This window comes from Stenella coeruleoalba, assembly GCF_951394435.1.
Source record: "Stenella coeruleoalba genome assembly, chromosome: 3".
NCBI lineage: Eukaryota > Metazoa > Chordata > Mammalia > Artiodactyla > Delphinidae > Stenella > Stenella coeruleoalba.
In genome coordinates, this window is record NC_137148.1 from 86,187,031 (window position 1) to 86,763,746 (window position 576,716).

General features: G+C 35.0%; 1 protein-coding gene and 2 long non-coding RNA genes across 8 annotated transcripts in view; 2 read left to right on the plus strand and 1 right to left on the minus strand.

Annotated features, from left to right (window-relative positions):
- Positions 1-33,022: 33,022 nt before the first annotated feature.
- On the plus strand, positions 33,023-455,558 carry LOC307184363. The gene is made up of 4 exons (XR_013827716.1): positions 33,023-33,150; positions 111,166-111,245; positions 372,469-372,519; positions 455,439-455,558. It is a non-coding gene; the product is annotated as an uncharacterized lncRNA (long non-coding RNA).
- LOC307184148 (elongation factor 1-alpha 1-like) lies at positions 358,609-360,031 on the minus strand (the record flags this gene model as incomplete). Its single annotated transcript, XM_079917443.1, has 1 exon — positions 358,609-360,031. The coding sequence occupies exon 1, from the start codon at positions 359,989-359,991 to the stop codon at positions 358,609-358,611; it is 1,383 nt and encodes a 460-aa protein (XP_079773569.1). The 5' UTR covers positions 359,992-360,031.
- A 106,089-nt stretch (positions 455,559-561,647) lies between the features above and the next one.
- The window catches only part of LOC307184308, a 224,182-nt gene continuing 209,113 nt past the window's right edge, over positions 561,648-576,716 (plus strand). For all 6 annotated transcript variants that reach the window (XR_013827693.1, XR_013827694.1, XR_013827695.1 and 3 more), the window contains exons 1-3: positions 561,648-561,783; positions 565,855-565,926; positions 566,249-566,361. This is a non-coding gene — a long non-coding RNA (uncharacterized lncRNA). The remainder of the gene's footprint in view (positions 561,784-565,854; positions 565,927-566,248; positions 566,362-576,716) is intronic.

A 576,716-nucleotide genomic window follows, 5' to 3' on the forward strand; every position in this document is an offset into this window, starting at 1 on the left:
AGTCTGTCAAAGGTTTTTTTCCACCTCTCTGCATGTTGCTATAAATTAATGCTTCATTGATACCTTGGTGATACAGGAATACTCATCCACTTGCCATTCTGAGATGTTAAATAAAACATGACTGAGTGTAAAATTCTTCTAAAAGTGAAATTTAGAGTCAATTATAAAACTTACAAATTCTCCTACTTAACTTCCCTGAAGGATAGTATAAGCATCATTACTCTGAAGAAGAGCTGAACATACATAAATACACTGCCGTTTTGAATATCAGTAACAGTACCTGAAAAACAAGTAACTCATCTTTTGAAGTAGTATTCTCATGTGATTTTTTGAAAGTTGATACTTCACATTCTGAAAGTCACAAACCAATAGCGAATGTCATGAAAATAATACCTAAGAATCCCTTGCTGATTTTTATTTACAGGAAAAAAATAATTTTATTTTTAAAAAGACTGTCCCCTTTTTTTGGATTGAGGAGAACATCTAGAGGACTGTACTATGTCAGGCTATCTAGAAAACTAAACTATTAAAAAAAATACACATGACACTTTGTAAAATGAAAGGCCACACATATTTGGAACTAACAAGTCATTTCAACGGTATGTATTAAATTCCAGAGGGCCCAACACTGAGCTAACTTATAGGGAAATCCTATAAATAAATAAATCCTATAAATAAATAGAACTAGTTTTATTCAATTCCGCCATAGAATGGGACTGGGAAAATGTTTTTCTCATGTCCCACTGCAGTACAGAATGCCCAAGACCACCTATTCATATTCAGATGAACTTAATGGTTCAAACTACTAGCTGGCAAGTGGTCCAGAGGCTGTGAATAGATGAGGATCCGGAATCAACAACATTCTGGAACTTCTGTCCTTTTTCATGCCAATGGCTCTTGCTTCTCTATTCCTTCCTTTAAATCTGCATCTCCCCTATGCCACCAGTTCCCCTTCTCTCCCATTTACCACAGACCTAAAATTATCTTTGGGTGGAGAAAAACTTGCTCTCTAAGTACATGGTAGAATCTTTCAGTTTATCACTTACACCAATGCTTTCTCTAAGTATTTACTTGTCAGTTCTATGTATGATGAAAGAGAGGATGAAAAGGGCTTAGGGTTCGAATGAAATGCTGGAAGATGAGAAGAGAAATACACAGGAAACACACAGGTTACTACTTCCAGATATAACCCTGCTCTCTGTGTTACTGCTTACAAGAAAGCTTCAAATCCTAGTTTCCCTTTGTAATAGAGTTTGAAGCTCTGAGTAATGTGAATCATATTTACATAAAGTGTAGGCAAGCAATGAATCTAGTTTTCATTGCTTCTTTTCTTTTTCCATGTGAGTGGAATCCAGGTCATCAAGTATTCCCGTTATTAACAGGACAGACATAGTTACAAATTCTTAGACTGACATCTGTATATTTCATTACGTTTTGTTATCCAAGAAAATCTGAGTGATTTAACATCCATGTTTAAACAAATAGCTGAAATTCCTCCAATTTGAAACACTCTTTTTGAATTCCAGATATAAAACTGTGGATTTTAATTTAGCTATGGCATATTCATGACTGAAATAAGCTTGAAACTTTTCTGCTTCTAATTTTATTAAAAGTAATCCTTTTTCTTTTTCACGGAAAACATATAGCCTCTCCCTAGTTTGACATACACAAAACCTCAGGCTTGCTTGTGAAATAAAATTCACACATTCTATACTTCATTATTTTAAGGAAAACATATGTATCTTCAGCTGGATCTTTTGGTAGGTTACAAATGGATTCTTAGCCTCTGTTGTGATATAATTAGATTGGTTTTATTTATGATGTTATTTATAGCTTTGTAGTCCATTACATAATATATTGAGTTTCTAAAACATTGCCCTAACTGGGAATTCATGGGCTCTTACAGGAGGAAACAAGTAAATATAGGTGGAAATTAAGCACCATTATCAAAGCTTATTAAAAACCCCTTCAATTAGACATTCACATTGTTTTTTTTTTCTTTCATAATCGTGCAGCTTGTAAAAATTCTTTAGTATGTTATGCATATGCAAAAGAAACACAAGAAAGTACCAGCAATTAAATCCTACCTCATTATCTTTTTGATGCTTTGATTTTACAGATCTTCTCGTGTCCACAGAGCCATTCTTTATCCTACCACAGAAGGCACTTACCTTTCTCATAACTGTCATAATATCTTGTCATTTTAATCTACTTTGTTTTTCTTTTAACTGATTGTCACCCTCTAACAAAATGGACTCCTTCAGGACAAGAAACCTGTCTGCCTTGTCTGTGTCTCCCCAGAATTAATATCTCACAAATCATTTTTACCTTCCATAAACCTTTGAAAAGTCTCATTTATCCTTCTATATATACTACTTATTTCTCCCCAAATAGCTTCCATTAGGATATATATTCTAAATAATACATTCTTTGAATTAGTAAAGGTAAGCATTGTACTTTGAGACCTACTTTTTTATCACATATTTGTTGAAATGATAATGCATATGATTGAATCAAACTCTTTTTGCTTCTCTTAGTCCAAAGGTATTTCCACGTTACAGATAACTGGTTAATGTAAAACAAAATCAGTATGCAAAATGAGAATGTCATAGATTAAATTTAAAATATAATGTAGAGTAAAAATTAATTCTTGAAAATATTTATTTTACCTCATATGAAATACATCAGGACTAGTTGTCCAAAGCTTATAATGTCCCAAAGCATAGCTTTACTTTTAAACACAATATAGTGATTTTTATATCTAGGCAATCTTAGATTTACTAATTAATTTAAAAATTAATTCATTAAACAAATTCTATATAGTAAGTACTATGCTAAGTATATCAGTCAGGATACATTTCTTCTTAAGTAATTAAAATAGTTTTTATTAAATATAAAACATAAAAATCTGCCTTTCCTACATCTAATGTTTCATTTATTTATGAATCACAAGGACAAATTAAGAGAAATTTTATGTATAACATATTATGAACAAAGGCCTCTGTTTATCAAATGGCTTCTTGTACTTCTCTATTAATGACTGCACAACTCTTAAGAGGCAAAATATATGATAATTTGGAATTGTTTTTACCTGTATGCCATTAATAAAACCTAATCACCAAGATAAACACCTCTTATAATTGAGAGAACTTATTTAAAAAGAGGTAAAATAGGAACTCAAATAATATTCTCACATATCAGTTAGACATTCCAAATTTTAAAAGAAAAATACTTTCAGTAGAAATTTGTCTTTAGTTTTTATAACTTACTATGTTCAGTCCAATTGCCTGTATTTTAATCTTAGCCTTACCATTTACTAGAGGTAGAACCTTTGGGAATTTTTTAACCTTTCTAGGCCCTAGTCTCTTTATTTGTAAAATTACATCACATGGTTCTTTGGAGAATTAAAGGAATTTTTATATGTTTAAAATGTCTGACAAATTATAAAAGCCCTATAAATATTATTGTTTTTATCATATGAACTTGATTTTAATAGTATAATTATTTCTCTTATAATTCCCTGTTCAAAACATATTCAAATAAATATCTTCTCAAGAACACTTACTCTTTCCTCCTTTGGGGGCATCCAGGTTTTTATGAGGTAGAAAGAATCTTCCGTCCTTGGAGAAGTCCTTCAAGTAGTACCTGAGTGTCAGTCAAATGGCAGTTATCACATATCTATTATAGTTAATGCCTTTCAATATATTACCCTCTCACAAGCCCAAGGACTATAATTATTTGGAAATAGATTTTTACCTTAATATTAGTGTGCTTTAACCTCTTTGAAAGCAGGAGGTCAAGGAATATTTAAATTATAGTCTGTGTTTCCTTCTTACTCAGAGAGTTCACATTTTTTTAAATGAATAGTTCAATTAAATAGGTTTTCTTAGGCTTCAAAAATAATAGAAAAAATGTAGTGTGGGTCACTTTTTACCCAATCATAAATTTATCATTTGTTAACTCATCGAAGCCCTTCTGGCAGTGCTGGCACAGAAGGTGGGATGAGCACTCAGGGCTCTCATTTTTCTGGTTGGTTTCAGGCTCTGAGTCACTCTCCTTTCTGTGTTATTCTAACAGCAGAACACCAGGAAATGCTGTTTGTATGTAAATGTCAGTAAAGTGAAGTTGAGTCTCCACAAATAATCCCATATAAAAGCTCTATAACATTTTATTTCTAAAACTGCTCCAAGATCTTTACTAACTTATCAACCAAAAACCATAGTAGCGATTACTTTTCTTCCGAAGAAACAGTTTTAAAAATCAGTCATAGGGCTTCCCTGGTGGCGCAGTGGTTGAGAGTCTGCCTGCCAGTGCAGGGTACACGGGTTCATGCCCCGGTCCGGGAAGATCCCACATGCCGCAGAGCGGCTAGGCCCGTGAGCCATGGCCGCTGAGCCTGTGCATCCGGCCTCTCCGCAACGGGAGAGGCCACAACAGTGAGAGGCCCGCGTACCGAAAAAAAAAAAAATCAGTCATAAAAATCACAGTCTCTACCAAGTTTAGGGTTATGGTCATTTGAATTTGAAAATTCAGCATGAAACCATGCCTTATATTACCACAGAGTAAATACTGTGGACTATCAGCAGTTTAAATCAGATAGTTTTGCTTGACCAAAGGCTACACAATGAGACAAAACAAAGAAAATTACACACAGTGTGCACAATAGGAGTTGCATTGTCCAACCAAATCAAAGTTCTTTTACATTCATGAGGCAGGAGGCGGGGAACAGGAGATGCCTGTTAGACACTGATTTTTGCAGACTCACACATCTGCATAATGATTTTAGTCAACAGCATTATGTAACACAAAGGGCATGGAGATGGCTACCCTGCTTAGATTGCCAGAGGAAATATTAAAATACAAAAGAAGTGAAGCCTGCCTGTGTCTTTCTATATGTACATAATAAAGCAGCAGGAGCTCAAAGTACTGTCAGCAAAATATTGATCCCTGGGCCTCTAGACTTATTAGAACTTGTCCAACCCTCTTATTTTAAATATATCTAGTTCACATGACAGAGAATATATGATATTACTCCATCCCTGATCTTTGACTTTATTTCTGAGATATCTCGATAGCTTAGCTTTATATACATCACCAAAAAAAAAAAAAAAAGAAAACCCACATAATTGTTGAGTGTCTACAATGAATTGGAATAAGTGGCAAAGAAATGAACACAAAAATCAGAATACCAGCTTTTGTAGAGCTTAGTAACAGGGAAATAAAACCATGATCAAATAAATATATATATATGCTATATATATTTATACATTATAGAAATTTTTGGTAAAATTTACAGTTAACTTAAAAAATATATTTATAAAAGATATTCATTTAATTGATTACATTGCTGACTAAAAGTTTTCATATTTGACCTTGCCAATCTGGGGATTCTTTGCGGGTAGTTTCCTCCCTCCCTCCCTTTCTTTCTTCCTTCCTCCCTTCCTTCCTTCCCCTGCCTTTTCTTTCTTATAAATCAATTCAAACTCAGTACATATATATCTACTTTATTTTCAATACCTGCATTATATTCCATTTATGAATAGAAAATAATTGACTTTATTCCCCTAAATATGAATAAATGAATACTTATGACATTTTTACTATTTACAGTAATGCCACATTGAGCATATAACATATGTTGTATGAATTCTAGTGCTTTGTATGAGTATCTTCCAAGATAAATTTCTAGAAATAAAATTGCCCATTCAAAAAATATACTTTTAACTCTGTGCTATTAAAATACCTCACCCTGAAAGAAGTTTATGCCAATTTATATACCAAACTATAGTATGGGAATACCTGTCAAATTGTAATTTTTCTTAATTAATCCATTTATTCATTTATTCAATAAGTAGTTATTGTATCCTTATAATATGCCAGGCACTATTATAGCTAATGGTTCACTACTATCACAGTGAACCAGCCAGAAAAAGCTGCTGTCATACCAGAAGCTTATATTCTAACAAATAATTAGTGAAGCTTGTCCTACAATGCTTGATTTTACGATAGCCTTCTGGCCTGAAGAAAAAATAGATTGAATTTTGAGGAAAAAAGTCTTCTGAGCTTTTCCATGGTGTTAAGATAGATACTATATCCTGGTAAGAACTGAAAATATGCAAGATTTATTTACAAATTAGGAGTCTATTTAATTACTGGGAGCCATTATAATTATCTCACACATTTTATTTTTGCAAAACATCAAGAGGTCAGTGAGAAAATTATACTCTGCCTTAGGTCCACAATTTGGCATTGTAGCAGCAGAATGCAATTCTAGGTCACTGTACATTTAAATATTCTCTAATGATGATTCTATTTGCTTCTTTCTCTCCACATAACAGTATAATTTCGTGTTGCTATTTTAATCATTTTTCCTGTATTTCACAATAATTTCACATTCTATAAAAATCTTATGGAAATAAATTTTAACAATTTCAAATTTTTATACTCTTATGAATTGAAAATCCATGCACATGGTTACGATACACTTACAAAAAACTATATATAAATTGTTTTTTCCATTCTAGACCCACAACAATCCTGGTGGCAGCCATAATTGTATTTCTTGTGCATACTTAAATAATATTCTAGGCACATACCACCTAAACTTAAGGCACACATATAGTTTATCGACCAAACTGAGACTTTTATGAGAGTAAAAGGGTGTACAAGTTTTCATTATGCTAGGACAACAGGTGAAAATCAGAAATATATGGGGCAAACTAAAATATGTGGTCACCCTAACTATACATCATATGTATTCAGGTAAATATATTTTCAAATTTGATCTGTATGGCGGCAAGTACACACTATTCTTCACCTTCTTTTTTAACATAACAATATATTTTGAGTATACTTCCAGAAAAAAATGACTAATCCTTTATAATGTCTACATAAATACATCATTATTTTCCCTGCTGACATTTAGATTGTTTCCATTCTTTTACTATTACAAAAAATATTGTATTGAACATTCTTATATATAGGTCATTTTGCTTATATATATCTTTATGATAAGTTGTTAGAATTGTTGAACTAAAAGCTATGTGTTTTTTAATCAAAAAATCCACAAACAATAAATGCTGGAGAGGGTGTGGAGAGAAGGGAAACCTCCCACACTATTGGGGGGAATGTAAATTGGTACAGCCACTATGGAGAATAGTATGAAGTTTCCTTAAAAAAACTAAAAATAGGGCTTCCCTGGTGGTGCAGTGGTTGAGAGTCTGCCTGCCGATGCAGGGGACACACATTCGTGCCCCGCTCCGGGAAGATCCCACAGGCCGCGGAGCGGCTGGTCCCGTGAGCCATGGCCGCTGAGCCTGCGCGTCCGGAGCCTGTGCTCCTCAACGGGAAAGGCCGCAACAGTGAGAGGCCCACGTAACGCAAAAAAAAAAAACAAAAAAAAAACCTAAAAATTGAGCTACCAGATAGTCCTGCAATCCCACTCCTGGGCATATATCTGGAGAAAAACATGATCCGAAAGGATGCATGCACCCCAATGTTCATTCCAGCACTGTCTACAATAGCCAAGACATGGAAGCAACCTAAATGTCCATCAATAGAGGAATGGATAAAGAAGCTGTGGTACATATATACAATGGTATATTACTCAGCCATTAAAAAGAATGAAATAATGCCATTTGCAGAAATATGGAGAGACCTAGAGATTGTCATACTGAGTGAAGTAAGTCAGACAGAAAGAGAAATATCATATGATATTGCTTACATGCAGAATCTAAAAAGAAATGATACAAATGAACTTATTTATAAAACAGAAACAGATTCATAGACTTAGAGCACAAACTTTTAGATTCTGAGTAATATTTCATTGTATGTATGTACGAATTAATCACACACACAAAAAACCCCTTCAAGATAGCAGACGAACTGGAGACACAAAACGGTTGCTATTCCACAGCAATGCTAAATTTGGAAGATAGAGAATATCCTTTGATTAAGTCACCTTTTTTACTCCCTGAAGGTAACCCCAAAGCTTATTGTGCTCCGTGGCCCTTGGTTCTGCCCTCTGGGATTTACTTCCTTCTCCATTATTCTCTTGAGCCATATCTGAAGATAGTATTGAAGAATATGCTCACTTCAGCCTTCTTCTACTTTGTAGAATGTTAGGTACTCAAATATCATTTTAAGTTTTGCATAGTCTTTCTCTTTCGACCCAAGGTGCTGTGGCTCTTTAATGACTGAGTCTAATTTTTCTTCTAATTTCTTCCAGTCAGCTCCACATGCCAACAGTCAAAGCTACATTCTTTTTAAGATGGATCTCTTTCTCTACTGCATATTTACATTTGTGAAGTCACACTCTCTATCAAAGTTGAGACACTAACCATCCTTCTAACTCTCAAAGAGTAGACTACTTGTTCTCTAAAAGTGGTTGGGAGGGGGGAAGAATCAGAATTTTTCAGCAATAGAGAAATGAGAAGAAAATAGGAGCTCAAAAAAGGATTTCACATAACTAGATTCAGAAAGTGTTATTTAGAAATTCATAACTTAAAAGTTATAAATGTTAATCCTCTTGCTTCTTTGTATTTTCTAGTACGTAGAGGCACAGTATTATGTTAGATGTCCAGGTAACATCAGTTCTTAGGCATGTAGGCACCAGTTGTTAACTGACTCCTCCAAAATGAGAAAAAGAGGAAATGAACAAAGCCTCATAGCTAAGGCTTTTTCTCTTGCAATGTTCTGGCAGGCAAAAAAAAAAAAAAATTTAAGGGATAATGTCATATCAGTATCTGTCATATTTAACAACTGAGGAAAAATATTTCTTACCCTATAAACAAGATGAAATTATTTAGGTATTTCTTGATGGCATTTATTTTCTTTACTGCAATTAAAATCACTATACATTTTCCTACTCTTTCCTCTATCAATATTTATTGAGTGTTTTACTCTTTGGCAGGGACTATGCTATTCACTTGAGGAATGCAAAATGCAAAATTTCTTACACATTCTGAAGTAAAAGAAGAATGAGTAAACAAGCAGTGTCCAAAGAATAGCATGCACATTAATCAGGAATAAACTGAGCTCTAAGTGAAGAGGCAAGAAGGTGCTCCTGGGGAATTGGGGAAGAATTCACAGAGGAGGTACTAACAGAATCTTTAAAAATGAAGAGTAAGCAGATAGATATTGCAAGTTGAGATGACACCAATGCAAGGGCAATAGGCATGAGAAAATAAGGGCACTGCAAATACATTGGCATACCTGACCCTAATTTTCAACTAGAGAGACCTGAGTCCCAGACTGTTTGGCCCTGTAAAAACCCATTCTTCAGCAGTTAGAATGCTATGAATTTTTTAATTTAAAAATATTATTTATTTATTTTACTGAATGTGGTATGATCAGATGAGTGATTTAAAGCAATAAAACTTATAGGACGGGGAAATGGATTGGCATGGGTGGTATTGACGGCAGGGAGACCAGGCTGTTACAGGGGTAGGACACTCACAGGTCTGAACAAAGACCGTGATCATTTTTTTTTCAAAAATCGCTTTCAATAAAGGAAATCTTTCTCCTGATTTAACTGCAAATATTAATATAAATTTTTCTTTCTACCATTTTTCTGAAAAAACAAAGTTTCAATGTTGTTTTTACTTAAAAATATACTACATGAAAATTTATAGAGTATAACTAATTTTAAGAGTAAAACTGATAGATACAAATGTACAGCTTTTAAAATTTCTATGAGAAGAATGGATAAATATTTTATTCATGTAAAATGTTAAAGCTCAACATGAAAATAGTTACCTTTCTTAATTCACATTGTCTTTCGTTATTAGGAGGATACATGTTTAGATGAAGGAAATTTTCCTTAAAAATATCTATTTAAACAGGGACCCAATCCACTGATTTTACTCTCCTAATAAATATAACCCCACATAAGGGCTGTCACTATATCCTGTACTAGGCAGCAAGTTTGAATGAGCCAAACTAATTAGCAATAAATCTGCCAGAATCCTCTCAAAATAGTGTCATAATTAATCAGAATAGGAATAAATGAATTGAAAAATGTTAGTCCTCATGAAAGAAATCTTATCAATTTCTAGCGCTCCTTAACTGACTTGTGTGTCTTTAACCTGGCATACCCATCAGTCTTTGCCTTTCAAGTCAGATATAAATGTTCTGATTACCTTGGATGAAGAGATTATAAAAAGCTTTATAGGAGCACCAAATAATTGTGATTCTTGGCTGGCTTATATTTATTTGTTCAAGCACACTTGATTCTAGTAATATAATTCATCTCTCTATTCATATTTTAAAAGTTACCTCTGTAGTTCTTTAATCTTTAAATGAGTTTTAGTCTTTTAGAATAATTTCATTTACTTTTTACATTGACAAATGTAACATGGCAATGTACGACAGGTGAGGGATATTCAGGAACTTTGCAAATTTTCTGTAAACCTAAAACTATTCTAAATTTTTTTTAATTTATTTTTTTTTCATAAGACAAAATTATTAATACAAAGTAATAGTGAAAACAGGCAAAACAGACTCACATGTATACCTGACAAATAATGTACTGATTGTTAACAGGACTTCCACATGCATTTTATACTACGAAATATTTTGTACAGTAGATTTACACCTCATGAGTTAAGCTGTAATCAAATGGTAAAGAGGGACATTTTGTCAAAATTATGCTTTACATCTGTTAAACTACCACAAAATATGGAATGTATTGTCTTATGTATACAACATTGTAGAGGGTTATATCAATTCTTATAAATCCTTCATAGTCAGTGTTTCTCAATGGTCTCTTTCTAATAAATATAATCCTTCAATTTAATTTTCCAACTCCCAACCACTTGCACAAACAACGTTATTCATTTCTTTCTCAGTGATCTGGAAACTCTTTGGAGAATCCCCACTCTCCTTTCAAAGGCATTAAAATATGGATTGATTACTTAAGATTTTATAATATTTATTCTCAGAGGCACATTATCATTGAGAACAATGCTGAATCATCATCTCCAAATTATTATTATTTTTTATTTCCATATGATTCAGATGAGTTCTAGCAGGTACATGTGTGACTCCATTGTTCTTCATGATGCTGAATACCCTTATTAATATTTATATTTTTCATGACCCCCAAGTTACATATTTTGCGTAGATAAGAGCTGGATGTTGTTATATTTAACTGGAATAAAATCAGTGAACTGTATTTAAAAGGAGAACTCATATAAATATTGATAGCAAAATAATAAATGATCATCAAATTGATGTCTGTTCAGTTTAAATATTAACCTTTGAAGCAGTAACATCTAATGGTGGTGCTGTTACTGTGCCATTCAAACAGGCACCATAATTTTTGTGAGTGATGATGGTCGTTATTTGTATTGACACTAAATTAAAAATCCCAAGTTAATAAAGCCAATAAAAAAATTTTTTGATCACATAATAAGGAAAATTAACCAGAAAAATTTCAATTGCTTATACAATTTTAACAAATAAAAGAAAATAACCAGAAAGTTTATCCATTATTAAAGATTTTATCTCTGTTATGTGAAGTGAAAAGGTAGTAATTTTAGGTGGGCAAAGCTTAGTGTTGCTCACTGCTTCTAATGCTCAACCTTTCAGGCACATAGTATACTTCCTTGATCCTTATTGTTGCATGGAGTAAATTTAGGAGTTCTGGCCACAAATTGTGTGTGTAAATGATTTGTAACACTTCTTGGCAAAATATTTAATTTGTTGTACAAATCTCCTGAGCTTTATTTTTCACCTGGCAAAGTGACAAACTATATTCCAAACTGTGTTTGCCCCATCAGCCTAGGTCCACTTGTGACTCTCAAGTTTCTATGAATAGAGTTGCTCTGCTGATCAGGATGTGTTTTTGCATGAGAAACAACTAGAAAATAAAAAATTTAAAATGCAATCTACTTTGTCCTCACAAGTGACTGAGAATTGAGAGTTTCTGGTTACCAGACCATAACTTTTGCTTATGCAGTAACAATGTCATTTTTCTTTTAAATGAGGAAATGCCATATAATTCTAGCCCCACAGAATTTGCTACTTTAATTGACTATATGCATTGAACAAACTAAATAAATAATTGCCAGGTTTTTTTTCTTCATAATGGATGGTGTGCACATAAGGAAATAAAAGCATTTCTTTTAAGCATGAAAAGTAGACATATAGTTTTAGACATTAGAGATAATATTACCAGACCCTACCCTAAAGACCAACATTTATCTAACACCACTATTTCTTCAAGTAAAACTGACATCATTTAAAATACTAGAACTGGGCTTCCCTGGTGGTGCAGTGGTTGGGGGTCCGCCTGCCGATGTGGGGGATGCGGGTTTGTGCCCCGGTCCGGGAGGATCCCCCCTGCCGTGGAGCGGCTGTGAGCCGTGAGCCGTGGCCGCTGGGCCTGTGCGTCCGGAGCCTGTGCTCCGCGGAGGGAGAGGCCACAGTGGTGAGAGGCCCGCATACAGCAAAAAAAAAAAAAAAAAAAAAAAAAAAATACTAGACGAACTAAGACATGTACAGGCAGTGAGTGTCAAGCTTAGCGTTTCCCTTGAAGGAATATTCAATAAATGTTTCTCCTCTACCAAAATCTCCCTTGCCTCACCTTTATCCATCCATACTATTTACTCATTTTGAGATTCTTTTGACAGTCTACAACTCACCCATTTTAAGGACAAAGACACTATCATCTCATTTTTTTCTTATCTAAAGGTAGACCATTTTATGAATTCCAATACTCACAGGGTGTATTAAAAAGTTAATTTATATTTTCTACAATTATTTCATCATTACATTATCAATAATTATCTGTGATAATCTCATCCTTTAAGCACAGTGGATAGTTAGACCATTATATTAAGACTTTTTCATAACTTATCTTTTTCCAACTACTTCAAACAGTTGCAAGTACTTCGCTAGTGTTCAGTAAAACCTTTTTTTTTTTAACTGGAAGATTCAAAACTAACTTAAAATGCACATTTTCCATGAAAACTTCATAAACTAGTTTCAATTTACTTAGATAAGTCTCTTATGCTACATATCTTCAATATTTTTATTAAGTTTTTAGAAAATCAGTTCAAATTTATTAACAAACTCTCTGAGATCAACAAGTTTTACTCATCTAAGTATTATATTTTTTTTCTTTTGTACTCCACCATATTTCCTAAACCTTAACTCAATGCTCTGAATTCTAAAGGAGTGTTAACTACTACATTCAGGTATATATATGAGTCTAACAAGAAGCATAGATTAGCCAACAAACCCTATAGGTTGATTAGGTTTGAAAGACATGTTTAACTTGATAGAATATGCTTTACCAAATGTGCTTTCTACATGTAATTTTTTAATCTAGGTATTACAAAAAAGAGGAAGTCAAAATCCCTCAAACACATGTGAAAAAATCTCAACTCATTTAGTAATCAGAGAAATGCAAATTAAAACCACAATTAGGTTCCATTAAAAACCTACCAGATTAACAAACATTTAAACATATCTGAAGATGCTAAGTGTGGATGAAAATGTGGATACTATGGGTGCAAACTAGTACACTATTTGGGAACACTATTTAGGAAATTTTAAATTACACATATTCTACAAGGTAGCAATTCAATTCTATGCATATATACTCTAGAAAAACTTTTGTTCGTGTGTACCAGAAGACATGTACAAGATTGTGTTCCACAAGTTTTTTTCAGACTAGTCTGAAACTGGATATGTTCACCATTCATAGAATGGATACATTTTTATTCAAGCAATATAAAGCCGTAAAGTATGAAAATATTGGGGAGGAAAAACACTCTCTTAGATTCTATGGCTGAACCTGAAAATTAAACTTACATAAGACAGATTTACAGGAAAAAACACACCAATTTTACTTAATATTTTTATGTGCACAAAGGAGTTTTCCTAAGGAAAACGAAAACCCGAATAAGCAGTTAGGACCAAGAGCTTATTCATTTTTAACAAAGAAATGATACATTTGTGGAGAAGTGACAAAACAAAGATATACAGGCTAAGGGTAGTAAATTATGAGAAAGTGAATAGGAAATAAATAGCGAAAATTAATAGAAGATAAGGGTTATTTTAATAGATTTGTTTGTACAGATCGGTTTTGACACCACCCCTCAGTCTCCAGTGATAAGAATGTTCTCCTCCTGGTACAGTGAGGGCACCTTTCTCATGGTTAATTTTATGACCTGCTTTTAGGTAGAAAGGGGAAGGTCAGAGAGCCCTTCCTGCAACTGCTGTTTCTCTAGTGCTTTCAAGCTCAAAATAGTTAATATGCAAAAGTGGCATATTTTCAGGATAACATGTTTTGAACGTCTACAAAAATGAATGGGCTGTGTGATGGTTAATTTTGTGTGTTAACTTGACTATGCTAATGGATGCCCAGAATGCTAGTAAAACATTATTTGAGTGTGTCTGTGAGGTGTTTCTGGAAGAGATTAGCAGTTTTAAAAAATCTGTTTAAGAGTATAGTTGATTTACAATGTTATGTTAGTTTCAGGTATACGGTAAAGTGAATCACTTATAAATATACATATATACACTATTTTTTAGATTCTCTTCATTACAGAGTATGGAGTAGAGTTCCCTATGCTATACATAGGTCCTTATTAGTTACCTATTTTATATATAGTAGTGTATATAGTCGTGTGTATATGTCAATTCCAATCTCCCAATTTATCTCTCCCTCCCTTTCCCACCTGGTACCCATAAGTTTGTTTCCTATATCTGTGACTGTATTCCACATATAAGCGATATCAAATGATATTTGTCTTTCTCTGTCTGACTTACTTCACTCAGTATGACAATCGCTAGGTCCATTCATGTTGCTGCAAATGGCATTATTTTGTTCTTTTTTATGGCTAATATTTCATTGTATATATGTACCACATCTTCTTTATCCATTCCTATGTTGATGGGCATACACTAATCAAAACAGTATGGTACTGGCACAAAAACAGAAATATAGATCAATGGAACAGGATAGAAAATCCAGAGATAAACCCATGCACCTATGGTCACCTAATCTATGACAAAGGAGACAAGAATATACAATGAAGAAAAGACAGTCTCTTCAATATGTGGTGCAGGGAAAAATGGACAGCTACATGTAAAAGAATGAAATTAGAACACCCACTAACACCACACAGAAAAATAAACTCAAAATGGATTAAAGACCTAAATGTTAGGCTAGATACTATAAAACTCTTAGAGGAAAACACAGGCAGAACACACCCTGGCATAAATTGCAGTAAGATCTTTTTTGATCCACCTCCTAGAGTAATGAAAATAAAAACAAAATAAACAAATGGGATCTAATTAAACTTAAAAGTTTTTGCAGGAAAAGATAACCCTCAGAATGGGAGAAAATATTTGCAAATGAAGCAACCGACAAGGGATTAATCTCCAAAATATATAAATAGCTCATGCAGCTCAATATTAAAAAAAAAAACAATGCAATCCAAAAATGGGCAGAAGACCTAAATAGACATTTCTCTAAAGAAGACATACAGATGGCCAAAAAGCACATGAAAAGATGCTTAACATCACTAATCGTTAGAGAAATGCAAATCAAAACTACAATGAGGTATCACCTCACACCAGTCAGGATAGCCATCATCAAAAAAATCTAGAAACAATAAATGCTGGAGAGGGTGTGGAGAAAAGGGAATCTTCCTACACTGTTGGTGGGAATGTTAATTGGTACAGCCACTATGGGGAACAGTATAGAGGTTCCTTAAAAAACTAAAAATTCAAAAATATACATGCACCCCAATGTTCATTGCAGCACTATTTACAATAGCCAGAACATGGAAGCAAATTAGATTAGCATTTGAATTCGTAGACTGAGTAAAGATCAGCAATGCTGGTAGACATTATCCAACCCTTTGAGGACCTGAATAGAACAAAAGGCAGAGGAAGTGTGAAATTTCTCTCTGGTTGAATGGGACATCTATGTTCTGCCCTTTGAAGTCAGCATTCCTAGTTCTCAGACCTTTGGATTTAGATGGGGACTTAGACCATTGGCTGCCCTGGCTTTGGACTTGGACTGAATTACACCACCTACTCTCCTGGTTCTCCAGCTTGCAGACTGTACACTGTGGGACTTCTCAGCCTCCATATTTGTCTGTGCCAATTTCTCTAATAAAGCTCTCTCTCTCTGTCTCTCTGTCTCTCTGTCTCTCTCCATCTCTCTGTCTCTCTGTCTCTCTCTCTCTCTCTCTGTCTCTCTCTCTCTCTCTCTCTCTCTCTCTCTCTCTCTATATATACACACACACACACACACACACACACACACACACACACACACACTTGTTTTTGCTTTCTGGAGAACCCTGTTTAAAACACGCAATGTGCAACAATATAAAACAAGTTCATAATATTTACCATAGGAAAGAAGGCACACAATTATGTATAGTACGAGTTAATTTATGTAGAGTTCAAGACCAGGCAAACTAGAACAAAGTTATAAATGGGTAAATACATAGTAAAATATAAAAGATAAGCAAAGGAGTGTTATAACAGATCAGGAGAGTGATAATTTTTTCAGGAAAAAATATTTTGGGAGAGGAACATTAAGAAGCTTCAAGGGTGCCAGAAATATTATCTTTTTTTTGAGCAAGGTGATGGTTATATATTCATTAATACTTATTATTTAAATGACACATGTATTTTACCTCTCATGTGTACACATATTTCTCACAATAGTAAAAATCAACCCAACCTGAATTTTACACAACACAGAATTGAACAAAAAAATAGGTAGAGGGGAATAGGGAAAAAAATTAAGAATATAGAGAAAGGAATTGGTTTATTTTCTCAGGATCTCAATAAAACATTTAGCTAAATATTTCTTGGCTTAGTTCAAATTTATAAAGGGCTTAACAAATGAGATTGACTTCTATAATAAAGAGACAAGATACCTGAAGAGCCAAAGCACAGACAGCTTAATTCGGTTTCATTAAGATTTTGATTATATTGGCATATAGAGTTATGTAATGTGGCATATGACACTCAGACGATCAGGTTAGTAAATGACTTCAGTATTGACTGTGCCTTTTGAAAATTTGGTGATTAGTGATTTAGGAGCAAATGGAAATAAAATAAAAGAAAATGGAAAAGAAATAAAGGAGCACTCAGAGAAATTTTGTATAGTCATTGTAAGATATTAATCTTTGCCATATTATTTTTTCTCTCATTTAGTTTATGCTCTCCATTAAAAAAACGATTTTCGACATTGTAGAAGAGATCAAATGCTCATTTTTGTACTATCCATAAAAGGCTTTTATTAATATTCCTCTTTCTAGAGTTGAAATGGGGTAATCTTTTTGTCTCAGTTTTACAGGTAGTGTTCTGTGTATAGTCAGTGCCTACTTCCCGAAGGCTTCTTTAAGAATCCATGAGGAGCTCTTTACTAAATTGACACAATCTTTAAAATAACTGAAGTAAAATTCACAATGACATTTGAAGCCCATTTGTCTTTTTTCACCTACTTCAGCCACTACAAATTCTAAATTTTCTACTGCATAATCTTTTTTTTTTTTTTTTTGCCGTACGCGGGCCTCTCACTGTTGTGGTCTCTCCCGTTGCAGAGCACAGGCTCCAGATGCGCAGGCTCAGCAGCCATGGCTCACGGGCCCAGCCGCTCCGCGGCATGTGGTATCTTCCCGGACCGGGGCAGGAACCCGTGTCCCCTGCATCGGCAGGCAGACTCGCAACCACTGCGCCACCAAGGAAGCCCTGCATAATCATTTTTAAAGGAAGAAGGCATTATACTTGTATGTCCTTTGCAAAGCATAAATTGGGAAAAAAGTGTATCTTGTATGTAGCACATATATCTTCTAAGTGTGCTCTCAGCAAATAAAGCATATTAGCATGTATGAGCTGTGGTGATTTTTTTTCCAACAGTTAAGTCAACACTGGTCCTATTGATCAGTAAAAATGTTCAATTACACAAACACACACACACACATATTAATTGAGAGAGACTGTTAAATGATATGACAGAATAAATAATTCAAATAACCTCCTCATAAAAGACACTTTAGGAATGCTGGTTTAAAATATTATAAATATTCCCTCAATTATATGAGTTAGCTCACAAGAAAGTAAAGAAAGTCTCTACATACTAAAATGAAAAGAAAGCCAAGACTAAAGCGGCTAATTAGAAGTAAATGTGTAGGGACTTCCCTGGTGGCGCAGTGGTTAAGAATCTGCCTGCCAGTGCAGGGGACACGGGTTTGAGCCCTGGTCCGGGAAGATCCCACTTGCCACGGAGCAGCTAAGCCCGTGAGCCACAACTACTAAGCCTGCGCTAAGCCTGTGAGCCACGATTACTGAGCCCACATGCCACAACTACTGAAGCCCACGCCCCTGGAGCCTGTGCTCCGCAACAAGAGAAGCCACCACAATGAGAAGCCCACACACCGCAACCAAGAGTAGCCCCCGCTTACCACAACGAAGAGTAGCCCCCGCTTGCCCCAACTAGAGGAAGCCCATGCTCAGCAACAAAGACCCAATGCAGTCATAAATAAATAAATTAAAAACAAGTAAATGTGTAGTTAACTTCAGAATTTCCCCCAACCTTTGTGTTCAAGAATTTGGATATTAATGGCTGCATCAGTAGAGGACTTGAAGCCTTGGGGGGTCCATGAAAGTGGGAAGTCAGAACTGAAATGCCAGAATAATGCCCGCAGAGAGATATCTACTGCCAGTAGAGGAATATAAAAAGAAAAATCATGTTTAACCTGAACTCCAGGTGGAAAATATCTACCCATGAAATTGTAACTAAACATCTACATTTTCATGAGTTTATAGCTTTGAAGGTCCTTGGGATACCAACCAAAAGCAAAGACAACTTATTTGTACAATGACCCTCAACTAGGACTGCACAAAATTCCTATGTATAAAGCTTAACAGATATTAACACACAATATAAAATTAGTCAACACAAAAATGAATATGGTATAGTGAAAGACCGAGAAGACGTAGACTCCCAGAATTTTTAGATTAGGATTTTGGAATATAAGTATAAAATATATATTTAAAAATTAGTGGATAAAGATAAAAATTAAAATATGAAAAGGAAGAAAACAGAACAAGTCCCCCCAAATTATGAAGTATATTATTTAAATATCAAATAGAACTTCTTGAAATTACAAATACAATTACTGAAATTATATAGTCATTGGATCAGAAAAAGAGTTTAAATACAGCTAAAAAAAACTTCAGTAAGCTCAAAATAAAACAGAAGAAATTACCTAGATTGACACAGATGGAAGATCAACAGCAAATAAACATTAGAAAACATGGAAAGGAGACAGAAAAGATTTAAGAATGCTAATAGCAGTTTTAGAGAAACAGACAAGAAAATGGAGAAGTGACAGTATTCAGAGAGATAACAGGCGATAATTTTCCAGAATTAATGAAATATGTGTCAAGATATTAAAAGGCACAAAGAATATATAATGAATATTTATATAAATGGAAATAAACATTTAAGGTGCCAAAACCAAAAAGATTTACAGTTGCCCCTTGAACAACACAGGTTTGAACTGCATGGGTCCACTTATACAAAGATTTTTTCAATAGTAAATACTACAGTGCTATATGATCTGACATTGGTTGAATCTCTGGATGTGGAACTATGCATACAGAGTAACCATGTATATGAAGAGCCAACTTAAGTTTTACATGGATTTTGACTGCATGGAGGGTCGGTCCCCCTAAGACCCAGGCTGCTCAAAGGTCAAGTGTATTTTATTTTCAAATTTCAAGTATATAATAGTGTTACTAACTATAATGACTATGCTGTACTTTAGAACCCCAGAAATTATTCATCTTTTAACTGGAAATTTCTGCTCTTTGAGCAACATCTTCCAATTTCCCACACCCCCCAAATCCCTGGTAACCATGCTAGCCTCTGTTTATATGAGTTTGGCTTTTATATTCCACATATAAGTGATATGACACAGTATTTGTCTGTCATTGTCTAACTCATTTCAGGTGGCATAATGCACTCAAGATCCAACCATGTTGTCACAAATGGCAGGATTTCCTTCTTTCTCATGGCTGAATAATATTCCATTGGATTATATATACCAAATCTTTTTTGTCTAGCCATCCCTTAACAAACATATAGGTTGTTTACATATCTTGGTTATTGTAAATAATGCTGTAAGATGATGGAAATACAGATATATCCTCAAGATCCTGTTTTCAGAAATTGAATTGATAGATCATAAGGTAGTTCTAATTTAAAAATTTTAAAGAACCTGCATAATGCTTTCCATAGTGGCTGCACCAACTTATATTCCCACCTACAGTGCACAAGCATTCCCTTCTCTTATCATCCTTGCTGATACTTGGTTATCTCTTGCGTTTTTTATAGTCATTTTAACAGGCATGATGTGATTTTGATTTATGTTTCCCTGATGATTAGTGATATTGAACACCTTTTCACATAACTGTTGTCCAGGTATGTTTTCTTTGGAATGTCTTCTTTGGAAAAATGTCTATTTAGTTCTTAACATCTCTTTCATTTCTGATTTCATTTATTGGAGTCCTCTCTCATTTAGTCTTCATGAATCTAACCAAAGGTGTGTCAATTTTGTTTATCTTTTCAAAGAACCAGCTCTTAGTTTCATTGATCTTTTCTATTGTTTTTTTAGTCTCTTTTTAACTTATTTCCACTGTGATCTTTGTAATTTCTTTCCTCCTACTAATTTTGGGCTTCATTTGTCCTTCTTTTACTAGTTCCTTGCAGTATAAAGTTGGTGTTTGAGATTTTCATTGTCTCTTGAAGGAGGCTCTATGTCTTTTGATTGGAGAATTTAGTCCATTTACTTTAAGTGTTTATAGGTAGGTATGGACGTACTATTGCCATTTTATTAATTGTTTTCTGGTTGTTTTGTAATTCTTTTGTTACTTTCTCCTTTTCTTGATTTTTTTCCTTTGTGATTTGATGATTTCATCACACATCACAAACCTGTGGCATTCTTGGATTTCCTTCCCTTTTTCTTTTGTGTATTTACCACAGATTTTTGCTTTGTGGTTACCATGAAGTTTACATAAAACTATTTATAAATATAATAGACTATTTTACTCTGATAACTACTTAATTTCAAGTGCATACTGAAGTTCTGTATTTTTACCACTGTTCACCCATGTTTTATGCTTTCAGTGTCACAATTTACATCTTTTTAATTTGTGTATGCATTAACAGATTATTGTATAGTTATTTTTACTACTTTTGTCTTTTAAACTTATTAGATTTATAAGTGACTTACCCACCACCATTATGGCATTAGAATACTCTGAATTTAACTATGTGAGATTTATTCTTTCACCAGTGAGATTTATTCTTTCATATGTTTTCCATTTACTAATTAGTGTTCTTTTGCTTCATCTTGAAGAAGTCCCCTTAATATTTCCTATAAGGCCAGTCTAGTGGTGATGAACTCTTTCAGCTTTTACTTCTCTGGAAAACCCAGACTTTCCTACCTCTTTTGATATGGGTCTTTTCTTGTTCATCCAATGTGTAGAAGTCACTCAGTTTCTGGCTTTCTTTCAGAGAGAAGTGCTCCATATATGGCTGTATGTTTAATGTTTGTGGGAGGAATGGAGTACAGGAACCTCCTGTGCCACCATCTTTAAAAATTCCTCTTTAAAAAGAAGATTTTAAATCAGCCACAAAGGAAAGGCATTTTAAGTAGAAATTATGATGATCAGACTGACAGCAGACTATCAATAACAAGAATATAGACAAGAGCAGAATAATAAGAACAGAGGGAAAAAGCCCTTAATAATACAGAGCCAATATAACTTCCCATCCATAATTTTATAGATATTTAATTTTTATTTAATAAAAAAGGTAAAATAAAGAGAATTTAGATAAATATTGATAGAGTTTACCACTTATGAATACTTACTAAATAAATGTCTAAAGAATTTGCTTTAGGCAATATAAAGTAAAATAATATAAAGAAAAGAAAGAAGGGATGAAACGTAAGAAGACATAGTGACTGGAAAAGAATCTGAAAAAGAATAGAGATACATATGAATATAACTAAATCACTTTGCTGTACACCTGAAACATTGTAAACCAACTATACTTCAATAAAAAAATTAAAAAAAGAAATAGTGACCAAAGGAATTGATAAATATGTATGTAGTTTAAACATAGTAACTATAATAAAACACTAATAATATCCAATACATGTTGGGAGTGAAATATAAGTCATAATTAAAATATTAGACAACAATAACATGTAAAGCAAAAACAGTTCTTAGTTCTGAGAAGTTTTAAGGTTCTAATAGCCTTATATACTTCTTAAGACTAATGGTAGTGGTGAATGTGTACATGTGTGTATGTGCATGTGTCTGTGTCTGTGTGTATGTATGTGCATACACACATACACTATGTCAACACATATATATGTTTTATGCTTAACATATATATATATGCTAAACATATATATACACTAAACGTATATATATATATTAAGCATAAAAACTTAAAAATAGGTTTTAAGACCATTAGAGGGGAAAAAAGGAAACACTTATCAAATGCAAAGAAGGCAACAAAAGAGATTAACAAAAATAATAGAACAATAAAATTTTAGCAACAAGTCAAAAGCATTCATAATTGTGATACATGTAAATGGCTTAAATTTTCCAGTTAAAAGACAAAAGTAATAGGAGTAAATAAAAAGAAACAGAAATAAACTTTGCACTACTTATAAACACAATCATAATGTTAAAAAATGACTGCAACTAGAAACACAAAAGAAAATTATACTAAGCAAGTAGCAATGAAAACAAATGGTATAGCCAGATTACTGTTAGACAAAATATACTTTCAAGCAGAGAGTCATCATATTATAACATATATAATTTGTGGCATGTATTATGTATTCTATTATCATATGATAAACTCTAATAAATCTCTCTCGATTTTTTAACAAATGTAAAAAATTAATGTTATAGTCTTAAAATATATAAAGAAAAATGAGCAGAATTCAACAGATGCCAACAAATTAACCATAAACCTACTCATTAATAAAAAAAAAGGCCACATTCTAAGCACTGAAGAAAGACTTAGCTATTTTCAAAGACTTAATATATAGACTACATTTGTGATCAAAATTCCATTAATTAAAAAAATATAATAAGTTAGCTATGAAAAATTTCAAAAGCAAACATCTAGAAAAGTAATACTTTAAATCATTTATGTCTCAAAGAGATATCATAATGCAATTAGAAAATTCAGTACCTATTGTATTTTTATGAAAAAGAAGTTTAGCAAACTAAGAATAAACCTGAGATTTACAAATTGAATAAGGTATATCTTCCAAAAATCCATCATTAAACAACAGTTTATTTTTAAATTAAAAGAAAAAAAGCATGGTTGAGTGTTTTCATTACTGCTTTTGAATATTTTATTTGAAGGCTTAAGTAAAGCAAAAGGATAAGGAAAATAAATAAAAATTATAAGCTATTGAAATAGAAACTTATCACTTACAACTATTTTCATTATTCCCATAGAAAATTAAATAGACTTTCTAGACAAAGTATTTGAATTTATTAGGTCAATATGCAATAAATTATAAAATCAATATACAAAATGAATTATTTTCCAATATACCAGAAACAAAAATAGAAGCAACATAATTGAAGAAAATAGGACTTAAAAAAATAAAAATATTACATTTTTATGACTACAGCTAACAAAGCTGTGTAGTATATTTTTGAAAAACAATATAAAATTTTATGAAAAGACATTAAAGAAGAGAAGAAAAAGAAAGAGGAGAAAAAGGAGGAGAAAGAATGGGAAGAAGGAGAGGTGTACCATATAAGATATGTGAACATTTTGTATCATACACCCACCGTTTCTCTCCAAATTCACCTATAAAATTAGTGTAATTACATTTACAGTACCAACTGGTTATACTCATGAAACTTAAAAAGCTCATGCTAAAATATATGTGGAATAGGCCAGACCAGCGAACGCGATTCCCAAGGTTGCAACAGGATCCCGGGGTGCTGCAGCTTGGGGAGGCTGCCCTCCCAATAGCGACACCTCGGAGAGAGACATCCAGCCCTATCCCGCAGCTCCGGGTCACTGGGCTCACCACGCTCTAGGGCCAGCAGAGAGGGAAGTGGCCAAACAGTGCTAAGCTGAGGGCTCCCAGGCATGGCTGCTTGCCACGGGGTGGGAGTCTAGGGGGCCGGTAGCCAGGGGCCAGAGGCTCCCCATGCTGTCCTAGGGGTTCTGGGACCCCAACAGTGCCCTTGTCTATTCCATATATACTTCTATATATATGGAAGAGACAAGAACCAAAATTTTTGGAGGCAGAAGTAAAGGGATTTGCTATATCAAAAATAACATTGATGGGGCTTCCCTGGTGGCGCAGTGGTTGGGAGTCCGCCTGCCGATGCAGGGGACACGGGTTCGTGCCCCGGTCCGGGAAGATCCCACATGCCGCGGAGCAGATGGGCCCGTGAGCCACGGCCGCTGGGCCTGCGCGTCCGGAGCCTGTGCTCCGCAGTGGGAGGGGCCGCATCAGTGAGAGGCCCGCGTACAGCAAAAAAGACATTGATAATGCTTACACTTACATAGTACTTTCTACCTGCCAACATTATTTTTAAATGCTTATGTTTAAAATATTGTTTAATCACCATGACAATTATATAAGTAATACAATTTCCATTTTGTAGCTGAGCAAACAGAGGCATGGCAAAAATAGATAATTTGTCCATTTTTATGTAGTGGTAGAGACTGAATTTGAACCTGGACATTTTAGCTCCATAGTCTTGTTCATAATTATTACCTTAGTCAATGTCAAAACATTAATGAATTTGAGTTATTAGGAAAGTGTTGTATTACACTAGTATAAACAAAGATGCCAAATGATCAAAGTAGAAAGCCTAGAATTTGGCTCAAAGTGGAAAGAATATTTGCTATATAGTACAGATGGTTTTGACAATCAGGATAGGGGGTGTAGTTCAAGCTTTTTGGAAAAAAAAAAAGTGCTTAGTTTACTCTATAAAAAATCAAATTCTTTAGACCATTCAAAATTAGTTCCAGGTAAATTCAAGGCTGAAATATATCAAGCAAAATATAACATTTGTGTATAATTTTTTAAATTTTAGTTCCCAAAGGATATTTAAAGAAGACTCAAAAACAAAAAGAACATAAATATGATCATGTTAAAATGAAAAAAATCTGTTTCTATAAATAAAAAAACAAAAAAATAAGGAGAAACAAGCAACAAACTAGGAGAAGAATCTTGCTATATACATGAAAAGGCTTGGTATTCAGAATATCTTTACTAAAAAACCACAAGCTGCTACTAATAATATTATTATGTAATACTTTCAATTTATTTCCCATGCTGTACATTTTATCCCTATGACTCATTTGTTTTGTAACTGGAAGTCTGTACTTCTTATTTTTTCTCACCTATTTCACCAATCCCCCTAGCCCTCTCAGCTCTGGCTACTGCCTGTTTGTTCTCAATATCTGTGAGTCTGGTTTTTTTCTCTTGCTATGTTTGTTCATTTGTTTTGTTTTCTTAGATCCCACATATCAGTGAAATCAATCACACAGTATTCATTTTTCTCTGTCTGAGTTATTTCACTTAGCATTATACTGTCTAGGTCCATTCATGTTGTTCCAAGTGGCAAGATTTCATTCCTTTTATGGCTTAGTAATATTCATATATATATTCATATATATACACACACACACACACCTTTCTCTATTCATCTATCAATGGACACTTATTTTTATATAATAAAATATATTTTATATAATTTTATATTTATCTTATATTTATATATTATAATAATACATGTTATATTCATAAATTCTATTTATATTATTTATAATAAATTATTATTGTTATTATTAGCAAGCAGCCCAAAGAAAAATAGGCATGTTGGTGTTTTAATAAAGCTGATTGCACCTTCTCCACAATGCAGAAATTCTTTCCTTTTATATATTTTTAACAGGTACATCTGCAGATGTGCTGAAGTAGGCACCTATAATAATATTATGGCAACACTGTTTACAGAACTGAAAAAATTGGAAACAACCCAAATGTCCATTGCCAGAAAAATTCATAATGGAATCATGGTTGAACAGTACAGTTGATCCTTGAATAACACGTTTGAACTTCGTGGTTCCAAGTATATGCATATTTTTTTCAATAAATATATTGGAAAGTTTTTAGAGGCTTGTAACAATTTGAAAAAACTCACAAACTATGTAGCCTAGAAGTATTTTTAAAATTAAGAAAAAGTTAGGTATGTCATGAATGAATAAAATATATGTAGATACTAGTCTATCTTATCATTTACTACCAAAAAATATATACAAATCTATTATAAAAGTTAAAATTTATCAAAACTTATGCATATCCTTATAAAAGTTAAAATTTATCAAAACTTATGCATATCCTTACAGACCATACATAGCACCTTTCACAGTCAAGAGAAATATAAAGATGCAGTATTACACCATAACTGCATAAAATTAACTGTAGTACATACTGTACTACAGTCATAATTTTGAAGGCATCACCTGTTGCTATTGGGCTGAACTCAAGTGCTGTGTCAGCTTAAAACACTGTGTGATGCAGCTCCATGTGAGCAGTTCGCCTCTCCAGTAAACTGTGTATTGCAGTAAAAAGTGATCTCTCAAGATTCTTGTGTATTTTTCATCATGTTTAGTGCAATATAGTAAATCCTGAATAACACCACGGAACCCACACAAAGTGCCATTAGTGATGCTGGAAGTGCTCCTAAGAAGCGGAGAAAAGTCATGATGTTACAAGAAAAAGTTAACTTGCTTGAAATGAACTAAAGATTGAGGTTTTCAGCTGTAGTTGCCTGCCATTTCAAGATAAAAACAATCAGCATAAAGTCCATTGTAAAAGGAAAGGAAATGTGTGAACTAGTCACTGCAGGTACACCAGCAGGCACGAAAGCCTTCTACTTTTTTGTGTAATACCTTTTACTCTTGTATTGAGTGCAGATTTTCTGTGGGTGCAGTATACCTATAGACTCTAATATGATTCGAGAAAAAGTGAAATCATTATATGGCAACTTAAAACTCAAGCAAGGTGAGGGATCAAAAGATGGATAACCAGCAAAGGATGGTTTGATGATTTTAGAAAGAAGTTTGGCTTAAAAAAATGTCAAGATAACAGGAGAAGCAGTTTCTGCCAACCAAGAGGTAGTAGACAGGTTTCCAGACAACATTAACAAAATCATTGAGGAGAAAAAATATCTGCCTCAACAAGTTTTTAATGCAGACAAAAGTGCCCTATCTGGAAAAATAAAATAAAATAAAAGTCACAAAGGACATTTATTAGTAAGGAGGAGAATCAAACACCAGGATTTAAGGCAGGAAGGAACAGGCAAACTCTACTGTTTTGTGAAAATGCAATTGGGTTTATGATCAGAACTGCCTTTATCTATAAAGCTACTAACCCTGAGCCTTGAAGAGAAAAGAAAAACACCAGCTGCCAGTCTTTTGGTTGTACAACAAGAAGGCCTGGACAATGAGAACACTTTTCCTGGATTGGTTCCATTGATACTTTGTCCCTGAAGTCAGGAAGTACCTTGCCGGTAAGGGACTGCCTTTTAAAGTTCTTTTGATATTGGACAATGCCCCTGGCCACCTAGAACTCCATGAGGTCAACACCAGGGACACTGAAGTAGTCTGCTTGCCCCCAAACACAACGTTGCTAATTCAGCCTCTAGATCAGGGGGTCACAAGGACATTTAAGGCTCATTACACAGCATTCTGTGGAGAGGACTGTCAATGCTGTGGAAAAAAATCCCAATAGAGAGAACATCATGAAAGTCTGGAAAGATTACAACATTGAAGATGCCATCGTTGTTATAGTAAAAGCCATGAAAGCCATCAAGCCCCAAACAATAAATTCCTATCAAAGAAAACTGTCTAGATGTTGGGCAGGCTTCACAGAATTCTGAAAAAGCCAATCAAGAAAATCATGAGAGATTGTGGACACGGCAAAAAAGGTGGGAGGTGAAGGATCTTGGAGAAATTCAAAAGCTAACAGACACCACAACAGAGAAATTAACAGAAGACAACATGATGGTGGTGAGTGTTCTGAACCAGTGCCAGACAAGGAGGAAGAACATGTAGAAGAAGCAGTGCCAGGAAACAAATTGACATTAGACAATCTTGCAGAAGGGTTCTGACTTTTCAAGACTGTTTTTGACTTCTTTTATAACATGGACCCGTCTATGATATGGGCACTAAAAGTAAAGCAAACAGTGGAAGAGGAATAGGTATCTATAGAAATATTTTTAGACAAATGAAAAAAAACAAAAAAGTCAGACAGAAATTACAATGTATTTCCATAAAGTTACACTGAGTGTGTCTGCCTCTCCTGACTCTCTTTCCACCTTTTCCACCAATTCTGCCTCTGCCAGCCCTGAGACATCAAGACCAACCCATCTTCTTCCTCCATCTCCTTAGCCTACTCAACATGAAGTCAATGGGAATAAAGATCTTTATGATGATCCACTTCCACATGATAAATAGTAAATAGTCATGATGCCACACAGTTAATAAACCTATCTGTTGTGTATGTGTGTGTCTTTGTATGAAGATCTAATAACTGTACAGCAAAAAATGTATCAGACATCTCTGCATCATCACCAACAGCATTACCTAAGTTTTCATCGTGTAGAACATTGTATACAAGACTTGTACTGAAGAGGATAGCCTATCCTACACAGGCATAAAGTAAGTGATATTTAATATAAAACTAATAATATCTTAGTTTTCTTACTGTTTTGTTTTGTTTTCAAAGAATTATATTACTGTAGCATATGCTCCTCTCTCATAATTGGAGAAACTACATACCAGCCTATCATCGCAAGTAAGCACTTTGTCTTAAGGAAATGAAACAATGTTTCCAAGACTGTATTACGAATATGACTAATACTGTATGGCATAAACATGTTCAATGATTTATTTATTAGCATATAGGCTAGGCGACCATAAAGAAAGCATATTGCTTCTTCTTTGTTATCAATGCATGAATCGTTATACCTGTAAATAAATATGAATTTCTTTTTCACATTATCTTTTCATTTTTGATGTCTAGTGTTAATAATACATATAAGATATATATTATTTTGTATCATATAAGACAATTTGATATAGGTATTGATAGACAATTCATTTTGTAAACAGATGATGTAACCTTAGGGTATCGATAAATACAACACAGTACTATAAATGCATTTTCTCTTATGATTGTCTTAATAACATTTTATCTAGCCTACTTTATTGTAAGAATACAGTACATAATACATATAACATATAAAATATGTGTTAATTGACTGCTTATGTTATCAGTGAGGCTTTCAGTCAACAGTAGGCTATTAGTAAAGTTTTGGGGGAGTCAAAAGTTATATGCAGATTTTCAACTGTGTGGGGAGTCAGTGCCCCAACCCTAGCATTGTTCACGGGTAAACTGTATAACAAAATACTAATAATTAATGAAAATTATTAACTTGAGTTATACTATCAACACAGATGAATGTCATAAACTAATGAACTGAAAAAACAAATTATACAAAACTATTTGTTATAAAGTATTTAACTTTAAAATCTACAATGAAAAAATGTAAAATGTTTGTGGATACACACATATGTATTAAAAGTTTGAGAACACATATGAAAATGTAATAATACCATCCTTTGTGGAAGGAGGAAAGAAGAGGAAAGGACATGAGTTAGGGAGTTTTAAGGGAGCTTCAATATGTTGTGCGCTTTATATTTTAAGCTGGTTGGTAAACCATGTATGTGTACAATATTATACTCTTTGGCATTTCTTTGAAAAATTAATGATAGTATAAAATAGTACAACATGTTTCTTCATTTAAAAATGTATTAATGGTTGTCAGTTTGGGAAGAAAAAAAGATTTTTAAAAAATCAGAAATGACAAAATGTATTTATGTTGCAATAAAACTGTACAGTGTGTCTAATAGGACTATGAGCTTTTTATCTGCCTTCTGCAGTCTTAATGCTCAAAGTGTAGTGATGACAGCCACTGAATATTGCTCAATATCTGAACCATAATTAGGATGATTTTGAGATAAAAAGGTAATACCATGGTGGTTTTTTAAATAATTGTTGCTTTTTCTAACACCTCTCAAATAGAGATAAAAATTAAATGAGCATATTTCTTTAGAAGCAATATATTTCCAACTAAGCATTTACTCTTAACTCTGGCTTTGTCTAATATCCAATTTAGCAAAAAGTATCTACTACTCATACAATGAATCAGAGATAATCTTTAACCAACGTGTGATCTATAATGTGTCTTCCTGGTGGCTGTTATCTCTGTGCAATTATTTTTATTCGTGGAGAAAATGGAATACTGTGCCCTGTTGTCTTTAGGAAGGCCAAATCTCATACAGAGCAAATGACTTAGAAAATATTACTATCACAAGAGAATAAATAAAGTATATTTACCTAAAGTTTTTTGTTTTTTTTTTTTTTTTTTTGCCGTATGCTGGCCTCTCACTGTTGTGGCCTTAGAACTTTATCCAAAATCAGCATTTCTCTTCAGGTTAATCTCTCTACTTAGATGATATTATCCACCCTAACAGTTTTGATTATGAATAATATACTAAGGACACCAACATTTATATACCCTCTCTTCTGAGGAGTCTCATTATGATGGCTTAGGTGAATATTTACTCATTATTTCAAAAAGGTTTGTATCCTTCTCCAAAATGATTCCTCTTCTACTGTACAATGTGGTAAAAAGATATGGGATAAAAGAATGTTAACTACACATTTTTAAAAGCCCTAAAATGTTTATAATGTTTGACTGAATAGATGCATTTTTAAATTTTTCTTAAAGCAATAAGCACATACACTGTTAATATTTTATATACTTACATACTGTCATATATTTTATATATTTGTCATATTATTTTATAATGACAGATATTTATTATAGTTATCATTATTTTGTATTTGACATTATATTCATCCTGTTTCTGAAAACTTGGAGATATCCTAGTCTTTATCAGTCAGGGTTTGGTGAAGCAATTTGGGCATACAGAGACTAAAAGTATAGTTTATAAAAATAAGAAGAAGAAAATTAAAAATTAATGCTATGGTAAAATGTATATAATGTATAATTTACTAAAAAAGTAGTGTTCAATGAATTAATAGAATATTCATAACAGTGGTCTTTTCTATTAATAAAAATTTATGACATAAATATAGCAATATCGAGAGAAATAAGAAAGTAAAAGAGAGAGCAAAGAAAAAATATAAATAGATAGTAACTGTGTGATTTAACAACTGTTTCTACATTTATGTAATATATTCCTTAGACAGCTGTAGTCATGTTTTTTTCTTTCCTTTTAATGAACGTAAAGGAATCAGTCCTTTTCTTTTATTATAAAGTTGTCTATTTTGGTGAAAAACTGTTATACCTAAACTGATCACTCAATTTATAAAAGTTACCAAGAAGTTAACAAGATTTTACTTTGTGAATTCCTAGTTTTTCTGTAGTTTAAAAGATGAACAAGAGAGTCTCATTCCTTTCCATCATGGGGCCAACAGTGAAACAGCAGTTTGTTCGAAACATATATGTAGATATAACTCCAAAAGACTTTCAAATATGAATATGAATCAAAGTCACCCTCAACAGTCACAGCGAGTGTTCATTATGGATATTAAGATACTGTTTTATTATGTAAAAGCAATTATAAAATTAAAGATAACAACTGATTCATATGTGAGTCAGGAGTAAGTTATACTTTTTGAGAAGAATCATTGCTTACTTCATTAGAATCATTTTGACTGCTACCATACAGAGCTTATATATGGAATTTCTTATTAAAAATTGAATTACTAATATTGGCACATTAATAGTACCAGTTTAAAAAATATATCTCATCCTTTGCCCTCTATTAATTTGGTGAGATTTTCTATTCCTGTAAAATGAGCTAGTTAAGAGTAAAATTTTAAATAATTTTTTTTCAATTTCACTCACAGTCACAATTATGACATAAGACAATTATAATAAAAGTACTGTGTTTTGGTGTTTTGTTTTCATTTTTTCTTTCTTGAAAGATGACCAAATTCAGAAAACAAAAAATAAAATATAGCCACTATCACCTATGTCCAGAAGTTCAAAAGGCTTCTACCTCTGCTGTTCGCTATAAATTTATTTAGACTAGAGTTGCATAAAGCAAAATCTGAATCCTGCTTTAAAGTCAGTGATGGGGAACTAATGTTAAATTTGCTCTGTTATATTAATTAAACAGGGAGACCATTCACTGATGTGGCTCTAATACCTTGGCTGCCTACTGTAACCAAAACGAAATTAAGCCTGTAAATGCCTCAAGGTTACGACATCAAAACGCTAAGGAAAACCAAGTCCAAAGGCCAACGAGGCTACAAGCTGTAGCCAATCAACAATTTTCTTACTTTGCTTCTACCTTCTCTCTATAAAAGTCGCTCTCGGAGCTCCTGTCAGCTGGAGTGCTAGTAACCACTTCATGTTTGGCAATGCCGAGTCAAATAGATTTTCGCTCAAAAAAATTCTTAAATTTTAAAATATACCTCCGTTTATCTCTTAACACTTCTCATTTTAAAAGAAGGGACCAAAGGAGGCCCCTGAGGGTCCCCAGGAGCAATGAGCAACCAGGCTGAGGTACCTTTAAGCCGCTTAAGTTCCTCTCTTTCTCGCTGCCTCGGAGCTGGTGGATAAATAACTCTCAGATACCAGATTTTAGCTCTGCAGCTTTTGCATTATGAGCTTTCAGACTCTATTCGCGCACTTCTTTTTCGGGCGGCGCTGGGTCCGGTAACAACCGGAGTCTGACCGGGTCTGACTAAAAAGTCAGACTGCTTCCGGGGTCAGACTGCGTCCAACTTAGAAACCCCGCCCGTTTCCGGAGTCAGACTGAATCCGACTTAAAAACTGGGCTGAGTCGGGGTCAAAGTGGGTCCGACTTAAAGTGAACGAGGTCTAGTGTGAAGCCTCAGGTAAATTAAAATTTGTTTTAAGGCTGAACAAGCAGTTTAAATTTACCACAGATAATCTTGAATTACGGTGGCTGCAGTGGAGAAATTGGAACCATTTTAGGTAAGCTTATACGTATTTGATGTACCCTAGAGAAAAGCATTTTCTTCTACATCACCTTTTATTATTACTTTAAAATGTAAAATGTCTTTTAAAGGGAAAATGTCATTCAGGAATCTCCATTTTCTTCACTACTGTGAAGTAGTCTTTTTTTTTTTTAATTAAATTAAGTATCTGAGGACATAGAGAATTGTTTTTCAGACGATAGAAAAAAAAAAAACTACCCTTCAAAAAAGTCACAATCTACCATAATGACATAAAAATATTTTTGAGAGGGCTTCCCTGGTGGCGCAGTGGTTGAGAGTCCGCCTGCCAATGCAGGGGACTTCGCTGGTCCGGGAAGATCCCACGGGCCGCGGAGCTGCTGGGCCCGTGAGCCATGGCCGCTGAGCCTGCGCGTCCGGAGCCTGTGCTCCGTAACGTGAGAGGCCAAAACAGTGAGAGGACCGTGTACTGCAAAAAAAAAAAAAAAAAATATATATATATATATATATATATATATATATATATATTCCTGAGAATATAATTTTATTAAACAAATGATTATAATATTAAATTACAGCTTTTTTTTTTAATTGGGGTATAGCTGCTGTACAATGTTGTGTTAGTTTCTGCTGTACAATGAAGTGAATTAGCTACAAGTATACCTATATCCCCTCCCCTTTGGAACTTCTTTCCACCCCCCACCTCTCCCATCCCCCCTCCATCCCACCCATTTAGGTCATAACAGAGCATGGAGCTGAGCTCCCTGTGCTATACAGCAGGTTCCACTAGCTATCTGCTTTACACATGGCAGTGCTCTTAGGGCAGTCCCATCTCCCAATTCATCCCACACCCCTCTACCCACTCCCGTGTCCATTCTCTGTGTCTGGGTCTCTATTCCTGCCCTGCAAATAGATTTATCAAAAATATGGAACGCTTCACGAATTTGCATGTCATCCTTGCGCAGGGGCCATGCTAATCTTCTCTGTATTGTTCCAGTTTTACTATATGTGCTGCCGAAGCTAGCACATAAATTACAGTTTAAGAAAATAATACATTATCACCCTTTGACTTTTTGGTCTAAAAATGTAGGGTTTATAAGAGGGATTTTTTGTTTTAACTATGCTTCACTTCCAAAAATTCCAAAATTAATGATGAATATTCAACACAAAATGGCATAAAGAGTGTACCATCTTCTCTGATCTACGAATTGATGGTCTCATCATGTGGTATATTTGCCTTTAAATATGTGACCACAAATCTATCGTGAAGACACTGCCCACTTTTTTTTCCTACTCTTTAACAGTGCCATGTTACTCAACTAGTTATAGTTGAGTACATTGTGACATCTCTGCATTGTGACATCTCTGATTATATATAAAGGGCATCTTCATAACTGGTCGTGTTGTTAGATTTCATATGTCCATAAATTAAGCTTTTTGCTATTGAGCTATTGGACTTTAAATACAAAATTGGTGATGGAAAATTCTCAGAATCTTAAAATATTTTTTTTAAAGTTTTACTGTGGAAAGTTTAAAATAAACTCGAAAGTAGGGAGAATAATGAAACTAACATACCCATTACCTAGTACTTTATTTTTCTATTGCTGCTGTAAAAAAAAAAAAATAATAACAAACCTGGTGGTTTAAAACAGCATAGGTCATTATTTTAATAGTTCTAGAGGTCAGAAGTCAGAAATGGATCTCATTGGGTTAAAAATAAGGGCTGTGTTACCTTCCTGGAGACTCTAGGGGAGCATCTGTTTTCTTGTCCTTTAAGTACCAAGAGGCTCCTGCAGCTTCAGGGTGTCATATTTATATCTTCAACGCCAGCAACATGAGGCCAAGTCTTTCTCATGTTGGTATCTCCCTCATACTTTCCCTTCTGCTTTCCTTTTATACTTCTAAGGACCCTTATGATACACTGACTCACTCCATCTCCTCCCCACTCCTCCCTGTTGCAGGGTCTTCCAGGATAGTTCCCCCATCTCAAGGTCAGTTGATAAGCAAACTTCCATCTGCAACTTTGATTATCCCTTGCCATTTAACAAGATAGTCACAGGTTTCAGGGATAAAGATCTAGACCTCTTTGGGGGATAGGGGTGGTCATTTTTCTGCCTCCTATACCTATTACAATTATCAATATTTTGCCATTATATCCATCTCCCTTCCCCCAGAGCACACATACCCAAACTTTTTTATGTGTTTGTTTGCTTCAGTTTTATTTTTAAGCAAATCTCAGACTTAACGTTGCTCTACAGATAAATAGTTCTGTGTGTATCTAAATAGGTAAGGATATGTTGTTTATACATAACCAAAACAAAATAATACCTTATAAAACAATAATTGTATAATACGATCTAGTACCTGGTCAATTTCAAATGTTTCCGCATTATCTCAAGTGTTTTGGAGGGGCTTCCCTGGTGGCGCAGTGGTTGGGAGTCCGCCTGCCGATGCAGGGGACGCGGGTTTGTGCCCCGGTCCGGGAGGATCTCGCGTGCCGCGGAGCGGCTGGGCCCGTGACCCGTGGCCGCTGGGCCTGCGCGTCCGGAGCCTGTGCTCCGCGGCGGGAGGCGCTGCAGCAGTGAGAGGCCCGCGTACAGCAAAAAAAAAAAAAAGTGTTTTTGGGGCTTCCCTGGTGGCGCAGTGGTTGAGAGTCCGCCTGCTGATGCAGGGGACATGGGTTTGTGCCCCGGTCCGGGAAGATCCCACATGCCGCGGAGCGGCTGGGCCCGTGAGCCATGGCCGCTGAGCCTGCGCGTCCGGAGCCTGTGCTCTGCAACGGGAGAGGCCACAACAGTGAGAGGCCCGCGTACCGGAAAAAAAAAAAAAAAAAAAAAAGTGTTTTCTACAATTGATGATAGAATCATGATCAAAATAAGGTTCACATGTTTTATTTGGTTGCTCTGTGTCTTGAATTTCTTTTACTCTATAACCGTTCCCCATCTATATTTTTTTGTTTCATGTCAAGTAATAGTTGATGCTGCTTAATTGTGTACTCCTTAGAATTTCCCAAACTCTGGATTTGGCTAATTGTAGCTTCATAGCATAGTTTAACATGAACCTTTATTCTTCATATTGCCTATAAACTGATAATTAGATTCAGGTGTTTTTTGTTCCTGCTCTGGCCCCCTCCCCCACAATAATATATTATTGTAGTGTGTGTAGTTTATATTGTGTTACATTAGGTAATACATGGTGTGGTTGTCTCAGTTTTAGTGCTTTAAAAATGATTATTAGATTCAGGAGTTGTTCAGCCTGGTCTATCTGTTATAAAGTTCCCCATCAACTGTTCACCTAATGACTTCAGCAGCAGTTGATAATAGTTGCCTAGATATTTTGAGACTACCTTTCAGGACCTTCCTCTGTCATCATGTTTAACATTGTTCAGTGTTCTAGGAAAATTAACTTATGTATACTTTCCAGGGATTTAATTAGTGGAAGAAAGGAGGTATATTGGTAACTAACTGTTTATCTACAGAAGTGTAAGGCTCTTAAATTATGTCTCCACTATCTGCCATCTTGACTTTGAGTTTCTTATCCATCACAATTTTGATGATGTGTTTTCAAAGAGAATACAGCAAAGGGACTGATAATCTTTACAGAGATAATATTCGTGATAATATTACAGAGAATGTTGGAATTCCTATATTGTGTATGATGGGAGGTATAGTTAATATTTTGTTTTCTATGGGCATCTCCACAGAATCTGAATCCAGAGAGATTCTTTGGAAAAATATTACCTTTGTTATTACCATATTATTGGGGGTATAGCTCAGGGGTAGAGCATTTGACTGCAAATATTACCTTTGTTGTTACCATATTATTTAATCTCTCTTTTAAGATACCGTTATCCTTATTTAGAAAAAGATTGGATGACTATGTGCTTTTTTTTTTTTTACTATCTAAAATATTTTAAGGTCTTTCACTATATTGCAGCACAGTTCTAGGCATATACTCTAATTACCTAATTAGTATAAGTACTGTACATGCAAATTGCATAATTAGGACATATAATTAATAGTTAAGAGGTATTATTAATTGGCATCCACAATGTCTGTGCTTATGCTTTACTTTTAGTAACAAGTATAACTTATAAAATAATTTTTATTAATATAAGCATTTTAAAAGTCTTACATTGTGGACACTGATCTGATGGTGAAAAAATAAAAAAGAATGAGCATATTAATCAGTTAGTGACTTTATAGTCATGAAAGCTATTTTTCAAACTGCCTCACAAGAGAACAAATTTGTTATTTTATTTTATGAGTACTCTTGAGCAAGAACCCATTAGTGTAATATTTGATCTTGCAAATTTTCAGGAACATGTTATATAATAGTCCCTAGAGTTTACATTGCTATTTCTTATTCTTAATTATAGATACTATAATGTAAGGTCAGTAATCAAATATTTTCAACAAAATCTTTGAAATCTATTTGATAAGTAAATCACTCATTAATAATCAATTCTTCATATAAGGAAAAGAATAAACCCTATAGTTGATCATATATCCTAAACATTCAAAATATACTTTATCCCATGTGCATGTTCATATGTCAGTATTAAGCGTGCATGACTAATTTTTATTAATCGTTTAAATGCTCATGTTTAACTTTTAGTGTGCTTCCTATTTGACTGTTAGTGTGCTTCCTATTTGACTATGTATCACACACATCAGAAATATTTTAGAAGTCATATTCCATTCTTCATCAATGTGAAACATCACAAAGATTCCCTATATCACAACTCACTTAAATATCTACAATACTATATATTTGTCTTGTGATATTTGCTTTGTTTTATCTTTAGCATTCATTGCTACTGATTTATAAATTCTCTAAAGGCCTTCACAACATTGTATTTTTGAGGAATCTTGGTACAGTGCCTAGATCATAATATAGAAGAAAACTTAAGTCGATGTATTAAAACTGAAAATATTCCAAAAAGGCCATTGATCAATAATTTTTTAAATCCAGTATTTTAACATTTATTATTAAATCCCAATTTTGTTACTGAATTAAAACTTCTACAGTCTCTCTTTCCATATCCCCCTGCCTCTAGAGAACACATTCTAAAGAGTGAGTAGGAACTAGGATTCATAATATGCTTAATACCCACCTGCAAAGGTTCAGCTTATATTCTATGACTCGGTTCACTATTCACTTTTACCACCTTACATTACTCTCACAATATAGCCCCTAATTATTTGCATGCACTTAAAGCCAAGATTGACTATGCTTGCAAAATCATTTATAATTTTCTTATTTCCTAAAACATTGAGCCTGAGAACAAATTATTCTTGCTCCCATCCAATTTTGTTTTCTTTCTCCAATTACCACTATGTAAAATCACCACGTTCCTTTTCAGTTGTTGTTCTTTTGAAGTAATAATTTAGGAGTTTATTAGCTATAGTCTCTACTCCCAAATCCCTCCACACTTCAACAACCCCATTCCTGCCCAAAAATATTTCTGTGAGAACAGGGATTTTGTCTACCTCATTTATTACCATATCCTCCAGCTCTGAAAACAGTGCTTGGCACAGGAGACATACTAAGTAAACATTTACTCATAGCTTAGTCTTTGAGATTTATGCATATTTAATTTTTTCCTTTTCATTAGTGTTGCATGTATTCTTTTAGATGTAGTGTATCTGGTTCTTCTCACTATTGAGTTATCGTCCAGCTGGCATTATTGATTTCCGTATTTTTCTGTTTGTTCAAGCAGACAGAAGTTTCTGAGCACATTAGTCAGTCAAGACCATCTTCTGAGCTCTTTCTCACCTCTACTGTAACATGTTGTCCTGCTAAAAATGCCAGGCATGCCTGATCATTTGTTCTCTTGAAATTGCTGGTGTAAACTAAGTTAAAATGAGAAATTGAATGTCCTCCCTTGCTCAGTCCTTCATTTTCCTTGTTGAGTCTATCTAAAACTATTTTGAGATGTTGACAACTAATACATAGTTCTATTAAACTCACAATAGATAGCATTTATGGCATATAAATCTAAAAATTCATGGCTAATTTTTTAAACCAGCAAGATTCCTTATCCTAATTTCATTTCGAAGCAATTCTGCTTATCATGAACACTATTTGATTTTTCAGTTCTATTTAAATTCAATAAGGTACATTGCTACTCATTTTCAGAATCCTGGACTGTACTAGAATTAATTTATGGATAGTTTTAACAGCTTTTTTTTTCACATCTGTAATGAGCTTTTTCTTTTTAATAGTGTCGTCTTCTGTGTATTCCTGACATTATAACTTGATATTTGAAAACCACAAGACTACCAATGCCACCTTATGTTGAACAATATAATATTGCTATTATTCATTTGTGTTTCATGTACAATAATGTCCAACCTAAAGAATGTTACATCACACTAAAGATGACTTTAACTAGGAAAAAAATCATAATAATAATAAAATAGAATTTAGAGGACTATACAGCAGTAAAAGTTGTAAATAAAAGCTATCTGTCTCAATTTGATTTTCAGACTATGATGAATTTTATATCTTCTTTTTACCATTTCCATTTTACAGATTGATAAATTCCTGAAGGGTTTTATTTAGATTTAGCCAAAAGTTGCAGCATATTCCTCAAAATATTTAGGAAATATAAGTATTTCCCTTAGGACAGCATTTTTATTTTTCTTCCTTCTACTTTTCCTCTTCAGGGAAAATAAAATTTAAATAACATATAATCTTGTCATATTTTATGGACATATTAACTGATCAAGGAGTGCAATAAGAGGGATTCTATTGGACATATAGGTCATTTTCAGGAGGAGATTAATTTTTATATGTTTTATAAAACATGTTTTATATATGATAATATATGTTCTCTTGTATACTATATATGAGAATATATATATGGCAAAATATAAAGGTGGCAAAATATAAAGATGCCTTTTTTCCTTCCACAGTTTACAGACATGACATTCCAAGAAAATACCAATTAGATTGTTTTTGTAACTTGTCAAAAATATGCAGGATTACATCTGATAAAAGGAAGAGATAGATTAGCTAAGACTATTTAAGAACAAATAGAAATAATGTGGGACTTTCCCTACCAAAAAATAATAGTACATATTTCATAAATGTACAAAAATAGTATTTAAAAAATATTGTGTAAGTATCATCTTCCAGATTAATGGAAAGAATATAAGAAACTGATCATAATATAATCCCAAATTTATAAAATCCATGTATGAAAAATAACTGAGGAATATACACTGAAAAGTAAACAATGGGTGTGCTTTAAGAACTGAAATTTTAAATAATTTATTTTTATCCTTTTTAGTTTTCCATTTTTAAATTATCAGAACTGTATATTGCCTTTATAAGAAAAGAAAATGTAAATTCTCAAAATTTAAAAAAAAGTTTGTTTTTGAAAAAAGTGATAATAATAAAATGTAGACCATATAAAAATGGTGATGACAAAATATAAATCTGACTCCTCCCCCCAAAATTCTTTGTATTTGGTTGTAAAATATTTCACAATCAGCTATTTCACAGACCATACAGTTAGAATTTGCATTGGATATAAAAAGAACACCTAATTCAATTTAAGCTATCACATGATGAGTAATTGATACTTTCTAAAAGAAAATAGGTAATATTCCATTATAAAGATGGTCATTACAAGCGATATTTGGACCATTTTCATATCTCTCAGAAACAACAAAAGTGGTTAATGTCAGTAATATGGTATACCATAATGCAGTTGTTTTCTGGATTCCCTTGCTGTACCAGCTACACAATTCCTAGCACAACCAAGTCACTAACCTACTAATTGTTTAGTTATTTTTTAATGTGGAAATAATCTTTATACAAAGTAAATTTGAACTAAAGATTAAATAGACTCAGGAAAGAACTTAGAGTCCTTTCCTTGAAAATGGAGGAATTTATCTGCTTTAAAAATGTCGATATCGGGCTTCCCTGGTGGTGCAGTGGTTGAGAGTCCTCCTGCCGATTCAGGGGACATGGGTTCGTGCCCCAGTCCGGGAAGATCCCACATGCCGCGGAGCGGCAGGGCCCATGAGCCATGGCCGATGAGCCTGCGCGTCCGGAGCCTGTGCTCCGCAACGGGAGAGGCCACAACAGTGAGAGGCCCGCGTATATATATAATAAAATAAATAAAATAAATTTTATTTTAAAATTTATTTTAAATAAATAAATAAAATAATAAATAAATAAAATATATTTATTTTAATAAATAAATAAAATAAAATAAATAAAATAAAATAAAAATTAAAAATGTCGGTATCAAGACACCATCCACTAATGAAAGTGCTGAACGCTATTTCCCTACTGGAAATATTTTTTGTAAACATTCCTATTTTTGGTATTTTCATATGAAGAATACATATACATTCTTTAAAGTTTGCCTTCTTGTACAAGTACTGTTGAAATATTTGTTCTTTCACTTGAAAGCTCTTCATTTTTGTAAAGATATCTCTCATTGTCCCAGAATATTTGGGGGTTAAACATCACTACTTCCATAGTTTATAAGATCGTATAGTTTTAAAACCAGACAGCTCCATCCTGGTTAACATCATCTGGAGCCTCCATAGTGTATGAATATACCTTACAAAGCTTTCAGGTGGCCCAGTGCCCTAGTGTTTTCATCATGCACAGTGACAGAAAGCTTGTCTCTTAAACATTTTCAGTATGACCCATAGTAAAATATATATTTTCATCATAATTAGGTACACGGCATTCATGTGCTATTCACTCTTACTTGTTGAGGTACTGGGGATGCAAAAATAATTGGAAAAGTAAAAAATTTGTTTTTCTTTTTTTTTAACCTCTTTATTGTTTAATTGCTTTGCAATGTTGTGTTAGTTTCTGCTGTATAACAAAGTGAATCAGCTATACGTATACATACATCCCCATAGACCCTCTCTCTTGCATCTCCCTCCCAGCCTACCTATCCCACCCCTCTAGGTGGTCACTGAGATGATCTCCCTGTACTATGTGGTTGCTTCACGCTACTATCTATTTTACATTTGGTAGAGTATATATGTCAATGCCACTCTCTCACTTCATCCCAACTTACCCTTCCCCCTCCCCATGTCCTCAAGTCCATTTTCTATGTCTGTGTCTTTATTCCTGTCCTGCCCTTAGGTTCTTCAGAACCAGTTTTTTTTTTTTTTTTTGATTCCACATATATGTGTTAGCATGTGGTGTTTATCTCTTTCTGACTTCACTCTGTATGACAGACAGTAGGTCCATCCACCTCACTACAAATAACTCATTTTCGTTTCTTTTTATGGCTGAGTAATATTCCATTGTATATATGTGCCACATCTTCTTTATCCATTTAACTGTCGATGGACACTTAGGTTGCTTCCATGTCCTGGCTGTTGTAAATAGACCTGCAATGAACATTGTGTTACATGACTCTTTCTGAATTATGGTTTTCTCAGGGTATATGCCCAGTAGTGTGATTGCTGGGTCGTATGGTAGTTCTATTTTTAGTTTTTTAAGGAACCTCCATACTGTTCTCCACAGTGGCTGTATCAGTTTACATTCCCACCAACAGTGCAAGAGGGTTCTCTTTTCTGCACACCCTCTCTAGCATTTATTGTTTGTAGATTTTATGATGATGGCCATTCAGACTGGTGTGAGGTGATACCTCACTGTAGTTTTGATTAGCATTTCTCTGATAATTAGTGATGTTGAGCATTTTTCCTGTGTTTGTTGGCAATCTGTATATCTTCTTTGGAGAAATGTCTATTTAGGTCTTCTGCCCATGTTTGGATTGGGTTGTTTTTTTGATATTGAGCTGCATGAGCTGCTTGTACATTTTGGAGACTAATCCTTTGTCAGTTGCTTAGTTTGCAAATATTTTCTCCCATTCTGAGGTTTGTCTTTTTGTCTTGCTTAGGTTTTCCTTTGTTGTGCAAAAGATTTTAAGTTTCATTAGGTCCCATTTGTTAATTTTTATTTCCATTTCTCTAGGAGGTGGGTCAAAAAGGATCTTGCTGTGATTTTTGCCATAGAGTGTTATGCCTATGTTTTCCTCTAGAAGTCTTCTAGTGTCTGGCCTTACATTTAGGTCTTTAATCCAATTTAATTTTATTTTTGTGTATGGTGTTAGGGACTATTCTAATTTCATTCTTTTACATGTAGCTGTCCAGTTTTCCCAGCACCACTTATTGAAGAGGCTGGCTTTTCTCCATTGTATATTTTTGCATCATTTATCAAAGATAAGGTGACCATATGTGTGTGGGTTTATCTGTGGGCTTTCTGTGCTGTTCCAGTGATCTATTTTTCTGTTTTTGTGCCAGTACCATACTGTTTTGATGGCTGTATCTTTGTAGTATAGTCTGAAGACAGGGAACCTGATTCCTCCAGCTCCATTTTTCTTTCTCTAGATTGCTTTGGCTACTCATGGTCTTTTGTGTTTCCATACAAATTGTGAAATTTTTTGTTCCAGTTTTGTGAAAAATGTCATTGGTAGTTTGATAGGGATCACATTGAATCTGTAGATTGCTTTGGGTAGTACAGTCATTTTCACAATGTTGATTCTTCCAATCCAAGAACATGGTATATCTCTTCATCTGTTTCTATCATCTTTAATTTCTTTCATCACTGTCTTATAGTTTTCTGCATACAGGTCTTTTGTCTCCTTAGGTAGGTTTATTCCTAGGTATTTTATTCTTTTTGTTGCAGTGGTAAATGGGAGTGTTTCCTTAATTTCTCTTTCAGATTTTTCATCATTAGTGTATAGGAGTGCAGGGGATTTCTGTGCATTAATTTTGTATCCTGCTACTTTACCAAATTCATTAATTAGCTCTAGTAGTTTTCTGGTAGCATCTTTAGGATTCTCTATGTATAGTATCATGTCATCTGCAAACAGTGACAGTTTTACTTCTTCTTTTCTGATTTGGATTCCCTTTATTTCTTTTTCTTCTCTGATTGCTGTGGCTAAAACTTCCAAAATTATGTTGAATCATAGTGGTGACAGTGGGCAACCGTGTCTTTTTCCTGATCTTAGTGGAAATGGTTTCAATTTTTCACCATTGAGAACGACGTTGGCTGTGAGTTTGTCATATATGGCCTTGATTATGTTGAGGTAAGTTCCCTCTATGCCTACTTTCTGGAGAGTTTTTATCATAAATGGGTGTTGAATTTTGTTGAAAGCTTTTTCTGCATCTACTGAGATGATAATATGGTTTATATCTTTCAACTTGTTAATATGGTGTATTACATTGATTGATTTGCATATATTGAAGAATCCTTGCATTCCTGTGATAAACCCTACCTGATCATGGTGTATGATCCTTTTAATGTGTTGTTGGATTCTGTCTGCTAATATTTTATTGAGGATTTTTGCATTTATGTTCATCAGAGATATTGGCCTGTAGTTTTATTTTTTGGTGACATCTTTGTCTGGTTTTGGTATCAGGGTGATGGTGGCCTCGTAGAATGAGTTTGGGAATGTTCCTCCCTCTGCTATATTTTGGAAGAGTTTGAGAAGGATAGGTGTTAGCTGTTGTCTAAATGTTTGATAGAATTAGCCTGTGAAGCCGTGTGGTCCTGGGGTTTTGTTTGTTAGAAATTTTAAATCACAGTTTCAATTTCAGTGCTTTTGATTGGTCTGTTTATATTTTCTATTTCTTCCTGCTTCAGTCTCGGAAGGTTGTGCTTTTCTAACAATTTGTCCATTTCTTCCAGGTTGTCCATGTTATTGGCATATAGTTACTTCTGGTAATCTCTCATGACCCTTTGCATTTCTTCAGTGTTAGTTGTTACTTCTCCTTTTTCATTTCTAATTCTGTTGATTTGAGTCTTCTTTCTTTTTTTTGATTAGTCTGGCTAATGGATTGTCAGTTTTGTTTTTCTTAAAGAAACAGCTTTTAGTTTTATTGATCTTTGCTATCATTTCCTTCATTTCTTTTTCATTTATTTGTGATCTGATATTTATGATTTCTTTCCTTCTGCTAACTTTGGGGATTTTTTTGTTCCTCTTTCTCTAATTGCTTTAGGTGTAATGTTAGGTTGTTTATTTGAGGTGTTTCTTGTATCCTGAGGTAGGATTTTATTGCTATAAACTTCCCTCTTAGAACTGCTTTTGCTGCATACCATAGGTTTTGGGTCATTGTGTTTTCATTGTCATTTGTTTCTAGGTATTTTTTGATTTCTTCTTTGATTTCTTCAGTGCTCTCTTGGTTATTTAGTAGCATATTGTTTAGCCTCCATGTGTCTGTATTTTTTATAGATTTTTTTCCTGTAATTGATACCTTGTCTCGTATCACTGTGGTCGGAAAAGATGCTTGATATGATTTCAATTTCCGTAAATTTACCAAGGCTTGATTTGTGACCCAAGATATGATCTATCCTGGAGAATGTTCCATGAGCACTTGAGAAGAAAGTGTATTCTGTTGTTTTTGCATGGAATGTCCTATAAATCTCAATTAAGTCCATCTTGTCTAATGTGTCATTTAAAGCTTATGTTTCCTTATTTATTTTCATTTTGGATTATCTGTCCATTGGTGAAAGGAGTGTGTTAAAGTCCCCTACTATTACTGTGTTCCTGTCGATTTCCCCTTTTATGGCTCTTAGCGTTTGCCTTATGTATTGAGGTGCTCCTATGTTGGGTGCATCAATATTTACAATTGTTATATCTTCTTCTTGGTTGGATCCCTTGATCATTATGTAGTGTCCTTCTTTGCCTCTTGTAATAGTCTTCTTTTTAAAGTCTGTTTTGTCTGATTTGAGGATTGCTACTCCAGATTTCTTTTGATTTCCATTTTCATGGAATATCTTTTTCCATCTCCTCACTTTCAGTCTGTATGTGTCCATAGGTCTGAAGTTGGTCTCTTGTAGACAGCATATGTATGGGTCTTGTTTTTGTATCCATTCAGCCAGTCTATGTCTTTTGGTTGGAGCATTTAATCCATTTACATTTAAGGTAATTATTGAAATGTATGTTTCTATTACCATTTTCTTCATTTTATGGGGTTTGTTTTTGTAGGTCTTCTTCTCTTGTGAGTCCTGCCTAGAGAAGTTCCTTTAGCATTTATAGTAAAGCTGGTTTGGTGGTGCTGAATTCTCATAGCTTTTGCTTGTCTGTAAAGGTTTTAATTTCTCTATCAAATCTGAATGAGATCCTTGTTACTTAGAATAATCTTGGTTGTAGGTTTTTCCCTTTCATCACTCTAAATATGTCCTGCCACTCCCTTCTGGCTTGCAGAGTTTCTGCTGAAAAATCAGCTGTTAACCTTATGGGGATTCCCTTGTATGTTATTTGTTGCTTTTCCCTTGCTGCTTTTAATATTTTTTCTTTGAATTTAACTTTTGAAAGTTTAATTAATGTGTCTTGGTGTGTTTCTCCTTGGATTTATCCTGTATGAGACTCTCTGTACTTCCTGGACTTGATGGACTATTTCCTTTCCCATATTAGGAAAGTTTTCAACTATAATGTCTTCAAATATTTTCTCAGTCCCTTTCTTTTTCTCTTTTTCTTCTGGGACCAGTATAATTCAAAAGTTGGGGTGCTTAATGTTGTCCCAGAGCTCTCTGAGACTGTCCTCAGTTCTTTTCATTCTTTTTTCTTTATTCTGGTCTGTGGTAGTTATATCCACTATTTTATCTTCCAGGTCACTTTTCCGTTTTTCTGTCTCAGTTATTCTGGTATTGATTCCATCTAGAGAATTTTTAATTTCATTTATTGTGTTGTTCATCATTGTTTGTTTGCTCTTTAGTTCTTATAGGTCCTTGTTAAATGTTTCTTGTATTTTCTCCATTATACTTCGAAGACTTTGGATCATCTTTACTATCATTATTCTGAATTCTTTTTCAGGTAGACTGCCTATTTCCTCTTCATTTGTTTGGTCTGTTGGGTTTTCTTTCCTTCTTCATCTGCTATGTGTTTCTCTGTCTTCTCATTTTGCTTAACTTACTGTGTTTGGGGTCTCCTTTTCATAGGCTGCAGGTTCGTAGTTCCCATTGTTTTTGGTGTCTGCCCCCAGTGGCTAAGGTTGGTTCAGTGGGTTGTGTAGGCTTCCTGATGGAGGGGACTGGTGCCTTTGTTTAGGTGATGGAGGCTGGATCTTGTCTTTCTGGTGGGCAGGACCACGTCTGGTAGTGTGTTTTGGGGTGTCTGTGAACTTGGTATGATTTTAGGCAGCCTCTTTGCTAATGGGTGGAGTTGTGGTCCTGTCTTGCTAGTTGTTTGACATGGGGTGTCCAGTACTGGAGCTTGTTGGTCGTTGAGTGGAGCTGGGTCTTAGTGTTGAGATGGAGATCTCTTGGAGAGCTCTAGCCGATTGACATTACGTGGGGCCAGGAGGTCTCTGGTGGTCAGTGTCCTGAACTTGGCTGTCCCACCTCAGAGTGTCCAGCTGTAGCACCAAGACCCTGTTAGCTACATGGCTCAGAAGAAAAGGGAGAAATAAAAGAAAAAAAGGAAAATAAAATAAAATAAAGTTATTAAAATAATTAAAAATTATTGAAATTATAAAAATAAAATATGGAATGAAATAAAAGAAGAGAGTAACCAAACCAATAAACAACTCTACCAATGATAACAAGTGCTAAAAACTATACTAAGATAAACATAAAAATCAGAAACTAGTCAGTCGAATTCAGCAAACCCCAAGTCTACAGTTGCTCCCAAAGACCTCTGCCTCAATTTTGAGATGATTCATTGTCTATTCAGGTATTCCACAGATGCAGCGTACATCAAGTTAATTGTGGAGATTTAATCTGCTGCCTCTGAGGCTGCTTCGAGAAATTTCCCTTTCTTTTCTTTGTTTGCACAGCTCCTGGGGTTCAGCTTTGGATTTGGCCCTGCCTCTGTGTGTAGGTCGCCCTCTGGCGTCTTTTCTTCACCCAGACAGGAGGGGGTTAAAGGAGTGGGGTTGGCCTGCTGATTCTTAACCACTGCCCCACTGATTAGGGGGCAATGGCTCACTCAGGCCAGGGGGAGTGAGGGGTATTGAATGCAGGGTGAGCCTGCGGGAGAAGAGGCCAACATGGTGTTGCTGCAGCCTGAGCCGTGCTGTGTGTTCTCGCAGGGAAGTTGTCCCTGGATCACGGGATTCTGGCAATGGCGGGCTGCACAGGCCCCTGGGAGGGGAGGTGTGGATAGTGACCTGTGCTTGCACACAGGCTTCTTGGTGGCTACAGCAGCGGCCTTAGCATTTCATGCCCATCTCTGGTGTCCACGCTGGTACTTCAGCTCACGCCCATCTCTGAACCTCATTTAGGCAGTTTTCTGAATCTCCTCTCTTCGTGCACCCTGAAACTATGGTCTCTTGACTCTTAGGCAGTTCTAGACTTTTTGCAGGACTGCCTCCCAGTTAGCTGTGGCACACTAGCCTCCTTCAGGTTATGTTCATACAGCCAACCCCAGTCCTCTCCCTGGGATCTGACCTGCGAAGCCGAAGCCTCAGCTCCCAGCCCCCACCCACCCTGGGGGGTGAGCAGACAAGCCTCTCGGGCTGGTGCAAGCTGGTTGGCACTGATCTTCTGTGTGGGAATCCCTCTGCTTTGCGCCCTGCATCCCTGTTGCTGCACTCTCCTCTGTGGCTCCAAAGCTTCTCCCCCACCCACCCCCCATTTCCACCAGTGAAGGGGCTTCCTAGTATGTGGAAACTTTTCCTCCTTCACAGCTCCCTCCCAGCAGTACAGGTCCCATCCCTATTTTTTGTCTGTTTTTTCTTTTTTCTTTTGCCCTACCCAGGTACGTGGGGAGTTTCTTGCCTTTTGGGAAGTCTGAGGTCTTCTGCCAGTGTTCAGTAGGAGTTGTTCCACATGCAGATGTATTTTTGATGTATTTGTGGGGAGGGAGGTGATCTCCATGTCTTACTCCTCTGCCATCTTGAAGGTCCTCCCGCCTCAGGTCCCCAGTGAAAAATTCTTGCCCCACGGAGCTAATAATCTAGTCTGTCTGTCTCTCTCATTATTCTTTGTATAAACAATGAAATCTTATAAATTTTATTCCATCCATCTCATTCTATCCTGTTATCTTCTTTTTAGTTATAAAAATAAAGTAAGTTGCTCTTTAGGACCCACTAATTGATTCAAGACTCAATAATGGATCTTGACTCCCACTTTGAAAAACATTACCATATAGGAATTACATACATTTAACAGAGCTATTGAAGCAGCCTAGAATTTATTTTTTTTTTAAATTTCTGTCTCGCTGTTGAATCTGTCACCAACTTAAAAATCCAGTCTTTTTCACTGAGCTGCTTTAAAGCTAGAACTCTCTGAATCTACGTTTATATAACCTGTTTTTAATCTAAATGGAGAATCTTATATTTATTTCTGTCAAATTCTTCTTTATTGGTTTCAGTCCATCATTCAAGCCGATCAAGATTTTTGAACTCTACTACTGTTAGATAATCCTTCTAAATCTGTCATCCACAAATATGAAAAGGGTGGCTTCTATGTCATGAGCCAAGTCACTTTTGAAAAATATTGCAAATTCCTATAGTTCTTCTCTAGAGATATCCCTCTTGTTGGCATTGATCCATTAATCAACATTTTAGAGTTATATTTGCATGCCAAAATGTAAATCGCTCTTAATTTTTCTGTATGCATTTTCTCATTAATTAAAAAATTCTACCAGACTATAGAATACATACTGAATTTTTTATTTTTATGATCCCCCGAGATAAAAATAACCTGTCAGAATATACAGTTAAGTTTCTGTTTATCTCAGCCACAACCAGTTGCACTGATAGTAGCCTTCAGTTTATAAGTTTAGTTAGCGAATGAGATCTGACATCACAGCACACTGGGGCTCATTCTCAGAACTAAGGATGTTGTAGAAGTAGCAATCTCTCTGATGCATGTGCTGCAGGGATAAGCAGTGTTCTTGGCATTTACTAGATAATTCAGCTATTCCTCCTCAACTCAGTGATTTCCAACTGATAGGGCTTTTGTCTTGGTCACAGGGTTTTAGTGTCTATGACAGCTGTTGAGTAGGAATAAAGTCTTGTTAGCTGAGGCTAGACACTCTCATTCAGTCCAAAAATCTCCACTTTTTTTTTTTCTTTTTGTGAGACATGTTACATTAAGTGTAAATTACATTCAGCTCATAGGATGTTATTAATAGGGTATCATAACAGAATGTTTTCCTTTGATAAGAGCATAGGGCAAGGTATTAACCAGGGATGCTTTTGAATCCTTACTGTATTCACCTGTTAACTGCATTCCTTTTGGTAAAATCTTAAAACTTTCTAAGTCTCTCTTACATCATCTATGAACCAGAGTTAGAAATGCATACCTTACCTATCTCACAAGGTTCTAGTAAGAATGGAGATTATGTCGTAAACAATACAATCTAAATGTTTACTAAATGATAGGTATAACTATCAATCGGTATGTTAGTATCATTCTTTAAAATGGGTTACAGCTTCATCTATAGAAACTCTGAATTCATAATCCAAGGGAAAAAACATCTTCATTTCTACAGCATTGCCTTATACTAGTGATGCCATCTCTTTTTATCTCTACGCAAGATTCTTTCATCCCTCGGCATTGTCAGTCTCTCTTCCTCTACCTTGCTAGAGGGGATTTTATTCTTTATAGGTGTTTATATGTAAGACTTGACAACTATGAGTCCTAGCTCTGCAGTCATTGAGCAGAGAATTTAATCTCTCTGAGCCCCAATTTCTGTTATTTGTAAAACAGGTAACTAACATTTACTTTGAGGCAGTGTTTTAACAATTAGATATAATATATGTAAAGTACTTAGCACAATGATTGATATACGGAGAGTGATCGATATATGGTAGTTGTTAGTATTTCTAGATTTTTTCCTCTTCAGTTATAGAATGTTATCGTTAATAAATAAGAAAGGAAAAAGAGGTCTTCAGATATTCTTATCCTCTTTCCAACAGAGATATTTCTCTGTCCTTCACAAAATTTCAATTACCTTTCAAATCCTTTCCCTACCTTCCTTTTTAAGCAACTAACTAATAAATGTAGAAGAAGAACCAAATTCCCAGTGAGCAAATACTTCTGGCATAGTAGTGAAGAAGGCATCTTACAGTGAAAAGTGAAGGAGGTAATAATTAATAGAATGGCCTTTTAAGTCAGGCAGACGGAACTGGGTTTGATCTACTCCAGACATTTGCTTGCTGAGTCACAATGTAAAAGTTACTTAGCCTTTCTTATCTATTTCCTCTTATGTAAAGTGGGCAAAATAACAGTATGTCTTCATTGAATATGAAGTAATACTATATGAGAAAATTTTAAAAGCTTAAAATTTAGTGTATTGTCTGGCAGGTAGCAAATAATTTATAAATAGAATCTTATTGATATGTCTCCTTCTGCTTCTACTTTCACTTCCTAATATTCTTCTTTGATAATGATGGTGAAAACTATTTACCTTTGGAATATGAATTTTAACAATGTATTTATTGCCCAAGATTTTCAAATAAGATCTTTTAGATGCTTTGTAGTGTTTCTTATAAATTAACCAGGTAAGGGTTGGTACTAATGTAAAGCTGTCAGGTGTTTTGCTTGAACATGGGATTTATATGTCCACAAAGGAAAATAAATTGTGATCCCAAGAAATGCCTAGTGTCTGCTAACAATTATAGTCATGGAAAGCCATCAGTGAATTTTTTTATTGCTTAGCTGCTTTTGTTGCTATCATAGTAGCTATATTTATTATTATTACTACATGGTCTAACATTTTACCCATGTTAAAAGATACATGGGAGAAGGTAAACATAATTTGGATACTTCCCTAATTCAATTGTGGCACATAAGAGATTCCCAAGTTTTTCTGGTTGGGAAGACAGATGTTAGAATTCTGAGGTTCTTGATGCAAAGGAGTAAGATTATGTGTTGGAAAGCATCTCCTAGTTATATTTTCTTCCCACCTGGACTAGGCATCTCTAAAGGGGAAAATGCATTTTCTAGTTTATATACTCTATTTTTCCTCCTTGAAGTTTTCCACAGAGAATAAGATTAGTTTATTTGAACCATTGGGGAAAATGACCTAAAAATATAAGTATCCATCTACTAAACAAGCACTCATCACAAATCTTCTGTGTTTCACAAATTGTACTAAAGCTAAGCATACAGTGATAACCAGAACATTAGACCTGCCTTCCAGAGTGTCTCTTGGTCAGGAGATAGGAACAGATACATATTTAAATAATTGAACAAAATGCAATGTTTATTTTGCCAGACTTAGAAAAATCTATTGAAAGAGAGGGAAAAGTGTTTTTGTACCATTTTAAGGCTTAACAGAGAAGATTAACATTTGAGCTATGAGAAGTTCAATACATGCACTAGAGATTAGACTCTCAAGGGTTAAATTAAGAGAAATAGCAGGTAAAGAGTGTCAGCTGAAGAGAGGGAGAGAGGAAAAAAAGTAGTGGAGAGTAGGGCAGGAGAGAGGAAGAAAGGAAGGAAGGGGAAGGGATAATAGGGAAGGGAAAAGAAATATAGGAACTGACTAAATATTAGGTCTTGGATATTAAACACCCTATTGCTACTGACAGGATATTGATGAGTTTCTAGTGGTATCAGATTATTGGTATAAATAACCAAGCCCTAAATCAACAAATCAATATTTTTGTTATCACATATTCTTTTAAAAATGCTCAGTTCTCAGCCACAAGAAAATAAATATAATAGTTTTATTTCCAAGATTAATACCTTGTGGAAAATTTTTAAAATTCTTTCCCCCTGATCACTAATATAATAGAAAGGATGTGTTAAACACTAAATCAAAGTTTTCTTACGTAAGTCAAGTTTCTGAAACTCTTCTGCCCTTTAGGGATTTTTATCATTTTTCTAGAGGATGGCAGACTCTACCTTTGATAATGTATTTGTGTGATTTAGATAAATTCATACTGATGTAGATAATTTCATAAGCTGTATTACCAACCACACTTGTTTGATTGAGTTACAATTCAAGAGAAAAATTTACTATAATTTTTATTACTTCTAAGTTTATGTCTAATAGGAAATATTCTTTATTCAGTTTTGTAGTGACATTTTTACTTATTTAATATAAAGGTTGTGTAATTCTTTGAACTTAACAGTTTAAATGTAAGACCAAATTCAATACTTGATTGGTAACATCAATGCAGCTTAACAAAAATTGTGTCATTTGCAAGTAATTTACCTTATGAAATATTACTGAATCTTTAAAATTAATAAATATAAATTATAATAATATGTGTTTACTATAAAGTCTTATTTAATCAGAAAAGAAGTTAATTTATAAAGATAGTTTTAAGCAAGGCATTATGTCTGAATGGTCCAGCTGGTTATTTCCATTCCATTCTTCACCTTGACACTAAATTATCTACATCATAAAACAGAGTTTTATAGATTATCAACAATATTTTGAATTTATATCTAAAGTACAAGAATAGCTTTGAAGGTCACTTTTCTATTTTATCCAAATTGGCTAACAGTTTCTCTTAAGTTCCAGCTAATTGAAATAGATAAAAATCATAATCCTATTTTATTCTAAGGTAGAAGGTCAGCATGCATACAGTAGTAATGTGCTGTTCTTTTTACTGGCATAAATATTATAGATAATTATTTTTCTTAGAGTCAGTGTAGTATAGGCTCAAATATAAAAGTGGATTAATAGTATTATATTAATTGTGATGATTGAACTATTTTTCATCAAGCTTTTATGCACACTGACCATGACAGATAGGAGGCAAACAAACATTTACACAGACTGATGGAAAATTCAAATTTAAATGTATCAACAATTGTTGCTTTAGTTATTTTGACTTCTTGAATTAGAGTAAGCACACTACTCATATTTGAAGAAGAAAACTAAGTTTCACAAGTACTATGCATATACTGACATGTCCTGGGTAAGAATAGCCGACTAAGTCTAACGTGTTGGATTGACCAAAGTAATAAGTACCAGGTGGCCCATCAGTGGAAAAATGGCATACTTTACATGCTATAAAAAGAAGATAGTAGTCTAGGGCACCATGACATAACTAACTTGCCATAAACCCTGACCAGTCTCTTACTGGTGTAAAGAGAATATTTCTCTTTCTCATAACTTAGGGGAAAGTAGATAGTTTCCAGAAGGAAAAAAATCATGCACAGAAAAAAATAGTGCACAATTTTAAGTACACATTCAAGTTAAAATATATAATGTAAATCCATTAATAGGATTTCCTGTGGGGAGATGGAAATTAGAGTAAGATATGGTGATAAAGGAAATTAATTAAAAACATGTATTGTTTCTAATGAATTGGGTTAAATCAAACAAAATTTCAAGGATAATAATATCTTACTTAAATTTACCCAAATAAAAGCAGAAAACTTAAGTGCAAGAAAATGACAATGCTTTATTATTACCTAACAGTATAAAAAAGTATAAAAGGTTTTGAGAAAATGTTGAAGTTGGAATATTCTTGATAATATAAAACAACATTATGGGAATAAAATGCTTCATATAAGTGAAATTATATAAAGACACACAAAAAGCATATATGTCTTTTTCTGACTTTGCAGAATGTCCTCAAGATCCATCCATGTTGTACTGTATATCACAACTTCTTCTCTTCGTTAGGCTGAATAATATTCTATTGTATGTATATGGCACATTTTGTTTATCCATTCATGGGTTGATGGACACTTGTGTTCCTTTTTTTGTTTGTTTGTTTTTGCCGTGCGAGGGCCTCTCACTGTTGTGGCCTCTCCCGTTGCGGAGCACAGGCTCCGGATGCGCAGGCTCAGCGGCCATGGCTCACGGGCCCAGCCGCTCCACGGCATGTGGGATCTTCCCGGACCGGGGCACAAACCCGTGTCCCCTGCATCGGTAGGCGTACTCCCAACCACTTTACCACCAGAGAAGCCCTGTGTTGCTTTTATGTTTTAGCGATTGTGAATAATGCTGCTATGAACATGGGCATATAAATATGTCTTTGAGACCCTTCTTTGAATTGTTTTGAGCATATACCCGGAAGTGGAATTACTGGATTGCATGATAATTCTGTTTAAAATTTTTTGAGGAACTGTTTTCCATGGCAGCTGTACCATTTTACATTCCCACTAACAGTGCACAAGGGTTAAATTTTCTCCATTTTCTCGCCATCATTTTTTTCAGTTTTTTTTTTTTTTTTACAGTAACTATCCCAATTAGTGTGAGGTGATATTTCACTGTAGTTTTAATTCGCATTTCCCTAATGATTAGTGATGCTGAACACCTTTTCAAGTGCTTACTGGCCATTTGTATATCTTCTTTGGAGAAATGTCTGAGTCATTTTTCCATTTTTGAAGCGGGTTGTTTGCCTTTTGATGTTAAGCTTTAGAAGTTCTCAATGTAGTATAAATATTAATAAATTATAAATATTAATAAATTAAGAAATATTAATTTCTTACCAGATATATGATATGCAAGTATTTTTTTTCCATTCTGTGTGCTTCCTTTTTACTCTTTTGATAGTGTATTTTGAGGCACACTTTAAAAATTTTTTTATGAAGTTCAGTTTGTCTACATTTTCTTTTGCTGCCTGTGCCTTTGGTGTCATATCCAAGAAATAACTGTCAAATCCAAAGCTTTTGTTTTCTTCTAAGAGTTTAATAGTTTTAGGTCTTACATTTAGGTCTTTGATACATTGTCAATTTTTGTTTATGGTATTAGATAAGGGTCTAACTTTAGTCTTTTACATGTGCATATCTTGTTTTTTTAGCACCATTTATTGAAAAGACTGTGTTTTTCTCTATTGAATGGTCCTGGTACTTTTGTTGAAAATCATTTGACCATATATGCAAGGGTTTATTTCTAGACACTCTATTGTATTCCTTTGCTCTATATGTCTGTCTTATTGCCAGTACCACACAGTTTTGATTATTGTAGCATTGTATAAGCTTTGAAATCAGGAAGTGTGAGTCCTCCAGCTTTGTCCTTTTTCAGAATTGTTTTGGCTTTTTGGGGTCCCTTGGTAGTCCCTATGAATTTTAGGGTGGATTTTTATATTTATGTAAAAAACATCATTGTGTTTTTGATAGGGATTAAATTAATTCAATTTGGATAGCATTGACATCTTAACAATACATATCTTCCTTGATTTACAATGGGTTTACATCCCCATAAACCCATCATAAATTGAAAATATCATGAGTTGAAAATGCATTTAATACACCTAACCTACCAAACATCATAGCTTAGCCTAGCTCAGAAGAATTACATTAGCCTACAGTTGGGCAAAATCATCTAACATAAAGCCTGTTTTATAATAAACTGTTGAATATCTTATGTAATTTATTTAATACTGTACCAAACAATGAAAAACAGAATGGTTATATGTGTACCAGTTGTTTACCCTCGTGATTACATGGCTAACTGGGAGCTTCAGCTTGCTGGCACAGCCCAGCATCATGAGAGAGTATCATAGTGCAAATTGCTAGCCCAGGAAAATATCAAAATTCAAAATTCGAAGTAAGGTTTCTACAGAATGAGTATCAATTTCACACGATCATAAAGTTGAAAAATTGTAAGTCAAACCCTCATGAGTTGGGACCATCTGTACTAAGTCTTCCAATCCATGAACATAGGATATCTTTCCTTTTATTTATGTCTTCTTTAATTTCTTTCAGAAATGTTTTATAGTTTTTATTGTATACAAATCTCTCACCTTCTTAGATAAGTTAATTCTTAAATATTTATTCTTTTGTTGCTATTATAAGTGGAATTGTTCTCTTAATTTCCTTTTCAGATTGTTCATTGTTTGTATAGAAATACAACTGATTTTTGTATCCTGCTTGATATCCTGCTACTTTTCTGAATTTGTTTATTAGTTTTAACAGTTTTTTGGTAGAACTTTTAGAGTTTTCTATATACATGTAGAGTTGTCTAGATCATGTCACCAATGAACAGAGATAAACTTTATTTCCTTTCTGATTCACATGCCTCTGGCTTGGACTTCCAGTTCCATGTTGAATAGAAATGGTAAAAATGGGTATCCTTGCCTTGTTCCTGATCTTAGTTGAAAAGTTTTCAGTCTTTCACAATTGAGTATGATTTTTGCTGTGGGTTTTTCATATATGTCACTTATTACGTTAAAGTCGATTTCTTCTATTTCTAGTTTGTTGAGTGTTTTTATCATGAAAGGGTGTTGAACTTTGTCAAATGCTTTTTCTGCATCAGTTGAAATAATCATGTGGTTTTTAATCCTTCATTCTGTTAATATGGTGTATTACATTGATTGATTTTCATGTGTTGAAGGATATTTGCATTCCAGGAGAATAATCCCACTTGATTGTGGTATATGATTCTTTTAATATGCCGTTGAATTTAGTTTGCTAGTATTTTGTTGCGGATTTTTGCATTAATGTTTATAAAAGATATTGGTCTGTAGTTTTAATTTGACTGAGTTTGGTTTCAGGGTGATGCTGTCCTCATGGAAGGATTCAGAGAATATTCCCTCCTCTTCAATTTTGTGGAAAAGTTTGAGAAGGATTGGTGTTAATTCTTCTGTAAATGCTTGGTAGAATTCACCAGTGAAGCCAATAGGTCCAGGGGTTTTCTTTGTCAGATTTTTTTTTACTAATTTATTCTTCTTAGTTATGGGTCTATTCAGATTTTCTCTTTTTGTGATTTGTGTTTAGAATATTAATCTGATTCAAACAGCCAGAGCTGAAAAAAACAGTTGTGGATTGTCACTATGTGATCTTTCCTAGCTACTATGATTATGCATCTACATATTTTCAGATTGCCATGGAAATGTTTAGCTGCTTGAAAAAGACAAAATTAAGTATGATCTAGAACCTTAGAGAATAAATCATTCTATATGTCCGTATTTGTCAGAATGCCTGTAAGCATCAAGATATTTTAATTTTAATTGTTTAGCTGAGAATTCTCCAAGGAACTTGCCTTCCCTCTTTATGTAGAATATAGTAAGCATAATTTGAGTTTTGTTTTAGCATCCAGGCCATTATTACAGAATCAGTTTTTGTATTGTGTTTCATAGCAGTAACAGCTCCAAGACTTATTAAAGTGTTTAGGGCTGTTGGCATGATGTTAGTCATGTTTATTCTTTTTTATTAGTTCTTATTCTTGCTATCTCACTGTCACCTTCCTCTCATAAAGGCAACAATGTAGGAATTGCTCATCATCTTTTCAAGTTTGCTGCTTCCCAATATAATGTGCTTTAAAACAAAATAATGTAGCATATCTAAGATGTATGTAATATAAGAGTAGCTAGGATCTGACTAAAGGGATTTGGAGTTTCCCAATGAGTAAAGGGCACACAAGCTTAATGTGTTGATTCTGATTTTTAACCAGCTGGTCAGAGACCTACACATTCTCTTCAAATGGGTAAAATAACTGATTTATTTGCCTGGAAAATTGAGCCTAATGCCCTACATGCATTATGGGGTACAAATTACAAAGAAAGCAAGATTGAGAGGAAAGGGAAAGTGAAGCTAGGAAGGTGTATCTTCATAGAGACCCTGTGGACAAATATGTCTCAAAAGAATCTCTATAGGAAAATGATGGGAGAAGAATTTACTCTATGCCTTCCATACTTCATTGATCAACATTTGCCTCACAGCGATCAATTCCCATACACATGTCAGTTGTGCTGTTTGTTCTCTCAGAGCAATTACCAGAGACACCAGGTTTCAAGACAGCAGTGACAGACCTTAGTATAATCCACAGGGTGCAGGGCAAGCCAGCAAGTGGGTGTGAACTGGCAGTCTTCCCTTCTCAGCCTAGTAAGCCACTGCACTTGCATGAATTCATAGCAAGCCTCTTGTCTTCTCTGGGACCCCTGGGTACAAAGACTCCAGGGAATGAGGCCAGAGGGCCTTAAACAGGCATAAGGCAGGTTACTGTTGGGTTGTATCTCTGTGAGATATGAGGGTCTGAGAGCAACTAAGGTAAAGAGCCAGGCCAGCCAAGTAGGCTGAGAGTCACAAAAACCCCACCTCTCTGAGAGACAGATACTGCACTATAGGAGCCTGCTTCTAATGATGACAGAAACCGCCTTTGGGCCTTCAGAAATGCTTCTGGTGCTAGATAATCTTTCTCAAGGATCAGTATAGCATCCAGTAGAAGTTCATAACTAAGAGATCCACTCCTCACATAATCTAGATCCAAAAGTATTTTGTGTTCTTATTGGGTGAGGGAACACTCAAACAAGTAATCTAAAGTACATCCCCATCTTTCTCATTTGTCTGATGACCAGTAGAAATTTTGATTTTAGTTTTTACTTTCAACATATATGAATTGTTTTCTATATTTGTATAATATTTAGTGTTTATGATTATTTGGTAGGGCACATGTGGAACCAAAAGGAAAGTAGACAACAGAAGATTTTAGATTACTTTTTATGATGTTTTGTGGAGATTTTCTTCAATGGTTATGTCAGGAGACTGAATTATTAGTTACAGACTCTGATCATAGAACCACAAATTGGAAGTTATTTACAGAGTTTTTCTTATACAGCTATTGAATATCTTATGTTGAAGTGCCAAGATGAGATGACATTTTAAATATGTATCATATCTCTTCTATATTAGGCGAATGAATAAAATAAATTTGTTTCTGATGCTGTATGATTTTGGTAATTTCTGCTTAAAGCTAGTAGTTTTTGCTGCTCTGAAAATAATTCTTAATGAGGTTGAAACACAATGAGTTACCAGGCGTATACTCACACACCAACACAAAAGTTGTTAGTCAGCTTCACAGCACACTATAAGCCCAATAATGGGATAAATAATAATGTAGTTTAATTTTATGTTTCCTCCAAGCACTAGGCATAAAAAAGTCTTCTCACTAAAATGCTAATAAAATCTGGGAACTTCCTTTTAAAGTAATCATTTTGCCTTTCCATTTATTCTGTAGCTAATACTACTTTTTTTATCAAGTCATTAAAAAAAAAAGTTGCTTTAAAAGAAAAAGAATGCATTCACATGGGCATTGTCTCTTTGCATTCCTGTGTCTTTCCAACAAGGAGCAGGACAGGGTTTCAATAATCCTAACTTCTGGGCATCCGGAAAAAACTGTTTGTTCCAAATCCCTACAAATGCTGAATCACAACATCTGAGGAGGGTGATGGTGATTTTGCTATGGAAATTCAATGAGAAGTAATCGTAACATTGACTGAGGATTAAGTAAATGGTGAGAAAATGGAGATCCCCTTGTACCCAGCAGTCCTTGTACTGCTAATTTACTACATGATGCTAATTAAATGAAGTTAGCTTCATAATAGCAAAGTATGGTGCCCTTGTAGGAAAGCTGTTAACATAATTATATCGCTAGCACAGGGGGTAAAGCAGATTACAATTATTAGAAAGCCATGGGATACAGGCCAATGTGAGTTTTACAACATTAGGAAGTGGATTTACAATCCAAAATTTCACATATACAAAATTGATCTACAAGAATGAAAGTACCGTAATATGCAATATTGAATCCCACATCTTACATACATTCTACCTCTTATCTCCCACCATGGCAACATATTATTAAATATCAGTCAAAGGACCCAGATTGAAAAAGAACAAATTCTCAAAGGTAAAGGTATTTTCAAAGCCAGTTTACCTTAGTAAATATTATTGGCATTCAGTAATGCCCTAACTCCAACATTTCACAGAGAAAACTTGTTGCCATAACAAACCTACCCAATTTTTAAAACCTTGTTTATTTTTTTTAAATTTTTAGTTTTAAGAGGAGGTGTGCAACTTCCAGTACAAACAGAAATGTGAACAATTTAAATATAATTTAAATAAAGGTAAAATCTCCAGAATGAATATGTGCAGATCAAGAGCTGTGGTATTCAAACATCAACAAAATGAAAAACATTAGTACACCTAAAACATGCAAGCTCGTCATATAAAATAAAACAATATTTTAAATATTGTTACTGTTGAATTCTGATTAATCTGGATTTTTGAAAATTCTGAAGTGTTATAGTGCTTCCCCAGAATATCAGGATATACTAGAATATCTTTAGAATGATTGATTAAGTAGATTATTAAGGATGAAAAACTGAAACTGTTCCTATTTTCTGGAATGAGTTATAGAAGAAACTGAATATTTATTGATGGCAGAGGAACTAACATTTGTATATTCCCTTCTATACTTCAGGAACTTTATATATATATTGTATATAAAGTATTATACATATATTGTCTCATTTAAATTTCAAAATAACTGTACAAGGCAAGCACTGTTATTGTCTCGCTTTTATTAATAAGGAGTCAGAGATTGAAAATGTTGGATTACTTATTTGAGGTCATCTACCTAACTTCTCTCCACAGCTAGTTATCTGTATACTGTGGACCATGCAGCCTTGCTATCTAGTACACAGTGGTGCCAATAGAGGCCTCAGAATTTACTTTTGCAGTATAACAGAAATGTAACTTTTGTTTATTTTTGTTTTGACAATGTTTATGATGAAGAAAAGAACAGAAAATGATGTGAATACACATTTCCACCACCCAGAGTATTTAAATGTTAATATTTTCATTTTTTGTTTTATGCATATATTCATACATAAAATATGTATTACAAATACCTTACAAATACCTGTGCTTTCCTTCTGAGTTCCATTCTTTTCATTATCCCTTAACATGGTCATATTTATTAATGTAATATGTAATATCACCACCAATGTGTTAATATCAGATGTATACCTATAGCTAAAAACATTATATAAAAATATATTTATTTTGTATAAATTATTTTATACTGAACCTATGCAACTTTCCTCAATTAACATTAAGTATTTCCATATCTATCTATGTTAGAAAATACAGATTTAATTCACCAATAATAGGTATGTATAAATTAATATAATGGAATAATATATAGCAGTTTAGATAAATGAAATAGATTTCTAGTCAGTTGGAATATATTACACTCTCAAACAAAATTTATTTTATTTTAAATGATAAAATAAGTGACGTACTATTGTGGTGTTACGGTGCATTGATTAGAGAAGCATAAATTAATTAAGGAGAGCAAAGTATAATTCTTGCTTTGATTTTGAGAACATTTTGCAAAGGAGAAACAAATTGATGGCATACTTACCGGTGAAAATTTGCAACCTCATTTTGTGTCTTTCTCGATTTTTTTCTTATTTTTATTGTGAATGTGTTTGGCGTTTATAATATATGGCATAAGTTGTGTGTACATGTATGTACATGTGTGTATACCTACATGTATATATTCATGTATATGTATATATTCATGAACATTATATATGAAAGAGATTATATAAGTATAAATATAGGAAGGGGATAGTACATAGTGATAATATGTATATAGTAAAATATTTTTACATAGTATACATATTATATATCTCATTGTTTTGTCTCCTGTTAAAAATTTTTAAATCGCCAGTGCCTGTATTTTAACTTGTGATGAAAATCCCTTTATATAGTTTTCTCATCATCTTTATGCTCTCTCTAGGTTTGTATAACTTACTTTTATTCACCTATCCACTGAGTTTTATTTATTTATTTTATTGGAGTATAATTGCTTTACAATGTTGTGTTAGTTTCTGCTGTACAGTGAAGTGAATCAGCTATATGTATATATATATCCCCTCCCTCTTGGACCTCCCTCCCCCCCCCATCTAGGTCATCACAGAGCACCGAACTGAACTCCCTGTGCTATACATAAGCAGGTTCCCACTAGCTATTTTACACATGGTAGTGTATTTACGTCAAACCTAATCTCCCAGTTCATCCCACCCTCCCCTTCCCTGCCGTGTTCACACGTCTGTTCTCTACGTCTGCCTTTCTATTCCTGCCCTGCAAATAGGTTCATCCATACCATTTTTCTAGATTCCACATATATGCATTAATATATTTGTTTTTCTCTTTCTGACTTAACTTCACTCTGTATGACAGACTCTAGGTCCATCCAGGTCTCTACATATGACCCAATTTCATTTCTTTTCATGGCTGAGTAATATTCCATTATATATATGTACCACATCTACTTTATCCATTCATCTGTCAATGGACATTTATGTTGTTTCAATGTCCTGGCTCTTGTAAATAGTGCTGCAATGAACATTGTGTCTTTTTGAATTATGGTTTTCTCAGGGTATATGCCCAGTAGTGGGATTGCTGGGTCATATGGTAGTTCTATTTTTAGTTTTTTAAGGAACCTCCATACTGTTCTCCACAATGGCAGTATCAGTTTACATTCCTACCAACAGTATAAGAGGGTGCCCTTTTCTCCATACCCTCTCTATCATTTATTGTTTGTAGATTTTCTGATGGCCACTCTGACTGGTGTGAGGTGATACCTCATTGTAGTTTTGATTTGCATTTCTCTAATGATTAGTGATGTTGAGCATCTTTTCATGTGCCTCTTGGACATCTGTATGTCTTCTTTGCTGAAATGTCTATTTAGGTCTTCTGCCCATTTTTTGATTGAGTTGTTTGTTTTTTTGATATTGAGCTGCATGAGCTGCATTAGTATATTTTGGAGATCAATCCTTTGTCCGTTGCTTTGTTTGCAAATATTTTCTCCCATTCTGTGGGTTGTCTTTTTGTCTTATTTATGGTTTCCTTGGCTGTGCAAAACCTTTTAAGTTTAATTAGGTACCATTCACTTATTTTTGTTTTTATTTTCATTCCTCTAGGAGGTGGGTCATAAAAGCTCTTGCTGTGATTTACGTCAAACAGTTTTTTTCCTATGTTTTCCTCTCAGAGTTTTATAGTGTCCGGTCTTACATTTAGGTCTTTAATCCATTTTGAGTTTATTTTTGTGTATGGTGTTAGGTAGTTTTATATTTCACTGTGTATCAGTTAAGATGATGTAGCTTGTGGATAACAGAAAACCAGAATAAAATACCTTGCGTAATAAAAAGTATAGAAGCGGTATAGCCTCCAGGATAGGTTTATTATGCAGTTCAGTTCATGTTTTCAATATCAAATTCCTTTTCATTTCTTTGCTTTGCCATTTCCTATGCATCTTTATAATTCTACTGATATCGTATATATAATTATACATAATGTATACTAATACATAATATAATATATTTACATTGTATTATTATATAAATATAATATGTTATAGATAGACTATCCATATACAACATAACTCAGTTGAAGAAGATAAATATTTTTTTCTTATTAGGGGCATAAAATTTTTTTAAAAATAGTATCTCATTGAGGCAAATTACAGTACATTCCCATTACAGAACTAAGTCATTAGCTTTGTCGTGGGATTTTTCTTGTACCCAGTCAGACCTATCCTTGGAAGTTGGGCTTAAATAAGCATCCTCTGAGGCATTTAACTAGGTAAAATGATAGTGAATATTTGAAAAAATAAAATAGGATTTCTATTAAAGTAGGATTTCTACTTAAAAATGGGGAAATAATACAAGACAACATCATAATGATATGGACACTGTTTTCAATTTTAGGAACATTGCTTGACTCTTTTCCCAGTTATCTCTTGTTTTACATATAGTCCTATATTTCTTTAGTTTCCATTTTAACATTTTCTCTTTAATTTTCAAAGGTACTCATAGCTTCTTTCAAATTGTTTTAATATTTTTCATTCATTGGGTCCTTATTTTCATTCTTATTCATGTTTTTTCCCTGTTTTTTTAAGTTTTAAATTTTGTACTCATCTCATGCAGAGTTAATTTCCCTCTTGTTTAATAAATTGTAAGTAATAAAAAAGATATAACATGATTTATGAACTTTGGGGTACTGTTTTCTTACAGTTAATTCAGATTGTAGACTTGGGTTACTAATTTCTTATAGTTTTTTTTTTTTATTCAAGCACTCAGTCAAGGGTAGGCAACTCCTCAGCTTTTTCTGAGTGGTAAACACTGTGCCTTTAATCTTCCTTTCTTACATGGACCATGTCAAAGACAAACAAAGCTGGACACTAGTTAAAGCGGCAAGGACAATTTTTATCCAGTGATAAATTATTGCGATTGGTAAGAGCGTCCCCCATAAAATTCCATTTTTGCAGAGATGACAGCATTTTAAGGGAAGGATGAGGGAGAACTGTAGGGGCTTGAGCAGAGTCTGGGAAGTAGAAATTTACAAAAAGATGGACTAGGACACCTGGGTTTGCTAACTGGTGCTTCTGCAGCTTAGGCTCCTACCTTCTCACAGAGACTAGGAGACAGAGGCCCTGTGTTCAGGTGTTGGCTGAAGCAAACAGTAAATTCTTTTGGCAGCCTTAAGCTTTCTCAGGCAGGCATTTTAAAGGGCACTGGGGTCATCTTAGGAATGCGATCTTAAGCTGTTAGAAAGTATGCAACTATGCTAGTGTTTTTCAAGTGTGTGTGTGTGTGTGTGTGTGTGTGTGTGTATGTGTGAAGGGGTGGGTGATGGTATGGATAAAGTCATTTGTGCTGATTTCCTGCAATGGTTTATAGAAAGTAAAGTTTGAGTCCTAGTCTAGTAGAGGGCTGAGAGGAGCCTGACTAGAGTTTGGTCAAGAAGAGTCTTTGTCATCCATCACTTGGAGTTTCAGCACTTCTGCTTTCCACAGTAAAGGCTATATTCCTCTTCCCCAAAGAGGAAGCACTTACCTGCTGGATCAAGTTTGGGGAGAGTTATCCCCAGTGAGTTGCTACAGAGCTAACACAAATGTGTTCTCTCACTTGGATTTCTCTCTTATTTTCTGGTTCATGGTGTGTTTTTTTTTTTTTTTTTTAATATGAAAATTGTATGCTGTGTGTTTGAAAATTTATTGTATTTTATTTTGAAGTTCAATATTTCTAAGATACTATAGAGACAATCCACTTCAGCAAAATACATAAAAAATTAAAATAACTTGAAATATATTACCAGAGGAATGATAGAGAGAAAATGTTTTGAAAAAGTTTTTGATGTTACCAATCAAATATTTACCAATAATTTGCATAATTAATGAACAATATGATTACTGTTTAATTCAAGAAATATCTATTAAAGCTCTACTTTATTTCCAAAACTAAATTAGTGTCATGACAACACAACACAAATTGGAGTTGAAATGTTATACTGTCAGGACTGATTGGAGATAAACAGCCTAATAAATTCATCTCTGTTGCCCTAATATGGTAGAACCTTCAAAATTATTTCTGTTGATTCCATGAGGATTTTTTAACTCCTATGTATATAATGGAAAGGATGGTAGACAGATATAAAGCTACACATTAGTGTGAGAGTGTAAAAGCCAAATTGTTAAATAAGAATTGTTAATTAAGCTATTCTGAAGAAGTAGTTTTGGGGTAACTAAAATATCCTAAAGTTTGTTTTATTCTGTCAATCAAATAAACTAATTTGCCTACATGTAATCTATTCTTTATGGTTTAGAAAGTACCTAAACTACATTTGAAGAATCTGAAGTCACAATTTAAACTCTAAGGCCTTTGACTTCTACAGTCTTCATGGTTTAATTTTTAATTCCTGATATTATATCTCTTACATATTCAATTTACTACATAATGAAACTACAATTTTCGTGGAGTTTTATGTACCCTTTGAATTTTTAGTTGTATTTCCATAGTACATATGAATCATGACTGAGGCAGAGGAAAATTCTTGTTATGAAAAATGATACCTGTGGCAATTTTCTACATTTTCCCCCCGGGATCCCCATCCTGCAAATTATTTGCTAACATTTAACTCAGGTGATTGGAACCAAAACTATGATTTGAACAAGATTGCCTAAATTAAACCAAGTATTTTCTCATGAGATTTCTGAGACAGTGTCATAACATGTTGGGGAGAAAGACATAAACCTGAAGTGCCCAGACCTGTGTAATACAAATTCATTTTAAATGAATTTCTACTTAGAAAAATAGAAGCATTTCCTTAGATACCAAGCCATAGTGGAATAGAATACTCTCTTAAAAAAATAATTATGTGATTATGATATTATACTTAAAAGCGAGGCGTATAGGTTGATACAAAATATGGTCCAACTGCTTAATGGATTTATAATCCACTTGGAAGTTTGGTGATCTAGCTAAACCATATCATGTTTATGCTAAATTTCAAGTTAGCCTTTTAAGTAATAATAGAGCTAGGAGGACAGGAACAGAAATGATTGCCAGGCTCAAGACATTGTCAGGAAGTTGTCAAAGAACAACGGGAGATTAGAGATAGTTTTCAGATTAAAGATTATAAACTCAAATGCCCATGGGAGTCAATGCACAGCTCAAGTGAAAGCAGCATCCTTGAGTAGGTGAAGTACATGCATATGTCCTAATAGGGAAATAGCTACTCATTTTGAGAGGATTCTGCATGACAGTTGACCTAGAGATAGCAGATATCCCGATTTTTAAGAGAACCAGAAAAATCTCAATTCTATATTAAATATTCAGATTTTAAAATACTAAAAACAAATGATATCTTTAAAACTGGGCAGGACAGAAAAAAATAGCATTCCACAGTTTTAAATCTACCATTGCTACTAGTGTAAACATGTGATTTAAATATATAGCTATTTAGAGCAGAGAGGAAATTACTATTTCAAATACTGTGCTTCAGTCAGTAGAAGTATTATAAGCTTAGGTGGAGAGCATATTGAATATTTGGAGAAAAAATTACCAGTTTGGCTAGATAGCTGCTGTGATGAGAATAAAAACTATTTTAAGTTTAACTGCTAGAATGGGGGTTGTAATACTAATTTTTTTATTGATTTCCGGGTCAAATAGAACTGATAAAAGTGGAAGTGGCTAAGGGCTGAAATAATCAACGGACAAGAAAATATCAATCTCATGAAACAATAAGACACAATTAGAGAATATTATTATAAAGGAAAAACAAGTTATATATAAAATATCTAAAAAGTTTTTTAGTTTCAAGATTGAAATTTATAAACTATTTTTTCCAAAGAAAATATTTTCTAGATAATTTAATTTAGGAATAAATATGGGACTGCCAACAGAATCCTAAAACTGGTATGTGTGTTCCACTATGCATAAAGAAAATTTAGTTTAAAAAAACCCCAAACATGTTTTTCTGTTTATTCTACTTGAAACCCATTGGTTGATAAAGGGTTAAAACCTTTCAGAAGGATTACATGACCTCTGATCTTACCCATGCGTCATGGTGATGAATGGGGTTATCCATCCAACTACTTGTATCATCATCACTTTTTTAACAAAGCTCTCTTTGGCCTGCAAGTTTATTTTTGCAGACAAACTTACTTTGTTGTTTTTCAAAACTGCAAACTCTAACTAGAGAAATATTTTAAAAATTCTTATAGAGTTTTATAGTTGTAGTCAGTAGACATCTGGCTGAAAAAATAATAAAAAATATACTTACAACCACAAGTATAACCAAAAAATAGTCATTTAGAATAAAGGTATTCATTATTTTGTGTTTGCATTTGTTTAGTATGTGTTACTCATTGCATTTGTTACCCTAAAATGTTTATACAAATATGGCTCAATATGAGGGCAAGTTAGGTCAGATTTGAGCCTTTAAAAATCCTTCTGATCAAAATGTCTTCACCTTTATGAAAGTGATTAAAAGTTTAACTTTCTTTCCTTTTAGTGGAGATTTTTATGTGTCAGAGATTTGCCATATCTCTGTCCTGAGTTTAAGTACTGTCACATTCAGATAAAGAATTTACCTGCTAATCTACTATATAAAACTTACTATCTAATGTTGCAGTTAAGGTTATAGAATCATCTGAATTTGATTCATAAATTGAGAAGCAAAGATCTATAATTAAGTGGTGAGAAGATTATTGAAAAGTTCTTAGTGAGAAAAAAATTAAATGAGAGATGTGAGAGAAATGCACAAAAGAGTGAAGACTGACATGACTGTAGTATCACACAATTCTCATGATTAAATATGTTTATACTTCTTTGTGAAAACTTCCATAACTAAAATGTGAAATTCACTGAAAACTACATAGATATATAGATATGTTATTTCAGAGGTGAATTGCAACAAATAAATCTCAATGGAAAAAATCAAAGATCAGGAGTGGAGACAGAACTTGATTTTTATATAGGATGGTCTTCACATTAGGTGTATTTTGTGAAAAGCCCCATCATTTTAACAGCTCAGTTACTTTAAAATATTGAAGCCATGCAAGAAAGAATAGGAAAAAAATATACCCAAGGAAAATACTTTTGACTATTGTTCAGAACAAACAAATGTTTCTGAAAGTTTGAAAAAGAATTTAAAATTACCAATTGAGTAAACGTAAATAACATAAGAGGAAATTTACCAGCCTAGGTGTAAATATTTTCAATATTCTGAGTACAATCCAAACACAGTGCTGGATGAGAATTTATGAGGTGCGTACTGAGATTCAGTACTATTGCCTAACAAGAGATTTGACCTTCCTCCCACTATGAGTTATATATGATCAAAAATTGATAGTTTTTGTTACTGCAAAGTTGATTTAGGTGGCTCAATTTAGTTCATTTTATTAGTCTGTAAAAAGAATGAAAATGTTTTATGTGACTCAATCAGAAAGCAAAAATTTTTCTCAGAGTAACACAGGATCAAATTTTTAGAAATGGCATTTGCTATTGGCACATGGAACATTTCCATGACCCTAAAGATAAGTAGTTCAATTGAAAAGAGAGAAGATGTCCAGGTGGAGAAATCTAATAGTACTACTCATCAAGACTTAGATAGCAACACTTCAGTAAAAGAAGAGAAACTACTTCCAAAATAGATACTGCTTAAATACTCCTCAGGAAAATTCATTGAAATTCTGAATAATAATTTTTGTTGGCTCACAAAGCAACTCCTAATAATACTATCAGTTATATACATTGTTTATTTTTAAGGTACCATGGAAAAATACTTGATCTCTCTGTATGAATGTGGCTGAGAGGTTCAATAGTACAGGTAGTCATTAAGACATTGTATATATTGAAGTGATAGCTGGCAGTGCTAACGATCCTAGCAGTTTGATGGTTTCTAATTCTTTATCCTAGAGTCCTGGGTAGCCCATGCCTTTGCTTAAAAAGTTAATCTATTGTCATAGGTATACTTTGACAGTATTTTCTATATTTTACTCCCAAGTTTTAACATTCTATGAAATAGTTACTGCAAAATGCAAATTAAAATATTGAAGGGGTATTTTATAATTAAAATCTGACATAGTACATAGTCATATGGCTCTCTGTGTTTCACAATCTTGAAATGCTGACAAACTGGTAGACTTCTTTTCCCCTTTACCTCATTAGTGAGTGTTTAGAATCATCTAGTTCCTTAGAGTTTTGAGTCTAACCTATAAAACTTGGAAAAGTCAGTAGATGTGTGAGATCTTCAGGACACAATCATAGTTGATGTTTTTGTTTTGGTTTATAACAATGTCAAATATTTAAAATAAGATGAAAGTTTTAATTAAGTTGCCCTTACACTTAAATTATATTTCATTTTAGTGTAAGTTGAAGCTTTGAGATGCCTCATATATTTTTCAATAGGCATAGATTTCTGAGAAATACATCTTTCAGTTTTCAAAGCTAGTATTCAATACACAATGACATTAAACTCCAGACATAAAATACTTAAAATAGATGAAATGTAGTTTTTTTTGTTTGTTTTTTTGCGGTACGTGGGCCTCTCACTGCTGCGGCCTCCCCCGCTGCGGAGCACAGGCTCCGGACACGCAGGCCCAGCGGCCACGGCCCACAGGCGCAGCCGCTCCGCGGCACGCGGGATCCTCCCGGACCGGGGGACGAACCTGCGTCGCCTACGTCGGCAGGCAGACCCCCAACCACTGCGCCACAGGGAAGCCCGAAATTTAGTTTTTAAAAAGGTATTCACTAATATATTTATGATCACTGAGTTGATCAGGGAGAGTGGAAGACAGTGAAGATAAACTAGGAAAGAGAGTAGTTTGGAAGCCAAAACTGCATGTGCAACATGAAGAAAGCACTTGAGTAAATAGCACATCTGCCTTCATGCATACCAGTCTGAGTCCTGGAAAAGGAGGCCACAGAAGGAGTTGTAAGAATGGTTGACAGACTAAATATCTGTGAGAGATATTTGGGCATAATACAACTTTATTTATTTAGGTCATCAAAACAAACATCTTCATTCTTCTACTAGGGGTTATAAGCATGTATGGTGATGGCATGATGAAATTGATCAAGTAAAGGCATCAAAAGACACGAAACAGGCAAGGAGGCAACACTGACAGTGATTACAATGAATGGGTAAATTTATGAAATCTCCCAGATTACTGAAATAAAAGGGCCTTGAATAGAAAGAGGGGGGAAAAAAAAGTATTAATGCCAAGTGGTGGCCTATAGCAGTGCTTCCAAACTATCTAGTGTGAAAGGAAGAATTTTTTATTGTTGTTTTTATACATTTTCAAGTGTTGCAGACCAATATTTTGTAAAATACAGTAAAAAGGAATTGCACCAAAAATTAACTGAAAATGTTCCATGGACTAAACTTAAAAATCAAAACTATAAAATACCTAGAAGATAACATAGGAGAAAACCTAGATGACCTTGGATATGGCAATGACTTTTTAGATACAACACCAAAGGCACAGTCCATAAAAGAAATAATTGATAACCTGGACTTTATTAAAATTAAAAACTGTTTTTTCTGCAAAAGACAATGTTTTCAAGACAATGAGAAGGCAAGCCATAGACTGGGAGAAAATATTTCCAAAAGATGTCTGATAAAAGACTGTTATCTACAATGTACAAAGAAATTGTAAAACTGAACAGTAAGAAAAGACTTTAATATACACCTCACCAAAGAAAATATACAAATGCAAATAAGCATATGAAAAAATCTTCCATGTCATATGTTACTAGGAAAATGCAAATTAAAACAACAATGAAATACAGCTAATTAGAAAGGCCAAAATCCAGAACACTGACAACACAAAATGCTGGTAAGAATGTGAAGCAACAGGAATTGTCTTGTTTATTACTAATGGGAATGCAAAATGATACAGATGTTCTGGAAGATGGTTTGGCAGTTTCTTATAAAACTAAACATAATTTTACCATAGGACCCAACAGTCACACTCCTTGGTATTTACCCAAAGGAGTTGAAAACATGTTCACACAAAAACCTGAACATAGGTGTTCATAACAGCTTTATTCATAATCTCCAAAGCTTGGAAGCAACCAGCATGTCCTTCACTAGGTCAATGGATAAATAAACTTTGGTATATCCAGGAAATAGAATATTATTCAGCATAAAAAAATAAAAAAGAGCTATCAAGCCATGAAAAAACATGAAGGAAACCTAAATTCATGTTACTAAGTGAAAGAGGCCAATGTGAAAAGGCTACGTATTGCATGATTCCAACTGTATGACATTCTGGAAAAGGCAAAACCTTAGAGACAGTAAAAAAAATCTGGTTGCCAGGACTTGGTGGTAGTGGGCAGCAGGATGAATAAATAGAACACAGAATTTTTAGAGCAATGAAAATACTCTATATGATATTATAATGATGGATATATGTCACTATACATTTGACCAACCCCGTAGAATGTACAGCAGCAAGAGTGAATTGTAATGTAAATTATGCACTTTGGTTGATTATGGTATGTCAGTGAGGTTCATCCTTGGTTTAAAAAAATAGTGCCATTCTTGTGAGTGATGTTAGTAATGGGGAAAGCTGTTCATGTGTCAGGTCAAGGGGTTTATGGAAATTCTCTTGAATTTCTTATCTTCCCCTGAATTTTTTGTAAATCTAAAATGTCTTTAAATATATTGTTTTAGAAAAGCAAAATCACTTCATTGTACAGCAGAAACTAATACAACATTGTAAAGCAATTATACTCCAATAAGAAAACAAACAAACAAATGAATAATAGAATCTTGCCTTCTAAATAAAAATAAATAACAATGGGGATACTTGTGATGAAGAACATCAGTCACTTATTTAGTAATATATACAGTTTGCCATAAGGTACAAATTCTCTAGCTAACTTCTTTGAAAATGGATTTGTATATAGATATAGGTATAGATAGAAATGTACATATATTCATTCTCCAGGAAAGACAGTATGAAGTTCTGTTTGTGTGTATAATACGGTATGCTACTCACTGAAAGACAGGGTATTATCTATTTTTTTAAAATGTATTTGAGTGCCTATGGAGCATTTCTCTTGTTTCAAGTGCTGTAACACAAGTGCTATGTTCTTACACAGTTGCTATAGAAACTCTGTTGTTAATGGATAGTAAATTAGAAAACTCATAAAGCCTTTTTGAAACACACAGATTAGAAATGTTGTTTGATTGGTTTAGGTATTTGAAATGCATTCCTGGAAAAGAATTGAATGACTCTAATCAAGTAAGTGATATTTCTTATTGCCATCGTTTTTCTTGTACATTTCCTTACCCAGAGTAAATAAGGAGACTGTGATGAGTGGTTAATGAATGAAGAAAACAATCTTATATGGATAAATTATAAGAGTTTACAAATACACACACATACACACATATACATATGTATGAGTATATATGTGTTTATATATGTTTATATATATATGTGTTTATATATATATGTGTTTATATATGTGTTTAAGCATGTACATATATGTTTTTAAAAGTTTTGATTAATTATAATTCAAAGCTGTAATTAATAATTTCATGAAAGTTTGCTACAAAGTACACCTATGAAGGTGAGAAAAACTCTCCACAAATAACTCAAACTCATTATTGAACCACTGTGAAAAATATATGCTGGCAATATTAAAATAGCTTCTATTATACTGTGTCATTCTGTCCCTTTGTATCTGTCTACCTATAAATAACAGTGAATATATAAAATGTCAAGATATATGAATTTAATTGTGGACAAATGTGAGATTATAATGGTTGCAGCAGTCTATTATCCATGGAATTTCCTATTCCTTGGAAGTTAATAGCTCTTCTTTAAATACTGATTTCTAATTCAAAACACAAAGATCAGGCCTACACTGCCTTAGTGAAAGGCAAGTAACCTAATGTAATTGCCTGGTGAAATCAAGATCTGCGTTTATTGCTTAGTTGGAGAAAAGGGCACTTTAGTGCCTTTAAGGCAGTTTTCCTGAACACAGCTGATGAGAACTAAAATGGTCAATAATGTGGAAGAGCTGTAAAGAAAAGAACAATCCTAAAACATTAGTATTTCTCTGAGAATAAAAACCTAAAAATAGTTTATTAAAGCTGAAAACTCAAAAATATATAGGCAAATATAGATTCATTTATTAAATGTATATTCGTTCTATAAAAATGTCATTAGTCACCATCCACTTAGCTTACCAGATCTCAGAGTACCTGAATACTAGGGCAGACCTGGAATCTTGAGTCAATTAACTGAAGTAACTTGAAGGTAGATATGTTTTATCTAAATCTTTGTACCTGGCATGAATCATAGTATGCGATACCTAATAGCTGTTGAATGAATGTGTGTAACTAAATATGAAAATAGACTAATTTGAGTTTTTGAGAATACAGCTTAAAGTTTTGTTTTCTTGAGAAGCATAGTTGAGGAGGAAAATTAATATCCATTTCTTTTGCCTTAATGCCTCAGTATGTTGGTTATTAGTAAATAATATGGCACATTTATGATACATTTTGTTTCTTTTTAACCTCTAATATGATTAAAATAAAATTAAGCTGTTTTCTATTTCTAGAAAAAGTATGAGTGCTGTTATTTATTCTCTGATGAATCTGCCTTGAGACAAAGCAATAATACCAATACCACTAAAAAACAGGTCAACTGAGAGAATGTAGCCATCTCAGTGAAAGAAGGAAGTGATCAGGCAAGTCTGTGAGATCCACCTAACCTAATATTTGGCAAGGCATGGTCATGGATCAAAAGTTTTAAAATGATCTGGGGCATTTGGAAAAAATCAGTTTCATGGACCAATCTCAGACTTACTGAATTAGATTTTCTGGGGAAGGTGAGGCCCAGAAAGTGATTTTAAAAAGACCCCAGGGGATCATTATGTGCATTCGAGTTTGAGAAGCACTGATGTGACAGATGGGCATTAAACCAAAGGAATGGGTTTGATTTTTCAGTACCATCTCTCACTCATCTTCCTGAATGGTGTATTTATTACCAGCTAATTATTTTGCAAATGTGTTATTGAGTAGAAACAATTAAAAATCACTACCTGTGATTTTAATCAGTACCTGCATCAAAAAAATTAAATACATGATTTCTTGCAAGGGGTCAGTAAGATAATTTCAACATATACTGACACTACAAAATCAGTGACTATGAAGACGTTCACTTCTGTTTCCTGAGAAAGATCTCTGATAACACTTGAATGAGGCAGTATTTATCTGAGATTCTCAGATGTCATTGAAGTTATACCATTTATTTTCACAGCATGTTAGGATTTTAAGAATGGTTCAAACTTATTCACTGAAAACCTACACACATAATAATAATAAAATGAAAATTAAAAAAAAGAAATCTGCCTCCTTTGAGTACTCACTGGATGCTAAGCAATCTTCCTAGTATTTTAATATTAAAATAATATTTTAATATTATCTTAATACTTTTGTGTTTGAAATAAACACAATTTAAATAGAGTTTGAAATTTAAAAATCCCAAACCAAAATATTTAGGCTGCATATAAGTGGCATAACTGGCATTCTTTAAGAGGAAGATATTTTTCAGTTATTATACTTTTCATTTTTCTATCTTCTTTCTCTGATCACAAACCGTTATCTATCCTAATCAATGAATGAAGGGTAAAGTGATGTTAAAATGTCTCTTTTTATGATGTTTACTGTTATCAGTCAGTGGACTTTTCTCCCATTTCTTTTGAATTAGATATAAAATCCTTGTCATGAAGAGACATCACCATTAGCTTTAGGCCTAAAATGATTTCTTTTTTAAGCTGTGATATGTGAAGAATTTATTGTTTGTTTTGTATATATCTTTGCTCCACTTTATAATTTTATTTTTTCACCTCTTTCTTTGGTTAAAATACATTTGTGAATACAAAAGAGTAAATATAATGAACGTGATCAAAGATTAAAAGATAGTTATCCATTGAAGACTGTGTTTTTATAATCAAAAAATGACAACCTTAAGAGTTCTATGGCAAAATAATTTTAAAATAGCAACCGCCCCCACCCCCTACCCACCAGAGCTCTGAATTCTGACTAAATGTTGAATGAAAAAATTATTAACATAAAGAAAAAAGAGAAGAGAAAGCATTTGGGTGAAAGCAATGAGTCCAATTTGCTATATTTTTCAATGAACATTAGGCTACCATTTTGGGGTTAAAATAGATGGAGATTGTGCCCTAAATGAGTTCTGAAAAATATGAATCTGAAGTATATATGAATTTGAAGTCAGGAGGGAGAAGGAAAAGGGAATCTGTCAGTACTTTAAAAGTTGATGTATCTGAATTGTATTTTATCTCTTTTAACACCATGTTAAAATCATTAGCAGCTGTAATAGAATTTTTCAGAAATTTACAAAAAAATTATTTAGCAATACTGCATTGTGACTTGGAAACACTTTTTCTTTTAATTTCGTACATGAATAATACTTCTGTGTTGAATGCAATAATTTAGGAGTCTCTATAAATTACTTTCATTGATTATTATGAATTTGGCTGCTTATGATAATCCATCTGATGATATATGTCAAAAACTCTTCAAAGTCTCTGTCATTAATATATACTTAATGGAAAAGAGATGTGTAGCCAAGAGGTCTGCAGAAGTTTTTCTTTTATCATACAAAAACATTGATTAACCAGGTTGAATCTGAATATAGCAAAATGGTTAATATCTCAAAAATTTATCTCTCAAAATGCATAGTACAACCTTCACTGTTAAACTAGGTCAGAAAATAAAAGTATGTGGTGGACCAATTACTTTGGATTTCAAAGACCTCATCTTTAAAAGCATCTGTTAAAAGTTACAGGGTTTTTTTTTTTGTCTCTTAATTTTTTCTTATAGAAATCTTTCCAAAACCAGTTTTGATATTTTACTTAAGAAATAATCTTCTATAAATAACAAATGCTGGAGGGGGTGTGGAAAACAGGGAGCCCTTGTACAACTGTTGGTGGGGATGTAAATTGGTGCATCCACTGTGGAAAACATTATGGAGTTTCCTCAAAAAACTAAAAGTAGAACTACCATGTGACCCAGCAATTTCACTCCTGGGTATATATCCGAAAAAACCAAAAACGCTAATTTAAAAGATACATGCACCCCAGTGTTCATAGCAGCATTATTTACAATTGCTAATACATGGAAACAACCTAAGTGCCTGTCAACAGATGAATGGATAAAGAAGCTGTGGTATACATATATCTACACACATACATACCATGGAATACTACTAAGCCATAAAAGTGAATGAAATTTTGCAGTAACACGGATGGACTTGGAGGGCATTATGCTAGAGATAGACAGAGAAAGATAAATACTGTATGCTATCGCTTATATACAACAATCTAGTGAATATAACAAAAAAGCAGACTCACAGATATAGAGAACAAACTAGAGGTTACCAGTGGGAGGGGAGGAGGGGCAATAGGGGTGGGGGGATGGGAAGTAGTAACTATTGGGTGCAAGATAGGCTCAAGGATGTATTGTACAACACGAGGAATGTAGCAAGTATTTTGTAATAACTGTAAATGGAAACTAACCTTTAAATATTGTATAAAAATAAAGGAGAAAGAAAAAAATAATCTGTACCTGATAGTTTGAAATTCTTATAAAGTAATAACTGTGCTTATGTTTTCAAGGTATGCATACTGCAGTATTTACATAAAATAAGTAAAATATCATGATATTTTTAACTTTCTTAAAATATTGGGTTGGCCAAAAAGTTCATTCGGGTTTTCTTGTACAATGTTATGGCAAACCTGAACGAACTTTTTGGCCAACCCAAGTTAATCAAAGAAAAAATACATAAAGCTAATACAGCAAAATATTAATATTTGTAAAATCATATGTAGGACTGTTATGCAAGTCTTTCTACTTTAGTTTATGATTAATATTTGATAATAAAAAAATGAAACAAACCAGTATACAAAAACGCACATAAAACAACAAAAAGAAAGCAAGGATAAGCCTTTCTTTTTTATGATAGAGAAACCCGTTTAAAGCAAGGCAAAAACTAAGACTTAAAGGAGAACTAATTAATATGATGGCCTAAAGTGATAAAAATTGAAACTTACCTACAAAATCAATATTGAAGACACATCAAAAGACAAATTATAAATTGGTAAAAACTGACACCCAGAAACCTACAGTAATATGATTCATTTATTTTAGATAATGGTCACTTGCAAGTCAGTAAGAAGAAAAATAAACTGGTCGAATTGCATGTATTTAAAATATTGTTAGCTCCTAATTATTAACTAAATTCTACTCTTATCAAATTTAATATTTATTCTCTAATTTGGTAGGTAAAAATGTTATCTATTATATTTGATTGTGAAAGAGGTATGTTTTCATGTATACTGTTTGTGCTTACTTTTCCATTAGTTAATTCTCTATTCATATAATTATGTGAAAAGATACACACACACGTACATAGAGAGAGTGTGTGTATCTGTGGGAAGTGGAACTCCCATGAGATTCATATTTTACTGTATTTAATTTTATACTCTTAATTTTTTTTAATTTTTACGCAACTTTTAAAGGCTACTTTCCGTTTAGTTATTACAAAATATTGACTATATTCCCTGTGTTGTACAATATATCCTTGAGCCTATCTTACACCCAATAGTTTGTACCTCCCACTCCCCCACGTCTATATTTCCCCTTCCCCCTCTCCTTTTGTACTCTTTTTTAACATGAGTATGTTTTATTTTGAATCTTTAAAAATATCCAAATTACATTAAAAACTGTGTTGTCACTGTAATAATCTTGTTCTAGTTGTAGGGAGATAAGACATATTTTATAAAATAGCAGCAAATACGTCTTCACTCACAATTAAGTGGTTTCTGGTTTTGTGTTATACCCAAGTGACTTGAAATGTTATCACACAAAAGTATGCTGTCAAAAATGGCAAAATGAGCCCCAGACCCATTTTTGCCAGGAATGGAAATGAAACTGAGCACATCAGAAAAGTTCAAGTTGAATGGTCTTAAACTCCATTTCAGATTTAGGTAGAGGCTCGTTATTCACTGAGATCACCTTTCATAAAATTACTATCATTGATGGGATCCAGATATTCTTTTGCTACATTAAAATTTCCTGTGGAAAAAAATAGCTTTGGGAAAAAATCTTTCGACTATGGCATATGTCTTCTCTCTTCAGTTGCAAGAGAAAAGACTTTATTTTCAAAATCAGCTATTTATTTTTATAAAGTTACCAAAATTTATGCAATACTTTATCTAAATTATAAATTTCCTAACAAATGCAGAAATTTATATCTCATATCCATCACTTTTCCTTCTGTGGATGTGTTGAGTTACATCAGGTTGAACTTTGAAAGCTTTTTTTGTGTTTTTGATGGTTCAACCACTGAATGCATCAGACATCTTCAATTTTTTTATAGAACACTGCTGACTGAGGAAACTAGAGTCAGTAAGTGTGAACAAATGTATACTAACATTTGGATGAATCAAGGATTCCAGTGTGGACAATTAGTGAGGCGAATAGACCACGGTAGTCTCTCACTGGACCATGCATATGACCTGCCCAACTTGCTGAGTGCTGGATGAAATAGCCTCGGATGCATGGCTTTTGCCTGATGAGCTGCAATGTGTAACAGAACAAGCAGCAAGGTCAACAGCAGCAGCTGTGAGAGGAGTTCAAGACAGGTTCTCTTCCCAAATTTAAGCCAATTACGGAATCAGTCAAAAAGATGTGGATACAACATAAGCAGAATTTACATTCCTTTTAGAAACTCACTTTTAATTAAATACCATTCCCATGTCTAACTGACTGTCCAAGATTCAGAGCCAATATGTTAGATTAGAGCATTTTTTTAATTCCAGGAAGAAAATACAGTTAATTCTCTAACATCACAATTCCTACATTATTATCAAGCTACTGTATGAGTCCTGGACAGTTGTGTGGTCTGTTCTATGTATTTTAAAGTTATTATCATGCCATAAAGGGGAGAATCCAAAAATATACTGAGATCAAGGTGAACGTCTAGCTTTATTTTTGATTTTAAGAAATTTCCCTACACTGAATGAAAGTGGTAAAAAATAGGTGCTATGCCTCATGAAGTTATGGTAGTTATCAGACCCCTTCACTCTTAAGAGAATTTGTAAAATCATCCAATGATGTTTTCCTTCCAAATACCCAGACTGGTCAACTAAGCCTAGAGTTTTCTTTCTGACCCTTAGCTATGTTCTAGTCTTCCAAGAGTTATTTAAAAATAGCAGCCTATAACTTTACAGTGTGTTTGATCTGAATTTACTATAACTCTGGAGTCCCAGTCATCTGCAGAGCAGGTGTTTATCTGAATCATCTTTCACCATGTCTTTACCTACTGTGGTCTGGTTCACGAAACTTCTAGTCTGTGCTTTGCCTCTTCCTGCTCTGAATTCCCAGTTGAGTGAATCTGTCTAATCTTAGTATGTGGAATGACTCATCTAATATTTGAGCTGCAATTTAGCCATTTGACAGATATATTTGCGGGAGGAAAAAAAGAATGAATTAGATGATAGAATGTCTTAAGGAGTTTCTTCTACTTTTGATGTTGCCATGTAACTTTCATTACTTTTAAGTAGCAACACATAATTCACTGCAAGAGCAGTAAAATGGAATGTATATGCAATGGCATTTAAAGATACAGATTCCGTATTTTATACATGCTTAATTATTATATATTGTCATTTGAGAGAAATTTCAATTTTTTTTTTTTGTCTTTTTGTGGTACGCGGGCCTCTCACTGCTGTGGTCTCTCCCGTTGCGGAGCACAGGCCCCGGACGCGCAGGCTCAGCGGCCATGGCTCACGGGCCTAGCCGCTCCGCGGCATGTGGGATCTTCCCGGACCGGGGCACGAACCCGCGTCCCCTGCATCAGCAGGCTGACTCTCAACCACTGCGCCACCAGGGAAGCCCTCAAATTTTTAAAGATAGAATTCCAGATTCCCTACAAAAAGGAGTACTAAAAAGACACAGAAATGAGGTAAATTACTGTTGATAAAGAAGTTAAGGACAAAGAAAAAAATATTGGCAAGTGGATGCAAGGTAGCCAAATTAGCACAGAAATTGACCTTTTAGTTAAGTTTTGTTTAAGTGAAATCATCTATACTTGCTTGCTAGTTTTAACCACGTCTAATTCATTTTCTTATTTTTTGGATGCTACTCACTACTGTTTATAAGGTATAGTGGAAAATAATGGTAAATAATAAATGTCCTCGTATCTAGACAGAAGTCTCCCACTAAATAAATAAATAAAGACATTCATAGAGGAGAACGTGTCTGATCAGAGTTCTTTCTAAAGTCACTGTAGTTTGCTTTTATTTTTTTATTCTTGACTTTTGATGCCCTTTCCTTTACTTAAGGAACGAAAGTGAGCTCACAATGCTGAGAGGTGAAGGGTAGAACACAACCACTCTCCCTTTGATTCACTTATTATCTATGCGTTTCCATCTTTCACACTGGAACCTGAGAGAGAAATGAATTTATTTAATTTTTAATGGTGTGTTTGTTTATGTTCAGATTACTATTAAGACCTCTTTCCATACTTTCCTAAATGCTGCCATGACTAGCAGAAACAATCTTTCTTTTTAGGTCCATATTTTTCATTTCAGGAGAAAAGCCCACTGATGAATTTCCTAATATTATCTATTTCCCACTGCACACCTTTGGGAAATTACAAGCGTCATTTTCAGCACATAAGAAATAGGTGAGAACTCATTTTTAAAGCAAAATTAAATACTGCCCTCTAGAATTCTGTCATACTCTTTTTTTCTGATTTGTGTATATACACATTCCTACTCTAAGGGGCACTACATCTAAAAAGAAACAAATAAGCCTGCCATGTATGCCTGTAAGCAGAGAGACTGATGGTTGTATGCATGATATGAATTCAGGAATTATGGCTTAGCTCCTGCAGAGGCATAAGAAAATCATATAAACTTTGGGGGCTGGAGTTCATCATCCATTTAGAAAAGCAACAATTCCATGTCTAGTGTACAGCTCATTGAAATGAGGGTCACGCAACCTGAATGAGACATACTTTTATGCCTGATGCTCCAAATTTCTCTGTGAAAAGTCAGAGAGGCTGACAAACTTTCCTCTCAGTTTTTTCTTCCATAATACATTTAAATAAAGAATGTGTTGTATAACTTCTAAGCTCTGAGAGAAAGACTCTTGGTAGACTATCAAAAGTGAATCAGAAAATCACACAATTAACAACTGGGTAGGCAATTAGCTATTACATCTAAAGTTGTTAGTATCCAGTAATATTTAGTTGTGCTCAGCTTCAGTGTTTCTTAGCAGGGATTTGATACTTCAATTTTGCTATGTCTAATAGCAACATGGGCCATAGATCTACTATACTTCTAAGTAGCTTTGCTTCTTAAATATGAAAGAATGAGCACTGTTAAGATTGCAACACACCAAGAAACTCCCCAAGCTTGTTTTATATCCAGAGGTCCAAAAGGTTATAGGAAAGGAAAAGGATATTTCTCTGTATACATGGAAGAGCGTAGAACTTTCAACTTTTAAATTTTAAAATTAAGAATTATGCATATGTTCTTTCCTCATGTGTTTCTAATCTTTTTAACAATGGCATGGTTGTCACTATTTGCAAAGTTTTAAATTCTTTTAAATTCTTGGTCCTCTGGCAAAAGTTTCATGTGTAGCTCACTTTTCTGAAAGTAAAATATTCCTTGGATTTCAAAAATGTAGATGAATGCAACTCTATAAACACTATAAACATACTTGTTTCTATTTTTAACTTTTAGCTTTTCATCATGAACATTTAATATATTATGTGGAAGTAATTAAAATCAGTGAAGAAAAGAGAGACTACTCAAAAAATTGTTGGGGGCAAATGGTTAAGAAAGATTGAAACAGAATAAACTACAAATGAATAAAAGTTAAAAAGGAAATTTTTTAAAATGGAATAACAATTAGATAAAATGTGTGGATATTGTCTATACTCATAGACTAGGTAAGATCTAAGCATATAAAACAGTAAAGAAGAAAAAATGAAAAAGTTTGATAAATTTGACTTTATGAAAAGTCGACAATTCTATGGAAATAAGTAAACACCCAGAGAAAGTAAAAATATAATTGACAACAATAAACTTACACCTCTGACAGATAAATGCTAATGCCCTTAATATACTAAGAAATTTTAGCAACAATAAGAAAAAGAATGAGATCTAATACAAAGATGGGCAATGAGCATAAAGAAGCAGTTAATAAAGAAAGTGAATGGTCAATTAACAAATGAAAGTACAATCAAAATCACTTATAATGAAATAACAAGACTATTCAGTTATCAGATTGCTATTGATCAAAATTTGATAATTACTCGTGTTGTCATCTATTTGCAAGGGAACCCATTACCCTTCCAGAACAACTGTATGTATAAATTGATATCTTATAAATGCTGAAGCTCTTTTGACTAACTATTGTAATCCTATAAATTTATCATAAAGTTATTGCAGCAAAAAGTATAGGAATGTACTTACAAAGATTTTCACTGAAAAATTAACATTTATATGTACCAATAAAATTGTGGTTTAACAAATCACACTACCTTCATAAAATAGTTTTGTGCAACTGTTGAAAAGTATCAGGATGATTTATGTATTCCAGTATGGAAAGAGATATAAAATTTATTACTTAGCAATGAAAACAAGTTGTGGAAAAGTTTAAAACTTGGAATGGATATTAGCATTTTGTTAAGAACATGGGTGCTGAAGTCCTAGTTTGATGTGGTATATTGAGCGTCATATTCTTTATTACTATTATTATTATATGTGTCAGTGTATAGTATTATAATTCAACATCTGTATGTACTACAAAGTGATCACCACCACAAGTCTCATTGCCATCCATACCACAGGTTTAATTGCCATCCATCACGCCAATTTACAGACCCACTGAGCAGTGTTTGAGGGTTCTTTTTTCTTTACATCATCTCCAACATTTCTTTTTTATTATTTTTTTTTATTGGAGTAAAATTGCTTTACAGTGTTGTGTTAGTTTCTGCTGTACAATGAAGTGAATCTGCTATATGTATACCTATATCCCCTCCCTCTTGGACCTCCCTCCCCCCTTCACCCCCCCATCTAGGTCATCACAGACACTGAGCTGAGCTCCCTGTGCTATACAGCAGGTTCCCACTAGCTATCTGTATTACCCATGGTAGTGTATTTATGTCAAACATAATCTCCCAATTCATCCCACCCTCCCCTTCCCCCCACCCCGTGTCCACATGTCCATTCTGTATGTCTACATCTCTATTCCTGTCCTACAGATAGGTTCATCTGTACCATTTTTCTAGATTCCACATATATGCATTAATATATGATATTTGTGTTTTCTTTCTGGCTTGCTTCACTCTGTATGACAGACTCTAGGTCCATCCACATCTCTACAAATGACCCAGTTTCATTCCTTTTCGCTGAGTAATATTCCATTGTATATGACCCAGCAATCCCACTACTGGGCACATACCCTGAGAAAAACATAATTCAAAAGGACACATGGGGCTTCCCTGGTGGCACAGTGGTTGAGAGTCCGCCTGTCGATGCAGGGGACATGGGTTTGTGCCCCAGTCCAGGAGGATCCCACATTCCGCAGAGCGGCTGGGCCCGTGAGCTATGGCCGCTGAGCCTGTGCGTCCGGAGCCTGTGCTCCGCAACAGGAGAGGCCGCAGCAGTGAGAGGCCCGCGTACCGCAAAAAAAAAAAGGACACGTACCCAAGTTGTTCATTGCAGCACTATTTACAATAGCCAGGACATGGAAACAACCTAAATGGCTGATGATAGATGAATGCATAAAGAAGATGTGGTACATATATCCAACATTTGTCTTTGCTTGTCTTTTCAAAAAGGGCCATTGTAATGGGTGAGAGGTGATACTTCGCTGTGATTTTGATTTGCATTTTCCTAATAATTAGTGATGTTGAACATTTATTCATGTGCCTTTGGCTGTCTTTATATCTTCTTTGCAAAAATGTTTATTCATATCCTCTGCTCATTTTTTTTAATTGGAATGTTTGTTTTTTTTTTGTTGACTTGTATGAGTTTTTTATATATTTTAGATGTTAACCTCCTATCAGATATATGGTTTGCAAATATCTTCTCCCATTCAGCAAGTTGTCTTTTTATTTTGATGATGTTCTCCTTTGCTGTGCAGAAGCTTTTTGTTTGATGGAGTCCTCTTTGGTTATTTTTGCTTTTGTTTCCCTTCACTTTGGAGTCAGATACACAAAAATACTGCTCATACCAACGTCAGTGAAGGTACTGCTTAAGTTTTCTTCTAAACATTTTATGCTTTTAGGTCTTACATTCAAGTCTTTTAAACATTGTGAGTTAATTTCTATGTATGATGTAAGATAGTGAGCTAGTTTCTTTCTTTTCTATGTGGCTATCAAGTTTTCCCAACACCATTTATTGAAGAAACTAATATTTCTCCATTATATGTTCTTTGTCATAAATTAATTGTCCACACATATGTTTATTCTGGGCTCTCAATACTGTTCTGTTGGTCTGTGTATCTGTTTTTATGCCAGGACCATATCATTTTGATTACTGTAGCTTTGTAGTATAGTTTGAAATGAGAGCACCTGATACCTCCAGCTTTGTCGTTCTTTCTCAAGATTGTTTTGGCTATATGGGATCCTTTATGGTTCTGTACAAATTTTAGAACTGTTTCTTTTAGTCCTGTGAAATATGCCATTGGAATTTTGCTAGAGATTACATTGAATCTGTAGATTGCTTTGGGTAGTAGGGACATTTTAACAATATTAATTAATTATTTCAGTCTATGATCCTGGAATATATTTCCATTTGTTTGTGTCTTATTCAGTGTCTTTCATGAATATTTTATAGGTTTCAGTGTACAGATTTTTCACCTCCTTGGTTAAATTTACTCCTAGGTATTTTATTGTTTTTGATGCAACTGTAAATGGGATTATTTATTTCCCTTTCTGATAATTTTTTATTAGTGTGTAAAAATGCCAGAGATTTCTGTATGATGTGACTTTACTGAACTCATTCATTAGATCTAATAGTTTTTGGTGGAGTGTTTAGCATTTTCTGTCTGGATGATCTATTTGTTGGTGTAATTGAGGTGTTAGAGACTCATACTATTATTGCATTTCTTTCACTTTCTCCCTTTAATCTCTTAATAGTTGCTACATATCTCGATGTTCCTTCCTTGGGTGCATATGCATTTACAAATGTTATATCCTCTTGGTAGATTGACCCCTTTATCATTATGTAACGACTTTCTTTGTCTCTTGTTATGGTCTTTGTTTTAAAGTCTATTTTGTCTGATATAAATATTGCCCCAGCTTTCCTTTTGTTTTCATTTGCATGGAATACCTTTTTCCATCTTCTCACTTTCAGTCCACCTGTATCTTTAGATCTGAATCTCTTGTAGGCAGCATATAGATGGGTCCTGTTTTTGTTTTTTTTGTTTTTTTAATCCATTCAGTCACTCTGAGTCTTTCAATTGAAGCATTTATTCCATTTACACTTAAAGTGATTATTGATAGGTATGTACTTTATTGCCAGTTTTTTAGTTGTTTTCTGGATGTTTTTGTAGTTTCTCTCTGTACCTTTCTTCTCTTATTTCTCTCTTGCGTTTTGCTAGTTTTCTTTAGTGTTACATTTAGATTCCTTTCTCATTTATTTGGTGTATTTACTGTAAGTTAATTCCTTATGATTAACATGAGGATTACATACAACAGCCAGTAAGTACTAGGTCTATTTTACGTTCGCAGCAATTTAGATATAAACACATTCCAAAGCTTCACATTTTACTCCACTCCCCCATATCCCATACTTTATAGTTTGATGACATATTTTACATTTTTTAATTTTATGCATTCCTTGGGTTGGCCAAAAAGTTTGTTCAGCTTTTTCTGTAAGATGTTACAGAAAACGAACTTTTTGGCCCACCCAATGTTATAATTGTAGTTACTTTTTCTACTTTTGTCTTTTAGCCTTTATGCTTGCTTTATAAGTGATTGACCCACTATCTTTGTTATATACTCACCTTTCTCAGTGAGAGTTTTACTTTTGTAAGTTCTCCTATTATTACTTAATGCTATTTATTTTAACCTTAAAGAAGTCCCTTTAATATGTCTTATAGGGCTGGTTTAGTGGTGATGAAATCTTTTAGCTTCTCTTACCTGTAAAACTCCTGATATATCCTTCAATTCTGAATGATAACCTTTCTGTGTAGAGGATTCTTGGTTGGCAATTTTTTCCTTTCAACACTTTGAATATGTCATGCCACTTTCTTCTGGCCTACAAAGTTTCTGCTGAAAAAATCTGCTAATAGCTTTATGGGGTTTCTTTTGTACATAACAAGTTGTTTTACTCTTGATCCTTTTAGGATTTTCTCTTTATCCTTAACATTTGCCATTTTTATTATAATGTGCCTTGTTGTGTGTTTCTTTGGATTTATCTTATTTGGCACTCTCTGTGCCTCATGGACCTAGATGTCTGTTCCTTCCCCAGATAGGGAATTTTTCAGCTACTATTTCTTCAAATATTTTTTCTGGCACTTTCTCTCTTTCTTCTACTTCTGGGGTGCCTAAAATGCAAATGTTATTCTCCTTATATTGTCCCAAAGTTGCCTTAAGGTATCTTCATTTCTTTAATTATTTTTTCATTCTGCTGCTCTGTCAGGATGAGTCCCATTGCTTTGTTTTCCAGCTCACTGATTTGTTCTTCTATTTCATCCAGTTTGCTGTTCAGTCTGTCCAGTTTACTTTTCAGTTCAATTGTTTGAAACATTCTTATATTTTCTGTCTCTGTTGAAGTTCTCACTTTGTTCATTCACACTTCTCTCGAGTTTGCTGACCATGTTTGACAATTACTTTGACATCTTTAACAGATAGATTGCTTATCTCCATTCTACTTGGTCATTTTTCTGTAGTTTTGTTTTATTCTTTCAGTTGGAACATATTCTTCTTTGTCTTTATCTTGCCAGATTTTCTGTGTTTGTTTCTACACATTAGGCATATCAACTAGCTCTCCCAGTCTTGAAGAAGTGACTTTATTTAGAAGATATCCTGTGTGACTCAGAAGCACAGTGCTGCATGGACACAGAACCAGACACTCAAGTGGTGTCCCTTATATGGGTTGCCTTCTGTTTTGGTGGGGCAGTGACAGCTGTGGAGGAATGGTGAGCGGAACTGGCTCCTGGACCAGCTGCAGGGCCAGGTGGCAGCTGTCATTGGTACTGGCAGGGGTGACTGCCATTGATTGGCTGGCTGTGAGGTCCCAGCAGAGGCACAGAAGTGGGTGGGCCCACTTCTCATCAGGGCATGCCTACTGGTGCTAGCAGATTAGATGGAGAATTCCAAAATGGCACTCACCAGTGCAGATATTAAGGTAGCCTGAGATCACATAAATAGCTCCTGCCAGGGTAAGTGCCATACTTTTTCTTTTTGTTACTTATATTATTTCCTTTTATGTTATCATGGAAATAGTAATAATACTACCTTAAAGGGTTTTGTAAAATATAAGGGTGAATAAATATGGAAAATACTTATACCATTGCCTGGGTTGACTCAATAAATGTTAACTAGTAGTATTACTATCACATAAATATATGTTTTATATATGCAAAATATACTAATAATCACCACCCCTGGAAAATATGTGAATGTGGGAATAGGGACAGAGAGAGAGGAAGGATAGTGGATATTAATTTTGCCTAGTTCTGTATTCTATGAGTTTTTAATAGTAAGCATATGGCTCTTTAATTATAAATCATAAATATTTCTACTTTAAATGCTTAGTTTTCCACAAAATATTTATTTAGGACATTATATGGACAAGAAGGCATTCTGAAAAATGTACAGTACAGAGGTACTTAATCCTCTAATACAGTGTTCTTACTATATTTAATTTACTTAAAACATTAAAATTAATAAATGTAATGTGTGGGAGGGTACAAGTATTTACTCTAAGCTGAAGAGCACTGATGCTTAATATAATCAAGCATAAGAAACTAGACGGTTGAAAATTTTCTATTGTGACCCTCTTATGTTCTCAATCCCCCAGACTGTTCTTCCCACCCCTTATGGTAGTCCTCATGTGATATTAAGCCCTCTTTCTTCTACCACTTTTGTCAAATTAAAATTGCTTAGCCATCATCTGCTAAAGCACAATAATAATCTCCCTGTCTTCCAAGAAATGTTTATAACACTTCCAAAAACTTACATACTTCTTATTCCTTCTGCAAAAACTCTACAAAAACTACCCTTCTTCCTTATGATAAAACACTCTTTCAAAGCTGAACCTGTTGTAGCATTTTTCAATAAAGGCTATCCTTAATGGTGATCAGGTTAGTTTTCTTCCACCATTTTTGGTGCTGCCACTTATATCACACTTAGCCCAGGTCACTTCCTGAACAGAGCATAACAACACCTCTTAAAGTCTGCATCCTCAAAATCCCAGGGCCTGCACAGTTGAGTAATTCCTATTTATGATGAACATACCTACTCTTTGCTTCAAGTGCTGCCTAAGCTTTTACTCTCTTTTTTGACTTTGGTGTAGCCTCTTGATTGGACTATGTTTGTTTACCTAGGGCATTAAAAAATACCAAGACTCTTATCTATTAATTCTCTATTATTTCCTATCATTTGTGTATGATTTTCTCAGCAATTCAATGAAAATCTGATTTTATGTCCAACTTCTTGCATGTACAAATTTTATCATGAAAATGTAACTAAATATTTGAAATCTGGCAGAATTTTACCAAGGACAGTTAATGACTTCAGTGGTTATTCTGCAGAACTTCGAAAAGGCTAACACAATTCAGCCTAGAGCTTTCCCAAAGGACTTTTCTATCAAAAATGATTAGTTAAAACTCCAGTCCTAGCTCTCAGATTGTGGTATCTATACCATTTGCAAAATGAAAGCACCAAGGCTGGAGAAATGGCTTATTTTAGGACTGGGGCAGAAAATATGCAAGATGACCTGAAACATTCTTATATCGCCAGAGAATACGAAGGTGACTAAACACACACACATATTCCAATTAATAAGTGATAATGATGATGGGGAAACTAAAAGAGTCCCCAGAGGCCAAAACTGGAATAATTTGAGCAAGGAACTAAAGTGATACTGCATTATAACCCAAAGTATAAAATCAATATGCCTTGGTCTATACTTATATAAGTAAATGATTGAATAATTAAATAAATTTGGGAGGAGAGAAAAATCTCCTGTACAGAAGGCTTCAAAATAATTTATGTAATCCTTGGCATTCAGGAGGGGCAATGTAACTCCACATTCCTTAAGTCTGGGCTACACCCAGTGACTTACTTTCAAACATTGTAGTATGGAAAGGGGGAAAGAAGAGTAACTTTATAGTGGAGAAACATGACAAACATGACCTCAGCCAGATGATTAAGGTCAAGTTCAACAGTGGTAAACCATATTGATAGTATGTTTTCTCAATAAGATGTAGTGAAAATGCACTTTTCCTGTGGTGTTCCTCCCCCGCAAGACCAAAACCCATAACTCCAGTCTGATTGTGAGGAAAAAAAATCGGGAAAATTCCAATAGAGAGGCATTCTAAAAAATAACTGACCAGTAAACCTCAAAACTGTCAGATTCATCAAAAACAAGTCCAAAAACTTGTTACAACAGAGGGGAAGCTAAAAGGACTTGGCGACCCTGGATGTGATTCTAGAACAGGAAAATACATTAAATAAAAATTAAGAAAATCTGAAAAAAGTATAAACTTTAGCTAATGTATCAATAATGTTTCATTTATTGTTAATATTAAACCATATTAATGTCTATGTTACTAATAGGGAAACTGGGTACAAAGTATATGGGAACTTTCTATATTCTCAATTTTTCTGTAAATATTAAACTGTTCTAAAATATAAAGCATATTTTAAAAAGTTGAAGTCTTATAAATAGAAAAAAAATCATTGTAGACTTTCTAGACCACATCACTAGCACCTTTAGAGAATATTCTTCCCTCTATCAGGGAGTGACATTCCAACAGTCCTAACTGTCCTATGCACTTTTTTGTTGAAGACCTTAAACCCAAGGTCATAGATTTAGCTAGAAAATCAAAGATTAGAAAGCAAACAGCACCCTCTAAGAATTACAAGTCCTTGATGAACACTTTGTACAAACTTTTGCTCAGAAAAAGAAAAATTAAAGACCAAAATAATAGCTCTTAAGATTAAGCAGTTGGAAAACTCAATAACAACACCTCTCTATACTAGTCTATACAAAGACATTGATTTTAGCTGATATTCTCAGCAAAGGAATAAAATATAAAAAAGAAAAAAAAATGAACAGTTTAGAATTTAAAATACAATATAAACCAAAATGAGCAGGCAGTATGATCATTTTAGTACCTAAATTAGATCAGATCACTTCCTGTTCAAAACTTTCAGTGGCTTTTATCACAATCAGAATAAAATCCAAACTTCTTCATGACCATACAACATCTAGTTCTTCCTACCTTTCCAATTCCATTTCTTATCAATCTCCTGTTTACTCATAACCCCCACCCCCACCCTCACTGGACTTCTTTCTAATCCTCCACTTCACAAAACTCTTCCTTACATTAGATCATTGTGTTTGCCTTTTATTTTCCTGAAATAGTTTATCCTAAATGCTGATTCTGCACAGAGGCCTTCCTTAACTCTGTCTAAAATCACCTCTGTTATTCTCTATTCTCACTTCCTGTTTTATTTATCTGGTATTATATTATGTAATTTTGTGTTTCATATCTTTTTCTTTCACTAAAATAGAAGTTCCATGAAAGGCAAAAACTTGATCTTTCTTTTAAATGATATATCCCATCTTTGAACACAGATATAATTAATAAGTACTTATTAAATATTTCCTGTGAAGAAATTTGAAGAGAAATACAAACGGGTCCTTGAAAGAGCAATTGAGGGAGAGATAACTTTTATTTCATTACAGGCTGATGAAGTTATTTAGCTAGTTAAATATGGGGCTTCCCTGGTGGCGCAGTGGTTGAGAGTCCGCCTGCCAATGCAGGGGACACGGGTTCGTGCCCCGGTCTGGGAAGATCCCACATGCCACGGAGCGGCTGGGCCCGTGAGCCATGGCCGCTGAGGCTGCGCGTCCGGAGCCTGTGCTCCACAATGGGAGAGGCCACAACAGTGAGAGGCCCGCGTACCGCAAAAAAATTTAAAAAATATGACTTGAATTGGATATGAAAAGAGTGATAGAACAAAAGCTGAGAAACTCAAAATATTCCCCTTTATGGAAAAAAGAAAAAAAAAGCCACTAACTGAATGATATATGGTATGTTTTGATTTATTACTTGATTAATCCATTATTAGAGTATCCACTATGTTCCAAGAATCCAGCCAGGGCCCTGGATGGGAAAGGGAAACAAGTCGTGTAGGTCACAGATTCTCATAGACATAGAACAGGTAATATTCTGATTAATAAAATTTCAACAAAGCCACTCAGCAAAGGATGATATCTTTGACTAAATTCACCAAAGCCATATATATATATATATATATATATATATATATATATATATTTTTTTTTTTTTTTTTTAAGATGTTGGGGGTAGGAGTTTATTAATTAATTAATTTTATTTTTGCTGTGTTGGGTCTTCGTTTCTGTGCGAGGGCTTTCTCTAGTTGCGGCAAGCGGGAGCCACTCTTCATCGCGGTGCGTGGGCCTCTCGTTGCGGAGCACAAGCTCCAGATGCGCAGGCTCGGCAGTTGTGGCTCACGGGCCTAGTTGCTCCCCGGCATGTGGGATCCTCCCAGACCAGGGCTCGAACCCGTGTCCCCTGCATTAGCAGGCAGACTCTCAACCACTGCGCCACCAGGTAAGCCCCAAAGCCAGATTTTTGATTTTTGCATTTTTCTTCTTTTTGTTATTTGCCCCCCCACTTGATATAATAAAACAATTCCTCATTTATGTCAAGCCTCTACTGAATAATCATGGCTCTGTATCAATTAATTGCCACTCTGAGTCTACAAGATTCTCGTTTCTCATGGTGCCTCAGCATTTATCTAAATTGCACTTATTCAAACCCTGAACTTGAATTTTCTGTAATTGTTTTTCACTGGATCACCATTTTAAAATAATCAGATTTATAGGATGATTCAGAATGGTAAAGCAGCCCAGACCTGGGGTTTTTGAAGAGACTTTCAACAAGAACAACTCTTTCTTTCTCTCTCTTTTTAACATATCTGTCCTCATAATGCTACTGGCCTTGCTAAAATTTTTCATGGTAACTCAAGATTTTTCTTAACAGTCTTCATATAAGTTAGTGATGTTTAATCTGAACTACAGGTACTCTGTGAACCCCTTGAAATGACATGAAAAATCTAGTGCACTGAAGTTCTATATCTTAGGACTTTGAAGTTCTATATCGTAGGTCTCTTTCAGCTTTGTATCACCCACAGTACCTATCTCAGAAGTGTGGAGTATGTCTCCAATGACTGAATGATTCTTTGTCATCTTGTTGTGTACTCATCAGAACAGACTCTAAAGGCATTAATGTGGGTGTAATCATGAGGTTGTATGTTTGCCTTCAGCATCAAACAGTTGCTTCTCCAGCACTGCCTATCATTGTACAGAAAACCCTCAGTCACCACAAATTTTCTGTTAGAGAGTATCAAACTTATCTTACTACATATGCTAACTATAATCATGTTAAAATTGTATGGCTTATAAGTACAAATTATATATTAAATAATAAGGTAAAATTTCAAATGCTAATTTTATTTGAATGTTTAAAACAGACTCTCCCAAATATATCTCGTATAGAGCCACTAGCATTGTTATTGTCTGATGATTTATGAAACATGTTAGCTTAATAACTTAGGGTCTTAAAAACTGAAGGCAGTAAAGCCTTTCTAACAAATCAAATAATGGAAAAATATCACTTGGTTTTTAGTGACTAGTAGTACACATACTAGAAAAAAAATGAGACTGAAGGAGTGAATGCATTTCTCAGAATAATCATTGGGCTTCTGTCTTACTATAGATTTTCCATTTCCCCACACAGCTAGTTAAGCGAGTTATCCTGTATGCTCCAGGGATTAATCAGGAATGTGAACAATCCTGATGAGAGTTGTTGGGGTTTTGAATGAGTCTGCCATTGGATATATGAGACTTTAAATTCTTAAAATTAGCAAAATAATATTTGATGGACATTCAGAAGGAAATGACTACGTATCATGACCTACACACCAGAAGGAGAAGGAAAGATTTTTACATAGATGTTTTGTAGAAGGTTTGTACTGAAACAACTTTAAAGGCCAAGTCCCACCAATATAATTCCAACAGTGATTGTATTTCCTGAATTTCACTATCCAGCTGAATAGTCTGTTTAGCTCAGTAAGTCTAAACCTGCCAAATTAAGTGAGATTTGTACTTTCTTTGGAACGATTTCCACACTTCCATTAAAAGTGTGGAAATTTACTTCCCCATGTAAAAAACTAGTGTATGCCTTTAATATAAAGTAAGTTTTTTCAGCTGCTTGCATTTTGAGTATACTAAGATTGTACAGTAAAATACAATAACCCAACAGATAAATAATGCCAAAAGACCATTGGGGTAGCACAATTGGCAGGGAAGAGAGGTACTTCAAAAGTCAAACTGAGAACAAAAGCCAATGATTTTGAAGTGGAACAGCTTTTTCAAGTATCATTTGCCTAATCAATCTGAAATAAAATTTCAAGCCAAAGGTTTATTTTCCACAATAATGAGAACCTAAAAGTTGTTTTTACCCATGTCTTAGATTCCCTTCAGCCTTCCGTATCTTAGTTTTTTGGAGAGCTAAGCTATGGAAACTCACAAGAACACTTCAAGCATCTTAGAGAGAGAAGTATGGGAGAATGCCTTTTGTGGTATATCTAAAACATTAAGTGGTACTGTATTCTTTGACCTCAGACTTCAAATTTAACAATGTAGTATAGACATTTGTAACAGAAGAAAAGTAGTTTTATATCAGAAAACAATATAGTTGGACACAGGCTCCTGAAAGGAGATAATCCTTCACTATGATTTCAAATAAGGCAAGAATTCAGCTGAAGGTATTTTGAACCCTTTCCACCATTTCTGTATCTCCTATTAAGGCAAAATCAGCTCACTTTACTTTTTTTGAGTGAACTTGTTTTGATCTATCAATTGCCCCTTTAACCTACTCTTTGTTGAGCACAGAATTTGTATTGTTACTGATTTTAGAAAAATCCTGATTTACTTAAAGATGCTTAAATATGAAACTGATATGGGAAAAGTGGTATATTCTAATTTTATATTTAATTTGCATGTACCTATGTAATCAAACCTAATAAATTGTAACAATTTTTTTTTTTTTGCGGTACGCGGGTCTCTCACTGCTGTGGCCTCTCCCGTTGCGGAGCACAGGCTCCGGACGCATAGGCCCAGCGGCCATGGCTCACGGGCCCAGCCGCTCCATGGCATGCGGGATCCTCCCGGACCGGGGCACGAACCCATGTCCCCTGCATCAGCAGGCAGACTCTCAACCACTGCACCACCAGGGAAGCCCAAATTGTAACAATTTTGAAATATAATTAATTTGCATATTGAAAAAGAGACCACGCTACTGTTGTTTTAAACATAAAAACAAAGGAAGAGGATAGATAATAGATAAAGGATTGGGTAAAACTGATAGAGAAGCAAGGTAAACAACATGAAAGGAATTATGAGATAAAAGAAAAAGGGCTGATTATGTATTTGTAGAGAGGCACAATTTATGTGTACTCACAGCTATCTTGGAGACTGATAAGAAAGGTAATCTGAATGATTTATGCCTCATGTTTTTATATATTTAGTAAAGTTTATACTGCCTGTTACATTACAACACATTTTCTTATTAAATATTAATGCAGAAGTGTTTGAATGTTAATCATTTATTATGTTCATAATAGTTTATCTATTTCTTCTTCCTAAATTAGGGTACAATCTTTTTTCAAAGATTTTGTTTTGAAGGACTTTTAGTCTAGTGAAGACAGAAAACATAGTACATGTCAGTGTCTAAAAGGAAATAATTATGTTTCTTAGTAGTGCAGTATCCTCAAACACTAGCTCACAGAGAAGGAGCAATGCAAGTTACAAAAGGATAGCAACATATAGCCCCTTAGCCATAATTTTCCTTACTAAAAGAAGGAGTGGAAATAAAATTCACTCGCAGAATTTTGACAATGAATTACATGCCAACATGTTGCTCTAGTTTGGGTAAGTCCATTAACTTCTGCCCACTTATTATTGTAATTTAAAAAATATTTCCCCAAAAGATTTTAAGAGAACATTAAATCAATAAATGTCAACACCTCATATAAAATGGAGATGATTTATTTCTTTACTTCATCTAAACAGATAATTGCTTAGAATCAAATCGGACAAACTGGAATTCAAGGTAACTAGATCAGTCAATTATAATATTGTGTATAGTCCAAAAGTTAAAATAAAGAGCCAAAGCATGTATTTATTGTTGAAGCTTGGTATAAAACTGTTTTATAGTTTTGATTTATTCTTATTGTTAATACAGCTTCACAGAAATACCTCATACCTTCTTATAAAACAAACTAGCTCCTCAAAGCAAAAGCTGGAGAAAAAAATAATAAACTCACTTTATTTTGCTTAATAATATCACTCTTTAAGTATCAGGAAAATAAGCAAATCAATTAATCAGCTTTTTTGTCTTGGAAAGAGTAGAATAATATAGATATATTCCTGAGCATTTATCTCTGTGCCCCCTCCAGAAAAAATTATAACACCTTAAGCATCTAGGTCTAATCTATTTTTTTTTCAAATAAACCATTTTACAAATAAAGACATTAAGGCCCAGAAAATTAAAATTTCTAATCAAAAGTTAGACACAAAACTCTTACTTCTAGTTACTTTGTTGTATATTTGTTGTGCTAAATATGTAAGGGCTCTCACTTAATATATGCATATGCCAAACTTGGTTCATGATAAATATGGAGTAAAACCAATGAGAGGAAATACTAGTAACATGGCCCTTATTTATTTAGATGAATAGGCTAGGTATCACAAATGTGAAATAATATTTAAATTAAATATACATAATAGTAAAAATTCCTTTGTGTACTTATCATAATTTGATCTGTCTTATAATCTAGGAAAAAAATAGACTCAAAGAAAGTTAGCATTCATTTACTATTGTTAACTTTGGACCAGATGCACATCACAGGCTTTTACCTTTAAGTATTTATGCTTGCAAATTAATACAGCAAGGGCAGCACTACATCCTTTCATAGATCTTTTGAATGAGAAAATAGTGATCTTGCTGTTGATGATTTAACCTTCATTTATTCAGCCAGATTCTTCTACTTCACAGGTAACTCGTTGAGAATGCAAGACGCTTAATAAAGCAGAGATTTTGCTTTTATCTTTTTTGTTTGGATTTGTTTTTTAATTCCCTGTCATTTAGCAAATAGTTGAAGACAGAATTAGAAATCTATAAACCTTCCTGGCTTGGAGTCCTGTAACTCAGCTTTGAACTGTATAGGTCCTGAAACTAGGATGGCTTGATAAAGCTCATGAGTTTGATGATGTCCTTCATTTTTTAATAGTCTCTTTGTCTTTCAAGCATGTTCAAGCTAAGTTTCCTATCAGTTTCCTGCAAGGCCATGTCTCTTTTTTGGCTATTTCCATTAAGTATTGTGCATAATCCAAATCATGTCTGCTGAATCCTCATGCATGGAAGGGCACAGCAGTGCGTCTGTGGATCTCTCATTTCCATATGTGAGATACCTTGTCAACAATGTGGTGATCAAAGAGAGGATGGACTTCTTAGGAAGCTCAATAGCAGGGCTATGTACACCTTTTACTCTAATGAAGTACTTATAGAGCCTTCTGAGACAAGCTCATTGTCCCCTCAGGCAATAATCTTTAATCCTTTAGGGTTCCAAAGTATGGATCTCATTTCTTGTACTCACATGACATCAATCTTTGAAGCTTTATTCCTCTGCTAAGAAAGAAAGGAAAGAAAAAGGAAGGAGAGAGGAAGGAAGGAAGGAAGGAAGGAAGGAAGGAAGGAAGAAAAAGAGGGAGGGAGGGAGGAGGAAGAAGAAGAGGGGAGGTACACTCATATCCATTTTCCTTTGAGGAAAAACTTTGAAGCTTCTTTCTTTCTTTAAGTAAAAACTTCATCTAAAATCACTCCCAGATGATCAGGTGTAAAGAATTATAATCACTTTTATCTGTCATAAGCCTGTCATCAGAAGTTCTAATACTGGTATTGGAAATATCCTGAAAATTTTTAGACGAGGAATTCCTGAGGCATTACAATGAAAATTTCACCCTTTAGTAGTTTTTGTTCCTTTAAAGTAGAAGTTCTTTAAACAGCCTAGATGTAAAATAATGGTATGTAACTCTGATATACAATCACATATAAGGTAGCAGTTATTTGCTGTTCATGTAAATAGGAAATGTAGCTACATAAAAAAATATTTTCATTTAAGTAAAGTTTAAAAGGGCAGGAAAAGTTAAAGGCGATCGTCATTCCAAATAGCATTTAATACAAAATGCTGATTATTTTTTTCTCTTTATCATATTTTTTTCCAGTTTTCTTGAGATAAAATTGACATATAGCACTGTATAAGTTTAGGGTATACAGCATAATGATTTGACTTAAGTGTATTGTAGCATGATTACAACAAGTGCTTAGTTAACATCCATCATCTTATATAGATACAAAAAGAAAAAAGAGAAAATGTTTCTTTTCCTGTGATGAGAACTCTTAGTACTTACTCTCTTAACTTTCAAATATATCATACAGCAGTGTTAACTGTATATGTATGTTACATCCCTAGTACTTATCTATGTTATAACCGAAAGTTCATACTTTTTGACCACCTTCAACCATTCCCTCCTCCCCCCACCTACCACCTCTGATAACCACAAGTCTCCTTTTTTTTGGAGTTTGGTGTTTTGTTTTGTTTTTAGATTACACATATAATTGAGATCATTCAGAATTTATATATCTTTGTCTAACTTATTTTGCTTAGCGTAATGCCCTCAAGTTCCATCCATGTTGTCACAAATGGCAGATTTCCTTCTTTTTCATGGCTAAAAAATATTCCATTGTTGGAGTATATATATCACTTCTTTATCCATATATCTGTGGATGGACACATATTGTTTCCATGTCTGGCTATTGTAAATAATGCTGCAATGAACATAAGGGTGCAGATACCTCAATATAGCATTTTTGTTTTCTTTGGATATATCCCCAGGATTGGAAATGCTGAATCGTATGGTAGTCCTATTTTTAATTTTTTGAGGAACCTCCATACTGTTTTCCGTAGTGGCTGTACCAGTTTACAGTCCCACCAATAGTGCACAAGAATTCCCTTTTCTTCACATCCTCTCTAGCATTTGTTATCCCTTGCCTTTTTGATGATTGTCATTCTAGTAGGTGTGAGATAATATCTCGTTGTGCTTTTCATTCCGTTTCTCTGATGATTAGTGATATTTAGCATCTTTTCATGTACCTGTGGCCATTCATATATCTTCTTTGGAAAAATACCTATTCAGATCCTCTGCCCATTTTTAATTGGATTATTTGGGGGGTTTTGCTATTGAGTTATATATGAGTTCTTTATATATTTTGGATATTAACCCCTTATCAGATATATGGTTTGCAAATGCTTTTTCCCATTCCATAGGCTGTCTTTTCATTTTGTTAATTGTTTCTTTTGCTGTATAGATACTCTTTAGTTATATTCCCACATGTTTGTTTTTGCTCTTGTTGCTTGTGCTTTAGGTGTCACATCCAAAACATTATAGCCAAGAGCCATGTCAAGGAGCTTTTTTCCCATTTTCTTCTAGGAGTTTTATGGTTTATGGTCTTACATTTAACCCTTTAATCTATTTTGATTTAATTCTTGTGAGTAGTGTAGAATAGGGGTGTAGTTTCATTCTTTTATATGTGAATATCTAATTTTCTCAGAAATGCTGATGTTATTGTCAGTTAACTTTGTTGGCTCTTACAAAATGAGCACTTTTAAATTAGAAGTTTGTACACAAAAGAGCATTAACTCAACATTTGCTCAGAAATGGATTGGTATGGTTTGTTTTTAACTTACATGTTTATGGCACAAGCAAAAACTTTAGTATTTTGTAAGATTTAAAAAAAAAAAAAAAGAAGGAAGCAGATTCAATGAATTCCCAAATCTGAAAGCTAGGAAAGAGCAGAGCCACTTTTATATGAATCTGTTCTGCATCCGCAGGATTCACCACTGTGTATGTAAGGCTGTTCCAGCCATTAACAGATCAGGTGGCACACCCGTGACCTAGTCATTAGTGGGAAGGGGCAGGAGAAGAGGAATATGAGGAATCAAATTGGTCCCATTGTCAAAGACTATACAACATGCATCTCCTTTGGTTTGCTTTGACAAATTTTGGAGGCTGTAGTGTAGTAAATACAGTTCTCTAAATGAAATAGTAAACATAATTGATACAGTCTTGCTTTGCTATACCACAGCTGTTGAATTCAGAAGTGCCCCCTTTTTTGGCTTATTAATTAATTCATTAATGTATTCATTGTCTATTGAGCACCTGAGCACCAAAAGTTTACAAGAAATAAACAAACAAACTGTACCCTGGGGATTCATATAATAAATACACATAGTTTTGTCATTGCAGGATTTCTGTCTATGATGAAAATTGAGATGTTATCATCTATTAAGAAAATTGAAGACAGGCTAGAAGATAATAAGGAAAGCAATGATTACCATCATAAATATTGCTTTATTATAGTGACTATATCAATAAGCTAGTATAAGATAGAAATATTACATGCATTATCTCATTTGGTGAGATTTATTTCCTTTATTTAATAAATAATTAATGAATGTGAAATCCTTAGGAAAGAATCTGATCCAATGCAAGTATTCAAGGTATGGTTGCATTTGTAATTCTTAATATTAGGGACTATTAATATTATTGTTCCTATATTAGAGCAAAAGTGGTTCCTATAGTGAAAATGTTAGGTACATAAACAGATGATAGAGGCAGGATTAAAATCTGGCTCTGAGTAAAAATAATCATGCTTTTGGCTTTTATTATGAACATACTATTTTCCTATGGCCGTGGTACATGGATTATATGATTCCCAACCTCTCTTGAGTTTGGAATTCTCTTTTGTTTCCTATTTCTGCCTAATTTATAATAAGAGCATATTAAGGGCTTGGTCAACAAATAGATATCTAAGAGTTCAAAGAAGAAGGAATGCACAAACCTGATGTGGGATGAAAGGAGGCTGAGAATGAAGTTTTATATGTTCTGTTTATGAACTGAGTTATAGAAAATCATGTAAATTTTGTCCAAATAAGATGAACTTTAAAAGAAAGGGTGATGATATTTGACTGTCTGAGGGAGGAACTGTGTCATCTCATTTCTAGGTTTCTCAGTGTGTGAAAATGGAGGGGCATCCTTGATAGAGTACATAATAGCTTGATCTAGGCCTGTGGCTACATGAAGGAGGGTACATGTCCCCCATTAGGGACATGTGGTTATTGCACACCTGAAATATGTCTAGTTCAAACTGAGATGTTCTGTAAGTGTAAAATGCACACCATATTTTGGACCTTTAGTATAAAAAAACAAAAGAACATAAGATACTCAATGATTTTTACATTGATGTGTGTTAAAATAATATTTAATACCTTAGGTTAAATCAAATACATTATTAAAATTAATTGTTCTAGTTTTGTTAATGTGGTTACTAGAAAATTTTAAATTCCTAATGTGGCATGAATAATATTCCTCTTGGACAACACTGATTTAGAATGCCATGAGGAGTTTTAACCATTATGTGAGAAGATGGATAGGAAAATAGAAAGCCACACAAGTGAAAGACTACACATGCAGGGCCAGATGACACCACACAGGGATGAGGAGCCATTTCACTGGTATGTGGAGGCTGGGTCATTCCAGAGCAAGGAAGTATCACTGGAATCATAATCTTTCCTGGAGCAGCTCACTAGGCTGGAGTGGCCCTCAGAATAAAAATCACCACCTTCCTCCTCCACTTCATCACCATCATCACCCAGTGGTATCCTCAGTGCTCCAGTGTCACTCGGAGAATACTCATGGTGTAGTGAGATTAAATACCACATACATATGGGAATAGGCAAAGTATTATTTTTATATATATATATATATATATATATATATATATAAGTTCCCCCTTCTATAATATATACCTTCTCCAGAGGGCTTTTAACTTCATATCCCGTCACTGTTTAATTTTTTATTATGGATTTTTTAAAAAAGGTTTTTGTATAAGGGCTCTAACCAGCAGAAAGGCAAAACTGCCCCTCCCCCCTCAAAAATGGTACCGTCATACTACAGGAATCTCAAATGTCATGGTTAAATATATAACACATAAAAAATGGTATTTTTTAATCTCATAAATTAGGCCTACTAATAATATCATTGTCTAACCCATTACTCCTTAAGAAAAGTATGACAGGAAAGAAAAAATAGTTAATAGAAAGGAGAATATATATGTAAATGATAACAAATCATAAGTAAATGGCCATATTTCAGATGAATTATTCTACCCCAGACACTGGTACTTTCGAAAGGTGTTTATGAATACTACCAGCAGGAAGACTTGGGAATGTAATATTATTTAGACCATTAGATGCCATCAAGATTGCTATCGTTTACTGAAAACTCCAGTTAGAAATTTAAGGAGGAAACAGGAGAGGAAGAGTCCAATTAGGAGGGCTCAGGATTAATTTCTTTAAGAAGTGTGGTTGCTCAGCTGCTTGACATTAAGTTCCTTCCATAACGAAGCCACATCTGTCACCACTTATCTTCTCTGAATAATGGTTCATGTGAGCAGGGCAGGTATCAGACTGCAAAATTTTAGAGTAAAAATTTGTTCTTTTGTTTTCTATCTTTTTCTTCATAAATTATTTCCTATATTCTGTCTTCCTATTTCTTCTGTTCCCCATTTATTACAAAAAAAAAGTTGTGGTTTCTTTATATTAAAGAGTCTTTGGTGACTCTCTCACATAAAGAACTGCTGAAGTAGAAAAATACTTCATGATGTAGGGAATATTGTATTTCTAAATCTGTTCAGATTGTGTTCATATTTTTGCACATGGTTATTTATGGTTGCTTTACAAAGGCCTATAAGAAATTTCTCTATATTTCTAGACAAAGCAACTTAATTAGCCTAATACCGATGTAGTTAATATAATCACTAAACCATTTAGTTTGTATTGCAAACAGCAGTTAAAATTATGTTTGGACCTATTCAGAAGTCGAAACTTTTTGTGACTAGATGTAGTTCTCTGCTTACCCAATATTTTCCATGTGGACCATATGGGCAAATAAGAGAAATAAGAAGGCCTGTGTTTTAACAAGCAGTTTTGCCATAGAAACCAAATGGCTCATATCTCTCTTCCTTTCAGGGATAATCCTTTTATTCAATGTCTAATTTTAAAAAGTGTGAGGACTATATCTCAAAACTTTCAGAAACTTTTTCAGGAATAAGGTTTCCTTCCTCAGTGAATTTCTGAGATTGAAACTGAGAAATATTTTTATGTTCCACAAACATATCCTAGTGGATACTTATCACCCCCAAATGTGCCTCATTCTCGACTGTCTTATTTCTTGCTACATCTTGAGATTCGGTTCCTTTGTTTTATAGTGATGTTAAATAATGTTCTTTCCCTTCAGAGCACTCTCAATTAGTAATTATATACTAACTAGGAGATTTATTTGATTATTATCTGTATTCCTTATATGACCATAGTGCTGTGAAAAGAGAAACCATGTCTGTTTTCACTAATATTTATACCCTCAGTTCCTAACACAGTGCCTGGCTCATAGGTAATCATCTAATATTTGAGGAATTAAAGGGCAAGTGCCCAGTACTACTTTGTACTGAGTTGATGAAAGTTTGTCCTTAATTCCCAAAAGCTTATTACAGGATAGGATAAAACAAACTTTTCTCCAGAAATAAAGATAGAAGAAAACATAAAAAGTATCTTAGCACTGCACTCCTCAATAGGTCTCTAATATTAGAGTCAGTAAGACTCTGATCAAGTGTCTCCAGTGAAATGTGGAGGTATCTTATCACCTTATAAACCTAATCCAAACATGAGTCCCAGGGAGAGGATGATTTGCATCTCCTCCAAATTTTCTACCACAGGATATTTTCCATTGATTATCATCAAGAAGAAACCTCCTCATCACTCAAAGTAAAAATCAACACTCAGGAATAAGGGCAATGTAACCATAATTGCCGACAATACATTTCCCAAACTCTAGCTTATGTTGTATGAAAAAAATTACACCTTACTGTATATGCAGTCTCTCACATGAAGTAAGATTTAACTGTCAATTTTCAGGAAGTATAAACTATGAAGAAACATGTTCAATAAATGACACTGCAATCAGAAAAATCCAGACTTTGGGAAACTCTACCAAACAACTCATTTTTTTTTTCAATAAATAAATTGCAAGGGGAGAAAAAGAGGTATTATGGAAGTACATAATTAATTAAATATTAATTATTTAAAATGAACAGTTAAAAGAGACCTAGGAAACATATTGATCTCATTTGTATCCAAATTAAATCAAATTATTATTTAATCTGTATATTTGGTGATAGTATTAAGGAAATAGTAATTTTAAAACCTGATAATATGTTGTGGTTATGTTTTTTTTGAAGATGTTGGGGGTAGGAGTTTATTAATTTATTTATTTTTGGCTGTGTTGGGTCTTCGTTTCTGTGCGAGGGCTTTCTCTAGTTGTGGCAAGCGGGGGCCACTCTTCATCGCGGTGCACGGGCCTCTCACTATCGCGGCCTCTCTTGTTGCGGAGCACAGGCTCCAGACGCGCAGGCTCAGTAGTTGTGGCTCACGGGCCTAGTTGCTCCGCGTCATGTGGGATCCACCCAGACCAGGGCTCGAACCCGTGTCCCCTGCATTTGCAGGCAGATTCTCAACCACTGTGCCACCAGGGAAGCCCTGTGGTTATGTTTTAAAAGTTCATTTCTATCTATCTATCTAGATAAAATTTTGAAAATATTTAATTCATTGAGGTCATTGACTTGAAACTAAAAATTAAACAAATATCATCAAAAACATTTAAAAAGAAAGAAAAACAACATGTCCCATTCATTTAATACCACAACAAGCAGAGCCACCTTTTCACACACTTTTTCTTGAATCATATTAGGGTATCAGATCCATATATTTCATCAGCAACATTGTGGTCTTTTACTTTCCTACCAGTAAATTTCAGGTTAAAAATACACACCTTGGGGCTTCCCTGGTGGCGCAGTGGTTGAGAGTCCGCCTGCCGATGCAGGGGACACGGGTTCGAGCCCCGGTCCGAGAGGATCCCACATGCCGTGGAGCGGCTAGTTCCATGAGCCATGGCCGCTGAGCCTGCGCGTCCGGAGCCTGTGCTCCGCAATGGGAAAGACCACAACAGTGAGAGGCCCGCGTACCGCAAAAAAGAAAAAAAAAAAAAATACACACCTTCATTTCCCAATAGTAAACAATTGCCAGCAAGAGCCAACTAATTGTGTTTGTATTTAGAATGGAAAAAAAAAAAAAATCAAGAAACTAACAGAAAAAAGTATTCACTAAGCTTCTAATGGGAATTGTTTGTGAATGATGCACCAATTTTCACCAGGAATAGTAAGTAAATTATGGTTAATGTGGGTAATCCAGTTAATGTCAATATTTTTGTGTCCCAAGCATATTTTGAAATTTAGAATTTTATTAAGATACTTGAATTGATTAGATTCTAAAATGTTTTTAACTTGAAATTTATTTTTAAAAACAAGTTTTTAAATACATTAATCAAACATATTAACCTTTTTATACTAGTATTAACAAAAATGATCTATAAAAATAACAATTACAAATATAATATTTCATCAGGACATATAATTGATAGATTGATATATACCTTTTTAAGAAATGGAATTCTAATTCATGGAGATAACAATATTGAAAACTAGCAGACCCAAGATTTTTTTAACTACTTTTTGTATTGTAGGATATTCTTTCTTGATAGAAACCTACAGATGGACCAGTGGTATATGTAAATGTTTCTTTCTGAGGGCATGATTGATGGAAATGAAAGTAAATTATCTTTAATAATAAGTTACATAATATGGAAGGAAATGAACTTTTTACCCAATCATACTTTTGCTATGTAGTAGCTGGAAAATATATTGTTTAAGTGTCTTTCCATGACCCAAGGTGTGATACTCTAACTTGGTATCAAAGCAAATATTTTAAACTATTGTCTTTTTTTCTCTTTTCTTTGACAAAAATTTTTTCCATGAATGTTCATCTTTTTCTAAAATCCAGAAGAATTTTATTTGGCTTTTACATATTGGTATTAAAAGTATTGACAAAAATATAACTTCCAGATAAACTCACTTTCAAAGCCTTTCTTATTACATTTATAACAGCAACCACAATGATTGGAGTGGTGTTCTGAAGTGTGTTCTGAAGATGAGTTGATGACTTTTATGTGATGTTTCTTCAGTTCCAAGAAGAAATAACAATAATTAAAGTACTACAGGGCATTTTGTTACAAAGTAAAAAACATAATGGAAGGCAAAGTAAAAAGGGAAATATACTTCATCAGACTAAATGACTTACATGTCCATTAGGTCAGAAACCCAGATTGATGGCTTCTTTATTAACCAGTGTTCAATGAAAAGTGGCTATACCAGCTAACAACAGAATTGTGGAGCTGTTGAATAAAGGGGTCTTCTGAATCTTATGACCCGAGACGCATACAGCTTGCATCAGAAGCAACTTTGGACATAACAGAGTCCCTCAAAACCTGTCAACTCACAAATGATGCAGCTGAACACCACATAGATAATAGTAGAGCAAGAAATGAAATTTTGAGTTCTATGAATTTTCAACTTTATAAATTCTTTCTGTAGTTGATAATACAATTTAATCCTCATCTGCCAAGTAACAACAAAAAAATAGCTTAGCTACATTTAAGGAAAAAAAGTCATCACGTAAAGAACATAAGGAACAAAAATATACCTGAATATTAGAATTGAAAGAAATATTACAAGTCAAAATTGAGCATTTAGAAAAGTATTGCTCTGGTTGGCTATTTCTAAAGGGAAGAGCCTAATAACTAGTTACAAATGTACCAACTTTTTAAATAGAGTACATGTTCCTAAGGAACATGATGTTAAAGATTTAACAATTCTCTCACAGGGCATTTCTGCAGAAATCAATGGATGCTGAGCACAAACTATTAGGATTATTTTCTAGAGGTTAAAGAATCAGGAAATTTGTGTGTAAATCAGCTTTGTAGTTGAACAGGATAGGTCTTGGGTGGAGCCATAATGTGATGCCAGCAAGTTGAAATGGAGTCTAAGGGAACAAGGGAGGAAACCTGAGGTAGTTAAGAGCTTGGGTCCAAATATCAAGTAACCTGGGTTCCAGGCATCCACTCAGCCCAAAGGATATTTAGGCAATAGCCTCTCACCTGGATAACAAACCGTCAGTGATTTCTTCTATATATTTTATCAATTAACCAATAGACAAATGACATTAATTTCATGCTAGAGAACATACACAGTTAATGCTCACAAATTTTAAAAAACAAACTGTAGACTGTAACTTTGACTCCTATTTTTCAATATTTATTTTTTAAGTCATATATATTTTTTCAGATTTTAAGAGATGTCAGTACACTAAAAACGTCATAATTTCCATGTGCATAACTTACGATAATTATCTGACATAAAAAATAACTGAGTTTATTTGCATATAGAATTAAAATTTTCTGATGATTTAAGAACTAATAGTATGATGTAGACATTGTCTTAAAACATCTCTTGTTTGATAAAAGGACACCGTTTATTAATCTTGATTAAGTTGTCTGTCAGGCCTTTCAGAATTTCATTCTTTTGGTTTACTTTTTTCTCTGTTTCACATTTTGACAAAATTTAGATAAATTTTTTCAAACACATTGTTATGAGGGCTTTTACTCTTAAATTACCAGTAATTTACAATACTTACATATATGATGAAATTTCACATATGATTTGTAATAGTGATAAAATTGACTTCTATGAGTACTAATGAGTATTAATTAGTATTACAAGTATTAATCACTCTGCAAAATCCCAGGAAATCAAAAAGAAAGGCACACATTTATAAAGGCACTCTTCTTGCCATTATGCTACATTACTACCATTCCCTTATCCTCTGCCCTTGGAGAAGATTCAAGGATTTTTATCCAGAGAATCTGCCTATTTATTCGTGTTTTCTTGGAAAAAAATAAAACTGGTTACAACAAATAATAGCATATATCTAATTAGAAAAACTCAAAATAGTGCAGGTATGCTGTAACCTTCAATAGGTTCTTGATTTAAAAGCGTTAATTATGTGTCTGGCAAAGCAATTGTCCCTAATGTACATTTCAAGACATCTGTGAAAACTCATAGAGGAATGCTAAGAATAATGTAACACACATATTCTTTATATCGCTTTAACTGGTAATTCCACTAGGCAATCTAGTAATTCTGTGTGAGATAATGATTAAGTTGTGAATGAGATATTAAATCGCCATATAAGAAACAAAAGTAATAGATTTTTTCTCTCAATCTCAAAATCCAATTTTATCTAAATTGCTTATTAATGACCTTTATATCCAAAACATTTTTGATGAAATATAAAAGTCTATACCAGTGCCTTATAACAAAGGTTGCTATAAGGTCAACTTATGTTTACTGTGATTATAGATTAGAGATATCGTCTGTGTGGTTTTGCTATGCAAGTGAAGTCCTTCTTTAGATTTGCTATGTTATTGAAATTACAGTAAGTGCAATGTGTTATAATTTATATTAATTAAATTCTTTTTATTGAAGTAGAACATGCATATAGAAAACTTTAACAAATTGAATATTACCAGCACACCAAAATTCCTCCTTGAAATATCTCCCAGTTACCAGTACTTCTCCCCAAATTAGTTACTATCCTGATTTCATATTAGTTTCCTCCAGTTTTGAATTTAATATAAATGTTGTAGGAATTCTTTTTTATATATAGTATATAAGTGATGTTTGTGAGAATGCATCTTGTTGCATGTAGCAGTAGTTTATTCATTTTCATTGCTCTATGACATTCAGTTCTATTAATATACCGCAGGTAATTCATTAGCCTAATGTTGGTAAGAAACTGGGTAGTTTAGAATTTTTGGCCATCATAAATGAAGCTGTTAGGTCACTCTTATAATGATTGCTGAGTCACAGGGAATACACATGACTAACTTCAGTAGATAATACCAAACTATTTTCCAAAATATTGTACCAATTTACACTCCTACTACCAATGTATGTGAGAATTCTAGCTATTCTGCATTTTTGCCAATGATAGGTATTGTTAGTCTCTTTTATTTTCTTTTACTTTAAGCTATTCTAGTGAGTTTATAATGATATCACATTGTGGTTTTAATTCATGTTAAACAGTGTCACTGTCACTGTCTACAGTGATATTGAACACTGTTTATGTGTATATTAGCCATTTGGATGTCCTGTTCAAGTTTTTTTTTTTTTTCTCATTTGTATTCTCTAGCTTCTTTCCTATTGAATTATAAGGATATATCATTCTGAATATGAATCCTTTATTATCTACAGGTATCACAAGTATCTTCCTCCACTCTGTGGCTTACTTTTTTCATGCTCTTAATAGTATCTTAAAATGAACAGAAATTTCATTTAAAGATCAGGGGGACATTTCCCTTTCTAATTGCCTCAGTGTCATACCTTATTTACACACTTACATGTAAAAACACAGACGAGAACCTTAATTTTTTCTGCCTTTGTACCATTCAATTGACAACTGAATCTCTCTGCTATTAAAAATAACCATTCCTTCCATATGGTTTGAAAATAGACATACCCAGCTTTAACAGTCTTTTCTTCATATGATAATTTGTGTGTCAGGAATCATCATCAGTAGCATACCTAGCATAAGTGACACGCTGAGTAGATCATTACCAAGTAATAATCATGAAATGAAAGACATAATACTAATGTCCAGAAAGAACACAGACAGTAAAGGTTTTATTTACTGAACTTCATGTATATATAATCATGTCAGTAAAACAAATGAAAGAGTACAGATTTGGAATTATTGTATGGTACAGAAAGGAATAATGTAGTGGATTAGTATTTTTTTAGTTTACTACTGTGTCTTTTATAGATTAGGAAAATACCTTACACATACATTTCTCTATGGCTGTAAAGAGTTATAATAACTTTACATTTTCTTTTTGCAATTATTTATCTGCGAATTTGTCAATGACCTTATCAAAATGAATCTTCTTAAAATATCTATGGTCAATAGACAATGTAACCAGATTAGTAACTCTATCTCTGGTAGTAGCTGATTGAGAAACACTTTTCATTAATTTTAATTTCAAAAAAATATATTTCACATGATACAACTGATCCATACAGTTTTAAAAAATCTAAAATATAACGAAAAGTTTGTCATAGAGTGATAAAAATCCCATTTTATAGTTAATTCCAGAAGTTGCCATATTGCTCTACATGATTTTTTCTTTAGGATTAATTCTAACAGCTTCCAATACTTTACACACAGATAAAGGTATAGGTGATCAAGTTTTGTTCCTTTATTTACATTCACTAGACTATCATTGTTCGTTTCTGTTCTGCTGTTTAAATGGAGCATGGACTGGGCTTGAAGAGAGCTTAAATGATTCCATACCTTTATAAACTCATTGCTGAAACAAGTGCATGTATCAAGTCCAGCTGCATAACTGAGAGTTAAATTAAATTCCATGTAGAATACAATGTTTACCAAAGGATAAGTAATAAAAATGTGCTAATTTAAAGCTTACATATATATTAAAACTCAGTAGTAACCATAGCAATTGTTTAGAACTTAGAACAACAGATTTTTTTCTGGAAGGAAAATTTTATCACTGACTTGAAGCATGGTGTTAATAAAACGCAGACCAACCTTAGTCAAGTTTTATTATTGTTTTTAAATTCTCTACAGACAGTGCACCTCATGAATTGCCTGCACTACAGATGGACTGCTCCTACTGACTCATCTTTGACATGCCTCTACCAATCACAGTGAGTGTTCTAAGATTTAAGAATAATCCAAATGTTAAACCCACTACTTTCTTTAATGAATTTCTGATTGACGTCAGTATTTAATAACAGTGCAGTGTGTGAGAGGAACACCTCTGTTTGACATGTTTTTATGTTTTATCAAACATCTCTGTTTGATATTCAAGAAAAAAAGCACTGTTTTTCTTCTTGAATATCCTATTGACAGCATTAAATGGTATTCAGCTTGCCTCTCAGGGAACAGATGTGTAGTATTTAGGTCAGGAAGATTTATCACAAGCTAGAAACATAGTAGTTTTCTCACTTTTTGTATTTATAAACCTCACTTTGGATTTACAAGCTTTTTGTTTATCATAGTAGGTGAGTATCATAAAGTGCTCATTTTCCTCACTTAGCGTCTTCAAAGGATTCTAGTATTAACAAAAATCATAATAATTCTTTACATGTCCATGTACTATATAGCTTCCACAAACTTCAGAACATATTTATGTACATATACATACAAACCAAACACACATATAGTTTCTTATTGTCATCACAGTTCAGATATTATTATTTCCATTTTTCAACTGAGGAATCTGTGACTCAGAGAACATTAACAACTTGTTTGAGCTCATGTGTTTATTCATTCAACAAGTATTTATTTATTTCTTATTCCATGCCAAGTTCTATGTGAGGAAATGGGGATAAAACAAGGTCTATGCACAATTATTCCCCTTAAATGTTTTGAATTAATGTAATGGTGAGGCCTGAACTTGATCCAAGCTCTTGGCCTGTTACTCTTTCTATTTTGCATTGCCCTGGTGAACCTCAATGAGCTTGAGAAAAGGTATGGGAAAATCCTTGCAAGAAGGTGTTCAAAGTAAAAAACATTATTGAGATTACATGTTTTATATATTAACAGCTTCATACCTCTGACCTACTGGTTTCAAGCTCTTGACAACAGGCTGAATGCAATTCACTATATCTTTTTATTGGAGAATACAAGAGATCTGTGGGGAAAGTGAGATACACCTTTTTAAAAGCAGAGTATTAGAATACATTCTAAAATGTGCTAAGGACTGTGTCTTTATTCCTTCTGACAAGAGCCCAAAGTAAAAGAAAAAATTCTGTTTAATGATTGTTTAAAATCATTATTGTCACAGAAGATGTAAAAGATTTTTTTTCTTAAAACAATTCTTTTCATTGTGAGATGATAACATTTATATTCTACTAGCTTCTAGAGGGAAAAAAAGCAGAGTACAGTATTATATTTCTTATTGTGTGAAAACAATGGTGTCATTGTATAATAAGTGGAAAAGATAGAAAATGGACACGACATGATTATACTATAAGCCTTAAGAGCAAGTAGGAAGTAAGTGGGTTTTGTTTACTTGTTCAAAGTTCTTTCAAAGTAACTTCTTAAGTAGTTGATGTTTATAGTGTAAAGAATTTTTTTAAGTTAAAGAAACAATTTTTCTGGTTTTAATTTACCATCTCTTGAAAATGTGAGAAAAGAAAAATGAATTAGAAAAAAAATGAAGAGTGAAATAAATCAAGGTGTCACTGTTTACCAACTTTCTCTTTTAACAAATTGTGAGGTGGATGAACAAAACCTTTCTCATATGACTTTCCTTTCCTTTCAAATTCTGCACTTTTGCAAGTAGATATATTTGTCTTCTGATATTATTTATATACCTTTCTTAGTGCCATAAAGGATTTTGAGTTTTCATTGTGCATTGTACCTAACCTCACACTCAGCATCTGCATAATTCAAGAAGGGTAATATGGGGGTGCAGCAGGATCTGATTTAGATTATCCAAAGCCTGTGAGATCTTCCTCACCATGGAGCCTCATTTATTGAATGGTTAATGATAATTACCTTGCCTTTGTCTCAGAAACATTGGGAGGATATATAGCATATTGGGTAGAGTCAGTTAAATGTGAGATAGAATCTCGGCTCATTGCTTTCTAAAAGTACAGTAACAACATAGAATACAGTATTTGTGTCTCAGGGTTTTTAATGGCTGTTTCTCTGAAACTATAAAGTTCCCTCTACAAATTGTCTGGAGACTAGTAAATACTTGGACAATAATAGCTGTTGTCGTTATCAGTATTAATACATAAAGATGAAATCAAATGATGGATATGAAATACTGTTCACAAGTGTTCACGTGCAACTTAGAACTCTAGAACTCATTATTATTAATAATTAACTTTAAAAGATACATTAATCATAATTTTTTCAGTAATCCACACATAATACTCAGTTTCTTTCTTAGCTAAGGATAACAGAAGGAATCTCAGAGTTAGACATAGATAGCCAAGTGCCCCTAAGTCAACATGATTTTTCAGATTCTCCAAATTCCCATACTTTTGTCTTATTTGATTACATATAGCAAGTCCAGGAAAGAATAATAATGTTGCTAAAGTTAAATATAATTATATATGATTTCCCTGTTTTATACGACTAGCACCTATACTGTCATAATGACAGAATAAGTATTCAATTAAGTTTTTTTTTAGATTCAGTAACAGTTATTTTCATTAAGAATAGCATTTTTTAAATTATGGGTTGCATAGATTCAAGGCATTCTTAACAATTTCTAAGCTTTACAAGAGTGAGGATCAATTGTAAAGTTGCCCTGTGTTTAACATAGCCATGCCCTAAAAATCCTTGGTTCTACAAAGCATTTATTGAAATCAAGATGTGCTTTTTAAATCCATGTAGAGAAGAAGCTGTATTGATTCAGCTACTAGCAGATGGGAAGCATAATGATTAGTGAGCAGAACCAGAATCTTACAGTGTTCAGAGAGAGAAAGAGAGAACACACATTGATAGCTCAGCTAAATGACTCTTATTCCTGCTAACACCATGTAGAACACCAAGTAGAACTCTGTTGCTTCAGCATTTCTGGTAAAACACCCCATGACTATATTTATGTGAAGTATACTATTTTTTCCCGTGTGACAAAGTACGGTCTCCCACACAAGGTGTTTTTTCTTTTACTATATTATGTTCTACTATTTAAAAAAAAAAAATTCAATTTATTTAACTTAAAAAAAAAAATCAGTTCACCCATTTCTTTCATCCATCCCCAAATCTGCCTCTTGCAATCACAAATCTGTTCTCTGAATCTTTGAGCTTGTATTATTTTTGTGGGGGTTTTTTTTAGATTCCATGTATAAAAGAGATAGTATGATATTTGTTTTGCTCCGTCTGATTTATTTCACTTAGCGTAATGCCCTGAAGGTGCACAATTTCTTTATTCGCTCATCTTTTGATGGACCCTTAGGGTGTTTCTTGACTGTTGTAATTAATGCTGCAATAAACATGGGAGTGAGATATCTTTTGACATTAGCGTTTTTGTTTTCTTTGGATAGATACCTGGAAGTAGAACTGCTGGATCATAAGATAATAATATTTTTAAAATTTTGATAAACCTCCATACTGTTTTTCACAGTGGCTGAACCAATTTACATTCCTATCAGCAGTACACGAGTTCCCTTTTCTCCACGATCTCCCCAGCACATATTATTTCTTGCCTTTTTCATAATAGTCATTTTAACAGGTATGAGGTGATATCTCATTGTGGTTGTGATTTGCATTTTCCTGATGATTGGTGATGTTGAGCATCTTTTCATGTGTCTCCTTGCCATCTGAATGTCTTCTTTGGAGAAATGTCTATTCGAATCTTCTGCCCAGTTTTTAATTGAATTGTTTGTTGTTTGTTATTGAGTTGTATGAGTTCTCTGTGTATTTTGGATATTAGCCCCTTATCAGATATATGATTTGCAATTATTTTCTCCTATTCAGTAAGTTGTCTTTTTGTTTTTTAGATGGGTTCAATATACAGGTTCTTTACCTCCTTGGTTAAAAGTATTCCTAGGAATTTATTCTTTTTATGCAATTGTAAATGGAATTGTTTTATTAATTTCTGTCTCTGATAGTTCACTGTTTAGTATAAAGAAAGAAAACAGATTTTTGCATATTGATTTTGTGTCTTGCAACTTTACTGAATTAATTTATTCACTCTAACAGTTTTTCAATGAAGCCTTTAGAGTTTTCTTTAAGGATTATCATGTCATCTACAAATAATGAAATTTTTACTTCTTCCTTTCCAATTTAGATGACTTTTATTTCTTTCTCTTGCCCAGTTTTTCTAACTAGGACTTCCAATACTGTGTTGAATAAAAGTGGTAAGAGTTAGCATCCTTGTCTTGTTCCTGATCTTAGAAGAAAAGCTTTCAGCTTTTCACTATTAGTGACGTTAGCTGTGGGTATGGTCTTTATGATGTTGAGGTATGTTTCCCTCTATACCCACTTTGTTGACTGAGAGTTTTTATCATAAATGGATGTTTGATTTTTGTCAGAAGCTTTTTCTGTATCTATTGAGATGATCATATGATTTTTATCCTTTAATTTTGTTAACGTGGTGTATAACATTGACTGATTTTTGGATGTTGAACCATCCTTGTATCTCCAGAGTAATACCACTTGTTCATGGTGTATGAACCTTTTAATGTATTGTTGAGTTTTGTTTGATAATAATTAGTTGATTATTTTTATATCTATGTTCATCAGGAATATTGGCCTGTAATTTCCTTTTTTTGTGGCATCCTAGTCTGATTTTGGTATCAGAGTAATGCTGGCCTCATAAAATGTGTTTGGAAGAGGGCCCTGCTTCTATTTTTTCAAAAAGTTTGAGACAAACTGATATAAATTCTTCTTTGAAACTTTGATAGGATTCACCAGTGAAGCTGTATGGTCCTGGATATTTGTTTGTTAGGAGATTCTTATTACTGATTCAACCTCCTTGCTAGTAATCAGTCTGTTCAGATTTTCTATTTCAGTCTTGGTAGGTTGTATATTTTTAGGAATTATTCCATTTCTTCCAGGTTGTCCAATTTATGGGTGTATAATTGTTCACAGTAGTCTCTTATGATCCTTTGTATTTCAGTGGTATCATTTTATTTAAAATTTTTAGTGAAAAAAAAAAAAGGAAAAAAAAATTTTACTGAAAATGTAATACTCCATAAAACTGTAACAAAAATTTCACATGACTTTACATAGCCTACCTCTATCTGTGAAAATTTGCTTTCTCTCCTATTTTGAATATATCTACCTTCAAAGATAATTTGAGATTACAATGCTTTGGAAATGATTACTTGGGCACTTCTCCTTCTGTGAAAATTATATTGAAAAAGAATTTACACAGGAAATCTTACAAACTTAATCATCAATGTTTTTAGAAAAAATAATAATGAAGGTATTATTTGGATGTCAATTCATAATTGCTCTATTTGGGGGAATATGTGCTGCACAGAAAAGGAAGATGTTTTCCTTCATGTTCTTTTCTCAAGCACTAAACATCTAAGGAAAGTCACTAATATAGTACCAATGAAAATAATGCAAGGAAATCATTTGATCACAGTAAAATCTCAAAACATTAGGCCTGAGTAGGAATGACATATACAAACCCACTGATCTTACACTACAGAAAATTGATCTATTAAAACTTGAAAATGAACAGGATGGAAACATGACAGTAAATGCAAGGAGAGTATCAGAGACCCAGTTAAGTATTTGGAGAGTGATCAGACATGTTTCAACCAGTGATGTCTAACTTTTTCAGGATTGTGCTAAACCTAGAAAATAATGGGTTCTGAGAAACTCCACTTTGTAAGTAACCCATAAACATTTGGGCCTAGCCATCTTCACCCAAGGCTTAGAGTATGTAAAATTGGTCCTGCAGACGTTAACCCACCACACTCTCCAATAGGACCAAGAAAGGGAATGGGTCTTTAGACTTGTCCCTTAGAAAGATAATGTTTCTGAAGAGAGGTTGAAAAGGGAAGAGAGAGGCAAGGAAGCCAGTAAGAAGAGGAATCTAGCATTTTTTTCCCTTCCCTGGTTGACATCTACATAAGTTGTTCACTCGCTTAATCTGTCCCTTTTCATATAAGAGCAGAGAGAGATGGCAGTTTCAAGAGCAGGCCAACGATGCATATGGGTTTACTGTGGATCAAATGGGTACCTGGAAAAGTAGCTGTGCTTGAGCAATCCTGCCTGTGTACCATATAATAGGAATGTTTGCTGGGCAAGAAAATCCCTGAAGCATGTGCCCTGTGGGGAAGAGCTAAGGGAGAGTAAATGAGGTTGTGTCAAAGCAGGATATCTCAGATGGAGGGTATTATGTGATGAATAGGCCTGCAGAGGTCTCATATAGACTTCAGAGACTGCAGATAACCAGCATTTTAAAAATGAAAAATTTATCAATATCAGTCACATACATAGCTGCAAATTAGAGAGAAAGAAATAAAATAGTGACTGGTTTGAGTGATACAGGTCTCATTTTCACCCTTCCATTTGTCCCAGCAAGAAGGAGGAGCAAGGGCTTGAGGAGGGATGGAGTCTCATTCTTTATTAAAGTTTAGTAAATTAGTGTTCTATATCAAGATGCTGAAATACTCACAAGAATGGGTTAAGTTTTGAAAACTGCAGACATCGCTGACTGCAAACAGTAGCCAGTTTTATGTATGTCTGTTTGCTTGATTCCTGCCATATTCCCAAAATCCTTTCCAGAGACTCTTATTAAAACTTAAAGCCTTATCTATATTAAGGAGAAATAAGAAAGTGATGTCTGCCCTCTTATTTGAGAGTGGTAAAAGAGAAAGAAGCAAAACTGAGGGCCTTGATGGTAACAGCAGAAGTTCAAGGGAGTGTCAATGAATTTAGTTCATACAGAAACTCACCATGGAAATATTATACCTATTCATAGGACACAGACATGTGTTATATTTATATAGCAATCCTCAGACACAGGAATATTTCAAATCTTAGAAGATACAACAGAAAAAGGCAATACCTAAGCAGAGGTATATGACATAAATGACTGAAAAGCAGTTGATAGTAAATTTAATTGGCCATCAATTATTTGAAATTATATTAAGAATTATTTCCATTAATATATTTAAATTGATCATGAAATTATCATCAACACTGGATTTACAAAGCTGTCATTTGGTTTGTTCAGTCTTACTGTAAAAATCAATCTCTATTTAACACCATATAATTTCAAATTCCGGTAATCATAAAATGTTCTTTTCAGTATTTTAATAATTATTTGACTCATATTTGTGTTACCACCTCTGTTGATTTTTATACATATTCTTTCCAATTATATATCCTGCAAAGGGGCCTGAGTCAATGGGGAAACAGTACAAACTAGTTTAATTTAATAAAATTTTATCTTCCTTTTTGAGTGAGAAAATTCAGAAATCCAAAAATAAAAATGAAGAATGGAGTTAAGTGATAGTGCCATTTGACGCTGATGTTAAACATCCAATATGCCTCTAACAATTATTCTATCATTGTCGTTTTTGTTTGGAACTTTTGAATTTTATTTTATTTATTTTTTTATAGCAGGTTCTTATTAGTTATCTATTTTATACATATTAGTGTATATATGTCAATCCCAATCTCCCAGTTCATCCCACCACCACCATCTATCATTGTCTTTAAAAGTTAAATATATAAATCCTCTGTTTCAAGATATCAGGCTGAGCAAATATGTATTTTTTTCTTTTCTCCTAAGACCCTTCAAAATATGAAATAGGAAATAAACCCTTCCCTAAGAAGAATACCATAAAGAAGCCAAAATATTTAAATACATTTTTACATGATGGAGAGAGGATGGACAAAATATAATGGATTAAAACAGTAGAGAGAGAATAATTAAAGATAAGCCAAGGAGAGACCCAAAGTGGAATAATGAGATTTGTTGAGGAGACTACTAAGGAGATTGGTATAGATGTATTACATGAAATTTCAGTTAAAACTATATAAAGTATTTTTATAAGTTAAAAATTTTATTTGAACACCTGAAACATCTTAAGATGCAACTTATCCCATTTTCTGCATTTGAATTATGGTTCAAAAGCTATTAAATTTCATTGTAATTGTAATTATAGAGAACTTAATGGAACACATAATTTAAATAGTACTTAACAGTAAAATTATTTTGAGGTTTGGGGTGTTAAGTATAGAATGATATAGCATGCTATTTAGGAATACACATTCTGGAGCCAGATGGACATGGGCTGAAATCCAGCCCTCCTGCTCAATAGCTAAGAATTACTAGGAAAATAACTTAAACTTAGCCTTGGTTTATTTATCTGTGAAGCAGCGATAAAGATGGTACCTAGTTGGTAGCATATCTATCACCTATGAAGAGGTAACACAAATAAAGTGTGTAGTTAAAACAGCATCTGGCACATTCAATAAATGTTAGCTTTTTTGTTATTATATGTTACTTATACAAAGGGTCAACACTGCTTTATTTCTTCCTCCCATACTAATTAATATAGCGATATAGCTGTGAATAAATCTGATTCTTCACTTTACATTCTGGTAGAGCAGTCAAATATCTCTCTCCCAGGAATAAATAGAAGAAACACTTTCCAAATCCTAGCTGCAGGAATATGTACTATAGTTCCTAATTTGTTGTAAACTGTCTGCATACAAAACAGAAAAGAAAATCAAAATAAATCAAATTGTTTGTGAGTTGTGGGCTGCACCTGGAATTTCATAGACCAAAAGGAGTTCAGAAAGGAGAAGAGCCATGCTTAGACTGCTTTATATAATTCTTTCTTTTTCTGATAAGGAGTGTGCAAAAGAATGAATCCCAGATTTGATCTCCTTCTGACAAAGGGAAGGAATAAAACCCAGATTAGATAACACCGAGTGTTAGGCAAAGAAAGGTCACATGAAGGCACAACAGAGTGAGTTTTTTTTTTCATTTTATTACTGTAGGCTATGTCTACAGACCACTCATTCTGTTGCTTATGGACTTATATATGTAAAGACATGCACTAGAGATGTGGTTCCCTGTTTCAATTCAGATAAACTGATAGTGTTAGGCAATGCCACTTAACCCTTTCATTTAGATTGAAGATAATGCTTTATGAGATTATGTAAATGAAACTGCTCAACAAAGTAGGAAATCGGGATTTCTTTAGGGAAAATTTTGGTTCATTCAAATCAAGTTCATAATGGCCCCCTTGGGAAAGAGTCAAATAAAAAAGTCTGTTAAAAATAGCTACCATATTTTGAAATTAATAGTTATTTTATTATTCAGATTATTCCTTTCTGGCATGCTATACATGTTACATTATATGATGAACATTAAACATTAGTTCAGTTATGTAAAAATATAGTGAATACATGTATATTTCACATTTATCAAATATCCATACTTATTTAATTTAATGTTAGATGCCAAAATGCTTATGATGCAAAGCATTAAGCCCTACTTCCTCGCTTCAAAAAGAGGTTGTTGGGCTTCCCTGGTGGCGCAGTGGTTGAGAGTCCGCCTGCCGATGCAGGGGACATGGGTTCGTGTCCTGGTCCGGGAAGATCCCACATGCCGCGGAGCGGCTAGGCCCGTGATCCATGGCCGCTGAGCCTGCGTGTCCGGAGCCTGTGCTCCGCAAAGGGAGAGGCCACAACAGTGAGAGGCCCGCGTACCGGAGGAAAGAAAAAAAAAAAAAAAAAAGGTTGCTTAAGTGAGATGAACTAATAAGGTACTGAAAATGCAAGCAGTAATGTAAGCAATAATTGCTAAGAGTTAGTGAATTTGTTCTCCATAAGAACAAACCAAAGAATACTGTTAAAACAAGAAAGAGAATAAAAGAAAAGGGAAGAAATCTCAAGGAGCAGAGGTAGAAAGATATGTGGGATTCTTCTGAGGATATATGGAAATACAAGCACAGTGGGGCAATAAAAAATAAAAATTAAGCCCATGCCTGGACTATTTGTCAAAGAAAATGGACTTTTATGAGTTCATCTCTGATTAGCAGGTCAAATTATTATATGCAACCTCATGACTTGTTATAAATACCTAAAAAAATGAAAATATTTTAAATTATCCTTCATGTGGTGTTAAAGTATATGTTTTCACTGCCCTTTCTAGGTTACACACCTTTCTTAAATGCATAAAACCACATCACCTTCCTTCAAATTTCTACTCTTGGAAAAATTGTCAAACTAAATCCGCCTGGGTCCATTCACTTCAGATATTCTTTTACCTGTGTGTATCTTGACATATCAATAGGAGGATATGCATGTATCTATCGTTTACGTTTGCCCAAATTTATTTGTGCTGGAGCTAACTTCTGTATTACATTGCCCTTGTGAGCAAGAAATATATCTTCTGATTCATTTTAACTCCTTGTGGCAATTTAATATTGAGTAATTTGTGTTCTATTAAGATGTATTTTGGTATGTTTTTGGAGTGGTCTAAGATTTGAAGAGAATTAAGATTCATAAAAGTTTTAGGTTCTAGGGGAGAAAGATTTATCTCAAAATGATCCTTATTTACAATAAAATAGAAAGAGGTCTGAAAAATAGTTGATTAACATATGTGTTATATAATAAATATTTTCCTAGAGCCATATAGAAGTACAGATAGAAGGGGACTGTTCAGATCCACCCCAAAAATCTTGCATACATTTTTTCCACTGGTATTATTTACAGATTTGTTCAACAAACATTTATTGAGCACATGTGCTTCACTTGGGACACACTGATGGATAATTAAAGTTTTGTCCTAGAGGGGCTTGCAGTTCAATAAAGCCAAGAAAGCTATAAGTAAATAATAGAAAAAATTCAGCAAAATCATAGTTATTCCCAGAGTGCCATGGCAACACAGAAGAGAAACACTTAAGTTATACCTTTTATCATTTATCAAAAATTTCTTGAGCACCAAATATGTTCAAAGGCTTTTAGATAGATGGTGGGGATTCAATAGTAAATAAGTTTTCATAGAATTTATATTCTGGCAAATGGTAACAGCAAGTAAACAAGTTCTGTGTATCGTAGAAGTAGTACATGGAGAAGTATTGTACAGTAAAGCAAAGACTGCTTGGCCTGGTGTGAAGTCTGTCCCTTTCACTTGCTAACTGTTCAACGTAGGGTAAGTTAATTAACATCCCAGTACCTCAGTTTTCTCATCTCTAAAGTGGGGATAATAACCATGCTTACCTTACAGCATTATTGTGAAAATTAAATACTTTAATAAATGCAAAGTACTTAGAAAAGTATCTGGCACATGTTAGATACTATAGGTGTTTGATATTGTTATCGTACTTTGAAGCCACATTAAAGGGAGAAAATCAAGACTTTGATACTCAGGGAGACTTCTGGAAGGCAGTAATATCTCATTGAAATAGAAAATGTTCTAGAGCAAAGCTGTTGGAACGTAAAAGTGTGAGATAAGGGGAGAGGAGAGGAAAGATCGGACTGAAGGAAGAGTTAATGCAAAAGTCTACAATTGGAAAAGATCATAGCATTTGGGGGAACTGAAATTACTTTGATATTTCTGGAGGTAAGGTGATACAGATATTGGAGAAAGCTTAAAATCTGGAGAGAAATAATGACCAGACATGAAATCTGAAAAAAGTGGCACCAAACTAAATTTACAAGAATTAGCAATAATTAAATGGATCAAGGCAGTAAGGTAGGAAGGAACCTCAGAAGAGCAGTGAGAGTAGAGGCAGGAGCTGTACAACATTGCAGCCTGCTCCAGGAGCTCCACACACTTTGATTTTACCAACACATATAGTGTGAGGAAAGGAGTAAAGAGAGATGAAGCTTTATAGCCATATAAAGACCAGGTTTCAGATAAGAGCTAGAACAGAGATACTATTCATTGCCATGAAATGCCTCTTGTGAGTTATCTTGTGAATAATGGGGAACACTGAGGGATTATCCTATGAGTGATGAAGAACAACTGAAGACTTTTGAGCAGTAGATGTGGTAGATTGTTTTTGTTTCAGTATGAGGGATGGATATAATCAGAGTGACCTTCCTTGTTAGCACGCTGTTGAAATAATACAGTAAGAGCTGAGTGAAGCCTGAATTTAAAGTGGATGTAGTAGGTATCAATAAGTGGGAGGAAATATTTAAGAAATATTAGGATTAATACTTGATCGTAGCATTGTGAGTTGCACTGTAGTGAAGTAACCAATGTGCTTCCCAGTTTTCATTTTTTTGGGTGACCATGGGAATATAGAGGAAAAGGATAGAAATATCTCAGATTAATTTTGGACACTAATTTAGTTGTGGAACATTTAAATAATGTATCATGTACATAAGTGTCACATAAACCATCAGGAAAGATTTCAGAGTGGAGATGTCAGTGTTCAATCATCTGCCTTTTATTTTGTGAAAAACATGAGAGTTGTTGAGATCACATTGGTCAAGTATTCATAGAAAATAAATATCATTTATTGGGAGAATTCTGATACACCAACGATGGACTTAAAAAGAAGGCCATCCACAACATTGTAAATCAACTATGCTTCAATAAAATATTAAAAAACAAAGAAGGCCATCAATGAATAGTTTCAGAAGCATTCAGAGACTTGAGAGCCAATATTTATATGGAATCTGAGACACTTTTAAGTGGATACTTCTAAGAATGATCAACACCAATTAACAGGGTTAAATTAGTCAAAAGGTGGTAAAACAAGGATGTGCTCTTGACATTAAAGAGGTCATCAGTGACCTTTCAAATGACAGTGTTTGGGAATGGTGAGGGAGAGAAAAGACCCCAGTGGGCTCATAATAGAATGGAGCATGAATCAGAGAGACAGTGATTATAGTTATGAGGGATGAAAGATCAACGGAAAGGCATTTTTTTATTATAAAAGACCTAGCTGTTTTCATTGGGCTAAATAGAAAAAGTGAGTGGAGAAATAGAGGTTTGAAAATTAACCATAGTGACAGAGAGAGAGAGAAGAGAAATGATGATGAAGAAAGAAGAGAATGGAGCAAACAGGAGTAAGAACTGCTGTGGAAGAGTTGGCTTTGAAAAATAGGAGGGAAAATAATTTTCTAATGCTAAAAGTGAAGCAGAGATGGAAAGAAAGCCTCTGCTTTCTAGATTTAAAGGGACAAGCATAACTGGTGTGGCCCCTTTCCCATTTCCTACTTCTTCCTGCCTTGAATGTTAATACAAAGCCTGGAACTGGAACTACTTTCTGTGGCCATGGGTAAAGCCCAAGAGAATTACAAGAATGTTGATTGTGATGTCAATGGGCTTTTGAACCAATTACAACAGACTTTCCTCTCCAAGGCCATAATAATTAAAAATTTAAAAGTTTTTTATGTATGCCATTCTATATCATTTTTTATTCTTACAGCCACATTAATCCTAAATGTTACAGTTTTGAAAGCAAACAAACAAACCAACCAAAAAACCCTGAAAGATAGGAAAGGGAAACAACTTTTAAAAAGTGTTGAAGTGTTTTAATGGCAACAGTATTTAGCTGGTATTATATAGGAGCACAGAGTATAGATTTGGGATTGGTCTGGGTTCTTGCTTGGTAATTATGAAAGAAGGTGTGGAATATGAGTTTTGAAGTGATGAGTCATGCCTGGCCCCAGGTCCAGGATGAAGCTGTGGGAATAAGTGACAAAATAGAGTAAGGTGAAGATCACTAGTATTGAAAAGGCCAAGTATCTGTGAAGATAAGGAGTTATATAAGTTGTCTATGTTAGTACTGAGCTCACCAAGCACAATGGCATAAGTTGGGGGTTAGATGAATACTTTGAACTAAGTAGGATTACAGTAGATAACATACCTTACTTCATGGATTCAAATGCCATGTATAGGCAGATAAATTCTGAGTCTTTATTTCTAGTATTCCCTGTCCCTATCTGTCTTTAATTTTCATGAGTCATAGAAGCTGCCTCATTATCTCCAATTGGATATCATATTGGCATCTATAAGTTAGTATGTCCAAAACAAACTCTTGATTTATCTCTCCCAAATCTGCTCTACCCTCGGTAGAGGGTAGATTTTCCACTCCAGAAAAATGCACACAAATCACCAATATTTTTGCACCAAAAATCTCCTCTGCCTAGATCAAATCGATTAGCTCTTCTTCTACCTTCAAGAAGATTTCTCACCCCATATAAAAAAATAACCTCAAAATGAATCAAAGACGTAAATGTAAGACTTGAAACCATAAAACTCATAGAAGAAAACACAGGAAGAACACTCTGACATAAATGGTAGCAATTTTTTTTTGGATCTGTCTCCTAAAGCAAAAGAAATGAAAGCAAAAATAAACAACTGGGACCTAATTGAACATAAAAGCTTTTGCACAGCAAAGGTAACCATCAACATAAGAAAGAGACAGCCTACCAAATGGGAGAAATTATTTGCAAATGTTATGACTGATAAGTGGTTAGTATCCAAAACATACAAACAGCTCATACAACTCAATATGAAAAAAAACAAAGTACCCAAGTAAAAAATGAGCAGAAGACCTGAATAGACATTTTTCCAAAGAAGATATATAACGCACATAAAAAAGTGCTCAACATCACTAATCATTAGAGAAATGTAAATCAAAACCACAATGAGATGTCACCTCACAGTCATCAAAATAGCTGTCATCAAAAAGACTACAAATGACAAATGTTGGTGAACATGTGGAAAAAATTGAACCCCAGTACACTCTTGGCATGATTGTAAATTGGTACATGCAGTAAGGAAAACAGAATGTAGGTTCCTTAAAAAACTAAAAATAGAACTACATATGATCCAGCAATTCCACTCCTGGGTATATATCCAAAGAAATACTAGTTTGAAAAGATATATGCACCCAGTGTTCACAGCAACATTATGTACAATAGCCAAGATATGGAGCCTAAGTACCCATCAACAAATGAATGAATAAAGAAGATACGGCATATATATATACACAATGGAATATTACTGAGCCATAAAAAGAAGGAAATTCTGCCACTTGCAACAACATGGATGGACCTAGAGTATTATGCTTAATGAAATAAGCAGACAAAGAAAGACAAATGCTCTAAATTATCACTTATATGTGGAAACCAAAAAATAAGACAAATGAATGTATATAACAAAACAGGAACAGACTCACAGATATAAAGAACAAATTAGTAGTTACCAGTGGGAAGAGAGAATGGGGGAAGGGTGAGATAGAGGTAAGGGATTAAGAGACAAACTACTGTGTACAAAGTAAACAAACAACAAGGATATATAGTACAGCACAGGGAAATAGAGCCATTAATTTGTAATAACTTTAAATGGAATGTAATCTCTAAAAATATTGAATCACTATGAAGTACAACTGAAAATAATATACTATTGTAAATCAGCTATACTTCAATTAAAAACAAAATAAGACATGTCTCATATCTGTCCTCTTCTCTCCATCTACACTCTGCAACCCAAGTCCAAGTCATCATCTTTTTTGTGTTTGTTGTCTACTACAACTTGTAAATATCCCCTGTCTCTACTCTTGAGTTCTTATAAACTATCCAAAATGAAGAAATTTAAATTGTATTGCTAGCTCTCATATCATACGACTGATCTCTCTAAAACCTTCCAATGGATTCTTCATAAAAACAGAATGAAATTTAAATTCTCATCCTAGCTAACATATTCATTTACATCTGATTCCCACTTTTCCTTTACAATCTATTTTCCATATTTTCTCTTATTTACCATGCTTCAGTCATATGGACCTTCTTTGTTTTCCTTGAACACACCAATCTGGTCCCTACCTTTAAACATTTGCACTGTTTCCTCTGTCTGAAAGTCTCATCCTGGTATTCACAAGGCTGACTCCTTCATGATATTGAGAATTCAAACTGTCACCTCTTCGTTGCTGCCATCTCTGAACATGCAATCTTAAGTAATCATCCTGTTATCTTTATTAAATTTCCTCATTTTAAATAAAACTTTAGTACTTGCCACTACCTGACTTTTTTCAGGTTATTTTTTATTTATGCAATGTCTTCTCCCTCCACTCACCAAGTGTTGATAACTCCATGAGAGAAGAGGTTTTGATGCTGAGTGCACTACTGTATTCCCATTGTCTACAACTCTCAGAGACACCTGTTAGATATTTATTAAACTTTTGTTGAATGAATTAAGATATTTATATTTATTCTAGATTAGAGTCCTAGTAGGGATGATTAAAATTTATGGAAAACTGAGAACCAGCATTGGATGTAAAAACAGAGCATTGAAGAAAGTATGAGAGGGGTATATGGAGGAGTGGTTAGCTCACATATTTACCAAAGACCATCCAGAAATAACTAGACACTTATAAAATTTAACTTATATGAATAAATGTTCTTACCCAAGATAGAACAGAACTTAAGGACATTATAATGAAAAGAGTGCATGAGACAAACATGCTCAAGCAGAGGAAGTCCACACCAATTAGGATGTCATAAAGAGCACAAAAAATTTAGATATCTCACATATTAGCTCAGCCCCATCTGATTTTATGCGGATTCTCAGTGGAGACCATCAAAGTTTTTTGAAATCTATTTCTGACATAGAGTTCTATAGGTTTTTTTTTTGGGTTTTTTTGCGGTACGCGGGCCTCTCACTGTTGTGGCCTCTCCCTTTGTGGAGCACAGACTCCGGACGCGCAGGCTCAGCGGCCATGGCTCACGGGCCCAGCCGCTCCACGGCATGTGGGATCTTCCCGGACCGGGGCACGAACCCGTGTCCCCTGCATCGGCAGGCAGACTCTCAACCACCACGCCACCAGGGAAGCCCGAGTTCTATAGTTTTTAAAAATAAATTTACTGGGACAGCAACTACAAAAACTTTAAAGGCAACAATTTAACATAGATATCAGGAATATAGTTCTTGGTATCTTAGAAAATAAATGTGGAAAACTGAAGCAATGATAGATATTAAAACAATTTATATTGAAGTTGTGAAGATACTGGCAAGCAGATACATTAAATGGCCAAAAATTATTGTTGTGATTGAATACGGTAAGTCCCCTGCATACAAACCTTCAAGTTGCAAACTTTCAAAGATGCTAATATGCATTCACATGTCCAATCATATAAGTTAGTTCACATATCTGGCGTACATTGTCACATGCGTGCATCCTCTATGAGTGGTTGTGCTTTTTTGTACTTTATAGTACTATATAGAGTACAGTAGTATAGTGTCTTTATTTCAAGCCCAGGCTGTCCAGAAGCAAGCATAAAAGCAGCGGTGATGTAGCTGGTACTGCTAAGAAGAGCCAAGCGATAACATGAAAACAAAAGTGAAAATAATTGAGAGAGTGGAGTGAGGCGAAAAGGTAGTAGACGTTGCTTGTTCTTATAACATGAATAGTTCAACCATTGGCACAATTCTAAAGAACAAGGACAAGATCATGGAACATGTGAAGTCTGCTGTGCCAATGATGTCAACAATAATATCAAAGTGTGGAAAAGTGATGGAGGAGATGGAGAAACTCCTCAGTGTGTGGATGCAGGATCAGCACCAGCATTGAGTCCAGCTAAGCTTAGTGCTGATTCAAGAGAAAGCTAAAAGCCTTTATGAAGACTCGAAGAAGAAACACAGCCAAGAAACAGAGGGTGCATCTTTTAATGCCAGCCATGTCTGGTTTCATTGGTTCAAGTCTAGAGCCAACCTTCAGAATGTAAAAGTAAGTGGTCAGGCAGCTAGTGCAGATAAGGTAGCTGCCCGGGAGTTTCCTAAAACACTTCAAGAAATTATTGATGAAGGCGTGTATTTACCTGAGCAGGGTTTTTGTTTGTTTGTTTTTGTTTTTTTAATATCTTTATTGGAGTATAATTGCTGTACAATGTTCTGTTAGTTTCTGTTGTACAACAAAGTGAATCAGCTATAAGTATACATATATCCCCATATCCCCTCCCTCTTGAGCCTCTCTCTCATCCTCCCTATCCCACCCCTCTAGGTCGTCACAAAGCATTGACCTGATCTCCCTGTGCTATGCTGCTGCTTCCCGCTAGCCATCCATTTTACATTTGGTAGTGTATATATACACTACCGAGCAGGTTTTTAATGTGGATGAGACAGGACGGTACTGGAAGAGAATGCCAGACCAAAGTTAAATCAGTAAGGAGGAAAAGTTGATGCCAGGCTATAAAGCAGCAAAGGATAGGCTAACTCTGTTGTTTGGTGGCAATGCTTCTGGCGATATGAAGCAGAAGCCTCTCTTAGCTTATCATTCAGAGAGCCCAAGAGTCCTTAAAAACATAGCCAAGGGCTCTTTTCCTGTTGTGTGGAAGAGTAACCCCAAAGCCTGGGTTGCACGGGCCATTTTCTAGGACTCTTTTTTCCACCACTTTATCCCAGGTAGAGAAATATTGCTTGGAGAAGGATGTCCCATTCAACATTCTTTTGCTGCTTGACAATACTCCGGGCCACCCCCCATTCATGGACGACTTTCATCCCAACGTCAAAGTAGTGCCTCTGCCACCGAATACTATGTCGCTCATCCAACCTATGGACCAGGGAGTTACAGCGACTTTCAAGAAATATTATTTACATCACATTTTTCGTTGGGCATTAAAGGTGAGTGATAAATCAGGAACAACTGTGGCACGATTTTGGAAGGACTATAATATCTACAAGGCCATAAAAAACATTGACTTTGCTTGGCGTGAGGTTACAGCCATCACCATGAGTGGGGTTTGGAAGAACCTTTGCCTGCAGTTTGTTCATGGATTTTCATGGATTTGAGACGGTGGATGAGGAGTCCAAAGAGATCTGCAGCAACTTAGTGATGCTCAGCGAGAAGCTGGAGCTAGATCTGTAAGAGGACGATGTCACTGAACTCCTTGCTGTGCAACGCGAGACACTTACTAATGAAGACCTGGTAGAATTGGCGGCCCAGGGAAAGGATGAAGAGAGACAAGAGGAAGAAGAAGTAACGGAAGAACCAAAGAGTTTCACGATGCCTGAAATGACAAGGGGATTTTCTTTATTTGAGGAGACAGTTAGTTTTTGAGGCAAAGAACCCGAACGAAGAACGGTACATGAAGATTGCTGCAGCCATTCAGAATGCAGTCCAGTGCTACCGTGCCACCTATGACGAGAAAAAAGGAGCTGCTACCCAGACATCACTGGATTGTTTTTTCAAGAGGGTAGATAGAATTGAATCCACATCAGGTGTGAATAAAATTGCAGCTTGCCCTCCATCTCCTACTGCTGATGATCCTTCAGCTCTACCATCTCCCACCTCCTCTCTCTCCTCCAGTCAGTTACTCTTCTTGCCTGTTCACTCGATGTCAGCCCCTGTATGCCAGCTATTGTACTGTACTACTTTTCAAGGTACTGTACTGTAAGATTAAAAATGTTTTCTTGGGCTTCCCTGGTGGCGCAGTGCTTGGGAGTCCGCCTGCCGATGCAGGGCACATGGGTTCGTGCCCCGGTCCAGGAAGATCCCACATGCCGCGGAGCGGCTGGGCCCGTGAGCCATGGCCGCTGAGCCTGCGCGTCCCGAGCCTGTGCTCCGCAACGGGAGAGGCCGCGGCAGTGAGAGGCCCGCGTACCGAAAAAAAAAAAAAAAAGTTTTCTTTATTTTTTGTTTGTTTATGTATTATTTGTGTGAAAAGTATTATAAACCTATATATTACAGTACAGTACTATATAGCCGATTGTGTTAGTTGGGTACCTAGGCTAACTTTGTTGGACTTGTGAACAAATTGGACTTATAAACATGCTCTTGGAATGAAACTCGTTTGTATGTAGGGGACTTACTATACCTTAAAATACTTAAGTAGTATTTATGATGATTTATTTATGACTTGGTGAATTGCTCATGCTATAATATGAAGCTATTAAAAGTAAAATACAAAGTAACACACAAAACATAATATAATCTACAAATGCAGAGAAAAAAACAACTATTCATATATCAAAATTTTTACAGTAGATATATGTGGGTACTGAAATTATGGATAGCTGTTATTTTTTTCTTTAAACTTTGCCCTATTACCCAAATGAACATATATTATATTGAAAATCAGACATAATAAATATTTAATAATGAAATTTCTCATGAATAAATAAATGATTCATAACGGACAAATGAGAAACATACCACCACTTGATATGGTATTAGTTCTCTGGAGATTTGTGGTACACTTTTCAGAGCTTTGATATTTTTAGGGGCAAAAGTTGAAGAGAAATAACTAATTTCTCCATCCCCAAAGCGGCTCTAACTTCAGATCTCAATTCATTGACAATCTGGTCAGATCATTTATCATATCACAGTTAGTTGGCCAGAAGCTTCCCTTTGCCAAGGAATTTTGGCAGGCCAACTGGCTCAATGAACCATGTACTTCATTGTGTCTTGAAAAGATGGAAACCACCTTGCTTTTCTGTAGCCAAATGTGAGGTCTTAGAAAAAACTGAGAATGACAAAAATAGTTAGTTTTAAGGTTTTCCATTTATGGCAAGTCATTTTTTTGCTCTTTTATTCTACTTTACCGTTTGATAAATATGAAGAAGACAAAGAAAGTCATTCTGGACTTTATCCAACCACAATTTTGGGTGGAAAATGTACACTGATTAAAATATTTCAATAGACATTTTCATCCTGTCCTCTGCTGACCAGCTTGAGAGATAAATGTGGAATTATTACTTTCAGGTCAATTATATTAAGTCATGGATTTCGCATGGCACTGTACATTTTAGAAATGTCCATAAATCTGAGATAAAATAAACATAACAGCACAATCTCTTGCAAATATCTAAATTTTTTCTCCTCTATAATGGCCAATACCAAATAAACAATTTTCATTTTAAAATTTATAGATAATTTGTTGCTTTCAACAAGACAGTTTCATTTTCAATTACCAGAGTCTTACCAGTGCTTTGGGTCAATCCATCACATTGTTAGAAAACTTTTCAAGTTATTCAAAATAAATTTTGTTTCTATTCATTTTACTTTTCTTCCAGCTTAAATAAGCAACTCATTTATTCTTTTTAGGCTTTAGCTTTCAAATCATGCATTCCCCAAATTAAAGACCAAAAGGAAAGACTGACCATCAGTAGACTCCAGTCTGTCCTAAATGTTCTGCTTTATATATAGAAGATTATGTTCATCTAGCATAGTCTTAAGAAAGTGACTACAGAAGTTTTAAGTTAAATAAATTTTGTTTTCCTAGCCTCTTCTTCATCCCTTTATCATATTTATACCAACCTCAGAGTTGATGTGGACTGATGCTTTCATGCAGCTCCCTGGCTTCCCCAAACTAATCTTCTTCCAGCTTTCCCCATGCTGATATCTAGGTAAAGCTTTAATGACATCCAGCTTAAGCAGAGACAGAAAGGATATGTTTGGGCTCACCTTGAGCTATGTACCTTCTTTTTACTGATATATATATATACACACACACATACGTATATATCACATATACACAAATGAGTTATGTTCATGGGAATGCTCTTCGTACCTTCCAAGTTAAAAAAATAATCCATAGTCTGGGAAAAAGCAAGAGATATCCTTGTCACGTACAAAGACTTCTTTCCTCACCAAAATAAAGGAAAGGTATATATATATATTTTTTTTGTTCAGGAGTTCTAGAAATAATCTGCTTCTTTAGTCTAATCAACATAGTTTCCAAAAGTAGTGTTTCCAAGAGAAGGCAAAAAACATTTGGAAGATCAATATGGTAACACTTTCCCCCAAACTAGATTTATGGTATCCCTTGAAAGACATGATGGTCTCCTATCATCAATTGCTCAATTATTGGGTAAATTCTGTCCTAAGAGGCCTGAATCCTGAGAGGATTCAAGTGTTTATATCATTAAACAATGGTCAATGAAAACAAATGGCTAAGAAAACAAATTTCACCTGCCTCATGTTTATGTATAGCCTGTAAGTTAAGAATGGTTTTCACATTTTTAGAAGGTTTAAAAAAACTCAAGAGCAGAATAATATTTTGTGACACAGGAGAATTATATGAAATTCAAATTTCAGTGTATAAAAATAATGTTTTATTGAAGCATATCTACATTCATTAACTTATGTAATGTTCTATGGGTTCTTTCATGCTACAATGGCAGAGTTGAGTATTTGTGACAGAGATCATATGGCCCACAAAGCCTAAAATATTTACAATCTGGCCCTTTACAGAAAACTTTGCCAACCCCTGGTTTACAGCACAGTTCTCTTATTAATCACATCTTCACTCCATTGCCTGGAGAGATTAAGGCAGCCTGTACAAACCCCCCAATGGCACACTAGCTTCAGACAAAAATGCCTTTGGATAATTTTTGGAGGCTGAGCTACTGTGTCCATGAAGAAATAACCTTTTCCTTGAATAGATCTCGGCTCCCTACAATCCTCGGGCTGTTGGGGAATTGTTAACATAGGAAGAGATTTTAAAGTTTTGAAATGTAGAAAATAATGGAACTTCAAGACTGTTCTTCTGACTACATACATTGTTTGATGTATTACTTACAAACTTTCATATAGAATATATCACAATATTTATACAAGCTTTAGAATAATCTTTGTTTCATTAGGAGTAGATGAACTTTTAAAGTTTATTCAAGTGTCAGCATTAAAAGTAGAATTAAGTAGCAATTAATTTTGGTAAGTCTGTATTGTCAAAAAAAATCCTGCCTACTTTTCATTCCTACTTCAGATTCTTTGTCTGCAAGATTTAACATTTCTATGAAGCATAAACTAATCTTACTGGTAAATCCTCCTTCAGCCAGGTGGTAACTGCAAATCAAGGACTGTCATTCAATATCATAATGACCAAGTCAGCAATAACTAGTAGCTTTTATTGCAATGTATAAACTTGATACTATCCATTTTTCCACATGTTAAACCATCAGAAACTAAAATTTCTCTGAGAAAAAAACAGATATCTTCCATAAAAATCCCTAGAATCATCATGCCTTTACTTGCCCTCTATATAAGGGAGAAACAAAGAATACAAACTCAATTTTTAAAAAAAACAATTTTTTTTTCTTTTTTTTTTTTTTTTTTTTTTGCGGTACACGGGCCTCTCACTGTTGTGGCCTCTCCCGTTGCGGAGCACAGGCTCCAGACCCACAAGCCCAGCGGCCATGGCTCACGGACCCAGCCGCTCCGCGGCATGTGGGATCCTCCCGGACTGGGGCACGAACCCGCGTCCCCTGCATCGGCAGGCGGACTCTCAACCACTGCGCCACCAGGGAAGCCCCAAAACACAATATTTAATAATCTATTTTAAGAAATATATCTAATAGCAGTCAAAGAGAAGGATACTTTTCATTTATTTTAAGAAGATGTATTTAACTACATCTTTATAGAAAAATATCAGGAATTATATAATTTCATTTAAAAATCTGTGGTGAACCTGTCTGATGTCTTATACTTGCTTTATCACTGTTTTTCACCAAATTCACATTTGAAAGACTAGGCATCCTTTCCTATTAAAAAGAAAGCTAAACTTAATGATTACAAATAGTTATTTTTAAATATAAGAAATATGTAGTTATAGTAGAAACATCCCGATGAAACGGATGTGTGGTTTAGAATTGTAATGACTTCAATAAAGTTTTTGTGGTATCAGTTTACCTAGAGTAGGTCCTACTGCTTTTTGACATTTCCTCTTCGAGGTGATTTCTTAAAATTCCCAACATATTATCAGAATTACATTTGAAGTGCCTATCACTGCATAAATCCCGATTTTTTGCCATAGATTGCCAAGATTCTATTACTGAATCAGAGTATGCTTTCATTTAGAATCTTCTTTTTAGTAAAACTGAAACACAAATAAGAAGAAAATAATCTCACTATTATATTTAATATTTCTTGGAAGTTTTATCACCATAAATAAATGATAACTATAAGTGTTAAAAAGCAGGAGATAAAAGCTAAAAGTAGTTTACAATATTATGATTACTTAGTCAAAGAATAACCTTGAAAGAGTATTAGAATATATGTTTAGTAAAGCTTCATTTATGAATTAAATATAATAGCAATGACCAGTTATGTAAATGGAACAAAAGAACCCATTCACAATAGCAATACAATTATTTTTAATGAGAGAAAACAAGGAAAATTTAGAGGGAGTATGAAGAAAAATATAAAATTTTCTAACTTGAAATAATAATTTCAACATCTATGATGTATAAGCAAAAGTACACAAAAATGATTGTTGAATGAATGAATGAATGAATAACAGATATTTGAGCCCTAGTGTCCAGATCTTGGTTTTGAAAACCATTATTTGATTAAAGGAACCAGAGTCCCCTTGGATAAAGGGCTGTTCTTGGACTAGGGTAGGAAATATACAAGATCAGTCTAAAACATCTTTCAGTGCCAGAAAATAAGGTAGTACTCAATAAAAAAAAAAAAAACACAGTCATGGGGTATGTCAAAGGGAAGCGGGAGCCAGTAGTACATGCTCCCTATGGCCAAAGCTACAACAATTTGAGCAATAAAATAAATAAAGCAGTATAAACTAAATATCCATGTATTCATACTTACATAAATAAGTGATTGAATAAATAAACAAATGGGAGAGAATAGGCAAATCCCCCATGCAGAAGAATTCCAAACAATTTATGTTTATACTCCACCCTCAAGTAAGAGGGGCACAGCTCCTTACTTCTTCAGTGTGAACTGAATATAGTGACTTCCTTCCAAAGCATATAGTATGGAAAGAGGAAAAAAAGAATAACTTTACATTAGAGAAACCTGACAAACACTACCTCAGCCAAGTGATGAAGACTGACATCAATACTGATGTCATGTTGATAGTGTGTACCCTTGATATGTAATGAGAAGAGCACTTTTCCTCTGTGGCTTTTCTTTCAAAAACTCATAACCCCAGTATAATCATGAGAAAAACATCAAAACAATTTTGAAAGAGAGGAAGTCTACAAAGTACCCGACCAGTATTCTTTAAAACTGTAAAGTTCATTATCTTAATCTATCCTCATCTGCTGTAACAAAAATACCATTGATTAGCTAGCTTATAAACAACAGAAATTTCTCACGGTTGTGGAGGCTGGGATGTCCAAGATCAAGACTCCAGGAGATCTGGTGTCTGATGAGAGTTCACTTCCTGGCTCAGATTGCTCACTTTTCACTGTGTCCTTACATGGCAGAAGGAGCAAAGGATCTTTCTCAGGTTTACTTTATTAAGGGCATTAATCCCATTCATGAGGGCACATTATGATGACTTAATTCCAATAGGCCCAACCTCTTAATACTATCACACTGGAGGTTAGGATTTCAACATACTAATTTTAGGGGACACAAACATTCAGTCCCCTGCAGTCATCAAAAACAAAAAAACTGTAATTTATGTAGCCGAGAAGAGCCTAGGGAGACAAGATTTCTAAATGCAATGTGGTATGCTGGAGGGATTCTTAGATTAAAAAAAAAAAAGGCATTAGATAAAGACTAAGGATATCTGAATAAAGTATGGACTTTAGTTAATAATAATAATGTGTAAATATTGATTAATTAACTGTGACAAAAGTTCTATACTAATGTAAAAATGTTAATAATTGTAACCTGGAGTAGGGTATTTAGCAACCCTGTGCACTATCTTCACAATTGTTCCGTAAATCTAAAATTATTCTAAATTAAAAGTTTGTTTACAAAAGGATGTTTGAAATTCCAAACTTTAAAGTCCACTACAGAGATGTAGTAATTTATAAACGATAGCACTGTTACAAATCTGGACAAGTAAATCACTGCATAGAACATAATGAAACACACCTACAATTATATACTAAGCTTTTAAATCATTAAACAAGTATTTATTAAAAATCTTCCAAGTGCCAGGCACCATTGTGAACAATGAAGATAAAAGCAGTAAACAAAATATAACAAACAAATAAACAAACAAAATCCCTCATTAAGCTCATATTCTAGTTGAAGAGACAGGCAATAAACAAATAAGTAAAATATGGTATATTTTAAATGTTGGCAAATACAATGAAGGAAAATAAACTAAGCAAGGGGAATTGGAGTACCAGCTCTGACATGGCAATTTTAAATAGGATGGTCAAAAAAGCCTGACTGAAAAAGCAAAATTTGAGAAAAACTGAGGAGAAGGAATGAGGAATAGAGATATGCGGGGAAAAATCATTCTCGACAGGAGGAAAGTAAAAGTCCCTGAAATTACTATATGCTTGGTGGATTTGAAGAAAAGCAAGTGGATCAGTGTGAATAAAACAAAAGAAGAGAAAGAGCCAGAACTTGAGTCTGTGAGATGAGGGTAGTGACATGGTATGTGTTCTTGAAGAATATCATAAGGTTTCTAGAGATTTTCCTCTGAATGAGATGAGATACATTTAGATGGTTATGAGCAGAGCAGTGTATGGTTGAATCTGTATACTAAATGCAGAATTTGGCTATTGTGCTGAGAATTGAATGTAGGGGGAAAATAGTGGAAATCAGAGAGACCAATTAAGAGGCTTTTATATTAATCCAGATAAAAGGTGATGGTGGCTTTGTCTAGGATGGTAGCAGTGGAAGTTTTTATTTTTTAATCAATTTGAGGTGAAAGCTGATGGGGTATTATGATTGATTAGATGTGGGATATCAGAGAACTAGAGGAGCTAAAATGAATCCAAGGCATTAGTCTTGAGCAACCTAATGGAATTGCCATTTACGGAGATAGAAAACATTATAGGAAAAGCAAGTTTGGAAACAATGATAAAGTAGTTGATTTTTTTTTTTTTTTTTTGCGGTACGCAGGCCTCTCACTGTTGTGGCCTCTCCGGTTGCGGAGCACAGGCTCTGGATGCGAAGGCTCAGCGGCCATGGCTCACGGGCCTAGCCGCTCCGCAGCATGTGGGATCTTCCCGGACCGGGGCACGAACCCATGTCCCTTGCATCGGCAGGCAGACTCTCAACCACTGCGCCACCAGGGAAGCCCGAAAGTAGTTGATTTTTATTTTGAGTCTGAGATATCCCTTAAATAAGCAAATGGTGATATCGAATTGGCATATGGCTATGTAATTTTGGAATATAGGGGGAAATTCTGGAACGGAGATAGAGGTCTCCATATGGGTGTATTGAAACCAAAGAGACTAGACAAAATCATCAAGGGAATAAATAGAAACAGAAGAGAAGATGTCTAAGAACTGAGCTCTAGGAAACTCAAATGTTAAGAAGTAAAGGAGAGAGGAAGAAACAAGTAAAGGAGTCTGAGAAGGCATGACTAATGAGATAAGAGAAAGGAAGAAAAAATAACCAATTAGATCAAATGATGATACAACAGGTGAGGTGAGAACTGAGAATTGAAGTTAGGATTTACTAAGGTAGATGGGGGTCATGAATGGCCTAGAAAGATCAGCCAAAGCTTGATTAGAAGGTGGTAAAAGAATTGGAACAGAGAAATTAGAGCCAGCAGGTTAGATGACTTTCTCGACATCACATATGTAATTGTTGGAAAAGAACTAAATTATTGAATAAAGAGTACTGAAATAATTAGTTTACCACTTGCAGAAAAAATAAATAAAATAGAAAGAAAGAAGGTTGTCAGAAAGAAAGAAGGAACATACAAATAAATACTCAGAAGGATTAAAATGTAAATATATAAACAAATTTACATCAATTAGGGAAGATTTTATATATATTTATATATATTATACATATATTTGTTTTCACATATGTCAAAATACCAATGGAAGAAAACAGGGAAAAAAATGACAAATTTTTAATAAATAAAACTCAAAATTTCTGTATGTTCATAAGACATTATAAAATAAAATATAAGTAAATGAAAACCTGGAGAATATTGTAATTTATAAGTAGTATGCAAATTACTTATCATTTTTCTCTTGGTCCCACATTGGTTCTTCTCTTATGTCCTCTGCTTTGTGCCACTATAGCTGTACACTTTAAAGTGCTTTCACCAGACTCTGTAACTAGCTAGTTTTCAATTAAGTTTTGTCAGTGGGAGATAGAGGATAGATAGTAAAACGTAGGAAGAAGAAAAATGCATGTTCTGCATCTGGCTCTGAAAATGGCAGCAGCTGGTGACCTTGGCACTAGTGACAGTGGTGACAAGACAGTGATGGCCTCTAGTAGCCATGGCAGCGCCAACCCAAACACCAGGGTCCCTTCTTTGCAGGTCTCTCCCCAGCAACGTCAGTGCCACGTTGGAGATGGAGCTACTTCAGCTGCACCTACAGCCATGCGGCAGCAGGCGCAGGATCATGGCTCACGCTCAAGGGCATTTGTGGCTTTCTGATCTCAGGGTAATATCCTGTCACCCTTTTTATTTCTCTAGCATTCCCCTCTCATTTTGGTTCTTTCAGAGAATCCAAAACTTTATATCCTATCTCATGTATGAAATTCTCTTTGTTTGAAATAGCCAGTGTGGTTTCTATTTTTTGACTGGAGTCTGACTGATACAGAAGACCAAATTTTTTTTTTTTTTTTTTCAGAAGGCCAAATTTTTGATGTCCTCAATATTTAAATAAAATAAATACAAAATTAATGTACCAATAGAAAATGGACAAAGAAATGAACATGTTTCTGAAATCAACTAAAAATCTCTAATATATATGTGTGTATGGAAAGATAGATGATACATAGATAGATAGTTTCAAGCACTAGTAATTAACTTCTCAGTGAGATTTAATTTTTATTCATCAACTGAGAAAGACTTAAAAAATTACATGCATTATTGTCAATTGTAAATTAAACAGGAACTTTTATACACTGCTGCTGAGACAAAGTTTCCTGAGGACAATTTGGCAATATATACCAAAACTCTTAAAAATGTGCATACATTTGACTCAGCAATTCTTTATAAGAATTTATCCTAAGAAAATAAACATGACTGTTCTCATTAACAGTTTATGTTAGTGGTACTCTGTTAACACTAGTAATTTTTTTTTTTTACATTTTTATTGGAGTATAATTGCTTTACAGTGGTGTGTTACTTTCTGTTTTATAACAAAATGAATCAGTTATACATATACATATGGTCCCATATCTCTTCCCTCTTCCGTCTCCCTCCCTCTCACCCTCCCTATCACACCCCTCTATGTGGTCACAAAGCACCGAGCTGATCTCCCTATGCTATGCGGCTGCTTCCCACTAGCTATCTATTTTACGTTTGGTAGTGTATATATGTCCATGCCACTCTCTCACTTTGTCCCAGCTTACCCTTCCCCCTCCCCATATCCTCAAGTCCATTGTCTAGTAGATCTGTGTCTTTATTCCTGTCTTACCCCTAGGTTCTTCATGACATTTTTTTTCTTAAATTCCATATATATGTGTTAGCATACAGTATTTGTCTTTCTCTTTCTGACTTACTTCACTCTGTATGACAGACTCTAGGTCCATCCGCCTCATTACAAATAGCTCAATTTCGTTTCTTTTTATGGCTGAGTAATATTCCATTGTATATATGTGCCACATCTTCTCTATCCATTCATCTGATGATGGACACTTACGTTGTTTCCATGTCCTGGCTATTCTAAATAGAGCTGCAATGAACATTTTGGTACATGACTCTTTTTGAATTATGGATTTTTCAGGGTATATGCCCAGTAGTGGGATTGCTGGGTCATATGGTAGTTCTATTTGTAGTTTTTTAAGGAACCTCCATACTGCTCTCCATAGTGGCTGAACCAATTCACATTCCCTCCAGCAGTGCAAGAGTGTTCCTTTTCTCCACACCCTCTCCAGTATTTATTGTTTCTAGATTTTTTATAATGGCCATTCTGACTGGTGTGAGATGATATCTCATTGTAGTTTTGATTTGCATTTCTCTAATGATTAATGAAGTTGAGCATTCTTTCATGTGTTTGTTGGCAGTCTGTATATCTTCTTTGGAGAAATGTCTATTTAGGTCTTCTGCCCATTTTTGGACTGGGTTGTTTGTTTTTTTGTTATTGAGCTCCATGAGCTGCTTATAAATTTTGGAGATTAATCCTTTGTCAGTTGCTTCATTTGCAAATATTTCTTCCCATTCTGAGCGTTGTCTTTTGGTCTTCTTTATGGTTTCCGTTGCTGTGCAAAAGCTTTGCAGTTTCATTAGGTCCCATTTATTTATTTTAGTTTTTATTTCCATTTCTCTAGGAGGTGGGTCAAAAAGGATCTTGCTGTGATTTATGCCATACAGTGTTCTGCCTATGTTTTCCTCTAAGAGTTTGATACTTTCTGGCCTTACATTTAGGTCTGTAATCCATTTTGACTTTATTTTTGTGTATGGTGTTAGGGAGTGATTTAATCTCATACTTTTACATATACCTGTCCAGTTTGCCCAGCACCACTTATTGAAGAGGCTGTCCTTTCTCCACTGTACATTCTTGACTCCTTTATCAAAGATGAGGTGACCACATGTGCATGGGTTTATCTCTGGGCTTTCTATCCTGTTCCATTGATCTATATTTCTGTTTTTGTGCCGGTACCATACTGTCTTGATTACTGTAGCTTTATAGTATACTCTGAAGTCAGGGAGCCTGATTCCTCCAGCTCCGTTTTTCATTCTGAAGACTGCTTTGGCTATTCGGGGTCTTTTGTGTTTCCATACAAATTGTGAAATTTTTTGTTCTAGTTCTGTGAAAAATGCCAGTGGTAGTTTGATAGGGATTGCATTGACTCTATAGATTGCTTTGGGTAGTAGAGTCATTTTCACAATGTTGATTCTTCCAATCCAAGAACATGGTATATCTCTCCATCTATTTGTATCATCTTTAGTTTCTTTCATCAGTGTCTTATAGTTTTATGCATACAGGTCTTTTGTCTCCTTAGGTAGGTTTATTCCTAGATATTTTATTCTTTTTGTTGCAATGGTAAATGGGAGTGTTTTCTTGATTTCGCTTTCAGATTTTTCATCATTAGTGTATAGGAATGCCAGAGATTTCTGTGCATTAATTGTGTATCCTGCTACTTTACCAAATTCATTGATTAGCTCTAGTAGTTTTCTGGTAGCATCTTTAGGATTCTCTATGTATAGTATCATGTCATATGCAAACAGTGACAGCTTTACTTATTCTTTTCTGATTTGGATTCCTTTTATTTCCTTTTCTTCTCTGATTGCTGTGGCTAAAACTTCCAAAACTCTGTTGAATAAGAGTGGTGAGAGTGGGAAAACTTGTCTTGTTCCTGATCTTTGTGGAAATGCTTTCAGGTTTTCACCATTGAGGACGATGTTGGCTGTGGGTTTGTCACATATGGCCTTTACTATGTTGAGGAAAGTTCCTTCTATGTCTACTTTCTGGAGAGTTTTTATCATAAATGGGTGTTGAATTTTGTCAAAAGCTTTCTCTGCCTCTATTGAGATGATCATATGGTTTTTCTCCTTCAATTTATTACTATGGTATATCACATTGATTTGTGTATATTGAAGAATCCTTGCATTCATGGAATAAACCCCACTTGATCATGGTGTATGATCCTTTTAATGTGCTATTGGATTCTGTTTGCTAGTATTTTGTTGAGGATTTTTGCGTCTATGTTGATCAGTGATATTGGCCTGTAGTTCTCTTTCTTTGTGACATCCTTGTCTGGTTTTGGTATCAGGGTGATGGTGGCCTCGTAGAATGAGTTTGGGAGTGTTCCTCCCTCTACTATATTTTGGAAGAGTTTGAGAAGGATAGGTGTTAGCTCTTCTCTAAATGTTTGATAGAATTCGCCTGTGAAGCCAACTGGTCCTGGGCTTTTGTTTGTTGGAAGATTTTTAATCACAGTTTCAATTTCAGTGCTTGTGATTGGTCTGTTCATATTTTCTATTTCTTCCTGATTCAGTCTTGGCAGGTTGTGCGTTTCTAAGAAGTTGTCCATTTCTTCCAGGTTGTCCATTTTATTGGCATAGAGTTGCTTGTAGTAATCTCTCATGATCTTTTGTAGTTCTGCAGTGTCAGTTGTTACTTCACCTTTTTCATTTCTAATTCTATTGATTTGAGTCTTCTCCCTTTTTTTCTTGATGAGTCAGACTAATGGTTTATCAATTTTGTTTATCTTCTCAAAGAACCAGCTTTTAGTTTTATTGATCTTTGCTATTGTTTCCTTCGTTTCTTTTTCATTTATTTCTGATCTGATCTTTATGATTTCTTTCCTTCTGCTAACTTTGGGGTTTTTTTGGTCTTGTTTCTCTAATTGCTTTAAGTGCAAGGTTAGGTTGTTTGTTCGAGATGTTTCCTGTTTCTTAAGGTAGGATTCTATTGCTATAAACTTCCCTCTTAGAAATGCTTTTGCTGCATCCCATAGGTTTGGGGTCATTGTTTCTCAATTGTCATTTGTTTCTAGGTATTTTTTGACTTCCTCTTTGATTTTTTCAGTGATCACTTCGTTATTAAGTAGTGTATTGTTTAGCCTCCACGTGTTTGTATTTTTTACAGGTCTTTTCCTGTAATTGATATCTAGTCTCATAGTGTTGTGGTCGGAAAAGATACTTGATACAATTTCAATTTTCTTAAATTTACCAAGGCTTGATTTGTGACCCAAGATATGTTCTATTCTAGAGAGTGTTCCATGAGCACTTGGGAAAAATGTGTATTCTGTTGTTTTTGGATGGAATGTCCTATAAATATCAATTAAGTCCATCTTGTTTAATGTGTCATTTAAAGTTTGTGTTTCCTTATTTATTTTCATTTTGGATGATCTGTCCATGAGTGAAAGTGGGGTGTTAAAGTCCCCTACTATGAATGTGTTACTGTCAATTTCACCTTTTATGGCTGTTAATATTTGCCTTATATATTGAGGTGGTCCTATGTTGAGTGCATAAATATTTACAATCGTTATATCTTCTTCTTGGATCGATCCCTTGATCATTATGTAGTGTCCTTCTTTGTCTCTTCTAATAGTCTTTATTTTAAAGTCTGTTTTGTCTGATATGAGAATTGCTACTCCAGCTTTCTTTTGGTTTCCATTTGCATGGAATATCTTTTTCCATCCCCTTACTTTCAGTCTGTATGCGTCTCTAGGTCTGAAGTGGGTCTCTTGTAGACAGCATATATACAGGTCTTGTTTCTGTATCCATTCAGGCAATGTGTGTCTTTTGGTGGGAGCATTTAGTCCATTTACATTTAAGGTAATTATCAATATGTATGTTCCCATTCCCATTTTCTTAATTGCTTTGCATTTGTTATTATAGGTCTTTTCCTTCTCTGTGTTTCTTGCCTAGAGAAGATCCTTTAGCATTTGTTGTAAAGCTGGTTTGGTAGTGCTGAACTCTCTCAGCTTTTCCTTGTCTGTAAAGGTTTTAATTTCTCCATCAAATCTGAATGAGATCCTTGCTGGGTAGAGTAATCTTGGTTGTAGGTTTTTCTCCTTCATCACTTTAAATATGTCCTGCCAGTCCCTTCTGGCTTGCAGAGTTTCTGCTGAAAGATCAGCTGTTAACCTTATGGGGATTCCCTTGTGTGTTATTTGTTGTTTTTCCCTTGCTGCTTTTAATATGTTTTCTTTGTATTTAAGTTTTGACAGTTTGATTAATATGTGTCTTGGCGTGTTTCTCCTTGGATTTATCCTGTATGGGACTCTCTGTGCTTCCTGGACTTGATTAACTATTTCCTTTCCCATATTAGGGAAGTTTTCAACTATAATCTCTCCAAGTATTTTCTCAGTCCCTTTCTTTTTCTCTTCTTCTTCTGGAACCCCTATTATTCGAATATTGGTGCATTTAATGTTGTCTCAGAGGTTTCTGAGACTGTCCTCAGTTCTTTTCATTCTTTTTTCTTTATTCTGCTCTGCAGTAGTTATTTCCACTATTTTATCTTCCAGGTCACTTATCCGTTCTTCTGCCTCAATTATTCTGCTATTGATCCCTTCTAGAGTATTTTTGATTTCATTTATTGTGTTGTTCATCATTGCTTGTTTCATCTTTAGTTCTTTTAGGTCCTTGTTAAATGTTTCTTGCATTTTGTCTATTCTATTTCCAAGATTTTGGATCATCTTTACTATCATTATTCTGAATTCTTTTTCAGGTAGACTGCCTATTTCCTCTTCATTTGTTAGGTCTGGTGGGTTTTTATCTTGCTCCTTCATCAGCTGTGTGTTTTTCTGTTTTCTCACTTTGCTTGTCTTACTGTGTTTGGGGTCTCCTTTTTGCAGGCTGCAGGTTTGTAGTTCCTATTGTTTTTTTTTTTGTCTGTCCCCAGTGGCTAAAGTTGGTTCAGTGGGTTGTGTAGGCTTCCTGGTGGAGGGGACTTGTGCCTGTATGTTGGTGGATGAGGCTGGATCTTGTCTTTCTGGTGGGCAGGTCCACATCTGGTGGTGTGTTTTGGGGTGTCTGTGGACTTATTACGATTTTATGCAGCCTCTCTGCTAATGGGTGGGGTTGTGTTCCTGTCTTGCTAGTTATTTGGCATAGGGTGTCCAGCACTGTAGCTTGCTGGTCGTTGAGTGAAGCTGGCTGCTAGTGTTGAGATGGAGATCTCTGGGAGATTTTAGCTGTCTGATATTATGTGGAGCTGGGAGGTCTCTTGTGGACCAGTGTCCTGAAGTTGGTTCTCCCACCTCAGAGGCACAGCACTGACTCCTGGCTGCAGCACCAAGAGCCTTTCATCCACACGGCTCAGAATAAAAGGGAGAAAAAGTAGAAAGGAAGAAAGAAAGAAAAGGAGGAAGGGAGGAAGGAAAAGGATAAAAGAAAATACAATAAAGTGAGGTAAAATAAAATAAATTTATTAAAATAAAAAAATCATTATTAAGAAAAAAAATTTTTTTTAAGTAAAACAAACAAAAAAACCAGACGGGTAGAACCCCTAGGACAAATGGTGAAAGCAAAGCTATACAGACAAAGTCTCACACAGAAGCATACACATACACACTCACAAAATGAGGAAAAGGGGAAAAAATAATAAATCTTGCTCTCGAAGTCCACCTCCTCAATTTGGGATGATTCGTCTATTCAGGTATTCCACAGATGCAGGGTACATCAAGTTGATTGTGGAGATTTCATCCGCTGCTCCCGAGGCTGCTGGGAGAGATTTCCCTTTCTCTTCTTTGTTTGCACAGCTCCCGTAGTTCAGCTTTGGATTTGGCCCCGCCTCTGCGTGTAGGTCGCTGGAGGGTGTCTGTTCTTTGCTGAGACAGGACAGAGTTAAAGGAGCCGCTGATTCGGGGGCTCTGGCTCACTCGCGCCGGGGGTAGGGAGGGGTACGGAGTGCGGGGCGAGTCTGCGGTGGCAGAGGCGGGCGTGACGTTGCACCAGCCTGAGGCGCGCCGTGCGTTCTACCGGGGAAGTTGTCCCTGGATCCTGGGACCCTGACAGTGGCGAGCTGCACAGGCTCCCGGAAGGGAGGTGTGAGAGTGACCTGTGTTCGCACACAAGCTTCTTGGTGGCAGCAGCAGCAGCCTTAGCGTCTCCTGCCCGTCTCTGGGGTCCACGCTGTTAGCCGCGGCTCGCGCCCCTCTCTGGAGCTCCTTTAAGCGGTGCTCTTAATGCCCTCTCCTCACACGCCAGGAAACAAAGAGGGAAGAAAAAGTCTCTTGCCTCTTCAGCAGGCCCAGACTTTTTCCTGGACTCCCTCCTGGCTAGCCGTGGTGAACTAACCCCTTCAGTCTGTGTTCATGCCGCCAGTCCTCTCCCTGCGATCTGACCAAAGCCCGAGCCTCAGCTCCCAGCCCGGCCCGCCCCGGCGGGTAAGCAGACAAACCTCTCAGGCTGGTGAGTGCCGGTCGGCACCGATCCTCTGTGCGGGAATCTCTCCGCTTTGCCCTCTGCACCCCTGTGGCTGCGCTCTCCTCCGTGGTTCCGAAGCTTTCCCCTTCCGCCTCCCGCAGCCTCTGCCTGTGAAGGGGCTTCTAGTGTGTAGAAACCTTTTCTCCTTCACAGCTCCCTCCCACTGGTACAGGTCCCGTCCCTATTCTTTTGTCTCTGTTTATTCTTTTTTCTTTTGCCCTACCCAGGTACGTGGGGAGTTTCTTGCCTTTTGGGATGTCTGAGGTCTTCTGCCAGCGTTCAGCAGGTTTTCTGTAGGAGTTGTTCCACGTGTAGATGTATTCCTGATGTATCTGGGGAGGAAGGTGATCTCTGCATCTTACTCTTCCGCCATCTTCCCCCTCTTCAACAGTAGTAAAATTTTAGGGGAAATAATCATAGACAGTTTGTCCAAAGTAGGAACTATTTTATATGAAATATGGTGCATTCATAGAAAAGAATAATCTACAGCCATTAAAATTTTATGAAAAAAAAATTTATTAGTGTGAGGAAACAAATATATATTTTAGGAAACAAAGAATACGTACTATAGAAAAACATTATTTATAGCTGTTATACACACATCTATGCAACAGAATAATATATTAAGGACCTGATACAATAGATGTTTCATGCAAGTAAGACAACAGAACAAAATAAATATTTAAGAATAGTTGTGTGACATGAAGACCTTTCACACTGGGTCTACTGACCCAGATAGGTGGTAGAAAAAGAGCCAAAGAATAAAAATGAAAGTTTTTGAAGACAGTTGTGTTGTTTTGCTTTCTGTTTTGGAGAGTATGTTTCTAGGCTGTGACTCCCAACCCCCTGCCCATTACCTCAAGTCCATTCACAGAACCTCCAACAAGATCTATCAGGTAGCATGAGATGCATTTCCAGTATTTAAGTGTTGCCATCTGGAACATGCACATTGAGCTGCCATCTGGAATATACCAAAAGTATAACAAAGCCAGAGGCCATGGCTACCTCCTTGAGGCAGGTGGGCAAGAGGAAGATCCTGGGGAAGTAAACCTTCCCAACTTAGGCACATGAATGTTTGGGGACAACAGGAAAAAGAACCTAGAGCTATTGTAAAGACTGCCCATAAAGACTACCTGAAACGTTCTGCGGGACATTGACTACAGGAAAAATTGGGGATGTGTAAAGCATACTCACCTGGAGGAGCAGGTACATCACAGCTATGCAGGAGTTGCAGCAGAAGGGCTTCTGAAGGACAAGTAAGTACCATGAGAGACAGAGTCAGAAATCACATACAACTGCCATGGAAGACCATACCCTTCTCTCCACTCTGTCTCCCTGAGTTTGAATATAATGACGTGAGAACCAAGCAGTTACAGAGTAGTAGGGAGAAGGACGTACTCTGAGCAGAGAAAAAGAAAACAAGGAAACATCCTCCCTACCATGACCCTGGTTGTGGGGAGAGGAAAGGACCAAATGTTAAAGCAAGTTCACAGTTTTGATCATTTTCTGGGACTGTAAAATTGGAACCACTAAATTGATAGTGTGTTTGTAATTTAAAATGACTGAAAGTCTTTTAATTTCAAAGAATGACCAAAAAGATATGATTATGGAGAGTCTCAGCTAGAGTCCCAGGTTTCATCAAGAGGCAAGGGAAAATCTAAATTTCCCTCACCAAATACATTTTAATGGTACATTGGAGACAAAGTTACATTTTTATTGTATTCCACAAGAGAGATGGCTTTATATAAGTTGTATGCTAATATATACAGAGATAGATTGAGACAGTAAATGAGTCAGGTCACTTTATGGTAATTGTGATTTGTACATTTCCAGTATACATGATATACTCCAATAAAATGCTTATTACAGTGGAAATACATTAACTACTATTTCTTCTAATTCAGCTCACTTGATTATTCCTGGACAAACAGTGAAAACTGGTTTAAAGGTTAAGGTTTCAGGAAAAATAATTTTTTTATCATTCAAGTTTGGTCCATAGTGGATGAATATTGATGGATAGAAGAATTATACTAAGTCCAAATTGTTTTGAGAACAGGAAGCAGGTGAACATATTAAAATAGATTGTGCCCCCAAGATTACCAACAGATATAAGGTCACATGATATTTCAAAATGAGTACACTGGGATCCCCTGTCTGTTAATATAGTCCTTTAGAAAAACAACCAGAAGGTGAATTGCCTCTGAAAACTGAATTCCCTAGTGTACCTAGAAGTACCAGCTATCCGCTTGAGTCAAGGCAGTCTTTGCTAAGGCTGGCATAGGGTGGGCCTGGCTCATCCTCACTGTATTCTTGCAGTGACTAAAGCTGGGTCCTTGAGCAAAATGGATTAGAAAAGGTGAATTGGTTAAAATTTTTGGAGGGATAATTAGGTTACTAATAACTGCTAACCAAATAGCTAAAAACAAAATAATCATTAATTCTTTTAAGAAATCAGCTTTCTTTTGTTTGAATAGCTCACTCATCTCTAGAAACAGCTGACTCACACCATTTATTTTACTATGTGTACCAATCTCAAATCCCTTTAAGCTAGATGTCAACTCAGGTGCCCTATCTTTTTAGATTTGTTCAATATAATTGACTGAAAATCTATCCCAGCTGTGGTGGAATAAGGTTTTACATAATCACCACTAGTTATATTTGCTCATTTATGGCTGTCACACAGTCCTTACTTTGCTGGCCTGATATTCTACTACATCATCCCAGGTGTGGAATTCAGCTCCTATCCTCTGAGATTCTCCTCAAATATCACTCACACAAGTGTAGACATGTATAATCTATGTTCTAGTGTGACAGAGGGCTTTTATATACCCACTTGGCTCTACTCCTTCCCCACCTCAAGATCTCTTCCTCCCCCTTCAGTTTTTCTTTGCTATTCTCAGGCAACTTCTAGATCTTTTCCCCCATATTTAAAGACTCTGTAATATCTCTGCCAAAACAAAAACAAAAATAACTTTGCAAAACCCACTCTTTATTACAACAGAACCAACTGTTTTTGTCTTATATCTCACCATCAATTTCCAGAAAGTTTCAAAATCAACATAAATGGCTTTACCCTTTGATTTGAATTATGCAAACCCTCTTTAAAAGGCTAGTTGGCTACAGTAGTTCTACGTGAAGTGAGAAAATGTTTATTTTTACTTTTTTTCTACTACTTCACTGTCTCCATATCTTTAGCTCAATCCTGCCTTTATTTGATCTCCCTTGTTAATTTTTCCTCCCATTTTTTTCTGATTCATATTTTTGCATCAAACTTCCCTCACTGTTTCTTGTTATGCCTTTCTTTGTACTCCATCTTCATTGCCTCATATGTCAAGGTTCAAAAAGTTGATTTGAACCCGAGTCATGCTTACTTCAATGATCATTTTCTCTCTACTTTATCAAGCTGTCTTTATATATGCACTGGCACCGACTACCTTTCTTAAAGCAATTTTCTATCATGTTTTTAAATGCTTAAAGTTATCAAATAGCACAGTGAATCATTTTACATATGATGCTAAACATATTTAATAATAATTTAATTATATGGCAATACTAAACCTAAATACTATTTCTGTTTTTGTTTGCATGCCAGTCTTAGATTTCATTTAAATAAAAATATATTCAGATGTAGAAAAATTTTTGTTTACATTTGTACTTCTATAGTCAATATAAAACAATATTATTCATATTTGATTTATATATTTATATAGATTAACAGATAAACATTACCTCACACCTTATGCCTCTCTCATTTAGCAAATATTTCTGTTTACCTCTATTATGTTCTATATTTATTCACAGAGAAGAAAGACACATAGCAATATGCATTAAACTAGAGATATGTACAAAGTGTTTTGGAATAATGGAGGAGGAAAAAACTAGCACATACCATAATAATCATAACATAACGGCAATAATTACTATATGGAGGACTCTCACTAAAGTGTTACCTCATTAGCTCTCTTTTTACAGATAATGGAAAAAACAATGGTGGTAATTTAAATACTAATTCTACATTCATGTACTGAAACTATCATTTAAAGGCAAGATTTGAACACTTGTCTGTCTGACTACAAAGTCCATTCACTGCATTATATTGCCTCCATCTATAAATTGTACCATTTGATGAAGTACATGAATATATACACTCATAATGGTAGGCATAAATCATTTTAATTCAATCAAAGCAGTTCTAAAAGAAATTTTTATCCGAAAAACATACTTTCATTCCTTCTATTTGTTCAGTGTATATATCACAATGTGATCACTGACAATTTCTGCCTATAGTGCCTATTAAGATTTCTACCGAACAATTGCATTTATAATATGTTCAATGAATGTCTAGCTTTTGGAGTAAGAAAGAGAAGAATGAAAATCTGGCTGAAACGTGCATAAAAACGTCATGCAGTGGTGGTGAAAAACAGGAACACAGTAGTAGTAAAAGATGGCATTGTCCAGAGCAGTGGAGGCTAACATTTAGAGATATTCTTCCCAGGGGAATTATAGAAATCCCTAACTAGGCAACCTACTTTCTTATATAATCTGATTAATTTAAAAGTACCTGTATATTCTTTTCTTTGCAGGTTAGCCCATTCTGGTGCTACATTGGGAAATAATAAATCAATGGATTATGGAGTTTTAAAAATTTTACTTTATATGAATGACATTTCTCATCATTATAAAATATGAAATAATTAGGTGAAATTAAAGTTATTCAACCAGGAACTTGCTTTTGCTTTTTATAACATGAACTGCCTAACAAATTTGTGAACTAAAATGTTATAAACCTTTGGTAGAAAACAGAATGAAGACCATCATTTTTTTACATTCTTTTCTTTTTTTAACATCTTTATTGGAGTATAATTGCTTTAAAATGGTGTGTTAGTTTCTGCTTTATAACAAAGTGAATCAGCTATACATATACATATATCCCCATATCTCCTCCCTCTTGTGTCTCCCTCCCACTGTCCCTATCCTACCACTCTAGGTGGTTACAAAGCACCGAGCTGATCTACCTGTGCTATGTGGCTGCTTCCCACTAGCTATCTATTTTACATTTGGTAGTGTACATATGTCCATGCCACTCTCTCATTTCATCCCAGCTTACCCTTCCCCCTCCCTGTGTCCTCAAGTCCATTCTCTACATCTCTGTCTTTATTTCTGTTATGCCCCTAGGTTCTTCAGAAACATTTTTTTTAGATTCCATATATATGTGTTAGCATACGGTATTTGTTTTTCTCTTTCTGACTTACTTCACTCTGTATGACAGACTCTAGGTCCATCCACCTCACTACAAATAACTCATTTTCGCTTCTTTTTATGGCTGAGTAATATTCCATTGTATATATGTGCCACATCTTCTTTATCCATTCATCTGCCGATGGACACTTAGGTGGCTTCCATGTCCTGGCTATTGTAAATAGTGCTGCAATGAACATTGTGGTAAATGACTCTTTTTGAATTATGGTTTTCTCAGGGTATATGCCCAGCAGTAGGATTGCTGGGTCGAATGGTAGTTCTATTTTTAGTTTTTTAAGGAACCTCCATACTGTTCTCCATAGTGGCTGTATCAATTTATATTCCCACCAACAGTGCAAGACGGTTCCCTTTTTTCAACATCTTCTCCAGCATTTATTGTTCGTAGATTTTTTTAAGATGGCCATTCTGACTGGTGTGAGGTGATACCTCATTGTAGTTTTGATTTGCATTTCTCTAATGATTAGTGATGTTGAGCATCCTTTCCTGTGTTTTTTGGCAATCTGTATATCTTCTTTGGAGAAATGTCTATTTAGGTCTTCTTCCCAGTTTTGGATTGAGTTGTTTGTTTTCTGGATATTGAGCTGCACGAGCTGCTTGTACATTTTGGAGATTTATCCTTTATCAGTTGTTTCTTTTGCAAATATTTTCTCCCATTCTGAGAGCTGTCTTTTTGTCTTGTTTTTCTTTGCTGTGCAAAAGCTTTTAAGTTTCATTCGTCCCATTTGCTTATTTTCGTTTTTATTTCCATTTCTCTAGGAGGTGGGTCAAAAAGGATCTTGCTATGATTTATGTCATAGAGTGTTCTGCCTATGTTTTCCTCTAAGAGTTTTGTAGTGTCTGGTCTTACATTTAGGTCTAATCCATTTTGAGTTTTTGTGTATGGTGTTAGGGAGTGTTCTAATTCCATTCTTTTACATGTCGCTGCCCAGTTTTCCAAGCACCACTTATTGAAGAGGCTGTCTTTTCTCCATTGTATATTCTTGCCTCCTATATCAAAAATAAGGTGACCATATGTGCGTGGGTTTATCTCTGGGCTTTCTATCCTGTTCCATTGATCTATATTTCTATTTTTGTGCCAGTACCATACTGTCTTGATTACTGTAGCTTTGTAGTATAATCTGAATTCTGGGAGCCTGATTCCTCCAGCTCTGTTTTTCTTTCTCAAGATTGCTTTGGCTATTCGGGGTCTTTTATATTTCCATACAAATTGTGAAATTTTTTGTTCTAGTTTTGTGAAAAATGCCATTGGTAATTTGATAGGGATTGCATTGACTCTGTAGATTGCTTTGGGTAGTATAGTCATTTTCACAATGTTGATTCTTCCAATCCAAGAACATGGTATATCTTTCCATCTGTTTGTATCATCTTTAATTTCTTTCATCAGTATCTTATAGTTTTCTGCATACAGGTCTTTTGTCTCCTTAGGTAGGTTTATTCTTAGATATTTTATTCTTTTTGTTGCAATAGTAAGTGGGAGTGTTTCCTTAATTTCTCTTTCATATTTTTCATCATTACTGTTAGGAATGCAAGGGATTTATGTACATTAATTTTGTATCCTGCTACTTTACCAAATCCATTGATTAGCTCTAGTAGTTTTCTGGTAGCATCATCAGGATTCTCTATGTATAGTATCATGTCATCTGCAAACAGTGACAGCATTACTTCTTCTTTTCCAATTTAGATTTATCCTGTATGGGACACTCTGCACTTCCTGGACTTAATTGACTGTTTCCTTTCCAGTATTAGGGAAGTTTTCGAATATAATCTCTTTGAAAATTTCTCAGTCCCTTTCTTTTTCTCTTCTTCTGGGACCCCTGTTGTTCGAATGTTGGTGCGTTCAATATTGTCCCAGAGGTCTCTGAGATTGTCCTCAATTCTTTTCATTCTTTTTTCTTTTTTCTGCTCTATGGTATGTATTCCCACTATTTTATCTTCTGGGTCACTTATCTGTTCTTCTGCCTCAGTTTTTCTGCTATTGATTCCTTCTAGAGAATTTTTAATTTTATTTATAGTGTTTTTCATCATTTGCTTGCTCTTTAGCTCTTCTAGGTTCTTGTTAAATGTTTCTTGTTTTTTCTCCATTCTATTTCCAAGATTTTGCATCATCTTTACTATCATTACTCTGAATTCTTTTTCCGGTAGACTGCCTATTTCCTTTTCATTTGTTTGGTCAAGTGGGTTTTTACCTTGCTCCTTCCTCTGCTGTGTATTTCTCTGTCTTCTCATTTTGCATAACTTACACTGTTTTGGGTCTCCATTTCACAGGCTGCAGGTTTGTAGTTCCCATTGCTTTTGGTGTCTGCTCCCAGTGGGTAAGGTTGGTTCAGTGGATTGTGTAGGCTTCCTGGTGGAGAGGACTGGTGCCTGTGTTCTGGTGGATGAGGCTGGATCTTGTCTTTCTGGTGGGCATGACCACATCCAGTGGTGTGTTTTGGGGTGTCTGCGACCTTATTATGTTTTTAGGCAGCCTCTCTGCTAATGGGTGGGGTTGTGTTCCTGGCTTGCTAGTTGTTTGGCATAGGGTGTCCAGCACTGTAGCTTGCTGGTCGTTGAGTGGAGCTGGGTCTTATCATTGAGATGGAGATCTCTGGGAGAGCTTTTGCCGTTGGATATTACATGGAGCCAGGAGGTCTCTGGTGGACCAATACCCTATGCTCGGCTCTCCCACCTCAGAGGCACAGGCCTGATACCCGGCTGGAGCACCAAGACCCTGTCAGCCACATGGCTCAGAAGAAAAGGGAGAAAAAAATAAAGAAAGAAAAAAATAATAAAATAAAATAATGTTATTAAAATAAAAAATGAAATTATTAAAACTAAAAAAAATTAAAAAAAGAAAGAATAAAACTACCAAACCAAAATACAAATCCACGAATGATAACAAGTGCTAAAAAGTATAGTAAAAAAAAAAAAAAAGGACAGACAGAACCCTAGGACAAATGGTAAAAGCAAAGCTATACAGACAAAATCACACAAAGAAGCATACACATTCACACTCACAAGAAGAGAAAAAGGAAAAAATATATATATATCTATATATAAAAAAAACGGAAGAGAGCAACCAAATCAATAAACAAATCTGCCAATGATAATAAATTCTAAATACTAAACTAAGATAAACATAAGACCAGAAAAAAATTAGATGCAGAAAGCCAACCCCAAGTCTACAGTAGCTCCCAAAGTCCACTGCCTCAATTTTGGGATGATTCATTGTCTATTCAGGTAGTCCAGAGATGCAGAGTACATCAAGTTGATTGTGGAGATTTAATCCACTGTTCCTGAGGCTGCTTAGAGAGATTTCCCTTTCTCTTCTTTGTTTGCACAGCTCCTGGGGTTCAGGTTTGGATTTGTCCCCACCTCTGCATGTAGGTCACCTGAGGGCATCTGTTCTTTGCTCAGACAGGACAGGGTTAAAGTGACAGCTGGTTAGGGGGCTCTGGCTCACTCAGGCCGGGAGGAGGGAGGGATACAGAGTGTGGGGCGAACCTGCAGCGGCAGAGGCCGGTGTGACGTTGCACCAGTGTGAGGTGCGCTGTGTGTTCCCCCGGGGAAGTTGTTCCTGGATCATGGGACCCTGGCAGTGGCGGGCTGCACAGGCTCCCGGGAGGGGCAGTGTGGATAGTGATCTGTGCTTGCACACAGGCTTCTTGCTGGCTGCAGTAGCAGCCTTAGCGTTTCATGCCTGGGGTCCGCGCTGTTAGCCGCGGCTAGTGCCCGTCTCTGGAGCTCGTTTAGGCAGTGCTCTGAATCCCCTCTCCTCGCGCACCCGGAAACAATGGTCTCTTGCCTCTTAGGCAGGTCCAGACTTTTTCCGGGGTCCCTCCCAGCTAGCTGTGGCGCACTAGCCCCCTTCAGGCTGTGTTCACGCAGCCAACCCCAGTCCTCTCCCTGGGATCTGACCTTCGAAGCCTGAGCCTCAGCTCCCAGCTCCCACCCGTGTCCTGGCAGGTGAGCAGACAAGCCTCTTAGGCACTGATCCTCTGTGCAGGAATCTCTCCGCTTGGCCCTCTGCACCCCTGTTGGTGTGCTCTCCTCTGTGGTTGCAAAGCTTCCCCCCCCAGCCACCCCCTGTCTCCGCCAGTGAAGGTGTTTCCTAGTGTGTAGAAACCTTTCCTCCTTCACAGCTCCTTCCCACTGGTGCAGGTCCCGTCCCTATTCTTTTGTCTCTGTTTTTTTTCTTTTTTCTTTTGCCCTACCCAGGTACGTGGGGAGTTTCTTGCCTTTTGGGAAGTCTGAGGCCTTCTGCCAGCATTCAGTAGGTGTTCTGTAGGAGTTGTTCCACATGTAGATGTATTTCTGGTGTATTTGTGGGGAGGATGATGATCTCCACGTTAGTCCTCCGCCATCTTGAAGGTCTCTCCTCCGAAGACTATCATTTATGTCATACAAAAGTAAGCATCACAGGGCTTCCCTGGTGGCGCAGTGGTTGGGAGTCCACCTGCCGATGCGGGGGACGTGGGTTCGTGCCCCGGCCCGGGAGGATCCCGCATGCTGCGGAGCGGCTGGGCCCGTGAGCCATGGCCGCTGCGCCTGCGCGTCCAGAGCCTGTGCTCTGCAATGGGAGAGGCCACAGCAGTGAGAGGCCAGCGTACTGCAAAAAAAAAAAAAAAAAGTAAGCATCACAGGCACAGAAACCATCATTGACCACCAAAATCATATCAACTGCTAATACAAAGGTTAACAACTGAATGGTAGATCCAATTCAAGACTCTAATCTATTCCCTAAATAAAGTTATTTTTAATTGATGCAATTTTTGGATTGTATTACTACTCCTATCAGTGAGATCTCTGCCCAAAACTTGAAAGACATTGTAGACCCCGTAATGTGTGTTCATCCAATATTTCCTGTCACTGAGTAATGAACAGCAGATTTTTTGGAACCATTGTTCATGCCCTTATATTATCTAATTCCTAAGCAAAAATTTTCATTTCAGCTAAAGAAACATGTTGATATTTAGCCATTTTTAATTTGTGAGCTCACAATTTGAAGTGTTCTCTAAATCCCTTACTCACATTTGGAAAGTCCATTACATTCTTTTCCCCTCATAATATCTTTGCTTACATTGTGTTCAAAGTTCACTGCTACATAAAGCCATTCTAAATAATCTACCTTCAGATCTAATTATCATGTTTGCAGCTTCTCTTAACACTTATTTTTAAAGTTCTAAGAATCTTATTTATTTATTAGCAATTTTTTTTGGAATATTTTATATTTTCCCACATGCATTTATTCCACAACACATTAAATGAGAACTTGTACATTTTCTAGCCTTATACCTCCCCAGAGCATATCTCAAGATTCTAGCTTTAACTGAACTTTCTTCACAACCTTCTCCCCCAAAAGACTGGAAGGAAAAAATAATTTGCTTATTGACTTAAATCCTGTAGAACAACCCTGAGAAAAATTTGCAGTAGATTTGTTCATTGAGCACTTAATACCAACAATAAAGGTACTAATATATTATTTTTATTAAACTATGTAGAGAGTATAAAGCACTTTATATATTTAACTGAGAGCAACAGTCATGTTCAGTGTTATCTCCATTTCACAAAGAAACTGAGGCATTATTTAAGTAATGTGACCAAGATCACACAACAAGTACTTGGAACTATCAACATTCTAATCAAAGTTTGTCTGAATCGAAAGCACTTTCTAATTATTTTGTGTAAACTGTTTTCCTGCCAACATGTGAGTTATCAGAGCAGACAGTTCAAGCAAATGTTACCTGTTGTATAAACATGTATTAAGTGTTCTACCTACATGCTACACACTCTAAGCATGTGATCAGACTTAGGAGAAACCAAAGATTTTTCTCTTGATGGCTGAAGCTTCATGAATTGTGTCATTAATAGATATTCTCTGATAACAATATTAAATCTAAATACATTTTCATATAACATATTACTTTTGACTCAAATTGTCTCGAATATGACTTTATTTCTTACAAAGTCTATCTCTTGGGCTGAATTGCAAAATTATGTTGCCTAATAAATGAAGCTTTTTTTTTTTAAACCCATCCTCTGTATGTTATAGTACAAAGATAACTAGCCCAGGAACCATCTTGCTGAGTTCTTATCCTTATTCCCTCACTGAAGAACTATGCAACCACAAACAAGTTGTATAGGACTTCTAGACCTAAGCTTTTCTTATGTGTATATATAAAGGATTGGAATTAATTATTTTTGTGATATTATCTGGTTATAATAGAGGACAAAAGCCTACCATCTAGTTGGAATACTAGTGTGTGTATATTTATTTATTTACTTATATAAATAAAGTGAATTAATTAAGGCCTACAAATAAAGAGAACCAACAAATAAATGACAACAGGATTGTGGGGTCCCTTAGTTTAGTTTTAAAAACTAGAATACAAAAGAGAGAACTATCTCAATCCTACCTAACTACATACGTGAGCCAACAAATTACATCTCCTAGAACCCATATCTTAGAAAGCAAGTCTATTTATAGCAGCTCTGTAAGGCAACAAGGAAATAGTGTTGGAAAAACTAGCTTCCTCTGCAACTTATCACTGGAACCCTCAAAGACCAAGCATCTTCTCTAAGAATGAAAGAGGTAGATAGCAGTGAGTTTTCTTGGACCATGGTTAATTGATATCAGAGCCCAATTTCAGATGCTGTTTAGCAGGTATTTAAGGAACTAAGCTCTGGTGCCAGATAGCCTGGGTTTAAATTCTGGCCACACACTCACAATATGATCTTTGTTTATCATCTTATACTTTAGTTTCCTTGTCTTTGTATATTAATGTTCCTACCTCAAAGGGTTGCTATGAAGTTTAACTTAGTTAATATAGGCAAAGAATTCAAGAAGTGCTTGGCCCATGTTAATTATTCAATTAAATGTAACATATTACTTGAGATTATAATAACCTTCAGTTTGTTAACTAAGCACCAGCCTGTGCCCTGGGTCATTATTCTTGTAGAAAATTTCTACATTCTTCTGTCTTTAGAGGAGAGATGTTCTTTATCAGTCCATCTCCTGCAATAATGTTGTATCAGAATAAGGGTCTTATTTTTATATGTCATAATCATATCTTAAGCTAACACATCAGACTTGGAAATCTACTCACTAGTTCTAAAATTTTATTAATGAAACAAATTTTAACAACAAATAACATACTGAATATTACATAATCAGACCTAGTTCCTTTACTCAAAGACTACCTTAGAAGTCTGTCCTTATCAGTTCTCTTTTATCCAAGATAAAATGTTCATAGTATTGATAATATCCTTTCACCCAGATAAAGGTGCATGACCTATATACATAGATGATAAGGCAATCTAGAACAATTGGAATTATCAAATTTAGATTGGATTACCTCTAAAAGATTTGATAGAGGGATTGAACTTTGGGAAAACAAACAGGGAAATGATAAAAATAGATGGAGAAGGTATTTCAGAGTTATGACTTGACAAAAGAACTCAGAATTAAGACTGAATTTATTGAACAATATATGGACTTATGATAAGAAAAAGACAAAGACAACCTCCTAAATATGAAAAAAATAATAACATACTTTTTATTGGTCGATTTAATTTCTGGAAACCTATTTCCTTTTATTACTCAGAGCAAAGCTCTAATCTAGACAAACCTCTCATTGATTTCAAATATATTAGATCTATAAAATATATCACAAAAATGATAAACTGGTTGGTAGTGCATAAAGAATGGGCAAGCAAATGGAAGCTAGTAAAAATCTGCTACACTAAATAGAACTACAGCATATTGAAGTCTGCCTAACCTGAGACAAAACGAAATCCTCTGAGCCACCTGCAATAATTTCAGAGTAATTTGCTACTCTAGAAATGAAACCAACTTGGATCTATCAAAATAAGAAAAAGGCAGTGCAAAAATAGACCTCTTAGCCAAAGTGAAAATGAAATCTGAGAAATACCACATCAGGAAGCTTTCTCCAACACCCTGTTTCAAAGTCTGGAGAAGAGAAATCCTTTTTGGAAAGATTTTGAGGTATAATTACTTAAACTTTGTTTATAATGGCACAATGAAGTCTTTTCTCTTCTTACCTTGCCAAAAGGTAAAACCGTAATGGATTAGGTTCTGAAACACAGAAAACCTTACAGGAGAAGGATGCCAAGAAGTATGAAATGTTTCTATTTCCTCCTTTGTGTTAGCAGCTGGACTCCACATCACTTTCTTTCAACTTTATCCGTGCTCCCTCTTTTTAAAAGTCACTTTTGTCAGTTGCTTTCAAGTTTTCCACTTTGCATTGAATTAATAGTATTATGGAATATGCTGTCATGAGTTCTACTTCTTTTCTACTTCCATCACCTACCTAGTTTTCTCAATACATGTAATATTTATCATATTTACTAACAAACTTTATAGTCTTGAGCTGCTTCACAAAGGAATTTTCTGCATATTCAATTCAATTAAAAGTAATCAGAGTTATAATTCTGCTTGAGCTGTAAACATAAACTGTGAGATATTTTACATCTTATTTTGAATGGTAAATTCTATGATTTTTAATTTCTCTAACTTACTTTCCATGAAAATAACTTCTTTCTCATGAAAAAATTATTTTAAAAATAAAAATAAGTACATATTTTGCAATGATGCTGTTTTATTCCTTCTCATGAATGTCCCTACTATTAACAAATAATTACACATGCCAGTTCCTTGCCCACAAACTGATTTACACATGGGAAACTCTGAATAATGATTCTGGCAGACTCCAGATTTATGAAGCTCAGCAGCTTTAATGACCATGAATATGTTGCCAAACCTCTTTTATTTGTCTCCAAGCCTCTCATTGTAAATTGCAGTCCTCCTTTTCAGCCCCACCTGGTTATCCCAGCTCTGTACTATCCTCATTTCTAACCAACACATATAGCCTTTTTTCCTTATGAAGACCTGCACCTTACCTACCCCCTTCCCCTTTCCTGACCAGGCTAGGTGGTCTGGCTGCAGGTGTTTTTTTATCTCCTGCTCTCATCTTGACTTCCACTCCCCCAACCTCAGTTTTCCCCTGGAGATCAGGCCACCCTGCTTTCCCAATTATGAAAATTCTAAATGCCACAAAGAAATCCAAGTCTTACTACTTCAGATACATATATATTTTTTTCTGTTGTTGCATTTTGTGCCTGTATTAAGCACCAAACATAAAATATTCTGTCATATGAGCATTCTTGACCTATTTGCTTAGAAATGAATTTTAATTATTATGATCTGGCATTAATAAACATGGTGACCATGTATCCTTTATCAAGACAGCACATTATCTCATAATGGTGGTCGATTTAGAAGCAAAGCATTATAGCCTAAAAGACAGCTAATACTGTCTAAACAACTGTTTCTCCAGTTTTGTGTATCCATAACCCAATTTTTTAGACTAATAACTTGACAAAAATGGTGTTGCTATTAAACATCGACATTCCTCATTACCAGGTAAAATTTGTTCCGTGTTCTAATACAGTCAGTTTTACTATACAACAATAATGGGGCTCTGAACTAGTTACACAATAATTTTTTTAACATCAAAGTAGTCCTGACTTTAATTAAAACTACATTAAAGTAAATACAAAAAATACAGTTCATCTCTAATACTACTAATGTCCAAAATAAATATTTTGATATATTCATTTCAAATACATTTGTAATATACTTTATTTTGAAGAATAACATATGTTGGCCATAATAAATTTAGAAAAGACAGAGAAGTTAAACATGAACATAAATTTCCCATAATTCTTATGCATAGAAATAATGCTGATAATAACTTGATTATACCCTTCCAGTCATGATATGGATAGAGATAATTCATACCTAACAATAAAACATGTATGGGACATATTTAATATAAAATTTAGCCTATTTTTCCTATTTAAAATGCTCCTGAACTTCTCTTATGTCATTACGTTATTCTATACTATGCTCTCTAATTACAGTCTCACAATCTCCCAACCATTTAACACACTGTCCTTATTACTACTTTTTAGATAGCAGATAATTTGTAATAGCATTATTTAATTATTTGAAACACTTTTTTTTTCAGTTTTAACCCAATGTGAAACACTTACTTAGCTTCAACTATGTACAATTTGTTTCAGTGTTCACTGCCAGTTCTTTTCTATTGTAAGTTTTTTTATTCATAAACATTTAATTTACTTCATTTTGTATTAATTTATAAATTATATATTCTGAATATCTTCACACTTGATTATGTACTTTATTGGCTTACACATCTGAAAATCAAGTTGGATGAATATAAAAATGTTGAGTACAAGCTTTTATGTCTCAAAGTTCCCCAATTTTAATCTTAATTTATTATTGCAGAAGAAAAGCCTGTTGCCATTCTGGTAACTCTTTTTTTATATGCAACATGTCTTTTCAATGTGGCTATTTTTTATAGTGTTTTCCCTTTTGAGAGAGTGTGTGTGTGTGTGTGTGTGTGTGTGTGTGTGTGTGTGTGTGTAATTTAAAAATTAGCATGTACCAAGCTGTGTATCACTTCTTATTAAAGCTACTGAAATGAAAAATTTTTAATCTGAAAGAACAAGCCAATGTATTCATCTCTAAAAAAATTTCTAATGTTACATCTTTGATTAATTGTTTTTCAAAAGCATTTGTTCTAATTTTTTTTTTTTAATCCTGAATGTTTCTTCAGGTCATTTTCATACATGGAATATTTCCATGTGCCTTCATAGAGCTACTTCTATCACTATATTACAATATGTCTTCAGGACTCTGTTTTTCTTACTTATTAACACTACATAAGATCTCTTTAGATTTAATATTTGCCAGTGGATGTATACATATGTAGAAAGATTCTACTTTATCTCATGTTTTAACCAAGAGGTCAGCAAACTTGTCTAGCAGGGAGTCAGACAATAAATATTTGAGGCTTTGCAGATTGTAGTCTCTGCCACAACTAAATTCCATCATTGCAGCCGAAGACAATATGTAAACAAATGAGCATGGCTGTTTTCCAATGAAACTATATTTACAAAAATAGAAAAGAGGCCATATTTAGACTGCAAGGCATAGTTTGCCAACCCCTGCTCTAAGCTATTAGGTGCTATTGGCTCTCTCCCCTTACTTATAACTAGAAAACAAGTTGACATGTACAGATTCCAACACAATGACCTGCCTCTAACAAACAACGATCACCAAGTGTAGCACTTCTATGTTAATCAAGGAATCTCTTCCACTTCTGATATTTGAGCTTATACGTGCATCAAAAAACTTCATACCCTGGCATACTCTGCCATCCTAGATCCTCTTCAACCCCCATACCTGTCCCCCCCTGAGTACTCTATTTAGGACTATTAATCTAACATGCAGAAGTGCAAGGCTTTGTAATCTTCTAGTCACCATCTCTATTAGTTACCTATTGCTGCATAACATATTACCACAAACTTAGCAGCTTAAAACAACACACAGTTATTACCTCAAAATTTCCGTGAGTCAGGAATCTGGGGGTGGCTTAACTATAATATATCCTCTGCTTAAGCCCTCAGAAGACAGCAATCAAGATATTGGCTAAAGCAGTGTTCTCATCTGAAAACTTGATTGAGGAAGAACCCACTTCTAAGTTCACTCAGGTTGCTGGCAGCATTTATTTTCTTGCAGTTTTAGGACTGTGGGCACCTGCTTCCTGTTTGGCTATTGGCTAGGAACAAACCTCATCTCCTACAGGCTGTCTGTAGTTCTTTGCTGTGGGACTTTTCCAAAATGAGGACTTTCTTTTTCAAGCCAACAAGGAGAGTTTCTAAAGAAAGTTTGCTAGCAAGATGAAGTCTTACATAAGGTAATTTGATCATGGGAGTAATATCCCATCACTTTTGTCACATTATATTGCTTAGAAACTAATGTAAATGCCAGGAGGCAAGAGTAACAGGAGCCATCTTAGATGTATCTGCAACACTATTGACTCTAAGTCTCTAATTGAGGAAACAGAGAACAATAAATGTAGAAACTATTTCCTGCCTTTTGAAATTTAGTCTCTTTTATAAGAAGCAAATGTATACCATAATTGTAGGTTGTGACATTTTAGAGCTAATTCCCTGATTTGGAAAATAGGTTTTTAACCAGTAATTGTTTAAACTGTTATGAATTTTTGCATCTTTTCTAATCTTCAGAATTATTGGTGGTGGGAGTTGTTAAAGATTGCATCAGAAATTTTTTAACCAGGTGGCATTTGAAAGCAGAGATCTCCAATACCAGTCAATTCTAAATGTAATATTTCATTTCAAGTATCTCGTAAAGAAGGCCGAACTTCTCTGAGTCAGTTTAATAGAGATAAATTCCTATTAGACAGCAACTGCTCAAACGTGATAGTTTAAATCCAAAGGTATCATAAAGATCTTGTAACAGAATCGCTTGACAAAATGACCTGTGCTTATCAAGGTTTGCCAAAGCACACTCATTATGTTTAGAAGTTACCTTGACAAAGCTAGTTCACATATGCTCATATTTCAAGCTATTTTAGCTCTGATACTTCCTAGAAAGACAAAGGACAAGAACATAAGTCAGAATGACTTAGCTAGATTAAGTTCAAGGATAGGTAACTGGCTGTATTAAAACTTGAGTCAGTCATCTACTGATTTCATGTTCTTGAATCATCATTATATTCTTTAAGTTGCCTAGCTTACCAGTCTTTAACAAAATAGAAGTTATCTGATGAATGTAACATATACCTTTTGCTTTCTCACTTTAGAAATTGAAAGCCAAACTACATAACGTTTACACATTCAGATTTACGTAACATTCTTTTCATCCTCTCATCTACTTTTAGGGGGTTATAATTAGCCCTAAGTTTTCTCTTAAAAAATTAATTTTTCCTTTTAAAAATACATATGGATTATTCAGGATTGATGTTCAACAGTAAGCACTGAAATATTTGTTATGAATTAAAAGCAAATTTTTTCCTAAAAACTAAAGCTTATCTTACACATATATTCTTAATATTTTCTTTAACACTACACATATATTTTTAAAATTTTATTAAGTTGTTTAATTGAATCTTTTATATTTAATGGATATTAAACATTGAAACTTCTTTTAAAAAAATATTATGAAATATATCAGACATCCTTAAACATTAAAAATTAGTATGTATCCCCAATCCAGGCTACACAAAATGTTGAAACCATCAAAGTTGCCCTCACAAATCTCATTCCCCTTCTCCTCTCATAATATTTAACCACTTCCAAAAATTTGGATATTCCCATCTATTTTTTTCCTTTTTTTTCCTGCAAAGCATGTATATAAAAAAATTATATATTATTGTTTTATACAAATATCTTTTATAAATCTGTCCTCATATATATGTACCAATATACAACTTTTTTCGTTTAATATCACATTTCTGAGATTTATTTATATTATTGTATGAACAATAAATAATGTATTTTCACTTATTTGTGTAAATCCATTGTATGAATAACTGCAATTTATATGTCTATTCTCCTGCTGATGGATATTTAAGTTGTTTCTGTTGTTTTTTTTCACTATTTTAAAACACTACTACTGGAAACATTCTTGTTTATGTCTCTCAGTACACACATGTAAAAGATTTTCTGTTTCAATAACTTGAGGTGTAATTACTGTGTCATATGATGAGTTCATCTTCAAAATATTGCTTCATCTTGCTAAATATTACCAAGATGCTCTCCAATTTATATCAAATTAATGAATTAGAATTACCAGTTTTTATGGTATTTGTTTTGCATCATATTTACAAAATCCTTCTCTACCAAAGAAATGTATTATTTGATATATTTTATTAACTCTTTAAAATTTGTTTATTATATGAAGTTGAAATTTTATTATATTTAATTTTAGAAAACTAATCATTGCAAAACTATTTTTGCCCAAGATACTATTATCTTAGTTGCTAGAGCTATATAGTACAACTTAATATTTGCTAGCTTAAGCCTCACTAAATTGTTCTACAAAATTTTGTTGTCTGCTTTGAGGCATTTACTTTTCCATATAATGGTGAGAATCTGCTTGCCAAATTAAAAAAAAAAAACTGAAAGAATTTTTCTTGGAATTGTGAGAAATTTATGAATTAATATGAGGATAATTACCATACTTAGGATATATTTATTCTCACAAATATACTGTATATTTCAATATAGTATTTATTTTTAATGTCTTTCAGTAAAGTCTTTAATGTTCTTCCTAAACATTATTGCACACCTATTGTTAGAGTTATTCTGAGACACTTCATAATGATTATTGCTTTTAATTGGTATTTTATATATTTTAAGTGGTTCTTGATGGTGTATTAAAATGCAGTATTTTTTAAATTATATTATGTTCAGAAAATTTACTAATCACTCTTATTAGTATTAATTTGTCAATAAGATCTCTTGTGCTTGTTTTGAAAACCATAAAAATTGTGAATGACAAAAGATTTCTTTATGTATTTTAGGGTCTTTGACAAACTTATATGTTTTATTTTTGTCATCCAACATTATGTAGGTCCACCATTACCATGTTAAATATAAACTGTGATAATGACCTTCTTTTGTTTGTATTTGGGCAAGATAGCTTTATCTTATACTTTCAGGTTTTTTTGATTATTTATTTTATAAATGTCATATCACAGATTTCACTTTTAATCTAATCTAAGCACTTTTATATTTTAAATGAAGCGATGACTCCATATTACATTTATATATTTATTATGATATTTATAATACTTTTTTACTAAGTAATTGTCACATATTTTATTGCTGTTACAAAAATACATCACTTCTGACACCAACTTTCTTCCATATTAATCAAAATAAGATGATTAAGTAGTGGGAACAAACAATTATAAATTTTCAGTGTCTTAAACAAAAATGTTTGTTTTGTTCTGATTTGTTTTATTTTACTCCCACAAATTCTGCCATGTCTAAATAATGTCCAAAATAGCTCTATTCAGTAATGTAACTCAGTGATCCATATTGCTCCAATCTTTAGGCCCACCATCTCAACAAAAAGCCTCCTCCAAGACTGGCACAAAATGGAAGAGAGATAGACGTACCCTTAGGCTTTTTACTGGCTTAGGCTGGAAGGGACACAAGCAGCTTTCTTATTGCATGGTCCAGGATGAATCAGATGACCCTCTACTTGGAAGGGGCTAAGAAGGGCAGTTTCCTTTGGGTCTGAAGTGGGAAATGGAGAAATTAATAGTGAACAGTAATTTCAAATAATTACTTACAAAATCCTGGTGGCATTTTTAAGTGTCATAATATTAAATATGTTAAATAACATGAGGAATAAACAAGATGATGATATGGAGACTTTTCCAAGAAAATGGCTAGCTTTTCCATTTGTTTACAATGTTGTTGTGTCATTCAGGAACATTTTAAAATATCTTTAATCTAGAATTTGAACATTTCTTGCAAAGTTTATTTTACATCCAATTTATCTTATTCATTACTAATACTAATGGAACATTTTCTCCATCATATTTCTTCTGGTTTGTAGCTGTTGTTGAAGTATATGAAAGTTACTGATGTTTTACATTATTAGCTATTAGTATATGCTAATTTTTGTTCTACAACCATAATAAGTTATTTTTACTTGATTCTCTTTAACTTTCCAGGTGCAAAATCAAGTCAACTGCAAATGTTAGTTAACCCCCTTCAGTGTTTATATGCTTTTATTTCTGATTCTATTGGATAATGGCAACAGACAGTTTTTGAATAATAGTGGTAATAGAGTATATCTTTGTCTTATTCCTGACCTTAGTGAAAAAGTTTCTAGTATCTTTCCCTTTTGAGTAATACTAGCTTTTGGTTTGAGATTAATATATGTCATCATGCTAAGAAAACTTTTATCTATTCCTATTTTTTCAAGTTTTGAGTTTTTTAAAATAATCCACGGAATTGAATTTTCTCAAAAGACTTTTCAGCATCTACAGAAATGCTCAGGTGATATTTCAGTACTTCCCAAATAATGTAAATTATGTTAATATATAACCTTAATATTGAACTAATCTATTCCTGGGATAAACCCCACTAAATTATATTATGCTCTTAAGTGTTCCTGGATTTCTGCTATTATTTTATCGAACACTGTTACATCAAAACCCATTACTTATTTTTACAGTTTTATTGAGGTATAATTGACAATTAAAATTGTTTATATTTAAAGAGTACAATTTGATGATTTGACATACATTGTAATATAATCACCACAATCAAGCTAATTAACATAGCCATTTCTTATATACTTAACATCTTTTTTTGTGTGTGGTGAGTACACTGAAGATCTAACCTCTCAGCAAATTTCCAGCATAAAATACGACATTGTTAACTATAATCACAGTGCTGTACTTTAGATCTCTGGAACTTACGCATCTTGTATAACTGAAATGTTGTACCCGTTGACCAACATCTTCTCATTTCCCCCTTCCTCTAGCCCTTGGCAGCCACCATTCTACTCTCTGCTTCTATTAATTTGACTATTTTAGATTCCACATTAAAGTAAGATCATGCAGTATTTGTCTTTCTACCTCTGACTTATGTCACTTAGCATAATGTCCATCAGGTTCATCCATGTTGTTGCAAATGGCAGAATTTCCTTCTTTTTAAGGATTAATAATATTCCATTGCACATATAACTACTTTTCTTTATGCATTCATCCAACAACAGACATTTAGGTTGTTTCCATATTATCCATGTCTTTCTCTTTTTAATTTTTTTTAATTAAAATAAAATTATTATTATACTTGAAGTGTGAGAAGAATTCAGAAATTTTCTAAGTTCTAAAAGGTCTTTTGTGTCTTTAAATATTTCATAGTATTTCTTGTGAAACCAAGTGAGGTTAGAGCTTTTTGTGGAAGCAGTGGTTATTACTTTATAAATGTTTTTCTATGGAAATTGATTTTCTCTCTCTCTCTACACACACATAGACATACACACACACACACACACACACGCACATATATGTGTATGCTCCATTTTCTCTGACGCTAGCAGTAAACTGTTATAAAACATGGTATTTCTGTATAGTTGGCCCTCCTACAACCTTATCTTGTTCAAGAGAGCTTTTCCTTAATCTGACATCTCTCTGGTTTCTTAGAGTGCTGAATCTAGGGATGATATCACTTGTCTTCATAGAGGATGCATTCATTTTTCTGCATTTACTTTGCTGTCACCTTCTGCCATCTGCCATCTCTGGAACATCTCTAGTCCTTTACCATGTCAGTTTTGCTCAGAGTAGTTCCCTGGCAGAATGGATCTCCCTTCTGAGAGTGAATATTGGCTGAAGATTTCTGAGATATACCATTAGAAGGCCCCATTCACACTCCTTGCTCTTTCCCACAAAACTGTTATGGTTTGCACAGATTTCCAAAAATACTTCCTTTGGTCTCAGATGCTTTAGGTATCACTCAATGGTAATTAGAGTTCTGAGTTTTTTTTCTGACTTCTCATTGCATTGAAAGTGTATTCAATGTTTGTTTTTGTTTTTCAAAGACAATTTTTAGAACAGTTTTAGAGTCACAATGAAATTGACAAGGAGGTGCAGAGATTTCCCGTACACCTCCAGCCCTCACACATGCATAGTCTCCAACATTATTGATGACCTCAATAGAGTTATACATTTGTTGCAATTGATGAGCCTACACTGACACACTGTAATCACCCAAAGTCCAATGGTTTACATTAGGGTTCACGCTTGGTGTTGTACATTCTATGGATTTGGATAAACATATAATGACCTGTATTCATCATTATAGCATGGTACACAATATTTTCACTGCCCTAAAAATCTTCTTTGTTCCATTTATTCAACCCTCCCTTGTCTCCCCAACCCCTGGCAACAATCACTGATATTTTTACTATCTTCATAGCATTATTGCCTTTTCCAGAATGTCATATAGCTGGAGTCACCCAGTATAAAGTTTTCTCAGATTGTCTTCTTTCACTTAGTAATATGTATTTAAGGTTCCTACATGTCTTTTCATGGCTTGATAGCTCATTTCTTTTTTTTTTTTTACATCTTTATTGGAGTATAATTTCTTTACAATGGTGTGTTAGTTTCTGCTTTATAACAAAGTGAATCAGTTATACATATACGTATGTTCCCATATCTCTTCCCTCTTGCGTCTCCCTCCCTCCCACCCTCCCTATCCCACTCCTCTAGGTGGTCACAAAGCACCGAGCTGATCTCCCTGTACTATTAGGCTGCTTCCCACTAGCTATCTATTTTATGTTTGGTAGTGTATATATGTCCATGCCACTCTCTCACTTTGTCACAGCTTACTCTTCCCCCTACCCATGTCCTCAAGTCCATTCTCTACCTCTGTGTCTTTCTTCAGTCCTGTCCTGCCCCTAGGTTCTTCAGAACCTTTCTTTTTTTTTTTTTTTAGATTCCATACATATGTGTTAGCATACAGTATTTATTTTTCTCTTTCTGACTTACTTGACTCTGTATGACAGTCTCTAGGCCCATCCAGCTCACTACAAATAACTCAATTTTGTTTCTTTTTATGGCTGAGTAATATTACATTGTTTATATGTGCCACATCTTTATCCATTCATCCGATGATGGGCACTTAGGTTGTTTCCATCTCCTGGCTATTGTAAATAGAGCTGAAATGAACATTGTGGTACAAGACTCTTTTTGAATTATGGTTTTCTCAGGGTATATGCCCAGTAGTGGGATTGCTGGGTCATATGGTAGTTCTATTTTGAGTTTTTTAAGGAACTTCCATACTGTTCTCCATAGTGGCTGTACCAATTCACATTCCCACCAGCAGTGCAAGAGTGTTCCCTTTTCTCGACACCCTCTCCAGCATTTATTGTTTGTAGATATTTTGATGATGACCATTCTACCAGTGTGAGGTGATACCTCATTGTAGTTTTGATTTGCATTTCTCTAATAATTAGTGATGTTGAGCATCCTTTCATGTGTTCGTTGGCAATCTGTATATCTTCTTTGGAGAAATGTCTCTTTAGGTCTTCTGCCCATTTTTGGATTGGGTTGTTTGTTTTCTTGATACTGAGCTACATGAGCTGCTTGTATATTTTGGAGATTAATCCTTTGTCAGTTGCTTCATTTGCAAATATCTTCTCCCATTCTAAGGGTTTTCTTTTCATCTTGTTTATGGTTTCCTTTGCTGTGCAAAGGCTTTTAGTTTCATTAGGTTCCATTTGTTTATTTTTATTTCTATTTCTCTAGGAGGTGGGTCAAAAAGGATCTTGCTGTGATTTATGTCAAAGAGTGTTCTGCCTATGTTTTTCTCTAAGAGTTTTGTAGTGTCTGGCTTTACATTTACTCTTTAATCCATTTTGAGTTTATTTTTGTGTATGGTGTTAGGAAGTGTTCTACTTTCATTCTTTTACATGTAGCTGTCCAGATTTTCCAGCACCACTTATTGAAGAGGCTGTCTTTTCTCTATTGTATATTCTTGCCTCCTTTATAAAAGATAAGGTTACCAAATGTGCATGGGTTTATCTCTGGGCTTTCTATCCTATTCCACTGATCTATATTTCTGTTTTTGTGCCAGTACATACTGTCTTGATTATTGCAACTTTGTAGTATAGTCTGAAGTCGGGGAGCCTGATTCCTCCAGCTCCATTTTTCTTTCTCAAGATTGTGTTGGCTATTTGGGGTCTTTTGTGTTTCCATACAAATTGTGAAATTTTTTCTTTGACCTCTGTGAAAAATGCCATTGGTAGTTTGACAGGGATTGCATTGAATCTGTAGATTGCTTTGGGTAGTAGAGTCATTTTCACAATGTTGATTCTTCCAATCCAAGAACATGGTATATCTCTCCATCTGTTTGTATAATCTTTAATTTCTTTCATCACTGTCTTACAGTTTTCTGCATACAGGTCTTTTGTCTCCTTAGGTAGGTTTATTCCTAGGTATTTTATTCTTTTTGTTGCAGTAGTAAATGCGAGTGTTTCCTTAATTTCTCTTTCAGATTTTTCATCATTAATGTATAGGAATGCAAGTAATATCTGTGGATTAATTTTGTATGGTGCTACTTTACCAAGTTCATTGATTAGCTCTAGTACTTTTCTGATAGCATCTTTTGGATTCTCTATGTGTAATATCATGTCATCTGCAAGCAGTGACAGTTTTACTTCTTCTTTTCAATTTTGGATTCCTTTTATTTCTTTTCCTTCTCTGATTGCTGTGGCTAAAACTTCCAAAATTATGTTGAATAATAGTGGTAAGAGTGGGCAATCTTGTCTTGTTCCTGATCTTAGTGGAAATGGTTTCATTTTTTTAAAATTAAGAACGATGTTGGCTGTGAGTTTGTCATATATGTCCTTTATTATGTTGACGTAAGTTCCCTCTATGCCTACTTTGTAGAGGGTTTTAATCATAAATTGGTGTTTAATTTTGTTGAAAGCTTTTTCTGCATCTATTGAAATGATCATGTGGTTTTTCTCCTTGACTTTGTTCATGTGGTTTATCACATTGATTGATTTGCGTATATTGAAGAATCCCTGCATTCCTGGAATAAACCCCACTTGATCATGGTGTATGGTCCTTTTAATGTGCTCTTGGATTCTGTTTGCTAATATTTTGTTGAGGATTTTTGCATCTATGTTCATCAGTGATATTGGCCTGTAGTTTTGATTTTTGTGGCATCTTTGTCTGGTTTTGGTATCAAGGTAATGGTGGCCTCATAGAATGAGTTTGGGAGTGTTCCTCCCTCTGCTATATTTTGGAAGAGTTTGAGGAGGATAGTTGTTAGCTCTTCTCTAAATGTTTGATAGAATTCGCCCATGAAGCCAGCTGGTCCTGAACTTTTGTTTGTTGTAAGATTTTTAATCACAGTTTCAATTTTAGTGCTTGTGATTCATCTGTTTATATTTTCTCTTTCTTCCTGCTTCAGTCTCGGAAGATTGTGCTTTTCTAAGGATTTGTCCATTTCTTCCCGGTTGTCCATTTTATTGGCATATAGGTGCTTGTAGTAATCTCTCATGATCCTTTGTATTTCTGCAGTGTCAGTTGTTACTTCTCCTTTTTCATTTCTAATTCTATTGATTTGAGTCTTCTCACTTTTTTTCTTGATGAGTCTGGCTAATGGTTTATCAATTTTGTTTATCTTCTCAAACAACCAACTTTTAGTTTTATTCATCTTTGCTATTATTTCCTTCATTTCTTTTTTATGTATTTCTGATCTGATCTTTATGATTTCTTTCCTTCTGCTAACTTTGGGGTTTTTTTTGTTCTTTTTCTATTTGCATTACGTGTAAAGTTAGGTTGTTTATTTGAGATGTTTCTTCTTTCTTAAGGTGATTGTACTGTTATAAACTATCCTCTTAGAACTTCTTTTGCTGCATCCCATAGGTTTTGGGCTGCTGTGTTTTCACTGTCATATTTTTCTAGGTATTTTTTGATATCCTCTTTGATTTCTTCAGTGATCTCTTGTTTATTAAGCAGTGTATTGCTTAGCCTCCAAGTGTTTGTATTTTTTACAGAGTTTTTTCCTGTAATCAATATCTAGTCTTATAGCATTGTGGTCTGAAAAGATACTTGATATGATTTCAATTTTCTTAAATTTCCCAAGGCTTGATTTGTGACCCAAGATATGATCTATCCTGGAGAATGTTCCATGAGCCCTTGAAAAGAAAATGAATTCTGTTCTTTTTGGATGGAATGTCCTTTAAATATCAATTAAGTCCATCTTGTTTAATGTGTCATTTAAAGCTTGTGTTTCCTTATTTATTTTCATTTTGGATGGTCTGTCCATTGGTGAAAGTGGGGTGTTAAAGTCCCCTACTATGAATGTGTTACTGTCAATTTCACCTTTTATTGCGGTTAGCATTTGCCTTATGTATTGAGGTGCTCCTATGTTGGGTGCATAAATATTTACAATTGTTATATCTTCTTCTTGGATTGATCCCTTGATCATCATGTAGGGTCCTTCTTTGTCTCTTGTAATAATCTTTGTTTTAAAGTCTATTTTGTCTGATATGAGAATTGCTACTCCAGCTTTCTTTTGATTTCCATTCACATGGAATATCTTTTTCCATCCCCTCACTTTCAGTCTGTATGTGTCCCTAGGTCTGAAGTGGGTCTCTTGTAGACAGCATATAAACGGGTCTTGTTTTTGTATCCATTCAGCCAGTCTGTGTCTTTTGGTTGGAGCATTTAATCCATTTACATTTAAGGTAGTTATCAATATGTATGTTCCTGTTACCATTTTCTTAATTGTTTTGGGTTTGTTATTGTATGTCCTTTCGTTCTGTTGTGTTTCCTGCCTAGAGAAGTTCCTTTAGCATTTGTTGGAGAGCTGTTTTCGTGGTGCTGAATTCTCTCAGCTTTTGCTTATCTGTAAATGTTTTAATTTCTCTGTCGAATCTAAATGATATCCTTGCTTGGTAGAGTAATCTTGGTTGTAGGTTTTTCCCTTTCATCAGTTTAAATATGTCCTGCTGTTCCCTTCTGTGCTGAAAGATAAGCTGTTAACTTTATGGCGATTCCCTTGTATGGTAATTGTTGCTTTTCCCTTGCTTCTTTTAATATTTTTTCTTTTAATTTAATATTTGATAGTTGGATTAACATGTGGCTTAGCATGTTTCTCCTTGGTTTTATCCTGTATGGTATTCTGTGCTTCCTGGACTTGATTGACTATATCCTTACCCATATTAGAGGTGTTTTTGACTATAATCTCTTCAAATATTTTCTCATTCCCTTTTTTTTTCTCTTCTTCCTCTGGGACCCCTAAAATTCAAATGTTGGTACATTTAATGTTATCCTGGAGGTCTCTGAGACTCTCCTCAATTCTTTTCTTTTTTTTTCTTTATTCCACTTTGCAGTAGTTATTTCCACTATTTTATCTTCCATATCACTTATCCGTTCTTCTGCCTCAATTTTTCTGCTATTGATTCCTTCTAGAGAATTTTTTGTTTTATTTATTGTGTTGTTCATCATTGTTTGCTTACTCTTTTAGTTCTTCTAGGTCCTTGTTAAACGTTTCTTGTATTTTCTCCATTTTATTTCCAAGATTTTGGATCATCTTTACTATCATTGCTCTGAATTCTTTTCAGGTACAGTGCCTATTTTCTTTTCATTTGTCTGATCTGGTGGGTTTTTACTTTGCTTCTTCATCTGCTGTGTATTTCTCTGTCTTTTCATTTTGCTTAACTTACTGTGTTTGGGGTCTCCGTTTCACAGGCTGCAGGTTTGTAGTTCCCATTGCTTTTGGTGTCTGCTCCCAGTAGGTAAGGTTGGTTCATGGGTTGTGTAGGCTTCCTGATGGAGGGGACTGGTGCCTGCGTTCTGGTGGATGGGCTGGATCTTGTCTTTCTGGTGGGCAGTACCACGTCCGGTGGTGTGTTTTGGGGGTCCTGTGACCTTCTTATGATTTTAGCCATCCTTTCTGCTGTTGGGTGGAGTTGTGTTCCTGTCTTTGTAGTTGTTTGGCATAGGGTATCCAGCACTGTAACTTTCTGGTCATTGAGTGGATCTGAGTCTTAGCATTCAGATGGAGATCTCTGGGAGAGCTTTCACCGTTTGATATTACATGGGGCTGGGAGATCTCTGGTGGACCAATGTCCTGAACTCAGCTCTCCAACCTTTAGAGGCTTAGGCCTGACACCCGGCCAGAGCGCCAACACCCTCTCAGCCACAGCGCTCAGAAGAAAAGGGAGAAAAAAAAAGAAAGAAAGAAAGTAAATAAATTAATTAAAACAAAGTTATTAAAATAAAAAAATTATTAAAAATAAAAAAAATTTAAAGTAATTTTGAAAAAAAAGAAAGAAAGGAGCAACCCAACCAAAGACAAATCCTCCAGTTATAATAAACACTAAAAACTATAGTTAAGGGCTTCCCTGGTGGCGCAGTGGTTGAGAGTCCGCCTGCCGATGGAGGGGGCGCGGGTTCGTGCCCCGGTCCGGGAAGATCCCATGTGCCGTGGAGCGGCTGGGCCCGTGAGCCATGGCTGCTGAGCCTGTGCGTCTGGAGCCTGTGCTCCACAACGGGAGAGGCCGCAACACTGAGAGGCACGCGTACCACCAAAAAAACAAAAAAAAACAAAAAAACAACAAACTATAGTTAAAAAAAAACAGAAACGGACAGTCAGAACCCTAGGACAAATGGCACAAGCAAAGCTATACAGACAAAATCACAGAAAGAAGCATACACATTCACACCACCATAAAGAGTAAAAGGAAAAGAAAAAAATATATATAAAAAAATTTTTTAAAGAATAGAGCAAGTCAACAAACAAATCTGCCAGTGATAATAAGCTCTATATACTAAAGTAAGATAAACATAAAACCAGAAACAAATTAGATGCAGAAAGCAAACCCCAAGTCTACAGTTGCTCCCAAAGTCCACTGCCTCAATGTTGGGATGACTCGTTCATCATATTCAGGTATTCCACAGATACAGGGTACATTAAGTTGATTGTGGAGATTTAATCTGCTGCTTCTAAGGCTGCTTTTGGGAAGTCTGAGGTCTTCTGTCAGCATTCAGTAAGTTTTCTGTATGCGTTGTTCCACCTGTAGATGTAGTTTTGATGTATTTGTGGAGAGGAAGGTGATCTCCACGTCTTATTCCTCTGCCATCTTGAAGGTGCCCCTAAACAAAATAGTTTTGTAACTCATAAGGTATATGTTTTTACAATGTATTTAGGCTAAAAAGAAAGAAATGAAATTAATCAGATAATTCAAACAAAAAAAAGAACTTTTTCTTTCTTTTTTGTTTCTTTGTTTCTAAGTATGTCTTTTAATAAACATTCAGCATAGAGTAAACTTCCAACTTTCCCTAAATCACAGTGGACTAAAGACTCCTACTTTTAAACTTTAAAAATTTGAAGAATATTATGTTATCTTTATTGTAACCACCACCTACAAGCACACAGTAGATGCTCAACCAATATTTTTTAAAATAAAAAATTAATGAATTAACATCATTGTATATATGTTCATTCATTCATTCTAGCCTCATGCAAGAATTCTCACCAACGTGGTGAAATGGGTTAACCTGATTTTTTGAAAAAGGACACCTATATTGTATCTTTGAGTAATTACTCAATTACTACTTAATTCAGTAAGGTCTCAGGCTGTGGAGGCTGGCAGAGTAGGCAGCATGCTAAGTTTTGGGATTTGAAAAACTCTTATAATTCAATATATTTGTTAAAATGTCTTAAACTGCATATCATTTAATCTAGTGATTCAATTTCTAGATTATATTACGGATGTACTCCCTCATTTGAGAAATTACAGCACTACTTCTTTAGAGTATAAGACTAGATCCTACTTTATGTCCACCAGTAGGGAAGAAGATAAAGTATGGTATATTTATGTAATGGAAGACTTTGCAGCATAAAAAAAAAAAAAAATAGTTCTCTATTTTTTCACATGCTATCCATTATATTTTAAATGATACATGCTAGATAAAAATGTTACCTGTGTTATGTTTCCATTTGTAAAAAAAAATGAAAAATATGTATATTTATGTATACCTACACATGTATACAAATATATATATATATATAAAATATCATATGTGTAAAATTATATATCATACATGTATAATTTCATATATATAAGAACTATCTCTAGATGACACAGAAGGTTACCAGTGTTCTTTTGTGGTGGGGAACTGAAGGACTGGATGTCTGGAATGAGAAGGTTACATTATAATGAAGTAATAGTAGTAATAGTAGTCATCACAACAACATCTAACTGCATGCCAAGAAGTTCCATTCATTTTACACAGATTTCATTAAATCTCCATAAAAATGACCAGTAGGTTCTAGTATCATTTCTTTTTTTCAAAGCAAGAAACTGACTCACAGAGAAATTAAATAATGTGTCTAAGATTACAGAATTAGTTATCACAGAATTAGCCCAACCTGTCTGATTCCAGATCCAATACTCATAAACGTGTGTATGTGTAACTTTTTTCTACTCAAACATTTTTAATTAAATTAAAGTTGAGGGTGCAAATTGTTTAAAAGATCAAATAGTTCCATAAGGATTATTATGAAAATTCTGTATCACCTACCCTGTAATTTTTTTCCCTCCCCAGAGTCACCTACTTTCAACTCTGTGTTAATATTTAAAATGTTTCATCAAATCCATATTTAATATTGTTGTATAGCTACATCCCAATTTTTCAGTTTTAGACATTATCTATTTTTATTTCTCACTAAAAAAGATGGTATTTCATTTTTATTATTACCTTCTCTTTCCCTCCATAATTCCTACAACAAACAAGCACACTTCCCTCCCACACTGTTCATGCAATTACATCAAATTCTTTTTAAAGAATACAATTCAGTGGTTTTATTAGATCCATATGGATGAACAACTATCACCAAAGTCATTTTTAGAACATTTTCATTACTTACCCTCCCACCTCCATCAAAACAAAAATCCCTACTCATAAGCAGTCATTCACCATTCCCTCACACTTACCCTCCCCATTCCTAGGAAATCACTAATCTACTTTTTATCTCCATAGGTTTGCCTCTTCTGGACATTTCATGTAAATGGAATTTACATGAAATGTAAATTCACCACTGAGCCATGGGGCATAATATAATGATTTCTTTTATTTCCTTAACTTCTTATTTTCCTCAGAACGAATTTTATCTTTTTTTCTCTTGCTGTTTATTTGGATAGTTTTCTAGTTATGTAACTTAAAACATCCAGCCAAGTGTCCAAATCTCCTTGAAACACATTTAGACTTAGTAGGTGTATTGTCAGTTGAATCTTCTTAAAGAGTCTCTATTGGCTGCTTCTCACCAGCTTCAATCTGGACTTTGACCTCTACCTGTAGAACACAATTATGTAAGGTTCTTTCTTCATCATCATCCTGGAGTCTCCCTTTGCCACTCTGCCATATTTGGATTCCCTGATTCTTGGGTCCTGTCACATGTATTCCCCCTTTAAAATTTTTTTGTTTGATTTCTCATTTAGGTTGAGGATGTCAACAGTCTTTGCCACCTGTCTGAATTTGTCTTTATCCTAATCTTTGTATGAGAGTTTAACTGGATGTAGAATTCTGGACTGGGTATCATTTTTGCTCAGTAACTTGATAATGTTGCTCTTTTACTTTCAAGTATCCTACACTAAAATTAAAACAGTAAAAATTATTATTTTTCCTGTGCCTTTTTATAAGACAAGTTTTTCTCTGAGGAAATTTATAGGATTTTCTGTTTGTCTTCATGATTTGAAATTTAGTGATGATATAGCGTGGTATGCATCTGTTTTCTCCCATGGTTCTGGATATTTAGTAAGTGCTTTCAGTTAGGAAACATGATTTTTAGCTGTTGGAAATATTAATGAATAATTTTATTATTTTCTTTGCTCCATTTTCTCTGCTGCCTCTTTATGGATTTTCTAGTGCTAGGATTTTGAACAACTAGACTAGCGGTTTAATTTTAATTTTATGTCCTATATTTTACTCTGTTTTGTTTTGTCTTTGTTTGGAGGAGAATAAACTTTCCAAAAATTCTGTTGCATTTTTCTATTCCAGTTCCACAGTTTTTATTTTGAAAAGTATGTTTTTTGTTTCTGATTTTTCTTTATTAAAAATATAGCATCCTCCTGTTTGTAGACATAACACTTCCAGTATATCTCTGAGAAAATGAATGATAATGTTGTATTTTTTGAGTTAGCCAATTTCAGTGGTGTAAAATACTTCCACCATGGTGGATTTCAAGGTACCAACATGTAGTTTAGGGATACCAACATGTAGGCACCGAATGAAGAGTAGGGAGAAGATACTAACAATTGGCTCTTACCCCCAAGCTGGTAGGCCCCAGCATACTACTGGATGATAGTTTACTGAAAATTACTTCTTCCTTTAATTTATTTGGTGTTTGTTTTCCTTAGATATATGCTGATCCTTGCTTGCCATTATCATTTTAAGAGAAAGATGCTATAAGGCAACTAGAAACCCTATGTACCTGTGAGGCTTATCAACTGGACGTTACTATAAAGTATCTAGCTGGAAATCCCCAATGTTAATATCTCTAGTATTTTCTCTTAGGTTGCTATGTTTTTCAAAGAGGGATCTTTTAGTATCTTGCCTAAAGAATAAAGGCTTAAATGTTAGTGTTTTCAAAACAGAAGTGGAAAGGACTTGTACTTATTCCAGAATATATTTGCTTGTTTGATTCCCTTGTTTTCTGTGAAGTACCCATAATTCATACTATTCATATATGAATGCCTCCCTAGGATAGATACCCTCTTCAGAAAATAAGTCTTCTGCATTTTGTGTCATTCAGAATTTGCATGATGAAGGCCTGTGGGCTTTTGGTGGCAATTGGCACTTAAAGATAGAGATTTTTTTTTTTTTTTAGTGTATACTATTTTGAAACATATTGTTAAGAAATGAAAGTAAGAATATAGTGAAAAGAAATATTTTCATGGTTCTTACTATCCTGTCAAATTCCTGTATTACTAAAGCTCTCTTTAGAAAAGATTTTATTTAAATTTACCATCTAGAGTGAAAGAAAAAAAGTTTCTGTGTATAGCCACCAGTCGTTAATTCAAGCCAAAGCACCAAGAGTTCTCACATCAACTGTAAACCTCACTTAGTCCCCATTGTACTGACCTCCACTGAGGTCATGAAAGCATCTACATTGCTGTGTAGTATAGTAGTTTTTTAGTCACTGCCATTTAAGACTTGCTAAATTCCTAGGATCTCATTCAATATTTTGGGGCTTCAGTTTTTCTTACTCTGATTTGGGTTGTATACTTTTTGCTTAATAATGTAAAAGCAGGCTTTGGATGATAGCTGAGCAATGATGTATCACTCCTCTTAAATACAATAATACCCTGGTTCTATCTATTGCATTTTCTGAGAAATTATGTTCATATATTCTTGAGAACACAGAAAAATTTATAACATTTTTTCCATTTTTAATCCTTTTTATGCCATAGTTTACTTGATAACTTCCTTGCATCTATATCTGCTCATCTGTAGAGGTATCTTTAATGATGATCAATGAATAAAAATAGTGAAGAGCTGTATTTCTAACAAAATATCTAATAAATAATATGCATACAAATGTTTAATAACATTTTCAACAACTTTTATCTGATACTGCAAACAATTTGGCAGAATTAATTTTTTTATATTAATGAGAGAAGAGTCTAGAATTTTTGATGCAAGAAAAAAAATATATAATTTTACACTGAAATTTGTTTCTTGTGGAAAATTTAAACAAAGTTTATCTGAGAATCATTTTTAGTAAAAACTCTATTAATAAATCATTACTGAATTACAGGAATTTATGACAATATCATTATGAAAAAATTATGCTTCTTTGATTCATATTGATGCCAGCTCTATTGGGTAAATAATTTTTATCTTTTCATACCATGATCTGAATGAGAAAATGTGTGTATATATTTTGAGCTACTTACTTTAAAATCTGTAATGATAATTTGAAAGATACACAAAAATGTTCTTTTATACATTAGAATAAGCAATTTTTTATTTAATTTTTTAACTTCAATTAAAGAAGCTAAATACTGTATTTAGTGATGCTTTATTTCTTGAGAAAGGTTTCCTACCGAGTTGTTGACTTAGGTTGTCATTTTAGTATGAAATTAAGACTTCTGAAATGCAAGCATAATTTATCAGTGGTCCTTCAAGATCCATAAGCAAAGTGCAAGCTCTCAGAAAGTAAAAATCAAACAATGAGACATCACTTAATGTATATACAGAGAATGAACTTGATTTCATAACTGTTGATTTGTTATCTTTGGTCTTTAACCTAACATTAAGAAATGCATTTTAATATTTTGTACCACTGACAAATTAACAAAATAATTAAAAAAAACCAGATGACACTATAATGCTGTTAGGAAAAGCCTCATTGCTTATACCATCCTTTTGGAGAATAATATGTATGGCAAATTTTTTTAAATCATAGTTGGTTTCGTACCTTTCAAATGTCATCTGATTCCAAATAATTAAGCCTAAATAAATAATTCAAGAAAAGGTATATGCTCTGAGATTTTTTTAGTTCTCTGTAGACATAATTTTAAAACAGTCTAAAAGTCTCATAAGAGTAGGGTATAGTTCAACTAAATTATGGAATGTTGACTCAGTGGCATTTTAAGAGGTCATTTAAATGATAATACAGAGATTACATAAAAACAGAGATCAGGGCTTCCCTGGTGGCGCAGTGGTTGAGAGTCCGCCTGCCAATTCAGGGGACATGGGTTCGTGCCCCAGTCCGGGAAGATCCCACATGCGCGGAGTGGCTGAGCCCATGAGCCATGGCCGCTGAGCCTATGCATCCGGAGTCTGTGCTCCGCAACGGAAGAGGCCACAACAGTGAGAGGCCTGCGTACCACAAAAAAAAAAAACAAACAGAGATCAATGTTTATGAACGAATAATAAGTGAAAAAGTGACACACACCATGCATGTGCATAACTAATGTAACTGCATTTATGCTTATGAACGGAGAGGGAAAGGTAATACACAAATGCAAAGACTTATCTGTAAGTTCATGAAACTAGGAATAGTTTTAAAAGGTCTTTTATTTCATTTTAAAAAAAGAAAAGAGTAAGAAAAATATTTGATTTAAAAGTCTCCATTTTTTAATATTACATATATCTTCCAAAGTTAATTATAAGCTAATATTGTTGTAATAGAAACTAATTAATTTAATCATTAATTGAATAGGTTAAAATCAAAACTTGGGACAGTACAGAATCCCATAACTCATGGGTTCCAGTTTCAATATTGCTGGGTGATAGGGAATAAAATAAAATGTTATCTTCATTGACCTTTAGAAGGGTCTTTCTCTAGTTGTTTTAGTTGTAAGGTTAGGTTGTTTATTTGAGATTTTTCCTGTTTCCTGAGGTAAGATTATGTTGCTATAAAATTCCCTCTTAGAACTGCTTTGCTGCGTCCCATAAGTTTTGGGTTGTCATGTTTTCATTTTCATTTGTCTCTAGGTATTTTTTGATTTCTTCTTTGATTTCTTGAATAACCCACTGGTGTTTTTAGCCTGCACATATTTGTGTTTTTTGCAGTTTTTTTCTTGTAGTTGACTTCTAGTCTCATAGAATTGTGGTCAGAAAAGATGCTTGATATGATTTCAGTTTTCTTAAATTTACCTAGGCTTGCTTTGTGGCCCAGCATGTGCTCTATCCTAGAGAATGTTCCATGTGCACTTAAAAAGAATATGTATCCCTCTGCTTTCAGATGGAATGCTCTATATATAGCAATTAAGGCCATTTGGTCTAATGTGTATGTAAGGCCTGTGTTTCCTTACTGATTTTCTGTCTGGATGATCTGTCCACTGATGTAAGTGAAGTGTTAAAGTTCTCAACTATTATTGTGTTACTGTCAATGTCTCCTTTATGTCTGCTAGTATTTGCATTATATATTGAAGTGCCCCTGTATTGGGTACATATATATTTACAAAATAATAGTATCTTCTTCTTGGATTGATCCTTTGACCATTATGTAGTGTCCTTCTTTGTCTCTTGTAACAGTATTTTAAAGTATACTTTTTTTCTGATATAAGTGTTGCTACCCTGGCTTTCTTTTGATCTTCATTTTCATGGAATATCTTTTTCCATCCCTTCACTTTCAGTCTGTATGTGTCTCTAGATCTGAAGTGAGTCTCTTGCAGGCAGCATATATATGACTCTTGTTTTTGTAGCCATTCAGCCACTCTGTGTCTTTTGTTTGGAGTGTTTAGTCTGTATATCTGTTATAGATTTTTGGTTTGTGGTTACCATAAGGTTTTTGTACAGCAATCTATATATCTATATCTATCTATCTATCTATCTAGATAGATAGATAGATATATCAGATTGTTTTAAGTTACTGAGCTCTTAATTTCAAGTAAATTTTTAAACCCCTGCATTTGTACTTTCCTTCCCTCATGATTACTGTTTTTGGTATCATATTTTGCATCTAATTGTTTTATGTATCCCTTAACTTCTTATTGTGTACACAGATGACTTTACTACTTTTATCTTTTACCCTTCCTACTAGCTTTAAGTGTGGATGATTTCCTACCTTTATTGTATGTTTGCCTTTACCAGTGAGCGTTTCCATTTCATAATTTTCTTGTTTTTAGTTGTGGCCTTTTCTTTTCTGCCTAGAGAAGTTCCTTTAGCATTTGTTGTAGAGCTGATTTGGTGGTGCTAGATTCTTTTACCATTTGCTTGTCTGTGAAGCTTTTGACTTCTTCATCAAATCTTAACAAGAACCTTGCCGGGTAGAGTATTCTTGTTTGTAGGTTTTTCTCTTTCATCACTTTAAATATGTCATGCCACTCCCTTCTGGCCTGCAGAATTTCTGCTGAAAAATCAGCCAATAGCCTTATGGGAGTTCCTTTGTGTGTTATTTGTTGCTTTTCCCTTGTTGCTTTTAATATTCTCTCTTTATCTTTGTTATTTTGATTACATTGTGTCTTGGTGTGTTCCTCTCTGGGTTCATCCTGTATGGGACTCCCTCCACTTCCTGGACTTGGGTGACTGTTTCCTTTCCCAGGTTAGGGAAGTTTTCAGCTATTTTCTCTTCAAATATATTCTTAGGCCCTTTCTCTCCCTTTTCTCCTTTTGGGACCCCTATAATGTGAATATTAATTCACTTGATGTTTTCCCAGAGATCTCTTAAATTGTGCTCATTTCTTTTTATTCTTTTTTCTTTTTCCTCTTCAGTGACAGTGCTTTCCACTGCTCTGTCTTCCAGCTCACTGATCCAGTCTTCTGTATCATTTAGTCTACCATTGATTCCTTCTAGTGTATTTTTCATTTCAATTATTGTATTCTTGAACTACGTTTGGTTGTTCCTTATATTTTCTCTTTGTAAAAAAAACTTCTAACTTCACTCGGTGAATACTTTCTCCTCCTCAGTTCTTTGATCATCTTTATATTTGTTACTTTGAACCCTATCTCCACTTCACTTAGTTCTTCTTCTGGGGTTTTATCTTTTTCTTTGTCTGGAACATATTCTTCTGCCACTTAATTTTGTCTAAGTTGCTATTTGTGTTTTTATGTATGTGGTAGGTGAGCTATATTTCTTGACCTTGGAGAAATGGCCTTCTATAGGACATGTCTTATACATGCCAGCAGTGCACTCCCCATCACCCAAGCTGTATGCTCTAGAAGTTTCCCCTAAGAGGGCTGCACAGGTCCTTCTGCTGTGACTGGCTATGTAGGTGATCAGCTAAGCTTGGTTGTCCCCTAGTCCAGTTGCTTGACAGGCCCTGCCTTGTGTGGATGCTGCTGGCTGCTGTTTAGCGAGGCCTGGTCATAAGGTGGCTGGTTGCAGAACCCTAGGGCTTGTTCTGGCTCATTGGTGGGCAGATTCAGGGTCCTAAAGACTGTGGGGCTGTTGCCCACCCACTGGCAGATCAAGCCAGATCCTGGGGTTAGTGCCAGACTACTGGCAGGAAGAGCTGGTTCCTGGAGTCTAGCTGTAGGCTCCAGGGACACCAAAGCTCATTTCAGATCATTGTGGGGGAGGGGGTGCCAGTTCCTGACACAGTTGGGTATGGGGTCTGAGTTATCCTGAAGGTTGTGCTGGCCTGCTAGTGGGCAGGGCCAGGACCCAACTGGTCCCAAGATAGGGTCTGGCCTGCTGTTGGCAGGCTTGGTCCACAGGCTGTGGGATCATAGTTGTCTTGCTTCTGGTGTCTGCCCCCTGGTGGGTGAGACTGGTCTAGAGGCTAATGAGGGTTTTCTGGTGGGAAGGGTCGGTGCCTGCCCACTGGTGAGTGGAGCTGGGTCTTGGCTCTCTGGTGGGCAGGGCCATGTCTAGTGGCATATCTAGAGGTGGCTGTGGGCTCAGGAAGCCTAGGCAACCTGTCCTCTGATGGGTGGGGCTATGTCACTACCAGGTTAGTTGTTTGGCCTGAGGCATCTGAGCATTGGCACCTACAAGCTGTTGGGTGGGGCCAGGTCCTGGCTCTAAGGAGCCAAGGTAGCAGCGACCAGCAGCAATATTCATGTGGTTGGCTGTTCCTAAATATGTCTGCCACCAGTGTCTATGTCCCCAGGGTGAGCTGTGGCTGACACCTGCCTCTCTGGGAGACTCTCCAAGACCAGCAGGTAAGTCTGACCCAGGCTCCTATCAAATTAGTGCTTTTGCCCTGGGTCCCAGTGCACATGGTCTTTTGTGTGTGCCCTTTAAGAGTGAAGTTTCTATTTCCTTCACTCCTTTGTGGCTCCTGCACTTAAGCCCTGCTGGCTTTCAAAGCCAAATCTTCTGGGAGCTTGTCTTCCTGGTGCCAGACCCCTGGGCTAGGGAGCCTGACGTGGAACTGAGGACTCTCACTCCTATGGGAGAGCCTCTGCAGTATAATTTCTCTCAGTTTGCGGGTTGCCCACTAGGGGAGTATGGGATTTGTTTAGATCATGAGTCTGCCCCTCCTACCCATCTTGCCGTGGTTCCTTCTTTATGTCTTTAGTTGTAGAAGATCTTTTCTGGTAGCTTCGTCTTTTTCATCAATGGTTGTTCTGCAGATAATTGTAATTTTGGTGGACTAGTGACAGGAAGTGAGCTCAGGGTCTTTCTACTCCATCATCTTGGCCACTCTCTAGCCTGTTCTTATCAACATACAATTAATTTCATTGATTATCAGAAGTATTTCATATGATTCAGTGAAACTATTCCCTGAATTGAAAACCAGGGCACTAAACAAAAGAAATTATTTTTTTCCTTTTATGTATAATTTATTATTCATAAATAATTTTTACAGTTATAAAAATTAAATTCTGCTACTTAAGCTTTTAAGTAATCACCTTTGATGAATACAATTTCATGTATTAGAACTGGCCCGTAAAATTGAAGCATGTAATTTAATTATACCTATCCCTATTGTTATATTTCCACTTTAAAATACACTGCCAAACAAATTCATACAAAAACAGCGATTCACAGTCTCAATACTAGAATCCTAAGAAACTAGCTAAAAGCTCACATTAATTGAGCACTTACTGTGTGCAGGTTAGTTTACAACAATTATTTCATTTAACTATCCTGCTCATAATAATATTTACACATTTTCAAAATAAGGAAGTTGGATAAATGTGTATAGCTAGTACATGGTAAAAGTGCAATTGAATCCTAAGTAGACATACTTCAGAGCTTGTTTGACTAGCCACTACCCATACAGCTTCCCATGAAACTATAAAGATATTTGTTACATCATTAAGTACTTAACAGTGTTTACTGGTGATATATCCATACATTTATTTGTATGTATGTATGCATGTGCCTGCATGGATACATGTATGTGTATGTATGATTGTATACATATATTTCTTCTTTTTTCTTTTTTTTTGAATTTTATTTTATTTTATTTTTGATACAGCAGGTTCTTATTAGTTATCTATTTTATACATATTAGTGTATATATGTCAATCCCAATCTCCCAATTCATAGCACCACCACCACCACCTCACATATATTTCTGTATGCATATTTGTATGTGTGTATTTCTATATGCATAATTATTTCTACCTGTGTAAATATATATAAACATAAAATGTGTAAACATGTATGTACCTAAAGGCCTTACTGTATACTCTGCGGTATATAATAGGGGATAATTTTTAAAAGTCTCTTATGAAAGTTAGTTCAAATAGCATATGTGTCAAAATTATTATCAGACAGCTGTTATAGGGTTTGTAATTAAAACAATACAAAATGCAGTGTCTTGGACTCTGGTCTTAGTGTTACTTCACCTTTTCCAAAAAATTTTTAAAAGGGAAAGAAAAAGCAAAACATACACACTAAAGCCTGATTAAACTTAAGTTTACACAAAGTCCTCAATTGAGACTATAGATCAAATTTCATTTGCATAAGTAGATTCATAGTAATCAGAGAACTAAATGCAAACAGTAGTAAAGTCTGTAGTTGGTTCTGTGATAAATAGGAGAGAAATGGTTTAATAGCAAAAGCCGTAATTATCCACAGCTCTCAGTTTACAATTAGTTTTCTTTGACAGTTATAGTCATAAATGCCAGCTTTAATCATGTGTTCAGGTTGAATTAGGCTCTGCCAATGCTAGAAGAGATCTAATCCGCTTTCTTTCCTACTCATAATGAAATAATAATGCAAATTCACTCCATTGATGGGACGACCCACGTGAATTTATTATAGGCTTGGAGAAGTCTCTTGAAAGGGATAAATTCTTTCTGGGTACAGACTTGAGGTAATTCAAACCAGACAAGAAAAAAATGGAGCTGTCATCAGGGTCCAGGATATGGAATGGATTTAATTTGTATGAATAGGCTTTTTAATAAGTATAACAGGGCTAAGCTCCAGCTTTAGTTGGGGAATATTACTGCTGTCAGTTTCCAAATCTGGATGCACTAACTTTATTTGTGAGGATAAAGACCGTTTCCAAAACTCATTTCTTGTAACAGCACAGGTCACTGTAGCTAAAAGCACACTATGCAGCAGCCATGGTGAACAGTTCTAATTGTGGGAGTTAAGTCAATAGGACAAACCATTTTCATCAGTTGGCCAGTGTCAAATGCAGTTGACATTTCCAGCTGCTGTTTGAATACATATTTTAGGCTACAGAAGACATGTCAATGAAATAGACTATATTTTAGTGGCTTGCTTTTTTTAAGTAAGAAGCATGTTAATTTAATACCAGCTAAAGGATAAAAATAATTTTTTGAAACCAATAGAAGAAGCATATGTAAAGCATAGTTTGAAAACAATACTAAAGACATAGCCTTCCATCATATCAACACACAAGGAACCAAAGTTTGACCATTAGAAATATTTCAGGCTGCTAAAAATTCATTTAACTTGGCATATATATATATATATATATATATATATATATATATATATATATAAAACTTGACCTGTGGGCTTCCCTGGTGGCGCAGTGGTTGAGAGTCCACCTGCCGATGCAGGGGACACGGGTTCGTGCCCTGGTCCGGGAGGATCCCACATGCCGCGGAGCGGCTGGGCCCATAAGCCATGGCCGCTGAGCCAGCATGTCCGGAGCCTGTGCTCCGCAACGAGAGAGGCCACGACAGTGAGAGGCCCACATAACACAAAAAAAAAAAAAAAAAAAAAAAAAAAAAAAAAAACTTGACCTGTATTTGTATACACACACACGCACATATATCCTCCTGAGGCTATATAACAAATTCAACCTATTTCCTCAATACTTAAACTGTGTCAGTATCAGTGAAATAGAACAATGGAAACATTAGCCTTTTGGTTTAATATCATTGATTACTTTGATAAGAAACATAATAAAGCAAAAAATCTGAAAAGAAGCAAATTTTAAACATTTTAAATAAAAATACTTATTTCTCAATCTATTGTTTGGATCCATTAAATACATTATTTTGCCTTGCATTACACTGAAGTATAGTATATTTGATTAATTTTAAGAATCTAAATATGGACATCAAGTAATTATTTTTTCTCACATTAAAATATTTTAATATTTATGAATAAAATTCCAAATGCATTTTTTATCTGAAATTATTGCAACATGATTCTTGATCTTGTTTTACATGTGAATTATGCAATCTTTATATAGTGAAAAGTGTCACTGATTTTTATAGCAATGCAGAGTCCACTATTACTTCATGAAACACTAAAAATAAGGTGACTTAATAGATTATCAAAGAATAAACTACAGATAAATTCAATATTTCTTCAGAACCCATTTTGAGGATAACTGTATCAAAAAAATTTATTTCTACTGTTTTCTGGTTAGCCCTACTCATATGGACTCCTTTGTTATGAGTTGTCCTTTAATGTTTTTCCATTCAACAAACCTCTAAATCATGCCTACATACTTATCATGTTCAAAGAGTACATTTTACCCAGTGACAATTGCACTGTTCACATTACAATGATAACTGAAGCACTGTAAGTAATTACTACATCCTAAAACAAAGAATGAATGTACATTATTGCAGGGGCTCTCAGAATAACGGCTTACCTTATAAGTTATATAATATGTAATGCCACGGGGAAATGTGGGAGAAAGCAAAGAGTGAATGGGAGGGCTTTTGTTCATACAAGGACTCTGTGATTTTTCATATTAAAATTATTTGAGTTTGATGAGAAATATGTTAAATATTATAGAGTGAAATTTATGGTAAATTGTACATCTGATAAGTTAAATGTACTAGATAAAAAATTAGTAGCAAAGTGGAAGTTTGATAAATTTTTCAGATAGTAAAAATGACTCAAATATTGTTTAATGAATAACAAAATAATTAGATTAAAACTTAATGAAATCAATATATGCATTCCAGTGGAACTGGTGGAAATGAAAAAGCTGAATTATTTAATTTACATTGTAAAAGCAACAGCAAATGTGTTTTTTTTTGTTTTTGTTTTTGTTTTTGTTTTTTTTGTGGTACGCGGGCCTCTCACTGTTGTGGCCCCTCCCACTGCGGAGCACAGACTCCGGACGCGCAGGCTCAGCGGCCACGGCTCACAGGCCCAGCCGCTCCACGGCATGTGGGATCCTCCCGCACCGGGACATGAACCCGCGTCCCCTGCATCGGCAGGCGTACTCTCAACCACTGCGCCACCAGGGAAGCTCCCAGCAAATGTGTTCTTAAGCACATACTTCAGGAGCAGAGTGACAATCATTAGTTAATATGCAGATAAGATATCACATAATTTTTAATGCCCCATATAAACAGTCAATAGTCACACGAATATATCCCTATTTTACTGAAAATTAAGACATGTACTACTACATTTTCACAAATATTATTTCAAGAAACCATCCAAACTAATTAAAAGTTTATGTTGTGGATTAAATGGGTATGCATTTCCATTTCTTAATTAGTTTAAAATAAGCCTTTAATAAATATTACATGCTATTATTGTTATTATTTTTTTATACCTATTAGGTAAGTTGGTTCACTTACAAAGTACCATAAGTATTTGAAGGGTTGAAGATAAAGAAACAGTTACAGATATAATTAAATTGTACACAAATGGGATTTATAGGACTAATATATACCACATCAACAAAATTTTGCATTGTTTCAGGTTGTTTTGAAGAGAGGTTGTCTGAGAATTAATTGAAGAAAATGATCCATAATTTAGTTCTTGCAGTGTGAAAATGAAAATTTTTCTTTTTCTCATGTTTCATGGTACTTTCCTTACAGTCGTTTTATTTTACTTTCACTGTACACCAAAATGCCAGAAAGGATAGGAACCCTGAACTTTATTTTATGCTCAAGAAACTGACACACACAGAGAGTTGTTGGCATACATAAGAGCACCTCACAAGCTGATTGATCATAAGTTAGGCTTTTACAGAAAATATAATTACCTAAATTCATACACAAGGAAATGGAGGTCCTGAAATGTAAATGACCTACTCAAGTTTATATAAATAGGTAGTTTCAATATTTGAATTAGAACCAATTTTTTAAAACTCCCTTTGTACTTTCCATCATTTCCAGCTTTATTTTAATAAAAAATAATAGACCAAACTTCAGTTCATTAGTCTTGAATCCAAGAACCTTGGGCTTGCAAGATAGTGAGCAAAATCAAGAAAAATGTATATGACCTATATGTAGTAGATAATTGTCATCCTTCTATCGAGCAACTATATCCCCTTCATCTTCTTTTATCAGGAAACCCTCCTCTAATTCTCATTTCAAGCAGTTGACAAGACCAGTCCCTTTCTACATTATTAGAGGTGAGCATGAAATGTAGGCTTAACCAACATATTCAAAAACCTCTGGCCAAAGTCTTGCTCCACAATTAGCTTGAGAAGAAGAAAATCCAATCAATCATAAAAATTTTTTTGAAACTACACTATGGGACAAATGAAGTTCTTTGAGCAAAAGTTTCTCAGAGCAAACCATGTGAAGGCCATCTTGGCAAAACTTGTGAAAAGTCTGCCTACATGAGCCCAAAATAAATGGAGGAGGGATGAATAATAGAAAGAGTGACTCCTGATAATGTCATTTGTGTCCTTAGATCTATCCATACCTATCAACCACTGGAAATTGTAGGTAGATGTGCCAATAAATTCTCTTTTTCACTTGAGCCAGTGTGAATTGGGTTTTGTTCAGTCACCATCAAGTGTCCTTTTAAATTCTGTTTCCTAACAAATACTGACATGGATAGCTCTGTTTCTAATTGAGGATGAATAAAATAACAGCAAAACAGTATATGCTTTTGAAATCTCAAACTAAAGGGCATATTGCCATGAAGATTCAGAGAGTGTCTATAACTACAAAGTAATTTCTACTAGAATAGAATCATTTTTTCAAAGTAACTTCTTGTTATCCTCCCAAAAATGTAACAGGCTACAGGAGAATATAGCTATTTGGGTAAAATTGGAGGAGATAAGTCAAAAGTTCAAGGAAACCAGATTGAAAAAATTTAAGTAAATCTGCAATAAAATATTGATTAAGGTAATAAAGAAGTTTTTAACAGTAGTAAAGTTTTAATCAGTATTGTGGAAAAGAGACAAGGAAATTCAGAATGCAAACGAAGTCATGGAGAGGATGGTAGAATGATAGGACTTGGAGAAGGAAGATCTCACTTAATCAAATATGAAGTGGTTAATATCCATTTTATTTTGGGTGGTTGAAATTCAGCCTAAAAATATGTTTCAAGCAAAATACCAGAATGTCTTTGCTCCAACTAAATTGTTTATAATGAATTATATTTTAGATTATAAATTTTTAGAATTTTGATAACTTTTAAAGGCTTAACTTTGTATTTGATACAATAATTTCAAAAGTCTTGTAAGTGGCAATATATTTCAAGTGGTAATATATTTCAAAAATACGATGGGAGATTGATTTTAATACGTTTCTAATCACATCTTTGGAACGTTTTTTTAATCACAAGATATTGTATTTTATTGTCATTGCCTGAGGATTTACAGATATATACTTAATTTTAATTTCTTATAATTAAAACATTGTAAGATTTATAAAGCTATAAGAACAAAACAAATTTGAAATTCTTATCCATTTAAAATATCTTTTAAAATTCAACAAACATTTATTGTGCACCTGCCTGGTGCCAACAAATGTTCTAGATGATGGAAATACAGTGGTGAATAAGACAAACCACACTGCACCTGCCCTCAAGGTGAGAGAGACAAAAACTAGAGATCAATAATATATTATCAAAAATTTTGGATTGTATTAAGTACTATAAATGAATTAATATCAGAGTTACTAAGGTTAGGGATTATAAGTTAAAACACTCACCATGATAATTTTTATATTATCAAAAATTTATTTATTTTAATGTTTGCATCAATTATCAGAAAGTTGGTGTGTTTCATGACTTTAGAATAAGCAGACCTTGGTTCAAAATCTGCAACACAGTAGCATCATGATCGTGTTAATGGAAAGGATAGCTGTATAAAGGTGTTAATGGAAATAAAGTTATCTTTTTGCAAATCTGTGGGAATGGGCATAATTCATGTAAAGCTGTAGCAGGGTCTATGTTCTTAATAAATATTGGCTCTTTCCATAGAAGGATTTATTGAATAAAATCAAAAAACAAATGTCCAAACAAAAGCAAATACCAGTATTATTCTTATAATTCCATTTTAGTTATGTGATAATTATTCACTTGGTAGTTGTTATAATGTGACATGAAAACTTGGTAAATAAGAGCAAGTCTTCTGTAACCTTTTATTTCAGCTTGCATTTTTCTGTGAAAGTATTTTTGGGATTCTCACATAATAAATGCTGGAGGCTAAGATAATAATTAATACCATTCCCCATCCGTATCAAATATGTGAAATGACAACATTCAAAACATATTTTCTTACCCGGTACCGGTTAATTCTGATCCAAATGAGGGAGGCAAAACTGCAAGGTGCCAGATGAGCTCCTAATATAAACACTTGAAAGGAAGTGAGAGAAGTACCTAGCAAAGAGATTTTTCTTCTTTGTATGCTAATTTGATTCACACCTGCCACCACTTCAAAAATGGTAATACTGGAACACTGCTTCTTATACTGTGGTGGTGTATTAGCTAACTTCCTACATATTCTCTGTCAATCACAGTAACAGAAACTGTTGGGAGAGTGCTGTTGCTTGTGAAAAATTATTTGCAGAGAAAAAGCTATTGAGGAATTTGTCCTATTAAACCAGAACCATGAAAGTGGCTGGCTTACCCCCTGCTTTAGATCTTGGAGCAGGATGAAAAATACTTGAAACGTCTGTCTGAGAAGTGCTATTCACTAACACCTAGGCTTTTCTACAATCATTGTTATGAATAAAAACCTCACTGTTGATATTTTTGTCTAATATTTATATGTCTCAGCATAGCAACATATATACATATATTATGTATGTATATACACATATATATATCAGAGGATTTTTAAAGTATATTCATATAAACATAAAATAGTTTTAAGTATAACATATAGTCAGCATATACTATCCAAATTTAGATCATATTTGTTTTTTTTAATTGATAAATTAATCTGCATTATTTCTTGATAGAAAAGTGTCACATTTACAATGGTACTTCAATTTCTAATTAAATCTGTATGCTTAAAAAAAAATAAGGAACTGGAGCAGTAATCTATCTACCTCCAGGAAATGAGGTGTTTTACATATGTGTTTTTTTGACCTGACATGTCCACTTTATTTTGCATTTGCTAGCCTAACTTTTATCTGAGCAGTACCAGCACAATCAAGCCACAGGAGTTTCAGTAGGGATACCATGATCAGTTTTCACAACTGATGTCACAGCTATAAAGAAAAATGTGTAATAATTGTGACCTTACATCCATATCAACCAGTTGTAACATGGTTGAATTCTTCCAGTATATAACAAGGCATAGTCCTACTAAACATAATGTTCCAGGTTTTCAATTTTTAGCCATATTGATATTTTCATCAAGCTCTAAGATATTTTCAAAAAACTCAACACTTTCTTGAACATTGGGCATTTTGAAATAATTGTTATTGAAATATGACCATACTTTCCTTCATGTACTTTTCCTCCATCATTTAGTCTTATTTGAAAACTGACCAATTATTCCAGAACTTCGACTTTTTATGTGATGAGAAAGGTTATTGAACAAAGACTTTTCTGTGGTTGATATATGACTTAGTTTTAAAGTTTTCTCTTTTTTGATGCACAGACATAACAAAATAATTATGAATGTATCCAATCATGTAAATAACTTCAGCCAAAATTATGGGGTTTTTGTGAAGAGAGGGCAAGATTTCCTCAATAGAATTGTGTGATCATAGACTTACTTAAATTGTAAGTTTTCTCATCCCACTTATTTCTCTTAGAAAGCCTCTGAGGTAATAATATAAAGCTGTAAGCAAACTGTGCAGTATATAGTTTTTGCTAAATTTCTACAGTCATTTCATAATTTTCTGTGTATATTTATATATATACATATATATATTTCTGTGTATATATTCTTATAAAATAGATTCTATTTTAATATTGCTTTTCAACCTAATGTTTAAAAATGTATTGATACATTATGAACACATTTCCATGTAAATAAATATAGATCTCATCATCTTTAATGATTCTATAGTACTTCACTACCTACTTCAACCCACTCCAATAAAGGAAGTGCTTCAACTACTCTACTTTAATTGCTTGTATCAGGGTCACCAATTACAAACAATCTCTAATCTTCCCTATGCCACAACAGTCTGTTGGTTTTCTACAACATTTGATATTCCTTCTTTGGCCAATTTTTCGTTTTTTCCACCTCCTTAAAGGCCCTCTTATCTCACACTACACAGTTTCCTAAATGATGTCACACATTCCCAAGTTTCAACACAACTTCTCTGTCTCAAAAAAAAAAAACATGTCCATGGGCTTCCCTGGTGGCGCAGTAGTTGAGAGTCCTCCTGCCGTTGCAGGGGACACGGATTCGTGCCCCGGTCTGGGAAGATCCCACATGCCGCGGAGCGGCTGGGCCCGTGAGCCATGGCCGCTGAGCCTGCGCATCCGGAGCCTGTGCTGCGCAACGGGAGAGGCCACAACAGTGAGAGGCCCGCGTACCGAAAAAAAAACAAAAACAAAAAAAACCATGTCCATGATTGTTACAAATGCTTATCCAACTGCCATCCAGGTTTCTGCACTAGGATGTCTTAGTGGCACCTCAAACACTACGTGAACATGACCAAAATTCTACTGATTCATCATTGCTGCCCCACCCACCAAAACAAAACTGATCCTCTTTTAGTGCTTCATATTTCACAGATGACACACAATCCGCTCATATGTTCAGGTCATAAATAAGAAAGCCATCCTTGGCTCCACCGTTCCCTTCCTCACAACTCACATTGTTACCATATCCTTTTGCTTCTTTTAAAATGTCTCTTTACTCTACTTCTTTATATATCCATTGATACCAATTAATACAATTTGCCATGCTCTTTCTCTGGAACATTAAAACTACCTCTTAGCTGGTCTTTCTGCATGGATTAGAGTGAACCATATGAAATTACAACAATTTTTAAGGCAATTTCACATGGTTAGACTTTATACCAAGTCTCTCAAATATATTTTTAATTTTTCTCCTAGAGTGTTCTTTAAAAAACACGAAAATGCAAGTGTCAAATGAAAATTTTTGCATGAGTAAGTGTGTGAGGCTATATTTAAAATTTTTAATCCACCACCAATTTTTGCTATAGTCTATTTCAGATATTTCATTTGGATGAAAATTTCTGTAATAAACAGTCTACATACATTTCCTTGTGTGAATGTCTAATTAGACATTTTAACAATGTTCAACATACATTCAAATCTCATGAGAAACACTAAAAAGAGGTTAAAATGCCTGAAAATTAACATAAAACAAGGACAATAGGTGAGGAGCTACAGATAATTCAGATATTGGAATTATCAGATAGGGACTTAAACTGTGACTAACATGTAAATCATGATAAAAATCTGCAAGAAAAAAATGAAAAATAGATTAAAGGATAAAAATTTTAACAGAGAATTAGAAATTAGAAAAACCACCCAGATATCCTTTAAAAACATCTGAAAATAAAAGCACACAGAATGAGATTGGGCACAATAGGACGTATAATTAGAAAACCAGAAATAGAACAATAGAATATATATAATCTGAAACACTGAGAGGAACAAGAATGAGAAAAATAATATAAAATAAAGTAAAATGCAAGAGATATGTGAGACACCATCGAAAGTTCTCACCTATGTGATATTTGATTCCCAGAGAGAGAGGAGACAGAAAACAAGACAGAATCAGTATTTGAATAACTAACATCAAATAATTTTTTTAAAATGATGAGAATTTCTTTATGAATCCCAGACAGATGCAAATATTTTATTTAACTGCATGCAGGTTAAATATAAAAAGAATCATATTCAATCACATCAGAGAGAAACTGTTGAAAAATCAAAGATGAAGTGAAAATTTTGACAGTAGCCAGAGAAACAAAAGATGTATTACCTTCAAAAGAGCAATAAGAATGATGGCTGACTTTTCAACAAAAGCAATCAAAGACAGATGGTAGTTTAATGACATATTTACATGCTGGAAACATTTCCAATATACAGTCCTACACTCAGAAGAAATATCCTTCAAATGTGGAATACCAGGTATCAGACTTACTCTCCTACCTAAACAACAATAAAGCTGGAAAAACTATATGAAGTAACTCAGATCCTGAACAACACATAGAACAAGGCTATTATCTGTAAAAGAAAGGAAATACATTAAGTAAACATCACATTCACCAAGATTTCTACCTGGGGGAACTTTCTGAACCACGAGGAAAGGAAGGGGAGTTCAAAAAGAAAAGCAATCTCCCCAGAAAGAGGAAATAAGTAAATTGCAATATGGGATTCCTGAGGGAGCTGAAAATTGAAAAGCAAGATATGATACATAAAGGAGATACAAAGGGAAAGAGCACCAGAAATCTATATAGGAATACTTTGAGCCTTTTGATATTCCATGAGACCTTTCTGAGAACAACTACTGAGAGACTGTATCCTGAATGGGAATTCTGGAGGTTTCAAACTTCTGGAGTTTATCCAGCCACTATGGAGATAATTCACTGATCACTCTGGACGTTTATTGAAATGACAGAAAGCCCTGTCCTTAGAAATAAGACTACTCTCTTACTAGAGTAAGGCTACTTTAGAACTGCCCTAGTAAATTCTAAAAACAAAACTCAACAGGAATGATAAATTAACTGGCTGTAACAACAAAAATCATCATTTTTTAAAAGAAATCAACAGAATCTAGACTCTCAACAATGTTAACATCCACAAGGACCAGGATATAATCATAAATTGATACCCATATACAAAAGTAGGATGCTGTGATCTATAGCTAAAAGGAAAAATAAGTTAAGAGAGATGTAGCAATGTCACTGAAATTAGCAATCAGGAAAGTTAAAAGAATTAAGGTCAAAGATTCAAAGAAAAATATAGGCATCAAGAGGTAAGAGGTGAAGAATCATAACAGAAAAATTAAAAATATAAAAAAGAACCAGATGACTCTGCTTCCAACTATAAGGGGGTACATGTTACTAGACCAGTTCTCCTGCCATAAAAAATTTCTTCCTGAAGGAAGAAAAATAAGCAGGATGAATTTTATAATTACTTGTATAATTACCCCCAGATTGCTGAATGCCAGGAAGCACTTTCTTGATTCTAGTGTAGTAGGGGGAAAATAAATCAGATTCTCTCTATATAGGCCTACCTCATTTTATTGCACCTAGGTTTATTGTGTTTTGAAGATATTGCCTTTCTTACAAATCGAAGTTTTGTGGCAAGTCTATTGGTGCCATTTTTCCAACAACTTTTGCTCACTTCATGTCTCTGTGTCACATTTAGGTAATTCCCATACTATTTCAAACTTTTTATTTGTTATGGTTGTCTGTGATCAGTGATCTTTGATGTTGCTGCTACATCTCACTGAGGCTCAGATAATGGTTAGCATTTTTTAGCAATAAAGGATATTTTAATGAAGGTATATACATTTTTTAAGACATAATGCTATTTCATACTTTATAGACTATAGTATAGTGTAAACATAACTTTTACATGCACTGGGAAACCAAAAATTTTGTGTGACTCACTTTATCCCTGTATTCACTTTATTGCAGTGGTCTGGAACTGAACCTGCAATATCAACAAGATATGCCAGTATTCAAAAGATAAAGATCATAGATATTCATAGATGTAGAGGCAGCTGGAATATATGGGGCAAAAATACCCTACAAGATATTTTTATGCAACAAAAAAAGTTCCATCTCCAAAAAAGATATACAGATTGCCAATAAACACATGAAAGGATGCTCAACATCACTAATCATTAGAGAAATGCACATCAAAACTACAGTGAGGTATCATCTCACACCAGTCAGAATGGCCATCATCAAAAAATCTACAAACAATAAATGCTGGAGAGGGTGTGGAGAAAAGGGAGCCCTCTTGCGCTGTTGGTGGAAATGTAAATTGATACAGCCACTATGGAGGAGAGTATGGAGGTTCCTTAAAAAACTACAAATAGAATTACCATATGACCCAGCAATCCCACTAGTGGGCATATACCCTGAGAAAACCATAATTCAAAAAGGGTCATGTACCACAATGTTCATTGCAGCTCTATTTAAAATAGCCAGGAGATGGAAGCAACCTAAGTGTCCATCAACAGATGAATGGATAAAGAAGGTGTGGCATATATAAACAATGAAATATTACTCAGCCATAAAAAGAAATGAAATTGAGTTATTTGTAGTGAGGTGGATGGACCTAGAGACTGTCATACAGAGTGAAGTAAGTCGGAAAGAGAAAAACAAATACTGTATGCTAACACATATATATGGAATCTAAAAAAGAAAAAAAAAAGGTTTGAAGAACCTAGGGGTAGGACAGGAATAAAGACACAGACATAGAGAATGGACTTGAGGACACGGGGAGGGGGAAAGGTAAGCTGGGACGAAGTGAGAGAGAGAGAGTGGCATGGACATATATACACTACCAAATATAAAATAGATAGCTAGTGGGAAGCAGCCACAGAGCACAGGAGATCAGCTCGGTGCTTTGTGACCACCTAGAGGGGTGGGATAGGGAGGGTGGTTGAGAGATGCAAGAGGGAGGGGATATGAGAATATATGTATATGTATAGCTGATTCACTTTGTTATACAGCAGAAACTAACACCATTGTAAAACAATTATACTCCAATAAAGATGTTAAAAAAAAAAAAAGAGTTCCAGAAATCTACATGGACTCTTCAGTATTCAGCTATGCAACTATGTAGGATGACATTCCACAAGACTGGACAATGAACAACTAACTTATATCTGTAAGCTAAACAACAACCAAAATTCACACGGTGTAGGAAGACGTTTGAATTCAGACAAGGAAGGGTAAGAGGATGTTATTGAACACTTAGGGCTTTAAGGAGTCACCAGAAATGGTATACACACTTTTGAGCAGTGATAAACTATTCCTAGAGTAAACATAGTCTAAGAATGGATATGACAATTTATCAAAGGATCAAGCTAATCCAGAAATAACTTCCCACTGAAAAAAAAGATCAAAACTTTTAAAGGAAAGCAGCAAATTTCAGATACTCAAAAACATAATACTTACAATGTTTGGCATTCAGTCAAAACGTACTAGTCATATGAAAAATCCAGGAAAATGTGATCCATAATCTGAGAATTATCAGTTAGGAGAAACAGGTCCAGAAATCTGCAATTGGCAAAAAAAAAAAAAAAACTAAAAAACATATATTTTAAATATGTTCAAGAATTTAAAGAAAAGCATAAACGTAATGAAAACAAAAATACAATAAGGTCAAAAAATGGAAATCTTAGAGATGAATATAAACTCCACTGAATAGGAATAATAACAGATTTTATGCAATAGAAGAAAATAACAGTAGACTTGACGATATGGTCTTTCTCATATATGGAATAAATGTTATAGATTCAATGAAATGTCAATGCCAATGGTCCTTGTATTGCTTTTCTTTGTGTTCTAATACATGGTTCTAAAAGAATAAATAATGGTTTGTAATTAACATCTCATGGCAGTTGAATAATATTTTAAAATATTAAATAATTCACATATATGTGAATTATTTTTACTATTATTATATATAATTACTATAATTATATATAATATATATAATATAATATACAATTATATAACTATATAATTAATTAAAATATCAATTATATTAATATTAAAAGTAAATAAATATTAATTATATAATTATTTATTAATTATTATATAATTATTATTATATATGTCTAAATGAAATATGTGTGATTGTTTTATCGTACAAATATATTTTAGAGATGGTAAAAATGGCAATATAATTTAGTGAATAATGTGACGAAATTAAAATATTCTCTTTTATGATGGTAATACATATGATTCAACTTCAAAATCCTAGTTTGTTTCTGAATCTAAGAATTGCTTCAAGAATTTTATAGACAACTTCACTGCAACTTCTTCAGCCAAGTTTTTATCAAATTAATATCAATAAATATAATCTAAGAACTATAATGACTAAAGAAAAGATGTATAATTTGGCATTACTTTCAATTGAACAAAAACTATGTGGAAGGGTTATTTACAACAACACATTTAATGATTTTGCTGAAATTGAGGTATAAATAATTATTATGAAATAATTATATAGTGATTTGTGAAATGTATATTTCTTTATTATTCAGTCAAACACATTAAGGTTATTGGGAGATATTTCTCCATATATATCTCATATTTCTACACATCTTGCCAGCAGAGACATTGTCATTCTTTTATTCCAGACTACATTTTAACGAATGTTTGTATAGCAAACAGTCTTGGAAGATAGAGATAGTGTATTCTTCCAGTAAAGGGGCAGAATTTTGCTTTCCAGATGATGACAATGTCTCTCTCAGATGCAAGTTTGAAGTCACTCAGGCTACTGTATTGCTGTGAGTAATGAACTCCCTTGTCTCCAACTCAAGAGTCTCATGTCTTCTCCCACTGTCCATGACAGTAAGGCAGCCTTACTTGTTAGGTAGCAAGGAGAGTAAAATCTCCCACATATAACAATTCTTAAAATTGCCTTTGTCAATAAGGTGGTTGTAAAACCTTTTACCAATGATCTCTGCTATTTTTATTCATATCCTTTTTGTCTTAGACATAAAAGAGAATCTGGATAGTTTCCTTTTTTATATTCTAAAAGAATGTTCATATAGATGTACTAATTTATTAGATCCTCATTCATTCATTTTTTCTTTTATGTATTCATTGGTCATTCTTTGAGTACATATTATGTGCCAGATTCTTTGTTAGGGTGGAAATAGAATTTTTTTCTAAAGTTTAGTAGGAAAAGATAAGAAATAATAATGAAAATTCAGTAGTATTTCAATGTATATTATCTAGGGAAATGAATCTCAACAAAGCAAATTTTTGTTAGAGGGGCTATGGACAACACATAAAGTTATTAATGGCATTTCAAAGTCAGATGCAAAATTTCCAACTGACTATACATAAAAATACCTAGATTTGTTTTTCTTAATTCAGAGTTTTGAGGGACAACACAACTTCTTTTTAACTTTTTATTTTACATTGGATTATAGTTGATTGACAATGTTGTGATCATTTCAGGTGTACAACAAAGTGATTCAGTTATACATATACATGTATGTATTCTTTTTCAAATCTTTTCCCATTTAGTTTGTTACATTATATTGAGCAGAGTTCCCTGTGCTATACAGTAGGTCCTTGTTGGTTATCCATTTTAAATATAGAAGTGTGTACATTGTCAGTCTCAAACTCCCTAACTATGCCTTTCCCTCAGCTTTCCCCCCAATAACCATAAGTTTGTTCTCTAAGTCTGTGAGCCTGTTTTTGTTTTGCAAATAAGTTCATTTGTAGCATTTCTTTTTAGATTCTGCATATAAGCAGTATCATATATTTCTCTTTCTCTGTTTGACTAACTTCACTGAATATGACAATCTTTAGGTCCATCCATGTTGCTGCAAATGGCATTATTTCATTCTTTTTAATGGCTGAGTAATGGGACAACAGAACTTTAAAAATTCTGGGAAGAACGGTGGTATTAGCACATTGTATAAAAATCACCATCCGATATACAATTAAATGGGAAAAATTAGCAATAGAACAGAAATGAAGAGTGACAGAAAATCATTCACATCATGTTATATGACAATTTAGATGATATTGAAAGGAAGTAAAATAAGCTAAACCTTAATAAGTAACCCTTTTAAAACTTGTTTGACCGTTGCTTATAGACAAGAATTGTAGGATTGAAGGAGAATATGATAGGCTAAGTAGTAGCATAATTTCACTTTTTTCTGCAATCTAGAATCCTCCAAGGTGGAGTGAAGCTTCCTCAGGGCATCAGAAGTGATGTAAACATACATAGAAAGTTACAATATAAAACCAACAAATAGAGGAGTTTCATTCAAAAGAAACCTCACCAAAGTGAGTATTTATAGCCAACTTCTGGCAAAAACAATTATGAAGTAAATCATTCAGAGCTAACCTATCAATTTTATGTATCTGGTCCCACATGCAGACTTTTCAGCAACTTCAGAGAGAAACTGCTGAGACAATGTTAATGAAACCATACATCTAGGTGCCCCCATCCCAGTCTGGAAACTGATGAAAGTGATAATTCAGGAGGGCAAAAAGAAATAAAACGAGTGAATTAATTTCCTCATTTGACTTGGGAGGACTTAATGCTGAGTTTTGTACTTTTGTGTTGGTTAAATAAGAAAAATAAATTTTAAAAAGTTATTTTGAACTATAAATGTAACTACTAATAGAAATTAAAGTTCACGTAGCAAAATATGGTAACCTGTGGCTACTAAACATTTAAAATATGGAAAAGGAATTTTTATATTACTCAAGTTTAATTCATTTAAATTTAACTAGCTACCTATGGCTACTAGCTACCATGTAGAACAGTGCCTGTATAAACCCAGTAAGAACCCATCCTCCTAGAGCTTGCTTTCCAGTGGTGAAAAAAGAAAAACAGACAAGAAATGTATAAGCAGTCACATGAAGTGATAAGATAATTTCAGATTGTGATGAGTGCCATGAGTAAAATAAATAATGTTTTAGAATGTAGCATGTGTTTGTGTGTTGGCAGACACTCTAGATAGAGTGACAAAGAAAAGAGCCGGAATTTATATTTAAGCTAAAAGACAACTATGAATAGTAGATACATAATTTTCCAGTCTCTCTTAGCCCAAGCTTAGACAGATGATAGTTCATGCTGCTCAGATTTATTTGATTCCTCTGACGTGGCTCGAGTTTTGCTGATCCTCTCCTGCTCATCCTGTGTTCATTATTTACAAGTGACATCTGCAACTGTGTGGGTGGCTTTCATGTACAGAGACCATTATAATTATCCATAATATTCTCATTCTCTTACCATCGGTAGTTTTTTTGGTTTGTTCTTAAAACAGAGTTTTGAATATGGTCTTTTAAGAAAGTTTGTAATTTCTAAGGTCCCCTGTCTATCAGGTGAAGTCTTTAAATTTTCCAGATTTGCACAGAGCTGGCCTTCTCTTTTCTCAGTTTTCAGTGATGGTGTTCTATGATGAGGAAAGAAGGGAGGGGGGAGGGAAGAAGGAAAACTTTAATCTTTAGAAACAATTCTCTAAATTTGCATGGAAAAAGCATTTTCTTTTTTGCAGAAATTAACTTTCAGAAACCATTAAATATCCCACTTAATTTCTTGACATCACATGCAAAGAGATATTCATGCATATTCATTAGATAGCCAGTAGTTTGTATACTACTTGGTATTAATCATGGAAGTATACCCAAGGAAGTGTTGGATCTCAGGAAGAGCTGAGTTTCACTCAACTCAAATAGATGTAAAAAGTCTTTTCAAAGGAAGTTGTTAGGCTTAAACTTAAGAGGAATACAATAAGCAGATTGTGTTGTGAAGAAAACAAAAGCACAAATATAAGGTAAAAATTAGGAACTAAAAGTCTATTTGTATAGCTTGCAGATATAATAAAATTTCAACATTATTTGTAGCACAACTACAATTTTATAGATAATGAGATACTTCATAAAACAGCTGTCTGCAAGTTCAACATAAACTTTATAATCTTAGAAAACTATAATAAATTAGTGTGAAAATGGCTTCTTAATTATGTTGGAGACTAAAATCTATTTTATTACTTTACTCTCTAAACAAATTATACATTGAATCTAAGAGAAATATGCAATTTTATTATAATGAAATCTATGGTATAATGAAGATTTTGTTATTGTTTTTACAGTTTACCTATCTGTTAACCAGGGTAATATTGACAATTTGGAAATCTCTCATGAAATATAAATCTGTAAATATTTTGAAAGGATGCAAAAATGAGAAATCTTACATGTTGAAGCTAAAATAGAATTTATTGTTTCATACATTGGTAAAATTCCGTAGCTGATAATTCTTCTAAGCGATTATGTTCTAGAAAAGGACTAAATTCAATCATGGCACATAACAGATGAGTATCATTTTTAATAGAATCAAAATTAAAACCAAGAGTTAGAACAATTGAGTTGTTTTGTAAATGCTTTTTTGGTAGATCAGGGATTAACTCTGCAAGTAGTTTTTAAATAATTAATCAGCACAGCTGCATTCTTTTACAGTCTAGAGACAGAGGGTGTAACACACAAAAAATATTGTTCTTAAAATTAGTAGCTTTATTTGTTTTAGTATTTTATTGAATTTTCAAATAATAATTATGTAATAACATATCAAATCAAGCAAATCCATTTAGCTGCAGTACACCCCTAATTTCAAATAATCAGCATACTTGTCAAACAACATATCTAAGGGCTTAGATTAGTTGCCACTATCATAAAATCCTTCTATAAGCATGAAAGGGAGGAGTAGCAGTCAACTCTGCCCACGAGAACAGAGAGAAAAATGCCTAGGATGTTTAACTTATAATAGGACTTTTTTTCCAGTAAAATAGTTTGTTACTTAGTACTTTTAGTTTTATATTCAGTTATTTGGTTAATGCATTATTTGTCACCGAATTTTGCTTTGACTCAGAAAACTACCAAGTAAAAAGGAGCATTTGAGAAACAATTAAAGTATCATATTCTACTCTTAAAATATAATTTCTTATTTCAAAGAAATGTCACCTTAGCAAAATGTCATTGGCAAGAAATTTTTTACATACTGTATAAAATTCTCTAGTCTGCAGTTTATCATTTACCCCCTTTACCATTTTATTTTCTTTTTGGACTGTAGATTGAAATATATAAGTATATAAATTTAATAAAATAGTCAAGCTTCCAGAGTTCTTAATATAGACTTCACGAAAACATTAGAATGAATCTTTTTTTTTTTTTTTTTTTTTTTTGCGGTACGCGGGCCTCTCACTGTTGTGGCCTCTCCCATTGCGGAGCACAGGCTCCGGACGCGCAGGCTCAGCGGCCATGGCTCACGGGCCCAGCTGCTCCGCGGCATGTGGGATCTTCCCGGACCGGGGCACGAACCCGTGTCCCCTGCATTGGCAGGCAGACTCTCAACCACTGCGCCACCAGGGAAGCCCTATTATTTTTAAGTTCTAGTATGCATCATTTTAGTAATATCAGAAGCCTTCTTTTTAATATTGTAAGGAAAAAGCAGTGTCAGTTCAGAAGGGAAACTGAGTTCCATAATATTCTGTGCAGTGGTGATGACAGTTAGTAATCAACATTAACGATCCATGAGTATTCAACACTGCATTCAATACTTGAATACTGAGGATTGATCAAAATTTTAACAGTGCTATATAGTAATGCACAACCCTTGATTGTACTGGCATTCAAATGTAAACAATATTTATACCTTATTATCTCTTGCTTAATTATAAAATTGTGATACATGTAGAAGTCCAGACTGCATAGTCTCTATATTCTGAAAGACTTAACAAAAGTCTGGCATAATTTGGTATAAATCCTATTAACGGTTAGTGAAAAATCCTAGTAAATATTATTTATTCATATGCAATATTAGTAAATGGCAATTTGATGCTCATTAGAAATGTATTTTCTTAACCAGATGTTATGTGAAGTAAATATTTCCTTACCCTAAGCATTCTTAGATTAAGGAAGGGGAAACGCTATTTTTACTGATATGAGGAAGAAGTTTTCATTTCTGTTTTTTCAATGAGTTATTGCTAGTGGGACAAAATTGAAAATATATTTTTAATCAATACACAATATTGTTAAATGTTTTTCCTTTCTATGTATTTTAATTTAAAATATTTTAAAGTAGGAATATTTATTGATTTCATTAGGAATAAAATGCTGTGTGTTGAAATTTAATTTTATTACCTCAGCAAACTATGTCTATGAGCATTAAGTCCCCCAGTTACAAAAGTGGCACCCTGGAATTGATACCTGCTTTTGTATACCCCTTTAAAGAGTAAAAGTTTTTGAGGGGGTGTTGGGGGAAGTTTTTCATGGTGTTTTTAGATGTCTTGTGATAATGTTTGTCCCTGACTGCTATGTTTGCTATACAAGCATCCTTGGAAAATAAAGCCACTGTCTTCCCCCTGAGCAGAGGACATAGTTGTTTCCAAATCAGTGCAATAAAGATATTGTCTCCCTCTGGGACAAAAGTTGGGTATGTTTGCTAGCAGCCCCATATGAGACTGGGGAGTTTCCTAAATTTGGGGCTTCTCAGCTGTGACACAAGACTACTGAGTGTATATCATCTGTCTGGGCCAAACTCTACATCATCCTCATGATACTTGGGGGACAAAGAAAGCCCATGCAAAACTGGAACTCATGCTTCCTTCTGTGCCATAATAAACATTTATTTCTAACCCCAGAGTCTATTTGCTCTGCCATAATTTATGAAACTGTAGCAGGTTAACTTGTTAGCTTGTAGGCAAGATAGAGTCTTAAACTCTATGCAGTTCTTGACAGAAAGGTGTGTTAGTTATCTATTCCTACATAAGAATTGACCCCAAATCTTAGTGATTTTAAATGATATTAAGCATTTATTATCTCTCATAATTTCTAGAATTCAGATAAACTGGGCAGTTCTGGCACAGTTCTTCATATAAAGTTACAGTCAAGCTGTGAAATAGGATGGCAGTCATCTGAAAGCTTCAGTGTGGCTGCAGGATTTGCTTCCTAGTTGGCTCACTCAGATAGCTGGGAAGTTAATTTAATCATGGGACCTCAGATTATTCCTACATGACCAATCTCCATGGGGTATTAGAGGGTCCTCAAGACATGGTCGCTGGCTTCTTCCAAAAGAAAAAGCCAAGAGATGAAAGTGGCAGCCACACATCTACAATTTGGTCATATAGTTCAGCACTATTCAGTCTAGACAGAATTACACAAATGTGATAATACCAGAAGGCAAGAATTTGGGGGACCATTTTGCAGGCTGGATACCATAGAAGATATCACTAGGATTTTATGTTCTCCTTCCAGGATGCCTATGACATTTTTTTTCTCCTAATAATATTTGAGATACTCCAGGATAATGGAGATTTGAGAAATTTTTCTATATGTTTGTAGTTTATAATCAAGAACAACTAATGCTATGAATTTAGCTTTATCTTTTCCTTTGATGCTGGAAGATCCTGGAAGTCAAACTCAGGACTAGTTTTAAATCCAGATTTTAAAGGAAGATAACTGAACTAAAAGTATGGGAAGAATATTCAGTGAGCATAAACAGCCAAGCATATCAAGGTAAAGTTTGAGAATCCAAGAATAAATTGATAAATCAATTATACAAACAGCTAAATTATCTCAAAAAATAAATATAACAAGATTAGCTTTAGGCTTCTTAATTTCAGCCAAAAATTTTGGGACATACTTATAAAGTTCTAAGGGTAAAAGATTGTATACACTGTCAAAAAATATAAGTGAGGGCAAAATTAAAGACATTTAATGTTTTTGATTATTTTAAAAATAATTTTGAACATTTACATCACAAAATACTCTTTTGTACTTCTGAAAAAGGTTCTTTATTAGGTAATCTTCCAAATGAAAAAATCAATCCATCTATCAGAATAAATGACTTAAGTTTGGGTAGTATAGTTGTACACATTGTCAATAACGGTTAAAAAGGTAAATCAACTGAAGACTTTTCAGCTATGCAACTATATAGGATGGTACTCCACGAGACTGGAGAGTGAACAACTACCTCGGATTGTAAGCCAAACAACCACCACAACTCACATAGTATAGAAAGATATTTGAATTCAGACAAAGTAGAGAGAAAGTAGGGACTTAATATCTTGATATTATGCACATGTTGAAACTATACAACAGGAATTTTGAAAACAATGATTACTATGCTGAAGGCTCCAACGAATAACATGGCAATATGTATTAACATATGAGGAATTTCATCAGAGGGATGAAAATATGAAAAAAATACCAAGTGGCTATACTGAAATGCTTTTGATGAACTCTTCAGTTGTCACAACACAGCCAAGCAAAGAATCAGTGAACTTATATGTTATTAGAAATTATGCAAGCTTACACACAAAGAAGCAAAATTTTGAGAGAAAAAAATGAAACAGAACATCCAAGAGCTATAAGACAATATAAATGCTCTAACATACAAGTTATTTGAATTCCAGAGAAAGAAGTGAGAATGGACAGAAGAAATATTTTTAAAAAATAACAGCTGAGAATTTTCAAAAATAATAAAAGACAACAAAATACACGTCCAAGAAACTCAGAGATGTTTAGAATACATGTTTAAAAGAAAAAAGAAGGAAGGAAGGAAAGAAGGAAGCAGGAAGGGAGGGAGGAAGGGAAGGAAAAAGAAAGAAGGAAAGAAAAAATACCGATTAGTAAGACATTTACAAAATAAATTATTGTATCAGTGTAGTTTACAGTCTATTTCTTATTCCTCATTGTCTAAGCTTATGGTGGGATTGGACTTCCCTGTGCCCCAGCAGTTTACTTAGCACCACCATAAATGTCAGCATACATTACCTGGGTTACTTCTGGGCTGAAATCTTAAGAGCTAAAGTATATTTCACTTCACTGTTTTGCACTACATTGTACTGACTTTGAGCAAGTCTTCAGATAGTAGCTTCTTAGTCAAAGTCCAACAGAGAAGAAGAAAGGGAGCAGAGTCCACAAGAAATCTGTGATATTTCATGAGAAATAAAGAAGTATTTGTTGCTTTACACCAAAGTGACTTGGAGTTCTTTACTATTGAATGGTTATTTACTCTATCTTGACATATATTTTATAATCAGAAACCCAAAAACTGTATTTCTATTTAAAAGTATAATGTTCATCTATATATTGAATATATATGTATATTTCTAATTATATATATAACTAGAAAAATCTAGGCTGTATTTGGAATGAATGTTATTACAGATTAGTGTACAAAATATGAAACAGTGAGAGAAAACTCAGGATAGAGAGAAATGTTCTACTTGCTATGGGGAAAAAATGTTTTCTGATAATGTGGTAAAGCTGCATTGTTAGCCTTATAGTCATATAGGTAATTGTTAGCCTTATAGTCATATAGCTTGGATTAGAGCAAGTACTTAGTATTATTATTTAATCTGTTAAATCTAATTTCAAAGTTTCTCATAGAATATCCTGGGAGACTGAATGGACTCCCGATGGACACTTAGGTTGCTTCCATGTCCTGGCTATCGTAAATAGACCTGCAATGAACATTGTGGTAAATGACTCTTTTTGAATTATGGTTTTCTCAGGGTATATACCCAGTAGTGGGATTGCTGGGATGTATGGTAGTTCTATTTTTAGTTTTTAAAGGAACCTCCATACTTTTCTCCATACTGGCTGTATCAATTTACATTCCCACCAACAGTGCAAGAGTGTTCCCTTTTCTCCACACCCTCTCCAGCATTTATTGTTTCTAGATTTTTTGATGATGGCCATTCTGACTGGTGTGAGATGATATCTCATTGTAGTTTTGATTTGCATTTCTCTAATGATTAATGATGTTGAGCATCCTTTCATGTGTTTGTTGGCAGTCTGTATATCTTCTTTGGAGAAATGTCTATGTAGGTCTTCTGACCATTTTTGGATTGAGTTGTTTGTTTTATTGTTATTGAGCTGCATGAGCTGCTTATAAATTTTGGAGATTAATCCTTTGTCAGTTGCTTCATTTGCAAATATTTTCTCCCATTCTGAGGGCTGTCTTTTTGCCTTGTTTATGGTTTACTTTGCAGTGCAAAAGCTTTTAACTTTCATTATGTCCCATTTGTTTATTTTAGTTTTTATTTCCATTACTCTAGGAGGTGGGTCAAAAAGGATCTTGCTGTGATTTATGTCATAGAGTGTTCTGCCTATGTTTTCCTCTCAGAGTTTGATAATGTCTGGCCTTACATTTAGGTCTTTAATCCATTTTGAGTTTATTTTTGTGTATGATGTTAGGGAGTGTTCTAATTTTATTCTTTTACATGTAGCTGCCCAGTTTTCCCAGCACCACTTATTGAAGAGGATGTCTTTTCTCCACTGTATATTCTTGCCTCCTTTATCAAAGATAAGGTGACCATATGTGCATGGGTTTATCTCTGGGCTTTCTATCCTGTTCCATTGATCTATCTTTCTGTTTTTGTGCCAGTGCCATACTGTCTTGATGACTGTAGCTTTGTAGTATAGTCTGAAGTCAGGGAGCCTGATTCCTCCAGCTCCATTTTTCTTTCTCAAGATTACATTGCCTATTCGAGGTCTTTTGTGTTTCCATACAAACTGTAAAATTTTTTGTTCTAGTTCTGTGAAAAATGCCAGTGGTAGTTTGATAGGGATTGCATTGTATCTGAGATTGCTTTGGATAGTAGAGTCATTTTCACAATGTTGATTCTTCCAATCCAAGAACATGGTATGTCTCTCCATCTATTTGTATCATCTTTAATTTCTTTCATCAGTGTTTTATAATTTTCTGCATACAGGTCTTTTGTCTCCTTAGGTAGGTTTATTCCTAGATATTTTATTCTTTTTGTTGCAATGGTAAATGGGAGTGTTTTCTTAATTTCTCTTTAAAATTTTTCATCATTAGTATACAGGAATGCCAGAGATTTCTGTGCATTAATTTTGTATCCTGCTACTTTACCAAATTCATTGATTAGCTCTAGTAGTTTTCTGGCAGCATCTTTAGGATTCTCTATGTATAGTATCATGTCATCTGTAAACAGTGACAGCTTTACTACTTTTCCAATTTGGATTCCTTTTATTTCTTTTTCTTCTCTGATTGCTGTGGCTAAAACTTCCAAAACTCTGTTGAATACTAGTGGTGAGAGTGGGCAACCTTGTCTTGTTTCTGATCTTAGTGGAAATGGTTTCACTGTTTCACCATTGAGGACAATGTTGGCTGTGGGTTTGTCATATATGGGCTTTTTTATGTTGAGGAAAGTTCCCTGTATTCCTACTTTCTGGAGGGTGTTTAACATAAATGGGTGTTGAATTTTGTCAAAAGCTTTCTCTGCGTCTATTGAGATGATCATACGGTATTTATCCTTCAGCTTGTTAATATGGTGTGTCACATTGATTGATTTGCATATATTGAAGAATCCTTGCATTCCTGGGACAAACCCCAATTGATCATGGTGTATGATCCTTTTAATGTGCTGTTGGATTCTTTTTGCTAGTATTTTGTTGAGGATTTTTGCATCTATGTTCATCAGTGATATTGGCCTGTAGTTTTCTTTCTTTGGACATCTTGTTTTTGTACTATCTTAAAGCAGCATAATAATACTGGTTATTTTTCCCAGTGAAAATTATCATTTATTTATTTATTTGAATATTTATTTCATGTGAGGTGTTTGTATATCTAAAGATAGGCAGGCAAAGAGAATCTTTTTTGGTCAAGTATAAAGCTTCCCAGAGAAGAAGTAGATCTAAAAGGAAAACATTTTCTATTGAAAGCTGAACAGGATCAAATTTCTTTACTCAATGCACAAAGCTAAATTGAAAGACTGGCTTGTCAGCAAATGTTTAACTGCAATGAAATCCATGCCTACCTCTAGTACCCTAATTGGAAATTCCAACATAATTCACCTAGAAGATATTCCACACACTAATCCTATAGCAGTATTTCATTAAAATTCGGCACTCCATAATTTCATTAAATGTTCATCATTCTCAGTGTAAACTTCTTCAGAATACTCTTCTCTTATAAAGGAAACTGGAAAGAAATTTGGATTTAAGAATAGAAATCTTACATTGATAAGAAATATCTTTTAGCTACAGATAAAATAAAATAGTCATGTTTTACCATCAAATAATGATATACCACCATGAAAACCTAAAAACATAATAAGGATAATAAAAAGAAGTGTTCATAAAGAGAACCTTCATCAGCATTATAGTAAATGGCATCTAATCAAATCTAAGCTTAATATCATAGTGATGAAAATAAAGAACTATTACAATGGAGACTTTCTATCAGGCAGGTCATATAAAAATGAAAATTACAATGTGGATTGTTGTTATGTTGAAGGAAGCGGCCTCTGCCAGGACTTCTTGAATGTAGAAAATAGACAAGGGGTCCTGCAGCCCCTGCTTACCAGGTGGTCAGATGATTATCCAGCCCAGCATCACATAGTTAAGTTGTACTGAGTCCACGTGAAAACACAGGAGGATAGTGCTAAGGACTCCACCTGGACCACAGGCAAATTTTCATTCATCTATTCACTCATGCATTCATTCAGCACAATTTTATTATGTAGATAGTACATGCTAGACGCTGTCCTAGATATTGTAGGTTTAAAGATGAATAAAACAATGTTCTATGCTCTCAAAGGATCAAAATCTAATAGAGGTACACAAATAGATGAAAAAAAATGATGCAACAGAACATTGCCAGTGCTCAGATAGAAGTTGTGGAGTCAGTTCTGCCTTAAACTTGAATAACTTTTTGAAGAATTACCGTCTAATTAAGCAAAGCAATATTTCCTACATCCCCTGTTACATGTCAAGAGAGAATCTGGGGGATGATTCTAATATATAAATTAGCAGAATACACATAATTAAGTGACAAATTGTCTGGCATGCACAATATTTCCTGAGGAAATATATAGGAGGGGGGATAATGAGGACTGGAGTACTAAGATATCATCAAGTCAGAGGCAAAACAGAGTTAAAAATAGAGATGGGAAAAGGATCTATAGTTAAATATAGATACATTGAATATATATCATAACTAGATGATAGGTTTAATAGAAACCAATATGTTCTGTGGCATATCTGATCCATGCAAAATCTTTCTAATGATGTTCCATCATTTCTTCTTTTTAAATGGTTCTTCAATCAAAATTTGACATATTCATTTTTATTTTTCTTGTTGGTTCTTTTTACTCAGTTCTTCATTGTATTTAGATATTTTCACATATTTACCTTGGTTACTTTAAAGTTCCTCTCTGATAGTTTTAATATATGGGTCCCTAAATCTTATTATTTTGAATATTTATTCCTTGAAATGGGAGTGTGTATGTGTGTGTGTGTGTGTGTGTGTGTGTGTGTGTGTGTGTGTGAGTGTGTGTGTGTGTGAGAGAGAGAGAGAGAGAGAGAGAGAGAATCTTGATTGAATATAGACATTGTATGCAGAAGAAGAGAAAGACCAAAGTCAATATTTATACCTGAAAGGGGCAGTCTCATCTCCTATCAGACCATTATTGTGGGAGGGGTTGAGTTGAACTGATCAGATGTTGCGCTGGATTTCCATTTTTCCATTTCTCTCTTTATTTATGCACCACAGGCTCCGGTTCCTTCAGGCAAGACCTAATGTTACCTTGTGCTCAGAATGTGGTTTGCAATTCTGGATGGTTTTTCTCATTATTCTTGGTCCACCTTCAGCTTTTAGCAGTTCTTGCACACTTGTGCCACTGTTGGGGGGGGGGGGTCTCTCACTGCACCCCTCCCCCAGTGGTAGACTGCTTTTCTTGTTGCTGGGAGCTATGAGGCTTCTGTTTTCCTGGTACAACTTCAGTCTTATTTAGAGACCTATGCACCAGAATGCTCACTCTTCTAATGGCAACCAATCTGTGCTTTGTGTCTGTTGCATTCCTGGGCAGAAGAATTTCTTGACCAGCTCCTCATAAGAGATGACCTCTTCTTCTTATGAGTAGGGAAGGGCTCCTTGATCCTCCTCAGGAGTAGAGGATTTCTACTTTTACCCCTCCCGGTGAAGCAGTGAATCTTTGCCTTGACCACGGAAGTGAAAGTATTTGCTGCCCCTCCACCAAAGACTTTAAGCTTTCATATTTCAGCAGGTCTAGGGAAGAAGATGATGATCAGTGCCTACCTTCAGTGCCAGCTGACCGCTTCCGGCCTACTGAGCTCCCAAACCAACTCTCACTGTTTCTGGCCCTGCCCCCAATCTTTGTTATCAGTACCTGTCACAGGACTGGGAAGAGAGTTTGTGAGTGCAGACATTCTTATGTCTTGGGCTCCCATCTATTCAAAGTGAACATGTTAACCTATAACAAGGCTTTAAGAATTTGTTAAAATTTTGGCTGATTTCTTTTTACCTGCTTGTATGGTGACCACCTCTTCCTGCCAAAGTAAACAAAATGTATCTCATCATTCCTTTTGGTCATTCTTTGTAATTCAATTTATTTAGTTACCTTGCAGCTGTAGCACTGTGATGGTTTCAGGAAAAATTATGACTTTTTTCCCAAATACCTGGCTTTTTTCTTGTTATTACAGGGTAAATGACATTCTTACACTGTTTTCTACATCCTAATAAGAAAAAGAGTTCTAATGTTTTCTTTTGAATGATCAATTTAAATTTTCTTGCTGTTTCTCTAAGAAGAAAGGATGTTGAAGATTTGCCTAATGATTATTCAGTACTTTATGTTCCTTCGATGTTTGGCCAAAATTTAGTATTTATCAAACTTTTCGTTAACAGTATTACTGGTTTTCTAGAAATTAATATAATGAAATATTCACTGATATATCATTAAGCTCTACCCTTGCTTTTTGAGTAAGTACTATCACAACTCAGGCCTCTCTGTAGAGATGAAGTAATCTTCTCTGTTTTTTTCTACTTCTAACTATGATGGAATAATGCAGTAATATTCAAACAATTTTTCACTCATGCAACTCTTTCATCAAATAAGAGTTTATATATATATATATATATATATATATATCCCTAATATATAAATAGTAGAAAAGTAGGAGAGCTCTGTTTAAAAGTTGGGAGGGGGAAAATGAAAGAGTGACCTTCTGTTTTCTGCTCTACATCTGTCTCAAAACTCCAAAGTGGCCCATAAGCAGCCTCAGAATAACCGGGGGATTTCTTAGGAAAATGAAGAAGCCCTCTACCCCAGACCTACTTAATCTGAATCTCTGGAAATAAAGTCCAGGAATGTGTATTTTAACTTGTTCTCCAGCTAATTCTTATGTTCACTTGGGCATTTTGTAGCACTAGAAACAACAGTCTTAATTACCATTTTAACTATATCAATGTAATGTATTAGTTAAGAAGTACTAATGTGTAATAGTTGAAACAACAATCTGACTCTGAAACAAGAATTTCACTAAATTTCATAAAATCTTACAGCAAGTACCATGCCCACGTTTCTTCTAAATAGCTCTAATTTATTTAATGTATAGTTTTCTAAGAGAAATCTAAAATTAACAATTGCTAAATGGAATATTATTCAAGAATTGGGTAATACAGAAGTGGCATGTTACAATTATTTTTTCTAATACCAATGCCAACACTTTTCTACACTAGAAATGAAAAATAAATACTTGTTTTAAAATAAGCTACAACAACTCATCTTAAAAATGGCAATCTTATAAAACACATACCCAAAGTTCCTGGCATTTTATAATACATAAATTGGGACTGTATAAAATCTTACCTGGGGGCTTCCCTGGTGGCGCAGTGGTTGAGAGTCCGCCTGCCGATGCAGGGGACACGGGTTCGTGCCCCGGTCTGGGAGGATCCCGCATGCCGCGGAGCGGCTGGGCCCGTGAGCCATGGCCGCTGAGCCTGTGCGTCTGGAGCCTGTGCTCTGCAAACGGGAGAGGCCACAACAGTGAGAGGCCCGCATACCGCTAAAAAAAAAAAAAAAAAAAAAATCTTACCTGAAGAGTGTTAAAACATATTTTAAAAAGAGTTAAGAAAGATAATAAGCATAAAATAATCATAGGTCCTATTAATTTATGATTTTCTCATTAATGATTAATTTCACATAAAGAATTGTTGATTCATAGGAAGTCTAGAAATTCAGGTTGATAAACCTCATGTAGTTGAGTTTTTCATAGTGACAATTTTGATTGCTTTTTAATAACAAAGGAACAGGTTTTTTTTCTGTTTTGGAGAGAATCCTATTTACTATACAAATATTGTAAAATATATATATTTTTTAAATCTGAAAGATGATTGCTAAGCTTGAAATACAAGGAAACTGTTACTTAAATGAGTGAATATCACATTGTATATTCAACTGTAGAAACATCACAATAAGAAAACCTCCCAAAGGAAGCACTACTTGGGGAAGTGAAACCAAAAACTCTAGGGAGAGACTGGTGATATGAAACCTCTTCAGGAGGGGAACCTTGGGTTATATAGGTCTATATCCCTGAATATATAAATATATGTGAGAAAACGTACTCCGTCTCTTCAAGCCGGATTGTGTTGTGTTTTTGTTACTTGCAATCAAGAATCCTGAGGCTTTGCTGGTTCCACCAAATGAGTGTAAAGTATTTTTGTATCATCCCCATCTACTAGCATAAAATATTTATCTGGATAAATTATCATAAAATCATGAGACTAGAGTATTCTCTTAAAAGATTGCATCTTACCGAGTTATACCCATTTCTATATTTCTATACTGTGTACTTTATTTTTATTTCTTCATTTGGTTTACTATGAGTTTCTCTATTTTTTGAATTTTTAAAAGAAATAGGTTTGTTAATTACACTACTCTTCTATTTTTTACTGCCTCTCCTTTTTTAATGTATTTTTAATCCTTAACTTTAGAGGTAATTTTTCCTTTTTTGTTAGGCAGATATTTGTATGTTATATTATTATATGTGTAGACATTTTCCTAGCTTGTTTCATATTTATTTCAGTAACTTATTTTTATAAAGAGTAATTACAGTTTATTGAATATGATAAAAATCATAATTAAATATATTAATTTTAGTTCCAATATTTTGTCATATTTCATAACTTCTGACTTATAATTAAGTGAAATTAATTTCTAAAAATATATAATTTTCTTTTTGATTTCTTCTCTTATACGAGGGTTAAGAATTTTAGCTTCAGATCATTTTGTGTTTTGTTTGTTTACCCTTAATTTCTATTTTCATTACATGCTGATAGAAAATGTTCCGTATAACATTTTCCATCTAAAATTTGTTGAGGTTTTTTTAATGGCCTAGCATGGCTTTAATATTTCTAAACATCCACTGACATTCTAAGACAGTCTGTTGTCTTTATTGGCTTGTAAGTTGTTTTGTTTATGGGTTCTTTAATAATAGCCTATTTATTAATCTTCTACATATATTTTTTTAAAAACTTCATCTATCAAAAACTGAAAAAAAAATACATTCTAAATGTGTTCTAACTATACTTGTAGCTTTGAATTTTTCCCCTAATAGAGTTTCTCAGTAGGTACTTTATTTTTTAATTTTTTTTGCACTTTATTTATTTATTTTAACATCTTTATTGGGGTATAATTGCTTTACAATGGTGTGTTAGTTTCTGCTTTATAACAAAGTGAATCAGTTATACATATACATATGTTCCCATATCTCTTCCCTCTTGTGTCTCCTGCCCTCCCACCCTCCCTATCCCACTCCTCCAGGCGGTTACAAAGCACCTAGCCGATATCCCTGTGCCATACGGCTACTTCCCACTAGCTATCTACCTTACGTTTGTTAGTGTGTATATGTTCATGACTCTCTCTCGCCCTGTCACAGCTCACCCTTCCCCCTCCCCATATCCTCAAGTCCATTCTCCAGTAAGTCTGTGTCTTTATTCCTGTCTTACCCCTGGGTTCTTCATGACATTTTTTTTTCTTCTTAAATTCCATATATATGTGTTATCATACGGTATTTGTCTTTTTCTTTCTGACTTACTTAACTCTGTATGACAGACTCTAGGTCTATCCACCTCATTACAAATAGCTCAATTTCGTTTCTTTTTATGGCTGAGTACTATTCCATTGTATATATGTGCCACATCTTCTTTATCCATTCATCAGATGATGGACACTTAGGTTGTTTCCATGTCCTGGGTATTGTAAATAGAGCTGCAATGAACATTTTGGTACATGACTCTTTTTGAATTTTGGTTTTCTCAGGGTATATGCCCAGTAGTGGGATTGCTGGGTCATATGGTAGTTCTATTTGTAGTTTTTTAAGGAACCTCCATACTGTTCTCCATAGTGGCTGAACCAATTCACATTCCTACCAACAGTGCAAGAGGGTTCCCTTTTCTCCACACCCTCTCCAGCATTTATTGTTTCTAGATTTTTTGATGATGGCCATTCTGACTGGTGTGAGATGATATCTCACTGTAGTTTTGATTTGCATTTCTCTAATGATTAATGATGTTGAGCATTCTTTCATGTGTTTGTTGGCAGTCTGTATATCTTCTTTGGAGAAATGTCTATTTACGTCGTCTGCCCATTTTTGGATTGGGTTGTTTTTTTGTTATTGAGCTGCATGAGCTGCTTGTAAATTCTGGAGATTAATCCTTTGTCAGTTGCTTCATTTGCAAATATTTTCTCCCATTCTGAGGGTTGTCTTTTGGTCTTGTTTATGGTTTCCTTTGCTGTGCAAAAGCTTTGAAGTTTCATTAGGTCCCATTTGTTTATTTTAATTTTTATTTCCATTACTCTAGGAGGTGGGTCAAAAAGGATCTTGCTGTGATTTATGCCGTAGAGTGTTCTGCCTATGTTTTCCTCTAAGAGTTTGATAGTTTCTGGCCTTACATTTAGGTCTTTAATCCATTTTGAGTTTATTTTTGTGTATGGTGTTAGGGAGTGATCTAATCTCATACTTCTACATGTATCTGTCCACTTTTCCCAGCACCACTTATTGAAGAGGCTGTCCTTTCTCCACTGTACATTCCTGCCACCTTTATCAAAGATAAGGTGACCATATGTGCGTGGGTTAATCTCTGGGCTTTCTATCCTGTTCCATTGATATATCTTTCTGTTTTTGTGCCAGTACCATACTATCTTGATTACTGTAGCTTTGTAGTGTAGTCTGAAGTCAGGGAGCCTGATTCCTCCAGCTCCTTTTTTCATTCTCAAGATTGCTTTGGCTATTCGGGGTCTTTTGTGTTTCCATACAAATCGTGAAATTTTTTGTTCTAGTTCTGTGAAACATGCCAGTGGTAGTTTGATAGGGATTGCATTGAATCTATATATTGCTTTGGGTAGTAGAGTCATTTTCACAAAGTTGATTCTTCCAATCCAAGAACATGGTATATCTCTCCATCTATTTGTATCATCTTTAATTTCTTTCATCAGTGTCTTATAATTTTCTGCATACAAGTTTTTTGTCTCCTTAGGTAGGTTTATTCCTAGGTATTTTATTCTTTTTGTTGCAATGGCAAATGGGAGTGTTTTCTTGATTTCCATTTCAGATTTTTCATCATTAGTATACAGGAATGCCAGAGGTTTCTGTGCATTAATTTTGTATCCTGCCACTCTACCAAATTCATTGATTAGCTCTAGTAGTTTTCTGGTAGCATCTTTAGGATTCTCTATGTATAGGATCATGTCAACTGCAAACAGTGACAGCTTTACTTCTTCTTTTCCGATTTGGATTCCTTTTATTTCCTTTTCTTCTCTGATTGCTGTGGCTAAAACTTCCAAAACTATGTTGAATAACAGTGGTGAGAGTGGGCAACCTTGTCTTGTTCCTGATCTTAGTGGAAATGCTTTCAGTTTTTCACCATTGAGGATGATGTTGGCTGTGGGCTTGTCATATATGGCCTTTATTATGTTGAGGAAAGTTCCCTCTATGCCTACTTTCTGCAGGGTTTTTATCATAAATGGGTGTTGAATTTTGTCAAAAGCTTTCTCTGCATCTGTTGAGATGATCATATGGTTTTTCTCCTTCAATTTGTTAATATGGTTTATCACATTGATAGATTTGCGTATATTGAAGAATCCTTACATTCCTGGAATAAACCCCACTTGATCATGGTGTATGATCCTTTTAATGTGCTGTTGGATTCTGTTTGCTAGTATTTTGTTGAGGATTTTTGCATCTATGTTCATCAGTGATATTGGCCTGTAGTTTTCTTTCTTTGTGACATCCTTGTCTAGTTTTGGTATCAATGTGATGGTGGCCTCGTAGAAGGAATTTGGGAGTGTTCCTCCCTCTGCTATATTTTGGAAGAGTTTGAGAAGGATAGGTGTTAGCTCTTCTCTAAATGTTTGATAGAATTTGCCTGTGAAGCCATCTGGTCCTGGGCTTTTGTTTGTTGGAAGATTTTTAATCACAGTTTCAATTTCAGTGCTTGTGATTGGTCTGTTCATATTTTCTATTTCTTCCTGATTCAGTCTTGGCAGGTTGTGCATTTCTAAGAATTTGTCCATTTCTTCCAGATTGTCCATTTTATTGGCATAGAGTTGCTTGTAGTAACCTCTCATGATCTTTTTTATTTCTGCAGTGTCAGTTGTTACCTCTCCTTTTTCATTTCTAATTCTATTGATTTGAGTCTTCTCCCTTTTTTTCTTGATGAGTCTGGCTAGTGGTTTATCTATTTTGTTTATCTTCTCAAAGAACCAGCTTTTAGTTTTATTGATCTTTGCTATTGTTTCCTTCATTTCTTTTTCATTTATTTCTGATCTGATTTTTATGATTTCTTTCCTTCTGCTAACATTGGGGTTTTTTTGTTCTTCTATAATTGCTTGAGGTGCAAGGTTAGGTTGTTTATTCGAGATGTTTCCTGCTTCTTAAGGTGGGCTTGTATTGCTATAAACTTCCCCCTTAGAACTGCTTTTGCTGCATCCCATAGGTTTTGGGTCGTTGTGTCTCCATTGTCATTTGTTTCTAGGTATTTTTTGATTTCCTCTTTGATTTCTTCAGTGATCACTTCATTATTAAGTAGTGTATTGTTTAGCCTCCATGTGTTTGTACTTTTTACAGTACAAACTGTAAAATTTTGTCTGATATGAGAATAGCTACTCCAGCTTTCTTTTGGTTTCCATTTGCATGGAATATCTTTTTCCATCCCCTTACTTTCAGTCTGTATGTGTCTCTAGGTCTGAAGTGGGTCTCTTGTAGACAGCATATATATGTGTCTTGTTTTTGTATCCATTCATCCAATCTGTGTCTTTTGGTGGGAGCGTTTAGTCCATTTACATTTAAGTTAATTATCGATATGTATGTTCCTATTCCCATTTTCTAAGTTGTTTTGGGTTCGTTATTATAGGTCTATTCCTTCTCTTGTGTTTCTTGTCTAGAGAAGTTCCTTTAGCATTTGTTTTAAAGCTGGTTTGGTGGTACTGAACTCTCTCAACTTTTGCTTGTCTGTAAAGGTTTTAATTTCTCCATCAAATCTGAATGAGATCCTTCCTGGTTAGAGTAGTCTTGGTTGCAGGTTTTTCTCCTTCATCACTTTCAGTATTTCCTGCCACTCCCTTCTGGCTTGTAGGGTTTCTGCTGAGAGATCAGCTGTTAACCTTATGGGGATTCCCTTGTGTGTTATTTGTTGTTTTCCCCTTGCTGCTTTTAATATGCTTTCTTTGTATTTAATTTTTGACAGTTTAATATGTGTCTTGGCATATTTCTCCTTGGATTTATCCTGTATGGGACTCTCTGTGCTTCCTGGACTTGATTAACTATTTCCTTTCCCATATTAGGGAAGTTTTCAACTATAATCTCTTCAAATATTTTCTCAGTCCCTTTCTTTTTCTCTTCTTCTCTGAAACCCCTATAATTCGAATGTTGGTGCCTTTAATGTTGTCCCAGAGGTCTCTGAGACTGTCCTCAGTTCTTTTCATTCTTTTTTCTTTATTCTGCTCTGCAGTAGTTATTTCCACTATTTTATCTTCCAGGTCACTTATCCGTTCTTCTGCCTCAGTTATTCTGCTATTGATCCCATCTAGAGTACTTTTAATTTCATTTATTGTGTGTTCATCATTGCTTGTTTCATCTTTATTTCTTCTAGGTCCTTGTTAACTGTTTCTTGCATTCTGTCCATTCTATTTCCAAGACTTCAGATCATTCTTACTATCATTATTCTGAATTCTTTTTCAGGTAGACTGCCTATTTCCTCTTCATTTGTTAGGTCTGGTGCATTTTTATCTTGCTCCTTTATCTGCTGTGTGTTTTTCTGTCTTCTCATTTTGCTTATCTTACTGTGTTTGAGGTCTCCTTTTTGCAGGCTGCAGGTTCGTAGTTCCCGCTGTTTTTGATGTCTGTCTCCAGTGGCTAAGGTTGGTTCAGTGGGTTGTGTAGGCTTCCTGGTGGAGGGGACTAGTGCCTGTGTTGTGGTGGATGAGGCTGGATCTTGTCTCTCTAGTGGGCAGGTTCACGTCTGGTGGTGTGTTTTGGGGTGTCTGTGGCCTTATTATGATTTTAGGCAGCCTCTCTGCTAATGTGTGGGTTTGTGTTCCTGTTTTGCTAGTTGTTTGGCATAGGTAGTCCAGCACTGTAGCTTGCTGGTCGTTGAGTGAAGCTGGGTGGTGGTGTTAAGATGGAGGTCTCTGGGAGATTTTCGCCATTTGATATTTTGTGGAGCTGTGAGGCCTCTTGTTGAGCAGTGTCCTGAAGTTGGCTCTCCTACCTTAGAGGCAGAGCCCTGACTCTTGGCTGGAGCACCAAGAGCCTTTCATCCACACGGCTCAGAATAAAAGGGAGAAAAAGTAGAGAGAATTAGTAGAAGTATGTAGAAAGAAAGAAAGGAGGGAGGGAAGGAAGAAAGAAAAAGAAGCAAAGAAGGAAAGAAGTCAAGAAGGAAAGAAAGGAGGGAGGGAGGGAGGAAGGAAGGAGGGAAAGAAGGAAAAAAGACAGAAAGAAAAGATACAGTAAAATAAAAAAGTATAATAAAGTTATTGAATTAAAAAATACTTATTTAGAGAAAAAAAGGGACAGATAGAACCTTAGGACAAATGTTGGAAGCAAAGCTGTACAGACAAAATATTACACAGAAGCATACACATACACCCTCACAAAAAGAGGTATAGGGGAAAAAATCATAAATCTTGCTCTCAGAGACCACCTCCTCAATTTGGGATGATTCGTTGTCTAAAGGAGGGAAGGCAGGCAGGAAAGAAAGAAAGAAAGAAAGAAAGAAAGAAAGAAAGAAAGAAAGAAAGAAAGAAAGAAAGAAAGAAAGAAAGAAAGAAAGAAAGAAAGAAAGAAAGAAAGAAAGAAAGAAAGAAAGAAAGAAAGAAAGAAAGAAAGAAAGAAAGAAAGAAAGAAAGGTATAATAAAGTTATTAAAATTAAAGTTAATTATTAAGAAAAAAAATTTTTAAAAAAACCATGGACGGATAGAACCCTAGGACAAATGGTGGAAGCAAAACTATATAGACAAGATCTCACACAGAAGCATACACATACACATTCACAAAAAGAGGAAAAGGGGAAAAAAATCATAGATCTTGCTCTCGAAGCCCACCTCCTCAATTTGGGATGACTCGTTGTCTATTCATGTATTCCACAGATGCAGGGTACATCAAGTTGACTGTGGAGCTTTAATCCCCTGTTTCTGAGGCTGCTGGGAGAGATTTCCCTTTCTCTTCTTTGTTCTCACAGCTCACAGGGGCTCAGCTTTGGATTTGGCCCTGCCTCTGAGTGTAGGTCGCTGGAGGGCGTCTGTTTTTTGCTCAGACAGGACGGGGTTAAAGGAGCCGCTGATTCGGGGGCTCTGGCGCACTCAGGCCGGGGGGGAGGGAGGGGCACTGCGTGTGGGGCGGGCCTGCGGTGGCAGAGGCCGGCGTGATGTTGCACCAGCCTGAGGCGCGCCGTGTGTTCTCCCGGGGAAGTTGTCCCTGGATCCCGGGAACCTGGCAGTGGCGGGCTTCACAGGCTCCGCGGAAGAGGGGTGTGGATAGTGACCTGTGCTCGCACACAGGCCCCTTGGTGGCGGCAGCAGCAGCCTTAGCGTCTCCCGCCCGTCACTGTGGTCCGTGCTTTTAGCCGCGGCTCGCGCCCATCTCTCGGGTCCGCGCTTTTAGCCGTGGGTCGCGCCTGTCTCTGGAGTTCCTTTAAGCAGCGCTCTTAAACCCCTCTCCTCGCGCACCAGGAAACAAAGAGGGAAGAAAAAGTCTCTTGCCTCTTCGGCCGGTGCAGACTTTTCCCCGGACTCCCTCCCGGCTAGACGTGGTTCACTAACCCCTTCAGGCTATGTTCAAGCCGCCAACCCCAGTCCTCTCCCTGCGCTCTGACCGAAACCGAAACCCGAGCCTCAGCTTGCAGCCCCGCCCGCTCCGGCGGGTGAGCAGACGAGCCTTTTGGGCTGGTGAGTGCCGGTCGGCACCGATCCTCTGTGCGAGAATCTCCCCGCTTTGCCCTCCGCACCCCTGTTGCTGTGCACTCCTCCGCGGCTTCGAAGCTCCCCCCGCCGCCTCCCGCAGTCTCCGCCCGCGAAGGGGCTTACTAGTGTGTGGAATCTTTTCCTCCTTCACAGCTCCCTCCCACTGGTGCAGGTGCCGTCCCTATTCTTTTGTCTGTTTATTCTTTTTTCTTTTGGCCTACCCAGGTACGTGGGGGGTTTCTTGCCTTTTGGGAGGTCTGAGGTCTTCTGCCAGCCTTCAGTAGGTGTTCTGTAGGAGTTGTTCCACGTGTAGATGTATTTCTGGTGTATCTGTGGGGAAGAAGGTGATCTCCGTGTCTTACTCTTCCACCGTCTTCAAGGTCCCCCCTCGGTACTTTAATATAGTATTAATCATTGCTGCTTCAAGGGTCTCATTTCATGAGATATAGTGCCATATAAGAAGGATAAGCAATATGGAACCACAAATATATTTACTTTTATAGGTGCTATGACCAAGTTACAGGAGCTATAAAATATTTATGGGTCCCCAGGGATCCAAAACCATCACCTTGTAGTCTTATCCTTTTTTTTTCTTTTTTAATGATAAAAACCCCTCTAAAACACTTCCGGAACCTATACCCAGAATGCCAGACCAAGCAACCAGGAGTGCTCATGAACAGTGCAATTTTTACCGAGTTCTAATTTCTACTTGTTGGATTTCAGCTGAGGTTGTGGCTCATGATTTTGTAGTGCAAGCACTTTGAATTTCCCTCCTCATCTCACCTGTTTCTCCACAATACCTTGATGACCTTGTACAGATCTCCTGAATTCAGTAATTTAGCACACTATTTCCATGTGTAACTGATTTTCTATGGCTATTTAAGAAATTATCACAAACTTAGAGGCTTAAAAGAACACCCATTTATTAACTCACAGAATTTTATATCGGAAGTTCAGGCATGATATGACTAGGTTCTCTGCTCGGGATCTTCGAAGACTGACATCAGGGTATTTCAGTAGGCTGTGCTCCTTTCTGAAATCTCTGAAGAAGAACCTGCTTCCACACTTATTAAGGTTACTGGCTTGCAGTTTTAAGACTGAAGTCCCTGATTTCTTGTTGGCTGTCAGTGGTGCCAAATCTCTCTCAAGCTTTGAATCTCTCTCCTGAAAAAAAGCTCATTTCTTTTTTAAAGGCCTATATGATTAGGTCAGGGTCATCCAAGATAATATCCCTATCTTAAAATAACTGATATGAGCCCATAATTACTTCTTTACTTTTGTCCTATAACCCACCATAATCATGGGAGTAGTATCTCTTCAGATACAGATTTTGCCCACGCTCAAGGGGTGAGGACTGCATAAGGCCAGGGGTCATTTGGGGTCATCTTGGAATTCAACCTAGCACACTACGTATTGATAATAAAAATTTTATCTTTATAAAAAATTATTTCTACCCCCAAATCAATTGCATATTTTATGAATATATAATTATGTTCCATTGCTTCATTTGCGACTGAAAACCAACTTTAACCTAGCATCATCTTTGTTTTGTTTGTTTGGGTGGGGTTTTAAGGTTTTTTTTTTTTTTGGTATATGTCCCTTTTTGTTTGCATATATCTGGCACATAGTGACTAATTTTGTTATTTTTATTTTTCACCTTTCTGTCATTTGGTTTGAGATTTATTTCTTCTAAGTAACAAATAGATTGTCTTTGTTTTGTCCCATCTTAGAATCTTTGTAATTTCTTTAATATTTTCTTATAGGTTTTATTTCTCTATTGATTTTTATTTTCTTGTTCCGTTATTAATACATATTATTGAATCTGTATTTTATCTAAACATAAAGGAAATAGCAGGTCTTTAACAATTGCTACTATAACCTTAGACAATTTTGTCACACTCTCCACCAACCCTGCTCCCTGGGCGCACACACGCGCGCGCACACACACACACACACACGTTCATTGACCCTCTCGGTATTTCTGGAATTATTTAGACTTTTAGCTTATGGTATTTCCTTTTCATTTTTGACTTTTTTCATCAGTTGTTTCTCAGTTTGTTGTAATTTTGAAATTCCATAATGTACTTTTTGGAATTTGTGGACTTTGTCTTTCTGAAATAATCTTGTTATTGCCCTCTTTTAGAGTGAATTTTAATCTATTAAATTTCAGATGGGCTGAAAATCTTTTATCTCTTTCTATTGCCTTTCAGTTGCCACTATAGTTTTTATTTTTGTTTCTTATTAGTAAATAGTTTTTGTATTTTGTTAAGAATATATTTTCTTAGATGATAAACTGCACCTGAAATAGTGATTTTTGAAATTATGAATTTCTTCTGTATTTTTTGTGGTATGTTTTCATGGGCCCCCTCCTCTAAGCAGACAAGATCTCTATAGACACTTTATTAGAAACTGACATCTGAATATGTTCTCAACTTCCCTCACTCACCATTTGAATGAGACCAAATCCACTGCTTAACCAAATTACTTCCCAAGGGAAATCTGACTTTAATAGCCCCAAACATGGTCCCATTCCCACCAGGATCCAGTGTAGCTCTGCTGTTTTTACAGGGTGCTGGTCCTACATCTACCTCCCCAACGTGGAGTCTCTGGCCCAGTAAAGCTCAATAATGACAAATTATCCTCCCCAGCATGCATTGCCACTAAGTGTCTCCCCCTCCTCTGGCTCCCAGAAAGTTCTTTGTTAATGGGAATGGCTTATAATTGAATGTTTTGCCCCCAGTGTCTGTAAACTTTCTTTTTATTTTTTGGAAGTTTCAGACTCTCAAGAGATGTAGAAAGCCATTAATTGAGAGAGATCAATTTTCTGGGCAACACAAAAAACAGCACTTGCAGCCAAGTTTTTGTCGTGGAAAGGAACTGGGTCTTTAAAGCAAGAGGGAGACACTGGGTTGGGGGAGGAGATAAAATATCAAGCTTACTTACTCTCTTTTATGGGGCAAAGCCCAGGTATCATAGGTGAGATCTAGTTTGCTTAGATTTATTTGTTTATTGATGTTTGCTTGTTTGATATAAAATAGTGCCATTGAATTCATAATTATGATTAACTCATCCCATAATTTAACGGTAGTTTAGCTAAAGTATTTATGTTCAATTTGTTTGTTTTTATTTCTCTTTCTTGTTTGGATTTTAGTGATATACTGAGAGGAGGAAAGACTGTTGTTCAGGATTAATTTTAAGCCAGAGTAAACTAAATCAGATTTTAAAAATCGAAAAGTTTAATTCCCTAATGAGTATTTTTACAAGACGCACAGTGAAACAATGAATGTTAATCCGGAATAGAAAATGGTTTTTACTTTTATATTGGAGAGTAGAACACTGTGCACATTATCATAATAAATTGACATGACATCCAAACATTCTTTCAAGTCAATCTATCAATAAATATTTTTTGAGTGTCTACCATGGTAAGGAGACTGTAAAAAAGAACTGGATATCAGAACCTTTACAGAGACAGAGCTAGCATACACTAGAACATAAACTCTACACACAAATTACCCACTTGGGCAGTTCAGACCATAAGCACTGAAGAACTTCAGAAGAGGACAAAATCAATGTAGAGAACTCTTATTGAATGAGGAAGCCAGGGAATGAAGAACAAATACAACCTGGATGAACTAAAGTGTGAGAAGTTTAATTCTATCCCACCACCCAAGAAAAAATAAATATATGTATATATATGATGTGTGTATATAGATACACCCAGACACAATCCATATATATACTTTATAACCCAAAGGGACAAAGTGAGATAGAAAATTAACTATCTAATCTTGATAACATTGTACAATGAACTTGATCATTGAGGTTCAAATTAATTTTAGAGCCACAGATAACCTAGTTGATGTGGACAAATTTGGGAATGGTTATCATTAGAAATTAATTTAACACCCATGTTTATTTGTTTCATGTGATTCTGTTCCAAAAAATTTCATTGTCTTCAGCCCTTCTCCTAGGAAGTCACCTTAAGGTAGGCTGTAGTTCATTAGGCAGAATTTTTGTTAGATGACTTCCTTAACTGCCCTAACTGGTTTTCCTCCTTAAAACAATCATGCTTTAATATATATTTTTCAGTTTTTAAAAGTAAAAATTTGGAAAATATAGAAAAACATTAAAGAAAACTAAAATGTCCCCAAATTCTCATATCCAAAGATAACTATTGTGTCTAATTTGGTGTCCTTACTTTGTATAATTGTCTCTCAAGATTTCCCATGTCATTTAAAATTTAAATGAAGATTTTTAAAGTAAAATATCCTTTGGTAGTAGCCTTTGGATTTCAATTTCTTTTTTTTTATAGTAAATTTATTTATTTATTTTTGGCTGCATTCGGTCTTCGTTGGTGCGCATGGGCTTTCTGTAGTTGCGGTGAGTGGGGGCTACTCTTCATTGTGGTGCACGGGTTTCTCACTGTGGTGGCTTCTCTTCTTGCAGAGTACAGGCTCTAGGTGTGAGGACTTCAGTAGTTATGGCACGCGAGCTCAGTAGTTGTGGCTCACGGTCTCTAGAGCGCAAGCTCAGTAGTTGTGGCACACGAGCTTAGTTGCTCTGCGGCACGTGGGATCCCTGGACCAGGGATCGAACCCATGTCCCCCGCATTGGCAGGTGGATTCTTAACCACTGCTCCACCAGGGAAGTCCCTGTTTTTCAGTTTCTTAACCCATGGTCCCTTTAATTGATATCAGTTGTCATTTGCGGTATCCATCCACCTCGCAACTGTATCCATCTTGAAAGCCAAAGAACTTCAGAAAAAAAGGACAGAACACCTTTAACAACTTAAAAGAAACACTAAAAAATACTAAAATATTTTTTTCTTTGAATGTATTCGTACCACACAAAGCACAAAACTATTTGATTATTTCAATACCTATAAAGAAACTTAGAGATTATTACAATAGTTTTAATTATATAAACCTTATCAAAATTTTTGCTCTTAGTAAATGCTACTATCCCTTCTGTCACTTAGGGTTTCATCTCCTTAATACAGCCTCTGAAGACTCTTTAGTTAATGTGTATTTGAAGTATCATTCTACTCACAATGAACTGAAAAATACCATCAAGCCTTTAGCATTGAAAGAAATCAATCTAGTGATGGTAAATGGTCTGTGGTCTCACAGGGATAGACTCATCTGTTAAAACTTTAAAGCCATACTAATCAAATATCCTTTCCTTTTGTAGAGTGCTTTATGTGGAATTAATGTATTTTAACCCACATGACACTAGCATTTTCTATTCTTGTAAGATGTACAGAAAACTCATACCTTAAACGTGCTGTGAAATTAACCATTTCAATTCAATTCAGCTTTATTCACTGATCATGATGATCAAATGCTGAGACACTGATCAGTGACCTAACAGTGGTCTCATTTGTTGTGTTCTTATGTTGCACAACCACAATTAACTAGATGTGTGCCAATAATTTTCAAAATCCTAATAACAGACTCAATAGACTTTTTTTTTTTTTTTTTTGCGGTACGCGGGCCTCTCACTGTTGTGGCCTCTCCCATTGCGGAGCACAGGCTCTGGACGCGCAGGCTCAGCGGCCATGGCCCACGGGCCCAGCCGCTCCACGGCATGTGGGATCTTCCTAGAACGGGGCACGAACCCGTGTCCCCTGCATCGGCAGGCGGACTCTCAACCACAGCGCCACTAGGGAAGCCCAGACTCAATAGACTCTTAAACACAGAATTGGAAATTGCCTGAAATGATTTCAAAATAGCTCATGTCTAAACCTTCCATATGACATCTATAATAAAACAAAAGCATACAAATGTAGAAACATTATGTGTTGGAGACTGAAAGGACACAAAAGTGATTTTATTAAACCGACTTCTGTATTTCAAACTTGTGGTCACAAGAGAGCTATAACTTTCTCAGTTTGCAGCAGAGTCTAAAATCATGTAGTTTTGCCTACTACTCATTATGGATAAAAAAACATCAATTTTTCATGGAAATTTTAAAACAAATTTACTAGAGTAAATAGATTTAGAAATTTTACTAGATACTATCAGTATTTTTAGCTTTAATATGAATAAATTAAAAATTGTTACAAGAGGTTTGCATTTTCAAAGCCATATTTAATCACAAAATTTACAGTTGTATCAATAATACAAGATTAATCACTTTGAAGAACTATTCCATAAAGGCAACAGAAGCCCAGCAACAATGGGAAGCTTTCTGTGTGCCCAGAAAACAAACAAAACCCAAAACAAGTGGTAAAAAGCTTAAATTATACTGAAAATTATCTTAGCCCAAAGAAAGAACTTTCTACCAAGCTACTAAGGGGAATTATTTTGCTAAGGAGAATTCTGTAATTTCCACTCCTAAATATAAAGGTATGTTTATTTAGCTTCTTCCATCACACACTACTTTGAACAAAATAATAAACCAGATATTTTTTGAACCTACCAATTTTTGGCATACTTTGTTTTTAAGAATTCTCTGAAAGATAAGTAAAATTGGGGTTAGCATAGTTGATAAATTTCCTGGGAAATGATATAGTATTTCAGATAGTCCTTGAGGAGAACCCCTGGAATTTGTCATCATTAATAAGCTTTTCAGCAAACCAAAGGAATTCAGTAAAACCATTATGCAAACATGAGAGTCTACACATATTTTCTCTTCCCCTGCTAAGCTAGATAAGTAGTAAGAGAGTTTCCCATACAATACAGACACACACACACACGCACACACACACGTTCTCTTTTTCGATGTGTTAGATATTGTTTTAGGCTTTTTTGGTTTTGTTTTGTTTTCTTCCAGATATTCTATAAGGATTTGAAAGAATGATAGTGCCTCTTTAGAAAACATTAGTAACCAAGAAAGTAGACTTCAAAAACGCCACAAAGAGCTCAAAAAAATTAACTTTGACGTAAATTTTGGATCTGTGCTCTTCTCACATTGGTTTCTTGAAAGCTAGGAATATGATTTGTAGCACATCCCTAGCAGTAAAACCCTTGAATTATCACTCTTACACTTATTTTTATTTTGCCTTATTATAATTCAAGGCTGTATTCACCACTGACAGCTAATCTGACTTGATCCCTGCTAATGTTAACAGGGAAGGAGTTTACTCTGAATGAACAGGGGAGAATGGCTGAACTCCTTGAATGTCTAAGCTATGAATCTAAGAGACCCAGTCAATCAATTATGGAACACTTTGATGATCAATACTAGTTTGCTACATTGTTCTAATGTATTGTAACCACCCCTTCCAATTTTGATAATGTCTGGGGAGAGAGAGAGGGAGAGAGAGAGAGAGAGAGAATAGATAAATGATAGAGAAAATTGAAGTAAAATGAGAATAAATTTTCATAAACTAGTAATAAAGAAAAATGTCTGCCTATCAATAATTAGGACACATGGTGGTATCTATGTGTAATAAATAACCTGTCTTATGTAAACCATAAAATATTTCAGAGTCAGGGAGTGGTTGTCCAGAACTAAAATATTATGAGGTTATAATTATTTTATATTAGATTCCTTTGCATTTTAATATAAATCAAAAGCTTTTTATTGTATAGGGCATTTTTTAAAGTTTGAGTAATAAAAGTAGTGATTCAAAACATTAAACAGCATTTCTAGCTATGCCTGTGGCTTATGCGGAACATTAAATGCCAGCATGCCAACCAATCACAACTCAAACTCTGAACAGCTCTTAAGATTGTGTATAATGAATAACAGATTTTAGCTTGTGAGTTTATGTATAATTCCTGAATCTTTTTGAAACCTTTCTTTAAAACATGTAAATTGCCTTTAGAGTCTCCCTTTTGACAGCTACAACCATTTTGACATGGCAGTACCACACCATCACATAGTATGTGGTTGACCAAACTAAGACAAGCTGCTCAACAAGATCACATAGCAGTGACAATGGGAGAGTTTGTACCTTGTTTTCTATGCATTAATCATTAAAATATTCACATTCAAAAAGAAATACGTCTTTCTCCCAAATTAAGTTTGGGTTTTCCCAATTGTTTTTATTTTAGATTAAAGAATTTTTAATTCTCAGAAGTACAAGAAAACAATAAAGATCACAATCTCTTTGTCAGTATTATCCCTAGTGACATGAAAATAAATAAAAGAGTAAAATTTACTTTGAAATAATAAATGCTTGAATAAGAATCATATAATTAATTTGCTAATTCACTAATTTGACAAGTATCTATTGAACACCTATAATTGCCAGAAAATATTTTAGATGTTGAGAATATAGCAATAAACACATCAAAGTCCTCATGGTGCTGATTTTTTAGTCCAGAAAAGCAAAATAAGCAAATTAACACACAAAAATATTTTTGCTGTCTGAAATATGCTATAGGATATAAAGAAAAAGCAAAGTGTGTAGACAGAGAAGGATGAGGACAGAGAACTATTTTATAAAGGGTGGTAAGAAAAGTCCTCTCAGACATGCTCATATTTGAGCAGAGACATAATGAAGTGAGGATAGCAGACTGAGGAAGTCGAGGGTAGGAGAAATCAGAGGGAGAACCACAAGCACAAATTCCTTGATTCAGGAAAAACCTTGGAGAGTTATCTTTAATTTATATACTTAAATATTAACATGGGAACATTAATTTCTCTCTCTTTTTTTAACCATCTAGGCTGGAGGTTTATTAAACATGCAGCACCATTTTCACAAAATTAGCATATGGGGAGTTGTCACTCAAAAGGGAAAAAAATAGCATGAATCTGAGAGCCACTGGAATTTTAGAGGAAGTAATACAGTAAGCAAAATAGGAATGATTAATTTTATACAAAGATCAAGTGAAACAAAATATATTTTGAAGCACTGTAATATTTAGAAGTATTAATTTCCAATTAAATTATTTCCAATGGAAGTGCATAAAAGAAGAAAGTAAAAAGAAATAACTTTCATATTTATTAAGAATGTTTACTAGGATGCTTAAAAATTTCATGTGTTCGAATCCACTAATTCTCATTCTAGGATCCTAGACTAAAAGTATAATGGATAAAACAGTAAATGCTTTATGGCAGGCACTTTTTCATGGTAACAAATAATTTAATAACCTGTATGACCAATATAAGTTAAACAGATCAGTAAATTATGGCGCAGCCATGTTTGCAATTATTCTGCAACCGTTAAGTATGGCATTTTCCAATCCTCTAATTACCCTTAATTAAAAACACATAGTCCTAGTTTTAAGTAACAAAAATGTGTTACAAATAGTCTGTAATATATATTTCTGCCTTTTCATTAAAAAGTCTGGCTAATCCAAAATGCATATAATACACAAAATATTTATAACCAAAATATGGAAAGAGCTTTTACAAATTAAAGAAAACAATCAATGTAATAAAACAAATGAACAAAGGTATAAAGAAATAATTTCAAAAAGGAACTACAAATGAAAATAACAGTAATAGTACTTTAGATGTGTAAAAATTGAACGTGTTTACAGACAATGTAACAGGCATAAAGTAAAATATTAATATTATGTGACTCCACAAAAATTTTATTCTTGCTTTAATATTTTAATTCTGAAACAAATTAACATTTTTATTATCACCATCTCCAGTGTTAGCACAGTAGTCCAAGATATCATTATCTCCTGCCTTAATTACTACACAAGTCTACTACAATTCTATTTCCACACTTGGCCATAATAGTCAATTCTAAACATGGCAGTAAAAGTGATTGTGTTTCAAAAGATAAATCAAATCATAACACTCCCTTGGTTTTTATAGTCCAACTGCGCCCCCTGCTCTTCAACATTGTACAGTAGAATCAATACAATATGGTCCTTGTTTATCTCTCTAATTTTGTTCCTATCCCTCTCTCCACCATTCACTGTGCATCAGCTACACTGGCCTTCTTTTCCATCCCTTATCTCAAAGCCTTTAAACTATTTCCCTCTGACTGCAATATTCTCCTGAATATGCATATGTTTGCCTCCTTCACAAAGGCAAGAAAATGTCTACATATCTAATGTTTCATATCACTGAATACCCAATCCCTAGAATAAAACATAATACAAAGAATACAATTTAAAACTTTTGATAAATAAAATAACAAATTTTGGTAACTTTATAAGTGAGAAAGAGCAATTTGTTGTTTGAATGTGTGACTTTATATTCATTAAAACATTTATTTTCATTTTATTTGGGAGGTGTTCATATTCTTTGCATATTTCCATCAGGCTTTGTCATTTTCTTATTGATTTTTATGAATTATTTAGTAGGATTTGTTATAGACTAGTGTAGAAATGTTCATTTCCTTATTAAATGTCTTTTCATGTGTGCAATATTCTTTGAAGAGGGAAAAATATATCAATATTCATTGAAAACAAAAACTTCATGAGGTTGGGGATGGGAAAATTACAGTTTCGATTTATGAAAAGGAAAAGTGTTTATTTTTTGAAAGTCTGAGTGTTTTACATCATTCTCAGGCAAAAATTCAGAGCTGATAGTTAAAAGAGTGATCTGTAAGCAGCTTGAAAAGAAAATAGTGATCATTACCATTGGTTGACTAAGAAAAAGGCTCATTGAACTAAATTCATTTTCTTTTTTTGATAGGCTTACTAACTGGAAAATAAGAAAAATGCAATAGACAAAAAAATTCAGGATTTTGTTAAGATCCATAAAAGTTTCTCATGACATTATTGTAAATAAAATGCAGATATATGAGTTGGCAATTACACAATTAAGTGAACTCATAACAGATTGAAAAACTATACCCAGAGGTTTCTAATTAATGGATCACACTGATCTAGAGGAATATTTTCTTACATTTCTTACATTTCTTACATCCTGGGCCTTAAGATAATACCTTATCCAGTAACTGAAATGAGAATCTTCAATTCATATTGATCAAATTTCTGAAAGACATGAAGCTGGAATAGAATCTACAAAAAAAGAAAAAAATCGAGTCACATAAGTGTCAAAAAGAACCCAAATGTGACCTTAAGTGTATATGAATAGAAACAATAGCTACAGTGAAAGGTGTGCTAGTTTTGATCTCTTCTGATCAGATCTCCTCAAGAACTGTGTTCAGTTCTGGGCAGTAAAATTTTAAAAATTATGAAAAACAAATAAATACAACTTATAATAACAATAACAAATTAGATAAGAAAAGAGGATCAAGTTGCTATAGGGAAATAAAAATCATATCATATAGGGGAGGCCTCTGGGCTGAAGGAGAGAAGATTCAAGAAAGACATCTCAGTTGTTTCACATGTTTGAAAGACTTTTTAATGAAAAGAGATAAGAACCATTTCAAATTCTAAAAAAATGAAGAAGCAGAGTAAATAGGTTTAAATGAAAGAAATTCCTGTTGTATATAAAGATTGTTTTAAAGTTTGTAATTCCATACAGATGGAAAGAGTACCATTTGGGAAGTTTTCAAAGCAGAGACTATAATATCAAGATAGCAGAAATGTTATTCTGGAATCAGGCATGTTTAGTTGTTGGACTATCCACCTGTTACAAATTCACTACCAGAATGAGCTGTACAAGTCAATCAAATGGATCTTTTAAAATATACAACTATTATGTAAATTATGGATTAAAAATTGAACATTATTAAAGAACATTTTTTGCAATGAAGCTTGGGTTGTTTTCAATTGAATTTAAGAAAATGTAAATATTTTTTTTCATTGTGTATTTTGAGTTGGAATCATTGGGCCAAGCAGTCTACTGTTATGAACAAATTTACATCAAGTTTTCTGTTTTGGATAAAAAAGTAAGGAGGAGGTTCATGAAGTGAGGCCAAAAGAATGAGAAAGAGATTATAATTTGTGTCCTCCCCCAAACATCCAACTCAGACACAGAAATTGTTTGTACTCCACTATGGAGATAGGCAGAAGTTAAAGAAAATATTTTTATGAAAGGTATTTTTTTTAATTGAGGTAAAATTTACATACAATAAATATATGGTTCTATGAGTTTTGACAAATGCATACAATTGAGTATCCACATCTACAATCAAGGTATAGTTCCATAACTCCAAACCACCAAAAGGTCTTTTGTGCCCCTTTGTACTCAGCCCTCTCTTTACCCTAAGCCACTGGCCAATATTGCTCTGTTCTCTGTACAAATAGTTTTGCCTTTTCTAGAATGTCATATAAATGAATCATACAGGATGTAGTCTCCTGAGTCTGGTTTTTTTATGAAGGTCACTTAAATGGCTGAAAGAAAAGTAGTGCCTGGCTTCTTGGAGTTACACTGAGATACCAAGGTCAGGACAAACACAGCAGAATGATGAATGACAAGTTGATTCAATCAGTCAACAGTGAAGGCATGGGTGGGAGAAACAATACTTTGATCTGTAAAATCAGCACTGAACAAATGTGAAACACTCCCTAAGGAGTCTCAACAATACCTAGAGAGACTTTTCAGGGGGATGAAATCCTGCAATTGTGCAGGTAGAAGATAACAGCTCAGGGAAATTTCCATGTTTATGCTAATGTGACAACATTTATATCTCTTGGTTGATGAACCTTCTGAACTTTAGGCTACAAAAGCATACCAAAATTGGTTAAAATAAATAAACACAAAACTCGCAAACTAAATACTTTATCAACTGCAATGTTGAACATAATGCTGACAATCTGAGAAAGATATAAATATGCATTTGTTCCAAAACTCAAAATGAAGGAGTTCAGAGTAAGAAAGCAGAAACTATATGTGGCTATGTACCAGATAGAAATAGATTAGTGGAAGGAAGTTGTTAAGTAAATGGTTCTATTCTAAGAAGTTGCCATTCGACGACTTCTTTTTTTTTTTTTTTTTTTTGCGTTACGCGGGCCTCCCACTGCTGCGGCCTCTCCCGCTGCAGAGCGCAGGCTCTGGACGCGCAGGCTCAGCGGCCATGGCTCACGGGCCCAGCCGCCCCGCGGCATGTGGGATATTCCGGGACCGGGGCACGAACCCGTGTCCTCTGCATCAGCAGGTGGACTCTCAACCACTGCGCCACCAGGGAAGCTCCCCTTTTTTTTTTTAAAGGGCTTCAAATGCTTGGCTTATTTATTTATTTGTTTATTTATTTTTGGCTGTGTTGGGTCTTCATTTCTGTGTGAGGGCTTTCTCTCGTTGTGGCAAGCGGGGGCCACTCTTCATCATGGTGCGCGGGCCTCTCACTATCGCGGCCTCTCGTTGCGGAGCACAGTCTCCAGACGCGCAGGCTCAATAGCTGTGGCTCACGGGCCTAGTTGCTCCGCGGCCTGTGGGATCTTCCCAGACCAGGGCTCGGACCCGTGTCCCCTTCATTAGCAGGCAGATTCTCAACCACTGCGCCACCAGGGAAACCCCTCGACTTCTTTCTTAACCATGGTCATTGGTCAGGTTCATTCTAGTAGATTTTAAGACACTAGATAAATTCAAGGATAAGCTGAGATCACACAGTTATTCACAGTGATGTAAATAGAAGTAGTTTACTCAGAAAACAGTTTAGTCAAACTTCTAAAATGCTCAGAGCGTTTTTTTTTTTAAATATGCACAATAGCAACATTTCTTTTCCGTTAAAGAGACACTCTTCAGAATTGAGGGGTTTTGTTTGTTTTTGACAGTGACATGGTTGGTTATCAGCTCAGTTTCACTCAGTCATAAGTTCTTACATGTAATATATACTCAATACATATTTGTTGGATGAATGATACAAGCAATTATTTTTAGTGTGAAAAGACTCTGAATCTGTGAAATTACTAAGATTTTCCACCAAAGGTCTTGGCCTTACTCTAGAAAATAATATCTTAGGCTAGATATTAAGATATTTTGCCCCCAAATGTAGATTTAGTCAGAAGCATCCTGACATTTTTAGTGGAGCACTGTGATTCTACACATCCCTTTTGAGGGCAAGAAAGGAGTATGTAGACCCTAGAAAGGAGAAGATGGAAGTGTCTTCTGCCTTAGGCCTTTTAGGGAGTAAAATGGATCATTCTTACAGTTAGCATATCTGTTTCCCATGTTCCTTTCTCTCAGTCTATATTATAACACATGTAGATTCACTTGCTACAGAACATGTTTAGACAGAAACTCACTCAACATTTTCTCATTGCTGCTCCAACTCTCTCCAGGGCTCTAGAATAACTTCAAAATACACTGTCTTATTGTGGCAAGGAACCTTCCTTCTGTACAAAAAGTTGTTACGAGTTCAACAGTAGGGAGGTGTTGCTCAGGGAAATTGGCTCTTACTTACTCCTGTGTTTGGATCTGACACTCTTCTTCTGTCTTGTCACAAGGGTTGAACAGTGGTATACTGATTTCGGTGGTATACATATGCCAGGTAATTCATAGCCCTGTCTCTGCAAAGCTGTATGTTAACTGACCTAAGCTATGCTGTTGTTCAACCAAAAGATTTTTTAACAAACTTGGGCAACCTTCAGTGGTTAGAGCAGGTTTTGTTTCCTATCCCAACAACAAAGAGGTATAGTATAATGACAGCAATTATTTGACAGGTAGCTTCTTGCTAAAGAGAAACACTTATTACAAAAGGTGCACAAAAACAATCCCACACATTTTCTCTAGTTTTGAAAAGTTTTCCTCTCACCCTTAGGTACTATCTCAGGGAACTTAAATGATATACTACAGGCAATAACACTCCCAAAGCAGACACAGTGTCTTTGTGGTCAGGAAAAGGAGAAGGGTACTACTCTTACTAGCAGAGGGACTGAGATTTCAAAAGCTGAGGTCAGAGAATTGGATTTTTATCCAAGAGCAGAGAAGACTACAATATTCTTAACCACTCAATTACCCATTTGTACTAAATGCTTAACATGATGAAGACATTAAAAACCTAAAATTAACATCATACTTAATGGAGGAAGTCAAAATGCTGTCACCCCCAAATTAGGAACAAGGCAAAATGCTGATTTTCAACACTCTTATTCAATATAATACTGAAGATGTAGCCACTGAAATAAAGTAAGAAAAAGATATACAGATTGGACAGGAAGAAATAAAACTATCTCTATAATTACAGATGACATGATTGTAGAATACCACAAGGAATCTACAAAAAGCCTCCTAGAATTAGAACTAGGAAGATCACAGGATATAAAATTAAAATGCAAAAAAATAAAAAAGAAACATTTTTATATACTAACAATGAACATGGAGAAAACAGCAATTAATAGCATAATACCATTTACAATTACTTCAAACATAATGAAAGACTTAGGTACACATTTAGCAAAATATGTACAGAATATGTATATTAAAATTATAAAATGCAGATGAAAGAAATCAAAGAAAACCTAAGTAAATGGGAAGACATAACAAGTTAATGGATTGCAAGACTGTGAAAATAATAATTTTCCCCAAAAGGATCTACAGGTTTAATTGGACCTCTACAAAAACTCCAACAAAGATTTTTGTAGACAAAAACATTTCTAAAATTTATATGGAAAGTTAGTCTCTAGAATAGCTCTAATTATATTGGAATAAGAATAAAATGGGAGGAATCACTTTACTTGTTATTTAAAACCTATTATACAGCTACAGTAATCAAGACATTGTACTTCTGTCAGAGGAAGAAAAATATAGATTCACATAACAGAACAGAAAACTCAGAAATAGGACAACAGAAATATGTTCAACTTATTTTGTAGGAAGGTAAAAAGGCAGTTCAATAAAGGAAGGATCACCTTTTCAACAAATGGTGCTGGAGAAATGGGTATCAATAAATGAAAAAATGGACCTCGACTTAAAACTCAACAACTTATTAAAAAACAACTCAAAATGGATCATGAACTTAAATGTTTTAAAAAAAAGAAAGAAAGAAAGAAAACTTTCAGAGAAAAAAACAGAATCTTCAGGTTTTTCAGCAAAGCATTTTTAGACAACAAAAACAGCACAATCCATAAAAGAAAAAAATTGACAAATTGGATCTAATCAAAATTAAAATCTTTTGCTCTGCAAAAGCTCATAAGAACATGAAAAGAAATGCTACTGATTGGAAGAAAATATTTGCATCCACATATCTGACAAAGTCTAGTATGTAGAAAATATTAAAAATGCTCAAAATTCAATGCTTAAGAAAAAGCAATAAAAAAATGGGCAAAAGACATGTGTATATATCTATATACATATTTCACCAAAGAGGATATACAGATGACAAATAAGCACATGAAAATGCGTTTAACATGATTAACTGTCAGGAAAATGCAAGTTAAAACTATTATGAGCTATCACTACATATATCAGAATGGATAAAATAAATATTGACAAGAATAAACATCATTGAGGATGCAGAGAAACAGGATAAGATAAAATTGTATAAAACTTAAATACACACACACACAAATGAGTTCAAGTAAAACTAAGGAAACATGGATAAAATGGGTGGATTGAATCAGTGTTAATATCTTAGTTTTGATACTATGCTATACTATAATTTTGAAAAATATCATTGGGGCAAAACCGAGTAGAGTACACAGGATCTCTTTGCTTTATTCCTTACAACTAATGTAATTTACAAATATATCAATAAAAATGCCAATTAAATAAAACTAAATTGCAAGGGAGACAATGAAACAATCCCCATGTAAAGACTCAAAGTTAGGGCTTCCCTGGTGGTGCAGTGGTTGAGAGTCCACCTGGCGATGCAGGGGACACCGGTTCATGCTCCAGTCCGGGCGGATCCCACATCCTGCGGAGCAGTTGGGCCCGTGAGCCATGGCCGCTGAGCCTGCGTGTCCGGAGCCTGTGCTCTGCAATGGGAGAGGCCACAACAGTGAGAGGCCCGCGTACTGCAAAAAAAAACAACAAAAAAAGACTCGAAGTTAGAGGGAGATTACTGCCCATTCTGTTATCTTCTATGGATCAAAACTCTGTAAGCGTATTGTGGATTTTAAAAGAACAATGTATAAAAGGTAGGAACAAAGGAGTTTTATAACTTTAACACAATGAAATATTTCCTTAATCTTTTACAAAGGAGAACTGAGATATTAGGATGTGGCACTTATAAATTCCATCTTTTCCTTTTCAATGTCTTCTCCTTTTACTGAAATGTTTTTCTTTTAAGTTTGCCAATCCAGTATCCCTACTCCCCCAAACATAGAGGAGAGTTTTTTCCACTCAACCCTCCCCCCAATCCTCAATCTATTCCATGCCTATCCCTTGCAAACTTAAGTGTCACAAACTTCACCTTCGAAGGTGGGGTATGAGGCCTTCCAAATTCTAGTACAAGAAGAGCTTTGTAAAATTTTGCTTTAATTCACCTGTAAACAAGTACATGCAAAAGTGAGGATTAACCTCTTTTAGACACAGCACTATATTTTCATAAGGAGATATGGCTTATCACCTGTAAGCATTGCTATGACCTTACCCTTTCTATACAATAGCCCTTAAGAACAGTTTAGTCCTCTCTGAGAAACTCTCTACTAGTTGATGGCTCTTTCTGCTTTCTACAACAAATGGTGATTAGACTAGATTAGATAAAACTAGATTAGATTAGATTAGATCCCTTGACATATAATCTTCATCCCCACAATAAATCAGCTAACCACAGAGAGAAGCAGAATCTCCACTTATCTCCTTTTTCCCCAGATTACCACATTTCCCATCATCTTCCTCTCCCTCAAACCTCATGAATCAAGTTCTCTACAAAACAGTTCTCCTATTCTCCCTGGTAATGCCACACCTCATAATTTTGCTTTCCTTCTCCTTCAGCACAATAAAGTCTTTATTCATTACAGCTGGTCTCTGCTAGATATCACTCCTTCAAATGTAAATACCTGATAAATCTAAACTTTTATCCCCCAAAGTGGGCTTATTAATGAAAAAATAGGATTCAAGGGAGAAAAGCTTGAAGGCTGGAACCTTGTACTGTTTCAGACAGGAACACTCAGCACAGCAAAGCAAAGCAGTAGTAGAATACTTGAGGTCAGTAGTGCTTTAGAACCTATCTTGAGATTCAGTCAAACTACAGAATTTTCAGTATCAGAGAATGTATAAGTTGGCAGCTTAAAATTATTTAAACTTTAAATGATAAATGCACTAAAACTATGAATTTACTATATGGATGCAGCCATTCTTTAACTTTGTTTCCAAAATAAGGGTGTGTTATTTTTGAAACATAATTGTCATCTAGAAATATCAAATTATCACTTTAATGTTATAATAATAATATACTAATTTGATAAGGCCAAATGTCAAATATTTTTGCATGTTTCATAAGAAGTTTTAATTTTTTGTAATCACATGGAGTATTTGAGAGCTTGAAAAAAATTTTAAATTTGATTTGCAAAACTTTTGCCTTAGGTAATTACTATATCAATTCCATTGTTACAATCTAATGAATATTGTAGTTGAATCCAACCAAGTTAAAAAAAAAAGAAAATGTCTCTAGGCATTTTTTATTTCAAATCAAGTGAGATAATGAAACATACTAGGAATTATCACAACTATGCATACTGGAGGCAAACTATTTTTTCACATAAGTAATTTAAAGAGAGGTTTACTTTAGGTAAGCCTCAGTATATCGGAGAAAAAAAGAAACAACATGGAAATATTTGTAGCAAAGCATAATAAATATTTCCTGAGGCAGTTTTACTGCTAATTCTATTTTTTCAAAGAAAAAAAAAGTCATTTAGAATGATTATCTTATCTAGAGTTTGTCAAGATAACTAGTTTTCAAAGCACCCCTAAGTATTATATCCTCCTAGCCATCCATTAATATTCCATACATCAAATGGAGTAATCAAACAATTTTGTAGAGTAACCAATACCTTCAATTTGGAAGAGTCACTCAATTGACATGGAAATCCTTCCATAATATCTCTATCAAGATGTCATGTAAACTGGGCTTGAATACCTTGAATAAAGAGGAATACTGTATCCCAGGACAGATTATTACATTTCAGACCAGATGTGACATTAACAATTCATATCTCACTATAACATTCAGATCTCACAGTGTACTCACAGAGTGAGTAAAATCTGTGTCTCTCTTACTTATCAGATACTAGTTCTGCCTCGTGGGGTCCACTTTTAAAAAGCATAATTTCTCTTCCACATAACACAGTGTATTTGAGAAAACCTGTTATTTCTCACCTGACTGTTCTAGTCATTAGGTTAAATATAAATTGCTTCTTAAAATGTGTGCCATATGATATGATTCCAGTGCCTTTGACCATCGTGGAGACACTCCTCTGTGCAGATTTCATTCAGCCTCTAATCCATTTAAATTATGATATCCAAAAATGAAAGCAATATTGCAGATAGGAATACAGGGTGGCCCAGTGTTATTGCACTGGATATTTCTTAAAATGCAATCTAAGAGTGGTCATTGTTTATTTACAGATATCAGACTCAAATTTATGTCAAATCTTTTCATTATTTTTTTGACACTCCATGTCCACTTTATCAACAAATCCTATCATCTTTTCCTTCAAATAAATCCAGAATCCACAGCAATTTCCCACTATGGTTTAATGATGAGAAATTGAACCTCTCATTTTGGTTCAAGTCACCATCACCTGTCACCTAGACCAGCGGTCGCCAACCTTTTTGGCACCAGGGACTGGCTTCATGCAAGACAATTTTTCCACGGATGGGAGAGGGGATGGTTCAAGTGGTAATGCGGTGAATGGGGGGATTTTTCAGGCGGTAATGCAAGCGATGGTTTGGGCGGTAATGCGAGCCATGGGGAACGGCAGAAGAAGCTTCGGTCTCTCACCCGCCGCTCACCTCCTTCTGTGCGGCCAGGTTCCTAATAGGCCCGGAGGTTGGGTACCCCTGACCTAGACCATTTGCAACAATCTCCTAATTGGTCTGTTTCAAATCTTATCCCCTATAGTCTATGCTCCATATGCTGGTATAGTGTTAAAGCAGGCCCTAGAAAAAGTCAGATCGTGTCTCTACTTTACTCAAAACTTTCCAATGGCTTCTCTTCCCACTGAGATGTGAATTTGGATTGTCCACTTCCACTAAAATAATAAGCTCCAGGAAGGTGGGGATTTTTGTCTGTTTGTTCACTGCTGTATCACCACTCCTTTGAATAGTGGTAGGCACTTAATTCTTAAGAAAGAACAATTAATTGTGACTAAGATAATAAAATTATTTTCATAATTGCTGCTGTACCTAAGCCATATCTCTTTCAACTGCTGTATTAGATTTAATTGATGGACATTGTTGAGTTTCATCTTGCATGTAGAATTGTACCTTAAAAAGACTAACACAATCAATTTATAAAGCATTTGGACTAATTTATATAATAAGCCGATTGGATAACATTCAAAACCCAATATATTTTCATGCATTGTAATAAAACTCAATTATGAAATACAATGGAAGGATATTCTCATTCATAATAGTAGTGGAAAATATAATTAGCCTAGCAAGAAACTTTAAAAGAAATATAAAAACTTGTATCAAGAGAACTACAAAATTGTACTTATGCACAAAAATGACTTTCATAAATGGAAAAATATGACATGTTCTGTTATAAATACTGTAAAGCTGTCAGTTTCTCCAATGAACTCATAAATCAAATGAAACAAACCATTATACACCAATAAGATGCTTAAGATAATGTGAAGAAATCTATTAACTTTATTTTGGGAGATTATCCTTTAGAATATTAAATTAAGGCAAGTTTTAAAACATAGAAAATTTAATGAATTAAGCCAATTAAGAGAACTCTAGGCCTACCAGATAGCAGTGGACATTTATTGTTTAACCAGTTGAAACATAATTAAAATTTTAAATCATTGTTTTAGAGTTAACCATCTCTTTAGACTCTCATCCTCTGGTTCATGATTTTTCAACCAATAAATAAATATTCTTCCCATTTGCACATAATCAGTGTAATTCATGACCAAATGTCTCAAAGTATTTTATTTTAATACTTTAATCATCATACATACAGTGCAAGTCATTGGCAAAATGCTGATTATGACAATCTTTGATAAGGTTCTATTACCAATTTTCCTTGAAATTGGCACTTATTTAGCTTGTTTCTGAATATTTCTGAGAATAAAGTTTAAAACACGGTTTTCCCTCTAGATGTTTCTATCATATTTCCTATACTGCTGTAAAGTACTCTTCATGTAGTGAGAATACATATGTATACACAAATAATTTAGTTTTTATATCATCTATTTGCTATTTCCCCATATTTCCATAAATATTTTATAAAAAGTATCTCAATCTTATGACAATGTTGAAACATTATTTCTTTACCATATTCTCAATCTGATAATACAGAAATTATATATGATATTGATGCAGTTAGTCAAAAATTGTTTATTTTTGCCTGTTCACATGGATCCTAGTTACCACTGATTCACTTTTCTTATTACACTAAAGCATCTTTTTAACAGTATCTTCTAAACTCTTCTCGTACATTGACTTCAAGCTCGCCAGTCACTTTGTTTTCTGATTATTTGATTTGATTTATTGCCTATCTTCTGGAACCTCTCTCAATTTCCATGTCTCTCTATAAAGTCTTGAGACGGCTTCACTAATCTTAATTTAAGTAGACTCACAGTGCCCTGGGCTATAATTGCAAAGTTTATTTGATTAAGCTTTGTTTTGATATTTTTCTTGGCTTTCATATTCCTTTTTCATGACTTCCTGTTATATGCTTTATTTCAAGTTTATGTTAATGGTCATACCGACTTGACATATTTCACCAGAATTAACAACCCTTTAGAAATTTCATGTAAAATTACCTAGAGAATTTTTGTAACAATATTTCTATTTAAAGATGTCTTCAGAGGAATTAATCAGTTTACCAGAGAAGGAATTAATTGAGCATGTGGGATTCATTTATTTGATTCACCTCATCAAAGGATTTTGCCAGGCCTTTATTTTTGCCAAAGAGGACACTCTGGTGTTACCTGTGTGATGACCATGAGAATAAAGTTTAAAACTTGGTTTTAACCTTTGTATATTCCTACCACATCTCCTGTATCACATTACAATATCCTACACGTAGTGAGCTTACATACACACAACATGGCAATGGTCCATACTGCACCTTTGATTCTTCAGTAATAGTACCCAGCCCAAAATTTAATTAAGGCATTATAGGATCTAATAACAAAAGGGAGAAGTAGATCTAGAAGAAAGAGAGATTAGTAAAAGTTTAATAAACAAATGTGATATTCTACTTAAATTAGCAAAAGATTTTTGTTCTTTTCATTCTTTCTTTTCTGTTTCGTTTTTAATGAGAATTTTAATGCAGTCATATGTACCACATAATGAACATTGCTTCTGTGAGAGTTAATGTTGCATTTGTGTGTGTGTTTGTGTGCGTGTGTGAAAATTTAACATTATGCATAAAGGGATAAGAAAATGCTCTTTATTTAAGGATGTAATCAGAAATATATATTTATGTATAATAATGGCCATCGTTCACTTTTTTATTGAAGTATAGTTAATTTTAAAAATTATCTTAGTTTCATGTATACAACATAGTGACTCAACATTTTTATAGATTATACTCCATATAATAATTTAAATAGTTATGACAAAATAATGATGGTGATATTTCCCTGAGCTGTACAATATATACCTGTTGCTTATTTATTTTTTAAATAGTAGTTTGCATCTCTAATCCCCTACCCCTACCTTGCCCTTTCCCTCTTCCCTCTGCCCACTGGTAACCACTATTTTGTTCTCTATATCTGTGAGACTGATTCTGCTTTGTTATATTCATTCATTTGTTTTATTTTTTAGATTCCACATAGAGAGTATTTGTCTTTGTCTGACTTATTTCACTAGGCTTAATACCCTTTAGGTCCATCTAGATTGTTGAAAATAGGAGATTTCATTCTTTTTATGGCTGAATAATATTCCATTGTATACATATACCACTTCTTCTTTAAACCTTCATCTGTTGCTGAACACAGGTTGTTTCCTTGTCTCGGCTATTGTAAATAATGCTGCTGTGAACATTGGAGTGCATGTATCTTTTCAAACTGTGCTTTTGTTTTCTTCGGATATATACCTAGGAGTGGAATTGCTGGATCATGGGAGTCTATTTTTAGTTTTTTTTGAGGAACCTCCATACTCTTTTCCATAAATTGGCTGCACCAATTTACATTCCAAACAACAGTGTACTGGAGTTCCCTTTTCTCCATATCCTTCACCATTTGTTATTTGTAGACTTTTTAATGACAGCATTTCCGACAGGTGTGAGGTGATATCTCATTATGGTTTTGATTTGCATTTTATATGACAAATAGCAATGGTGAGCATTTTTTCATGTGCCTGTTGGCCATCTGTATGTCTTCTTTGGAAAAATGTCTATTTACGTCTTCTGCCCATTTCTTAGTCTGGTTTTATGGTTTTTTGATATTGAGTTGTATGAGCTATTTATATATTTTTGTTATTAACCTCTTATTGGTTATATCACTTGCAAATATTTTCTCTCATCAGTAGACTGTCTTTTCATTTTGTCAATGGTTTCTTTTGCTATGCAAAAGCTTTTAAGTTTAATTAGTTCTCATTTGTTTATTTTTGCTTTTATTTATTTTTCCTTAGGAGGCAGATCTAAAAAAATATTGCTGTGATTTATGTAAAAGAGTGTTCTGCCCATGTTCTCTTACAGGAGTTTTATGGGTTTGTGTCTTATATTTAGGTCTTTAATCCATTTTGCATTTATTTTTGTATATGGTGTGAGAAAATGTCCTAATTTCATTCCTTTTCAGGTAGCTGTCAGTTTTCCCAGAACCACTTATTGAGGATACTGTCTTGTCCCCGTTGTATATTCTAGCCTCCATTTTCATAGATTAATTGACCATAAAAGTACATGAGTTTATTTCTGGGATCTCTATTCCGTACCATTAACCTGTGTCTGTTTTTGTGCCAATACCATGTTGTTTTGAATACTGTACTTCGTAGTATATTCTGAAGTCAGGGAGTGTGATACCTCCAGCTTTGTTCTTTCTTTCTCAAGATGATTTAGCAATTAGGGGTCTTTTGTGGTTCCACATAAACTTTAGGATTATTTACTCTAGTTCTGTGAAAAATGTCATATGTATTTTGATAGGGAGTACATTGAATATGTAGATTGCTTTGTGTAGTATGGATATTTTAACAATATTAGTCTTCCAATCCATGAACATGCACTATTTTTCTATTTATTTATGTCATCACAATTTCCTTACCAATGTTTTATAGTTTTCAAAGTATAGATCTTTCACCACCTTAGTTAAGTTTATTCCTAGGTATTTTATTATTTTTTTTCAGGCAATTCTAAACAGGATTGTTTACTTGCTTTCTCTTTCTGATAGTTCAATTTAGTGTATGGACAAGAAATAGATTTCTATAAATCTTATATCCTGCAGCTTTATTGAATTCATTTGTTATAATAGTTTTTTGGTGGAAACTTTATGTTTTCTTATATATAGCATCATGTCGTCTGCAAATAGTGACAGTTTTACTTCTTCGCTTCCAATGTGAATGTGTTTTATTTCTTTTTCTTGTTCAATTGCTGTGGCTAAGATTTCCAGTACAATGGTAAATAGAAATGGCGGGCGTGGGCATACTTGCCTTATTCCTGATTTTACAGGAAAAGCTTTCAGCTTTTCACCATTTAGAATGTTAGCTCTGGGTTTGTAATAAATAACCTTATTGTGTTGAGATATTTTCCCTCTATGCCCGCTTTGATGAGAGTTTTTAGCATGAATGAATGTTGAATTTTGTCAAATGCCTTTTCTGTGTCTATCAAGATGATTGTGTGGTTTTTATCCTCCATTATGTTAATGTGGTATATCACATTAATTGATTTGAGAATATTGAACCATCCTTGCATCCCTGAAACGAATCCCAGTTGATCATGGTGTTTGATCCTTTTTATATATTGTTAAATTTGCTTTGCTAATATCTTGTTGTGCATTTTTGCATCTGTATTCATCAGAGGTATTGACATGTAATTTTCTTTTTTTTAGTAGTATCTTTGTCTGGTTTCATGTTGGGGTAATTGTGGCCTTATAGAATGAATTTGGGAGTGTTTCCTCCTCTTGAATTTTTTGAAATATTTTGAGGACAGGTATTAACTCTTCATTATGTGTTTAGTAGAATTCCCCTGTGAAGCTCTCTGGTCCTGATTTTTTTTTTTTTTTTTTTTTTTTTTTTTTTTTTTTTTGCGGTACGCGGGTCTCCCGCTGCGGAGCACAGGCTCCGGACGCGCAGACTCAGCGGCCATGGCTCATGGGCCCAGCCGCTCTGTGACATGTGGGATCTTCCCGGACCAGGGCACGAACCTGTGTCCCTGGCATCGGCAGGCAGACTCTCAACCACTGCGCCACCAGGGAAGCCCCTGGTCCTGATATTTTAAATTACAAATTCAATTTCACTACTAGTAGTCAATCTGTTCAGATTGTCTATTTCTTCCTGATTCAGTTTTGTCAGGTTGTATGTTTCCAGAAATTTGTCCATTTCTTCTAGGTTATCCAGTTGTTCACATATAACTAATCATAGTAATCTCTTAAGATTATGTTTATCTCTATGATATCAGTTGTTATTTCTCCTCTTTTGTTTCTTTTGTTGTTGTTTAGGGGGTGTCCTCTCTCTTTTTATTGGTAAGCCTGGCTAAAGGTTTATCAATTTTGATTATCTTTTCAAAAAATAAGCTATTGTTTTCATTGATCTTTTCTACTGTTTTTGTTGTGGTTGTTCTCTATTTTATTTATTTTCTCTCTGATCTTTATAATTTTCCTCCTTATACTGACCTTATGCTTTGCTCTTTTTTTAATTGCTTTACATGATGGTATAGGTTGTTTGAGATTTTTCTTATTTCTTGAAGTATGTAATCTATCCTGGAGAAAGTTCCATGTGCACTTGAAAAGAATGTGTATTCTGTTTTTTTTGATGGAATGTCCTGTAGATATATATATACTAAGTCCAACTGCTCTGATGTGTCATTTAAGACCATTGTTTCCACATTGATTTTCTGTGGGGTGATCTGTCTGTTGATGTTAGTGGAGTGGTAAAGTCTTACTATATTGTGTTATTGTCAATTTCTCCTTTATGTGTGTTAATATTTACTTTATATATTCAGGTGCTCCTGTATTTGGTGCATATATGTTAACAAGTGTGATGTACTCTTCTTTTACTGATCACTTTATCATTGTATAATGCCTTTCTTTGTTCTTTGTTTTAAAGTCTATTTTGTCTGATATGACTGTTGCTACCCCCACTTTCTTCTCATTTCCATTTGAATGAAATATCTTTTTTCATACCCTAACTTTCAGTCTGTGTGTGGCTTTTGCTCTGAAGTGAGTGTCTTGTAAGTAGCATATACATGGATCTTGGTTTTTATCCAGTCAGCTACCCTACATCTTCTGATTACTGCATTTAGTCAATTGACATTTAAAATGATTGTTATTTTTTAACATCTTTATTGGAGTATAATTGCTTTAAAATGGTGTGTTAGTTTCTGCTTTATAACAAAGTGAATCAGTTATACATATACATATGTTCCCATATCTCTTCCCTCTTGCATCTCCCTCCCTCCCACCCTTCCTATCCCACCCCTATAGGTGGTCACAAAGCACCGAGCTGATCTCCCTGTGCTATGCAGCTGCTTCCCACTAGCCATCTATTTTACGTTTGGTAGCGTATATATGTCCATGCCACTCTCTCACTTTGTCACAGCTTAGAGCTTACCCTCCCCCCTCCCCATATCCTCTGTGTCTTTATTCCTGTCTTACCCCTAGGTTCTTCATGACATTTTTTTTCCTTAAATTCCATATATATGTGTTAGCATCCGGTATATGTCTTTCTCTTTCTGACTTACTTCACTCTGTATGACAGACTCTAGGTCCATCCACCTCATTACAAATAGCTCAATTTCGTTTCTTTTTATGGCTGAGTAATATTCCATTGTATATATGTGCCACATCTTCCTTATCCATTCATCCGATGATGGACACTTAGGTTGCTTCCATCTCCTGGATATTATAAATAGAGCTGCAATGAACATTTTGGTACATGACTCTTTTTGAATTTTGGTTTTCTCAGGGTATATGCCCAGTAGTAGGATTGCTGGGTCATATGGTAGTTCTATCTGTAGTTTTTTAAGGAACCGCCATACTGTTCTCCATAGTGGCTGTACGAATTCACATTCCCACCAGCAGTGCAAGAGGGTTCCCTTTTCTCCACACCCTCTCCAGGGTTTATTGTTTCTAGTTTTTTTTATGATGGCCATTCTTACTTGTGTGAGATGATATTTCGTTGTAGTTTTGATTTGCATTTCTCTAATGATTAATGATGCTGAGCATTCTTTCATGTGTTTGTTGGCACTCTGTATATCTTCTTTGGAGAAATGTCTATTTAGGTCTTCTGCCCATTTTTGGATTGGGTTGTTTATTTTTTTTTTGATATTGAGCTGCATGAGCTGCTTGTAAATTTTGGAGATTAATCCTTTGTCAGTTGCTTCATTTACAAATATTTTCTCCCATTCTGAGGGTTGTCTTTTGCTCTTGTTTATGGTTTCCTTTGCTGTGCAAAAGCTTTTAAGTTTCATTAGGTCCCATTTGTTTATATTTCTTTTTATTTCCATTTCTCTACGAGGTGGGTCAAAAAGGATCATGCTGTGATTCATGTCATAGAGTGTTCTGCCTATGTTTTCCTCTAAGAGTTTGATAGTTTCTGGCCTTACATTTAGGTCTTTAATCCATTTTGAGCTTATTTTTGTGTATGGTGTTAGGGAGTGATCTAATCTCATACGTTTACACGTACCTGTCCTGTTTTCCCAGCACCACTTGTTGAAGAGGCTGTCCTTTCCCCACTGTACATTCCTGCCTCCTTTATCAAAGATAAGGTGACCATTTGTGTGTAGGTTTATCTCTAGGCTTTCTATCCTGTTCCATTGATCTATATTTCTGTTTTCGTGCCAGTACCATACTGTCTTGATGACTGTAGCTTTGTAGCATAGTGTGAAGTCAGGGAGCCTGATTTCTCCAGCTCCGTTTTTCGTTCTCAAGATTGTTTGGCTATTCGGAGTCTTTAGTGTTTCCATACAACTTGGGAAATTTTTTGTTCTAGTTCTGTGATAAATGCCAGTGGTAGTTTGATAGGGATTGCATTGAATCTGTAGATTGCTCTTGGTAGTAGTCATTTTCACAATGTTGATTCTTACTATGCAAGAACATGGAATATCTCTATCTATTTGTATCATATTTAATATATTTCATCAGTGTCTTACAATTTTCTGCATACAGGTCTTTTGTCTTCTTAGGTAGGTTTATTCCTAGATATTTTATTCTTTTTGTTGTAATGGTGAATGAGAGTGTTTTCTTCATTTCACTTTCAGATGTTTCATCATTAGTGTATAGGAATGCCCGAGATTTCTCTGCATTAATTTTGTATCCTGCTACTTTACCAAATTCATTGATTAGCTCTAGTAGTTTTCTGGTCGCATCTTTAATATTCTCTCTGTATAGTATCATGTCATCTGCAAACAGTGACAGCTTTCCTTCTTCTTTTCCGATTTGGATTCCTTTTATTTCCTTTTCTTCTCTGATTGCTGTGGCTAAAACTTCCAAAACTCTGTTGAATAAGAGTGGTGAGAGTGGGCAACTTTGTCTTGCTCCTGATTTTAGTGGAAATGCTTTCAGCTTTTCACCATTGAGGACGGTGTTGGCTGTGGGTTTGTCATATATGGCTTTTATTATGTTGAGGCAAGTTCCCTCTATGCCTGCTTTCTCCAAGGTTTTTATCATAAATCGGTGTTGAATTTTGCTGGAAGCTTTCTCTACATCTATTGAGATGATCATATGGTTTTTCTCCTTCAATTTGTTAATATGGTGTATCACGTTGATTGATTTGTGTATATTGAAGAAACCTTGCATTCCTGGAATAAACCCCACTTGATCATGGTGTATGATTCTTTTAATGTGCTGTTGGATTCTTTTTGCTAGCATTTTGTTGAGGATTTTTGCATCTATGTTCATCTGTGATATTGGCCTGTAGTTTTCTTTCTCTGTGACATCCTTGTCTGGTTTTGGTATCAGGGTGATGGTGGCCTCCTAGAATGAGTTTGGGAGTGTTCCTCCCTCTGCTATATTTTGGAAGAGTTTGAGAAGGATAGGTGTTAGGTCTTCTCTAAATGTTTGATAGAATTCGCCTGTGAAACCTTCTGGTCCTGGGCTTTTGTTTGTTGGAAGATTTTTAATCACAGTTTCAATTTCAGTGCTTGTGATTGGTCTGTTCATGTTTTCTATTTCTTCCTGATTCAGTCTTGGCAGGTTGTGCATTTCTAAGAACTTGTCCATTTCTTCCAGGTTGTCCATTTTATCGGCATAGAGTTTCTTGTAGTAATCTCTCATGGTCTTTTGTATTTCTGCAATGTCAGTTGTTACTTCTCCTTTTTCATTTCTAATTCTATTGATTTGAGTCTTCTCCCTTTTTTCCTTGATGAGTCTGGCTAATGGTTTATCCATTTTGTTTAACTTCTCAAAGACCCAGCTTTTAGTTTTATTGATCTTTGCTATCGTTTCCTTCATTTCTTTTTCATTTATTTCTGATCTGATCTTTATGATTTCTTTCCTTCTGCTAACTTTGGGGTCTTTTTATTCTTCTTTCTTTAATTGTTTTAGGTGCAAGTTTAGGTTGTTTATTCAAGAGGTTTCCTGTTTCTTAAGGTAGGATTGTATTGCTATAAACTTCCCTCTTAGAACTGCTTTTGCTGCATCCCATAGGTTTTGGGTCGTCGTGTCTCCATTGTCATTTGTTTCTAGGTATTTTTTGATTTCCTTTTTGGTTTCTTCAGTGATCACTTGGTTATTAAGTAGTGTATTGTTTAGCTTCCAAGTGTTTGTATTTTTTACAGATCTTTTCCTGTAATTCATATCTAGTCTCTTAGTGTTGTGGTCAGAAAAGATACTTGATACAATTTCAATTTTCTTAAATTTACCAAGGCTTGATTTGTGACCCAGGATACGATCTATCCTGGAGAATGTTCCATGAGCACTTGAGAAAAATGTGTATTCTGTTGTTTTTGGATGGAATGTCCTATAAATATCAATGAAGTCCATCTTGTTTAATGTGTCGTTTAAAGCCTGTGTTTCCTTATTTATTTTCATTTTGGATGATCTGTCCATGGGTGAAAGTGGGGTGTTAAAGTCCCCTACTTTGAATGTGTTACTGTCGATTTCCCCTTTTATGGCTGTTAGTATTTGCCTTATGTATTGAGGTGCTCCTATATTGGGTGCATAAATAGTTACAATTGTTATATCTTCTTCTTGGATCGATCCCTTGATCATTATGTAGTTTCCTTCTTTGTCTCTTCTAGTAGTCTTTACTTTAAAGTCTATTTTGTCTGATATGAGAATTGCTACTCCAGCTTTCTTTTGGTTTCCATTTGCATGGAATATCTTTTTCCATCCCCTTACTTTCAGTCTGTATGCGTCTCTAGGTCTGAAGTGGGTCTCTTTTAGACAGCATATATATGGGTCTTGTTTTTGTATCCATTCAGCCAGTCTGTAGTTAATCAAGTCCGGGAAGCACAGAGAGTCCCATACAGGATAAATCCAAGGAGAAACACGCCAAGACACATATTAATCAAACTGTCAAAAATTAAATACAAAGAAAACATATTAAAAGCAGCAAGGGAAAAACAATAAATAACACACAAGGGAATCCCCATAAGGTTAACAGCTGAACTTTCAGCAGAAACTCTGCAAGCCAGAAGGGACTGGCAGGACATATTTAAAGTGATAAGGAGAAAAACCTACAACCAAGATTACTCTACCCAGCAAGGCTCTCATTCAGATTTGATGGAGAAATTAAAATCTTTACAGACAAGCAAAAGCTGAGAGAGTTCAGCACCACCAAACCAGCTTCACAACAAATGCTAAAGGAACTTCTCTAGGCAAGAAACACAAGAGAAGGAAAAGACCTACAATAACAAACCCAAAACAATTAAGAAAATCGGAACAGGAACATACATATCGATAATTACCTTAAGTGTAAATGGATTAAATGATCTAACTTTTGCCATTTTAATTATGATATGTCTTGGTGTATGGTTTCGGATTCATCTTGTTTAGGACCTTTGGTGTCTCCCATACCTAGATATCTGTTTCCTTCTTCAGGATGATATTTCAGGATGTTTTCAGCCATAATTTCATGAAATACTTTTTCAACCCCTTTCTTTCCCTTCTCCCTCTGGGACCCCTTATAATGCAGATGTTGGTTCTCTTGATATTGTCCTACCGGTCCCTTAAACTGTTCTCATTTTTCTGTTTTCCTGTGTGCTGTTCTGCTTGAGTGATTTGCATTATTCTGTCTTCCAGATCACTTATGCATTCTTCTTTATCACCTAGTTTGCTGTTCATTCCTTCTTGTATATTTTTGTTTCAGTTATTGTATTTTTGGTTGTGATTCTTTTTTATATTTTCTAGTTCTTTGTTAAAATTCTCATGAGTTTATCTCTTCTTTTCCCATATTCAGCTAACATTCTTATTACTAATGCCTTGAACTCTTTACCTGGAAAATTATTTATTTCTGTTTTATTAGTTTTTTCATGGGTTTTCTCTTGTTCTTTCCATTGAAAAAAATTCCTCTGTCTTTTTACTTTGTTTAAATTTCTTTGCCTCCATGAAATTAGGTAAAATAGTTACCTATTCCGGTCTTAAGAGGTGTCCTTGTGTGCAATCATCCCTATAGAGTCTGTGTGTTTCACACAGACTGGTGGGAGAATTGGATCTGATGTGAACACAAGTCATATCTTTCCCCAGAATGTCCTGGCAGCTATCACCTTGTTAGAAGGTGGGGCTGGAGATGGAGGGGATAGAGCCAGAGCCAGTTTAAGTCAGGACTTCTTTACTGAGTGGACAGCTATTGGGGGTGCAGTTTCAATGTTTTCCCTGACTTGTTTTGCAAGTAAACAAGTGTTGTGTGTCCTCTTCATGAATAGAGTCTAGGTTTCTTAGCCCTCCTGTTAGTCCTACTAGTTTTCTAACCTACTAAAGGGGACTCATCTTCCTGGTGACAGACCCCAGAGCTGGGTGTCAAATATGTGGCTCTAACCTCTCACTCCCTAGGGAGGATCTTTGCCCTTATAATCTCCCCTCTTTTTTGTCCTCACCCAGGGGCACAGGTCCCAACCTGATTGCTTCTCTTCCCTTCCTACCTGATTCCATGTGGATATTTCGTACAGCCTTGGTTATGCAAAACTCTTTCTGACAGGCTTCAGGTAATTTTCAGTAAGAATTGCTCCACATATAAATATATTTTTGATATGTTCATGCTGGGAGGTGAGTTCCATGTCCTCCTACTCTGCCATCTTGATCTCTTCTCTCATCATTCTTTTTATAATAACTAAGATTGATATTAACTGAATGAGTAAAAATATAGAATAAAGTAAGCTATTTGCAGATAATTCTGAAATATTATGCAATATAAATTGAGTTTTTTGAGATTTTAATATCAGTAAAAATATGTTATGACCTCAAATGAAAACATGCTAAATTATATATGCAGTATGACATCTATCACAAAAAGGAAGATACTGAAGAGAGTATGCAAAATTATAGCAATGGTAATCTCTAAACTAAAAATGATGTGTGATTTTTATCCTCTTCAGTCTTTTTGCATTTTTCTGAATTCCTAGCTTATTCTTTTTCAATAGATATATATGCATCTTATTATTTGAAAAACATTATGAAAACAACACAACTTTGAAAAGAAAAAGAAGAATGGCAATAAGGACAATTCGATGTCCAGAGTTGTTGTAATTAATAAAATGTTCTTTTATACCATATTTAGATGCATAAATACTTTTATTTTCAACTAAGATCTCTGGCTCTAAATATCTCTTTGTTTATTCTCCAAAAGTAATTGCAGTAATAAAATGTCATTCACCCAAATTTTAGATCTAATTTGAGTTCTAACCCCACAAAGAACCCATCACTCCAATAATAAACTGAGAACATGAAAATACAAGATTGATGTATTTGTTTAAAAAGGGCTAAAATGTCATGCTTGGCTAATGCTGCTCAACTTCATCAATGATAAAGAGAAGAGAATGCTAGTAATGAAGCATCTACTGCCATACTTCAGTGATAGAAAGTGATGTGAAGAGCACAGCATTTGCTATTCTCTTCAGATTCAATCTTCTGAACCATTTTTCTCTGGACAAGTCATCTTCTAATCATTTAGAGAGCAACCAAGAAACTTGATGCTTCAGTAGTAGGTCCCAGCTCAAAATTTAATTAAGGCATTCCAGGTTCAAATAACTCAGTGGAGATGTAGACCAAATTAAAAAGAAGAAAGGGAGGAATGGAGAGACCAAGGGACAGAGAGACAGAGGAAAGTAATGAGCTTAAGAAAACTTTCAGGAAACTTTCAGTACTTTCAGGAACATGAAATATATGGTTCTACAATGATTGGGTTAGTAAAACCAGGAGGTTCTGTTTGAGCTAATAATTCATTAGCTTTGAAATGAAGCATCAGCATTCTAATGGTGGCATTTAATAACCCTTGTCAATTTTATTTGAAAAGGAAAGAGTTGATAAAGTAGTTTGCAGGGAAACACTAAATGATTGTACGAGTTTTCTAGGGCTGCCATAACAAAGCACCACAAACTGAGTAGCTTAAAACAAGAGAAATTTATTCTTTTACATTTCTGGAGGCCACAGTCTGAAATCTAGAGGTAGGGAAGAATCCCCTGTCCACCTCTTCCAGCTCTTAGTAACTGTCAGCAGTCCTCAGCTTCCTTAGCTTATGACCACATCAGTCTATTCTCATCTCTGTCTCCACATAAACTTCTCTTCTTATTTCTGGAAAATCTTCCTTGTGTCTCTCACAAACACACATGTCATTGGATGTAGGGCTTTCCCAGGATGATCTCTTCACCTCAAGAGCCTTAATTTAATTACATCTGTGAAGACCCTTTTTCCAAATAGGGCAAAATTCACAGGTTCCAGGGATTTGATATGGGCATATCTTTTAGGGGGACCACTATTCAACTCACTATACAGATTTAGAATGTATAAGGAAAAGGCAGTGAGAATATATGACAAGTGTGATCAGGTAGGTACTGAGTAAGAAGATTTGACATGCTCTATTGCAGTCATTCTGAAAGGTTTTTTTTTTTTTTTTTTTTTTTTGGCTACATTGGGTCTTCATTGCCGTGCATGGGCTTTCTTTAGTTGCGGCAAGTGGGGGCTACTTTTCGTTGTGGTGCGCAGGCTTCTCATTGTGGTGGCTTCTCCTGTTGTGGAGCCAGGCTCTAGAGCACAGGCTCAGTGGTTGTGGTACGCATGCTCAGTAGTTGTGGCTCATGGGCTCTAGAGCGCAGGCTCAGTAGTTGTGGTGCATGGGCTTAGCTGCTCCACAACATGTGGGATCTTCCTGGACCAGGACTCGAACCCGTGTCCCCTGCATTGGCAGGCAGATTCTTAACCACTGTGCCACCAGAGAAGCCCTTGAAAGGTTTAAAGGTGTGCTTCCTCCCTGATTATTTGGAGTACTCTGTCCATGACATAATATATGGGTGAGAGCAATGCCATTTATCTCGGAAGCAGGTTCAAAGCCCTACAAAGAACTGTTCTCCTCCCTTTAAAATCAAAACTGTCAGATAAACAAAGCTTAGAGGAAACAAGAAAAGGAATGCTTTACCTCCTCTTTTTCCTTCTCACCTCAAACTCTGCTTACCCTTGTTCTGATTAAACTTAATTTTCTCGTAACACTCTCCTCAGTTCATGAAGGTTCTTGAATTAGTCTATCTTTGTTAGGAGTGACCACTTCAGTTGCCAATATTTTTAAATATGATGAAGATGCTTAATAAACATAGAAACGTATTTGGTTGCAGAAGATTTTGACAATGAGGTTTATTCCATATTCTGATGGATTTGTCACATTATCCCGGGACCTCAAGATGGTGTTAAAATGTCTTGTAATTTAACATATGCAGTTAAACTATTAAAAATATCCTATTCTTGGGAATTCCCTGGTGATCCAGTGGTTAGGAGTCTGAGCTTTCGCTGCCGAGGGAGCTGGTTCAATCCGGTGGGGGAACTAAGATCCCGCAAGCTGTGTGGCCAAAAAAAAAAAAAAAAAAAATTCTATTCTTACAGTCAAAGCTTGAGGAGTTTTTCTGCAGTCATCTATAGTTCTAAGAAGAAATGCCTACAAGATGTCACAGAGTTTAATCTGTGTCTGAGTCTTACTAAGAAAGAAATGTGTATAAAATCTTTTCAACAAGTTAATGAATCTATATATTTAAAGGAGTTAGGAACAGATACATTTATTATTATATAAACCAAACTCTCAGCGTCATACTGGTGGGATTAATTAGTGTGATTAAATTAAGGAGCATAAGAAATTGCTAGTTATCATATTGTCCCAATAGAGAAAGCTCTATCATTTGGATTTAAAATTTTAAACAACAAAATGTGAATCAGGAGTTATACAAACATCGATGTATCTTTTCCAAATTTAGATTCCGAGGACACACATATACTCCAATGTTCACCATTTTCTGTTCAATTTTCTTTCAACCTCCTACATTTCCTGAGAATGTGAAGAACAGAACTCTGTCTTGGCATAGTTTTATCATTTCTGAGATCTTTCAAATGTAAAAGAAAAACAAAAGATGTTACACTGGTGTTATGTATTCATTCCTGTTAAGTCAGGATAATTGCAATTTAGTATTTTTTTAAATGGATTCTTCATTAAATAAAATAACCAGATACTTTCAAAAGCAATGAACTTACTTATCTTAAAAAATTTGAAAATGCAGTTCAATTTTCAGTTGGAACAAGATTTCACTTTCTCATTTACTATTTGCAAAAATGAATCTCTCAATATTAAAATCATCTTTGACGATGTCTGAAATGTCGAATTAAGAACTCTAGTATGATATCAAATGCATATATCAAACTACCATCCCAAAGTCAACAGATGTAATTTTTCATATATATAGGAAATTTTGATTTTCGATAAATACCTATAGAGGGGTACATTAAATAATGAGCAGGATGCTTACTTGTTAGACATTAGGACAAATTCCTAGCACAACAACAACTGAAAGGTGTATCATAAGAGACTGAAGCCAATGAATATATCCTAAACTGTCTCCCTAAAATTCGAGTCAATGGGGTCTGCACAAAATGGCAAGGTTTTAAATAGTACACAAAAAAGCCTTCATATAATGGACTGTTTTATAGGTCTCCACTCAATTAAAAGTAGATACTGACAAGAATATTTCATCTGAAAATAATTTAAATGATCATTACATGTTTATGAGCTTTGATCCCTATTTTGTAGAAGACATTGGTGGTGGTATCTTAGAATTTTGCATGCTCTCTCTCTCTCTCATTCCTCAGTACCATCATCCCTTGGTATCTGAGGGGCATTGGTTCCAGGACCCCCTACAGATACCAAAATGTGAAGATGCTCAAATCCTCTAGTCAGCCCTCTGTATCTGCAAGTTCTGCATCTAGGGATTCAACCGAGTATGAATCACAAACTTCATACATGATCCACGGTAGGTTGAATGTACAGATGTGGAACCAAGGGATACAGAGGGCCAACAATGGGACTTCAGTATCTTCTTAAGATTTTCATATCCACGGCGGGTATCAAGGGACCACTGCATAGATAGATAGATAGATAGATAGATAGATAGATAGATAATAGATAGATAGCTATAGCTACAAATACAGTCTCTAACTTATGATGTTTCAACTTACGATTTTTCGACTTACAGTGTTACAAAAGTGATACAAATTCAGTAGAAACCATACTACAAATTTTGAATTTTGACTTTTTTCCTGGGCTAGCTATATGTGGTATATACTCTCTCATGATACTGGGTGGAAACAGCAGTGAGCTGCAGCTCCCAGTCAGCTACTAGATCATGAGGGTAAACAACTGATAATCTGTTACCATTCTATTTTTCACTTTCAGTGCAGTATTCAATAAACTACATGAGCTATTCAACACAATATAAAATACGCTTTGTGCAGATGACTTTGCCCAACTTCAGGCTAATGTAAGTGTTCTGAGCACATTTAAAGTGGGCTAGGCTAAGCTATCATGTTTGGTAGATTAAGCGTATTAAGTGCATTTTTGACTTAATATTTTCAACTTAAAATAGGTTTGTTGGGTTATAACTCCATCATATAGAGGAAGATCTATATATAAAATATTTATTAAATATTACCCATTAACAATTTTACCCATTTCAAATCCTGACAGTGCTGTTTCCCTGTAGAAATTGAACAATTCTGAGTATATCTAGATATGTTTCATCATATATAAAATTTGATCAAAAATCAATTAATTTATTTAAAACTGATAAATGAAAAAAATAGGCTAATGTGAAAGTTCAAATAATCACAGAAATTAAGATTCCATTGTTATATTTGGAATAGAATATAAATCATAGGATATTTTTATTTTGCTTGCAAATATGTTGAAATGTTAATTTCCTGTACACAGAGTCTCTCTCTCCATAAAAAGAACTTTAGGAATTACCTAGCTAGATATCTTTCTATGTGTTTTTGGAGTCATTTTTTTTTAACTGTGTGGGAATTTAAATTTTAGATTCCTCTCTAGCATATAAAGAATAGTCATCAACACTCATCACTCATTAATGAATTTCTGAAGGTGTCAAGTCACATGAAAGCTATGGATAATCAGTATAGTTATATTCCAAGCTGATGTATTTTCTGAACATTACATTGTAAACATTTTTACTTCATACATCAGCAGTTTCAAATAGCAAAGCAGCTGAGTTGTGAGGGGAAAATGTGGCCTAAATCATTAGCATTTTCATTTTAGCCAGGACTAAACTGAGAGTAGCGGAGTCTCATTTCTCTGATGCTTGATCTCACACCCATTGTGTACACTTTCTCCAGTAATGTCCCCCAGATTAGAGAGGTTAGTGAATAAAATATATCTGATAGTTTCAATGGTATCTGGTATCTACAAGTAATTTACAGATGTAATTCTTTTATTGATTTAAAAATGTAATATTGTTAAAATGCCCATACTAACTAAATCCATGTGTAGATTGAATGCAATTCCTATCAAAATTCCAATGATATTTTTCAAAGAAATAGAAAAAACAATACTAAACTTTGTGTGGAACCACAAAAGACCCCAGATAGCCAAAGCAGTCCTGAGAAAGAATAAAGCCAGAGACATCACACTTCCTGATTTCAACCTATACTACAAAACTATAGTGATTATAATAGTATGGTACTGGCATTAAAATAAACACATAGGCCAATGGAACAGAAGAGAGCAAAGAAATAAACCCCTGCATATACAGTCAACTAGTATTTGACAAGGGAGCAAAGAGTAATTTCAATAAATGGTGTGGGGAAAAACGAATAATCACATGCAGAAAAATTAAATTGGACCAGTTTCTTACACCACTCAAAAACATTAACTCAAAATGGGTTAAAGACTTAATTATTTATTTATTTTTATTTTTTTGTTTATTTATTTATTTATTTTTGGCTGTGTTGGGTCTTCGTTGCTGCATACGGGCTTTCTCTAGTTGTGGTGAGTGGGGGCTACTCTTTGTTGCAGTGCGTGGGCTTCTCATTGCGGTGGCTTCTCTTGTTGCGGAGCACAGGGTCTAGGCAAATGGGCTTCAGTAGTTGTGGCACACAGGCTCAGTAGTTGTGGCTCATGGGCTCTAGAGCACAGGCTCAGTAGTTGTGGTGCACGGGCTTAGTTGCTCTGCGGCATGTGAGATCTTCCCGTACCAGGGTTCGAACCTGTGTCCCCTGCATTGGCAGGAAGATTCTTAACCACTGCACCACCAGGGAAGTCCTAAAGACTTATTTTAAACATAAGATCTGAAACTGTATGATCCCTGGAAGGAAACAGGGAAAATCCTACTTGACATTGGTCTTGGCAACAGTCTTTTGGATATGACACAAAAATCAGAAGTAAGAAAAGCAAAAATAAGCAAGCAGGACTACATCAAACTAAAAAGCTCTGCACAGCAAAAGAAACAATCCAAGAGAAATGAAAAAGTAAACTACGGAATGGGAGAAAATATTTGCCAACCATATATCCAATAGGTTAATATTCGAAATATGTAAAGAATTCACTCAACTCAATAACAAACAAAAACCAAACAATCCAATTTTAAAAATGGACAGAAGACCTGAGTAGACATTTTTCCAAAGAAGACAAACAAATGGCCAACAGGTACATAAAAAGATGCTCAACAGCACTAATCATCAGGGAAATGCAAATCAAAACCACAATGAAATATTACCTCACACCCATTGGAATGGCTATCAACAAGAAGACAAGACATAACAAGTGTTGGTGAGGGTGTGGAGAAAGGGAACCCTTATGCCCTGTTAATAGGAATGTAAATTGGTTCATCTACTATGAAAAACAGTATGAAGATTGCTCAAAAAGTTAAAAATAGAACTACCATATTATCCAGCATTCCCACATCTGGGTAGATATCCAGAGGAAATGAAAACAGGATATCAAAAAGAAGACTTCACCCCTGTGTTTATTTCAGCATAAGTGACAATAGCCAAGAAATAGAAACAACCTAAGTGTCCAACAATGGATACATGGATAAAGAGGATGTTGTATGTATAATATATAAAATGGATTATTACTCAGCCTTGAGAAAAAAGGAAATCCTGTGTTTTGTGACAACAGGGATTGACGTTGAGGGTGTTATTGTAAGTTAGATAAGTCAGACAGAGAAAGACAAATACTGTATGACATCACTTATATGTGGAATCTTAAAAAGCCAAACTGGTAGAAACAGAGTAGAATGGTGTTTACGAGGGCCCAAGGGGTGGGAATTCGGGAGATGTTGGTCAAAGGGTACAACCTTGTAAGTAGAAGATATATAAGTTATGGAGCTCTAATGTACAGCATTGTGATTATAGTCAACAATACTGTATTATATACCAAGAAAAATAAAAGAAGAAGGAAAGAATGAAGGAAGGAAGGAAGGAAGGAAGGGAGGGAGGAAGGAAGGAAATATTTTCAAGAATTTGAAATAACCCTTCAAATATCATAAAATGGGCACTGAAGAGAGAAGTGTTTTCTCTATCTTGATTTTTATACTCAGAGATATTCTTCACCCAGTTTTACACCTAACTTCAAGGCTTTAAAATTAGCCATAGACAGTATTTCTATAAATAGATTGTGTGTTTAACTAGGACTATTGTACCTTTTAACCCCATGGAGTTGCTCTTTTCTTCCTTGAACGAAGAGAATAGACCAAATATGGCTGAAGGGCCTGTATAAAACAAAGAAAGAATTTCTTGTTTGCCCCAGCTGTCATTATATAGTGGACATGCAAGTGCACTACCAGGAGCCTGCATTTTAAGTCTAATTTCCCTTCAAAATGAAAAATGAGAATTTTGTCTCTATTCTATGAACATAGTTTCAGAAAATTTAGAGCAAGAAAGTGATTTCACTAGGATTCAGACTTATAAGTTGAGGTTAATAGTGGAATCTTTGATAGATTTTCATGTCTTGAATTCTACATACAGCTCTCAAAGAGATCAAAAAATCTCATCCACTTAAGAGGAGATATACCCTCTAATAAATGAGTCAGTTGTTTCAGGTCAGAATTAATTTCTGGTCTTTGTAAATTTCCTAGGAATTCCTCAGATATAAACTGTGTGTTGAATACAAATTCTTTCATTCATTTTTTTTCTCCCTTCCAAATTGAGATTATGCTATTATTAAAATGCACATGAATAATAAAGACTGCCCCCAATACTGCCCATTTTCAAGGGGGATTCCCTCTTATAGAATTAGAACTCAATTTATAAGTTAATAAATATTTTTGAGGGTTTACTATATACCTGTACTGTCCAACACACTATATGCATAGCTTTGTCAGATTTAACATTAAAAAATAAAACCAAGGAGGTAGGGTCTATGCTCATTTCCATTTTGCAGCATTTTTCAGTTGAGAAAACAGGCATAGAGAGTCTAGTTAATTGTCTCAAAGTCTCTCAGATTGTAAGTGGTGAGGAAAGAATGAGTACTCCAGCATTCTGGCATCAGGGCCTAGAATATTAATCTCTATGCTGTTTCTTGATAAAAATAATAGTTTTACATCAGTCTTTCAATATAACTAAAGATGATTTCATAAATAACTTCATAGATTGTTATTTTTTTTATTTTGTCCTCAATAAACATGTAAATACAAAGAATCTGAGACTTTTTAGATAAACCTGTTAGAGAGACTAGGTAGTATAAGGGCAGGGAATGAGGAAAGAAATCAAATCATATTTTGTAACTCTTTTTATTTTATTTCTTGGAGAAAAGGACGGTAGGTGCTTTCACATATGCCTCAATAATATTATACACTATTGTAAATCTCAATATATAAAAAATGAATTATTTGTTCCAGCTGAAAAAAAATAATGTCATGGGGCTTTCTCTTGATCCTATAAACATTTTGTAGTTTTCACATTGCAATCAATAAACATTTAAAATTATATAACTAGTTTGTATTCAAACAACATAGAGCAGAAATATGAAGTTGCACATTAGAAGTTAATAGAGAAATTGAAAATAAGATTTTTGCTAATGCTCGATTTTTTAAACTTAATTTTATTACTTATTTTAATTAATTTCACTTATTTTTTTTTTACTTTGGTTTTCTAACCTACCACCAAGTACTTTAGGTTTTAATATGTCAGTTATGAGCTAAATTAGATTAATCATTATATTTTTCTAAATAGAAATCCACCTTAATCGCTGTTTTGTTTTTCCTGTTTTCTTTTTTCTTTCTTCAGTTGTAGCATCACCTCTTTGCAAAATCTGAACTTATCCCAATGGACAAGTCCTTTGATAAATGACTTTTATAGTAAAAATGTTTCTAATTTTTAATATAAACAATATAGTCATTTCAATTTTAAAGAAATGTCAGGCTATTAAATGAAAGTAAATCAGTGTGTTGAGTAACTTTTAATCACTTCATAGTCCTGTCCAGACTTACTAACTTCTTTCTGTAAGGGTCACTGGCTAGGAGAAGCGAATTACTTTAACAGCTATCTCAGGAACATAAGGATATATTTATTTGAACAAGGGTATATTTAAGACTTTAAGTGTTAAATAGCTAATAATTCTATAACAATTCCAGAAATAGTCTTATGCAGGTAAATATTGAAGAATATTATATATATATATATATATGCAAGAGTCCAGTGAGATATTTGATGTTTGATTACAGAAGTGAAAGGAGAAACATGACCACCTGGAAAAGCTCTGTTAACAGTCTCTGTAGAGTCACATCACGAAACCTCAGTCAAGTATGTATCATAGAGAGAGCACATTGGATAATCTAAAGCGGCAGGTATAAAACTTGATACCTGCAGAGACAGACTTCCTGAGCTGACCCAATAGATGACATTTACCAATTGAAGTGAACACTTAGGGGAAAAAAGACAAATTGAAATGTTTAATATGCTTATTTAATAAGGACCTAGAAAAAGTTTGTATCCATCTTCCATGTGGATACTCTACTTGCAATGGGCCTTGAGTTAATATAGATTATCACAAGCACAGTGTCTACTAATTAAAAAGCTCCAAAATATAAAGGAGGCAAAGATTTCTTACTGCACTAAAGATGATATCCCTTCTCTTCTTGAAAGATGAAAACAGAAGTGTTGGCCTCTATAATAGGAAGGGGACTGAACCATGAACCAGCGAGTGAGTTTGAGCCCTTGTAACCACCAGCCTTATAATGCTGGGCAAGTCTTTTAATTTCCCTTGATATCATCTATAAAAAGTAGAGGTTGGGGACTTCATATTTCTTATAGTTTCTTTTGGCTCTAAAAGCCGATGATTCAATATGTTGATTAATATTTTTCTTTCAATAAAGCACTTGTTACAGAAATTGACTCTAATTTTTAAATATAAACACATGCAGGGTTTTTATATATGCATGTATATAATACAGATAATATGTACACATAAATGTATAATCCACTGCATTTTCTTTTTTATTTAATTTTTCAAGGTTGATTAATGCCTCCAATAAATATACAAATTAACAAAATTAAGTCAAAATTGCCAATTTTCCCATCAGTTAACAAATTCTAGATAATGCTAAAAAACTTGCCAAGTATTAATGCTACATATTCCAAAATCCACATTAATGATACAACACCTCACTAAATCTTAAATGAAGACAAAATAACATCATAAATAATTATCTTTATCTGTCTCAAGGAGCTGTAAAGTAATGAATTGCATGTGTGAATTCAATCCATTTGACTCAAAGGTGAATCAAAATGAAGATGAAGAATTACACAAATATCTGTCAAGTGCCCACCCCACTGTGTTTATGAACATACTGTGATTTTGGTTTTTTTTTCTCTGTGTCATTTACCAATTCTAAAACCAGAAAAAGGGAGAAAATAATATTTAAGGGCTAGTTTCCCATCGTATTCTAATCTCTAACAAAAAAGACTAGTTCATCAGTCCTATGTAATGAGTTTGGGAGATAACTATCTCATAAAAGCTTATGAATTTATCCTGAGCAGTAGTTTAATAGGTCAGCTTGTCTCTTTCAACTTATAATGAGATTGGCAACTAAACTATCTAAATTGATGGTATCTTATCCTATTGTAAATGACCTTGAGACAAGATTATTCCGTTTCTTTTCTTGGTAATCCAATAAAAAAAAAAAAAATCTAGCCGTGGCTGGAGCAATGCAAATTTACCCTCCTTCAATAATGAAAGAGGTTACTGCTGCATGAAAAACAAGATGAGCAAATTTTCCATAGCCCTTAATTTTCTATTAGGAAATAACTTTGAAACTCTTTAAAGGCTGAAGAGAGACCATTTTTATTAAAAATGAAAGCTGAATATAACTAGGACTATCAGTGATGAAGCCTTCAGCTTTTTCCATATGCTTTCCTTTATTCTCTTCACTCTGAGAGGCTGTAGACCAGGGCTCTGATGCTCATTGTTGCCACTTTACTCCAAAGTCTTCTCTACCCAGTGTTTCCAAAAATTAGAATGCCATGCCCCCAAACTGTGCATCTTCCCAATTTGCAACACACTGATATTAAAGACATGACAAATTATTCAACACTATTCTATTAGTCACTAGCAAATTGATCTATTATTGCCATCAAGAAGGTTAGCCATTTTAAAGTACACAGGTTTTAGATATCAATTTAAAAGGAAGTATCAATAATATTTTAAGCCAAATATATTTTCCACACCCTAAAACCCTTCATCACTTTCTTGCTTACTCTCATCACCCAGATTTGAAATACTGGAGGAAATATTTGAAATCAGACTTTTCCAGTTCTCTCACTTTCCACATATAATTATTTGACAAATTCAAATTCTTCTGATCCAGGGCTTATTTACCTCAAATGATTTGCATAATTTTGTAACTATATACATTCCCTGGGGTCAGGGTCCAAGCATTCAACAAATTCTCAGAAGTGTTCTTAACTAACTAAATAAATAAACATATAAAATATTGCATCCATTCTTACTAGTAGTTGCCTAATTCTGTTTTTCCCAGCCATCCATCCTTCATTCCTCCAATTTATAATATACCCCACTGACAAAGTAGATCTTTAGACTGTCTCATCACTTGCCCATTAAAACAGAACAAGAATGAAACCACATCACCAATAGCATTATTTTTTTTAAGTCTAGATTAGCAACAAAAAGGAGACCAAGTGTGTACAATATATTTCATGGTTAAAATAAATGCAAGTATTATTTACTTAGCTGATGGTGTGTGTGTGTATATATGTGTGTGTGTATATATATTGAATATATATATATATATATATAAAGTTATGTAAGATATTTGTGGATCTGTGTTCTTGAGTGGGCAGGAAATGAACTGCTTTCCACATAGAAAATCCAAGAGAGTCATTGTTGCAGCCTTCTTTACATCCTAAGACAAAGTATAAGTCATAGCCTCCACCAATGCTCTAGGAATTTGTATAAAAACTAATGGTTAAAGATTTGAACAGAATTAATTCTGGCAAGAATCACAGAAGTGGCAATAACTATAGTATAACTAATTTCTAGAGCCATCAATGACTGCTATTCAAGAAGAAGCACTATGTGTCCAAAGTTGGTAGTATTGGGGATGCAAACGAGAGTGTCCATGACCAGAGACAGTTGCCATGGTGTTTTCACAGGACCAAATCAACAATGCGGTCTGAAGCACTGCTTCTGGCTATGTAGCTTCCATGTCCAGTTTTCCAGAACTCTCAGAAATTCTGTGACATAATATCCTTTTAAGAAATTAATTTTCTACTAACACTAGCCAGAGCTGCTTTCTGTTGCTTGCAGTCAGTACCCTGAATAATGTAGTTACTGCTTAATACTATGCACAAGTAGAGAAAGTTTACCTTACTTCATTTTTAAAGCAAGGAAATAATTAAAAAATGCCTTGACATAACATTTTATGAGAACAAATAGTGAAATACTTGCCCACGTTCACTGTCTTGTCCAATTGGAATTGAAGATTTAACTACCAGGAAAAATAAAAATGGGTGAGAAACTTGAAGTATTAATTTTTCTGACTTGGATCATTTTCATATTTATTTTTCCCACTTGAAAAATTCAACTTAGTTTTTTTTTTTTTTTAATTAATTAACCTTTTTTTTTAGAGCAGTTTTTGGTTCACAGCAAAACTGAGAACGTAGAGGTCTCCCATATATTCTCTGAAACCACACATGCATAGTGTCCCCTCATTAATATCCCCCACCAGAGTTTATATTGACAAATCATCACCCAAAGTCCATAGTTTACATTAGAGTTCACTCTTGGTGTAATAATTCTATGGGTTTAGACAAATGTATAATGACACATATCAATCATTGTAGTACCATACAGAGTATTTTCACTGCCCGAAAAATCCTCTGTGCTGTATCTACTCATCCTTGTCTTCTCCATAATCGCTGGTAAACACTGCTCTTTTTATTGTCTCTATGGTTTTACCTTTTCCAGAATGCCATGTAGGTGGGATCATACAATATATTACCTTTTCATAGTGGCTTCTTTCACTTAGTAATATGCATTTAAGGTTTGCATTCTGTGCATTTAAGGAATGCATAATATGCATTTAAGGAATGCATAAAATGCATTCTATGCATTTTATGTCTTTTCATGGCTTGATAGCACATTTTTTTTTATACTGAATAATATTATATTGTTTGATGTACCACAGTTTGTTTATGCATTCACTTCCTAAAGGAGATCTTAGTTGCTTCCGAGTTTTGGCAATTTTGAATAAAGGTGCTATAATGTCTATGTACAGGTTTCTGTATGCACATAAATTTTCAACTCCTTTAGGTAAATACCAAGGAGTGTGATTGCTGGATCACATGGTAGGAGTATATTTACGCTGTTGATACTACGTATAAAATAGATAACTAATGAGAACATACTGTATAACACAGGGAACTCTACTTAATGCTCTATGGTGACCTAAATGGGAAGGAAATCCAAAAAAGAGGAGATATATGTATAGCTGATTTATTTTGTTTTACAGTAGAAAGTAACACAACATTATAAAGCAACTATACTCCAATAAAACTTAATTAAAAAAAGGGTATATTTGGTTTTTTGTTGTTTCTTTAAGTGTCAAAATGCTTTTGTAGCAAAGACAAATAAAGTTGTTTCAAACCACAAATTATTTTACATAAAATCTTTATGGGAATAATATGTATTGCAGCACAATAAAATCAGTACTTTTTATAAATTTTGAATGGTAAATGTTTTGAGGGTATTTTAAAATTAATTTTTTATTGGAATATAGTTGATTTACAGTGTTGTGTTAGTTTCTGCTCTACAGCAAAGTGAGTCGGGTATACATACACATGTATCCACTCCTTTTAAAATTCTGTTCCCATATAGGTTATTACAGAGTATTGAATAGGGTTCCCTGTGCTATTCAGTAGGTCCTTATTAGTTATCTATTTTATATATAGTAGTGTGTGTATGTCAATCCCAAACTCCCAATTTATCTCTCCCCCACTTTACTCCCTGATAACCACAAGTTTGTTTTCTGCGTCTGTGACTCAACTTCTGTTTTGTAAATAGGTTCATTTGTACCATTTTTTTAGAACCCACATCTAAGCAATATCATATAATATTTGTCTTTCTCTGTCTGACTTACTTCACTCAGTGTGACAATCTCTAGGTCCATCCATGTCTCTGCAGAGTATATTTAGTTTTATTAGAAGCTGGCAAACTGTCTTCCAAAGTGACTGTACTATTTTGCATGCCCACCAGTAATGAATAAAAGTTCTTGTTGCTCCATATCTTCGCTAGCTTTAGTTGGTGTTGTAATTGTTCTGATTTTTCACTATTCTAATGGATGTATAGTGGTATCTCATTGTTTTAATTTGCAATTTGCTAATGACATATGATATGGAAAATTTTTTCTTATGTATATTTGCCATCTGTATATTTGTTGAAGTATCTGTTCAGAACTTTTGACCATTTCTTCATTGGGTTGTTTACTTTCTTATTTTTGAGTTTTAAAAGTTCTTTGTATATTTTGAATAGCAATCTTTTATCAGATGTATCTTTTTCAAATATTTTCTTCCCATCTATGGCTTATCTTCTCTTAACGTTGTCTTTCATAGAGCAGAAGTTTTTAATTTTAATGAGGTCCAGCTTATCAATTATTTCTTTCATGGAAATAATTTGATGTTGAATTTAAGTAGTCATTACCATATGCAAGGTTACCTAGGTTTTCTTCTATGTTATCATCTAGGAGTTTTGCAGTTTTATGTTTTACGTTTAGCCTTGTGATCCATTTTGAGTTAATTTCTGTGAGGATTGTAAGGTCTGTGTCTAGATTCTTTGTTTTGCATGTGGATATTCAATTGTTCAAGCGCAATGTGTTGAAAAGACTGTTTTTGCTCCATTGTATGCCTTTGCTCCTTTGTCAAAGATCAGTTGGCTGTATTTACGTGGGTCTATTTCTGTGCTCCATATCCTGTTCCATTGATCTATTTGTCTCTTTTTTCCTGAATATCACACTATCTTGATTACTGTAGCTTTATATGAGTCTTGAAGTTGGGTAGTGTCAGTCTTCTGACTTTGGTCTTCTCGTTAAATATTTTGTTGTTTACCTTCTCCATATAAACTTTAGAATCAGTTTGTCAATATACACAAAATAATATGCTGAGATTTTGATAAGGACTGTGTTGAGTCTATGGATCAAATTGGGAAAAACAGATCTCTTGATAATATTGAATTTTCTTATCCATGAACATGGGATATATCTCCATTTATTTAGTTCTTCTTTGATATCTTTCATCAGGGTTTGTAATTTTTCTCATATAGATCTTATACATATCATTTTAGATTTACAATTAAGTTTTTTTTAGGGGGTGCTAATGTAGATGGTAATGTGCCTTTAATTTCAATTTTCATTTGCCCATTGCTGATATTTTGGACATTTTAGTTTTTTAGAATAGCTAAAATATTCTGTGTTCACGTGATATAATATTTTTGAATCATAACTTTTGTAATGGACTTTGTATCCTAATCTTAATTTTTTTCTTCTTGCCAATACAAAGACATAATTTAGTATAACCACAAGAAAAGAATGTAGAGTTTTCATTTACTTCTTCAACAAAAATACATAGTATACCTGCTCTGTGTCCATCACTATGAATTCAAATTAAATAATAAATAAGGTATTGTTTCTGTCCTCAGGAAAGTTTTCTGCCTAATTGAGAAGACAGAAATAAAAAGAGTTAACATGGAACAGCAAGTTGGCAAAATTTTCTAAAGAAAGATAGTGGAAGATACTTGTATCAGTTGCAAATCTTCTCATTTTATTTTTGGAAGTTTTAGTCAAGTCGAAACCAAAACATTTTAGAAATTCACAAAGCATTTCTTTGTAAACAGGAAAAGGAACTTGAGAATTCATAATCAAATTTCTGTGATGATATTTTCTTGAATGTAGCAAAGGATATATGGCTTTTTTTTTTTTTTTTTCGCGGCTTTATGGGATCTTCCCGGACCGGGGCATGAACCCACGTCCCCTGCATCGGCAGGCGGACTCTCAACCACTGCGCCACCAGGGAAGCCCTAGCTGGATTTCTTTTATGGTCATGATCTCAAGTCCATACTTGGAAGTGTTGTGATTTATGGATCTTTATGTTTAAAAGTTAGCATTCTTCTTTATGATTTTGTTTTACAAATGGCTTTAAAAGAAATCCATCTTCACTTGTCAATTGAGAAAAGGAATTTTTTTTTTATAAATGTTAGTAGCACAAATAATTAGTGAAGACATCTTTTATGTGAATGTAAATGCTGATCACAACCCCATTGAAAATAAAAAGCAATAGGACACAGAGGCAAAATCTCTAACAGCAGGCTTTTTTCCCCAGAAAAGAATGTCATACTCTGCCGGTTTCATTCATTTAGCAGTTTTCACCTTCTCCGATTGATTGCCAGATGCCTATGACAATATTTCTGTTTGTACACATTAAGCAATTAATTCTTGTCATTATGCTTTATTTTTTATTTATGTTAATGAGGCAGAATCTATACAGTGGAGAGCAGGAAATTTTCAATTCTGATGGATAAATAACATTTGTGAAAATTTTAAACATTCAAAATGTGTCTGTCTTGAGCAGCATGAGCCACCAAATTTTAATGACAGACATACAAACACATTCATCTAGAACTCCCTGATTGGATTAAAAATTTGTATCCTATTAAAACAATATGCAATGCTCTCTGTGCAGTCGTAATTGGTATTGATGTGGGAGATGAAGTATCAGTGTAATATTCCATGATTAGTTGTGCAGATCTGTTCAGTCCCCCTTACAAGCTCAGTGCTATGAATAGATTTAGTGAGTTAAATCTCAAAAGCCATTCAGATGGGATTCAAGCATTATTCTTTAATCATTATTAAAACTAAAGTCTATAGTGGGAGGGGGAAGTAGAGAATGAAAGCAACGCTGAGCTAATCATACTCTTATTGAAGTCTCTCAGGGAGTCTTAATTTAAGAGTTTTTCTCTCCTGTTGTGGCCCTGACCCTCTGCTCCACTTACCCACCCACCACACAGATAGAGGTGTCTGGGGACTATGGTCCTCACAATGCATTTATTTTCTCTTTGCTTATTTATTATCAATTTAAACCATTATTGATATGTTAGATCTTCATTTCAGTCCAGTACTATGGTACAACTTGCAACAATTTTATTTTCATTTCAGAAACCCTCTACTATTATTTCTGATTATTAATAAGGTATGATAAGGGGAGAAGACAAGGAGGAGAATTGTTAGCTTTTCAGTGAAGTTATTGCTTGAATTAAAATACCCAATAAGGCTGTCTGCTACAATCTAGGGTAATAACACTGGATTTTACATTTTAAAAATATATTTAGTTATATATAAAACATATATATTTAAATATATTAATATATTTAATTTAATTTTCAAATAACATTTTTAAAAATAGGAAGGTATATTAGGCTTCAATAAAATTAATTTTTTCTTAAATCAGAATTGCCTAGTTAGAAATAATTTCACATATCTCATAGAATATTATTATAAAAACTTGGATTAATAAAATAAAACTTCCATTGTATAGAACATAAGAATGGCATCTAAGTTGTCCCTATGCACCTGTCTAGGTGAGAACATGCTTTTTCACCAGTAATAGTGAAGACTCCTCTTATAAAATCAAAAGATTTAATCACTTTCAACTGCTGATGTGAATAATTCCAGCCAAAAGGTAGACCTGTGAATTCAGTTGTCATTTTGGTTTCTACAACTGAGCCAATTTGCCAAATAATAATGATTTGCATCTGCATTTTGCTTTACTAATATTATCTCATTCCTCAGGTCGCAACTAAATGGCACCTCCTCCGTGCTGGTCTACCTTTCGCTTGGTTTATGTTTAGCACTATAGCTATGTATGCCCAAAGCAACATTTAATTCTCCTGTGGTTTTATTATAATTACAGCTAGAGTCTATTGAATTGTCTCACTTATTCATGAGGCTGTATGCTCTATAAAGCCCCCACTATGTCTATCTTATTCAAAGTTTTTTGGAAGCATCAAGTAGAGTGCCTGGCACGTGGTAACTCCATAATAAATATTTTTGTTATTATTGTTGACAGATACAGAAAAAGACTCACAGAGAGTGTATGTGAATAACAGGATCAGCCTCAGCATCTGAAAGCTCCCCTAAGTCAGAGCCAGAACCAGAACCCACACTAGAACAGACTTGCTGGAACTAGAACTTGTCACTCGCAGCAGATTGCTGTACCCACGACGTGGCCTAACTCTCTCCACTGTGGACAAAGACTGCATTTTGCAGTCAGCTACAATGCACCACACAATGGAGTGTTCTCCTTATTTTAGATGTATTTCATTCTCAGAAAGGATTGTAAAAAATACTTTAAAAAATGACAAATCTAAGCTAGTTTGAGGAACAATATCAATGAAAAATAATGTTGCAAATGTGACAATTTATATCACCTCATTATTTTTTTGTTTTAAACAGACTCTCAAGTGCTTACAAGAATGCTTTGAATTTAATTTCCACATAAAGTAAGCTCTTCCAGGAGGTGAATATTCATCAACAATTAGTATTTCTAAGGATGCATAGCTTGCTATGTATCTCTTTGTAGTGCACTTTATTAGGAAAAACAAGAGCATTTTCACACACTTTATTAGGAAAAAAAAAGCATTTTCAATTATCACTATTGATTTTGCCCAAAATATGAATTTTGATGTATTTAACAGGGCTTTTGCTTGCATACTGGAAACATAGCCTTTATTTCCCATAACAGTCCAAAGAGCCCCAGAATAGGGCAGATTGCCCTTTATTACTTAAGGGTTTGTAAACAAACTCCCACAGGTATGGCTGATTTTCTTTCAATCTCTGAGACTACTGGAATTAGTCCAAATTCTGAAAGTGTACATCCAGGCCATTTGCTGAAACAATGCTATGTACATTTTTTAAATGCTTCATTGATTGAAGAGTATACCATTAAACTGTTTTTCACCTATTCTGCAGCTGTGCATTCATGATATTTTGTTTAAGGAAAAAAAGTCTTCTGAGAAATTAATTGATATAAGCCAGAATTTGTTGGCCATTTTAAGCACTTGTCTATAAGTTCCACTTACTGAATAAGTAGTTCTATTAGCCTCAAACCCTAGCAATTTCAGCATATAAATACCCCAAGAAATGTGGCATTTTCTTATTCTCCAATACCTACTTGAAAATGAATTAGTGCTAAATTTTGTTTTGCCTAGGAATTAAATGATAAGTGGCTGCAGATTCCATCAAAATTCTAATATGAATAATCCAAAAGAGTTAACCCATCCTGTTGATATTTACATTTCTGAAACTCAACTAGAATGTTGATTTTGTTTTCTAACTTGCATTGAGTCCTTATAAGATATATGAATTGAATAAGATTATTTTATATGTATGTTTTGTAATATTTATAATTCTGTTCAGGAAAGTCTAACATTATTTTGTATATGAGAAAATAGACCTGGAAATTTTTTTTTTAATTTAAAAAGAGAGAAAAAGGAAAAGAAAAACAAACCCAAAACTGTCTAATTACCATCTGGTTAATCCAAGTGAGATTATGTTCTTCTGATTCCAGAGTTGAGTTTCTCCTCTACATTATATTAAACATGAAGAAATACAATGATATTACTACAATTTTACCATAGGTAACGCCATAATTTTTTTTTATGTCCCGAGATTATTTTAATTCAATTCAATCCTACAAGTGCTGAGGCATAAGAGAACAAACAATTCTTTCATAGATGCTTCTCTCAAAGAGCTTAAAATCTAATTTAGAAAACCTGTATCCAATTATGATAAAACAGGTCAACAATGAAAAGTGAAGAGGAAATGTGCAGCTTTCTTTGATAGCACAAATAAGAAAAATATTACTTCAGTTGGAGAAAATTATAAAATGAATCATTGATTGACAGATGAGTGCATCTCTGAGTAGAAAGTAGAAGGAAGGCTAAGGAATAAAGAGACATGAATGTAGAAGAGTGAAACCCAGAGGAAAAGCATAGTAAGAGCAACAACATGTCAAGTATACTTGGGGAAAAATTATCTCATTAGCCTAAACATAAAGTAAATCAAAAGAATTAGGAGATACACGTGGAAATGCTACCCCTGGCTGGAAAGCCTCTCTTTCCTCTTCCTTCTTTATCTGGCAAAACTCTGCTCTTCAGTGGTCTAATATCTCCTGTGCAGAATCCTTTTCTAGACTCCACATTCATGTAGCAGAAGCATTAAGAGCAAGTGTACTAGTTATCTATAGATGTATAACAAATTCCCTCCAAATTTGGCAGCTTGAACAATAACTTTTTATCTTATTTCACATTTTCTGTGGGTCAGGAATCTTGGAGCAGCATTCCTGGGTGGTTCTGATTCAGGCTGTCTCACAAGATTGCAGTTAACTGTTTGCCAGAGTTGTAAGCATCTCCAAGGCTTGATTGGGGCTGAGAATCCACTTCCAAACTTACTTCTGTGGTTGTTGGCAGGCCTCAGTTCCTCTCTAGCCCTTGGCCAGGGACCACAATTCTCTACCATGTGGGATCTCCATATTCTGTCTATGTGCCCTCATGAAATAAGAGCTGACTTTCCTCAAAGTGAGTGATCCAAGGGTGAGCAGAAGTGAGCAAGAGAGCACCCAAGATAGAAGCCTAGTCTTTTATAATATGAACTTAGAAGTTACATCCCATCACTTCTGCTGTATGCTATTGGTCACTCAGACCAACTGTGGTTCAAAGTAGGAGGTGAGTACACAAGGGTGTGAATACTAGGAGAGAAGATCATTGAAGGCTATCATGGAGGCTGGCTACCACAGCCAATTAAGCTGTGTGCCCATGTCAAGTGTCCAGAGTCTGAGCTGGGCAGGAAGCAGTTGTGTTCTCACAGAATCAGTTCAATGCTGAGAAGCTCCAAGCCTGTTGATTCTGTTGTCTGCTATTCAGAATGCTAATGGTCATTTTAAGTCTTTGAACTCCTTAAGAAAAAAGGCATATCATAATACTGCCCACAGGCTTCTGGGGTTCCAAGACAATTTTATTCTCTCTCAAGGATTTACATTAAATTATATTTATGAGAACATTTTTCTCCTACCTCGTTTCAGCATGGCTTAACGATTGCTAACCATCATTGATGAGGAATCTTCCTCTAACGCTCTTATTCAAAAAATTTCAACATCACCAAGCGTATAATTCATTAAGCAAGATACCTTAAAATAACTGCATCTAACTCCTGTATACAGTATCTTATTCTTCATGTATCATCCATTGACAGGTTTTTATACCTGTTAACACAGTATCTCTTTATATCATATTTTAGTCACATAATGGTTTAGCCAAAATTTCTGTAAACACTTTCTAGGAAGCCACCGTCTTATAGGCACCTTACACTTGAGATTTCTGCCACCTCACTTTACATCTTAATTTGTTCATTGCTTTTTCCATAGACTTGAAACCTTAAGGTGCTTTCCAAGTGTGCTAGGGATCGGATATAAAATTTTCTCCTCTTCAAAGCTCTTTTGGTTGACTTTACATCTTCTTTGGTTATTCTACTACTACTTCCAAACATTTGCATACATGTCTATAAGCATTCTTCTCCTAGGGTTCCCTTCCCTCTTCACTTGTCCGTTCATGGCACCAGATTGCTCCTTTTATACTTACTGAAATCTTTTATTTTCCATAACATCTTCCTAGACTAATTGGAAGTTAGGTAAAAGCTTTCCAGAATCTATTTACAACCTAAAAGTGCATCTGATTTTTATGAGTAAGTAATACATAAAGTTAGTCATCATTTTCTAAGTTTATTAAATCAGTCAATAATATTAAATGTTAAAAATGATACAAAATAACATATACTATGATTACAAGAATATAGAAATATTATAATTAATATAATACATTACACTGATTTTTTAAACTTGAAGGAAGTACATATATATTCTAAAACTATTGTATTAGATTAGTAGATCAGAAAATTTTTGACTTTTTTTCTATTTTCCAAATTATTGATGATATTAGGTTAATTTTATGATTGAAAATAATAGAATATGAAATAGAATTTAAGCAATATAAATTATATGTTTCTAACCAGTAATTAGATAATGAAATAAATATATTAGAATATAAGTAACTCAGTTTAAACACTTAGATCAGAACCAGTATAGATTATATGAATTAGAAGATGTACATTGAGGCTTTGCTACTGGGTTAGCATTGCCTGGCCTCTTATTTTGAGAAATTATTTTTTTAAAAAACTAATATATGTGGAAAACTGCATTAGTTTCCTATTTCTTCTGTAACAAATTTCCAGAAACTTAATGTCTCAAAATAACACAAATTTATTTTCTTACAGTTCTGGAGGTTAGAAATCTGAAACGAATATTGTGAAGCCAAAATTAAAGTATGAGCAGTGCCACATTCCTTCTGTTGGCTCCAGAGAAAAATACTTTTCCTTTTCCTTTACAGCTTCTAAAGGCCACCTGCATTCCTTGGCTTGTGGTCCCTTCCTCTGTGTGTAAAGTACAACACTCCAACCTCTGTCTCCATCATCCCATCTCCTTCTGACTTTGACCTTCTTGCTTCCCTCTCAAAAAGACCCCTGTGGTTCCACTATGCTCATCTGGAAATTCCATGATAATCTTTCATTCTCAATTTAATCACATCAGCAAAGTTCCTTTTGATGTGTAAGTAAGATAACTTATTTCGCAGATTCTGGAGATTAGGATGTTGATATCTTCAGAGAGCTATTATTTTGTCTATCACAAAACCCTTATTGGGTTTTATATAGAATAAAAAACTACATAAGTAGCATTTTTCCAAGTTTGTTCTGTTAAATATAAGATCATACCCATGAAAACAGAGAGATCTGATCATGAGAATAACAGAGATTTTAAAAGACATTGCCAGTGGAAACTCAAACTGTTTCTATGTAGGATATATTTGAACATATGTATTTCTATATGGGATATATATATAAGCATAGGTAATTATTTGAGCATCATAGAACAGCATAGAATTTCTCTCTGAAAATCAAGTGTTTTTGTAATCTTATCTCTACTGCTGCCACCCCTTAAAAACAATGGAAACTTTTTACTGTTAAGTATTATTTTAGTAGTTATAGCTAAATTTATGTTTTAATCAGGAATAAATGGTTATGGGATTAGCCACTTTGTGATTATAGTATATTGTGATACTTAAGGCATTAAAACATTCCAACTTAATATTTCCACTATAGTTATTTTAAGTATTACCTTAAAGTCCATCTGCTGTAATACATATATCTGCTGTAATACCTCATAGTCAAGGGTGGGATGGAGGGAGACACAAGAGGGAAGAGATATGGGAATATATGTATATATATGACTGATTCACTTTGTTATAAAGAAACTAACACACCATTGTAAAGCAATTATACTCCAATAAAGATGTTTAAAAAAAAAGCAAGGTAAACAAATCCTTTTTATGTATGTCTCTTTGTATAATTTATAGTACTAAAAATTATTATGTAATGTCTAATAATCAATTGGTTAAGTAAATTATAGGGTAACCGTATTACATAGCCAAAAATCATGTTTTAGAAGAATACTGAATGTTATAGGGAAAGGTGTTTTTGTTTTTGTTTTTTTAATTGGAGTATAGTTGTTTTACAATGTTGTGTTTGGGGAGAGGTTTGTGATGGATTGTAAGCAAATCCAGACACAAACCAGTATATAAAATATGAAAATATATATTCCTGGCCAAAGAGAGTGGGAAGATATGTACCAAACTATACTTAGAGGTTGGATTTTTATTTTGTTTTTTCTGCCTCTCCTACATTGAGAGTTACTACTTTTATAACCAGGGAGAAAAAAAAGGTTGCTTTTACTGGAATTATGATCTGCTAAATTCTTAATGTATTTCAATGAAACCAAATTTAAACTAAACAAAAATAACCTTACAAAATAAATGCCAAGCAAGGGGTAATGAAAAAAAAAAAACCTCATAGTCATTTGTGCAAATGCATTTCATTGATTCAATTAAAATAATTATAAGTCAACTGATAAAATATGTTTGTACTTAAAGATGGAAATTTCAATTTGTGATTCTGAAATAGTGATATATGTATGCTAGAAGATAGAAAAAATTTTACATCAAATTTAGTGATATGCATGAATTATATTTATTCTGGGAAATCAGACAGCTTTCAAAGTTTATCTGATTTTTAACTTTTCAATTAAAGTACCCTAAATTGTAAATTCAAATTCCTTTGGAAACTGAATGACATTATTATCAGTGGTAACTCAAAGATCATCAACTGAAAACAAATAGAGGCTTTCTTTATCCACACAAATAATTAAAGAACTCTGATTAAGGAAAGATTTTACAATAGATTAACAAGTATATATTCTGTTTAAAATCCTGCACAGATATCCCACAAAGCCATGATTCTCTACACTGGCTGCTTAATAAAATCTGGGATCACTTACAGCTACCATTTCCTGGGCACCAATAAGATTATCAGAAGTGGAGGGGTGCTTGGCATCAGTGTTTTTTAAAAAGTCATTGAATAGTTCTATGTGCTACTTAGGCTGAGAACCTGCACTAAGCAAATGATGATTGATGAGAACCTGAAACTGTGTTCCTTTGTCTTCTGTAATTACCAACACTTATGAATATATATATATATATATATATATATATATATATATATATATATAATTGGCCAAGAGAAAGATGATAGTTTTCAGTATTGGTTATAATTTTACAGCTCATATATATGTATATATGTATGTACACACACACTCAGTGCATATATATGTATATTATATATATTATACAACCATATATTATATGTACACACTGAAAACTATGGTCTTTCTCTCAATTATTTTTAATTACCACAGTTCTTCAAATTATATTAGATTTTTAGACCTAGGGCTATAGAGTCAAATACAAATCAATGGCAGACAGGAATTATAATTCCTAAATCCAGACTATTAGAGTAACTACTGTCATAATTTCTGTTAAATGATAAATGTATGAAAGAAATAGATATTTAAAGGACTTTTACCTATTTGTTTGTATATGGGTGAAAGTAACCACTATTATGTATGTACCCATGACTATAAGTACTGAGACTAATTTAATCTTTAAAACTCTCCTTTGAAGCAGAATTTTATGTTTTGTGTTCTTTTTAATAATAAATTTAACTTGACATAATTAATGCATGATTATTATTATTGAAATAATACAAATCATTTCAGAGAGTTCTAAGTTTCCTTCAGACCACACAAACACACATACTTTCACAGAAAATATATATTATTTTGTGTATTTTGTTTGTTTTGTTTTATGTAAAAGTTGTCATCCTATATATATTCATCTTTCACTTTTTAAAAAATGCACTTTGGATAGTCATCTGGGTTGGCATATAAGGATCTTCATCATTTTTCTTAATTAGTGCATAGTAATCCACAGATGAACCAAAATTTATTTAACTATTTCTATATCAACATCTTTTACCTTGTTCCCATTTTTACTATGAATCTCCTACTTGTAGAGATAACACTGAAATGAACATTCTTCTTATGGAAATTGGTGGATATTTCTAAAAGGTTGAGACAGAGAAGTGGAATTTCTCCATCACAGAATGTGCTTACTTTAGTGCTAAGAGATAATGGTGGATTGTCTTATATAAGACTGTATCATTTGTACACGCCAACCATTAATGTCTCAGAATATCCATTTTACCATTTCTTTGCCAAATCTTGATATCATCCAACTTTGATTTTTGGTTCTCTATTGTATGAAAAAACTTGTTATAATTTGTATCCCCTTGCTTATTAGTGAGATCCCCTTTTATATGTTCATTGGCCATTTTTATTTCCCTTTCTGTGAGTTACCCAGTCATATCATCTACCCCTTTTCTATCAGAGTACTAATTTTTTCTTTATTAATGTTAAAAATTTATAAATTATTTTGTATTTTTTCCTTTTAGTCAGTGACCTGTTTTTTAAGTTCATTTAGGGTGTTTTATCTGGTAAAGAAGTTTTTGATTTTGATATGACCCCAATTATCATTAGTTTCTTTTAAGCCCTTTGTTTTCATGTTTTGTTTAAAGGTCTTTATACTCAGTCATAAATATATATATATATTACTGTCTTCTCTAGTATTTTATACATTACCTTCTTTATAGTTAGGTTTATAATACATTTGAAAATATTTTATGAGTGGTATGAAATATGGGATTGCATTCTTTTGCTAATGTCATCATTATGCAAATGGCATCTGTTGAATAGTCCATTTTTTCTCCATTGAAATGAAATACTACATGTATCATACATCCTTATTCATGGTTCTGTATGTGAACCCTCTGTTCTTTTCTAGTCATATAGTTATCTATTCTTGTGCCAATACAGTTTTTAAAAGGGTGTCTTTGGAACATCTTGACATATGGTAGGATAATTCCCATTACCTGGTTCTTCTTTTGTAGAATATTAGCTGTTGATTCTTTTCTCTTCCATATGAACTTAAGACCAGTTTGTCATGTTTCAACAAAAACCTATTAAAATTTTGTTTGGAACTTAATTTGACTTTTATATTAATTGTCTTCTTGATGATATTGTATTTTCTCTTCTATGAACATAGTATATCTCTCTGTTTATGCAGGTCTTCTTTATTTTGCCCTTAAACAAATTTGTATCATTAAAAAAAAATATGTCTTGCATCCTTTTTAAAGGATCATTCCTAGGCAGTCTATAGTTTTTGTTGTTGTGATGAAGCAATATTTTTTTCATTTTATAATGATTATTTCTGGAATATATTTCTTCACTGAGAAACTAAATAGCTTTACCTACTCATTCATTTATATCAAGGAGAACTGATTGTGGACAAAGATGTCATTGTTGCCAATCTTAAAATCCAAACAAGTTTTGTGAGGATTGGTAGAACTCAAGTTCTTGTACTTGCCAGTTAATTCTCTTGGACTCATAGATAAATGTCCAGAAATACTATTATCCACAAATATTAGTAGTTTTATCTCTTCATCCTTTTTCATCTTTCTTTCTCATTTATTTTTGTTGATTTGATTCTTTGGCTAGAAGTCTCAGAAAAATGTTAAAACTAAATGTTTTAGTGGGACTTATGCCTTTCCCCAAATATGAATGGGAATACTTTTATTATATCACTATTAGATATAGTGATTACTGTAAATTCCTTTCTCAGGCTAAGCAAATTCTCCTCCTTCAAATAATTTTAAAACTTATAGTTTTGTAATAATAAAATTTGTCTCATCTATTTTAAAACAGGACAAACTAACACCAGGTCTAGGTATTAATAAAATATGAGTAGGCTATTTAGGAATCAACAATAGCACTGATAGTCATAGAAGTTACAAATTATTGTGTACCTAATATACATATGGTACCATGAATGTTTGTATACGTCTATACCTGTAGACAATTTAACAATATTTTAATAGTCATTCTTATGGATTAGAGAGGTTAAATATTATGCCCAAATTCACTCAGCTAAATAATGGTGGAGTTAGGATTTAAACTCAAGTCTCGGTGATTCCATCTACTGCCACATCTACTGCCGCCACACTAGACACTATAATTAAAATAGAATCTGTTTTTACAAGGATCACCAGAGTCTATAGAATTATGATATGGATGGAAATATTTTAGTTAATATTTAAATTTCAGTACAAGTGTTTGGAAAATGCTTCTAACAACACCCATATGATTTAGGACACTTCTGTTATCCCCTGAATCTGGCCTTTGATTTGCTTGTTCCTGTACCGTACATTTCAAAGAGGCATTAAAAGAAAATGTGAAAATATTAAAGGAAGTCAGAGACAGGAACCATGTTGCAGACTCTTCCCTATTGGTATTCAGCATACATTAGTAAGTAGATAATTAAACTAAATTTGGTTTGTATGATCTAGGTCAGCCCATCACTACCACCAGGAAAATAAAGTAGAAAACCTCATATTCATACAACAGTGATCCAATACATAAAGAATGCCACTCCTTGGTATTTTAGGCATAGGATACATTTATGAGCCACAGTATCTTGTTCATTATTCTGAAGCACAGCTCTTGTTTCATTTTGTTACATCTCCTAAAATTTCCAGAACTCTCCTGTAATACTTTGCCCTTGAAGCTGTCAGAAGGATTGAGAATTGAAAATATTTTCTTCCCTAGATTGGTACTTCCTTGCAGATAAAATGTGTTGAGTGTGTTTTTAAAACGCTACTTGAGAGCTGGAAGTGGAAAATAGTGTAAATTCTGACCTTGAAATTTTTCTATACACTTTCTTGCCACTGAATAAAGTACTTAGTTTATTCCATATGGAGTATACTATCTTGTGTAGGATGGTATAATATACACTCAGTCAAAATAGTCTCCACATTCATAATATTATATTACAGTATTAACCTGAAATTTAGTATTATAAAAAAGAATACATTGAAAGTTCTTAAAAGCCCATATCAGAGTTTTATTAAATTTAAAATGCTTTGTGTAATACTTCTAAAATTAAAATGATTTATTTCATTTAAATGTACAAATTATATCTGTACTTAATTTGTACACATTAACTACTTTAGGCATTTTTCTAAGAAAATTAGAAAAGAAGCCTCAGATTTACATATAAGAAATATGGTAGGGATATGTGTGGGGGCAATTTTTAACCCTAACTCCTATGAGCCTACTTTCTAAATATTAACTATTGTATTTATAATATCAGATTTATTAAAGAAGACATATAAAGGCCAAATGACAGTGTAACATATAACACAAATTAACTAGAGATCTGGTTTATAGATTATAAGACCAGATATATTGTGATTTTAGTTATAAAAATAATTTTGAGACCATGTTATATACTAGTACAAGTTAACTAGCAAATAACAATAATAATAAAAGCAACAAGAATAGTATTAATGATAAAGGGGAAGAAGAACTCTCCTATGATACTATGACGTAGGCTTCATTCTAAGCTCTTCACATATAATAACTCATTTAAGCTTTTCAACAACCATATATAGAACTTACAGTTATAATTCTTTTTTTGCCAGTAAGCAGAGGCTCAGTGAAATAAATAAAGTAGTAAATGATGGACCCAGATTTTAAATCCAGACAATCTAGCCCAAGAATGTATGACTGTATATGCCATTGATTCAAAGTATAGTGACACTGAAATCAAATGATCATTAGTTTAAAAAAAATTGACCTCAAGCATACCTTCTACTAGCTTTTTGATAATGATCCAAGAAAAGCTGCATTTAATGCACACATTTTCTTGTCCATTGGCAACTATGAAGGGGAGAATTGAGTAGTTTTTAAAATTTAGTTAATTTAGAAATTCTTAGACCCATGTACAACAATGTATATATGCATGTCTCTGACAAATTGTTTTCACTAAATAGCTTCTATGCATTTCCTCTCATATTTTTTCCCTCTCCATATACTTTTCCAAGACAAGGCTTGTGGACCACATAGGCTCCTGGTTGCAACAGTAGTCAAGGCTAGCTAACTAGAACATTAAAGGACTTTATTTTCAGAATCTCGGGCAAATCACAAAAGCAACTGGGATGACTAGAGAACCAGGCTCAGAAAATGAGCAGAAATCAAGGGAAACTGGATGCCAAAAACATAGCCAAGGCATTCTCACGTAATAGTCCATTTCAAATACTATTACTGGTACACCCCTACCCTTCACACTGCCACTGCCTCTATGAATGTTCTCACCTGCTGCAGGAGCTTTAATCTCTCCATCCTGAGTCAAAGTCCGGGAAAGTATCTGATTGTGAGCCTGGCTAATACATTTACACCTGAGCCAACAGAGAGAGAGGAAAAAGGAGGCAGTGTTTTTCTTCCCTTCAAGACGCACACCATGGGAACCCTTGCCTCCAACAAGAACAAAGTTTATGCCAGGTAGCCAAAAATACTGTATTTTTATATGCTCAAAATCATTAGCGCCCAGCATTCAAATGCACCTGCCTTGAATCTATGTCATTTGTAATATTCTATACCGAAGAAATGGTTAGGAAGTTGCAGATGATAATTAGATATTTCACAACTGCATTTATTTATTAAGCACCATTTACTACTTATCATGAGCCAGATGCTGTCCTGAGTTTTACAGGAATACTAACTGAGTCAATAGTCACACAGACTCTTTGATGTAGATATTATGATTAGCCATGATTTTACTCATGCAAGAACTGAGACATGACACTGTGTAACTTACCAAAGGCCACTCTTTAGAAAGCGGCAGAGCTAAAATTTGTCCAAGAGAGTTGGATTTCAAAGCCCATGCTCTTAACCATTATTCCATGCTGTCTCTCACTGCAAGTCATGGTCTGCTAGATAAGAATGCCTGAATACTAACAGTAATTCCACTGCTTGCACCCCAATAGGTCAGATAACCAACTGAAGATTTCATTTAGTTTTCCATGAAACTACATTATCTGAAACCCAGTATTTTTTTAACCCATTGTAGTCTATAGCAAGCACTGTCAGCGCCTCATCTAAAAACCTTCTGTCTCTTGTCATTTCTGTGGGTTAGTTTTCTGCTCCCCTGGAATCTCTGTGTTTTTGCTTATAGCCTGCACCTACAACTCTCCTTGGAGGACTGCCATACAACTACTGGAGCTGTTTTGCCTAAATAAGTAGACAGCTAGAAGTCCCCCTGAAGTGGGACTTCTCCAATAACTGAGCTGTATATAAGTATAAAGTCCAGTATCATTGCCTTGAAGAAGACAGTCTTTATCGGTGTAAATAAAGAACTTACTCTCTTACAATAGAGAGTTCCCCTTGGGGAGGAGGCTAAATTCCCTCCATAGGACTTTTCCTGAAATCATGTCCATGCTTACTCTCTCCTTTCGCTATCCTGCCTGACCCATTCATTAACCTTGAATGCTATTCCTTAAATGAATCTCTAGCACAGAAATCCTCACTTTGGAGTCTGCTTCTAGAAAATCTGACCAACAACAGGGCCCTGTTGAAAGCAAATAACACTGTTTCTGATAAGCAGAAAAATGATACATTGGAGGCATGTTGATCAGCTCAGGAGATGGAGATTACTAGGAAGTTTAAAAACTGGAATAGAAAATTAGTAAGAAACAAATTAACTGGAAAGCTAACAACACAAACAATATCACACCATAATATATGTGTTGGTATAGTTCACACACACTTGTGTCACCACTGCTAAAATCTCCTCATCAGTAACGCTTCCACCACCAGGCATTGTCTCTGCCAGTAGACTCTCAACTCTGCGCTTCCAGTGTAAATTGTGTCTACCCCTTCAAATATAAAGAACAGAAAATGTCTGCCTGATTGACTTTAATAATTGGACCCATACGATCGGAGGAAGGCCAAATATTGGTTATATCCCAGACTTCCTGGGATTTAATCTTAAATACTCCAATTTTCTTTTGTAATTATACTCAGTAATTTTATTTATCTTGAATGCTCTTCTTCCTTGCCATCTTGTGTTCCTCACATACCTAAATCCTACCCATATGTTTTATAACATTTTATAACATTTTATAACATATTCCGAAAGCTAGTTAGAACATTGCCTTGTCCCTGATTCATCTTGCTAAAAATTATCCCTTCATATTCTGGACACTATTTAGGACTTTATCATTACCTTAATATTTACATCCTATAAGAGACTAAATTCTTTCTGGGCATTTAACATGGCTTAACACAATACCTTGACAATTTAGCTATAATAAAATTTGTCAAATAAATTAGAGGAAGAGCTGTGGAAATATTAGGAGAGGGATTTGGTAGACTCAACAGGATTTAGCAACTGATTAAATTTGGAGGGTTTGGAAGGGAAAGTTGCTAAGTTTGTTTTTCATAATTCAGCTGGAATATCTAGATATAAGATGATATCATTAAGATATTTAAAGAAAGCAGGATAGGTTTGATAATTGGAATGTCTAACAATAATTTAGTTGTGGACATATTGAGCTTGGAATTTTTAATGTCCTTTAAGACTGATAAGTCTAATACAGAAAACTGAGTCTGAAACTCAAGTGAGAAATGAGGGCTGAAAATTTAGATTTAAGTGTTTTCAGAATATATGTAATAATAGAAACCATAACTACAAGAGACCGCTCAGGGAGAAAAATTAGAATGAGAAAAGAATGACTTTTATAAGGAGGCTTATGAAGTGCCAACTTTTGAGAAGCAAGACACAAAAGAATTATGAGTAGAGGGAAAGCAAGATGGAACTGAGATTAAGAAACCTATCAGTTCTAAAGAGTTCATAGAAGGAAGACATCATAGAAGGAAGAAATCATCCTTTTGGCTGTTGGGAGCTGTATGGCCCCAGTTGTTCACCATTCCTGGCATTGATGACCTTTGTTTTGTAACTTTGCAGTTTGTGGCACAAAAGACAAAATGTACTTCCCAGCCTCTTCACATAGGGCTCGGCCGTGGGACTTACTTTGGCCAATTAAATATGCAAGGAAATGAGAGTGACCAGTTCCAAGCATAGGCCTAAAGCGGCATCTCATGTCTCCACTTATCCTGCACTTTTGCCATCACTATGAAAAGACTGTGCCCTGGACAGCTTATTAGTCCAAGTAAAATAAGAGCATGGAGCATACATACCTGGATTCAACTATAGCTGCCCCCTCAGCCGAATCATAAATACGTGTGAAATAAATGCAGATTTTTGTATACCACTGAGATTTTCTGATTTTTAGAGGCAAAAGCTGACTCATAGAGGACATTGATGACTTCAGAAAGATTATTGACTACATGCTGACAGGTTCATAAATCAGGTATTAATGGCTTAGAGGATGAGTTAGAAATAATGAACTGAAATCAATGAGAAGTTGGTCATTGAAAGGTTGCAAATAATTAAGATAGTAACTTTATAAAGACTAAATAGTAGAAGATAATGAAGAAAGTATACAAGGTTACATACCCTTATTTTGAATGCATAATTCAGGAAATGGGACTCCACATATACAATTAGGCATTTAAATTATTAGTAATTAATGGAGAAGATTTCGGGTCAGTGAGGGAACTGATTTTGGTTAGGTAAGTTTGTAACAGTACTGCTTAAATTATGTTGTGTAGAAAAGATAGTCTTTATTGTACAGTGGGAGATTATCAGATAAACATAAGTTTCCTTTCAGCAAAAGAAAAACTAACAGGAATATACCTTAGGAATGGCAGCTTTATACATTGGAAACAACACTTAAATAGATGAAACAAGATGATTCACATGAGTGCTAGAAAGAACAACTAAATGTTGCCAATTTGGCAAATTGGCCTATATGCAAATTAGTAAGGTTTTAAATAAAGAAAACACATCAAAGGGCATGTCTGTTCATTTATTTTGACATTTTATAATTTAGTCTAATTATTTGTGAAACTGTAACCCATTAAGCTGCCCTTTGGTATAGTTTGTGAAAAATAATGACATTTTAGTCAAAGAAGTACTTACTTTCCCTTTCTATAGTACATTCAAGCAAGATACTTAATTAAAAACTGAAATGTCAAGTCCTACCCACATTTCTATGCATTAGCCAAAGATACATACGGACTAGAAATCAGAGAATTCAAAATGGGTTCTCAATTTAATATGCATTTCCAGAGACAAATCTGTGAAATGAATTCTCTGAATATTGTATGAACTACATATTATGCCTAATTATTTGCCTTACGTAGCAAATATACCTTCCTTCAGACTAAGGTATCTGATTTTGCCATTTTACCAAGTTTCTTTAAACTTTGTGTAATCTTACATTTCAATGTTCTACATCTATCTTTGTTGATGACACTTTGGCCCTGGAAAGCCCAAAAGGAGATTTTTTACCGGGGATTTTTAGCTCTATTTTAGACTAGTCTTATATTACTATCATACTTTGCAGACAATTGTTTTAAAAACAGGTAATTATGGACTTGTCTTAAAATTGAGCTGGTTTCACTTTTATATAATTTACTTCATATGAAATAATTTCTAGTTTGTCAAGGATGCAAACCTATTTTGCTCACTGCAAATTATTGAGACCCATACAAGTACAATCTAACAGCATTTGCTCCAATTTGGTTTTCTAAGTAAACAAAGCCTGCAGCACAGTCTTTCATTAATGAGGGATGAATCTGAGTCTTTTCTGATAAATCAAGGGGCTGTGCTTATTAAACAAAGATGATGTTATTGATTCAAAGGGTATGCTCTTTAAGCAGTCTTTTCTAATTGTGCTGATCCATCTACATTTTATATTTTACTTCCCATTTTAGCCACACACATTTTACAAAATGTCCAGGCAGGCTAGAGGTTTATTATAGGCATAATATGATACAATACTCATTGGCCAATGAATAGTAGACCCCATGACCTTCGCATTTTTAATGGCAGTTTGGGCTAACTGGCTGATAGGTGCATTAATCCTAGTGTCAACATCAAGGAGAATTTCTATTTGAGGCAATATAAATTATATATGCACAACTAAAAGAAGAAATCAGCAGTATAAATACTTGGAAGTAAATTTTTTTTTAGTTAAAAACAACACATTTTTTTTCTTCCTCCCTCTGTGCAAATATCATTTCTTAGAATAAAAGAAATAACATGAATCTTCCATGGCAAAAACAGCAGCCCGTGAGACATTTATCATGAGGTTGCAGTCTTCCTTAATTGCATGAGCAACATTAACTCATAGGACAGAAAAGTGCCATAGAATTTTGCTCATTTTCCTTGTTCAAGATACACTCCTAAGTTAATAGAAGTTCTGCTAGGATACCTGGTAGGTTAGCATGAAACAATTCCTAGGTAAGATGGTAAAATTTTACTTTACAAAGATCATCTCCTATTATTTTGGTAAATGCACCGTTGTGAACCTGAAAATAGTTTGAATTTTGTCATTGTTAAATGTAGGGCACACTATAGGACAATTAGATCTGTTAATGGTGTTCATTATATATAGGGCACGCTATATGACAATTAGGTGTGTTAATTAGGTCAGGTTTGTTAATTGTGTTGTTCATATTTTCTCTGTCCTTACTGATATGTTTTCACTGCAGGTATTATCAACTTTTGAAGTTATGTGAATGGTAATTTCATGTATATTTTGAATCTACATAATGATGGCATAAAAATTTAGAATGGTCATATTTTACAATTGATTTACCTCTTTATCATTATGTAATTTCACTGTTTATCTCTAGCAATACTCTTGCCTTAATATTGTCTCTGATATTTATATAGCCATATAATTTACTTCTTTTACTTTGTATTTGCATGGTTTATCTATTATTCAATCTTTTGGATTTCAATCACCCTATAGTCTTATATTAAGATGCTTCTCTTAGGAGTGGCATATTGTTGAGTCTTTTATAATCCAATCTAACAATCTTATTCTTAACTTGAAGTATTTTGTTCATTTATGTTAAATGTAATTATAAAGGTATACTTTACTTCATATTTGCCATCTAATACTGGTTTTCTATTTGGCTAACCTGCTTTATGCTCTTGTAAAGCTTTTTGGCTTTCTTTTGGATTAATCTGTTTTTGTTTTGCTGTTATAACTATTTTATTTTCCTTTTGTTAATTCGTTATAGCATCTCTTCTTATTCTTTTAATGATTACTATAGATTAGAGCATCTATCTTGAATCATTATAATTTAATATAAATTATTACTTTCAGTATTTCCTCTACAGTGCTAGCAACATAGAACACTTCAACTCTGTATGCAACCTCCCGCCGTTCACACCATTTTCATGCAGTTTATATATATGTACAACTGCACAAATATTATTATTATTATTCCGTCCAGTCAACATTCGTCTATATGAATCTCTCCTTTGCTGGACTTTCCTTCATATACTTATGTAACCTGGGAACATTCTCCTTCTGCCTAAATAATTCCCTTCTAATTTTTTCATGCAGGTATGCTGACAGTGCATTCTATGTTTTTATTTGTCTGAAAGTATCCTTAATTCACCTTTATTTAAATTTTATTTTTTAATATTTATTTTATATTTTTATTTTTTACGAATATTTTTGCTGGGTAGGGGAATTTTGATCAATTTGATTGGCAATATTATTTTTTGTTTCTTTGAAAGTAACCTGTTTTCCCTCTTTTGCTACTTTTAAAATTTTCTCTTTGTCATTAGCTTCCAATAATTTTATTATGGTGTGCCTAGGTGTGATATATTTTGTATTTATCCCACTTGGGGCTCAAAGAGATTCTCCAGTCTGTGTCTTTCATCAGTTTTGGAAAATTCAAGCTTTTTTTTTTCTATTTTTACATCTGTCCCAGTCTTTCTCTCTACTCTCTTTCAAACTTCAATTCTGCATCTATATTACACCTCTTAATTGTATTTTGTATGCTTCTTATCCTCTTTTTTCCCCATGCTACAGTTTGGATATTTGCTAGAGATATGTGTTCCACTTCACTAATACTCTTTTCTGCTTGTGTCTAATGGCCTGTAAACCCATCTGTTGAACATTTTTATTTTGGATATTTCAATTTTCAATCCTAGATTTCCTATTTAAATCTCTTTCATAGATGCCATTTTTTAATGAAACTTTCCATCTTTTCATGTATTTTTCCATCTCTTTGTCTATTTTCTTTGACATTAATCATAGTTATTTTAAAGTATTTTTATTAATTCCAGTGTTTGGATCAACTGTGTCTCTTTTTAGTTGTGTGTGTGTGTGTGTGTGTGTGTGTGTGTGTTCATGCGCATGTGTGTGGAGGGCATGTTGACACCTCTAGTCATTTTTTAATTGAACGTTGGACATTCTGTGTTTAAAAATCTCTAGTGTTATATTTCCCTAGGAATGGTTCATTCTCCCTTTGCTAGACAGGGTAGCATCTGATGATTATAAACCAATCAGGGACTGAGCTGAGTAGAGGCCAGCTAGTAATTTTCATATGAATCTCTAGTTCATAGTTATTTCTAAAGTGAAGAACTTCCAGGCCTTTCAGCTGAAAACTTGATGTGTTCATCACAGACTCTCTCTACTAAGTCCCAAACCCTACTTTTAAAAGACAGAACAATGAGATAGCAGAAAACTCTGCTCTTCTTTTAAAAATATTTCTGCTTAGCTTTTCAGCCCCTCACCTTGAGCAGCTTCAAAATTGGGTAAGTAATGGTAGGGGAAAACCAGCTTTGTATCAGGCTATTTCCTCATCCCTTCTCACTGAGGTCTTGGCCCCTCATGTTCCAACATTTTCTCAAATTTTATATCTTGTTAAAAGTTCTGTTGGTATCACTGTTTTCCAGAAGTTGCCCTCTGTCCAGGTAAAGACTGGATTCTTCAACTAGTGTACTGAAATGGTTAGAATCACAAATGACTCCAGATAAATGCAGAAAGTCACCTCACTTCACCTCCATTCTCTCCTTTGCAGAATCTTGGCCTTTCAGTTCTTATTGCTTCAGCAACTTTCTCATGCTTTAAATAAATTATTTTTAAATTTTTTATTGAGTTTTTCTAATTGTTCTTGAGATAAGCTTTTTCTATAGGAAGATATTACATCCTCTTCAGATAAGGAAAACACATTTTTGTTCTCATTTTCCATTTCTGAGATTATCTTCCCAGCCAAAAGGAAAATTTAACTTGTTTTGCTTGCCTGTTTGCTTGTTTTTGTAGCTAGATTTTTAAGCTATTGATATTTAAATTTGTAAGATGAATTTATTTTATTTAATTTTTAGAACCACCTAGAATTTTAGCTCTATCAAATTTCAATATTATAGATGTGACTTATACTTCTGTTTTTACAAGCATACATAAATAATTGTCTCAATATATAAAAAAATACAACCAGATGAGTTCCTAAACTGTCAGTTATTCTGATCAGGTACCAAATTATGCTGACTTTTAGACCAGAAAGTATTTTGGGACTAGAATTTAGAAATAATCCAGCAACACTCTATTAAATTTGACTTCAACCTATACGTAAAGCTTAATTGCTGAAAAGTGCCATTTTTTTTTTGCTTTGGGATTATTAGAAATTGTTCAGTAATTTAGGAAGTTGTTTCATGTTCCAAGCACTCAAAGAAACCTGCTTAGGCTAACTACAGATTCAGTTTAAAACATGCCATTATTTTGGATAAGTAATATACAATTTCTGTGTTCTGTACACCAAAATCAATAACTTTGTAATGAGGTATTAAGTCTCCCTAGATATTAAGATGACAGAGTTCAAAAATAATACATTCTTTGGTTTTATTTTCTTTCTATCAATTTACTCTAACCTGGGATAGCTTTTGAAAATTAACAAAATAGAAATATTTTTGCAAAATAGTCTGTCACCCAATCATTTATTTTAGTTTTGATTACAAAGAGCTCATGTGTTACACATTAGCTTCTTAACATTTAAAATAAGTTATTTTCATTTTCTTTCTTGTTTACTAGTTTCAGATTGGAATATGTTTGCATTTGTAAAACTGTGTATAAATCAGTATGTTTCATAGAAAAGATCAGGAAAGGCAATGGAAAAATGGCTTCTTACAAATTATTCATATTTGAAAGGAAGGAATGGATAAATATGCAAAACCTACATTTCCAGTACTGCATATAAATTGATATAAATGTTCAACTATATAAAACAAATAAACAAAAACTTTTGTGTAATGCCCTCATGAGTCACAATAACACGTTTAATTAACAGATCTGCCAAATACCATAATTTCTTCTCTGGGGACCCTCATGTGTGTTCTCATATAAAAATAAGTGTTTTAATAATAATTTAAATAATTTATTATCAGATTCAATTTTGATGAAAATAACTAGCTAACCTTTAGCTTTACAATTTTTACTAGACTCAGGAATAGATATGTTACAGAATGTCAAAATTAAAGTGTCAAAAGAGGACCTCCAGTCAAAACTGTTACAGAACAGCAAAACCAAATAACCACATAGAGGTTTTCAGATGAAATGGGAAATACGTATTCCATGACTCTTGAATCCCTTTATGCACCTTGAAAATATAAAGAGGTACAGGCCTTTGTGGAGACTGTTAGTAAAGAGATATGTTGGATTGGCCAAAAAGTTCATTCGGGTTTTTATGTAAGCTATGGAAAAACCCAAATGAACTTTTTGGCCAACCCAGTATTTAGAGAGAGTCCTTTCCATGCTCTTAGTTCATACTCTTACACCTTGGAAGAAAAGGGAGGTATGCCAAGTGGCCATGAGAATATGCCTCTCGGATCTCCAACCAGAGAAAGTGTATTGGTCAAGGGTCCCAGCTGCTATGCTGTGGTTTATATGAAGGCCATACTTCGCATGGACCGTTCTTAGCCAATGACTCAAGGATTCAGGGATATTGATGAAAACCTACTCTTAGGAGTCACAGGACTCCTCTCACAGACAACAGTGGCTTGAGGACTCCAACATGGCCTTGCCAAACCTTCATCTGACTACACAGCAGTCTATGACCATTCAACACAACCTTCCCTCCCACTCTCCTTTACTCAGGGTCAGACTGGCATTAGGTCTGAAGGCTCTGCCAGACTTTCTGGATCCCTACCCATTTTCTCTACACAGGCTTTCAGCTAGAAAAATACTATTCTTGCCATCTTCTCAAAAGATTTGGACAAAAACAGGAGGCCAGCTTCTAATTACAGACCTAGTCAGGTGTTCAAAGGGACCACTTGGAGGTCTAAGCAATACATCCCCTGTAATTGACAGAGCTAGAATACTGGGTTGGGTTCCCACCTATAAAAACTAGAGTCGACTGTGTTCTCATTTCTAGTAAGATAATAATGACAGGAAGGCAAGGCTTTGCTGGCAGAACCAGGAGAGTGCTGCCTCATTGAGGTCTTCTTGCAAAGCTAAAATTAGCCAGTGGAAAGGATGAGAGCATGGTTTTCTTGGACCAGATGTGTACCACCAGATATGCAGAGAGCTGACATGGGGTCATCATGGGTCCTGCAAAATAGACCTACCAAGAGAAATTAAAATCCTATCAAAAAGAGGATAAAGCTGTAGAGTTGATCCCCAGGTGCCAAAGAAAGTGACAAGGAACTGCTGCAGAGGAGTAGTTCAGCCTGTGTCAAAACAGTTGGATCTGTGAGGGGCATAACAGGAGCCGCCGTAGCAGGAGAGTCTATGAACAGTCTTAAAACATTTGCTGCCCGCTTGGTCACATCCCTTTACCTGTTGCTCTATTCCCTCTTCTCTCCAGAAATCTGGGAAAAAGATACTAGCAAGGAATGGGAGAGGAAATGAGCTGACAAAAAAGTAGAGAACATAGGTGAATTGTTGTCTCTTTTTCTCACTGGAGGCCCCAGGCCTGAAACAGGACAGGGGAGGGAAGATTTAGATCTTATACAAAATCAAGCTTGAAATTCTGATTGTTATTATGGGGCTGCAAATGGTATTTGGTGAATTGAGTAAGTACATTCAAACTCAAGTACTAGAAAACTATTAGCTAAGCAAAAGCAGAAAATCCATAAGAAGACTATAAAGCTTTTGCAAAGAGACAGGAAAAGTTTTTCTGCTAATTAAATATTTAGTGTCATGAGTCAGATTTGTTTAACTTACTGGTCACATCTATTAATCTTCATGGAGGGTTAATAAAAAATATAATAAACTAGTAGTTATTAGCATAACATAGTTATTAGTCAACTATTAGCATAAAAATCCATCTCTTGAATTCCATACAAGTGATTATCTGAGTTAATTTACTAATATCCTTCACACAGCATGGAAAACTATAAATTCTCCATTGATGTTATTGTCTTGAAAATGTTTAAATTATTTATATACAGGTATATGTAAATATACTTGTAAGTATATTCAATTTACTATTTTAAACTGCTACCAAGTAGGTATGATCAAAAACATTAAAAGTTTATTTTATAATCATCCCTGTATTTCATAATCAGAAGGAACTAGAAGAATAAAAATAAACCACAGTGAGATCATTGGAGAAAAGGGGATATCTCTGTGTTGTTTAGCATAAAATGAAATAATAAAACTGAAAGATTTTATCTTGGCTCTTTAGCAAAAGACATGAGTTACAGATACTTTGAGCACGTGTCTGTTTCTGAACAATTATATATCTATAAACTAAAATACAGCACTGAATACAAACTGGATCTTAATGAGCAGCAAGAATCCAAGAGATGAAAAACAAAAGGCCAAGGGAACCACTAATGATGTTACAAATGCTACTATGAGCTTTTCACATTTGGATTAACAACATCTCGATTCATGAGCAACCTAAGCAAGTTTCATTTTTTTTCCATCATCAAATTAAAGCCTTTTGCTACTTTTGTATGACCTCAATCCATTAATTTTGTTTTGACTCTTCATTTCCAGTCTCCACCAAGTCAAGATGAGGAGGCTAAAATTGAGTCAGACTTGAACTTCTTGCCTGGAAAGTTAACACACTCTTCCAATAGAAAATGTATTTTTAAATGTTTTATGGCTTTTTAGTCAAACCAAACACCAAAACTATGGAAAAACTGTGGTCTCTCCCTTAAATACTTTGGATTTTACAAGAGTGTTGACTCTTCATGCATATAATTACTTCGCTTTGTTGGGTTTGTAGTTTTGCTTTCTATTTCCATTATACTTGAACAGTAAGTCAATGAGGATTCAGTAATATTTGAGCATGTCTATTTCTGGGAATAGCTAAACTTAAGGAAGATGCACATGTTAAAGAAAAATGCTTCATTTTTAAAAATTCACTGATAAATCTAGATTTTTTTAGTTGCCCCATCTATATGAATAAAATGGTATGTTGAAATATGGTTAACAGGTTATTTAAACCGGGCTAATACCTACTTTGGACTAATTTGAATGACCTGATTCCAGTTAGTGTCGACTGGATAATAGGCCAGTAAAAGATTCCCCTCACCTGATTTCCACATTCCCATTGACGATAACGTCACTAACACTGACTTATTTGTAGGTGGAAAAAGCTTGAGGTAAAGAGGGTCATAGGAAATGGAAACCATTCACTTGATTTTTCTCCCCAATCCTCTTGATCTGCAACATTAGAATGCAACATTTTAGTTTAAGATAGTGACCTAAACAATCCTCTCCCTCCCCAAAGCAGTGACAAGAACAAAATCTGTAACTCCAGATTTCTATGACCAGATAAGGTAAGAAAAACATTTGGGGAAGGCATAAAATACATTTTAAAATTTGTTGAGATTGTTCATAAAACATATCTATAATGTTCTCTAACTGAAAAATTACTTTAAGAAATATGCAGCCCACAGAGAAAGGAGCACAAAAAATTATTGTAAGGATATATTTAAACATAAAAATTTTTCTAATTGCTAGTATAAATGATGTAAGGAAGCAAAATTTAAGTATTAGTATTATTGAAGTAAAGATTAACTGAAAGTAATGATAATACAACTAAAATACACTGGGTCAAAATCCCAGAACATGCATACATACATACATACATTTATTATTTATTTATTTGAAACACAGTTGATGTATAATATTGTATTAGTTACTATATAATGATTTGACATTTATATACATTATGACATGGTCACTCCAATAAATCTAATAAACATCTGTTTTCCCAAGACTTACTGTTTACTTCCCTTCTTATTCTTTCCCCCATAATGCATTTCTTTTTCTTCACTTGTGATTACACTTGGTTGTACATAGAATTATTTACCCTTCTCTTCTTAACTCCATAAACATGACAATTTTAAATTCTGACATCAGAGTATTACCAAGTCTTAAGTCAACTTGATTTTTTTCTGCAGATTACTTGCTACTTGCTTCTAATAATAACAATGATTGTGTGTGGACTTGCAAAGATATTCTATGAACATAAAAGCATAACTGTGCAAATACTCTGTTTTTAATTATACATAGGGGAGCACACTATAAACACGTCTCTGAGCTTTCTTCCAAAAGACAAAAATTCTAGTCAGCGATATCTGAGGCCTCTTGTTTGTTTACAACTTCACTAACACACTGTTTTCAAACTGCTTGATATTTGCCAATTAACAGTTGAAAACTGGAATTTTATTATAGTTTTCATTTGTATTTTATTTCTCTGATTATACACGGGGTGAGTACCTTGTCATATGTTTAAATGACTTACCTGCTATTTTCTGTGAAATTTTTGTCATATTCTTTGCGCATTTTCTGATAGGTTGCTACCTTATTTCTTATTAATTTTCACTAACTTTTTACATATTAAGGAAAGGGAACATTTTTCACGGTAAAATTTCCAAGTAATTTTCCCAAAGATTTAACTGCCTACTCAGTTGTCCCAATATCACTTATTGAAAAATTAATCTTTCTCCCAATGATTACATTGGCACTTCACTCATTTATCAAATCCTAATTCATATGGACCCTAATAGTCTGCTCAATGGAACAGTTTCTATATTCATGTACCACACTGTTTACTTTTTAAATGACTAATTTTTTTGTTTGTTTTCTTTTTTTTTTTTTTTTTGCGGTACGCGGGCCTCTCACTGTTGTGGCCTCTCCCGTTGCGGAGCACAGGCTCCAGATGCGCAGGCTCAGTGGCCATGGCTCACGGGCCCAGCCGCTTCGCGGCATGTGGGATCTTCCCGGACCAGAGCACGAACCCGTGTCCCCTGCATCAGCAGGCGGATTCTCAACCACTGCGCCACCAGGGAAGCCCTTAAAAGACTAATTTTATAGAATGTTTTAATATCAGTTTGGCTTAGTCATTTTTATCTTTTTTTCCCAGAACATTTCTAAATTTTTTCATTATTTATTTTTCTTTATAAACTTCAGAATAAGTTGGTCAAGTTTCAAAAAATATTTTGTTTTCAAAAAAATCGGATTGCATTATATGTACAGATTAATTTAGGGAGAATTTTAAACTTTTCCTGCTTGGTCTTCTTTTCCAAAAACAAAGTATGCTTTTCCATATATTTGTTTCCTTTGTGTCACTCAAAAGAATTTAAAAATTTTATTCACATATATATATTTTTCATTCCATGTAAAATACATTTTTAATTGAAGTATAGTTGATTGACAACATTGTGTTAGTTTCAAGTATAGAGCAAAATGAATCAGTTTTTTTTTTCAGATTATATTCCATTGTAGGTTATTACAAGATAGTGAATATAACTCTCTGTGCCATCCAGTAAATCACTGTTGCTTATCTATGTTACATATAGTAATTTATATCTTCTAATCCCATACTCCTAATTTGTCTCTCCCTCCTTCCCTCTCCCCTTTAGCAATCAAAAATATTCTTCTATGTCTATGGGTCTGTTTCTGTGTTTTTGTTTTGTTTTGTTTTTTCTTTATTGTAGTTGATTTACAATGTGTTAATTTCTGGTGTACAGCAAAGTCGTATAAATATATATGAGTTCCCATCTGCTAATCCCAAACTCTCAGTCCATCCCTCCCCCATCCCCCTTCCCCCTTGACAACCACAAGTTTGTTCTTTATGTTTGTGATAGGTTCATTTGTGTAATATTTAAGATTCCACACATAAGTGATATCATATGGTATTTGTCTTTCTCTTTCTGACTTATTTCACTTAGTATGATAGTCTCTAGGTCCACCCATGTTGCTGCAAATGGCTTTATTTCATTATTTTTTATGAATGAGTAGTATTCCATAGTAAATATATACCACATCTTTATCCATTCATCTGTTGATCAACATTTAGGTTGTTTCAATGTCTTGGCTATTGTGAATAGAGCTACTATGAACACAGGGGTGTGTGTATCTTTTAAATTACAGTTTTGTAGGGATATATGCCCAGGAGTGGGATTGCTAGATCATATGGCAACTGTATTTTTAGTTTCTTGAGGAACTTTCATACTGTTTTCCACAGTGGCTGCATCAATTTACATTCCCACCAACAATGTAGGAACGTTCCCTTTTCTCCACACCCTCTCCAAAATTTTTCATTTGTAGATTTTTTTAATGATGGCCATTCTGACTGATGTGAGATGATACCTCATTGTGGTTTTGATTTACATTTCTCTAATAATTAGCGATGTTAAGCATCTTTTCATGTGTCTGTTGGCCATCTGTATGTCTTCTTTGGAGAAATGTCTATTAAGGTCTTCTGCCCATTTTTCGATTGGGTTGTTTGTTTTGTTGTTGTTGAGTTGTGTGAGCTATTTGTATATTTTGGAAATGAAGCCTTTGTTGGCTGCATCTATTGCAAGTATTTTCTCCCAGTCTCTAGGTTGTCTTTTTGTTTTGTTTATGGTTTCCTTTGCTGTACAAAAGCTCATAAGTTTGATTGGTCCCATTTGTTTATTTTCATTTTTATTTCTATTGCCTTGGGAGACTGACCTAAGAAACATTGGTATGATTTATTTCAGAGAATATTTTGCCTATGTTCTCTTCTCGGAGTTTTGTGGTGTGATGTCTTATATTTAAGTCTTTAAACCATTTTGAGTTTATTTTTGTGTACGGTCAACACCCCAATCTTAATATCAAGAAATCTAAGATTAAGTAACTTGATTAATTTGCTCTTTTGGCTCGAATTATTATTTGGAACAAAATTATTCTGAAGGTCATGCTTTTAATTCTAAATCTCTTTCAAACTGTAATTATAAAACCTGGTTGTATATTAGTATCACTTTAAGATATTAAAAAACAAAACAAAACTGAGATACATAGGTTACATTACATACCTGCGGAGTCAGAACCTCTAGGGGTGGAGCAAGCTATCTGTCCTTAAAAAAATAACAACAACAAAGCACACTCAGGTTCATATACAAACAAACAATACACATGTATTGCTGACCTGCTACCAATATTGGGACTCCTGCTTTAAAATCTATGTACCTCGTTTACTATTATTATAGGAAAATGTACATTTTTCATTAATATCAATAATATTTGACCTGTTTAAATTATTGTGTTATTCTTGGAAGATCACAAAACTGCAATATTAAGAGCCCTGGATAACTGTAGGAACTTCAGCAGGTGTAATACCTTGTTCCTCCCAATGCTTATATATTATGTATAAAGTTAACAATTTATAAAGATTCAGCATTTTAATTTAGATTTTCACCAGTCACAAACTGTCTTAACACTTCAGACATCACATCCAAGATAATCCCTTTGCTCCTTTTGCTCTTTCCTCAGCACATGAATACTTTGGCACCTTTCCAGATGTATTTGCCCACTGACTTCTGTGTAATTTGCTGCAACCAAACTGGGTAGAAGATTCTAGCATATGAGGTTAAGGACTAAAGTGTCATTTTGTTACATATTTGCCAAGCTTTGCCTAGCTCTTCTTCAGTGTCCAAATCTCTCCTCCTCAATTATGAGGGACGTTGACTCATCATTTTGGTCACAGGCTTGCCCTGAGGCTCTGGTAAAATTGTAATCTTAGAAAGCAGAGGCCTGCAGAAGTCAAGTACCAGCTTCTATCTGTCAGAATCAAGAAGCACCCCATGCTTATCCCACTCTGAACTTGAGCCTCTGTTCTAATGTATGGGTCTCAGCCTTTCCCCCAACACTCAGGCTTATCTTCTATCAGAGCATTATAACTTCTTCCCACTTCTGACCATCCTATACATGTTTAATTCTCTAAACCACTGAATGCTAGAGAAAATATAATTTTTTCTTCTGGTTTATACATAGGCTGGTATAACTGCACATTTAAGAATCACAAAGCCAGAATATTGGGATTCATTGGACAAAGAACGGGAAATGCCTGCCCCTCTCTATGTGCTGATCTTTTTCACAAGATACAATACTTTGATTTTCCAGGTGACTTCTTTTTCAATGTATTTGCTGGTGATGGGTGTAATGCTAGTGAGACCTCTGGGACACTAGCTTATCTGCTTGGCTCCAACTTCAGCTGCTTGCTCAGGAACTACCTTGAATTTAATATGTTCTCAAAAAAATTAGAAAAAGCAAGAAGAGCCATTCAACACCCTAACCTTGACCATATCTCAGTGATTTCTCAGTATCTTTTGCTCTGATATCAGGAATCAGGAGAGACAACCTGATCCAACTGGTACATGGCACCAAGATAATTATTTTTCAAAAAAGTATACCTTTTTAAAGTTGCTATATGGAAGGTCAAGGCTTTCTCACAACCAATATGAAGCCACTTAAAAATTACTTGCAATGCATCAACATGTTTGACATTTTCTCTCCTTTTTTTCCAAAGCAATGCCGAACAGAACATAATAACTTTTGTACAGGCTAATTTTCATTTGGGACTTATGGCATTAGTGTTTTAAATTATAATCATATTTATTAAATTTAAGCAAAAGTGTTTGTTTAAGTGGCTTCATATTGATTGTGCCCATGAAGATAATTAAATCACTTGATGGTTCTCCAAAGTGTTATCTATTGACAGATACAGCAAATTATGGAGGGTGAACAATAAACTCTTCAGCTAATCAGCACTATATATAATTATGTGCAAGTTTCATTCTACAAAATTGACATACTAATATTTTTATCTTCCCTAGTTAAAACCAGTCTCTAAAATTAAAAAGCCCATAGAACACTGCTCACTTTGGACCATAGCCATCTGCAGTCATTCTGTCTAGTGAAGGTGCTCATGTTGTGCTATTTCGCAAAATGAGTGGGAAATACTCAGCTCCCTACATCCCTTTTCATCTCAGAAAATCTTATAGGCATACCTAAAGAAGTACACCCAAATACCAAATTATTTGTCAGAAGAAAAGAAAAATTGAGAAGTTGAACAAAGACTAATTTTTAAAAGCTGTGCATTTTCTTTACATATAGGCCCTGATGAATTTAAGCCATCTTGCAAGGGATGTATTTCACTAGTGCTTCTTGTGATAACTCTGATCACTAGAGTCAACATTGAGAAACAAGTTTTGAATAACAGGGACTTCCCTAGTGGTTCAGTGGTTAAGAATCTGCCTGCCAGGCTTCCCTGGTGGCGCAGTGGTTGAGAGTCCGCCTGTCGATGCAGGGGACACGGGTTCATCCGGTCCGGGAAGATCCCACATGCCGCCGAACGGCTAGGCCCGTGAGCCATGGCCGCTGAGCCTGCGCGTCCGGAACCTGTGCTCCGCAATGGGAGAGGCCACAACAGTGAGAGGCCCATGTACCGAAAAAAAAAAAAAAAAAAAATCTGCCTGCCAATGCAGGGGACACAGGTTCAAGCCCTGGTCCGGGAAGATCCCACATGCTGCAGAGCAACTAAGCCCGTGTGCCACAACTACTGAGCCTGTGCTCTAGAGCCCGTGAGCCACAACTACCGAGCCCACGTGCCACAACTACTGAACCCCTCACACCTAGAGCCCATGCTTCACAACAAGAGAAGCCACCACAATGAGAAGCCCATGCAGCGCAACGAAGAGTATCACCCACTCGCTGCAACTAGAGAAAGCCCGCGCATAGCAACAAAGACCCAACACAGCCAAAAATGAATAAATAAATAAATAAATAACTGTCATGCTTTAAAAAAAGTTTTGAATAACACATGAATAATAGTCTTATGTCTTGACGTTGTAGTTCACATGAGAATTTTTACTTGTGAAATCTATCATTTCCGTAGTTTCTAAATGTTGTGTATATGAAGTTGGAAACAAATCCAGGTATTCTTTCTACCATATGCTTAACAGAAGGTGATTAAAGTCAGTGAAAAACATAATCAAAGGCTTTGTAAAATATAAAGCCGAAGAAAGTCTCTAAAAGCAAATAAGGAGACATAAGGTTGTTATAAAGTATTGCTGGTCACTGGGTCAGTTACAGAATCAATGAACTAATTTAATACTGGAAAAATCATGGACTTTAGCATTAGGCATACTTAAATTCTGGCTTTACAACTTATTTCCTGGGTGAGTTTAGAAATATTGATTAACTTTTGTGAAGCCTCACCTTTTCTCACCCGTGAAATGGATAGAAAAATTTCTACTTTGTGTCTATTTATCCATTTATTTGTTCTACAAATATAAACTCAGCAGTTACTATGTGGTATGTGACTAAAAGCCAAATAGCAACTTGCTTGCTTAGATTTTTTTAACTTATCTTAATGTGTTAGAAATGCTTGTTTCTGTGTTCCGAGTTTTTTGAAGGCTGAGTTGTATTTAATAAGAATGAAGCTCACCTGCTATTTATATGGAATTTATCTTTAATTCCTGGGAATGAGACATTGCTCATAGGGACAGTCACTATTTCATGCTCTATTCCTTTGCTCTGTATCAATTTAAAAGGAGTCAATTGAACAGACGTGTAAAAGAGATTCACTCTATTGAGGCAGCTTCCTAGCCATCAGGCCCTTAAGCAGCTGTGTGTCCAATTGTGCATTCATGCCAACTTTTTTGATGTGTAGCAGAAGCTAAATCCAATGTTTAGGTGCCATGCCCTTCACCTTCCTATGCCACAATGCCTCTTTGTGGTTCAAAAGTGCAAGGGAACATTTCCTGCCTATTATCATTGCTGGTTCATATCTCATTTGCTCTGCACCATCACCCAGAGATTTATTTTGCCCCTAACTGTTTTCTTGGGTTTGTCCCACCCTCTGAGTAGCTGCATTAGGTTATTTCCTCCCCTTGTGTAATGATTTGCATTTTTACAACTTAAATCTCAGTTTTATCATTTCCTTACCACACTTCTAATGCCTCCAGGTTCTTTATTAAAATTATTTCCCTATCCTCCCCTGTGTATGCAACATCATCCAAGTTAGTACCATATACAAATAAAACTGTGTTGCTTATTATCTGTCCCTGAGCATTCACAAAAATGTTGAATATAAATGAACTTAAAAGTTCCAACTTTGAAATATTCTCATCCATTTCTAAGAACCTCAACATTTGTATATGCTTTTTTTTTATCTGTTGAAGATCATAAAGCCAATGTAAACATATTTAACAGGCCATATTTAGACTAATTAGAATATGTTACATCAAATTATATTATACATCAGGTTAAATGCCTTAACACATAATAGATTTTCTTTTTTGTTTTATTCCCCTCTCTCTTTCACTCAATGCATCCTTTTGTTTAACTTACTGAACCTAACTGATCTAATTTTAACAGATTAAATTTTATTTTTTTTCCATCAGTAAGTGTAGGTTTAAAGAAAAACATCCTGAAAGGTTGATTTGTGCTTCTGGATCATGATACTGACTTTTAATAACTTTTACATGATGATTCTCTGCAGAAATTTTAACCAAACTATGTTCAAGAGCAATTATTTGTGATTCACAATTCAGTTGTGGCTAGTGAAAAAATTTGTCTTTGATAAATTACAGTTAACTATCAATATACCAGAAATAAAAATACATTGGTTGAAATATTTTAAAAAAATAACCTCTACCGTCAATTAGTTTTACCTCAGGGTCCTGCAGGAAATGATGTAGAGGTAGGGAAAGCACGTTCTGATGTCTAATCTGCATGGAATTACCTCTCTCCTGAGTACAACCTCAGTCAGTCTCTGTAAATGGAAAATCCACAAAAGGGAATACATATCATGAATGCTGGAAGTAGTTTAAAATCATCTAGTCGAATCCCTTCATTTCACAGATGAAGGAAAAGAAGCCCAGAGAGATTAATGGAGAGGACCAAGGTCACACAACTAAGGAAAATGTCTGTTTCACATTACTGTTACGGACACTACCTGAGTCCTTCAGAATTACTTTGCTTCCTTTAGGCCTTAGGCACATGCTTCTAGTATTTTCATGCACATAAAGAAAGGCATTGCTTTATGGTAAATGGCCCTAAAACTCACCAAATTAAAACCAACTGAATATCCTATTCTTGAAAAATCATTGCTACATTGATACAAAATTTTAGATCCATTTTACTTTAATTTAGTAGGTAACATCCTAATTTTATTGCTTGAGTCTGTAAATATGATTTTTTAAAGAAGCTACCTAAATGTGTTTTCAAAGCTTTGTTACTTGGCACGAGATCAACTAGAAGTCTAGAAATAAATATTGGTATTGTCTGCTCCATACATTTCTATATCAGTATCCCAATAAATGTCTCTTTCAGAAAGTAGAGAAAAACTATGATTTGAGGGAAAATGTTCCTCATTCCCTGAATCCTGCATGAACTCTGTTATCAAGAAAGTTATGTAGATAGGACAACAGATTCTGTTTCTTAAGAAGAAAATATGTTCAACTAGAAATGGATACATGGTATGAAGGAGAGAGAATCCAACACTCTCAGAAAGGTGGCCACCATCCTGGCTGCTCTAAAGGATAGAGAGGAACAGAAAAAACATGTTTTCCAAAATAATGCTCAGAGAAGAAAATTATATTTAGCTTTATGAAAATGTCAATTTATATCTCTTTATATGGAGGAAAATAAGACGGAAATCAACACAAGGGCCTGAAGAATTTAGTTTTCTTTATCCCCAGTATTTCCACTCCTTGCTGTTATATCAATATTGTTAGATAATTATTTTCAAGTCTCTATAGACACCCAAAGCCTTAGGGGTCATATTAAGTACAGATATTAAGCATGTACAAACAAATTTTTAAATATTTGGTATTAAGCAACATTGTAGCTCCTTGAAACTAAGATATCTATAAGCTATAGCTGACTAAATCTTCCTAATTAAAATTATTAAATAGCAAAACAGCCTCAATTCTTTTAATCTAGCATAACTAATATTTTTACCAGCTAATCAAGCACTGTTGCTTAAACAAGAGCAACATTGTTGAGCTGAAATATTCCCTCTTTGCATTTAGTGCAAGGTACTTTGTTTCAATTTGGATGTCAATCAAATGGTAATTTAAATATGTACTTTTAAAGATTAGTAAAATTCCTGATATGAAACTGTCTATAGAAATATTGCTAAGCCACATATTACAACTGCAATATATTAATTCCAACCTATCGTTTGCAAATGAACTTAAAAGATAATTATAAAAAAAAAAAGATAATTATGCTTGTGAGATTAGAAAGGTCTTTTTTTTTTTCCCTGAATTAGACAAGACAAAGATTCAATTCAATAAAATCAGTTGAGCGGGCTTCCCTGGTGGCGCAGTGGTTGAGAGTCCGCCTGCAGATGCAGGGGACACGGGTTCGTGCCCCGGTCTGGGAAGATCCCACATGCCGCGAAGCGGCTGGGCCCGTGAGCCATGGCCGCTGAGCCTGCGCGTCCGGAGCCTGTGCTCCACAATGGGAGAAGCCACAGCAGTGAGAGGCCCGCGTACCGCAAAAAAAAAAAAAAAAAAAAAAAAATCAGTTGAGCGATTAATTTGCACAAGACATTATGACAAATTAAAATGTAGCCCCTGCCCTCAAGGGGCTCAAATTCTAGATGGGAAGACAAATTATTATTCATCTTATATTCCACTAGCTAGAGAATTATATGAAATAATGTATTTAATGTAAATAGATAGCAAAAATTACTTTATCAAGAAAAAAAAAAAGAAAAACGTGTAAATAATAATAATAATGATATGTTGCACCAAAGCTTCATATTTTTATGTGCTGTGTAAAGTATATGTATGTGGCACTCTAAGTAATGTTACATGAGAGCTGTATGAACTAGGAATAATTAGGAAGCTATAAAAAGTTCTTAAAGAGATAAATTAATTGTGTTACCAGTCACACAGTTCATACTTTAGCTTTAAAGCAATCTTTGCTTCTCATTCAGTCAACCCCATTTGAAAACAGTTACTTTACTTCCATCTCGGCTAGTATTAAATACTTGCCCTTGGTATTATAATCTTAGCATACTTGGAGAATACGTGTGTGCTGTAAGCACCTAAACTAATATAATAAACCAGGTCACTTACAGCAATAGAGGCTTAATTGGAGCTCGTAACCAAAGTAACACAAATCATGTCTGCAAATGTCAATAATGAGACAGTTGGGAAAAAGAATCCATGAGTGTATGTGTGTGTGTGTGTGCACATGCGGGAGTGCACATTTATAAGCTACAAAATAACCAGCAAATTCTGTGTCAAAGGATTCCTTTTAAATGAAATAGAGTACAGGTATTACTAATTTTACCACTTGCCCCCAGGAACTTCACAACCAAGCCAAGCCCAGTAGGAAATCATCTCTCACATCCTCTTACAAAAGCTTTATTCCCTGGACAGAGTTTCTTTTAGCCTTCCATATTCTAAAACAAAGCAAAACAACAACACATAAGAAAAAGAAATGCATGGGCGGAAATGCATAGCTAGCATTCATCCAAACAGTAAGGGAGAAGCTTTTTCAACTTTCTGTCAATCTCATTCCTTACAGGAATGGGGATATTTAGCCTGAGTTATCTAAAAGCCACACCCTTGACTTCAGATTAATATTCTCCTTTATCACACCCTCTCTGAGCAGGAGTACACTTCTTTGTATTGCTATTTCAGTAATTTAGAGATATGTTTCTGACTACTTCTTAATTGGTCTCATAAACAATCTTCATTCTCACCATCTTCATTTTTGAGTATGCTACAAAACTCTCGCAGATGTCTGGTTAAACTACGAAGTGGATCAGTCTTCCATTTCATGTACGTATATATATCCATATTTATATATAAGAACATTTTGTCTCAAAGTTGAAGTACACTCAGTAAATTAGATTGTGATTTAATTTTGTCCAAATAACTTGGGTATAACTACACTGAAATTTATAATAATAAGTATTCCTGACCATCACCCACAAATTAGGTAGTGCCACCTTAGCTGGATTTACCAGAGGAAACTGAGCTGTCTAGTTCTCTTGCCATAAATTATTTATTTGGGGGTACATACTCCTAGTTTCAATGTAAAAGACAACACTTACTGAGCACGTACACTAACTATGACACTGTGCAAGAAATTAAGAGATGGCATAATATTTAAATGGTGAAGTGTCACTTGCCATTTATACAAAATGAGAACTCTATTTTCAGCCTACTTTCTCAGAATAATTTTCATAATAGAGCTATGCTTTTTGTTCAGTGTTGTCGAAGGTAGTAGTAGAAGTTGCTGTGTAGTAAAGGTTTTATTTTTGTGATAGGATGGAGGCATGTAATAAAAAAAAACTAGCAATAGGAAAATTTATAACATCCTTTTAGGATAAGTCTATAAAAATATATGTTCTTCCAACTATCACAACTAAAGCAAATGTAATTCCTGGGTTCAAACATATATTTGTTTTAAAATTCATCTCAAAAAGACAATGTATGTTTGGCAAGGTAAATGCAGTGCAAATATCTGTTCTTGCTATGTGGCAAGAATTGAGATTCTACCTCTTTGCCAGTGGTTGCAACTGTATTCCATCTACCTCTCTAATCCGTACACCTACTTACTATCAATTTATCTATACATATGAATGTCTATGTACATTTAATATTGAAAATATGGACATTTTTCAGCATGCTCTAATTTCTGGCTGTGTAGATTTAACAACAAATTATTTCTTTTGTCCTGACATTTACTCAGAGGGTTATAATAATTTAAACATTTCCTGGTTGAATAAGTGAAATAGATTTTACGCAACTAAAAAAACACTCCCCTGGTACGCATGAGAGTTTCTCATTTATCAGATGTATCACTCAACTATTACATGCTAGCCAATATCTACCTTCTATGATAGCAGATTGATCAATAGAGGCACAGGTTGTCCCTTGTATACTCTATGTTCAGTGGGACATGGCTTTAAAAACAGATTTTTGAGTCAGACAGATCCAAATTCAAATTAGAAACTGGCCAAGGCAGTGCGATTGTAGCTAAGTTACTTCACTTCTTTTTGTAACACCATACTTGTGTTGGCAACATCTGGAAAGGGTTACAGGAACAATCTGTATTTAGGAAGAAAATAATTTTACTCTTAGAGAATTAAAAATTCAGCCAGGGGCCAGAAGTTATTTCAAAAGAGTTCTTCGCTAATACCCCCAAGTCTCACTATAGCCATGCAGAGTTCCTAATGCATGAGCACTACAGAGTTCCTTCTCTTTTTTTTTTTTTAACTTTTTATTTTATATTGGAGTATAGTTGATTAACAATGTTGAGTTAGTTTCAGGTGTACAACAAAGTGATTCACTTATACATATACATGTATCTATTCTTTCTCAAGTTCTTTTCCCAATGGATAACCAGCAAGGACCTACTGTATAGCACTGGGAACTATGCTCAGAGTTCCTTCTCTTTGAATTCCCTCCCTCAGTCCATCAATCCTGCTCTAGGACTCTCTTCCCAGCCAAGTCTAGGCACTATCTTGGAGATATGTCCAGCCTTGAAATGTCCTGCAGAAGGATACTTCAAATACTTTTGATATCTTCAGTGTAGAGCATCTACAAGGGTAACTATTTTGTTGCTGCTATGGGCCAAGTCCCATAGCCTAACTATGAAGTTTATTTTGCTACTGATGCATTTGTCTCTTGACTTTATCAACAAAGAGGCTCTCTTCCAGGGGTTGGAGTGTAGAATGGTGGGGAAATAAAGCAGGTTTATGAACACAAAATCCTGTATTGTTATGCCTCAATGATATGTAAAATATATGCAATAACAGTACGTTTACTGTTATTGTGAATGGTATTGTGAGAACTGTTTAAAGAGGATCTGTAAAACAGGTGGCATAGTGGAACTATTGGATAAACTATAGTTATCTTTAATCACCAACACTGTCCCCAAATAAGTCTCTAGATCATTATTGAGAGTTAGATTTTTTTTAGTCTTCTCTTTCATTTGTATTGCCAATAGTATATTCTGAAAATTTTTCTTTATCAACTTAGCATACAACTTTCTGTATCTGTAGATATCCATACATTCAACACATAATACATACATGGACAAAAACATATATGCACATATATTCAACACAGTTATGTTCCTAAATACCAGCTTAAGAAATAAAACTTTTAGCCATAGTAACTTGTCGATATTTATTTCCAGCCAAGGACAAGAATTTTCTATCCTGTTCCTCCTCCCCCACCCGATCTTCCTTCTTTTTCACACCCTGAGTCTTCCTGTGAAGAATGGTGGAGTACACACCGGAATCAAAGTAAGACACTGCAGAAGCAGCAAGATACACTGGGAAAATTAGAGTGTAATAAAAATGGCTCTAAGATAGTCTACTGATAAGAGTAAATTTAAGAACAGACATCTTGGACAGGTACAAATATAAGAGAATTTATATAGGGATGTCTCAAAGCCTGTCATCATTGGCAAGAAACCTACAATAGAAGAGATAGAGACTTCTTTCCTTGTTATCTTTACATTTGTATGGGTTACTACCTGCCTAAATCAGTTTGTATGCCTACAGCATATTAAACTGATTAGCTCTGTTTATTGACATAATAGTTGTGGGCCTAGACACATGTTGGGACTCATTAAATCACTTATTAATAGGAATTATTACTTTTAAGCTGTCACAAATATTTGCAAAGGAAAATCTTCATAAGGTTTTTTTTTCTATTACTTGAGCATTATGATAAATTTCACATTTGTAAAATGATACTTGTGTTGCCTTAAAGCTGTTGCAACATTTAAATCTACTAATAGCTGCTTTGTTCTTTTTTCATAAATTAAAAGGTAATGACAGAGAAAGATAACAAGCTTTAAGAAAACCACATGGTATTTTAAGTTGTCAGAAGCTTTAACCAAAAAAAGGCAGGTGTTTAGATTTGTCTTTAATTTCTTAGGAAAATAAATGTATAGGTTTAAATGTAGTCATCTCTATAGGTATCTTTATTCTTTCCTGGATTAAGCTACTAATATTGCCAGATTTCAATAGTTTATCATTTACAGTAAAGCATAAAGCAGATTAAAAAAAAATTGTCCTGTTAGTATAGTTTCCATGGTGAAATGTTGAACAATTTGAAAGGGCATTGTTTACTAGTCTGCCCTGTCTGTAGTGCTCTATCTGCAAGATCATAATCCAAGAAATAAATAAAATAATTGAAGAATCTTTTTGCAGTCCAGAAATTCATAAAATCAGGATGAAATTTTCATCCATTTCCTATTAGTGGCCAGTAGCCTCATAATGAGGTTTGGTAAAAGCATATTACTAAAGGGAAAAGAAAATAGTCAGAGTAATGTCCTGACGTAGGAAGGTACTCAAATAGCATTGAGTTCTTATTGCCAGGCTGCTTCTCTACCACATCCAGGACGGCTAAGCCATATGGCATAGAGTAGATTACTTGACATGGTGTCAAGTGCTTACAGGATTCTGGATGACTAAGCATCTTTATTTAACTGCCGTGCTGCTAGCCCCACATGGGAAAGGGCCTGAAAAGGTTAATGTAAACATTGTATGCTTCCTTCAAACCACACCAGAATACCACATCTGGTGGGTCACTTCACCCTGCAGTCAAAACTCAAAGGACATTTGCTTTGTGAATGTCAGGATAATTTTATGAGAACCAGACACCAGGCAACTGATGTGGGGCACAGAGAAAAAGGCAGATTGTTGCCAGTGAACTGTTTGGGTTATAAAAAAAAAGTGTATGAGTGTGAGGCCAGGACCCACTATAATAGTCATTGAAGCTTCCAGACAAATTACATCCATGCTACGCCTAACATCAGATGAGAAGGAAACTGTAGTAATGAGATTTCAGAACACAGTGACTCCACATGAATGAAAGTTATGGATTAGACAATTCAGTCACATCTGGCCAGTTTTGTGATAAGAATAAAGAATACCAGATGCAATATGGGACATATAACAACATGAACAACAACAACAACAATGCCTTAATTTGTAGGCTAAAATTTCATTGCATGCATGTTTTATTTACTGATTCAAGGTATGGGTACTCAGGTTGCTTTCCACCTTGCCCTCCCTCCACAGCCAAAAATAATACTGCAGTGAGCTTCCTTGAACATTCCCACTAATGAACTAGTGTGGGCAACACACACACACATTCACAGATCATGAAGTATGAGTATACTAAAATTGCATAAGTAGTAGACCAGATTGCTGCACACCTGTTACAAATATTCTACAGTGAAAACACATTACTTTTGTAATTAGACAAAATAAATACCTTTAAACACAGAAAAATATTATTCTTTCCGCTACCAACTCCTTCCCTTATTCATCTGTAGAAGCACAATGTAGGAATCTCTCTAATCCTTGGCTTTTACTTGTTTTCCATTTCCAAAAAGTCACCAAATTTTATAGAATCTACACTATGGATAGTTTTTTTTTCTTAGTTTCTGCTTTATAACAAAGTGAATCAGCTATACTATACATATATCCCCATATTTCCTCAATCTTGCATCTCCCTCATACCCTCCCAATCCCACCCCTCTAGGTGGTCACAAAGCACCAAGCTGATCTCCCTGTGCTATGCGACTGCTTCCCACAAGCTATCTGTTTTACACTTGGTAGTGTATATATGCCAATGGCACTCTCTCACTTCGTCCCAGCTTACCCCTCCCACTCTCCGTGTCCTCAAGTCCATTCTCTACGTCTGCATCTTTATTCCTCTCCTGCCCCTAGGTTCTCCAGAACCTTTTTTTTTTTATAGATTCCATATATATGTGTTAGCATACAGTATTTGTTTTTTGCTTTCTGACTTACTTCACTCTGTATGACAGACTCTAGGTCCATCCACCTCACCACAAATAACTCAATTTTGTTTCTTTTTATGCCTGAGTTATATTCCATGGTATATATGTGCCACATCTTCTTTATCCATTCATCTGTCGATGGACACTTAGGTTGCTTCCATATCCTGGCTATTGTAAATAGAGCTGCAATGAACATTATGGTATATGACTCTTTCTGAATTATGGTTTTCTCAGGGTATATGCTGGTAGTGGGATTGCTGGGTCGTATGTTAGTTCTATTTTTAGTTTCTTAAGGAACCTCCGTACTATTCTCCACAGTGGCTGTATCAATTTACATTCCCACCAACAGTGCAAGAGGGTTCCCTTTTCTCCACACTCTCTCCAGCATTTATTGTTTGTAGATATTTTGATGATGGCCATTCTGACTGGTGTGAGGTGATACCTCATTGTAGTTTTCATTTGCATTTCTCTAATGATTAACGATGTTGAGCATCCTTTAATGTGTTTGTTGGCAATCTCTATATCTTCTTGGGAGAAATGTCTATTAGGTCTTCTGACCATTTTTGGTTTGGGTAGATTGTTTTATTGATATTGAGCTGCATGAGCACCTGTATGTTTTGGAGATTAATACTTTGTCAGTTGCTTCGTCTGCAAATATGTTCTCCCAATCTGAGGGCTGTCTTTTCGTCTTGTTTATGGTTTCCTTTGCTGTGCAAAAGCTTTGAAGTTTCATTAGGTCCCATCTGCTTATTTTTGTTTTTATTTCCATTTCTCTAGGAGGTGGGTCAAAAAGGATCTTGCTGAGATTTATGTCATAGAATGTTCTGCCTGTGTTTTCCTCTAAGAGTTTTATAGTGTGTGGCCTTACATTAGGTCTTTAATCCATTTTTAGTTTATTTTTGTGTATGGTGTTAGGGAGTGTTCTTATTTCATTCTTTTACATGTACCTGTCCAGTTTTCCCAGCACCAGTTATTGAAGAAGCTGTCTTTTCTCCATTGTATATTCTTGGCTCCGTTATCAAAACTAAGTTAGCCATATGTGTGTGGTTTTATCTCTGGGCTTTCTATCCTGTTCCATTGATCTATATTTATGTTTTTGTGCCACTACCATACTTTCTTGATTACTGCAGCTTTGTAGTATAGTCTGAAGTCAGGGAGCCTGATTCCTCCAGCTCTGTTTTTCTTTCTCAAGATTTCTTTGGCTCTTCAGGGTCTTTTGTGCTTCCATACAAATTGTGAAATTTTTTTCTAGTTCGGTGAAAAATGCCAGTGGTAGTTGGATAGGGATTGCATTGAATCTGTAGATTGCTTTGGATAATATAGTCATTTTCACAATGTTGATTCTTCCAATCCAAGATGAGATGGAGAGATGATATATCTCTCCATCTGTTTGTATCATCTTTAATTTCATTCATCAGTATCTTATAGTTTTTTGCATACAGGTCTTTTGCCTCCTTAGGTAGGTTTATTCCTAGGTATTTTATTCTTTTTGTTACAGTGGTAAATGGACATGTTTCCTTAATTCCTCTTTCAGATTTTTCATCATTAGTGTATAGGAATGCAAGAGATTTCTGTGCATTCATTTTGTATCCTGCTACTTTACCAAATTCATTGATTAGCTCTAGCAGTTTTCTGGTAGCATTTTTAGGATTCTATATGTATACTACCATGTCATCAGCAAACAGTGAGTTTTACTTCTTCTTTTCTGATTTGGATTCCTTTTGTTTCTTTTTCTTTTCTGATTACTGTGGCTAAAACTTCCAAAACTATGTTGAATAATAGTGGTGAATGTGGTCAACCCTGTCTTGTTCCTGATCTTAGTGGAAATGGTTTCAGTTTTTCACCATTGAGAACGATGTTGGCTGTGAGTTTGTCATATATGACCTATATTATGTTGAGGTAAGTTCCCTCTGTGCCTACTTTCTAGAGGGTTTTTATCATAAATGGGTGTTGAATTTTGTCAAAAGCTTTTTGTGCATCCAATGAGATGATCATATGGTTTTTCTCCTCAATTTGTTAATATGGTTTATCACATTGATTGATTTGCATATCTTGAAGAATCCTTTCATTCCTGGGATAAACCATACTTGGTCATGATGTATGATCCTTTTAATGTGCTGTTCGATTCTGTTTTCTAGTATTTTGTTGAGGATTTTTACATCTATGTTCTTTAGTGATATTGGCCTGTAGTTTTCTTTCTTTGTGACGTCTTTGTCTGGTTTTGGTTTCAGGGTGATGGTGGCATCGTAGAATGAGTTTGGGAGTGTTCCTTCCTCTGCTATATTTTGGAAGACTTTGAGAAGGATAGGTGTTAGCTGTTCTCTAAATGTTTGATAGAATTAGCCTGTGAAGCTATCTGGTCCTGGGCTTTTGTTTGTTGGAAGATTATTAATCATAGTCCTAGTTTCAGTGCTTGTGATTGGTCTGTTCATATTTTCTGTTTGTGATTGGTCTGTTCATATTTTCTGTTTCTTCCTGGTTCAGTCTCGGAAGGTTGTGCTTTTCTAAGATTTTGTCTGTTTCTTCCAGGTTTCTGTTTATCTTTTCAAAGAACCAGCTTTTAGTTTTATTGCTCTTCACTATTGTTTCCTTCATTTCTTTTTCATTTATTTCTGATCTGCTCTTTATGATTTCTTTCCTTCTGTTAAATTTGGTGTTTTGTTCTTCTTCTTCTGTAATTGCTTTAGGTGTAAGGTTAGGTTGTTTATTTGAGATATTTCTTGTTTCTTGAGGTAGGATTGTATTGGTATAAACTTCTCTCTTAGAACTACTTTTGCTGCATCCCATAGGTTTTGGGCCATCGTGTTTTCATTGTCATTTGTTTCTAGGTATTTTTGATTTCCTCTTTGATTTCTTCAGTGAACTCTTGGTTATTTAATAGTGTATTGTTTAGCCTCCATGTGTTTGTACTGTTTACAGATTTTTTACTGTAATTGATATCTAGTCTCATAGCATTGTGATCGGAAAAGATACTTGGTACGATTTCCATTTTCTTAAATTTACCAAGGTTTGATTTGTGACCCAAGATATGATCTATCTTGGAGAATGTTCCATGAATACTTAAGAAGAAAGTGTATTCTGTTGTTTTTGGGTGGAATGTCCTATAAATATCAAGTAATTGCATCTTGTTTAATGTATCATTTAAAGCTTGTGTTTCCTTGTTTATTTTCATTTTGGATGATCTGTCCATTGGTGAAATTGTGGTGCTAAAGTTCCCTACTATAATTGTGTTCCTGCCAGTTTCCCCTTTTATGGCTGTTGGCATTTGCCTTATGTATTGAGGTGCTCCTATGTTGGGTGCATAAGTATTTACAATTGTTATATCTTCTTCTTGGATTGATCCCTTGATCATTATGTAGTGTCTTTATTTGTGTCTTGTAATAGTCTTTATTTTAAAGTCTATTTTGTCTGACATGAGAATTGCTACTCCAGCTTTCTTTTGATTTCCATTTGCATGGAATATCCTTTTCCATCCCCTCACTTTCAGTCTGCATGAGTCCCTAGGTCTGAAGTGGGTCTCTTGTAGACGGCATTTATGCAGGTCTTGTTTTTGTATCCATTCAGCAAGTCTGTGTCTTCTGGTTGGAGCATTTAATCCTTTTACACTTAAGGTAGTTATCGATATGTATGTTCCTATTACCGTTTTCTTAATTGTTTTGGGTTTGTTATTGTAGGTCTTTTCCTTCTCTTGTGTTTCCTGCCTAGAGAAGTTCCTTTAGCATTTGTTGTAAAGCTGGTTTGGTGGTGCTGAACTCTCTCAGCTTTTGCTTGTCTGTAAAGATTTTAATTTCTCCATCGAATCTGAATGAGATCCTTGCTGGGTAGAGTAATCTTGGTTGTAGGTTTTTCTCTTTCATCACTTAAAATATTTCCTGCTACTCCCTTCTGGCTTGCAGGGTTTCTGCTGAAAAGTCAGCTGTAAGCCTTATGGGGATTCCCTTGTATGTTATTTGTTGTTTTTCCCTTGCTGCTTTTAATATTTTTTCTTTGTATTTAATTTTTGATAGCTTGATTAATATGTGTCTTGGCGTGTTTCTCCTTGGATTTATCCTGTATGGGACTCTCAGTGCTTCCTGGACTTGATTAACTATTTCCTTTCTTATATTAGGGAAGTTTTCAACTATAATCTCTTCAAATATTTTCTCAGTCCCTTTCTTTTTCTCTTCTTCTTCTGGGACCCCTATATTCGAACGTTGGTGTGTTTACTGTTGTCCCAGAGGTCTGTGAGACTGTCCTCAATTCTTTTCATTCTTTTTTCTTTATTCTGCTCTGCAGTAGTTATTTCCACTATTATCTTCCTGGTCACTTGTCCATTCTTCTGCCTCAGTTATTCTGCTATTGATTTCTTCTAGAGAATTTTTAACTTCATTTATTGGGTCCGTCATCCTTGTTTTTTTGCTCTTTATTTCTTCTAGGTCCTTTTTAAACGTTTCTTGTATTTTCTCCATTCTGTTTCCAAGATTTTGGATCATCTTTACTGTCATGACTCTGAATTCTTTTCAGGTAGACTGCCTGTTTCCTCTTCATTTGTTTGGTCTGATGGGTTTTTACTCACCAGCTGTGTGTTTCTCTGTCTTCTCATTTTGCTTTTCTTACTGTGTTTGGGGTCTCCTTTTCACAGGCTTCTGGTTCGTAGTTCCTGTTGTTTTTGGTGTCTGCCCCCAGTGACTAAAGTTGGTTCAGTGGGTTGTGTAGGCTTCCTGGAGGAGGGGACTGGGACTTGTGTTCTGGTGGATGAGGCTGGATCTTGTCTTTCTGGTGGGCAGGACACGTCCAGTCGTGTGTTTTGGGGTGCCTCTGACCTTATTATGATTTTAGGCAGCCTCTCTGCTAATGGTGGGTTTGTGTTCCTGTCTTGCTAGGTGTTTGCCATAGGGTGTCCAGCACCGTAGCTTGCTGGTGGTTGAGTGGAGCTGGATCTTAGCATTGAGATGGAGATCTCTGGTAGACCTTTTGCTGTTTGATATTATATGGGGCCAGGAGGTCTCTGGTGGATCAATGTCCTGAACTCGGCTCTCCCACCTCAGAGGCACAGTCCTGACTCCTGGCCGGAGCACCAAGACCCTGTCAGCCACACAGCTCAGAAGAAAATGGAGAAAAAAGGAAAGAAAGAAAAAGAAAATAGAATAATATAAAATAAAGTTATTAAAATAATTTTTTAAATTATTTCAAATTAAAAAGTTAAAAAGTAATTAAACAAAAGAAAGAAAGAAGAGAGCAACCAAACCAAAATACAAATTCACCAATAATAACAAGTACTAAAAAGTATACAAAAAAAAAAAAAATGGACAGACAGAACCCTAGGACAAATGGTAAAAGAAAAGCTATACAGACAAAGTCACACAAAGAAGCCTACACATACACACTCAGAAAAAGAGATAAAAAGAAATATATATCTGTATTTTTTTCTTTAAAAAAAGGAGGAAGAGAGCAACCAAATCAATAAAGAAATCTACCAATGATAATAAACTGTAAATACTAAACTAAGATAAACATAAAGCCAGGAACAAGTTAGATGCAGAAAGTAAACCCCAAGTCTATAGTTGCTTCCAAAGTCCACCGCCTCAGTTTTAGATTCATTGTCTATTCAGGTATTCCATAGATGCAGGGTACATCAAGTTGATTGTGGAGATTTAATCCACTGCTCCTGAGGCTGCTGGGAGAGATTTCCCTTTCTCTTCTTTGTTCATACAGCTCCTGGGTGTCAGCTTTGGATTTGTCCCAACCTCTGCATGTTGGTCGCCTGAGGGAGTCTCTTCCCCGCCCAGACAGAGGGGGTTAAAGTGGCAGCTGATTAGGGGGTTCTGGCTCACTCAGGCCGGGGAGATGGAGGGGTACAGAATGCGGGACGAGACTGCAGTGGCAGAGGCCGCATGATGTTGCAACAGCCTGAGATGCGCCATGTGTTCTCCCAGGGAAGTTGTCCCTGGATCACGGGGCCCTGGCCGTGATGGGCTGCACAGGCTCCCAGGAGGGGAGGTGTGGATAGTGACCTGTGCTTGCACACAGGCTTCTTGGTGGCTGCAGCAGTAGCCTTAGCATTTCATGCCCGCCTCTAGGGTCCGCAGTGATCGCCACGGCTCGCGCCTGTCTCTGGAGCTCATTTAGGCGGTGCTCTTAATCCAGTCTCCTCGCGCACTGCGAAACAAAGAGGCAAAAAAAGTCTGTTGCCTCTTCGTCAGCTCCAGACTTTTTCCTGGACTCCCTCCCGGCTAATCGTGGCACACTAGCCCTTTCAGGCTGTGTTCACACCATCAGCCCCATCCTCGAGCCTTAACTCCCAGTCCCCACCCATCCCAATGGGTGAGCAGACAAGCCTCTCAGTCTGGTGAGTGCTGGTCGGCACCAATCCTCTATGCGGGAATCTCTCCACTTTGCCCTCTGCACCCCTGTCGCTGCGCTCTCTGCCGTGGCTCCGAAGACCCCCACCCCGCCGCCCACCACCTGTCTCCTCCAGTGAAGGGGCTTCGTAGTGTGTGGCAACTTTTCCTCCTTCACAGCTCCCTCCCAGAGGTGCAGGTCCTGTCCCTATTCTTTTGTCTCTGTTTTTTTTTGTTTTTTTGGTTTTTTTTTTGCGGTACGCAGGCCTCTCACTGTTGTGGCCTCTCCCATTGTGGAGCACAGGTTCCGGACGCACAGGCTCAGCGGCCATGGCTCATGGGCCTAGCCACTCCGCGGCATGTGGGATCTTCCCAGACCGTGGCACGAAGCCGCGTCCCCTGCATCGGCAGGCGGATTCTCAACCACTGCGCCACCAGGGAAGCCCTTGTCTCTGTTTTTTCTTTTTTCTTTTGCCCTACCCAAGTACGTGGGGAGTTTCTTGCCTTTTGGGAAGTCTGAGGTCTTCTGCCAGCTTTCAGTAGGTGTTCTGTAGGAGTTGTTCTACATGTAGATGTATTTCTGATGTATTTGTGAGGAGGAAAGTGATCTCCATGTCTTACTCCTTCACCATCTTGAAGGTCTCCCCCAGTATAGATAGTTTTGATAGTAACTTGTACAATTTTCTGAATCGTCCCCACTAATCCATTAGTACTCTTCCTAATTCATTAGCCTTAATTCCTTCTTCCTTAATTCTATCTTTCATACTTTATTGATAGTTTGATATCTGCTCTACTTTCACCTCAACAGTATTATCCAGTTGTCTCCCTCGATCTGAAATGTGTCTCATATTATAATGATATCCCAAACATCATTAAAGAATTAAGGAAAATGCCATCTCTCCCATAAACCCACACCAGTTTGCAAAAATCTTTTTTATAATACTTTTTATATTTTATTGCAATTATCTATTAATATCCATTTCTCACAAATCAAAAATTCCTCAAAGAAGGAATTATATTGTATTTGTAATTGTATCCCCAGTGCCTGCAAATGTTAACTGTTCCACAAATGTTTGTTGAATGGGTTTTTATTATTATTCCCTCAGGCTCTTATCTCTTTTCAAATTATACTTAATTATCTGACAAAATAATCCTACATTAAGATGTTAGTATAAAATTGTACACCCATTAATAAGTTAAAAAACAAGCAAAACTTTTCAATATATTTGTTAAGCCTTTTTATGTTTCAGTGATAGAAAATATTAAAGAAAAAGAAGGGAGTGATAAGCATGAACTTCTGGGTATATGATACTTCTGGGTGAGAAGCCAAAGATAGTATGTGGGGAAATATGCATAGGTAAATATAAATTTTTAGAAATATTTGAGTTCTTGGAATGCATGATACATCAGAGGTGTTAATTAGATTACTAATAAATATGTAAACAAATATAATCAGACAGCCATACATGGACCAAAATGTGAGTAAGCTATGAATAGCAAAACTTGATTGATGCAATTCTGTGACCTGGGTTCCAAAAAAAGAAGAAAAAAGAATAAGCAAAAAGTGTGTGTGTGTGTGTGTGTGTGTGTGTGTGTATTTCTGAAATGAGGATCTTGGGTTTTATAATTTTATAACAGGAGAACTCTAGAGAAACAATCTCTCAATTAAAAAATAAATATAATACCAGTGTTATGTGACTGTGGGCAAAACACTGCCTTCCAATTTCTTCAATGAGTTACATGCTGGTTCTAACACTAACTTCAGTAGTGAAGTTTATAATTTCATGGACAGATAACCTTGTATATTTTACAGCCAAGAATGCTTTCAACATGTCTCAACTCATGTCATCCAGACTGCTCCTTGTTCTAGACACACTATACACAGGCTGCTTTAGAAGTGACAGAAAACATAGATTATGATTGTTGAATCCCTGAAGTAAAATACTCAAACCTTGAAAGAAGTCCATAATTTTCAACATTGACAAGAAGTCAGATTATTTGCTTCACAGGTAGTAGAAGTGTCTGAAGCACACATAAAGACCAAAGAGACCAGGATCTTTCTTTTGTACTCCATGAGATAATCTCAACCAAATCATAATCCTTGCCTTTTCCTGGTCTCTTCATTTGAGCATCTCCACACTTTTGTTGATGCAGTTTGCTGAGCCTAGTATGCCTATTTAGGTTCAAATTTGAAATGCCTTTCAGTGTTTAATGTGTAGCCCCAGTGCCTTTTCTTCGAAGCCTATTTTTTTTTTATTTCTCAATTGGAGTCAAGCCCCTTTCCATCTACAATCTGAAAATCCACTTAACTCTAATTTTATTTTAACTGATATTATAGCTAGTTTTTGCATATCTGTCCCCCTTTCACTCGAAGACCATGGTAGAGCTTAGAAAAAGGAAAGTTTGTTTAGTGAATTACTGAATATTTAATCAGTTGTGCACACATATGGTACAGCATGCTGCAGAACCCAAATCAGGGGGAGATAGCAAATGGCCAGTGCTAAGAATAGCCTGAAGTTGAGATGGGGTGGTAGTTAGTTTCTTGGACTCTCAATGCAGCTCGTCCTGGCTCTTTCCTGGCCAGTCATCATTATCTATTGAAACCTATTTATTGAAGAGTCAAAAGAGATGAGAAAATATCTAATCATGGAAAGAAGCAAGGTATAGGAAAAAGTTCACTCTCTAACTGGTCACTTAAGCTAAGACACTCTGTGGGTCTCAGGTTCATTATTTGTAAAATAAAATATTTAATCTGAATAATTTCTGAACTTTTCCAAGTAGACATACTATGATTCTATACATAAAGAAATTTAACCTGAGACTAAGAGACAGCAAGTGAGCTTCTATTTTTCTGTATACAGCATAAGTGCATCATCTTTTATGATTTATTTTATTCAGAAATTTTCAGAAATCAGAACATAAGGAAGAAAATCACCAGCTACCTATCATTAGCCAATAAAAAAGTCTAAATAGGTATTAAAAAATCCTATTTTATATGGTAAAGGAAAACTATTGAAAGAACTTTTTCTTTATGATATTGAGTGCAGATGAATGCTATGCTAGGACACATTTTGTGTCAAATGCCTATTGAAGAGTGTGTATAAAATCACCTCTGTGAACACAAGACATTTGAATTTCTGACATGTAAGATCATATTGGGACTAATTCTTAACCAGCTTTTGTATTTAGAACCCTGTCAATATTCTTCTTACAGATTGTAAAACAAAACTTTTACAGTTACAGCTTTGTGTTCCCTTTTTTATGAGAGAATGAAAGAAATATTTCCAGAAAAGGGCATCTCTGTACTTAAACTTCTATAAGTTAAAGTTTTGTGTTAAAATTCTATGTAGTCTAAACAACATTGGAAATCAAGTGACTGTTGGTTAGACAGAAAGAATGCTTAAAATATTCAAAAGTTGAGTACAGTAATACGTCATTTCTTCCCCTACATAAAATCCCATCCTAGATTGCATTAAATCAACAAGTACAGTAAGATACAGCCACAAAAACTCTTTGTAATTTACGTTTCTACTTATTCAAGTATCCTCTGAGCTAGAAGAGTAACTAAAATGCTTGCTAAGAATCATGCCAAAAAGGAATAAGAAAAGGATACAAGCTTAGCTCTCACATCTAGCAAACACGTGGAAAGAGGTCTTGTTAGATATAAAATGTTCAAGGTAGAAGAAAAAGCCATTACAGTGAGCCCTTAAAAAAGAAAAAGAAAGATCTCGAAAGAAAGCTTATTTTTTCTGTCTTAATAGAAATTACGCAGCCAAATGCAAAGGAGATAAAACAAGAGAATGTGTATCTAACCCACAAGAAATAACAGTTTCTGGAAGTAGAGGTGGCCTTCTCTGGAGATTTATTAGGGATTATTTTCTGATTCACAGCCCAAATTTCTCTGAAACTCACTAATCTCCCTCAGGGCACCCTGTTATAACAATACCTCCTCATTCATTCTGCTTTTGACTGCAATTCCACTTTAAATGTTAATTTTAGAGGAGGTTTTACTTGCAATTAACCATACGATTATATTGTAATCATACTGAATTCCATACTCTGAAATGAATTTAGCATAATCTGGACCTAAAGAGACAATAAAGTTAACACCCACTGAGTTTACTAGGGAGTCAGACATCTAGCACCTTCATTAATTGGAGACACAAAATCAACTAAATTATAGAACGTTTTCAGAAATAGTAAAAGGAAAATCCAACATAAAAACATATTCTCTTGACTGTTTATTCAACCAACTAGGCTGTCTATCAAATAAAGAAGTTAAAAACCAGTGTAATATTCCTAGGATTGGTAATGAGAATGCAAAGAGGGTTGTGTGGACTTGGCCCAGTAAAAATATGGCCTGCTGGAGAGGAAACAAAGCTGCCGGCACTGTCTGTAAGTCCTTTGGAAAAGGCAACAGCACATCTAATGGGATGTTCAGTAATCAAGAACATTTGCATCGTGGCTCATTTAGATACTTGTGAAATTTTTGAGGGCTTTTTTTTTCCAAAAACCCATCATGCACCATGTTTGTTTAGATTATGTTCATAACTCACTAAATTAGAAAAGACATACCATGGGATGAATTGGGAGATTGGGATTGACATATATACACTAATATGTATAATATAGGTAACTAATAAGAACCGTATAAAAAATTAATTAAATTAAATTAAAAAGGCAGAACCAGCAATGAACAAGTGGAATTTGAAATAAAAAACACAATAGCATTTATACTACTACCCCACAAAATGAAATACTTAGGTACAAATGTAAAAAAATATGTACAGGATCTATATGAGTAAAACTACAAAACTCCGATGAATGAATTCAAAGAACAAAACAGAGAGAGAATCTATGTTAATAGATAGGAAGACTCAGTACTGTCAAAATGTCAGTTCTTCCCAACTTGATATATAGATTCAGTACAGTTTCAATAAAAGTCCTAGGCAGTTATTTTGTGGATATTGACATACTGATTCTAAACTTTATATAGAGATGCAGAAGATCCAGAATAGCCAATACAAAATTGAAGGAAAAGAACAAAGTTGGAGGACTGACAGTACCTGACTTCAAGACTTACTAAGACAAGCTGTGGTAATCAAGACAGTGTGATACTGGCAAAAGAATAGACAAATAGATCAATGGAAAAGACTAGAAAACAGATATAAATCCATATACGTATAGACAACTAATATTTGACAAAGGAGCTACGGCAGTACCATGGAGCAAAGATAGCCTTTTCAACAAATGGTGCTAGTTCTGGAACACTTGAAAAAAAAAAAGAAGAAGAAAAGACCTACCAAGGCTCAGTGTTTAAGAGGTGATTAAAAGAAAGAGAGAGAAAGCCATCAGTATCCTTCTTTAATATCTGCTTCTATGCTGACAGGCATCTCCTTTTCTAATATATGTATAAGGGTCAAGGCTATCATCAGGAGTCCTAAATCATTACCCAAAGCCTAATAAGCATTGATCTAGTGTGAGTCCATTCCTATGAGGTTCAATTTTCCTTTGCTCAGACAGGGTTTCCCTACCTCAAATAGAGAATAAAATAGAGAGTGTAGTTATTATTAAGTTAGGTAATACTGGGAAAGTTCATCACTTAGTTCTCTACTCATCTTCACCTTGCTTTACAATACTTTTCCTTGGGGAAAAAAAGAAAAAGACAGAAAATTAGAAAAATATATAAGTGATTTATTTCCTGATTTCAATTTGGGGAAGAACTTGTTAAAGTGAAAAGGAAATGGAAATAATATAAAAAAGAAAATAGATTTTATTTCATAACATAAACTCCTTGATGTCAAAATTACTGTATAAACATAAATCAAAAATAATTTTTATTTATTTATTTATTTTAGTTTATTTATTTGTTTATTTTTGGCTGCATTGGGTCTTCATTGCTGCTTATGGGCTTTCTCTAGTTGTGGCGAGCAGGGGCTACTCTTCGTTGCAGTGAGTGGGCTTCTCATTGCAGTGGCTTCTCTTGTTGTGGAGCGTGGGCTCTAGGTGCGTGGGCTTCAGTAGTTGTGGCACATGGGCTCAGTAGTTGTGGTTCACGGACTCTAGAGCACAGGCTCAGTAGTTGTGGCAGATGGGCTTAGTTGCTCTGCGGCATGTGGGATCTTCCCGGACCAGGGCTCGAACCCATGTCCCCTGCATTGGCAGGTGGATTCTTAACCACGGCACCACCAGGGAAGCCCCAGTTTTTAAAAGAAATGTTAACAATAAATATGATGGTTAAAGAGTAAATAACTTTATGGAATAAAAATACTTACCATATGCTATGTGCCAGGTTCTCAACTAGATTTTTTACTTTAAATTTGTTTAAAATAAACATATTTAAATGGATCCTTATTTATAAATTCAACGTCTCGATTTTGAAGATTTATCCAAACAGAGCCAGAAAGCTTGAAATGGATTTTCCAGGTTTTGAGTCCAAATGAGTGCAGCTCTAAAACTTGTTTTTGTCCCACTTTTCCAGGCTGCTCATTATTAAGAAACATAAACGGCCATAGTATTTGGCATAAAAATTCCACTTCTAGATATGAACCATCATTTATAATGATAATTAGTAAATATATAAATACCAAACAATAGAAGGCTGGTTAAATAATTTATGGAATTACAATATAATGAAGTAGAATATTTAATAACATGCAAACATAGGCAAAATACAGTCTTAATTTTTTTAAAACTTGATACAAAATGAATTTATTTTTGTATAATTTAATTGATGTTTTATTTCCTATTTACATGTATCTTTTTATCATGTCTATCATTCTTCCTATATATGGGTATTATCTTGATATTGGGCTCATGGTTGCTTTTTAACTTTATAGTGTTTACCATTTTCCAAATTTTATTTAATGATCGTGTATTACTTTAATACTTGGGAAAATAAGCCACACACACAAAAGTGAGATATGTTACAGTAACATGCTTTTCAAACATTCAGAAGGATTTAAAATAGGTCCACTAAGCTTCTAGAATCCAGCAATGTGTTATTATTGAAATGGTATTTCTGACCATTTAGCTGTGAAAGCCTACTACAGTGATAAATTTGCAGGTGAAATTAAAATAACAAAAAAATAATTTAACTCATATTCACCAACCTTCCCAAGGAATCTCAGAATTATATAGATCAGAGTGTAATTTGACCTCTAAAACAAAGCTAAACTAAAAAACAATAACAAGAACCTATCACCCTACCATTATCCTTACTACTAAAGGTAGCAAATTATGTATCAAAACGGAGAAATGTATCTCTAATTTTCTTTGCAGAAATAAGCCTTGATGAAGCTCAAACCTTTGCAGCTTGGGCTGTGAGTTAAGCACCTTAGTTAACTGTTTTTGCACAATTTTTCCAAAATGGCAGCCTTAAGGTAGCATCTTAAGCCTTTTTCGTGTCTATTCAGGACATCACTGACTCCATCCCCACCCAGAGACTAAACTCCTGCCCCTGTGACAAAACTCCTAGGAAAAACTGACTTTGTGTTTCTCTGAAATGTAGATAAATTGTGTTTGTCTTTCATATACCCATAGACTTCATATTCAACAATGAATGAAGAGAAAGCAAAGTGAAGTAGAAAATCTTTATATGCCTGTTCTGCTTTCCTATAGTTTCTGGAATTCTCTGGGGAGTTCAGGGTTTTCTGCAGGGACAGGAAAAGTACAAAAAAATTATTGTTCAAAAAACTCATCTCTGTCCATGGCAGTTAAGGAGGAGAGGAACAGGTCAGAAGCAACAGATAATTCCTGTTTTCTTTTGGCACTTTGTTCTACTTCTAAACCTTTTTAATAGATCCATATTTGTGATATTTATCTTGTTCTTCTTTAAAAAATATTGAAAGCAAAAATCTTCTTCTAATTGATCTCTGAAAGCTTTCTGTGACATTGAATATATTGCATTTATATTTATAGGTTACTTTATGTCTATCTGTATCTATCTAAATGTGCACATGTATGCAGTTCTCTCTCTCTCTCACACACACACACACACACACATACAACATACATGCCTCTTCCATGTCTGTAACTTTCATATTTGCTTGTTTGCTTGTTCATAGGTATGTGCTACCGTGTGCTACATGGCCTTTTTGACCCAAATGTTGAGAAAGATCATGTGACTTTTTAGTATTGAGTGCATCTTTTGTAGGCAGGATGATTGCATTTTTAAAAATACAGTCAGGGACCTTTCTAATTACAAGAGAATTGAAAACAATTGTTCTAAGTATTATACTTTTTCCTTGTGTCATTTAATTTTTATCCCATGATGGTATATTCTCTATTTTTATTTATATGTATTTTCTAGTTGACACTAAATTCTAATTCCCTTAAAATTTATTTGTAATCTAATCTATAAATTTTATGCAATATACTTATAACAATATAATTAACCTGAGATTTACTTTTCATAGTTTTCTAATGATGAAAACAGAATGTAACTTACAGTTAAATGTTCAGTCTTATTCGCTCTTTATTTTTCATCATGACTTATTCTTACTAAATAGACCTTGAATTTACTTATTAAGAACAGAAGTGTCTTTCTCAGGTTAAATTTCTCCTTGTCCTACTCACTTTCTAGTTATATCTTGTAGATGAAAATTCTATGAATTTCAATCTTCTGATTTTCCATTTTTCACATGTTGGTCTAATTTCCTATATCATTTTACTTCATTCCATTAATCTTGCCTCACATAATTTTTTCTAATCAATGTTTACTAAGTATCTTTCATGTGTCCTGAGATACTCATTTTTATTTCTGTTCAACTTTGCTATGATGGGAGTATTTGAATAATTAATTCGGAAAGAAAAGGTCAGCTTGTTGGGACATTGTATTTTGCAGTGATTACTCTTTTGTCCTGGCATTGGGTAGATTGTCTCCAAAGTCAGTAGGGGAATATTTAAAGACATTCTTGTCACTGTATCTCCTGCTTTCTTGGCAGTTTGTAAAATCTTCTCTTTGTTCTTAATGTTTTAAACCTAAAAATTTTAAGTTTTCAAACATGACAAGTAGAGGCTTAGGAATGTTGTGTGTGTGTGTGTGTATGTGTTTCTACTGAAAGAGATTCTGTTATCATTTATATCCATTCCAAGGAAGCACTGCAGTTAAAATAAAAGTTTGCCAACTAATTTATTCAACTCCCTCCCTGCCCCAAAAAATAGGTGGCTGTTATTTGCTAGGCATTTGTTTCAGTGTTTTACACATAAGATCACATTTAATTATTTCAAAAATTCTGTGACAGAGCTATAATGGCCTATTTCTCTTGAGGTATCTGAGCTTTAAAAAGATTAAATAGCGGGATCAGAGAAAGAAGAAATGACAGATTTGGAATTAAAGTGCACATACCTCTAAACTTAAAGCCCAATTTTAATTCCTTACAGATTTGGCCTTCTCCATTTGCACTAATAACAACTATTTCAGATGAATGAACTTCTGTATCTTTATAGGCTTTTAGACTCTCTTGCATTTAATCATACGTTTCTATAAATTACCTTGATTTGAAATATTGGCTTTTTGTGCTAGGATATTAATTCTCTTGTCTTCCATCAATGTTTTCACTTTATCTTGCCTTTTCAACTTTAATATTATCTTTATAGTATTACAGCATTTTTTTTATTTCTTATCATTTATATCTTTGGAGAGAGAGTTCATACTGAAAGTCTCATGTGTGTCTATTCTGACTCTTCTTTCTCATTTACTACTACTACATTTGATAAACATTTTTGTTTTGTTTTGTTTCATTTTGTTCTGAGATTTGTTCCTGGCTTCTCAAGCTTAACTTGTTGAGCCTTTATTATTTTGTTAATCTTTGTTTCATTTTATTACATTTTGCATTATTATTTTATTATAAGGCTTTCTAAATATATTAAATTTTAGATTAATAGAATGAATATCATGAATGTTCTTTTGTCAATGGACTCTATGCTTATAACAGTTTGAGGATCACTTTTTATGAATTTCATAATCATAGGAAGGATCATAAATACAAACTCTGAAATAACTGTGCTCATTCAGTCAGGGAGAAAAGGATCTCAGACAAAATCAGTGCTCTTGATTCCCTCTCAAAGGCAATTTCTCCTCCATCATGTTCCATATTGAAATCTTTCATATAGAAGCACTTTGTTAAGGGCTTAGTTTTCCATCAAAATCAACTTTTTAAAAGAATAACTTGTTTCATTCTCATACAGACAGGATAGCAATATATTTCAGGTAATTAATTTTTCCTTCTATTGGGTCATAGATTTTTATTAATTTAAATGGAGACTATATTGCTTGATGTGAGAGTGAGAAATGTATGTTAGACATTAAAGCTAAAAAAATAGAGCAGTATGTTCTATGTTTATGCAAAGACATATCAGCGATGTTTTCTTAGTTAAACAAATTATGAGCATTTAAAAGTGAGGTCTGTATACATTATGTACTCAAAGACAATACCTGTGTTTCAAGATCAATATGAATTTTCTCAATAATAACAAAAAAGGAACTGTTGAGATATGTTGTATCTCTATTTCCTCAAACAGTAAGTTTGAAATTTTCACAGAAGAATCTTAATGAGTTCTTTTTACAATGATTTCCAGGTGCTTATATTGCATAATGAGTGAATTAAAGCAAGAAAAATAGTTTAATATTTCAAAAGCTAATTTTAAAAATCTCTAAAGATTCAAATATTATTGAAATATATCCTTTCTTTTATTCTATTGCTAAAGACAACAGAATCTTAAGAAATCGAATATTTGAAAATAGGAAACTTATCCCTAATTTAGAATCACATCAAAATTTTTAGTGTTCCAACTTCAATTACATTTTTTTAAAGTTCAAATTTCCTATTTTAAAGAAAATATTGTTATACAGAAATAGCTCAAAATGTTTTTATATTTACCAACATAATCCCTCAAAATTTGCTGTGAGATATTTGATTAAATCATATTATTTTATAAACAAATGATAACCTATTCTTATAAGATTAAGATTAAGTATATATGTGGCACAACTAAGGAGAAGTAAGCCCTCAGTGAAAGAATTCTGTAAGGAAAGATACCAACACATTTATTCATTTTATTATTATTATTTTTTAAACTGGGAATCAGAAACTATGTTATCAAGTGAATATCCACAATTTGAAGTATTTAACAATAACTAAGAAACTTAATAGTGTATATATTATATAAAAAACTAAAGGACTTGTTAAAAATGCTGATCACATATTCTCTAATAAGAACAATTATTTTTATCATATAAGTTTACTTACATGAATTACGAGTACTATACAGTGATTCTAAACTACGTTTCTAGGTTTTCTTCACTAACAAACTTTTGTTTGGATCAATATTCTGGATCAGTCCTGAGTTAGGTTCATGATTCTAGAGTGTTATTGCCTCATACCAAGATTTTTGATTCTCATTTCAGGTTGCTCATTACCATGACCTTAAACTTCTCAGTTTTTACATATTAATTTGGTCAAAATCAGGTAGTAAGCATGGAGTCTTATCAGTACACCCCTCTATTACGTTTGGTAAAATGCTAGCCGCTTGCCTTATTATATAACATAAATGACTATTTGCAGCTGCAACTTTCTATCTTTCACACTCAGCTGTTCAACATCTTATGTCTGCCTCTGCTTATCTCTCTTCCAAGATCACCTTTCCATACAATGAAAGAAGATTCATTTTAAAGTTATCTTTTATTGGGAAATTCATTTCATTCTCAAAGTCATAGCTTAAAATGGATACTACCATTGGACATTACCATAAATAGATATTCGTATGGGACAGTATCATAGTATTTCCTATGTGTCATGTAAGCTTCCACCCATGATGATAACCTCGAAACACAATTCCTCTTTAGTTATTCATCCATATGCAACAGCACGTGTGTTAAAGATACACCAGAGGGGTGTGTGTTATCTATATTCAAATGATTATATGAACGAAGCAATCAGAATTTATTAAATAACCTTTAGTATTCGGCATTGTATCAAATAATCTGATACCTCATTAGTATCTAGACGTTAAGAATACTAGGTCTTATTTATTAAGGTAAGACTGAAATAGGTAACATTTTTCCAATATGTGAAATTCAACACATATTTCTCAAAACCACTCAAAATCTCTCTGTATGTTGTCTGTTTCCTTTATTCTGTTCATTACAGGTCAGAGGTAGGCCAAAGATCTTCAGCCTTTTTTTCATGGCAGATTGATAAGTCCATTGATTTTTTTTTAAAGTCTAAATGCTTCTTCTAATTATTTCTAAATCTGAATTTTGTATTCATAAGCATTTCTTTTTACCTAAATAAAATGTCTTGATATGAAAAGCCTGAATCAATAGCTCATGTGTCTCTGATAACGTATAGTAAGGACTATATGCTGCTTTTAATTTTCAGGTTAACATGTAGAAAACTAACTTTTTTCTTCCAGTTCAAGCCTTCAAAAATATACACTTATGCAGAGTAGACAAATATGATTATAGATAATGTATCTTGACTGAAATAAACCCTCTATCAGAGGCTAACCAAAGGATATGTCTAATGACTGACTTTCTGTGCCATTTTGTCTCGGATTATCAGCAAAGACTTAGGTAATAACTAGCAAATATCCTACCTGCATTTGGAAGTGGGGTAGAAGCCCACTAGGGACTTTATTCATCTCCTTTAGTGACAGTCTTCCCTATTAAAGTTATTTGACCAAAGAAAAGATCTGACAAACTTGTGTACTACCTAAGTACTCTAACCAATAATAATTAGGTATGTGAAACATCTGTGCTAAATGTGAGTTCTACAAGGATAGTCTTTCACTTTAGAAAATGGTAGATATGTCCTTATTTCAAATGTACACTTGCAAATTATTATTCCTATCTGAAACTGACCCTGGGATTCCTGTCTGTTTGCTTTAGGAGACTCACCTGGGACTACAGATATATTGATTTAGAGAAAATGCAAACAGCTTTAGTCTGAGTACCAGGAGATCAGAAGTCTCTACTCAGGACTGTCACTGGCATCATTTTTAGGCATTTATTAATCCTTATTGTGACTCAGTTTCCATATCAGGAAGGGGGGTGAGAGAAAATATACACACATAATATTGTATATGGAAGTACATATATGTATATACATATATATACATACACATATATATGTAGTTCACAGTTACACTGTAAGGGATATGAGAGGATAAAGATGCTATATTAATATGAGCCATTAGCTGTAGTAATCTTAGAAGTAATGACATTTGAATACTTAGTTTCAAAATTTTATAAAAGTTTCTTTCTTCCTTCAACATACATTTCCAAACTATAAATGCCTTGGAAATTTAGCAAATCATTTACAAATTTCTGAGAAACAAATACATTATCTACATCCATCTATGCTAGAATCTTCCAAATATTCTTTTGCAAAGAAAGACTAATTTGCAGTTTGCCCCACAGTTATTCTTGGTTAGGCAGCAGAAGAGCTATATGCAGGAACATGGTACCATTGAAAGTTAATTATATTCATCATCTTATTTGTCTAGTTTTTCTCCTGTTCAATGTCAACCAGGAACTACAGAGCTTAAAAAAATTAGCATAACTTCTAACTTAATGTATTTTGCAATCTCCCCTTTGCTCTTACCAGCATAAGCTAACTCAAGGATTGGCAAACACTGGCCAAATTTGACTCACCATGCCACCTGTTTTTGTAAATTGAAAGTTATTGAAACTCAGCTGTACCCATTTATTTACATATTGCCCTTGGTTGCTTTTGTGCTACAACTGAGTTGAGTGGTTGTCAAAGATAGAAAATGGACCATGAAGCCCAAAATATTTATTATCTACCCCTGTACAGATAAAATTTGTTCATGCCAGGTCTAAATCATCATTTTCTTTTACAAAGCTATGAAGAGGCAGCATTTTGTAGTGATGAAAAATATGGATTTAATGTCAAAAGCTCTTCTTCATGTCTCAAACCTCAGTTTGTTTACATATCAAAAATGACAGGTTACCCTTGTCCTTTATTTAAGTAAGGAAGATCTTTAGAGTCTGAGAAGTTGAGTCTTAACAGCTCTTGAACATGAAGTATCTAGATATTTAGGCCCCAACTAGCTCTTTCCCAATCCATGAGCTTACTTAAGTGTGAGTTGAAACATGATGCTTGTTTCTTTACCACAGACTGCTATATAGAATCCTGAAGTAGATCATGTGGAAAAGAAAATGATAGGGCAATAAAGCTCTATTTCATTAGCTATATTATCTGGGAGAATGTAAAACTTTTGAAACATGAGTCATATATTGTCACCTCTGCTCAAGATTGCATAGCTCCTCATTTCACTTGACCCTTTGTTCCACAGAAGAGAAAGCCCTGATCACAGGCTCAAAATATATTAAGTCAGTGGTGAACTAAAGCTACAAGAATGCCTATATACAGTTCAGCAATATTTCAGATTGGCTCAGCCTCCAGTTCTAGCAGCCTGAAAGAAAACGTCATATAGTATTTTATGGAGGTAAATACTATATAATTCAGTCCTTACTGTTATTTAATATAAAATGTCTGGCAGAAAATTTAAAAGTTGCAAGGCACATGAAATGGCAAAAGAATAATTTTTTAAGTGACTAATAGTAAAAAGAAGAAATAGTAGATAGAAGAAACATACATGGTTGGACGATACAATTACACATGATATTAGTTAGATGATAAAGAAACTGAAGTATTATCTTAGTTCCTTTGGACTGCTATAACAAAAATACCATAGACTGATAGCTTATAAAGAGCAGAAATTTATTACTCACACTTCCTGGTTGCTGGAAAATCTAAGATCAAGGTGCTGGCAGATTCAGTGTCTGGTGAAAATCTACTTCCTATTTCATAGATGGAACTTTCCAGCTGTCACCTCACAAGGCAGAAACAAGGGACTACAAGCACTGTGGAGTCTTATTTATAAGAGCACTAACTCTGTTCATGAGGGCTCCACTCTCATGACTTAGTCTCCTCCCCCAGGCTCCACCTTCTAATACCATCACACTGGCATAAAATTTCAGCATTTCAAATTCGTAAATTTTAGGGGAACACAAATATTCAGACTGTAACAAATGTCTATTGGAAATGGTGGATAACATGCACGACAAAATATTGAGACTATATAAAAGAACCAAATGGAATGAAAAAAATCAGTTATCAAAAATGAATTCATTTGTTGGATTTAACAACAGATTGACACAGCAGAATAATGAATCAATACACTTGAAGGCTGATTTATAGAATATATCCAAACTGAAATTAAAACAAAAACAGAAGGAAAGAGAGTATCGTATCTGTGGGGAACTTAAAGGAGAGGAGGGAGATAATAGGTTAGAAGAAATATGTAAAGATAAAATGGCCAGGGTCTTCCAAAATTAATTGAAAGATATCAACCCACAAATACAGGAATCTCATCAAATGTCTCATCTTGGATATACAATTTTTTAAAAAAATTACTAGGCACATCATATTCAATCTGCTGAACTCTAAAGATAAACAGAAAGTCAAAAGCAGCAAGAGGAAAAAAAGGCACATTAATATAGCAACAAAAGGTCCTGCTCAACAGAAAAAACTGGGAGGCAAGAGCAAAATACAATAACATCTTTACAGTGCTGAAAGAAAATAAAATATGAACTTAGAATTTTATACCCAGTGGAAATATGCTCCCCAAATAAAGGTGAAATAAAGACATTTTTCTTTATTTTTTAATTGAAGTACAGTTGATTTTCAATATTATATTAGTTTCAGGTGTACAACATAGTGATTCAATATTTTTGTAGATTATATGCCATTTAAAATTATTATAAAATATTGGCTATGTTCCCTGTGGTGTGCAATATATCCTTGTTGCTTATTTTGTACATAATATTTTATGTCTCTTAATCCCCTACCCCTATCTTGCCCCTCCCCCATTCCTCATCCCAATGGTAATCACTAGCTTGTTGTCTATATCTGTGAGTCTCTTTCTGTTTTGTTATATATATTTGTTTATTTTTCGGAGTCCACATATAAATGACAACATACATTATTTTTCTTTCTCTGGGTGACTTATATCACTAAGCATAATACCCTCCAGGCCCATCAATGTTGCTGCAAATGGCAAATTTTCATTCTTTTTTATGGATGAGTAATATCCCGTGTGTGTGTGTGTGTGTGTGTGTATTGTTGATGGACACTTAAGTTGCTTCTGTATCTTAGCTGTTGCAAATAATGCTGCTATGAACATTGGAGTGCATATATCTTTTCAAATTACTGTTTTTATTTTCTTGGATATATATCCAGGAGTGGAAATCCTGGCTTATATGATAGTTCTAATTTTAGTTTTTGACAAGCCTACATACTATTTTCCATAATGACCTCACCAGTTTACATTTCACCAACAGCATACTAGAGTTCCCTATTCTTCGTATCCTCACCAACATTTTTTATTTGTGTTTTTTTTTTTTTTCGGTACGCGGACCTCTCACTGTTGTGGTCTCTCCCGTTGCGGAGCACAGGCTCCGGACGCACAGGCTCAGCGGCCATGGTTCACGGACCTAGCCGCTCCACGGCATGTGGGATCTTCCCGGACCGGGGCATGAACCCGTGTCCCCTGCATTGGCAGGCGGACTCTCAACCACTGCGCCACCAGGGAAGCCCCTGTGGTATTTTTGACAATAGCCACTCTGACTATTGGTATGAGGTGATATCTCATTGTGGTTTTGATTTGCATTTCCCTAATGATTAGCAATGTTGTGCATCTTTTCATCTGCCTGTTGGCCAACTGTATGTCCTCTTAGGAAAAATGTTTATTCAGGTCTTCTGCCCAATTTATAATTGGGATGTGTGTTTTTCTTTCTTCTTGTATTGGTCCCTTTATCATTACATTGCCTCCTTTGACTGGTGGTTGCCAGGGGCTGGGGGCATGAGAGGAATAGAGGCTGGTAAAAGAGTACAAACTTTCAGCTATAAGATGAGTAAGATCTGATGACCTAATGTACAAAATGGTGAGTAGAGTTGAAAATACTGTATTGTATCATTGAAATGTGCTTCCTTATAGACTTTATTTAAAAGTCTACTTTGTCTGACATGAGCATAGCTACCCTAGCTTTCTTTTTGTTTCCATTTGCATGGAATACATTTTTTCCATCCTTTCACTTGCAGTATGTGTGTGTCTTTAGTTCTCAAATGAGTCTCTTATAGGCAGCATATGGATGCATCTTTTTTTTTTTTAATCCAATCAGCCACCCTGTGTCTTTTGATTGGAGCTTTTAGTCCAATTGACATTTAAGGTGATTATTGATGTTCTTATTGCCATTTTGTTGCCTGTTTTCTGGTTGTTTTTATAGTTCTTCTCTGTTCTTTTCTTCATCTTTTAGTTTCTTCCCTTGTGGTTTGATGTTTTCCATTAGTGGTATGCTTATGCACCCTTTCTTGTGTTTTTATGTATCTATTGTAGGTTTTCTTTTTTCAAGACAAATGAAGTTTTAATGCAACATTTTTAAAAATCAAAATAATAGATGATGAACAAAATATTAAAATTTTCAGTAAAGATAGCATCAGCTCTGAGCCATATTGGAGCCTGAAGCAAGAGGAAAAATCAGTGATACTGATCCTAATATTGTAGGTTTTTGATTTCTGATTACTGTGGGGTTCATATATGTTAATCTATAGGTATGTCTATTTGTTTTAAGCTAGTAATCATTGATGTTCAAACATATTCTAAAAGATCTACATTTCTTACTCCTCTCCTCCACATTTTTGATATCATATTTTACATATTCACATCTATCCCTTAACTGTTTATTGTATTTATAGTTGATTTTATAATTTTTGTTCTTTAATCTTCATGCTCATTTATTTAAGTGGTTGATCCACAGCTTCACTATATATTTAGCTTTACTAGTGGGGTTTTTCCTTTCCTGTAAATTCTTGTTGTAGCATTTTTTTTCCACTTTAACATTTCTTGTAGGGCTGGTTTATTATTGATGAACTTTTTTTGTTATGTTTTGTTTTGCTTCTCTGAGAAGTTCTTTTTCTCTTCTTCAATTTTGAATGATAACCTTGCTGGGTAGAATATCCTACATTGTAAGTTTTTCAATTTCAGAACTTTAAATATATCATGCCACTCCCTTCTGGACTGCAAAGTTTCCATAGAAAAAAAACAGCTGATAACCTCATGAGGATTCCCTTGTATGTGTATGTTTTTCTCTTGCTTCCAATAAAATTCTCCCTTCATCGTTAACTTTTGCCATTTTACTTATGATATGTCTTGGTGTGGGTCTGTTTGGGTTCATCTTGTTTGGGACTTTCTGTGGTTCCTACACCTGGAAATCTGTTTCCTTCTTCAGCTTTAGGAAGCTTTCAACCATAATTTCATCAAATACATTTTCTACACCATTCTCTCTCTTTTCTCTTTCTGGGACCTCCACAGTACAAATATTAGTACACTTGATGTTGTCTCAGAAGTCCCTTAAATGGTCCTAATTTTTTATTTTTTTAAAATTTTTGCTCTTCTGATTGGGTGATTTCCATTATTCTATCTTCCAGATCACTTAGGCATTCTTCTATATCACCTAGTCCGCTTTTTTTCCTTATAGTGAATGTGTTTTTCATTTCAGTTATTGTATTCTTCAGCTCTGACTGTCTCTTTTTATATTTTCTAGTTCCTTGTTAAAATTCTTACTGTATTCATCTATTCTTTGCCCAGTTCAGTGAGCAGTCTTATTACTAATGCTTCGAATTCTTTATGTTGTAAATTATTTATCTCTGTTTCATTAGGAGTTTTTTCAGGATTTTTTTCTTGTTCTTTCTTTTGAAACCAATTCCTCTGTCCTCTCAGTTTGCTTAACTTTATGAAATTAGGTGATATAGTTACCTGTTCCAGTTTTTATTGGCATGTCTTTGTGTGAGAACATTTCTATGCAGTCTATGTATGTCCAGTGACTTTGGTGGGAGAGCTGGATCTGAAGTGAGCATGGGTTGTATATTCCCCCAGGGTGTGCTGGCAGCTGCCACCTTGGTGGAAGGTGGGGCTGGAGATGGAGGGGCTAGAGCCAGCACCAGGTGTGATCAGGGGCTTCCCTATGCTCAATGACCATCAACACCTATCATGGCCAGGATCAAGGCCTCAGGTGCTAGATCAGACACCCTGAGGTTCAGGGCTAGCTGGTTTCATTCCCTCTAAGTGTGCACTTTCCTCTCTAGCAAGGGCACTTCTGCCCTAGTGGAGAACAGTGCTAGAGCAAGTAAACTGGAGTGGGTACCCAGGGCAAGCCAGGGTGCGTGCTGAAATAGTCCCAGCAAGCCAGTCAGAACCCCAGGCTGTTTCCAATCCAGTGCCTCTGTGTGCTCATTCACAACAACTACCCTCGCTTTGTTCAGAGTCAGGGCCAGTTCCAAGCTGGTTCTACTTCCTCTGGGTAGACACCCTCTAGCAATGGCAACTTTGCCCCATTGGAGAGCAGCACCAGAGCAAGACGGGCTGGAGCAGGTGCCTGGTGCAGGCCAGGTCACATGATAGTATGATCCCAGCAGGCCAGTCAGAGCCCCAGGCCACTCCCAGTTGCCACCTCTGCATGCATGCTGGCAATGGCCACCCTTGCCCTATTCAGATACAGGGCCAGATTCTAGCTGGCTCTGTCCTCCCTCATGTGCAGACTCTCCTTAGCAACACTCTCCACCAGCCTTTGCCCTAGTGGAGAGTTGTGCTGGAGCAAAAGTGGCTGGAGCACGCACCCAGTGCAAGCTGGGGTGAGTGCTGCAGAAGTTTCAGGAAAACAGCCAGAGTCCCAGGTTTTCAATCTGTTTCCTCCACCTTGTTCCTGGTAGTAAGCAAGCCTGTGTGCTCTTCATGAGCAGAGTCTCGATTTCTTACAGCCCTCTGGTAAGTCCCCATTGGTTTTCAAGCCAGCTAAGGGGACTCATCTTCCCAGTGTCAGACCCCAGGGCTGGGGTGCCCAATATGTGGCTCGAACCTCTCATTCCCCAGGAAGAATCCCTGAGCCTATGATATCCCCAGTCCTGACCTGATCACTTCTCCTCCCTTCCTACTCAAGTCTGTATGGATCTTTCTTTATAGCCTTGGTCATAGAAGAAACTTCCAGCCAGCCTCCAGTTTGTTTTCAGCGAGATGTAGATGTCTTTTTTATGTGTTCATGGGGGGAGGTGAGCACTAAGTCCTCCTACTCTGCCATCTTCTTCTCCCTCCAAGACATTTTTTGAAATGACAAAGATAAAAGAATTTGTCTCCAAAAGACCTGCACTACTATGAGTTCTTCAACCTGAAGGGAAATGATAGTAAATGGAATCCTGGGTACTTTCTCTTAAGAAAGGAATGAAGATAAGTAGAAAGGGTAAATATACAGCAAAATATTATATATATATATATATATATTTATATATATATAAAATATATGTATATAAAGATATATATTTAAATTTAAGAGACTATGAACTATTACAAATGAAAAATAATTTATTTGATGGACTGTGGGGTTTATATGTAGCAAAGGAAGGGATATACAATTGTAAAATCTTTATACTGTTGTGAAATGGTATAATATTATTTTAAGAGAAGTTTAAAACTACATGACTAGAGAAACACTAATAATATGACACAAAATGGTGTGACTAAAAAGTTAATGCAGGAGATAAATTTGAAAACTAAGAAAATAAGCAGAAGAAGAAGTTCTTCTTCACACAGAAGAAGTCAGGACAGGAAACACAGGGGCCAAAGAAATGAGGGATAAATACAACAAAAACCCACAGCATGATAAAAGAATTAAACCCAACTCTAACAATAATTATATTTAATGTGCTGGACTAAACACAGGCCGTAGATTCTCATACTGGTTAAAAAGCAAGACCCAACACACTTTAAATATTAAAGCAGAGACCAGTTGAAAATAAACATACTGAGAAAAAAAGATACACCAACTTCCAGTTTCAGTTCCAACAGAGAGAAAGCTTAGAAACCGTCACTCTCATTCTTACAAGAAAAAGTTGGACAAACTGAAAATCAGTTATTTTTTGTGGACCCATTAGAGCACTGAGGTCCCCAGGCAAACCCATCTCAAAATCTGGAGAGTCAAGAGCATCTTGGGAGACACAGTCAAGATCTATTTACCCGGGCAGAGCCATAATACACTGGCTGGGAACATTTAAAGGATAGTTTTGACTAATTGCTAGACAATATGTGTGGAGGATTAAAATAGTATAAAATAAATATCCAGGAGTCCATACTAATATAAATAACTAGAAAAATAGGAGAGAAGAGACAAATCTCCCGTGCAGGAATTTCCAAATAATTTGTGTAGATATTCTGCCATGGGAGGAGGAGAGTAACTCCCCACTGTAGGTATAGGCTGCACATAGTGACTTCTTCCCAAAGAGACCAGATAGGAAGGTGGAGAGGGGAGAAAATGAGGAACTTTATAGTGGAGAAACCTGACAAATATCACATCAGCCAGGTGATGAAGATCAACATTAATAGTGATAAACTGTGTTGATAGTGTGTACTTTCAATATAATGTAATAAAAATGGCACATTTCTTCTGTAGTCTTTCTGCCAAAAACCCATAACCACAGCCTAATCATGAGAAAAACTTCAGACAAATCCCAGCTGAGGGACATTCTACAAAATGACTGACCAGTAATCCTCAAAACCATCAAGACCATCAAGAAAAGTCTGAGAAACTGTCACAACCAAGAGGAGCCTGAGGAGATATGTCTATTAAATGTAATGTGGTTTCCTAGCTGTAATCCTGGAACAGAAAAGGGATATAAAGGAAAAGTTAAAGCAAATTGAAGAAAGCGTAGACTTTAGTTAATAATAATGTACCAACATGAATTCATTTATTATGATAAATGGACCATACTAATAAAAGATGATAGGAAAAACTGGGTGAGGGTTACATGGTAACTCTCTATACTGTCCTTTCAATTTGCCTGTAAATCTAACTCTGTTCTACAATAAAAATCTTATTTAAACAAAACAAACAACAACAAAAAGAAACACAAGGAGACAGCAGATTCCAGAATGTCCTGATCAAGTGGAAGGGGACATGGCTATTTGGAGAGAGAAGACTGAATTCACAGGGCAAAGAATAAGGAAGGTGGCTGTGGTGAGGCCAATTAGAAACATTTTTCCTTCATTTTCCCCAAACTAAAGATGATATAAGAACTACTTTTAGTTTTACACTAGAGTTTTTAATCAAGAGTGAAGCAGGGAGAAGAATGGTTAACGTTTACATTGTACTATATGAAAGCTTGTCCAATCAAACTGAAACACAATTTCTACACATCTGATGTCTAATCTTCATAAAATCGGTGCTCTCGGTGGTATCTAGGAAGCCAGCTGAGGTGTGTGTGGAATGGCGGGCAACCTGCACAGGATAGACATCATGGGTGGAGAGGGTGCTGTTGCAGAGTAGGGAGGTACATGGTGGGAAGAATCATAAACCCAAGAGCTCAGCCTTAGGAAGAGAAAATCTTAACCTTTTGACAAATGGAGGAAACAACTTTTTTTCTTAAACAGAACACCTTCTCTTTTCAAATAGGCCAGGGGACCTATTTCTTATAGCCTTAATGAGAGTGTATAAGAAGCCCAAATCAAATTCCATTGCAACAATAAGCCACAACCCAACTCTATGGAAAGCAAAATCACTTTCAGTATTCCAGTATAATAAAATAGAGTTTAAAAAAAAGAAGATATACCTTGCAAATCCTAAACTCAATGAAAAATGACATGAGATAATTCCACCCCCAAAAAAACCCTTCAAAATAAAGAATTTACTAAAAATAATGTACAGTATTTCCTAATGATAGGAGGATCAATTCACCAATAAGACATTAAAATTCTAAATCGTGTGCCCCTAGTAATTTAGAAGGTTATATTTTTGAGAAAATAGAACACAGAACTTCGGATTATAAATTGCAAAAATTTACAAAACTAAAGGAAGAAATAGACAAATTCACAATTATAGATGCTGCTATTGATATCCCTCTTCCAGTATTTGGTAGAATATGAGATTTTTTTAAAAAAATAGTAAAGACAAAGAGGATTTGAGCAACACTATCGACCAGCTTATCATAATATACATTTAAAAAATATGACATCCAGTAAGTACAAAATATGACTTCTTTTCAAGTGCAAGTAGAACTTTCAACAAGGCACACATAAAGCTGGTCCAAAAAGCAAGTCTCATTAAATATCAAAGGACTGAAATAAACTGAGTATGTTACCTGACTATAATGAATTTAATTAGAAATCAATAGAATTATGTAATTTAAATAAACCTCCAAATATGTGAAAGAGAGAGAGAGAGAAGAGAGAAAAGAGAAGAGAGAAAGGAGAGATGGAGAGGGGATGGATCACAAGGCCATTTAGAAAGCATTTCAAAATGTATGATAATAAAATAATATTATCAAAATATATTGTAACAAGTTAAAACAGTGCTTAGAGGGAAATATATGGATTTAGATACTTACATTTTTATTTTCTTCTTTTATCATCTCTATACTAAAGGGAGGAAAAGATATTCATAAATATAGCCATATGTGTGAGTTTCTCAAAGAATATACCTGGGTCATAGATTATGTTAATTTTCATCTTTACTTGAAGTTGCCAAAAATGTCCTGTATTTCTTTACTACTGTTCAGAGTGTATGAAGATCCCAAACACCTATTTCTGACCAAGAGTGCTCTCACCAGACAGTTTATTTCCATTATAATGGACGTGAAATAATTATTTTATTGTGTTATTAATTTGCAATTTAATGATTACTAATATATTTGGTATTTCCATGTTTTATTGGCCATTCTGATTTTCTTTTCTGTGAATGCTTCGTGCATACCTCTTGCCATTTTTTTCTATTGGTTCCTATGTCTTTTTTTTTACTGATTTGTTGGAGTTCATTTATTTTCCAAACATTGCCTGATTATATACCTTGAAAATAATTTATTCTAGCGTGAAACTTGTCTTTCCCCAATATTTATGGTATTTTTTTAAAACATAAACATTTAAGTTCAATAAATATTCCTTATTTTGGGGCATTTTTGGTTTCTTTTCTAAGAAATCTATTTCTGAACTAAGACTTTATACTTTCTTCTCAAAATTTTAAACAAATTTTTGACATTTGTTTTACTCTACTAGACATTTTATCTTTCTGTTTGAGGAAGGGGTCTAAATTTATGTTCTTCTTATATGAATAACCAGCGTTGTACTACCACTTACTAACTAGTCCATCCTTTTTTATTCATCTGCAATGCACCTCTGTAATATATTATTTCAATATATGTAGAAACTTTATTGCATTGATCGATTTATCAACCCCAGTCTCTATCAGTACACACTACAGTAATTACTAAGGCTAAAAATGAATTTGATATCTAGTAGGAAATATCTTTTACACATTTTTTTTCTTCAAAATTGTCTTTTTTGGGGCTTCCCTGGTGGCGCAGTGGTTGAGAGTCCGCCTGCCGATGCAGGGGACACGAATTCGTGCCCCGGTCCAGGAAGATCCAACATGCCACAGAGCGGCTGGGCCCGTGAGCCATGGCCGCTGAGCCTGCGCGTCCGGAGCCTGTGCTCTGCAACAGGAGAGGCCACAACAGTGAGAAGCCCACGTAACGCAAAAAAAAAAAAAAAAACATTTCTTATTTGGTTATTGTTTCCCAGAGAAATTTTAGGATCATTTTGGAAGATTCCAAAGAACAGTTTCAGTTTTGACTGGTTATGAAATTTATGGATTAATTTCGGGAAGAATGTGTATTTTTGTGATATTTGTGCAAATTGGCCTTTGCATTGTATATCATTTTTTTAAACATCTTTATTGGAGTATTATTGCTTTACAATTGGTGTGTTTTTCTGCTTTATAACAAAGTGAATCAGTGATACATATACATATTTTCCCATATCTCTTCCCTCTTGCGTCTCCCTCCCTCCCCATATATCATTTTTGATATTCATGTCTCCTTATCTATTTTTTATTGAACTATAATTTACATATAATATTATATTAGTTTCAGGTCTATGAAATAATGATGCAATATTTTTATACATTATGAAATGACCACCACAGTAAGTCTAGTTACCATCTGTCACCATACGAGTTATTATAATATTATTAACTATATTCCCTGTGCTGTACATTACATCCCTGTGACTTATTTACCTTATAGCTGAAAGTTTATACCTCTTACTCCTCTTTGCCAACTTTGTCCATTCCCCTACGAATTTGTTCTCTGTAGCTATGAGTCAGTTTCTGTTTTGTTTCGGTTATTCATTTATTTTTTTTTTTTTAGATTCCACATTTCAGCAAAATCATACAGTATTTGACATTCTCTGTCTGATTTATTTCACTTAGCACAATATCTCTAGATTCACCAATGTTTTCACAAATAACAAAATTTCATTCCTTTTTATGGCTGAGTAATATTCCATTGTATATGTATACTATATCTTCTTTATACATCCCTCTTATCAATGAACACTTAGGTTGCTTCTTGTCTTAACTATGGTAAATAGTGCTGCTTTGAGCATAGCGATGCATATATTTTTTCAAATTGTGTTTTTATTTTTTTCAGATAAATATCCAGAAGTGGAACTGCCAGGTCATATGGTAGTTCTAGTTCTGGTTTTTCAAGGACGTTCCATACTGTTTTCCATAGTGATTCCACAAATTTACATTCCCACCAACAGTGCACAGGGGATCCCTTTTCTCCACATCCTTGCCAGCACTTGTTGTTTCTTATTTTTTAGTAATAGCTCTTCTGACATGTGTGAGATGGTATCTCATTGTGGTTTTGATTTGCATTTCCCTGGTGATTAGTGATGTTGAGAATCTTTTCATGTGCCTGTTGGCCAATTGTATGTCTTCTTTGGAAAAATTTCTATTCAGGTCTTCTGCCCAATTTTAATCAGGTTATTTGTTTTTTTGATATTGAGTAGTATAAGTCTTTTATATATTTTGGATATCAGCCCTTTATTGGATATATCATATGCAAATATCTTTTCCCATTCAGTAAGTTGCTTTTTGCTTTTTTGATCATTTCCTGCATGGTGAAAAAGCTTTTTAGTTTGATGTAGTCCCATTTGTTTATTTTTGCTTTTGCTGCCCTTGCCTGAGGAGACATATTCAAAAAAATATTTCTAAGATTTATGTCAAAGAGCTTGCTGCCTATGTTTGCTTCTAGGAATTGTTTGGTTTCAGGTCTTACACTTAACTATTTAATCCATTTTTGGTTTATTTTTGTATATGCTGTAAGAAAATGGTCCAGTTTCAACCTTTGCTTGTTGTTCACTTTTCCCAACACAATTTATTGAAGAGGCTTTCTTTTCCCCATTGTATAGTCTTGCCTTTTCTATCTTTGACATAGATTAATTGATTAATCTATAGATTAATTGATAGATTAATTGATCATATAATCATGGGCTTATTTCTGGATTCTCTGTTCTGTTCCATTGCTCTATGTGTCTGTTTTTGTACCAGTACCATACTGTTTTGATTACTGTAGCTTTGTAGTATAGTTTGAAATCAGGGCGTGTGATACCTCCAGTTTTGTTCTTCTTTCTCAAGTTTACTTTGGTATTCAGGATCTTTGTGTTTCCATGCAAATTTTAGGACTGTTTGTTCTAGTCCTGTGAAAAATGCCATTGGTATTCTGATAGGATTTGCATTGAAGTGGTAGATTGTTTGGGGTGGTATAGACATTTTAACAATCTTGATACTTTCAGTCCATGAGCATGGTATATCTTTCCATTTGCTTGTGTTGTTTTCAATTACTTTCATCAATGTCTTATAGTTTTTAGAGTATAGGTCTTTCACTTCCTTAGTTAATCTTATTGCTAGGTACTTTATTCTTCATGATGTAATTGTAAATGAGATAGTTTTCTCCATTTCTCTTTCTCACAGTTTGTTGTTCGTGTATGGAAATGCAACAGATTACTGTATATTAATTTTGTATCCTGCACATTTACTGAATTCATTTATTAGTTCTAATAGTGTTTTGGTTGTGTCTTTGGAATTTTCTATATATAGTATCATGCTATTTGCCAACAGTGACAGTTTTACATCTTCCTTTCCAATTAGGATGCCTTTTATTTCTTTTACTTGCCTGATTGCTCTGGTCAGGACTTCCAATACTATGTTGAGTAGAAGTAGCAAGAGGAGGTATCCTTGTCTTATTCTGATCTTAGAATAAATGCTTTCAGTTTTTCAGTATTCAGTATGATGTCAGCTATAGGTTTGTCATATATGGCTTTTACTATTTTGAGGTTATGTTCCTTTATATACATTTCGTTTAGAGTTTTATCAAAAATTGATGTTGAATTTTGTCAAAAGATTTTTCTGCATCTATTAAGGTGATCATATGATTTTTATCCTTTGTTTTGTTAATGTAGTGTATCACATTGATTGATTTGCAGATGTTAAACCATCCTTGCATCCCTGGAATGAATCCTACTTGATAATGGCTTGTCATCTTTTTAATGTATTGTTGAATTCAACTTGCTCATATTTCATTGAAGATTTTTACATCTATATTCATTAGGGATGTTAGCCTGTAATTTTCATGTGTGTGTGAGTGTGTCTGTGTGTTTGTGTGATTTTGTTGTTAGGGTAATTCTGGCCTTATAAATTGAGTTTGAAAGTGGTCCTTTCTCTTCAAATTTTTCAAATAATTTATGAAGGCTTGGTATTAAATCTTTGTTAAATGTTTGGAAGAATTCGCCTATGAAGCCATCTGGACCTGGAATTTGTTTGTTGGGAATTTTTAAAATTTTGTTTCAATTTCCTTACTAGTAAATTATCATTCAGATTTTCTATTTCTTCCTGATTCAGTCATAGAGAATTTTATGTTTCTAGGAATTTATCAATTTCTTCTAGGTTGTCTAATTTATTGGCATATAATTGTCCATAGTATTCTCTTATGAGTCTTTGCATTCCTGTGGTATCGTTTGTAATTTCTCCCCTTTCATTTTGTGATTTTATTTATTTATGCTTTCTCTCTTTTTTCCTTAATGAGTCTGGCTAAAGGTATGTGGATTTTGTTTATCTTTTCAAAGAACTAGCTCTTGGTTTCATTGATCTTCTTTATTTTTTATTTTATTATTTTTTTTAAGTTTCAACTTCATTTATTTCCACTCTGATCATTAATATTTCCTTCCTTTGGGCTTTGTTTGTTCTTTTTTTCCTTGTTCCCTTAAATTTAAAGTTAGGTTGTTTATTTGAGATTTTTCTTGTTTCCAAAGGTAGGCTTATGTTGCCATAAATTTCCCCCTTAGAACTGCTTTTGTTGTGTTCCACAGTTTGGGACAAGTGATCTATCTGGTTGAAGGTTCCATGTGCACCTGAAAAGAATGTGCATCCTGCTACTTTGGGATGAAATTTCCTTAAAGAAATCTCTTAAATCAATTAGGTCTAACATGTCATTTAAGACCAGTGTTTCTTTATTGACTTTCTGCCTAGATGATCTATCCTTTGATGTAAGTGAGGTATTAAAGCTCACTAATATTATTGTATTGATGTCTATTTCTTTATTTCTATTAATATTTGCTTTATATATTTAGATGCTCCTATATTGGGTACCTAAATGTTTATAAATATTCTATCCTCTGGTTGGATTGACATCTTTGTCATAACGTAATGTTCTTTGTTTTTTGTTAGTCTTTTATAGTCTGTTTTGTCTGATATAAGTATTGCTACCTCAGCTTTCTTTTTATATCCATTTGCATGATATGTATACTTTTTATTCCTTCACTTTCCTTCACAATCCTTCAGTCTGTGAGTGTCTTTAGGTTTGAAATGAGTCTCTTAAAGGCAGCATATAGGGTTTTTTTTTAATCCATTTAGCCACCTTTATCTTTCAATTGGATAGTTTAGTCCATTTACATTTAAAGTAATTATTGATAGGTACGCACTTACTGCCATTTCCTTAATTGTTTTCTGGTTGTTTTTGTAGTGCTCCTGTTTCTTTTTCCCTTGCTCTCTTCCCTTGTGGTTTGATTGTTTTCTTCAGTGTTATGTTTATATATCTTTTCTCTTTTTCTTTTGTGCATTTACTATGTTTTTTCTTTGTGGTTACCATGAGGTTCATATGTAACATCCTATGTATATAACAATCTCTTTTAGGTCTATAGTGACTTAATTTTGAACACAAACCAAAGCTTTATCCTTTAACTCCCCCCACATTTTGTATTTTGATGACATATTTATCTTTTCATTTTGTGTATTCCTTGACTAATTATTGTATTTTTAATTAATTTTATTTTTTTTGTCTTTTACCCTTAGTACTGGCTTTATAAGTGATTTATTCACTCCATTGTTATTTCCCTTTTCTGGTGAGATTTTTACTTTAGTATGTTTTCTTATTCTTAATTAGTACCTTCTTTTAGCTTAGAGAATCCCCTATAACTTTTCTTGTAAGGCCGTATTAGTGGTGATGAACTCCTTTAGCTTTTGCTTGTCTGTAAAACTCTTAATCTCTCCTTTAATTCTGAATGATAACCTTGTGGGTAGAGTATTCTTAGTTGGTAGCCTTTTCCTTTTAGCATTTTGAATATGTCACGTCACTCCCTTATAGCCTGTAAACTTTCTGCTGAAAAATCTGCTGATAGCCTTATGGGGTTTCTCTTATGTATAATAAGTTGCTTTTATCTTGCTGTTTTTAAAATTCTCTCCTTATCTTTAACTTTTACCACTTTAGTTATAATGTGCCTTGGTGTGTTTCTATTTAGGTTCATCTTATTTGGAACTCTTTGGGCTTCCTGGACCTGGTTGTCTTTTTACCTCCTAAGATTAGGAAAGTTTTCAACTATTATTTCTTTAAATAATTTTTGTAGACCTTTTCTCTCTATTCTCCTTCCAGGACCCCTATAATGCAAATGTAATCTGCATGATGTTTTCCCAGAGGTCCCTTAAGGTATCCTTACTTCTTTTAATTCTTCATTTCGCTGCTCTGTCTGGGCGTTTTCCATTGCTTTGTCTTCCAGTTCACTGATTTGTTCTTCTGTTTCATCCATTCTGCTGTAAAAACCCTCTAGTGTATTTTGCATTTCAGTTATAACTTCTGTTTCAGACTTTTTTACATTTTCTATCTCTTTGTTGAAGTTCTTACTGTGTTCAACCATTCTTCTTCTGAGATTGGTGAGCATATTTACAATCTTTATTTTGAATTCTTTATCAGGCAGGTTGCTTTTCTCCATTTCATTAAGGTCTTTTTCTGGGAATTTCCCTTGTTCTTTGATTTAGAACATATTCCTCTGTCTCCTCATTTGCCAGTCTCTCTGTGATTGCCTATATGTGTTAGGTGAAACATCTATCTCCTCCAGTCCTGAGGGAGTGGTCTTGTTTAGGAGCTCTTCTATGTGGCCCAGAAATGTAATCTCCTCTGGCCACTAGAGCCAGGCACTCAATGGATCTTCCTTTTGTGGGCTGCATGTGCCCACCAGCTGTGATAGGGCTGTGGCTGCAAGGAGGGAGCTTACCCACCTGGGTTGCACAGAAAGGGGGAAGTTGCTTGCCCATTCTAGTTGTGTAGTTGTGGCTTGGTCTCTGCATGTGGTGGGTTGGACTCAGGGTGCTCACCTGTTTTGCTTGCAGACCAGTCTTTGTGCAGGGTGGATGTGAATTCATGGGGACTTCAAGTATGAGGCAGCTTTTCTCATGAGGTTATATATTTTGTCTGTTATATATTTACAAAGGGATTCTCCCACACATAATATTGACATTAAGTTTAATTTCATCCCATTATCCCCTTCAAATTTATTTAGTAATTACTCTCTTCATTTGTTATTTATTTGTAGACCATTATTATCTTTTACTTTGTTGTTTTTTAGAACCTGAAAAAATTGTTAACACCTTTAATCTTGCTTTATGTATCCCTCCTTCCATCCTCTTTTTCATAATCTTATCCACTGCTTTTCTATGAAGTTCTCATACATATACATAGCTCTTAGATTATGAGGTGCCAAGATTGGCCATGGCAACCCAGCATCATTCTCAATAGCTATTCTAAGAGGGCCTGTCTCATCCCAGCCCTGTGATGTGGGTTCCTTTACATTCTCTTCTAAGTAATAATAGAATGGATTCTCTTTCCCTGTCTTTCTATGTTATTTTAAATCATTTACTAAATAGGTCTAATGCTACATAGCATTTTTCATTCCTTTTTGTTCAGCTATACTTACTGATATTTATAAGTCAGTGATAAAAATATTTTTATTCTCTCTTCTCATGTCTCCTCACACACTGAGGAAGCCCTATGTATTTAATGTAGTTCACTTACTATAAATGTATTTGTCAGTGTTATATGGTCTTCTGTGGTATGCCAACCAACTAACAATTCTTTTTTTGTTGAGTAAGTTTTACTTCAAGACACCTACCAGACTATGAACAAATAATCTTTCTATAAGATCATAAATGTTAGAAAGAATAATCTTTACTAAAATTTATACTCTGAATTTATGTATTCTTGAATAATTTTGTAACATAATGAAATGGTCAGTTTCAGTTTGTATCTCCAGGGTCTTATTCAAACATTTTAAAGACTGAAATAAACAGCAACTAACTTGAGAAAAGTTTGGATAATTAAATCTTAAATGTATCACATGTTGGAATTAATTTAAATCATATTTTTTCTTTTTAAATAATATTCCAACTGAAAAAAGTCTCCTTCATTATAAATATCATAAAATACTATATGAGAATATGTGAGCCTCTGTTAGGTTTATCATACCCTAAAATAATCTGTAAGATATTCCTTTTGAATTCTGGAACATTTAAACACCAAATAAAACTAAAACAGTGATGGTTGGCTTGCAATAACTAAGTGTATTATAATTGATTTTTCTACTTAATATCTAAATCAGGCCACTTAGATTATTTTTATCTCTAATGTAAACACTTTTTAACTTATTATCGTGTGATTCTTGCTTATCTTAGAGGTACTCTCTCTGCCTTTTTGTGAAATTTCTTTATTATTCAGTTTCTTAATTTGTGATTTTCCCTTCCTGATACCTAAGAAATATTTTCAAGGAATCCACAGAAACATTATAGTCAATTTTAATAAATTGTCGAGTGGGTTCAAATTATTTCATGTAAAATCATGTTAAGAAGAAATGACTTCTGTGAAGAATTATGGTGGCTGGGTTTGGGTAGAAGGGCACATCTGAAATTTATAATGGAAGAAGTAAAATGTACAATCTCTCTGTTACTCCTTACCTCCCAAGCTCAATGGCAAAGGGCACTATCACCAACACATAAAGTAAATTTGGAGAGCAAGATGAAGGGACCAAACCAGCAATGTGTCTTTTCCTGTACCTATTATTTGCTGTCTCTGACATGATTCCATGTTCTCCCAGACACAGACTTCCTAGTTCCTCAACCCCAGTGTGACAGGCACATTTGTTATCAGTGACCTTATTAAACATCAGTCTAGGTCAGAGATTTTTCCTCTTAAGGAACTATAAATTCTACAGGAACACCAGATGGATATTTTTCTTTTCTACTAGAGAATGAGGAAGTGTTTTTCACTAGGGATCACAACAGAATTAATAGAAAACTATTTTTCTTTTCTTTTGAAATCAACATGAAATTAAAACCTTATAACTTAATATGGTTAATTGGTTATTTTATTAGCTAATATTATAAGTTAATTGGCTAATAGAAACATTAACATTATTAATTGGTAAATAACATTTTTTGTAGTGAGCTTGGAATTCTTTTCATAGTCCACCACACTAGCTCTGTGTCTAAATTCCTCCTTCTAAAGATGGAAAAGTTATACTTTCTACCCTAAGGTTCTTTTGAAAATTAAATGAGACAGTGTTTTTAAAGTGCTTAATATAGTGTCTACAGCATCATAATCTTTCAATACATGTTAACTCATTATTTTTGTTATTATTATTTCAGGGTTGTTTTTATATAATAACCCAAGGGTATCTTAGGATTACACTATGATATGTTAGCTATTTGTTTCCATACAGAGTATATTATTTCATATATAATAGTAGTAAATATAAACCAACTACAGGTAAAAATCAGTTACAAATAGGAAAACAAAGTAGTCATATTTCACAATTATTAATGCAGTACTAAAATAGATGACAAAATAGAGCCCAACATATTTTCTTCATAAACATCCAGGATTCCTGGGTCAAAAGGATTCAAAATAACATTTATAGGCTATTTGGGTAGCTAACTCTAAAATCAAAACAGTATGAAGTATCCACAATTCTCATTTCAAGCACACTTCAAGCAAGGTAGACATTGAATGAAACTAAAAGATTTATCAAATGTTCTAAAATGGATTACACATAATAACCAAGAAAGATGCTAGAAAGTGTCACTATTAGGTTGTATCCCTACACTGAAATTCTCCAAACAATGCCTAATCATCACTTGCTAGTTAAAGATTAGTCACCTTGGATGAAAAACATTTGTTAAACTCTGATAGTTACAACTTTCTTATGGAATTATCCTTTATCAGTAAAATATTTTGGAACATTATTGCAATGTTCAAGGTAAGAAGAAGAAATTGCTCAGACTATGGTTTTTAGACAGACTAAGTCTCTAAAAGGAAGGAAAGAATATCTCAATTTATCACTTTTTAAAGGAACTATAATTTGTTTGAGGTCTGGATAAAAAAGAAGACATTCAGGTTAATAGCAACATTATCCCACGATCATAAAGAGGGACCTGCCATTTATTATGTTAATATGTACCAACTGATGAAGGAATTGGATATAATGTACATCCCTCTCCAGACAAGTATAACAATAGGAAATTTGAGCATGACATATCTGCAGGGAGAGCAACATGTTAGCATAGGTAAAGGGGTAATACGAGAGGTAATTTGATTTCATGAACTCCAAATGACTTTGGAGACTACACATGAAATTCTGTGAGTGGTCACAGCGAGGTTGGAAAAGCCAAAGATCAAACTCCATACCTTCTGGCTGCCAGTGTTTCTTTGTCTTTTCCTTATGCCATCAAAAGATACATTCAGTCTCAGAAAGAAATTTCTCATTGAAGTGAAACTTAATATAATAAATAATGTAACACCACTGTTTGTAAACTCATGTTTGTCAACTTAATTTGTCATTCTTCTATATGTAGAAAAGAGATACTCATTATCTCCCTGTTCTTTACTGAACAAATTAGAATTTCTATGAATTCTGCAAGTTGGTAAGAACAAATAATATGAAGTATAGAGATACTCCTTTAAAAAAAACTAATTAAAAGGTTAAGTGAATGATAACTGGACAATTAAATGTAAAGGCAGACAAAGATGAGCCTTTTCAAAACTCTAATCATAGAAGCACGTACTTCAGTTATTTGAGAAAGATATTCATGCTAAAAGAAATAATGCATAAAATATTATTTTGTGCAATCAAAATAGTCAGCAATCCCCATCTTTCTCCAGGACCAAATCTAAATTCCTTATAATGGTCTAAATTACCTACTTCTTACAATTTCTCTAATGAAACAGCTTATTCAAACAAAACTATTTAATGCATTATCCCGGAAAATATTCTTGAGTGTGTCCTAATTTTAGTATTTGCTCATACTTGATGTCTTTTCTCCATGCTCAGCTAAAATCTGCATTTTCTTCACAATACAGGTCAAGACTCATTTCACCTTTAAAATTTCTCTTATCATCTCTTCCCATGGAATTCTATCCCTCTTTTAATTTTCCCCAGTGTTTATTAAGATCTATATCATTAGCCTGGAACCATCCCTAGGATGAGGACCTTGGAGAGCTTGTCTGTGGAGTCTTGACATTTAGTACTGTACTTTGTATAGATAGTTGTATAGTAATTATTTTGTAGGTAAGGATGCTGTTGATGAAATGAAATGTAATACAGTTTTATATCAAGATATACTACTTGCAGAACATTCTACAAGAAATTTTTACTTGACAAACCTAGAGAGTCCTAATGTCAACTATATATGGGTAATCTTTCTATCACTCTAAATTCTATTATAATAAGAGGGGTATGATTCTTTAGAAGATTGAGAGAGATAATTTTAGAAAATAAATTAAAGTTAGTGTATCTACTTATAAAGCATCTAATTAGAGGTTATTTTGTATTAGGTACTAGTTGGGCAAAAAATCAATGACTGCAGAATATTCAACTATCATTCTATTTTTCTTCAAATAGAAGAAAACTTTTGTCCTATTCCATGTTAATAATTCTACAAATAGAAAATAAACAGATTTTAAAAAGGCATTAACTTTCTGACAATAATTTAGGCTATGTTCTTTAGTGGCTGTATCTAGCTTTAGCTCTAAAGGATTTTTTTTTTTTTTTTGCGGTACGCAGGCGTCTCACTGTTGTGGCCTCTCCCGTTGTGGAGCACAGGCTCCAGACGCGCAGGCTCAGCGGCCATGGCTCACGGGCCCAGCCGCTCCGCGGCACGTGGGATCCTCCCGGACCGGGGCACGAACCCGTGTCCCCTGCATCGGCAGGCAGACTCTCAACGGCTGTGCCACCAGGGAAGCCCCTCTCATTAAACTTTTTTAATGGGTCTCAAATTCTGTGACAGATTTTTGGTCAAGTTGTTTCCATTAAAAAGTACTGATTTTAAAAACTAATAACTTAAAACTGCCACACATAAAACAAATGGTCCACAACACATTCTCCTTTCCTTCTGAAGGTTTTACGATGCATTGTTATCATTAACCAGTCTTTTGCTATTAAACTTAAATGGGCAATTGAGACAAACAGTTCTGAGACCATTCTTCCACCACTGATTAAGACTGGGGTGGCAGGTATTGGAGATAATATTCATTTAGCCTTCTGAGCTTTCTGGGCAGACTTGGACCTTGCCAGCTCCAGCTGCCTTCTTGTCCACTGCTTTGATGACACCCACAGCAACCGTCTGTCTCATGTCACGAACAGCAAAGCGGCCTAGAGGAGGGTAGTCAGAGAAGCTCTCAACACACATGGGTTTACCAGGAACCATATCAACTATGGCAGCATCAGCAGATTTTAAGAATTTGGGGCTATCTTCCAGCATTTTCCCAGAACGATGATCAATCTTCTCCTTCAGCTCAGCAAACTTGCAGGCAAAGTGAGCTGTGTGACAATCCAGCACAGGTGCATAGCCGGCTCTGATTTGGCCTGGATGGTTCAAGATAATCACCTGAGCTATGAAGCCAGCTGCTTCCACTGGTGGGTCATTTTTGCTGTCACCAGCCACATTGCCACGACAAACATCTTTGACAGACATGTTCTTGACATTGAAGCCCACATTGTCCCCAGGAGGGGCTTCACTCAAAGCTTCATGGTGCATTTCAACAGACTTCACTTCAGTTGTCACATTGACTGGAGCAAAGGTGACCACCATGCCAGGTTTGAGAACACCAGTCTCCACTCGACCCACAGGGACAGTGCCAATACCACCAATTTTGTAGACGTCCTGGAGGGGCAAACACAAGGGCTTGTCAGTTGGGCGAGTTGGTGGCAGGATGCAATACAGAGCTTCAAGCAGTGTGGTTCCACTGGCATTGCCATCTTTATAGGTGACTCTCCATCCCTTGAACCACGGCATGTTAGCACTTGGCTCTAGCATGTTGTCACCATTCCAGCCAGAAATTGGCACAAATGCTACTGTGTCGGGGTTGTAGCCAATTTTCTTAATGTAGGTACTGACTTCCTTTACAATTGCCTCGTATCTCTTCTGGCTGTAGGGTGGCTCGGTGGAATCCATTTTGTTAACTCCAACAATTAGCTGTTTCACACCCAGAGTGTAGGCCAGAAGGCCATGCTCACGGGTCTGCCCATTCTTGGAAATACCTGATTCAAATTCACCAACACCAGCAACAATAATCAGGACAGCACAGTCAGCCTGGGATGTGCCTGTAATCATGTTTTTGATGAATTCTCTGTGTCCTGGGGCATCAATGATGGTCACATAGTACTTGCTGGTCTCGAATTTCCATAGGGAGATATCAATGGTGATACCACGCTCACATTCAGCTTTCAGTTTGTCCAAGACCCAGGCATACTTGAAGGAGCCCTTCCCCATCTCGGCAGCCTCCTTCTCGAACTTTTCAATGGTTCTCTTGTCGATCCCACCACATTTGTAGGTCAGATGGCCAATAGTGGTGGACTTCCCCGAATCTACGTGTCCGATGACAACGATGTTGATGTGGGTCTTCTCCTTTCCCATTTTTGCTTAGGTTTAGCAGTGGTTTTCACGACACCTGTGTCCTGGCAGCAAACCCGTTTTGAAAAAGCAAAAAGTTTTTTTCAGTGTTTAAATGGACACATTTTAAATGAAGTAAACTTTCTGATGATTCAGATTATAAATATAATAATAATATATTGTATATGCAAAGCGTTTGTCGTTAGTATGAACTTGTAAAGTCACTGTAGCTAGGTTTAAGCAAAGGGGGATGGTTTACAATGATTGTAAGTAACTCATAAATTCCTTAAAAGGCAAGAAAATCAGGTTTAGAAAGCTATGCAGCCAGGAGTAAAACCAAGATTACCCTAGGATAACCCATATCATACCCTCCAATGCAGGGCAGTGTTTGCTACATTTAGAATCTGCCACCAATTTCTTTCTTCAGAATACATAGATATGCGTGCATGTGTGTGTGCACACATGCATAGATATTTTTATATATCTATATATAATTATACATGTAGAGAGATTATCAAATTCGTGTAGGTCTCCTTGCACAGTGTGAATTTGGGTTGTTCTCAATACAGCCTTCAATCTTTTCATAAAGTACTGGGTTAAGAAAACACTCTAGATATTGTTTCATATATATATAAAATCAGAGTGGATAAAAATGGGGAAGAAGCAAGTTTATTTGTGATTTGTTTAGCTATTACAAGAATCACTTTTGGTATCTTTCATCCCACCCTGCCCTGATGTATCTGGATTGCAGTTGGAAGGAGAGGGTCAGGCAGGTTTAGGTAAATAGAGCTAGTGTAGGTGTATGGGGCCTATTGAGTTCTCTTCTTTCCCTTTATTCTTCTAATTTAGACAAAAATCATTTTGCCATATGTAGAGGAATGTTGTCAAGGATTAAAAAGGAGAAAAACCTGAATTAAGGATATAATGTACTGGCAATCACAAAAATTGAACCTAAAAATAGTAAGGGATCCAACTAATGTCTTTAACGTTCATGAACCATGCCCCTGAGATTACACCCTGATTTCTGGTGTTAAAAATGCATTAACTAAATTCTAATTCAACAAAATGTTTTCCTCCAATTTAAATTTCATTCTATACAGAAAAGCATTCTTGTCTTACACCCAAAAAGTGTTTATTTGCAGACATTCTCTTTTGCAGTTATGCAAGTGTTAGTAATTTAAGTGGTGGTGTGCCTTTCTCCATTCTTATTCCTTTCTACTATTTCTTTGTCTCCAGTAATTTTTCTCCTTGTGATGTAACTCTCTCTTAAAAGAAGGACATAAGAGAGTTTACTGTGATAGCAAATTGTTTTTCCATTCTTTTTGTTGTTTTATTGTTTGTTTTGTTTTTATTGTCAAAACCTGTTTGTATTTACTATGTGTTTTAAGATGATCGTAGCATTTTTCAGGTGAAGGTGATTAAACTGTATTGTAAACATCAAAAGAAAAAATCTACAGTTTAACCAATCCAACAGTGAATGATATAAAATATCTTTAGCTTTTCTGGTGACAATATTTATATACTGACAATATTCAATTTGGACAGCCTTCTGGTACATCAAAGAGTAAGTGTGGTCTCCATTATTTCAATTACTGCACAACGTATTTGTTTAAAAATGTTTTTCAAAGAGTATAGTTTTAGAAAATGAAGATGATTATTTGGATAATGAAAAACATCTTAACAAAAGAAATTATAATGAAAGATGCACATCTGTAATTAACTTTTTGGCCTCAGTGTGATTTTCACTCTGTTAGGAAAAACATAGAGACTATTTAGACTACAGATATAGATGAGGGAACAAACAACCTCTCTCCCAACTAAAATGCATTTTATTCATATGGATATTGATATACTTGAGGTAAAAAGGTCTGGTAAAGTCTTCTTGGTCTATCTTGGCCAACAACACTATCTAGTAAATAACAAGATAAAACTGATCCTAGGATGTGTCTGACTCACGCTTCCACTGAAACATGATGGTTGTTACCCAATTGTGCTATTTTATTATAGTACCTCCCCTCCTCAAAAACATGCAAAATACAGCAATCACAATATGCCCTTTTGTGATTCAGGCAGGGGGAAACTTGTTTCTTTATTAATGCTTGATTTGAATATTTTGTCTGAGAGCCTCCTGAGGGCTCTCTGAGTTACAAAGTAGTCTGGCAGACCTCTGAGGTATGAGGATGTTCTCCCTGGGGTGCTATTTTTCCATCCTCCAAACTCTAATACAGGGCAACAGGGGCTAGCCATAACTGTAGAAAACCAGTCAACTACCCCCAGCCAAATGCAGGTTAAGGTCGTGCCATAGAGAAGAATATAATATTTTTAGATCCACATAACCCTTTTCTCTACAATTTCAAGTGTCAAAAATATAGTATGTCTTATTTCTAAAGAAATGAAAAAATTGTATCTAAGTGATTCCATAAATGTCAAGCAATTGTAAAGAGTGGCCACATTGCATGATAATTATAAATAATAGCCAAGGGTAACACCAAAGGATGAGCTATCAGAGACCACCTACAGACTAGGAGTGAGTCCTCCCAGTAGATAAGGATCTAAATTTTAACTCTGGGCTTCCCTGGTGGCACAGTGGTTGAGAGTCCGCCTGCCGATGCAGGGGACGCGGGTTCGTGCCCCAGTCCGGGAAGATCCCACATGCCGCGGAGCGGCTGGGCCCGTGACCCATGGCCACTGAGCCTAAGCGTCCGGAGCCTGTGTTCCGCAATGGGAGAGGCCACAGCATTGAGAGGCCCGCGTACCGCTAAATAAATAAATAAATAAATAAATAAATAAATTCTAAGTCATATGGCACAAAGGGGACAAATAGATTTCCAGTGAGACACAAACCTCATACATACATATTCCTGTTTGAACATAACTGACATTGCATAATGCCCTGGTAGAATTCAGCTACTTGTTTTCATGGCATCTCTGTTCTCCTCAGCTTGCTGTTAGCTCTGTGAGAGCAGAGATTTTGTCTGTTTTGTTCACTGCTGAACTCTGAGCACCTAGAGAAGTGTCTGACACAAAGTAAGGGCTCAGTAAATATTTATTAAATAAATGAACTCCAGAGAAATGGGTGTCTCCCTAAAGCTGGCTCATAGCCTGTTGCTCAGCAGAATTTCTAACTGGACCTAGTTGTCTTCTGTTTTCTTCCTGTCTCTGTGCATTTTCTCAACTTGTTCTCTCTTTTTGCTATGAAATGAATGTTTGTATCTCCCCAAATTCAATATGTTGAAGCCCTAGTGTTATGGTGTTTGAGCCTTTAGGAGGTAATTAGGTCATGAGTGTAGAGGCCTCATGATGGGGTTAAGAGAGGAAAAGAGTCAGCCCTTTCTGTCTCTTCACCATGTGGAATGAGAAAAGGGCAGCCTATAAATCAGAAAGAGGGCACTTACCAAGAATTTGACCATGCTGGCCCCCTGATCTCAGACTTCCAGCCTCCAGAGCTGTGAGAAATAAATGTTTGTTGTTTAAGCCACCTGGTCTATGGTATTCTGTTATAGCAGCGCAAATTGTCTAACATCCTTTGCCTATCCAAAAATCCTGCCCAGCCTTCAGCTTCTACCTTTATTATATAGAAATATCTGATTATCCCATAAATCATGAATTCCTATAGATTCATATTCAAAAATATATATTGTGACTTAATTGAGCTCTACCTTGCTCAAAAATGTTGCTGCTCTCTCCATTCTTCCACTCAACAAATATTATCAACTGACTACCATTTTGGGGGCACTATTTTAAGGAATTTGGGGTATATCAGAGAACAACAAAGAATCCTGATGTTGAACAAGGAAAAGAGACAACAAATAAGTAAATTACATAGTAGGTTTGAAGGAGAAAAGAAAATTACAGCAGGGTAAAGAGATCAGAACTGCTAGAGTGAGCATCCAAAAATCTGCACTATAAATAGGGTGCAAAGTAGGTCATCAAGATTTTGAGATTGGGGAAAGACATGGAAGCTGTGTAGGAGCTAATCATGTAGATATCTGGGGTGAGGGCCTTCCAGACAAAGGGTATATTTGAAGTTGAAGAGCATCCTTGGTAAACTGAAGGAAAAAAACCATGGCAACATAGCTATAGCACAGTGTCCAAAAGAAAGAGTATTAGGAGATGAGGTCAGGGAGAGAATAGGAAGCCAGATTACACAGGACCTGAAGCCCACATTAAGGACATAATCTTTAACTAGAGTAAAGAGAGGAGCTATCCTAGGGTTTGATCTAACTTAGCTTTTAAAACTGAACCTATGAAAGGACCATGACATAAATACCTCTTATATACATGAAGCTCTGATGCAGTATTGTGCTTCCATGTTGACTGGCCAAATGATATATGAGCATTTTCATGCAGCACTGCTGACTTTGCAGAAATCTACAGGAAGAGAGCTATGAGACCAGTCTCACTCTCTTAAGTAAAGCATTATCCATAAAGAAAGGCAGCATTATTTACTGGCTGAGACCACAGGCTCTGGAATCAAGCTGCATGGGTTTGAAAACCACCATATACTAGTTTCAAAGCTTCAGTTTCCTCATTTTTAAAATCCCTACTTCCTAGTGGAGGGGGAGATGATATAAATATTAAATGTGAAATTGTATGAAAGATACATAGTACCATCATCAGGGAATAGAATAACAAGTCACTTGTATGCATATGATACCATATGGCAGTTGTAAGAATTTCAGGAGATATACCAAGTAAGCACACATAGTAAGCACTCCATAACATATATAATTGCATACCACTATTATTGCCATTGTCAAAACCAACTATCAAAATACATTATTAAACATTATACATTTTCAGGCAGTAATTTAATACACCCCATTGTATTTAGCATGCAGAATGAAAATGACAATTACAATAATTACAATTACCATTTTAATCCAGTGTAGTTCAACAAAAGATTAGATACATGTATGAACACTAATAATGTGTGCAGAAAATTCATGACAAAAGAAATTGCAGGCATCTAGAAACTAAAGGGTCAGAGAAATAACATAAATCAGAACCTTTCATAGTTATTGATATCATTCCATTTAAATTCTGCTTTTGTTTCAATGGACATTTTTCCTGAAGCATACTGTTTACCTCATATTTGTAGATGAAGATATTTCACTAAGGCAATAAAAAAGGAGATAAAATTGTCCTTTTGAAGCCCCCATTTCCCGCCCAGTCATACCCCACGCTCAGGAATCAAGGAAACCTCAATGGGATATTACCTGTAGTCATTTTTCAAGTCAACTAGTAAGTATTTATTTAATCTGTTACTTAAAAAGATATATACCAGGTATTATTTGAGTTTTATCACAATGTTGCAAATTCTGAAATAGATTGGCATCTCGGTAAATTGCAATTTCAATATGGATAATATTATCTTTCCCTTGTAATCAGCTTGCAGTGAGAAACCTACCATTTTATCTTTACCTAGAAGTTCTAGAGATTTTGCCCTTTAATTTAATTCTAAATTGATTCTGTTCTCTTTCCACAACTAATAACTGTATTCGGTTCATTTTCAATAAAGCTTAATGACTAAATTAAAAGGGTTAATCAGGTTTAAATAAAGATGAGGGTGACATTTCTTCCATATTTGTCTGGCTCCCAACCTCCTTTCTGCTAACTTTGAATTCTGCCTTCTGTCAAAATTATGCCCTCTAAAAACAAGTGTTGTGAAAAGGGCCATATGGGGCAAAATTGAGTTTTGGCATCCAAAATGTAAGGATATTTTTAAATAAAAACTTTATAACAAATGAGGTAGTCATTTAATTAACATTTTAGGTAGGGGTCATTGCTTTTCATTTGGATGAAGAAAAGCTAAAAAGAAAATCCCAGGAGAAGATATAACATCAGAACACTTTGCTAAACACTAAAAAATGGGAGAGACAGTAACATGAGGTCTATACTGAATCCCATTGAAGGCTGTAATTAGCCCATACTTCAGTATTTTGTACAATACAATGAAGCACTATTTTACCCAATATATCTTAATTAAAAGCAAAAACACAATACAACACAAAGCTACCATCAAAGAGGCGTTATTGGCACTCACATAATACAGAAGATGGGGAAGGATTTTGTTTTCTTTGTTTGGCAAGAAAATTGGAACTGGGCATTCTATTTTCCACACAGCTCTCAATATAGAAGCATTTGTGAACCAAAAATTGCATTTGCACTGTAAATGATATGGATGAAAGCCACAGAGAAAGAGATAGTTTGTTGTTTTATAATTCAATAGTAGTAATGCTTGGATTTCTTTTATTTCTCTCTTACAAAGAAAATAATTATTGAAAGCTTGGTTTTTACCACAATAAGAGAGTTAGTTGAAGGTTCTAATGTACATGTTTTATATTCCCTTTTCACTAGAATGCATTAATTATGCAGTAACATTAAAATATACACAGAAAATAATTTTCTTGTCACCTCAATTTAAAATTTTGAATATCAAAGATACCATAACTCTCCACGGTGGTCTATTCTTCGTAATTATCTAATACAAGGGAAGAAAAACAATAAAGTAAATGCTAGCTTATAAAAATTATGGACAAATTGTCTCCCCAGAATCCAGTTATGTCTATACTGAAGTAAGCAGAAAAAAAGGTGAAATGAAGGTGATTCAAGTACCATCAGAGATCTTCAATGTGACCATTCATACAGATTTCTGTCAACTTGAATGAGACAGTTGAAGAGTGAAAATGAAAATAGAATTCTAAATATTTTATATGAAGAAAGACAACCCAATACTTACACTAAAGTCAACCATAAGACAGATCATAATGTCTGAAGATCTAACATATTTTATTTTATATTTGATATCTAAGATGTTATTTCTAGTAAATTCTTCAAGAATTTGTGTTAACAGCAACACCTTACCAACTAGAGAGCAAAATGAACAATGGTATACCAGCTGACTACTTCCACACATAGTGCTGAATGAGTCTAAATTACTATAAACCTTAAACTAAACTTTGAGGATTGGCTCATTCTAACTGCTCTTGAAAAATGGGAAGAAGGAGAAGAGTCAGGAAAGTACAGGTTATCATTAGTATAGTCTAGAAGCACTAATTACAGATGAGGAAGCACAAAGATGATCTGACTTTTCCCAAACCATATGGGTAATACCAAAGGGAAGACCAGAACCCAGGATATCTATTTCCCAAGCCCTTTTCTTCAACTTTACAATGATGAAATGTTTTTTAATATCCAAATCTATAAAAGATAAGCCTAATAATCAAGTCAATCAGGAACTTGTGAACTACAATCCAGAGCCTATCCTGCACCTGTATATCATGCTGCTAACAATTTCCCTGAGCATTGCCCCATCACACAGTGGAATAGCAGACCCCAAAAATGTGTCAAGGAGCACAGGAAAATAATGCTCTTCAGTGAACAGCTCGTAACTTATTTTATCAGTGTCTGTTGTGAGAATTATGGAAACTAAACTGAGCTAAGCCAAAAGTGAGGAATGTGGGGGCCTGAAATGAGATAAGAAATTTGGATGGACACTGAAGAACTAGAAAACTCAAGTTTAATGGGTCTGCCTGAATCTGTGTGATATATAGGAGAGAAGTCGGAGGCTGAAGTGTAAATAGATGGTACATATAAACCACATAAATCCATGAATTAGTCTCCAGTGCTGCTCACATAAACAAACCTTCCCCCAATCTACAGGAGAAAAGCAAAAGAGAGAGAGGGGTGAAAAGGAGAACGGGAGTTCTGCTTCCCCATTCCTTCTAGCCTCCCTCTGTGTTTATACCTATTAATGAATCCAACAGGAAAAGATCATCTCTAGAGGCAGAGAAGTGTAGCTGATTTGGAAAAGTCCTGCTCTAGTGACTTATACTGTATAGTTTCTGTACTGGTGTTTTTAGGGGGGGAAACGTCTCTCTTCATGAGATGTTCTAAGTTTGATATTGGAGTCAAAAATAATCTATCACATATTATTTTTTCAGTTAAATGAAGTATCTGCTTTCTGATTTTCGTAACAGGCTATATATTTAAAGAACTCAGTTGTGAAAACTACAACAGAATGAATTTCATAGCAATATCTCTGTGGCTCCCTTGAGTCCAAATTTCCAATTTACCAAATCTCAGAGCTATCAGCCATTTTTGTGTATAGAAAATCTTAAAGGCAGAGAAGGATGCCATCTTTGTACCCTTTTCATGTCTAAAACCTGGCAAGGTGACTGGTACGTAGTAGGTACTTAAAATATATGATGAATGAATATGTGTATAAACATGGGAAATAACTCTTAATGTGATGAAACTTAAAAGGGCTTGTTTTTATTTTAAAATAAATTTCTTCTTTTATGTCAGGATTTAAAAGCATATAGTTTTTCTATCATATAGTTTGTACACTTTTTCTCTGTCCATTTGCTGTGATATCTAGGATTGCTTAAAAATAGTAATTGGCTTTATTATGAATTTTATGATACCTCCAGAATTTAGTCTGGAAATTAAAAATCTGGTCTTTATTACACTTATCCTGGATGATCTACTAACCTGTATATATATATTTGGATACATTGGTAAATAATAATCTCCTTTTTCCAAATTCTAATTCAAAGAAATCCCTGCCTTTTTCCTTAGAAATATATGCATTCATTTGGGTCCCTTCTAGATCCCACACATATGAAAACAGACATTCCAGGACTTGAGTTGTCAGTTGAATAACTAGAGGATAAAATTCTGTAGGATAAAATTCAAAGATTTCTTGCATCTATATATTTTGGGCCTAATATTTCCTTAATAACTTAATTTGATTCTCATCTAGATTTTTGAGATTTCAAACAGGGCTTTTATGTTTGCTAGTTTCTTTTTAACCACAGAATCCCTCTGTGCAGGATGGTGAGCAAAAGCAGACTGAATACTGTCTTCAGAAGACCTCTGTGTGTATCTGTCACCATCATGGCTGCTAAAACATTCAAGCATTTTAGGAAATTAAATGAAATGACAGATAATTGTCCTGTCATCTGAGCATAGATTTGTGTTTGGAAAGAATATGTTTTCTATCTTAGTCTGGTCAGACTGCCTTAACAAAATACCATGTATTGGGTGGTTTAAACAACAGAACTTTATTTTCTTATAGTCTGGAGCCTGGAAAGTCCAAGATCAGGGTGCCAGCATGGTTAGTTTATGAGAAGGGCTCTCTTGTTGACTTGCAGACAGCAGTCTTTTCACTGTCTTCTCACATGGTAGAGAAAAAGAAAAATCTCTCTCTCTTCCTCCTCTTATAAGGCCACCAATACCATCTGATTAGGACCCTACCCTTAATTACTTCTTAAAAACTCTTAACTCCTAAATGTAGTCACATTAGGTGTTAGGACATCAACATGTGAATTTCAGGAAACAATTCATCCATAGCACTTTCCCTTTAACTAATTTCACTTGAGCAGACCACATGAGATAAATGCATGAATGCAGACTAAGAAGAAGTGAAAGTCAGAATCCATTTTAGAATAAGGGAAATCTCCTAAACTGAAATTTTCTTGTACCTTGAGTATGGTTTTGCAATAATACAGATATGACAATGGCAGACACTGGAAAAATGTGACCTAGTAGATGTACTTTATTCCATACAGAATTGTTGAAATAAATCAACAGGTATTTTTCTCTGATTTTTTTTTTTTTTTTTGCGGTACACGGGCCTCTCTCCGCTGCGGCCTCTCCCATTGCGGAGCACAGGCTCCGGATGCACAGGCTCAGCGGCCATGGCTCAGGGGCCCAGCCGCTCCGTGGCATGGGGGATCCTCCTGGACCGGGGCACGAACCCGCGTCCCCCGCATCAGCAGGCGAACTCTCAACCACTGCGCCACCAGGGAAGCCTTTCTCTGATTTTAAGTTAGTTTTTTTTGTTTGTTTTTTTTTGTTTTTGCGGTACGCGGGCCTCTCACTGTTGTGGCCTCTCCCGTTGCGCCCGTTGCGGAGCACAGGCTCCGGACGCGTAGGCTCAGCGGCCATGGTTCACGGGCCCAGTTGCTCTGCGGCATGTGGGATCTTCCCGGACCTGGGCACGAACGTGCGTCCCCTGCATTGGCAGGCAGACTCTCAACCACTGTGCCACCAGGGAAGCCCTTAAGTTAGTTTTAATTTAGTCTTCAAGTTATCCCTCCTAGGAGATGCTGAGCATCTGAAAATAGCCATCATATTTTTCCCATTTTAATTTCCTCATCCTACTTCTAGTGCACTCCAGTCCCTTCCTTCAACCTGCTGATTACTGCCCCTAATGCTCTGCACTATAGCACTAATATGATGCTCACTTCAGTGAGAAGCTTACTGCATATCTTGCTTTCATTTCCTGTTATATTTGCTGTAAACATAGTTATTTCCATTCTGTTGCTTTCAGTCACATATGGCATTTTGAAACAGTTAAATAAAGAGATTATCAATATTAGATCTATCTCAGCTGCAAAACCTACATTTATAGAGAAATATGATCTATTCAATTTCATTTCTGAAAGCCCAGCATTCAAGCGATGGTCATAAATTCACATGATTACCCTAAGCATTAGATTTTGCATTTGGATCACTAGTTAACTAGAAAAAGAAATCAAACATTCATGCAAGCAAGGAAGCAGCTCCCTATTAATGACATGTGAAAAGAAACTGCAAAATATAAATGATTCTGGGCTTCCCTGGTGGCGCAGTGGTTGAGAGTCCAACTGCCGATGCAGGGAACAAGGGTTTGTGCCCCAGTCCGGGAAGATCCCACATGCCGCAGAGTGGCTGGGCCCGTGACCCATGGCCGCTGAGCCTGCGCGTCCAGAGCCTGTGCTCCGCAACAGGAGAGGCCACAACAGTGAGAGGCCCGCGTACCACAAAAAAATATATATATATATGTAAATGATTCTGACTAAGATCATCCATAAAACTTGACGCGCAAACAAAATGACTCCATAGGATCTCCTCTGGGGACAGACAAAATGAAAAGAATTTTAATATTTTGCCAAATTTAACAGTTTTCAGGAAATCTCTTTCTTTTATGAATTTTTCAGAAGAACTGAAATAATAGTAAAAATGATACATGCCATTGTCTATAAAAATGCTGAATACATATTGACCAACATTTAATTGAAGACTTCCTCAAAAACTTTCAATAACATCAATTACTTTAAATATAATATTGTTATAATATAGTCTGACTCAGATTCTCAGGAATTATGTACTTAAAACAGTCACTTAACAAAATAAACTTTCCCCCCCAAATCACAGTTTTAATGACTGCAGAAAATAAGCTCACTTGGAACAATCTTTCAGTGAAAAGGAATGATGCTTGTATATCTGAAAAATATATAAAAGAAATTAATATGGCATTTAATCTTGTTATTATCTGGGGAAAATTCTGAGAATTATTATTTAAGTGAAAAACTAATGCATTTGATTCATCTATGTTCCTTCAGCCCCTCTCCTAATAATAATCCAACTTAGCATGAAGAGAAAAGGAAGTCATCCAAGGGAGTTGTTTTCCTGGCATTTTGACTAACTTCTCCATGGTTATTCTGATAGTATATCCCTTAGGAATATTTGGGGACTAAGACATACAGATGATATAATTGAAAACCAAACAGGGGCTAATGTCCACCACAGGGGAGATAATTAGAAAAATCATATATTAGGCTGCTGTTGTGTATGATAATCAAATAGAGTTCTGTCATTTGATTACAAGCCTCATTCAGTTCAGCCCACGTGTTCTTGAGCATGAAGTGATTAAGGAGTAAACATGCTGAGCTATTGCTGGGGGTTAGAGGGATGGCAGAGATAGGAGGAAAGTTAGAGTGTTGTTTAATAGCATAGCAAGGGAGTGTCATGATGCTAAACGGAAGAAAAGAGAACCAAATTGAAGAACAGGACTGGGAAAAACTCAGAGAGGACACCATGATGTCACATAGACATTCCTGGTACTAAGCAATAAAACAGGCAGCCCATATTCTACAGATCATTTTCCTGCCATTGGAAGCAATTAACACATTTGATAGTTTAAGAACTGAACTTTCAGACAAGCATAAGCCAGTGGTTATCATTACTCCTAGCTCTGCCCATTTTTAACTGCATGCCCACTCCACTAATAAATGAGAATCTCCTTGACTGGCATCTTGCCACTATTAAAATGGTTACTGGTAAATTCTGATTTACTAGGTTTAAGAGCCTCTGGCATACGTAAACATAAACACCTTTGAAAAACCAACATTATCTTCTCTGAAGCAAGAAGAGTTTTGAGCATGACATCTAGGAATAAGAACAATAAGAGTTTTGAGCATGACATCTAGGAATAAGAATAAAATAAGATCCAGAGCAGATCTGACAAAAATAAAACATGATTCCTCTGATAAGGGTTTAAGAACAAAATAAAAGTTAGAAAATCTTTGGCCAAATCTCACATATAAAACAAATATCCCTTTAAAACTTGTTCCAGCATATTACAGATCTCTAATATCTGAATATTTATCTAATCACGGATAGGGTAATTTATGCTTATTTCCTTATTTCCTCCATTTCATCTCTTTCTAGGATGCCCTTCTGGTGTAGGTGAACCATAGTCCATACAATGTCATCTATTTGGTAAGTACTTTTGGTTCTGTAGATTTTATAACATACAACCAAGTATGAAACCTGTATCTAATAATCTATGACATTCACATATGTTCACCTTCAGAAACCTCAGGTCTAAATGCCTTAACCAGTCAGTCATTACGTTAGGGGAGCATATACACTCTTTATGGCCACTGTGAATTTTATAAATAAATACAATGAAAATGTAAGGCAACCTAACACTTATGCAAATAATTTGTCCATCAATAGTTATAAAACATAGCATAGGTTCAAGAATATGAAACTTCACAAATCGGTGTGTCTTATGAACACATGTAAGGAAGTGTTCTTTCTTTCAAAGAGCAAGCCTGTGGGGTAATTCTGCTAATTGATAAATGTCTGGTCTGCACAGATCCTTTGAAAAACATACGTTTCTCATATATGCTATGAATAAATGTGTTCCCATAGAGTTAATGGTACGTTAGGTGCTATATTTCACATTGGATATTAAGTTGTAGTTATTCAAGCTATGTTAAAAAGCTACTGTTTATAGTTTTATGTATTTATTTAGAATACCGCCAAAGCCTATATTCATAATATGAACATAAAATCACACAAAACAATAATTTAAAAGATGCATAGTCTTATTATATTTTTAATGATTAAAGTTTAGATATTTTTCTTACGACCCTTGGGATTTTCTGAACCTAGATTTAAATTTAAGCCTGCTCTAATGACCCTGACAAGAATGCCTAACAGATGTATTGAAATCGAGATCTAGAATATATGACATCGCTGTGTATCATATTTAATGTAATTATTTATATCTCTTTGATACATTTTTGGTTACAAGTGCATATTGTAGTTAAAGAATGCCTTACAAAATGATAGGAATGTTCTTGGGTAGGAAAAAAGATTTAGAATGCTTCTGCTTCCATTCAAAGATGACATGAACTCCATCTTCACACTGTGATCTACCAATTATTGGTACCTAAATACATAGTCTTCCCAAATGATAACCCCGTAAAACTTTATTTCCTTGACCTCTCTGCTCTAATACCACTTTTCAAATACTACAGTAAGAATGAAAATAAAATACAGAATTACCCACCATGTTAAGCTACTATTCCCAAAAACTGTCCTATGAAATTGCATGTGTGATAATAAATATACCTTTGAAAACCCTAAAATGTATAAATGCTGAATAAGTACAGTATATTATTAAATGAAATCTCTCTTCAAAACTTCCCTTATATTTGCATTAAATTAGTTATTGAATTTTCATTACAAATATGGCTACCTATATTAGGGTTCCTCAGAGAAGTAGAATGAATATAATGTATGTACATATAGAGAGTGATGTTTATTTTAAGGAAATGGCCCACACAATTGTAGGGGCTGGCAAGTTTGAAATTCTCAGGGTAGTTCAGCAGGCTAGGCATTCCAGCAGGAGCTGATGTTGCTGTCTTGAGTCTAAAGTCAGTCTGAATGCAGAATTCCTTGCTCTTCAGAGAACCTCAGTCTTCTTTTTTTATTGAAGTATAGTTGATTTACAATGTTGTGTTAATTCCTGCTGTACAACAAAGTGTTTCAGTTATACATATATATATTTTTTTAATATTATTTTCCATTAATGGTTTATCATAGGATATTAAATACAGTTCTCTGTGCTATACAGTAGGACCTTGTTGTTTATCCATTCTGTGTATAAAAGCTTACATCTACTAACCCCACCCTCTCACTCCACCCCTCCCCCAACCCCTTCCCCCTTGGCAACCACCAGTCTGTTCTCTATGTCTGTGATTCTGTTTCACAGATAGGTTCATTTGTGTTATATTTTAGATTCCACATATAAGTGATATTATATGGTATTTGTCTTTCTCTTTCTGACTTCACTTAGTATGGTAATCTCTAGTTGAATCCATGTTGCTGCAAATGGCATATTTCATTCTTTTTTATTCCATTGTATATATGTACCACATCTTTATCCATTCATCTGTTGATGGACATTTAGGTTGTTTCCATGTCTTGGCTATTGTAAATACTGCTGCTATGAACATAGGGGTGCATGTATCCTTTTTAATCAGAGTTTTGTCTGGATATATGCCAGGATTGGGATTGCTAGATCATATAGTAATTCTATGTTTAGTTTTCTGAGGAACCACCATACTGTTTTCCACAGCAGCTGCACCAACTCACATTGCCACCAACAGTGTAGGAGGCAGAGAACCTCAGTCTTTTCTCTTAAGGCTTTCAACGGATTGGATGAGGTCAACCCACATTGTGGAGGGTAATCTGCTTTATTCAAAATCTACTGATTTAAATGCTAATCACATCTAAAAAACAACTTCACAGCAATATCGACAGAATGGTATTTAACCAGACAACAGGGCACCATAGATTAGCCAAGTTTATACATAAAATTAATGATTACACTATCTAAGTCAGGGTGTTTCCCCTGTCTTCCTGAAAATCACACCAAAGCAACAAGGCAAAGAAACACCAGCCTGTAACCTCAATTTTCAGATAAGGATGCAGCTATAATAAGTTGCCTCCATCATACATGTGAAAGCTGCCAAAAGAAGTTTAGATGGTTAGAAGACATGAAGGAAGAAATCAAGGTGAGATGGCCAGGCAGTTCTCTGACAGCATCAACAGCAGTTGAGGGGCTCACTCAGAAGTGCAAAAGCTATATCTCTTGAGAAGGAGAGAACATCACCTCTGAACCAAGCGTGTTAAGAGAAATTGAAGACACGGGAAGTTGTGGGAGTACACAAAGACACACAAAGGAGCCACATTTGTAGGAAGCAGTCTGTCTCTATGGCAGCAGGAGGAGAGACTAAGTCGTGAAGTCTGGAACGCTGCCTAAGATCTTTTCACACCCCACTCCCATAGGAACAATCTACAAATAGCTAGTTTAGGAAAATCCAACTTATTCAGTGATATATACTATAAAAGGATGTGGCACAGAATCAATATATAAATACTTTAAAAATGTAGTAAAGATTACAAAATTAACCAAAAGATTTAACAAACTCAGATTCTTTTATCTTCTACTCCATATACTCCAGGGCTCTCTCTCCAACTCACTCAAGCAAAAGCTAAACTTTAAAAAGCCTCCAAGACCCTATATGATCTCACATCCCATCACTTCTGACTTCCAAACCTCTCTGTCCCCTGACCTTTATTTTCCAAGAAAACTCCAGGTATAGTCGTCTCTCAGACTTTTTTTTTGGCTCTTTTCTCTCCCTAGCATATTCTTCCCCAGATATCCATATAGGTCACTCTCTTAGCTCCTTCAAGTTTTAATCAATTATCACCTCCTGAAAGTGATTGTCACAGGTGACATTATTTAAAACTGACCAACACATGGACATTCCTTATTCCTCTTCTCTGAGTTGTATTTTCCTGCATAACACAATTCACAATCTGATATATTAAATATTTTCACAAATTTTTATTGTATTTTGTTTTACTTGCTGCTGCATCCTCAGTGCCTGCAAATAAAATTCACAATATATTCGTTAAATACTGAATGGCTGAATGAGTAAATGAATGCACACTCTTCAGAAAATGTTTCCACAGAATGGATAGAGAGCATGGCCAAGCATATCACTAAAATTAAGAGAACTGAATTAAATCATCACCCTAGGAAGGAAATTCATAAAGGACAAATTTCAGAACTTAGGGCAGAGATAGGGGAACAACAGAAAAAGATGCAGCAAGGACTTTCTTCAAGGTGGAAGAAAGGAATAAGTAGGAAAAAAAGAAAGGAATAAGTAGGAAAAAAAGAAACATCACATATAGAAAAATGAAATTTGAAGAAGCACAAAAATAGATACCTCAGCAAACCCAATAAGGAACATATGAAATAGAAACAAGTAAAGTAAGCACAAAAGTGATGGAAATTAACTATTTACATAGATTAGAATAAAGAAAATGTAATGAAATACCATGCAGTAATACAAGGGAAAAAAATTATACACAAAATATAGATGAAAAAAGCCAGATATAAAGCCTACATACTATATGACTTCATTTATACGAAATTCTAGAAAAGATGAAATGCTGGTAACAGCAACATAGTTCAGAGATTGCCTGAGGGCAGGAGTTGACTGCAAACAACAGGACAGAAGTTTGGGGGTTCATGGAAGTGTTCTAAAATTGTCATTGCACAACTGTATACATTTGCCAAAACTCATAGAACTCTGTACTTACACTAAAAGATATACCTCAATATATTGTTTTTGTTTTTGTTTAAGGATTAGAGAGAAAATAATTGATTTAGAAAAGAGGCAAAGAGCATCTAATACACACATAATTGAAATTCTCTATGAAGAAAATTGAAATAACATTTAAATACATAAAATCAAGAAAACTTTTTTGAAATTTATTTTTATTTATTAATTTATTAAATAAACAATATCATTTATTGTATACCAATCACAGTATTAAACATGCTTTAAAGATTAATTCAATCTCATAACAACCCTCTAAGGCAAATCCTATTATTTTCCCTATTATGCAGATGAGGAGACTGAAATTCAGATAATTATCTAAAGTCTCAGCTAATAAGTGGCAATGCCCTAGTCATTAACATGTTTAAAGGACACATTATATGCCAAAGCAAACTGAGTAGGATGCTCAACAGCCAGACATAGGTTAGTAAAATTACTAGACCTTAACTATACAGCAACTAAGAGAAAATAACCAGATATTTATAGGGAGAAAAATAAGGCTGGCTTCAGATTTCTATTTAGAAATACTTAATGCCAGAAGACAGTGGAAAACTTATAAGATAATAAAAAATGAAGAAACCATTTACAAATTTTATAGTAACTGCAAATGTCATAAAGATATTAAACTAAATGTGAAAAACTTCAGAAAATATTATCTACATGAGTTCCTCTTACAACCACAAAATTCAGCAAACAAAATGATAATAGGGAAATTTAGACTAAGATGTTGGGTGGTGTATTAACAGCATTCTCCAGAGAAACAGAAGCAATAAAATATAGGATTTATTATAAGGAATTGACTCAGATGATTTTGGAGGCTGGCAAGTCCAAAATCTGCAGGGTGGGTCAGTAGGCTGGAGAACCAGGAGAGCCAATATTCCATACAAGGCCTCAGTCAGGCTGCTGTAGACAGTCTGAGGGCAGTCTGCTGGAGAATTCTCCCTTGCTTGGGGGAGACCTTTCTGTCCTTTTGTTCTATTCAGGCCTTCAACTGATTGAATTATTGGGTGAGACCCACCCACATTATGGAAGACAATATTCTTTACTCAAAATCTACCCATTTAAATATTAATCTCATCCAAAACACTGCCACAGAAATATCCAGAATAATGTTTGATAAGGTATCTGTGCAGTCCGTGGCCCAGCCAAGTTGATACATAAAATTAACCACCACAGGTGGTAGAAACAATATTCTGTGATAAAAAGGCAATGAATTAGAAATTAACAAAAAAGTAAATGTATATATCTATAAATCTGGTCATGGAAAAACCTCTCTTAATTCCAGTTAAGTGCTAATCAAAATTGTAGAACTTCTAAAAAGCAAAGATAATACAAAATCCATATTTGAGTATATGGAATATAGATAAGCAGCCTTATATACTTTTATCAGCTAAAAAGAAAGAATGCACAGCCTTATATACTTTTATCAGTTAAAAAGAATGTATTAAGTAATATTAGAATAGTAAGAAGTACAGAAATAAATTGAAAGCAAGCATAAGGAAAGAATTAATAAAAACAAACAAAAAACAAATTAATAGAAAACAAAATTAGAATTTAATGAGATAAAAATGGTCAAAATCCAAAAACTGCTTCTTTGAAGAAAAAAACAACAATAAAACATAAAAGTCACTAGCTAATCAAGATCAATTGGAAGAAAGCACATAACAGAAAGGCAAATGACAAAATGTCACAAAAGACACAAAAAATAGAAGAAATTGGGTGACTGATAAGTACTGTGTTGATACTATAAAAATAAATTTGAAATATGAATAACATATTTTCCTAAGAAAAATAATTTGTCAAAACTGATGTTGAAAATCAGAAAAGGTTAATTTCGGGCTTCCCAGGTGGTGCAGTGGTTGAGAGTCCACCTGCCAATGCAGGGGACATGGGTTCGTGCCCCAGTCCAGGAGGATCCCACATGCCGCAGAGTGGCTGGGCCCGTGAGCCATGGCCGCTGAGCCTGCGCATACAGAGCCTGTGCGTACAGAGCCTGTGCTCTGCAATGGGAGAGGCCACAACAGTGAGAGGCCCGCATATCACAAAAAAAAAAAGAAGAAAAGGTTAATTTCCATAAAACAATTGAAAGAAAAATGGTCAAAGATTAATCCTCCTAGAGAGCAGTAGAGTCAAAGGTCTTCACAGGAGAATTCCAACAAATGTTCAACAACCAGACTATTGAAATGCTATTAAACTGCTTCAGGCTTAAAAAAGAAAGCAAGCTTATAAAATGAATATGACATTGATACTAAAGTCTCGTTAAGACTGTACTTTACAAACAAACTATAGAGTACTGAATGTCAAGATGGTGTCAAGGGAGGATGTGGAGTTCACGTCTGCCCAAAATTAGGGCACCTTCTGGACACTGGTGGGAGACCTTGACGCCCAAGGAGACAGGAGGAACACCCGAGTGACTGGGTAGGATGAGGGGGGGAGTGAGGAGGGAGGAGAAGTGGAGACCAGACAGGACTGGCACCCCTGAGGGGTGGCTGGGAGAGAAGAGGGGTTCCCATGCCTAGAGGGACCCTTGGGGGCTTGGAGGATTGGGGGGAGCATGCCTAGCATCTCCCCTGCCCAATCGGCCCGGGAAGCCTGCAGCGCTCACGGGCTGGGTCCTTGGCCCTCCAAGGCCCCTTCTGGGCCGCATTGGTCCTAGGGGCATAGGATGGAGGTGGGGGGAGAAGAGGAGAGGTGGGAGGGAGGGCTTCTCCGGGACTGGAGGATCAAGGGAGGCTCAGAAGGTGTTTCCCCTGCCCATTCAGGCCCCGGAAATCCTTCTGGGCTCCTGGGCCTGGTCCTCCATTCTGCGGGGCCCCCTCTGGCCTCATGGGTCCTAGGGGCATAGGGGGGGTGGAATGAGGACAGGTGGACAGTCGTAGGGGACCCTCCTGGACTGGAAGATCAGGGGAAGTGTGGCAGGCATTTCCTCCACCCACTCTGGCCCCAGGAAGCCTGCTGGGCTCCTGGGTCTGGTCCTCTGCCCTCCAAGGCCCCCTACGGCTTTGGGGGTCCTAGGGACATAGTAAGGAGGGAGGAGGGGGAAAGAGGAGGAGAGGCAGATGGGGAGATCATCCGTGGCTGGGGTATCAGGGTAGGTGCTGCAGGCGTTCCCCCCATGAACTCGGCTCCAGGAAGCCTGTCGGGCTTACAGGTCTGGCCCCCTGACTTTCAGGGTTCCCTCTGGCCATGTGGGCATAGGAGGGACGTAGGAGAGAAGGAGTAGAAGAAGAAGAGAGCCCAACGGGAAGGGGCCCTCTGGGATCAGACGATCATGGGGGGAGCATGCCTAGTGTTTCCCCCACCCACTTGGGCCCATGAGCCTGCTGGGGTCCTGGACCTGGTACTCCACCCTCCAAGGCCAGAGGTATGCCTGGGACCCTCCTGCTGGGCTGAACCTAAGCCCAAACGCCAACCCCCCCAGGGCCTTTTCCAGCCCTGTGGGTCCTAAACATAGGCACTGCCCACCACCTAAACCCCGCCTTGCCTAAGCCCCACCCCCCACAGGCAACACCTTTTCTGTCTTTTTTTTTTCTCTTTTTCTCCTCTTTTTTTACTATTGTAGTTCTGTTTTACCTTCCAGTTGTTTCATCTAAATTTTTTTTTTACTCTTTCTAACATATCTGTTAGTTTTTAATTTTATTTTTTATTCTTTGTTATTGTTCTGCTCCCTTTCTTCTTTTTCTTTTTCTTTTTTTCTTTTGCTGCCCTGTGCAGCTTACAGGATCTTGCTTCACAAACCAGGGGTCAGGTCAGAGCTCCAAGTCTGAACCACTGGACTAACAGAAAACTTCAGACCCCAGGGAATATTCATTGGAGTGAGGTCTCCCAGAAGTCTTCATCTTGGCCCCAAGACCCAGCTCTACACAACAGCCTACAAACTCCATTGCTGGAAGCCTCAGGCCAAACAACCAGTAAGACAGGAACACAATCCCACCCATCTAAATAATTAAATAAATAAATAAAGACGACAAAATATGTCACAGATGAAGGAGCAAGGTAAAAACCTACAAGACCAAATACATGAAGGGGAAATAGGCAACCTACCTGAAAAAGAATTCAGAGTAATGATAGTAAAAATGATCCAGAATCTCAGAAATAGAATGGAGGCATGGACGGAGAAAATACAAAATGTTTAAAAAAGATCTAGAAGAACTAAAGAACAAACAAACAGAGATGAACAACACAATGACTGAAATGAAAAATACACTAGAAGGAAACAATAACAGAATAACTGAGGCAGAAGAACAAATAAGTGAGCGTGAAGACCGAATGGTGGAAATAACTGCCGAAGAGCCGAATAAAGAAAAAAGAATGAAAAGAATTGAAGACAATCTCAGAGACCTCTGGGACAACACTAAACGCACCAACATTCAAATTGTAGGGGTCCCAGAAGAGGAAGAGGAAAACAAAGGGTCTGAGAAAATATTTTAAGAGATTACAGTGGAAAACTTCCCTAACATGAGAAAGGAAATAGTCCCCCAAGTCCAGGAAGTGCAGAGAGTCCCACACAGGATAAACCCTAAGAGAAACACACCAAGACATATATTAATCAAACTAACAAAAATTAAATTCATAGAAAAAATATTAAAAGCAGCAAGGGAAAAACAAAAACTAACATGCAAAGGAATCCCCATAAGGTTATCAGCTGAGTTTTCAGCAGAAATTCTGCAAGCCAGAAGGGACTGGCAGGATACACTTAAAGTGATGAAAGAGAAAAACCTACAACCAAGATTACTCTAACCGGCAAGGGTCTCATTCAGATTCAGTGGAGAAATCAAAAGCTTTTCAGACAAGCAAAAGCTAAGAGAATTCAGCACCACCAAACCTGCATTACAGCAAATGCTAAAGGAACTTCTCTAGGCAAGAAACACAAGAGAAGAAAAAGACCCACATAAACATACCAAAAACAATTAAGAAAGTGGTAATAGGAACATACATATTGATAATAACCTTGAATGTAAATGTATGAAATGCTCCACCCAAAAGACACAGACTGGCTGAATGGATACAAAAACAAGACCCATATATATGCTGTCTACAAGAGACCCACTTCAGACCTAGGGACACATACAGACTGAAAGTGAGGGGATGGAAAAAGATATTCCATGCAAATGGAAACCAAAAGAAAACTGGAGTAGCAATACTCATATCAGATAAATATTTAGACTTTAAAATAAAAACTATTACAGGAGGCACAGAAGGACATTACATAATGATCAAGGGATCAATCCAAGAAGAAGATGTAACAATTGTAAGTGGAGAAAAGACAGCCTCTTCAATAAGTGGTGCTGGGAAAACTGGACAGGTACATGTAAAAGGATGAAATTAGAACACTCCCTAACACCATATACAAACATAAACTCAAAATGGATTAAAGACCTAAATGTAATGCCAGACACTATCAAACTCTTAGAGGAAAACATAGACAGAACACTCTGTGACATAAATCACAGCAAGATCCTTTTTGACCCACCTCCTAGAGAAATGGAAATAAAAACAAAAATAAACAAATGGGACCTAATGAAACACAAAAGCTTTTGCACAGCAAAGGAAACCATAAACAAGACCAAAAGACAGCCCTCAGAATGGGAGAAAATATTTGCAAATGAATCAACTGACAAAGGATTAATCTCCAAAATTTACGAGCAGCTCATGCAGCTCAATATCAAAAAAACAAACAACCCAATCCAAAAATGGGCAGAAGACCTAAATAGACATTTCTCCAAAGAAGATATACAGATTGCCAACAAACACATAAATGAATGCTCAACATCATTAATCATTAGAGAAATGCAAATCAAAACTACAATGAGATATCATCTCACACTGGTCAGAATGGCCATCATCAAAAAATCTACAAACAATAAATGCTGGAGCGGGTGTGGAGAAAAGGGAACCCTCTTGCACTTTTGGTGGGAATGTAAATTGATACAGCCCCTATAGAGAACAGTATGGAGATTCCTTAAAAAACTAAAAATAGAACTACCATACGTCCCAGCAGAGAAAACCATAATTCAAAAAGAGTCATGTACCAAAATATTCATTGCAGCTCTATTTACAATAGCCAGGACATGGAAGCAACCTAAGTGTCCATCAACAGGTGAATGGATAAAGAAGATGTGGCACATATATACAATGGAATATTACTCAGCCATAAAAAGAAATGAAATTGAGTTATTTGTAGTGAGGTGAATGGACCTAGAGTCTGTTATACAGAGTGAAGTAGGTCAGAAAGAGGAAAATAAATACCATATGCTAACACATGTATATGGACTCTAAGAAAAAATAAATCGTCGTGAAGAACCTAGCAGCAAGACAGGAATAAAGGCACAGACCTAGTAGAGAATGGACTTGAGGACATGGGGAGGGGGAAGGGTAAGCTGGGACAAAGTAAGAGAGTGGCATGGGCATATATACACTACGAAACATAAAATAGCTAGTGGGAAGCAGCCGCATAGCACAGGGAGATCAGCTCGGTGCTTTGTGACCACCTAGAGGGGTGGGATAGGGAGGTTGGGAGGGACGGAGATGCAAGAGGGAAGAGATATGGGAACAGATGTATATGTATAACTGATTCACTTTGTTATAAAGCAGAAACTAACACACCATTCTAAAGCAATTATACTCCAATAAAGATGTTAAAAAAAAATATATATATATATATATTTATGCACCCAACATAGGAGCACCTCAATACATAAGGCACATGCTAACAACCATAAAAGGGGAAATCGACAGGAACACAATAATAGTAGGGGACCTTGACACCCCACTTACACCAATGGACAGATCATCCAAACAGAAAATAAATAAGGAAACACAAGCTTTAAATGGCACAATAGACCAGATAGATTTAATTGATATTTATAGGACATTCCACCTGAAAGTGGCAGAATATACTTTCTTCTCAAGTGCACAGAGAACATTCTCCTAGATAAATCACATCTTGGGTCACAAATCAAGCCTTGGTAAATTTAAGAAAATTGAAATCATATCAAGCATCTTTTCTGACCACAGGCTATGAGATTAGAAATCAACTACAGGAAAACATTGTAAAAAACACAAAGACATGGAGGCTAAACAGTGCACTACTTAATAACCAAGAGATCACTGAAGAAATCAAAGAAGAAATTAAAAAATACCTAGAAACAAATGACAATGAAAACTCAATGACCCAAAACCTATGGGACACAGCAAAAGCATTCCTAAGAGGGAAGTTTATAGCAATTCAAGCTCACCTCAAGAAACAAGAAAAATCTCAAATAAACGATCTAACCTTACACCTAAAGCAACTAGAGAAAGAAGAACAAAGAAAACCCAAAGTCAGTAGAAGGAAACAAATTATAAAGATCAGAGCAGATATAAATGAAATAAAAATGTAGAAAGCAATAGCAAAGATCTATAAAACTAGAAGTTGATTCTTTGAGAAGATAAACAAAACTGATAAACCTTTAGCCAGACTCATCAAGAAAAAAAGAGAGAGCATGCAAATCGAAAATTAGAAATGAAAAAGGAGAAATCACAACTGACACCACAGAAATACAAAGGATTATAAGAGACTACTATGAACAAGTCTATGCCAATAAAATGGACAACCATGAAAAAATGGACAAATTCTTGGAAAGGTACAATTTTCCAAGACTGAACCAGGAAGAATTAGAAAATATAAATGGACCTATTACAAGTAATGAAATTGAAACTGTGATTAAAAATCTTCCAACAAACAAAAGTCATGGACCAGATGGCTTCACAGGCGAATTCTATTAAACATTTAGGGAAGAGCTAAGACTGATCCTTCTCAAACTCTTCCAAAAAATTTCAAAGGGAGGAACACTCCCAAATTCGTTCTGTAAAGCCACCATCACCCTGATACCAAAACCACACAAAGATATCACAAAAAAAGAAAATTACAGACCAATACCACTGATGAACATAGATGCAAAAATTCTCAATGAAATACTAGCAAACAGAATCCAACAACACGTTAAAAGGATCGTACACCATGATCAAGTGGGATTTATCCCAGGAATGCAAGCATTCTTCAATATATGCAAATCAATCAATGTGATAAACCATATTAACAAATTGAGGAATAAAAATCATATGATCGGGCTTCCCTGGTGGTGCAGTGGTTGAGAGTCCACCTGCTGGTGCAGGGGACACGGGTTTGTGCCCCGGTCCGGGAGGATCCCACGTGCCGTGGAGCGGCTGGGCCCGTGAGCCATGGCCGCTGGGCCTGCGCATGTGGAGCCTGTGCTCTGCAACAGGAGAGGCCACAACAAGTGAGGGGCCCGCGTACCGCAAAAAAAAAAAAAAATCCTAAATAAAATACTGAAAAAGAAAATACAGCAAAATTAAAAGATAATTTTACCATGACTGACTACATTTTTGTTTGTTTGTTTATTTGTTTCTTTGTTTTGCGTTACGCGGGCCTATCACTGCTGTGACCTCTCCCATTGCAGAGCACAGGCTCCAGACGTGCAGGCTCAGCGGCCATGGCTCACGGGCCCAGCCGCTCTGCGGCATGTGGGATCTTCCCAGACCGGGGCACGAACCTGTGTCCCCTGCATTAGCAGGCAGACTCAAGCACTGTGCCACCAGGGAAGCCCTGACTACGTTTTATTACACAAATGTAATGATGATTCAAAATTAGGAAATCTATTATCATAAGTAATATAAATCACCACCACAGACAATAAAAAGCATTTGAAAAAATTTAGCAACCACACTTGATAAACATTTAGTTGAGATATGTGGAATGTAATTTTTTTAGGTGAGAAAAGAAATCAAATATTGTTCAACCTAATAATACCAAATGAGATAGAAGTCAATAGATTCATGGTAAAAGTATATCTGTCTCAGCTCACAAGTCAATGAGTTTAAACTGAGGAAGAAATCAGAGGTAAAGCATTTTGGAAGAAGCATGTAAAACTTTTACTATTTTCTAAGATATGATTGTTTATCTGTAGAACCCAAGAGAATAAACTAGAAAATTCTTACAAAAAATTCAGTAAGTTAAAGGGATATTAAACTAATATACAGAAACCAGCAGCTTTCATATATGCAAGTAACAAACAGTTAGAAAATGTAATTCAAGGGAAAAAAAACCTATTTACAATATCAAGGTTAAACAGGAAAGACCAACAATAACAAAGATGAAAAGGATCTCTTTCAAGAAAACTTTAAAGCAGCATCGAAGGACAAGGCATAGACGTAAACAAATGTCACAACATTGGATAGGAATGCTCAATATTAAAAAGATTTTAATTCTCCTTAATTTACTCTAAATTTGATATAACCTAAATAAAAATAGTAATTATAAATTAGACAAACTAATAATCATAATCACAACTAATCAAAATGTTTAAATAGAAAAATATACAAAGAAAAATTTTGAGCAAAACTCTTAAAAAAGGAAGACAATAAAGAATATGAACCTTATGAGATAACAATTTACTTATGATATGTTTATAATAAATATTAGTAAAACTTCAACATTAAAACAGTGAGGTACTGGCTCATAAATAAACAGAGAGATCAGTGGCCCAGAATAAAGCATCAAGAAATCTGTACAAATATATATAAAAATTTGAAAGATGCTAAAAGTTAGCATATCAAATTGGTGAAGAAAGATTAATTCTTCAATAAATGGCATTGGAATAAATGGATAAAAGTAGGCTGTATTCATACCTCATCCCAGACACCAAGATAAATTCCAAACAAAGCTAATATTTAAACAATAGATTAACATACCATTAAAGAAAAGATGGATAGATTTATCTACATAAATGTAAAGAACTTCTGTAAGGCCAAATAATATATATAAATATAGTCATAAGGAAAACAAAAAAATGAAGAAACTATTTGCTAAATCAGGTCAAAAATGTCTCACGTCTAACATATAGTTTCCTAAATATTAGTATTAAAGAATATTGTAAGAAATATGAATAAGGAAAAGAACAATAACTCAATAGATCTTTGGTGAAAGGATATGATCATACAGTTTACAGGAAAGAAAATGTTCTTTTAAATGTGAAAAGCAAAGCATAAACTCAATGATAATAAAAGAAACATGCACTAATGACACAGAAATGCCACTTTTTTAGCCTATCGATTTGAAAAAGAGAATAAGATTTCATTTTACACTGTCAGTAAGGTTGTGTAGAAGCCAATCTCATACACTTCTGGAGTGAGTGTGCATTCATAGTTTTTATGATGATCAATTTGATAATACCTGTGAAAACTGCAAATGCATATGTAGTTTGACCTAGTTAATCTTACTTCTGGAAGATTTTTCATGGATATACCCTTGTTTTAAGTAATATAACTACTAGGTTATTAACTGGATAAAAAATTTTAAAAAAGATAAGTGCTGATTAACAGGGAGCTGTTTAAATTATGGTGCATTCATATAATACAATAATATGCAACTGATAAAATGAGAAAGCACTTAAAGTATGAATATGGACAGATTTATTGTTAAGTATCATGGTCTAGATAGCAGGTATAGAATACTAAATTTAGAAAAAATAGAAAAATGATACTGCATATTCATATTTACCTGTACATGCATAAAGAACCTGCTGATATTGGCTCTCTGTGGGGCTGAGGTGAGACCTGGGTGGATAGAGAGTAGGGACAGGGAAAGACTTTTTTCTCTATAACTTAAATTTAATATATTTTATAGAGTTTTGGCCATGTAAAAATTTTATTTAGTAAAGTAATTAAATTTTTAAAAATATATTATACATTTTAATGCTTAATGTTGTATGAAAATCCCTGAAACTCAACTTCCTCTTAAGTCTATGTGATAGATCTAGAGTTATGTCTTTACTCTATTTTTACATATTCATGCAACAGTTCCAGTTCTGTGTTTATTTTTGCATTGTTCTCATCTAGTTTAAATTGTAGATATCTCATATTACACAGCTACCCATATGTTTATGTTTAGCATGATGCATGCAATTTGAGTTCATATTGATTAGGAAATATTTTTTAAAATGTTTTAAAACAGTTTAAAAAAACCTTCAACAAAAGCAAATTTATTTTAATGTGAAAAATACAACACCATTTCAATTCCTAAATTTTCAATCCTCCCACCCTCTTCCCCTACCCCACCAAAAAACAAGCAAACAAAAACACATAATATAGGGAATTCATTGAAACGTCTGCCCCAACCAAGCCCCTTCTCTGCTTACCACCTCGACCACCACCATGCACACCCATTTAGAAGTGGAACGACAGGGTAGGGTGATAAAACTTGCACTTAGCTTTGATGCCTTCCCAGACAGGGAACAAGATTGAAATGTCAGTAAGGTGTCCAAAAATATTTGTTGAAACTTCTGTGTTTGATATGTGAAGAACATTTATAGTTTAGACACCGTGTTGAAATTAGGATTAGATGTATCATTGATATCAGCAATCACTAAATTAGTAGCATACCTCAGCTCCAGTGGTGGGTAATCAGTATGTGCTGATATGGCCCTGTGAAGAACCCTGAGACTCCATGGAGAAGGAAAAAGGTACAGCTAGGCCCAAACTTCTGCTTGTCCCCACCAAGGCACCAGCTGTCTTGGACTTCTCTACACCAGACCAACCATCAGCTAAATACCACCAAGTGACCCAGGACAGCACAAGTGGGGAAGAAGAATTACCTAACCAAGTCCTACCCAAGCTCCTGACCCAGAAAAATTTGAGGTATAATACAGTTTTTTGCTATTTTAAGACACTAAGTTTTGGGGTAATTTGTTACATAACGTTATATAACTGGTACAATAAATATAGGAAAAATTTTAACTGAATTAGAGATACACTTGATATATTTTTAAATGAAAAATGTTTAAATTGTTTTGACTTTCCATTTTCAAACAAGCAAAAAACCCTTTCCTAACAAACTGTTACTTAACTAAGATCAATTTTCATCTCCCTATGAGTCTTTTGTGGCTATTCAACCTCCACGCAATTAGACTACTATGTCTCACATCAATTAAATGTGTATTTTCATAATTCAAAGAAAACTAAAAATTTTGAAAATTGAGAAATTATGTCCCCAGTGTTTGACTAGTTATTCATATCATGACAATATCAAAGATTCACAATGAGCATATTTTATTATATACCAGCCACCTCAATAATAATGATAATAATTTTTCAATAAGTCTAGTTCATTTTTCAGCCTATAAATTCAATATTCCTAAGACTAAAGATTTGGCAAGCCTCTGGCAGCCTGACAAGGCCCCTTTAATAACTTCTGCTTGCTAAGAACAGCAATGCTGACATGGACCTGCCTAGAGAAGGCCTGTTTAATATTAGCTTTCCATCTCAGTCCAGTGGTGTGACCAAGACTCTGAGCTACATCGCTTTGGCAAGAGAAAACCTGTTTAATTACCTTCTCCAGCTGTACTTACTAAGTGGAATGATTATTAAATCTGTCTCCCTATTTCACAGTTTCAGTATACAATTCAAATATATGCCAAGAGAAACGGAGGACATAGATTCTGTAGGAGTAGACAGGACTAAAATCCTCATCACAACAGGTGTCTTGAGTATTGTTGCCTAGGGCTCGGCCAACCCTCTGTTCTCTAATATGAAACTGGAAGGTTCTTAGATGCTCTGCCAGCTTTGTAACTGAATGTAACCTTTCATCATTTATCCACATTATTTTCTAGTTCATGTTCAAGTGAAGATAATAATTCTTGGTCTTTTCCTTCTTTACCTGCTGGAGGATAATTTGAGTCCTTTACTCTGAAGTCCAAAGACATGATAAAACCACAAACTTGTGTTGATCCAATTTATAAATTTTTTCTATCTGTTTCTCAGAGTTCATTGCTATCCTACTATTAATGACAGAGATGACACGTCCCCAGAGTGACCCACTACCATTATAATTCCTGCTGTATCATAAAAAAGTCATGTAGCATGATGCATGCAGTTTGAGTTCATATTGATTAGGAAATATTTTTTTAAATGTTTTAAAACAGTTAAAAAAACCTTCAATAAAAGCAAATTTATTTTAATGTGAAAAATACAACACCATTTCAATTCCTAAATTTTCAATCCTCCCACCCTCTTCCCCTACCCCACCAAAAAACAAGCAAACAAAAACACATAATATAGGGATACATCCTGCTGTATCATAAAAAGTCATGTAAGGTTTATCCATGTCTATAATAACCCTGTACCTTTAAATAGCCTCTGCACACTCCTCAGAGGTAAGCACCAAAGTTTGAGAAGTACCATCTACCTTTTCACTCATGCTTTTCTAAAAACATTTCTTCATTCATAAGAGCCCTTTGTTGTCTAATTTCATAATTTATATCTCGTTTCTATATCACTTAACTGTTTTATAAATCACTGGTAAATTAAGTCTCTTTCTTGCTTGTAGACTTTAATATAGTATTTGTTAAATTCTGCAACTGAAAAGTAAACAAGCTTTTACATTTACTCCACTTGTATCAGTGACTATGGATCTCAACCTAAGTGCCAGTTTAAATAATACAGTTAATCTCCTGTAGCATTTAGTAATTAAAATTCATTTTTGTTTTGAAGTTTTGTTTGGAATTTTGAATCAGGAAGTTAGTTAATGCCATGGTGTGGCAATTTTTAGGTTAAATGAACGTAGTAAGCCATGAGAGAATTGGCCAGAGGAATGCTATATTTCCTTCTAGTCATGAATACTAGTCAGAATTTGGTGTGACAGTGCCAAATATAGCTCTGAATCATAAAGGTAGAGGCCTCATTGATAAGCATTTTGGGGGTTAATAGGGGGAAAACTGCACCCTTTTTTCACTCCACTAAACCGTGAGATTTTCAGTACAAATAATGCATTGTCATTTGGGATATCTATAAAACCTGCATGACCAGCCATGTATTCCTGAGTAAACCATAAAGATTATATCAATATTGGATAAAATGTAATGATTTAAGTTATGTCCTTATACTCGTTACTGACAGGTTTATACCAGTAATTTTCCCCAACTCTGTGAAATGCCACAGAGCCTTTATATAATCTTTGGGACTCAAACCATGGAGCATGAGGAATAGTGTGATGGAGGAAAAACACTCTGGAGTTCATTCTGAGCTTGATTCCTAACTCTGTGACTTATTCTTTTTGTCATCTGAATCTCATCATTTAACTTTTTTTTTCTTGTTAACTTACTTATTTTGTCCTTTTTTGTATGCATCTCTGTGATAAATAAAAATGCCTGGGTCTCTTGCTCATAGAATGGTCACTTTTGTCTGTCAGCCTGTCAACATCCTTGTTTTTGGGGGGGTTTCTGTATTTTTTTAAATTGAGGTATAATTGACATATAACATTATATTAGTTTCAGTATATATTATATATTATGTATATAATAAACCCAGTAAACATCCATCACCATACATAATTACAAATATTTCTCCTTGTGATGAGAATTTTTAAGATCTACTCTCTCCCCAGGACTTATTTATTTTATAACTGGAAGTTTGTACCTTTTCATTTCATTCTTCTTGATATCAGTTCTTCATCTGCAAAATAAAGGTTTTGTTCTAGAATAATCTTTTGAAAATTCTCTTCCAAGTTTAAAATTCAAAAAGTCAGTAAGCTTATTGTATTATTGGATGGTTATGAGGATTAAATTACTGAATTCTCTTAATACGTACAGGTTTAGCACAGCACCTGGCACAGAGCAAGTTATCACAAACTGAGCGCTCTGAATGTTTCCCTAATGCCGAGCCTAGCCTGTTTTATGTGACATAACTTCACACCAGAACAGGTCAGCATTACCTTAGGTTCCACTGTAATTCGCTAGTTGCCATCAATATTTAGTTCTTCTTTACCTCTGGGAATGCTGAAGATTACATTTATCAGGCTTGTAAGTTGGATGTGTCACTAGTTCTGACCAAAGAAATGTGAGCAGACGAAAGGTGTATTACTTCGTGACTGAGGTGAGACATGTCTCTGTACACTTCTCCAGGCTGTCCTCCCTCTGCTGTTGGGACATGACTCAGCGGCTGCAAGTACCAAATGAATCCCCGAATGCTTGTGTGGAGCAGAGATCCCTTACAGTCCATGCAGGATATGAGCAAGAAATAAACTTGCTCTTAAGTCACTGAAAGTTTTGGTTGTTTTTACTGCAGCATAACAGCCTGTGCTGAGTAACGTGCTGCATGCCACTCAAATTCACACACTTTCTGCCTTTCTCCATGACACTCAGGTACAGCTATTTATTTCCTCCTCCTCAAGATCATCATTAAACCACAGACCAGTTTGGTTAACAATCCATATATTTACCGCCTAAATCTCTTTCAGATACGCCCCTTGCTCTCCAGTCCTACCATCACTCCTCTGGTCCAGGCCTCTAGCTGTTCTCACCAGGTTATTCCTGTAGCCTCCCGGTGGGATCTCACTGCCTACAGATTACCCTCTTAACCTTTGGTTAAACGTAAAGTGCAATTTTGCCTTATCAGTCTCCTTTTAAAAAAATAGCTTAAATATCAGGAGTCAGGGCCCAGCAGTGTGACAAACAAGTTTTTCCATGACTTAATCCCTCCATTCCCTACCTTTCTTTGCCTGGAAAGCTAATGTTTAGTAAATGCTGTAGTTCTGTGGTACACCATGCTGACTCACACCTTGCTGACATCTTTTATGCTATTCTGTTTACTTAGAATGACCTCCCACTCATTCTTTAAGATTTGGTCATAAACATTGTCCTTGAAATCCCAGGATTTCTGTGTTGCAACCCACTGTGTTGCTACACTTACTCTGTGTATACTTCTAAGCCTGTTGTTATCCTATTATAATGAAACTGTTGGTGTCTTTTCTGCCTGTGAGATCCAGAGCACCTAAAGGCAAGGCTATGCATGTCATGTATCTTTCTCACCTGCCTCCACAATGCCTGCTAGTGCTCTGTAAATGTTGATGGAATATTCCTAGCTCTGAGGGTCCCTCTTCTTAATGCCTAAAACTCCCATGCTATTCTCTCTGATTCCACCTTTTCTTGTCCCCCCGTCTGCCATCGCTCTGCCTCCTCACACAACCATCCTACTGATTGGGCTTCTGTTTCAGTTTTTCTGATGAGACAGAAGCCATGCCATAGATCAAGCTCTCTGGACATGGATTAGCCCTACCCTGCTTTTGTCATTTCCTCTTTTCAGAGCTACACATTTTTCCACCTGCACCCTGCTAAGAGGAGGAATATCACCAGGAACAAACTAGTCACTTGTGATTCATGATGTAACCTCTTTCCGTCAAGCATACTCTACCCGCTGTATTAAACTTTTCATATCTAGCTGTCACCCAAGTCAGGCCCAAAGGACCATAGAGCTATCTTCTGCTTTTCAAAGGGACTCACTCTCCTGCAACAGAAACAACCATTTTGAGCATCTGCTTTTGTCCCTGCACTTTACAAAATAGTTTAGCACATTGCAGCCCAGTTCTAAAAGAGCTTTCCTTTTTTTTTTTGGTGGTGGTGTGGGGGGGTGTGAGTGGGAGGGAGAAGCAATTAAAGAAAAATATGGCAGTTCCTACTGACGTGGTAGTAGGTGACATAGTGATACGGTCCAGAATAAAAGGAAAGTAGTTTGAAGCAAAAAAATACCAGTGCATAGAGAAACTGAGATCAGCTACAATAGTACCTGCATTGTACCTTTTCAGATTAAAGTCTTTTTAATCTGGACAATGTCCATTTTTTTCAGTTATTTCCTGCTAAAAATTTTACAAAGGGGAAATGGAATTTTATAATTAATAAATTTTATAATTAAAATACATTCATAATTAATTTTATAATTATGGTTCAGGTCACAGAAATTACGCCACTGATAGTCACTATTGCCTCTACTCAGAAAGGTCTGGCATGCTCTCAGTAATTGCTGAGTAATGTTATTGATGATCAGTTAAAGTTAATGTTTTAGGGCTCCCCAACCCTTTCAGGAAGCTCACCGATTCCTCATATGCACTTCATCAGCATCCATTCAAAAAAGGGGAAGCACAAGTTAACCCCACTATGTCAATATCAGAATTATAAAAGCAGATAGAAAAGCCCCCAATTCATGAGTGAGGGAACTGTGGGACTCAAAAGGGCTCCACAATTTGTTGAATGCTCTGTTGTCAACCTCCTGAAACTCTTTTAATATTTTTAAACAAGGGATCCACATTTTCATGGTATATTGGGTCCCACAAAGTGTGTATTCAATAGTTGATCCTGGCTGAAGCCGTGGTCATGAATTTCTCATGAGACCTTTCATAAAGATGCCATTGATCATTTGCAAAGAGTCCATAGCATATGAATCCAGGGGTACATGTGGAAAGTGAGTTACTTCTTCCTCGCCTAGATTCCTTGACCTTTCCAAAACTCCTAGGAAATGTATATAAGCTAGACAAAAAGAGAAAATAAAATACATGGTTCAGAAAACATAGCTGGTCTCATCAATATAATCTATGCCAAATATTTAGCTTTATGGGTGTTGGGGAGGCAAAATAATTTTTCCTTTACCCTTCTAGGTTCTTGGCTGAGACTGCCCCCCCCCATCATGTTATAAAAAACAGTTTAACTGGAGAAAAACAAATAGAAGTTTAATAACATATAACCTCCTGTACACATGGGAGATACCCAGGAAAACCGTGTAACTCCTGGAAATAGCTCAGGCCATTACCTTAAATACCTTCTCCAGCTAAAGACAAAAAATGTTTGTGGGTGGGGAGGAAGGTTATCAGGCAAAGCACAGTAAACAAAGGTATAGTTTTCCACAGATTTAAGTCTAAGCCTTCTCCACTGATAGGAGTTTATAGAGTTTCAGTATCTTCCTCTTCCTGGTCCTGAGAGGAAGACATTCTTACAAATGGAGATTTCCCTTATAAAAGTAAATGTCTCTTACAAAGAGCTCTGGTTTTCAGAGCTTTTCCATTGCCTGCTATTTCTTAAAAATGATCAGCCTAAAATAATCCTATACCAAGGCGACATATTTCGGGGAGAAATTCTGCTCCCCTTCATGTGCTATTAACAGAAGATTTGGTTAGGAAAAAAGGTCATTTCTAAGCTCAAAATCTCCTCCTGCTTGGAAAACCTATAGATGAAAAAGTAAACAAATATCTTGACAACAGTTAATGTGCTCCTCTTCCTTTGTACTCTAAATTGGAAGAAGTGTTGTTAAAACTTAAGTTACTATATCAGTATAAAATTAAATTTAAACTATTTTCCATATAGTTCATAAAGCTGCAACCCAGTTAAGAAATGCTGCATTGTGAAGAGCTGTACTTTGTTTACAATTAATTCCTTGAGCCTTCCTTTTAGTACTCTTCATCATAACAATTTCATTTGTTATTCATTCTGATTTACATACATACTCCACAGCATTTTACTATTAAAGGACACCTAAAATGATGAACAACATTTATTTCTCTCCTCTTCTATGCAATTCTTATTTTTTTATTTATTTTTTTTTTTGCACGGTACGCGGGCCTCTCACTGTTGTGACCTCTCCCGTTGCGGAGCACAGGCTCCAGACATGCAGGCTTAGCGGCCATGGCTCACGGGCCCAGCCGCTCCGCGGCATGTGGGATCTTCCCGGACCGGGGCACGAACCCGTGTCCCCTGCATCGGCAGGCGGACTCTCAACCACTGAGCCACCAGGGAAGCCCTGCAATTCTTTATTTCATGTTTTATTTGAAGAGGGTTGTTATGATCAGCAGACAGGAGATAGTAAAAATATAATTTCAAGTCTTAAATGGTGATCATTTCCAATCTTTTAAAAACTGCTAGCATTGATTGATTTGTCTCCAGTGTGAGCTGAACTATTATGTCTGAAGAGAAATATCCTTTAATCTCTCTCATACTCTGAGGATCTAAACATAATTAATAACTTGCTTTAAAAAAATGATACTACTAACCCAACCATTCATTCATATAGTCACTTACTCAAAAAGTACTAGTTAGATATCTGCTATGTGCAAAGCACTACTATTAGGCATAGGAGATATAAAGATGAAAAAAAAAAAAGACATGTTCCATAACTTAGAACATAAAGTCTAGTGGAAGGGATAACATTTAATAAAGTAAACATAAAAACAAAGGCAAATAACATCTGTGTCAGTATATGAAAAAGAGGTACCCAGAGTGAGGAAATATATGGAGGAAGCCAGAGGGGTTGGAAAGTAGCATATGTGAGTGAAGATCTGAAAAATAAGTAGTAAATAAAGAGCAACTACATTTATTTACAACAGAAAAAAAATTTAGAAAACACCTTTTAAAAGACAGTATGACCTCCAATTGTAATCAAAACTATGAGATACCTAGGAATGTTTCTTTAAAAAACATGTGTAAGAAATTTATGGAGGAAATTAAACAGTGGACTTAAATACATAAAACAAAACTTTTAAAATGTCCATGCACTAAAAACCCCATATCAAAATTAGGTAAATTTTCCACAAATTAATCTCTAGATTCAATGTAATTTCCATCAAAATCCAAATAGAGGTTTTTGCTCAATTTGATAACCTAACTCAAAAATGTTTACAAAAGAATAAAGGGCCAAGAATAGCAAAACTTATTGAATAAGAAGAAAACTTACTCTACCAAATATCAAAACATATTTTATACAGAAATTTCTAATATGTTGAGTATTGATACAGGAATAAATTTTTTGATGGAATCAAGCATAGAATTCTTGATATAGGACAGATGTGATATTGTAAATAAGTGGGGGAAAGTATAAACTACTTAATAGATGATGCTTAGACACTTGTTTATTTATGAGCATAAAAATATATCCCTATTTCACATAATATAATACATGAACATAAATTTCAGGTCTGAATACAACATTAAAGCACAATAATTACGGAAAACTCAAATTTTGAGAATACAGTATATAAGAGTATTCTTATAACCTTAGGTAAGGAGAGATTTCTGGAGAAGAAACAGGAAAAGCAATCTGTAAGTGAAAAATAGCTAAATTCAATTATGTTAAAATTTTAAATTTCTGCTCAGAAAAAGATATCATAAAGTAAGTTAAAAGAAAAGTGACATATAGGGAGAAGTTATTTGAAACCCATGTAATGACAGTATTTTAATATCTAGATGTAAAGCATCTCTATAAATTAATATGAAAAAGAAAAATAGCCCCATATAACTTTGGGTAAAACAGGTGAATAGGCAGTTCACAAAAAAAGAAAATTAACTAATAAAAATACAAAAAATACTCAATCTCATTAATTATCGGGAATGGAAATAAAAACATATAGCATATGTTGATATGACCAAATTTTGGAAAGCAAGTAAAGAATTGTGCATTCCCATGTACTATAAGTGGAGGGTGAATTGGGTAAATCTACATTAGAGAGCAATTTGACAATATCTTGTAAAACTGACAATGTTCAAGCCCTCAACCCAGCCATTGTATTCGTAAGTATGTATCCTAGAAAAACTCTTACACTTAGGCAAAAGTAAAATATGGAAAAATGTCCACTGAACCGTTACTTATAATACAAAAAAGGGAAGAGAATGAGAGGATACATAGTTAAATTATGGCATAATCATACAAAAATATAAACCAATTAAAGTGAATAAAATTGGTCAGCATAGATAAGTCTACAGAAAACATAATGTTGCTAAAGTAGCAGAAGTTATGTAAACCATATGAATTCATTCATTCATGTGCATTTCAAAAAAATGCAAATTTACACACACACACACACACACACACACACACACATTCAAACATCCCTCACTATCCAAACTCTCACTCTTCAAACATAGGAACTGATGGATTCAGATAATTTTTTCTATAAAACTTTCTCTGTATAAACTCTTACTGCTTGCTATTTGAAATTTCAGAACCAAATATTCAGATAATTTGCTACTCTTTGTTCCCTAAACTTTTATCCAAATTCTTATTATCTATCAAATTCAGATAGAGACTGTAATTGTATAAAGAGGGGAACTCGTTGCTGTAAAATCACTAATGAGAATATATCAGATTGAAAATAGTGGTTGATTTGGAGTTAGGAAGGAAGACAATGAAATAATAGATACACAACTTATACTTTCAATGTTTCTATAATACATTCAATGTTTTAAAAATTCAGAAACATATTTAATCCAAATATTTAATCCAATAAGTAATGTCTAAACAATAATGTTTGCTTTATTACTACATATGTTTCCTAACATTTAAAATAATTCAGAATGTGAAAACTGTAAAGAAATTGTTAGGAAATGAGATGAGTTAAGAACCTTCTAGATGGAGCATCATATGCAAGGCCTTGTGGCTGGGTGGGACACAGTACATGAAAGAAAGTTAACCAATTTCTAAATATGTTCTAGAGGGACCAAGGCAGGCAGGAATTCCTGAAAGGATCATGTAGGGCTTCCGGGGCCACTAGAATCTGGTGGCTTCATTCAAAGAGCAAGAAGAAAGTAGTAGAGAATCTCAGATATGTGTGTATGGGGTTAGGGATGGTAATAAGATTGACATTTTAAAGGATTTAATTTAGTTACAATGTAAGAAATAAATTGAAGTGGAACCAGTGGTTTTAGGTAAGCATATGGAAGGCACTGTAGTTCTCCAAGTGATTAAGAAAAATAGTAAAAAATATGACAACATTAGCAAAAAAACTGAATGTGATATAGATGTAAAGCTTGACACATTAATAGGCTCATTGGAAGATGGAGAGAACTATGCAAAAATAAATGGATCTGATCCCTAGAGTTGATGATTCCTGCATCAAAAATTGGAAATTAGGGCTTCCCTGGTAGCACAGTGGTTGAGAGTCCGCCTGCCAATGCAGGGCACACAGGTTCGTGCCCCGGTCCGGGAAGATCCCACATGCCGCGGAGCGGCTGGGCTCATGAGCCATGCCCGCTGAGCCTGCACGTCTGGAGCCTGTGCTCCGCAACAGGAGAGGCCACAACAGTGAGAGGCCCGCGTACCGCAAAAAAAAAAAAAAAAAAAATTGGAAATTATTACCAAGAATAACTGCTGGAACACATTTTCAGTTCCTTAATCCTAAAGGAAAAGGTAATAGTATAGGGTAGTACCTCCACATAGAGGATTTAAATCAGACAATGTCAGTTGATAGTTATTACACTGTTTTATTTAGATGTCCGTGAGCACCAAAATAAAGATCTGATTTTTACAGGGATTGGATCTCATCATTAGGATCTCAGTTCAAATAGCACCTTCCCATTAAATCATCATGCTGTACACCTTAAGCTTGTACAGTAATGTATGTCAATTATTTCTCAATAAAACTGTGAAAAAAGAAGACTGGAAAAAATGTATTACTTCCCCTGAGACATCTTCTTTGATCATTCCCCATAACACATCAACTTTGTAGCAGTTATTACTCTATGAAATCATCACATATATTTATCTTGTTGATTGCCTCTTTTAAAGTAAATATTCTATGACAGCAGGAAAATGGTTTTCAAATGTTCTGCCTCATCACCTAGAGCAATACCTAGCACAGAGTAGGTACTCAATAATAGTTAAATATATGTGTGAATGATGTCACAGGCACAAGGGACGAGAGCACAATGGAGAGAAAGTCTTTATGTCTCTATGCCCCAAATTTTGAGAAAAAAGAAAACAAAACAGAGGGAAAAAAGGCTAAGTAATATCTTTCAATATATTTATAGAGTCTTTTCTCAAAAGAGCTTACAGTCATTTTCAGAGATGTCAGCCCTACTAGCCATTACACATCAATGTGTACACTGGCATTCAGTATGGAAATTCCATGCTCCTGTAGTCCATCTCATAAATTTTGGTGTCATATTTTACAATTAATAAATATTTACTACCACCATTGTCTACTTCAAATGCTGAGGAGCATATTTAAGGCTCCTTTGGAGACATAAATATTTCATGTTAAGCATTCTATGTGACAAGTACAAAATATAACAACAAAATTCAACGGGTGGAGCACATTTCACATAATCAATCATGTCCTAAGACAGGCGTTACAAATAAAATGGATGAGTTCAACATTTCTGGGTCAAATATAATTGCCACCATGCACTTACATATTGATAGCAGTAAAGTGAATAGAAACATTAGGTATAAAGTATATTTTAGATAAATATCATAATATATATGAAGATAAATTATTAAATTATCATAATATGTACATTGAGATGCACATTTTTTTAAAGGCAGATTCAATCAAAATAGTATCTGAATAGCAATAAGTATAGCACATACATTCATAAACTCCCTACTGGGAAATAAAAGCTGAAGTCGGCAGATTTCTCTATGTATTTGTCAGAAGGTTCTATGCTGAAGTAACAAATAACCTAAAAATCTCAGTAGTTTAAGACAACAAAAGTTTATTCCTCATCCGTGTAAAATCCATTTGAGTCCAGGCTACTTCCCAGGGCATCAGTCAACCATGCAGTGACTCATATATCCAGGGGGCTTTAATCCTGTGATTCTGACATCTCAGCTCAGGATCTCCACAACCACCACAGGAAGGAAAGGAAGACAGGAACCACAGGAAGGAAGGGAAGACACGAGCTAATCACTAAGAGGCTTTTAATTTCATTGCCCTGGTAGTGGCACACATCATTTTAACACACTTTTATTGACCAGACCTAATTACATGGTCTCACCTGACTGCAAGGTGTTGGAAGGTGTAATTTTTTTCTGTGCCCAGGGAGAAGTGACAACCGCACTTGATTTTTTTTAAACTCTAAAACTTCATAATTAGCATGATAACATATCCAAATCCATCACCGATTAAACAAAATAGATTTCTCATCTAAAACATATATTCTGTATAATCATGGTAAATTATCATTCAAAGAGTTTACAGAATACAGATGGCAAGAAATAGTCCTAACATTTAATTTGATGTATGATAGAATTTAGTTGGCAGATGTGAGAATTAGTTTTTAAAAGAACATTTGGTCAGCATCAAATGTAACCAAATAAGCAGGCTTTTACTTTGTGGCACAACTAAATCAGTCTTCCAACAAAAAAGTTTAATGTCACTCAGACGAAAAGCAAATTACCAGTAAAATGTAGAAAAACGATTGGGAGAAAGATCTTTTAGCTCAGAGAGCATGCAAACTGTCATCTCATTACTCTAAGATACTGAAGATGAGGTATATCTCTGTTTTCAACATTATTCTTTCTTTCTCTGCTACCACCTCCTCTCTCTCTCTCTCTCTCTCTCTCTCTCTCTCTCTCTCTCTCTCTCTCACTAATGCAAGGATGGTTATCACACTGGTTACAGCTAAGGGTGACTCAGCATTTGCTGCCACCAGAACTTTCTAAGGAGTTTTATAAAATGTACCTTAGAACTATCCACCTAGGGGACAACTGAGAGAAGTGTTTATCAATCCGTTGGCTCCTATTCCCCTTTGATAAAGTGTTGCACTATAGAGTTTTAACTCTCCCACATTTCCAAGCAGTGCATGCAGGGGGATCAAGCAATTTCTGCAGGCTTCCCAGCTGGCTTCCTATACGGTGTATTCAAAAAAGCCCCAGGGCAGGAAGAGAAAGGTCCAGGGGGTGCAAATAACTGACTAGGTGCAGTCAGTTTAACCTGTGCAAAACATTGGCACAGAACTAATGCAGCATGGCTGAAATAGTTGGTAAGGGCAAGAGCTATGAAGCTGACACAAGAGCTCTTCAAATGTTCATTACTCTACAAGAGTTAAGATGGACATGGTGAAAGTGAATTCTTATTATGTAGTTACTCTACCAATATTTCTTTTTCTTCCTCCAAGATGGATCAGGTTGAGCCTTCAATATATCCTGTAAATATCCAGACTTGTATAACTATAATCTAATAAGGCAATGACTAAAATACCACTTTAAGAAAATAAATGGCAATTAAAAGAGATGTCTATAACATGCAGCAATTTTGAATTATTTTCTTAGCCAGTGGGAGAATTTGTTCCACTAAGTTAGTAGATAAACTTCCTTCTTGTAAAAATAATATTAACTAAACCATGAAAATTGATTTATTCTCCCACATAAATATTTGAGTCTCAAAGCAAAGAATAGGAGTTTGGCAATTCATTTAAGGGAAATTCATTTAAATTTTTATTTTTTTAAACTTTGACCCTGTTTATCCATTTCTCCCTCCACATCCCTGCCTCTGGCAACCACCAATTTGCTCTTTGCATCTATGAGTTCAGTCTGGGGGAGGGAGCATTAGATTCCATATGTAACAGAAGTCATACAGTATTTCTTTTTCTCTAACTTATTTCACTGAGCATAATGCCCTTTAGGTCCATCCATGTTGGAGCAAATTGCAAGATTTCCCTCTTTTTATGGCTGAATAATATTTGTGTGTGTGTGTGTGTGTGTGTGTGTGTGTGTGTATGTCACATCTTCATCAATTCACCCTTCAGTGGGCACAGGTTGTTTCCATATCTTATCTATTTTAAATGCTGCTGCAGTAACATGGAGTGCATGTATCTTTTCAAGTTATTTTAGGATTTTTGTTTCCTTTAGATAAATACGCAGAAGTGAAATTGCTGGATAATATGGTAGTTCTATTTTTTGAGGAACGTCAAAAGTTCAGAAATAACAGAAGTAAAACCATGAATCACCAAAGTAGTAATTAGTAACAGTTTATTGTGCACACATTAAGAATACAGTTTGCAAACCAGAAACTCTCAAACCAAAACATGGAATGAGGCACAGGGGTATATTGTCATAAAGCAACTTATATAGTGAGAAAGCAGTGACTTTATTCTTCACAGTGACTGGTTGTAATATGAGAATTTTCTTCAATGGTAGAGAATTGGTTAGTGGTTACCTCATATCAATCAACCTTGGGAAACAGTTTAAGTTTTGCTTATGATTTCTAGAGACATAAGCAAGAAATGACCCAGGTCAAGTTAGTCTTACAAAATAAGACAAATTGAGTTTTGCTTGTATAACTAAACCAGTTTTGTCTGCTCAAGGAGTTTTAAAGGCTGGTGTATATTTGTTTTTGATGTTAACAGGAACCTCCGTAGTGTTAAATAAATATGGTACATGGCTGTACCAATGTACATTCCCAGTAACAGTGCACAAGGGTTCCATTTTCCTCACATCTGCACCAACACTTGTCATTTCTTGTCTTTTTGAAAATAATGATTCTAACAGGTGTGAAATGATGTCTCACTGTAGTTTTGATTTCCATTTCCCTGGCGATTAATGATGTTGAGTATCTGTTCCATGTACCTGTTGGCCAACTGTAATGCCTTCTTCAGAAAAATGTCTCTTCAGATATTCTGTCCATTTTTAAGTCAGATTGTTTGCCTTTGTGCTATTGAGTTGATTAAGTTCTTTTACATTTTACATATTAACCCCTTATCATATATATGATTTGTAAATATTTTCTCCCATTCAGTAGGCAGCCTTTTTATTTTGTTCATGGTTTCCTTTGCTGTGTGGAAGCTTTTTAGTCTGACATAGTCTCACCTGTTTATTTTTGCTTTTGTTACTTTTACTTTTGATGTCAGATTCAAAAAAAATCATTGCCAAGACCTATGCTAAGGAGCTTACCTCCTATGTTCTTTTCTAGCAGTTTTATGGTTTCAAGTCTGACGTTCAAGTCTTTAATCTATTTTGAGTTAATTTTTGTGAATGGTATAGTTAGTGGTCCAGTTTCATTCTTTTTCATGTGACTGTCCAATTTTCTCAACACCATCTCATTACTCTAAGATACTAAAGATTAAGTATACCACTATATTTCACATTATTCTTTCTTTTAAATATCATTCTCTCTTTATTTTTTTTTCTCTCTCTTTAAATATGCTCTGAAACTTTTGAAAATTGGTAAATTTTTCATTCTTTATCAGAAAAAATTGAATCCTCAGCAAATATTTAACGTAACTTTAGAGCAGAAAAATTAAATTGTAGAAGCATATGTAGAAAATAATTCAATTTTTTATTCGACTCTTACATTTTAATTTGGACTTTTGATTTTAATGGATTCCAAAATATAAACACCATTTTAATTATTTCCACTTAGAAACTAATTGTTTTTAGGGCCAAGTATAATGTTATTAATTTTGTAATTTTTCATATTAAATGCATTTTACCTTTCTAATTTTTTCAAAATGCTTGTTTTTTGGACATTTATACTGATTGAATTGATCTCATTTATGTTTTAAGGTTGATGGTATTAATTACAACTTACTATGGCTTTTCTACCTTTCCAACAGTTGTCATCTGAGATTTGCTTTATATTACACTTCCAATAGACATATGAGAATAAACTATGTTCTCTTAGAGGTCAGTAGTTTAAATAATATTACTTTAAAAAATAATAAATAAATCGTATTACTTTAAAAAAGATATTTAATATTTTCAAAAGCAAATTTTTAAATTATAGCAATTTTTAAACCCATATAATCAGTCAAATAAAGAAGACAAAATATATAGAAAAACACACAAAAACAAATGAAATAATATGGACAATAAATTTAACTGATAATACATGTACATATACATCCTATAAATAGAGAACACACAACTTTTCAATTATATGAAACAATTTTTAAAATTTATGACATTGTTCACAGAGGTAAAACTCAATGAGTACAAAGAATATAAAACATGTGACCACATTTTTATACCATAACACAGTAAGTCCAGAATTTAATAACAAAAATATAAGTGAACAAGGAAATAAAACTTTAAAATTATTTAAGCAACTTAATTCATTTAAACAACTAATTAGTAACAATAAAGCTATTATATTCATATACCATTCATAAATATAACAATTTAAAATCTTCTTTAAAAAACATATAAAAATAAGAAATGAGATAACAATTGGAGAAACATTCTAAAGTTATGAAATGCTAGTATCCATGAGCTTATGTTGATATATTTTACATCCTAGTCTAATGGATTTTCTGACAAAATTAGAATTCCCATAATTATTTCAAGAATTAGAAAATCTAATTAGGCCAATGACAATAGAACTAGACAATCTAAGAAAGAATTATCCTAAAATAATATCTTTGTTCATATATATTTTCTGGTGAATTCACATGAATATTAAACACTGAATAATTTCCACTCATAATCTCTTTCAGACTATATAGTGGGATTAAATGTTGTGTATTCTCCCTGGTATTAAAAAAAATATACAAGGTAGCACAAATAAAATATTATAAAATGAAACATAAATTATATGTAAAAATACCAAATAAAATACTACAAATTGAATTCAGTAATTTGTTAAAACTTAATCCACCACAACCAAATAGGGTTTTCCCCAAAACGCAAAAATATTTTTGTATAAATCATAACATAAATAGACCCTAGATGAAAAAATATGTGATCATCCCGAAAGATCCAAAAGATATTTGATGAAACTTGGGACCACCATCCCAAGAAAGATTCTTAGTAAAATAGCAATAGGTGGGCACTCCCTTAAAATTACCCTATCTACTTTAAATGAACAAACAACTACACATTAATGAGCAAGCATTAGAGGCTTTTCCAATAATATATTTTTAAGCTTTATAATAAGGATGCCTGCTGTGCTAATTACTATTTAACCTCATTCTATCCTATGCAATAAGACAAGAAATAGAAATAGATAGAAATTTTGTAAAGTCAAAATTATTATTTTTTTAAGATTAAAGATCTATATAGAAGACCTAAGAAAACATACTAAAATAAAATTAGATTTAAAAAGTAAGTTTATTAAGGTAATGGACAGAAAAACTAATATGACAAATCCAAGATAAAACTAATAAAGTAGCAATAACAATTCATAAAATATAAGTAAAAAGATAACTTAAAATAGAAATTAAATAAAAATATTTGAATAATGTATAGAGAAAAGTATCAAATTTTGCTAAGAAATATAAAACCAGGTTTGACTGTATAAGAGATACAGAAAGTTCTTGATGGGAATAATGAGTGTTATGAATATGATAATTTCCTCCAATTTAACATAATTCCATTTAACATCCTCATTAAGTCAGTCTGAATTTGATAAAAATCACATTTTTTAAAAATGATTATGTAAAAAAGAATTTTGAAAGAGAAAGTCATAAAGGGAAATAAGAATCAAATTAAATCCCCATGAATTCATCCACATATCTCATAAAAAGAATGTTGTTAAAGTTTTAATTAAAATGTGCCTGGCAAGAAGACCAAAAAATGTTCTAGGTCTTCTCTCAATTCATCATTTTGCAGCAACTTGGTTTACTTCTGGGAAATGTTAGTTGCTTTAAAAGAAGCATGACAAAATAGCATGCAGTGATGAGAAACAGTTTTAGAATTTCATTAATGCCCACATAGATTTTAAGAACCTCCCATAAGACATGAAATTTTAAATCAAACATAAAAGACAGTTTTAAAGTAAAAGAAATTGTATATTCCTTTATCAAGGAAAGAAAATTTTTTTTCTCTCGACATGAGATTCTTTTAAAGACAATTGCTTAATGGTTTGTCATAGGTGTAACATGATTTTAACCTTTATTGCTCATTTGGAATAAACTTAACACAAACTTTTATGAAATGTCCATAATTTTAATAATTTTTTTTGTAAAGTCTATATATTTATTTGCAATTTAAACATAAATGAAGAAAAAGTTAACAGATCACTCCACTCAGAGGATGGCATGGATTTTAATACTGTCCAGTGAATATGCAGCATTATCATAAGCAATATTCTCTTATAATTCTCCTGTCATTCTGAGAAGTGATTATTACACAGACATAATTCATATTAATATTTAGGTTTATCAAATGTATAATTATAATTTAAAAATTAAAATAGTACTGAAAGTCATATATCTATATAGCTAAAGTTCTCTCCTATTCTCTCACAAACCCCAGTTCTTCTTAGGAAAGCAGCCACTTTCAAATCTTACCTACTACTTCTGTGTAATGCTGAGATAAAGCTAATAAAATCTTCTAGTATTTTGCAGTTTTTTTAATTTTATGTATTTCTAACTCTTACAATCTAATACTTTTTGTTTTATCTTTAGCTGCTACACTATCTGTTTCAGATATATTTATATCTATTATGTCTTTTTCATTCATATTTTTTAACATGTATGGTGTCACTCTTAATCCTCTTTAGTGCTATTAATTTTAAATCCCACCTTGTTAGACAATAAGTTTACCGTTTTTATTTTCTTTTGGTTTCAGATACTTGGTATCTCTTTGTCTCCACCTTTGTTTTCCCCTTCTTCTTCTTCTCTTCCTCCTCCTCCTCCTTCTTTTTCTTCTTCTTCTTCTTCTTCTTATTATTATCACGATTTTAAGTGTTTTCTTTGGAAACAGCATATATCTGTGTTTTCTTTCTATTCTAATCTGTGTCTGTCTTTTAATGGATAGTTTCAGTCTGTTCTCATTTAGTGTAATTAATATATCTGATTTTGTTCATTCTACCTGACCTAGAATGATTTTAGCTATTTTATTGATTTCCATTCTAAATTTCTCCCAATTAGTTTGAAGATTTTATATTTTTCCTTCCTTTAGCTATGATCCCTCTCTTTACTTTCTTAAACACACATATTCAAATCTATTATTATTTATTCTATTATATTACCAACTATTCCCTCACTAAAACTCACTGCCTCTCTCACAGTGATTTCTAATTCTCATCTTCTTTTGCTTTACTCCCACCTCCCATAAAATAAAACCTTTAAAATAGGGTTTCTTTCTTTTTTCCCCATTTTCCCTCCCCATGATGAGTGAAATCTTTGGAACATTTTTATTTCCTTCCTCTCCAACCCCATACTGGTAGGGTTTGTAAGGGAATTGTGTAGTTACACTTTCTCTTACAAAATATCTCTTCTGTTTTAAATGATCTTATTTAGCACTTGTGTTATGTATTGCCAGTCTATCCTTAATCAATATATTTCTATCTCTGTATTGTTATCTATATCTTTACATTACTATCCATTGTTCACTAATATGTCCTTTTGGGGGTTTCTGTTCATTTGCATTTTAGTTGAATCTTTTCTCTGACCTCAGTTGGAGTTGGCAACTTTCATTGTTCATCCATGGGACCTTCTTTCTTCTCTCCAGGCACATGGCAGGATCTATACTTCTCTCCTGCAGCAGTTCAGTAGGATCATGACACTGGTCTAGTCAATGAGCTGTAAGCAGAAATGGTATATGTCACCTGTTTCTGCTCTGAGAATCTTGGGGGCTCTCTTGCCAAGGACATTAAACTGAGTATCAGCAATGATCATATGTACTGATTTGACTCAAACTATTTTTAATCCCAAATCATATTTATAATTTCCTGACAGTATTGCTGGTGGTGCATTTGGGTTTTTCCAAATGGCTATATTAATTCAGCTATCCAGATATCTCCTCAGGCATTCTATTTCATTAGGCTTGTACCTAGGTCTTTCAAACTGATTGTTCTACCTCTGTTAGGCTCCTCAAATGGGTGGCTGCTTTTCCGTGTAAGCTCAATTGGGTTTAGATTTCATTGTTGTAATATCCTAAATGATGGGACTCCTAAAGCTGTTGAAAGGTAAAATGTCATCCATAGCCCTCCCGCATCCGAAAGACACAGGTCTCTATAAGAAACCGTCTGTTTTCCAGTCTCCCCATACTCTCATGGCTTCATGGGTAGAGGAAACTCAGCGCACTGGCTCAGCTGTCTCCCAGCCCTCTGGGAATCTTTGATATCCAGTACACTAACACAGCTCAACATCCAGCTGCCCCTTGGGTCCACAATGGCTTAAGCAAAGATTTTCCTGTGATCTGCTGCCCTCAGCGTATCACCCCTGGTCTCCAACCCCACTGGTCATATCACTATTAGGTTCAAATAGAAGAGAACCTAATACTGCAAACTTCAACAAACCAAAGTTCTCATGCAGAGGTACTTCAGGAATATGGAGTTGCCTGATGAGCTCAGGAAGGCATGTAGGTTGCAAGTGGGGAGTAGGGGGCAAAGAGGGAGAAAAAGAGAAAGCCTACTCCAGACTATCAATTCCAGAATTCTCTCCCCTAATGGCTCCCTGGACAGCTAATCTATTAACTGCCTCTTTGGTATTCATCTTAAATGAATACTTAAAATACTTAAAACTTGTAGGTCTTTATTTTGGGCAGAAACTCTTGACTTCCTATTTTAGTATTTGAGGCTTAAATTCTCTTATTCTGCTACCACCATTCCCAAATTTCTCTCCCACAGCATTCCAACATTGCAGTATTATGTTTGATTAAATCATTAGTCAATTTTTATATAATTACACTATTGTAAAGATTATTTATTCACTGCTATGCCAAGCAGTTTATGTTTCTTTCTCAATACAACATTTTTTCCTTAGAATACATTTCTGTTTTTCAAATTTTTCTTTGGGGTTTATGCATCTATTGTTCGTATTTGTTCAAATGCTCCATCAAAGCTATCAAATGCTTAGTAATAATTTTCCAAAATACCCGAATACTTTAGAAAACTTGAGGTTCTTCCACACAGCCCTCTAACCACCTGCTCTAAAATGAAGGATTACTTATTTCTGGGCATGAAACACAGCTGTTACTTGGAATTTTGGTTTTTCATTCTCCTGTATTGGGTAGCCATTTTCCTGGATAGCATGCTTTTTTTGTGCATGTATAGGTTTATCATTTATTTTTCTTAGGTACATTATCTAGAACCTACCTAAGGCAGAATACATAAGAGCTAAATTATTGAGTCCTTACCTTTTTGAGATTGTGTTTATACTCCTCTCACAATTGATGGACATTTAGCTGGACTATAGTATTATAGGATGAAAACCGTCTTTTCTTAGAATTTAGAGGAATTGTTTCAAGGATTTTTATGGTATGGGTTAGCATTGAGGTATGAATGACATTTTCATTTCCTATCATTTTTAATGAACCAGTTTTCCACTCATACAACATTTTGAATCTTTAAAAAATGCCTCTTTAGTCCTAGTGTACCGAAGTTACACAATAATATGCCTTGGTGTGTTTTCTTCATTTTTTTGGACATTCAAAGGAAACTTGATCTGAGGACTGGTGTCTTTCAGATCTGAGGAATTTCTTTTATTATTTATTTGATACTATTCCCTTATTTTTATTGTTCTCTTTTGACTATAACTCCTATTGTTTGCAAGTATGTAAACTTTCTCTTCTACTTCCCAGAATATTAAATGGTCAATCTGGTGAATATTAGAGGACACTTAAGCTGTAGGATTAGTAACTTTGATTATGGAAAAGGATTAAGGGGCTTCCCTGGTGGCACAGTGGTTGAGAGTCCACCTGCCGATGCAGGGGACACGGGTTTGTGCCCCGGTCCGGGAAGATCCCACATGCCACGGAGCGGCTAGGCCCGTGAGCCATGGCCGCTGAGCCTGCGCGTCTGGAGCCTGTGCTCCGCAACGGGAGAGGCCACAACAGTGACAGACCTGCGTACCGCAAAAAAAAAAAAAAAAGAAAAGGATTTATATTAGAAAGCCTGAGAAAATAATTGAAGTATAAAATTATTAAGCTATGAATGAAATGTAAGATAATTGTACCAATGCTAATTAATTAACTTTAGAATTTAGAGATTAAACAATATAAACCAAAATAATGTATATATGTTATCATAGTTAGGCTTTAAGTTTACATGAAATAGGAAAAATGATTAATAATAACAGATAGCTGTGACATAATAAGAAATATAGATGTGGTGTCTGCCCCCAGTTCCTGAAACAGTGCTCCTAAAACCCTTGTAATTTCCTGAGTAATAGTCATGATAGTAGCACCTTAGACTGAACTCTTAAATTCCTTGGAATTTCCTGGGTGAAAGAATCATCTTTTGTTCTAATGAAACAGCTCTTGCTGGGCTCCTGGATGGGGGCTGTAACCAGAAAGACCAAGCATGATTAGAAGTTTGGAACTTTCAGCCCCTCTCCTAATACTCTGGGGAAGGGAAAAGGATTGGAGATTGGAGATTGACCATGCCTATGTGATGAAGACTTCATTAAAAAATTCCTAAACTATAGGGTTCAGAGAGCTTCCAGGTTGGTGAACACTACCTATACTGGGAGAGTGGTGCACCCCAAATCCATTGGCACAGAAGTTCCTGAGCTCAGACTTAGCCCTATATACCTCTTCATCTGACTGATCATCTGTATCCTTCCTTCATTGTATCCTTTATGATAAACCAGTAGATGTAAACAGGTCTTCTTTGAGTTCTTTGAGCCATTATAGCAAATTATTAAACCTAGGAGGGGGTTATGGGAACCCTTGATTTATAGCCAGTTGATCAGAAGTACAGGTGACAACCTTGGACAACCTTACAACTGGCATCTGAAGTTGGAGATAGTCATATGAGATTGAGCCCTTAACCTGTAGAGTCTGTGCTAACTGTGGGTAGTGTCATAACTGAATTGTCTGACACCTACTTGGTATTGAGAGAGTTGGAGAATTGGTTGGTGTGGGGAAAAAAAAACACACACATATTTGATATCAGAAGTGTTATAAGTAGAAGAAAGAAAAGTTTCCCATCAGTAGCATATAGGACATTTATTATGTCCAGGTACTATGCTAAGTTCCTTACACATATCATTTATTTGCATTCATACAACCATTTTAAAGATGAGATCTTTAGGGCTTCCCTGGTGACACAGTGGTTGAGAGTCCGCCTGCCGATGCAGGGGACACAGGTTCGTGCCCCGGTCCGGGAAGATCCCACATGCTGCGGAGCGGCTGGGCCCGTGAGCCATGGCCGCTGAGCCTGCGCATCCGGAGCCTGTGCTCTGCAATGGGAGAGGCCACAACAGTGAGAGGCCCGCGTACCGCAAAAAAAAAAAAAAAAAAAAAACATAAGATCTTCAGAGAACAAAGAGTAGAGAACGATGGCATGTGCACACTGAGTAAGCAACAGGGCTGGGACTGTCACCTAGGTCAGATGGTGTAAAAAATCCACACCCCACATACTCCTGCCTCTAAGGCTTTTGTGTTGGCTGTAGCTCAGTAGTTTCTGTCATATGGGGACAGCCTTATAAATAAATATTTCACATGTCACTACACGACAGAAAGACAGCAGCCCAGTAATATTTTAAACTTGCTCTAGTCATGAAACATTGTGTAAAAAGAAGTACACTTTCAAAATGAGATAATGAAAGGAATTAATTTGAATAGCTTGGTAACTCCCCATCAGCCTGAACCTTCAGACAGGAAAGGTGAAGAACTATTTTTTTGCTCACACAGTTGATATTTCTTCTTTCCTGTCTTCCTTCCTTCTAACAAATTTTCTTGGAATGCATATCCTGTGCATTACAGGGGATGTAAAATGAATCAGATGATGAATTCTGCCCTCAGAGAACTCAAAAGGCTATGAAGTATCAACTTTCATTATGATGATTCAGAGAAGGTGAAATGACTCCTGGCTGAGATTAGTTTGAGAAAGGGTGTAGAGTTGGGCATGGAGAAAAGCAAACAGCTCCTTCCCTGCAGCAGAAGCATACAAAACGTGAGGGAAGAGTAAAGGCAAATTATGACTGAAAAGCAGTTTGGACTCAGATGCCAAAAGCCCGAGTATGAAAAGCAAGGAATTTTTACCTCATTCTATGAGTCAAGAGCCTACACACTTTTTTGACTAAATACCCTCTATCAGTTACAAAATAAATATATAAATTAGAATAAAATCAGGAGCACCAAAAAATTTTAGAAACAAAAAATAAAATAGCACTGTGTGTGTAGTGTGCATAATAGATGGTTATAGAGCTAGCTATAACTATCATTAGCTGATATCTATAGGCAAATATCAGTTTAGAGTAAGGGACATCATTAAAATAGTTATTATAAATCCATATTCCAAATAATCTTGATTATTTTAATAAATACTTGGTAACTTCTCATTGTGCCATATTAGAACATACTTGTTTTTATCTTGTAGCAAGCCTGACAAAATGCCCATGAATAAAATGGAAAGAACCAACATCACTTTTTTCACCAATATTTACATTATTTATGATTGTTCAACCTGCAACTTCTTTTTAGGATTATCTTACTACCTTAATTTGTGAAAGCTCATGTAGTTAAAATGGTAATATAGTCAATAACTCCACAAAGTCTAGCACAAATAAACTGCATTAATAACATTATGCTGACAGCGAAAAATATAAATTAAAAACTGAGATTCTGCTGTTCCCCTCTATCCAATGTGTCACTTTCATTCTTTCTTCAAGATAGCTCTCAAATTGTATATGATGTATGATGTACTGGAAAATTGACCACTTGTATATGAGTGTCGATCCATATGTTTACATTATTAGTAAAGATTTGTTTCCTATTAGTGGATAAAAAACTATAAGTTTTACTAGTTCTTCCCATGCCTCAGTTTATCATTTTGAAAATATCTAGAGTGTACATGTCTCTACTTTGAAGACTTCTATAGGCAGAGGTGAACCAATGAGGAATCTTACACAGAAGACATAGATTGAGCTATGGTTGAAGCAGAGTAAGCTGACAGCAGAGTATGCAAATATACTAAGCAAGAATGTGTGAGTGATACTGGGAAGTGACAAACTAATGTTAGAGTCAGTTCATGAATGTTACGTCCAGATCTAATGATGGTTTTATTGGTATACAAAGAGATTGCTCATATCAAATTTCATACATTGTTACAACTAATATTTCTCTTTATTCTGATTTTTCCCATTGAGATAAAAAATAATCCTTAAGTAGCAGCAAAGATGTAACTAACAATTTTGAAAATGAGACAAATAATAATATATCAAATCAACTTCATATCTGATGTTGATGATTCTCACAGATGGATGTTACCAGCAAAGTGACAAGCTCTCTTTTTTCAATTGAGGTATAATTGACTTAGAACATCATATTAGTTTCAGGTGTACAGCATAAAGATTCGATATTTGTATACACTGCAAAATGATCTGCACAATAAGTCTCGTTACCATCCCTTACCATATATAGTTACAATTTTTTTTCTTTTTTCTTCTGTGATGAGGACTTTTGAGATTTACTCTCTTAGCAACTTTTAAGTATGCTGTACAGTATTATTAACTAGAGTCACCATGCTGGACATTACATCCACACGACTTATTTATAACTGGAAGTTTGCACCTTTTTTTAAAATTATTACATGGTTTTGTATGTACTTTTATTTATTTATTTATTTATTTATTTATTTATTTATTTATGGCTGCATTGGGTCTTCCTTGCTTTGCGCAGGCTTTCTCTAGCTGCAGTGAGTGAGGGTACTCTTCCTTGCGATGCGCGGGCTTCTCCTTGCAGTGGCTTCTCTTGTTGCGGAGCACGGGTTGCAGGCTTCAGTAGTTGTGGCATGCGGGCACAGTAGTTGTGGCTCGCGGGCTCTAGAGCGCAGGCTCAGTAGTTGTGGCACACAGGCTTAGTTGCTCCGCAGGATGTGGGATCTTCCCAGACCAGGGCTTGAACCCGCAACCCCTGCATTGACAGGCAGATTCTTAACCACTGCACCACCAGGGAAGCCCTGGAAGTTTGCACCTTTTGACACCACTTTACCCACCCCCACTTTCCTCCACTCTGGAACCCACCAATCTATTCTGTATCTATGAGCTTGGTTTGTTTTGTTTTTAAGCTTCTGCAGTACAAGTGAGATCATACAGTGTTTGTGTTTCTCTGTCTGACTTATTTCACTTAGCATAATGCCCTTCAGGTCCATCTGTGTTATTGCAAATGACAAGATTTCATTCTTTTTTTATGACTGAATACTATTTGATTGGATATATATAACACATCATTTTAATCCATTCATCCACTGATGGACACTTAGGTTGTTTTCATATCTTGGCTTTTGTAATTAATGCTATAGTGAACACGGGGCATAAGTTCTTAAACTATTTTTGTTAACTAAATACTAAGTTCAGTTCTAATTGCTGGAATCTGTGTGTTGCCAAAAACTAATATTAGAAGAAAATACAATCTTTTAAAAATAATAATTTTACAGTGTCTCAATCTCTCATCATAAAATTGAGATTATATGCATTACAGTGAAAAGAATAGCTGACAAAATGTCCAGCATGGTGACTCTAGTTAGTAGCTGACAAAATGTAACTTAAAGCAGTAGTTCTTGAACTTTAATGTGCATCAGAATTACCAAGAGGGCTTGTTAAAACAACGAATGCTTGGTCCCATACCCAGTGTTTCTAATTCAGCAAATTTTGGGGGGGTGGGTGCGGGAATTCTCCTTTCTAACAAATTTCCTGGTAATACCGACATTGCTGGTTCAAGGACCACATTTTGAGAACCGCTGGCTTAAATTTATGAGTTCTGGAGGCAGGTGTTTTCTGTGTTGGTTAAGCCAGCAATAACCATGTCCCACGTGCTCCCCATCTTTCCTCTTTTCCAATTTTCTGGTTTTTCCTGCATTGTCACAAGATGTCTGCTGTAGCTCTTTGCACCATGTGTTCATGCAACCATATCCAAAGGCAAGCAGTATGGATGTGTTTCCTCTTTAAAGAAAACCTATCCTCAAAACCTCCAACAGGCCTTTCCCCTCTGCTCCCATTAGCCAGGATTTGACAAATTTTATTGCTTATTTTTAAGAAAATCTGGTGAAGGAGAATATCTGGCATTCAGGGCCTTATATTTAAAGACTAACTTTCTCAGCCTAAAGGCAGAGAGGTAACCTTCCACAAGGTTACTACAGTCTTGCCTACCCAAGCCTCCTTCATATTCACCCAAAGGGAACATTCAGCTTTAAAAAATAAATTAAAAAATAAAGCTGAGGTTTAAGGTAGTCTGTGTTACATTAGCCCATGCCCTAAGAACCCTCATTATGAAAATCAGTTTCCTAGAAAAAGCACAGGACACACACTCATAAAAGAAGGGAAAAGAAGTTTTAATCTAATTAAATAAATGCTAATTTTGTAAATTAACCTCAAGCCTATGGAATAAAGCATCCCTAGCATCCAAAAACTCAGGGCTATAGGATACGGAGTCATTACTGCTATTAAATGGCTTTACACAATATTTGGCATAATGGTTCACACCTGGAAATAAACCTAAGACACTTGATTGACAATACTTCACTATATTTAACTCAAGATTTGGGCTAAATTAAAGAAAATGGAGTGTTGCTCTCCAGGACTGACTACATAATTTGCAGTTCCAATGTTATATAAAAATGCAAGTCCCTTGTTCAAACATTATTTAGGATTTCAAGATAGTGACAGTAGAACATTAAACCAAGCATGGCACCCTTCTGAATGCAGGGCTCTGTGCTACTACTGCACAGATCACTCACCTATGAAGTGGCGTGCTGCTGTTTCCTTCCTTAATTCCTGAAGGGCCTTTGAAAACTCCAGCTTCTTCTCATTTTCTTATGCATTTTCTTCTTATCTGTCCCACTCAAGTAAGGGGAATAAGCACTATAGTACTTCTCTAAACAAAGAATCTTCTCTCAATTATAAATCATCCCACTCAGCAAATGCAGGTGACTTTGGTTTAAATAGCAATATTTTTCCATCCCACTGCATATGGATAGGTAGATGAATAAATAGCTGGATGGACTGAGTGACTCAGCAAGTAAAAAGGTTTTGTCAGTTTGAGACAGCAGGGTGTATGTGTGTAGAAGGTGAAAATTTTGGACCTAGAATCAAAGGGAAAAAAAAAAGAGGTATATCTGCATTTGAAAGGTGCATATCAGCGAGGGTCATCAGTTATGCTGAGAGTTACAGAACAGACTTTTAAAAGTTAAAGCACTCTACCTCCATGTCAAGTTCAATGCAGGAGCAAATTTTATCAGTCTGGTGTCCTTGTAGCATCAAAGGAATATTTGTCTGTTCCCCCTTGTAGCACCCAGGAACAGGGCATGTTTTGCCTTTGTAAGGAGATGAAATGCTCGCCTGATAAATCACCTGTCAATTGAATCAATGTAGACAGCTAATGTAGCTAAATTGAGAGAGGAGGAAGGCCTGAAAGGGAGGGGGTAGGAGAAGAGGGATTTGGCAACTACACAAATAATGCTATCTTAGTAACTTACTTTTTGCTTTAGAAAAAGGGTATAGCAATGTGTTCTCTGAAGTGCATTTTCTCACCCTCCTGTCTCTTCCTTGAACCACATCCTTTGAGGTATCTTTTGTATAAATTACAATTTGCATATGCACTTTGAAATGAGGTGGCTCCTATACACCGTACCAGCTTTCCACTGTCTGTCTGCTTTTGAAGAATGAATGAGACCACCCTATTCTGGTGCATCTGTTACTTCACAGTACTGAACAAAGCATTTACTATACCATCTGAATAGTTAGATGTTCCTGAAGTGAGTTGTGATTAAATTAATTAAATAATTTGTTAGACTCTAACTCGATTGTAAAAAAAGAAAAATGGATTTCCAATCACTTGGACTGAGTGAATGTTCTTTCATTTCTAATATGGCGAATTATATCTGTTAAAGTTCCTCTGGTGGAGTTGAATTGTGTGTGGCTCCAAATTGGCGGCAGTTGAATTAAAACAGAAGTCATTGTATCTGCTCTGTGGGAAAGTCAAGGCTCCCTAGACAGCCAGTGAAACTGGAGAAGTTGTCAGCTAATCAATCTGACAAGGATTAACATCCGCAAACAATTGTTTGGATTTGCTGTTTCTGTCTCTGGTGACAAGGAAATGTGAAGTTTAAAAATTGATCGTCTTTTCCTGTACAAGCTTGTGACAATATTCTATAATTGAGGATAAATACATCGATTCTAAAATTTATTTTAATCTTTGCCATTATAGTTTTAGGTAATCTTAGAATATTCGAGGAGGGGGGCGATCCAGGGTATCTTAAGAATGGCTACAAAAAAAAAAAGAATGGCTACAAATTTTACAAATGTAAAATTGGAAAAAGTTTTAAGGTAGATGATGATTTAATGTATTTTCTTAAGGAAAGATTTCAATGCCACTGCACAGAGTGTTCTTTAGGATCAATGCTGTACCATATTACGTGAGGAATACATGTGCTGTTCTGCATCATGGAAACCCATTATTTCCCCTGTTTCCCTAGAAAATTCCTTTAAGCCTGAGATCAATCATTGCCTCCCCTTGGAGACCTTCCCAATCCCAGAAGCCAACAGGTGATCCTTCATTGCTACTGTTACACGAGTACAACTTCTTACAGGTAATGGTTTGTGAATTTTTGAGATAATTTTGGGCATTAGGTCTGGAAAACTAGATTGTTGAGTTTTGTTTTTATCCTGTAACGAATAGCATCAGAAGGAGGAGAGTTATATTTTGCTTTTTGTTGAAAGTGGAGACTTTGGAAGACTTGTCATTCAGTGGTTTGAATGATTCTTTTTAAAGGATATATTCAAGAAACACTCACTGAACACTTACTACATGCAACAAAATCACATGCATTGTGTGGAAATGAAAAAATTAGTTCTTGTTCTTAAAAAAAGTATGATCTGGCTGGAAAGAGAAACATGAAAAAGTTATGATGCAAGAAAAAGAAGGGGAAGTGTAGCAACTTCGAAGTTAACCAAATTGCACAAGCTGAGAGATGGTTCTACACTAGGACTAAATAGCAGAAACTATGCCAAAATCCTCTTTAGCTCCAGAGTACATATCAAAATTAAGGAAATAAGAGAGAAAAAATTGCCCTTTGAAAGAAATAAAAAGATCAAAGATGAATGAGCAAAAAATAAACTACAGGTTGAGGAAAGCTTTATTACAGTTAAAAATGATTCCGTAGGTTTAAGCTATTGACAAAAAACCAAGTAAAGAAACATTAGTTAACCAATTTAAAGGATGGTTTCAAAATTTCCAAATCAAAGAAAGGAAAAAAAAATGCACATAGATACTTACTATGAGTACTTAAGTCATAAAATAATTTCCAGGCAAATTAAAAAATCTTTAAAGAGATGTATTTCCACAAGCACTTATAAGTACTTGTAGTTTATAATGTAAAAGCATGATCTTAAGATAGTTATGCCATCTAGAATCTTAGAGGCTTTTCTGTATACTAACCCTCTTGACTTCTTGAAACTTTATGAAAGGGCCAATGTGTCTGTTGAGAAAATTACTTGTTTCTTATTCTGTAGACTTAAACTGGATTTAATCATCACTTCATATATAACACATCCCTTTCCCCTTCAGCCCCCCACCACACACACACTCTAAATTTAATTAAAATAACTCAAATGAAACTAGAGATAATTTGTTTTTTAAATAGACTGCCACATGCTCCATTTACATAAAACCCATTAGTTTGCATTAAATACAAATTAGCTGCTGATATGAATTAAATCACGTATAAATAGTTCAGAATAGCCGCAGAACCAGGCATTTTAATTAATATAACTGTTAACCAGATTTATTTGTAAGGTAATCAAGACTCTTACTCATTTATTCTTCAGTACAATAGGCCAGGCGATACTGCCTGCCCTAGAACAGGCCATCATTTCTATAGGAATACAAATCTAGGAGGAAGATTGATTAGATTCCCTGACTTCAAAGTGTGCAAATGCTCAAAGCATGCCAGTTTATAAATTATGGCATCTTGGATGGTAAATGCAGAATCCCCTCAAATAATTAACTCATACAATTTATTGATCACCTGAAATATCCCACTTGTTTTATTCCTTCCATACTTGGTCCTGGTTTAATTTAAAGCAAGATTTTTTTAAAGTATGAAATAATTGTCCTTTGTTGCTATTCTTATTTTGACTAATTCATGCATCACTAATAAGTATTTCATAGTTAATAAGAACTTTCCAGACTAATTAGAATTTGGAATTTAGCAAAAACATCTATGTTAGTCCAGACACTTTTTGTTCCAAGCAACTGAGCCTCAAAGTGACTCGCTGAATATAGATTCACATAGATAGGTGCACAGAAATGAAAACCCACATGCTGACTTTAGGCACAGCTAGATCCAAGGCTCTAATTAGGTCACCAGAATGACTATGGCTCTTACATTCCCAAGGAATGCTTTTCTCTATAGCTTCCATTCTGTTTCAGACTCTGCTGTCATAGTGGAAAGATGGCTGCCAGCTGCTCCAGGCTTAATGCACGCTCTCAACAGCCCCATTTTTTTCCCAATAGTTCCAATGAATGTCCCTCAAAATGAGTCTTATTTGCCTCAATCATTTATGCCTCTGTCTATGACAATCACTGTGCAAAAAAGAACAGAATGCTCTGATTGGCCTGAGTTACACGCTCACCCCAGAATCTGGGGAAAGGACTAATCCCAAGTGAATCATAAGAATTAAGAGTAGGGGGAATATTTTTGACAAAATAGAAGGTTAATTGCTTTCCTACAAAAATGATGGGGGAGGTGCATTGATGTAGTGAATGCCGGAAGGAACAGATATCCATTACAGTATTGTAATCCTTACTTTGAAGCTAAATTGTCAGCCTTCTTCAGTCACCTCATTTAGGAAATGATTTATCAATCAGTAACAAATCAAAGATAGGCAATCAATATTAACCTGCAAAAATCCCTGATGCAAGCAACCACAGACTTGTAAATGGCAGCCATGGATATTCAGCAAATAAAGTACCTATATAGAAAGCCTTCATCAACCTTAAGTCATGCTGTTGGACATACAATGTTAAAATATCAATGCTACATTATGTGTGCATTCTAACTGCAGATTAGAGAGGATTAATGAGACAGGTTTAATTGACTGTAACAGAAAGTCCTGGGCATTTGTAAAAGAAAAATACCACTTAAGTCATAATATTAAAATTTTGACATGAAAAGCAGCATCTCATATTAGCTGCTGAACCTAGGTAATTGCTTATATTTTCTGCCCATTTCAATAACAATATTTCATTCCAATTTTATCCTATTCCTTTCAGTCTTAAGTGTTATATAACATGTGACAAATATTGACACAGCAAAAAACAGGCATGCTTAACTTTTTACATGACATGAATGCCTTTGGTAACTTTATGAAGACTACGAACAGCACAGAACCCTTCTAAAAGTACTTTAAAGTCTTAAAAAAGTTATAGAATACACAGGAAGCCAATTATATTGAAATATAATTATAAAAAAATTGAAATTGCAATGTGTTCTTCTGTAATAACCCATTAAATAAAAAGCAATACCATTGGATTATAATAGATGATACTTTGAGATACTATCTCTAATATGATATGAAAATATCTAATATTTCAATTGGGTAAAATGTTACAAGAACTACTAATACTAACGTGGTTTGTGGCCTATAATCACAATTGAAGGAAATGTAAACTTCAGTTCAAGGTTACTGAAAATAAACATGTAAATTTTCCCATCCTCAAACACGGACTTCTGCCAAAGGACATTTGGCCATGACTTGAGGAAAAAACTGTACAAATCACTGTAATAAGACATGCTATCCATCACCTCTTGGACCCTTATTGCAATTTTCTTATTCATCTGTAGTTGATTCCCTGCCATATTTTCACAGTAGCAATTCCAAACTTTACTACCATTTCTATCCCAACTTTTTATTTCTGTGTGGTTAACTTTGCCTCCTACATTACTTAGAAAGTGAAAGCAAACAGTCATTACTTTCCTTCCTCTATATCCTAAAATGGTTTGAATCTTTGTTTTCACCCTTTTTCTTAAGAGTCTTACAGATTGCAGAAAACAGGTGCCTGTCAGTTAATTGGTGCTTAATGAGAGAAACCAAGGAATATAAAGATAAGAAGAAACCATTCTAGCCGTACTGTAGTTAGGGCTCAAAAAGAAAGAAAGATGCTATTAGGATAAAATAGGAGCTCTAGTGTTCTCTTACCTGCTTGAAACCCAGTCCTAAGTATGCAGGGCCTCACTTTCTCCTATTAAAGATAGTAAGGGTTGGGCCAGGTTGTGAAACTGTGACAATTCGTTTATTTAAAGATAGAAGATGAGAAATGTGGCATAACCCAACTCTATTTGATACCATGAAAGACGAAAAAGAGAAAAACATTTGGATGGTTTACAGTGAATCCCACGAAGGAAATGGGCTTCTTCCTTCCAACATCCCACTTCTCTCAGGGTGTACCCCCATGTGAAACAGTAATCCTAGGTGTATCTCTTCCTCCCTGATGTTGACTTTGAGGAACATTGTTCCACAGTCATGAAGTTTATTTTTTTAAACGGAATATTGATTTTACCATGAAAGAGAATGAATTTGCTTTCTAGCCATTTTCACTGAGATATACTACTTACCAAGCAAAATACCTAGGATCATTTGGGGTCTTTCTTTCCCCTGAAGGGAAAAGGAATTGAATAAGATGATTCCATATTCAGAATTACGATTACCACTTGACCTCATGGGTCCTTTGTTACCCAATTTCTTTGAATCTAAAGACAAGAACACTTAAGAAATCCTGATAATTTGTCAATGTTCTGGCCAAAGATTATTTGTACAAATAGAAGTTTTGCATATGTAATTAATTGTAAAGAAAAGTTTATCCTATTTAGGAGACCCATTTTCCCATGTGATGTAACTTTTATTCAAAGATCTGTTTCTCTTAAGTGTTTGGGCCTACTATGGGAGAAAGACTATATGAGGTTTTTATTTCTGTAGAAATACTGAGTATGGTAATCACACCTCATGGTTACTTTTTTTTTTTAACATCTTTATTTGAGTATAATTGCTTTAGAATGGTGTGTTAGTTTCTGCTTTATAACAAAGTGAATCAGTTATACATATACATATGTTCCCATATCTCTTCCCTCTTCCACCTCCCTCCCTCCCACCCTCCCTATCCCACCCCTCTAGGTGGTCACAAAGCACCGAGCTGATATCCCTGTGCTATGCAGCTGCTTCCCACTAGCTATCTATTTTACTTTTGGTAGTATATATATGTCCATGCCACTCTCTCACTTTGTCCCAGCTTACCCTTCCCCCTCCCCATATCCTCAAGTCCATTCTCTAGTAGGTCTGTATCTTTATTCCTGTCTTAACCCTAGTTCTTCATGACCATTTTTTTTTTTTTTAGATTCCATATATATGTGTTAGCGTACGGTATTTGTTTTCCTCTTTCTGACTTACTTCACTCTGTATGACAGACTCTAGGTCCATCCACCTCACTACAAATAACTCAATTTTGTCTCTTTTTGTGGCTGAGTAATATTCCATTGTATATATGTGCCACATCTTCTTTATCCATTCATCTGTCGATGGACACCTAGGTTGCTTCCATGTCCTGGCTATTGTAAATAGAGCTGCAATGAACATTGTGGTACATGACTCTTTCTAAATTATGGTTTTCTCAGGATATATGCCCAGTAGTGGGATTGCTGGGTCATATGGTAATTCTATTTTTAGTTTTTTAAGGAACCTCCATACTGTTATCCACAGTGGCTGTATCAATTTACATTCCCACCAAGAGTGCAAGAGGGTTCCCTTTTCTCCACACCCTCTCCAGCATTTATTGTTTGTAGATTTTTTGATGATGCCCATTCTGACTGGAGTGAGATGATATCTCATTGTAGTTTTGATTTGCATTTCTCTAATGATTAATGATGTTGAGCATTCTTTCATGTGTTTGTTGGCGATCTGTATGTCTTCTTTGGAGAAATGTCTATTTAAGCCTTCTGTCCATTTTTGTATTGGGTGGTTTGTTTTTTTGATATTGAGCTGCATGAGCTGCTTGTACATTTTGGAGATTAATCCTCTGTCAGTTGCTTCATTTGCAAATATTTTCTCCCATTCTGAGGGTTGTCTTTTCGTCTTGTTTATGATTTCCTTTTCATGCTTACTTCTTAATTAAAGTTGGTACCACCTGCTTTGCCAATGGATGCTTGAGGTTTAGCCTTCAGAGCTCCAGAGTCTTGCAGCTAAGATGATTCAACTATTCTCTGTTTCTGCTGCTAGTGCTCCTGCCTCTACCCAATAACATTAGTCTAACCTCTTTTTCTCTATTTCATGCCTCTTGCTTGCTTATTGCTCTACCACCTGCCAGATTTTATTGCCTTCTGTCTTCTCACCACGTGGATTCCCCTGGCTGGTGGCATACTGCCTTGTTTCAATATAACTCTCGACTTTTGTATTAATCTGCTGTTGCCAGCTGCTGCCTCTATCTTTATATCTCCCATGCAAACCCTCCAAGGGAAATGGGGTGTTGGGTCAGTCAACCACACTCAGTTTAGGGAGCATTTGCTTGTTAGACCTCTCGGGCCAAGCCACCTCACTATCTTCTGTCTAAGATGGTTTTAGAGTCAAATTGCTGATCCAGTCATCAGTTGCCAGAGTGGTGGGGTAATAAGGCACAAAGCATAGCAACCAGACCACAAGAAGCTGCCAGGAATGGATAAGGGATTGAGACAGGTGCTAGATATGTGTATTTTCCAGTGATTTCAAGGGACAAAATATGCTCTGTCTTCCAAGGTTCACAGTTTTTCCATGTCCACAATTGAAGTGTTTATACCTCCCCAAACATTTGTTTTCTATTGAAATTAAAAAGACTTGTTTTCCAAATCTGTTCCTTACATGGTCCCTTCTAAGGACTCACATCACTTGTTCTGTTTTTTCACCTCAGTTCTTTCAATGTTGCTATTGAGCCACCCTGATAAGAAAATATAGGAGTTTTGCAAACTAGTCAGATTAGATATTAAACTGGCAATTTGTTTTTTATTGTTTATTTGTTTGCATATTTTTTTAATCTTGGGACAACTACTCATATCCCATTTAGGTTCTCTAAACATTTCACCTTGGTGCTGTGCTTCTCTGGGTTGTTTTAAACTACATAAAAACATTGAAATCTATTACAACCAAAGACTCTCTTAATCATCATTTTTATCTCCCAGTGTCTGATACTGTGTCAGATACAGGGAATATTCACAATAAGTATCCCATGAACAAAAATAAGCCTAAGCAAAATGAATTAGGATGGAAGTCTGTTGGCAGAACAGTAACGAAGCCAAATACAAATAACATACTGTCTACAGTTTGGGATTATCCAACTAAGTAGAATACATCCACTTAGTTGCATATTCTTTGTCTCATCAGAGATAGAACTGCAAGTTCACTTGTGAACACAAACTTTCTTCATCACTACTTTCCATGCAAAGTACATTGGAAATATATTTAATATAAACAGAAGTATTCTTTTTTTAACTGGCTAAAATAAATTCTACCTGTGGGTAAGGTCATTGTATTTTTAGATACAGATGAGGAACATCTAATTATGTGAACATCTAATTATGTGTCTGTCTGTGTATATATACATGCATAAGTCAAAAAAATGAAAAGATTGGAAATACTAAAAAACATGAATGTAAGACTGGTCCAGAAAAATAAATTAGTTTATTCTCTTTGATGCTTACACAGTGTACTATATAATGCTAGACTAACCTGTTTTCCACTGTGTTTGAGCATTAGTTAGCAGGGCACTGTATCAATAAGGAGATAGACGTAGGTGTCAGTGCCTAGAAAACTCACTCCCTTCACAGCCAGCTGACCTTATGAGTCAGAAGGAAATCAGTCCAGTTAGAGCTCTCGGGCCAAGCCACCTCACTATCTCAGTCTAAGATGCCACTGAAGTGGCACTAATAGTGAAATACAGCAAATGCTCCAAGTCCTTTTAATAGCAAAAGGAGGTCAAGCTTCCAGATGTTTCCACTGATTCATAAATAATTGACTACTGTTACAGTTACACTGCATTGTAATGGAGTTAGACCATGTGGCTAGCATTAGTTTGAGTAGTATAAAAGAGTTCAACCAGTATTTAAGAAAATTTTAAATCAGCTTACATATCATTTATTAATAATGTCCTTAACATCCTTTTTTACACCAATCTCTTTCCAGCCAATGTAGTATTTAGATAGTAAAGGCTTTCAAGTAATAAAATTATTAAATAAGCAGAAAACTACAAGTCATCTCTTGATCCCAAAGATTGTCTCTGAACATTGCAGTTCTTGCTGAAAATGTTTATTCTGTTAGCAATACTCATAAAATCCACACACAATATCTGTACCCCCTCCCTGTGTCCTCCATTTACTTACTGTTTGTCTTCCCCTTTTTTAACCTAGTTGTTGTCCAAAGGTCTCTGAAGACAAAAAAACAGTTCTTTTTTTAATAGACTAACTGCTGTTTACTTTTTAAAATCTGTGCTCCACTAAACTGTCCTGCCCTAGAATTTATCTGTCACACCTCTGACCACATCCTTCTCCAGCCAAGCCTTTATTAGCATTTTGACACTTTCTCCGTAAAGATTCAGTAAAGATTGATAGCAGCTGCCAGGATAGCTATTTTATATTGAGTGGTCAAGAAAAGCTGCATTAAGGTGGAGACATTTAAGCTGGTATCTGCATGATTAGAAGTCATGCAAGAGCAAGGAAGAAGTAGAGGACCCTAAGGCACGAGTAATTTCACCATGGTCAAGGAACAGATAGAAATCCAGTGTGGCTCAAGAGTACCGAGCAAGTGTCATAGTGGAGGGAAATTGGGACAGGGCATGTGCTAGCCAACCATGAAGAGCTTGGAAAGCCAGAGTAAGGCATTCAAAATGTACTTCACATGTGATGGGAAAGCACTGTGAATTTAATGCAGTGGAATGAGATGAAATACTATATATATATATATATATATATATATATATATATATATATATATTTAATATTTTACTGCTCAGTAGAGAATAGATTGATAGTGTAAGAATAGAAGTAGGGGCAACTAGGTAGCAGTGTACTGTGGAAAGTCAGGTTGGAGATGAAGGTAGCTTGAACTCAAAAGATAGGACAATAGAAGTAAATTGATTCAGGATATATATATAGGAGATAGAATCAACCAGGCTTGCAGATTAACTAGTTATGAGAACGAGGGAAAGAAGAGCCAGGGATGTCAATATGCAGTATTTGGCTTGAGCAGCTTAGAGGATGATGATGTTTCAGTCGATATCTCCATTTGAGCCCAAAGGCAGGAAGAAAAACCCATGTTCCACATCAAGGCAGTTAGGCAGGAGGAAATTCCCTCATACCCAAAGGCATATCAGACTTCTTGATCTATTCAGGCCTTCAAATGATTGGATGGGGCCTACTCGCATTAGGAAGAGCAATCTGCTTTACTCAGTTTACCAACTGATATGTTAATTTCATCCAGAAATACTGCCACAGACACACCCAGGATAACATTTGACTAAATATGTCTGGGCACCCTGGTGCCCAGTTAAGTCGACGCGTAAAATTAACCATCACAACTGCTCTATATTCATTTCTTATGCTTTTCATTTTGTTACTATAGATTCAAGGAAGATGCTTCTTTCTGGGGGCATACATTCCATAGATGCACTGGGTACAATTCTGGTTACCTACTCAAGGACAGCCCTTCTGTAAATAAACAGTAAAGATTCCCTCCTTTGGTTATTTTCACAGTAGCTATACGTATAAGGGAGGTGAATATAGCCAGGACTTTAAGGACAATGCTATCCAAGTCTTGCCCAATCAAATGGCCCCATGATAAATCTTGGAGTCCCTGTCTTTTTCTATTAGAGACCTGATTTTGACATGGAGACCTGTTTAGGATGTATATTTGGTGCAGTCTGCGTTTTGGTTACAGAATAAGGGAGTTTCTAAAAAGATGCAATAGAGGCTCTTGGGCTTCAGTAGGCATTTGGTTTTCTTTAGTCTATTATTTTCTTCTGTCACAGATCCCAATGCTGTTAATAAAAGCCAGCCCACTGCGCAATTCTTATGATTATTTTTGCCCCATACCATTAAAGAGCAATGCCATTGTAAAATGCAGCAGCTTACCTTCTATCTGAACTTTACCCTATTTAACTGCAAAACAAATCCTTAGAAATTGCAAAGCTACTATACACTATAACATATCATCATCTAGCTTACCATCAGCAAATGAATCTTTATTGCCAATAGACCTATGAGTTTTGTCTTTGAGGGCTATTCCTAACACCAGTTTTAATCTGAGCTCTCTGGAAAGTGGAGCCTCGAGTTTAATCCCAGGGAAAGGGAGTGAGGCAGGAAGAGAAATTACCAGTAAAATGATGTGTTGTTTAGCTGACAACTGCCATTGTGTCAAGTGCAACCTCTTGATGGATTTCACTGAGACCCTCTTCCAAAAGGCCATATAAACAACTGCTTCTCAGTATGGTCTATATTAAAAAGAGGGAGAAAATGCATTAATCGCCTCCTGTATCCCACAGGTCACTTCACAGACCTCCTGTCTCCTTGGTTCAGCCCACAGGGTTTTAACTCACATACATCCAGCTTGTGCATGTATGGACACTGAGGGGCCCTAAGATGTCTCATGCTTTGGTGTGAATCAAGAAGCTATAGGCATAAGGCTTAAGGCATGCAGCACAAACATGTGGTGAGGCAGTCTTGGGTTATGCCACTGCAAAGTTGGTTGAACCCTAGGCACAGCTGGATTGTCTCAGCAGCAACTAAAACAAGAGAGAGAAGAGACTAGGAAAATATGAAAGATTATATATAAGAAATATTTGGTAGATAGACCAAAATATGGACTGGAGAACCTACTGGTGGCTAAGAATAAGACTTGCACAGTACAGTTTTGACATTCAAGTGATTTGGTGGTTCTTTTTGACTATTTAGTTCCTCAGAACTAAAATCCTGCTGTTTTTATTTGGCTTTTCAATTTTCATATTAGAATTACAATAGAAGTAAAAAGGATTTCTATCTAGATATACGAATATCTTCACAGTGGTGCTAATTTTTCTATTTTAAAATATATATGAATCTACCCGTCAGTAAGAAAACTAAAGAAAAATAAAGCTTGTGTTTTGCTCTCCATGGTTACCCACATGCACACGTGCGCACACACACACACACGCACACATGGAGGCAAATAACTGCTATTTTCACTAATAAATGAAAAAATGTATTTAAAAAAGAAATAAGGTATGAGCCATTCATAGTTTTCTATAGGCCTCATCCTGGATATCTTGGGAGCATAGACCATAGGAAAAAAAATTTTTAAGGAATTTTTAATTGCAGAAACACCCAAAAATATATAGATACAGAGGTATTCAGCTAAATATGCTCAAAGTTGTGTACGTGGATGTGTGTGTTTGTGTCTGTATGAGCACACATGCATATGTGTAAATGGAAAATCTGTTTTGTTGTCAGACCTTTGTTATTCTCCGACCTCCATGTTTCAAACAACTCTAACAATTCAGATACAGGCTTGAATCAATTCTGATAACCTACAGGAATTGTGAATGATATTTGTAAATATAGGTAATTATTGATTCTTGAACAAATAAAAATTGATGGCATAAATACAGTGCATGAATGTATAATAAATAATTTCCAAAGTATAATACATGTTAAAAAGTATGGTGTGTGTGTGTGTGTGTGTGTGTGTGTGTGTGTGTTGAGTTTGTATTGGATTGGATAGTAAAATACTAAGTCTACCTTATTTTACAAATAAACATATCAAGAAATGAATAGATGGTGTTGTGTGTGTGGGGAAAAGCAATTGAAAAACTAGACTCCCAAGTACAAACCAGGTAAGGATCTGAGAGAATTTTTCAACGCTTTTTTAAGATATTTTTTAAATGTTTAGATTGTCTGTTAGAATTTTCAAATCAAACATGCTACACCCCTTGAGAACATATTGAGAATTAAAGAAAAGCTTTATTACAAATGCCCAATAAAGTAGAATTCTGCCCCAAGAGCTACAAAGTTGTTTTGATAAAGATGGAGAAGTGAAAGTGAGCAAGTGTCCAAATGAACAGAACTTGTTGGAGTCCTAACTTCAACGTGGAGAATTAGCAAAGTCTACACAGTTATGTATAGTACATTTAGGATGCACATGGACTTTACAATAAAATTTCAAATTATTGGCTTTAGGGTTTCCTAGTTACTAGTTATAGGAAAATTTAAGGCAAATAAAGTGATACCGAATTATAAATGGTATTATTCAATAGAGATAATTTAACCTGAACATGCAAATAATTTCAAGGTCAATCTAAAATAAAATTTATTTATCACTCTGGGAAAAGTTATTAAGCACTAACATTCTCAAGTTGATATAAAACAAGTCCTCTTCCTAGACGTTCCTTGATGCAGCCATTAGAAGGTCATCCTGGTTGAGGCAAACAATTGACCATATAGAAGCTTCATTCTTGTAACTGTGTGAGAAATTTGCCATTTAACTTCCATGTGGTTATTATGGACATGAAACATGAAACAATGTTCTATATTCTTGTTTTTTTCCAGAGAGTTAGATAGCAATGAACAACTCTTTGCTTTTAGAAAATTTTAATAACTTGTGTTTACAGGTACCCAAGATGTGTTATTGTGTCATGCTATCAGATGTACCAAAATCTGAAACTGGTAGATCTGTTTTGTGTTTAACAAAATTCAAATGCATTTGTCAACAAACAAATGTTTTCACAAGGAAAAGGTTGTGTTTTCAATGTTAAACGACCCTATATAGTTTTTCTAGACCAAAAACAAGTAGATTTTTCATAGAATCCTTACTAACTATAATTAAATATTTATTCTTCTTTTAAAATTTTAAAGAACCTATGTTAGGCTGATCATAACCAGTGGATAAAGTAACCATAATTAATTAATTTATGCTGTACTCTGAATTGATAAACCTTTATCCTTTGTGTTCTGTTCCATTCAATATCACATATTAGGTTTGCTGCCACCTCACTCTTGAATGGAAACTCTTCAGGCATCAGTTTTCCCAACAACTACAGTTCATATTTTAATGAAGAATTAAATATTTTAAATAGATTTACATAAACATATTTCTAGTTAGTTAACACTAATGAAGTTTATTTTTTTCTTTACAATTACTGTAAATTAATATATACTGTGAATTAATACATGCCTATATAAGTGGAAACACTAAACTCATTATTTTTAAATAGTCACAATTCTGTACAATACCATATTTCAATATATTTAGAGATAACTAAAAATAGAATGAGGATTAAATATTTCACATGAAATATCAGTGATTTGAGTACCTCTTTGGCTGGAGATAGTGTTGAGTCTTCTTTATCAATTGGTGGTTCCACTCATTGTTGGTGCGACTTTCCCATTAAATATGAATGTTATGGGAGCCTATAATTTTCTCACATTTCAATATGTTTAGATAAATGGAAGTTCACAAAAATCTTATTTGAAGGGAAATATGAAAACCCTTTCAACAAGTTTAAGTAAAAGTTGAGTTTGTTACAATCCAGAAAATCAGAGCCAAATGTTTAATTACTGATGCTCACCAGCTATTAATCACAGATGCCGGCATTCAGAAAGGGCCCATTCCTGTCAGCAAGCTCACCAACCTTTAAGATTTTTCATTACATTCAAGTCTCCTTGTCTCTTGGCATTAACTCAATAGATCCTAGTCTTTCAACTGATTGTGTCATAAAGACTAGTTGCTAAATTATTGCATGATATACTTGGGCTTTAGCAATAACTCATTTCATTAGAAAATGAGATGAAAGGGCACATAGTTTAAAAGAGAAATATCATTTGAGATTTCTTCTCTTTGTTCTTTTCTTTCTTTCTCTTTTTCATTTGTGTAATATTCCAATAACCCAGAGCTACTGAGACACCATTGTATCTAAGTTATTTTTCTCCATGTTTCCTGTACGTCACCCTTCATGCCAAGTCCCAGGATATATTTTTGAACTAATTTTTATAAGGTGGTTTTTTAAATTATTTTTTAAATTCCTTTTTATTTTTTCCAGTTTTATTGCAAAATAATTGAAATATATCACAGTATAAATTCAAGATGTACAGTATAATGCTATGATTTACATATATTTTGAAATAATTACCATAATAGGTTCAACTAACATACATCATCTCATATACATACAATAAAAAGAAAACATTATTTTCCTTGTGATGAGAACTTCTAGGATTTATTCTCTTAACAACTTTCCTATATATCATACAGCATGGTTAACTCTAGTCATTGTGCTGTATGTTACAACCCTAGCACTTACTTATCTTATAACTGGAAGTTTGTACCTTTTGACCACATAAGGTGATTTTTCAGAAATGAAAAAGTAGCGGTGTTCAAATGAAGGAAATATTCAAAGACATATCAGTTTATAAAGATATTTTGATTTTACTTTGATCATCTGACCTCTCCAACAAATATTTGTGATTCCCTGCAAGAATTCTAATTCAGTTGGCCTGTCACCACTCACTCTTAAATACATTATCTGCAAACCGTACTGCTATAGACACTGGAACACTGCCCATTCCCTGTGGTTCCTCTTCAAAAAAAAAAAAAAAAAATCCTATCTATCTCCCACTCTGGGAAATGCAATCATTTATTCTATACAGGTTCCAGTTTTTTTTTTTCAGCAAGATTTTTGGGGTTAAAAAAAAATGTAATGATTACCAGAAGAACCAGAAGTAGTACCAAAAAAACCCAACCACTCAAGTAATAGAAGTTCACTTTCTTGTGCAATTTTTCCACTCCAAGTTGCTTCATTATTTCTAGCATTTATTCCTCCCTGAGATCTGGCTGAAATGTTTGCCCCCAGCCTTGCTAAATATGGATTATTGTCCTTCTGCATAATACCCGACTTTGTGAATGAAATTTACACTCTCCCCCTCCTTCCTATAGTTTCTTTGGTTTCTTAATGCAATGGTGATTAATTTGCATTCTTTCCTGTTAGAGTTTTACACTTTTCCTCCCTACTCATGTACATATTTTTAAAGTATTTATATTTATATAATCTTAATTAAAGTAGAAAGCTTATTGAGGTGGCAATGGTCCATTACCTACTACTGAATGATGGAAAGAATGAGGAGGGCGTGCCTTTATGAAACATTGGGAAGCCTTTACTATAAACCAGGCACTAAATTAGGCATCTGCACAGACAGTATCTCATTTAATCCTAATGTCACAAATACAGGAGCAGGCATCATTACACATATGTGGTAATTTCAGAGAAGTTAAATACTTTGCCCAGGATCAAAGTAATAAATAGGTAAACTGAAGATTTGAGCCCAGTCTTCCGATTAAATCCTATGCTCTTATATTCAGTAACTGGGCCTCTTAGTACCCAAAGTAGTTCCAAGCAGATAAAGCTTATTCATTACATTTCAAAGACTTTCACTGAGTCCATTTCAAAAGCTTCTCCTACCATAAGAACCTCAGAATGCCTTGGTTTAATGTCTGTAAGATTTAAAGTAAAGAGTAACTATGGCACCACACACTTTCAGTTACTACATTCCCATATTAGCATCATCCAAGTACCCTTCTGAGCAAATCTTGTTTCATAAAAATGACATTGTAGTTACACTTGCTTGGTTGTTGAACAGCAGTTAAAGTATAATTAGTGCCACTTAATGGAAAGCATTCCTGAAGTGCATATAGTTATTAATCAAACTCCAATATAAAGCTGGCTACAGTAGTAATGAGTGCAATTATGGGCTGATGAACTGTTAAACTTGAAAACTGACCCTAACCGAATTTTCTTTCTTCAGAAAGTAATAAAACTCAAAGGGCTGAAAATCACTTTATTTCTCTGGGCTCTCTTGCCTCAAAAATAACCTAGGAGATATTTTCTCATGCTCCATGTTTTATAATTTCATGCACACTGAAGCTTGTAGAGTGGTGTGAGGATTGGAAAATGTGACCCTAAAGATAGGGTCAACTCTAATCTGAACCTGACAAGATTTGATCCAGTCCAGACTCGTTACCTACCAGACAATGCGGAATTTTATCCAGCTATTTTGCAGTTTCACACACATCAAAATTAAACATAAAAAAATGTCCAGTGAGCCTGAATTAGCCAGCAGGCAAATTCAAGTTCAGGATAAAATATTCATTCCTTTAAAAATATTTGACAGAATCCCAGCAGAATTTTGTAAGATGAGAGTCCCAAGTTGGCCTTCTCTGAATCTTGCAATGGCTATTTTACAAACCTTTAATGGCATCTGCATTTCTTAGTATCAGAAAGCGTGTTTAGAGTTTATATAATACTTGACATGTTTAAAGAATCGTTTATTACCTTGCTTTATAGCTCCACAAATCTTTCTACTTAAGCTCCCTTATAAATGAAATAGCCTTGCTTTTCCCCAGTAATGATTAGAATATCTTCTCACTCTTAAGGCTTCCTAAACATTTTTTGCAGATGCATGGGATGGCTGTCTCATATCATTTGATCACTGAAGAGGAAAGTTCCTGCTCTGAACCATGGGCTTGCATTTTATATATACTGTCGGAATTGGCGATTTTATCAAGTTAATAAATACTAATAAGGAGAATTAGGACAGATTTGCTAAAGCAGGCATCCCAGAGCTATGTTCAGTAGTTGACAGATGTAAGCTGGATTTGAAACACATTAAAAACACAGAAGGGGAGGGAACAAAGAGAAAAGAGAATTAGAGCCTAAAAGTAACTGCACAATCTATTGAAAATGGGAATGAAAAAAATCCCCTGAAATTGAAGAAGTGTAGAAGAGGAGCCTTGAGAGTTCTGTTATTGTTACTCCCACTCATAGATAAAGAATTAAGCCAACTTCTTTAACATGCACTCACACAGCCTTTTGTGATTTGGCACCATCCTCAAGTTCCAGTCCTTTCTCCCACATCAAGCAAATGCATATTACTGGATTGATAAATGTGCCTTAAGTTATGCTTTCCTTGCCTCGTTATCACACATTATCATAAATGTCTTTTCAGCAACATTCTTGAATTTGGTGCATACCTGTGATCTTGAAGATTCTGCACAGGGAGGGAGTATGGTTAGGGAAGAAAAGTACAGAACCACCGGTGAGAGAATTGAGCTCAATTTCCCTGATTCAGTCTCCTTTTAACAACTCTTACCATGCCTAAGCATAATCAACAATTCCAGATGCATTCACCAATAATTTTCTCTATCCAGTCAGCCCAAATGGGCACCATTTCCTTACTGCATAAAGAAATAGATGAAAAGCCTTTTAAAGATAAAAATATTAGCTGAATTACCACTATCACATGTAGTTATTTTTCTGTGATGTTTCAAAATATGATGTTTTCCACTTTATGTATTGAGTTAGTTTGACTCTGAAAGTTATTCTTAGACAAAAACCTTCGTTTCATTTAAGGCACATTCATTTCATATGCTCAATAATCGTACATAAGTGATGTAGTTAGGAGAATATACTCTGAAAACAAAAAGGTCTATTATGGTTTTATATGTCTGCCCTTTCAGTCATCAAATGGCTCTAAAACCTATCTGTATATTCTTTATAATCAAATCTTAAACAACTAAGATAGTATCATCACTTTCCAATTGCACATTTATTATTTGTATACATTTTTAACAATTTTAATAAATTTTTAATTGGAGTGTTTTCTAAAATTGTAATAATTGCTTCATTCAAAAAAATCAAGTTATATGTGAAGGCCATTAGAAATCCCACCTTTTTGCAGACCTCATTGAATCTTTACTTATTCCAACAGTAGAATGTCCTCAAAGTACTCAATGGAAGATCCATGTAGCTAGGGTTTGTGTGTTTTTTTTTAATCTGAAGTAACACATTGTGCCAAATAAATACATTTTGCTAATGGAGATACTGTCTTCAAGTATGTAGTTAGTATTTTTATTGTCCCCTGAGTAACACATGCTTATGCTTAACTTCCCAAAAACTTTGTTGACTAGATGAAGTAATTTGCCTCTTCATTACATTAGAGGTGTAGTAAAATGAAACTGCTATAGATTACACAGAAACATGAGATTGCTTAGGATGAAAAATAAAGCCCAAAATACCTGTTCAGTTTATCTGAATGTTTGAGGTTTCCAGTCAGTGGTGATTCTTATTTCTCATACAGCAACCTTACTTTTAGATACTTAACTTAATATTTTTCCAATATTTCCTACTAGTTTTAAATAACTGTTCTAGCCTCCCAAGCTGGAGTCTTGTCAAGTGAACACAAGATGAACAACTTTTACAGCTTTCATTTAAACTATAAAAATGGAAGAACAGTGGTTGAAATGTGTGAAAGAGAAAGTGACAGTATAACATTCGCCAAATTTTAAGTATCCAGAAAAATAACTATAAATCCTGAGAGAAGATAAAGAGGGACTTCCCTGGTGGCGCAGTGGTTAAGAATCCACCTGCCCATGCAGGACATGGGTTCAAGCCCTGGTCCGGGAAGATCCCACATGCCACGGAGAAACTAAGCCCGTGTGCCACAACTACTGAGCCTGAGCTTTAGAGCCTGAGAGGCACAACTACTGAGCCTGCGTGCCACAACTACTGAAGCCCACACGCCTAGAGCCCGTGCTCTCCAACAAGAGAAGCCACTGCAATGAAAAACCCACATGCCACAACGAAGAGTAATTCTCGCTCACCACAACTAGAGAAAGCCCGCGTGCAGCAACAAAGACCCAATGCAGCCAAAATTAAATAAATTAAATAAATAAATTTATTTTAAAAAAAAGAAAAGAAAATGAGGAGATCATTGTACTTCATTGAGTGAGGTAAATCCAAGACAACACATTCATTTGCCTTCCCACAAAGGGTCCTCTCTTAGTCTTTACTAAGCCTGATAAGAAAGGAAGAGGTGAACTGAGCTTACTCCTTTTCTAACTGTATTAAAAACTCAGCACATGTTATTCACATAAATTAAAAGTATGATAAGAAATTTGTGTCTACACTAAAAGGATTAATCATTTCACCTACCCCTAAAACTAAAACAATGTATGTATTTGGTTGGCCAAAATGTTCGTTTGTTTTTTTCCTTAAGATGGCTCTAGTAGCACTTTGTTGTCTTTAACTTCATTCGGAAGTTGCATTTGAAACAATTTTGTTAGATTGTTTGTGACAGCTGTCATATCAGCGTGCATTTTAAAAAAGACACCAAAATTGGTGAATTTTTGTGTAGCCATTTTAATATTGAAGACAGAAGAAAAAGACCAACATTTTCAGCATATTCTGCTTTATTATTTCAAGAAAGGTTAAAACACAACCAAAATGCAAAAAAAGATTTGTGCGGTGTATGGAGAAGGTGCTGTGACTGATCGAACATGTCAAAAGTGGTTTGTGACGCAAGAGGGAAGAGATATGGGAACATATGTATATGTATAACTGATTCACTTTGTTAATAAGCAGAAACTAACACACCATTGTAAAGCAATTATACCCCAATAAAGATGTTAAAAAAAAAAAAGTGGTTTGTGAAGTTTCATGTTGGAAATTTCTCTCTGGACGATGCTCCACCATCGGGTAGATCAGTTGAAGTTGACAGCGATCAAATCGAGACATTACCTGAGAACAGTCAACGTTATACCACACGGGAGATAGCTGACATACTCAAAATATCCAAATCAAGCATTGAAAATCATTTGCTTGGGTATGATTAATCGCTTTGGTGTTTGGGTTCCACGTAAGTTAAGCGAAAAAAACCTTCTTGACCATATTTCCGCATCCGATTCTCATTAAACGTAATGAAAACGTTCCATTTTTAAAACAAATTGTGACGGGTGATGAAAAGTGGATACTGTACAATAATGTGGAATGGAAGAGATCGTGGGGCAAGCGAATTGAACCACCAACAACCACACCAAAGGCCGGTCTTCATCCAAAGAAGGTGATGTTGTATATATGGTGGGATTGGAAGGGAGTCATCTATTGAGTTCCTTCCAGAAAACCAAACAATTAATTCCAACAAGTACTGCTCCCGATTAGACCAACTGAAAGCAGCACTCGATGAAAAGCGTCCAGAATTAGTCAACAGAAAATGCATAATCTTCCATCAGAATAATGCAAGACAGCATGTTTCTTTGATGAACAAGCAAAAACTGTTACAGCTTGGCTGGGAAGTTCTGATTCATCCCCTGTACTCACCAGACATTGCACTTTCGGATTTCCATTTGTTCTGGTCTTTACAAAATTCTCTTAATGAAAAAAATTTCAATTCCCTGAAAGACTGTAAAAGGCACCTGGAACAGTTCTTTGCTCAAAAAGATAAAAAGTTTTGGGAAGATGGAATTATGAAGTTGCCTGAAAAATAGCAGAAGGTAGTAGAACAAAAGGGTGAATACGTTGTTCAATAAAGTTCTTGGTGAAAATGAAAAATGTGTCTTTCATTTTTACTTAAAAACCAAAGGCCAACCCAACTTGTGTATAGGTGTGTATGTGTGTTATTTTCACTTTTCCACCTGTAAATATTTATTGCATTTAACTACCGCAAAAATTAAATCATATTCTACTGCAGAACTAAGGTGTGATTCTATATCAGGAGTTTGAGAAGATCCATCTCAGAAATGCTTTGAAATGAAGGCCTTACAAAAAATGGACAGAGCCTTTATAATAGTCCCTATTAAGGGTTCCAATTTTGTAAATGCTCTTTCATTTTCTTCAGCTAGAAGAGGAGGGGTACTTGTAGATCAAATTAACCCATCAGTCCAGAGCCCAAACCATTATTAGAGTCAGTTGTAATTCCTAGAATCACTTTAACTGAACGGTTAGTATGAGAAGGTATCCAAAGAATCATGTGACCCAACCTCTTTATTTGTACAGAAGAAAATAGAGAGAGAGAATAATTAACAGGAAATGTCCTAAGTCTGCTCCTGTTTATTGCCAAAGTAGGGGGTAGAAACCATGTCTTCTGGAGGCTTCTTCTGAGTATTTTCTACCATTTTAGAAAATAGTATTTAAATTACATAATGTGCTCTTTGCCATTGAAGGGTTCTTTGTGGGATCCCTTTAAGGAACAAACTACTGCATTTAAAACCCAGTTTGATATATACACTTTCTACTTTCACAAGAGGAATATGATCTGGGCAGTATGGTCAAGGGTAATAGCTTGAGAATTGAAAGAATCAAGATTTCACCCTGACTTTGCCAGTAAATAACTTGGACTTGATCTTCAGTGTGACTTGGCCTCAGTTTTCTTGGATGCAAAATTAGATTGCATTCATATTCACTGTTAGATTGCATTCATATCCAGTCCAGTATGATTTATGTCATTGTTTATCTAAATTTTCAGTCCCTATTTCCTAAAGATAAAACTCTAACTAAAACTAACTCAATCAAAATGTAAAAGTGTATTTGTTAAACTTACATTGATAATTTTTACATAAAGAACACAATTATTCTAATCATTATGATATTTTTGTATTTTCAGTCAAACATGATAATTTTTAGAGCAGTAAAATTTATCTTTTTCAAAAATTTTGATGACATTTCTATGAAACATGGGGACGTTTTCCTCTAATAAAATGTCCACAGACACACACAAAAATTACTCTTAAATGTTTAGTCTTTACACCTTAGAAAGAATGTAAATACTGAAATACCCTCTTAAATATAAGTTTGCAATGCAACAATCCCAATTTCTACAAACTCCTTGCTTATCTTTAAAATATTTTAGATTGTTCACAGTTTAAGCATTATCTCATTAGACTTACAATAACACCTAAATTTTCCATTTCCATGAAGATCGTATGAAATATTTCTTTTTGAATGTCTTAGGAGGGAATACTTTTTTAAATGACTTGAAGGTTTTTGTTTGTTATTTCTTTGTTTTGTTTACTCAGATTTGTTTGGTTAGGTTTTTTTGGCTTTTTTTTTTCTTATTAATGTAGGCATTTTATGGAAGATTTGTATGTCACATTTCCATATCATTTAGTTTATATAAAATGATCTTGACTTTTCTACTTGTCTCATGGAAAACAAGCCACAAGCATTTCTTCATTTTTTTAGCTTCAAAATAATTGCCTGAGATGGCTATAAAGATATATTCTGGATAGCTAATGTTGCAGGTTGTCTGATCAATGAAAGCCCTGTTGAGTTGTAAATACACCAGTGCTGTGAGAATCAGATTAAATCATTTGTTCTTTACTCATGTTTCAAATTTTCATTGTTCCAATCAATTCAGGAAGTTGTTGCCATCTGATATAAGCCAAATTCTCTTGAACTATGCTTTTAAAGTTTTTTAACTATTACACCACCAGCTAAGAATATTTTGTCCATTTTAACTTTTGCAGGTTTGAATTTTGGATAATTTATTTCAGTTTTCATATGTAAAAAAAAGGAATTGCACTACAGAATATACTTTTTCAAGCTAAGCATGCACTTCACAGTAATTCCAGTGCAGATTTGTAGCAAAATTGCTACTCTGTAATTTACTTTTCCTAAATATAAAAAAAAACAAACTTTTTTACATTTTCTTCTGTTATGTGAATGCCAGTCTTCTTTAGGGAAAACTTGTTGTTAAATGTCCTTCCTATTTTTAATCAGACAGTGGCTCTGTGCTTTAATTGTGCCGCATTATGGCATGTAGTACTCAGACAGAAAGACTCCCATCTCACTGATTGGAGTCACACAGGTAGATGTGATTCAAGTCCTTTTATGTCAGTTCAGGTTAAAATACATCACCTCTGCTACTATAGTTCTTTTAATCAAAGTCTGCCAGTCATGCGTTTATGTATTAACAAAAATGATGAATTTTGGGTTTAAAAATAGATGATTATTTTTAGTTTTTACCAAAAATATTATTTTATCATTGTATTCATATTTATTTACAGAAATTTTTCAAAAGAAAAATATAAATATATATAATGTAAAATATTTATAAAAGTAAATTTTGTATAGAAAATTTTATTGTTTACTGTTTTCTATATAATTATGTCAACACAGGTAAATTGTAAAAGCAATACTCTGTTTGGCATATCTATCAGTTGTCAATCACTAATATTTAGTAACTATCTACTATGCTTCCTGCATAGTAATCATTGTTGATAGGTAATGGTTAATTAAAAGACCAATCTTAATCTTTATAGGATTACAGAAATTACATTAGTTTTACAAATTAGAGATTGATTATACTCACTTTTATTTACTCCAAATTAGATTATTTTAGACTGGTTAAACTGGTAGAAAAAGGGCTTTTAACATAAAGCAACAAGAAACAATATGGCAGGAGGGGGGAACTTAGTAATCAAGAGATAGAAGTTTATTATTAACTTTCTAGCTAATAAATATTACATTGATTTATCAGAGAAAATAATTCTATAATAATGGAAGAAAATCCTGAGCTTAGAAGAGACCAAAACTAAATAATTTCCAATGAGGTATTTCTTGGATACCTAGCAAAGTTTCTTATGAACCATTCACACCCCAGGAACAACAATGCCCTGGTAAGCCCAACTTCTGTTATATTGTGCCATCAATTAGTCCAACATACCTCAGGCATTTCTAAGTAAGCAAAGAACACCATTGTGTTTTATTTCACTTTTTGAGGTTTTCTCACCAAGAGTTATCATTTTCATTTTGCCTTTCATGTTTTCTCAACCTACTTCTGTGTTAAATTCTATTATTTTTTTAAAAATCATATTAATAATAGCATGAGCCAAGAAACTAATTTGTGTCCTCAGAACAAAGTGAGACAGTGTAAACATTATCAGTGGAAGAGGAAAGAAACATACTGTAAAATTAAGTTTCTAATTCTTGTTTTTGAAATTTATTTTTTACAATATAAAAACCATCAGTCAAGAAGATATCACTAACTTAAATTTTTAGTCCTATTTGAAGGCTGCCAAAAATGCAAAAAGGTTGACATCCAAAGTTATAATATGTTTCATACCATGTCACTCAGATAAGTTTTGGGAAGCAGCCTCCTCACACTACCCACTCCCTTTCTTCTATGTCTCATCCTACTTTAATTTTCCAGTTTGGCATTTATTGAGTCATTGTCTACCAAGATAACAGAGATGGCATTGAAATGATTTTGAGGAATTGGCTAAAGGAGTAAAGGATAAATGAACTTTAAATTGGACTGGGGACTCTAATATATATATATAGACATGTATTTTTAAAATTTTCTTCTTTGTTGATCACCACTGCTGCTTAAGTTGAATATTGTGGCTCTGTTAAAAAAAAAAAAATCTGCTAACCCCTTACTTCTTCTGCCAATTACTTTTTTATGTATACCTGTAATTAAACCCATTCTGGGATTCATGTCAACCTTCCAGCACAGCGATCAATACTAAATTGTAACAAAGGGAAAGAGAAGATCTCTGTTGTTAGTAGATTTTTGCCTGTACTTGTACAAATAAGATTAGAAGCAGCATGTAAAGTGAGCTGTGAGTACATGACACTTTCCCAATAACTGTTTTTCATTATTTTGAAGTGTGCATGAAACTCCTGCCACTCTGGGTCCTCTCAGTCTCTCCCACATGTCACTGAGGATTCAGCTTTGGTTCATCTTCAACCCTTTGACACAAAACAAAGACTCCTTGGCACCCGCCATCCTAACCAACCCAAAGATCACTGTATTCCAAAAAAACACAGATTTCTGGGAACAAAATAACCACTTTCCAGTATGAATAGTTAAAATATGGTGAATTTACAGACATAATTATAACTTTTAAGTCATAAAACAAGACACACTACCAACTTGCTTAAAACTTGAATTCAGAAATCAATACAGATAGACAGATGTCCATAAAATTAAACTGTCTTGTAATACATGAAAAATATCTCCTTCCTTTCATTATATTTTTGTTTTCTGAGAACATTTCATGTCACCAAGTATTTATGTTATTTGGGGGAAAAATAGTATTCACTGAAGGTATTCTAATGTCCTGAATTTTCAGAAAGAAAATGTCTGGTAGCATACTCAAGATAGATTTATTCCCCTTAACATTTCAAAAAAAAAAAAAGCAGAAAGTACAATAAAGTAGCTTCGCTTTCCAAATAACAGCTGTGTTAAAATACCAGCTATGGTTATAGCGTAATGCATGAGGTCAGTACTCACTTTACAGTTGTTATCAGAATGCATAGCTCACAATTCAAAAACTTCTTACTATCTATATTACATTATCTTGGGTTAAGAGCATAATGTCAGCTCCCTGAACTTTCCATTTCATTGCTTTTGTTGCTTTTCATAAGGTTAACCCTTAGAGGTACGGGTGCTTACATCTTGAATTACAAAAATTTATGCTCTTTCCTCAGTACCTGAAATTTATATTCATCAGCATTAAAGGATGTCAGATGTATAAATCTCTATGGATCAAGATAAGAACATACACCCAAAAGGAATTCTAAGTGTACTCTTTATATTTACTACTAATGTCCTTGTTACCATGGCTGTGTGATTTGAGTTCATATGCATACATATTAGAAAGGTAAAATATTAGAGCTCACATTTCTCTCATTGCTCTTGAAACAAGACAAAAGAAAAAAATTAAATGAGAGATATGTACCTAGGCAAATGTTTCCATATTTTTTTTTATCTGCCTGCTAGCTTTTAATTATAGATACCATTGACTCAACTCATGGCCAGAAGTTGAACTTCTACCTTCACTCAACTCATGGCCAGAGTTGAACTTCTTACCTGACAAAGAGAATAATGGAGCTATAGATGTAACAATTCTGAGTTCATCATTCAGTGAACAATGTTGCTGAACCTAAAACTCACCCTGTAGCTTTCCAACTAGGAGCAGTATGTTTTACCTATTTGAAAAAATGGAAAACAATTGCTGAACAATTTCTGGGGTTCTGTTTCTGCAAGAGGGACTTAAAAAAGTCCACAATACATCAGATTTTGCTGCATTCTTTTTCATGCTGGCAAAATATAATTCCATTTTCAAGCCAAAAGGGTGGACACTTTTTTCCCTTTCATTCTTCGTAGACTTTCAGTATTGTAATAATGGTTTCAAGACATGACTGTCTCCCACAGAGCATAACGTGGCTGCAGTGGACATCATAACACTTCTGAGCAACTTACATGTCCTTGTTTTTTCAGTTATACAAAATAATTTGAGCTGTCCATTTTTTGTTGTTAGGGTTGTTAGATGAAATATATGACCTATAGTTAAATGAATTTCAAATAAGCAAAGAACGACTTTTTAGTATAAGTATGTTTCATTCAGTATTTGGACCATATGTGTACTAAAGAAATAAATATTCATTTATTTGAAATTCAAATTTCAGAGGGTTTTCTGGGTTTTTATTTGCTAAACCTGACAACCTTTTTCAATTACCTATAATTTTTGACATGAAGCAATATTCTAGGGTGTTATCATATAGTTTAGTTTGATTTGGTTTGATTTTATAAATTTCTGTTGCAGTGGTCTTCAGTTCAACTTTAATAATGTCATGCAAAATCAAAAAACTAAAAGTACAAATCTGTTTAAATTATCAAAAAGTTTTTGGCTTTCTGAAACAAGGGCAGTTTTTAAAGTAATGTCATTTTTCTACTTGAAAAGGGCAGTACCATGTGGGAGAATGGGACTGATAATGAGATACAGGCCTTTCATTGGTTTGAATATAGCCCTAGGTGGTAGTGACTGAAAGTTTTTGCCATCTGGTACCTGATCAGTAGCTGATGTGAAGCTGTTGATTTCACGTAAAAAAAATCAAGGCAAATAACAAGTGTTTAAGAAGAGTAATTTTATTGTCCACAACACCTCTGTAACCTTGACCAAATCATTTCACTTCTCTCTCAATTTCTCCATCTCTGCAAAAGAAAATATAATACTTGTCATATACATATACATATCCATCCTTGTATTAAAATATCATCAGGTATTGTAGGAAAATTTAAAGATAAAACATACTTTAGATAGTACTTCTTTCATTTCAGTTGGGAAATAGCTGCAGCTTTCTAAGTTGTAGTAAATAGGGAAAGCCTATCTGAGTAGTTTTAAGATGTATTCCTTAAGATTTTTCAAGAGCCTGTAGTACCCCCAAAGTTGAATGCTAGAAATTTTGCAACTTGTTATTTGGAGAGGCTTTAGAGAAGCTACTACATGAGAAATATGGAAGTATTTACACCAAGGGGGTCCTAGATACCTACCTTCCTGTCATTTATTTTCTTGTTCCTTTCCCCATTCCCTTGTCTTAAGAGTACTTGCATTCCAGTTATGATGAAAAGAGGAGCACTGTGTTTACATAAGAAGACCTGAATTTAAGACCCAGGCCGGCTATTATTCCATGCTGGGAAAACTTGAGAAATTAATTTAAACTTTGAATCTCTAATATTATTAGTGTAACTCTTGAATCTATTTGTGGCAAGGGTAATTTTTTTCATCAAAACATTAAAAAGAATGCCAACTCCAAGCCTCTCTTTTAAGAAGATAGATTTGGCAACATATGACAAAAGACTTAAAGTTTCACTTCCCACCTCAGGCAGTGTAATGGAGACAGAAACACAATGGAAGAGAAGATACAGAGGTATGACAAGACCGGTGTATTCGGGGATCTGTGGGCAGTTCAGAATAGATAAGGTTTGAACTATGAGGTGCATCAGGGATCAAACTGGAGAGACACCTGTGGGCCAGCTCAAGGAGGGTATTGTATACCATACTAGAAAATTTATACTCTATTTTGTGGATAGTGAGAAAGATATTAAGCAATAGAGTAAGGTGTTCAGATTCGTGTTTTAGGAACTGTCCAAATTGAGGCAGCTAGATTGGAGTAGAGCAAGAATAAAGGAAAAGGAACTTGGAAAGTTACAGCAATAATCGAGGCCAAAATAGATAAAAGCTTGAATTAATGCAATAATGCAGAGAAGGGAGGAGGAGTTGAGTATGAGAGCTATTAATGAGATAGGCTTTGCTAGACAGTAATAAGTTTGAGTTAGGAAGTAAAAAAGGGATGTCCTCCAGGTTCGTACCTTGGGTTACTGTGTAGACAAAGGTGTCATTTACAAAGTTTGAGAGTTCAGAAACAGATATAGTTTTGTGGGGGAAGATAGCCGGTTGAGTTTGCTACCTTTCAAGTCTACCAAAGTGAATTACCTAGCAGTAGGGAGTTTAAAGAAGAAGACTGGGCTGCAGACATGGTTTGGAGAGTTAAACTTGTCAAAGTTCTTTGTTGCAGACCACAAAATCTGCATTAGCCAGGATAATCAAAAAGAGATCTTTAAGTGTTATGGAGCACACAGAGAATTATTGTAGATATGCTGAGCCTGTAGTCTAATTTTCCAGAAACAACACCCCAAAGACACCAAAAACCTGGCCCACCAATGAAGTGGCTACATCTGCTAAGATCAGGAAGCAGTAGAATTAGAAAGCTGCTAGCACATCTGCCAGAATCAGAACCACACCAAGTCTAATAATATCCATCCTTTCAAAATAGATGCCTCTTGAACCCTCATACACTGATGGTGGGAATGTAAACTGCTGCAGCCACTATGGAAAACAGTATGGAAATTCCTCAGAAAATTAAGAATAGAACTACCATATGATCCAGCTATCCCATTTCTGGGTATTTATCCAAAGAATACAAAAATACTACTTTAAAAAAATATATGCACTGCTATGTTCATTGCAGCATTATTTACAGTACTCAAGATATGGGAACAATTTAAGTGTCCATTAACAGATGAATGGGTAAAGAAGATATGCCATATATATATAATGGAATACTGCTCAGCCGTAAAGAAGATGAAATCTTGCCATTGTTAATAACGTTGATGGACTTTGAGGGTATTATGCTGAGTGAAATAGTTCAGATGGAGAAAGACAAATACTGTATTATTACACTCATATGTGGAATGTAAAAAGCAAACAAAAAAACAAAATAAGTGAACAAACTAAACAAAAACAAACACGTAGATACAGAGAACAGAGTAGTGGTAACCAAAGGGAAAGGGGTGGAGAAAGGGCAAACTGGGTAATGAGGATCAACTGTATGGTGTTGTACGGAAACTAAATTTTTAATGTGAGCACACTGTAAGATCTATAGAAGTAGAAATATAATGTTATACATATTAAACTTACATAATGTTATAAACCAACATTACTTCAATAAAAACAACAACAACAAATCAAATGTTGGTGAGGATGTGGAAAACAGAAACCTTTGTGTGTTTCTAGTGGGAATGTAAAATAGTGCAGCTACTATATTGTGGAAAACAATTGGGAAGTTTCAAAAGGTTAAATATAGAAATACCATAGGATCCAGCAGTTCTCTTTCTATATAGTTATATAACCAAATAAATTAAAAACAGAGATTCAGGTATTTGCACATCAATGTTCACAGCAGCATTATTCGCAGTAGCCAAAAGGTGGAGGAAAAAAACCCAAATGTCCATCAACAAATGAATGATTAAGCAAAATGTGATATGCACATATAATTGAATAATATTCAGCCTTAAAGAGGAAGGAAATTCTGACACATACTACAACATGGATGAACTTTGAAAACATTAAGCTAAGTGAAATAAGCCAGTCAGAAAGTGACAAATACTCTATTATACCGCTTATATGAGGTACCTAGAATAGGCAACTTCATAGAGACAGCATGTATAATGGAGGATACCAGGGGCTGGGAGGAGGGAGATGAGAAGTTATCATTTAATGGGTACAGGATTTCTGTTTGGGATGATGAAGTTTTGGAAACGGATATTGCTAGTGGATGTATAACATTGTTAATCTACTTAATGCCAATAAAGAGTACACTTAAAAATAGTTAAAATGTTGTTTGTTTGTTTTTTTTAAAGTTTTAAATTGACTTCTGTAAAAACACCAAAAAGCCAAAAGACAGAATAGGTGCCCTTTGCCTTGCCTCTGGACATCCATGAACTTAGGGACCAGATATGAGGACCTCTGCTAGAAAAGTCAAAGGCATGTCAACTTTGCTTGACAGGAAGATCCATGCACACTCCACCTGGAATCTACCTTGAAACTCTTACATAGTATGTTGGCTTCACAGAAGCTAAAGCAAATACCAAGGGTTGCAAGGGTATTTGGGAAATACAGCTTTTAGCTTTCCAGCTTCTAACTAGAACCGTTTAAATAGAGGATTGAAACGGTGTTCAGTGAGTCAATCTGCCACATTTATCAGAGTAGGCATGAAGATAAAAATGATGTTTAAAGAAATTGTGGATATCAATAAAAAACAACATGTGGCATTAGAAGAGAAGCAAGCTAGTGGAGAAGAAGAAGTTGGCCAAGGACAGCAACTAGAAGAATATCAGTATTTAAAAGGTACAGAGGGAGAAAGGAGGTGAAAGACTGAGGTGAATATAAAGAAACTGGAGGAAAAAAAACCATACACAACTGGTGCCTTTTGTGTCAAAAGAAGTGACATTTTCAAGAAGGGAATTTTCAAGATGTATGCTGCATCTTAAAAGAATCATTTTATTTGTCTATTTGCATGCTATCAGTGACTTTTGCTAGAAGAGATTCATTAAAGAGGTGAAAGCAGAAACCAGATGGCAGGGGAATTAAAGAGTGAATTAGAGACAATGATGTAGAGACAACTTAATTCTAAGAGGAGAGAGATAAAGGGATAGATGGAGGAGAGAAGATAAAAGAAGAGACAAGGCCTTTCATGAGTGAAGAAAGAGTTGACCATATGCTTTTCTGCATATATGAAAGATGCAGATAAGAGAAAAAAATTGAAAATATAGGTTAACAGTAGAATAAATGAAGAAGTTAGGTCCTAAAGGCAACAAAGAGTGGTCAGGAATTCAGAAAATGAGTCACTTCTTTCTCTAAAACTAGAAGAAAAAAGGTTCACGTGGGTGCAGATTTACCTAGGTTTGGGAATAAGGGCAGGATATTGAGGGATTTATCATAACATGTACAGCTTACTGCTGAGGGACAGGGCATTTACTTAAGTGACTTGAGTAGGGTGGTCATACTCCAGAAGAATCCTGAGTGAAACGGAGAGGAGACCCAGGAACATGTAAAGATAGTGGCATGGAGCAAAATGGCCCAGAAAACTAAGGATGGGGACCATGGATTTCTGGTCGCCCAGTCTCCATAATGACATGATTTCTTCCACATGATACGATGCAGGTGGTTGGACTGACTCAAAATTGAGTTAGTAGAGTAACTGTATAGAAGGTCAAGAGAGTGAGAAAGTGAAGATACTGGCACAAAAGCTTCTATCATTCATTTTTTAAATGCAGGATTTCTTGAGTGAATAATATATGTTAGACATGATGCTGAGTATTTTAAAGTGATTATCTCATTTAACCTTAAGTAATGTTGTTGTTCCCATTTAACGGTAGAGAGAACTGACTTTATTGGATTTTAGAGAGGTACATTTGTTATGATGTCATTTTGGCTAATGTAAATGAGTCACCAAGCTAAAAGGTGGGATGATTGGGAGATTGGGATTGACATATATACACTATTGATACTCTGTGTAAAATAGATAACTAATGAGAACCTGCTGTGTAGCACGGGGAACTCTACTCAGTGCTCTGTGGTGACCTAAATGGGAAGAAAATCCAAAAACAAGGGGATATATGTATAGCTGATTCACTTTGCTGTACAGAAGAAACTAACACAACATTGTAAAGCAACTATACTCCAATAATTTTTTTTTAAAGTTTTATTTCTCTCTAATACAAGATGGTAGAGAAGTTCTCCTCCACAAATTTGCCAAGAGACCAGCTTCCTTCTACCCTGTTGCTCTACCATCTTCAAAATATGGTTTCCAACTCATGGTGCAAGATGGTTGCTCCTGCCCTCAACATCTTGATCTCGTTCCATTTAACTGGAAGGAGATAGAAGGAAGTCCAGAACACAACTATATGGCTATCCCTAACACCAAACAAAAGCTGGAAAATCTAGTCTTTAGTGGGTAGCCCAACTAAAATTGAGGAATACTATTACTAAAAGAAGAAAATAACAATTTGTTCATATAGGAAAATACCATTCTGAAGGTATTTTTGAGGAAAAGTAGGTCAGAATAAAATATTGAACATTTTTATTTTTTATCCTAATTTCTCTGATTTTATGGAACTTACGTAAGTGTCAACTCCTCTTAAATTTTTTTTTTTTTTTTTTTTTTTTTTTTTTTTTTTGCGGTACGCGGGCCTCTTACTGTTGTGGCCTCTCCCATTGCAGAGCACAGGCTCCGGACGCGCAGGCTCAGCGGCCATGGCTCATGGGCCCAGCCGCTCCGCAGCATGTGGGATCTTCCCGGACCGGGGCACAAACCCGTGTCCCCTACATTGGCAGGCGGACTCTCAACCACTGTGCCACCAGGGAAGCCCCCTCTTAAATTTTTTGAGGGTGAGGTAACATCTGCAGAATAAAGTAAAGAAACAATGACTAAAACCCAAATTTCTGCCACAACAGATTGTGTCTATTAATTTCTATTAACAGAAGATTAATCTTCTATTGTTGTGGCACTTAATCTTCTATTTTATCTTTTCATCTCTTGTTTGCTAACTTACAGTTAATGCAACCAAAAATGTGAAAATGTCGCCCACTTTTCCAACTTTAAGGTAAATATTTTCTACCATTTCTCCACTCCCTGTCTTCCCACCCCACCACCCAACTGAGAGAGAGAGAGAATGAGAGAGAGAGAGAGAGAGAGTGAGGCCTCACTTGCAGCTATTGTTTTGTTTTCTGCTTGGGCAGAGAGGGAGGATTCTTCTACTTTCAATTGGCTCATATCCCAGAGCTGTCCCAATTTCCTCAGGAAAATTCCCAGCACCAAATAGTTCTTATAGTCAGGAAGCTGTTCTTGATATCATTAGGGCACATTTATTTTATTTCTGGTGTTATCTTCAGTGCTCAGCTAAATGATTCTGCTACAACATCAGTGTTAGGTAGACAGATGGCCTAGCCTGTTTTTGTGTTCCTCGTTCCTCATCCCTTATAAAATGTATAAATCCATCATCTGTTTCTTTAATCAGCTTTAAGTGCACATCCCTAGACAGTTTATCTGTATGTTTTGGATCCTGGATGACCAAATGAATGGAGCTTTTCTCATTAGTATCATTACAAGAAGAAATATTACCTTTCCTTCCACAAGCATTTTTTTTAGTCACTTCATGGAAGCTTTCAGTTTTATTTAATATTAAAAAATGAGCATTGAAATCTAAGTAAGTGATAATAGATTTGATTCATCTGTATCATTTTTTCCTTGCTGTTATCTGACAGATTGCATCTGTACCAGATAAAAGTATATAAACATTCTGTATTATTTAACTTTGATTTTACTCCACAATTTGACTTATCTACATTATGGTCAGTGATAATAGAGGAAGTCATTCATTTTTTTCTCCTTCTAATGCTATCAGGAAAGAATACTGCCTCTCTTCCCAACCTAGCACCCATGATGTCAAGGCCTCTCCCTGCCTGCCTGCCTGATGGCACATTAAATTATGCTCTGCCAGGTCTAGATTTGATATAAAGTCTCTGACACTTACCCTGATAGCATGACCCAGTACCCACTTAGATAATAGTTTTTATCTAATTAAGAAAGAGAACTAGATGTTTTAAAAAATCACATATCCTAAAAATAATTTTAATTCAACCAGAGAATACCTACGTGCATATAATTTAAAACATCACTGAAGAAACTTGGTACTCAGCAGAACTCTCACTAACTGGAGTTTCAAAGCCTGAAAAGTCAGTATCTGTGACATCATTTCTCTTTAGACATGAACTCTTGACAAATCTTGTTTGCTCAGTCTCTTTAAAGTATACAAAAAGTACTGATGAAATTAATGGTAGCAGTATTGGTAGCTAATACATGTAGTATTTCTATGTGTCAGTCACTTCACATATTTTCACAACAGTAGATATTATGAGTCTCTTACTGTAAATATGAGGAAACTGAGGCACAGAGAAATTAAGTAACCTTGCTGAGTTTGAATTCATATGACTATTTTCACATGAACTCTAAATTTGAACCAATTTATCAAATAACACTTTTAAAGTATGTCATCAATTTTTCCTATAATCAAAACGTTAAATAGCTGTTGAATTTACTTTAGCCAATATTTACTGGTATATCTTTTAAATTAAAAAAAGAAGACATGAAAAAATGTTTGGTCACTCATTCATAATACTTACTGAGTTCCTACTATTTTTATTGATGCATAGAGCTAGGGGCTAGTGAAAACAATAATGTTATGGTAGTATGAAGAGTATTATAGTATTTTATACTTATGTTCAACTAATAGGGCAATATGTCCCCCAAAATTATGACCACCACACACTTAAAACTGGTCACATAAACAGACAGGAAATAGATTCAACACCAGAAGTATAAAATGGGAAAAACAGCTTATTACAAGTATTTGATACTTAAAATACTAACAATATAAATAAGGCTGGAAGAGCAAAAATATGTGAATTATATGTGATCAAAGTGAACATGATGATAAAAATGTTATCACAATTTTAGCTACCTTAAGTATCAACTACAATTTCCATATAATCTTCTTCCTATATTATTGAAGTTATTGATTCATATGGGTTGTGCATGTCAGTAGTTTTTAAGGCTCTAAGTTCTTATTTCAGCATACCTCTTAATAGGCCCTCATTGCTTTCCTTTTTACTATTGGTTTCATTACAACAAATTATTTGAAGACATTTTGGGAATTACAGTACTTTGCATGTATGATGAAAAAAAGGGGCTAATTAGCTGCAATCAAACATATATAAATCTCAATTCCAACAAAATTTCCATCTATCAAAATAATTATGATAATTACACTAAATAAGGATATCTACACTTCCTAGTTGTTCAGAAAGTATATTGTATAATTTTAGAGGTCAAAAGACAATATGCTAAGTAATCATAGGAGTTAAAGCTCAGAATCAATCCCACTATTCAATACTTTGATAATATCCTGTATTTCTCCTTCACAAAACATACCACTATCATAATGAATATTATTTGTTAAATTATTTGCTTAGTATCTTCTATCCTTAAGGAAAGTATAGGACATTTTAGTGCTGCCCCAATTGTCTAAGAAACGCAGGATATAAATAGACCACAAAAATGGCAAATGTCCATCAAGGACATAGACATTATTTTTAACATGGTAAAAAAAAATCAGACTTCTCCTTACCTTCTTTACATATTTGTTCAGAGACTGAAATCCTCACATATAACACTAGGGAGGTATAGGTAAGAAAGAAGCAATACTGTTCACACCACCCAGGAGGAACTTCTTCGAAACCTTACTCTGCAGGTGCAGGCAGAGGCCTTAACAGCTGGTTTTCACACAATCTGTGGGTTCAGAGGGTCAGGCAGAGGGTAACAGAAGGTGCCCCCTCAATTCAGCAGAGTCCCAATGGAAAAATATGCCACCTAGCAATTGAGAATTAGAGCTCGGTATATTTCCCTGCCTTTCAGTTAAAGATAGAAAAAAGAGGTCTGACTGAGTAAATAGCATTCAGATTCTGTCTGGTAGCAAATACTCAGCCTGCAGAGTTTTCTCTTTATTACAGGGTGAGAAAACAAGAAACAAAAACATTGAAAAAAAAGAAACCTCAGAATTTCTTTTTTTTTTTTAATTGAAGTATAGTTGATTTACAATGTTGTGTTAGTTTCAGGGGTACAGCAAAGTGATTCAATTTTATATATATATATATATATATATATATATATATATATATATATATATACTTTTTCCTTATAGTTTATTACAAGATGTTGAATATAGTTCCCTGTGATATACAGTAGGTCCTTGTTTATCTATTTTGTATATAGTAGTGTGTGTCTATTAGTCCCAAACTCCTAATTTATCCCTCCCCACCCCCAACTTTGGTAACCATAAGTTCATTTTCTAATATATCTGTGAGTCTATTTCTATTTTATAAATAAGTTCACTTGTATCATTATTTTTAAATTACACATATAAGTAATATCATATGATATTTGTCTTTCTCTGTCTGATTTACTTCACTTAGTGTGATAATCTCTAAGTCCATCCATGTTGCTGCAAATGGTATTATTTCATTCTTTTTTATGACTAATAGTCCATTGTGTGTATGTGTGTGTGTGTGTTTGTGTGTGTGTATATATATATATATATATATATATATATCTCCCACATCTTCTTTATCCATTCATCTGTCAATGGATATTTAGGTTGCTTCCATGTCTTGGCTATTGTAAATAGTGCTGCTATGAACATTGGGGTACATGTATCTTTTTGAATTAGAGTTTTCATCTTTTTCTGGATATATGCCCAAGAGTGGGGTTGCTGGATCATATGGTAACTCTATTTTTAGTTTTAATTTCTTAATTTCTTAAAAAGTCCTTTAGCATTTAGGTATTCATATAGTATTAATTCATATTTTAGTAAAATAGGATTCTGATGCCAACAGTAAAAAAAAATGGTTGAATAAATTAATATATGTTTTATCACATATAACATACAAATGTTTAAAATTCTGATTAAAATTATAATAAAATAAAAACAAATGGTAAAACACAATTACAAATTGGGGAAAATAATTTTAACAAATAAAAAATAATTATAGTATATAATATTACTCAAAAAATGGAAAAGAACAAATACTACACAAAAGAAGAAATATGAATAGTGAAAATGATATAAAAATATTTAACTGCAATATAAGCAATAATGAGTTATATTTTTATCTGTCAAAGCCACACTGGTGATAATACTGAGAGTTAGGTCCCTCATATTCTGATGGTAGGAGAGTTTCTTGAAACAGCATATCTAGAGAGCAATTAGAGGTTGTGTATCACAAAGTCCTTCAAAAAAGGTGGGATATCACAATTTGACCCAATAGTTGCTAATTATAGCAGTGTCATACACAGTATGAATGCACTAATAAATGAATTTTTTAACCTGATTATTTCAGTGATAGGATTCACTACAACAAAAACTCCCAAACCATTAATTAAGCAACCACATAAAATTCATATTCATAATCTGCCACTTCATTAGGAAATTAAATAATTATATATCAATAGCTATGAAATTATCTGGCCACTGAGAGTGAAAATTTATACAAATTTCATGATAATACACCTACATCACATCACAACCAAATTGTTGTTTTGGAAATTGATTTTCAGCTTTATTCACTGAAAAAAAAGTAGAATCTTATAGGGGTGATACCTACTTTTAAACAACCTTTTTGTTCTACATGTTCTGACTCTAGAAAATTAATTCACAGTAAGTGGCATTCTTTTTTGCAGGGAGAAGAGGTGGCAGTATTTTAATAGACACAGTCTTTCAGTTTATATAGCCACAAAAATGTTGTGTTCAATACAGTCTTCCAGAGGGCAGGTGTCAGGTTTAACTTGTACCATAGTAAGAAGTTTAGTTAGGATGATCACATTATTTCATGATTAATTTTATTATACTAATTATAAGTTCAAATTCCTATTAGAAATCTTACCCTATAATACATGTTTTAGGGGAAATTTTTCTGAATATGATTGAATAATGTTACTTCTGTGAGCCATCAGTATGGAAGATTCTTTGGGTAACAGCTTTAAAATAAATTCTCCTTAAGTTCATGAGAAACCCCAACTTCACCTTTCTGGAGGAAATCATTATAGAAATTAAAAAGTTAAAATGATGTTAGAAAGCAAATGAAGACATTTGGTTACTTTGAGCAGATAATGAATTTTTAATATGAAATGTTTTGCCTACCCATTACACAAAGTGTTACCTTATCTAAGTTTCTTTGATTAAATGGCAGCATATAGTATTCGAATTGGTTTCTGGACAGTTTCATTATCATTCCTTAGAACATTAGGGAATGTATTAGATATATAATTCTTTGACCTTTTGAGTAACATATTGAATTCTAGAATGAAACGCAGTACAAGCAGCAGTAATTTTCTTTCATATTATCTAAGTTATATTGCATTTCATTTTTTTCCTTTTATCCTGATGAATCCTTAGGAAAGAATGAACATGCTGTGTACAAAAGACATGTAGAAAGCACTTCCCTTTAAGACAGAATACCTACCAATCAATCTTTAAATATCAGGCATAAAGGAGGGCCAGTAACTATATATAAGTGGCCAAAGTAGTAAAAGGGATGTGTGTCCAATGTTTAGATCACTGCTTCTCCAACTTTACAGTGCATGGGAAACACCTAGGATTTGGATAAAATCTGATTCAGTAGGTCTAGGGTGGGGCCCAAGAGTTTCCTCTTCTAACAAGCTCCCAGGTGATGCTAATGCTCTTAATCAATACATCATACTTTGAGAATGACTATTTTCAATCTCCCATTTACTAAATTTCAGCTATGTATGAACACTCTTCAGACTACAGAATATGCTAAAGGCTCTCATCAGCATCCTTGCAAGGAAGAGATGGTTTCCAGGTCAGTGCAAAAGTTTTCCCAAGTCCCTGTCAATCCGGGAGAAGCTTTCTATGAATCTTGCTGCAGGCTTTTTAGCACACTACAGCTCAGGAAGTCTCTCTTCCAGCCTAAATGCATGAACACTGCCACCAAAGTCACCGTTAACAAGCACATATTCAGTGATCCCTGTGTATGGGGAATAGTAACAAGAACACAATCAGAAAAGGAGCATGAGGAAGCCCCTGCTCTTGGGTTCTTAAATCCAGTTGCAGACATAGGAAATACACAAAAAGGAACAGCTATGAATGTGCCCCTGCCAACTGAAGAGGCATAGAGTACTTGAGGGTAAAGAAGAAAATAATAACTGAGGGGAGATGGTACTAATAAAGAAGAAGAGACACAAAGGAGGTGACTGGATATAGATCTTAAAGAAAGAGGGATACTTGGTAAAAAAAAAAAAAAAAAAAAAAAGGATCACTTCCCAAATATGTGTCTCTTTATAATGTATGTGCACTATTGTATTCTGAAAAATGCTGTACAATTTTACAGAGATGCACCTTCTCAAAAGATCCTGCTTAAATATTCTATTCATTCTATAACAGGGAAGCTCTAAAAGGAGAGATGAAATAGACTTCTTATTGAATGGGCACTTAAAAGTTATCAGACTTTTTCATGGTGCCAAAAATGAGTCTCCTTGGAGCATATTATCCTTCCCTTTATGAGGGAAGAGAGAGTATGCAAGGAAGATACAGAGACGTTAGTCAGTTTGAAGAAGGAGCTCAAATCCTTTAGGGAGAGGAAGGACTGATCTCAGTGACCAAAGTGAAGGAGACCAGGATGTGGACCAGAATGACGTGATAGGAGTTCTCTGGCAGAAAAAGACCCCAAAATACAAAAAGCGAAATCTACTCAGAGGAAATTGGGAGTTGGGTCTGGAAATTTGGGCTCCTCAGGCAATGTAATAGCTTATTTGTTTGGCTACTGATGGAATTATTATAGACCTAAACACCCTGGTATAGTTGTTTTGCTTGAAGAACAAATGGCTGAATTTAGGAAGATGAAGTAAAAGAAGCTATAATCCTGGCATCAGAGAGAGGTACCACTGTGCCTTGAGCAGCAGCAGAAGGAAGCCATTGTTCCTAGAACTCTACGTGACTGTTCTGTATACATTATGTGTCAGCAAAAGCAATCTTTGTAGTTGCTCTGTTCTCACCATACCGATTTTTAAAAGCAGTGTTTTACCCACCCACTTCCAATTAAATATGCTCCTGAAGTTTTTGAACAAATCAGACGTTCAGAGGAAGTCATTAAAATGAAGATAATTGGACTTCCTGCTAGTATGTCATGTATAATTAATTAGAAAAATTAAAAGGATAACATTGTAATTATATAAGTTTATAGAAATTACAATTCATTCATCCACAAATATACATTTAGTGACAGGCACAGTGCTAAGCACAAAGATTAAGAGGAGAACAAGAGAAACAAAGACCTTATTCTGACAGATTTTGCTGCCTTGAGAGCCAGTCTATAAGGCTAATCACAAAAAAGCTCCCAAGCGCTTATGGCCACCTGGGCTGAGTTGCTGCTGGACTAGAGCTAACGTGCTCACCTCCTATTGCCATGTAGAACAGTGGAGCCCTCAAGCACTTTATGAACTTTCTCCATCTAGATGAGTAGATTCTGCTAATCTTGGAAAAGGTGATATCCCGTATAGGAGAACATAGACCCACAGTCACTGCAGGAGGGAAAAGTGAAGGAGGGGGTATTAAGGTAACCACATGGCAGGCAGTATTTCAACTGCACGCCATATATATATATATATATATATATATATATATATATATATATATATGTATATATATATGATCCATTTTTAAAGAGTCAAGCAAAATCAGCATATGTGTCATTATGAAAACACCAGAGGACAAAGAACACATTGAGAGACCAATCTGCCTTAGAGCACGTTTAGTCCACACATAACTTAGTCACTGAGATAAACTGTGCATATTAAACTCTTTCATATTTACAATTTTTTTTCTTTCTCTGGCTGCTGCCATCAAATGATATCAAATGATTAGTGAACTCAAAGGCAGGTTTCAAAGACTTTTGAAACATTGGCCACTAAAGCACTTAATGACAGGCAGATGCTCAAAACTAATAGCACACTTCAAGTCACAATTTAACAAGTTTAAAATTAAATGGGCACGAATTATCTTCTGGGGATGGTGTGTCTAAAAACAATTTAAGACATGCAATTTTTCATCTTCTGTGTCTGGTTTATATTTTAAAAGCATATCAAGTAGCAGCAGATAAGGAGACATGATGTGTACTTTGGGTAAAATATTTGTTATATGCCAAGTTTCTACTCACTCTAAGTGACTTTCATAAAGGTATGTGCTGACAGTTGGATATTTATTTTACTATATTCAACCTCAAGATTTTGTCATTCAAGCTAAGTAGCATAAACTATTCTCCAAAGAATCTAATATATAATTCAGGCAAAGAGGTGGGTGTGGGAATGAAGAGGTGAGAAAAGATGGAGGAGAAGAAAAGAACATTTATTTAACTCCAAGCTAGGAAAACCATGGTGGAATTCCCAGACTCCTATACTTATTAGCAAGTTACATGAAATGTAACTTATCAGCAACGTGAATAATGAGACCAACTATGATAAGAATTTATTTACATTGCCAATAATCCTAACTAACATACTAGCTCCTTTCAGTAAGTGACACATTCTAATCATCACTTCAGAGAAGACTTGCAGAACATAGATACTAGCTTAAGCATCTCTTCTTGGCCTCCAAAATATTCCATTTACATTGAGAGTAAACTCAGTGTCAGGAGACAGTCTGTTATTTGCTTATTGACTTGGAAGCTTACACATTCTGCACAGCACAATGGTCAGCAGTGAGCAATCTAATTGATGGATTATGAATTCAGTTTTTGAAAGTTGGCTCTAATTTACGTTGTCCTGGGCAGAGCTATTGTTGTTGGTAGCCCCACTATTCTAGGGTCCCATTTGCCCCCTTTTACACTCACAAGTCTAGGTTATCCAGTACTATAAGCTGTCTATACTGCCCAAGTCCTCAACAGTAGCCAAGAGAATAATGTGTATATTGGTTAAGAGCATATACTTTTCAGCTAAACATAACTGTTCAAATCCTGGCTAAACGATGTTCTATGACATTCAGTAAGTCAGTTAATACATACATGCCTCAATATCTCAGCTGGACAAAAGGAATAATTATGTCTCAGAGGGCTAAGATGTGGATTAAATGGATTAATATATGTGAAGCGTTTAGCACAGTGCTTGGTACATAGTAAATGCTTGAGGAATGGTAACAACTTTTATTACAGCTTGTACTAAGCAGGCCGATGCCACTAATAAGACTTTAATTGCTTTACATTCCCATTACCTTTCATTCTAGCCTAAGTTTTATGCTACTTTCCCCAAAATTCTGTTCTCTGTTGACAGAAAAAAAAATCGTTCCTGATGATCAGAGAGTATGTCAAAGTGTTATGGTAGGCAATTTAGCAGTCGGAATCAAAATCCTTAAAAATGTACATAACTTTGGATTCAGCAAATTCATTGCTAGGAAATAAGCATGGAGGTCTATAAAGATTTTCTGTAGGAATATTTATTTAAGTATGTTTATAATAGTAAAGCTTTGGAAAACAACTAAATGTCCAACAATTCATCCTACCTTAAATAAATATGAAATACATAGCAGCATACTCTGAAGCCATTAAAATGATGTAGAGAAGAATATGAAGTGACATGGAAAGATGATCAATAAATAACAAACTGGGGCACATACTGTACTGTGATCCCAATTTTGTAAAATAAAATAAGATATGCAGAACTATGTCAATATTTAGCACAGGACAGGATTTATCTTGTTAAATGATTTTTGGAAATCCTAAGTGTAAAATGAGTATGTATTAATATTTATCCTCAAATAGTAAATTTTTTAAACATGCAAGTTCTCCAGAAAGTCCTTGCCAAGCATGAACCTAGCAGAGAGGTCTTTAGGCCACTGAAAGAAAGATACTGCTTTATTTTGTTGCCCAAACTATATTACCCCAAATCTTCAGCAACAGTTCCAAATCTAGCTCATTACTAATAAAGGTAGATAAATTCTATTGTCACATTTTACTCTGTATAAAATAGATATTCTTGGCAAATTTAACAAATGTTTTTCTCTCATGAAAAGACCTGTTGTATATCTTTAACTTAACACATTTATTCTAACCACTATCTTAAACTCATTTAAATTTAGATGCTCCTGTTATATTATTTAATCTAAGTCTAATGTTACCATACATAGAATATTTGAGAAATGTGATGAAGCGAGTTATAAGTCATATGAATGGCTATAATAGTTTCCCATTTTGGAGGGTTTCATGTTGTATCAAACACTGTCTTCCAACTCAACTTTCCCCTTCACTGGAACCTCTCTAATTGAGGCACAGTTCCATGGGGGAGAGTAGGATTAAGGCTTTGAAGGTCATAATCACTTTAAAAAGTCAGTATCTCATATGTACACACACGCACACACCATAAATAAGTGTATGAATATTCAACCAGGTTTAGCAATAATTCCGCAATAATTCCGCAAAAATTCCTTTAATGCTCCATTTGAAATTAACTTTATTTCAAAATAATTTTTGAAATTTATTTCTTATTCTTTTATTTCTTATTTTTCTTATTTTCTTATACTGGCCCTACTTTGCTAATGTGCTAAATGTTTGCTTAGCTTACCCATTGCATAAATCCAGCACAAAGCAGCCTGAATAATAAATTAGTAATGAATGCATAATCATAATTTTTGAAGGCTAGGTATTTGGGGGATAGTTAGAGGAAAAATCTCCCCAATGTCATGACATGCTGTTCAGTCTGTCATTTATCTCAATGTTCAAATATGAAATGGACTGTGAACGGGAGAATGATCACACAGAAAGGAAACAATTAAAGCCATGTCTTCCCTTCCTTTGCCAAAGTCAGCATTCACTTGGCCACTGTAAAGACAGTCACTTCTATGCCAACCAGCTACCCTCAAAGGGTTCCTTAGGGCTCCACATGCAGCTACTACTTCAAACCTGGAGGCCCTCAGATGACCCTGCTTTTGTCATGTTTTAGTAATTCTACTGAGGAGTAATATAATGTGAATTCATTCTTCAAAGCCCATCTGTCCACATTTGAATCTCAGCCTCACATCTTAATGACTATAGGATCTCTCTGTGCCTCAACTTCTTCATCTGTAACACAGAACTAATAATAGCACTTACTCCATAGGTTATTGTGAGGATACACAACACTTATAAAGTATTTCCTAAAAGATAGCAAGCACTTAGAATAAATGGGTAACTATTGGAGCGAGCAGAAGAGAGAGTGGTAAGAATTTAGGCATTAAGACAGGCAGGAGCCAGATCTCTTAAGGCTTTGAGGGCTGTAATATGAAGTTTGGATTTTTTTCTAAGTGTGATGTGACTCCATTGCAGATTGTGGGGTTAAGTTAAGATCATGTGTGCAAGCTATCTAGTCTACTGCCTGATATGTTAAAGGTATATGGTCATAATTACATGCTTAACACTCAACATGTGGAGATTTATATATTAATCTGACACCAAGCGGTCTGGCCAGAAGATTATTACTGCAGGTCATCTGAGACCAGGAACCTCCAGACCCAAGAGGAAGTCAGTTGGTGGACTCTGAGCCACACAACGCACAGCTAGAATGACCGATTGCTTTTCTAACAGCAGTAAGACATGGTGTAGTCATTTATCTGAGGATTCAGAGGTTGAGTTCAAGAAACTTGTCTATTTAAATAAGGTTTTTTTCCCAATCCTAGTACAAGCAAAGGTAAATTCCATAATGTGAACGTCTACTCCCTCAACATGAACAGCTCCACAGGACCAAAGAAAAAGTGTTCTCTCTCCTCAATTCTTTAACACAAAGTGGGCCTTGGGAATAGACCAGTGCTACTGCTTCTGCAAAGTTAAATTGCATTCCCATTTAACAAAAAGGTGCCTTATTAGAAGCAAAAGAATGGCTATTTAGAGTTATGCCAGCTACTGATGAAAACTAAATTGTGAGCCCAGGACAATTTGAACCTGCTGCGCACGAAGTCTAAACATAAGCAAGCTCCTCTGAAAGAGATGCAGGGCTCCTGGGCTGGTGCCACTCTGCATGTGAGAGGAGTGTCACCAAGCCGGGGGCTGGAGGATAGAATATGCCACGTGGATAGCAGACACAGCCCCTTGTTCCTTTCAAAACCAAACTTGTGAAATTCAGAAAGAAAAGGCAGCTCTGAGTTGCAGTACTTTAAAAGAGTACACATAAAACATTTTAATATAAAAATTATATGGAGTCTGACCAGCATATAAAGTAGAATCTGAGGGTATTTCATTCTAGAGGTTACAAAAGACTTTGGCCTCAGGAACAGTCTGAGAAGCAACACTTAGCACTTTGTATTAATAAATGAACCAGGATTCTGGATTACCAATAGCTAGAAATGTCTAAGTACAATTGATTACTGTTAATCTAAAGAGTAAACTTCAGTGTTAGAGAAATGTAAGCATTAAAGATATTCAGAAGACAAACATAGATGTAATATTATATAGATGAGAAGATAATGTAGATATTATATTTATTGGCTTGGCATTCATTATATTTTGTTAAGTATAAAAACAGGTTTAAGATCAGCATGTATTTTATAATCCCATTTTTAGAAAATATACTTCATATAGATTTGAGTGAAGGAAAGTCTGAAAGGAGACACATTAAATTATTAACTGCTCTTACCTCTTAGAAATGGTATATCTGATTTTTTTCATTTTTTTCTATTACATGGGATTTTTATAATGATAATATGTGCACATATTTATATTATATAGCTAAAACCACAAACTTTACATAACATGATAGATGAAGACTAGTCTAAACTATCCAAGGATTTTGGAAACTTGAATTCCCAGAACAAACAAACAGGTTCACAATAGATTGAAATGCCTAATTGTTGCAGCATGAAAATATCTTAAGAATCCATTTAAGGCAACACTGAATGCAGACTCCTTCATTTCTTATTACTGTGCATCGAGCCTAGCACTGAATTAGAGATGACTTGCTATGGGGAGGATAGCAGCTGGCTGGCTGGACAGCATGCTCTTCTGACCATCTTGAGGGAAATGCTGTTACTGACAATGCTGGGAAACACATGGAGTCTAAGCCCAGGCAAAAGACCTGGATCAAGGCCAGCGAGTTCTTCTTCCCCTGATATCCGGTGAATGCTAAATTAATACTTGCTGAATGACTGACTATTTAACCAAGATGTAATTGGAGAAACCTTAGACATTGCAACAGATGTACTTCTCCGGCAGTATGCCTTAGAGAGCTTTGTGATTTCACAGGCACCTGCCCATGCATGACACAATCACATGCTTTGCATCTCAGGCTCAACTCTGAATGGCTTAAGTCAGTCTGGTATCAATGAGACACTGTAGTTATGTCCACATCTTTTAGAACTCCACATCTGAGTATTGCTTACATACCAAAGTGTGTTAATCCAAAATTCATGTGCCCATTGTTCAAACACAGTCATTTCTCCCCCCAAACAGACTTCTGTTGCAGCACAGTAAGAAGCCTCCTTTCAGGATTCCAGAAGGATACTGTAAATGTACAGCAGTATTATGCATTATGACGTACCTCTTAGAAAACCAACTTTACTTTTACTTATATAAATTTCTTGCCCTTTAAATATAAAAAATAACAAAATTAAAATGTTTTTTAAAAAATAAAACAAGCAATATAGAAGTATATAACAAAAAGAGTAAAACGTCCCCTCACTTACCCAGGACTTCCACTACCCTGTAATATGCCTTTGTACGAATTTAAAATAGGCACCACTACCCTGTAAGATGCCTTTGTGTGAATTTAAAATAAGCACCCCTTTCTCAAGACAAAAAGCAAACATTTAAATTAGTGCTTTCTCATACAGCCTTAACAGTATACATGCTTAGGTGATGCCTGTGTGAGGTTTGGACAAGGAGTGTCCATGCCAACATCCATGTAGGTAAGGACGTGTTTTGTCTGCTGTCTTGAGTATGTGTGTGAGCACACATACCAGGCTGGCTCTCCTTCCCTGCTCCAGCACTCAATCAAAACGCCCAGAATCACCAGACACTGAATCCTACACAGATGCCCACACACTCTCTTATAAGTTAAAGTATGTGTACAATGTGGCTGATGGCCACATAGATACAGCTCCCTTGACAGCTACACAACTTGAACAAATGTATGCATTCACACAGGGCCTATCCAGTCCTCTTGCTCACCCCAGTCCAGTTTGCCAGATATAACAGCACTCTACATGTGGCAGAAGTCATTTTTAATTTGGAAATTAATGAGAGAATGCATTTAGAGGCTCTCTTTTGTATATGTAAAGTTCCACTGGACCTACATTAAGGAAGGATGTATTCTCTACTATGATATCCTTGAAAGTTTAAATGCCACAGTGCAGTTTCAAATGCAGATGTTAATACAGCTTATACTTTCCCTACCTATACTTGAAAACACTCTTGTAAACTCAAGGGAAACTTTTCCATTCTATATTCAAATGGCAATAGGGAGATTTTATAATACATGTCTGTATCAAATTTGGTGTGAAAATGTGTTTTATGGAACTTGTGAAAACTCACATTTGTGGCATCTTTCTAAATAGGACCATGCAGAGCACATTTTATACCCACCAGGTTCTTACACTTGAGCTCTCTAAATGACAGCATATGGATTTCAGATCAAATTAAATAAAATGCTTAGGGTCTTCTTTCCATGCATTCTAAGATGCTGTTTTCAATAGGAGTACAAGAGCTTAACACTGCATTTCTGTATGAATAAAATGAACTCTGTATGAATAAAACAGATAATAAATGTTTTGTTTTAGCTGTCTTTCCACTAAAACCTCAGAACTAGTTTCAGATATATTTTACATATGTAAAGAATTACTGAAATAAATTCTGTAAAATTTACTTCTCTATGTACTATGTATGAAATCCAAGAATTTTTGTTTGTTGGTTTCTGTTTCATTGTTTTCTTGAAATAACCTCGTTATCATCAACAAAAAAGTTTGGGTTAAAACTGCAGCAATATAATAAAGAGAAACCCATACAATTAATTTTAAAGAAAAAAATAGCTGAATTTTTTTTTCTAGTCACTTGTTCAGGACAGGATTGATCTTAGATCAAATTCTGAAGGAGACCTTTTCTCCCCACAGTCTCCTCACTAACTCCCCACACCATTCTTGCCATGATTTTCCTTCTCTCTCCCTCCTGTTCCCCTAACCCTTCTGCTCACCCCCCCTTTCTCAAACATTGCTCCCTCCTTGTTTCCTAAGGGCTCTGATTTACGCCAGCTAATTTCGTAAACTAATTTAGGTTGAGGCAACCTTAATGAGCCAAAATATGTTACTGCTCCAACAACATTTAGTTATATTTATCAGTGGCCAAAATCGGTTATCACCCAAAAAAGGGAGTAATGTTTGGAATTTGGAGTCTTCCAAAAGTCTAAGAGGAGAGTGACATAAGGGCGAAGACTCTTCAGCACTCTTCAGTTTATCCTATGCAGACACATATTGAATTTAGAACATCTTCATGGACACATCTGTATTTTCCAACTCAGGAAAGGCACTGCTACTTAAAAATCACAGCCAGAGACTCATCTTCAGAGCAAAAGAGAGATTGGAGGACTTCTACGCATTAGAAATTGGTCCAGCAGACACAACTAGTGAAAGAAGGCTGATTTTCACAGGTGGGCATTCTGTACCATTTTTGGCTAGTAACTGAAATAGATTGGGGATTTCTCTGGTGGCACAGTGCCAATGCAGGGGACACGTGTTCAAGCCCTGATCTGGAAAGATCCCACATGCCGCGGAGCAACTAAGTCCTGTGTGCCACGCTACTGAGCCTGAGCTCTAGAGCCCGCGAGCCACAACTACTGAGCCCACGTGCCACAACTACAGAAGCCCATGCACCTGGAGCCCATGTTCTGCATCAAGAGAAGCCACCTCAATGAGAAGCCTGTGCCTCGAAACGAAGAGTAGCCCACACTCACTGTAACTAGAGAAAGCCCGCGCGTAGCAACAAAGACCCAATGCAGCCAAACAGAGATAAATAAATTAGGGTTTCCCTGGTGGCGCAGTGGTTGAGAGTCCACATGCCGATGCAGGGGACATGGGTTCGTGCCTCGGTCTGGGAGGATCCCACATGCCGCGGAGCGGCTAGGCCCGTGAGCCATGGCCGCTGAGCCTGCGCGTCTGGAGCCTGTGCTCCACAACGGGAGAGGCCACAACAGTGAGAGGCCCGCGTACCGCAAAGAAAATAATTAACTATTTCTTTAAAAAGGAAATAGATTGGACCCTTTTTCTGACTCTAATCCTAAATTCATAGAAATCTGGCAACTCCAGTCTGAGTGCTGGAGAAGCTATTTACTAAATGATACCCCAGTGTCCTGGAAGCAGGAATGTTTCTCCCAAAGCCCCAAATTTACATCTAGGTATTTCTTGACTTGGTACCTCTTGTTAAATAGAAATGATGGAAATACCAGTTTCTCTTGGAATCCTAATATCAGTATTTCCTATTTTATTTCAATTATTGTCCAAAATTTGACTACCAACGCTTAGAACTCAGTAACGCTAGGTAAGGTTGAAACTGAAAAATTCAGATGTCTGACTCTGTATACCCATATTCATAGGAAAAGACTTATTCTTTATTTACCTTCATATTTATAACTAAAACCTAAGTTGTGACCCCTGCATTATCCAGTCAGTGCATGGAGTAGAATTCAAGGGAGCAAAATCTAGCTGTTAAATAATTTAAAAGGAAATCCAATATTTATTTCAGGTTTTAAAAGAACATTAAGGGGGATACAATTTTTAGCTTGCCGAAACATTTTGCCCAGTATATTTTTCCAAGACCCATTTTTTTGTAAACCATCGCTACCTTAGAAGCCATCATCTTACAAAACTCCAGGGTTTTTTTACACACCTTTTATTCTGCTCTCTCACAATTTCCCTCTCCTTGCTCTCCATTATAATAAGTTCCTCTCCCAGCTTAGTGCCCCCAACTTCTACACCACATCTCTACTCTTGTTTCAAGCTTTCCCTTCTCCTGATTGTGCAGCAAAAAAAAAATATTCAGAAACAAGGGTGCCAGAGGGTGGGTACACTCACAAGTTAAATATATGTATATATATATTCTAAAACATCTTATGGAAAAAAACCCAAAAGAACTTTTTGGCCAACTATATATATATATCTATATAGATATATATAGATATATTGATATATATTCCCTTTCTCTATTCTTAAAATGCATAAACTCAGTGCAATCCAAGAAACGCAGTCTCTCAGGGCAGAAATTCAAGTCAATCGCTGTCTTCAAACTTGCTCATTATACATCAGCCATTTGCTCCTAAACAAGTTGTATTACTATTTCCACTTACAAAGCACTTTTCACTTTTCCAATTACTCTCTCATCTATCATTCAGTAATATTGTGAAGAGGAAAAGCAGATGCTGTCACCTGTGAAAGACCAGGCAACACTTGCACAGAGAGGCCCTATGACATTTAAGCAGACACAGAGATGGAATTCATATTCTACCCAATGAGATTATCCCTTTCAGCTTAACTCTTATGTGGAAGTTCCTTTTGTTATTTTCCTTCAAGGATAATTATACCCCACTCATCATCAAGAAGAGGTCATGAAAGCAGAGAGCAAAGAGATACCAAAGCCCATCCTGATCAAAAATGTTAACTGTTCTTATTAAAAACATAAAAGGACTACTCAGAAATACCATTGATATAAATCATGCACCGAGAGTGAACTTTAGGTAAATAAATAAGCAAATTCTTAGAATGTTTTTAATCAACAAAGCCATATTGTGCATGCCATACCAAAGATGATCATCAGTCACAGAATTACCCAAGAAGAAATTAAGGACTAGACTATAGGAAAGACAACGTTTGACTAAGCCACTCATGGCTAAAGTTTTCCGCCAATCCCTAATGGAGAAAGCACAGACAGTTTTATCAGAACTTGAGAGTATATTGATTTAAAAACAAGTAACTCTAGACTCCCTATTGCAAAAACACCACAATCACAACTAGCTGCTAGAGAATCATCAACAGGAAGACACTGGAATTCACCAAAAAAGATACCCCACATCCAAAGACAAAGGAGAAGCCACAATGAGGCAGTATGAGGGGTGCAATCACAGTAAAATCAAATCCCATAACTGCTGGGTGGGTGACTCACAGACTGGAGAACACTTATACCACAGAAGTCCACCCACTGGGGTGAAGGTTCTGAGCCCCACATCAGGCTTCCCAACCTGGAGGTCCTGCAATGGGAGGAGGAATTCCTAGAAAATCAGACTTTGAAGGCTACTGGGATTTGATTGCAGGACTTTGACAGAACTGGGGGAAACAGAGACTCCACTCTTGGAGGGCACACCCAAAGTAGTGTGTGCTTCGGGACCCAGGGGAAGGAGCAGTGACCACAGGGGATACTGAACCAGACCTACCTGCTAGTGTTGGGGGGTTTCCTGCAGAGGTGGGGTGTGGCTGTGGCTCACCGTGGGGACCAGGACACTGGCAGCAAAAGCCCTGGGAAGTACTCCTTGATGTGAGCCCTCTCAGAGTCCACCATTAGCCCCACCAAAGAGCCCAGGTAGGCTCCAGTGTTGGGTTGCCTCAGGCCAAACAACCAACAGGGAGGGAACACAGACGCACACATCAGCACACAAGCGAATTAAAGTTTTACTGAGCTCTGCCCACCAGAGCAACAGTAAGCTCTACCCACCACCAGTCCCTCCCGTAGGGAAATTTGCATAAGCCTCTTAGATAGCCTCATCCACCAGAGGGCAGACAGCAGAAGCAAGAACTACAGTCCTGCAGCCTGTGGAACAAAAACCACATTCACAGAAAGAGAGACAAGATGAAAAGACAGAGAGCTATGTACCAGATGAAGGAAGAAGATAAAACCCCAGAAAAACAACTAAATGAAGTGGAGATAGGTAAAATTCCAGAAAAAGAATTCAGAATAATGATGGTGAAGATGATCCAGGACCTCAGAAAAAGAATGGAGGCAAAGATCGAGAAGATGCAAGAAATGTTTAACAAAGACCTAGAAGAATTAAAGAACAAACAAACAGAGATGAACAATACAATAACTGAAATGAAAACTACACTAGAAGAAATCAATAGCAGAATAACTGAGGCAGAAGAATGGATAAGTGACCTGGAAGACAGAATGGTGGAATTCACTGCTGCGGAACAGAATAAAGAAAAAAGAATGAAAAGAAATGAAGACAGCCTAAGGAACCTCTGGGACAACATTAAACGCAACAACATTCTCATTATAGGGGTCCCAGAAGGAGAAGAGAGAGAGAAAGGACCCGAGAAAATATTTGAAGACATTATAGTGGAAAACTTCCCTAACATGAGAAAGGAAATAGCCACCCAACTCCAGGAAGCGCAGAGTCCCATACAGGATAAACCCAAGGAGAAACATGCCGAGACACATAGTAATCAAATTGGCAAAAATTAAAGAAAAGAAAAATTATTAAAAGCAGCAAGGGAAAAATTACAAATAACATACAAGGGAACTCCCATAAGGTTAACAGCTGATTTCTCAGCAGGAACTCTACAAGCCAAAGGGATTGGCATGATATACTTAAAGTGATGAAACAGAAGAACGTACAAACAAGATTACTGTACCTGGCAAGGATCTCATTCAGATTCGATGGAGAAATCAAAAGCTTTACAGACAAGCAAAAGCTAAGAGAATTCAGCACCACCAAACCAGCTTTACAACAAATGCTAAAGGAACTTCTCTAAGTGGGAAATGCAAGAGAAGGTAAGGACCTACAAAAACAAACCCAAAAGAATTAAGAAAATGGTCATAGGAACATACATATCGATAATTACCTTAAACGTGAATGGATTAAATGCTCCAACCAAAAGACACAGGCTTGCTGAATGGATACAAAAACAAGACCCATATATATGCTGTCTACAAGAGACCCACTTCAGACCTAGGGACACATTCAGACTGAAAGTGAGGGGATGGAAAAAGATATTCCACGCAAATGGAAATCAAAAGAAAGCTGGAGTAGCAATACTCATATCAGATAAAATTGACTTTAAAATAAAGAATGTTACAAGAGACAAGGAAGGACATTACATAATGATCAAGGGATCAATACAAGAAGAAGATGTAACAAATATAAATATTTATGCACCCAACATAGGAGCACCTCAATACATAAGGCAACTGCTAACAGCTATAAAAGAGGAAATCTACAGTAACACAATAATAGTGGGGCACTTTAACACCTCAGTTTCACCAATGGACAGATCATCAAAATGAAAATAAATAAGGAAACAGAAGCTTTAAAAGACACAATAGACCAGATAGATTTAATTGATATTCATAGGACATTCCATCCAAAAACAGCAGACTACACTTTCTTCTCAAGTGTGCATGGAACATTCTCCAGGATAGATCACTTCTTGGGTCACAAATCAAGCCTCAGTAAAGTTAAGAAAATTGAAATCATATCAAGCATCTTTTCTGACCACAATGCTATGAGATTATAATTGAATTACAGGGGAAAAAAATTACAAATACATGGAAGCTAAACAATACATTACTAAATAACCAAGAGATCACTGAAGAAATCAAAGAGGAAATCAAGAAATACCTAGAGACAAATGACAATGAAAACACGATGATCCAAAACCTATGGGATGCAGCAAAAGCAGTTCTAAGAGAGAAGTTTATAGCTATACAAGCCTACCTCAAGAAATAAGAAACATCACAAATAAACAATCTAACCTTACACCTAAAGGAACTAGAGAAAGAAGAACAAACAAAACCCAAAGTTAGCAGGAGGAAAGAAATCATAAAGATCAGAGCAGAAATAAATGAAATAGAAACAAAGAAAACAATAGCGAAGATCAATAAAACTAAAAGCTGGTGCTTTGAGAAGATAAACAAAATTGATAAACCATTAGCCAGACTCATCAAGAAAAAGAGGGAGAGGACTCAAATCAATAAAATTAGAAATGAAAAAGGAGAAGTTACAATGGACACCACAGAAATACAAAGCATCCTAAGAGACTACTTTAAGCAACTCTGTGCCAATTAAATGGACAACCTGGATGAAATGGACAAATTCTTAGAAAGGTATAACCTTCCAAGACTGAACCAGGAGGAAATAGAATATATGAACACACCAATTACAAGTGATAAAATTGAAATTGTGATTAAAAATCTTCCAACAAACAAAAGTCCAGGACCAGGTGGCTTCACAGGTGAACTCTATCAAACATTTAGAGAATAGCTAATACCCATCTTTCTCAAACTGTTCCAAAAAATTGCAGAGGAAGGAACACTCCCAAACTCATTCTATGAGGCCATCATCACCCTGATACCAAAACCAGACAAAGATATCACAAAAAAAGAAAATTACAGACCAATATCACTGATGAATATCGATGCAAAAATCCTCAGCAAAATACTATCAAACAGAATCCAACAGCACATTAAAAGGATCATACACCATGATCAAGTGGGGTTTATTCCAGGAATGCAAGGATTCTTCAATATAGGCAAATCAATCAATGTGACACCATATTAACAAATTGAAGAATAAAAACCATATGATATCTCTATAGATGCAGAAAAAGCTTTTGTCAAAATTCAACACCCATTTATGGTAAAAACTCTCCAGAAAGTGGGAATAGAGGGAACCTACCTCAGCATAATAAAGGTCATATACGACAAACCCACAGCAAACATCATTCTCAATGGTGAAAAGCTGAAAGCATTTCCTCTAAGATCAGGAGCAAGACAAGGACGACCACTCTCACCACTATTATTCAACATAGTTTTGGAAGTCCTAGCCATGGCAATCAGAGAGGAAAAAGAAATAAAAGGAATACAGATTGGAAAAGAAGAAGTAAAACTGTCACTGTTTGCAGATGACATGATACTATACATAGAAAATGCTAAAGATGCTACCAGAAAACTACTAGAACTAATCAATGAATTTGGTAAAGTTGCAGGATACAAAATTAATGCACAAAAATCTCTTGCATTCCTATACACTAATGATGAAAAATCTAAAAGAGAAATTAAGGAAACACTCCCATTTACCATTGCAAGAAAAAGAATAAAATACCTAGGAATAAACCTACCTAGGGAGACAAAAGACCTGTATGCAGAAAACTATAAGATACTGATGAAAGAAATTAGAGATGATACCAACAGATGGAGAGATATACCATGTTCTTGGATTGGAAAAATCAATATTGTGAAAATGACTATACTACCCAAAGCAATCTACAGATTCAGTGCAATCCCTATCAAATTACCAATGGCATTTTTTACGGAACTAGAACAAAAAATCTTAAGATTTGTATGGAGACACAAAAGACCCTGAAGAGCCAAAGAAGTCTTGAGGGAAAAAAATGGAGCTGGAGGAATCAGACTCCCTAACTTCAGACTATACTATAAAGCTACAGTAATCAAGACAATATGGTACTGGCACAAAAACAGAAGCATAGATCAAAGGAAAAAGATAGAAAGCCCAGAGATAAACCCACGCACCGATGGTCAACTTATCTATGACAAAGGAGGCAAGGATATACAATGGAGAAAAGACAGTCTCTTCAGTAAGTGGTGCTGGGAAAACTGGACAGCTACATGTAAAAGAATGAAATTAGAACACTCCCTAGCACCATACACAAAATAAGCTCAAACTGGATTAGAGACCTAAATGTAAGACCGGACACTATAAAACGCTTAGAGGAAAACATAGGAAGAACACTCTTTGACATAACTCACAGCAATATCTTTTTTGATCCACCTCCTAGAGTAATGGAAATAAAAACAAAAATAAACAAATGGGACCTAATGAAACTGAAAGCTTTTGCACAGCAAAGAAAACTATAAATAAGACGAAAAGACAACCCTCAGAAGAGGAGAAAATATTTGCAAATCAATCAACTGACAAAGGATTAATCTCCAAAATATATAAACAGCTCATGCAGCTCAATATTAAAAAAAAAATAACCCAATCCAAAAATGGGCAGAATACCTAAATAGACATTTCTCCAAAGAAGGCATACAGATGGCCAAGAAGCACATGAAAAGCTGCTCAACATCACTATTATTAGAGAAATGCAAATCAAAACTGCAATGAGGTATCACCTCACACCAGTTAGAATGGACATCATCAGAAAATCTACAAACAACAAATGCTGGAGAGGGTGTGGAGAAAAAGGAACCCTCTTGCACTGTTGGTGGGAATGTAAATTGATACAGCCACTATGGAGAACAGTATGGAGGTTCCTTAAAAAACTAAAACTAGAATTACCATATGATCCAGCAATCCCACTACTGGGCATATACCCTGAGAAAACCACAATTCAAAAAGACACATGCACCCCAGTGTTCATTGCAGCACTGTTTACAATAATCAGGACATGGAAGCAACCTAAATGTCCATCAACAGATGAATGGATAAAGAAGATGTGGTACATATATACAATGGAATATTACTCAGCCATAAAAAGGAACGAAAATGAGTCATTTGTAGAGACATGGATGTATCTGGAGACTGTCATACAGATTGAAGTCAAAAAGAGAAAAACAAATATCGTATATTAACACATATATGTGGAACCTAGAATAATGGTACAGATGAACCGGTTTGCAGGGCAGAAGATGAGACACAGATGTAGAGAACAAACGTATGGACACCAAGTGGGGAAAGCAGCGGGAGGGTGGGGGGTGTGATGAATTGGGCAATTGGGATTGACATGTATACACTGATGCGTATAAAATTTATGACTATTAAGAAAAAAAAAACTCTAAGGGTAACTAGCATTACTCTATTTTTTTTATTCTACAGTGTGAGTTCAGCCATGCTACTTAATGATTCTCTTATCATCATAAAGCCCTGAACCAATGAATCATTTTAGCTGTGTTTACAGTATGATAGCTAAACCAGATGGACTCCTCCTTATTAACCATTCTTTTATTTACAATGGACAAGCCAAAAAAGTATTATCCCTTAAAGAATATTGCTTTCAACGTCTTTATTCCTATTTGAGTTTGCTGCATGTGGCAGAGTAGTGACTAGAAAGTGAATTTATTCAACAAATTCTTAATGAAAGTGCCAGGCTTTATGCTCTGTGCTGGGGATACAGACATGAGTCCTCACAGAGCTCACTGATTTTAGAGACAGACATGTAAGCAGATAACACATGGTACAAAGTTCTAAATGTTATTACTGAACTATAAAGGCAAAGTCATGGAGTGGATAGATAGAGTGGAGGGTGACAAAGAGAGGTGGGAAGTTATTATAAAAGTCTAAATAAAGAAACAATATCAACCTGTTTTATTTTATCCATAGCACTTAACACCAGCTTGAATTATTTTGTTCATTTTTAAGGATAATTTTGTCATCTTTTTCTCAGCCCTAGATTTTAAGGTCCTTTCCCTCTGCATGGTGTCCTCGGTGTCTAAAATAGTGCCTGACACATAGTGGGAGCTTGCTATTTATCACCCCACCAAAAAAATATATATGTTCCAACACCCAATACCTCCGAACATGATCTTATTTAGAGAAAGGATCTTTACAGAAGTAACCAAGTTAAAATGATGTCATTAGGTTGAACCTCATGACAATCCAATTACCTAATCTAATATGACCAGTGTCCTTATAAAGAGCAGAAATTTGGACCCAGTAACAGACACATAGGAAAGATGATATGAAGAGACACAGGGAGAATACAGCCATCACAGGTCTCAGAAGGAACCAACTCTGCTGAGACCTTGATTTCAGAGTTTAGACTCCAGAACTGTGAGACAATAAGTTTCTGTTGCTTAAGCCACCCTGTTTGTGGTAACATGTTATGGCAGCCCTAGCCAACTAATACAGAGGTCAAGGTGTCTTTGTACATGGAAGAGAGGAATGAGATGAACTATATTAGAGGAAGTAGAGGAAATGGTAGAGACAAAAGATAGTTCTGACTGGATTTTGTGATAAATTGGGTCTGGGAAGTTAAGGAGAATGAGGAATCAAGTACAATTTAATACTCATTACTTTGGAAAGATTAAGAATACAGAAGAGAAACAAGTTTTGATTGTCCACGTGCATATTTGTGTATGTTTGTAGGAGGTAGAGAGATTCAATGCAGGAGAGTTTAGCTATAGATAAGCATCCACAACATCCATGTGAATATTTCTAGCAAGCAATGGGGAATATAGGTCTGGAACCAGAAGAATGGGAAATGTACTCATGGGAGTCCTCCAGAATTGTAAATGGTGTTTCTGTCATAAGTGCAAATGAGAGCTACTAAGGAGAACATACAAGTTGTGAACAGAAATTGATCATAGGTGAGTCTTTCTAGGGAAAAATATTATCATTTATGTACAATGAATAGGAATAAGATTAAGCAGAGGAAGAGGAGAAAAAATGGGAGAAAATGATTCTGTAGAATTCGAGTGAAGGGTGATTTTCAAGAGATTAGGGTTGAAGCTGGGTTATGAAGGATTGGGAGTGAAAATATCTCTTTATATTGGATTATGTGTGGAGCGTTTGGGTCAGAAGCCAGCATGGGGATAACTGAGGAGTGAAGGGATTTGGAAAAGAGAACGCACATTTCTAATATAAAGTTCTGAGTGTTCTAAATCCATTGACTGATAATGCCCAGGGCCAATCCAAAGAACCTGAAAACATTCAAACAACACTTACCTATTGCAGGGTCCAATCTGGGGGACCCCCCCCCCCAGAATTTATGAACAATTTCAAAATGCTTGAAACATATTTGCTCAAGAAAATGCTTCATAAATTTTAATTCAATGTAGGAAAATGGTTTTGTTAATGGAATTGGAAGTTTAATTGTCAGCAGTATATATATTTTGCAAATTTTTGAATAGGAATTTTATTTCTTAAGATGCAGAGTTTGTTTTATCAGCAAAGTCTTTTAAAACATGAGGTCTTTGAGCAGGACTTTTGAGAGATAGAATTAAAAAGATTCTTGATAGTTTGTGCATTTTTAACTGACTTCAGAACAAATTATTTATTACTAATAGTTTCCAATAGTAATATAAGACCCCATTCTCCATGGAGACAGAAACTTCATCTGCTTAGCACATCATTGTATTCCCATAACTTGACACGGAACCAGGTTCAAAAATGGGTACAAAATAAATATATAGTTAATATTTATAGTGCTTAACTCAGCTACAGTGTTCATTCATATGGACCTTCTCATTGGGCCTAAATATATCTAAATTCTTTTATTTTGGAAAGACTGAGACAAAGAACTTCATATGTACTATATTAAAATTAATTTGTGTCCAGGCTTATCTACTAAAACATCAGAAAGTATAAATGAGTATTTGTAGAAATTTTATTGGCATTGCATTCCAGATAAAGTTTGTTAAAGCAGAACAATGTGAATCTAATTCAATTTTTAAACTTCAGGTTTCAATAAACAACATTAAATGTTACTGCAACAATATCATTCTCAGCACAGTGTGACTTCTTACAGCATTGCAGAGAAAGATAACCAAATTTGGGGGCAAAGTAAGTTTGTTCTTACGTTAAGCTTCATAAAATGCATTTCACTCAACACACTTATGGTGAAGTTGGTCATTTCAACTACCAGTTTTTTTTCTTCAGCTCCAAACTTAGTAGAAGAACTTTAACTTCCAACACCTTTGATCAGTAGATGTCATTTCTATAAAGATTAATTATACAAAGAGATAATCTTCTAAATATGAATATGAAACAACATAAGACAGATTTAAATTTGTGAAAATGTTCAAATTTCATTTGTATACCTCTGAAGTGTCTTCAAAATTACAGACTAGGAAAACAGTCCATTTTCACTGATACTTAAGAGCCTGGATAAAAACTTTGGGTAAAGGGACAAAAACATTACTATAATCTTTACATTATTTCAATCCCTCAATGTATATAGGCAGAAATGCACCAGGACAGTGAGAATTGTTTATAAGAAAGAATATGTTAAAATATAATGCTCCAAACAGATCCTGGAAATTGTTAAATTCTTTGTAATGCTTTATTTTAAATAAACTAATAAGATTACTCCATTGAAATAAAAACAATGCAAAACTCTTATTCATTCAGTATGGAAAAAATATGGAGAAATAGATTACAAATTAGGCAAGCGTATTTACCCTGTCATTAAACTTACTTTAAATCGAGAGGTATGAATAATTCTCCTTTATCCACACCTTCACACTGACTCATACTTTGTCCTTTCTGTGGCATAAACTAGTATTACAGCATTTTCATGAATGGATGCATTAATAATAATATGGCCATTTATATTCAGACTCCAGCAAACCTCACCTTGAGGGACCCTTTGTCTCATTGACTTGATTCATTATGAGTCTAACTAACAGGATTGCAGCTTCTCAGTATCAGTTTCCTATTTAGTTCTAATTTGTAACATCATAACCTTTGCTTAACCTTTCATTCAAGGAAGTCTTACAGTTCCTCTTCTAGCCAGAAAAATTGCATAAATATTTAAATGTTAATTCAGAGAGAGTAAGAATGATGTCAAAAATGTCCCTTAGAGCCAAAATTTCTGTGGATCTAGAGTAGTAGCATTATGATATGACCTAAAAATTCAAAAAGTATCATTTTTCCCCTCTAGCTTAAATATTGTTTGTTCATGAAAGATTTTTTAAAATACCTGGAGGGTCTGAGGTCATCCTCCCTAATGTCTTTTTATTTTAAAGACAAATGGGAACTTGTCAAATAGCTCAGAAAATCCTGCAAATAATTATGGAAATGCCAGTCAAGAAAGCTGCATTTCCTTACTTCTAAAAATGTGGCTTTGATAAGTCAAAAAACTTTTCAACCTGCTTATCTTGTACATTACGCCCACAAAATCCCTGAACTAATCATAGCTTATGAAACCATGTTGTCAAAATAAAAAAATTTATAAAGGTATATAAACTTGAGATTAGATTAATTTCAGCAGTCATTCAAAGTAGTAATTTAAATACAGAATTTGAGATAAATGCTTCCATTATTAGGTAGATATCTTATTTTAGAAGAGTAGTATGAGAATTCTTGACAAGCCAAATGATCAAATTTAAAAGTACTATATGTGAGAGTTTTAGATTTGGGAAGATTGCATACTCAACCTGAAAATTTATTCCAATTAAAATAATATTCAGCTCACCAATTTTCATCTTTTCTTCTAACATTTCCTAGAGTAAAAGCCTTTTGATTTAAAATATAGAGAGGTAATTACTGCTCCTTCAGTTTTTAAAGGTTATTTCTCTTCATGTTTCCTTTAGGGTCCTGGATTTGTGCTGAACTAATCATGATTTGCAGGCTTGAGGACTTTGGTTTCTATGCTGTATAGTGCACTCTGTAATCCATGTTGGTTGGCATTCAGAGTGCCATGTTGATCTGTCACTTAGTGAGTGGAATGACAAATCGTATCAATTCCCAAACAAAGTATCGGTAAAACATTACAACAACAAACACCACAAGATATTACATGAATTCAGTCTAAACTGGATAACATAAACCCTACACACAGGCCAAATATATTTTCCCAAATATTTATGGTGACTGACACATCTTATGAAAAAGCCTCTCTCCTTACAACTAAGAGGAGAGAAGAAGTTCAAAGACCATGTGCTCAGGAAAATTTCTTAATTCTGGAATAAGGATTGGTTAGAAAATAATAAGATAGTATCATATCGAACACGATGGTTGCAAAAGAATCATGAAAGCTCCCTGTGGATTTCATCAAATGGAACTTCGAGGTTTAAAGGGAAGTTAGTCCAGAGTGGCTGATCAATACTCTTTCAATCAGATGGCTTATAAAAAACCAGAATTAAGTTGGTATAACACAATCATCTAAAGTAAAAGTGACAGTTACAGAGCAGGTACATGAGAAAGACAAATGCTATATCATTAATGTAGTATTGTCTATGCACTTGGTACAGGACCTATTTTATAAATGAAGGAATGGAGATTCACACATATTCAAGAGCACAGAGCTATTAATTGCTAAACCAGCCCCAGTTCTTTTGACAGTAAGTCCATCTTTATTCCCACCTGACTACTTATACTCATTGAGTTCCATGAATTCAAAAACTTTCAAAAAATATTTTGCAGGCCACCATAGGGTTACTAAAGTTTTATTTTGCCAAGCACATTAAAATAAAAACAAAAAGCCTATGTAACAGTAATCATCAGTTCACAAAAGAAAGGACATTTTATTCTTTAAACTGAAAAGAATTGTCATTGAAAAAAGTTCACTATTTCTTTTTATTTTTTTGTTTTCATTTCACCACACATTGGTGAGAAATTTACATCGAAGTGGGCTAGACCCCTGCTTAGAAACCCTGCTTTTTGCCATAGCTGTCTTCAGGTATCAGCCCAGGATATGTACTAGAATTTTATTATAGTTGAATCACCTGGAAGTAAATTTTTGCACACCCTCCAAAAGATACAGCATATATCTTTCAACCTAAGGCATATTTAGCATTTTATTTTTTTCAAATTGGAATGGAACTAAAATTTTCAATATAAATATTTAATATCATTATTTCTTTTTCTCTACAAAAGCTGTATTTAATTCAGCAATGCATCTTATAATCATTGATAGCATAGTCTTGCATCAAATGCTGTATGTTTTGAATGAACTGATATACGTTCAGACAAAAAATGTAAAATATATTAGATAATTCCCAATCCCCAATATCTAGTGACAGGAAAAGTACAGGCACTCAAGTGAAATGAAGAGATAGATTTCTGTGCTCTCAAGATACCTTTGCAAGATTCTAATTTCGTAACCAACATTCTCTAAGAAATTGAATGGTAACAAAAAGTAGTTGGAGTTGAGGTTTAATTTATTTATTTTTGCCTATAAATAACTCTTTTATATAGGGTATCAGGAAATGATGTGCTCTAGTTAATCAAATATTCTGGTTAATAGACTATTACTCTACTTAAGACCATGCATATATCACTGATTATGAAAAATTAAACCACAATAAAATATACTTAGCACAGAAATTATGCTGGAGTAAAGTATTATCTTTTTTTTGATGACTCAAAATGTACTTTAAAGCCTCACATTCACCATTATGAAAAATCAGGTGCTGTGGTATAGAGAAGAGCCAGGTAATAGAACTCTTAGTTTAACTGGACATCAAATAAACTGTATTTGTTCACATTTCATGCTCTTTAATAAATTAATCCAAAGTAACATTGTAATTATTTTTTTTAAATCTCAAAAATGGATTTTCTTCCAATGTTGCTTTCTTCTCTATATGCTTTACAGACACATAATGGTATACTTTTATCCTATTTTTTTCACTAAATATTGCATCATAAGTATTTTCCATGTTTAGTGACAAAATCTTGATAATAGTGAATTTTAAATGATTGAATAATACTTTCAGCCTGATTTACCATAATTTTGTTAAACTTTTCTCAATTTTTAGCCATTTTAGTTGTGCTGAGATAAACATCTTTGTTATATATTTCTTAAAAGCACTTATCACTACCTGAAGTTATTTGTTTGCCTAATAAATTATTTTTGTCTTTCTTATTAGAATAGAGTTTCTGTGAGAGCAGGAATTAAGTGTGTCTTATTCATCACTGTATCCCCAAGCAGAACACCAAGACACACCATATGAGTTCATAAATATTTGGTGGGTATATGGAGTTATCATGCATATTTTCATTTGCTTAGGAATAGTTCCCCAAAATATGACTTTGGGTCTTGTTGGGTTTTGCCTCTAGTTGCATGAGTACACTCAAGTTACAAAGTCTACATAAGAAGGTAGACAGTCTGAGTGGTTCTTATAAAAATACTTGGAAAACTCAAAGTTGGTAATGAAAGCAGCCTGAGAAAGAGACAGAATGAGCATGAGAATGATCAAACAGGATTCAGATGTTTGAAGAAAACTTAAGAGCCTGGGGAAGCAATAGTGAACAAAACATAGAGGAACCAAGAGGATCATAGAAGGGGAATTATTAGTGAAAATTGGCTATTTAAAGTATAATTTCTGTTTAGAATTAAAAAGTCTAAGGGAGGGAAAAAAGGGGAGCTAATAGCAAGAATAGAAAATTTTCAGTAAATTAACTTCAATGAACCCCCCAAACCAAGCTAATTATCAGAATCCCCTAGAAACTATTAAATAAAATTTAATACTTTTAATAAAAATTTCCCAGCATCAGTCCTGGAAATTCTAGTTCAGCATCTCTGAGTTTTGACCTGGTAATTTGTATTTTGAAATTTTCCCCTGGACATAAACTAAATTTGGTATCATTTATTATAGAACACAAAGGATGTAAAATAAAAAGAAAACTTAATGCTAATATGTTATGGCTTAGTCATATTACACTCAGATTCTGTATATTTTTATAAATGTTAGAGAATTCTTTAAAATATTATATCTACCTCTATATCAAATTGTCTGAAATACTTCTAGATCTTTTGTTCAAACTATATTATATCTCGACTCTTAGTGACCAAATAAAGGGACACTGCCATAGAACAATTTCAGTTAGACTCTTCTTCAGCATGTGTTTTTCTGAGCTCTAAGTTGAACACAATCAACTGTATTTTATTCAATTCACAGAAGAGCTATGATGTTATCATAGTCCATCATCAAATTTTTATAGACTTCTTACTTTGTATGAGTAACTTCTATTAAAGTCAATGGGAATCATACCAATGATGCCTTGGAAAAAATCTGAAAACATTAATACAAAGTGCCTGTTAGTTGAACTGCCCCAGTATTTGATCATTTTTATTTTATTGTGTCTTAAAATTCAAATCATCCAAATTACTTTCCATAAAATATGACTTCTTTCCCAGTTCAAATTTTTTTGTTAATCACAAGCTGTTTTTATTTATCTTCTCTAAAATATCTAACTGATGGGAATATAATGGTCTAGCACTGAAATCTCTTAGAAAGGTTGCTCTCACAAGATTTGCACTCCTGCTTTGTAGATCTGTATATTTGCCTTTGTCCTGAGTATATAAACCCCCAACCTCTTAGAACCTATAATTTTTGAAAATGGGAATCTAGCTTACATAGGAACTGGGTTTTTTTTTGTTTGTTTGTTTGTTTGTTTGTTTGTTTTGCAGTACGCGGGCCTCTCACTGTTCTGGCCTCTCCCATTGCGGAGCACAGGCTCTGGACACGCAGGCTCAGCAGCCATGGCTCACGGGCCCAGCCACTCCGTGGCATGTGGGATCTTCCCGGACCGGGCCACGAACCCGTGTCCCCTGCATCAGCAGGCAGACTGTCAACCACTGCGCCACCAGAGAAGCCCAGAAACTGTTTTGAAATGATGCTAGAGTATATGCTGAAGGTTTAGGTACACTTTAGGAAATATATAAGCTCCATGCTTTAAACTGTCATTAGTCTCAGAAAGATGTTAGCTATTTCATGAAGACTTTAGGTAACTTTCATTAGATGAGTAAAAAGCATATTTAGTACTACAGAGAACAAACAATATAAGAACTTGTAAAGAGATTTTCTTTCAACACCAGAAAATTGTCTTTTCATCTTTTCATTTCTTATTAGTAGAATAACCAGAATAAACAGGGGATTTCATACCTGTGAGTCTCACTTGCCTCATATGTAAAATAGGTGTAATTTAATCTGCCCTACCTAGGCCACGCCAATATACTGAAGATCAAATGAGCCAATATGAGTGGAAGCATAATAAAAATGTAAAGGGTTACACAAATTTAAGAAATTGTTATCGTTATGTTCTATGAAATCAATATAAATGTCTGGAGTTTTATTGGATTTTTCAATATATTTTCAAAGAAGATATGATAGTTGAGAGTTTCTATAAGAGATTCTGAAATAAATTGACTGGTAATGAAAGTGTTTCCATTAAGCATGTGTAGTTCATTAAGTTATTCCACATGGCACCCAAATCATTAGTATCTTAAATGTAGCAAGGAAGATTGTGAACCAGTGATGACAGACATAAATCTACTACAAGAGACAGGGTTACTTTCCATGGAGTAAGTGTTCAGCTAATTCTTGCTATGACTACAGAACACTTCTATTTATTTGCTTTTTTACCAAGATTCCCCATTCATTTCTGAAATCTTAAAGAGTTTCCTTACAACCATAGTTTGTTTTTTTTTTTTTTTTAAAGAAACACATGGTGCAAACTGACTGTTAAACATCCGCATCCAGTTCATTTAGCACAGAGCACTGAATCACTGTCTTGGCAATAATGAATTTGCTTTCCAGATTAAATCAAACTACTTATATTCTGGTTACTTGACTATGAAGTCATGTGGCACCACTTTTAATTTGTTTATACCATATTACTCATTCGTTAAGGAAGATCTACACATACATTGTTCAATGGAGAAGGTCACTACCGTTATACACATTAACACAATGATGATTCAAAAATGTCGCTACTGATGGTTTTATTCCCTCCTGTGAGCAAGGTCTGAGATACTTATACCAGCAATGCCTCTTAACTGCATAGTTCAAATATCGCCATGTGCAAAACTGTAGCAATTTGTATGCTATAAACTTAAGTTAAACTTTGTCAATGCTGTTTTCAATTTATCTTAAAAGAAAAAGAGAGGGGTGGAGTCAAGATGGCATACTAGGAGGACATGGAATTCATGTCTCCTCACAACTAGGGCGCCTACCAGGCACTGGTGGGGGACCACGAACACCTAAGGGGATGGGAGGAACCAACTGTAACTGGTTGTTTCAATTATAGTTTTATTTTTCCTAATATATTTTTTATCTTTCTAATTTTATTTTTTTTCTTTGATATTGTACTGTATATTGTACTTTGATATTCTTTCTTTCTTTTCTTTTATTTCTTTTTTTTTTTTTTTTTACCGTGCCATGAAGCTTGCAGGTTCTTGGTTCCCAGGTGGGAGGTTTGGCCTGAGTTCCTGTGTTGGAGCTCCAAGTCTAAACTGCTGGACTAACAGAGACCCTCAGACCCCAGGGAATATCAACTGGAGTGACGCCTCCTGGAGGTCCTCATCTCAGCACCAAGACCAGGCTCTATCCAACTACCTGAAAACCCCAGTGCTGGACGTCTCAGGCCAAACAACCAGTAAGACAGGAATATGTCACCACCCATCAAAAACAACTAACAAATAAAAAATGAAACAACAAAACAATTTGTTACAGACAAAGGAGCAAGGTAAAAACCTACAAGACCAAATAAATGAAGATGAAATAGGCAACCCACCTGAAAAAGAATTCAGAGAAATGATAGTAAAGATGATCCAAAATCTCGGAAACAGAATGGAGAAAATACAAGAAACATTTAACAAGAATCTAGAAGAACTAAACAGCAAACAAACAGTGACGAACAACACAATTACTGAAATTAAAAACACTCTAGAAGGAATCAGTAACAGAATAACTGAGGCAGAAGAATGGATAAGTGACCTGGAAGATAAAATAATGGAAATACCTGCTAGGGAGCAGAATAAAGAAAAAAGAATGAAAAGAATTGAGGACAGTCTCAGAGACTTCTGGGACAACATTAAAGGCACCAACATTCGAATTATAGCGGTCACAGAAGGAGAAGAGAGAGAGAAAGGGTCTGAGAAAATATTTGAAGAGATTATAGTCGATAACTTCCCTAACATGGGAAAGGAAATAGTCAATTAATTCCAGGAAGCACAGACAGTACCATATAGGATAAACCCAAAGAGAAACACGCTGAGGCACATATTAATCAAACTATCAAAAGTTAAATACAAAGAAAAAATATTGAAAGCAGCAAGAGAAAAACAAAACATACAATGTAACCCCCATAAGGTTAACAGCTGATCTTTCAGCAGAAGCCCTGCAAGCCAGAAGGGAGTGGCAGGACATATTTAAAGTGATTAAAGAGAAAAAACTGTAGCCAAGATTTCTCTACCAGCAAGGATCTCATTCAGATTGACAGAGAAATTAAAAACATTACAGATAAGCAAAGTTTAGAGAATTCAGCACCACCAAACCAGCTTTACAACAAATGCTAAAGGAACTTCTCTAGGCAGGAAACACAAGACAAGGAAAAGACCTACACTAACAAACCCAAAACAATTAAGAAAATGGGAATAGGAACATACATATTGATAATTACCTTAAATGTAAATGGATTAAATGCTCCAACCCAAAGACATAGACTGGCTGAATGGACACAAAAACAAGATCCATATATATGCTGTCTACAGGAGACCCACTTCAGACCTAGGGACACATACAGACTGAAAGTGAGGGAAAGGAAAAAGATATTCCATGCAACTGGAAATCAAAAGAAAGCTGGAGTAGCAATTTTCATATCAGACAAAATAGACTTTAAATTCAAGACTATTACAAGAGACAAAGAAAGACACTACATAATGATCAAGGGATCAATCCAAGAAGAAGATATAACAATTGTAAATATTTATGCACCCAACATAGGAGCACCTCAATACACAAGGAAAATGCTAACAACCATAAAAGGGGAAATCGACAGTAACACAATAATTGTAGGGGACTTTAACACCCCACTTTTACCAATGGCCGGATCATCCAAAATGAAAATAAATAAGGAAATACAAGCTTTAAATAATATATTAAACAAGATGGACTTACTTGATATTTATAGGGTATTCCATCCAAAAACAACAGAATACACCTTCTTCTCAAGTGCTTATGGGACATTCTCCAGGATAGACCATATCTTGGGTCACAAATCAAGCCTTGGATAATTTAAGAAAATTGAAATCGTATCAAGTGTCTTTTCCGATCCCAACATTATGAGACTAGATATCAATTACAGGAAATAAACAGTAAAAAATACGAACACATGGAGGGTAAATAATATGATACTAAATAACCAAGAGATCACTGAAGAAACAAAGAGGAAATCAAGAAATACCTAGAAACAAATGACAATGAAAACACAAAGACCCCAAACCTATGGGATACAGCAGAAGCAGTTCTAAGAGGGAAGTTTGTAGCAATACAATCCTACCTCAAGAAACAAGAAACATCTCAAATAAACAACCTAACCTTACACCTAAAGCAATTAGAGAAATAAGAACAAAAACCCACAAAGTTAGCAGAAGGAAAGAAATCATAAAGATCAGTTCAGAAATAAATGAAAAAGAAATGAAGAAAACAATAACTAAGACTAATAAAACTAAAAGCTGCTTCTTTGAGAGATAAACAAAATTGATAAACCACTAGCCAGATGCATCAAGAAAAAAAGGGAGAAGACTCAGATCAATAGAATTAGAAATGAAAAAGGAGAAGTAACAGCTGACACTACACAAATACAAAGGATCATGAGAGATTATTACAAGCAACTATATGCCAATAAAATGGTCAGCCTGGAAGAAATGGACAAATTCTTAGAAAAGCACAACCTGCTGAGTCTGAACCAGGAAGAAGTGGAAAATATAAACAGACCAATCACAAGCACTGAAATTGAGACTGTGATTTAAAATCTTCCAACAAACAAAGGCCCAGGACCAGGTGGCTTCACAGCCGAATTCTACAAACATGCAGAGGAGGGCTAACACCTATCCTTCTGAAACTCTTCCAAAATATAGCAGAGGGAGGAACACTCCCAAACTCATTCTACGAAGCAACCATCACCCTGATACCAAAACCAGACAAAGATGTCACAAAAGAAAACTACAGGCCAATATCTCCGATGAACATAGATGCAAACATCCTCAATAAAATACTAGCAAACAGCATCTAACAGCACATTAAAAGGATCATACACCATGATCAAGTGGGGTTTATTCCAGGAATGCAAGGATTCTTCAATATACGCAAATCAATCAATGTGATACACCATATTAACAAATTGAAGGATAAAAACCATATGATCATCTCAACAGATGAAGAAAAAGCTTTTGACAAAATTCAACACCGATTTATGATAAAAGCTCTTCAGAAAGTAGACATAGAGAGAACCTACCTCAACATAATAAAGGCCATATATGACAAACCCACAGCCAACATTGTTCTCAATGGTGAAAAACTGAAACGATTTCTTCTAATATCAAGAAGAAGAAAAGATTGCCCACTTTCAACACTATTATTCAATAAAGTTTTGGACGTTTTAGCCACAGCAATCATAGAATAAAAAGAAATAAAAAGAATCCAGAAAAGAAGAAGTAAAACTGTCACTGTTTGCAGATGACATGATACTATACATAGAGAACCCTAAAGATGCTACTAGAAAACTACTAGAGCTAATCAATGCATTTGGTAGAGTAGCAGGATACAAAATTCATGCACGAAAACCTCTTGCATTCCTATACACTAATGATGAAAAATCTGAAAGAAAAATTAAGGAAACACTCCCATTTACCATTGCAACAAAAAGAATGAAATACCTAGGAATAAACCTACCTAAGGAGACAAAAGACCTGTATGCAATAAACTATAAGACACTGATGAAAGAAATTAAAGATGATACAAACAGGTGGAGAGATTTACCATGTTCTTGGATTGGAAAAATCAACATGGTGAAAAAGACCCAAAGCAATCTACAGATTCAGTGCAATCCCTATCAAACTAGCAATGGCGTTTTTCACAGAACTGGAACAAAATATTTCACACTTTGTATGGAAACACAAAAGATCCTGAATAGCCAAAGCAATCCTGAGAAGGAAAAATGAAGCTGGAGGAATCAGGCTCCCTGACTTCAGACTATACTACAAAGCTACAGTAATCAAAACGTATGGTACTGGCACAAAAACAGAAATATAGATCAATGGAAGAGTATAGAAAGCCCAGAGATAAACCCATGCACATTTGGTCACCTTATCTTTGATAAAGGAGGCAAGAATATACAATGGAGAAAAGACACCCTCTTCAATAAGTGGTGCTGGGAAATCTGGACAGCTACATGTGAAAGAATGAAATTAGAACGCTTCCTAACACCATACACAAAAATAAACTCAAAATGGATTAAAGACCTAAGTATAAGGCCAGACACTATAAAACTCTTAGAGGAAAACATAGGGAGAATACTCTTTTATGTAAATCACAGCAAGATCCTTTATGACCCACCTCCTAGAAAAATGGAAGTAAAACAAACAAACAAAAACAAATGGGACCTAATGAAACTTTAAAACTTTTGCACAGCAGAGGAAACCATAAAAAAGACAAAAAGACAACCCTCAGAATGAGAGAAAATATTTACAAACTAAGCAACTGGCAAAGGATTCATCTCCAAAATATACAAGCAGCTCATGCAGCTCAATATCAATAAAACAACCAACCGAATACAAAAATGGGCAGATGACCTAAATAGACATTTCTCCAAAGACATACAGATTGCCAGCAAACACATGAAAAGATGCCCAACATCACTAATCATTAGAGAAATGCAAATAAAAACTACAATGAGGTATCACCTCACACCAGTCAGAATGGCCATCATCAAAAAATCTACAAACATGGGCTTCCCTGGTGGCGCAGTGGTTGAGTGTCCGCCTGCCGATGCAGGGGACGTGGGTTCGTGCCCCAGTCTGGGAAGATCCCACATGCCGCGGAGCGGCTGGGCCCGTGAGCCATGGCCGCTGAGCCTGCGCATCCGGAGCCTGTGCTCTGCAATGGGAGAGGCCACAACAGTGAGAGGCCCGCGTACCGCAAAAAAAAAAAAAAAAAAAAAAAAAAAAAAAAAAAAAATCTACAAACAACAAATGCTGGAGAGGGTGTGGAGAAAAGGGAACCCTCTTGCACTGCTGGTGGGAATGTAAATTGGTACAGCCCCTATGGAGAACAGTATGGAGGTTCCTTAAAAAACTACAAATAGAACTGCCATATGACCCAGCAATCCTACTACTGGGCATATACCCTGACAAAACTCTAATTCAAAAAGAGTCATGTACCACAATGTTCATTGCAGCTCTATTTACAATAGCCAGGACATGGAAGCAACCTAAGTGTCCACCGATAGATGAATGGATAAAGATGTGGCACATATATACAATGTAACATTACTCAGCCATAAAAAGAAATGAAATTGAGTTTTTTGTAGTGAGGTGGATGGACCTAGAGTGTGTCATACAGAGTGAAGTATGTCAGAAAGAGAAAAACAAATACCGTATGCTAACACATATATGTGGAATCTAAAAAAATATATATATATATTTCTGATGAACCTAGGGTCAGGACAGGAATAAAGACACAGACGTAGAGAATGGACTTAAGGACAAGGGGAGTGGGAAATGTAAGCTGGGATGAAGTGAGAGAGTAGCACTGACATATATATATATACTACCAAATGTAAAATAGATAGCTAGTGGGAAGCAGCCACATAGCACAAGGAGATCAGCTCAGTGCTTTGTGTAAACCTAGAAGGGTGGGATAGAAGGGTGGGAGGGAGACGCAGGAGGGAGCAGATATGGGGATATATGTATATGTATAGCTGACTCACTTTGTTATACAGCAGAAACTAACACAACACTATAAAGTAATTATACTCCAATAAAGATGTTTAAAAACAACAAAAGAGAAAGAGGAGAAAAGTGAAGTTATCATAGCTAATATATGTGACATGAACATCTGCTAATAATAAGCTAGTCAAAATTAGTTTAAGTCTATCAGGAACAAGGTGAATATAAATGGCCCAAGACAAGGTATCCAGGCTGATGAAGAGACTGCTGTAAGGATATCACTGAGATTCTTCATTTTTTTACTATCTGCCAGCCCTGGTCCTCTCCTCTCTTAAGTCCTGGGTTCAAACTGTCACAATGCCCTCTCAAATGCCTCTCCACTTCTTAGGCTGGCTACTTAGACCCAACCAAGAACTGTAACATGCATTTTTTTTTCAATGCTCTTCTCTCATTTACTTTCCTTGTCAATTTGACTATTGCCCCTTTCTAACCTAATCCTATAACCTTCCTGAACTTTACCACAGGATGTGTCGCACCAATCCATCATTTTTAACAAAGAGGTAAGGCTGCCCTACTAGAAAGTGACAGATTCTCATAATTTGAGCATACAACTTTAGCCAAGCAAATCTACTTGTGAACTTCCTCTCTTCCTAACATTTCTTCCACTCTCCCATGAATTCTAAAGGCTACTTGAAAGGAAAATAGAAGACTTTCAAATTAGCCCCATGAAGTTTCACCCTGGCAACACCACTTATTAAGTGTTGTGACCTTGGATAAGTTACTTTCCTATTCTGAATCTTGAATCATCTGTAAAACAAAGATAAATAATATTCACTTCATGAGATAGTGGTGTGGACTAAAAGTGATCATGCATGTAAAAAATTAGCATAGTACATGACACATAATATATACTCTTTAAGTTGTTGTTTCTGAATTTGAAATTAACATTCCTCTTTTAATGAAATTGTTCCAGTTCTCTCCAATTAAGTATTCTGGAACATTCTTTGTAATTTATCACACACTTTTCATTTTAAAAACTACTTCATATGTTATCAGTCAACTTCTGCTGAAAGTTAGTTACTTAAAACAATGATCAATAATTATTTCTCTGTATTGACTATAACTTTGTGGACTGGCCAGGCTGGTCTTGTGGTCTAGCCTCAATAGCATAGGATGGTCTCACCAACATGTTTCGGACCTCAGCTAGAACTGTTGGATAGCTGCGTTAGAACAGCTGGGGGTCTTTCACTCCCCATGGCTTTATCTCCCGGTAGGTCAGCTCAAATTTCTTCACTTGGTAATAGAAAGATTCCTGTAATCAAAAGAAAAAAGCCCCAGTACTTAAGTCATCTTAGTGTCACATCTTTAGACACAGAGAAAGCACTCAAAAGAATACAAGCTTTGAAGCCTGAGAATGCTGGGTTAAAATTCAGTTTCTACTACTTGTTCACTGAATGATCTTGAGAAAGATTTTTCATCCTCTATATAAATCAGTTTTCCTTTTCTACAATGTATGTTAGTAGTACAGGGGTAGTGATAGAGTTAAATAAGATAACATGTATAATTTGATCAATTCAGCATTTAACAACTGGTAGAATACATGTTAGTTGCCTTCTACCATCACCTGTTTTTCAGCTTTTTTTGCTACTACCACCAACACAATCACTACTCCTCCATTCTGTGACATAAAAAGCCCAAGATATCACAAAGTTCCTTACCTGTGAATTAAATATTGCTTTAGTTATTATATCATTAGATTAAATGTGTATCTAGAACCGTGAAATCCACATTTTCATACTTAGAACAGGAAATAATATCTATCAGTACTACTTCTAATTATAAGCTGCTCTAAAGCCAGGGTCCACAGGTAAAAACTAAAGGATTCAGGGCACAATGAAATGAGTCTAGTTTCTCTAGTGCCTTAAAATAAATAGATTTCAAAAGAAATAAATAAACCATAAAGACTACAACCAAAACTTTGAGAAATGTTTTCTTTATTAGAGTTCTTTAAAGATACATTAAAATCCTTATTTTAGAACATGCCAAGATGTGTTTGAAAAATACAGAAAACTGTTTACAATAGCATAAGATTATTAGGGTATTTTCTATTGACCTAGTACTTCAAGGCTATATAAATGAATAGCAAAGAAAATAAGTGTACAAATGAGTAAGACTAATATTAAGAATATTTAGATACTAGAAAAAGATAGTCTAATTCTTTACAATTTCTTTAAAGTATATACCCTTGTTGGGGCCATTATATATCAGTAATGATGCAAAAGTCCATGTGTTAAACTACTTTATGTCTAAAAATAAGATTGATCTCTTCAAGACAACACATGTTTTAGCTTCTACTGGGAAGAAAAACCTGCCTTTTCACTTCATAAACTAAAGGTGTCATTCTTCTCTTCCCATCCCCCTTCCCCTGCTCCACTTATCCTCAGAGGAGGAAAAACTTATTTGGTTGTCACATTTAGGACACTGATCCACTGGATATACTACTGGGCAGAAACCCACAGGTTCCCTCAATGCCACATCATCTTGTTCTCTTTTCCTTCTCATGTGAAGACTTGGACTTTTGGGAGTTCTCATTGATGTAGACTTAAAAGCTAAGTGAGTTGTTTGGTCTATGAACCTGAGGCAGATACTCTGACACAGCTGACCAGAGAGCTCAGCTTTGGAGCACCAGACTGCTGGTGAGCTACACATACAGTAGCTCATGCTGTCTCATTTGTCATTGTTTCTGGTGTGCATAACTTCTTCAAGAACTTCATTTTTTAAAATATCTTTATTAGAGTATAATTGCTTTACAATGTTGTGTTAGTTTCTGCCATACAACAAAGTGAATCAGCTATAGGTATACGTATATCCCCATATCCCCTTCCTCTTGAGCCTCCCTCCCACCCTCCCTACCCCACCCCTCTAGGTTGTCACAAAGCATCGAGCTGATCTCCCTGTGCTATGCAGCAGCTTCCCACTAGCCATCCATTTTACATTTGGTAGTGTATATATGTCAATGCTACTCTCTCACTTCGTCCCAGCTTCCCCTTCCCCCTCCATGTCCTCAAGTCTGTTCTGTTTCTTTATTCCTGCCCTGCCACTAGGTTCATCAGTACCATTCTTTTAGATTCCATATATGTGCATTAGCATACAATATTTGTTTTTCTCTTTCTGACTTACTTCACTCTGTATGACAGACTCCAGGTCCATCCACCTCATTACAAATAACTCAATTTCATTCCTTTTTAAGGCTGAGTAATATTCCATTCTGTATACGTGGCATGTCATCTTTATCCATTCATCTGTCAATGGACACTTAGGTTGCTTCCATGTTCTGGCTATTGTAAATAGACCTGCAATGAACATTGTGGTACATGACTCTTTCTGAATTATGGTTTTCTCAGGGTATATGCCCAGTAGTGGGATTGCTGGGTCATATGGTAGTTCTATTTGTAGTTTTTTAAGGAACCTCCATACTGTTCTCCATAGTGGCTGTATCAATTTACATTCCCACGAACAGTGCAAGAGGGTTCCCTTTTCTCCTCACCCTCTCCAGCATATAATGTTTGTAGATTTTTTTGATGATGGCCATTCTGACTGGTGTGAGGTGATACCTCATTGTAGTTTTGATTTGCATTTCTCTAATGATTAGTGATGTTAGTCATCCTTTCATGTGTTTGTTGGCTATCTGTGTCTTCTTTGGAGAAATGTCTATTTAGGTGTTCTGCCCATTTTTGGACTGGGTTGTTTGTTACTTTTGATATGAGCTGCTTGTAAATTTTGGAGATTAATCCTTCATCAGTTGTTTAGTTTGCAAATATTTTCTCCCATTCTGAGGGTTGTCTTTTCATGGTTTCCTTTGCTGTGCAAAAGCATTTAAGTTTCATTAGATCCCATTTGTTTATTTTTAATTTTATTTCCATTACTCTAGGTGGTAGGCCAAAAAAGATCTTGCTGTGATTTATGTCAAAGGGTGTCCTGCCTCTGTTTTCCTCTAAGAGTTTTATAGTGTCTGACCTTACAGTTAGGTCTTTAATCCATTTTGAGTTTATTTTTGTGTATGGTGTTAGGAAGTGTTCTAATTTCATGCCACCAGAAAAGTACTAGAGCTAATCAATGAATTTGGTAAAGTGACAGGGTACAAAATTAATGCACAGAAATCTCTTGCCTTCATATACACTAACAATGAAAAATCAGAAAGAGAAATTAAGGAAACACTCCCATTTACCATTGCAACAAAAAGAATAAAACACCTAGGAATAAACCTACCTAAGGAGGCAAAAGACCTGTATGCAGAAAACTATCAGACACTGATGAAAGAAATCAAAGACAATACAGATAGAAAGATACACCACGTTCTTGGATTGGAAGAATCAACATTGTGAAAATGACTCTACCACCCAAAGCAATCTACAGACTCAATGCAATCCCTATCAAATCACCAATGCATTTTTCACAGAAATAGAAAAAAAAATTTACAATTTGTATGGAAACACAAAAGACCCCAAATATCCGAAGCAATTTGAGAAAGAAAACAGAGCTGGAGGTATCAAGCTCCCTGACTTCAAACTGTACTACAAATCTACAGTAATCAAGACAGTATGGTACTGGCACAAAAACAGAAATATAGATCCATGGAACAGGATAGAAAGCCCAGAGATAAACCCACAGTCATATAGTCACCTTATCTTTGACAAATGAGGCAAGAATATGCAATGGAGAAAAGACAGTCTTCTCAATAAGTGGAGCTGGGAAAACTAGTCAGCTACATGTAAAAACAAGAACTTCATTTTTTAAAAAATTATTTACAAGGCCTTACTTGGACATACACTATTCTCTGACTATAACAGAGAGTGCCAGACCAATCCCTCTGGTATTCATCCATATGTATTATAGCAAGATTTTAACACTTCTTAATTAAATATAGTGACATGACATAGTATCAGGATACCCTATTTCTTCTGGAACTCTACCCCATACCAAAGGAAAAGTAACATCATGTAGATGAGGATCAAAAGAACATACAGAGATAATAATACCTGTCCTACTGAAACACTGACGTGAAAATAAAAGGTATCTATGCCAGAATTTTACATTGCTATACTGGGAATCTAGAAAGAAGTTAGAATCCTAGATTTTCATAAAATTCTATCAGTGTAACTTGTTTATCCAGAAGACAAATGCAGAACAAAACAAACATACATGGAGTACTTGACTATGAGCCAGGTGCTGCTCTAAGACTTACTTGCATTGTGCCCTTTACTCCTCACAAGTCCATGAAGCTTAGAAGAGGTATTGTGATTAACTCAAGGTTGTAAACATAGAAGGTGATGAATCCAGGATTCACATTAGGTAGTGGTCTAATTCTAGAGTTTGTAGTCTTAACTTCTTCCCAGTGCTGCTGCTGAGGATCATATCTTCCAGTGGACAATACTTATTCAATTACTGAATATGCAAGGACCTACCATGTGCAAAGCAATCCAATAGATGATGCATAAAATACTATGATTCAGTTATAGTTATTCAGAGGACAGTTATGGTGCCTGTCCTCAAGGAGTTGACAAACTTGTATTACACTAAAGCATCACAAATACCTCACATCCAAAGTGTATATAAACATATGGGTGTAATGTGAGTAATGATGAAGTAAGTTGTTCAAAGTATACAAGGGGGGAAAAGGCTATTGCCTGCAAGGAAGACCTTGGGTAAATTCTCTTCAGGGATTTTCTTCACTGTGATAAAGAAAATCTTAGATCACAAGTTAGATTTTAGTACTATACAAAAGTAAATATCATGACTTTCTCTGTTCCACAGCTGTAGAAGAATTGTCAGGAACATGCTTTATCCTGATTGAAGTTTAAAAAAAATAGCTAGTCACTTCAAATTTAGATGTTTCTACATATGATGACCACATGTGTTTTGAAGTATTTATTAATCAAATGTAAATACGTGAATAAGATCAAACTCTTCACTAGCTACTTGGCTTTGATGAATTGTCATCACTTACTTCTGTTCTCTATAAATAGATAATGCACAATGACTTCAATTCACTGCTGAGTTATTCCATATCTACTGGGTACAAGGCATGGTAGTACGTCTGCTGGCATAGCAGTAGGGCACATAAAGGTGAAATAGATCAGTGATTGCCTCAGGGGAGATTATACACTAGTCTAGAAGGCTGGCGAGTAAATGGAGTCATATTAAACATAACCAAAAAGAAAACTGAAAAAAACTTCAAATGACTGGAACACCATCTGCCTGTGTTCCTTTAATCTGGGCTGCAACCTTCAGTAATTGGTATTTATGGGGTCATTCTCAGAGCTCTTTGTCTTGCACAAAGAAAAACATGATATGAACTTTAATAAGCATGACTCTGTGGTTATCTCTCTGAAAAATAAGGATGCTATTTCATACGTAACTATTCTAATTTTCAAAATTTTCCTGGGCTATATGAAGTCTATTATTATTTTTAGTGCAATAGGTTTCTAAGAGTTTGTTTTTGTCTTTGCTCTGCCTCGGGGGTCACAGTCAGCACTATGATCACCTCATTACTTCTTTCTGCTTCTCAATCATCTCTTCCCATTTGTTGTTGAAATTTCTTTTTGGTAAATAATTTTTATTGTAGTATAGTTGATTTACAATGTTGAAAATTTCTTAACCTTTAAATTTCCAAATGATGGCTTTCCTTTCCAAATTTGGTCTATTGGAATGCTCCAGAGACCTGCATCAAAATAATAATAACAATATGCTCTATTAAAATAACATTACTTGAAGCCTACACAACCCACTGAACCAACCTTAGCCACTGGGGGCAGACAACAAAATAGCGGGATCTACAAACCTACAGCATGTGGAAAGGAGACACCAAACACAGTAAGTGAAGCAAAATGAGAAGACAGAGAAACACACAGCAGATGAAGGAGCAAGGTAAAAACCCACCAGACAAAACAAATGAAGAGGAAATAGGCAGTCTAGTCTACCTGGAAAAGAATTCAGAGTAATCATAGTAAAGATGATCCAAAATCTTGGAAATAGAATGGAGAAAATACAAGAAACGTTTAACAAGGACCTAGAAGAACTAAAGAGCAAACAAACGATGAACAACACAATAAATGAAGTCAAAAATTCTCTAGAAGGAATCAATAGAGAATAACTGAGACAGAAGAATGAATAAGTGACCTGGAAGATAAAATAGTGGAAATAACTACTGCAGAGCAGAATAAAGAAAAAAGAATGAAAAGAATTGATGATAGTCTCAGAGAACTCTGGGACAACATTAAACACACCAACATTTGAATTATAGGGGTCCCAGAAGAAGAAGAGAAAAAGAAAGGGACTGAGAAAATATTTGAAGAAATTATAGTTGAAAACTTCCCTAATATGGGAAAGGAAACAGTCAATCAAGTCCAGGAAGTGCAGAGAATCCCATACAGGATAAATCCAAGGATAAACATGCCAAGACACATATTAATTAAAGTATCAAAAATAAAATACAAAGAAAAAATATTAAAAGCAGAAAGGGAAAAACAACAAATAACATACAAGGGAATCCCCATAAGGTTACCAGCTGATCTTTCAGCAGAAACTCTGCAAGCCAGAAGGGAGTGGCAAGACATATTTAAAGTGATGAAAGGGAAAAACCTACAACTAAGACTACTCTACCCAGCAAGGATCTCATTCAGATTCGATAGAGAAATTAAAACCTTTACAGGCAAGCAAGAGAATTCAGCACCATCAAACCAGCTTTACAACAAATGCTAAAGGAACTTCTCTAGGCAGGAAACACAAGACAAGGAAAAGACCTACACTAACAAACCCAAAACAATTAAGAAAATGGGAATAGGAACATACATATTGATAATTACCTTAAATGTAAATGGATTAAATGCTCCAACCAAAAGACATAGACTGGCTGAATGGACACAAAAACAAGATCCATATATATGCTGTCTACAGGAGACCCACTTCAGACCTAGGGACACATACAGACTGAAAGTGAAGGAAAGGAAAAATATTTTCTATGCAACTGGAAATCAAGATAAAGCTGGAGTAGCAATTTTCATATCAGACAAAATAGACTTTAAATTGAAGACTATTACAAGAGACAAAGAAGGACACTACATAATGATCAAGGGATCAATCCAAGAAGAAGATATAACAATTGTAAATATTTATGCACCCAACATAGGAGCACCTCAATACACAAGGAAAATGCTAACAACCATAAAAGGGGAAAACGACAGGAACACAATCATAGTAGGGGACTCTTAACACCCCACTTTCACCAATGGACAGATCAACCAAAATGAAAATAAATAAGGAAGCACAAGCTTTAAATGACACATTAAACAAGAAGGACTTAATTGATACTTATAGGACATTCCATCCCAAAACAACAGAATACACTTTCTTCTCAAGTCCTCATGGAACATTCTCCAGGATAGATCATATCTTGGGTCACAAATCAAGCCTTGGTAAAGTTAAGAAAATTGAAATTGTATCAAGTATCTTCTCTGACCACGATGCTATAAGACTACGTATCAATTACAGGGAAAAAATCTGTAAAAAATACAAACACATGGACGCTAACAATACACTACTAAATAACCAAGATATCACTGAAGAAATCAAAGAGGAAATCAAGAAATACCTAGAAACAAATGATAATGAAAACATGATGACCCAAAACCTATGGGATGAACCAAAAGCAGTTCTAAGAGGGACATTTATAGCTAAACAATCCTACCTTAAGAAATAAGAAACATCTCAAACAACCTAACCTTACACCTAAAGCAATTAGAGAAAGAAGAACAAAAAAACCCTAAAGTTAGCAGAAGGAGAGAAATCATAAAGGTCAGATCAGAAGTAAATGGAAAAGAAATGAAGGAAATGATAGCAAAGATCAATAAAACTAAAAGCTGGTTCTTTGAGAAGATAAACAAAATTGATAAACCATTAGCCAGACTCTTCAGGAAAAAGAGGGAGAAGACTCAAATCAATAGAATTAGAATGAAAAAGGAGAAGTAACAACTGACACTGCAGAAATACAAAGGATCATGAGAGATTACTACAAGAAACTATATGCCAATAAAATGGACAACCTGGAAGAAATGGACAAATTCTTAGAAAAGCACAACCTTCCAAGTCTGAACCAGAAAGAAATGGAAAATATAAACAGACCAATCACAAGCACTGAAATTGAGACTGTGATTTAAAATCTTCCAACAAACAATAGCCCAGGACCAGATGGCCTCACAGCCGAATTCTGTGAAACATTTAGAGAAGAGCTAATACCTATCCTTCTCAAACTCTTCCAAAATATAGCAGAGGGAGGAACACTCCCAAACTCATTCTATGAGGCCACCATCACCCTGATACCAAAACCAGACAAAGATGTCACAAAAAAAAAAACACTACAGGCCAATATCTCTGATGAACATATATGCAAAAATCCTCAATAAAATACTACCAAACAGAATGCAACAGCACATTAAAAGGATCATATACCATGATCAAGTGGGGTTTATCCCAGGAATGCAAGGATCCTTTAATATACACAAATCAATCAATGTGATAAACCATATTAACAAACTGAAGGAGAAAAACCATATATAATGGAGAAAAGACAGCCTCTTTAGTAAGTGGTGTTGGTAAAACTGGACAGCTACATGTAAAAGAATGAAATTAGAACACTCCCTACCACCATACACAAAAATAAACTCAAAATGGATTAAAGACCTAACTGTAAGGCCAGACACTATCAAACTCTTAGAGGAAAATATAGGCAGAACACTCTATGACATAAATCACAGCAAGGTCTTTATTGACCCACCTTCTAGAGAAATGGAAATAAAAACAAAAAGAAACAAATGGGACCTAATGAAACACAAAAGCTTTTGCACAGCAAGGGAAACCATAAACAACATGAAAAGACAACCCTCAGAATGGGAGAAAATATTTGCAAATGAAGCAACTGACAAAGGATTTAATCTCCAAAATTTACAAGCAGCTCGTGCAGCTCAATATCAAAAACACAAACAACCCAATCCAAAAATGGGCGGAAGACCTATATAGACATTTCTCCCAGGGAGATATACAGATTGCCAACAAACACATGAAAGGATGTTCAGCATCACTAATCATTAGAGAAATGCAAATCAAAACTAAAGTGAGGTATCACCTCACACCAATCAGAATGGCCATCATCAAAAAATCTAGAAACAATAAATGCTGGAGCGGGTGTGGAGTAAAGGGAACCCTCTTGCACTGTTGGTGGGAATGTAAATTGATACAGCCACTATGGAGAACAGTATGGTGGTTCCTTAAAAAACTAAAAATAGAACTACCTTATGACCCAGCAATCCCACTATTGGGCATATACCCTGAGAAAACCATAATTCAAAAAGAGTCATGCACCACAATGTTCATTGCAGGTCTATTTACAATAGCCAGGACATGGAAGCAACCTAAGTGTCCATCGCCAGATGAATGGATAAAGAAGATGTGGCACATATATACAATGGAATATTACTCAGCCATTAAAAGAAATGAAATTGAGTTATTTGTAGTGAGGTGGATGGACCTAGAGACTGTCATACAGAGTGAAGTAAGTTAGAAAGAGAAAAATAAATACCATGTGCTACATTCCACAAACATATGGAATCTAAGAAAAAAAAATAGTTCTTAAGAACCTAGGGGCAGGACAGGAATAAAGACGCAGCCGTGGAGAATGGACTTGAGGACATGGTCGGGGGAAATGTAAGCTGGGATGGAGTGAGAGAGTGGCATGTACTTATATCTACTACCAAATGTAAAATAGCTAGTGGGAAGCAGCCGCATAGCACAGGGAGATCAGCTTGGTGCTTTGTGACCACCTAGAAGGATGGGACAGGGAGGGTGGGAGGAAGACGCAAGAGGCAGGAGATATGGGGATATATGTATATGTACAGCTGATTCACTTTGTTATAAAACAGAAACTAACACACCATTGTAAAGCAATTATACTCCAATAAAGATATTTAAAAAATAATAAAATAACATTACTTAAATTATATGATCTTTCAATGTTTCTAATTTCCCAGATTTGTTCAAAAATTGCTCTAAAAAATCAGCTCAACAGGTGAAACTGGAAATTAATCTAACCTGGGAGTACTTAAGAAGACATTTTCATAATTCTGGCAAGCCAACATTAAAGAGAGCAAGTTGAGAATTGCAAAAGGCAGGACAAGTGATCACACATGACTATATGACTAGCACTTGTCATTCTAAAATGCCTCATCTTCATGCTTCTTTCAAAGGACTGTTAAAAGAAAAATAAATTTATCAGTTGAACTTAATACAAGCTGTTCTCTCCATAGTATGGTGATAACTAGCTCAGAGCAATCAACAATCAATCAGTCAGTAATAGAAAAGGAAGAAATGATCCCTGGTAGTCTATGAAGGGAATGTCATCATACACAAGAGAAACTATAAGCAGATTTTGCAATTTAATGGACAAGCTACTCAAACTTTCCACCGAAACATATGTTAAGCCCTGCTATTACCTAGGAGACAAAAGGAACAATTTTCCCTGAGTGTCCTGTCTTGTTTCCACAGATCCTAAGATATTGTTTAGATTGGCAAATAGTCTGTAAACAAACGTTTCATCACTGTGAACAACCTATCATTATAATAACTGAAGAAAAATAATGCAAAATGAACTGATAAGACAAAATTATATATACAAAGTATGCATATTTAGGTTTTATTTTAGCGTAAGTCATATGATTTACTTGAAATTTTTATAATATTTCTACAATTTATTTTCTTATCCTTAGTTTAAAAAACATGGTGAGGCTCTTGTTTACCTAACTGGTTGATTTGGAACAAACTGTTAGCTGACTTTTTTATTTTTTTTTTTTGGGAGGGAGAAAAATTACTTACTTTAGTACCGAATTCTCTATTATCTAGTCAGCTGGGCTCTTGGGGAAGTTCTCTGGGCTATGTTTAAAGAAGCTCCCTACAGCTAGGAGTGAAGATCTTTTTTCTGTAGTTTGCAGAACTAGTCTAGTCTGCAATAACCTCAGGCATTTCATAAGGGTAATTATTGACACCCAAACTTTTGTTTGTCTCTTTAGAGACAGAGGGGGTTCAGTTACTTTTCAATATCTTGTCTCTGACCAACATTTCTAATATTTCTGAGAAGTATACTTTGAATGTTTTGCAAATAAAAGACAAGAAATATGTAGCACAGACCTCAAGCTTGTCTTAGGTTCAACTTCACTTCCAGGGGTAGCTATGTCTTTTGACTCAGTTATCATAAAGTGGGAATGGAAAACAATTACAGAAATGTTTTTTGAAACAATGTTATTAATTAAGACATAAAAAGAAGAGTAGAAGCAATTTTCTGAACATTTCAGGAAAATTTGGTCCAGAGGAAGCTAGTCAATATGACTTTTAATAATCAGATTACCAATTGATGAAATCAGCCGGAGCACAAACCTGCATTTTCCTTAGCTGATGATGAAACTAAACTTTCTTTTAGTTAGACGTGCGCTTTGCCAGCTCTGTATATTTTATTTCAGGTATACGCATATCCACAAGTAACAAAAATGTAACTTAAAATAGCAATGCTAGGGACTTCCCTGGTGGCGCAGTGGTTAAGAATCCACCTACCAATGCTGGGGACATGGGTTTGAGCCCTGGTCCGGGAAGATCCCACACGCCGCGGAGCAACTAATCCCGTGTGCCACACTACTGAGCCTAAGCTCTAGAGCCCATGAGCCACAACTACTGAGCCTGCACGCCTAGAGCCCGTGCTCCGTAACAAGAGAAGCCACCACAATGAGAAGCCCGCACACCACAATGAAGACACAACTAGAGAAAGCCCATGCACAACAACAAAAACCCAACACAGCCAAATATAAAAATAAATAAATATATATATATATATATATATAAAGTGAATCTATTTTAAAAAAAGAATATTTGCATAATCTTAAAATTCAAGAACTGCTTGAGGAAAACACTGTATAAAAGGAGTTGTAGAATACTCAATACATTTATAGGAGTGATTTAGAGTCACACCCATTTTCATTATATAACAGAATTTGGATGATAGACACAGTGCATCATAACTGAATGTGCATGAATACTGAGGTGAGAAGCATTATCCTAGGGCAGTGGTTCTCAAAGCATCATCCTCAGATCAATAGCATCAGCATTTCCAGGGAAGTTGTTAAAAATGCAAATCCTACACCCCAGAACTAGTGCATCAGACACGCAGAGGATAGGGCCCAGCACTCAGGGGTGGCTTTCAACAATCCCTCAGGAGATTCTGTGCTCACTAAAGTTTGAGAATCACTAGTCCGGTGAAGTTTCTGTCTTCTAGGACATAAGGTAATTTTTTTATGAATTACGATACCTTCTTTTAAAACAAAATGCTTGATTTATGCATTCATTCAGCTAGCATTTATTGACTATGCATTTGATGCCAAGGGCAGTGCTAGGCATCAAGATATGGTTGGGAAGAAAACAACCATTGTCCCTAGCCATACTGAACTTATAAACTATACTCTCTGGTGGAGGAGAAAAACACAAATGGTAAAGCAAATAATACTAACTATAAAGGAGAATTATGAAGCATGTGAATAGGGAGCAGTATAAAGTAAAACAGGGTGTGAATTGAGAAAACTTACTGTAGATAGGTAATTTGTCTGTCTGTGGAGGTGATATTTGGAGGAAGGAACAGCAGGAGTGAGGGCCACACATCAAGAAAGAGCCCTGGGAGTGGTAGGACCTGAATGAGGTTCAGGATGACTGAACTCAAGCAAGTAGGTTGGACAGTGACAAGATGTGAATTTGAATACTTTTGAAACAAGTTTTCATTCTATTTAATTTGCAATTGTTAATTTGTGAAGGATTTATTAGGTGAACTGCAATGGTAGATTTGCTTTTTCAAAGATTGCTTTGTTTTGTTAAAGGAGGAATGAGCAAGAAGAGAGATATGAGTGGAGGTGAGACAACCAGTTATGAAGTTGCTGCAATAATGAGAGAGAGAGAGAGAGAGAGAGAAAATGATGGTTGCTGAGCTGGAGTGATGGCAGAGAAGAAAAGTGGATGAATTTGAAAGTGTACACCATATGAATATCTAATTCTGTTGTCGTACTGTAGTTTCCTGCTACCTCTATTCAAGGGAAATTCAGAGGCTACTGTTTTGTTTTTCCTGCCATATCATCATCTAGATGGCCTCAGTTTACCACTGCTGACAGCAAGAATGAACATGAAAATATGAGAATACTGCTTTTCCCAGATTCTCAGACCTGAATACAAGTGTGTCCATCATGATAAGGGTTAAGCAGTTCTTTAGTTAAAAGTTTAGCTACTTGCTCCAAAGCCAGAGAGAATCTAGATGAGAGAAGTGTTCTTTTTCACTTTACCAATAAAAGAGAACCTCACCACCAAGAATTTTGGATTTAATGTCTTATGTGAATACTCCCTAAGCCATCCAAGATGTCCCAAATAGATGTTCCTTCATTCTCTGACTTTCCCCCTTTCTTCCTACTTCCTGCAGTTCATTTCCTTCCCCTCTGGTAATCCCATTAACACACATTCTGATTCTTAAAGCAATAGAAATGCAGCAGACCACCTAATGAAAGTCCCAGACTCTATAGAAGTGATGCCGAGGGAGGACCTAATGGTCTTTTTAAGAACATAGAAAGCTAATTTGTGATGTAATGTTAAAATGTAACATTCCTTTATTCATCTTCAAATTTTTATTGATAGTCATTCAGTCACACCAAAGCCTTGTGCTGGTGCCAGAATGGTTTCTAGTGTTTAGCAAAAGTAGGACTGGTGATAATGGCTTATATAGGGAGAAGAGTTCATTGCTCTGCTTACAAGATATCACATTTTGGAAGAATGAAGATGTCACCACAGTAGTCCAGATAAAAAATAATGGTGGCTAGTTACAAAGTCTCTAGGACATCCTCACTGGCCATCATCAATATAGAGCTGTGGCATCTCTCTAGAAGACCTCATCTCTTCCAAGTACCACACAAATACACTACATATATGCAGGAAGTGGACAGAGGAATTGAGAGGGAGAAGAAGAAGGCAGAGAATGAGACAGAAAGTCCAATGTCCTGCCTCCACATGTACCACCACAATATCTGGGGAAAATTTGTTGGCTGATTCTTAAAAATCTCCAGCTATATACAGCGCACCATATTTCTTTGTGTGTGTGTGTTTTCAATTAATATTTTTACTTTGTTTTTTATTGAAGTAGAGTTGATTTAAAATATTATATTAGTTTCAGGTGTACGACATAGTGATTCAGTATTTTTATGGATTATAGTCCATTTAAAGTTATTATAAAATATTGGCTGTGTTCCCTGTGCTGCACATTATATCCTTGTTGTCTATTTATTTTATACATAATAGTTTGTCCCTTACCCCTATCTTGCCCCTTCCCTTTCCCTCTCCCCACTGGTAACCACTAGTTTGTTCTCTATATCTGTGAGTATGTTTCTGTTTCGTTATATTCAGTTGTTTGTTTTAGTTTTTAGATTCCATATATAAGTGATAGCAAACAGTATTTGTCTTTCTCTGTCTGACTTATTTCACTAAGCATAATGCCATCCAAGTCCATTCATGTTTTTGCAAATGGCAGAATTCTATTCTTTTTTATAACTGAGTAATATTCCATTGTATGTATCCATTCATCTGTTGATGGACACTGAGGTTGTTTCCATATCTTGGCTATTGTAAATAATGCTGCTATGAACATTGGGGTGCATGCATCTTTTTAAATTAATGTTTTCATTTTCTTCAGATATATAGTGAGGAGTGGAATTGCTGGATCATACAGCAGTTTTATTTTTTTGTTTTCTGAAGAACCTCCATTCTGTTTTCTATACTGGCTGCACCAATTTACATTCCCACCAACATCTTACTAGGGTTCCCTTTTCTCCATATCCTTGCCAACATTTGTTATGTGTAGACTTTTTGATGCTAGCCATTCTGACAGGTGTGAGGTGATATCTCATTGCGGTTTTAATTTGCATTTCTCTCATGATTAGCAATGTTGAGCACCTTTTCGTATGCCTATTGACCATTTGTGTAACTTCTTTGGAAAAATGTCTATTCAGGCCTTCTGCCCATTTTTTAATTGGTTGTTTGTTTTTTTGATATTGAGTTGTATGATCTGTTTATATATTTTGGATATATTGTCAGTCATATCATTTGTAAATATTTTCTCCCATTCAGTAGGTTGTCTTTTTTTTTTTTTTTTTTTTTTTGGCAATGGTCTCCTTTGTTGTGCAAATGCTTTTAAGTTTAATTGGTCCCATTTGTTTAGTTTTGCTTTCATTTCTTTTGCTATAGGATACAGATGCAAAAAAATGTTGCTATGATTTATGTCAAAGAGTGTTCTGCCTATGCTTTCTTCTAGGAGTTTTATGGTTTCCAGTCTTACAGTTAGATCTTTAATCCCTTTTCAATTTATTTTTGTACATGGTGTGAGAAAATGTTTTAATTCTGTTTTCTTATGTGTAACTGCCCAGTTTTCCCAGCACGACTATCAAAGAGATTATCTTTCTCCATTGTATATTCTTGCCTCCTTTGTCCTAGATTAATTAACCATAGGTATGTCAGTTTATTTCTGGGCTTTCTATTCTGTTCCATTGATCTATGTATCTATTTTTGTGCAGTATCATACTGATTTGATTACTGTAGCTTTGTAGTATAATCTGAAGTCAGGGAGCATGATACCAGAGCACCATATTTCTGATTAGGAACTTTCTTCATTGATATTGTAAATACAAATAATAAGTGCTATTGTTTTTTTTTTTGTTTTTTGACTTGCAAAAAATACTTGGTCTAGCAGCTATGCTGAAAAGAGCAGTTCCATTACTTTTCTCTGTTTGCTCAGATATAATGAGATTTTGCTCATTATATATATTTATATATACTTAGGAAAAACATGTACATGCTTTTCAATACCATACTCAAACTTCCCAATTCATAATGTTTTTTATAAAAATGGTCAGTGAATTTCAAGAATTACATACAACTATTCCCCCAAGTTTGAGCAAGCTAGATAACACCATCAGTCATGATAATGCCTAGTGTGGTTATGAACATTTAAAGTTATATTTGTTTTATGTCTTGCTATAATAAATGTTCTACATTCATGGTTTTTAAAATTTCATTTGCCATTTATCTGCTCAGTTTTATATGTATATGTGTGTGTGTGTGTGTGCGCGTATATATATATATAATGATCCCTTATATCTCATCTCCAGCCCTATTCCCTCATTGGACCTCCAGACTAGAATAATACTATATTCAACTCCCTATGTAACATATCTGCTTAGACGTATCAGATGTATCTCAAACTTAATATGGCCAAAAGTATATAAATTCAAGAATAAATAAATAAAACTTACTTATCCACGAATACTTGCTCTTCTCCTAATCATCCCCACATAGTAAATGGCACCACTGTCCACTCAATTGCTGAAATTAAAATTTAGGTGTTTTCCTTGATTCTTTCCTGTTATCCTTCTCTCCTCTTCATCTAGTCCATCATCAAATACTAAAATTCCACATTTAGAAAGATACTTCTGAATGGGTCCAGTTCTAACCCAAGCCACTGTCATCTTTCCGATGCATTGGTACAATGACATTCTAACAGCCCCCTTTTTCTATTCTTGCTTATGTTCCATTCTTTTCCCAGCAGCCAAAATGGTATTTTTAAGAAAAAAATTAGATCATGCCACTGCCTTGCTTAAAAGATCCCAGTAATTCCATAGCCACTTTGAATAACAACCAAGTTTCTTTCTTTGTCTTATGAAGCCCTACATGATCTAGTCTCTACCTATCCCTCTGACCCGTGGCCTCAGACTCACCATACTGCTCACCTCTTACTCACTACACTTTAGACCTGTGCTGTTCAACACTGTAACCACTAGTCACATGTGGCTATTTCAACTTCAGTGCAAATCCATTAAACTTAAATAAAATTAAAAACTCAGCTCCTCATTTACTCTAGTTACATTCCAAGTGTCTAACAATCATAAGTGGTTAGTAGCTACCATACTGGACAGCTCAATCTCAGAAAGTTCTATTGGACAATGCTACTCTAGACAAACTAGTTTTTCCCCCTATTACCTGAATATGCCAGTTGTGTTCCCAAAACAAAGTCTTTGTCCTTGCTCTTCCTTCTCCATGGATTGTTCTATCCCAGTGTGTCTGTATAGTTCCTTTTCACTTATATCTCAGTATAAATGTCATTGCTATAGTCTGAATATTTGTATCCCTGCAATATTCATATGTGGAAGCCCTAATCTCCAGTGTGATGGTATTTGGAGGTGGAGGCTTTGGGAGCTAATTAGGTCATGAGTGGAGCTCTCATGAAGGGATTAGTGCTCTTATAAAAAGGCAGAGAGATGATCTCTCTCCACCATGCGAGGATACACTAAGAAGGCAACAATTGCAAACCAGGAAAAGTGTTCTCACCAGACACTGAAACTGCTGGTACTTTGTTCTTGGACTTCCCAACCTCCAGAACTGTGAAAAATAAATATCTGTTGTTTAAGCCCCCCAGCTTATGATAATTTGTTATTGCAGCCCAAGCTGGCTAAGACAGTCATCTTCCTAGACCAATGAGTCTAAAATCACCACCCAGGCACTCCCTTCATATGACCTAATTTAAATTTCTGCATTGCATTTGTAACTATTTCTTATTTCTCTTGGTCATTTTTTGTTTGTTTGTTGTCTGTCTGCCCTACCAGAATTTAGGTTTCATGGCACTGAGACTTCATCTGTGTTTTGTTCACAGCTGTATCACTTACCTAGACTTATATTTGGCAAGTATCAAAAAATACTTGTGGAAGGAAGGAGGTCAGGAGGGGAAATCTCTTACTGTTTGTAGTATGTATCAATTCCAACATATTAATATTTAGAAGAAAACATCTCACAGAAATAAAATGTAAGCACCTAATATAAATACAATAATGAATTTAGTAAATTCATTTTGAATTAAATTTAAAGTCCAGTGCTAATATTCCAGCTCTGATTCTGTCTTGGATATATCATTTTGCTTCTAAGAGCCTCCATCTTATTTATAAAAGAAGGAATTAAGACTAGAGTTAAAAGATTTCTTACAGTTCCGAATTCTGTGTACTTAGGAAGGTATTGAACCTAGGAGGAATATTCAACTCTCTTAATATATCTAGAAAGTACCTGTTCATGTATCCTTTCTTATTATGTGAATATTCTGTGAATATTTTCTGTGAATATTTTAGCTGTATCTTAAATCATCATCACATTGTACGGTCTTAAGCTCCCTAAGTGTTCATGAAGTAAAATTTTTAAAAACAAGTTTAATCATATTATATTAGAGAAAGTTTTGCTATAAAGAAACTAAGCTAGGGGCTTCCCTGGTGGCGCAGCGGTTGAGAGTCCGCCTGCCGACGCAGGGTACACGGGTTCGTGCCCCAGTCCGGGAGGATCCCACATGCCGCGGAGCGGCTGGGCCCGTGAGCCATGGCCGCTGAGCCTGCGCGTCCGGGGCCTGTCTCCGCAACAGGAGAGGCCACAACAGTGGGAGGCCCACGTACCGAAAAAAAAAAAAAAGAAACTAAGCTAATCATTAAATCAGAATTTAGGGACACATTTACATGAAGATATCAAATTAACCACAACATAATTGATTATTAAGCAATTGATCAGATCAAATTAAACAATTAAGACCTTTACATTATTCTGCTGTAGGCATGTCGAGTCATATGCATATAGCCAAAAAGCCAGGTGAAAACAACCCTATCCTGATGAGAACTCCTGTTAGAAATTTCTAAGTATGGAAACTACACCTTTGTTTGTTCAAAGAGAACAGGTTTACATAGCTAGGCTTTTATATATCAGGTCTTCTTAGGAGACAGTTTACTTAAGAGAAGTAAATTCTCAAAGGAACCTACTTAGTACGGCATCCATGTCACAACAATCAGAAAGAGTCCAGTCTGGGAAGACTCCACATAGTTCATTCACATGAAGATTTTCTGAGGCAGTTGTAAGCCAGGGTTTTATCATATTCATATCTATATCTTCCCCAGGATCTACAACATTACATTGAATACTAGATGGACTACAAATATTTAAGAAATCAATATTTAAAAGGCAAAAGAATTGTTTTTTAGATGAAGTTATATAACTTTGATGAAACTTTTGGCCATTCATAAGGCGTCTCTTAATTTTTCATATCCCCCTTAGGCACTCAGGAAAGAGGCTCAGACTATTTTCAGAAAGAAATGTGGGCAGCATCCTCCAGTGCAGTGTCTCCAAATGAGAACATAGTGATGAGATAAGAATTATCTTCATATCCAAACTGCTGAATAAGAACAAGCTCCAAAAACAGAGGAAGGCCCACACTGCCAAAGATAGTTTGTTACTAGAGCATTGCAATACTTGAGATTTACTGCTTATTAAAATGCAAAAGGCCATTACTTCCCCCAGAACAAATTTTGTGAACAGAGAGGAACCTAGGAAGCTTTTAGCCCATTTCCTGAATCATAAACAAAGAGCTCCATACACAGTGACTGTATGAGATGTAAAGGGGAGTATATTATATGATCCTTATTGGATTACTCAAAGCCTCAGCGAAGCTACTTTCAGAAGTGATATAAATCAAAGCTAACTGCTTCCATAGAAAAGCAATCAAGTTTTTAAGAGAATATCTTTGTACCTGAGGTTGTACAGTAAGATTTAGATGCTTCTATTAGGACCTTTGCTATGGAACATACTTAAGTAATTATAAAGATTCAGCCTGGAAAAACACCTGGACAGACTCCCAAGGGAATTAAATCTTTTGGTTTCAGGTTTTGGATACTTTATGGAAGTATTTCCCCATCCACTTTCTGAAAATACACACACACACATACCTCCCTTGTATATAGTAATAAAGTAGTATATTAAATAGGATGAGTTATAGAATTTTTCACATCTTATGTGCTTCTAGAAAGACATAAACCCCTAAAAGAACTTACATTTGAAAAAAATTAAACCAAAAGAAAATGTGTCTTTGGGAATATTGGAGAAGATGTTTAAAAATGTGAAATCATTCCTTCTCCAGAATCTTTTATACTATTCAAGATGGGGTTCCTCAGACTTACTGAGAGATGTCTTTAAAATGAGACAAAATAATAGTGACATGCTGGTGAAAAATAATTTCCTGCCAGGTGTAAACATTATCAGGGGGTCCATAAGAAAGCTTTCATTTTCCTGTCTATCACTGCCTTGTGGTTAAATATTTAACAATTCTCTAGATTTAAAAACACATGCAAATCTTGCACTTTTTTGTAGCTGACTTTTGCCACTTAGAACAGTAAATCGTTTTCTAGAACTACAAGTAAAAAGAACTGGTTTTTAATTGTTGCTTATTTGAGGACTTGGGCAATTAAAAATCCCTCCCAAATTTTGTCTTTTTCAGAAAATATACCTGAAAAATCAAATATGAATTTCCCCCATTAGGAAGTCTCCAAGAATGAATTATCATTCAGTGGAAAAGTATTTATTGACTAGTACTTTTGTGCCTGTGACTATGCTAGGTTGTGAAAAATGCAGAATAACCGCAAGGCATAGCTTGTGGCCTCAAGGACCCTGTAGTTTAGTGGACTAAGGTAACATATGAAAATGTGAGAATAATGCAAGATAATAAATATGTGTTCAATTCTGTGGCAAGATTATAGGTGTTCTAAGAAATCAGAGACATGAGAAATGGAAAATCGATAGAATTTATCAGGGTTGGAGTATTTGTAAAGGAAGTGCATCTTAAGTTGGGCAGAGGGATTTAGACTTGTGATAAATTGTTCAGAGTAACTGTAGGTTTTGAGCAGGGAGTGACAGATGAAACCGACAGTGGAGGAAAATTTATGTGGTATCAGTATGCAGGAAGTCTTAGATGTTAGAAGAGGATATGCTAACTAGAAGCTTAACCTCATACCTCAGGGACAATATGATAAAGGCCTGGGCTATGAGGTAGCTTGTAGGAATAGAAAATTGACATTTGGAAGGAAAAATTGATAGGTTTTCATAACTAAGTGTAAATAGTAGAGAGTGATTATTACTTAGAATATATATTACAAGAGTTAATAACCAAGCACTCATAAAACATAATAACCACTGTCCTAGTTTGTATTCCCCTGAAAGCACTCTCTTGTGACAGGGGCATGGATATAAGTCATTTATTTGGGAGAAATTCCCAGGAAGGAAAAGTGAAGAAATGGGGAGAGAGAGGCAGGGAAAGGAGAAGAGCTAGTAAAGGGAACCTTTAGTGGGCTGGTTAGCAATGTGAACAAATATAGGGCTCAGTCCTGTTGGGTACCTTCAAAGACACCAGGACTAGCATGTTTCAGAATTGTCCCACAAGAAGCTAAGGAGGCTAATGAATTTATCCACTGACTTCTGTACCATTGGTGGAGAGTTGCTCCCACTGGCATCATCTGCCCCATACTTCTGAATTGGACCTACCTATGGGTTGAACAGCCACTTCTGCCTTGGAGAACACCCTCAGCAGAAAAGCAGAGGGATTCAGTGGTGCAAACCTGAAGTGCAACACTAGCAATGGCACTTTATAACCACAGCTGCACAGAAACCAGGTGGGGACACAGAATGTCACACATGAGCAACTGCTATAATCACACATGTTATATGCCTCAAACAAGGGCACCATATGGAAGGAAGCCACAGAGAGAAACGAAACTTAGTAATTCATAACTCAGGTTCTGGACTCAGAGGTCTTTGGGTAGGAAATCAGTGTACTCCTCTGTGAGACTTTGAATAACTTACTTCCTCTAAACTTCCTCAGTTCTTACCTAACTTGTATCAATGTTATGAAAACTCAATGAGTTAATGTATATAAAATAATTAGGCAGGTGCAAGAAAAGATCTCCAAAAATGTTGGGTCTTAGAAACATTTTTTTTAATTGGAACCCCCAGGAAATTTGCACCAAAAAATCAAATTAGTAGCAATTTTCAGTATAGGACACACAAAATTGAAATCAGTATTTTGTCATGCATTTTTATTCCAGTGACAGGATTGTTGATGGCCCTAATTAAGGTACTTAATAAAGCTCTGAAATAATAATACTAGCAAAGAATGTGCCTAGTAGCTAAATACCACCTCATCCAGTTAAAATCCTCACTTTCATCAAATTGTAGTAAAGAACACTCCACAGCCACTACTCTCCATCTCTAACAAATGCTCTGGTTTCTCTATAGAACTTCACAGGCAGTGCAACTGTGTTCTTCCAAGAGGGTGAGCCGCTATCAGCACCAACCAGGATAGTGTTTACTCTGCAGTCACACACGCTTCTCCTGAAGTGAGTTCACTGACTTTCAGACTTGACAGAGAACTGCTATTCATTCCAGGTATGACAAATGCATGTCGTTAGTTCCATCATGCGCTCCAACCTGCAGCAAATAGTACTAAGGGAATTTTAAAGGTCGCTAAATAACAACTAAAAAGCAATTTGCTTGGGCTTCCCTGGTGGCGCAGTGGTTGAGAGTCCGCCTGCCGATGCAGGGGACACAGGTTCGTGCCCCGGTCTGGGAAGATCCCACATGCTGCGGAGAGGCTAGGCCCGTGAGCCATGGCCGCTGAGCCTGCGCGTCCGGAGCCTGTGCGCCGCAACGGGAGAGGCCACAGCGGTGAGAGGCCCGCGTACCACAAAAAAAGCAATCTGCTTGCATGATCATGGTCAATGTCCACCTCCTCCTTTATTCATTATAAATCTCAAAGTCAGTCAGTTCTATGGAGGTACTACAATGGTTCACCTGCAGGAATTCCAGAGAAATATTTATAGACACATAAAATAATAGGTCCAGAACACAGTCTCATAAAATATTAAGTCCAGAAATGACCTAAGACATCCACACATTTTGTTATAAAGGGAAGAAACAGAGATCCAAGCATGTTAATTTATTTACCCCTAGTCACACACTGACCCAGAACCAGACAGACAATACAGACCTCATTCTATGTCTTCTTCTGCCCTCCAAAGCCTCCTCTCCCAAGTTGAACCATAAATTTCTGCAGGGTACTGATAACTGAAAAACTAGATTGAACAAGATTAACAGAATGGCAATAACAACAATAACAATGCCAACTACTACTTCATAAGTTTCAAGTAATGATTAAGCTCTGAACATTAACAGTAAAGGCAGATATTTCATATTTTCATTCCGCAAGTACTCATCATGCTCCTATTATGTCTGGCGCTGTGAGATATAGCAGTGAATAAGAAAGTTACAGTCTCTAAAATCTATTTTAATGATTTTATTTATATAACTGTGTACTATTACAAGCCCATGTCCTCATGAATTAGAACATGAACAGATAAAGCTCATCGGATTCCAAATTGATGTTCCAATGTGCCTGCTACTTAAGCTTTTCCAGGCAAACCTGCATAGTCACACAATACAGAAAAATTGATAAAATAATCTTTACAACTTGGTCAAAGCTTACAGTATGGGCTATCCTAAATTTGCTTTATATTGGTTATATAGAGCTACACTAAGTCTAACAACATTTTAATTTACAGTCCTTTACAAATGATATTTTTGAAAAATGTCAAATTATTTTTAAGATTATTTCCTACAAGTAGGAAAAAAATTTCTTTGATAAAATTAAAATATAAAATGAAACGTACCTAACAGTGGTTCTAAATAGATGTAGTGTCAGGAGGTTTTTAACTTCAAATCAATTATCAGTGTTTAAATGAGCTCTTTTTCATTAACTGGCCATTTTTCTAGATTATATATGGAAGCTGTAGGAAGTTATTACAAGAATTTTCTTTCCTTTTGGGCAAGAAAATTTTAGTAAGAACATTCATTAAAGACACAGGGAAAAAAAACCCATGTTGACTAATTTTGACTTTTCTGACCAATTTCTATTAAAATGGAAACAGCCTGGGAATCACTCATAATAGCAGAAGGAGTAGTGTTTTCCTTTTTTTCATTCATGATTGCTTTGCCTTTTTTGCATAATTGACAAGCTGTTTCTAAAATATATATGGAAATGTAAAGGACCTAGAGGGAAAAAAAATCAATCTTGAAAAAGAAGAATAAATTGGAGGATTTACAAAACCTGATTTCAGTGTTTACTAAAACAAAGCTATAGTTATTAGATCAGTGTAGTATTGGCCTAAAGATGGATAGACGAACAGATAAAAGGAACCAAATACAAACTCTGGAAATGGACCTACACTTAGGAGACTACTTGATTTTTGACAAATGTGCCAAAGCAATTTAATGGGGAAAGAAAACTTTATGACAAACAGTGCTGGGAAAAAAGTGAAATGACCCCATCTCACACAAGTTATTAATTCAATGGAAAATATAGATGTAAATATAAAAGCTAAAACTCTAATACCTTGGGGAAGGAAACAAAGGAAAATATCTTCAAAACCTTGGCTATACAAAGTTTTTTTTCTAATACAAAGCACAGAAAATACTAACCATAAAAGAAAACAACTGATGAAATTGACTACACCAAAAGTTAAAATCTGCTCATCATAGTAAATGGCAAGTCACAGATTAGGAAAGTTATTTGGAAAAGGGCTCTTATCCAGAATATGTAAAGAATTTCAACAACTTAATAATAATTAAAGACAAAGAAAAAAAATGGATAAAAGACTTGAACACTTTACAGTTCAGTAAGCAAACAATAAAACCTCAACATTATTACACATCAGAGAATACAAATTTAAACCACACTAAGATACCCCTATATACTCACTAGAATGGCTATTAAAATATTGAGAATGACAAATGAAGAGGAAATGGAACTCATATATTGTTGGTAGACATGTAAAACGATGCAACCACGTTAAAAAACTATTTGAAAGTTTTTTATACGGTTAAAATGCACCTACCCTCGTAATTTCACTCCTAGTAATTTACCCCAAAGAAATAAAGCTAATATCCGTAACCAACAAGGCACATAAAAAATGATCATAGCAGTTTCATTCATAAGAGCAAAAGGGTTTTTTGTTTTGTTTTGTTTTGTTTTTAATGCCCATCACAAACAAATTGTGGTGTATTCAAACAATGGACTACTACTCAGCAATAACAATGTACAGGTTGGTGCTCACAACCACTGGATGAAGCCAGACACAAAAGAGTATGTACCATGTAATTCCATTTATAGAACGTTTTAGAACAGATAACTAAACTATGGTGATAAAAATCAAAACAGCAATTTAGTATTGGGGCTGGGGAGGGGAACTGACTAGCAAGGAGACATAAAGATTTTCTTGAGTGATAAAAATATACTATACCTTGACAGAGATGTGGCTTACATGGATGTCTGCATTTGCCCAAACTTACACATTTTGCTTTATGTCAGATATGTTCCAACTTAAAAATGAAATAAGGGAAAAATAAACCTTGATGAATATTAGAGATCTCATTTTAATAGCTCACATCGTCTAAACATATATTAAACAAATAAAAAAGAGCAGTAGGGGCTTCCCTGGTGGCGCAGTGGTTGAGAGTCCGCCTGCTGATGCAGGGGACACAGGTTCGTGCCCCGGTCTGGGAAGACCCCACATGCCGCGGAGCGTCTGGGCCCGTGAGCCATGGCCGCTGAGCCTGCGCATCCGGAGCCTGCGCTCCGGAACGGGAGAGACCACAACAGTGAGAGGCCCGCGTACCACAAAAAAAAAAAAAAAAAAAGAGCAGTAAATTTTTATTCTGCCTGTTTTTCTCCCCTCATATGAAATATAATTGGTCCTTCATTGCCATTCAGTGATCTGCCTCTAAGACTGGAAACTTCTGAGAAGAGCTCTAAATGTTCTTAGTTCCTATCTAGATTTAATGAAACAAACCTAGCTTGTTATCAGGTGAAATATATTTTAATTTGTTTTTAGCCAAACATGTCCTAATTTTCACATTATGTTCTAATGCTAAACAAAAATTTCATCCTCATGCTAAATCTGATGCCAAGAAAATAGATTTTAATAATTTAGAATATGTTTTGCATGCTTCTGAACTTCTTTGGTTATCTGTTTACTAAGGGTACCTTAAACATTGCCTGCATTTACTTATCAGCACCTTTGGTTTCCAAATACTCCTTCATATCATTATTTGCAAAAAGTTAGCAAATTGTGATTTCATATTTAGCCATATTTGGACACAGAGGTATGATTTAGGTTACCTTTGGAGGTTGCCTATGATTATCTATTCAAAAAAAGCTAATTTCAACCTCCTCTTTTATGGGCTTTCATTTATAAAGTCAAAGACTATTTGTTCATATAATGCTACTTTCTTTCTATTCCATATTCTAAGGTGTCTGAGGATGGTAATGAGACCTTTTAATATAGAACTAAGATTTCTCCATCTGTATAACAGGAACAAATTAGGGCATTCATCTAAAAAAAGCAAAGTGCTTGAATAGTGCAATCTCTGATGAAGAATGGGCAAAAAATGGTACTTGAGTTCTCTAAATTAGAGCATTAGTTCTTGTCCTTTGGAAGACAAAAAAAAAAGACTATTAGACTGAACTAAATAGAACAGAGAAGCCAGTAGTCAAGAATAAACTGGAAGGTGCTCAAATCAAGAGAGTGAAGGTGAATGCCGAGAACATAACAAGTTTCAAAGGTAAGATGTTTAACACCCAGGGATCCGAATCACATGACACACTATATTCAGTTGTGCCCAGTCTAAGCTTCACAGTTTCTCAAGATAGAAAAACAGTGCTCCCAATTCAGGCTGCAGATACCCAAGAGAAGCTGTAGATGTCAGATATAAAAGAGGGAGTTAAGGCCAAGACCTTAAACAAAATGAAGTAAAACGTGAGAAATTTATCCAGATAATTTAGGTTAAAAATAAGGTTTTGCATGAAGTAGCCATAAATTCAGGCAAAGGTACATTTTTGGCTTATGGTTTTTTAAAAAAAGGGAGCTGTCAGCTTTTCCTCTATGAAATGAAGCAGATTAGAGGATTTGTGAGTCTCTTCTAATTACTAGAATCTATGTTTATTGCCTCAATTATCTGACTATTTCAAGCAAGGCTGTTTGGGCCTTGGAATATTCATGTAATTACCACAATTTTTCATTTAATTTTGCATGTGTGGACACAATCTTAATGGTGATTTGTATTCCATCTGGGGACTCTTTTAGCTCAGTGGGAATTTCCCCAATGAATGCATTCTGTGGAAACCTGAGGCTGTGATACGCTTACAGGGTTGGGTTAGCATGGAAACACAGAAGTTTGAGGGCTATATATTTTCTGTATAATCAAGGGTTAAGAGCTTTGGTGCCAAGGTTTTCAATTTAAAATTCAAATATTCCTCACTTTTTAAAATACTTCCCAAACTGAAATTTTGAATATCAAGTAGCTTGGTTACAAAGATAAGCAATAGAAACTTTCCATTTCTGAGTGAAATTAAGCCTTTCTTTAGTAATTCAGAGAATTATGTATCTCAAATCAAAAACTAACATAGAAGCATAAATATTATGATTACACATTTAATAAAAATAATTTTATATTCAGAACAATGTAAATCCAGATTAAATACAGAAAATACGCAAAGCCAAGGAAAAAGACATCGTAATTTTTTTTTAAACCAAGTGTTTAGTAATCAGTACTTTTAAATGTATTTTTTCATAAAACCAGAGAATCGAATCATAAGGAGGTCTCTTAATAAGATGGCTATGTAATTACAAGTAGTTCAGAGAGATGCTAGAGATATCTTTCAATTATTAAAGGAAACTTCTTAAAGGCAGGGATCCAACTTTATTCCTCTCTGAACCTCCACAGCACCTCCCTCTCAGGAACTGCTCAATAAATGATTCCTTATCCAAATAAAAGATGGAGCATATTCCCACTAGGAAGAGAGACACTTGGCAGGTTGTTCAAACATACACTCCAAAGAATAACTTAAAGCTCACTTTAAAGGTTTAGGTTCCAGGGTCCTCCCCATACACTCCAAATCAGAATTTCCGGAAGAGCCAGGAAATCTGTTTAACAAACGCCCTATGTGATTTTTATGATCAAGCATGTTGGGAAATAGAACAATGTGATATTAAACTGGGAGCATCACAATAAGAAGAGAGGGGTCTACGAAATTCCAACTTAACATTTTAAGATCTCCTTAATTTGGCCCTAGCTTAACCTTCCTACATTATCTCCCTAAATTCTCAAACAAAGTTGTTTTGTGACAGCCAGGCTGCACTTCTCACAGAAAGCACAATGGATGAAAAAAGTATGGCACTACCAAAACTTTGGTTTGAATCCTGGCTTATACCAAAAATAGTTTTGTGATTCTGGCATCATTAACCTAGCTTGTTTCCACACATATTGGTTTGGCTATGAGTAATAGCTAAGACATCCACCCTGCACTTGACACTTCAACTGGGGGGAAATGTCCTGGCTCTTATTGCAGTTAAGACAAATAATCTAGACTTGCCCTGCTGCCTGGAGTCAAGCCAGCTGCTGACTCTCCTTCCACCTCACTTCTTCCTCCTGATGGGAGGCATAATTATATCACATGCTTAGATTGGTCAATGCTTACTTTGCTACTGGTCGTATTAAGTGACAACCTTCCAGTTTTGCCAAAACTATAAATGTGACTCAAATAAAGAACCTCATTATTATCTCCTAGTTCTGTAGAGACATGTCACCTCAGCATTACAGCACCAATTTCTAATTTCCTACCCTTGGCACCATTCATGTGCCGGGATGCCAGACTCATGATGACCATGCAATTATGACACAAGAAGCATTAACTGCTCCAAGAAACACAAAACTCCCCAAGGCCACAGCTGGTATCTTATATTCATATAATGGATACAACATGTCTCATGTAATATTTCATACTTTAAATTATGTGCCCTCTTATTTAAGTGTCACAAAATTGGGATTACTGAACTTTGCTGTGAACAGAAAAACTCAACCCAGATGGCTCTGAAGAAGAAACCCAGTAATAAAACCAGTACCTAATCACATACAAACTGGGCAGTAGTTAAGGCAAACTATTTATCTGAATACATAACCCTTTGTGAGTCATAAGCAGATATGCGTGGGCAAAAAAAATAATCGAACCTCACTGCAATCCAGTAAAATGGGAATAATAATACTAATATGGTGGTGGTTTTGAATAAAGTGCCTGGCATAGACATCAGCACATAATAGGAAATTTGTAATTGTTAGTTCCTTTCCCTCTTTCCTTACCAATCTGCCTTGCCCATATCCCATTTTTGAAGATTTGCTCATAGTAAGCCCCTCTCTGGACCTACCTCCACCAAGCCCGAAATCAATTCAGCTTTCAAGAAGCAGTTAAACCCCATAAGATGACCCCTCTGCCTTTGTCCATTCACTTTGGGCCACAAGAATCTTTCAATATTCTAGAATTCATATAGTGTTATTGTTAGAAAAAAAAAATTAGGCTCTAATCAAATATTGATCTAAATTTCTGTCTAACATATTACATGTGTACATTTATTCTACTGAGTGAGCTTGTAAGGAAAGCAACAATATAATATGCTTTGTATTCCTCCCAACTGCAAGGACTGTGAGCTACACATAGCAAGAAAAATAAAATAAGGAGTAAACACCCTTACCCATCCCATTCTTGCTAGAACTGGAAATGTAGTTGGAAAAGCGGAACTTCTTTATATCCAACTGAGATTTTCCTTGCGAATCTACTAAAGAGTAGCTCTAAAGTCACCAGCACCATTTTCTACATTGAAAACGTTATAGCATACTTTTAAAAGTTAGCACTAAGTTGCTTGTGGGAGTAGAGGTTGATGCACCCTCTAATAGGACAATAAAGCAGTACATAGCAAAAGTCTTATATGTGTACATCTCCTTTGATCCAGCAATTCCATTTCTCAAAATTTGACATAAAGAAAGAATTACAGCTGTGTATAAAAAACAATGTCCATGATAGTTTTGTTTAAAATGGCAAAAAATATGGAAAGATCCTAAAATATACTCAATATGAAATTGGTTAAATGAAATACCATGCCTCCATTTAAAATAATGTCAAAAAAGAAGCACTTAATGACATTTAAAAAATTGGTAGTATCTTATTAGTGTAAGAAACAGTTATATAAAAATATCATATAATGTTCTAATTTTTTGCAGAAATATAAATGTATGCCAGTTCATGGAAATAGATGAAATGGCTATATGGAGATAACTTTGGGCTTGAAGAATTACGGATGGAAATTTTCTTCTTTGTGATATTCCGTACATTCCAAATTCTGTATTTTTTTTTACTTTCTACATTGGCACTGAGATATCTAAAATATAAATTTTAACAAAGAAAATACAAGTGAACTGTAGAAGTTAAACCTTTTTATATCTCTACTTCCATAGTTCTTTAGCTAACAATATTAGTTGGCATGATCAAAATAGTGAAATAAAACTGGTACAGTTCAGATATTGAACTGATTTAAATGTAATTTTAAAATGTTTAAATAATGACACTAATCTCCTTTAATGGCACAATTTAACGTATGTCTAGAAAAAGTGACAGAAAAGAAGAAAAAAATAAATGTAAATCAAGAAATATATAAAGAGGTGCCAAAAGAAGAATATAGCATTTCTCCATCTAACCTGTTACATGGGAAATTAAAGACTGAAGATAACCACATGGGAATTAAGATAGTAGAGTCATAGTATTGTTCACCCCTTTTCCCTGTTTTTTGATACTTTTGGTTTTATGGGCCAGAGAGATAGAAAGTCAAAGTAAATAGGATGAGATAGTTTGACAGAAATTACATAGTTTATGTTAGTATTTTATGTGAATTCAACTTGTTGCATTAACACAATTATGAAACTAAAGAGTATAACCAATAGAAAAAAATGTGTTTTCTCTCTCTGTGTGGTCTATACTTCGTAGATGTCCAGTGAATTCTAAAAGCTGACTTTGAGCACACAGTATCTCCTTTTTTGTAGAGGAAAACAATGCAGGCAAAGTTACCTGAATAGATAGGGGTAACTATACCTACTACACAAAAACAAAACAAAACCACAGTGGAGCTTTTTATTGGCATTGCAAGATAGAAGCCTAGAGAGAAGATCAAGCCAGCAGAAAACTGACTATGAAGATCTGGCCATTGTTCTTCAGAGATTAGGAAGGAAGCTTGCACAAAACAAATCAAAAATAAATTAATAGAAATGAAATCCACACACAACTGGATAAAGATGTTTATAACAAACAAACAAAAAGCAAAAAAAAAAAAAAAAGAAAAAATTATTGCACTAAAAAGAAAGAAAATCTTCTTTGGGAAAACATTTACTAAGGAATTAAAGAGAGCAAATGCTCTCTTTAAATTCAAGAAAATATTTGCCCTCTGAAACAAAGATTAACTATAAAATATAAAAAGATAACAGGCTGAAGGGCAAGGAGAATTTTTTGAAAAAAGAGAGGAATGAAATGTGGCAAGAATGTAAGAAAACTAATAGTTCCAAAGCAGAATTAATAATTGCAAAAGGCGGGACTTGCCTGGCTGTACAGTGCTTAAGATTCCACGCTTCCACTGCAGGGATCACGTGTTCGATCCCTGGTCAGGGAACTAAGATCCCGTGTGCCGTGAGGTGTGGCCAAAAAAAAAACAGTTGTGAAAGGTATTGAAAAGGAAAAACTACACTGAAATAGAAGAAAAGTTTAAGAATGTAAGAGAAACCTGATTAATTTATCAGTTACATTCTATGTGCCAGACATTATATGACTTCCCTGTATTAATTATCTTGTGAATTTTGACTTTATAAAGGAAGTACTATTATTATGTTCAATAATAATGAGAAAACCAAGGCTTAGAAAAAAAATACCACAGCATATGGTAGGCTGGCATTGACGGGTTTTTTCTTTTACTAAATACATAAGAATGCTTAATAGAAAACAAACTTTTGAAAGAAATAAAGGTGAATACTCAGGAGTCAGAGATGAAGGCAAAAATAAGGTAGAAGACAGACTGTGCAATGATGCTACAGGAGTACAGGCCAAGTCTCCACACAGAATAAGGCTGAGTGTTGGCAGCTTGAGCTCCAAAACCCATTCAGAGGCAGGGGACATAGACTCTGGAAGCATGTATCAGGGTACCGTAGTTAAGTCCCATAAATAGACCATAGTTCACCAATCAAGGGAAAAAGGCCAGGAAGCTGGCAAAGCCACATGTGGAAAGTAAAAAAGAAAAAATAGGGGCTTCCCTGGTGGCGCAGTTGGTTGAGAGTCCACCTGCCGACGCAGGGGACACGGGTTCATGCCTCAGTCCGGGAAGATCCCACATGCCGCGGAGCGGCTAGGCCTGTGAGCCATGGCCGCTGAGCCTGTGCTCCGCAACGGGAGAGGCCACAACAGTGAGAGGCCCACGTACCGCAAAAAAAAAAAGAAGAAAAAAGAAAAAAATAATCTGTGAGAAATATAATAACCAATGCATAGTTCAAATATGATTGTGGGATACCAACTTAAACCATCTTTGTTCAGGAACCCCAACCTAAGAAACTAAGATTAAAAACTAAACCAGGACTTTTGAATCCCATACATCTCAATCAATATAGTATCCAATATAAAACTTCTCTGTAAGGTCACTCTTACACCCAAGCCTCACAAAACAACTCTAGAGGGTTGCCAGATAAAATACAGGGATGCCCAATTATCTATGAATTTTAGATAAACACTGGATGAATATATTCAAAATATTGAATGTGGAAAGAGAAAACAACACTAAGATGAAAGAAAAATTTACATGTGACATACTAAAACAAATTTCATTTTTTATCTGAAATTCAAAATTTAACCAAACATTCTGTATACTGTTTGCTAAATCTGTCAAATATAACAAAGGTGAAAAATATTTTTCGAATATAAACTCACACATACACGTACAGAAAGGGACAGAAAAAGAAAAAAAAAAAACACATGATAAAACAAACAGAAAAACAGTAGAGAAAACACAGATTGCCAGTATTAAAATAAATGGATTAAAATAACATGTTATAAATAATTTTTTATGCAAATAAAATTTAAAACTTAGATGAAAATTTAGCCCTGGAATGTAAGATTGGTTCCACATTTGAAAATCAATATAATTCTCCATTGTTTAAAAAAAATAACAAAGAAAAGCAATCATACTATCTTCTCCACAGATGCAGAAAAGCATTTGACATATTTAAAACCTATTCGCTACAGCTTACTTCGTATAAAAATATGGATATCTTGAACATTTCCATCCTGTGTTTGGGCACAGAACAAAGATATCCATTCTCACCCCATCTATTTAACATCTATTTAACATTGTAGTGGAGGTTATAGTCACTAATAAGGCAACAAAAAGAAATAAAAGACATAAAAATATTAGAAAGGGAAAAATAAAGCTGCCTTCCTTTACAGACGATATGCCCAGACTTTTTTTTTTAAATCCATTGGGATTTGTCAGTTTGTAACTGCAGCATAACCTAGACTATTATAATTAATACACAATATAAAGATATTATTTAGAAATATGGAAGTAACTATGAGAAAAACTAAAAGTCTAAATGACCAAAATGATTTTGTTTGAAGATTGAGATCTGTGGACAAAAGAGGTAGAGGAATGGATTTTATTTTTCATTCCATGCTGTTATGTCTCTGCTGATTATTAACCACTTTCTTTCATTGGGAGACAATTGTCTATGGGTCGTTCATTTTAACTCATCTTTCAAGCAAGGCTCCGGCTGACCTTTGTTCCAAACTGTCTTGTAAAATATATTTGTATAACAAATAGCTTTGGAATATAGAGATAGTATCTCCTCTATAAAGGAGAGTTTTGCTTATAGCCTTGGAATATATGTCTGCCTCCACAGCAAGGGGCAAGCCCATTTACTGTCCATTATAAAAGACTCAGAATCCCTAAACTCAGATTTCTTTTCTTGTAATGCAGCCAACTGCATATATAGGTATCATCTCCCTCTCTTTGTGTTGCCCTGTGGGCATTAAGGTTCAAATATCTGGCACAAAAATAATGCTGATACCTTGGCTTCTGCCGTTGCTGTGATTCATATAGTGTTTTCATTTCTGACCCAAGGTGTCTTGTGTCTTCTGACATTATCCATCAAACTGTGGTAGGCTAACTTGTTAGCTTGTAAATAAAGTAAAATATCTGGCTATTCATAGTCTTATATTCTTATAATACTTTATGAATATTTTATACATTTTAAGCCAAAAATTAAAATGTGAGCATTTGTCTATCTCAGTTTGTAGAAAGAAGACTTCCTATGGATTTTTTTAAAAAGGAAAACAGAAATGAAAATAAATTTGAATTGATTGATAATATTTTTACTTAATCTACATTATCAAACACAATCAACAGAATTAAGAAACTTGAGACTGTGGGAGAGAAAAAAAGTTTTCCTCGACACTCTTAGGGTCCCTGGTTGGGTCTGAAAATTTAACAAAGACCAATTAACAGAAGAATAGCATATAAATTTATTCTGTATGAGTTTTATATAACACGGGCGCTTTCATAAGAAAATGAAGACCCAAAGAAACTGACCAAAGAAACTAAACTGTTTTTTGCTAGATTTGATGTAGAGCGGGCAGTTGTGTAGAAATATGATAGCTTAAGGAGTATGAGGTAAGAGGAGTAAACTGAGAGAAACTTTCACACGAGGGTTTTATGACCTGTTCAGTGGAGGATGATGGGGGAAATGGCAAAGTGTCCTTCCTGCTTCTGCCATTTTCTCTAACTCCTTCAGCTTAAAATATTCAATATGCCAGGGTGCCATATTTTGGGATTGTGTGTCCTGAACTCCATCAAGACAAACTTGGAAAAAAGTATTTGTATTATTTTTAATAGCACTTATTTAATATTTCAAGAGCACTTGCAAATACAATTTTTAAAGGATAAATATAACATATTAGAACAAAAGAAGAAATATTTTCCAATTACCATGTGGAAAATGTTCAACCTAATTAGTAAAAAATTAATTCATATTTAAAATTACTGAAATATTCCATATGTTTGGCTAAAAAAAGAAAAAATAACTAAAAGAAAGGAAATTAATCAGTTTTGTTAAGGGAACAGAAAAATAGTCCTTCGTATTGCTGAAATAAATTATTTAAAACATTTTGGAGGTAAAATTGGAAATATTTATCACAAGTCTTAAAAAATATTTTTACCTTTTGACTTAGTGATTCCAATTTCAGAAATCATGTTAAAGAAATAATGAAGAAAATGAGCACAAAGTTTTCTGCAAAGATCTAGGTATTAAAAATATTAATTATAACAATTAAAATTTGCAAACATCATTAATGTTCAACAGTAAGGAGTTTATTAAAGAATAAGCTATAGCCACACAACTATGTATGATTTAGCCATTAAGAATCATCCTACAAACTAATGTTTTTAATGAAGTTATATATAGACGTGAAAAGAATTTTAAAAAACAGTATATACAGAATGATTTTATTTGTCATATATACAGATGTAGACAAAGTTTGCAAAACTATATGTACCAAGTTTTGCATATAACTCTCACATGAGGTTTTTATGACCTGTTTCAGAGAAGTATAGTGGAGGAAAAGTCAAAGTGACCTTTTACTTGGATTTTGTGACAATAGGTTATTCTCTTTTTTCAATTGTATATATTTTCTGATTTAGTTAAAATCAATGCCTATTGATTTGATTATAAGAAAATATTTTATTTTTAAAAAACAAAGCATAAATTTGCTTATTCCTTTGGAAATGTATCCTAAGAAGTCAATAAAAAGTGTGCACTCTGATTTAAATGCATGTAAGATTAATCGACACTTTGTTTATCTGACAATAGAGGACTGATCAGAAATCCCAAGCAGACATTAGATATCATATAGTAGAAAAATATCATTATGTGGGAAACTTTTAATGATATTGAGTAAAAGAAATTATAATGTAGTATGTAGAGTAAGAACCTATATATTTTTAAAATTTATTTTATTGAAGTAGAGTTGATTTACAATGTTGTGTTAATTTCTGCTGTACAGCAAAGTGATTCAGTTATGCATATATATAAATTATTTTTCATATTCTTTTCCATTACGGTTTATCACAGGATATTGAATATAGTTACCTGTGCTTTACAGTAGGATCTCATTGTTTATCCATTCTATATATAACAGTTTGCATCTGCTAATCCCAAACTCCTCCCAATTCATCTGTCCCCCACCCCCACTTTCCCCTGGCAACCACAAGTCTGAAGAACCAATATTTTTAATGTGCAACAACAGAAAGGGCTAGAAGGAAATGTACTGAATATGCATGGTAGTTTTCTATGGACAAGAAGATTATAAGTAATTTTAGATTTCTTTTCTTTAATTTTTTTTGTTTCCAAGATTTTCTACAATTTTACTACATTGCTTTATATTATAGCAATAAAACTATTAAGAAGTCCAGTCCTGCAATAAAGAGAATCAGAACCAGGGGAGTAGATGTGGGGAGGAAAGCCAGATAATACTTAGTGGGAAATGGTAAGGAGAATTTATAGGATTCCATAATCTATTGGACTGGAAAAAATGAAGGAATTTACTTGGGTAACCATTATCATTATTTTTTAAATTGGGAGATTCAGGCAAAGTAGCAGACTTTAAAGACAAGATTTTAAACTCCAGGGTTTTTATTTTTTGTTTTGTAGTTTTTTGGAACCTCTAGATGGATATGCCCAATGGGCAGGAAAAATGGTACAGGGGGCATATGGTAAGTCTGGTAGAACTCTAGATTTAAAATCCAGCAACATACTGGAGAAAGTTAAAATCAATGACTGCATGAAATTACCTATGGATAATGTAGCGTAAGAAAATAAGAAAGCCTATAAGAGAGCCCTGGAGAACCTCCAGCGGTTACCAGACAGGCTGCAGGTGACGTGGTAGGAATTGCTGCATGTTAGTCAAGAGGTGAACTTTGGAGTCAGGCAGAACTAAGTGAAAATCTGTCAGTCACCACCTATGTGGCCTTTGGTAAGTTATTCAAACTCTCTACGATGCCCTTTCCACATTTTTTTTAAGAACTAATACCTGCTTCATAGGATTCTAAAATGTCTTCACAATGGCATGAAGTGCTCAATAAAACACAATAGCTAATGTTAGCAATAGTCATTGTCCTCTTAGTGATAGTCGGTGTAAAAGTCAAGAAAAATAAGGAGCAACCAGAGAGGGAAAACTTATCAGGATAAAAGATGTCTCGAAAGGCAAAGAAGGAGAATTTCAAGCCAATGGCAGTGGTCAATAGAATTAAATCCACATTAAGATGCAAATCAAATCTAATGGCCTTGGTATTTAGGAGGTCATCTGAGATGTTTGCAAAAATAATTACATCAGGCTTGTAATCATATTTTTCTTTTCACAATAGAGTTAATACTATTTCCTTTTTTTAAATTGAGGTATAGCTGACTTATAGTGTTATATTAGTTTCAGCTATATAACATAATGGTTTAATATTTGTATGTACTGCAAAATGATCATTCACTATAAAACTAGTTAACATCTGTCACCACACATAGTTACAATTTATTTTCTTGTGATGAGAACTTTTAAGGTCTACTCTCTTAGCAACTTGCAAATATACAATGCAGTACTATTAACTATAGTCACCATGCTGGACATTATATCCCCATGACTTATTTATCTTATAACTGGAAGTTTGTACTTTTTGACCCCCTTCAAGTTATTACTATTTCTTGACATTTAATTTTGTAATTCACTCACCCAATTCATAAAGAAATAATGGGGATTGTTTTCAAAGTAAAATTTATGAATATATTAAAATCTGCCACTGAGCAATTTGAAAAAGTAAGGGTCATCTTTGGTGTGTCATTTTGTTTTCTTTCCATCTAATAATACTGGCAAAATCTCCTTTTCAATAGGGATTTACAATGGTTTCCAAGTCTTCAGAATTCTTGGCAAGAAACACTTATCATAGAAAATACTGATATCGCCTCTACTATATCCATCTCTCAACAGAACTCATGGTGAGAAAGAAAGAAACAGTAAGAAATATCTCTTCAGGAAACTTCTTCCTCCAGGTGTCTTAATTTTTATTTTATTTTATTTTTTAAGGCAGCATAGTTGGAAACACCTTGCATCAAAAAGTGCTTAAAAGAAAAATGTCACAAAACCAGAGAACATACTAGGATACTTAAGGTAGGATAGGAGAGTTCAAGGACTAAAACTAGATAAGCAAGAACAAAGGAACAACAACAATAAAAAAAAAAAAGATACTTGGGAACCTTGAGATTCAGCCAAAACTTGGAGCTGCTGTTCAGTGTTGATAGCCCATGTACAGTGGTGACAAGTCGCTAAGGTCGGGGCTGGGGAATGTCCTGGCTCTGGCTTCAAGCAAAGCTGAGCATCTTCAAAGTGAGAGAAAGGAGCACTTCATGTGAGATGAGTTTTCCAAAGCTCTCATAGCTGTAAGTCCCCATACTTTTCTGTGCTTCTTTGTCATCGGGGTTAGAAAGGCCTAGGAACCGAAAGCAGGACAGCTAGACCAAAAAGGCACACAAAAGTCCGTTGTCAAATGTATCATTTTCAAGCTGAGGGTGCGTATAATACATGCATAGAAAAGGAATACCAGCCTAATCATCATGGAAATGGTTATTTCACATTTAAGACCCTGAGAGAGTGTGAAAATCTAATCCACCTATGATTCATTTTTATCCCACACATTCTTAATTGAAGAGACAGAAAGATGCTATTCTTTAAAAAATAAATTGTCCGGCTTAGAAACTATATCTGAAAAATAGCAGTCGTTTATATTAAAATCAATGAAAAAAAAATCTGTGTTCCGTATGACTGAGTATGTCTGCTCCTTGTCAAACTACAGATAAAGCCGTAGAAAGGCATACTCTCAAGTCTTTCAACTTGAAGGCAGCTCTGAAACCAAAATAAGCAGAAGTGGCTTGGGGGGGGGCGGTGAAGGGGGGAGGAAGGATTGTATTCTCACTCCCCACCTCTCTTGTTGTTAAATAAATATTCTATTTGTTTCCTGCCTAAAACTTGGCACATACAACAATTCTCTTACATTATGAATTTTTACCTTGATTTTGATCTATATTTTCTATGTCAAGTATATTTCTAAATTTGAAATTTTATGAAGCATTATATGGAACAACACCTACCTTTCATTACAGAGTACCCCACAACATTATCAGGAATGAACATGGGAAATATGTAGCAATAATTTGTATTTTGAGCACAGTGGACTCAGAATTGCCACAAAACTTTTTTCCACACATAAAAGTCTCTTTTTATATATTTTATCCTTTCTGCTGTCACTACACCTAAAATTCATTTTTGAAGTATATATTATTCACTACAAGAGGTTTTGAGTTTTTACTTTGCTTTTTAGTTATGTGTATTTTTTTCTTTTTTTTCTTTTTTTTTTTTTTTGTGCAGGGAGTCTTCCTTATGAACATTTTCTGATACGTCCTTTCTTCTAGTGTTCTATTTTTTTTCCTAAAAGTAACCCTTTCATTGTGTTAATAAATAAAAATACAAAGAGCTTTATTCGAGGGTTTTAGACATTTTAAAAATCTGTCCTATTCTAATAGGAAATCTTGGAGACTCATTGAAATAGCAGCAAAGGCACACGTTTCTTTTTATTATGAAAGATGTTTATGCGAGGAACAAAATAGACAAGAGAAAGTAACTGCTTCAGAATACTTGATAGGCACTTTAATCTTCTATTAATATGCAAATTTTGTTCTTTAGAACCCTAGTAAGAGATTTTTTTTTTCCATCAGGCTATTTAAAAGTAGTCCTATTCTCCCAAAGGTCCTTCTTGCATGAGTCTAAGTGAAAGTGTTTTTTATGCTAATTCCCAAGATGCTCTTGTATGCATCATTTTCTTTTGAAATTATATGGAGTTTATTGAACCACATTTGTAAAACATTCCACAGTTGATTTCATTCTGAAGATCTCCTTTAATAGAATTGATTCCCTTGTTGATCTGTGTCGTAGGAGAATGTTAAAGAAAATCAGTTTTAACAACATGGAAGAAATAAGAAAGGGCTTGTGGACAGAAATGAAGATACAAGCTTATGAACAGGAAAAGGACATTTTTGTTGAGTAATTAACCTCATAAGAATTTGAGCCTACTAGAAACTATTGCATTGATGTTACAATTGTAAAGTACCTCTTCATATACATAAATCTCAAGAGTAATCAACAAGGTACATGCCCATAGGCTTTGGCTTTTTTTCAGGCATTTATTCACCACATTACATTTCTTTTCAACACCTTGCCTCTTCAAAAAGGCTATAATTATAACAACAATGCAATGACAATTCCCTTATTGGTATAGAAATTAAGACAAATAATAAAATTATTTTTATATAGTCATGTTGTTCTCCACACACCAGCCACCTCAGCTACCCAGTTCATATTACAAAGAATGCAACATTTTACATTATTTCAATTCTTGCCATATTGATGGAGGACATCTCAAACATGTTATCAAAATGGTGATCTAATATTTTTTCCAGGGAACGGGTATTTATTATTTATCTACCTTGTTACAGTTATAAAAAACAAAATCTGGGAAATTTTTTGAGTGAATAATGTTTCTTGTGGACTAACAGGACTATTCTGATTTTTTAAATTTATCAATTAATTGAAGTTGTGACCCCTCACTCCCCAAGATATCTATCCCTACCTCAGAAATATCGGCTATATATTTCTTCCTAGCATAAAAATACTCTTTAGAGTACATTACAATCCAGGCATAAAATTCAATCTCAACATGCCTCTTTTAATTTTTTTTTTTTTTTTAGCAACAACAGTACGCTTCACCTTTGTAACCTAACCTATATACCCAGTGGGGGATTCTAAATGACATTTGTTACCCTGAAGATTAAATCACACGGAAAGAGAAGTTTTACTAACATGAAGGAAAAAAAGGCATGTATTCTCCTGACTCTGTGCCTTTTCAAATCAATTTCCCTTTGGCTAGAGTATTTCTCCATCTCCTCCACCTGGCAAAATTCTTCAAGGTCTAAGTCAAACACCTTTTCTAATAACTTCTGTTGATCCTTCCACTATCCCCAGGTAAAATGGCTTATTCCATGTGTTAAAAACAAAACACCAACACCAACAACTCACTGTGTCTCTTACATATCTCTCTCACAGTAGTTAACACAGATATGGAATTGTTTTGTTTACATGCCAGTTTTCTCTAACAAAAGTCCAGACATCTGTCTTTGTTATCTTTTTAATTCCCAGAACATAGCAAAGATTCAATAATTTACCTGCCTAGCCCACTTTGTGTGCTTAACTACTAAATATTGAGAAAAGGAAGATGTATACAGGGGTAAAGTTTTAGGGGTAAGAGTTTATCCTGATCTTTATGATGTTTCCTGACGAGGTTAATCATAAAATCAAGAGCTACTTATGCTATTTTTCTTTAAAAAGCCCACTTTCACATTGTAAATATTAGGTAGAGTTCCAGAGGTGTTTTCGGTTATATAGTGGTATGTTGATTAGAGAGAGAAGAAAGTCCCTAGAGTGTTGAAATGTATAGCAACTTCTTCGAAATTTGCTGGTTGATGTCTGGAAGAACTGATCTGACAATAAAAAAATCTCATTCCTTAGCAATAACAACTGTGGAGTATTGATAACCAATAATTTAAATCTCTCTGCAGATATAACAAACAGTACCTACTTTGGGACCTAGATGCAGTGAAAAGCATGTGATTTTAGCAAGCAAGAGGAACTAACAACAGTCACACACAAAAATTGATAGAGTGGGTTTGAGGATTGGTTTAGAAAGCACAGAGCTGACTGAGTTATTACCACTTGGTGCATTAAGGGATAATAGCTGTGCAGACCCTGTATAGTTATAGACACCAGCTCAGCAAAATCTACTCTTGCCCAGAGAGGAATATTTATATTTGGTATATAAGTTTTTTCAAAGGCATAAGAAGTCCACAATATATACTTGGAGGGAATTTGTTCCACAGATAAAAGTAAAAAATACTATCCAATTGTTAAGTGGGTAACGCCATGGGCATTAGAACCTAGTATCTAGTGAGGCTACTAGCTGATGCCCTGATCAAAGTCTCATCAGTATAACTGTGTTCCCTGGGATGAGTCAGAATAAAGAATTCAATACATTGCTCTATAATAACGTCCCTGAGAAAGCCCCTACCAGGCAGATATGACTCACTTGGGATAAGAGATACATCTAATATATTTAGCAACAATTACTACTGGCTGTTGTCCTTGTCTTTGAAGTTGAAGTAGTTGGCCTTCTATCAACCGTTAGTCTTCAAAATGAAGAATTTGTCATATTTAAAATTTTCAACCATGACTAAATGTAAGCCACAAGGATATGTGTTTCTGCTACCAAATATTCTGAGAAAATCTGTGGGCCAGCCGAATAAATGATATTTCTTAATGGTCTTTTTCCAATAAAACAACTAACTTTTGCTTTATACTCTAAGAACTTTTGTAGAAAATAGAAACTAGAGAGAATGAGGTAAATTCCTACACTTGGAGTAATATGAGCAAAAAAATAAAATAGTCAATGACCACAGTTTGACATTATTTCTACTGTCTTTGGCATTAGATACACCATTTGTACTGTGTATTCATTTCCACTGAAGCTTGAGGTTGGAGGAATATGCTTCAACCTGTGGTCTGAGAGAAAAGGTAATTCTAGAGACAGATTTATACGATGAACTTTGCATGTCACCAGAATGCAAATAAACTCATAAAGAGAAGCCGTATCAGAAGAATTAACCCTAAAATGCAAAAAAAAAAAAAAAAAAAAAAAAAAAAAGAAGACATGACGCAGTGTGTCTTGTTTTGATAACATCAAGCATAATATTTTAAAAGATTGACAAATTTCCTTATTTTGTACCATAAGGAAATTTCTTAGTAAATGAGAAATTCTTCACATAGCTTGTCGTGTCCTTACCAGCCAACCAGAGAATTAAATTGCTATTCGTGCTTAGCAAAGTTCAACAGGGCAGTTACTGAGGTCAAATTTTCCAGGACCTTTGAAGCTAATTAGTATGAATTCAAAGGTTATTCTCTGGAACTCTAAGGAAGTTGCTGACTAGTCTCTATTTTCCTTTCTGGCACTCTTTCTTATACGCTAAGGCATCTTACAAGACTTTTTTTTTTTTTCCATTTTCACCATTTAAATTCAATTTTAAATCTATACGTGTAATAAAACTCCAAATACGAATCTATTTTTTCTAACCCCACACTGAAGTGAACCTGATTTCAGTCATTAAAAGACTAACAACACATTTTTAACATGGTGTACACATATTGGGAACTTTTTCTGCTTATAGGCTGGTAATTTATCTTTCCGCAGGTAACTGCTCACTGTGCACAGAGGCTTAACTATTGTTTAGTAGTAGTATTGTCAGACCACTTCACTAGTTCATCAAAAGCACTCTTAGGATGATTGCTCAGAGTTCTGGGATCAGGAATGTAAATATCTTGTTTTAAGGAGAGAAATCATCTTTTAAACAAATGAGACTCTTCATCCATTTGAGTCTCTTGTAACAAGTTTAAGTTTAGCATAGTCAAAACAGAAGTCCTAGTTCCACCATCTCCATGTCCATCCCAAACCATTCCTCTTATCTTCCCATTTCAATGTGTGATATCCACCCAGTGGCTTCAGATAGAATCCCTGAATCATTCTTGATTCTTCCCGCACCCTCAATTTTCACACCCAACCTATTAACACTGTTGGAAGCATCACCCAAATAGATCTTGAATCCATCTATCCAACTTCATAGTCACTACCTATCGTTTAGACCTCATTATTACAAAGTCTCCCACGCTCCCTATTTCTACCCCTGCCCTGCTTCTTTAAAGGCTATTTTCTGTGATTTGAAACACAAATCATCTAATCTTACTCAGCTTTTGAAAACTCTTCCGCAAGTTTCCATTGGACCTAGAATAAAATCAAAACTCCTTCCATCAGTGCAACTTAAAATGTGGTGCCAGTTTGTGACATAAGTGCAAATATGAAGAGTAAATATTTAGAAATGTTTATACTCATGTGACAGTGCTGTGACACATATATATATGAGCAGTGAACTTGTTTTGTTGCAAAGGCGTAGACCGGCTCATGTTGCCAGAAATCACGTGGTGAGTTGTATGCGGCTCAATGTGCTTATGAGTTTTAGACAATAGAATCCTGTGTTGGTTTGCTATGGACTAGAAATATATATATATTTTTTTAATGAATAGCCCTTCAGCACAAATAGTTTGAGAAACTCTGATGTACATGTTCTGGCACCGACCTCCTCTTCAGCCCCTCTCCATCTACTTGCCCCCTCATTTTCTTCGTCACAGGAACCTTCTGACTTCCAGAACAATTAATGATCTATCTCTCTTAAGCCTTTGCACATGCTCTTCCTTATGCCTCTAATAATCTTCACCTCACCCCATCTCCTGCTTTGCTGTATTCTTACTTTTAAGAGTTGGGTTTGTACCTTCTATTTAGAAAAATCCCACATGCTTTTTCCCTCCCAAATGATCTTTTTCCAATTTCCTCTCTTGTTTTACAGAACTGTCTGTTTCTTTTCATTTGCTTTGAAGGTTTTTTTTTTTTCCCCTGCTTTTTTTTAATGCCCTCTTTTCCTTAACAGTTGTCTTCTAGACATGCTTCTGCACGTGAGGTGGCTTCTTCCCTGCTTTCTATTGAATATCTTTGGGCTGACATGTGCCCATTTCATTCTTTCAGCACTCTGAAATATAGCAAACAAAAAAGCATGTTTCCTTTTAACTTTTCCAATCTCAGCTCATTTCAGGTAGCAAATCAAGTGGTCTCCAAGTGTAAAACAGTCCAGAGCTTGTGTGTGGGGGGAAGCAGGTAAAGATTGTCATAGTATTATGGGGGGAGGGGGCCTAAAAAGGAAACTAATAAGAAGAAAATGATGGCTCCAGACAAAGGTATCAATTTCACCATTTAAAAATATGAAAAGCTGAATATATTCCTTTACTTCTACATGGCTTTAAGACTTTTGAAGTAAATTTGTGGAACTCAACCAAAATAGGTTGCTGACCTCTGATTTTAATAACTTGGATATTCTGCAGGGCCAAATGTAAATAAAACTAAGCCTTGGGTGAAAACCATGTGAACAGAATTTCTTGTCAGTTATATGGCTTTGACAAAAGATTTGCAATTAAATATAATGACTGGGTACATGTAATATGAATTGATCTAAAATAGTGTTTTTTCTCTGTTAAACCCACCATTTTGAGATCATAGTCATCCTTAATGATCTTAAATATATTTATACATAGGTGGAGATCACTTAAATACATCAAAAATTTTTAAATTTAGGTGTTATAATTCTTTAGGGCTATAAGAAAGAGTAAGAAATGCTAAATATATTTGTTGTTCAATAGCAGAAGAGAAAATTTTGTAATTCTTTAATTTTTAGAAATATTACTACAGGGAGGATAGCATGTATCTGTAAGCATGCAAACTGTCGGTTGCTAGGCTTAGAAGTATTAGAAAAAACAAGGGGAAATAAGATATTTGGGCAATGCTTTAAATGACAACAAAACATCATTGTCATTTATTAATAAAACTCTTTAAGTAACAACATGTATCTCCAGTGAGAAGGAATGGGGATCAGAATAAAAGGAAATCTTTGTCCAAGTTCTTCTTTCCAAGGGCAAATTTGTTAGGTCATGAAGGTGCTGTGCCTTAGGTCAAAGGAAGAATCATGGAGGGCTTGCCTCATCTTGACCCAAACCATGAAAACTTCTTGCAAACTCTCCTGTTCCCTCCTCTAGCCATTCCAAGTCCTACCATCCATTACCTGAACCACTGCAATAGTCTTCTCTCTGTCTCCCTGCTTCCAAAACTTTCTGTCTCTAATTCATTATTCCCCTGCAATCACAATTATCTGTCTAAAATATAAATTGAATCTGCTTAAGTCCTTCGATTACTTTGCCATTGTCCTTATATCCTTTCATGGGCCACAGGAAGGATGTGGCATGCATAGTCTGGGCCGCACCTCTCTCTCAAGCTCGTTGCATCCCATCCTAACCTGGCTCTCCATGTGCATTTTTTGGGGGGGAGAGGGAGTGTTCTTCAAAAAAAAAAAAAAATAGGAGGAAGAAGGAAGAAGAAGTGGGGGGAGTCTTAAGGAGAAGGAGAATTATTAAGTAGGAGAGGATAGAGGGAATGTTGGAGAGAAATATTTGAGGAAAGATCTGTGTCCTGTTTGTTTCTCAAATGGTAAGTTTTCTGAGTACTAGGCCATGTCTGTTTCTCCCTTCATTGAACACTCAGAGCCTAGTTCAGTGCCCTATAAACAATAGGCACTTGACAAATATACATTCATTTGTTTTAAATTTTCAAAATCTAGTGAAATGGAGAGTCGGGTACACTCTTGTAATTAATTTTCAATAGTTCTGTCTATTGAACAAGCAATATAACATTTTTAGAAATCTTAAAAGTACACAAAAGTAGAAGTGAAATCGATACTACTGTCACCTCCCAAAGAATAATTATGACTAACATTTGATACACATCCTTGAAAACTGCACTAGTCAAATTTTTCTGCCTTTTTTCCTCCCTGTTTTTAAGAATCAACTACATGCTACATGTTCTTTCCATTTCTCCCAACAGCATAACATAGATATTTTCAATATGGCACACATTTAACTAAAAAAACAAACAAAGTATCACTTTCACTAACTAAGTAATATTTCCAGGTCACTTATTTTAGCTCCAAATAATTTGGAGGAATTAATTAACCCTTTATCCTAGCACTTCCTAAACTCTTTTGCCCCCAGACCTGCCCCCACTGCTAAGACTATGGTGTCTGACAATGGAGAAAGAGAATTCTCCAGTTTCTTGACACACCCATTTGTCCAGGTAGGAAATGCCACACCTGACCCGAACAGCCCATTTTGTGGAATCAGCCAGATCTCTAGAATGTACCCCAAACTCTTCTACCTCATATGGAAGAGAATTTCTGACCTCATTGGATTCTTTTAAAATGTAAGGCTCTTCTGCCTGAAGAAAGAGCTGTGTGCGAAGCCAGGTGTTCTTCCTTCCGTCTTGATTTTCCTCCTTCTAAGTAAGGAGTTAACAACACCTGGCAGGACTTCCTCTGCCCTCGGGTCGTCTTGCCAGATTTTCAGGGAAGGATGCACTGAACAAAGACATTTATATATCAGAGCCCAGATTTTAAGTGCAGAAGTGTCAGGTTGTGTTTATTTTATATTTAAAAAAGGAAATTTTTAGGAGTATTTTCTTGCTATTAAGAAAAGTTACTTACAATAATATAGAGTTAAAAGCAAGAAATATTATTCTATTCTATTTTCAGTTACTCATTATATTTAAACACAGAGTAAATGGACATAGGCTGCCTGAGTTTAAATCTTAGATCTACAACTTGGCTTGTAAACTTGGGTAAATTATTTAACCTCTCTGTGCTTCAGCTTTCTTTTATTTATTTATTATTGAGGTGAAATTCATATAACATACAGTAACCATTTTAAAGTGTACAATTCAGTGACATTTAGTGCATTCACAATGCTATGTAATCATCACATCACATCTTTCTAGTTTCTAAACTTTTTCATTACCCTAGAAAAACACTGCATACCCATTAAGTTATCATTCCACATTTACCCCTACACTTACCTCCTAGCAATTACTAATCTGACTTCTGTCTCTTTTTGCCTATTCTGGATATAGGAAGAGTTATGTATGTGAATTTTTTGCCTGGCTTCTTTCACTTAGCATGATGTTTTCATGAATGGGTTTAATTTACCCATTCATCTGTTGATGGACATTTGAGTTAATCTCTTTAATGGGGATATTAAGATCGTAGTCCTTATCTTAGAGGGTTGTTATGAGTATTAATTAATTAATATTTGTATATTTAGAATATTGCCTGTTTCAGTGTTTCTTAAATTACATGAAAAATATAATTCTCTATTTGGAACTGTGTATATGTTATTCATATTTACATATCATAGAAACTGCTGGTCATAAATGTTTCCAAATAGTTAACAGTTATTTTCCTAAATGTTAGTATCGTGGATGTTTTTTACTTTTTCTGAGGGCTTTTGTTTTTCAAATTTTATTTAAATGTATCTCTTTTATATAAAATATGTGAAAATTGAGTTCATTGTCAGATACACATATAATTACCTTTATGTAATTTCAGAATCATTTCTATCCATTTGGAATTTGTCTAACACAAAGAAATGGTTTAATAGGTGCATGGGCATGTGGAATTTAAGAATTTTTTTTTTTTTTTTTTTTTTTTTTTTTTGCGGTACGCGGGCCTCTCACTGTTGTGGCCTCTCCCATTGCAGAGCACAGGCTCCAGACACGCAGGCTCAGAGGCCATGGCTCACTGGCCCAGCCACTCCGCGGCATGTAGGATCTTCCCGGACCGGGGCATGAACCCGTGTCCCCTGCATCGGCAGGTGGACTTTCAACCACTGCTCCACCAGGGAAGCCCAAGAATGTTCTTTTTAGACTATATTTATCTGCCTTTCAAGTGACATCTGTCATAAGTAAGATTTGCTTTAGATATTCTCTGCAGCCTCTCCATTTCTGCATGTTATTACCATGGTCAAGCTCATGATTTGGGGGCCTACTGTCCAAGCCCAGACCCCCCAGTTTCCTCTGTTTTATTTGTGGTCCAGGGGGGAATATTGGTGATGCTGCGAAGACACAGTCAGCAAATGAAAAGCTGCTGTCAGAGAGCCACACTGCAGTGGCAGTCATGAGCCATTTTTCCAAAAGGAATCATTGCTCTGACCCTAAACAGGCTTGTAGTGGCTTCAGTTCTACTAGTGTCGAAAATTGCAAGTGAGGCCTGTTAGGCACCAGGTAGGAGAGTGATAGAAGTGAACAGCAGTTGTCCAGGCCTCGTCTGCATATGTGTGACCCATGACAGCACGAGGCATTCTTGTACTAGGTTCTAGGTGCAGATATCAAATGCAGAGAGTCTGGTGTTTTCTTTAGACAATAGCCTAGTCATTGCACCAAACCTTAGTCTTCTGTAGAATGAAATTTAAATATAGAAAGCAGATATACTACTTTTCCGTTTGTTACTGAATCCAGACATATAAGTTGAGGAAAACAGATGATATCCTTTAATCACCCATTTTTAAAAGTAAAGTTAACAGAATAAATTTTCTACTCCTTGACTATGGGCCCAGAAAGCAAATAGATGTCACTTCATTATGAGGCCTGGCTTTCTGTGGTGCCAAATGTTCTATTTTCCATTGTAATGAACAGAACAGGCCAAAGTGATATTCTGTGATACATGTAAAAACAATTCAATTGCATCACTCTTTTCTGTTTTTCTACAGCATATTTTGAAACATAAGGCATCAAAATAATTTCTATCAATATCACTTGGGACTACTTTATATAAAAATTTCTGCATACTGTCCTTTGCAATTTTTTTCTATCAATCAATATATTCCTACTGGACCTTAAAAATTATAGCTGTTTTATTCTTTATTGTAACTACTATGAATAAAGGGTAAAGAAAAAAACCCACAAAGTTACTGGAACATTTTCAGAAAACTAAAGAGTTATGTCAGTAATAATATCCCTAAAGGAAAACAGATTTCTTAAAAGAAAACAAGATCAAGTAAAGTGTAGAGTCACTTTCAGATTAGGCAAAAATGTCTTTTTACTCTCTTTTATTTTAATTAAAATAAATGAAAACAAATTGGGATTAGAGAAATCATACCTCACTTCCTACACAGTACTTCAGGCAAGTCTACTATATGACATCAGGCAAAATTGAGCAAAGAGTCTTACAAATTACACTCCTGGATTTCATGACATGATCTCATGTTCCACCAGTACAATGCTTCATAAGATGGCAGGAAATTCCCTGTCCTGTGGTACCACTGTATACTATTATTAGGAACGATGTAACAATTCAAGCGCATGTTAAATTAAAGAGGTTCAATGACTTTACCACACCAAAATGCCCCCTGAAAAATAATTTGCTATTTTATCATGTAATACTAGATGTATTGAAAATCTTTGTCATTTCCGTATGAATCTAACAAATAATTGTCCAAGTCCAAATATCTCTAAGTTGGGCAGAAATGAGTGTTTATTTTGTCTAGATTTAATCTTTGAAAAATGTAATTAACATGGTACATGAGTCAAAGATTTCTGGAAAAGTGTTCTATTCTTTCACAGGAAAGGATGGATAGAGGTAAAGGTACTCTCTTGTGTGTACCTGCCAGAGGTCAACTCAGTGAGCACATGGAGCACACATTGTTTTTCCCTTGGCCCCTGTTACCATCCTTCACACTGAGGCCAGAACAGATTTTTTTCCATATTATTCCCTGGCTTAAAATCCTCAGATGTCTTTCAGTCACACTGAAAATAAACATAACTCTATTTTTTTTTTTTTTTTTTTTTTTGCGGTACGCGGGCCTCTCACTGCTGTGGCCTCTCCCGTTGCGGAGCACAGGCTCCAGACGCACAGGCTCAGTGGCCATGGCTCACGGGCCCAGCCGCTCCACGGCATGTGGGATCCCCCCGGACCGGGGCACAAACCTGTGTCCCCTGCATCGGCAGGTGGACTCCCAACCACTGCGCCACCAGGGAAGCCCTAAACATAACTTTTTTTTTTTTCTGCCCATAAGGATCAATACATCTGGCTCCTGCCCACCACTCTGAATTCATGTTGTACCGCCTTCCCCTTCACTTCCTGTGCTAAGGTCATGCTAGGTTTTCTGATGTTGAACATGATTAGATCCTGCACAGCTAAGGGCCAATACCATAGGCCAACCAATCACTGTCCTATCATGTCCCTGATTTTCTTCCCAGACTTACCACCAACCAAAAATTCATTATCTGTCCAACATTCCCCTCCTGAACTAGATGTTTAAGAATGAGGATTTTGCCTGTCTTACCTATCTCTTGGCACACAGTAAGTTCTCAAATCGTATTTTCACCATGAATAGCCATATATAATGACCAATGAATTTGTATTAATAGTTTTCAGAAAATTCCTCCAGTAAATATTTAACCAAGTATGGCATTGAATAACCATGGTAAAAAAAAAAAGTGGAAAACTGTCTAATGAACTCTTCTGATTAATTTTAAAAGTGATGGTCTTATATTTTTAGTGAAAGTTAACACCGTTAACTAGAAAAAAATATTTGGGAATAAAGCCTAGAAAGAAGCAAGGTCAAGACCATGGTTTTCTATATGACTAGAAAACAAAAAGCTTTCTATCACTAACCATACGTTAGCATCCCACGAAGATGTAGATGAGAAGTGGAAACGTTTCCATAAGCCAGTATTTCTTTGGATATTGAAATTATGTAATATACTACTTTTAAAAATCAGTACTAAGGACTAATACAATGATGCTTTAGAAAGAATCTGAAGATCTTAGTGGCTTAATGCATACATAGGCCATATTATATGAATGAATAAAGGTCAGCCAACACTTGGTTCTGAAAATCTAGTTTAGTCATACTCCTATTTTAGTATGCGAATGTCATGTTTATGTTGTTTTTTGTTTTGTTTTGTTTTGTTTTGTTTTGCGGTACGTGGGCCTCTCACTGTTGTGGCCTCTCCTGTTGAGGAGCACAGGCTCCGGACACTCAGGCTCAGTGGCCATGGCTCACGGGCCTAGCCGCTCCGCGGCATGTGAGATCCTCCCAGACTGGGGCACGAACCCATGTCCCCTGCATCAGCAGGCAGACTCTCAACCACTGCGCCACCAGGGAAGCCCATGTTTATGCTTTTAAAACTGTATTATTAATCTTAAAATTGTGTCACTGTTAAACATTTAATACATGCACATACACATGTAATATAAATTATCACTTTGAACATGGTAACCTGTATATATCTGTTTTCTCATCAGCAAAATGGAGATAACAATACTGACTTCATAAGGTTATACAAGTATTAAATAAGTTCATAATTGTAGAGCACCTAGGAGAAAACATGGAATATAGTAAGCAATAGAAATTAAATAACTATATATAAATCAACTTTTTAAAGTGCATTAAATATGTCTAACCCCATTAGTCCATAGCTTTTTTTATCACATGTACCAATATTAAATACTTGGTAAATGCTTAATTCCTAATGAATCAAAAGTATTTATAGTAATCCGGAAAAGGATAATGAAAACTTAAGAGAAATGACTTAAAGAAACAGAATGAAGAGGTTACTTTACTACTGATAAAGTAATCCATTTATAAGATTAAATTAATTCATCCTCAAGGAGAAGAAAACACTAATGGCATTAGTAAAATGCTCAGTAGTTTACAAGCACTTTCACATACATTGTCTCATTTAAGTTTCATAATTATATGTATGATGACTGAAATATAAAATGTTTATGGTATTTACTCATGATCACATTTCTAATAAATCCTGATGCCAGTTCAATTTGTAGCCAAGTATTGCTTTCATAACATTTTATATCTCCTTTCAATTCACTGAAGAAAATGTACATATATACTTTTTAGTTTCATATTATTTTGTTCTTTTAATAAATATGTTTGAGCACCTACTATGTGCTAGGCATTATTCTAGGTACGCAAGATGCAGTAGTTTTTTTTTAAAAAGACTCAAAATGTAGAGCTTACATCCTATATAGTCTAGAGCAAGAGCTAGACACTAAAGAAGATTAAGTAAAACATGGAGGCTTCAGATGGTGGCCAATGCTGTATAGAGTCAAGTAAAGCAGAAGGCATGCCAGGGAAATGAGGAAGTTACAGCTTTAACAATGTACTCAATCAAGTGTTTAGGGAAAGTCTCAGTAAAAAGCTGCAGACTTGAAACTAGCCTTGTGACCTATTGTGGATATCTTGAGGAAGCTCATTCCAGGGAAGGGTAAACCCACATAGGAGATTGTCTGGCATTTTTAAGGACACCAGGGGACCTAAGCCAGAGTGAGGAGTAAAGTAAGAGGTAAAGTAACAAAGGTAGTGGAAATTCAGATGGTTAACAGCCTTGTAGGTCATTTTAAAACCTTCGGTTATTTTCTAAGTGAGCTGGAAACCAAGTGGAGAATTCTATGCAGAAGAGTGGCATGATTTGACTATGTTTCAGAAGGATGACAGCATGATGACTCTTATTGCTGAACTGATTAGGGTGGAGGGAAGGGGCCAGGAGACAAGGGCAAAAGCAGAGAAATCAATGTTAAAAGTCTCCTGCAGTAACTGGGGAGAAAGATGACAGTGACTTGGTCTAGGAGATTAGCAGAGAATGTGGTAAGAATAGTTAGATTCTGATTATATTTAAAGGCTAAAGTCAATAGAACTTGATGATAAATGGGATATGAGGTGTAAGAGAAAGAGAGGAGTGAAGGCTGATCTGAAGGCCTTAGGCCTTGTACCATAGAAGAACGCGATAGCCGTTAACTAAGATGGGGCAGGCAGCGTGTTGGAAGACGAGTTTGGGTGAGGATATGGGGGAGATAAGGTATTTTATTTCAGACATATAAAATATGAAATTCATATTAGATAATCAAGTGAAGGTATTGAGTAAGCAGTTTGTTATCTAAATCTATAGTGAAGGACAGAAGGTCAGGACAAAGTATATATTAAAGATATATGTGTATACACACACACTATATACTGTATATACTACTTACCATGTATATAATATTTATATATGATTATATATTACATGTATAATATTTAAGACTGAGACTAGAAGAGAGCAGCAAAGAAATGAGAATGGAGAATAGAAGCAGATCAGGGCCAAGAAGAGGAGAAGGAATCAATAAATTGGTTTATGTTGCTATTGATGTAATCAAAAGTTACTTCAAAGGACAGTGGGCCATTATTGTCAAGTTTATACAATGAGATATTTATATAACGGTTTGTTGAAGAAAACTATAGAAATATTGGTCAATCCTTAATCCCACATTCTCACCATTTACTTAGGGTTCATAGGCAAAATGGCAAAAAAATCCATTTCATAATAGGCAGAAAAATTATGGAAAAGATGAAAATGTGATTATAGTGGTATAAACCTTAAGATTAAATAGCTTGAAATTTTCCTTCACATCATGCCAAATGCAATTAAGTGGGAGCTGTGACCAATTTCAGTCAGTTGTTTGACCAGGAGATAATAATTATAGTACATGAAAGTAGTAAAGGCAGGACTTTTTTCCTCTGTCCTAATAGATCTAACCATGGTCAGTCTATCTTGGAAAGAACCAGTCACAGATTTTCTTCTTCCAAAGAGTAAAACCTAAATTTATTCCAAATATGATTTATGTAACTATAAATTCATTTTACTCACTCTGGAGGAGAATCAGAAGTAGGATATCGAGAAACTGGCTTCAGATTGGTCTTTGAAAATAATCATCACTGCTATAAACTACATGCTTGCTACTTGCCAAAATCTCCACTCAAGCCTCTTTAGAACATTATTTTTATATATTGAACAACCCGTTAATAGTTAAAATATAATTCGGATGAGATTAAGAAATTGATGTTCTTCTTTCCTTCTAACTTAAAAAGGCTTAAATGAAGGGTCAAATTATAAAGGTAACTGTAATACCCATAAAAGGTATATGGTAGTGGTACCAACTGAGCAAACGTTACAAAATTATGAGAAAGAATAACTCTGCCAGATGGGCAAGTGTAAAGATTTCATTTCAGAAAATAAGAAGTATCTCTTTGAATGCAAGTTTTGTTCAAACCACAATATGTTTTTTTCTCTTAACCTGATTTCTATTTAATCATTCAAGTCTCATGAAGACAGAAAAAGAACAGATACAGCCACAGAAATACAAGTTGAATATTTTCCAGTGATTCATTCCATAAGCACATTCACAAATATTTTTCTGTTATTTATATCAATGATGATCAATTTATACTCAAAATACACTTCTCTTGCTATCCACACACTGACAGAAACAAACCAAAAGGTACAGATGATCTCTCTGTATGATTTCCAGTCAAGCATTTGTGAATTGGTATTTTTTTAATTAATTTTTTTTTTAATATTTATTTTTGGCTATGTTGGGTCTCCGTTGCTGCGCGTGGGCTTTCTCTAGTTGCGGCGAGCGGGAGCTACTCTTTGTTGCGGTGCGCAGGCTTCTCATTGCGGTGGAGCCCGGGCTCTAAGCATGCGGTCTTCAGTAGCTGTGGCATACAGGCTCAGTAGTTGTGGCTTGCGGGCTCTAGAGCACAGGCTCAGGAGTTGTGGCACACGGGCTTAGTAGTTGGGGCACATGGGCTTAGCCGCTCCGCAGCATGTGGGATCTTCCCGGACCAGGGTTCGAACCCATGCTTCCTGCATTGGCAGGAGGATTCTTAGCCACTGTGCCACCAAGGAAGTCCCTATGAATTGGTTTTGAACACTGCCCTGGATAAAACTTTTTCTAACATAGCAATGTGTAAATCTCTCTTCAAGTTCAAATTGCTACAAGATATTTTTCACCATACAACACAGTTCAGCAACCTAAAGATAACTGAGAATAAAATGATCCCCTAGTAGAAGGAATTTTCTGGGGTCTCAAGTTATTCCTATATTCAATGTTCTCATGCATCTATTGTTGTCTGAAAACAAAATCACGGGATATCTGTCATTTTGCTTTCCTCTACAATGTAACAAATAATCAAGGAGATAAAAAATAAAGTATATAAAGTTTCCAAATATTTATCAACACCAAAAATTAAAATCGTATTTTGGTACAAAAGGGGAGAAATAACACTTTTTTCTAAATCAGCACAGGCACATTTACCTTATAAAGACTGGTACCCAGGGGGAAGAATGCCATTCATTTCTCGTAAGTTATACAAGAAGTCAATGGCAGGTGTTAAGCATGAGATAGAAATGAAAAATCTTCAAAGCAATAACAGACATATGAAACACATCCCAAAGGGAAATAGGAGAGCCACAGGAAAGAAATAAAGTGAAGTGAATACAACCTCACAACTAGTGCAAATCCCTCAGGAATGCTCCTAATATGAACCGTTAAAGCCATGTGTTTAACATTTGATAAATCTAAGTTTTTCTTTGTCAAACGGGGAAGCTCCAGGCGCAGTAAGCATTAGCCTTATCCCATAAAAGGCATTATATTGTCTGTCTTTACATTTCATTGCAAAATGACTTTACAAACATGTACATACAGAACTTGCTTCTATGTTTCATTCTTATGAGTTAAATAAATAGATGACCTTCTTGTTTGAATAGTAAGTTCAGTGAGTTCATTCTTTTAAAAGATGGTTATTGAAATATATCGTGGCCATGTCTACATAATGGAAACATCAGAAACAATCTCCTCCAAGCTTTGCTCTGCACATCTTTTTTACTCAAAGTGGCATGTCTAAAAGGTTCAGTGAGAAAACATTGTATCTTCACAGCAGATATGTTGCCAAGCATGTGTTTCATCCCCAGTGAGAAGCTGCCAAAATAAAAATAGAGAGATGTATAATAAGAATGTGGTATGAAAAGAAAATGGATGTGGATGGTCTTGTTCCAGATCTTTCATTATGTGGCCTTGGGCAAGTCATATTCTTACTGTAGATTTCAACTCTTCATGTATAAAATGAAATGGTTCACTGAATAATCTCTAAGGCCCTCCCATCTCTAACACTCTGTATTTGCAAGCTGGTATTAAGCACAAAAATAATCAACTATGACTGTAAATTCCAGCGTGGTTGGTCTGTTTATCATCCCTCCCCGCCTGAGCACTTGTGTGCTAGGCACTGTGGCAAATTCTTAACAAAATATTTATTTATTTAATCCTCATAACAACTCTATGAGCAAGGTATTATCATTCTCTCCACCATCTTACAGATGAGGAAACTTAGAGAAGTTAAATGATTTGCCATAAACTGTATATTGAATCCAATATAATAATCCATAATAACTCCATTCTCTACTGCCTCCCAGTCAGAAAGAAGAAAAAGCAATTCTTCCAAGGAAAAGAAAGTTTAACCAAGCTCTTTGAAATAGCTCAATTAGGAAATGAAGTGATTAAGAGTCTTACTTGGAAGTCAAGAAAGCAAAACTGATTCCATAAAATCAAAATAAACTGACATGGATTAAGACTCTCATTTCGAGTTGCTTTTTTTTTTAGTCGCAGAGATTTCTACTACCTGGAGATTGCCTGGAGCGTTGACCCCATAGTCCCATGAAAAGTGAAGAGGCAACTGAAGTGAGACAATAAGGCCACCTTAACGGGCTCCACACATTAGAATTTTGGCCTAAGACAGGAGAGGCAGCTAACATTTATTCAGCATTTAAGATTGTTCAATAACTAATCTAACCTGTCTTGAAATCCTAAAGCATTTAGACTTTTTCTCCTTCTCTCACTATAATTCCCTGTGTCAGCATATAAAATATCTGCTCAACTTAAAAATGTATAACATAAAGAACAAAAACTACCCATGGCAGGAGTACTCCAAGTATTACCCTGCCTCCGTATTTTTCCAGAATGCTCAAATTCTAGGACAGTTCTGGTTGAGGGTGCTCCTCTTCCCAGAAATATTTGCAATCCAGAAGACTTGCCAAAGAGTTCATTTTTAAGGTCAAGGTGGAAATAACTAGAATTTTATTTCAAAGAACTTTCTACTTACAATAGTCATTTAAATAGATTTAATTATGATATAGTGTCAAATTTCACAAACCACATGGAGTAGGCCAGGGACAAGAGCACACTTGAGAAATTAGCGGGGAAAAAAACATTTCTTTACTCAGGGAACAAGCTATGCAAATTTTCCCTTCATGAAACAATCTGAGATTATAATCTAAAATCCAAAGAAACAGACAGCGCTTTTTGGAGGCTTTTAAAGTTAGTAACCCTTTCCTTTAAAATACTTCAGTGGGCTCTCCAAAGTAGTAAGAAAAGATGCTTTTACAGTGATTTATATGGTATTTTCCATCCTAACAGCTGGACTCTTTATGTTTGTAGTATTGCCATGTGGCATACTGTTCAAAGCAATGGAGTTTTAGAAGTCCTGAAAACAGGATGTTCACTTAAGGACTATATAGAACATGTTACAAATTTAAAATATGAAAAGGAAAAGAATTCAGTTGCAAAGAGCATGAAACCTGAATCCACAAGCTTTTCCAGTGCTTTTTAACGCAGTCAAAGGGGAATGAGAAATGTGCATTCTTCCAACTGTCAGCAAACATATGCACGAAGCTTAACTGGCTTCATAACCCCCGCAGGGCTTTTTCCCTTGGTTTAGCTTCATTTTCCAACAAGTTTTAGGAATCAGTAACATTGTTAAGCAGTCCTCCTCTCTTGCAACAAATCTCTGATTTTCTTTCCAAAAGGATGTATGTATTTTAGATTAGCATGTGTACGTTTCAAGATATTCTAAACGTCTAATTTACTTACATTTACCCATTTTTGTAATATATACTTACACAAAAATTGTAACAAGTTGGACAGATAAATACAAGTGCAAAAGTATATTTTGACCACAATGAAAAATCCTTTTATTTGTTGAAACAGGAGTCTAAAGTATTTCATACTATAAACTCCTAATTAAAAATTATTAATTATAATAATATTTAAAACTAAAGAATAAATAATGTCTTGTCTTTGTTGCTCAGCAACTAAAAGAAGTAACTTCTAGAATTAAAAGTATTTTGAAAAAATCTTAGCCTCAAATGAATACTTTTCTTAATATTAAAAACTGTGTATAGGACAGATTATACAAATGCAAAACTAAAAATTAAACTACTTCCTGCTTTCAGATCTAAAAATCCCAAAAGATCAAAAAATATTAGTATTAATAGTCGTTTAATTACTTGCTTTAACCATGTTTAATCAATAAGACAAAAAAATCCAAATATTTTGTGGATCATATTAGAAATAACTGATTATGTGACATAAATAAGCCATCCAGATTTTTAAAAATTTATCTATATTCCTTTAAATATTCAACAACATATATAGAAGCCATAATATGGCCAAAGAAGATATCTCAAACTACGTGTTTTATAAAGTAGTAGACATATGGCTGACTTGATCTGAGAACACTTACTATGCCAAATTCAACTTCTTTCAAAATTGATTACCAAACTGTAACACAAGATAATGGCTAAAAAGAGTAACGGAATTACTTATTCAAACACCCAATTTATGATTTGTATCATGGAATTTGTACATATGAAAAGGGAACTCAAAATATAAAGAGCAATGACTCATATATACACATGGATAACATGCCAAATCTAAAAATATTCCAACAACAAAAATTTTTTTCATCCCTCTTGCCAATGTTGGTTTCTTCAACAGCATGCCAATGGTCAAAGCTGATAGTGATCTGAAACCCAGCCCTACCTCCAGCTTTTATCTTCTCTGCAATCATCCTTTATCTTCTCTGCAATCATCATAAAAACTTTCTATATAATGTTTACATATATTAAGAGAAAGTGGTTATAGATGTGATGGGAGAGGAGGGAGATTCCTTTCACAGTATCCAAAACCTCTGACATAACCTCAAGTTTCAAGTTTACTATAATTTATATGTTCATTCATTCTTTTATTCAACAAATAGTTATTGAATACCTCTTTTATTCTAAGTACTATGGTTGGTGCAGTGGGTTCTATGGATAATAGCTCTGCTCTTATGATCCCATATTATAGAAAATAATCAATAAACAAATAAGATAATTCAGATAGGTGTAAGAGTTCTGAAGAATTAAAACTGGAAAATGGGATAGAGAATGACTGCAATGATGCCTGTTAGATGGACAGAAAAGATGTTGTATTTGAGCTGAAACCTGGATGATGATAGTGGTGGTAAAGCATTGTACACAGTAGAGACAACAAATATAAAGGCCCTTTTGCAAGGTGAACATATGTTTAAGAAACAGAAAGAAGGTCATAGCTGTTGGAGCATAGTATGTAAGGCAGAGGAATGAAATTACAGCATCAATAGGCATATGGGTCTCCTGCTTATGGTTGGGCATCTTATCTGAATGGCGCTTCCTAAAGTTTTAAAGAACACAACTACACAATAGTGTGCAGTGATACACTGAGCATTACAAGTTGAAGAGGAAGCAGGAAATTCAGATTCAGTCCTTATTAGAGCTCCTTCCCAATACCTCCAGTGTGCAAACTTCATGAGTTCTTAATACCAGACCAGAGCACCAAGGAGACCCCAAAACTCCTTGGGGATCTATTCATACTATTTACCACTAATAAACATGTTGTTCCAGTGTATCTTTACAATTGATGGCTCAACAGTTTTTGTGCTGCATTTGGGATGGGAATTTTTCATATGCTGGGAACCCCTATACCTAGGATCCAATCACCTGGGTGTTATCTTCTGAGTACTGTCAGTTTCTCATGTGCTACCATAAATCAGAGGATACAATATTATGCTCCCTCAACTCTGAGAGTATGTCAAAGTCTTCTTGTTCATCCTTGCCAGTGGATTAACAGTGAAGGTGCTATTTTTCTTATATTTGTTTACTCCAGTTTCTAATCATTACTCAAAAAAGAAGTTTCTGATATAGCTCTGAATGACATCTCAAATGTAAATTATTCAAATCCATTATGTAAATTTCTTTTTCAGTACATATTCTCAGGGTTTCAGAACACAAATATAGATTACACGTAAATTGTTGCTTAAATATAAAATATTTGAGGTTTATTTTAAAGCCAATGAAGTTTTTAAAAATTGCACCAAGATGTTAGTCATTATAATTTTAAAATATATTTTGAAAAATTATAGAAGACATATAATGGTCATGCAGAATATTTAGAAAGTACAAAAGAAATAATAAAATAAGAATCAAAGTGAATTCCAGGGCTTCCCTGGTGGCGCAGTGGTTGAGAGTCCGCCTGCCGATGCAGGGTACACGGGTTCATGCCCCGGTCCAGGAGGATCCCACATGCCGCGGAGTGGCTGGGCCCGGGAGCCATGGCCACTGAGCCTGCGCGTCCAGAGCCTGTGCTCGGCAACAGGAGAGGCCACAACAGTGAGAGGCCTGCGTACCGCAAAAAAACAAACAAACAAACAAAAAGGTGAATTCCAGCAAATGAAGATGAACACTCTTGACAACATTTTATAACTCCTCACTGATTTTTTTTTTGCACATATACGTATAGTAATATGTACAAGATGGAGACTACAAATTTGAAGCCTATCACCTGCTTTTATCGTATAACCATTGTAGAAAGCATCCCCAACCAATCTAAAATTCTTTAGAACCTTAATCTTAATGTATACAGAATATTCTACTGCATGATTGCCCCATAAATTTTAAATATCTTCCTCTTACTAAGCATAAAATTTATTTCCCATCCTTTTATGTTACTTATATTAATGAGAAAGGAGTCTTCTATGAAATATTATCTTCTATTTTTGGTGTATAGAAAGGCTGTGTATTCATTTCATATCTTACAATTTTACAGAATTCTAGGAGTTATAAAATCCTAAAAGAAAATGATATTTTGTCTTCTTCAGCCAATAATTATGTCTCTTGTTTTTGTTTAAAATAATATTATATTGGCCAAAATTATTATGAAAAGTATCAAAAAGTAATAATTTTATGCATGCTACGATTCTATTCATTTCAATGGCAATAATTCTTCTTTTTTATAATTAATTATCATGTTGGCTCTGGACATAAAACAGCTAGTCTTTATTATACGAATGAATGTAGACATAAGTATCTAAATTTTAAGGGAAATAATTCTTACAGATAGTAGCTAATATTTATACTGCATTCTCAAGCACTGTTACCATATTACCTAGATTAACTTATTTAATCCCCACAACAAACCTCTGAGCTGCATACTGCTATTATGTACATTTTACAGATGAGGAAACTAACGTGCAGAGAGGTTATACATCTATTAAAATTCCGTAAATCTATTAAAATTCTCTATTAAAAAGACAGCTATTAAAATTCTCATATGGTTTGTTTTGCTTATACTGTTGATGCAATTATCACACATAAGGGAACTAAACTACCCAAAGCAATCTACAGATTCAGTGCAATCCCTATCAAACTACCAATGGCATTTTTCACAGAACTAGAACAAAAAATTTCACAATTTGTATGGAAACACAAAAGACCTCGAATAGCCAAAGCTATCTTGAGAATGAAAAATGGAGCTGGAGGAGTCAGGCTCCCTGACTTCAGACTATACTGCAAAGCTACAGCAATCACGACGGTATGGTACTGGCACAAAAACAGAAATATAGATTAATGGAACAGGATAGAAAGGCCAGAGATAAACCCACGCACATATGGTCACCTTATCTTTGATAAAGGAGGCAAGAATACAGAGTGGAGAAAAGACTTCAATAAGTGGTGCTGGGAAAAGTGGACAGGTACATGTAAAAGTATGAAATTAGAACACTCCCTAACACCATACACAAAAATAAACTCAGAATGGATTAAAGACCTAAATGTAAGGCTAGACACTATAAAACTCTTAGAGGAAAACATAGGCAGAACGCTCTATGACATAAATCACAGCAAGATCTTTTTTGACCCACCTCCTAGAGAAATGGAAATAAAAACAAAAATAAATAAATGGGACCTAATGAAACTTAAAAGCTTTTGCACAGCAAAGGAAACCATAAACAAGACCAAAAGACAACCCTCAGAATGGGAGAAAATATTTGCAAATGAAGCAACTGACAAAGGATTAATCTCCAAAATTTACAAGCAGCTCATGCAGCTCAATAACAAAAAAACAAACAACCCAATCAAAAAATGGGCAGAAGGCCTAAATAGACATTTCTCCAAAGAAGATATACAGATTGCCAACAAACACATGAAAGAATGCTCAGCTTCATTAATCATTAGAGAAATGCAAATCAAAACTACAATGAGACATCATCTCACACCAGTCAGAATGGCCATCATCAAAAAATCTATAAACAATAAATGCTGGAGAGGGTGTGGAGAAAAGGGAACCCTCTTGCACTGTTGGTGGGAATGTAAATTGATACAGCCACTATGGAGAACAGTATGGAGGTTCCTTAAAAAACTAAAAATATAACTACCATATGACCCAGCAATCCCACTACTGGGCATATACCCTGAGAAAACCATAATTCAAAAAGAGTCATGTACCACAATGTTCATTGCAGCTCTATTTACAATAGCCAGGAGATGGAAGCAACCTAAGTGTCCATCAACAGATGAATGGATAAAGAAGATGTGGCACATATATACAATGGAATATTACTCAGCCATAAAAAGAAATTGAGTTATGTAGTGAGGTGGATGGACCTAGAGTCTGTCATACAGAGTGAAGTAAGTCAGAAGGAGAAAAACAAATACTGTGTGCTCATACATATATATGGAATCTAAGAAAAAGAAAAAAATGTCATGAAGAACCTAGGGGTAAGACGGGAATAAAGACACAGACCTACTAGAGAATGGACTTAAGGACATGGGGAGGGAGAAGGGTAAGCTGCAACAAAGCGAGAGAGAGGCATGGACATATATACATTACCAAACGTAAGGTAGATAGCTAGTGGGAAGCAGCCGCATAACACAGGGAGATCACCTCGGTGCTTTGTGAGTGCCTGGAGAGGTGGGATAGGGAGGGTGGGAGGGAGGGAGACGCAAGAGGTAAGAGATATGGGAACATATGTATATGTATAACTGATTCACTTTGTTATAAAGCAGAAACTAACACACCATTGTAAAGCAATTATACTCCAATAAAGATGTTAAAAAAAAAAAAGAACTAAAAATTAATTGCATTTTGGGGATAAAGTCTACATGGTCTTGATGAATAATTTTGCCAGTGTTTCCATGTATTCTGCTAAGGATTTTTGTGTCTATATTAATATACAAGATTATTCTTTAATTTTTTGTGATGTTTTCTTTTTTCTGGTTTTGGTATCAAGGTACTACTAGATTCATAACATTATCAGCTAGCTTTCCACCCTTTTTCTGTCTTTTGATACAGCTAATATTTCCTTAATACTCTACAAATGCAGTTTTGATCTTCTCTTTGATCCACAAGTTATTTAGAAAACTGATTTTAAATTTCATAGTGGTTTTAAAAAGAAATCAATTAGCAAAAGCTCAGATGAACAAACAGTCATTTGCTTTGTTGTTTAAGCTTTTGCTAATAAAGGTCATTTATACCACATTATGAGCAGAAAATATTGATAAAATAAATACTGTTTTCTGGACAAATTGAAGACTTTTTTTTAAAGCCTCTGTTCAACCATCATAAACATGCCAAATATCTATCTGCTTACAAGAAAGCTACATAATTTGCTTATATATTAATATATATATGGTGTTAATACTTGTGTTTGGTATAGTCATATGTGCTTATCTGAAATATCAAAACTTATTTACAGTCATATAAGCTTTCAATTACTCTATTTTTTTTCCCATCACCTAACTAGGAATAAAAGATTGTTCATGTCTATTGTAACAACTTTATCTTTATAAATTAATCTGTTTTGTCTTTTTTACTTTATATATTTTGATACTATGGGTCATAAAATCCATGATTCTATCTTAATTGTAGGTTGTGTATTTTATCAATATGAAATTATCCTCTTTGTCATATTTACTTTTTGGGTACTAACCAAACTACTCTTTAGTTTTTTCGTTTTCTAATAAATCTTCAAAATTATTTTGTTTTTACACGGGCTGTGTTTTAGTTTTATTTTTCTAGTTTAGCATATAGCAGCATTTTGCTTTTTAATCTAACACTTGAGGTTTTAACTTTACATAATATCACTTAAACAGGTTATATATTTTTAAATCATTGATATGTCTATTCTTATATCTGACATCCTGTACTTTGATTTCTATCTTCCTAGGGTTTGTTGCTCTTTCCATTGTTTTCTCTTCTAAGATGTATGCACTATTTGACTTTTTCCATTTTTCTGTATTTTATATTTCTCTAAATACTGCCTAAATTAAAATATCTCTTGATTTCCTTTAACATAAACAGAGAAAATACTTTTACTTCTCTGCCTACTCATAGTATTAATTGATAAAATTTGATATTTGAGATTTAGGTTTCTGTTAAAATTAATATTTCACATTGTATGTCTTCTGTGAACAACTTTTAAATTTCATATTTATTTTATAGACATATTCTCAGCCAATTACACCTTTTAATGTTTTTTATTGCACATCCATTCCTTTTTTAAAAAATACTGTATTATTAACTATTTCAAGCATACAGAAAAGATAGTAATAGCTAACATTTACTGAACAATTACAGTGTAACAAGCACTATTCTAAGTACTCAAAAATAATTAACTTAATAATTTTTGTAATAACTTTTTGAGATAGGAAATATTTATATTTCCATGCTATATATGAAGAAACTCTGTCATTTGCAAAAAGTTATACAGCTAAAAATGATGAGCTCATATTCAAACCTAGGCTCTCTGTCAGCTTTGTTCATGTCCCTCTTCTGTCATTAAGGCTTCCACTACCAAGAGTATACAACCAACCCTATTCTAGAGTTTACTCTAAATGTAAATTTTTAAATTTAAGCTTTCTTATTTGATTTTATTTATTACCCACTTTTTCTTTCATCATCTCTGCCTATGTGATATTTTCCTTCTTTTATTTCTTTAGAGTCCAAACTATGCTTATTTCAACGTTTATTAGCTCTGTAATTTTTAATTTTCTGTGCTTTGAATTTATTCTCCAACTGTTGATTGTTATATTATTGGCTCACTAAATTAGTTTTCATTGTGGGTTTTAGAGTTTGGGCTTTTTAGGTAAATTGAACCGGGAAGTATTTTTGTTTTTGTAACCTCTCTCTCTCTCTCTCTCTCTCTTTCTGTCTTTCTCTCTCCACTCTCCCTTCTCCCTTCCCCTCCCCTTTATCCCCTCCTCCTCCTCCTTTTTCTCTTCCTCCTCTCTTTCTCTCTCTCTGCCGCCCTCTCTCTCTCCAATTCCAACCCCTAATCTATCTAGGACATTTTGCCATCAAGAACTGAACCTTTTTCCTAAAATGAAGAGACTCTCGCTGAGTAAGTATGGTGACTCCATCATAAGATTATATTAGTAACAAGTAGCTTGGGACCCTCTCATTGTCCATACACATCTGTGTCCCAGAGCTTCAAACACTAAGATTCACAGCAAAGCATATGGAGAATCTGAAAACTAGGAAAATCTGGGAATGCTAATTTTTTGACTTTTAAAATGTAATTAGCACTCCTTTTTCCCCAGATGAATGTGATTGAGTAGATTTGCTATTATCCAATATGGAGCATCTAATCTATGGGGCAAGATTTTCTTACACCACCACTTTAGAGAATATTAAATATCTCTATATGTGCTAGGCCTTTGTCTCCAGGACAAACTCTTGCTCTGATAATAACTAAAGTTGGAGTAGACTTACGTGGCATGAGCCACAGCACCTATTAACCACAGAGATTCCAGGAGTTCCTTTTCTTAAGGGAAAGCTGTGACTGCAGCAAACACATAGAGTTTTGTACCTACCTTGTGGCATAGTTATACCCAATCTCTTACTTTAAATTCACTTCTATCTTTTTTTTTTTTCTTTGCGGTATGCAGGCCTCTCACTGTTGTGGCCTCTCCCGTTGCGGAGCACAGGCTCCGGACGCGCAGGCTCAGCGCCCATGGCTCATGGGCCCAGCCGCTCCGCGGCATGTGGGATCTTCCCGGACCGGGGCACGAACGCGTGTCCCCTGCATCGGCCGGCAGACTCCCAACCACTGCGCCACCAGGGAAGCACTAAGTATCTTTGATATATTTATTTTAGTTTATATTTGTATTAGTCACAACCTGATTATTTTCTTCACTGCTGTTAGTGTACCCATCTGTTCTGTAGTGCCCTTGGATAAAAAAGTTTGGGAATCTGGCTTATAGCAATTACTAATCGCAAGACTGATTATATTCACTGTATTTCTGTTTTGAATCTACATAAATTTGTTCCCCCCAAATTTCACAACCAAAGTTATGGTCCAAGAAAAATGAAGGATTATATAATTAGCTGGTAAATGTAATAGGAACTAGGAAAATTTAAATGTAAATATCAACTTTAATTTAAATCATCTAGATTGGCTAGGCTGGATGTCTGATCTTCCATGTGTAACTGCCCAAATTTATGGTCCTAGCTGTGTGACATGAGGTACACATTTTCATAAAGGACTACAGACTTTTATAGAGCTAGAAAATGATTCTTTTGAAAGAAAACTAAAGGTACTTGTTTTATATAAATGTTGGGCCAAATGTTCATCCTTTATTATTCTCCCATAGGAATTTTACAAGATGAGAATCTGGCATTTATTAGCAGGTCATTTGGGGGTTGGCGGCTGTGGGAACCCAGACTCTTTGTCTGCATTTTATCTTCACCATATGATTTTGGTATGAGTATTTAAGTCTCATAAAGCATAATATGTCATGAATATTTAATCATTACATATTTAAAATAACACAAATTAAATCACCTGTCTATTATAATACTACACCATCAATAAAGAGCCCTTTAATTCTTGATTAGGGATTTAAAAAATATTTTTAGTTTGAGCACTCATTTAGTTATGGGTAATACACGTGTACGTATGTGTGTGTATCTGTATGACAGTATGCTCTGAATGATCTCAACTATGGAATACAATTTGAAGATTTGTCTCCTTAGTTGGATGTTTGAATATACAAGTAATTTTATATTCCATATAAATTTTTTAAATGGCTTTAACATAAATAATATGATACAGGTACAAAATGTTTTTGCTAAACTGCTAGATAATCAGATAAATCTAATCTAAAATATTTCCACTAAATTAAGAAATTCAGCTAAGTCTACCACAATAAATTAAATTGGAAAGAAGAGTCTGTTGTTTAAATGATTCATCAAATTCATCAAATAAATTTAGAAAGCATTTATTTGAACTTTGTTCTGCATTCATTCAGTGCAACCTGAGAAGGCGTGATTCTTGACATTTGATAGCTTTAACAAAAGGAAGACAACAAAGGCATAAAGAAAATGTTAAGGCAATCTAGAGGTGAATACAAAATGGCATCTTGATTAAAAACACAGGACTTGGGACCCGAAGAGGAGCTTCTGAGTTCTGATTTTGCCACTTCTTGGGCAACCTTGGGCAAGTCACAACCTCTTGTTTCCAACTTCTTCATCTTTGAATGGTTCTTGGAATAACGTGTATAACATATGTCTGCAAATCTGCTACTTGGCCCCTTGTTTACAGTGCCCCACCCACTCTGACCTCCTTGCTGTTCCTCAAAAACACCAAGCACCTCTACTGTGGGGCCTTTGGAGAGGCTCTTCCCACTTCCTAGAACGCTCTTTCCTGAGATCGCCACATGGACAGCTGCTTCTCGTCCTTCAAGTTTGGCTTAATATTCCCACATGCCCTTGCTTCAGCTCCACGGGGAGATGGAAAAGTAGGTAGTTGGTGCCTTCATCTTTCATATGGGAGATTGGCTCTGCATCCCTTCAAGGTCCAAAAATGCAGAATTCCCTTGAACAGACAAAATATTAACAAACTTCCATTATAGGTATCAAGAAACTCTGAAAAATCTTCAGACAAATACCATTCAACATGATAGGTAAATTCAGCAATTTCCAAGAAATGAGTAATAGTACATCAAGAGACACCCAAATAATAATAAAAACTTAAGAGAACAGAAGAATCAGTCTTGAAAATTACTGTCTCAAAGAGTGTTGCTCTAGTCAATCATTCAGGAAGAGTTTACAGGGACCAGGAAGATGTGAGTTTCAAGAGAACATTCTTGGCACTCGGTGGGTCATGTTACTTCTACACAACTTGGGTCTTACTCTTTCGACCATTTTCCTGCACAAAAAGTTTGTGCCTTTAAAAAAATATATAAAGTTAAACTAGACCCATTTAAATTGTTTTCTTGAGTAAAGTGGTTACTTTGTGAGTCTATGTCAGATAATATTTTAATTTGTTTGGATAGTGGCAGGATAAACTTATTGGGCACAGATTATATGTTAAACAGTTTGCTTTATATATATTATTTGTATTCTTTACATAATCTTTCTGATTATTATTGTCTTTATAGATGAGGAAACTAAGGTTCAAAGAGATAAAAATAACTGTCATATGGAATTGTAGTTTCTGTTCTGCAGTTAGTTTTTATCTGGTACTTTCTAGGTGTTACCATGCACATATATATTTTCTCCTTCTTCACTGTATTTTTTCCATATTCACCATATTAATGGAGTATACCAAAAGCTGTAAAGATGACCAGAAAGAGAGAAAAATAAAAGACAATTATTTGGAAAGATCAAATTTAATTAGAGCATTGTTTTAAAATTTTATTTCACTTTCCTTAACTCTATTTTTCCATTTTTATTCCAAGTTTTTTTAACTTAGTATATACATATACTTCAGTACCTCAAATTCTTTTAGGTAAGAAATGTATTTCAATAAATTATTTTATTATTAAACTACAAACTATGCAAAATATTCAATCATATCAATACTTTGTAAAAAAACATACAAACATAAACACAAGTTTCTGATTCCTATAAGTGTAAACTGTAACAGGATGAAAAATATTTGTATCTTCTGGCAGGTATTATGGTATCATTGAAGCTGAATGCAGCCTCTGTATCCCACACTGAACTAAATCTCAGAGCCAGAGTTCTGGATGAAGTAGAAAAGAATAGCTTTATTGCTTTGCCAGGCAAAGGGGGCCACAGTGGGCTAATTCCCTCAAAACTGTGTGTCCCAACCTGGAGAGGGTAGTGAGAAGTTTTACAGTAATGGTTGAAAGAGGGTATGATCAGCTCGTGGACGTTTTTCTGATAGGTTGGTGGTAAGGTAAATGGGAGTCAACATCATCAACCTTCTGGTTCCAACCAGTCTGCAGTCTCCTGCTTGTGGGCACCACACCATTAACCTCTCCTACCTGGTGGGCGCTTCAGTATCATCAAAAACAGCTCAAAGATACTGTTATGTATATCCCTCAATGGAGAACCACTGCCCCAAGGCTGCACTATTGTATCTTTTGACTTTTCCTCCCTTGTCTCCGTATCCCCTCCTTTCCCTAATTAGCAACTATTTGAACCTGCTATTGGAACTCAGGGAAGGTCATGGAGGTTGAATGAAGCCTATTTCCTGTAATCAGGAAATGGGGGACACAGAAAGGCTTTTGTGCCCAGGAGTCCCACAGGATCCTGCTTGGTATCATCATGAGAGCACAGTTTTCGAGTCAGCATGGCTTTGATGCAAATCAAATGCCAAAACATACTTCCTTCTGTATAAAAACAAAGCAATGCTAACTTTATAGGGTTGCTGCAAGTATCCATGAGACCACATGTGTAAAGCGCCTAACACAGTGTCTAAGACGTTGTAGGCACTCAGTCATGAAGGTGCCTGATTTGTTCCTGTGTGGTAATGATGGCATGCCCAGAGTCCTTGAACTATCATTAAAGAGCAGAGCCCAAAATGCCACTATGCCTTTCATGTTCCATTTAGATCTGCTCTCTCTTAAAGTAGGACAGTCTGACTCATCTGTTGTAATTTTGTTTATGCTCCAAATTCTTTGCCCCTTCTTTGGGGAACAGCATCCCAATGTTCTTTGAGGCAGTAGCCCTACACCACTCTCAGTCCATGCTGTTCAGTTGGGGATGTCCACTCCTAGCTTCCTAGAAGAAAGCACAGGGCCCCAAAATGGTCTTAAATCAATCACATGATTGATTTAAGAATGACCATGTGACCCAAACTGGGTCAGTGATTTCCAGGACTTTTACTTGAACTACTAGGAAAGAAACACTTTCTCCACTGAATTGCTGAACTGGTGGGATGAAAACCTGGAGCATATGGGCTACCAGGAAAGGAGAACTTACCTCAGAATGAAACTAACAGAAGCAATGGTGATGAAGAGAAATTGATATTTGATGGCATCTTTTAAGTTTTAGGATCCAATTGTGTCTGAAGACAAGCTACACCTCACCTTTTCAATTATGTAAATGAATCTATGTGGCAGACAACTTTTAAATTGGTCCTTAATAATCCAATTTTAGCAATCCAACTTCAGGAAGTTAGCAATAATCCAACTTTCTGGATACATGCCTTTGTGTCATCCCTTCCCCTTGAGGGTGGGCTAATGATTTGTTTCTAAGGAATATAATAAGGCACAAGGGATGGGATGTCAGTTGCACGATTAGGTTACAAAAGATCGTGACTTCTGTCCTACTGGCATACTCTACTGCTTTATGTTTGCACACTTTGGAGAAGCAAGCTGCCATGTGGATGAGGTCAGGCAGTGAGGAACTAGGACAATCTCTGGGCAACAGCAAGGGAGGAACTGAGGCATTCAATTCAAGGAGCTGAAAGTTGCCTCAGGCAACCCCACCCTTCCACAGCCACAGGGCCAGAGCTTGATCCCCTACACCTGTCAGTGCTCCTAGAGCAGCTGCCCTGCACTGGGACTGGGTGGGGGTGGGGGGCGGATGGAGGGAGTAGCAGGAAGTGGCTTCGGTGAGAATAGGAATTTGCTGGCAAAGTGGCATGAGTCAGACTCTGTGCTGACAAGTCTGGGATAAGGACCCTCCGGGAAACCAGGGTACTCAGGTGTTTCTCCTCCCAGGGCTCTCCGCCAGCTCTGCAGAACTCCCGAGATCCCCTGAGATCCCGCGAGATCTGGCTTCCTTTGGAAAGAGCGTGCACGGCAGCGTCTTGGCCGGCTTCCGCTTTCTTTGCTGAAACTGCTGCCTGCCTAGTCCCAGCCTATTCTCTTCTTGAGTACGCACACGCACGCGCACGCACACGGGCACGCACACACTCACACACTCACACACTCACTCGTTCAGCGTTCTGGCATTTAGAAGAGCCTGCCGACTCTAGGCCGACACCTTGATTGCAGCACCGTGACCTACAGAAACAGATAAGTGAGTGTTTTGTTTTGTTTTTTTAAGGAGGTAAACTTTGGGAGGTAAACTTTGGGACCGTCTGTTACATAGCAATATATAACTAGTAAAACGCATTTAAGTCACTCAGAATTGGACTTGTCTCTAGCGTCCAAAAAATTCCTGACAATCACCTTGAAAATACTTTTTCATGGCTAAGAAAGAAGCAGGAAGATTGAGCAGCATTAAGAAAAGAACTCAGCAACACACCTAGTGGTCTTGTAGGTATCTAAACAAGTGACGCAGCATGAATTCTTTTCCCGAGTGCTTTTTAACTTGTTCTTCATTTTAACGGCAAAGGAGATAATCTTTAAACACAGAAAGTCTGAAAAAAGTTTAGAAATATCTTAAATGCACTTAACACTTAAGTACTTTAAAAACTTTCTAGAAAATGTGTGGGAACTAACAAAGATGAGAAATTCTCCTAGAAGAGAAAAAACCAAAACATTACTTTTCCTTAAGGAGTATTGAAAAAGTAGGGAAAACCGAACAAGTTTTAGTGATAGAAAATGGAAATTCAGTGGGTTTTTTTTGTTCTTAAAGAATCAGAAAATCTCTAAATAATAGACTGAAAATAACTTGTTTGGTGTTGGGGACATTTTGATGTAGGGAAAGTTTAACAAAAGGCTAAGCACAAATGACATGAGAAATAGCACCCCAGCTGAAACATACACATGAAGCAAACATTTAACTATAAACAGGTGTAAGTCGTATTTCAAGTTCTTACCACCAAAAGGGCCCTTAGAAATGTTTTAATCCAATCTAATGCATATTATAGGTGAGGAAACTATGCCCAGAACAGTTACATTACTTTCTAAAGATCAAACAGTTAGTAAATACAGAGCAAAGATTGCGTGTATATCTTTAACCTCCAAGTCCATTTCTTTTAGAAATTATTACAGTTATATATTGTAAATATTTATAATTTACAGTGCACTCAGAGGACTGAAGGTGAGGACCACAGAGCTCCAAAATTCTACCATCACATTATATTATTTGTCTTAACAAACTGCCTTAAAAACCAATCCTAAGGAAGAACCTTGGACTGATTCTTCATCTCACCCTAACCTGCCATCAGACCAGCCCCAACACGAGCTCTGGGATTTGGTTTGCAAGCACTACAACACAATAACAGTTGTTTATAACTGGACCGTTACGACAGGGTGGTACTAGTTGTGACTGTTCAGGGCCCATACCATACTGGTTATTAGAAAAATATTTTAAATTTAACCTTGACTTCATCCCTGCATGTCTCAGCCATCACAAGAAGCCCTAAAGCTCAGGTCATTCCTTATGCCTCAGATTCTCCTCTTTAGAAGCCTCTGAATAGAGCCCCATCTGGCCCAGTTTCTTACTCCCCCATGACTGCAGAAACCCGGAGCTCACAGTCTGCCATTAGTAACATGTCCTTTCTTCTAAATCTCTCCACTGAAGTTCCTTACCGTCTTTAATTATTACCTGGCAGACAATGAGGACATCATTTTTGCTCCTCTCTACCCCAACTAGATCATTATTCCTACTTTTTCAAAAAATCAAATCATCTAACTACTCTAAAGCACATACCATCAGATAATAACATCCTCCTCCCCCGCACTGTAGTCATCTTTCATCCTTCTGATCATCCCCCCTCTCTCACTTCCTCTTGTCCATATCTCCATGCTAACACAGCCTAAAATCCCATGGTCCATTATTTTAATCATAGTCCCCTCCCTGTGTATACCCTCAACTCCTTTCTCCTTCTGCCTTACACATCTGCCAATAAACAATTCTGAGAGAACTCATCTCACTATTCTTTACTTGCCCAAGCAGCTGAACAAACCATAGCTGGAAAAAACCACAGCCATGCTAAGCTGACTGATTGCACTTTAAATTTATGGCCACAGATTTCAAAAAAGACCCTCAAACATTGCATTCTCCTGGTCAAATCACTCTCTTACCCTCCAGGATGTTTATAAACAGTCAGAAGTTATATGTCTTATATTTGTATTATCAAATCGACTAATATATAAATATGTGTACCCAGATAATATGATTCCCTCCTTTTCCAATGGATGAATTGTTCATATTCATACCTAAGTGCAGTTCCTATACTTGCGCACTGGATCCCAGTCTCTCTCCTCTATTGAAAAACCTTTGTTCCTATAATTAGCCCCTATCTTTCCTGAAGCATCATCATTTTCCCCTCTCTCTCATGGATCATTTCTATTAGTATGCAAGCAAGCTGAAATAATTCCATCTTTAAAAAAAAAAAAAAGTTTGACTCCATAGCCTCTGCACCATTTTTCAGTCACTATTATTTCTAAAACTCCTAAGAAGAGTTGTCTATATCCTCTGACTCAACTCCCTCACTTCTCTTTTTCTCTTTACTGCAAAAAAGGCTCTCATCCCCAAATGTACAACCATTATGGAAAACAGTATGGAAATCCCTCAAAAAATTAAAGGTGCAACTGCCATATGATCCAGCAGTCTCATTTGGGGGATTTATTCTAAGAAACTGAAGTCAGAATCTTAAAGAGATACCTGCACTCCCATTTTTATTGCAGCGTTATTCACGATAGCCAAGATATGGAAGCAACTTAAATGTTCATCGATGTTGAAGGGATAAGTAAAATGTGGCATATACATACAATGGAATGTTATTCAGTCTTAAAAAAAGGAAATCCTGCCATTTTCAACAACATGGCTGGACCTGAAGAACACTATACTAAGTGAAATAAGCCAGACACAGAAAGACATATACTTTAAGATCTCACTTGCACGTGGAATATAAAATAGTCAAACTGATAGAAGTGAAGAGTAGAATGGTGGTTGCCAGGAGCTGGGGAAGGGGGAAAAGGGAAGGTGATGGTCAAATGTACAAAGTTTCAATTATACAAGAAAAATAAGTTCTGGATATCTACAATATAGCATAGTGCCTAGAGCTAAGAATACTGTATTATATAACAAAAATTTGCTAAGAGAGTAGATCTCACATTAAGCAGTTTTACCAAAAAAATCATAATAAAGGAAGTGGGAGGAAACTTTGGGAGGTAATAAGTTTATGGCTTTGACGATGGTGATGGTTTCATGAGTATAAACTTATCCCAAACTCATTGAGTTGTGTACAATAAATATGAACCGTTTTTTACATGTCAATTATACATCAATTAAGTGGTTTATTTAAAAAAAATTTTTTTTAAAAGAAAGGTGAATTTAAATAATTCTCTCACAAACCAAAGCTGAGAGAATGCACTGTGGGAGACATGTCTGAAAAAGATACAAAAGGAAGTTATTTAGGATAGAAGCAAGTGATACCAGATTGAAGCACAGGTAATACAGCAAGAAAAGAAGATCCTCAAAAAGGATAAATGTGTGAGTAAATCTAAGTGAATTCTTTAACACTATCATGTGAAGTTTAAAATACAGAGATAATTAAAATATTCAACAACAGTATTCAAAAGGCAGTTGGTGGGAGGAGTGAGAAATGGAGTTAAAACATTCTAGATCCTCTACATGTCCAGAAAGTAAAAAAATACGTATTATTTAAGGTGGATTCTAATAGCTTAAGGATGCCTGTGGTAAAGTCAATGGTAATCACTAAATTAATAATAAAAGATTCCTAATAGAAGTGGGAAATGGAATAAGGAAAAAAACACTTGATTAAAGCAAGAAAAGGCAAGAAAGGAAAGGGAACAAAAACAGATGACATATTTAAATGGTAGATTTAACCCCAAGTTTCTACTCGAGTCTCTTGAAATGATTTCCAATTCATGACCCCCAGTAAAGTCTTCACTGTCTTCTTTTTAACTTGGTCGCTCCATCTCCTACACACCCCACCACTCTTCCTTGTCTTCCACAACTCTTAAACTATCTCTCTAACAACTTTACTTCTGAAGTTGAGAATTATGAAAGAAGTTAAATAATATATGAACAGATATAATAAAAACAAAAACACCATATTCGTAGAAGTGCAGAAGAAAAAAGAAGAACAAAACATTCACAGCTGTTCTCCTCTTCATCCCCCTTTCCTGTATGATATAAGTAAATATTCCATTCTTGTTTCCTTTACTTTAGGAAAAAATACCTGCCCCGCTGCCAGTGCTCGGATTCAGTCAACAAAGGACAGTTCTCAATCTGAACCAAGAAGTAAGTCTCTTCCTTTATTTGGGGAGCGTGATGGAGGGGGGATGGCTGCAAACATTTATAATTCAGTATTTGTACCTGTCCTATTTACATATCCTCCTTCTCATTTCTATTCCCCAAAGTCCACTTCTGTGTTCCCAATACCATTAAGTTAAGCAATATAGCAAGCAAATTCATTGAATTTCACAGCTGAAATCAGAGAAGGGGAGATGCCTTTTATCCATGTTAAAAATCAATGTAGAAGTAATTAGAAAGTTTTAGTATGTAAAGTCAATTTTATGTTCTCTGACTTATTACTTCTAAAAAGCCTTAACTTTCCAATCAGACTCGTGCGTGGGACTCTGGGCTTTGCCGGTTGCCTAGCTGTATGACTTTGGACCCCACACTTCTAAACCTCACTTTCTTCATCTGTAAAATGGAGACAATAAAACAATTGAGGTAAGGATTAGAAAAGATCTGTAAAATACTGTTCTTAGATTGTAATATATGTCCAGTAAATGTTAGTGCCTCTTCCTCTGTGTAGGTTGTTCAGCGTTTGAATTAAGTGAATATGATTTTTAAAATTCATTTTTGAGATCCAGGCTAGCAAAGCTCACACAGTCCTCTGCTTCTCCTCCATCTGTCTGCCAACTGACATTCTTTGTTGCTAATCTAAGACCACACCATATGTTCTCCGTATGGGAGACTCTTTCCTGCCCAGGTGGGGAAGCAGACACAATGATCTAATAAGTTTTTGCTGTCTCACTAGGGCAAGTCTTGGGAAAATTTCCAAACATTGAGAGGCTCTGATGAGACACCACAAGCTTGGGTGACTATGTTGTACATTAAAAAAATTTTTTTACTTTCTTTTTTCCTCCCAAGATCCCCAAACTATGTTTCAATTCTGTCATTACCTGTTTCCTTGTCTCTGTTTAGTCTAGCAGACAGGTCAAGACTCTGAAAAAGATTTCAGCATGGGATGTCTGTGTGGTGTCAAGGACAGTATAGATGAAAAGTGTATTATTAAGAGCTAAGGACTGAGTTAAGAGTCAGGCTCTGATCTACAAATACCAAACCTGCAGCATCTCAGCCAAAGGAAATATGCCACTTTGAAAGGGATGCGAAATGTACTCATAGAGACATTGCTACTGGGTGGTTAGAATTTAATGGCACCATATTCCCCCAGAAGTAAAATGTATAAACAGAAGTTTAAAAAGGAAAACAAAACAAAACAAAACCCACCACTACCGCCATAGTGGTAGAAAGTGCAGAAAGATATGCAGAAGGAGAATAAAATTATATTCACAATTTTATAAAAAAAAAGGAAACAACAAACTGAAAGATAAATATTTACCTTTTAGTAATGCTCTTCTTCACTGGGTCATAGTAAAACAGCGTAACCCCAGACATTAACATGACAGTAACAGATTGGGAAAGAAACCTCTGAGACATCCTTGCTATTTTGACAGTTACATAAAACAAAAATGAGGCTTTCACTTTCTATTTACTTATATTAAACTAGTTTTTGAAAATATTGAAAAACTCATTTTTAATTCTATGAAGTTAATTAATAGCTAAATTTAACACATAGGTTTAAGTACCTAAATTCTATCCAGTTGCCTTCTACTTTCAAAATTTTTAACTTAATTCACACTGTTGTAGCCCACACATATGACCTAGGTAAACCACTTTAAATCTCTGAGCCTCAATTTCCACATCCACAATATAGCAATTAAAATCTCTGCCAGCCAATTGTCTCATAGGGAGTGTAATAGTAAAGGCATTTTTACAAAGTGTTTTACCTCTTATGAGGAATTACACTAAGACGTTTATTATCATACAGAACAAGCAAGGATTTATATATTATTCATTTAATTGGCTCCCTGAAAAGGGTTTGACAGCCCTGACGTCAAACTATGTGACCTTGCTATGGATGTGCAACATGGTTTGGATCTGTGTGCTATACGCTAACTGGTCAGTATACCATCATAAATTATATTTCTCAGAGAAATGATTTCCCCAGAAAAAACTGGAGATCAGGCTCAGTTTCTCAAGGGAAAGCACTATAGCTCACCAAACACTTTACCTTTCTATGTGCATGAACCTGTTGAGGAAGCTTCCCATCGTTTTTCCCAGCTCTTTCCACCATATACCTTGCATTTTGCTACCACTTCAAAGAAATATACAGTTAACAAGAGTCCATAATTAGTGTTTATGCTGTATCCAGCCCATCTTGATGCTTCTCACAGGGAGAGACAGGCAGTACACATTTGAAACTTGCAGTGCATCCAGGAGGTGTGCATGGATCTTAATACTTTTCATTTACACATCTCCAAAAAGAAAATTCAACATTCAGCAGCATGTTCAGCGACTTAGGCGTCTGAACTTATCCGAAGCTCTGTTCTTTAAGCATTCATACGACTATTCACAGATGTGGTAATAAAAATTACTTCTGTATTAGGTAGGGAGCTCAGTGTATTTACCTTGTACATGAACTTGCTTAGTTCTACCCACCAGGTCTCTACAAGGATTAAAAAAAAAAAATGAGAGAGATCTGATATTATATTCAAGTACTTCATTTCTTTCCCAAATTAGTTCTCCTTCTGGAAGATAACGCTGGATAGTTATCCATGTAATACTTTCATTATAACAGAATGGAGAGGAATTGCTTTAGCTCAAAAGAGATATGAACTGGAAAGGTCATTTTTGTGATAATGGAATTCATCAAGGAGACTGAACAGACTCTACGAAAGATTCAGAAAAGATGTCATTTTCCTCCTCTGTCTGAATTTTTTCCCTGATTATCAAAAGACCTTAGTTCTTTACAAAAAGTGTACTTTTTAAAAATTCACCTGGAACCATGCTTTTAGTTTATCATTGGTCTCACTAAAAAGACATTAGGCATTTGGTTCGAACTGTGAATTACACTGGGTCATCAAGAGGACCTGAATATTTAACATTTGGTAAAGAGCGTTCTCCATCATGTTTGATTTCTAACCATTTATATTCCAAAAATAGCTTTTCTTTTCTAGACATGAAAGTAGTGCTTTGTGGAGAAGGCCCAGTCTCTATGGTTCTAAATTTATCTCAGATTGTACAGGTTCTACATGTGAGATAAGTTTTAAACCTTGGAGGCCTGCATCTCCCTTTCAACTTACGGAATTTCAAATGTTATCAAAAGCAACTTCAGTATGTCTTGAAGAGCTTTTGTGGGGCTCTTATAAATTAATTATCAGAAATACAGGTTTTCATAGTCCTTGGCAAAGCTCAGTTAAGTTTGACTAAAGACAAAACAATTTATAAATATTTGAGATAGATTCTCCACTCTTCTCTCTATGTTTCTAACCTTCAAACTCCCTCAGTTCCAACCTCTGTTCAACCTTACTAGCTATGTAACCTAGAGGGAACGATTTAACTTCCTGGACTCTGTTTCTTCATCTCTGAGATGAATAGGATATTCCTGCCCTATCTATTTCACAGAAATGTGAGGGAAGTTACATGAGATTAGGTTTGTAAAACTTAATGGTAAACTGTAAATTGTCCCTTATAAACTGCCCATTCTTATTTTGTTATTCTTTATCTTTCCTTTTTAAGTATTGCTTTGGTCTCCACACAAGCCTAAAAAGCCCATGTTTACCTGAAAGACTACACATGTGATGAAAATTAGAGCAAAATAGGGCAAGCAATGAACACAGAATTGGATGATACAAAAATAATTATACCCTGGATCTTGAGGGAAATTAGGTTTATTTAGAGAGGAAGGTAGATGGAGAGTTTTTTTTAAATTCTAAAAGAAATTTCAAGACATTTCCAGGACTTTCATGGTTTTGTACATCAATTCTGATTTGTTTTCAAATGTAGGCTATGTATTTCCTTAATGGTGGTGCGCCCACTCCCCGTAAGTTAAAATGAATATATGGCTGCATAAGAAGAAGAAAAAAGCCCATAGTGGTGTCGGCTGTGATCTGAAATGGACAGAAAGAAAAAATAAGCCAAAATAACTGTGAACTGGCAAAGATTGATTCAAATTATTCCATGTACCAGCTACAGGAAAACAGTATCTTCTAAAGAAAATTTCTTTCAGAAGTCAGAAGTAGGCTGGGGACGAGAGGGTCAGTATTTGAAGGGCAGGGGAGAAGGGCTCAACAGCAAACAGTGCAAGTATAGGATGTTTGCAAGTCAGGTGCTTGTAACTTGGGAAATGCCTGGGCTTTAAGGAATGACATGCGGGAAACTTGAAAAGCCAACTGAGTGCCCATAAATATATGATATGAAAATAGATGTTGAAAAGTTAGGATGCTCCCACACATTTTAAAAATGTTTTACACAAAAGGAAATGTAAGCATGAAGAAAGAGCTCAGTGGAAGGAAGTGCAAATGTATAAACCATTAGGCCAGTAATAGCATCTGGCATTGTCGGTTGTCATGAAACGTCTTGATATATTTCAGTGGTTAATAAAAGGATATTACCATGTGATAACTGATGGTTTTATACCACCTTCTAACTAGCCTACATGTTGCTGAAACAGCACATCATTTTATGAGCACTCTAACAAGCAAGCACTAGAAGAATACTTTTCAGTATTGAGATTTTAAGAGTAGATAAAGACTACCTTGCATACCTCCTGGGCTTAACATGGTTTCCCATCAAGAGGACTGTAACTGAAACCAAGGGACCATCTTGCATTGGTGAATGTGATGGGGAAGGAGGGGCCCACTAGCAAAAAGAGGGGAAACAAAGGAGATGGTGTAACATCAATGTACCCATCGTAGTAGCAGAAACGACATTTTAACGTCCTGACAGTTCCCTGTTGTCTGTAAATTCATTTGTATTTTTTGACAAGGTTGATATTTAACATTTGGCATGTTATTAGTCAAACATTATATATAGTAGTAAGAGGCAGTCATTGAGAATCATTCTCCAAATATTACTAAATATTAATAAAATCTTTAATCCAGTGTGGCTAATAATTTATGTTCACCAAGTTGCACTGTCACTATTTTGCAAGTGAACTTGGTATTTCTTTAGGAAAAAAATGAGTTATGTTTAACAATTAAATTTAGCTAGTGTGCTTTACAGAATTAACATTCTGGCTAATAGGATTTCAGTAGACACACAAAAGCCATTATAGGGCATGGTGGAAGGATACTTTTAAAATACCTGGCCCTATAGGCAAACTTAATATTTTTTACAAATAATGAATTAGTTAGGAAGTCTTATCCTATAGGCAAAAAAACCCACTTAGGAGTCATTATTATTACTGCTATTATTAATAAAAATTAATATTAAATATATAATAATAAAAGAATGACATAATTTATTTGGTTTCTGTTCTACGCCATGCATTGGACCTTTTCCTGTAATGTTCTTGTTGCTCATAACTACCTTGTGCAGAAGGTGTTGCCATCTTTCTACAAATGAGAAAACTAAAATGCAGAGAGAGTAACTGGCCTAATCAAGGTGGAGTTTCAAATCCAGATCTGCCTGAATTCAAAACTTGGGCTTTTTCTCTTACACTGTAGACATATATAGATAGCATTGCCTTCAGAGTTCAATGTACTTAGCTTATAAAGATAGAAAAGTAGAAAACTGAAGTGTTTGTTTATTCTGACTATAAAGTTAATCACTTTTAAGCAAACAGAGGGCAAGCTCCCTATAAGATGAACAGACAGTGTTGTAACTGCTGTTTCTGCTTAGAGGACTTGTATCACTGGTGCTGCTACCTGTACCTCAAAATAAGTGAAACAGTCTTGCCATGCCTTGGACCATGCTGTTTGGTGGGACAGGGAAGATCAGGGTATAAATCCTGGGTGTGCCTCTTTCTTCCTTCCTTCCTTCCTTTCTTTTGTTAAGAACATGGCTTTATTTATTTTTATTTATTTATTTTTATTGAAGTATAGTTGATTTAAAATACTATATTAGTTTCAGGTGTACAGCATATTGATTCAGTATTTTTGCAGATTATACTCCATTATAAGTTATCTCAAGATAATGGCTATAATTCCCTGTGTATACAGTGTATCCTTGTTACTTAACTATTTTATACAGCGTGGTTTGTATGTCTTAATCCCATACCCCTAATTTGTCCCTCCCTTCTTCCCTCTCTCCTTTGGTAACCACAAGTTTGTTTTCTATATCTGTGAGTCTGTTTCTGTGTTGCATAAACACTAATTTGTGTTACTTTTTAGATTCCACATGTAAGTGATATAATAAGTATTTGTCTTTTCTGTCTGACTTACTTCACTAAGCATAATATTCTCTAGGTCCGTCCATCTTGCTGCAAATGGCAGAATTTCATTCTTTTTAATGGCTGAGTAATATTCCATATAATACTATACACACACACACACACACACACACATACACACATACACACACACATACATAGTGCATCTTCTTTATCCATTCGTCTGTTGATGGACAGTTAGGTTGCTTCCATGTCTTGGCTGTTCAAAGAGTGCTGCTAAGAACATTGGGGTGCATGTATCTTTTCAAATTAATGTTTTCATTTTTTCTGGACATATACACAGGAGTGGGATTGCTAGATCATATGGTAGCTCTACTTTTACTTTTTAAGGAACCTCCATACAGTTTTCCATACTGGCTGCACCAATTTACATCCCCACCAACAGTGTAGGAGGGTTCCTTCTTCTCCACATCCTCTCTAACATTTGGTATTTCTAGATTGTTTGATGATAGCCATTCTGACAGATGTGAGGTGATATCTCGTTGCGAATTTGATTTGCATTTCTCTAATAATTAGTGACGTTGAGCATCTTTTCATATGCCTGTTGGCCATCTGTATGTCTTTTTTGGAAAAATGTCTCTTCAGGTCTTCTGCCCATTTTTTGATAGGGTTGTTTATTTTTTTGACATTGAGTTGTATGAGCTGTTTATATATTTTAGATATTAACCCCTTGTTGGTCACATTAATGGCGAATATTTTCTCCCATTCCATAGGCTTTTTCATTTTGTCGATGGTTTCCTTTAAGTTTAATTAGGTCCCATTTGTGTTTTTTTTTTTTTTTTTTGCTTTTAATTCTTTTGCGTTAGGAGACAGATCCAAAAAAATATTGCTACGATTTATGTTAAAGAGTATTCTGCCTATGTTTTCCTGTAGGAGTTTTATGGTTTCAGGTTTTATATTTAGACCATTAATCCATTTTTAGTTTATTTTTGTATATGGTGTGGGAAAATGTTCTAATTTCATTCTTTTACCTGTACCTGTCCTATTTTCCCAGCACCACTTATTGAAAAGACTGTCTTTTCTCCATTGTCTTTTCTTGACTCTTTAATCATAGATTAATTGACCATAGGTGCATGGGTTTATTTTCTGGGCTCTCTGTTTTGTACTACAGTAGCTTTGTAGTATAGTCTGAAGTCTGGGAGGTTATACCTCCAGGTTTATTCTTTTTTCTCAAGCTTGCTTTGATAATTTGAGGTCTTCTGTGGCTCCATATGAATTTTAGAATTATTTGTTCTAGTTCTATGAAAAATGTCATGGGTATTTTTAGTAAGGATTTCATTAAATCTGGAGATTGCTTTGGGTAGTATGGCCATTTTAACAATACTAATTCTTCCAATCCAAAAGCACAGGATATCCTGGCTCTGCCACTTTCTGTCTGTGTATCTGGGAATGTATTATTTAACATGTCTGATTTTCAACATTCTCATCAAAATGCAAGGAAAAGTAGCACAGCCTTTCAGGGCTGTCATGATTAGGTACCTGTACGAAAAGTGCCTCAGCAGTGGTTGGGACAAACTAGGAGAATAATAAATTGGAACCTCTATTATTCTTTCGAAGGCTGCAACTCTTGTCAAGGCTGAGTGCCAAAGGCTGAGGAAGGCCTGAGCTGATGACCACACTATCTATAAAGTATCCTCTTTTAGAGCTCACTTAGAAAGAAAAGGAAAAAGGGAGTAAACCTAATATGGGACTCCTATCCTGGCAAATGAGAACAAGCTAGTCAGTTTCTTCTAGCCTAGGAAAAGTTGGCAATTTGATCTATCAGCGTGTGCTGCCCATATATTATGTGGCTGTGGTTGTTTTCTCTCTGAACCAGGTTTTGAGGGACACCCTAGGAAGATCTGCAGACCTTCTGATAGATCAACAAATCCATCATTGGACTAGCTGTCCTATCTTGGTACTTTAATTTCTAAATAATGTAAACAATGTGCATGGGGTATATCTGTCTTATATAAAACTATATCTTCCTGACACTCAGAGAATTATCTTTAGTTTGAATCTTCTAAAATATAGATAGTATTACTATTTCCAAGCCAAAAGTTTTCACATTAATCTTTCAATTAATATTTCCCATGGTAATATAAGGAATAAGCAATAGGAAAATCAGAATTGTTTTACTCACATTTACTTCACAACTTCCCTGAAACTCATCCTTTTCATAAAGAGTTAACAGTTATATAAATACTGAGAATGATCTAACAAAGCCATCGGATATTCCTTTTTTTATTATCAGTATGCATTTATCCTACAACCAAGCCATTTTGGGAAACTAGAAAAAAGTTTATAAAAATCATGGTGATGAAAGAAAAACCATCTCAACATAGAAAGCCTATGTCATTTAAAAGAGGTGGGGGTCACTTGACAAAGCTGTCGCTGAAGTGAACATAACGTGAGTAACAGGTGCTTCATGGAGTGTGTAAAATGTTATCAGAGTGAAGTAAGTGGAATTCTGGTTTTAGGTCTGCCTTCATTGCAGGCTACTAAGAAAATCACCAAATCTCTAACTACCTTAGTTTTTCTCAACTTGAAGAAAGAGTTGGGAGACCGCTGTCTGCCCAGACTTTGCTGGAAGCTTCCTCAAATCATTTTCATTTTATAAATGAGAAATTAAGATGCAGAAATTTTGAATAAATTAAGCTAAAACAAAGACAGTAAGCCCTGCCCTGTTTCCTGAGCAGTTTGTTCTGGAGAGCAGGGAAAAGAGTGTGCAAAACCTCGTGGAAAAGATAAGAGATGTGTTCATATGCAAAAGTTCCTGTCTATTAAGAAGGAAAATGATCTTGAATCATAGAAGGAAGGTTTCAAGATAGATTTTTTAAATGATGCTGAAATATGCTTAGAGGAAAGGATGTGGGAATCTCTAAAAAGAAAATTATCAAAAGCTGTTTCTTGGCGTGGATTAAGTGCTAGCTGAAGACAAGTTGAACTATATGACTTCCTGAAATTCCTGTAAGCCTAGAATCTTTGAAATGTAACCCATACTTTCAGACCACACAGTTGTTTTCTTCATTTATTGATTCACTTGAAAAACGTTTGCTGGGTGTCTACTATGTGCTTGGTTCTGTGCGAAACTCTGGGCAGTACAGTGATCAACACAGTGCAGTAAGACAAGGCCCTGCAGATGCTCCCACAGAGAAGGAGCCTATAATGAGGGCAAGGCGGAAGTGAAATGGTAAAATAGGCACAGTCGTCTTCATTCTATTTTCACCAGTCTGTTCTGTGACTCCCTAACTCAGCCTTTGTTCCCTTCTCTTCTTAGTCCCCCGTTCAGGTCTGGTCTGTTTTGCAGAGTGCTTTGCTCCAGTCTCCCCTGCTATCCTTCTCCCCTTCCCCATATAAAGGACTCAAGTAGGAGGACATTGAGTCTTATTAAATGCTTTCCTAACAAATACATAATTCGGAATCATTCCAGTAGAGGAAAGGGAATTATACTTTAAAAGATGGTGTATATTACTATGAATAATGATTCTTTATGACACTGTGTATAAAATAATGCAAAATGAAGAAAAGGTACTTAGTCCAGATGTGGGAGATAGTTGAAGAGAGGTAGAATTCTTGGTACTCTTTAAATCACACGACCATAAACTGTGTTCTTACAAAGCCAGCCCTTGGTCTGTTGCCTTTTTCCTCAGGGTGCCAAAACTAAGTGCCAAATAGCTGAGGTGCCACAGATCATCTGCATAAGCATCTCATACCGGTCCCCACATCATCCTGGATGAATGTCTACTTTTAATGCTATGTAGATTTCTGTTTTAGTATGTTTTACTTCTTTTGGGGATCCTAAAACTGCATGCTTCCATTATTTACATTGAAGTTATCTCAGGGGAAACAAAATGTATATAGCAATAAAAAAAAGGTGTTGTTGAAATTCTGTTCACCCCTTGCCTGTTCAACTACCACCCAATTCAGACTACACATAGACATAGCGTAGGTCTATACTGTTTGAATGACAAGTTCAGAATGCACTCAGACATCTGGATGTTTCCAAGTATCCAAGTGTTTGGCATTATGTAGACAAATATATGGATGATGGCCAGTTTGTTAAAATGCTGGAGATGGTTTATGAAGACTCCTCCTTATTACCTAAAGTATTCCACAAAGGGCAAAATACCTTCACCCCAGTTTTCGTGTGGAGACTGTGTAAAAAGTGATTTTGAGAAAAAATAAAAGGGGCCTGTCTTCCTGCATAGTATCAGATACTGGCCCAAAATAAATGCTTTTGGCTAGTCCAATAGGTAAAATTATCTACTTCTAAATTTCAATGTCTGGCATTTCTCCATTGTAGCTGGCCTCGTGACACTATTCCCTGAAAGGCATTTCTTTCTTCCCTTGGCTTTTCCCATAGCCAGGCAAGTATAGATAGGACTGGTCCTGCAAAACATAGGTTTCTTAAAAAGCAAAGACAAATATAAAGCTTTAGTTCATTCACATTAATTTTTAAAATTTCTACATTTGGATGATATTAACCCTATTTGCAGCGTAAAGCTGACAAGTTCATACAGACTTTTAACACCCCATTAATCTTACTTTGTTAGACTAGGGCATACACCAGCCAAAAACTGGAAAT